The 447092-nt window shown below is 36.9% G+C and overlaps 4 protein-coding genes and 2 long non-coding RNA genes across 17 annotated transcripts; 3 read left to right on the forward strand and 3 right to left on the reverse strand.

The window, feature by feature from the left end:
* Window positions 1-19425: 19425 nt before the first annotated feature.
* Window positions 19426-29510, forward strand: LOC114145489 (uncharacterized). Its single transcript, XR_003595704.1, has 3 exons — window positions 19426-19438; window positions 23498-23503; window positions 29430-29510. It is a non-coding gene; the product is annotated as an uncharacterized LOC114145489 (long non-coding RNA).
* Window positions 29511-80092: 50582 nt separating this feature from the next.
* tenm3 (teneurin transmembrane protein 3) lies at window positions 80093-367749 on the forward strand. 11 transcript variants are annotated; one of them, XM_028017268.1, is made up of 58 exons: window positions 80093-80788; window positions 121276-121349; window positions 138561-138683; window positions 143037-143157; window positions 143403-143473; window positions 144040-144327; window positions 216529-216705; window positions 236982-237249; window positions 248287-248460; window positions 250270-250334; window positions 256140-256259; window positions 257969-258052; window positions 259254-259378; window positions 267915-268164; window positions 269808-269909; window positions 270753-270947; window positions 274980-275180; window positions 280506-280691; window positions 283528-283554; window positions 288448-288456; window positions 291397-291543; window positions 295831-295961; window positions 296068-296156; window positions 300189-300308; window positions 302862-302994; window positions 303277-303405; window positions 305845-305976; window positions 306104-306239; window positions 308786-308929; window positions 325915-325986; window positions 327355-327532; window positions 327901-327921; window positions 333923-334047; window positions 334178-334285; window positions 336894-337048; window positions 337626-337727; window positions 337919-338092; window positions 338804-338863; window positions 338962-339124; window positions 340250-340388; window positions 340506-340611; window positions 340736-340878; window positions 344319-344497; window positions 347866-347970; window positions 348112-348242; window positions 354505-354674; window positions 354827-354953; window positions 356848-357045; window positions 357396-357455; window positions 357704-358048; window positions 358930-359174; window positions 359260-359441; window positions 359598-359800; window positions 361231-361341; window positions 361458-361600; window positions 361736-361860; window positions 362581-362711; window positions 365498-367749. In XM_028017268.1, exons 3-58 carry the CDS (start codon window positions 138581-138583, stop codon window positions 366251-366253), a joined length of 8484 nt encoding a protein of 2827 aa, XP_027873069.1. In that variant the 5' UTR covers window positions 80093-80788; window positions 121276-121349; window positions 138561-138580; the 3' UTR covers window positions 366254-367749. The 11 variants fall into 11 exon arrangements, with proteins under 11 accessions (XP_027873069.1, XP_027873073.1, XP_027873070.1 ...); XM_028017272.1 differs by having other exon boundaries at window positions 138592-138683; XM_028017269.1 differs by having other exon boundaries at window positions 121276-121345.
* On the reverse strand, window positions 351953-352869 carry LOC114144449 (uncharacterized). Its single transcript, XR_003595492.1, has 2 exons — window positions 352652-352869; window positions 351953-352288 (listed from the first exon to the last, which is right to left on the reverse strand). It is a non-coding gene; the product is annotated as an uncharacterized LOC114144449 (long non-coding RNA).
* Window positions 367750-369096: 1347 nt separating the features above from the next.
* dctd (dCMP deaminase) lies at window positions 369097-374211 on the reverse strand. Its single transcript, XM_028017280.1, has 6 exons — window positions 374054-374211; window positions 373290-373389; window positions 372912-373047; window positions 371696-371812; window positions 370983-371079; window positions 369097-369810 (listed from the first exon to the last, which is right to left on the reverse strand). The coding sequence occupies exons 1-6, from the start codon at window positions 374086-374088 to the stop codon at window positions 369657-369659; spliced, it is 639 nt and encodes a 212-aa protein (XP_027873081.1). The 5' UTR covers window positions 374089-374211; the 3' UTR covers window positions 369097-369656.
* Window positions 374212-376179: 1968 nt separating this feature from the next.
* cep44 (centrosomal protein 44) lies at window positions 376180-380983 on the reverse strand. 2 transcript variants are annotated; one of them, XM_028016494.1, is made up of 11 exons: window positions 380838-380983; window positions 380037-380134; window positions 379479-379588; window positions 379117-379254; window positions 378273-378344; window positions 378014-378196; window positions 377784-377909; window positions 377565-377663; window positions 377358-377429; window positions 376667-376704; window positions 376180-376406 (listed from the first exon to the last, which is right to left on the reverse strand). In XM_028016494.1, exons 2-11 carry the CDS (start codon window positions 380050-380052, stop codon window positions 376322-376324), a joined length of 939 nt encoding a protein of 312 aa, XP_027872295.1. In that variant the 5' UTR covers window positions 380053-380134; window positions 380838-380983; the 3' UTR covers window positions 376180-376321. The 2 variants fall into 2 exon arrangements, with proteins under 2 accessions (XP_027872295.1, XP_027872294.1); XM_028016493.1 differs by having other exon boundaries at window positions 379479-379626.
* A 241-nt stretch (window positions 380984-381224) lies between these two features.
* Window positions 381225-392563, forward strand: fbxo8 (F-box protein 8). The gene is made up of 8 exons (XM_028018793.1): window positions 381225-381453; window positions 384143-384245; window positions 384666-384749; window positions 385955-386099; window positions 386193-386319; window positions 386402-386520; window positions 386965-387161; window positions 390527-392563. The coding sequence occupies exons 2-8, from the start codon at window positions 384143-384145 to the stop codon at window positions 390712-390714; spliced, it is 963 nt and encodes a 320-aa protein (XP_027874594.1). The 5' UTR covers window positions 381225-381453; the 3' UTR covers window positions 390715-392563.
* The last annotated feature ends 54529 nt before the right edge of the window (window positions 392564-447092 follow it).

The raw sequence follows: 447092 nt of genomic DNA on the forward strand, positions 1-447092 counted from the left end.
CATAATAAAATATCTTCCGGTCATCTAACTAAATCACTGGAAACTGCTTTTTTTCGTATGATTTTGTGAAAAATTCAATACAAATCTTTCCAATTAGTTTTATTTGGTTTCAATTTCAACACATTTCAGATGCACAATAAAGCAGAAGCATCATTCTCCATGCATCCATTGAAGACTTCCTTAAATGGTCTAAGCTTCTTTCCCACACTGTAAAAGTAATAATGTTTTTTATGAGTCTTGGTCCCAGTGAAAGCACAGATTCCTTCAGCTGACTTCCCAGAGGTGACTGAAGTAAAATAACCCCATAAAGTAGAAAAGTTTCAATTGAAAAGAGAAGACACTAGTGTTGCCTCAGATATGGTCTGCTGCTTGTCTTTATACCCTTGTCTTCACACACAGGAAACACTGCTGCTTTCAAGTCTGTGTGGATATTTCATGTGTCCTCTGTGCACTGTGGACTGAGAGGAGTTGGTCTTCAGGGGCAGCTCTGTACCCAAGGCTCATTTTAATGTATGTAAAAGCTATGGCTCACTGGAGAACCTGTACAATGGACTGATCATCCAGAGGGATGTGTCAGAGAAAGGTGTGTGTGTGTGGGGGTGTTCGCACGTGGGGATGTGTGTCAGAAATAAGCGCGACTGTGGCCGAGGTTTGGCCACGCATCGATGGTCTACTTGCCCATTTCAGTTTCAGCCTTTGACACTTTTTGCATGCACATCACCACGTGAACACGCACACACTCTCACACACACACGCCTGCACACGCATAGAAATTTGGATCTTGAGGTCTGACACATTTGCATATTGCTGTCTGCTACAGTCAGACCCTGTAGGCTTACTCCATCCTAAAAACCTCCACAGCAGTCCCACCTGCTGGGTATTGTTGGTGAAAATGAACTTTTCCCAACTTTAGCAAACTTGAGCGATTGCCATAAGATTCTCAGTTTATTAATGCAGAGAAACCGGCTTCAAAGATGCAAAGTTAACACATGTAGGAGCTAATTGAACTTCAATGTTTGGGAGGTTCGTTATGCTGTTTAGTGCAAACAGCTTAATAAATATTAGGAGGTTTTTTTCAGTAGCGCACTTTCAAAGTAAAATAAAAATAGATGAACAACAAATGCCTTTTCTAGCTGCAACTAATCTGTGATAGGAAATGGTCTTGTAAATTTTAAAATTAAAACTCAGTAAAAAGATAAGACTAAATGAATGTATTATTAGCATAAAGTAAATCATGAAGACGTGTGCATTAGAGGTTAATTGTTAATAATATTGAAAAATAATAATAAAATGCTGCTATTAGATAGAATACTATGTAGATAAGACAGGCCGTTTTTACAGTAAAAATGGCCTTTGCGCAATTTCAAAAAACAATATCAGTCTAAAATTATTTATAGAATCAGGAAATCAATGCTTACAGTAAAACAAAAAAGCTGAGAAATGTGGAGTGAGCAGAAAATTTGTGTGATGACAAAGAGGCGTTCCAAGACTTGGAGCTCATCAAAGAAAGTAAATTGTGAAAACAGCATCAGACAATGTCTTTTAAATCAACCAGATTTGGCGTAGCAGAGACTATCCCTCTTGACCTCCTGGGGACTGGCTCACCAGGTGAGGTGGGAATGTTCCCTATCTGCCCTGGTCCTGCTGAGTTCTGGCTGCCATGTTTTGCTGGTGAATGCCTAACTTGTTGGGGGCTCAGGGTGTGTGTGTGTGTGTGGGGGGGGTGTCTCTCCCCTGCTTGGTGGTGGGTCAGTGGGGGTCGGTGCCACCGGGGAGCTGGGTCCCCGGCATCAACCGCACGGCAGGAGACGGTGGAGGGGAGGGGTCAAAAGGCTCGGCATGCTGGGTCTCAGCCTGTGCCTCTTTGGCCCGGGGGCTTCTGCTCCTTTGCTTTGCTGACATTCCACCTTCGTGAGGAGCGTATGTCTGCCCTGGGGCGGCGCCTTGTGTCTCTCTGCCTGGGGCTCCGGCCCTCCAGAACCCACCAGAGCAGCGCTTAACTGTCCATTGCCGCTCTTGGGTGCTGTGTGCTGCAGGTCTTCTACCTTTCCGGGCTTTTTAACAACTGTGCAGGTGACAAATTTGCTCACTCGCACACACTCAACACAAATGCAATCAATTCTATGCATACCCAGTGAGCTATACAATTTTTTCCTTCTTATGCTCCTACTGTTGTTGACTGGAATCATGGTGATGTCACAGATTACATTGCTAGCGCTGGTGGGTAGGTAGAGTTAACTGAATCATTCCCATCTGTTCTGGTCAGCTTCCTGCTTCCATTCTTCTATGTTCCTTCTAATTCTGTGGCCATCCATGTAGTCTTCACGAAAACAACTTGAAATGTTTGATGCAGTTGTAAAAGTCACTAAAGATCAACTTCATTTGAATGCATGAATAAATGCAAAAAATAAACAAACATTTAAACTGACATACTCAGAAAAACTCGATCCTGAAACACCAACTGAAAACTCTGGTTCTTTTTGACATACTAGATTTTGGTGTATAACAGTGACATAATAATTCCTGGAAAAGAATCTTGAACTATGGGAGCTTAAAAAGGACAAAATTAAAAAACTAAAAAAATAAATGCATCATTAAATGAGAAGAAGATGTAACATTTATTGTCCCACAGAGGGAAAATTCAGGTGTAACAACAGCACCTCAAGCAAAAACAAAAGGTTCACTTCTAAAAAAATATAAAAAGACTTTTGGAACTTTTATGTCAACCTACATATCTTCAAGCTGCTTTAATTTCCCCTCTGAGGGACAATAAATAATAGATAATTATACATAATGCAAATCACTAATTAAATGTACCATGAAATAAATACATGTTTAATTAAATGCTTAAATGATTTATTTAATAATATATATATATATATATATATATATATATATATATATATATATATATATATATATATATATACTGCTCAAAAAAATAAAGGGAACACTTTAAGTGTTAAACACCTGTTTAAGTGTTCCCTTTATTTTTTTGAGCAGTGTATATATATATATATATATTAAATATGGCAATATATTATTGAAATGCAAATTTATAATAGCAGAGTATTATCATCCAAACCATGTGGCGGATAAAGTTAAAGAATTGATTGAATGATTGATTAATTGTAACCAAAAACAGATAATTGTATCTGTTATTTAAACAGTCATAGATCAGCTGAAAATATTTTGAGGAATTGAGATTTCAAATGGTGATCCGGCTAGAGACTGACTCCTATTTTTATCCTGAACCACTGCAATAAGTACAAAACACTTTGTAAGAAGATAAGAAGTACATAAAAAAAGTTGGGAAATGATAGAAGGACAGGCAATGGTTTATTTTCCTTAAACACTGTGGCAGAGGATGCAATTAAGCTGTTAAAGACTCGTTCTCATCCTTAGCCATTACTCAATCATGAGGGTAACACATAAACAGCCGTAGGGGTGTAAAATTATGACCTGTCAGTGACATCAGGCTCCAGTCATTGCAGCAGATACTGGCAGGACAATGTAAAGCAGGAGGAAAAAGATGGGGGAAAAGAGGTAGAAAAAGGCATGAAATGCATCCATGGCCCACACAAATATAAAAATATGTAAAGAAAATACAGATCAAATAATTTTTATGTCTATTTTTTTTGTATCTGGTTACCATACTCTCATAAACTAAAGCTGTTGTGTATTTTTTAATTGGTTTCAACAAAATCTTTTTACATCAACATTCAAAACCTCTGCACCTGCCATGCAGTGTAATCATACTTTCAAACTGCAGTGGCGGTATATTACACAGTTCCTCTCCACCTCCCTGGGAACTTTCTAAGAAGCTCCATGTTTTGCTGCACTTGGGTCACCCAGAGGTTAAAAACACTCATAAATATTTTACCTGCCCATCCAGCGGAAGAAAAAAAAGCACTGTACTTGTCTGGAGTACTGTGTTCACAAGAACCAGTGAGGGAGAAAGAGGGAGGTGCGACACATTGCGTGTTTGCATCTTTAGAATGTATACATGTGTTGGTAGAAACATTAAAGGGCTGTTGAAGCCATTTAACATTACTTTACTCAAAGGAAACAGAGTTAGAAATAAAAGAACAGAGTCAGAGTCACAAAGTGAAGCAATGTGTAAATAATCAGTGGTTGATCCTTTTGGTAAAATAAATTCAAGTATGTTTGAACAGCATGAATAAAATCTGTTTATCTAAATATTTATGTCTTTAGGTTTCCGTTGTTTTTTTTTTTTTATGGGGACCAAAATTCATAGGTCAGTTCTGCTTAGGTCAAACATGAGAGTGGAGGATATATTAGATTAATTTTAGGCATAACCTGGTCACGGTTAGAGCTGGTGTTAAGGCCCTATTAAGGACGGCTGAAAAATCTGCCGTGTGTGTGTCTGTGTGTGTGTGTGTGCACGCACGCATGTGTTAAACACTTGCCCTCACAAGTGCTGGGGCAGCTCCAGTGAGTCACAGTGCCATGTATACTTCTCTCATCCAACATTTACAAGCCTTCTGCTCTCCCCCTCACTCCTGCTCTGCTGCCAACACATTACCCACGCTCCACTGCCCCCCCTCCATCTCCTGTCTGTCTCTGCTCATCATCACGTCTCCGCTGTCTGCATGTTGTTTTTTTGTTATTGTTGGTTTTCTCTTTCCAGCTTTCATTCTATTTTCTCCGAATATGGAAATATTTAATTGATTTTCATGTTACTTTCTTCACTCTCACTCCCTTCATCTTTCTGACCTTCTTTTTTTCCCCCACTCTTTAACCTATTCTACTTAACCCACTTCATTTCACCCTCTGTTTTGCATCCGTCTATCATGTTATTTGTCTTTTCTCAAATTCTCCTTTTTATTCTCTTCTCTTTTTTTCTCCTCCTCACTTCAAATGATTCTGGTTCCCTCCTCTGACGTGTCATCATTCAGAATTTTTCATTTTAATTTGAACTGAAGCTGTCTTCTGCATGTTACTGAGCAACAAATCTTCTTGCAGAAGTAATGTTCATCACAGAGTTGTTACAATCGACAACTTTGAACATCCCAGGTGTTTCTGCTTATGTGCTTCTAATTTCCAATCTATTTTTTGTCTTGCAAAGCTGACTGTGATTTAAATTTTAAAAAATTCTGTTCTTTTCTATGCTGTAGTTGTGCCATACAGACCTGCTGTTGTTTGTGTTTGAGAAACAATATCACATGGAAAAAAGTAAAATGTTGCTTGACTGCTACTTAGGCTTGTTTTACCAAATAGAAGAAGCAAACAAAAGCTGAATCACAACCACTGATGCCACAGTTGTCCACTGTCACATGCCTACTGTTACAACTGTACAGAGCTATATAAATTAGGAAATAATGACAAAATCTAATTCAGGAACAAGTCACCTTGTGACATGTTGATGGCTGTTTCCTAATAGTCACCAACATGAAAATAAGGTTAACATTTTCTACTCTCCTCTGTATAAAAGCCAATATTTTAAAGATACAGACTAAATTATTAGTATTTTACATACCTCAACACAATTCTAACATTTCTAGTGAATGTGGTAATGTTTTAAGTGTATTAAACTCCAAAAAAGCCCCCTATAAAAAGGATTTTGGCAGGTATTTTTATTAGATAAAATGCATAAGTTTATTAGGGATGTCAATGTCAAATTTATTTATATAACACATTTAACAGCATTAGTTGTGGCTACACCACAATCATTAAATAGAAAATGTAATAATAAGCATCTCTTACATTATCTGTTGTAGGCTTGAGAAAAGAGATGAATTATTGTTAAATGATTGTATCATCTGAATGGTACAAACAGGTAGAGGTAATCTTCTCCACGGTATCGAGAACGCATTTAAAAGCAGTCGAGAAAAAAGTTATTTTTTAGTGTCAACATGTCATATCAGTTGTTGGAGTCTGAAAACTGTGGGAGTTGTGTAGTCTGTCCCTGACATTTTGATGTAAAGTAATTTTTAAAAAGTATTGACTTCTATTTGGAAAAAAAAACCCATAGGCCTTTATGCTTATTTGAAGCTACAGCGCAAATGCTATCATTAACATTAACAGTCAGAGGTTGGCCAGTTGTGGTATTCTCAAAGTGATGACAAATTATTTGTGTCCATTTCTCACTGTTACCATGTCGCCATACTGAGTGCTGACAATTATTAATCAACACAAAAGGGCTTTTGTATTTCAAAGTAAGAATAGACATGAGGTGCTGAGCTTGAAGCACACTCTCATTTCTGGGGCTCATATTAATAACTTGCTCTTACTTCACAAGACAAATCACATGCTGACAGGAACAAGGCAGAATTTCACTTTGATGAGAAACAAAGTGCTTCTTCTAATAATTTGGAGTATATTAAATTTAATTTGACTGTCATGGTTAGATCATAATATCTATTAGCACACATTTGGAGACATTTGATTTTGCACACCGCTCTAACATAATGATTTCCGATCTACAGATAAACACAGACAGATAGATATGGTGTGCAATGAGTAAATTACGGCTAAATAATGTATAACTTATAATCACTGTGTATTTTCCCAATGCTTTCACGGTAAAGAGTTTTATTTATCTGGTTCACCATATACATATAAATTGCTGGTAAAATAATTTTCCCCAATGTTCTTCACAATCTTATCCTACTGCTAAGCCGAGTCAGCAAAACAAGAGTTCCTGAGTGATGGTTTTTATAAGATGCATACTGACAGAAAAAAAACATATTTAATCCTTTCTCTAACCATGTCAGAATGAAGCAAAAAATAGGAAAAAGTACAAAAAATGTTTTTTTAACTGACTGTACATATAAATAAAAAAAACTGTCATGCCAGAAACAACACGTTGTGAGTTGAAGGATTTAGCCAATATACAGGAAACTGGGATCCACCAGCAAGTTGGATGATAATGATGGATGAAATTTAAATCCTGTATGTGTCAACTCAGCAAGTTGAAGCTACTGCACTGCTGAGTTTCAATATTTCTTTCCTACACTTTAAGATAAATATTCTCCACCTTAATGTCTTCTCACTGCTTTATCAACTTTGTCAATATTGTTTCTTGTTGTTTCTCACATTCGCAACTTCATTAAAAAAATTAAAGCTGCTGTGGGTAATTTTTGTAAAAATGTATTTTTTACACATTTTTTAAATCTGTCACTATGTTGTGACAGTAGAGTATGAGACAATTTATTTGTGAAATACAAGCTCCTCTGTTTTCTCCCAGTGGTCCTTCTGCTATTTGCAGAAATACACAGCTCCCTGTCAGAAACAACCAATCAGAGCCAGGAGGAATGTCTTAGTATTGTCAATATTTTTTCAGTATGCACTGCTCTCAAAGTTTCCTCTTTCAGTTGCTATTCATATCGTCATTCAAGCTCAAGCACTACCTAATACAGCTTTAAGCATGTATTTTAAAATTAAATATTTTAAATTTTAAAAATTTTAAAATTTACCCCTGATATCCTCTTAAAGATTCTAGAACAAGGGTCTGCAACTTGCAGGATCCACAATGACCTAATAACTTTGCTAAAAAAAAATTTAAAAATCATTCCAGGACAGAATAACTCTGTTACCAGCAATGCTTTTCAGATTTATTCTTCCTGTTGGGTTGAAAGCTATGTTTTGTAGCATTAGTGGCTCTAAAACTTTATTTAGCTGAACTAAGAGCCGAAATGGCTCTATTGACTGACAAGTTGTCAGACCCTGTTCTAGAAGTTAATTCAATTACTTGGTATTGCTTCGTAAACTAACTTGCTTGACAATACAGTGTTTTGCAAATTGTTTGTTATTTTTACTAGCCAAAGCCAGTACACAGCTACTTTTTGTGATGTGCTGTTCTATGCCCGTCACCAATTAGTGTTAGTCTTCACTACTTTTTCGTTGGGTAATTTTAATATTTTGCTGTTCCTTAGTAAATAATGTCAAACTGCAAATAATCCTCCAGAATATTTCAACAAGTCTTACATGTGAAAAACTGTTTGCGAACCAATTTTCTCAAACACAACAGAAAGACTCCAGGCTGGACACAAACCAGTAACGGTGCTAACCACTGGGTCCAGTCAACAATAATCAGTATTCAAGTGTTTCTACAACTTGATCAGATCCCACCTGTGTCATATTTAACTGAATTAATTTGATTTGGAATGGGACACACTTATCTACGTCAAGTTTCACGGTTGACGGTGCATATCAGAACAGAAACCAAGCGATAAATTTAAAGGAACTCTTTGTGGACCTCCAACGACGGATTGCATCCAGACATAAGTTTGTGGAAGGACACAAAAAATTGGTAAGCAGAGAAGTGAAAGCACTGTGTTCTCCATCATTTAGCTTAAGAAAAAACTTTGTAAAATCCTCACCTTCTCTGTTTTCTGAGCCAAACTAAGTAGTTAGGGATGAAGGACTATAGTTGGGCATGTAACTGAGAACACTGGTGGTGAAACAAACATAATTTTTTCACTTCAAATCTGAACCTAGCTTTGTACATTTGCAACTGCGTAGAGGGCAACATGACAGCAGCCAAACATAGGGAGATTCTTCTCGAAAACCTGCTCCAGATGCTCCTGGAATTCAGACTAGTGGAAATGTTCTGTCTTCCAACACGACAATGACCTGAAGCACTCAGCCAATATAACAAAGAAGAGGTTTAAAGAGCAGTCTGTGAATGATTTTCAGAGGCCCAGCCAGTGCCTGGACTTAAATCCAATTACATGCTACTTGGAAAGTCCTAAAAATGGCTGTCTACCTAAGCTGCCCATCCAACCTGACTGAGCTTTAGATGATCTGCAGAGAACAATGAGAGAAAATGACCAAAGTAAGGTGTGCCAAGTTTGTAGTGACATACTCAAGAAGACCCGAGGTTTTTATTGCTATCAGTGGAGTATTAACAAAGTGTTGTTGCTCATAACTTAGCATGTGTGATTTCTTTTTTAATGAATTCTCAAAACATTTTTCATTTATTTAGTCATTATAAAGTTTTGTTAATAAATACTTAAATCCACTTTGAAATGAATATATTCACTTTTAGGATCGATAAAGTAATTTTGAATTGAATTAAGTTAAATAACAACAAATAGAGAAACTGAAATGAAGTAAATACATTCTAATTTTAGAGCATTAAAGACTTCCTGTAGCTTTTTAAAACTAATTTTACAAAACCTAATTATACTTTATTTCACTGGCAATTTAACATAACTGAAATAATAATGTAATCAAAAAGGTTCAGAATATTAAAAAGGCACATCTAAGGTTTTTATCATTTTTGTTTTAGATGTCTTATATAAATCTGTCAGCCTTAATTTGACCTGACGAGCTCTAAGCAGGCTACGTAAAGGTCTGCAACAAGCTGTTGCTTTTGCACAAAGAAGGGAAGTTATGATTCATAAAGTTGGGCTCAAAAGACCTCCATAAATATCTATCAGCTCTGCTTCTCCTCGACCATATTTAGTTGTCGAACATCATTTAATTCGGAAGTCCTTTGTAGCCGACAAGATTTTTGCTACTGTTGTTTAAACTCTGCATCCTGTTGTGTCCTTTTCTGTCTTTTGCACAAACCTTGTTTTTGACATAAATAGAGGAAGAGAGCAAGAGGGAGGCAATGACAAGTGGGGCGGGGGCTAAAGGTGGCAATTTGGCAATATCACCAGTGCACTGAAGTGCTATCAAAAGTCTTCTCCTCTACTCTTGGCAGCACTTTGGGTATGTGGGGATGACACTTAGAGAGAAACTCCATTAGTGAGTGGCGCAGTCAGGTCACCAAGCAAGCTGTCTGTCAACACGGTGGAATAGAATAGAATAGAATAGAATAGAATAGAATAGAATAGAATAGATTTTTGTGTTCTTTAAAAAGGAAGCGGAATAAATATTTTTTTTGTTTATGTACATAGATGTTACAAATAAATATCTAATAAACTTTAATATCTATAGTTACACACTTGTTGAAATCATCCTTTGCATTCCTACTAAACATTATAACTCCAAGTCCCCAAGAGACTTTATTTTTCCTGGAATGAAAGACATCCTACTATTTTGGAAGGAAGACTTATTATTTTAGAAAAAACTTGTATCAACCATAAACATATAACAGTAACTTTAAGGTAAACAAACTACGCCAACAAAGAATTTCCTTGGAGCTCAGTGTAGCTCACTAACTTTCAAGTTCAAAGAGCTTTAGTCATCAAGGACAACAACAGAAAGGTTCACCTCTATTTTGTTGTTGACTTTTCTCCTGGAAAGCATGGTCTTATAACAGGACAGCAGAAAGGCAACTTAAGTGAAAAGCTACTCAAAGCCAATGAACCAAAAACAGGGATTACTCCAGGTGTGAAAAACCTGGTGCATCCGGGCTGCAGTAGGTTTATGGACTGGAGAAAAGGCTCACAGAGTCTGCAGGGGTGAGTGTGAGAGGGTAGATAATTGTAAATGTTCTGTGTTGTATTTTCATATATTAATGTTACAAATACATTAATAAGGAAAGAAAAGAAACTGAGGATTTAGAATTTAAAAAAAATAACCAACGTGTTATTTACTTTAGTATTAGCCTATTTGAGTTTATAAGATCATGGAAAATATTTTTGTTTAAATGGTGTCTCAATTACATTATGACTACCATTGACAACACTCAGATCCTAAAGAATTATTATGGCCACAGACATTTTTTTAACTGTTTTGATCTAATTATTTTAACATTTTTAGTGTGAATAAGCAGGCGTAAATCATATTAAGGTAAAAAAAAAAATCTGTCTTATTATCTATCCAAAATCAATTTGAAGGACAAAATCTTGACTTTTCTCTTGAGTTATCTTTAGAAAAAGATTTCCTTGGAGTTGTGCTTTATTTAGAATCAGCACAAAAATAAATACTTCAATTAAAGATTGTAAGAAGAAGAATCAATGAGAGCTACTGATTAATGCAACCCAGAATTTAATTTATTATTCATCACTGATTAACTGATTAAAAAACAAATGAACAATATAAAATCTAAACCTACCAATAATTAATTTACATATCATATGAAAACATGGTAAATTTTAGAAATAAAAACTGAATGTTAAAACAATTGTTATTTAAAGGAGTCAAATTCAAAAATAATCAGGGGCTTATTCAATTCTCAAAAGCCTGAAGGAAATGTTATATTGCCTTATTATTAACATAATACCTGGTTTTAGTCTGCATCAGAGGATGTTCTAGTCTGTAGAACAACGTGCAATCATCGACTTTCCAGCACCAGACACGGCTTCAGTGGAACAAATAGAGTGCTTTACTGTCATTCTGACTGAAGCGCGGCCTCCATTAATGGAGCTGTCTTTGACTTCGACATGGGGTGCCGAACACCGTCTCTCAGTGTGGCTGACAGAGGATCTCGACACACAGCTGTTTGAACAGCCTGGCGGTCACTCCGCGGATGGAAAGTTCTGTCATCCTTGTCACAGGTATTGGTCTGTTGGTGACACTGGTATGGATTATTTCTATGAACAAAAAAAAAATCTAAAAAAACTTGCCAAGTTAAACTGAAGGCATCTACCAAGTGGAATGGTAAAAGAATAAATAAATAAAAGAAGGTTTTTCAGGGTTTTTACACAAATTATGACAGTGAATGGCGCTGGCAGAAGGATTTTCTAAAAATACCAACGCAGTTCTGCTTGATTAGGTTACTCCCAGGTTACATCTGGTGCTTTGGATGAGAAAGTAATTTTGAAAAGCTGTTAGCCAGTTGCAGACTACAACTGTTTCCTCTCATCACATGGGCAAAAAGAATGAACCGGTTGCACATGTGCTTGTAGTTTAAAGTTGTAATCCCAGACTGATTAGATTTCATATTGCCTAATTAAATTTAGAAATAGCATCTTAATGTGTCAGAAAAAATCTTCTAAAATGCACAGATCATTGAAGGTAACAAAACCACTTCTATGTTTTAGAACTGATATTGTATTTATATTCATCCAAATTTAAAAATAAGTCACATTCATTGAGTGGAACACAAAAGTCACATTTAAAAATTGACAAGAAGGACTGACATACTTTATTTTGGCAAGCAATCAAACAAAAATTTTTTAAGACACAATTCGTTTTTCAACCTCATAATTTGCTCTGGTAGGATAATCTGGAGATAAAAAACAGTTAAGCTGCTTTAAAATTCACATGCAAAAAGTTGACTACATATTATCCATGTATGCTGTAAAGTGATCACCTACCCTGATCTCAGCCAAATAATATTTCTAAAAGCTTTTTTTTATTTTTCACAAACACTAAGGTGGGCACAATGCATGTGCAACAAATGTTTTTTTCACTGCCTCCTTATCTAATGTTTTTGTACATAAACACCTACAATGTGAGAGTGCAAATACCGTAAGCAGTATATTTCCCATGCCTGTCATGAATAAACATCTGCTTTTGCTCGAGACGTCGCAGCTCGTAATGTGTACTTTAACACACACTGCACCGGGGGGGTGTACATGGATGGATAAAGTGTGTATGTGTGTGTGTAAGGAGGAAAGGAGGGGTGTGCATGTGTGTGTTAATGCTCCATATCAGAGGTGTTTGTCAGGTACCCGTGCCTCTGCATAAATTAAGCCCGTTCAACAAGCCTGCTGTACCAACTCTCCGAGTCTCCTCACAGATAAAATTCTCATTCTGTCCTTAAACATTTCCCTCTTCCTGTTCACTTGTCCTGTATTGTTTTCTCAGGCTCTCCCTAATTCATATCTCCTTTCTTTCTCTTTGCCTTCAGTTCTATTTTGCTAAAACCCATCATCTTCTATGCTGTGTTTGCTGAGCAAAGGCTGGATGGTAGTATACTCCCACTGCTGTCCTGATTTTTCTCCCATTGTAGTCTTTCATCCAACTTTTCCCTTTCCACTCATTATATTTCCTTATTGCTTCCAGACTTGAGTGTTTTGTTTTGTTTTTTAGGGAACTTTTCTGATATTTACAGTTAATGACGTTCCAGTTTTGACAATATAAAAATCAGAAGATGTATGTAACCTCTTTTTTTCCTTCATTCTCTGGTTTAACATCACTAACCTTTACTAAACTGATGCAATAAATTACAAAGTTAAAGCTTCATTATATTTTACTTACTCTATCGTGGGGTCTCTTTACATAGACTTAGGAAAAACAGCCAGAATATGAATAATATTGTCAGTGTCTTTGTGCAGGGTGGAGGGGGGAGGAACATATTAATTCCAGGCCTGATTCCAGGGGGAGCATTGGAGGGTTCATGGAGGCAACGAGCTGGACTCACCATGGTGGTTTGGTTGTCAAGAAATTAAAACAGGAGCACAGGCTTAAAATGTGGCATCAGTGTCATGACAGTGCGATGGGATCTTTTTGCCTGTAGCTGCATAGATGCTATCTGGAGGAGTTGGGCCAGTGTGGGGTTCAGGGTACGGCGTTATCGTAGGGATAAATTCTACCGCTGAAACATAGACTTGGATAAGACATTAGAGCTCAGCAGGATAGCATTTGAAAGAGACGAGTCACATTCCATTTCATATTTTTGTCATGGTTTTTGAAGTGTAAATGGATAACTTTAAAACATGTTTAATCGCCCATAAAAACATTTCTCACAAAAAAATTATCACAGTATACGAAGTACCTTATAGCTCTCAATCACATACAAGTGGGTCTATCCAGCGCAGTGTGGGAGGGGTTTTCTCTTGCATTGGCTCTTTGTTTTGTAAAAACCTTGCATTCCTACGACCTTACATTCTTGCTGTTATGTCCCTGTTTAGCAGATGGATCTGAAATGTATGAGAATAGAATGAAGAAGCAAAAAAGTTACATAAAAAGAGACCTTTTACCAAATATTTAGTTGCAAATAAAAGCTCTTCCTGATTTATCACGAATCACTAATCTCATGTTGTTAATAAATTAAGCACACAGATCAGCACCATACATAAAATGTTTTAGGCATCTTGGAATCTGAAGCATGAAAGATGCTAAAGGCAGGCAACACAGCTCTACCGTTGATTTAATTATACATTAACATATGTGTTGTAATACAATTAAATTCAGTTCAGTTTGTTTATATAGCATCAATTTAAAACAAATGTCATCTAAAGGCACTTTGCAAAAATAAAGAAATATTCAATTCAACAATACACACATTCCAATTGATCCTAGATATCAAACAGAACAGCGTGCTCAATTACTTATTCAAAGTTGTTTAAGTAATTTTAAAGATCGGGTATGATGATGCTCGTTTGTCAGATTATGAAAATAAAAGTTTTTATAGCAACTTTAAAGATCTAAAACCGAAAAGTGATCACAATAGCCAACAATTCATAAAAAGCAAGACAAAACAGACTTAAAAAATATGTTTTTCCTGATTTTTGAAGTCCACCACATTAAAAGTTCTTTTTGAAAACAGTAACCTTTAAATAGAAATGAAACCTAATTTTCATTAAGTCCATATTTTTGAATATTTCTCATATATTTCATAAACATATTAAATGTATCTCATGAATAAACCTTCAATTTTGTTTTTATTAGATGGAAGTATAAAATATAATGTGTTTCACTTTGTGAACCAAGTTAGTGAAAAAAATTAACTTTTCAGTAATTTACAAATTTATTGAATATGACTTCATAACCAACCACTTCAGTGGTGTTTGTGCCCTGACCATCAATTTTTCTGTTTGAAATGATGTTTCTCTTCTGTCTTGACACACTTTCACATGACCTGTGCAATCTGTGGGAATGGCAAAGTCTGACGAGCATTAAATGACACACCACAGCAAGTCCCACAACTGGCTGATCTCATAACCTATTTTTAATCGCTTCATCCCAGTCTCTACACCATTTGTGATCCTGATTCTCTTCCAACTGCAGGCAAGGCTACAGCCATGGGGCTGAAAGTAGTGGAGAATGAGATCTGGCAATTCCTTACTGCAATAACCCCAAATCTCCCAGGGAAAAATGTTACTTGATGTTCGAATGTTTCTCTGAACTTCCAGGATTCCCCTCTGTTTTATATTCACACAAATTTAAGACAATTCACCACTGCAGACACTGACATCTGGAACTTTTACAGCCTTCAAGTTCTTCCTCATACTTGCCACCCAGTCTGTCTCTAGCCCAAAAATACCTGAAACTTGTCTGTAATTGACCATGGAATACATGTCCAAGGTTCCTTTTTTTCCATCTGAGATTAATTTGTGTCCAAATAACTACAGCATGTGACCTTTCTGTACAAAATTCATATCTTGTTTTGTACTTCTTCAATACTATTTTGAGTTACATTTTGGTATACATTCAAATTTGAAGTAATAGAGATTTTCCGTAGGTTCTTTCACAGGTTGTAGAAGTTGAAATTGTTTGGTAAACACTTTATAAAATGATTTATACATTCAGCACTGCATTGTAAGCACTAATTTTATTATTATAAATGCATAAGTAACACACATTAGGCATTTTATATCAAAATGCACTGTCATAGTTTCTCTATAATTAGAAAGGGCCTCTCTTTACATAATTATTTAGGTCAACCACAATACATATCCTTGTAGGAGGTGGTTTTTCCAATAAATACTTAATTGTGTATGTTTACCCAGGATGATGTGCTACTGCTAATTACTGATGGTAAGTAAGAGGTGAATGGCCACTCTGCAGGATGCGCTCCTGCATGCATGTGTAAAGAGTCATTGGCGCCTCCACTGGCTGCACAGAGAAGATTATGTAATTGTGTTTGTTTGTTTGTGTGTTGGTAGGTAGGGGGTGGTTAAAGTGGTCCTGTATAGTAATGTGAGACAATTGGCCATAAAACTCACTTTAACAAATCTGTTAAGTTTTACTACATGAAATATATAATTAACTTTTCCACAAGTTAGTCCTAAAAATGGAAGAGAAGTAAAGGAATTTACATTAAGCTATAAACATGTTATGAAAAGTTCCAAGAGTAATTCAAATATAATTGTGTTAACTATAGAGATAAGTAAGAAACATCAATGGATTAAAAAGTGATCGCAGTTTATTTAGCTTTTTATCTTAAATAGTCCATATATCTAAGAAATGAAGGTCTTGTTTTTTGTATATTTTGCCTTTTGTTTTATAGATTTTAGAGAATTTCTACATTTTCTAGATTGAATTTGTCTGTATTTAATCAATCAATCAAGTTTATTTGTATTGAATATTTCAGCAAAGTGCTTTAAATCATGGAAATATAAAAAAACCACCATAAACACGTCGTACAGTCAACACTTGTGAAACCAAAAACAAACATTACATTACAAATGTGGATAGATTTTCCTAAGGTAATAAAGAAGTCAATATAACACTGACACTGGACTTAATCATCAGTGAGACACAAAATAAGACTTAAAATGATCCTAATAATTCAGCTTATTTTCTTGCTGTTGACATAGCCCATCATGTATCCTGCATATTCCTTATATTATTACTGGATTCATGGGAATCTTAACATTTCAAGCACCTATAAATTGTTTTGTCCCTTGACACAAGGGGCTCAGCAGTAAATGAAAACCTGCTCCGCAGTACGAGTCCATTCTCTCATTTTCAGTCACAGAGGTTATATGTTGGTGGTGAGGAAAGTCAAGAGGGGCACACAACCCATGGAGACAGAAAATGAGTTTGTAGTGTGTTAGGGCTAAAGTTCAAAATGTAGGAGGGAACAAAGGCGGCAGAGAATAGGTCAAACGGAGAGAAAGAAATTCAATATCCCAAAGAAATGCATATTCTTTAGGACTTCTACTGTTTTTAACTAAAAATATATGTTATTTTGACGTAAAGAAATCTAATGGAAATTTTGTCTCACTATATATTTTATACAAAATGTCATTGTTAAACATCTACAAAAAGTGCTACTACAAACTAAAAGGACAGCAGTGATGCTGCTGAGATTTTCTGCTATGCCAGAGCCAGTTATCACTGACATTTTGTTCATGTTAGTTGCGTTATTATTTTACGAAGCAGTAGCAGTATATTTTATCATTTCACTCAGTCACATACTCTATTATAAACATACAATATATAATTTACACTTTTTGTAAGATTTTGCCTACAGTCATGCCCAAAACTGTCTAGGTACCTGGTATATTCAGGTTTACAGCTTTTTGAATTTGATCAACATGTGTCTTCTGACTGAATGTTGAATTAATATTTTGGAGAGTCTCAGCCACAGTACAGACTTTAATCTGAAAGAGGGTATATGAAGGGAGGTTAAAATTAAGCTGGATACATGCACAAAAAGCTGGTTAGTAATTAAAATAAGAAATTATTTTACATCTGCAGTGTCATCAAATATTTATCTTTTTCTTTTATGGTATATATTATTTTCAGTAAGCAATTTACAAATCTCAAAAATTAAATTAGATTTTGAAAATTTAAACTATTTTTATAAAGCATGCCTGTCTCATTTTCTTTAAGGATCAAAAGATTGGTTCATTTAAAATTCTTTAAATCGAGATTTCCCATGGCTATCTATAGTCCTGAGCTTAACTGTAGATACATAATAACTAATAAATACTTCTTAGTTCAAGGTGATTTGTTTTTATTGCCATATTTAATACCAAAGTGCTGGAAGGTGTGGTCAGCAAGTGAACAAAATTGGATAATGGTAGTACCTGAAGAGGTGTGAAATGGAAGAAAGGCCTACCTGAAATGTTCATTCAGTGTTGCAGTAGATACTCTCTAGAAATGTAGATCTTGCTGGGAAACTTCATCATAGTGTGGTATACTAGTTGTTTGTCTGAAGTTGTAATTATAAAACAAAAGACAAATATCTGTCCTCATAGAGGAGACGTATAGTTCCTGGTGTCTCTGAAAAACAAAAAGAACCATCATAGGTTCCATATTCTACAAACTGACTTGAGTTCCCGACCTGTTCCAGTGCTTACTAAGCACCAATTTGCTGTGTTTCAACCAAGAAAAAATGTGGTTTTAGTCCTGAAAGCCCCCCCAGTTTGCCACTGGGTCAAAGTCAAAGGCTCCCTTTTGTCTGTAAAAAGAAGGGGTTTGTCCCTGGGAGGAGGGTTAACATTAGTTTGCTTGTTACTGATTCAGCTTGTATCCAACTGCCTTTCGGTTAAATTTGATTGTGTGCTAAAATTAGTTCATCTGCTGCTTCGTAAACTCAGTGCTTTGCTTTGAACAGCATAAATTTAATGACCGGTGCGCTACATGACACTCTCCGCTTTACTTGCCTCTTTTCCACTCAGACACTTTGCTTTTCAGAAGAGACTTACTACAGAGGGCTGACACACATATGGGGGGAGCTGCAGCTGACACTCATACACTTGCTCTTTCACTTCTTTCACCTTCAATGCCATTACAGAATGTGGCATACAATTACACTGTCAATAAAAACAAATATTAATTTGATTTGTGGTGTGTATGCCCTATAATACCTCAAGTTGTGCACACAAAAAACTTGCTGTGTTTTCTTTTAATTACTGACTGCGCAACACACAGTTGCCTTGCTAGGACTATGGTTTATAGCATGGCCTTTTTTTGTTTCTGCCTCTGTATCCTTATATGCTCAGAAGGGACTGATGGTGTGGGACCACCAGGTGTGATGATGTTTGTGTGGGAGTTTGGGCCATTTCATGGCATGGTGATTTGGCTGACTGGGGGCCCGTGACTCTTGGGGACGCTGTGAGCTGACTTTGGGCTACTGGGACTGAATTGGACCCTGGTGGGGGTCCTGCTCCCTTGACCTCCCTGAGGTTTTCTGATCACACAGGACTCCCGGACCTCTCTCTGGTCTTTCTGAGTCCCGGCCATTGTGGATTGATGACTGCAAAGCTTAATGGTTTTTGTTATTGTAATTGCAATGTCTTTCCTGTGATTTTGCATTACAGCACTGTGAATTGCCTTTTGTATCAATGGTGCTATACAAATAAACTTCCTTTTCCTTATTACTGCGGGTTGGACTCAGCCAGAGCTGAGACCAACTGAAACAACAGTAGACTGCTGACCCTCAAGCAGAGGAGTTTAAATGTGTAGGTGTCTCGATCATGACTGACGACAGGATGGAGCAGAATATGGATAGAAGGATTAGGTCAGCATCTGCATTCACTCAGATGCTACTCCAATCTCTTGGGGCGAAGAGTTAAAAGGAAAGCTCTCCATTTACTGGTCTACCTGCGTAATGACTCTCACCTATTGTTATTAGATGGCCTTTATTCTTAGGGTGTCTGGAATCATCCCTGTTTATCACTACCTGATATCTGATGCTGATTTTTTCTTAGATTTGTATTTTGAGTGCATTATAAAAGAGTCCATACCCCTCAAATGTTTTGTATTATAATGAGATTTAATTTGAAAGACCACCATAAAGTAGTGTGCAACAATGAAGTGGAAGTAAAAATATCTGTTATTTTAAGATTTTTATCACAAATACCAATACCATTAACCTTACTTCTTTCTGATCTACGTTTTTATTGCCCATCCTGTCAATTTACAACAGTCCTGTTTTCATAGGTCTACAGTCATAGTCTTTTTTAGATTATGGAATAAATAGTGCAATGCAAGATGTTCAAAACTTGAAATGTTGGCACCTAACCATGCTTCAAAACAAGAACCGGTTTTTCAGTCTTCATGATGGTTATTGTTTACCAATGTTCAAGTAATATTCAGAGGCCCAAACATCACAGCTAGATTTATAATGAGATTAAATTATACGCAGGTAGAATCTGAATTACGACTCAGGCTAATTTTACAGTAGTTGGCTGTACAGGAGTTTAGGGATCTGCAGGGATCTGCAGGGATCTGAAATCTGAAAGATTTGTGTTTGTAAATGTTAGAAAAACATGTTTTTGTGTATTGCTTTATCACATAAAATCACCAGAAATTACATTGATGTTTGTGGTTGTATTATAACAAATGTGAAAAAGCTGAAGTGATGCAGATAGTTTTTTTAAAGCCATTTTTGTTGATGACACACGCAAACTGGAATCTAGTTTACAGGTCTGGCTAAAGTGAGAAATTAGAAAAGTGGACAGAGCAGCAGAAGGTCACTTACTGTGAAGCTTTCAATGTCAGTCTGCCATATCATCTCTGAGACCCTGAGCGTTGTTATATGCTGCCAGCAAGGAACATTGCCTGTAGATCTGTTCTGTTTAAGGGATTGTGAGATGGCGCATTTGTGAAAACATTTTAATCTTGAACTCCTCAGATTTAGGTTAGGTGTTTTATTTTTCTCCACTGTCAAAACTGCAATGAGAAGACTTTTTTTTCAGATGTACTTTGTTTTGTATGATATGTTGAAGAAAGTGTGAGGAAACATTTAGATTGCATTATCAATGTCGGAATAGCATTTTTCTTTTTATGAGATTTTTGAGTTTGAGCATAAAATAGCATTTTGTAATCTGAGAAAAGACTGAACAATTAGCTAAAACAAAGCTTTGAAATAAAGCATATTGACAGTGTTTTTTGTGTCTTGCAAGTAAGGGTCTGTGCATCTGTCAGTATGAGGCACTGGCAAAGGTCTGACTGTGTCTATTAAAATGAGGTTTTCTAATCCAATAGATAGCACAATAGCATTGCTTCAGGCATTGGACTGCTTCAGCGATATGGTTGTTTAGTGAACACACAAATTTGTATGCATATACTTATGCACGCACACACACACACACACACTACATGCTTAGTTATACTACATTTCAACAGTAAAAAAAACCCTCCTTTATTAGCATTACAGTAGTTTCCTTTTGTAACTTTAGCTAGAAGAAAGAATTGCCTGGAACTCTCACATAAGTTTGGGAGTATGTGTGTACAAACTGGAGTCACGGTATTTAAGTGGATCTGATTGGTTACCATGGTACCAACTGTCAAAGTGATACTGTGACTAAAACATTACAAAAAGAACTGCATGTGTCTAGAAAGGCAGATGGTAAGTAAATACAGGTTTAAACAAGTGTATGATAATGTAAAACCATTTGCGTTAAGCTATGCTTTCATCAAGCAATCCAAGATTTAAAGAGAAAATACTGGTTTTATATCTCTAATAGATGTTCTGTTATAGTTTTGTATACTGTTAATAACAATAACAATATTAATATTATTAATAATGATAATAATAATAATAATACATTTGCTGACCAGTTCTGTAAACCGTGACACCACATTTGTCAAGGACAAAACATTCCCTCTGACTTAAACCACTGATGAAGAGTCATGAATGTCTCACCAGCGAATTGCTGGTGGTTGAGCCTTGGGTACTGGGCCTTTGATACCTCTATGGTGAACCACTGCTTTAAATGGAGGAATGTCAGGAGCTATGACAGCTGGGTGGCAGGTGAAAGCAGAGGCATTGGCAGGCTAATTCCCAATGAAATAATCTAAATAAAAATCAGACCTCTCAGACCTCTGAACAAAAGGGTCATCTCAATGCAGCTTCAGGTTGCAACCAAGAGAATTCTATGATTGTATGCCAACCAGAAGTGCAGATTCCCTAGCCTTCCTGCTATCTTTGCATGGTGTCCTGGAGCTCTTAACTGAACACCACCTACTACAGAGTTGAATTTGGTGGTAGTGGAGGCTGCTAGATAAACTTGTTAACCCAAACAAGTAGTGATTGTTGGGAATGTCTAGTGGTAAAACCTTTTCAGACCATCCTCAACTCATATCTCCAGGAGAATTTCTCTTCTGGAATTTGTACAGGCCCTGTCTAGTGCCTGTTATAGCAGCAAACAAAGGATTCATCAGTGAACACCTGTTGTATTGGAAGCTGACAGGCTGAAGAGGTCTCTAGTCGGAATGCATGATATAAACGGTATATGATAGAAACAACAGAAATTTGGCCTCCAATAGAGATCTGCAGTCTGCCGGCCCACCGCAGTAATACTTGTTGATGATGTAACCAGGCGACATCAATACAGAGCAAGCTGGAAGCAGCGTAGCTGACAGCGCAAGGGAAGAACTCATTAAAAAGGTAGGCACAAAACAAAATTGATCTGGACCTGGTTCAGGTTTTACTTCCCGCAAACTTAGCGCAATGCAGAGGAGGAGGCGGGGATAGGTCACAGTTAGACTGCGTTCACACTGCAGGCTGAAGTGACCCAATTCCGATTTTTTTTTACGTAATGCAACTTATAACTGATCTTTTTATGACCATCTGAACAGCACTGGTCGGATTCTTTTCTAATGCGACCCAGGCCACTTGCATATCCAATACATATCCGATTCAAATACAACCTAACATTCAGGTCACATTCATCTGAACTGAACGTCACTGATACTGGACAAATCTCACTATTCTGCGCCCTGATATGCGCAAGCGGGACGTATAGCAACAACCACGATGGACTATAATGAGAATTAAGTTGTTAATATGCTAATATTTAAGCTATGCTCTACCATTAGCATCTATGTTTACTTCCGCAAGCACTGAGCACTTCTTATTTTTATGGCGGCTGGCAGAATACTGAGAACGCTGACGCTATTGCGCCCTCTACTGCGCATGCGGGACACTGGGTCGGAATTGGGTCATTTCAGTCTGCAGTGTGAACACAGCTGTAGACAGTAGTAAAGCGGAGGGTAAAACTGCACATGGGATCGGTGCGACTCATGCCAGGACTCGCACGGGGTAAAGCTGGCAAGGTCCAGTGGACCCCGTTTCTTAACCCACTCGTCACAGTATATATCACAATATGAATTCTATGCCATATCGCCCATCTCTAGTCTCTAGTGGTTGGTTGTCTATGAGGATTCCTGATACAGCTGACTGGTACTAGGTGGTCAAAGGACTCAGGAATCTGTAGCTACAAAGGCAAGAATTCAGACATGGTGGAAATTCAGAAATGTTATGAAGGTAGAATTTTGGTTGGTCTCAAGGAAGCTCATGAAAACCTTTTGATAAATCAAAGACGACACAATAGGAACCTTTCCTAGCTGGATATGGATTGTGACAGGAATGATGGACCTGAACTGAGGAGATTTTCAAGTGGTGGATGGAGAAGTTTGAAGTTTGTTCTAATCCGGTCAGCAGGTCCTCCGTGGAGGAAGCAAAGCCTGAATAGTATGAAGAAGGCAGTTCCATTACTGTGGTAGAAATTGTTGATGTGGTTAATTTTCTTGGTGGAAGGGCACCGAGTAAGAATGAGATTTTGCCTATGATGGTAAAGGCTCTGGACCTAGCATGGCTGTCATTGTTGGCAAGTCTCTTCAACTTTGAGTAGGGACTGGAAAGTGTATCCCAGCTATATGAGGGTCACACTTCTCAGCTTCCGTGGGAAAGCCTACTATAAACTACTCTACTCATGAGCCTTAGATCATTTGTCAAACTCTCGAGTCAAGAGGAGAAATGTGACTTTTGTCCTTGCCATGAAACACTTGTCCATATACTTAACCTTGCGGTACTGCTGAGGGGATGATGAGTTTGCTTCTACAATCTCAATAAAGAAGCTTTGTTGATTTGTCAATTGGTGAACCTCGGAGAAATAGCTTTGCAGTCACCTAGGTTGTAGAACAATGGACCATGCCCTTACCCATAGCAGGGTTCCAGGCGAAACTATTGACGTTTATCTTGTTCACATGTGGGAGATTGTACAAGAACATTGTGTGGAGATGTCAGGCAAACATTTTATCACCTGCTCATTTCATGAGCAGATTTTCATGAACACAATATTAACCATTTTAACTCAGGGTCCCATTTTTGTTTGCAAATGGTAATGGTTATATTATTTTTAAGGCACAACTTGTGGCATCCACTAGAGCAGTTTGCAGCTAAGTTCAAGTAGCTTGCAACAAAAAAGCAAAGGCTTAAGACAGAAGCAGCACCTCTAAATTTGAGGTAGCAATTCTCAACCAGAAAATAGACTAATATTGGCTTTGTCAGAGTTGCATTTTTGCCTTACGCAAATAAGTACAAGTTCAATTATGTTTAAGTCCTGTGCTTGAGATGGACTAAAGTATCTTGGATAGCTGTTCCAGAATGATATCAAGAGTGAAATATTGTTCATAGGAGATATGATCATCTGTAATTTTGCAGGCATTGCTCAAGTTTTTCTTTCCTTTTGAAGAAGACCCTCAATTGGGAGACGAAGCTCTTAATGCAAAGTTCCATTCATGTTTTGTCCGTCATCTGTGGTGATTATATGTGATTCATGACCAAATAACCAAATAACATATTTTTGAAAAAAGGTTTCTTCATATAATGGCCAGGATTTTCCTTCTAGATACCATAACAAGGTGTGGTTTTCTGAAAGAGTTCAGAGTAATTCTCCTTTTCTAATCAAAAAGAATTAGCAGGGATGGTTCCATATCACCATACTGACAGAAATGTCTCAGACCTTACTGCTTTTCCCTCAACCTTAAACAGTCTGAAGATGATGGATGGGCAGACGGATGGTCAAAATATGACTGTAACATTCAGAAGTGTAACAAAGACCAACTCATAAGAATTACTCCATCTTTTTTTTCAGTGTGCTATCTCATAGCTTTGGAAATTACAAAATTATCTTGGGATGTTTTAGGCGTTGTGTGAAGACCTGGGTATACCATGGCAGTACCAGTCTGGAAATAGAAGTGTCTAATAACTCTCTGTTTTGCTCGTTATCAGTCTGTATTCGGCTGCTATTGTTGAGGCTATCTATATTTGCCCTGCAAACCTTACCAAAGAATAAGTCAGTGTTCCAATGTGAAATGGGATGATCTTAAAACATATATTCCTATACAATGAAATACAATTTTTGAAATGCAAAAAAAGTAGTTTGGCACCTAAGCAACTAAAAATGTTTACACGTTTTCATCTTCTTTTGAATTTTGCTTACTTTGTTTCATTGTCCAATAGTTTTACCAAATCTTTGAATCAGTCTGAATGTGATTTAAAACTAACTTTTACAAAATTTTTCCAGTAGCGTTTGAGCCTAAAAATACTGGACTGGTACCAGTAAAGCATGTGTTGGCATCACAGGGAACATGGACTCCAGTAGGGAAAAGGAATAGATAGGCTTTCTTGTAACATTTTGAAACTTGAGCCAAGCCATTTGACAGTTGCATAGTTTAAAAAATGGCAGGGGGGTGTGTGTCTAAAATGCTTTTAACAGTAGGGTTCCGTTGAAACAATTAGAATAAATGTACGGCGGGAGCCCTTCTCGCTTCATACGGGATTTTTCTAAATTCGCCAGTGTAGTTCAAATTGTGCCAACTAATTTGTTTGGCAAATTAGCTTTAGCATGTCTCGCAGCGTGGTTCAACACTTACAACAATTGGAGTCAAATTGTTTTTGAGTATTTGTGTGTCTGGGATTGTGATAAATAGCTCGTCTGAAAATTGGGAAGCGCTGCTTTGGCTATCAAATTAAATGGTTTTTAATCAGTTGGTGTTTTTAATGGTGGCCCAGTGCAGGTTCAGTTGTGCTCAACGCTGACAATAAAAGGAAAAAAATAAAGCACTTTTTTAATTGAAAGTGCTTGGATACCGCCTTGAATAGTGGTATTAAGATAGTATTACTTTGGGTTTTTTTCTTTGTGTTTTATGAGAGAATTTGTGTTACTGTCCTTAATCGCAAAAATTTGAGAAAACATTTTGTTTATTTTCATCATGTATGCGCATGAACATACCAAGAAAAGAAAAAAAATATAGCAATGTTTTATTGCTATTGAATCTGGACAAAATACCAAATTATGAAGGTGAAATAAAAGAAAATCATAGCTTATTGGTTGTGTAAATGTAAGAATCAACATACATGCCACTAAAAATGATTAAAAGCATAGGTGAGTGTTATACATTTCCTATGTGCAAGCTTACAAAACATTTGGAAAAACGTCAGCTCAAGTACATTAACCTTTCTTCTGATTTCTAGAATAAGAATCAGGATGATTTTTAATGGAGTGTAATGTGAGATTTCTGTTTCCTTTTTTTTCTGAATAACCCCCAAAGCTGAGCAGTGAGCATAAGTGACAAATTCATTCTTTCTGGGTCAAAGATGAAAGAAATGGTTGATTGTGTAAATAATGGATCATGGCCTTGTCTCCTAGCTGTCTAGATGGATTTAGCCTTATTCCCAAATGAAGGTAATATGACAAGGGTAAGACATAGACTGCAGACCAATAAACACACACACTCATACACACATAAAAGTTCACGCCTACAAACATTCATGTATGAATGCAGATTGTGCAAATTTAAACAGGCAGTAATATAAATTATTTTTTTATATATTAAAAAATAATCATAATTTTTATCTAGATGTTGATTTGAGTTAATGCCTTATCTTACATATTATTTACTGTAAACCTCTATTAGTTTAGTTATTTGTGTAAATAAATGTAAGAAGTCCTTAAAGTGGTTATTAAAGGGGTTTGTTGTATTTGTTTCTACATGTTGACAAGACAGCAGATGTGTGCAAATCTCTGACGATGAGCAAGGTGTGGCAGTGGCTGAGCTGATAGGTGGTTCTTCTGGTGAGCTGCTCCGCCCATTTAAGACACTTAACCCACGTGCCTTTGGTGCCTACTCCTAAGTTAGTTTTCTACATTTCTCATGTCGACACAGTGCCTCATCCTTACCCAGGATCTGAACCATTACCTCCGATGTAATGGAGGTACATCAACAGTACCTGATTAATGGATCATACAAGTTTCCATATTTGTGAATCTCTTCCGTCAGTTGCTCTTAAACATCGTGCTCAGTTTTATGTAGAAGTTGGTGCCGACTCAACTTTATTGGCTCAGTAATTCCTACAAAGTGCAATGTGAACTTTGTTACCTGCCAAGCAACTTAGTGTGCAACACCAAGTTTTAGTTTTGTCTTTTTAGTCTATTGTGTTATTGTCTCTGTACAGCAACAGTGCAGTCTTACTCTGTTTTTAAAAGCGCTATATAATTAAACTTGACATTGACATTGACCAAGTATGCATACACGGTTGTAACAAATTGACTTGCGCAGATGTGTTCAGTGAACATTCGCTTTGAGTCCAAATCAATGCCACCTCCAAATTTATGGTAGAGATTTATGACAGTCTGGATTACATGTTGATAAAATTATGTATGCTTGTGTTGCACCTTTTTTTTTCTTCAAACCATTTTATGTCAAATGGAAATAGAAGTCCTTTACAAAAGGGCGTGACCAGGGTATTATTCTAAACAAATGTCCCACATCACATGTCTCTGATCTCGCAACATTTTAGATTTAAAGCATTTTAAAATGTGTGTTCATATAGATAGTGTTCCTTGTTTGAGATGTTTCTTAAACCAGATCACTCAACACATACAGGACAGACATCTTCCATTGATCTTCCAATACAATCTGAGGCTCTTCTAGGCTGAGTAGAGTAGTTGTTTTGCAATTCGAAGGTTGTAGGTTTGATTTCATCTTGTTCTTGTGACATGTTGATGTACCCCTGCTTAGGCACTTTACTCAAAGTGACCCATATCAAGTGTTTTAATGTGTGCTTGTTTGTGAGTGCAAATGGGTTAATGTGGCTTTAGTGTAGAGTGCTTTGAGTGGTCAGCATGACTGGCAAAACACTACATAAATACAGTCCATTTACATTCAAAACTTCTGTACAGTTCAGATCAGTTTATTTACCTACTGCCATTTCACAATAAATATTCACAAGAAGAAACTAATAAATAAACATAAGTCTACTTAATCTAATCATATAATCAGATTCCAAGTGAGTAACAAACAGTTCTTTTCAAATTGATCCGAGTTAAGTCTAGTTAAGTTTATTGTTCAAACTGGTAAAGAGGAAAAAAAAGGATTTTATCTAAAGAAACTCAACTATTGGACAAGCATGCTGTGACAATAATGTAAATGTGATTTTTGTTTTTTCTTGGTGAGCAAGAAAACAACCCAAAGTCCTGCTGCTGCCCTCAGCTATAGATTGTTTACTGTTAATAGAGGCTGTATCCATTAAGTCTCTAACCTTTCTCAACATTAAAAATGGCAAGTAACATAAATAAAACTTAATTATATGAGTCCAGTTTGTTTAAGTCCATGGAAAAATCATTAAAAAAATGAGCTTTAATAATTTTTTGTTTCCTTTTCCTCAACCTTTTTATTCCTCCAACATTTGTGTGACTCGATCGATTGGCCTTCTATTCCAGTCAATCAAGCTTTTGCAAAAAAAAAAAATAAAAGTAAAACTATTGTTGTATACACTGTATAATTTTGCAATTAGGCACCCATTGTGTGTCTCACCAGCTCATCTTTTGGTGTGTTTGCAAGACAATGTTATTAAATTTCATTCCAATACACTCTGAATTTGAGGATTTGAGGATTATAAGAAAACTAAAAGTGTGCAATAACTATAATTTAACCTGCCATTCCACAACAGTTTACACACAGCGCTAACACTGAAGGTAAATATCCCATTACTTTTTGAACAGCATGTGTGTGACAGGTCAATAACAATTGTGTACTGATAAAATTTAACAATGTGAAAAAAAAGGCTCGTTTTGAAATATTCAGCAATGAACATTAACTGAGTTTTATTGGATCATCTGCACAAGAAATCTGGCTTTAAAAGGATGTACCCATTAAACATCAGTGTTACCCAATACATTCCCATTAGAGCTTTTCTACTTTTAGTCCTATTAACACCATTATATCAAATGCCACAGAATCATTTCCAAATTTGATGAGTTACAAATAGCCCAGACCTCTAACAAGTCACGGTGACTCATAAAGTTCATGTAATCGATGTAGTTCTGAGCTTATTCATTCCTTCCAATCAGCACCTGGAAGAAAAAAATCTGACAAATTGTGGGTCAGAAAGCTGAACTTGTAATTGCTTATAAGACTTTCTTTCACTCTGCATAGAGGTCAGAGGTTTGCTTCATTTATTGCCAAAAGCTCTCATCGCAGTACTTTTGATGTGGAGTGCTAGAAAGAGTGTCAGTTAAATGTCTAATGTGTAATTACAAGTACTTTACATATCGAGCTTAGTGCTCTTGAGAACAATCCAGGCCTGTAGGAGCACACTTCATATCTTGACCTATCATGTCTTGATCTATCATTCCTTTGTTTCCACAACCTTATTTGAATGGGATCAAACTTCTAAGAGGTTCTGAGAAGTAAAATATTAAAAACATTAAATGCTCTTTGAGTTGACAAAATGACACAAGGTGTTTTATTAAAGAAACAACATTTAATTTTGCAAAGCTAATTGCAGATTGGTTTGTTTTCAAATGCTCTGAATCTTTTAGATATAATGATGTTAATCATTTTGTGTGAGCTCAACATTGGTCAGATTCAGGAAGGGGTCAGATTTTATTTCTCTATGCCTATGATGAAGTTGGGTAACACTTTATTTGAAGGGGTGTGCATAAGACTGACATGACACTGTCATAAATGTGACATAACACTTGTTATGAACATAAAGGAGTCTTCATAAATGTTTATAAATGTTGTCATGAAGTGTCTTTTGGTAAATAGTGACAATTGTAGCGCAAAGTTGACACTTTTAGTGGACACTTTATACAAGTTTTAATGGAACTTTGCATTAAAAGTGTTGCTATTTACCGAATAATGCCAAGTTGACCATTTTAATGGACCTTTAATGCAACATTTAGTACAACTCTGCATTAAAAGTGTCATTATTTACCAAGACATGTCATGACAACAGTTCTAAACATTTAAGAAGACTCCTTCATGTTCATAATAGATGTTATATCATGTTTATGACAGTGTCATGTCAGTCTTATGCAGCCCCTTAAAATAAAGTGTTACCTGAAGTTGCAGCAGATTTGTCAGCTGTACATCAATGTTGCAAATCTCCTTCACTGGATTGAGATGTGGTGATGGTGGATGTCATCGGAGTGCATTTGTCATGTTCAATAAACCAACTTGAGACATTTTCAGAGTTATTCATCTGAAAACTTCAGAAGAAGGGCACACTGTGGTCAAATGGTGGACATGGTCGGCACCAATAATCAGATTGGCTCTGCTGCTTGAAGAATGCTCAGTTTGGTACTAATGGGCCCAAAGTGTGCCACCACCAGCAGCTTAACACATTGATAAAATATAGGATGGATCTATCCTTTCGATGTTGTTTGCACCAATTATAGACCCAAATCTCTGAATTTTGCAGCTTAAATCATTACTCATCCCAATAGGTGTTTTTTTCTAATCTGTTATTGTCCAATATTGTTGAGCTGGTGTAAGCCGGCCTACCGCAGAGGTAGCACAACCTGCTTCAAAATTTGATGTGTGCACAGCTGAATCCCAAAGATCCACCAACTTTAACTCCAAACCCCAGACAGGTGCCAAAATGATCTACAGTGCTCACCAGGTCTCTGTGCCCGACAGTTGCTCTGTCTTTATGTTGATGTTTTTTGGTACTTGGCTTTATTACTGTCACTCATGTCTATTTTGTGAAAAAACTGCTGCTCAGATCTTTGGAAGATTATTCAATTCACACCATAATAGGTAACAGAAATTGATCTCAGCCAGTGAAGCACAAAGCAATTTTGTATCTGAATATCACTTCCTGGCAGCAGAATTCAGGGAACACGTCTAAAACTACAAAAATAGCCTTATCATCTTTCATAAAAGATTTTACTTTCAATCAGAAGTTTTACTTATTTTTCTAAGTAAAACTTCATTTGTTTAAAAAATATTACAGAAATATCAATGAAATAAGCTTACCAAAGGTATTTTAAGATGTTCTAGTGAAACTTCTCACAAAAGTATTTTATTCTAAAAAGTTACTATCCAGCTCTGGCCATAAAACCTCAACAAATTATTAATTAAATTAAATTGCATTTTTGTGCTGCCTGTTGTGGCTAGTTTAGGAAGTTATCAGGTAATCCAAACAGTTTAACCAGAACAGTAATATAATTTACAAAATGATCATTCAAAATTAAAAAAAAAACAGCATGTTCTGTTCTCAATATTTATTTTTTTACTGTTAACCTATTATCTGAATTAGTTTGATAAAAGGCCATTTATATTGGCAGGGAAACCTACGTTAGTGAGAGCTTTTCAGGAAACTAAATGCTTACATTCATGGGTGAGGTCTATTCCTGCAAAGGATTCAAGTGTCTGGAGGAAGGGTTAGTCCAGTAGTTAAGGTAATGTCCTGGTCCAAAGATGGAGGAGAGGTTTTCTCCCAGTGGGAGTAGATGATAAAACTGGATGTGAAACAGGGGAGTCTAGAGCTTTATTCCCTGGAGCTGTGACCAGCATAGCAGGAAGGAAGTATTTTCAAAATAAAATTATATTTCAATGTAACATTTCTCAGGCTCTGAATGCACAACATCAACTAACCCAATAAAGAAAAAATCAGACAGTAAGAACATATCTACAGGTTAAAAACTTTCTACTGGCAAAGCGTCTTTTACACTAGTTTATCTGATACTGCCTGAGGAAAAAAAATGACTTCCTCTCTGTTTTCATGATCTAATTTCTATAAATTTGTTTTATCTTAATTTCATCTTGCAGACTAACGCATACAGCTTTCACACATACACACTCTTTTGCAACAGTCGCTGTTTTGTTGTACTTTCTAAGCGTTTGGTGCCAAACAAGACAATGCAATGTTACAGCGCAGGCCGGGTAAAAAGATACACACAGTTGACCTTATCAAAATCAAACACAAATAAAGAGAAAGAAAGAAAGAGAGAGAGAGAGAGTCCCTTGCCTCTCGTAACAGATAATAAACAAAGTGCTGGCTATAATTGTTCTCCAGGATCTGTGGCGCCTGTTGCCCTGTAGATGTGTGTGTATGTATGCTCTGGTGTATTATAGCATATTGAAAGTCATTAAAATTAATGATGAGAGGTTGATGTCACCAGCTTTGAGTGAGTGAGTGAGTGAGTGAGTGAGTGAGTGAGTGAGTGAGTGAGTGAGTGAGTGAGTGAGTGAGTGAGTGAGTGAGTGAGTGAGAACAAGTGAGAGAAGGAACAACTGTATCAATGAGTATATTAAGGTGTTTTGTGTGCGTCCAATAATGATTTATGGGAGAGTAAAAGTTAAAATGGCTTGTGTGTGAGAGGAAGAGAGGAAGAGCAGAGAATAGAATTTGAGACACTTGAGCATAAATCATTACTTGAGTCTTCTCCCAAATGGATGCTGTTATCTTTTAGCTTACTTAGAAAAACCAAGCGGGGTGGGGGCAAAGACATAGAGAATAACCATGAAAAAGGGGAAAGACATTTTGAGGAATAATGATGATCAAATGAAAACATATTAAGAGAAGTGGTTGAACCCAACTGAGTTGAATGGCTCTTTTAAAGAATGTGATCAAAATTATTAGAAGCTTTCCTGAGTGTGAGTAAAAACTCAGTTGAACAGTTTTAACTTTTAGATTAATTAATAAGTTTCTTTGAAAATGTTTCTGTGAACGCTTTTCATAAAGACTACAGGGAATTAAATAAAAATAAGAAGCTAATGACCTTCCAAATTATTACGATAGCAATATGAACATATTTTACATAGTTGTTGAATTCTTACCTTTCACTGTTGTATTAATATCACTACAGAATCAGCATTATACATATTTGACATAGTAGCATTTTAATTACCTGCTGAGCCAAACTGGCCACAAATTTTGTACATTAAAACTTTTTGGGAATAATTTCCCATTTCAAAAATGCCATATAGACCCCTGACCTACTTCCTGATTACATTACCTAGTAGCTGTTGGGTAACTTAGGGTAACTGGTTAAGTCCTTTTGATTTCTGCATTAATTTTATTTTTGTAATCATTATTATTTCATCCAACATCAGAGTGTTTTAGTTATTTTTATGCAGGAAGACCTCTGCTGTCTGTTGTTTGTTCAGAGTTAGACTTGTAGGCGATCATTTTTCACAAATGCCAAACTAATAAGGTTTGGCATTTGTTCAGAGTTTGTCAAGAGTTCAGAGTTAACGCTTGACACGGATTTAATTATTATATAGTACATTTTTGGCAAGTTACTGAACAGACCTTTTACTTTTAGTTAGTTTAACCCTTAATGCATTTTTGCTGTATGAAGAATGTCATATTATTGTAGACTTATAGTAATTTCCTGACCGTTAATTGGAATGCCTATGCTGGACTATTTTCACTGTCTAGAACAATAGCTAAAGAGCTATATGGAATGAGCTGCCATGGGTGATCAGCTGGATTCAAGCCTTATATCACCAAGTGCAATGCAAAGTGTCATATGCAGTGGTTTGAAGGACTCCGCTGCAGTAGAGATGTGTTATCTAGAATGACTAATCATGGCTCTCAGGCTGGCAATCCAATGTACCATTCTGGGTAGTTGATAGGAGAACAGTACTTTCCTGACTGCTATGTGTCAAGTGTAGAATTTGGAGAAGAGTGGATTATGATGTGAGGCTATTTTTCAGGAACTGGAAAATCTGTGGAACAAAGTATTAATGCTTCCGCATTACAAGATAGTTTCATGCTCCCATTTTGCATGACTAGTATGGGGATGACTTCTGCTTGCACTCCTGTACACAGTTTATAAAGATATAGATCAGTAAGTTAGACGTGAAACACCTTGACCAAGAAACAAAAAGTAGACCTGCAAACATCTAAGGAAAGATGAACATGCAAAAGAAATTTGACAGTCTAGCCAAAGAAATGTTTTTTTTTTCCTTTTTAGTGACATTCATAAGAGGCAAACACAGCAAATAAATACACACACTTTAGATGCACAGTCTTTACAGCAGTGAAAGTCTTTTTCTGATTTTTTGAAACAGAGAGCCATGATGGAGTGCTTAGCACACACACACACACACACACACACGCCCACATGCGCCGACACGCAGACCTTTAAAAGAAACAACTTAACCTCAGAGAGTTGATCTTTGCTAAAACCTACTGAAATATGAAAGACCTGGCGGGAGGAAAGGAGGAGGAGATTGTATGCAGGCGGTACAAGCAGCACCAAGATGGGAAAGAGGGGGAAGGAGATGCAGATGCGGTGAGTGAATATTAGATAGGAAAGACGAGGTCATAGAAAGGTCTGGGACATGTGCTGTGTCAGTGCCTTTGTGGCATCAGAGACCAATTGTGGCAAAAACCTATACCAGCAGTAGGTCAAATTAGATTCATAATCAATAATCAGTCATTATTTGCAGGTTTTAAAGATATTCATTCATCTACACAAACATGTACAGAAATAAGGACTAGAGAAAAACATGAAGACCAGTTGTGGCGAATGCCTTACTAAACTTCGACTGAATAAGTGGGATAATATGAAATGATAATTTTACTGAGAGAAACAGATTAGATGTAATTCACCAAAACATTACTTTACTGTTGGAGATTGAAACAACTGCTTTTACTGCTTTATGTCTCTTTTTAAGGTGAAAATATATTTCAGAGGAAGATCAGCTGAAACTGCTGAAATTGTGAAGGATAATTAAGTCACAGTTAGCCTTTATTATGATTTTTTTATGTAAATTACAAAATGTTAATATCTATAATTAATCAAAATGAATCACACTTTAATTGAAAATCATATATTGATATATTAGGAGAGGTGTTTTTACACTCCTTCACTCTGCAATTGAACCTGCTTATTATCTGATGTTGCACAGCGCACACAGCTTACTAATTTGATAGTAATTATTAATTTTATTTGTCAAAAATAAAGTCAATTTTGACAAAACATTTGGGCCTTGTTTTAAAGACAGGGTAGAGATCTGTAAAGACATTCAAATGAGAACTGTAAAATTAAAAACATAAGTCCAAATGTACAGGTTGTGGATCTGGCTTTCTGTATTTGAAGATGTAGCAATGACAATCACATAAAGAAGATCAATAATTGTCTCAAGTGGAAATAATTTTATTTGTAAAAAATGTTTCAATTGTGATGCGTCAATAGTGCTGTGACTCTCCTCAGCCAGATAACTTTAGCCTTTGTTCATTTCAGACCTATACGAGACGAGGATAAGACAAAATGAAGTAAAAATATTAGTGAAGAAGAACAAACTTTGGGGAATACGTACAGAATCATCAACATGGCGACACAAATTCACAGTTTGTGGTCTGACAGAAAACTACGACAGCGTCATATGGTGACAACTTTTATTTCCCCCCAGCATAAGGTATTTAAGAAAACTGATTAGAGATTTAGAGTAAAATCATCATCAGTTCACAAATGGAGGAGACAGAAATATCACAATAAATTGCACACTTTCAAATTCTCAAATCATTCTGATATTTCTATTTCAACAAAATTGTAAAACAAATCTGCTAGAAAAGCAATTGGAATACCAGACTTTTTTCCTCATAAATGTTATTATGAATTGGCTGTGCTTCTCTTTTGTTAAATCCAATGTCTCAGATCTTCTATGCACCTCCAGGAAATGCATGTTATAAATGCATTATATTCTCCATATTTTATTGAATAGAATGCATAATGAGTTTTCCATCATAAAATGTAACTTATTAATGCATTTTTTTTCTGTTTTACAAAAGCCTAATATACTTTTGTAAATTTTCCATTTTACTTTAATAGCTTTGTTTGTGCAACTAGTTACTAGCTAGTTGTCTTCAAAACTTTCAAAATAGCGGGTCCAGCCTTTAGGTGGAAATATTCTCCTTAATTGCTGTAACAAAGCTGACTGTTGCTCATATAGAATTGAGGTATTTGCTGAAATTACCTTTTAATTGGCTCATGTGGGAAGAATTTTGGGACGAGGAACACACTGTTCTTCTAATTAAACCAGATGCCTTAATTTGTTTGACTTAATTTCTTTTTTTCCCCTTGTCTTCTTTTGGCGTTGTGTGTACCCTATCTGACAACAGTTTATAAAAGGACAATTTAGAACTATACTGGTGCAGCTTAATGAGAACATATACAGCCGGACTACAACCTACATAATACCTAATCTAATAAAGGCTTGTAATGACATTTTACTATGACAATAAGATAATAATTTAACATTTAAATAGATCTTCTTACAGGAGAAGTTTATAAATTAAATATATATTTAAACAACAAAAATAAGATTCAAAAGGATCAAATATATCCTAGGGACTTGAGATGTTTTACATTAATCAGTTGAAACTTCTGAGTAACCGAGAATTGACCCATAACACATACAGGGAGGCCTATTTGGAGAGCTTAAAAGGGAGCAACCTAACCTCAGAGAGCTTATCCTTGCTAAAAACTACTAAAATATGAAAGACCTGTTGGGAGGGAGTGCAATGGGAATGGTTGAAAACACAAAGGGGAAATGGTGGAGTGACTGAACATTAGACAGAGAAGTGAGGTCACAGAAAGGTCTGGTGGTTGAACTGTGTCAGAGATTTTATAAAACCGGCTCAGCAAAAAAGAGTTTAAGTTTCTACAGCTATATGCATCAAAATGATTTCAATCTGTTTAAAACATAAAGTAAGTATCCAAGTAACGTACAAATGTGAAACAAATTTAAAGATTGGATCCACAGTAAAAAGAATTAGACAAAAGAAAAAGCTGTTTTTATAAAACATTTAACGGGATTAAGAATTGTTAAAAAAAACTTCTTAATCAACATCCTAGAGAGGCTGGATGGCAGCACAGCAGCATCATTAAACATAATTCCTGCAGAAATCTCAGTCACTTTACCAGCTTCGTTTCTCACCCAGGGCAGCCATGGCTACAATGTAGCTAACCACCGTCAGTATTTAAATGTGTGCATGAATGGGTGAATGACTGATGGAAAAGTTATCTATTGAAGGTCATTTGCCATTTTCTAAAAGATATCAATTACAGGCATAAATATTTTGAACTTGTAAATCAGGCTTCACAGCTGTGACGTTTTCTAACCTGGCAAAATAAAGTGGGTGAGAATATCATATTTGCACTGTGTGTGTGTGTGTGTGTGTGTGTGTGTGTGTGTGTTGGGGTAGGGTGAATATGCTTGTGTAAAAAAACCCCATGTAATATACATTTTTTGCTGTTAAAATAGAATATGCAGTTATGAATGAATTTTGTCACCTTGCAAACCAAAAATCTGAGATTTTTATCGTTGTGCATCCATAGATTAGAATTTGTGTGGGTAAAAAAATAGAAGTTGTTAAAGATAATTACCGTAATTTTTAGAAAACAAGCTGCTAATTACACACTTTGAACACTGCAGAGAGGCTAAAATATTATTTCATGCATGTTTGAGAAATCCTTTGTTCTCCTGTGGCAGGCATTCAGGGATGCCTAAACGCTTGCTCTCACCAAGCGCCACCTTTTCAGCATTCAGGTTTTGTGTTCCTGTCATCTGGAACAAATTTCCAGAAAGCTGCAAAATACTGAAATGCAATCAATAATACCAATCTGTTGTCCAGTTTTAGTTGTGTTTGTTATGTACCTGCAGTGTACTATTTCATATTTTCTTCATGCTTCTGAAACTGTCATGCATCAATCTGCAGCAAAATGTTCAATCTGTAAGTGATGATTAATAGGCATAGACAGAGTTTATTGTCATTCAATTGTACATTTAAAAAGACACAAATTGAAATAAATGTCATTGCAATGGTAGCACTAACAAAGACACAAGAAAATATGTGTTAGAAATGCAGTGGTTAAATAAGCTAAATAAAGATTAAACAAAAAATTTACCTGTTTACATCTTCCACTGCTGTCATCAGTTCTTCTATTGCCTAGTAATTGTGAATTTCAATACACTTCTAATCCTGTCCCATACTGCAGCATGTTGCAGTTGCAACCATGACAACAGAGGTTTTTCCTGACCTAGACGTTGGCCGAGCAAGATAGCTAGCCACTCTAAGAAACAAAGGGGAGCTAAGTAATAATACGTGCCTTCTCTCCCACCATCTTGTTATAATGTCTCTTGGATAATGTAAACACATGTTTTCTTCAACATTGAAGTTGGTTTCCTTATTGACATAATGCCTGGTAACGTTTTGATACAAAATGGGATTAGGAACTGGTGAAACAAACCTGAAGCCTGGAACCTTACCTTCAAAGTAATGTGAAGTTTCATGTTGTTGTTGTTAAGATTATTGCCACCTATTGGGGAATAAGTAATATTACAGTATTCTTTTTTGATAACTCAAAAGATTACAGATGCATTTTTTTTCACAAAGGAAAATAAATGTCTGTAGTACAGAAAGATTTAAAATGCAGTTAGGAAAAATCAAAACAGGAAATTTATTTCCCAGAAACTCAACTTCAAATCCACAGATCCCACATGCTTTGATTTGGCTGCAGACTCTGCAGGACACCCCACACGTTTGATTTCCATGTCCTGATTTGTCAGAACTGTTTTGGGCAGATTTCTTTCACACTTTTTGCACTTCATTATTTTTTTTCTGCATTTTTATTATAACTTTAGTTACTTGAGTCAAAGAGTCAGCTCACTAGATTTGTCCTCTCAAAAAACCAAATATTTCATGATGTGTTTCTTATACATATTTTAAAATGCATAAGTTAGTTAGTTGACTAACCAAAGCAAAGTATGTTTTCATCTCTTTTAAGTTTTGGTATAAATAGGAGAGGGACATTACTCTGAAATTTAAAATAATGTTATATACACATTATAATTTTGATGTTTCCTACGTCACACTGGACAAAAACAATCTGTTGATCTTCAGTATACAAATGTGTGTGTGTGTGTTCGTGCTCAGCTTGTTTAAAAATGCTGTTCTCCTCTAATCTGTGCCATGCTTTCAGAGTGTGTGTATATGTTTCACTTTAGAGAGCCAGTAAACCAAAGGCAGGAGGAGTTTGCTTGGAACGTACAGCTACAGAAAACACACACACACATATCCACCCCCTCCTCCCCACATGCCCTCACACAGAGCTTGGCAAAAGTCATTATAAGCAGGTGTGTTTAGATACATCCAGTTTCTTGGGTTGCCTTTGCAGAAAATGCAGCTCCTTCTGAGTTCCTGTTTTTTTTTCCTCTGTCTGTTTTGCTCTCTCTGTCTCAGTCTTGCTTTTCATGTGAAGTGGTTTTCTGTGTACTTCAATTTGGACACAGCAGTTTTATTTGAAAAAGAAAACAAAGAAGCGTACATTTGTTATTAGAATACAATCAAATACAGTAATCCAGACAAGCCCAGACACACATGTACTCGCTGTGATGTTTCATCTTTATACATGAAAGAAATCTTCATTAAAAACATAAGAATCTATTTTCTTTTCCGCACTGGGAATCTTTCAATTTTAGTGTTTTTAGCTATTCTGACATTTTAATCTTTTGTTTTTCAGCTGCAGGTACAAACATTGGTAAAGTAGTTTTGTCAGGAGTTTGTCAACAATTATTGTCATGGACGTTTCCAAAGTAGAGTTCAATTTAACTTTGAAATCTGTGTTTCTTTCCGTGTCATAATGTGTATAAAAATGGATCTGGGCTTTAAAAAATCAAGAATAATTCACTTAGACCATCTCAGCCGGATTTTGTCAATTGCTTTCCTCAGAAATGAATGCAAGGAGCCCTGATGGGCAGGAGACTGTTGTATTTTCTGGTAAATGCAGACAACCTCATTCTCAAATGCTTTCACATGACTTGTGTTGATATTCTCTTAACGGGGCTCTGTTATGTAAAGTTGACCCTTTTTTAGCTTTCCGTCATGTTATAATGTTATTCTGTCATCAAAGCATACCTGGAGTGTTGCCTTGAGTCTCATGCATCCATCCATCCATCCATCTTCCTCCGCTTATCCGAGGTCGGGTCGCGGGGGTAGCAGCTTCAGAAAGGAGGCCCAGACTTCCCTCTCCCCGGCCACTTCTTCCAGCTCTTCCGGGGGAATCCCGAGGCGTTCCCAGGCCAGCCGAGAGACATAGTCTCTCCAGCGTGTCCTGGGTCTTCCCCGGGGCCTCCTCCCGGTGGGACGTGCCCGGAACACCTCACCAGGGAGGCGTCCAGGAGGCATCCTGACCAGATGCCCAAGCCACCTCAACTGGCTCCTCTCGATGTGAAGGAGCAGCGGCTCTACTCTGAGTCCCTCCCGGATGACTGAGCTTCTCACCCTATCTCTAAGGGAGAGCCCAGCCACCCTACGGAGAAAACCCATTTCGGCCGCTTGTATCCGCGATCTCGTTCTTTCGGTCATGACCCAAAGCTCATGACCATAGATGAGGGTGGGAACGTAGATCGACCGGTAAATCGAGAGCTTCGCTTTTTGGCTCAGCTCTCTCTTCACCACGACGGACCGGTACAGCGCCCGCTTGACAGCAGACGCTGCGCCAATCCGCCTGTCGATCTCCCGCTCCCTTCTTCCCCCATTCGTGAACAAGATCCCGAGATACTTAAACTCCTCCACTTGGGGCAGGACACCCCCCCTGACCCGGAGAAGGCACCGGGTGTGATGGGTGGCGGCCAAGGGAGGGGACCCTGGCGGTCCGATCCTCGGTTGCAGAAACTGGCTCTTGGGACGTGAAATGTCACCTCTCTGGTGGGGAAGGAGCCGGAGCTAGTGCGTGAGGTCGAGAGGTTCCGGCTAGAAATAGTCGGTCTCACCTCGACGCATGGCTCTGGTTCTGGAACCAGTCTCCTTGAGAGGGGCTGGACATACTTCCACTCTGGAGTTGCCCAGGGAGAGAGACGTCGGGCAGGAGTGGGCATACTTGTTGCTCCCCATCTCGGCGCCTGTACGTTGGGGTTCACCCCGGTGAACGAGAGGGTAGCATCCCTCCGCCTACGGGTGGGGGGACAGGTTCTGACTGTCGTTTGTGCTTACGGGCCGAACGACAGTTCAGATTACCCACCCTTTTTGGAGTCCTTAGAGGGGGTACTGGAGAGTGCTCCTCCTGGGGACTCCCTTGTTCTGCTGGGGGACTTCAACGCTCACGTGGGCAACGACAGTGAGACCTGGAGGGGCGTGGTTGGGAGGAACGGCCCGCCCGACCTGAACTCGAGCGGTGTTCTGTTGCTGGACTTCTGTGCTCGCCATGGATTGTCCATAACGAACACCATGTTCAAGCATAAGGGTGTCCATATGTGCACTTGGCACCAGGACACCCTAGGCCGCAGTTCGATGATCGACTTTGTCATCGTTTCATCGGATCTGCGGCCGTATGTCTTGGACACTCGGGTGAAGAGAGGTGCGGAGCTGTCCACTGACCACTACCTGGTGGTGAGTTGGCTCCGGTGGTGGGGGCGAAAGCCGGTCAGACCTGGCAGGCCCAAACGTGTTGTGAGGGTCTGCTGGGAACGTCTGGCGGAATCCCCTGTGAGACGGAGCTTTAACTCCCATCTCCGGCAAAACTTCGAACACGTCCCGGGGGAGGTGGGGGACATGGAGTCTGAGTGGACCGTGTTCCGTGCCTCCATTGTCGAGGCGGCCGAACGGAGCTGTGGCCGCAAGGTTGTCGGTGCCTGTCGCGGCGGCAACCCTCGAACCCGTTGGTGGACACCTTCGGTGAGGGATGCCGTCAGGCTGAAGAAGGAGTCCTATCGGGCCTTTTTGGCCTGTGGGACTCCGGAAGCAGCTGATGGGTACCGGCGGGCGAAGCGGCATGCGGCTCGGGCGGTTGCTGAGGCAAAAACTCGGGCGTGGGAGGAGTTTGGAGAGGCCATGGAGAAAGACTTCCGCACGGCTTCGAGGCGATTCTGGTCCACCATCCGGCGTCTCAGGGGGGGGAAGCGGTGCAGCACAAACACTGTTTATAGTGGGGATGGTGTGCTGCTGACCTCTACTCGGGACGTTGTGGGTCGGTGGGCAGAGTACTTCGAAGACCTCCTCAATCCCACCAACATGCCTTCCACTGAGGAAGCGGAGCCTGGGGACTCTGGGTTGGGCTCTCCAATCTCTGGGTGCGAGGTTGCCGAGGTGGTTAAAAAGCTCCTCGGTGGCAAGGCCCCGGGGGTGGATGAGATCCGCCCGGAGTTCCTTAAGGCTCTGGATGTTGTAGGGTTGTGTTGGTTGACGCGACTCTGCAATAACGCATGGACATCGGGGGCAGTTCCCCTGGATTGGCAGACTGGGGTGGTGGTCCCCCTGTTCAAGAAGGGGGACCGGAGGGTGTGCTCCAATTATAGAGGGGTCACACTCTTAAGCCTCCCTGTCAAGGTCTATTCAGGGGTCCTGGAGAGGAGGGTCCGTCGGATAGTCGAACCTCGGATTCAGGAAGAGCAGTGTGGTTTTCGTCCTGGTCGTGGAACACTGGACCAGCTCTACACCCTCGGCAGGGTCCTGGAGGGTGCATGGGAGTTCGCCCAACCAGTCTACATGTGTTTTGTGGACTTGGAGAAGGCGTTCGACCGTGTCCCTCGGGGAGCCCTGTGGGGGGTTCTCCGGGAGTATGGGGTACCGGGCCCTTTGATACGGGCTGTCAGGTCCCTGTATGACCGGTGTCAGAGTCTGGTCCGCATTGCCGGCAGTAAGTCGGGCTCGTTTCCGGTGAGAGTTGGACTCCGCCAGGGCTGCCCTTTGTCACCGATTCTGTTAATCACTTTTATGGACAGAATTTCTAGGCGCAGCCAAGGTGTTGAGGGGATCCGATTTGGTGGCCTTAGGATCTCATCTCTGCTTTTCGCAGACGATGTGGTCCTTTTGGCTTCATCAGATCGTGATCTGCAGCTCTCGCTGGAGCGGTTCGCAGCCGAGTGTGAAGCGGCCGGGATGGGGATCAGTGCCTCCAAATCCGAGGCCATGGTCTTGAGCCGGAAAAGGGTAGAGTGCCTTCTCCGGGTCAGGGGGGGTGTCCTGCCCCAAGTGGAGGAGTTTAAGTCTCATGCATGTTTGATAAATCCCTTAATCTCCCATGGCAACCATTCAGCTGCGCCAAACGCCTGGGGGTGACCGAGAATCATCTTCAGGGACGTAGTTCCCCCTCAGAGCTACAGTTTCCAAGCTTCAGCCTCACAGAGCACCCACTCAGCTCCTTCAGACTAGCCAGCAGCAATTAGCAAACGCCTGGTGGAACCGTACGTATGCTGAGCTCATTGTATGAGCTACTTCTTATTGCATCGCTGGTAAAAATGTTGTAATGACTTTCTGAAGGCAGAGTGTCATCAAGAGCAGGAGTTTCTTAAAGAGTCAGACGCCAAAATTCAAGGCATTTAATTCCAAAGACAAATTTCCTTTAAGTCATATTTGATATATACAGCATTTTTGTAACCACTGAATGCAGCTTAGTAACTTGTTTTTTTTTTTAAATTGGCATTTGTTTTAGAAAATACATGGTACTGGCCCTTTAAGGTTGTTGACATGAAAAGCTAAAAATTGGAAACTTTAGGGTAAAACTAATACTAGGGTCCTAATCTTCACTTCTTTGTTGTGGTTTTTTCATTTACAATTTGTTTTGTTTCCATTCAAGTACCTTTGTAAATTAGCTAAAACCTTAATTCTCAAAGTATCACTGGTGGTATTTAGGCCCTGACCCTTGTTGTGTTCTGAAGAATGTTTGTCTCCCACAGTAGAGATTGAAGGAAACTCATTCTTTTCTGGAGTAAATTTTTCACTTTCATATTGCTTAAATCTATAAACATGCTTCACACATTTTTATTTAAATATGTTGTTTTTATAATTAATTATAATTATATTTAGTGCCTCCTAATGCCAGTATTAGCTGTCAAGATGGTGGATCTTGGAAAAACTTGATATTTACTAAGGAGGCAGTATAAAATCAATAACCTAGGCCTACATACTGATTCCACAAACATTTGTGAAATAGTGAATTATTGTAAGGAGCCAAGTAAAATCCAGTTATTGTTTTACAGGATTTAACCTGTGTAACAAATCCAGTTGTGAAATTTCCTCACTGCTAAATATTCCATAGTCAACTATAACTGGTACTGTAACAACATGGAGGCAAGGCCAGTTAGAATGACAGAACTCGGTCACTGGATGCTGAGACACAGTGTGCAGAGGTCATCAACCTTGTGCAAAGTCAATAAATATTTGCAAACCTCATTTGTTCTTCAGATTAGCTCAAGAACGCTGCATATAGGAGCTTCATGGATTTGGTTTGTACTCCTTTAAGACGATGTAAGGTTTTACATCATCCCCAATGAAGAGTGTTTTTTGAAATGAAATGAAATGAAATTTATTCGAACATGATACAAATATAAAAATAAAATAGTGCACAGTAACAAGAAGTGCATAAAAAAGAAGAGGAAATACAGATTTTTTGTTTCAGTTAACATATCATGCTCAAAATGGGGTAGGAAGAAGTGAGAACTTATAAACTCCAACCCCCTAAAGTGTCACAAGCATTGGTGCAAAGCACGTCGCCTCTGGTCTCTGCAACAGTGGAGATATGTTTACTGGAGTGACAAAACATGCATCTCTGTCTGACATTTAAATAGATGAGTTTGGTTTTAGCACTTACCAAGACAATGGTACTTGCCCGTCTGCATTGTGTAGAGTTTGGTAGAGAGAGGATTACTGTGAAGAGCTGTTTCTCAGTAGCTGGCCTCTGCCTCTTAATTCAAGTGAAAGAAGTCATAATTATTCAGAATGCCAAGATATTTTTTACAGTTTCATGCTCTTATGTCTAGTAAAAACAGAGACATCCTGGAGTTTGAGGTGGGCTAAGTCTTCTCTTCTAACAGCATGTGACCTCACAAATGAGCTTCTAGAAGGAAACTAGTCCAAAACTACAATAAACACACTTCCATAAATCCATTTATGGATTCCACATATAGTCCAGAGATGAAGCAGTTTTAGCTCCATAAAGTGGGTTGTTATCATGTTACTATTTAGCATATTTCATATAGCACATAAAGTTTTCCATCTTGGGACTGTAAAGGATATTTCTATTCCATTACAAACCCTAATGGTGTAAGAACGGGATGTCAGTCTAGTCCAAGTGAATTGTTTTGGTAACATGTATACTTATGTACAATGTCAATTTAAAAATGTTGCTAATTAATTTGGTGAGTGGCCTATTGGTAAATTATGACTTAAAAACAAGGTGTAACACTTGAAAACAGAATCGATTTACATGTGCCAACATAGTGTTGGTTTTGATAGATCTTACAAGAAGAGAAAAACAAAACTATAGATATTATCTATGCTATATTATTATGTGATCCTTATACTAGAGAACTTCTTTTTTGTCAAAATATTAGTAAAAGCATCTTACATCATGAGATATTGTAACTTTTTACATAGGTGGGTAATGTCAGTGCCACCATATCAAAGACTTTTATTAACTTCAAGCATTTTTAGACCTCTTAAAATAGGAGCCCGAAATTTTCAACCAGGGGATTAACTGAAAACCCTAAAACTTCATCTGTAGAGATTTATTGGTTCCACATGTAGATCTCCTGGGTTTGTTCTCCTGTTTTTTGGAAGTAAAGTGTATCTGCAACCATGGGAACTAATTACTGGCTTAAAAGTATTCTTATGTTCTGATGTATTTTGCTTGCTCTTAAAAAAAGACAATAGCAAGAATTTCTCCTGTCTGGAAGTAAAAGTGAGACCCATGCTTTGTTGTTAAAATGGGACATGGAGTTTCAAGGGAATTTGCCATTTAGAGGGAGGCACTGCGAACAGCTCCCCAATGTAGACCTGAAACACAAGGTCCCCAGGGACATTAATGCTGTGTTCCTCATAGAAGATTTACGACTGTTTATGTTCGGCTTGGTATTTAAACAAAACAAGTGATAAATGCTAAAGTTGTGCATTGAAAGTAGGCTAGTCTAACAATAGAACTAACCATTTTAGGAGGGTGATTGTTGAAGAATAGGTAGAAGTTTAAAAATCGGACTCTCAGTTAAATGTTTTTTTTTTTCTAATTGTAATTGGTTCTGTGTAATATTATAATAATTTAAAAGTGATAGCCATAATAAATAAATTTTAAACACACATGCTGTGTCAAATTTCATTGTTTGAGGAAAAAAAAAATAAGAACCAGAATTCCATTGCTAATGTTTCAGACTTTAAGTAAAAGGAAAGAAAAAAAATGCAGAAAGTGAGAGCAAAACAATATTTCTGTAATGGAATGTCAAACATTTACATCACAATTAAAAAGAACTTACAAATTTATTTTATTTGTACCATCAATATATTTCTATTTTTTAAAGTTATTTGCACATATTGAGCACCTTTCTTACTTTTATTCCAGGGACTTCACATTTCAGCATTAGTTTTGGTTGTAGATGAAAATGAGGGTGAAACTAAATTGTACTTCAAACTTTGCAAGAATCAGCAATCATGCCATTTTTACACACATAATGAAGAGTTTTACTGTCATGATGGAACTTCATGAGAAATAACTTTTCCCAACAGATTTTTTTCTTTGGAAGCATTGCATATTTTCTTTTTAATTAACCTTAATTATTGGCAAATAATTAGACCTCCACTGGCAAACCTTCCCCACAAAGCTGTAATTGAAAACCTTTCAAGTATAAAGTACGCTTAAAGTAGAGTAATTAGTATGAGATTATGTAAAATTGTTCAAAATCAGTATATATCTAGATAAGGATTTTTGGAAATTGAATAAAATCTGTTAAAAACAAGATAATGAAATTGTTGGTTAATTCTTGAGTTATTATCTTGCTGATGAACCTTTTTGTGTGGCTGTAGCAAAGATCAGTGTTTATATACACTTTAACATTATGTTTGCTTAACTCAGGTTCTACAAAGAATCTTTTCAAATACCTTTTCGTATGACAGTTCCATAATATGGTTGGATAATTAAAGCTCTCTTTAAGCCACCTCCAGTCTATTGCAATTTCCCCTGGGGGTCTTCTGCAAACTGTTTAATGCCATGATGAGTTTGAAATTCATTATTCTGGTTCATGGTGATTTCAATCAAACTAAAAGTGGTTCTGCCAAATACCATTAGTGTGTTTACCTTAAAACCAGTTCAGGTAATGCCCTGAATTTTGCACATTCAGCTACTAATCAAAGCTTATTGTTTACATTTAAAGATTCAGTTGTCCACTGTTCTTCCACTTAAAAGAGGATTTTCTGATCCAGTCCCAGGTATCAGTTCAGGCCTATGTCACTAAGGAAAAGTTTCTCTCGATCCTTATTTTTGGCATATTGTCCAGGATACCAGCAATAGAATAGCTTCCCCAGCAAGCTTTGTTTGAGTATTTTGTGCTGTCAATTTTCAAAACTCATTCTACACTCATTATGCTTTCACAGTGGTCTTTCTGCACCAGGGAAAGTAAGTTTAAATTTGGCTGCATGCCCTGAGAAGGAAGGTTTTTTTTCACTTTACAATAGAGATGAGAATGTATGGAGAATGGCAGAGAGCTTGTTGGGAGAGGGGCAGCAAGATCGATTGTTGAAATAGTAGTTGGCCAAACTGACAGAGCGAAGTTGCACGGGATGTGGTGTGCTTAGAGGAGGCTGACCAGCAGAATGGTTTGCTTAGCACAGATTAGAGCAAATGTCCAGGAAATACGATGTTTATCATCTGGATAGCAAGATAGGTTATTTACAGCTGCAAGAAGGTGAAAAGTTTGTGAAACTACATGTAGGTGACACACTCCAATTGTTTCAGGATTGTTATTAGCCTAATTTTTTACTCACTTTCCAGATGAAAGTTTTTTGTTGGCTGGGCCGCTCTAAAACACTGTTAAATGCAATAAAAAGACACATGTTTGTAAAAATAAAAGGATTACTTTTGACTTCAGTCTACCATGGGTTTTAACAAATGTAAACTTAAATGTAAACTTAAATAACATGTAAATATTCTGGGTGATTTTCAAGAGTGATGGAAGAGAGGTCCAACTCTGCCACTGACCTTATTTTTTCTCCTTTTCTATTACATTAAAAAAACACTTTTTAATGTGTTCAGCTTTTTTTTTTTTTTTATTGCTCAGAAACTATCCCAGTAAATGATGATAATCTAATGGATTGATCTTAAAAGACAACAAAAATACATTTGACAAGATGAGGCTTTGTGGAGGCTGTTAATTGAAGCAACACATTTCCAAAAGCACTTCATCTTTCGATTGTTTGTGTTAGTCAGGCAAACAATTTTCTTCTATTTATTTGCAAAACAAGCTAATTAATTTATGAGTACGAAGCAAATTTCATTCTGAATTCCACCCAAATGTATACAAAAACAAAACACATGCAGGTCTGTCATGTGTTGTCGTATTTCTTTGTTGTTATTACAGTCTGTGGTTAGTCTTAGAGACATATTTGTGTTCAGTGTTTCCATTAAGTGGAGTAAATTTCTTAGTGGAAAGTTCTTTCTCTGAAAGCTCTTGGAGCATCACAAGCAATTTTATCCACCAACAATTTTAAAGTGGAGGCAGTAATGTCAGAGGCCAATATCTCGAGACCCAACCACATAAAATTTGAATCATGTGTCTGGCATGCACAAAAGATAATACATGCTTTTGTAATTTGGGCAACTCGAAACTTTAACTACTGTGAGAGAACAATGAATCACTAGAGTGCCACAAGATAAGGAGCGTGTCTCTTACTTTATAGTCACAGCTTACTCCAGGGAAATATGAATGTAAATATGAATCGACTTCTCTTTGTCATACCTTCACAACCCCAAAATAATGAATTTACAACAAATTCAAAGATTTGCCACACCCTAGAAATAATATGCTGGATGAGAACTTTTGTGCTTTTATTCTGCGTTTTGCAAAATTTCATTTACAGCAGAAACAAAATCTACCCGCCCTCCCTTCCCCAGAGACCCTCATCCAGGCTGTACTTGTTATTAAAACCCAATTCACCCCTACTGTTTGAGGAGAAAACAGACTGCTGAATACCACTACCATGTAACTAATTATGTTTTTATGTAATTTTTTTTTTTTGGGTCAGAATCTCCAAGCCACACCTAAAACATCTGTAAAATCTCACCTTTATATATTTAGATGGGTAAACAGAATTAACAGGGGTTTTTTTTATAAACAATTAATGCTTTGGTTTGTTAAAAACTAGAAAATGTCATTATGTTAAAGGCTAAAAAAAAAAGCTTGATTTTGAAAACAAAATACTATTTAGTGCACCGTTTATAAACATAAGGCCAGGAACTTTGGCTGTAAACAAATCGCCATTCAAGGACTCTGTACAAGTGGAGTAAAGATTTCATTTAAAGTCATATTTTTAGAGTTAAACTGTTTATGTTCTGAGTCAAAAATTTAAAGCAACCCTGATTTGTTTTGTTCTTGTGAGTGTCTATCAGGCTTCAGTTCTTAATATCTGTTACTCTTACACATTTTCTCTGATTATTGATGGCCTGCATTTGTGTGGCGCTTTATGAAGTGAGAGGACTGCAAAGCGCTTTGCACTACATTCATTCATTTATTGAGAAAGACGTTTCTGAAATGAAAGATAACATTATCAAATTATTTGTGATTTTGAGTGTGGTTCCATGTTTTTGGGCAGTACTTCAACACCAACTGCAGTAACATGGTACTACTAATGACATTTAGATACAATCTAATGATAAAAGGAGAGAAGTGCTAATGAAACTCTGTCATAATGATCCCATTAGGAAAAGCAAAGTGAACAAAACTGGGCTCAGACAGACAGACAAGAGGTTCTTGGAATACAGATTTTATTTTATATAAATCTAGACAAACAAAATTAGGAAGAGTGAATAATAGTCTAATTTGTATTGGGTTTTTTCCCCCAATATATTTTCCTATTAAAATCCTGAATTTTAGAGAGTTCTACTTACAACCAGCTCCTTTCTGGATTGAGATCTCAGATGTTTACCCCCAGATTCTGCCATGGTTCTGGGTGCTCTGGTTACAACTGGCACCACTGAGGCATTGAAATTACTCAACGTATTTTGAGAAAATCAACAAATGTTGAATATGTACTGTATGGTATTTTTGGAATGTTGACAGAATTAAACAAAAGAACTGCTGAACCCCTGACCTCCAAACTATGAACCAAACCATATCGTGGATTTTGTGAACTGTTCCACCCGTTGTAGTATTGTACATTCGCCATTGTTCTTTGACGATGTATTTTACTGCCAGGGTGCTTTGTTTGTGCCAAGTAAACATGTTGGATTGGCTGAGGATAGCGATAACTGGGCCCGACAGACCCAACAATGTGTTACACACTGAAAACACAATTGAGATGGACTTTGACGATGCTCCAGGCTTTCTCAGCGACTGAATGTTGGCTCGCTGTAAATGACCCCTAACACTAAGATTCCATGAGAGAGGTGGAGAGGTCAGAGCAGGGGAGAGAGCATGAGATTTCAACTGACAGCACAAAGCACCGGGGAGCAGCTGATGATGATAACCCTGTTGCCAGCAACGGTATGTCACTTAAGAGTTTTCCTCTTGAGAATGGTTTTTCTATTTATTGTGAAGCTCACCTCCTCCATCCTATTCACCCCCCTCCTCCTGAAGCCTGAGCTTAAACCTCGTAGCGGATCTGTGGAAGTCTAAAGATTAGAGATTGCTGACGGAGCTTTCGAGGATCTGCCAGAATGAGTGTAATGAAGTGCAAAGTTTGTGGAAATTCATCCAAGGAGATTACAAAGGTCTCTTACACAGAACTGACTCAAGGGTCTAAACAGCTATGTAAATGAGGGATTACATTTTTAAAGGTGCAATTTTTGACCTAGGGAAAGAATTAGGCAAAAACTAAAGGGCAGCATGCAAACTTGTGGTGATAAAAAAGAAAGTAAAGTAAAAAAGTTGTGAATGCATATAAATGATTTCCTTTTAGAGTGAAAAAAATTCCTAGATAATATTGTAATAAATAATGAAAATAAAGTTGTGTAGGAAGGAGTTTTAATGGATGTTGCACAGTTTTTATTTGCTGTTTATTTTGCCATTGATTCCATAACAAGATTGATCAAAAGTTAAAGACGGATCATTTTTAACCATTAATTAATCTAAATGTTCCTCTGACAAATCACTTGACCCCCTGATCATGTTCACTTCTGCATTATTTTTTAAGTCTTTGTGTGTCAAAACATTCCAATGTACCTCTACACCTGCAGAGGGGGAGTTATTTTGACACCATAGACACAATACAACATTTAAACAATATAATTCATGTTTACTCATCAAGTTTATACAATATATTTATCATTTTTGTACACTATGTGATCATGTTCGCACAATATTATCATGTTAGTAAAATGTAACTATTATATGGTTGTGTTTGAAAATGTATTTTTGTCCGTGGCAGCAACATTTTTCTGTAAATGTCCTGTGGAGCTTAAAACAAAGAAACTTAGAAAGAAACTACATGAGAAGGAAAACATCTTCTAAATTTGCAGTACAGTATTTTCATTTCTCCACCCTTTGACTTTGGAATCGCAAACCAACATCTGGATGGAAGATTGTCTCGACCAAGTAGGGAATGCACAAAACTAAATTTCAAAAGGCAGTTATTACCGCCATAATTTGTTTGTAAAAAGAATAAAAATATGAAACACACCATGTTCCTCCTGCTGAGATACAGAAATGGGAAACAGAAAATAAATTCCGATTTCAATTCGGTAACTAATGCAACGTTTGAAAGAAGAGTGAGCCAATATTTGTCCACAATGGTTTGAGAAACTCTTTAAATTTTATGGAAAATGACCCAGGTTTTTTCTTTTGTTTTTTTTCTACAAGCTTTTGAATCGTGTTGTGCCTGAATTTTTTACACACTGTTTCATTATCGCTTGGTTTTGTTGAATACCAAAAGCAACGTAGAGTCAATGTTTGTTCGTTCACCTGATATTTGAGCTTAAATATTCTATGTTGTGGTAAGGATCATTTTTATTATATCCTGAAATCTAAAATCTGAAAGCTTAATGAGGATGTGCTTTCTTTTTGCTTGTATAAGCTTATATATATATATATATATATATATATATTTTTTTTTTTTTTTTTTTTCCTTGGAATGACACTAATGCAACACATTTTATTGACACCTAAAGACTCAGCTTTCTGGTCCTCACTGTAAAAATACATTAAGTCTAATAAAAATATAATACCATATGCAGGATGTTAAAAAAACCACACAAATTAGTTATAAATGGATTTATTGCGATTCTGTAGTGAAGTTCTTAGATGGATTATATCTGAATTATCTGACAAAAGTCACATCCGCTCAAAGGTTCACTAAAACATAGGTTTAAAAGACTAAATTAACAATGCTAATTGTCTTTCAATTTTATGTTCTGTTCAGCCAAAAACATCAGCAACGGCCACAGGAAAGAAATGTGAACCAATTTCCTTCCAGAACTGTACAGAATCTTAAAAAAAGAAGCATATAGATCTCAGCAAGAAATACAGAGTGGGAGGGAAATTAAGTGAAGGCAAAGTCAGACCCTTGGAGACTGAAGGATATTGAAGTCATGACACCCTCCTACTCCCTTGTTAGCTAAAACCAAGCTGATATCCTGATGTCTAACCTCCTAACACTCGCTCAGAGGAATAAACTGACATATTAGCTGTTAGCCTTCCCTGTCTTCTTATTAGAGATTTGGGGCCAGCTCTGGTGCATGCCTCAAAAACATGTCTTGTGTTAGGTTTGCTTTGGCAGGAGACATGCAAATGGGAGCGCTGTTTTTCTTTTGTTTTGTTTTGTTTAGGAAAAACACTTCACAAACCAGAAATATAATTGGGGATGAGGATAGAAATGGCAGCAACATTTGTGTTTACGTCCTCCTCGCCCACTATAACATGCAAGCACATTGTTATCAGTCAGCCTATTTCATTACCAGCGGTATGTAATATGTAATAAAACCATTGTCAAGGGAAACTCTGTGCAGTGCCAATAAAAAAAGCAGTGATTCCAGCCCACACCAGCCATTTGTTAAATAACTCAGGGTAGTGTAAATAATATTCCTTCAGGGCAAACATGAAACTGGACTCAAACATATGTAAATTAAGCAAATAAAAATAACAATCAACTCAGAAAGAAAGAGAAAAAGAGACTCTTCCACGTCTCTCTCCCCCTTTCCAACCTAAATACCTGGTACCAATTGAAATGTAACCTTATTATCTATAATACCTTTCTGTCTGAAATACAGAAATACACACTATACCACAATTTTGACAGATAGTGCTGTACATGCACAGTCCCTGTCAGTCTGAATAAAAGGTTTATTTATGTAACTTTAAGAGGTAGATGTTTTCAAACTGATTTGGTAAAGTTATTTATGCACACATTCAAACTGTTAAGCCTAAAGGTATTTATACCTTTGGCAGACTTGTGTATAGCATAATTTATGAATTTGACCAACATATATGGATTGCAAGTAGAATCAGATTAATAGTGGAGAAATACTTCTCTGAAAGGAGGGTTTGACAGTTGTAATGGCAATGAAGGCTATTCCATTGATTATTGAACGATTTAAATGATTTCCAACATTTTCTGTTAAAATATAAATAGAACAGACTTAATATCATTTGAGGGATCCCTGTCAAAAACAAACTTTGTTGTTCAATTAAAATAATTATGAATTGAAATTTGCCAAAGCTGTGAATAATCATGGGCTCCACTACTTTATACAACTTTACTAACAACAGCTGCACGGTGAGCATTATTAGAACATTGCAATAACTTCCATTTTCATATGTCCGTCCATACATTGTCTGTATGGATGTCCATACATTGTCTGTTGTGGGTGGCTGGACCAACCTGAAAAGGTCACAAGTTCATCACCGGGCAACACAAAGACACAAAAGACAAACATTTATGCCCACATTTATACCTAAGGGCAATTTTAGACAGTTCCATTAACCTGTTTTTGGTTTGTGGGAAGAAGTGGGGTGGATTAAATAGCGGTAATATCGAATAAGCGTTTGCTTCCCCTTGTTGCTTTTCAGATGAGACATTATTTTATTTAATTCCATATAGTCTGAATTATGAAGACTGGCTGACAATGTAATTTAATTTGTTTTCCAGCATCTCCTGCTAACATATTAGAAATGAAACTGTCATTCATTATTTCATTCAGAAGACGTACTGTAGATGCATTTAAATAATGCACATATTCCTTCTGCTTCCTGCCACAAGCCTCATTTCCTGTCACTTATTTAAGAAATGGAGTCTTCCTTCAGGATATTCTGCTGAGTTTGCTCTCCTGGTCACAGAGACGAGGATGAAGACCTCATAAAGCTCAGAACACAAAAAAGGAAATGTGCAAAAAACAATACATGACAGGCAAACACAAAAAACACCCACAAGTCTGACAGGCCACTGGAAAGACAAACTGCTAAATGACACGAGAAACCCAGGGAGAACTTTATGTGTATTCTCCTTCACAGGACGGTGGAACCGCCAACAAAATACAATCACATATCACAAAAATCACAATTCTAAACAAAAAAATAATATTACATTTTAGTTGTTTGTTGTTTTTGAAAAATGATTATTTACTTTCGCAACACGACTTAAAACGTTTAATAACAAATGCTTGTACTTTATTTAGTGAGTTGAAATACATCATCTGAAATATACCATGAAATAGACAAAGGTTTTTCCAAAAATAAGCAGCCATAACATCAAAAACCCACTGTCTTATTATATATTTTTAAAGTCAAGCATGTCTTTTTCCTAAATATAGGAAAAAAGATTATGATATCTTGTTATTATCCTCCCTATATTTCTTAAGATGATTGGGTTTTTTTTTTGGTCTTATAGTTGCACAAAATTTGATTTCACGTTTTTTGCATTTATTGTCATTAGCCTATTAGCTTGGGGATGCCCAAATGCCAACTTCTGAAATGTGTCGCCATCATAGGCAAAGCTCCTTCTTGGAGCTTTATTCACTCTCAGGAGTATTCTACCCTCACAGCCTCATCAGACTAGCAGCAGCAGCAGCAACTGGTAAACATCTGGTGGAACTATGTGTCTGCTAAGGTTATCATACAAACTACAACACTCCTAAGGGAGCAACTTGTCTACTGTATTTGCAATAAAAAAAATACAAGTCATCAGAAACCATTATGACAAATGTAATAACTACATACATTTTATATTAGTTTATCCTTCAAATTTAATTTAAGGGGTACATTTTAAAACTCCTCCTGCTGTTTGGTGGCCGGGCATAGAAGACATGTTACTTTGTGAAAGGAAGCTAACTAGTTTTCACTAAAGTTGCCATTTCTGTCAGGTGGAGTGGTCAAACATCTAACCAGAGTTATTCCAGGGTGTGTTTATTGTGTGGTTTCTCTTAAACTTGCTAATGAAAGGTTTGTGTTTATATTTGGGTCTCCATATATACAGTAATTTTGACCTTCAAAGGGATGATATAAAATGAAAATATAATTCAACAAAAAACACTGACCATGTTTCTTTTAAACCATCCCACCCTGTGAAAAGTGGTCTAATAAATTGTTAAAAGCCCTAAATTTATTACCAGAAGTCTAATTATATATGACAGGTGAAACATCTTGAAGAAATAAAAGGAATGAGCACTGAATGCTGGAGGGGCCATTTGGGAGATTTAGGAGCACTCTTGTTTTCCCTCTTGGGGCTGGTGTATAGGCTGGGAAAAAAACCCCCAAGAAACAAAAAATATAATAATTCTCTTTATTAATCGGTGTACTCTGAAAAAGCAGAGAGGACTGATTTTGAATGTATAATTATCGAAGGGAAAATGGGTCCTGTTAGAAATCTGAGTGGGATCATCATGGCATTGATAACTCACAGGCTGCAAAACATACAAATATTAAAAGAAACAAACAATCTTAAAAGCTGCGACAGGGCTGAGATAGATTAAACCACTCATGCATTTGCAAAACACCAAACCCTTTCAGATAGATGGATAGATGATTCATCGTTTAGCGGCTTTCTTTTTCCTCTTTGGATGTAATGTGAGAGACAAAGCCATGGAATAGGGTTGGACAGCAGACATTTAAAAGCCATAGGGGTTCAATGCCCCAAGCCTCATTCAGTGACCAGGACACAATGTGCCCCCTGTAGTGTGAGCGGACGCCATGGAATAATACTAGACCAGCGAAAAGCTGCAGAACCACAGGGGTTGACTGTTGTGACACAAAATGGCTGAGTGGAGGGAGGCCATGGCATGAAATGACATTTGTCAGAGAGACACTAGCTAACTTTGTGGGGGGTCAAACTGGGGAACTCCTCAAGGAAAAGAATTACAGTAGAAGAATAAACAGAATCTAGTTTTAACATTGACCGAGCTTGACAATAAAGTATGGTGCAATAATGATGCTGCTAAGATGTTTTCGAATTGAAGTAATAGAGCAGGTTATTCTCTAATTTGGTATTTATTCTGTATTTATGCTTAAAGGAACTTCATTTCTGGGGAGCGAATGTGTATCTATGTTGTTTTCTTAGAATGGCTTCAAATCACACTTTTTGTTAATGACTTTAACATAAGCAGCTAAGTAAGTGAGCGATATGAGGGAAAAAATCTACAGAGTTGTGACATCATACCTCTTTAGACATCACATTTCTAAGTATCTGCTACCTCAGCGGTGCGTACCTCCTCAGGGTGCTTAACCCAGCTGCTCCAAACATGACACAGTGCCATGGAACAGAATGAGACAGAGAGACACTGCCCAACCTTGGGGGGTCCATCAAAGCTGAGTTTCCCTACGGAGCCGGTATGTTGCCCACTGAGTTTCCCATGACCATTCATTTCAGAAGAGCTTGGAATCATGACGGCTTCTGAAGGCCGGGCACAATAAATATGAAAAAGCAGATGCATAGATGTGGTACAGTGCTGCAGAACTTTTAGCGGTCACTGTTTATTTGATTTTTTTAAATGTTTTTTGGACTACGGTACTCCACCAACTATTTAAACGCATCTAGACCCAGAAAATTGATTCTGCTTTTATTATCTTCGCTTTTCTAACACCTGGAATAAAACTGAGGAAGATGCTTTCTTTCAGTTTTTGATTACTGTCATTTTCTCTTTTCATATTCACTTTTCTGAACTTTTGATTCAAAAGTGCTGTACTGTTCTACTCTCTGTCATGCAGGTGAATGTGATTCATTTCTGGACAAAGCAAACAGTGCAGAGACACAAAGCATCTGGTAAGGCCTTCATACTCTGCAACCTCCATTAGGACGTTTTATCAGTTGTTTTTCTACCAGGAATCATTCACATTTGAGGGTCGCATTGGGTTGAAATGCGAGTTTGTCTCTTTGTCCTTACCAGAGCAAAGAGGGTTGACTGCTTCAGTTGGAAGAGAAGTTGTGGGTTTGATTCCAGTTCCTAAATGTTGATGTGCTTCTGTGCAAGGCATTTCACCTAGTGTTGCCTACTGACCTCTGAGTCGGTGGGTGAATGTGTCCACATTTGTGACTATGGTTGAGTTGGCTCTTGTGTAAAGCACTTTGAGTCGTTGGTATGACTATAAAAGTACCATATAAATTCAGACTTTTTACTTGAGTGCGCTTTTGAATCTCTACAAGACGTCTCTGGAATTTTCTTCAAGTTAATCATAACCATCAAAATCATGGAACAATAAGCTGACCCACACATAATGATAATGTATTTTTTGAAACAGATTTGCTCTGTTCTGATTCTTAAAATCATGAAGATTTGTTTGGTTATTTTGTGAATTTTGGTTTTTCCCCTTTAGAATTGGTATGGAGATAAAATGGTTGAAAACATTTACTGAATTCTACAAATTACATAACTGGATTTCTGTAAGATTTGTATTAACCAAATTGGGCAGTTATTGCTGGACTGATCCCTCGATCGCTTACTTGGCTTTCTATTTTTATCTGGAAGAGGTGACAGCAGACTGGAGTTTAATCTCACTGCAGTTCTGACTACTTATTGGCTGCTCAGTGTTGCCAAGAAAAGTTCATTAACTTGAAATATTTCAAAACGGATTTGCCTTTAAGGCACTCATCCAACGCCACATCAAGACCTTGGTAACTAAACCAGCAAGATAACCAATGAAAAGACTTCCTCCAAATAAAAGAAGCCAAATGCTTCTTGATAGGTTTGCTTGCTCACCCAATCAAAATACCAGGCGGTTAATGCCACATGTCAGAATTCTGACTGAAATGACACGATTTATGTTGACATTTATCTGGTTATTCATACATGAATAAGAAATGTGAACAAGATATTTTGACAGTTTTGAAAAATTATTTTATCATAAATTATCTGTTTGGTTATCTCTTTGCTTAACCTGCTTTGCATTTAACACTGTTAAAAAAAATAGGACATGTTTTGGTAGACAGCTAAACGGAAAAAAAACTGCATCTAATTCACTTTGCTTATGGACTTGATATTTATCACCACTAAAAAATTAACCACATCTATTCTTCATGTGCAGTCTCACCATTTGCAATGGATTTACATGGAGGCCACTGACCTGTTTGTCACATTACAATGGAATTACGCTGAAAAACTGATTATTTCACTTCCGGGCAGAACCTCAGTGATTCTGGATTCTCCAATGTTCTTAAACGTTCTCTCAACCCCATAGCTTCTCCTCTGTGTTACTGTTTAAATGAGAACGGAAACCTGTCAGTCTATAAATATGCGTAAGAGTATAGTATGTTTCACATAATTTGGTGCATTACAAAGAGATGAAAAATCTTACCCTGACCCGTAACCCACCTGCAGTTTAAAAAAAAAAATATTTTGGCTTTACTGTTATTATTGCAGAAGTAAGCGGAGGTACGATAGCCTTGAAACAGAGCTACCTTAACATCATCTGTCCACATTTAACACAACTCACAGCACATGGGCATGATCACAAATCTCACTTCATATTCCTGTATGATTATCACTTTTAACAAGATGCAAAATTTAGCTTCTGATCCTTAAATAAAAAGTCATACTGAGCACAAGAAAAAGCAAAACAGCTGCAAACACCTTCCTGGATATCCTACCTAGTTAAATATCCAGTAAACTTTGTCCAACACTTGGAAGGGTTTATTTAAAGGCATCTTCTCACGAGCAGGACATTCTTCTTCAGATAGAATAATCAACCACAAGAAAAGAATAAATATAAAGCTGGTTTATGACATATAAATGTTTTTTAGCAATGAGAGAATCTGACTTTAGAGTCACACATTCTCTGAACATGTGGATCTTTTTTTATCTAACAATGCATTTTTGATTACTGGTTTACAGTATTTCTTTGATTTGCTTAAGAGAAATTACATTTAGTGTTGATAAAACAGGAATGCATATTTAAAATACCAGATTGTCATTTATATAAAATGTATGTTATATGGATTTGTTTGCACATATTTGTTCCAAATTTATAATCTTGAAATTGTTGGACAGGGCAGTTTGGAAGAACATAAAATGGTGTATCGGGTGTTGCAGGCACAATAATTTAGTTTTAAATTTTCATGTTTTCATCTTTACTTTTAGTTTATTATCATTCTATAAAATATGTGAAAACAAGGTGGACATTAGAAAAGCTCAGCATGACTGTAAGGACATCTAATTTGTGTTGCTTGTTCTCTTCATATTTATTTAACAAACACTAAAAAAGTGTTTAATCTTGAATTCACTTACATGCAGAGGCTGGTGTATGTTTTGTTTTACAGCAATAAAAGACTTGACCTTTTTTGGACCTGTGAACAGACGTAAATCCCGTTTGGGACGATAGGTATGTAGATGGGAAATAACTTGCCATTGATACGTTGATTCATGCCAGAATTTGTGATGAGCTGTCAGTTGTACATTTTAAGTAATAAATTGGATTTTTTTCCTTCTTAAAGGAAAGTACTGCTATAAATGTTCAAAGGATGCAGATTGGACTCTGAAGGTTCCACCACTAATCCTAAAAACAACAAAGGTTGCTGCTGTAGTTTTATGCTGTCTTCTTTTTTACCGTTTAAACCTTGACTTCACACCGTGTGTGTGTGTGTGAGAGAGCGAGAGAGAACGAGAGAGAGGGGAAAATGATGAGTTGTGGTTTACGTGTGCGGTTTTCCTTGTTTCACTCCAGTACTCCAGAATTCTAGTAAATTTCCATGTCTATAGTGCATAAGCCTCTCTACATACAGGACAAACTGAGATATATACAGTGGGGAGAATATAATGCATATGTGTATATCAGTGCTCCCTCTGCTGCTTATTTACCATTTGTGTGACAGACTGTACAACTGTATCTAAGGATAAACTAGGGCAAACCTCTGTAGGCTTTGTTATATCGCAAACTCTCTGGTGTGAACCCAAGGTGTCTTACACTTCATGAGCTAGCTTTCCTTCTGCTCATTTAGATCTTTTCCTTGAAAAGTAACAAAAAGCCATCAAGTGCATCTCGCACAGACAATGAAGTAGGTGATATGCAGACAGCCTACTTTTTTTACTTTGCAGTATTGTATGAAAATCAGAGCAGTAATAGCTTTCTGCTTATTCTAAGTTTAAGAGCTAAAAGTATCGTTGACCCTGACTTTCCTGCCGTCTTTTAGCCTTTCTGTAAAACAACAAAAGCAGAAAACCTTTTTGAAATGTAAATTTTTGGCTCCTGACACACACACACCTAAGAAAGAAAGGAAACCAAACTGGGTTAAAAAGTAGTAGTATCAGTGTAGTAAGGGTACCAGTTTTCCGTTTGTCTGTAAGGTTTCAGACTAAATGGTGGTGAGTTAGAAAGGTATCACACTAATGATTTCTTTTAAATGCTTGATAGAACAAACACTTGAGGTTTTGGAAAGATTTAGGGGTATTCAGACTATTTGAAGCTGAACTAATTGAAGTGGAGGCTTCTCTTTCAAACTGCCCAACAACATTCATATGAACATAATAACTTTTGTAAGCATGATAAATCTGTGGCATCTCACATGAACACAATGGCTGCTGTTGATTAGTCAATTGCTGTATGCTTCAACTTTAGCTAAAAGGTTTCTGTTTTCTTCTTTTTGACCTTAAGAAATTCCAGACACATTCTTTTAACGCTGAATCAAATTTTCTCAACAGGGAGAAGCAAAAGCTGGAATTGCACAGGTGACATTTTGTATTCACAGCAAACCTCTGCAGACTTCCACTTAGAAATTATATTCTTGTTCCTGCAGGCATGTTTCTTTCCTCTCACTTTCTCTCTTGCTGACTTGCCTAATTTTCCAAGCAATGGACTATGGAAAATGTTGGGTCCGTGTGGCCACTTTTATTAATGATGCCTTCAGTTTTATCTGCTGTGATAAACATATTCAGCAATTTTACATTTTAACTTTTTTTTTTTTTTTCCATTTAGAGATTTGGTTGACGATATCATCAACCAAATCAATATTTGGTTGATATCAAATAACAATATTTGGTTGATGTCATCAACCAAATATTCTGTGGATATTAACAGATTTAGAAGTAGATTTTGATCATTCTGCGATCTGACCCTGATAAAATTTTAGCTGTTTAAGATTTGAATGAATTGTATTTCCTCCAGATTTAGACACATTTGACAGTCATTCTGCTGTATTTTTAGCACCGCATTAGTTGCTATTCACCACCTTTCTTTATCATTTAAATGGGGAGCTTTTTAAGGATTGTCCTGATGGTGTAGAGCTCCTGGTTGTATCAGCAGGCCTTCTCTTTGCTTTTTGTAAATTATGTATTCCTTTGAACCGATTGAGTTATAATTTTCATACAATCAGAAGTAATGATTGGCTAATATTGCTTTTTCTATTGCAATATTAGCCAGATATTGATACCAGTGTATAAAAATCAGGGCAGCTGGTGACTACCATTCCAGAATAAAGTTGCTATATTTTTTATTTCATTTGATGTTTTTTGCCATCTTTGCCATTCTTTGGTTATAAAATATTCATGCACCATAAGGTGAAAGCGCTCTCACTGAAGCAGCAGCTTCTTTTTCTGCGCCATATAAGATCTGGTGGTGGAGATATTTCTTGTGGCTCCCATCATCATCCCATCATTATGTGTACAGATCTGCCTCAGAAGCAAAGAGATTTTTCAGTCTAGATGAAAATGTCAGATTTTTGTGCTAGAAGAAGTTCTGCTGTTTGTAGCTTATTGTTCGCTCAGACTCTGCTGTTTGAAAGCTTGGAGCCTGGTTGAACTCTTATTGTGGTTTGTTCGGTGATATTTTTTAATCATACGCTGCATATTGACAATTTGGAGAGATCAGTGGACTGTGTGAGGAAGCTGACCTTTGTTTTGTTAGACAAGCCTAAAAACATTTTAATAATATGTTTAGAAATGTCTCTGGATTTAAAGGAATTATAATAGCAAACATTCTAATTTCTTGCCAAGACAAAGAATGTGTCTATGGTTTTCTGTTAATCTGCCAACACTATGCCCCATAACAAAAGGTCAAGTAGCTTTACATTTTACTGCAAAGCTGTCAGTGATCATATAAACATTATTTTCATCTTTTACTTTCTTTCTCATCACCTTCTTTGATTCTGGCCAGGATTTTTATTGGCACTTTTTTGTTATAAGGGAAATTTTATTTAGACCTTGTAAGTAAAATAATAATAAAAAAAGATTTAGTGTTCTTTTTTGAAATTGTCAAAAAGTAGCATTAATATTTTAAGGATTGTAAATGTCAGCAATGAATTCCAGTTTCCAGCCAAGGAGATGGGTTTTGTTGCAAGAATCCCAGAGGTGCAACAGAATAGGAATACAAAAAACTGTCCTTATCCCAGTTTGTTGGGCAGAGTTGAGATTCCAGGCAGAAATAACAAGGCTATTTCTTGCAGCACATTACAAAAAAGGATGAATATTTTCTTATATATTCCAAAGGGATTATAGCCCTTTGCAGAATGAAGTAAAATATTTTCATTCAAAGGGTAATCCTGGCCTCCAAGACAAACATCCAACCAAAAATTACAAGACTTTAAAACACCCCCCAAAGATTCAGTTGTATGCATTTTTTAGTGACATACAAATCAAGTACAACAGTTACTGACAAGGTATTGTTTAAAAGAAGGATAAATTCAATAATACCAAGACCATTTCAGCTTACATTTTTCACAAGCCTGTAATTTTGAGCAGTTGATAATGGAGATGTACATCAAAGACAGGGGTGTGGGTTAAATCTCTTAGGAATCGCCATGGTAACACTGAACTGATGTAGATTTTAGAAACTCTTTTGAACCTTTTTGGTTGGAAAATCAAGGGAGACTCACATCCAACAGTTCAGTAATCAATGCGCAAAAACACTCCTTCACAGTACGACGTGCACGTTGCATCATCTGGTGCTCTGGTCATCACTGCAGTCTCTCCTGTTTTACTCTTGTTGCTCTGCGTACTAATACACACTGAGACTATTCAAGTCAAGTATGTTTATATTGTGCAAGAATTTTTGCTGCATCCTGTTCGTTTCTAAAATTTCTGTTCTACCACTATAGGCATGTTAGACTTTCTGATGTCAGTTGAGGGGAGTAAGACACACAAAGTGTATTTCACTCTTATACAGCTGCTATACAATATATATATATATATCTATATATATAAATACATATCTATCAAACTATATACGTATATATATAGTCAGTTACTATTATTATTATAAAGTGTATTTTAGTAGAAAATATAATATAAAGCTATGGTAAATTAAAGAATAATTAATTTTATTTCAAAATAAAAATAGGTAATCTCAAGAGAAACCTTCCACAGATTCCACAGTGTCATTATTCACTGAGCAAGTGAAATGTGAAGCCAAGATGAAAAGGCTTGTGTGGAAAACACTAAATACAACTTGATAATGTAACGGGTTGCACAACCAAGGATGAGCTTTCAAAGGAAGAAAGGGAGCTTTAGTTTTACCACAACTACATAGCAATCTTTTGATCATATCTTTAGCAGAAGATGATGAAGGAAGAGTTTACCATCCTTCTGCTTTAGTTGCTTTCAGGTGATCTGCAGGCTTAAAGTATTTGGCTTGTTCCTGACTGTCAGTCACTGAACTTCTACAGAAATGGTATTACAAACTAAAATTATTTGTTTGTACAATAAAACAACACAAAGTAGTGGATAATTAGGAGAAAAAGAAAAGTTTTTCTTTGTTTGTTTGTTTTTTACACATGAAGTTCTATAAAGTTCATATTGTCAAACTGCCTTTTTCTGCAGTTCCAGCAGCCAGTTTTTTTGGGGGGGGGGGGAGTGCCTCCAAAATGTTTTTGAAAATTCTTCTTTCTTAATAAAAATAACTCAATTTCAGTCAGACAGAAAATAGATGTAACCAGCAATTTTCAACACTTACCAAATTTTTTATTTGATTTTTTCCGATTAAATTTATTAGTTCTAGACTTTAACTCAGCCATTATACTTTAACCCTTTAACTGTTGTGAGGACACCGGTGTCCTCCTGGTTTCATTATTTTTGGGTTTGACAGCTAAGGAATTAATCTAAAAAAAGCTGTTTTATCTCAAAGTATATGCTTAGGGTCATTGTCCTGCTGGAAGGTCAACCTCAGCCCCAGTCTCAAGTCTTTTACAGCCTCTAAAGCGGATCTTACTCTGTGTGATTATCAGCTGTCACAATAAATATCAAGCAGTGTCAGAAATATTCTGGAAGAATCATGCAGTGTGACTGCTGCTATGGCAGAAGAGTGATTTTTACCCCTGTTTTTTCCAGCCTTGAGCTCCTGTACAGCCATCTCCACTCCCTTTTTAGAGTATGGCTCTAATAAAACATGCATTAACACAAAAACCTTGCTGCACACTTATTGCTGGACTGATGTCGCTGTTGGATAATTCCAACCTGATACAGTAATAAACAGTTGAGTCTGGCATTTTATATTTTGCAGTGTGAAACAAATGATTAAGATTTAATGTTGTTGAGCTTGCACAGTATGTCCTGGGCTTCAGAGGTTTTCTTCACCTGTATTTGTTTCATTCAGATTGATTGCGTCCAGTTGTTCCGTCTTTGTTAAAGAAAAGCTTTCTATCATCATAAAGATGCCAACACCATACTATTAGCATGGTTCACAGTGTTTTTGTATGCAGGCAAAATAAGTTAAGCTGTAGTCTCATCCAATTAGAGCGCTTTCTTCCTACATAATCGGGATTTCTTATGCCTTTCCTTTGACAAAGGTGATGTTCTTCTCACCTTTGTCAATTGGTATAAAGGTCAGATTTTTGTAAAACATGAGTCAACAGACTCTCTTACTTTAGCTGAGGATTTCTGCAGCTCCTCCAGAGTAACCACTAGGCCTTTTGGCTTAAACGTCTCTGTGTAGGTGCATTGCAATGTTTCAGTATGTTTGCAGTTATGCCATAATCTGTCCACCTCCAAATTCTGGGTTAAAGAGAGCTCTGTGAGACGTTGAAATGTTGGAATATTGTTTTAGATACCTAACCCTATTTTTTAAACATCTGTACAACTTTTCCCCTGCTGTGCCCCTTGGCCTCTGCTTTTTTTCCCACTAATGTTCCCTTTATATGACATTTGAAGGCCTTCAATTATATTCATGGAAGAAAGAATAAAAGGGGACTCAATTCAGATCACACTTATTTTCTTTTAGTAGAAACATACTAAAAGAAAAGACATTTATCTACTACATTGTTTTTATCTGTTCCATAAAAGTCTAATAAAATAGTTTTATTCTTCTTTGGTTATACCAAAACATTTACACTGTGTTTGCAATGTGACAAAAGGTGAAAACATTGAACACTTTTAAAAGGCCCCAAATATAAAAGGCTACTTTTCTGCCTCAAGCCATATCTAAAGCAGTACAACCATGTTTACAGCCAGAATACATTTCCCAATAGCTTTCTGAGCAATTAAAAAGCTTCTATGTTTAAAGGAAACCAATTAACATCAATTAGTTTCCATTAAAATCAAGGTGTTTGTTGTTGCTTTAAATCATTACAGTGGTGTATTTTACATGCAGTTTGTCTGAACAGACTGCAGCAGCGAAGGTTGACGTTTTGGAAAAGCTGCATCTTATATACACACGGATGGGCAGAAATGATAGTGGGTGCAGTGGGATAACTTTATCTCAGCATGGCGGTGAGTTGCAAGAGAGTGAAATGCCTGGGGAGAGAAGGATTATAGATTGAAAGAGGGGTGTGATGTTGAAACTGCACACTGAGAGGAGACACCTCACCCAGAAAGAAAAATCACACATGTGCAAACGCTGCTTTACTAGTGGTATTAACAAATAAATACAAATTTACCTCTTACTCTGAGACACATGCATAATTAAATACACAAGCTTTCTCTCAGAGCTCTCTTCGATCCAGGTCCCCACTGGGTCTGTATCTCTTTTAAGTCGGAGCAGAGGAGATTGCTCTGTTGACCTGCTCTTTTGTCTCCGCTCTCTCGGTTTTGCTTCATCTTTTCTTCATTCTCATCCACGTTTGTTTGACTAAATGTTGTTCCATTTGCAAACCAGTTACCGTAGCAAATACAGCCGGAAAGCACAAGCAGTAGAATTTCACATCTCTTTGTTGTACTCAAATCTAGGATGTTTTTCAGCACACTTTCTGCTTGTGGAAGACATTTTGTGAAGTCCGTGTTAGTGTGATGGAGAACAGATAACCTGCACAGTGCAGTGAACACATTTGTGTTTAATCAAGACTAATTATTTTATCAATGTACTCTGGTTAGATAAAGACCTTTTGGGGTTCTTTGTGGATAAATGTCTGTTTATCGCAAGGAGATTTTGGAAAACTTGCAAATGTAAAAACTATAGCATTATACCTTAAATCTAAATCAAGGTTATTTTTAATCTGGAGACAGCATTTAACCAGTTTTTCAAAGTCTTTCTTCTGAAGACTTCATTCTGGAGCCGTGCTTACATACAAGCTGCGCATTAAACACAAGTTCCACTTATCTAGAATGCTGCACTGTGTCTCTGAGATTAATACATTTGCATAGGTCGACTGTATTCACAGTTGTAAATGAATTTGAATAATGATGAGTGTATTTTTGAGTACCAAAGCAGACTGCTGGGAAAATGGGTCAGAGTCTGAATGGGGTGCAATCATAACTGTGGTAACTGGTGTAAGCAAAACAAAACAAAACAAAAAATATATATATACATATGAGTATATATAATATATATACGAGAGATATTATGGATTACTGATGTTTTATTACACCATGGCATTATAGTTCAAAACCTTCCATGGATGAGATTCTATCTAGTTTTATATGTCATTTTATTTTAACTTTATATTTTAATATCATTAGATGAAACTATAAATATACAATTTTTAAAAATGACTGGTAATTTCAAATATTCAAGATTTAAATCTTGGTTTTGGAGACATGATTAAACTAAAGAGTATTTACTATTTTAGTTAAATAGTAACTAACTGGGGGAAAAAAATAAAAGGATCCAGAAGGTGCGAGGACTTTTTTTATTTTTGGTCTGTTTGATGTTTAGTTAGACTTCAATAAGCTGTGAATTCTCTACTTTTTTTTTTTTTTTATAGAAAAACACAATTTCAAAGATTCTTCCACTGAGAACCACATAAATAAAGAAAGGCTGTATAAGGAGGTGAACTTCTATCTAGATGTAAGTAAAACTCAAACTGGAATCTTTTTGAGGTGTTGTTGATGCGAAAAGGTCAGAGGAGCTTTTCCTCTTCCATGCGTTTAGTCTCTAATTCTGTGTGTGATCACATGCTGAGACGCCATCTTCGTCTCTTCATTTCTCCCTCTCTGTCTCACACACTGTTCTTTTAATCAAAGAATTGTTCCCAGTAGTGTCTCAAACACTGTGGCTGGTCGAAAAGCGATGGAAATCACATCAGTGTGTTTGAGACATGGCCTTTTCTGAAGGACCCCAAGGACGAAGAAGTCACAATAAAGTCTGTTCAGTCAATGTCAATTTTTGCTTTTCTGTGTCATATGTCAAACAGAATCAAAGGACAGACACAGTTCTTCACATACTGGCAATCGCGGTATATTCAGTAAGAGAAATTTTTTTTTTTTGCATGCTTTTACACAGCAGATTTTCTCTTGCATAATCACAAATACGGTGCAGGTAGTACAGCCACAACCCAACAGGACACACAGACACCAGACGAGCCTGCATGCGAAACCCACAACAGTTTCCGACATGTCGTTGCATCGCCAGTCCCTCTGCAATCCAAAACAATCTGAAGCGCCACTAGAAAATTCAACTCAGAATTGCTCTGTGGTTTGCCCAGCTCAATGAAGAAGAATGATTTCAAAATTTTTACAAATGCTTTTTTTTTGCAACAGCTGACAACCAGTCTCTAGGCTCTTTTGGATTTTTAGAAAACAAAATAGTAAAACTCAGAGATCTGAGATACTGTTAAAATTAGGGTCATGTCCCTTGTCAAGAATAAAACCTGAAAATCAATGTAAGAAAGATAACACCATGCAGAATAACTTTTTACTGGTTGTTGTTGTTATTGTGAAATGCTAATCAGTGGTCAACACTAACACACATTCTTATAAACTACAATGTAGTTTGTGATTTTACAAAGAGGAAAATGTTCTAATGAAGCCAAATTTTAACCAGGAAACAATATGGAGTACAAGAATCAGCTATGCGTTTGTTTGAATGCCATACATTTTCTCCAAACAGGCCAGCCAGTTTTGTTTTTACTAAATAGAACAACATCATTGCAACTCTCTGTCAGCTCCTAATATTACTGTAACCTCTCAGCAGAGCTTAATTGTCTGAGGACAGCCTGGGAGAACCCAGAAGATGCCAGGGGGTTCAAATTTCTTAGTAACTGCACCAAATCTAAACAAAGAAATAAAGTGTTGACTAAAGTTGCAGCTAACAGAAGCATACATTGTACTTACAGCATTGTAAGTAGGACTTCAGGCCAAAGTGAAATGTGTCTTCATATTATGAGTGGTAACTCCCAAAAGTGGGTCATGCTCCCAGTTTTTGGTTGGTGCCACCATAGCAAGAGAGCAATATAATAAGCTTGAGTCCATGGGAGAAGCAAAATTTATTCAGTTTCTGTTCCAGGCTGAGATGGTTTAGAAAGCTGCCACAGTAGGAGATTTTCAAGCAGCCCCCTCCTGTGCTACTTCAAATACTGCAACCGTCAAATGGCTTGGCTTGGGATTCATTATATCACCCATGAGGATAGACCTCCATTCCTCATCGATATTCAAGTCAATTTAATCCAATTTTTCCACTGTCCTAATTCTTGTAGGCCCTTAATGATGAACTACTCCTCCTGGTTAAAGAACAAAAGAGGTCTGGAGAAAACAAAACAAATCTTTTTAGGAATGTCAAGCATGCAAAATTCAATGACAAAATGTGTTTCTTGTCTGAAATGTATTTATATTTTTACTTACTTATGTTTGCATACTTTATTTGCAAAAATGGATACAATGCCATAAGCCAAATACATTAATTTTAAAATTATTGGGAAGAATATTGCAGGGCATAATATAGTGGAGTGTGTTATTGACTTTTTAAAGTCGTAGTTAGGAATGGTTTGTCAAATACGTTCAGAGGCCTGTTACATTTACAAGTCTCTTTGTTTTTTGTGTGTTGGACAGTTTTGTCCTGTTTGGTTTTAATGTTAAAATTCGGTTTGCTCTTGTCTGAGCTGTGACTGAAAGCTGGGGTCAAACTTATTGTGTCTGGATCACTTGCTTAAGTGATAAGTACACTGCAGGGCACTGCACCCTCACAGTTTCTGTTCACCCTGGACACATCAGATGTCCACAACAATTTGGAGTCCTGTCATCTGTATAAATATTCCGATGAGCATGTTTGTAGGTGGTGACAGTGCTAGGTGGGAAACTGAGATCAAGAAATGTGCGGACAATTTTGTTGCAAGAGACGGCTTGATCAAGAGTAAAGAGATAGTTGTTTTTAGGAAGGGAACATGTCAGTCAAGATTACCATTTCAAGAAATTAGATGACATTTTGGGGTTTACACAGATGAATAATATTGGGAAGAGAGTGCCTGAAACATAAAACAGCTCTTTTAATCATCTTACAGTGGCTTAATATTCCAGTAAAAGAAACGTTTGGCAAGGATTTTTTCCTGTTGCAAACTTTTTAACCAGAATTATTCCAGAAGTCCTATAGATAGAAATTGAGAACTTAAGGAAAGGCAGCATGATTTTTTGTGAACAGACAAGGGGTCATGTCTGTCAAGTTGCAAAAAAATCAAAATAATAATCAAATTATCAAATCAATAATTAAAAATCTAAAATTATTTTGACCTAGAAAGGCATAGTTCTAGGTTTTAGACATGTGGGAACTATGCTGAAACACTTTGACTTTCTCTTTAATACAGTAGTAACCAAAAGATGTCTCGTGTCTACCACACTGAATCTGTAAAAGACTGAATTTCTTTTTTTAAAACCTTAACAGGGACTTTTTAGGATAATGAAATATCAAGTTGTTTGAATTTGATTAATAAATACCCATTTATAAGGATCAATACAGATCTTTATGTTATAGTTGTAAACCTGACAGCAATGATAGGTCAAAAACTTTAAAAACAATTTAGAGCCTAGAAAAAAGAAGAAAAAGCAATTCTTCAACTCCACAGATTTCCTATAACTTAGGTCTACATTGGAAATAATTAGTATTAATAAATAGTAGTTCCTAATTTACCAGTGTTGATGTAGCAAAAAGGCACTAAATGTAAAGAATATTTTATCACTATATAGCTAATTGTGTGACTCATATGCAAGATCCTTTTCACATCAAATTACCAGCATGGATTAAAGGTCTGAACCATGCCTAATTAAGACTGAATTCTAATTCTTTATAACTCAACCACAGAACAAAGAAATCCTTCGGGACTTCTGGTTCTACTTCTAGGAATCAAATTAGCTTATTTCCCCCTCTGTAACAGCTCTTGAAAGTCAAGGTAATTTTTATCCAATTTCAGCTTGATAGCTAGTTGTAATTTCAGATTATTGTTATTATTCAAAAACATGCACCATGTGTTATCATATTGGAAGGTTTCAGAACCATATTCTCTTTATTACACAATGTGCTTCCAGCTGTGATCAGTGAAAGCCAAATATGTCAATTTAATCAACAACTGTTGTCATTAGTAAGTAAGATGACATCAATATAAATTGCTTTTAAAACACTGTGTGAAAAAAATTTGATTTTTCTTGATTCTGCAAGTGAACATCTTTTTAAATGAACAGGTATTGATGTATGCTGGGTAATGTACAAAAACTGCATAACTGCCATAATGATCATGGAAATTAGTGCACCTGATAAGACAATGCAGGGCATAGAAAAAACAGATAATGTGAATAATAATCTATATATGAATGCTGTGCATGTGTACAAGTATATGCATGTCTGTGTGGATGTGTAAGACGATCTATGTTCCCACCTCCTATCATTTCTTATATAAAAGTGCCCTGTCAGCAGGACAGTGGGACAACTCAGCCTGCATGTGTTAGTATGAAGCCACACACATAAAATGTCTTTGTTTTCTTTTAGAAATGTCCGCATATTGTTAACAGGTTTCTTTAGATTTTTTCTCAGCCAGGCATTGGTGAGCTTACTGGTATGGTTTGGTTCATTGTCATGTTGTTATGGTTTAGTTTAATTTTATTTTTAGATGACTCAGATTCGTCTGGAGCATTCTCTGATACATTGCAGAGTTTATGTTAAACTCTAGGATGGTGAGTTTACCAGGCCCTGCAGTAGTACAGTAAATCCAAACCATGACATTTTTAGGTCTGTATTCACACTTGGTTGGGTTTTTTGATTGTTTGTTTTTTTATCTAAAATGCTGCATTTAGATTAAGCCAAACTTGTTTTCTGTCGCAGTGTCCAGATATTAGACTCATCTGTCCAAAGTCCTGATCTCTTCTAAATTCTCTCTGACAAAATGTAGCTTTCTTACAGTATTTATTAGACTAAAGGTTTCCTCCTTGGACCAATCCAATGAAACTTAAACCAGTACAGTCTTTTTCTGACTATATAAGCATGTGTTTTCATATCCATCATAGACTTCTGTAAGTTCAGCTATTACATTTTAGGCTATTTGAAGACTTCTTATTGTATCTTGTGGTATGTTTTCGGATAGAACTTGCTAAGAGGGCTAAACCAGGGATTGGGTTGATTTTTTTAAAAATATTCTCCACTTGTAGACTATTTTCTGAACAGTGGAATGACTGAGTTCAGTTTTTTATTGACCTATGAAAATGCCTTACAAAAGCAATAATCTGCTGCAACCTTCTCTCAGAAGGCTTCGTGGAGTTCTTTGGATCTCACCATGGAGTTCACCTTCATTTCAACTGCCTGCAGCACATCACACTAAATGTCTTAAGTTTATACTCAGCAAACATCCTTCAAAATGTGAAATAGCAATGTCCTTACAATATTCTAATCATACACCTGAAATTCTAAGTATTTCCAGAATTTTTGCCTTTATAGGAAGAAATAAATGTTGAGATTTTCTTATTTTTTCTTCAGACCAACACCAAGTTGTCTGATCCCACTCAGCTCTGCGTGGACATAGAATCAGTCGATTCAGCCTCTGCATATGGACGTTTGTGTGGTAACATGAACGTAAAGTGGTTGAAAAAAGAGACAAACAACACACCTTACATAACACGTCTCCCTGTATGACCTTGAGCAAACTGTAAAGTTCATAGTGAACTAAAACAATGTTGTCACATCTGCATGAAATCTAAACTTTTTTAGCCCTCCTCTGGAACTTTAATTTTTCATTTGCAGCTAATGAAATGTGCAAAATCTTTGTCTAATGCAAATAATACACCAAATAATGATAACTACGTCACAGAAACCTGTTTTAAAAAGTCTAAAGCAAGAACCTAAATGCAGAAACTCAGCTCAAGGTGAACTTTTCACCTGTGTGACTCTGCTCTTCTACATTTGGACATATTGCTTGTCCTGGGCATATGATACCATTTGCAACCACTGCAAACTGATACTATTAACCCTGATACGACTCAGTACATCTGCTACTAATTACAAAGCGGCTCTAACAGACACTTCACGTTAAAAACATTTCAATCAACGAAGTACCATTTCAAGATGTACAAGTTTGCCTTATTCAAGTGATTTCTTTGATTTTTTTTTTTTTACCCTGTTTTCTGTTTAATTCAGGATGCATTTATTCTTAATTTAAGGATGTCATTTATTGTCCCTGGATTTAAGTGTGATCAAGCATCAACTGTCATTTATAGGTAATCTTTACTTTGACTGATCAAAGACAATTTTATTCTGTCTTTTCCCTTTGCAGATACCACAATAAAATAAAAACCCATATTACCTTTTTTGTTGGTATTAATTACCAGTAAAATCCATGGCTCCAGTCTTAACCACAGAAGATGCTTTTCATATCCTCTGATATCTGATTCATACACCTGAGCTAAAATCAATGCCAAGTCTACAATAAATAGCCGTGTATGTGCCATGTCTCACAGCACCTTACACATAATCAATATTGCTATGGTGATTTTCAGAACCGTCATCATTAAAACAAGCAGTTCAGGATGCAAACTTGTTGAGCTTTTCCGACAGCTCTCTTTGCATCCAGAAGCCAGGCGTTGCTTCTGAGTAAAATGCTTGTTTTGCTGAGAAAAAAAGTACAACGTCTGGATGCTGGTTTTAGTCTGGATGTAGGAATCCTATACCTCAGTCCCTGAACTGCAGAAACTCACACAGACTCAGTCAAGAAAGCACATTTTAGATCCCCTCAAGGCAAGTACAGAAAGGTTCATCTGGCATTTAACATGCACCGAATCCATCGGTAAAGTGATCTGCTATAGGGAATTTGTGTATTATGTGTGTAGGTATTCTTGTACAACGGTGTAAGGGAAACAGGCCTGACATAGCACCTTTCCTGAGGGGTTCCAAATGTGTTTCTGCTTTTCTGTGTGTGGTACATTCCTTTAAGGCACCTGAGCACTTAGGCTTGACACTGTACTGTTTGAGTGTGTGCTCTTGTTCAGCAGACAGACAAATGTTTCTACCTGAAATTCTTCCTGCTAGAAATGTAACTTTTGGCTTGACTTCTCCTAAACTGTGATCCAACAGGCAGACATCCAGGCTGTCTTATATGTTGTTCATAGAAGTACTTTATATGAATGTAATAATAAGTAATGTTTCTGTTTGTTGTTGCCAGAAAGGCCTGCCATTTGGCTTGAGAACCTTGGAAGACATTTGATCAGAACAATATTAGAAAAATAATAATCATAGGTAAGTGCAGCTTGGGGGGGTCTGTGCTATATACTATATCAGGGATCCCCATGTCCAATACTCAAGTCCAGTCCTGCAAGTTTTAGATGCATCTCTGCTCCAAAATGTCTGAATTCTTTCACCAGCATTCGTTCAGCTCTACAATAGGCTGGTAACGAGCAGCTTATTTGATCCAGGTGTGTTTGAGGCATCTAAACGTTGCAGGATGGTAGCCGTTGAGGACTGGACTTGTGGACACCTGTATTATATACAGTAGAGTGCTTTAAATCAGCTTTAAAGACGTGCATGTGAAAAACCCAAATTAACCTGGCAGAAGAAGAAAGATTTTAGTTCAGCTTTTAAACATCAAATGTCACAATTTTTAATTTGTTTTGCTATTTTGTTGCACTCTTACGACAATGTAACATCCACATTCCATACACATGATTCACTCACACCTCTAAGTATAGTAAATATAGTCTACAGAACCTAATGATGAAAACATTGATAGGTTCCTGAATTGTTCTGCCATAGAAAACCAATGGAACCATTTAATGAAGAGAACCAGGGTTAACTGGAATACTAACTGCTGCATGTCAAAAATGGGATGCTTCATTAAAAATGTACAAAAAAATATTTGTCTAAATTTATCAGAAGGATATAATGTAGCGTTTTCAATGTCTATTGGCACTGTTGATTAATGCATTTGTTCAGTGTGAAAAACAAATATCACTACTAGACATAACAGGGGTTTTTCGTTTGTTTTTTTGCATGTAAAGTATCTGCCTTTTTTCCACTTCACACTTTCTAAAGTTAAACAGAGTTTCCAGAAACTTTCTCAAAATTAATCAATGACTTTCTTTTTCCCTGGGGTATAAACATGGCATGACACAGAGGTCCACTCTTTTAGCCCCCTTTTCACTCTGGTGGTTCGAAGACCTCTATTTATCTTGCCACCATGCACAGTGAGCATGATGGGAGGTAAAAATTTGTCCAGAGCTCACTGTTAGAGAACCACAGCAAAGTGTGGACTCTTGGACTCACATAGTCTCCATAGCAACCATTACAAGCTATCTACATTCCAACCATTTGTTAGAGAGACATGTCAGGAAAAATACTTTTAAACAAAATTAAGGCTGTAAATGTAGAAAAAACACTTCATATCCACTATATATGGTGAAGGATTTGTGATTCTAGGTTTTACTTCTTTTTCAAAGACCTTGGGAATCTTATTAGAATGCACAACATGACATGAACTCCTAAAAATATAGTTTGACTCTTCAAAAGATATACAAGACAAAAACATCAGAGAGAACCCCAGAGTCTGAGTGAACAAGAGAGGAACGGTCAAAAATCTCTCTTTCATATGCTCCAACTATATAAAATGTTATAGGAGAAGCATTTGTGCACTCCTATTGGTAAGAGGGTCATACAAAGTATTTACAGTACAAGAGCTAATAGTTGCAGAGGAGAAATTGATTAAAAATAATTATTTATTGCCGTGGGATTCTTTTAACACACTGGATAAATGAACCAGAAAACAGGCTGGAAGATTATTAGTTTGAAAATGTGAAACTGAACTATAATTGAGGGGAAAAAAATAAAAAAAAATTTTAACCAAATTTATTTGCATCTGCATTGATGAAATGAGCAACTATGCTGCAGAGGAATGCCATGAGTGCATTTTTGTTGTGAGCATTAATTTGATTTTCTATTCCTTTAAAAAAAAGTTTGAATAACTAAAACTTGAGGTTCCATTAGTGAGACTTTTACAACCTCTCTTTTTTCTTTGTAGTCAGCATTGTTAATTAATCCACCCAATTCTTTGTCTGAATTTTAACTCTTAACTCACACATGTAGAATAATAACCACACACACAAAGACACACGCTGACTCCCAGAGAAGGGTTTTGCTTGAATACACACCTGTCCTTGTGCTCTATGCTACAAAGCACACCATCTGACCAAAGGCCATGCCATGAGTGCATTTTGTGTGTGTGTGTGTGTGTGGGTGTGAATGTGTGTGTGTCAAAGTGTCTCTTGAGTATTCATACACAGACAGCTCCTCTCTGGCCAAAAGTCCTGACAATAGCCTTCTCCTCTGCCTGTCCTTCGGTTTGTTTGTTTTTTGTCGCTGTTTTATTATTCTGTTTTCAGTTTTTCATTCACACTTTCTTGATAGCTTGCCCTGATTTTTTTCCCCCATTTTTTCTTACTTTAACTCTTTTATCTTTCTTTGCCTTAAGTTTTCTTTCTTTTGACCCAAAGGATGAATAAATTTGCATGATTTTCCTTAGAGAATGTCCCTAGATGAAGAGTGTCATTGTGTCAGCAAGACTGTCTGTGGCGTGTCAGTGGGTGCCTCAGTGTTGGCATGGGCAAACGTGTGTGCATGGATAAGGGAATGCAAGCAAGCCTACAATGTATCCTCTACACCTTCTCTCTCTCTTTCTTTATATATATATATATATATATGAACATTTAGGCTTCAGACCCACATATGATTCTTCGGCCCCTCCACTGTTCCGCTGTGAGTCGCTTTAAACCAAATAAGAATTATTTTCAATTACAACAACAATAAGAAAGGGGGCTTTAAGAAATTCATTTGATGTACAAAATGGCATAATTAGATTACTTCGGGAGATGTCAAAATATCTTTCAAAAGAAGTATTTACTGTGGTCTACATACTGTATGTGGTCATATTATTATGGTCATATTATGTGCATTGTGCGTTGTAATTATGATTAGTTAATGCTGTTCCAGAATTTCCATTCTCTCTTTTTCTTGTTCCATATAATTTAACGAGGACAAGCAAAACAAATAAAAGTTGGACATACACTCAGCTCTGTTTGTTGCACAGATTTCTTAGAAGAATATATAAACTACCCTTACAAATACACAAGTAGATTGTTATGTTGGTAGTAAAAGAAAAGTAGACAGAGAAGTGTCATAAAATAGTATGCATCTATCGCTTTCTTGCCTGCTTTCTCTAAAGAAGCTTTCAGCTTTTGTAACAACTTATTAAATGCATTTAATAATAATTGCTTATTCTTCTTACAGGTGTAAGAGAATTTGTGAAAATAATACAAAGATGTTTTTTGTTAAATTTTACCCAGGGGTTGGTTGAACTGTTTGTTTAAAGGAGCTTTAAGGAGGTTGCAAACTGTTTATTTTGCCAGAGACTTCATAGTATAGAGGAAAACCAATCTGAGGCTGCAGAGAAGAACAGAACTTGTTCATGAGAGGGGGTGGATTAATGTGACAGCATTTGCAGTGATTTGGACACCTTCCTCTCGTGTCATGGTGCAGAGAGAGCTCAGCAAAAGGGTGAACCTTTCTCTTTTTTTTACCAGGCAATGTGTGTTCTAGATCTAACCCTCACCTGTCATGTGAATGTGGGAAAAGATGAACGGTGGGGAAAAATGAGATCGCAAATAGAGACAGTTGAAATGAGCTTCCTTCGTAAAGTGACTGGACAAACCCTTGATGTAAATGTGAGGAGGTGGTGTGATAATTTTTTTAATAATGCATTCCATGTGCTTTAGTAGACCCAGTATTCATTTGAAGGATTAAAACTCACTACTGGCTCTGGACTATATCGCATTGTCCCCAAATGAGAAAGTATTTGGGTACCTTTACCTAATGGATGGATGAAAACTTATTTCCACCTAAGATTTGGCTTAGGTAACATTATACACAGTAAACTTCCCTGTTTATGTTCTAACAAAACATAAGGGATGGAAATGTGTTTGTTATTAAAACATTATGTGTTAAGAAAAAAAACATTTTTTCTTCTTTTGCTCTCATTGAATTTGCCTCTTTGCTCATTTACTGTCTGACTTCATACCCAAGCATTTCCTTTTGTCACATTCCACTTCTATTTCATATGCATATGCCACTCTTGCTCTTGCACTTTAACTTTTGTTGACCATTTTATTTGTCTATGTTGTGAAGTATTTTCATGAGTTATGGAGATAGTCAGAAAAATGCTTAGATCTCTCTATCCATCCATCCATGTGCATATCCAAAATCGAGTTGCAGGGGTAACGGGTCCAAGAGAGAAACCCAGATAACGCTCTCAATAGTGCCGCTCTACTTCACTGTGCCAGAGCGGAGCAGCACCCGATTTGATGCAAACACTGAGATACTTGTGGCAAAAACTTCACCGCAACCTTGAAGGAGCAGTACACCTTTTTCTGGTTGAGAATAACGGCCTCAGACTTAGGCGTCAGTCTGAATTAAAGACATCTAATCTTATTTCATTGGAATTTTTTTGAGCGGTTCTTAAAAACATGCGACATGTTTCTAGCAATTTGTGTCATTGCTTTTAAACTGTTTTGAAATTTGTTTTAAACTTGTGCATATGTTTTAATTTGTTTTACTTTTGTGTATCCAGATTTCTGACCAGATCCCTTTGGAACATAAAATCTGGGTTTTAATGGAGTTTTACCTGGTTAAATAAAGGACAGAAAGAAAAAGGGGAACTGATTTTTGGAACTGATTTTCAACCTGACCACTTCACACCTGGCTGCGAACCACACCAGTGCCTGCTGAAGGTCATAGCATGAAGACACCAACAGAACTGCATCATACACACACACACAAAAAAGCAAAGATGAGGTTCTTAAACCAAAGATCCTCATCTTCAGAGCTATACTGCTACTGGCCATAAACACCACAAACAGAGTTGTGGAAAAAGGACATTCCTGGTCAAACACAAACTTGAAACAAACTCTCCCGGGCACAACTCTTACTTTGTTTGGACAGCAACAAGATATCCCTGTATACAGTAGAAAACTACTAGTAGAAATAAGAATCAAATTATTATGAGCCCCACAGTGTCCTGCTCCATGGAAAACATTTGCACAGCCTTTAGAATCTCAGGATGACTTCTGTTCACACTTTGCAACTTACCACTAAATAGCTATCTATGTTATTGACTTTACTATCTCCAATCAACAAAAATACTCTCAGCCCCATCCAGTGTACCCAGTCACCACTCTGTTGGTCTGGGACTATATAATTAGAAATTTCTGATTTTTTCAATGTCATCATGATATGTTTTTCTGGAGCTACCATCTCTATCACTAGAACTACTAAGCATAAATTCCTCTGAACTGCAAAGCCCTCGCAGAGTTACGCGGGGCTCCAGCCCTATTGTCCTCCTGCTTTTGTTGTGCAAATGGAATAATTACCTGCAAACCCTTGCACAGTTCTATTTACTCAGACTTCCATCTCAATCCATGACAGCTCAAATGTATGTGTGTCACATGGAAATTTCACAAGCCTACATAAAAAATAACCCACCAACTCACTGACCATCTAATATGAAAGAGACACATTCACAAAAATATGGAAACACAATTCTGTTTTATTTATAAAAATAAATAATAATAGAGTAAAGTTGCTCATATAATGAAATAACTCGATTAAAAGAACATGTGAATGGGTTTACATAGGTTTGCACACAAATAAGCTGACCCATGGTCCATGGTTGATAATATGCTTGTACACAAACAGGATGAAATAGCACTACACACACACATATATACAAAGTGTATATATATATATATATATATATATATATATATATATATATATATACATAGTGTATATATATATATGTATATATATAGTTTGTATATATGTCTGCTTTACCTTTTTTTATTTTCTATATTGTCTTTCTTTTTCTTGCTGTAGTTGATTATATATTTCAACTATATATATATATATATATATATATATATATATATATATTGGTGTGTGTGTGTGTAAAATGCTGTGTCATACTTTCCATGACAGTGTACATACCTCATCTTTTTGCGTGTGCACACTAATGCTCTCTTCCTTATTCTGATCAAATCCGCAAGGCTTAGTATGTGCGTCATAAAATCATTTCATGTTCTGACTCTAATTCAAAACCTTCTATCTCTCACCTCCCTCCAAAAAAAGCAAAAACAAAACCAAATTGTTGTTTTCTTATATATATATATATATATATATATATATATATATATATATTTTGGTCTCTGGTATATATATATATATATATATATATGTATATATATATATATATATATATATATATATATATATATATAGGGGGCGGGGGGCGTGTGTGTGTATGCTTCCGTGTATTTATGTATGCACACCTATGTTGACCTACACCTGCCAAAACAGTTTTGGCATCTGCTGCTCGCACCTCCTTCGTCACTTGTCATAGTCAGAGCTCACAGTTCAAAGTCATTGCTGACCCCTTAGATACCCTACAACCATCTCCATCCACGAACACGCTCGCTCGCTCGCTCGCTCAACAGCACACCGGTTAAGACGTCAGGATTGGACGCAGCAGGGGATCCCCAGCACACCCTTACCGAGTCGCGCAGCGCATCATCATCCTTCACCGGGAGGAGGAGAGCTCGCGCCGGCTCCCAGTTGAGCGCGAGCGCCAGAACACAGGACACTGTAGTTTCTCACTTCGAGCACAGCTCGCGCTCTAACTCTCCCCCTTCTGCCTTCTGAGTCTTTTTGCTCTTTGTACTGCGAAAGCCTAAGTGCAGAAGGTGCTGCGCGACCGGTTTTTTTTGGAACGAAAAATAGGAAGCAGAGGAAATAAAAAAGGAGGTTTCACCTTCTTGGTCCCGAGAAGAAACAATATGGAAGAGCTGTCTTCTCAATGTTAGTTTTATCGCCACTTGGACAGACGAACCGTGCGTCTGCCCTTCTAAGCCGCACTTTGTTCACGTGCGTCCTCATACCTGCGCGCGCCTCGCTGCCTTGGACGTTGGTTTTTAAAACAAACATAGGTACAGTTAAAAACAATGACGGAAGAGAGGAACGTGCTCGTTTTTTCTTCTTTTTTTCATTTTTCCTAGCTGAGAGTAATGTGTCCAGAAGCGCAATAAAAGTGGCGGAAAAGGCGACTCAGCGCGGAGATTTTCCTCAATGTTCATTTTGGTTTTATTCATTTATGTATTTTTGTTTGTTTGTTAATCTTTTGTTGAACTGCTAAGAGAAACGGCATCTGGCTGAAGTGGAGAGAGTTGGTTCGTGTTTAAAAGTGGAATAGAAGAAGCGGCTGTGGTCGGAGGACTCCCGCACCAACTGGCAGGTAGGAGCGCACTGATACACATGAGCGGGGGGGGGAGAAAACTAGAAGAAAGCCCATTTGACATTACAGTTTCCAGGATGTAATTGCGGCTTATTTATTTAAATTACGATTGCATCCTTTAGAGTTAACCCCACGTTACCTTTTTCCATGAAAGATAGTTTCCGTTCTTTAACATCCAAATACTTTGGTCAGAGATGTTGACACAACACCGGAGGAAAAATGAAATCGTGTGACGTGGTCAGCATAATTATGACCTTTTAGGTCTTACCGTGTTCCACATTGTAAGGAGCAATTAAGACAGCGGAGCCTCCTCCAAAAGTTTTCAGGGTTTTTTTTTGTTTGTTTGTTTTTTTCCATTTCTTGATTGAAGTGATGTGAAGTTTCCCCCAAAATGTTGGAAATTAGGTGTCTTATTTTAATTAAATTATTTTACGACCAAGAACCACTTTAAAACTTTGGCATGTAAAGCATGCCATTCTTATGTCCATTGATTCAGTCTCCTCTTCTAAGACTCTCGCAATTTATTTTTGTCACAAAAAGCAGACACAAAAACAAAATTAAAGCTAAACATATTTCACAGTTGGTATTGTCATTTTAAATTAAGCCTCAGTAAAAATAAAGCAGTTTTCATTTACTTTGAGGAGAGAAAGTTCTTGGAGGTTTTGTGTGAGTGAGTACGGTGTGTGAAGGAGTGGAAGGTTAAAATGGCAAACCACAGAAAATGTAAAACAGCATGAAAGACTCTGAGTGCCTTTGCCTCTGCTGGCATGTCACATATCCCCTCTCTCTTACTCTATTTGCCCCTGACTTTCAAAGATGGTGTAGTCTATACCTTATTCGTGGAAAATGTACATTTTTGTAGTGATCTGCTGCTTTACCTTCTCCTAACATCAATTTGGTATTTTATCCAGAGACCCCTCATTTCTCAGGGGTTTTAGGTAAAAGGGGTTTTTATTTTTACTTAGGTTCAGCCCTCTTAGAAATGGCATCATTTATGCTTAGTTACTCACTATGGTGTGTTTGACAGAAAGAAATCTTGAGGACTTTGTAGCTTTTCAGATTTTTACTTTGATGCAAATAATCCAAAGTCCTAATTGTTCCTATGATTGTGTTTGAGCTGCCCCATGAGTGTGAGTGATGAATTCATGAGGAAGTTCAGTTGTTTACCTCTTTACTTCACACGAATGATGAAAAACGGTGAAATAGCTCCTGCGACCCACTTTTAAGCAACTAAAAATGAGATAATGTGGTCGTTGGGAATTTTGCATGTGTTTCAAGTTGCATTCGTGTCTGGATTGGTTCAGTGTGAAGTGGTGAAAATAAAATAGACACTTCAAAAAATGCCCAATTAAGGGGTACTATCTAATAATTCAGTTATCACCTTTAGCATCCATTTTTTTGTTCAATGATACTGCATCATTTGTTAATTTATTATTATTATTATTTTAATTCTAGGTATATCATAATAAAGCCAACTTTATTTCAGCTGATTTATTTTTATAGTTCAGTGGGCTAATAATGAATTCTGAGCAATACAATATATATTAGCTGTAAAAACAAAATAAAGAGAATCAGTTTACCTTTATCAGATGCCTTCGTATATGAAAAGCTTCTTACCGAAACTGCGTTTCTTACTTGCTTTTAAAAGAAAATTTTCAGCTCTTTTGACTGCTTTTTTTTTTTTTTTTTTTTTTTTTTTGCTGTTAATGTTTTCTTCTCTTCTCATGGTGTACAAATAGATATTTTCTTTACCAGGTCAGTTTTTTTTTTCAAATAGTTTTTCTTCAGTATGTTTTGTAAAATCAGACTTGAAAAGTCTCCAGATTTGGCAGTGCTCAATTCATGGCCATGTTTCCGCATCACATTGGGGTTCAGAAAATCTTAAACAGAACCAAAAATATGAGTTCAAACTTTTTCTCACCCCTTTACTTTAAGTTTGAATAAAAATGTTATTTCCCAGGTTGATATGTTTGTAGCATTCATCTCGCCCTAACTAAAATAAAACAGACAGGTTTCTTTTTTGTGCGTATTCTTTTTCCACATTTTAATGTTGCCTTTATGATAAATGCTACAGAAATAAACAATAATGCATTTGAAAGATGTCAGTAGGATTAATAGTTTTTAAATGTGTGAGATAAGGCCAGAGGTCAAATGAGGTCGGATAAGGTCGGAGATTGATTTGTTAGATGCAGTTTGCAGTTTATGCCAATAGATGTCCTGGTATCCTTTGCACTGAACCCTAAAAGTGTTTCAGTCACTCAAATGAGAGCGCAGTACCATTACTGCTCACTCCCAGTTGTGTATTCCTTTCCTCCCTGCACCTGCAAATATGCAGCTATTCACAGAATAGTTCAGCTGATTTTTTAGTTTTTTACCTTCCTTACTGTGTATTTTCCCTAATGTGGTCCGTGGTCATTATTTTCACTTCACAGTTGACTGACCTGCCCACAGGATATTTCTGGATGTTCTGCACACAGTAAAGTTAGTTTGCATGTTCTGCCATACAGGATTTCTTAACATAGTGTGTATAGAAAGTGTGTGTTTTAGACCTGTGTCCTTGTTGTCACACAAAATATGGTAATTGTTCCACACTTGCTTCGGGAATTTAATGCAACTTTTTTGCTTCTGCAAAGTAAGAATGCTGCTATTTTTGCTGCGTTGATCGAAATTAGACAATTATCAGCTTGACCATTTTTCTTACTAAGCTGGTGACATATTCAAGCATATTTATTCAGACATAAAATATTTGAAACAGGCAAAAAATGAACCAACAAATTTAAATGAATGAATGAGTGAATAATCTAACACATAAAACTGGAAATCAGTGACTTATTTTTTTATAAATCTAAATACATGTTAAACACAGATGCAATTTTAACATTGGTTTTGTTGTAATTTATCGAGTCTTTCTGAGTAGCATAGCGTGATTTATAAGGAAATGATAAATTAATGTATGGTACCTTCTTCTGTTTAGTTTTATGTAAATGAGGAGCTTTGTGTAATCATATAAGTAACTTGCTTTTGTTGATTTGTGACAGGAAGAGAATTCTTTGTAACCTGATCCTGTGTCGAGTGTGTGATGTGTGTGTGATGTGCGTGTGGGTGCTGGTGTTAATTTTCTCTAAATGTTTTTAAGAGAATACATAGTTTCTACATTTTTTTTTTTTTTTTACCTTCCTTACTGTGTAGTTTCACTAATGTGGTCCAAAAGAAGAAAAAAATCATGTACAGACTTTATGCAAGTAATTATCAAGTGAGAATTTTAAAAAAAAAGCCTAACATTAGAAATCAACATCTGCATAAATCAGAAAAGGGCCCACAGAGATGTATTATTGCCTGTTAATTTTTTGTGTGCTATAAAATGCTTCACAACATGTCTTATTTACCTGTGCACACTAAAAAACCCAAAAGGCATTCAATTTAAGCAGCCCTTTTTTCCTACAATTGTACATTTGCTTCCAGTTGGAATCGCTGTATATGTACAGTCCTATCTTCTACTCCATGACCTCTGTCCCCATCAGACTGTAAAGCTCTCAGTGTGTACGTGTCTCTGTGCCTGGGTTTGTTTACAGTTTTGTTAGTAATATAGTGGTTTGGTATTTGTAATGCTTCTGTATTCTTTTTAATTTGTTGCTTTGTTTTAACTAATTACAATTTTTAAACTGAGCATTTACCGACTTCTGCCTGTGTGTGTATGAAGTGAAAGAGAGATTTGTGCATCATTTACACTTTAACCAGGGATCATTCACCTTGAAGAGCGTGATAAAAGCAGCGCAGCGCTGCATTAGAGAACCACATTTGTGCCAGTGAGTGTGTTTGAATCTTTACTTGAAATTTAGTAGAAACACAATGTTTGACCTTTCTCACAATTTGTTCAGAAGCAGATCGCTGAAACAAAATTAATCCACTACAGCTTTTTATTCTATTATACTCACAGTTAGGTTATGTGTTGTTATTAAGCAATTAGATACTCTGTTCAATTAGCTAAAGGAAACTCCCCATATTTTTTAGCTCTGCATCCATGAAGGGAAGGAATTAAACTTATGTGAAACCTGTGGAGAGAATATATAATATATGTATTGGGTATGTGTGTGGATACATGGATTACAATTTACAAAACTCCTAGACACTGTTCATATTAAAACAGTATGAATTCAATTTAGAAAGACAAAATTTAGCTTCAGTTAGCTGTCAGTTGTAGAAAAATTGTGAAAATAGCAATCAACACAGATTAAATGTACTCAAATTAAAGGTTCAGTTTTTCTGCATTTTTCTTTCCAATATTAAGGTTTTGTGAAAGAAGATACATTTAATTTTCAAATCTTTAACAAATTTATTGTTCATTACGGTGGACACTAATAATAAGTTGCAGCTTGTAAAATCTAAACATTTTTATGTTTTTAAGAAGGCATCTCATAATACAGTCATAGTTCTGAAAAGAAAATTAATTTGATTCATGGACTGCTGTCCACAGAGTCCTGACCATAACCCCATGAAGAAGTTTTACTGAAGACGGCTTTACACAGCAGTCTGACCGTCTTTTCATTGACACCAGATTGAGGGGAATACATGCTGTCTTCAGAGCTAAATATGATAAAACAATGTAATGATGTTTTTGTTTTCCAATCTTAATCTTTACAAGGTTTGTCAGACAAACTGTAATTTGGTTTTGTATATCTAGCAATAAAGTTTGGACATATATTTGAATATCAGATTGGCAGTAAACTTTCTTTCTCATTACATTGAAACCAATATTGGAAATTGTACATAGTCTGAACCATGGGTAATTTAAATGGCTAATAAGCTTCCTAAAATAGACAAACAAATAATATGCAGAAATTAGGAGTAGATAACAGTATGTTTCAGATTTAGCTATTTTCCTTACAAAAAGCATGTATGCTTTTTATTGCATTTAATTTGAATGTGGTATATTGGAATGCGGTATATTGTACACTGTCATCATCCTTTGTTTTTTTTTTATTAAATCCCCAGTACATTCTACATTGTGACCCGATTTAACCTTTAGCGCATGTCCCAGGATTTTCCATCTGCTCCTCAGTTGTCTGTGTTATCGCCTCGGACCACTCCAAGTGGCTCCAAGCTGTGGCGCCCTTTCTTTTTTGTTCTTCACCCCAACAACTTAAGCAGGTCTGTCCTGTTTTGTTTTTCTTACATAAGTCCCCGATTGGGTTTTAAAATGGAATGCTAGCTTTCTGTTTACATCATAATGCAAATTTTAAAATAAACCTTACCAGGAATCTCAACACACGTCGTCTTTGCTGTTTGAAATTTGACTGCTACAGCTGGCTGCTCCGAAATGCAATTTTTGTTCTGTCACAGGATTGGTTCACGGCAGAGTTCTTAGAGGCTGAGCCCTTTTTTCAACACGTTTCGTAACTACAGAACGACGAGTATTGCTACATTTAAAAATAAGCACTGTTTCGTCTTCCCATCTTTCTTAGGTTTACATTTTTGCATTGCAGCAACTATTGTGAAAGCTTCACATGAACGTCTAGAAATGACCGGAAACAAATTCAAGCAAAGAAGATAGTCTTGATGTGCACACACTTTGGAAAATAGGGACAAGAAATGTTATGAGAAAACATAGCTCTTTTAGATCCTTTGAATTCTTCTGGTTAATGTAAAATGTTAGCTTTTGTTTTTCTTCCAGATATGTAAACCATTTGAGTCATCTTATGCTGTAGTTGTCCATATGACGAAAGCAAAAGGAGAAAACAAATCTGCTTTAGTTTTTTGGGAATTGAAATCTTGGAATGTAAATCCCGGCTCGCCACCTTTATTTGATTCCTTTCTTCTGTTTAATTATTTAAAAATCATCATCATAATTTATATAATTTTGGGTTTTAAGATTTCTGAAAATCAAAAACGATACAATTTTTATGTGAGATAAACATAAGACAAAATAAGTTGAAGTTTAACATCTGAACATTTATGGACTTTTATTGTATTTTTTTCTGTTCTAAGTAATTGTTGTTGTTTTTTTTTTTTTGAGTAGGTGAAAGTGCTTAAGATAGTGTCAAGTGTTTAAAAAAACAAAGTGGTTTACATGCATCTGCATTTCTTTCATGATAAGACTGCCTGCATAGCTGTACTGGATCTTGCATATTGGCAGAATACTACAAAAAGGAGTTCTTATATGTAAAAGATGAATACCTTTATTTTCTTTTATTAAAGAGTTTTAAAAGCAGAAAGTTGAGTACATTTTACATATAATTGACATTTTCTTCTTCATTTCTGAACATTCATGTACTACAGATGCAGATTCTGAGGTTTCTGTCAAGGATGATTGAAAAGACTCATTTAATCTGTATGATCCCTGTTGGGATATACAGTGCGTAGGGCTCTCCTTTTTCTTTGTGTGTGTGTGTGTGTGTGTGTGTGTGTGTGTGTGTAAATTAAACTGAAATGAATTTATAAGAATATTTCTGAAGACATCCCTGATGCATACTGTATACAGACTGCAGTTTCAAGAGGATAGTGAATTATTCAAAGTCAGCCATTGAAATAAACAAATTGATAAAGATTGTATACAGGATATATTTACAAATCAAAATCCTTGAAAATGTGTACGCTTATGAAAACAGACAATGTGAAATGTGCTTAGCTTGTGCCTGGCTATAGAAGCAATACATTGATGATTATTTATTTAAATAAATTAAACACAGTGGAAACAACCAGAACGTTTTAGTTTGCTGCAAAGCCCATCTCTTGCATGTGCCTAGTATTAGACATTACTTGTCTGGTATTAGACACAGACAAGTAGTTATGTTCTTCTATAAATCACACACAATCATCCTCTTTCAGAATTTTGTTCAGCCCTCACAGATAATCAGCAGACACACCTTTAATTTCCTCCTCTAATTCCAGTGCTTTGGACAGTGTGAGGTTCCTCCTAGTGGCAATATTCGGTACTAGAGCAACTAAGCAGTATATGTTTATGTAAGATGCACATTAATTGGCCTAAATATGGCCATTTATTTTACTTTCATAAAATGTACAATATTTGTCATTACTTAAATGTTAATCTTACTGATTCACAATTTCATGGTAAAGAAAATGAAAATGAAATCACTTTTTGTTCATATATATATGTGTGTGTGTGTGTGTGTATGTGTGTATATATACACACATATATATATATATATATATTTTTTTTTAAGCCCAAAATGAAATGCTGAGCATCCACAAGGTCTGCTGAGAGAGAAAAAAAAAAGTTAATTGTTTTGTGAAACAATATTTACTCGTTTTTCTACATGGAGGTTCTCAATCTGATTTTTAGTTCAAGGTTGAAAATTGTTATTGTGATCATATTCACTTTTGCAGATGAACTATTGTATCCTTGACTTAAGTTTTAGGGATGCACGGATACATATTGAATGAGCGAAACAAAGCCCTGTTCAAGCTGAGGCGCTTATTAAACAATAGGCAATGTATTTGATTCTCAAAAATGCTAAACTATGATATTATTTTAAATTTAATTTTAGTTCAAACTATTACTTTTTGTTATTGTCATTATTTCAGATAGTTTTAAGTTTTCCAGTTTTATAAATTAGGGTGTCAGGAAATGCAGTGTGATCACTGCGATAAGTCCATGTTCACATGTAGTGAGAGAGCCTACTACGTATTGCAACCTCACTAAATTTATATGATTATTTTAGTAACAATAATGTGTTAATAGTATAAATTCTAACCTACCCATTTTACATTTACATTTTAATTATCGTGTCCTGAATCTAATGATAAATGAACACCATTTAATCATTAAAAAATCTTCCCAAAATATAATAAATGTTAGTACATTTAAATGTTAAAAAAATTAAAAAGGAATATTTAGGACTCTGGAGTCTCTTGTATCTGTGTGTTACAGACAACAAACCTCTGCAGCCCTCATGTAGTTTTAAGCTGTGAAATCCATTATTTTACAAAATACACTTATTCAGTTCTAACCATATTTATTAAACCAAAAAATATGTAATTATTGAGTGAATGAAAAGAGTTCAATAATTCAATAGCCTAATTTATCCACGTGCTGTTATTCAGGTTTCACAAATATAACAAGGCTGTTGTTCAACCCGAACATTGAATAATTTTACAAGGTGTTTAAAAGCATTTCAATGTTTTTTTCCAAAACAAAGAATCTCATATTTTTTTTTACAATTGAATCAAATAAAATCTTCCTTTTAAAAATTCTTTACAGTTGAACTCACATACAAAATTCCTGCAAACATTAAATCCTTATGCAGACATTCATAATTATCAATAGCTTTATTAATCTTTATTTCCTAACTCTTTCCTTGACATCTTTATTGAAATATTTTGCATGTCAGAGTTTTTTTGTTTAGCTCCCATTCCTGCATATCTCCGTTTGCACTGTTTTACCCAAAAAATTAGCAATGTTTATTTCTGATACATATCTGATATGGCATACGTAGCAAGAAAGCACTCAAAAAACTCTAATCTCAATTTATTTAAATGTTAAAAAAACTGGTTCTCACTAACCTGGTGCTAATTCATGATTCTGATGTTACTCTTCACTAGAAGTGGTTGTCATGTGTATACTTGCTCCACCAGTCAACCACATGCTGACAAAACTCGTATAAAAATTGTTCTCCCAAGTCCTAAAATTTGCTAGGCCTTATTCCTTTTTTTTTCTTTTTGAAAGTCGGTGTTTCAGCCAATTTTTTGCTATTGTGAAAAAATTGCTTGCCAGCAGTCTCAGTACCATGGTGAGCATGGAAGCCTGACTGAACTTACAAAGCATTCTGTATTGCAAGTTGCACGGATTTGTTTTGTTGTAAAATGATGCAGATGAGCAAATTTTACACAAAATGTGTTTTTGTTCTAAGTCTGTTTGCACCCAAAGTGTTCGCGCACTAACAAAGCTGAATGAAAACATATTGTTTACTAAAGCTTGCTGGTGCTTTTCCAGGTATGAAATAGAGAGGTGCACCATGGGATGTTTGGTACTGACCACCATTCCATCCCATCAATGCAGATATTTTACCTCTTCTCTTTCTGCCATTTTGAACTTAAACGTATACATGCCATGTTGGTTTTAGGGATGCAAGTTATTGATTTATGAGTTAATTTAAAATTGACTGATCTTATTGACGGACTAATAGTTATATGATAAGTGACCATTTTATATAAACCTAAGTTTTATGTTATATTAAGAGGGTTGATTGTCTTTCCATAAAATAAAGAGCTACATTTTTCATAAAATGTTGAATTTCAAAAAGAAGGATTTTACCTTTTTTTTTTTGGTCAGTTTTATGACATCTTGACTGAATAAACAGAAAATTATGATTTTCTCACATTAATAAATTAAACATACTTATAAAATATAATACGGCATGAATTTATTAGGTTGCTGAATAGAAAGCTTAAATATGTGAAACACTTAATTCTCCATGAACAGAGAGATGTTCACACACTGTTCATGAGGGGAAACAAAGATTTTACTTGCCATCCCGTCTCAAAGAAGTGGACAGAAACTGTGATATAATTCTCTGCTGTCAGCACAGTGTCCAATCAGTTGTGAGAACGACACTTAGTGCTGTTAGTCGTGCTTCCAATTCTGCTACCTTCCAGTTGTAGTGCCCCTCTAAACAGAATTGGCAAGTCTTTCTTTCTCCAAAATAGAAATTTTTCAGTAACTCATCCTTACATATTATCTCATTTTATAGGCAGGATATATGGTCACACCGCTTCTGCAAATACCTGCTCTGGGTTGTGAGCATTATTGGAAAAGGTGAAAATACATACAAAATACAATACAAATTTCAGCTCAATAATTAGTCTTGTACAGTTCCAGCCATAACACCCCCAAAAGTGTCTGCATTTCTTTCTTATTAGTGCTCAACTGTAAAACGTTGTTTGTTTAATAAAACTGAATGCAGTTCGTTCTCTGAGTATGTTCTGTATTTGGTCTGCATTCCTCAAAGTGAGTCCTCAGCTTTGTAAGCAAAACATCTGCAGAGAGTGTGTGATATGTTTTGCTGACTGTCATCTGTGTGTATGGGAGAAGAAGTGCAGGAAACAAGGTTGTCAGGGTCATCACACACCTGCGTGTTTGCATGTATTCCAGAAGCAGGAGGATACAGTGCCGCCACTGCTGCACTGTGATGAGGTTGGGGTATCCCACAGGGACCTATATGATGAACATGTAAATATTTTTTCACCTGAACAGAACGACATTGTGCAAATTTGTGCAAACAAAAGTTTCAATTGTATCAAGAAAAAAATTAAGTCTACACATATTTGGCGGTGCGCTGTAACAAACTTTGTATGCGAAAAAGGTCTTGTTTGTCTTAACAACACAGCTGTAACTAAAGCTTCTGTAGCGCAGATTCACTGTGAATGGTGCATCAAACCTACCAGCACCCCTAATGATGAACGACTGCACACAAAAACACACACATGCACTCAGTTGAACAAACATTACACAACCGGGACTTTGATGATGTTCAGCCATGTTCCTTTAATGTTTTTTGCCAGCTGGTCGAAGCTTCTCTTCTCAGGGATTGTGGTCATTCTTCTCCTTTAATGAAGACATACAGAGATAGAAATGTCTGCACGTGGTCAGCTAGAGAGGGATCCAGACAACCTTCACTGACTGGCCCTCAGACTAAATTTACCCAAGGGCATCATGGTTGGATAGATGCAAAAACCTTAAATTCCTTTTAAGAAACACTCAAACTGGCTCCATGCATAAACTGCATGAACTGCAAGGGATGACAAACAGCTATAGTTTCAAATAGGTCAGCATTCTTATATGGGTTAGGCGTTTGTGTGTGTGCTTGCAACTCATTGCTGGTCCAGGGGACAACTGGCTGAGTTTAGCTCTTTACACTGTTTGGCCCTCATTTGTTGTAGTGGGACATTGTGGAGCGCACAGGAAATTGCATATTTAAGCACAAGCACTGTACATAAAAACAAATAATTTTATTTTTGTTTTAGAAATGCTAAATATTGCAGCTTCTACAAGTAAAAATAAAAAATGAAGAAAAAAAATGACAGTGTTTCTTGCAACACAACATGGCTCAGTTTTATTTCATGACCTTTTTTGTGTGAAGTTATTAGTGAGCTTCATCTGTTCATCTATTTATTACTTATATTTTTTTAAGTAGCTACTAGCAGTTGTAAAAATACAAATACCAAAATACAGCGTGATACAGTTTCTATAGTATAATGTGGAGAGTCTTTCTTTACTTTGGTCATCTTTTATTTAAACAGAGAAGGGCTGTTAAAAAAATAAAAAAAGATTAACATCATTCTAAAGTTAATATATCATGTTGAAAGGAACCATTCTTGAACTGTGCAAACCCTTTCAAGACCCCTGCAGCTAGATTTCTTCAGCTACACATTTACAGCTAAATTACAGATAATTCATCCCTAAAATAGAATTCACTCTAAAAATTGCTACCTGCTGCGAAGACATGAATGGTTTGTGATGGTAATCAATATATATGTTCATTTTTTTTATTTACTTTTTTTCTTTGATTTTTCTTACTAGTTATTTGATTCAATTTTAATGAAATTTGCTGAAGTAATATGTTTGGTATTTTTAGATGCATCTTACCTGCACAACATACTTTTTTCTGTTTGCTTTCTTCTATTTTTCTATTGTCTTTCACACCACCTTTTGTTCATTATTTTTAACATCTGGTCAAAGAAAACTATTTACTCCAGGAACACAATGACATATTATCCAGCAGGTGACAAAGAATCACAAACATCATATAAAGCATTACACTCTTCAGAGTTGTCATTACAATATCACAGTCTGCAGTATGAGAACATGAAAGGATTTTATTGGAAATTATGTTTAAAGTGTCATGCATTCACATTCTAAATATTGAAAATATATTTGACCAGTTGGATGAACAACAGCTCCTTTCACTTTCTATGGCTGATATATGAGTATTTAAGTCTTTACCACTTTATGATGGTAAAGACAGAAATGAATCAGAAAAAAAATCAACAACAGTATTTTAGTAATATATTTTTTGATGATGTTTGGTTTTGTTGGCCTGAGTACTTGTACAGTGTATTTACCCCATTCATCTGAGCTAAACTGCATACTATGGATAATTTTTACAGCTAATTTCAACAAAATAATGCAAAAAATAAATGATACATGGGCAAAAGGTAATCTGTTTTATTCAATGCAGCTTTTTATTTAGCAGGTTTGAAACAAAGTAACAAAGGATATTATGCTGAAATTTAAAAATATAGTATTACATCATTACAATTATTGAATAAGTGTACTACAAAAAAACACATAAGAAGACATAAAACCTAAAAACATATTTAAGAATGTTGTCTTCTTTAATGCTCTTCTAATGTTCTTTGGTTTATAAAGCCGTTCATGATGTATTATGCTGTTCAGCCAAAATACTAAAATGTCCCACAGTGACTCGCACCTTAGTGCATACACACACACGCGCGCACCCTAGCAGGTGCATGCCTGCACACACACACGCCCACCCCCACACACACACGTCTACACAGGGTTTTAGGATAATGTACACGTCAACATTTTTTTCCATCTTGCTAAGAAACTACTTTTTTCTTACAATAACATCCCTAGAGGGTTGGTTGGCATTTTATTCTGGACAACAAATATCTCAGGCACACACACATGCTGACTCAAGCACATGCAACCATGCAAACCAAACATATACAAGGAACACTTTTGTTGTGACTCTTTTTCGAAGAACGGTTTGTGTACTTTCGAGACGTCTGGTCGGTTGCTTTATTTCAGATTTTGTGACTTTTCTCTGGATGCCTTGGTTTTTCCCCTTTAATCAATAAACACGTTAGAATAACTGATTATGTAAATATGGATTTTCAATAAAAATGTACAATATAGACTATGTACTGTCCTCTGAAAATAATGTTTTTGAATATTAAATCTGAAAAGCTTATAGCAAAAATGCTTCTGACTTCCTTTTTAGCTGACATTATTGCACAATTGAGCTAAACAATTTGAGAGGTAGCCAGCAACATGAGAGAAAGTGTAAATGAAAGGAAAATGTTTCTCATCAAGCATGTTATTTTGCGCAGTTTTTTTTTTTTCAGAATGTCAAAGGCATCTTATTATGTGGTACAAGTGAGCTGATTGATATTTAAAACAATTTGAAATCATGGTAGTAAAAAATCTAAGCATGCTACAACTGAGGGCAATGGGTAATATGACCCCTGTATGTTGACACCACAGTCTACTGTGTGTTTGTAACCATTTACCTTTCAGTTAAAATCTGTTATGAAACCTCGACTTATAACAATAACTGACTTGGTGGCACGACTTCCCCTCTCAGCTCCTCCAGAATAGTGGCAGCAGTAAGAGTAAGAGCTTCTTAAAGAGACATAGGCCCAAATTCAAGACATGGAATTAATAAGTCAAATTTTAAGTTATGTTTGATATACAGCATTTTTACAACAACTGAAGGTAACATACTTGAATGTGCTATAAAATGGCACAATGTGCTTGGAATATGCATAATACCTGTCCTTTAAGGATTATTTTGGGTCGCAAACTATAAATCAACAAAATATTATGAGTTTTGAAGAACTGTCTGTCCTCAAGAATTACAAATAATTTGACATATGAAAAAGAACATTAAAAATCTGTATTTCAAGAGGCCTTTTCACTGCGGTCAGTGAATAGGAAGCAGAAAGATGAGAGAAGAAGAATAGAAAGAAAGTTGAAAGGATAGACCAAGGTTTCAATCCAGACTGGAAAAACTGTAAGAAAAATGTCTCTGCTAAACTTGATTCGATATTATATGAACTCTAGACCAATCAAAAAAAAAATTATTATCTCATACCAATTTATGACAGATGAGATTAAACGAAATATTTTTTTCAGTTGTTTGTCTGCAGCACACCTAATAACTTCTGTAAGCTGAATATGCTTTGAGCAAAAGTGGGCATATAAAATGTTATTTGAATTTCAGTAGCCTATCGTTCTTCACCAAATAAAAAGGCAGAAAATGCAGTAACCTTTGGATGATGTTTCCCTCTCAAACAGGTATTTGTGAGAATAGCAGTATTGGTTTATGGTGCCAATCAATACTGTACAAGAAAAGAAGAACCTATGGCTTTTTTATAATAAGTTTACCCTTTGAAAAATTCAGTGTTTGGTTTTTGCATGAATTGACTGTTTTGTGTTAATTATCTCCTGAGCTCCTGAGTCAGATGCACAGTCTTGTGCATCTGACTTTGATTAAGTGTCTAAAGTCTCACTATTGCCCTTAATCCAGTTTTCTTTTTCTACACTTCCTGTCCAGAGTCCCTCAGGCTACTCCTAAAGTACCATAAATGTGAATGAAATGACTTTAATTGTTTGGAGGTAGATCCTGTGAGAGCAAAAAAGTCAATAAAACGATAGAAAAATGAAGAATCCTTCTGTTCAATGTTAATCTCCTCTCTTTCTTTTTCTTATTTTTTCCCCTTAGGCACAGACAAAAAAGCTCATCTGTGGTTGTATCTTAAATCATTTCTTTAACTCAAAATAGAAAAAAGTTTCATATAACCTTGTTAATTCCTCAGACTCTCTGTGATAAATGTTTGACAAGATGAAGCTGCCAAATTAAACCTGTTTACACTGTTCTGAAGCTATTTTAATAGAACACGCTCAAAATGTTTTATCTACCTTGGAAGGGCAGAAGTGGAATCGTGAATCTGCTGGTGGTGACACACCTCCGAGCCAGTAATAGAGAGAGCCACAGAACTGAATGTGTTTATGTGAGGAGGGCAGTGTGTTTTAACCAGCTTCACTGATATATAACACAGCCTTGCACACAGTGATGTGCTGCCGAGGTTACTATTTGTTCTTTCAGAATTACTGTTTTTCTTGATTCACCTGCTTAAAGGAACTGGGATTCACTCAGTTGTCATCATTGACATCTCAGCTGACTCAGAAGACTCCTCTTGCAAATCTGTTAACTATTTGTCTCTGTTACAAGACATTTGCAAAACAGTTAACATATTCAAGCAGTCCAAAGTCAGTTGTTTTAACTAAGATAACTAAATGGAAACCCTCCGGTCCTAGCAATTAGAAGCCACCTAGATCATTATGAAACCACTGAAGCACCTGGTTCACACTCCTTCCCACACACCTTCACACATTTTAAGGCCACTCTGCTGGCCTTAAAATGTAACTAAGCCCTACATCACCTCTTTTTTTTTTTACTGATAAACTGTTCAAGTAGTTTACTTACGGTTCTATCTTTGTTTCTGTGCAAATTTGTACACTTGTGTAAATGTGTTTAGTTCTGCATTATTTTGCCTAAAACTGTTTTAGTGCTGGCCTTTTTGGTTGAATGGTGCCTAAGCAGTTGGATTGTCCTATTTGATTAAAACAGTATGACTTTACATAATGCGGAACAGGTTTTCCTCACTTATTACCATATTCAGGTATAAAACCATCTCACTCAGACGTAAAGGTGAGAAAAGGTGCCCATCTGTGTTGTTCTTTACCAGCGTGGAACCAAAACAGATGAGACTGAGCATCGATAGTAGGTAGTAAGTAGTAGTAGCTCTGTCAAGCTGATAACCCTAACCCTGTCACAGTGAAGACAATTTGTTAACAATTTGCTGGCTGGACTTAGAGTTAAAGGCAGCCATCAGACTGGAGAAAAAAGTGGATTTAATCTGAAAATGTTCTCACGCTCTCTTGCTCAGAATGGACAGACTGGTTTGAGATGATAGAAAGGTGACAGTAGCTCAAGTAAACTATTGTTACAACCAAGCTTTGCAGAATACCATCTCTGAAAAGACAACACATCAAAACTTGAAAGGGTACAGACCACTCTGGGTGTTACTCCTGTCAGCTCAAAGCAGGAAATTGAAGCTATAATCTGCTACAGCACATCAAATGGTGATATTTATGTCACGATTTATGTCACCATTTGATGCGCTGTTGTGGCACATTGCTCCTACATTGCTCGTTTTTAAAATAAAGTCAGTCAGTTTGATCAGGGTCACCAAAATTAGGGGAAAATAAATTAGAAAAATGTTGCCTGCTTCAGTAAATCTTAATTTTAGCTGCAACTCTCAGATGGTAAGGTACAAGCCTGCCATCTCACAGCAGACAGACAATTAAAACCCCAGAGGTCCTTGGTCCTAAGTGGTCTACATTCAAGTTCAAATTCCATCTTTCTCCAACAAAATAATGCAACATTTCACAGCAAAGTAAAACCCTAATTTGAAGATTTGTGAAGCTGTCTGACTTATTCAGCTTCTGTATACACTGAAGAACTTTGTAACACCAAAAACCATCAATTGACTTCTCATTTGACATTTCCCTATTCAGTGAAAACACTGGATCTGTGACTCAGCCACATCAGTCCTGCCTTGAGATGGTAAAACCAATTACTTTCTTCTCCATCCTGTCCGTGTCAAGAATCATATTTTAGCATCTTGTGCAAAAATGCTGAAATGCAGAGTTGCTTTAAATCAATGCTAAAATACTGTTTGTTTAGAGTTGCCTTCGATTCATTCTAACTGGAATGTCATTACTGTTGACTGCATTCACACTTTTCCCCACTCATTTCTTTTGCCTCTGCAATGTAATGTTTCTTGTTTGTTTTATGTTTACATAAGGTAGCCTAAATGCTCCTGTGGCAGCATTTAGGCACCTCAAAATGGCTGCCACAGGAAATTCAAGAAATTCAGAAACATGCATGAAAGAATCAGAGCGACACCCCAGATATATTTTTGATGAGAAAATAACATAATCAGTTGATACAAAGCTGAAAATAGTATATTTTACATAATACTTACCCTTTATAATGTTTTAAGTGATGTGTGCATGCTGTTTAAATTAATGTACTACAAGACTGTCATAAATCAGTGTCATTCTGTCTAACTCTCAAAAGGAACATTTAAATAGACCTGATTTTTCATCTTGTCAACTTCAGACTCACAAAGTGTTTATGTGGTAAATATGTTACCTGGAAATCTCAAGGCAGAATTTAATACCAAAAATAATAGAATAACCATGCTTGCAATGTAGAGAGGTATAATTTTTCTGCAGCTGTTCAACATAAACAAAACCAGACAGAAATATACAAATAATCTTCTGCTAAGCATAAAAAATTCATGTGGGAGCAATGGATAGACTCCAAGGGTCTGAGTGCAGATTTAACCTTTTTCTGGTGTAGGTGGAACAAGATTGGCAAACAAAGCGATTCATCTGTCATCCATGTTGACTGTGGGGGAAAGGTCCTAATCTCAAAGTGAGGATTTGTTTCAGGATTGTTATGTACCCAAAATAAATTCAACAGTAATCTACTGGGGGCCAAAATCCATTAACACATTTGCCCTTCCTAATTTTGAAAAGCACATTCTAATCTAATCAGGTATGTTTCACAGAAATTAGGCTTTTAACATAGAATAAAACATAATCTGTACATATAAACTGGTCTGACCCATGAGCAGATTCAGAATACCAGCATAGGTTCTTGGTAAAAATTTTAAATAAGCTTTAAAACTTTATATGAAAAAAGTTGTTTTTGTAACTATGCGTTATTACTACATAAGTTAATAGGTAGGCGAGACCTAGATATCTGATGGAGATAAGATGTAGCTGGTCGTTTTTAAGAGGCAAAGACTCCTTTAACTACAAGAAGGCAAGGCATATCGCAAACACTGTATGATTCATGCTCTGCTCTCGGGTTAGCCCGACATTTGGAGTTCCTTTCATAAACTTCTAAAGAACTGAAGTATCAGACACACTTTCCAGGGAAAGCTGCAGTGATGGAAGAGGAGTGGGTCTGCATCATCAAAGCAGTAATCATTTTATCTGGCCACTTCAACCTCCATTCACTTTTAGAGGCGATATTAGGTCTTCACACAAACAAACTTTACCGAGGATCAAACTCTAAAAGGTATTGTTTATATTTGTCGTAGTAGGATAAAAATAAAAAGTAATTTTGCAATTTACAGCATATGACACACCATAGATGCTTATTTCTTAAACCTTTCCTTAATTCTGTTTACTTAATTTTTTATCCAATAGCTGACAGGTTGACAGCAGAAGTGTCTATATGAAATTTGCACACAAAAAATCTAATTTTAGCTTTAAAAAAGCATAAAAAATTTGCCATAATCTGAAAATTATGGCATATTAAGAAAGACATTTTGTTTTAATTGATTTGAAAACTCATTCTTCTTGTCAGGTGATTTCCCCCAGCAGTTATCTAACCACTGTTCAAAAAAAATAAATCTCAAAAATACAATCTTGATAAATTGCTATTGCAAAATTATAGGCAAAATCTAGAGATGGTGATGAAATCTAGAGATGGAAGATTATAGAAAAAAAATACTGTGTTTCAATATCTTCTTAACAATGAACAGCTGCTTTTACATTTTACATATATCTTTTCATCATACATGTTTTCATACTCATCACAGCACTGAGACTGAAATGTCAAAGTGATTAATGACATCTACATCAGTGCAGATTGTGGAAGCGCCACAGTGCTGGTATTATTGGACCTGCAATAATACCAATATATTGTTGACCAAAATATATGACATATACAGTACAGACCAAAAGTTAGGACACAACTGTGTGTCCAAACTTTTGGTCTGTACTGTATATTACTGGAAAACTGGGTCAAACTTTATGTTCAGTTGTCCGAGCCTTACCTAAAGGAGAGGGACTTCTTTGTGTCAGTAGGAAATCTTTTATTGAAATTGATAAATAACGTGGGGTTCCTCAGGGTTTGATCTTAGGAAATCTCCTATTTGACATAATAACAACTATGAAGTCAGCCTTCTATCACCTGGAGAACATTTCCAGGATTAAAAAAAGTTATTTTCCTGTTTCAAAGTAACACTGTTGCTAAAATGTTTTCTCAAATACGGAAACAGGCTTCAAGTTAGTTGTTAGGTTTGATTGATTGTTTTCTCTTAACATATCATCATTATGGTGCAAAGTCAACATGAACAAAATATCTCTTGAAAGTGTACATCATTCATTGTAAATGACTTCCTTCTCTTTAGGTGTTTAAATATTGTAGCTCATTTTTTAGGGAAGCTTTAAACACATTTCAATGCCACAAATCATCATAAGTAATGTTTTTTCAGATAGAGAACTAAGGAAATGCCCTCCTTTCAATTTATCCTACTCTTATCTACAATTATTTGTACACCATGCTACATCTCGTTGCTTGTATATTATTTCATCTGTTTGCCTCAGTGCTGTTTTTCTCTGAGCTTGAAGCTTTTTTTTATTCTGCCAGAGAAGAAGGATAACATTCTGATCGTAGGAGGGCTGGCTGAGCCACGCTGTTCTTTTTCCATATTTATGACTGAGAGGTGTGCAAGGAATTGCTTCCACACCCCCTCCTACTTTATCTCCTCCTCTTCATCTCTCAAGTACAAATTCATCTGTCTGTTTTTCCTTAGTACCTTGTCATCAGTCAGTTTTTCTACGATGATGAAGTGGATTTTATGACACTGAGCTATTTCCAGTTTTGACCTATCCTATGTCATTTTCTGTATCATTTGAAGTACTGATATTAGGCTAGTAGTACTTCCCCTGATTGTGCTACTTGTTCACTATGGCTTTTTTACTGGCCACTATCAAAATTACATCACTTCTCTATGTTCATATTGACAATGTTTTAAGTATTCACTCCTTTTACGGTTCATAAGTGATTCAACTTGAATTCACCTTCTGCTACAGGATGTTTTGTAAAAGATTCAGTTATTGGATTGTTAATGAAACAACAAATTTATTTTTTATCATGTTGTAGATTTAGCTGAAATGTTTGCAATTTTCAGTAGAGCTGTCTCCTTTGACTTATTTTACAGATGCAATAAGGAATCCGCAGTATGTCGATATCGACTGACCATTACCTATTTTTAAAACAGGTGGGTCGTTAGTCCCAGATATTTGGTCGAAATGAGACCAGTGTTCCCACTGCTTCAGTAATAGCAGTGAGATTCCATCTTTGTTGGTGCTCCCATTCACGCATATTGTTGATTAGTCAAGTAGAAAACGAGCTTCAGAATACCAGAAGCTAATTCTCTTCCACCAGCTCAAAATATCATGTATTAACACTTGAGTGTTACACTTGAGATCAGTGTTTTTCAAGTTGAAAGGGTCCAGTTCAGGTGTGATAGTCAAGTCAAACTAACATTACTTTAACATTTAATATAATGAGAGTAACTTTATATATTGACTATGGAAAGAAAGAGTTATGAAGATGGAAAAAGACAGAAGTAAGGGAATACAAGACAATGAACAAATTGATACAGAATAGTGACAAGCTAAAAGGATTTTGTTTCCTGTGTGTGTGGAGTTATTATGTTATGCTTAACCTGAAATAGCAAACACAGCTACCTGGTCTCATAGCTCACCTGTCATCAGCTCACCCCACTAAAACAGATTACCCTCACATAAGTCGACCTTTACTCTGTAATTTGATTGGTAGCTCCAAGGTGTAACAGTAGCTGGTTGACTTTAGCTTCTTCTTTTGCCCTTGGCTTATTCACAAATTCCACAGCAATAGACCAAAGACTTTTAAGGCTCTGGCTTGAATGGTGACGCACATTTTTTAGGGTTACCTATAACATGGCTCTATGGGATGCATAGGTGAAGAGTCTGTAAAGTAGATTTAAATATTTATTAGTCAATCCAAATAAAATTAAGCAAGTCCAAAGTTTTGAGTCCAGTCGGCGGGACAACGCCAATATAATACACCCCAAAACTAGAGTCTCTCTGCCTCTTATAGGGGGCAGGTGGCTCACCCACAGTTTTCCATCATCGTTGTTGTACCAAAAAAAATATTGAAACTGATCTTGATTGGAATCCATTTCCATAAATGGGAGCTTAAAGTTGTGGAATGTGTAGGTCCCTCAAAGCACAAAGGTCTCGGCTTGGATGTGTTACAGAAACGTACAGATATTTCCTGTTTTCAGATACCATAATGGCTTTATGGTCAGTGGTGGAGTCAGGTAGTTTACATAAGGGTTGCCAGGCTTGATCATTCAGGAGTTGGTAACAACTCATTGGCACCGGAGCCACTTCAGAGCCAATTAAATTAGACAAAACGTATATTCTCGAAGCAAATACATATACTCCTATATTTATAAATATATGCTGTCTAAGCATATAGACAGCATCCACCCCTGTTCATGAAAGGGGCATCTGTCAACTGTTGGTAATAGTGTTTCATGTTGCTTGAAGACATATTCTATGCCTTTGTTGACTGTTTTAAAAGATAGTTGAGCATTCCACTTACTCTCTGTAAAACATTAGTTCACTCATAATACTGCCACTTATTCACATTGGTCATTATTCTAGATGTGGCAGTTTCTTCCTTAATGGCTAATACATTTTATTTGATATTAATAAACACACAATTGAGGATTACTGTAAGCAAACACACTCTAGAACTCTAGAATTAGTCACCCATCAGACTGCTTTGTATAGACAAACTGCTGTTAGTAAAAACGAAAAACTACTGATGTTGCTGTTTCAGCACTTTTGCTTTGAGTTCTTTTTTAGTGTTTTATATAACCAGATATTCTGAAGCTTTCACCCTCTCTGGGCAATCTGTCTGAAGAGAGCTAGGGAAGTGATGCATCTTAAAGGGACATTTTCTATCTCAGCCATAAGTCACTTATGGACAGCAGAAAGGACTGTGAGCAAAGCAACTACCAGTCCATGTCATTTTAGGGGTTATTTGTTTGGAGGTTTAAAACACAACCCATAGGGGCTTCCTAAAAGCAACAGTGGAGACTAATAGATGGTGCTGTTTACTGTTGAGTTGCATATTTTATAATTTTTTTTATTTGAATTTTCACAGAGCTGTATTCAAATAAAATGACGATAGATTCATCTAATAAAGAAATCCATCTGTCTGTCCGTCCATCCGGACGGACTCCGGATGGACATTGAATCTTTTCAATGGAATTTTTCCTCATTATTGAGGACAATTTTTCACATTTATTTCTTGCTTTGATGCATCTCTCTGATTATAATTGAAATTCTCATAACTGTTAGTTCAACCTCCACAACATTTAACTATTTGCACACATCATAGCAGCAAGTTCTCATTCTTTTCAACAAATCGCTAATTATTTAGGACATCCAGCAATACCTGCCATATAATCAATAGCTACTTTATAACATATTTTCCTTATGTCTTTTGAACCAAAATCAACTATTTTCATGAATCATTTTGTATAAAACCATAAGTCACTGAACTTTTTTTTATAGTTTTGCTAGTCCTGCAACTGATAGGTGTGATTTTTAAATGTTTTGTTCTTCATGAAACATCTATCGACTGTGGTGTTAAAGATTAATTCATATGGTCGGGCATGAGCATTGGAAAGCTTATTGCAGGCTGAAAGCAAGATGTGCATAAAAAAATATATATAAATGGCTTTGCAGTGTTTTCGCTCCATTAATGCGGCTGCCTCTGTAGCAACCTGGATTTACACTGCATGTGTCTCTGCTCTGCTGCGCACTTCGTTCCTGACCTTCCTAATGTAGAGCATAGGCGTCGGTTTGTAAGAAACAGTCAGCAGATGTCCAAGTGATGAGTTTATGAATTTATTCAAACATAGGTTGCTGAATACTTCTTAACTTATCCTATCATTAACATGAGCAAGGTCCTCCTTATGTTTGACAATCTCTAAATAAATGTACTTATACTCTAGTATGATTTATATCTATTTCTTTTTCTTGACTGATGCAACTTATATTCAGGAGCGTCTTATAATCCGTAATTGTAAAAATTTGTCAAGTAAATTTTATGCATTTATTTTTTCCTAAAAATTAATTGAACACTTTCTGTCCAGATAATCTCAGCTTTCAATTATATTTACAGTTGTGCACAGATTTTTCCAAAAAGTGTTTTACGTTTGTTGTAAATACATTTGTACAAACTAGAACTGCAAAGAACGAATGTCGATAAGAAAACATACGTATTCAGTGTCTTGTACGCATTTATCTCACTAAACATAGTAATTTGTAACTTATTTTAGAGTGAACGCTTATAATCAAAACATGACAAAGCTATTTGATGACAGACATTTTAATTTACATTAATACTTGTTTTGAGGAAAGAACTACTCATTTTGAGCAAACAATATGCTTTTGTAGGTCATAAACAAGGTTTTTCAGATTTTGTTAATTGCTTTAAAAAAATTCACTATCTTATGCTAATTTTACTGATGTGAGAAAAGCACGAAAGATACTGAAAAAAACTGTAATTAAATTAATGCTCCAGGTGGCAGCATGTTGGAGCAGCTCTGTTATATTCATTCTGATTTATTCTTTTAAAAAATGTTTTATTCCTCCTTTTGCTATTTCAGTCAAGCTTTTTTGGAAGATTATTCCCTCAGGTTTTGGATGCTGTGCAGCTGGAATAATTTTTGCAGCTACTGTTTTACTTCTGGTCAGTTGTTATAATGTGGAACCATAGCAACAAGTTTTTTTTCTTTCTTTTTTTTTTTACAACAAGAAGCAGCAGATTCTTATCTCAAAAGCTCAAGTCTTGCTTCAACTACAACCTCAAATTCCAAATAAATGGAAAATAAGAGCATCATGGATTTGGAATAGACGATGGCGTCATACACCTCCTTCATCAAACTCTCTCCAGCAGACACAGGTGGAGGCTTCAGCAAGCACCTGGATCAATACCTGACAAACAAACCGCAGTTTGTGACACTAAGGTTTTGTGTCTAACCAGGTGGTCAACAGCACAAGAGCACCACAGGAGAATACACTCTTAGCATTTTTTTTTTGCCTTTGTACATCTTAGATTTCCAGCACAACCCTGATTCCTATCATTTATAGACATATTCGGATGAGTTTCTGTCATCGGGTGTTTTTGACATTGGCAAGAGGCCAAGTGCAAAGTTGGTGGAACACTTTGTGGCATGGTTTGGAAACAAGCACCTTATCTGCAATAGAGAGATAAGATTAAAATAATTTCCTAAACAAAGCAAAGGATTTGAAATTTCAAAGAAAACAAGAATGGGTCGAACATTTCCAGTATCTGAGAAAAAGTGAAGGTGGTGGACGAGTGTTCACCATCTCTAGATTGGAGACACAACAGTGAAACAGTGATGAGTCGTTCTGGCAACCTCTGATGTGATCAGCTGGAAAGAAAAGTTCTGACATCATTTGTCCAATAAGTTAGACTGGACCATAAGTAACTGGAATTCCTACATACTAAGCAATAATTAAATGTTAATACTAAAATGTAATTATAAATATAAGTGAAATCTATACTAATTCAAGTAGAACAATAAGAACAGTATAACTGTTGTCACCTATAAAATTGTTGGCAAAAATATCACTAATGAGGTTGTAAATCAGTTTACATTGAAATAAGCTGTGTGTGCACAGTGTTTGTGCCAAAAATAAAAATATATTAAAAGGTTTGAAGCTGACATTTAACTTGAGACAACAACCTTTATTTCAGTGGTTTTAGTTCTTGAAATTATGTTAATGAAGAAATACTTTATTCAACCCTTACTCCAGTATATTCATATTTAGCCAATTCCGAAATGGATTATTGCATTTAGACTATGAATAATGTGTTATTTGAGGAAACAGTTTTCAATCTAGGATTCCAAACGTGGCTTTCTGTCCCACTGGCTGCACATCAACTAATCAAACTGGATAATAAGAAAACATAATAACATAAACTTAATCAAAGTTGGCACATAAGCCAGAACAAGAAGATAGCATATAAATGATGGCATAAAACAATTACAGCTGAACATTTCTACATCACACACCATCCTGCCAGCTGCAGCATTTTAGTTAAGAAATATCATTATGCAGATGTACATTATGCAGACAAAGAGAGAGACTGGAAACTGGTGGTTACAGTAAAAAACAACAGTGATGAGAGGAAAAAATATGCTATAGGTTGTTGATAAAAAATAATGAAAAGAGTTAAGTTTGACAAACGTGAACCATTGATCAGAGAAGTTAGAAATAATAAAAAAGATCTAAACTCTGCTACTCCACCTGTTGTGTTATCTTGAATTTAAAATAGGCTGCAGTCAATCGATCAGAGATACAGAGAAGAAGGTACAAAGTAGTTGTATTTACAATAAAGCTCAAAATTATTCATACCTTTGGCAGATTTAGATTTTACTTAGTCTTAAAGGTTGGAAGTTGTCAAAATATTAATGTCTCCTCCAGTCAGAAGCAGTATGTTGGTCAAATTAAAAGATGGCTTTGAACCTCTATTTCCAATGGATATAGTTAAGTTTTGAGCACAACTACTTGTAATTTTAAAGTTTTTGACTTTCTCTGTAATATGTTTTTTTCTGAGGTTGAAACATTGAATTTTCTTTACTTTCTTGAGTCTCCAAAGTATACCTGTGTTGTTTTACCACAACAGTACTGCAGCCATACAGACATCAGTCAGAAAATGTTCCAGGTATGAAACAGAAAAAGACAGTGGAGGCTGAGAAGGGATTGGCATCAGGGTTGGTGTGCTTCAATGATCCCAAATGATCATTGAAGCACACCAAATGATCTCAGGTGTAATTTATATGTAAGTATGTATTTCATCACAATAGTCCAAAAACCTGTAGCACGTGTAAAGAATATGCAACATGCTGCGAATAATAATAATGCTGGACTCCTTAAAAATAGTCTAGCATATTGACACGCTTGCTTTATACAGTTAATTTGCTATTTAAGACAGTATTGGTGTTTGCTCCTGTGGTAGACTCTGTTTCCATAATTATGTTCTGCATGTCAGAAGACAAAGCTCCAGCAAAACAATACTGGTAGATCTAAAAAAACAAAAAATGAGAAGGTTGCATAAAAGAACAGCCTTGCTCTTGCCAGTCATCTCAGGAAGTGAAAGTCATTATATAGAATTATCAGCTATAGAGTGATATATTGTCCGTTGAAAGGCTGTTTACATCGTTTTCAACTGTGTGATTGTGAGCGTGAGTGGGAATAAAAATACCAATAGGTATTTTTATTCCATATAACACAGTAGGAGTGTAACCAGTAAACCTTTTATGGATGCAAAAGCAAGAACCCCCCACTTGATGACTTTGTGTTTCTGTGTTTGTAATGATGTAAAGCACTTTGAAATGCTTTGCTGCTGAAATGTGCTATACAAATAAAATTTGATTGATTGATTGATATATTCAAAGCCTTTGTTTCTTGAAATTTGCATGATTATCACTTACAGATGAAAACCCAAAAGCCAGTGTCTAAAAAAATTTGAATCCCATCAAAACTCTTGGCTTTCACACCCTAATCAGCTAAATAACCCAAAGCACATGCAAAGGCTTCTTAACCTTTATTAGTCTCTCATTCTGGGTCAGTAGGATTTACAATCATTGGAAAGACTTCTACTGGTAGAACCACAGCTTTGAGAGTCTTGTCAAGCAAAATCTATTTCAGAAGAGCTCTGACACAGACAAATACTAGCCATGGAAATTCCCCTTGTCAAACCTGAATCAGAGACCAGGTCGAATGAGTCTTTCCTGGGATAAAGAGGAAAGGAACAGGACTACTGCGACGGGTCTGGAGGGAAAGTGGAGAAGCACAGAATCCACATTGCTTGTAGTCCGGTGTGAAGTTCTCATAGTCGGTGGTGGTTTGCAGCATCATGTCATCTGCTGGTGTTGGTCCACTGTGTTTTCTGAAGTCCACAGTCAATGCAGTATTCTACCAGGAAATTCTAGAGCACTTCATGCTTCCATCTATTGACAAGCTGTGTGGAGATACTGAGTTTATTTTCCAGCAGAATGTGGCACCTGCCCAAACTGCTAAAGGTACCAAAAGCCACTTCAATGATAATGGTGATTCTGTTCTTAATTGGCCAGCAAACTCCCCTGACCTAAAACCCCATAGAAAATCTATGGTCCATTGTCAGGAGTAGGTTGAGACTACAGAACCATCAAGGCAGATGACCTGAAGGTAGTTATCAATATGAGCTTCCATTCCCCCTGCTCAGTGCCACAGACTGATCGCCTCTATGCCATGCCGTGTTGCAGTAATTCATGCAAGAGGAGACCCAACCAAGTATTGATTGCATAGAAATGTCCATGCTTTTCAGAAGCCTGACATTTGTGCTTAAAGCATTTGTTTTTGATTGGTCTAATATTATATTCAAATTTTATGAGACACTGTAGTTGGTGTTTTCTTTACATGTAAGCCATAACCATTAAAAGAGCAAAAAATAAAAGCTTGAAATATTTTCCTTGATGTATAATGAATCTCAATAAGAACACCCATTTAACTTTTAGAGATGACTGGCAAGAAATATAGAATTTTTATGCAATATTCACATTTTTTGAAATGTGCGAGTACTCAATGACAAGATTCATTCTATTTTTGTGTATTGCTCCAGGTCTGGCATATTCTTCTGGCTTACACGCATCGTGCATGCAGACTGGAAGATCCAGACACTACTTCACTTTCACACAGTGAAGAAGTGACTGCGATGGTGGCACAGCAACAGCTGCAGCTGACCTTATGTGATCCTTGAGGTTGTCATGACAGCACATCCCTTGCTCCCACAACAACTGCACAATATTCCATTACTGAGCAACATCACTTATTTATGATTGCTTCAGTTTGCAGACGCCGTGTTTGTGAAAGTGTGTATGTAAGTTTTAGTTTTCTTTGTGGAAGTACAGTACCTGTGTGAGAGTGTCTGGCTCAGATGTGTAGGGCAATGCACCTGCATAGAGAGGCTCACTGAAAGTAGGATGAGCTTCTTGTCTTCATCTACCTCTGTTCTGATACATATTGACAAAAAAGTAAATTGGTCTCATTTTTGTGGGATGCAGAAAGGTGGCCTGTTAGAAACAAGGCTGTTTAGTACCTAAATCCCATAATTCCTGTACTAGTAATTTATGTACTTATACCTTCTTCACACTACTTCATATCTGTCCTGGTACATATATTTTTTTATACTTGATATGAACTCCGGTTAGTCCACACTCCAACAGCTAGACTCCTAACAAAGACAAATTGAAGAGAACACATTTCCCCTGTCCTGGCCTCCCTTCACCTGTTCCTTGTATCTTATAGGATGCAATTTAAAATATCGTTCTTGATGTTCAGGTCACTTCATTCCCCAGCTCCTGAATAATTCTGAACCTACTGCAGTGTTACTGTTCCTCTCTGACTTTGAGATCATCTGACTAGAGGTTGTTAGTGAGATTACGGACTCATTTTAAAACCCCGGAGCTTTTTCCCGCTGCCCCTACACTGCGTGAACTCCACTGATTGTTTTAAGAAGCAGTGAAAACTAGTTTTATACTGACAGGATTTTAACTAGGCTCCTAGATTTGTTTTGAAACATGTTCTTGTTTTTATGTTTGTATCATTATGAAACAGTTTGACATCATGATATCTATGATAGGGTCTTTATAAATAAATTTTACTTACCTTACCTGTCAAGTTTTGGATTTGAAAATTAGGGAAATTTTCTGGCGCCTGCTGCGAGCCACCCCACCTACCACAACCGAGCTCCAGGATCGCTTACATTTCAGACAGGTGTACAAGAAATTTAAAATGATCACTTGTCAACCACTTACAAACTACAATTAAGTGATCAGAATCTGATAGGCCTCCCTCTGTTGACTTGAAACTTGTAGTGACCCTCATTGTAGAATCTGGTCAGGATGACAAATTCTTTGTTTTTGTGTTTGATTCTTCACACTTCAGTGAAAATGGCTCATATCAGCATGTTTTGGTCAACTTGTTTTCTAGTTGTGCTGCTATGGCACCTGTTGAGTGGGCACCCAGTACTTAACATTAGCTAACAATTAGCTTATATTATCCTTATGGGACATAATCTAATATGCATACACAATACTCATACTTATTTTGACCCAACTTATCTTTTACTCTTATTGAAATCCTCACACAAAGTGAAAGCAATATTATTTTTGGCACACAGAACTGACATTTCAATCTGCATTTATAACCTCATCTGCCTCGGTGGTATTTCTAATTGTTCCTTCCCCTTTGGAAGACACTAAATTACAGTTACAAATCTTTCAGAATGCATGACTGTATCTCATTCTGCTCCTCTTAATGAAAGTAAATTCGCTGCCAAATTTTTCAAAAATATTACATGACATCTTTTTTTTGGCAGGAATGCCTTCTCTTTCAGCGCATCCGTCTTTCTTTTGCTGGGTTTGCTCCTGTTGTCAGCACTAACCTTACAACAAGTGGGAGTTCTCATGAGGCGAGTGACAGAGTTCAGTTTGAAGACTCAGAGGAATGTTTTTATTGTTGTATCATAATGCCAGAGATTTACTGGAAAAAGTTGATGCAGACGATTATGGGAAAAATTGGTAAAACACAGTAGTTTCCCAACCAAAACAGGGTATTTGATAGCTATATTTTGGAATTGGAAAGAAAATGGCATTAGCACTGACACCTAGAGGCCCACTATAGAAATGGTGCTACATTGACACTATAATGTTTCCTGATATCATGCTATGCCATGCATATTCTCCCTCTGTTCTGATGAAGATTTACTGACCTCGGCATGTCAAATGCTTAATGTGACAGACATAGCAGCAGACATGATATTTTTTCTGAACAACCAGGCTAATATTTATTTGACCAATTACAACAAAAATGTCTAGATCGCAGATTGCGGTTTCATGTGCAGTTAAACACATACTCTGTGTAACATCCGTGGACCATAACTCAGCAATGCAGCAACACAGTTTTGGGCGATCAAAAATAAACTATAGCAATGAAATTCACTTACCTGTACAGAGTTCTGATATTCACTGATATCACCAAGAAATATTCAGATGTGTCCCTTGATGGACTGGAACTCATGCAGTTGCCAAACTCATGCAGACTCAAGTCTCTCTAGTCACCTCGGAAGGTGGTTTAAAGCAGTGTTTCCCCACCCTGGTCCTCAAGGCTCACTGCCCTGCATATTTAGGTATTTCCTTGCTTCAGTCCAGCTGATTTCAATTGATGACTGATTAACAGGCGTTTGTTGAACTGCAATCAGTTGAATCAGGCACATTAAAGCAGGGAAACCTCTAAAACAGGGGTGAGCAATGCCAGGCCTCAAGAGCCGGTCTCCTGCAACGTTTAGATGTGTCTCTACTTCAACACACCTGAGTCAAATAATGAGGTCATTAGCAGGACTCTGGAGAACTTGACTGCACTTAGGAGGTGATTCAGCTATTGGATTCAAGTGTGTTGGACCAGGGAGATGTTTAAGATTTGCAGGACACCGGCCCTCGAGGACCAGGATTGCCCACCCCTGCTCTAAAACATGTAGGGCAGTGTGCCTTGAGGACCAGCCTTGGGAAACACTGGTTTAAAGAAATTGTTCTTTGATGCCTCCTTAGCACGTTCAAATTTGTGTGTGCATGTTTGGACCAGGCGTGTTCGAGGGCATTGATTGTGTAAAGAACACTGAATGTTTCTTCTCAGAAGGTGAGGTGATCGTTAAGTATGCAAAAATAGAAAGAAGAGACCAAACTTCCTCTGTCCGGATGCAGCATGCTGAAAATTCTTCATCTTCCTAATGAGGTTAGAGTTAGCAGAGGTTAGAGATTTTACAGCTATACATTACAGAGTATACTCGTATATCTTCATGTGACTCATTTGTCTATGTGGAATATTGTATGGTGTGTGTGTGAATATGCCTGTGCATTCTTTGTCCAAGATCCTTTGGGGCATGCTGTGTGTGTTGGCTCTCTGTCACTATCCGAGGCGCCTGTAGTTTGAAGGGAAGAATCTGGTTTCAGCACTTGGACACAGATTAAAATGTGCTCAAAAAGATCCAATGAACAGACGCCGAGAAGGGTTATCTGTGATCATAGCTTGAAGTTAGAATACACATGCATTCACACAAAGACCAGCATACAGCCTTTGGCAAAAAATATTAAATCAATACACTTGGAGAATGTTCAATCATTTGTTTTGCTATTTGGGAAAAACAGAAAATCACAAAAATAACATTCTGCCTTTGTAAAAATGTATCAGAGGAAATGCAATGGCATTGTTCTAATTGAAGACATATTTTCACTGATCAGGTAATAGAAAAAGATTTATGGAATCCTTAAATTAGGCCAAAAAAAGTGGAATCAGAAACCAAAAAAGCAAAAACAGAGTGCTTCATTGAAGATTCTCTGGTTTTCTTGGTTGCTGCAATTATTTGGGGAATGAACTTTCAATTGATAGAATGTGTAAAATATCAAGGTTCAGCCCTGCATTCACTGTGGAGGTATACTTCCAACTGCTGTGCTGCTTGAACAGAAAAATAGACTTCAGATTATCAATAACTGTACATATCTTTACACATTTCATTGCATGGCATCAAGTAAATGTTAGTATCATCTATTTTGCTAGTGCAATTTTTGCAGTTATCCACCATCCGTGACTGCTTGTCTTTAGCCCACTCAAACCTTTTTTTTCTTTTGGTCAGATATTCTTTCTTCTGTGTATCCCGTTTGATTTCTTTTACTCCCCAATGTGGACTCCTATTTCTGCCCATTTGTCTTTCTTTTCTTTTGTTGTGAATTTTCTATTTTTAAGACCGGTTGCTTTAAGTTTTGTGTCCTGATGCTTTGATGTCTTCCTCGCTGCACTGAATGTTTTCCTTTTGCAACCTTTTCTATTTTGATTGGACTTGCTCCAGGTTATGGACTGGGAACAACCAACATCTTCAGCTGTTCTGTATTGATTTACCTTTTTCCCTTCTTGTAATAGACAGTTGTTCTCATTGTGCCCATGTTTCTACTGAATCCGCAAACTGCTGCAGATACTTAACATCAGTAATGTCAGCATTAAGATCTACCAATTTTAACTATTCTTGATATAAAAAAAGTGTGCCATTGCAAAATTGGACTTAGTTTTGTGTCTTTTTGATTAATTATTTTTGCTACAAAACAAAATTAGCAACTGAATGAGCACCAAGACTCATGATTAAATTTGTTTTTGGCCAGGGTTGCACTCTGTGTTGCTGTGTTTCACTTAGCTACTTTCATCAATTTCATGTCACTAATCTTTCAAAGCGCTGATCAGCTTTGATATTAACTGAATTGTTGTGCCCTTATTTGTAAGCTGCTTTTGATGAAAAACTTCAACATAACAAATGTCAATATAATATGCTAGTGTAAACTGAAACACAGCGTCATAGCTGTATTCATACATTTACAAAATCTGTATGTTTCCATCTGTGAGAGATTAGCTCAATCCAGTCATGGCTTCTGTGTTTGATTCATGTGTAAACTGAAACACAGTAAGATCCGAGTAACAAAAATGTATTCTAAGATTGTGTTGTATGTTATTTTGCTAGAGAGTTAACATTATCTGTGCTGTTTTGGGAAACTGCCACACTCATTTGCCTGAATTTGGTGTAATTTACATCTGTGCCCTATTTCAGACCAAAAATATAGCAAAGTTTTTGAAAGTTTCAAAACCATAAAATGTTTCTCATCATCATAAAGTTATTAATCTGCCAAAGGAAATGCTAGTGGAGAGGTGCCATCCTCCACCTCCATAACCTGGATGGTCTTTTTATGACTTTATTATTTTGTGTTTTTATGATGTAAACACTTTTAACTGCCTTTTTGTTGAAATGTGCTGTACAAATAAACTTCATTAATTGATTGATTGATAGTGCACAGCCAGTCAGCAGGCTTAAAGGAGATTGCTTCACATAAGTTGTGCTTGCAACAAGGACACATTAAGTTAGTTAGAAATATTTCTGGTTGCCAAAATCTCAAACAGTATTGGTGTAGAAATGAATGAATCCCCACCAAGCATCGTAAATAGCACTGTTCAAGACTGTAGTTGGAAAATTGGCTTTTAAGTTAACTAAGCTGATTGCAGGCTGACAACCTGAGCAGAAACCAGCTAATGTCTTAGGGCTCCTGTTTTACTATAAAGAGCAAAAATTTTAAATTTGTGCAAATCTGCGTAATGTTATGATTGCAAAAATGCAGGTAAAGTTATCCATATATATTTGTCCAATGGTTTCTGTTTGGATAATTTCTTTGGTTGTTTTTCTAGATCTTTCCATTTTTGTTTATCTCATGTGTTAGTTCACTTTTTCCTTTTTTTATCTTTTGAATTTCTTTCCTCTGATTTGTGTTTGCTGATTGTTAGTTTTTTCATAGTTTTTCCTACGGTTTCCTTGTGTCTCAGCTTTCTCCCACCCTTAGTTTACCAGCTGGTTTACGTCTCTTAATTTCCTTCTCTCTTCTCTCTTCCCCAGCTGCCTCTACGTACCTCTGATTAGTGCCTCTCCTCTCCCTCAGTGTATTTAAGCTCTCCAGTTTACATTGTTCCCCACTGACTCCTCCATTATTGTCTGTGTTGTTCCTGGCCACTGTCCGTTTCCTTCTCCCCTGCTGTGTTGCTGCCTTTGTCCTATAATATTTTCTGTTATCGATCATATCTATACTAGCCTGCTTATTGGTCTAGCCTTCATAAAGCAAAACACAGCAGTTGAAGTTTATGTTGAAATATATTATAATGGTACACCCACATAAGTATTTTTTCAATATGTATAAGCTGTGGCTCTCAAATCCTTATGCAGCCCTGTTAGAATATCTGTTCATTATTGTTAAAAGGGTGATGCCATATTGTATCATTTTTTGTTTAGTTTCCAAACTTTTTCTGGCGTTTTGTTCTTTGTGCATTTGAACTTAGTTCTCTTACGTCTTGTACTTTTTCACTTGGCTTGTAGTTTCATTGTGTCTGGGTGAGCTTCCTTCATGTTAATTATTCAACTTCTCTCAGTCTGCATGTCTGCTCTCTTCCACAGCTGTTCCTTTCCCTGAATTAACTCACTTGCATTCTGTATCCTTCTCCATCCTTCCCTTAATGTATGGACTTGCTGTTTTTTTATTGTTCTTCACTGATTCTTCCCGTCACTCTGTAAACACTGCATGTCCCGTTCTCCTTGTGCCAAGTTTATTATTTTCATTATTAAATCTCCACAATGGTCTGCTTCTGCTCTTGTCTGCATTTTGGTCCAGCTTTTTCATAAGATATGGATAGACGAAAATTATTATCCACTAAGAGTAGCATTACTTCAGTGTAAAGAAGCAGTGATCCAAAAAACCATCTATGAAGTCAGAATAAAATAGGATTTGGTAAAAAGCCACATGTGATTGGTCAACTAATATCATGACAAAACTACAAATTCAGGCAGAATTATTTTCTTTCTTTTCTACTTAGAAGAGAAATACAACCTTTTGTACCCATGTTCATATTCTGACAATATCAAGACCAGAACTATCAATTACTTCACTGAATTTGCAATTAAGTTATTTTGGTTTTTAATCAGAAAGTGTGTTTATGCACCTTTATGTTGTTTTTTGTAGGCTAACCTGTAAATATGTATATCTTGATTTCTACAGTCTGGCCCAAAATCTTAAGAAGGGAGGTAAAAACAACATAGGGTCTTACAAAACTGAACTTTTAAAAGATGTAAAGTCTCTGAGGTGCTGATCTTTTTGAATTGCACCAGAGCTACGATTTCTTTCCTCAGCTAGTCCAGCAAACAGCCTGTAGTAAAGACCTTCTCTGCTATCTCTGTAAAGGAAAGTCCTTTTTGTGTGTTTGGGGTTGTTGTTGGTGGGTTTTCCAGTGGCTGGAGCAGTTGCCTTCAGGCCATGTCTGAATGCACAATGCTGCAGGTGGGGTTGCTGATTTTGATTTTGTTCACTTTGCCAAGCTTGCTCTTCATACATCAGGTTTCCACAACACCATGTGGAAATGAACTTGCTGTCAATACATCAGATTATTTCAATTGTAGTTTTGTGTCTTCCCTACTCCATATTTGTTTTTTTAAAGCACAACCAGAGAAGTCATTAAGGCATTTTTAAAAGGAAATTTGACTTCAAAAAATATAGGTTAGATAAGTTTGTAAAAAATATGCAACCAGATGTAAAATATGGTCAGCTGGAAAAATAGAAATAAACTATATCTTTTTTATTAAATCATCAGAAAGTATATAAAAGTCAGGGACACTGAAAAGCTGAATGTGCCCTAACAATCACAGTTAGAAATGCATTCAGCTCTACACAGATAAAACCCTTTGTGAGCTCTACAACTGTTAGAAGTCCTGCCAGAGATCCTTGTTTCTTCTCCTTCTGTCCAACAGTTCAACCAGGAAGAGATTGCAGGTCCAGATTACCTGCAATCCAGCATGATTGTTGTTTGATCTAGCATGCTGAAACTTTCTTATGTCACCACATACATGTATTATCGTCTCTAAAAATTTATTTTTTGTAAATCTAAGTGTGAAAGGAAAGCAAAATGTAAGGCTTGTGAAGATTATTTATTTCTCATTATAGTTAATGAGAAAAGTATTGGGATGTAACAGCATACATTTTCACAGATACTTTTGCTGAGACATCACTGCCTCATTTTTTTTACTTTAGCTGTTTATGAATTCATTTTAAGTTATACCTATTGATCACCTGACCTCTTGAGGATGACAGACATGTATTAACATAAATCTACATATAAATATATATTGAACTTACTTCCTGTTGGAGTGACTCCCAGCATTTTTACACGTAGCTCTTGTGCATTAGTGTTTATTAGGTGCTACTTTCTGTTCTCTGCTGATCAAGATTGCATCAATATTCAGTAATTTACTGAAGCACTTACAGCTTATGAGCTTTAAGAACATTGTGTTATACACATAAACAAGAAAATAAATAAGCATTTTTGATTCTAGATGAAATAAGAACCCAATACTCTACTTCTAGCCGTGTTCTGATGGTGGATCAACAGGCTAATGCTATGCTGCGAGTGCACTGTCACAGACAGATTGTATTAGTTCAGCAGAAGATTTATTGTAATGGCTGAGGTAAAATCTAACTTTTCTTAGAGAAATATGTTGCATTTATGTGACCACAAGACTGATGCCTGCCAGCTTTATCTCTGCCATTGGCAGACGACGACAGCAGGAAGAAGTTTGTCTTTATAAGGCTAGGTGGAGCTTTCAGCAATGAATACCTTACCTTAAAATTATGGAGAACTTAATGGATACCGTTACCATGTGGTTCTGTAAACACATTGCAGTTATTTAGGAGCAAATTCAGTAGTATTTAAAATATTGATGCTGCATTTTTAGTTAATGTAATACTTACAGGGACAGTTGCATTTAAAAAACACCAATCTTTAATTACTATTTAAAAAATAAAGAAGGTTGTTATTACACCATGAATCATTTGACATGCATGTGTTGGGACATCACTTGGCTCACATTTCTGTTCTACGAGAAGTGAAATGTGAAATGACTGGACACTTGTGGCAAAATGCAACCTCTGCATCAGACCGGGAGCTGCTGTCTGAGTTTTAAAACAACACTGTCTATTTTAAATTTACTTTTCTTTCACTCTTTTCTTCTTTGACATTTTAATTTTTCTAAATTTTTTGAAGATGTAGAAGTATATGTGACAAGGAATCACAATAAAGCCAAATGATGATTATTTAAATATCATTTATGTAATATGTGACAGCTGCTAGAGAAAAAAAAATTATGTGATTAATGGTGGATAAGGAAATAAAAGAAAAATGCAAAACAGGTCAATTCATACTTGAAATATTCTACGCTCGAATCAGTTCCATAGCAAAGAAATTCTTATACTACTTACAGGGTTTGCTATGTGACACTTTTCGCAAAAGGTCCTGCTAAGAGCATCATATAAAAATGTACAACAAAAGCCGTTGGAACTGAAATGTTTTGTGTTCAAAGAAACCAGAGGCCGGGTTGGGTGAGAGAGGGGTATTTCAAAATTTTAGGGAGATTAGTAACATGCTGAAAGCCTTGAACAAGAAGAAACCCTGCTGGGATGTTATCTTTGCTTCCATCCATCTATCCATCCATGAAAACTAAAGAAGTGTTCTGCTATGCTCCACTGGACTAAGGGGCTAAAATTTAGCTGCTGACACCCCCTCGTTCAAGCTGTCATCACACTTCAGGGCCAAATTGTTGTGACAAAAAGATACTGACAAACAAAGTACTCCCCCTGAGGTTTGATAGGTACTGGCTGCTTCTGTGATGGCCTGCAACACTTCAGAAATTAAGAAATTCAGCACACGAAATGAAAAAGTAAAAGAGACTTTGACGGCAAAGAAAAAACATATTTATATAATCTTTATCTGTAATATGTTTCATAGGAAGCTGAAGAATTGCTTTTGTCAAAAAAGTGTTTCTCTTGGCCAGATTAAAGATTACAAATAAACATGAACACACAAAGTGTTTTAATCTTGACAGACCTTCAGTTTCCCAAACACATGGAATTATGGGAAATGGAAAGGTATTTTTAGGAATTCTGGAAAAAGAAAAGACTTAAATGACTTATGAATGTAGAATGAATTCCTCAAGACATACCATTTTTGCAAAGGGTTTTATTTGCATTTTGTCACGTTTCAACACACTTCAGTGTATTATGTATTATTGGGCTGTTATTTGATAGAGCAACACAAAAAAGGGGAAAGTAGAACAAACGTATCTGACAGAACAAAGTGTGGTTCTCTGTTGGAGCTTCAAGAGTTTTCTCTCTCATACCTAGTCATTAGATAAGAAAATGTCAAACTCTTGCATAGATTTTTACATGATTATTTAATATTTCTCTTTTGCTGAATTCTGTGCTGTATGTTCTTCCTCCTGAACTTAGCATAAAATGTTTACATAATTGATCATACAGAAGTAGTAGTCTTATTTTAACATTTTTTAAAACATCTTTTTGATTCTTTGGCAGTAGAGGGAAGCCTGGGTGCTTGTCTTAATATACTTTTTGGAGTTTTTCCAGATGGTTTTGACATAAAGTTTGCAGAGAGAATACCCCTTGGTGCTTAGGTCTGAGCCCCTAAAATATACTTAACTCAGCAACAACTGTCACTACCTGTGACAGGCTGAGAAACTACTTAGCTTGGTTGATTTAGCAGATAAACCTGGGTAAGATGTTCAGAAGAAGACAGTGATAAAGTCTTCTGGATACCTTCTTAAAGAGTAAGACTCATCACACCTGACCCCTTAGACAGAAACCTGGAGTATTAACTCCTAATTGAATGAGCTCTCAGATTACATATTTTATAAAGTGGAAGGCAAATGGTACATGCTTTTACTTTTTACACAGAAATATCTGTATTCAACCCCCATAATTCAAAACGTTTTAGAATTATCTTCCCCATCTATTACAAAATTTGTTAGATTTGTCTCTATCAGTTTTGCCTGAGAAGAGGAGCGCCTGTAAACATCAGTGTTAAAGTCTTTATGTCTGGACTTTGACTGGAACATTCAAACACAATAGAAGATGAAGCTCCACCCACGTCTTGAGTCTTTTGCTGCTCCTAACAGGTTTCCTTCCATAACTGGCCTGTATTTATCTTCATCCATCTTCCCATCAGCTCTGACCAACTTCAAGAGCAAACTTCCCCACATTATGAAGCTGCCGCAGCCATATTTCTCAGTGGAGTTGCTGTGTTCAGGATGATTTGTTTCAGTAGTTTTTTTGCATTCAAGGTGCATTACATGCAAGCAATAAAGTTCAGTTTTTGTCTTAACAAAGGAACACTTTTTGGCAGCAGGAAACTGCAAGCAGGATTATAAAAAACAATGTTGTTGTTCTTGCTTGTCTTCCATAATGGCCATATTTGTGTCGTGTTGTGTTACCATTAGCTTCTTGCCTCATTCTTTGATCAATTTCCTTCTCAGCTTGTCGATCAAGGTGGACAGCCATGTCTGGGTAAATCTGCAGTTGTGCATTGTTTTTTCCATTTTCATATGATGGATTAGCCAGAGCTCTATGGGATGTTCAAAGCTTGAGACAATGTTACAAAATCTAACCTAGCCTTCAACCTCTCTAAAACTTTCTCCTTGAAATGTTTTCTATGTTCACTGTCCTTCTCTGAGCAGCTATATGTGTACTGAGATTATATTACACCTACATAGACTGTGTTTATCATTAATAATTAGGCCACTTACATTTTTTTTTTCATTTAGTAAACATCCACAACCTTGTAAAGACATCCCTAAGAAAACTTGAAACTATTATTTGTCCTCAAGGGTCTTCAACAAAGTATTAAGCAATGAATGTTTATACTTACTTTCATCTTCAAACCACATTTTTTATGTTTGCAAATATCTCTGAAAGCATGTTTTCCTTTTGTCATCATAAACTAGACGGCAGCTGAAAACTAGGCTTGAACTGATCTTAGAATAAGTAACATAACAGAATATGGGGAAAATGAAGAATATGGTGCTGCTATTAAAACAAAATGTTTATTTACCTCTAGCTACCTTTTGTAGATGGATTCGCTGAGAAACAAAATTGTGAGTCCTGAAAGACCACAATGTTTTTTTTAAATCTAAAGTATGAACGAGTTACCACTGAAGGCTTTATTGCTAGCATACCAAACTTTGATCAAGTCAATTGAACAGAAATTAGGCTAAACATGTCTACAATAAAACAGTTTTAAGTGGTGCCAGCTCAGAAAATTATATAATTATTCCTGTTTTTACTGCCCTGTCCAATTTTTTGTGATTCTTATTTTGAATTGAGAAACCTCCACACAATTCATGCTGTGGAGGTTTGAAAAGAGTCAGTGAAAAGAGTCACATTGGAAGGGATTTTGCAATGCTTCCTACTTCCTTACAGGTTTTATAGTTTTGAGAACATCTCTGTTGATCAGTGTGGCCAACCTTTTGGTTGTTTTGAACTGAAAAATGTGTTTTTGTTTTAATAAGCTAAATACAGCCTTCAGAAACTTCAATCAGTGCTTTTAAAGAACCTCAATTAAGTGTTGAATGATTCAGTTCGTTCTACTCTGAATAGCTGCTTCCCATAGTCCAAAATCATAACTGTTAGGTTAATTAGGTACTTCAAATTGCCATTCAGTATGAGTGTGTGGATATACGTTTTTTTGTCCCTGTTGTTCTGAGATGGACCTACGTACCGGTCCATGGTGTACCTTGAGCTTAATGACTGCTGGACATAGGAACCAGACCCTGCTGGAATAAGCAGCTTCAGAAAATAAATGGATTGCTGGGTTTTTCATTGCTAAGAGAACTGAGTAATGTTACTGTCAACCAGGCTAACCTGCAACCCAGACTTTCCTGTCTTATTTCAGAATACAAGTTTAAAACATAAATACAGAACATAAAGCTTAAACCACACATCTACATAATAGTAAAAGCTTATTCTACCACATGACATCAGATGTTTAACAGCTACTGGATAGTATGTTGACTCTTTTAGAAATTATAAAATAGAAATTTCCTTTATTGTCCCACAGAAGGGAAATTCAGTATATCATGGAGTTTTAGTATAGTGCAAGATCTAGTTCTCCCCCTAACAGAATAACTGTATTATACTGTATAATAAGACAAGGAAGTCTTATAAACAATTCATGAAGATGTTTACATCATACATGTATATTCTGAATTTTAATCTAAAATTGTGTTTCCTTTGGTTATTTTTTTCAGATTTGGAAAGAAGATAATGATAAAAACTGGAAAGGAATCGGCGCCATTCAGCGGCTAGACCACTCAAAAAGTTGGTGGGTTTTACTGACATTCAATCACTGTCTCTCCATCTGGGACTCATAGGATCATTGTCTATTTGTTTTCAACGTACTTTGCTTTCTGTCCCGTTCGCATTTTTCGAAAATGTTCTTTCTCCGCGTCTTTGTAAATGTCCCGGTGGATAAAGGGAAGATTAGTGCCAGTTTGCCTTGATTAGACTATTCTTGTTGGAGTTGAGGAGGGGGGGGGAAAGCAGCCACTCAGTGATTTGAACACGTGCAGGGAACAAGTGATTGTGATCAATAAAAAGTAAGGGGGGTGGGTTAGAGAAAAATGAGCCAGTGCTGTAAGGGAATGAATTGCCAATTTCTGTTCTTGTCAAGTGTTTTTGGAAGGCAGCTCTTGAGAGAAAGCTGTTTCTGGTGAAGGACTGTGGCACCAGTGTGGGTGTGCGTGCATGTTAGAGGAAATAAGGGTTGCTCAGCAGTCAGTTGAGCATAATTGAAGCATCTGACAATTTTGCATCTATGTATTGTTGTAAATGTTGGACTAAACTGAATGTGTTTTTTCTAGTCATTGTTTTTGCAAAAAAAAGAAAAATCATTGGACGCAAAGGTAACAAATGTTTCATGAACAAATTTTTTGCTGAAAAAAATCAGCAAAAAATGGGTGCAACCTGATGAAAGGACTTAGATGAATGGCTTTAAATCAGCTTTTATGAACATTTATGAACTAATATTCACTGTAGACACAGAGAAACATGCATGTAGTTTCTGAACCTGGTAATCAGTTAACCCCAAAGTAAGGACTTTTTTAGTTAAGGCCAAGTAACAGTCTACTATATTCTCACCAATTCAGATATTTTTCTAATGAGAGCATCCTATCTTTGTACTTTATTCATTATTGTTTTTACTTTCAATGTGTTATTCAACCAGCTTTATAAATGTAGAGACTGTCAGATTGGAAGGAGAGCTTATTTGAACACTAATTTGCTAATAATGATTAAAATAATGTAAATCTAACAATGAAAACATTAATGTGAATGCAGTTGGGATGAGAGCAAACCTAAAGTGGAGTGAGAAGGTAGAGACGTAGACTATGAACTGTCTGCATCAGGGGTCTCAATCTCCAGTCCTCGAGGGCCGCTGTCCTGCAACTTTTAGATGTGCCTCTGCTGCACCACACCTGAATAGAATAATTAGGTCATTAGCAAGGCTCTGGAGAACTGATCTACACAAGGAGGAGGTAATTAAGCCATTTCATTCCAGTGTTTTGTACCTGTCGCACATCTAAAAACTGCAGGACAGCGACTGGAGGACTGGAGTTTGAGACCCCTGGTCTACATACTCTGAATCATTAGTTAGCGCGGTCGGTTTTCATGCTGCCATAGAGCTACCGCTGGAATCTACATGCATAAAATCCAGCACAACTACCTTCACTTATTGATCTGGAAATGATTAGATGTTTAGCATTGTTATTTTAATTTAACTGAGTTATGAGTCGCTAGCACGGAGCTATCAGTACGTATCGTTATGACAAAAACTGGGATGTTTACTACCGGTAACCTTCGTGGTGTTGACTAACGATGTAGTTCCCGTCCATCAGTTTCATTCAACTGGACATGAGGTGGTCTGCAGTCCATGATCCATTTCTTGCGTTATTCCAGACTCCTTTTTGATTTTGAAAATGTAATAAATTGTTTATTACTGTATGTTCTGGGTGACGGCTGTTGGGATTGCATATTACCCACTGACAACTTGGACAGTGATTATCTATTATTTTCCTCTTAATCTCTCCGACTGCAGCGTGTTTTCTGTGATAGATACTGTCAATATTGTCAGAGTACTGTACTTGGAACGCTGATTGGTCAGTTGCTGACAAGTGCCCTGGAATGATTGGGGGAGGATTGCTCTACGTCAGCATGGGGACGGAGCTGGCGTCAAGTCAATTGTAAAGTGGAAGAAAAAGGGTTAAATCCTTTTAAAAAAACAAAACAAAAACATTTGTAAAGTAAGATTGTGCTCTGACATGCTGTTGGAAGTCTTGTATCTAGGTCATTTTGACTCTGTGACCTGCTGGATACGTTGTCTGGTACATTGCGCAAGAAAATAAATTAATAAAGCAGGATCAAATGAGACAGTGGGATGCATGTACTGTCTGAGTTGATAACAATGAACTGTGCTGTATAAAAGCTTCCTCGCGACTCAGTAACTTTGGTTAATGTCTTTGTCAGCCAAACTCCATGCAGCCAGGCTGCCGTCTCCAAATTCCTTTTTCTTTTTCCTTCCCCTTTTGTTATGTACTGAAAATCAACTAATGCTGTAAATTTTATGTCACATCACTGAAGTTTCTGCCAAAACATGTGGTATTAGTTTACATAGAACTCTTCTTCTTGCTCTTAAATTAAATCTAATGCAGCCAACTCCCTTCTAAGGTCAGTAAATAGAGTCCACCTGTATGTTATTTAGTATAAATCCAGCTAATCTGCAAAAACCTCTAAGGTTTGTTAGAAAACATTAGTGAATATAGATAGATATTTACCATGCAGAGCACTTTGTGCAGTTGGATCTGTTGGAAATGTGCTATATGAATAGAGTTGACATTGACAGAAGATAAAGGAATACAGGAGACAGGTCAGGGAAAAAGTTGAGGAAAAGTATATAGAAAAGTTGAGTTCGAAAACAATATTTCATGCTTTCACATCTCACTGAGCTCCGTTTTATCCATCATCTGAAAGAGTATGACACTACTACAAACCTGTCAAGACATTTCTGCCCAACCAAACTGGCAAACTGAGGCAGTAGAAGCAACCAAAAGGCCCATGGTTTTTGACACTTTGGAAGACCAGAAACGATCAAACGATCACGAGCATTTTCCAGAGAGGATGAATTTTAAAAAGCCATTTTCCAAAAATGATCTACACAAAATCTCACTGCTGTTTAACACATAACAATGGGACGCCATTTCAGTTGGTAAAATGGTGTGCAAAGTTTATGGAAGCACACCCCAAAAGATGTGCAGTTGGAATAGCTGCAAAAAGCAGTTCTACAAAATTGCAAATAAGTGGGGCTAAGTAAAAATGCCCACCACACTTTTCAGGTTTTCATTTAAGAAAGTGAACAGGATGAATCCATTTTGTTTTGCTTCAGTAGTGCATAATTGCTTGACTAATTAGGATCTCACCTGGGCTTTTTTTTTTTTTTTAATTCAAGATTAAAAAGAAATCTAGAATTTCCAAGCTTTTAAAATGCTTAGAACAGGGGTGTCCAAACTTTTTGCAAAGAGGGCCAGATTTGATAAAGTGAAGATGCCCGGGGGCCAATAGTTTGTTCGGACATTTTTTAACTACAAAAGTTTCATGCAAATACACACCGTTATAAAACAATTTTCATTGTCACAATTATCTTTATTTTTCAAATGACAAAATAACCAAATATAAGCCACTCAGGCAGATGAGAATAACTCTAAAAACACAAATTCTGCCTTTCATTCATATCTGGAGAGTCAGATAACATTGAACAAACTGTATGAAATACCTTAAATTTACATGAGTTTAAAAATATCTTTGCCTCAAGAACATTTTAAACAGGAGTTATAAGTAATGCAAAGTTGTCTGTTATTATTAAATCTTAAAACAAGTGAATTTTGCTCTTGTCATTTACAATATCTTTCAGAAAGTAATAGTTTGTCACATCTACAGGTTCATAACATCAACAGTAATAACCAAATCTTACTCAAGAGTTTAATAAAATTAAGTGCCATAAATGTTCGATTCGCTCTTCACTGCTGATAGTGACAGACGTTACCGTTCAAAATACTCAATTTCATGTCCTCAACTCTCAGTGCCACACTGTTACTGCCAGGCAAACATTCGCAAATTCTTGCTTCTTCTCAGGGCAAAATGTTCTCCACCATTTTCATAACACAGTCTTTGATAAATGTATCTTCAGTAAAAGGTTTGCCATGTTTAGCTATTAACATTAACATCGTAGCTTGCTTTGGTGGTATTTTCTTTTGACCCACAGGCCCGCGTGAAGAATCGCTGTTGTGATGCCAGTGCAGCTTGGAGCTGCTTCAGTTTTTCAGCACGGTGACTCCCTGTTAGCTTGTTGTATGTGTTAGCATGTTTAGTCTGGTAGTGTCTCTTTACGTTGAAATCCTTAAACAAGGCAACCGTCTCATTACAAATTAGACAAGCACAATTGCCTTGATTTTCAGTGAAGAAGTATTATAATTCCCATCTCTCTTGAAAGCGGCGGCCTTCACTGTAAACTCGTTTTCTTTGCAGTGGCCATGGCAGAAATGAGTGGAGAGGGGTTCGCTGCATGGAGGCAGAGACTGATAGTATTAAAGTGGTGCTGCCACCATTTGGTGAAAGGAGGAATTACAGTTTCAAGTTTTATGATTTATTTATTCTGTTTCACGGTGCAGGCGGGCCATAAATAATACATTATAAGACCGAAGCTGCGGGCCGTGTGAAATCTGACCGCGGGCCGTGATTGGCCCTCGGGCCGGACTTTGGACATGCCTGGCTTAGAATAACAAGATCAGTGGAAGGAGAAAACGCTGCCCTACAAAGAAAGCACCTCTCTTTGAGAAAGGATTCTGTCTTGCTTCTAAGTCTAAAATATTTCAGTGACTATTGTATGGAACCAAGGAAAGAGGTCACATTTGCTCTGATTTTTTCCAACCATCAATGAAACAGTCCTGTATTCCAGGTGCAAGTGTGCCTGCAGAGGTAGTTCTTCCCCTTCACAAACCAGAAAATATCATTCATCTTACAAAAATGTCTCAGTTGCTGGGCACTGACTGAGCTCGGGGCTCATTCTATTTGCATAGAACATCTACCTGTTCACAACAAACTGAATTTATTAGATTTATGTTTTATTATTGATAATTAAACAGAATTAAATCTTTGACTACACCGAAATGAGAAGTCTAGACTTAAAAAAAAACGTGCTAAGAGAATCTTCAATCTATTTGCTTTTTCCTGGGGATCTTTAGTAAATTTGTATAAATAAATTTCAGGATAATGGCATAATAAAGCTTTTGTGTGCATCATAAGGTGTAATATGGAGGCTAACTGTAAAGTTCATAAGAACTAAAGGAGTGGTTAGCAGAAGGATATAAGCTTCTATTCATGCTTATGACAGGAAGTGGTCAAATGTATAAGCTACCATTTTTTTTAACTCTGCAATTTTTGTGGTGTTTGTTGCTGCTTCTTGACCAAGATTCTCTTGAAAAAGAGGCTTTTATTCTCATTGGGTTTTCATTCTGGTAAAATAAAGGTGAAATTAAAAAAGGAAAATGAACAAAGTTGACTTTGAAAATTTTATGTCAAATGTTTTTTCTGGTGAACTGACTATTTTCACAGGTACCTAATTTTTTTAGATCAGCTTAGCTGTCTCATTTTAACAAATCTGGACTATTGAGGACACCTGAATATAAACAGTGCCCACTGTGCCTGTGACACAGCTGCTTAAAAAAATACAGAAGCTCCCCAGGAAAAGTCATTGATCACTATCTGCATCTTTTTCTTGTGCACTCAAACTACTAAAGTCATCTTTCTCAGTGTTGCTGTTCTCTTCATCATCTAGCAGTTCAGCGGTTTTAAACCCGTTGTAAAAAATCAAATACTAGCTGCATCACAGCATTCAAATAGTGTAAAAAGTAGAGGCTCCTAGTCCAGCAGAAATTATGGTAAACTATAATAAACATTCACATATAACCTTTTAAAATGTTAAAGAATAATGAAAACTAGCATGTAGCAAATTCTAACGCAATTCCAATTAACAGAACCAAACATTGTGCTTAATTTCTAAACTGCTTGGGAGTTTCATCCTCAAACTTCTAAATCAGAGTCAGATGTGTGTGTGGCCTCTAAATTACTTTGGTTTGGTTCTGGCCTGCTCATTAAGCTTTTACCTCTCCGGCCTCTGGGACTCACAGCAACACCACGCCATATTAATTAGAGAACTGCAGAGCTAATAGTTGTTGTGGGATCTCAGCTTTATATGTATGTAAAATTGTAGCTCAGCATGTTAGAACTGATGGAATGTCTCTTTTATTTAAGGATTTAAAAAAAAATTTTTTTACCCAGTATCATTCACGGGAGAAGTTCTCCTGTTCTTTGTCCTTTGAAGAGAGGGATCTAATTTAATGTTGAATACAGCAAGAGGACACAGTTCCTCTACAGCATACTTTTCATATTTTTCCTGCTAGAGTTCCTAGCATGCTGTGCTTTTTGATTGTTGTTTAGTTCTGTAACGCAGAAACATACTCTAATTTCCCTCTAGCATTTTATTGGCAATCTAAATGAGGTACTGAAAGATCACAGTGTGCAATCAGCATAGTAATAGATACATTTCATATTCAGGGATTGCATAGAAAAACTCTTAGCTGTGACCTGTGCACATTAACATGTGCATAGATGATGCATTCACTCCCTTAGCCATGCCATCAGCTACCATCTTCCAACGTTTGGTGAAATATATACATTTGGTGTGCTGTTGTGAAGCTCCATATGCTGAAAAATAAGCTTTCATCTATCTAATGGCATTCAACTCATTTTACTGAATGTGATGGTCACAGACAGAGTCCACAAGAATTAAACTCCCACGTCTTAAAGAAAGTAAGTTAAAACGTTTTTGGGATTTTTTGGATGAAATCTATCTATCGTTTAGATAGATAGATAGATAGATAGATAGATAGATAGATAGATAGATGTGCTACTAAACAGCTACAGTGCACTTTCTGCCTCAATCTCTGGGGATTTTCTCTCAGTTGGAAAATGGTTCACTTCAGCCTGGAAAGCATGTTCTTCATGCTAATAATAGAGCATACGCACATGCATACTGTGTCCTTCTGCTGTACAGAAAAGTAATGGGGGATTTCAAACCAGCAATTGTTTGAATTCATTTAGGTCTATTTTTGTGCCTGAAGCACAAGAATTTATTCTAAACCTACCTAACCCTAATTTGTCTTGCATTGTTTTTCGCTATTTGTCTGTTTTGCAGTTTTTCTGGTCAACATAAGTGATTTTTAAATCATTTGTTTTCTCTGATCAAGATAAGATGGACATTGTTATATTTCAGCATTTTCAAGCAGGATACCATCAAACCTCAAAGGCTGTTTTATAATAAAACACCGTGGTAATGATTCATGCTTATGAATTTGGTACAGTTAGTAGTTTAATCAGGTTTTTTTAGAGGAAAAAAACACAACATTAGTTCCTAAGAAATGCAGCAAAAGAACTTGCAGTAAGTGACTGTTCTCTCTCCCTTAATCATACATCCCAGAAGATTTGCTATTGACTCACCTTTTAATTACAGCAAGCAACAAAATGGAGCTGGAAGATGTTAAACAAAAGCTACAAACAAGAGAAGCTACACTGCTTACTCAAATAACGATCTAAAAACAAAAGTAGGAAACTCTTACTTAAAATAATATGTTTGGTTTACTTCAGTTTTAGGCCAAAAATTTAAATTAATTAGTTATGTCGGATCGGGTTCAGTCAGAGTTTCCACGGCTGGGTAAGGTTGGGTTTTTAGGCCCAAACTAAACTCTAACTAATACACAGCTCTGCTGCCATTTCTAAGACAAGCACTAATCGATGAAATAGTGACATTTGTCAGTGATTATCCTTTATTTTTATTTCATTACTTATATTATTTCATATTTGTACATACTTTTAAAATATACCCTTTAAGAACCCTCTGTGCTTGGTGTTTTTATCCTTACATGCTCCACCATGATGCTCCGTCAGGATTCTGAATCCACTGATGATTTGTTCCAAGTGGGATAAGTCCGCTGGTTTAAAGCTCTGCTGTACATCAGAGGAGGGTGTTGGCATGCAGAAAATGGAGGAACTCTGCAGCGCTGTGCCGACGCATTTCTTTCAGAGCATGCAGGAATAAGTGCAGGAGCTGGGTGTGTTCAGCTCTGCTTTAACATTTCACTGAATTCAAGTGATGTTCGTGTTAAAGCTCACAGCGCTGGAGCAAAAAGGCTCTATTCTGAACTATTTTCGGTTTTTTGTTTCTGTTGTTCCACATCCTTTGTCTCCTGTTGTCTACTATCCAATCTCCTGTTTCTCGGTGATTATCCTTGCGGTAATACTGTAATTATTGTTCATTGTGCTTGTTGTACTCCAGTTACTGCTGCAGATGATGGTAATACTGTGTAGCATCTGTCTCTTCCTTTCGAACATGCCGTATTCTGTGGTCCTCTCACAATAATCCCATTCATGAATCAGGTGTTTATGTCAGTGATATGGATATAACTGCAGGAATCAGATGTTGTCTGACCTGATAGTTGAAAATAAAACTGAAACAGGGCTGAGTCATTGTCACTTTTAGAGATAAATCATCCTTTTCTTTCTGTTTTTACACAATTATCACAATATCTTTTATCCCTGTACAACATAGCTTAACTCTTATCATAGCCGCTCTTTCCTTAAATCTGTTATCTGGATGTAAAGAAACATTAATGCTAAAATTGAGTTCAGCACAAAGACACTGATGTGAATGTGCCATTTTCACTAAAGGCAGAGGATAATAGATCCTTTGTGCTGGAGAGGCTGAATGATACCTGAACATGAAGGAGGTGGGATGGTGGATCTCAGGAAAGGGAATAAAGCAAGAAAACAAAATGAAAACACTTCAACTAGATGAATATAGACTGTAATATATGTAAGATCCTCAGAACTGTTGTGGATGTAAATTACTAAACATTGTCAAAGGGGATGTACAGAGAGGACAGCAAGGAAGAAGAGATGGATATGAGAGAGAAAGTAGGGAATGAAGCTCGGAGAGGAGGTTAGGAACCTGGAATCAATGAAGTCTTTGTTAACAAGGGCTGACCTGCCTCTTTTCCCCGCCTACATTAGACCTTCATTGCTCCCTTTGCTCCTCACTCCGCTGCTCAGGGTAGCTGAATATGTGTTCGGTATTTTAACCAGCAGCCACTTCAGATTTTAGCTCTGATGACTGAAGGGAAATCTTCAGCTCAGCCATACAGAATGTCCCTTTGAAAACACACTGTCTAATACCCAGTGTTGCCAAAACCTTGTTGATAATTTTACTTAAAGTTATACTAACCCCCAAATCAACATTTTTGCAGATATTCTGTCTAAATATGTTATATATGATTCTATCTTTATGTTTCTGTGAGAATTTGGACATTTTTTCACAATTTGTTTAGTTTGGCATCATTTTTCCATAAATCATCGCTTCAGTCGAACAATGTTTGGGCAGTTGAATTTTCCCATTGCTTGCATTTGATACGATTGTCACAGCCCCACATTCAGGTGTAAAATCAAAGTGTGTAAAATGTGTCACTTTAAGAGACAAGTAATCAGTTTCTTTCTTTCTGTTTTTACACCAAAGTGCATGACTCATATACAGAACCCTCAGTCCTTACCCGCGTCTCAGGTTTGAGTCCTGGCCCGTTGACCTTTGCTCCATCTCCATTCCCTCTCTCATAAACCACTTTCCTGTCGGATGACTTTGAAATAAACACCACTAGCGCCGAAAAAACCTTAAAAAAGAAGTAGGTGCAAATTGCTCCAATCTACTGGACTTCTGTTTGTGTCTCCTATTTAGTGCAACCTGCTTTGACAATGTGTTGCAGAAATACAGTAAGCAGCATGTGCAACACAGTTGCAATAAATAACCTCAGAAATTTGTGAATTATTATTAAACAAATGTTTGCCAATGAAAGCAGTTCAGTTGCTTCTCATTTCCAGTCACAGTTATTATTATGCTGAGCAGATGAAGACTATTCTTAAACAACATCAGAAGTCTGAATGACATGTTTATGCTTTTCCGCTCAGATAACTGAGACTGTTTTTTTTTTCCTAAGAGTGCCAAACATCTGTCTTTTTCTCATCCCCCTCTCATTGCCAATCTTAGGAAAGAGGGGGATTAGGTGGGAGAAGGAAAAAGGTAGGAAAGGCAGAGAGAGAGAGATTATCCCAGCAGATTTCCACTTGTGAGGTCATTGAAAGTAGTCAGTAACACCGGAGAGAAAGAGATCAGGAAGAAACTTGGATAATCAGAAGTCAGTAGGGTCTAAAGGAGGAATAATAGAACAGAGAAATACAGAAAAATCTATTTTAAATTCAAATAGTGACTTAAAAAAAGAGGCTAGATTATTTTTACATGAGTCCTGCTACATGTTTCTTGATCATTTTGGCATTACACGATCGGTTTGGATAGATGGACAGGAAATCTGAGGTAAGCTACACACTTAATGGTAATCCATGGTAATCCTTTATGAGAAATATACATCTACATAAAATTCAACCTTACCAATATAGACCAGATTGTAGTTGTTGAACTTGCACTAGTTTACTTGTTGAGTTGTTTTTCATTCATGTGAGAACGGGCTGCACATGTGTTTCAGTTTTGTAGGAAATGCATTTGTTTATTTAAATTCAATGAAAAGCCAACAATGCATGGTGGTGATGGAAAAGTTAAAGTACAGTTTGATTACTGAACTCAGTCTCTCATTACTCTTGGCAGTGACACATGTGCACTTTAGGAGGTTTCTACGGTTGGTAAAGAAAGAAAGAAAGAGAGTCAGTATTCCTTATGACTGCTTTGTTAAACTAGATGCTCTATAGCAAATAATCACAATTTCATATAACATTTGCAATTTAAAAAAACACGTACATATTCACATGTAAATGTTACTATCAATGGTTACAATATCATTAACAATGTTTTTGTCCCATCATGAGTTTCTTATTATACCAGGCAGGTGTTATATCAAATATAAACTCTGTTAATAAAGAATATAGTTTCAAATAATAATTTCATGTCACTTTCACAAGTCATAAAACCCTCCAAATAAAAGCATTTCTACAAAGGAGCATCGTCCAAAATGTTTTCATTTTGATGTAAAAGACTCATCACCATTTATCACAGAGTTCTTCCTGGCAAAACGGCCGAACCCACTTAGCAAGCGATTACTTTTCTACATAGGGCCAGGTTGCTTTGGATGCCTTATTTTTCCTTAATAGATCATTATTTGAAAATTACTTTCTGTATTTACTTGGCTTATTGTGGTGCGATATAATCTGATTGATTATCTTAAACACAATATTTCTGTGAGGAGTTGAGTACTTTTTCACGCCAATGTACTTGCTCCATGATTTGATTACAATTCACCTGTTAATGACTGGAATGATAGAAATGCTCTGAATGTCTCATTACACAGAACTCCATTTCAGCCCAGATGGAATCGGTAATGGCATGTATGGCTTCACATATGAGCTTCGTGTTTTGGCTATGCAAGGCTGGCCTCTAATATGTTATTCTTATTCGGCTCTTGCTAACCTGAAAAGTCATACTAGCTGTAGTGTTCCCATATTTTCCTTTCAAAACAACTTCAACAACTGCTGTTCTCTGCCCCACTCTGTTCCTCAGGTGGTTTTCTTCCAGAAATGTCAAAGTTCATCAGTCCAAACCCAGATCCAAAGTCTCCGTTAGTTAGTTGTGTCTGTCTGTAGACAGAAAGAACACTACATAATTTATGTTGAAAGCAAAAGTATATCTTACATGCATATAAAACATATGGGAATGATTTTGCTGGAAATGTGAGTGTTTGTATCCTGCTCAATACAAATATAAGGATAAATGTTTCATAAAGTCTAAAGTATTTTTGAACATATTTGATGATTTTCCTTCCCTCTGTGCATCCTCTATTTTAAAACGGTCAAAGACAAAGTAACTTCGTGGGCAACAATCTTGCAGTTTCCATCCAGGAGATTCTAGCCATTTGACAGTCTTATTATTATAGCATTTAATTGGCTATGATAATAAGCCAATGTACATTGTTACAACTGTACATTATTTCTCACAAACATTCCTCAGATGTACTTCTGTCTCCTGCAGATACACAAACTGTATAATGGATGCAGATTAGTTGAAGTGAATCAACATTGCTGTCTGAGTTAATTTCTGCACAAAACAGGGCAACAAACTTCTGACCAATCACACAGCACTTCGCACAGAGCTCTATCGAAATAGTTTGACCAGGGCCTGGTGTCGAGAAGCTGAGCCAGATGCCTCTCTGCGAACAAAATGAGGCCATTTTTGTCACACGTCTACGTCAATTAGAGGCGATTTCAGCACTTCTGATGATGTGGGAGCCTTAACTCTTTGAGTCTCTAATTTATTTCTGCAGAGCTTTACACTGACACCAGCTTGCATGTTTTGCATTATGCTAAGTCTTAAACTGGCCAAAACTGGATTTATTTATTCTTAATAAAAAATACATTAATTTAAAAAAATTACCCCTGCTCAGGTAATTTATTTCCTAATATTTATCCATGCATAAATGGACACTAGAGGCTCACCTTTTGTCTCTGTTCTGTTTGTACCTGCAGACTCGTCCTGCTGTTTCCACCGCTGTCCATGTTTGTGTCATTATGTCACACTTGTTTGACAATCCCACCTGTTCCAGGATCCTTTCTTACCTTTTTATTTTATGGTGATTACAGTCTGAAGTTGATCAATGAAACGACAAGACTGATTTGTTATTTTGGACTATCAGTCCCATACAAGCTCCAGCTGAATTTCCTGAAAACACAGAATCCTTCCAATGGTTCATTCATTCAAAAACAGACTGAAATACTCACTACCACAGTTTAAGTTACAGATCGCAAAACAAACACACTTTAACACACATTTCTTGTCTGTCACATTTGCATACATAGAAATGTACAATATCTGCCCTCAGGATGTCTTGTCTAAGATGTAATATTTTCTTTTTTTAAATTCTGGCACTTAGCAAAAGTAATATGTTCAACCTGTAAAAAAAAAAAAAAGCATTTCCAGCAAATGTGCCTCGTATTAAACAACAAAGAAAACATGCTGCTTTTACCTCCCCTTTAGCAGTTACAGTTTACATTTTAATACCTGCCTGTCTGCAGAGTTGCAGCTACTGTCAGAACATTGAGCACTGTGAGCACAATCTGTACGACATAGATGACCTCAGGCAAAAGATCATCAAGCAACATTAAGTCAGTCAGAGCAGCTGCATCAGTGGAACTTGGAAATCTCTCAGCATTAGAAAGAAAGACATTTGAATATAGAAGGAACATCACTTGGTATCCCAAACAGTCTTGGCTTTGTGTGCGTATTATCCTACTTCAGCTGTGCTACATTTGCATCTGGATATACAGCATTCCCTTTGCCTTCTCACAGATTCCTTCTGTACCTGACCTGCAGATATAAATAATTTAAATGGAGAAAAAAGATTAAAGGAGCATGAAAATTGCGTAAAAGCAACACATCAACTGAAAAATGAATAAACTCAAGTGGGGTAGCTAGACAATAATATTCCAATGCATCTTTTAGTTTTTTATTATTGTTAATAATGTAACAAAAATCTGTTAGTAATTCATTTCAAACACTGATTTTACCCAAAATATATATTTGTTCCAAAAGTGTTATTTTAATTGTATGCCACAAAAGAAAATGTATTTCTGCACACAAAATAAAAAACTATATATGTGAAGAGCCAGCTCTGAGCTGAATACGTCTCATGTCCCTCTTACACATACTACAAAGAAATAATATGACTAAAAACAATGAGATATTTTGGCTGTTTTAGTTACATCGCCCAGCTCTTAATCTGTGTTTCAATAAGGTGATGAAATTCATATTCACTTCCCAGTCTTTTAAATTGGCAACAGGGAACATCTTGAAGACAGAGAGTGGTGCAACAATCTTCAGAATTGCCAACTGTTTTGGAAGCAACGTAAATATTAAATCATTTCATTAACAATCCTGCACTGTTGTATCTGGAGCAAATACAACAGTATCAGTAGTCATTGAAGTTGCCAAGAAACTATTTGCTTTTATAAATATGATGTTACGAAGATTATGAAAGTATATTTCCTTTTTATTAGGCTAAATTTTAACTAGTTCTAAAAGAATAGCTATATAGAGCGCCTTATGTTCTCCAGGTCTTCTGAATCATTCAGTGGACTCCTACCATGTACTCACAGCACGACACACTGTTATTATCCAGTCCTATGTAGATCAGCAGCTAATACATGAATATTATAAGACTCGTTAGCTTTTGACACTGTAGATTTTCTGAGGCAAAAGTGTCTTTACTCACTGCTTGATATTACGTTACCTTTGTGCCTCCTCTGTCTACTCCCTACTCCTCCTACACTCCAAGGGCATGTAGGTCAGGTTAAATGGAGATGCTGACATTTAGGATTAAACATCCATGTATTCCCAGAGAGATGCCCTTACCCTGATTGGAAATGTGTAAGTGTGCTAAATTAATTATTAGGGTCACCAGTACGTCGGAAGAACTCTAATCCCATATGCCTTTGTTGGCATTACAGTACATTGAAAAATACCCCTGGCCCTGGAGCAATTGCATGTGGACATCAAACCTGGAAACTGTTGTGTATTTTTATTAGGATTTTATTTGATAGCTTCACACAAGTTAATGTATAATTTTTAAATGGGAGGAAAAATATTTTTTTACAAATACCACAACATAAAGTTCCAATTAGTAAATGGAATCCAGCTGAGTGTGATGTAATCAAAAATACAACGGTCAGCTGTCCTGTTAAGGCCTCAGAGGTTTGTTAGAGAGCATTACTGAAGACAGCATCATGAAGACCAAGGAACACAGCAGACAGTTCATCTCCACAGTGATGGAAAGTGATTGTAGCATTATGCTGTGGGAATGACTTTCTTCAGCAGGCGAAAGACTTGAGACACCTGCCAGCAGAACAGTAACTCTAATGTTAGCTGGCGCTTCAATGAAATAGTTCAGGTCTAAGCATGAAATGCCCAAAGTCCATACTTAAAACAAATTGTAAATCTATCATAATTGTTGGAATTTGGTTCGCAGATGCAAACTGTGCTGTTTTACATAGGAGAATGGGCAAAAAGGTCCATTCCTGGATTTACAAAACTTGTAGATTTGACCAAGGTTTTTATTTGACTAAATAAAATGGTAAGATGTACAAATCAAGCAGTACAGAGATTAGCATGCATTATTAACCAAATACACTAGCAAACATACTTAAAGACCTTAATAGCCCAACACATACTCAGGTCCAGAAGGTAGAGGATTTAAAGATCAGTGTCTCAGATTAGGATGATTGTTTTATTAAGCTGTCTGGCCACTACTGAAGACATTGCTAACATTCTCTGTTACAGCTTTATGTAAGCATTATGTACTAATATCCTGCTTCCAACCAATCTTATGGGGCCAACTGAAAATAAATAGCCCATAGATGGCATGTGTGTCTTGTTGGTATTGTGATCTAGGACTGACTTGTCTTTGGGTTGTCAGCAATCAAATACCTCTTTACTCAGAAGACTTCAATATGATAGTGACATCAAACCACCCAGCAAACAACATCACATTAATACTGAAACTTGTCGTGGCAATATTAATTCTTTATTAGGGTTTAAATGAGTTTTTCTAGTCAGAATCACATCATTAAGTGAAGCATCACATTCATTTAAAATTGGTGCAAAAAGCTTCAGCTTGTTATATAAATAATTCCACCATCTAGGTTTATCATCTGCAATAATAATAAAAAAAGATCTTTAACACAGCCACTCTGACATACAAACCGACTAAAGGTTTTGAGCTTTGAATCTGTGCAGGAAAACAAACATATTCTGTTGCAAAGTCTAAAGTATTGTGCAAGATTTGAAAAGTTCACCTTTTCTGGGACAATTATGTCAAAGGCAACTTTGCTGTTTTTGTAAATATGCTTAATTTGATAATGCCCTTGATTGCTTTGTCAATGGTTATATAATTGGTGCACAGATACCCATTATTTTTACTTAATAAATTTTGTATGAAGGCCTCATTATTGTATTCTGAGAAAAGTGTTGCAATCATGGAGCAAGGCCTATATTTCATCACATAAAGCATTTGAATTGCCTTGTTGCTGAAATGTGTTAGATAGATAAATTTCCTGTGGTGTAATGCATGTATAACAGGTTGTCTCAGGGACTGATACAGGCTACCTTTAAGTTACACTATCAAATATAATAATATGTTACTCATAAAAAATCAAAATGAAAGATAGCATGTGCATATTATCCATACTCTTGTAGGCCATTAACAGACTCTGTTAAAATCAAGCAAAAGAATAAAATAAAAAAAAAATTCTTGCAATCACACATCAATAAGATCATGTAAGGGCAATAGTGAGTACAGTGTCCTACCCAGGGACACATTTGAACTTGGAGGTTTAACCTCTGACTTTCTGCACACTGCCTCCACTTAATCACAGTAGCCTTAGGCAACCCAAATAACACATCCAAACATTAACGATGGCAGAGGAGAAAGTTATTTAGGACTTTTATTTCATTAGTCCTTTAAAGGCTATGCTGTACCAGCATTGTTACCCGAAAACATGCAACACACATGGGTGTGCATCAGCACTTTCCTTTATCACCAGAATAGACTGTATTTTTTTACAACGGTTATATAACATACATTGTGGCTGAACTTCAGTAATGTAGCTGTTAAATGTCATTCAGAGGACCCCGTCTATCCAGCCTTCAACTCTATACCTACATTCACAGTTAGGTTGCTCACAACCTGTTGTTTTGCCTGAAAAAGTCCCTTCAAGCTAATGCAGTGGTTGTACTGATATACAACCTACGGATCATTTGGCTCAGACACAAAGAAAAAAAAGTTGCTGCTTCATCATGGATAGACATATAATTGTTTGTGTAACATAAGAAGTGATCTGTGAATTTTTACCCTGACAGAAGGCATGTGAAAGGTAAACAAGGTAATCTATTGTCTTAGCTGAGAAACTTGTTGCTAACAAACAATCTCTGTGGTTGCCATAGTGATATGATTGTTCTCTCCATCTTCTTTTGTGTGTTGGCAATAAGGGGCCACAGATCCCTTTGACATATTAATGTAAAAATATGTTTTTTATAAGGGCAAGCAAACTGTTTTCTAATTACATCAGAGCAACTAGCAGTCATTCCTTGCTCTTACATGTTACTTTGTTCTTACATGGCAATACCATTCTGTTTTAGAGAAGTTGGTTCCCATCTTTTTTGTGTAAAAAAAAAAAGTTTCTAAATGATGTCTTCTTTAAAGCCTTTATCATTGCGTTTTTATTTACTCCTTGTGTTGATCGGTGATCAATATCATCTCTCTGCATTTGCTTCACTCTGCAACTTATCTTTGTTTTTTTTCTCTTTGTCTTTTTGTCTGTCTTTGCGCAGTTATACAACAGCATGCCTATATGTTTTTCAGCGGCACGAGCAGAATCATTATGGAAGTGAAAGAACGACGTCCATACTGCTCCCTAACCAAGAGCCGAAAAGACAAGGAGGGACAATACACCGGTAGGACAACCCAATTACAGCAGTCATACATTCATACACTCATGAATTCATGTATACATGAATACATTAAATGGGAAACATTTAGCATGACTTAATGTCAAAAACCAAGACAACAAGGTTAACAAGGTTATGTTTTATGCAGTTTGCAAGGTCAACTATTTTTCTCACTTCTAGCCCATAAACAAGATGTCCTCTGAACAGCAAAGTAAATATTTTTATGAGCAGGTGGTAAACTTGCAGCCTCAACATTTGCTCTTATCCATCATTAACATTTGTTTTTCATGCACTCAGTTCATTTTCAACTTGTGCTTAATTCTGTGTTATCGGTGCTGTATAAATAGGCCATTAGGAATTTTTCTAATAATGTGTAGTCAGAATTATTGTTTGCCCCCACAGACCTAACCTTTTCATACAGTTTATGAATTTTGGACTTTTCACAGCCATTTGGATTAATTAGCATTCATAGGATGACTATATTAAAATAAAGCTCAGATTTAACTGAACCTGGGAATTATTCATGTATGGCTTTATTACTGTTAAAAATTAGAGCTGTTCATTTTTTACTGAAAGTTTAAAACTTTGCATTTGAAGGCTATGATATCTGGGAGCAATAAAAATAGGAAGAAATAGTTTCCTCTTAATGGCTATACATTTTGGATTTAAATCTGGTTATATCATACATGGTGACATTTGCTTAATTAGAAAATGGGTTTTGATCAGATTCATTTGTCAGAGTAAAAATACCTTTTGAAAATAACAACATTTAAGGAGGTCTTCAACACATTTGTTATTAAGATGATCATCATATCATGATTATGTATTAATGTTTTTTTTATTGGCCTAATGTAACATTCTGATTTTAATGCTTGGTTTTCATTAACTGTAGGCCACGAATTATTAGCATTATTAATATAAATAAAGGCTTCAAAAGATCCATTCCTGTGCTAATCAATATAATGTGTTTTACTTAGTGAAAGCAGTTATAGAAATAAACAAACTTTCTAATAAAATTCAGATTTATTTTCTAATTATACACTGTTTTAATTAAAACCTCAGTTATATTCACAGATGTACTTTCACAAAATTGAAATATGTGTGTTTATAGACATGCTTAGTGTGTGATTTTAAAAATGTGCTGTGTGCTGCTCTCTAAGCGAACTCTGCGTTGCCAAACAGACTCTATTTCAAGGATTTCTGATAGAAATCAGGCCTGGAAGGGAAACTGCACTAAAAATGTGGTTGATCACAGCAACATTGTGCTTTAACTAAGACGGACAGGGAGGGGGGGAGGAATTACATTTTCACATAGAATATTTTTTTCCTGTAATTGTTGGTATTTCCCAAATCAATCATGATCAACATAATTTGGCTTTTTTAACAAAAAACAAAACTACAAAAAAACAAAACACTTATGTCAAGGGGAAAGATAGTTTTCCCTTTACAGTTGTTTGTTTTATGTAACAGATATTTATTGTATTTTCATTATTTCTGGAAAAATCAGTTTTGACTTTGACATGAAAGGGTTTTTTATATGTTTTAGTGTCAAAGAAGCCAAATTTGTTGATCATGATTGTTTTGTTAAATCAATAACAATGGGAAAACACCCAGCAGCTTGAGCACTTTGCATAGGTAATGTTAATCAAAATTGGAATTGTATTTTGTCATTATTTCTTTTTCTGTTATTAAATTTCGTTTGCTGATCTGAACATTTAGTTGTAGCAAAAAAAAAAAAAAAGCAGTGACAGGAAATAATTTTGAGAGAGCAGATATTTTTCACATCACTGTACATTCAAGCTAACCACCTTTGTATGCACTACATATAGTTTGCCCTAAGCAGATGGTCAAAGCTCAGATGATAGTGTTTGTCCTCCAGTTAGAACATTAGTGAGTCCTCTATACCACGAAGCGTCCTTGAGCAGGACAGTGGCCTCTCTTAATGCTTTCTTGAACTGAAATAAGGTTAAAAAGTCACTTATCAAGGACTGTTTAACTTTTTCTTTTGACTGAGGGCCTCACAGATTTATCCAAGGAGGGTCTGGTTAGTAGAATTTAGTGGAACTCTTTTAAATGTCAGTTTGAATCCAAATCTGCTACACAGAAGGATAACATTTAAACAAATGTAATAGATAAATGCCACAGAATATTTTGTGGTACTTTTATCAGACTAAATGATGCACTAAATTGCAGCAGCAGATAGTAAGGAAGGTTGTCATCTGAAAGTGAAAGTGTAAAGAAATGGATTCCGCCTTTAAAAAAATCTGAGTTGCAAGAAGAAGTGGAGGAAAAGCCAGAGGCTTTCTTGCTGGTGAGAAAGAGTGTGCAGAGCAACCTCCATGTTTAGAGCTGATCCCGATGAGATGTAGATTACTGGCTTATAGGGCTGTATGGTATCCTTGGCTTTCAGGTGGTTCACTTTACATGAAGAAACAGAGAGCTGACCTGCAGATTCTTAAAAAAAAGTACCATGAACTTCTGATAGAGATATATATTCTTCAAACGTGTTTTGTCTCAGCTCCTTTACCCATTATCATCTCATTTTTAAACATTTTCTGAACTATCACAATACCTGTGGAATCTCTTCTAGTGAAATGTTTCCAACAACTACAGTACTCCTCTAAATTTATTTTTCAAAATGCATAGATACTGTGCTCTGCGACAGGCTGGCGACAAGTCCAGGGTGTACCCAGCCTCTTGCCCTAAACATTTGCTGGAGATGGACACCCCTCCTACCCCACTAGGGACAAGAGTGTACAGAAAATGGATGGATGGGTGGATGGCATAATTACTGTTCATAAAAATTATTAATAAACAGAGAAAAACAAGACAAAATGGCAGAAATCCAGACTTTGTAGATTAAGTTTCACTCCTTTCGCTCTGATTTCAGGCCACTGAATAATATTTTTTTTAATATCTATTAAATTTGTGTCTATGTGGTAACAGTTAAACGTTTCAGGCTCTTCATACTTTCGTATGTTTGCTTGGACACACTTGAAAACAGCCTCTGTGATTAACGAGAGGATTCAGGTGTGTGCGTGTATTTGTTTGTGCTGATCTCTAACTTTTTTACCTTCCTCTTTGAATTAGTGTGAAGGAGTCTGTACATGTTCTAACAACAAAGGTTTAGCTCACCTGCTGCCATAGTTTCTGCTTGCAAATCGTTTCCAAATAAAGCTGTGATGGCAGGACCAGATGACATCTTTTTTTATTATTTCTATATGTGTCAGTAACGTCCAACTGCTTGGAAAAATAATCATGTTGCCAAATAATAACACTTCAGAGTGTTGTTGTTAACAGTTTATTACCACAACATGATAATGAAAAGGGGAGCTTCTTATTAGTAAGATAACAGTAAACTTTACACTTCATCTTAAAGGTTATTCTGTATGTGTGAAACATGAGCTGGATAGAATAACATCCAAAAAACTGAAGAAACACACACACCTGGAACAAACAGCTTACAGAGCAAATCCAACAGAGATTATACAGCTTAAGAATTTATAATAATAAGATAAAGAAATTTAAACTAAACAACAATTGAACAGATAAATGTAGGTCTGAGGAAGCTCAGCACAAAGGTTTGAATGAGGCTTTACAGGATTAATATTTATGAAAAAAGTACATCTCCATCAGCAGTTAAGAGAGCAATTTAGCCCCCGGAAATCGTCCACTTAGGACTTTACTTCCTTTCACCCACCTTTTCAACTGAGAGTATTTTTTATAAAAAGTAATGCAAAGTTTATTCCATTTGTATAAGGAAAGCTCACTACTTAGACTTTCTGTGTTCTGGGCAGGAATTCATATTTAATTAGATTTAGGCATGATTTGTGAGCTTCCATTATACAAACGGAAAACTCGCATCTTCAGAATATTCCCACAGACAGCTGCTGCATCCTTTTAAGCGAGCTGACAGCTGTGCCGGATTTTTAACAATGCGTTCAAGAGAGATTTCTTTCAAAATAAAGTGCAGGGTGTAACTTCGCAGCTTGCGTGGATTATCACCAGGTCAGTAGGTGGTCTTTCATTTTGGCAGATTTGCATTCAGACTGTGACTAAATTTGGACAAATGTGTGTCACCCTGGTTGCATTTACACCTGCGTGCTCTAAGTACAGGTCTGAATGGAGCCGCAGTGGTAAATTACACAAGCATCCCATACAATATGAGTCATGGCAGATTCTACTTCAATGTTTACAATGTGAGTGTGTTTATTTCTATTCTGCCATTCCATTTTAACACATTTGTTTTTCACAGCATACCTCTTGTTATTATAAGGAGTTCAAGTAGTTCCCTGCTTCTTTAATAGACTCACATTCAGGCTCAAGCTGTCTCTATTTGTGTTTGAAAATGTGTGTTAGGGTCTTCAGGGGACAGTGAGGACTGTGCAATCAGCTCGCAGGGACTCCGGGTCCCCACTCAGAAGTCTTACTCATCTAGTGAAACGCTCCGAGCCTTCGACCAGCACCAAGACCAAACCAGGTCAGGGCTTATCACTTTAGAAATTTACATTTTGTCTAAAATTCTAACACGGATAGGGAGTCTTTCTCATTTTGGTCATGTTATTTATTTATTTTTTTGTGAAATTCTTAAAAATCAGTATCAGCACAATGTGAAATGTGAAGATTAAAAAAAACAAAATAACAGAGCTTACCTGTTAGTGTTTTCTCTTCACCAACACAGATCTAAAATAAACCAGAAAACACTTTGCTCTTTGCTTTTCACAGGTTACTGTACGGTACCACCAAGGGGCACAAGGAGATGGTTCACCGTGAACAGGATAATTATACCAGACATGGTAAGTCTACACACACATACACACACAAACATTAGACTAAAAGCACATAACATAAACCATCTTTAGAGATAAACACCTAAAATTGCACTTTACATGTTCAGGATATGACATTTATTTTTCAAAAATGGTTTAATTACAGTATTCAAGGAAATCATTTTAAACCTGTAAAACATTATTAATCCAGCTTGTTATCTCACAAATAAAGTTCAGACAGGCAGTTCTTGCTCTCTGGTTCTTTTATATCAAAGCTAAAAAAAAAAAATCCCTTTTTATTTATGTTGTTGTAAAGAAATATAAAACACACTTTTATATCTGCAGTTAAATAAATAGACATTCAAACTTCCTACTTCAATTCAAATGATGCTAAAATGATGTACAAAGTTATCTATTGATCTTTTAAGAGTGGCATTTATTGACTCTGATTAAAGCCATTAACAGAAAAACTGTACTATTTTACAAATAAATATGAAGGTTAATTAAAATATATATTTTTAAATTAACTTCAAAAGAAATTGTAAATCATTTAGTTGACATAATAAATTACCATCCTTTTGTTTGCTTTGTAGGCCAACATTTCAGTCTTCGTCAGCTGGGGATTTGTGAGCCCCCTCCACGCCGAGGCCTCCCGTTCTGCTCCGACATTGGCCTTCCCCATCACGGTTTTTCAGTTGGCACGGCACAAGACGTGGACTCAGAGAGTCAGGCCGTGATGTCACCGGAGCGTGCCATGCGGCTGTGGGGCCGAGGAGGTCTGGGTAAATCGTCTGGGAGGAGTTCCTGCCTGTCCAGCCGCTCCAACTCGGTGCTGACACTTACGGACACGGAACATGAGAACAAGTCAGACAGCGACAATGGTAGGACATGAGTTTGACTTTAGTGGCTGAATATGTAGCTGTCAGAAAACGTTTTTTTTTTTTTTAAACCCTTTGAATATTTTAGAATAACTTGGTGCTCAGGAAATCTGTAGAGTTTTTTTTTTTTTTTTGTTACACCTGTACATTTAAGATCATCAAATAAATTTTAATATCAGACAATGTTTGAGATACCTGGGATACACTCTTCTTCAGCTTGTTCTTCTCCAGAATTGTTTCAATCCAGTCACATTAAAGAATTTTCAGGAATATTGTCCATGGTTAGGGTAACATCTGAACCTTCCATTTAAACATAACTCTAAACTTTGACTAGGCCCTTTCTTAGACAAAGATTTTTAGCCAGTCAGAGGTAGGCTTGCTAGACTGCATTGGGTCTGTGTCTTTTGCATGGTGCATGGGGTGTGAAAGGAGGACAAAACTCAAAATGCCCTGCTAATTATTTAATTAATGACCACAAGGTAGCTGCCTGAACACGTTTATTTATTTTAATGATCATGGAGGATGGGGGACGTTTGTGCATCTGTGTTTATGTGCTTCTGTGTATGAAATGCATATTAGTTATTCTCAAGGTAATTTTCTCTTACAGGTGTGCATGTGTGAAGAGTTTAATGCATTACCCCCTCACAGACACACACATGTAATGAAATACAGTGTGTTTTCATTAAACTCAGCACATACACGTTTTCATTAAAAGATGGGACATTGTAATTAACAGCGAGACAAACTGCTGAGTCCTTGCATTTACTTATATTAAGTTTGATCATGTTTTTATTAAATGACATGATGCCGTGGATGTCAGTGCTCTGGAGGAAACTCTTCGTATCTCTAAAAATGAGTAGTCGTCAAGTTTTCCAAGGCTAATTGACTTTTTAAAGCACAGCTGTGTTTATGTTTGTGTGTGCGTGTGTGTTTGCACACGCCTTAGCAAGAAGTAAGTGTGTGTCTGGGTATATGTACGGAGGTGAGGTGACTCAAATAGAGCCGAGTGTATTTGGCTGACACTGTGTAATCTTCAGTCCAATCTTTATATCAGTCCATCCGTACTGATATATTTTAATATGCTGAATTATTTTAATATGCATTAGCCACAGTGGGAAGTTTTTTAGTGCTGTTTGAAAACATGTTGGCACCTTCCACTTGACCTTATATATGCACTTTGCTCTATTTAAGGTTTTATTGACTCTAGTGGCCTTTATTTGAAAGTAGTTTGTCAAGAAAGAGATGGGATCAAGGGAAGACATGCGGCAAGGCCGCACAACCCAACATGTGGGTCGTGCAGCCACCACAGCACCCCCGCAAGCAATTTGTTCTTTTAACGTGTTTGCCATTTCTGTTGCTGCTGCATTTGTGGCAGAGTATATATTCTATGCCAGAATAACTGCAATATAAAGCAAGAATGAGCAAATGATGCGCTACAAATTGATTTTTCATGTTTGCACTGGCTTATCAATGTCAGTCGCTTTGTGAATCAGATACTGAGACAACACAGACAGAGATTGTAAAAACTTGAGAATTTAAACAATTTTAATTTAGGTTTATTAATGATACTTGTAGTCTAATTTGCTGAGTGGTTGAAAAACTGGACAAATTTCAGGTAAGAAGTAAATGTAAAAAATGGTCTATCTGTGGATTTAACTGATCCCAGAGAAAGACCTTTGTATCTAAATATAGTGCTGTTTCAGTCATTACTGATAAAGGCAGCCTCTGGCAAAAATGTTCTGGAGACAAAGAAATCCTATACTGCTGGTGCTGGAGTTAAGTTTGATTAATAAGGGTTTGCACCTAATATGATAGTAGTCTTTACTTAAGATTTTTTTAAGTAAAAGACTGTTCACTTTTTATTTATTCTGGCACACTTTTCAGAAATCTTTAACAGCTGTTGCTGGCCTAAAAGGAATATCGCCCAGTCATGCAATTTTGTGTGACTCCACTTTATCAGAAACATTGACTATGTATGTAAGAGATAGATGCAGTCATGTGATATCAAACACAGTCAGTGCAGAAATGCCTGAAAGTGCAATACACCTAATGGCTTTAAAACTTCTCTTGGTTTCAGTGGACTTCTACCTGAAGACTTTTAACTTTCTTATGAAATACTAATTACATTTTAATTTTTACTTTCCAGTAATAATGTTGGTCATTTTAACATGTTGTTGTAAAATTGATATTAGAAAACAGATCATTAATTTTGTCCCATTACGTTTCTTTTACTGTCTCCCTTTTGTTTTATTTTATTTAACTTATACCTATCTATTGTACTGCATACAGAAATTCACAAATTGACTACTTCATCTCCAATCTTAAGTGATAGATTTCAGCTCTCTGCTACAAATGGCAGCTCCAAAAAAAAAGAAAAAAGAGTAAAGTCCAATCTTATTTTTATAGCATCAAAAGTCATTCCAATCACCTCAGATCTTATGCTTTATGAAAAGGATCAGTCATAATAATAGTGACAGAACATCAAACTAAAAAGGCTCAGGTTGGACATACAGGATGAACAAACTGTTCTAGGATCCAGTTGTACCTGAAGTGCACAGCAGTCAAGGAAACCATTTCTCCTTTCTTGTTTTCAGTGTGTGTATGTCTTTCAATGCTGCCTTTGTAAAGCTAACCAAAATTATTGATTTTTCTTTGACCTAATTGTTCTTAACCATTAATAAAGGACAATTCAAGTTGATCTTATCCAGTGTGGCAGTACAAAAGCAGCATCGCCTACTTCAAACTTAGGCTCAGATTTTTTGATGTTTTGTATAAAATTCTGTTTTTAATGAGTTTTTTTCTTTTTACTTTTTTTTTAAATCTTGAAAGGAATCACATGGTCATGCTTACATACACCAACCCCGTCATTAGTGAAGGACTGCTCTGTTGTAAGGCAGACACACAGAAGAGCTAAAATCCTCAACTGCAAAGTAGGACTTCTCTGTGGAACAAAACCACCTTTGATTGTGGATCTTAGATTTGGTAACAGAGATCTTTAAGATGTTATATAACTGAGGAAAGTCGAGACCAAACCCTTTGTTATTTCATCAGTGTTCTTCGGAAGACGGCAAGAGAATAAACAGCAAACCAAAGTGAGATGGTGAAGTGAGGAGAGACAAAGATCAGAGAGGTGGGGGGGATGTAACAATATAAAAGAGGAAAGGAGAAAGTTGAGAATAAAGATAGGATGGGAAAGGAGAGAAGCCTCTCTGTGTTTGTTCTCCTGAGAGGAAATATTAGACCGCAGACGTCTGTCTGGCTCCCCAGTGGACACACACGCAAACATGCGCGCAAACACACAGCCAGATTAACGCTTTTATGGTGTCTGAACCCATGGGTGCTCAGCTGGCGCTTGCCCCGTTATTTGATACTGATGATCTCAACTTCACCGGTGTAAAAACAGGAGACACAGATGTATTCACTGACATACAGTAGGTGTATTTGTCACTTTTCCCATATCCGGTTCAATAAAGCAATCAAGAATGCATAAAGCAGTTGTTATATTATAAATACGACATGTACATTACTGGCTGTTCAAATGAACTATTAGGAAAGACAGGAAAAATAAAATAGGTAAATGAAAGGACACTGTCTTTTCTGGATTTTGAAGATGAGCGATTAAGAACAAGAAAACTATAGAAGCAGACAGATAGTGGAAGAACTCTATTTTGTCTTTGCTAACTAGATTACTATGTGTCAACAAAACCCTTAATCCATTTGGCATCTCTAAGCTGCTTAACACTATAACCTCAACTCTTATACAGAGACACACACACACGCCCACTGAGCACACAGAAAGCTTTTAACCATCATAGTTGTACCATTTTTGCTTGGATTAAAATTACATTTTTCTTAAGCCTTTGCTGCATTATTGATACATAGATGTTGCGTCTGCCTTGATATGCAGGTGCTCTGTATGTTTAGTGATATGCGAATCTGAGGACATGTGAGGAACCTTCACGTGCTCAGTTTAATCCCAAATGTTTCCCTAACACATGATATTTATGAATCATTACATTTTATGTTGGTTATGTTAGCGAAAATGTAGGTTTTATACTCAGCAACAATTGTTGCCGATGGGAAACTGCATAGTCTAAATTACACAAATATGGCCTATTTATACATATAAAAAAATAAGAAAAATCATGACATGCATAACCTATTATAACAAAGAATGGTTACATGAGTGTTCACAAATATTTTAGACACATAGAGATTCAATGCCACATCCTGCAGATGTCATTATTTCAATGTGCCGAGTGACCTTTGACCTCATTTGGTCATTTCATCTGTGAGGCAAAATCAGGTGAAAATGTTAGTATGAACAAATGTGCATCCAGGAGGAAATTCTCCCTGTTCCACCAGACCAAGCAGTACACCTCGGCCCTGTCCTAAACTCGTTTAGTAGTGGTCATTCAGTTCATAGACCAGTATAGTGCTGTCTATGTATTATGCTAGCGGCAGCAATTGTTGCCATGCTTACATTCACTCTTCTTATGATCAAAAGATGAATGAAGTGATAAAATTTTGTTTATATACCAGTAGAAGACACTTGAAAGGACATATGTTATTTATATTAAAGTATTTTACTGACTTCCTCTTGTACAGGTTTGTGACAGACATTTACCTCCAGGGCCACAGGCAGGAAGTAAAGAGGTCTTGTCGTGTGACCTTTCACACTAGATGCATGAAATTGATATTGCTTAGAGTAGACACACTATTATTTTATTTTAAAACTTCAATTAGCTGCCAAAAGTCAAAACAATTCTTTTAGAGCTTCCAGAAGTTAGAAAAAATGTCTGGCAACAATTGTTGCCGGTGGGATTAAATGGGTTAGTGGTAATATGTGTAATATAATTGTTTTTTCAGCTTCATTCTTTTATCATTATTACTATTCTTTGTATTCTTGTTATTATAATTATCATGCAAATAATAGCTGCTAGATACTCAGTATTTATGTTAATATGTAATTATTGAGCAGTCACATGTTATTAGTGCACAAAAAACAATCAAATTCAGTTTCATGCCAGAGGCAGACTACACAGAAGATCAGAAAAGCTGTGACTGAAAGACCTTTTCAGAATCAAGTGCTCACATTTTCAGTGTTTCACTGAAATCAGTTCATAACTACAAGACTGAAAATATACAAGGACTTCAACCTCTGAAGATGATGCAGATTAATACTAAACCACAAAACATTTCTTCTGGGTTCAGAGTGAATTCCAGCTGATGTTGCATCATTTTCAACTCAGTGCCATGTTTCAAAATGTGTATATAAGTACATATATAATAATGACAAAATTATATCAACGAATATCCTCTTTTTCTTTATATGAGTGTTTATTTCACTGGGGTGAATTTTCTCTCTCTCCTGCTTTATATAAGTTGTGTTTCATGTCATGCTGAAGTTGAAAAGAAAAATTTTAGTATTGCAGTTTAACTTTATTTTTACTTATAGCAGTAAAGGTAAAATGTATTTATTAGAACACTGTTGTGGCAGCTTTGGTGTTAGTTCTTTTCCTATAGGAGATTCTCAATAGGCTTTCACACATACATTTTATCTTCTGACTCTGTTGGATATGAGAGAGTCCATGAATGGCCATCAGCAGGATGGTCCACAGTTGTTCTCTCAAGTTAAATATCATTCTGCACTTCTCTAGAACAAACTTAACCCAAAGCCGCTCCAGCTCCATCTTGGCTGTGTGCTTTGGCTCTGTCTGATGTTACTAATCTGTAAGGCAAACATCATATAAGTCGTCTCTCTTTTCTCTCATATAATTCGACTACAGCTCCTTTCCAGTCTGCCACTGTTTCCACTTTTCTTTATTTGTGGATATTGGCTCTCACTGTGGCTCTGGGGTGTCCAATACTTTAGATATTCCTCTGAAAGCGTTCTCAGATTTATAGATGTCAATGATTTTGTTTTTAATCTATTATTGATTTTTTTCTAGATCATGATGAGATGATGTGTCACTTTCTGAGATTCTGCCTACTTCATTCTGTTCTATGTATGTAACTTCCTGATTCTACATGTCTGGCTGTAGGGTGAAGGTCAAATTAGAGGTGACTGTGGAAATTGTTGATTCGTGATTTAACAGGGTGCCTACTTTTTCATTCAAGGCTAGGCTGGTTTGAATAATTGTTTTTACTAGTGTGTAGGTAATCATCATTTGAAAACTTAATTTTAAATTTACTTTGATGAACTTTGTGTGACACATATTTACTTGATAGTCTGATCTATGTATGTTTAGCAAATAAAACGAAGAAATGTACAAGGGCCAAAGATTTGTTCACAACAATGGCAAATTAATATGGGCATGTGTTGTGGTCACATCTACATGAGTGTGTGTAAGAGTGTGTGTTCAATTTAGCATAGCAGGTTTATATGATAAATTCATAAATTATACATAAGTTGAACTGAACATCAACTACCTCAAACAGGGTGCCTGTGCGCTTACTGTTCTAGTCGCAAAAGATCTCCATGGTATATTCTTGATAGCCTTAGTACACATGCACACACACGCAAACAAATATAACATGAGAGAAAAAAACAAAGATATTTGCTGGATATGACAAATCACAGCAATAACCACAGTGAATGTGTAAGTATGGAGAAATTATACATGCACTTTCACCAGGATCTATTTAAGGACATTTTTCTTACACCATTGCTGCATTATTGATGCATAGATATTGCAACTACCTTGATATGCAGGTGCTCTGTATGCTTAGTAATATGCGGATATAAGTTGTTTTTTTAATAACTTTAGAAAAGCATAAAATGTTGTTAACTGCAGATATGTAGTGTGCCAGGTTCTTCTTTTTTTTGCCAAGCTGTGTGTGTGTGACGTTAGTTACTTATTTAGTTTATTTTTTTGAATGCAATACAACTTTATTATGTGGAAAACAGGACATCTGATGGCTCTATATGAACTAATTTGTTGGGGTTCTTTGTGTGTATTTCCTCACACTTCCAAGCTATACGTTATCTAAGAAAATGTAAAATAATCTTAATACACTCTATACAGGACATTCATTCTGCTGACATAGGCATGTTTTGTATTTGATATCACTTATATGTGCTTCCATATGAAATCTATGTAAAAAAAAAAAAAAAAACAGTTTCAGTCTTAGATTAAAATTACTCCTAAATAGAAGGTTTTTAAATTTGTATGGTTTTAAGTTACTCTGTTCATCTTCAATGTGTGTAACATTTCAGGGATTTCCAATCTAAACAAGTCCAGCAGGGGTGTGTGTGTTGCATGCCTTTGTGCTCTCTGAAAAGTGAGCTGATGTATGTGTGTGAGAGTGTGTGTCGCATCAAAAGCACTGAAAGTGGTCAAGGTGAGAATGGAGATCAAATATCAAATAGATCAGGTTGAGACTGGGCTCTATATCTATCACTGTGCTCCTGACGTATTGACCAAGTGTCATATCCAGATTTACACAGCTAGACCATACACACACACACACACACACACACACACACACACACACACACACCCACGCCCGCTGCCTATCTCCTCAGCTGGCTTTGACTTCGTCTTTGTTTTTTGATTTCTACTGCCATGTTATGCTCCTAATTTTTTTTTACTTCTTTCTCACATACATACACATTTACACCCAGTAATTAGTATGTGGTGCTGTGTGATAGCTGGATCAATAGGAGCGCTGTTCTTACAGGATCATTTGGCCTCTGAAGCAAATGCTCTGACAGGCACTACATCATAAGGACATTACCACCAAGCCGTTTTCTCTTACCCACCCCTCTGCTCTCTCAATCCCTCATTTGCTTTTTTCCCTCCTCTCCCTTTATCTTTTCTGATTTTTATCTCATAAGAACAGTGCCACTGTGTCCTCTTTTTATGCTTCTTTCTGCCTCTGTTCTCTGACTTGAACTGTTTCTAAGAAAACTGAATGAAAATGAAGCAGTCAAAATGAAGTCTTGCCTCATTTGAACTAAGTGTTATTGTTTTTATGCATTGTATTTATAGAGGGTACTCAGAGGTGCTTTGCAGACTAACACAGAATGCAATAAAACACAAAAGTTACAAAACAAGAAACACATTTAATGAAACTAAACATAGATCTCCACCATTTTTTAATTAACTGCGGCTTTGTCCAATAGTCCAAAAACATAACTATTAGGTTAATTGGTTTCTCAAAATTATCTTTTGGAATGAGTGTGTGTGTGGGCGTGTGTGGGGGTGTGTGCGTGGTTGGTTTTTTGTCCTGTGTGTCCCTGTGTTGCCCTGACATGAATTGGTGATTCGTTCAGGGTGTACCATTGCAGATAGGAACCAGTCCAAAGGATAAAAAAGGATCGATGAACTAATTGATTGAATGATTGATTGATGGACTGACTGATTGACTGATTGTGTAGAACATGATTTATTAGGTGGGGATCACAGTTATACATCCTGGTCTGCAGGGAATATGACTAATATCAAGGTAAAATTAACTACTTAAAGAGAATTTTTTTTGTTGTGTAAAAGACAACCACTCTCTTCCATATATGGGAAACACTTTGTAATAGGTGGTTGGACTTTTTATGACCAAATTACTGTCATATAAATGTATATGTGGACCGTTTCTCTTAAATTTTCTTTCCCCTCCCCACTCCCACCCAGCGTCAAGCTGTGGGATTTTGCATAAAAATGACATTTTCACACCAGGATAGTCAAGAGGACTTGGTCTCTTTGGGTGTGTTCTTAAGTCATACTTGAAATATCTCTCTTCCTCTCTTTGGTTTAGTTTCTCTTTTTTTTCTCTGTCCTGTCCAGCATTATCAGACTCTCTTTGGTTTAGTTTCTCTTCTTTTTCTGTGTCCTGTCCAGCATTATCAGAATCACAGGTGTTTGAATTCAAAGAAGAAGCCTAACTGCTTTACTGTCCCAAATGGATAATTGCGGCTTTCACTATAAAGCTAAACTCTATATCTATATGGATGGGGAAATTCTGTCTTCACATCCACAGTTAAAGTGTGTTCAGAGATTTAAGACTATTTTTTGACAGTTTTCCAAACTAAATTAATTAACTTTTTTGCTGCATAAATATTCTTTTTGCATGTTTGAAACTTTTTTCATTGATGATACTTGACGCCTCCTTTCCAACACGCAGCGTTTGATCTCTGTTTAAAACTACTGATGGAAGCACAGCTATTTTCCTTAATGTCTGGGTTTACTCAGAAACAAACCATTATTCTCAGAGTACTTTTGTGGAGCCCGATGAAGAAAAAAAAATCTTTCACACAATGTTTTGTGCTGATGCGGCTGTTTAGTTGGTGCTCCCCTGGTGACCACTAAGATTCAATTCCTCACCATAACCATGGAGAATTCTATCATTTAGAGCAGTGTGATATGTCAGCAACTCTGATACCATGGTGAAACATCAATTGGCTCTCAGATAATTAAATACTCTGCAGAGGGAGTTGGAAAGTAAACTGTGTATTATATATGAGGGACAGGTGTGTGTTGATCCACAACAAATTTTCTAATTTAAAGACATTGAAGATGAATTAGTTCTAATTTATTTGATGCCGCAACTAGATTAACCGGCCATTCTATATTATTATTCATCTATCTATCCAATATGTTGAACATAGTGTTATTAAGACATCAAATAAATCTATCAACACCTTCAAACAGCTGTGCAAAATATGATCCCTAATCAGTAAAAGGTAGACTGAATGCTAATCACTGCAAAAGGACCCAGTGATCCTTTCTTCACCATCATCCACTCTAATATCTCACCCCCTCCTCTGTTTGTTTCTCTGTTTCTCACACATACATTGTAGCCTTCCTAGAAGTGTCTGGAAAGCTAGTGATAGTGCGGCTGACCTCAACATATGGGGAATTTTACTGAGAAACTTCACATAAGCACACATACACACAGCTTTAATTCCTGCTTATTTTTAACATGCAAACTAACACACTCCCACCTCGCCTTGGCTGTCCTTCGGAGTGTCATACGGCTTTCACTAAATGGGATTAGGCCGCTAACAAAAGCATTTTACTCTAGTGTGTGTATGTATGCGTGTGTGTGTTTGTGTGTTTACAGGCAGGCCTGTTGAGTGGGAGGACCAGTCTGTCTGTCTTTTTGTGAATCTCATTCAAAGGGTGGCATTGTGGCATTGTTAATATTCTTAAACTGACAGACACTCTACTGTTATTGATATGAAAAACTAAATAAGAATAACTTCATCATTTTTAACTAATAGAGAAGAAAAAAATATTTGGGGGAAAAAATTAATTTCAAGAAGTATAAACATGGAAGCAGCCATGATGAAGACTGTTAGTGATGGTATTGTCTAAAGCCCCCTCACCACATTCGATATACATAAGCAGCAGATTCCCACAGTAATTATTCAATGCTCCTCCACCACCACGCACAGGCCAGCTGACAGCCCTGCCTGGGCCCTGGATAAGATAGAAAATTAGCTAATACTTACCTGATACATGATAAATGCATGATTCATACTGTATTCTATATGTTCTTTTTTTCCACTGCTATTGGCTCCATACTTTGGATTTTAATTGTCTTCTTTGAAACAGTTTGTAAATGATATTCGTCAAAGCCAACAGTGACACAAATCTCAAAAATAATTTATTAAATTATTGTTGTACATCATTATATGTAATAATTTTATTACTAAATGCAGTATTTCAACGGGAGAATCCAAGAATCAAATATGTGGTAAAATTATACCACTTATTATTATTATTATTATTATTATTATTATTTTGCTCCTTGTGCTAAAGTACATCATGACAGATTTGCTAATTGCTTCTGTGACTCAAAAGATTTACCTTACATGTAATCGATAAACTTGCACAAAAACATCCTAACTATTATAGAAAAGATGGTGCAGATAGATAGAAATCAACTACTTTCAAGCTGTCTGTGGCATAGGAACTTGAAATAAAGCAGCCAAACTACTTTTGTGTTCATATTTGGAGGGATGGAAGGGGGGCTTCTTCCCCACTGATGCCAGGACAATTAGGAAGAAAAAGATAAGTTAAAATGACTTTTTTTATCTTACAAAAAGCATTTTTTGTGTTCTTCACAAAGGTGCCCTGTTTTGAAAACAATATATATTCTTAAACACATTTTGGTAATTGGGGGGCCCAATATCAACAATGAAAGCTCTCAGATATTTAAGATTAACAGCGACATGGAATGTGTGTATTCAGGGAAGTGACCCAAAGACGAAATACAGGACATACAAACACAAAATAAGTGAAAAATTCTTAGTCTGCCTTCACAAATAATAAGGGGGAGACAAACGATCTTAAAGCTGGGCGGACTAACGAAAAAATAAATAAAATCAAACTCTAAAGGACAGCAGGAAGCAGTGATAGAACTGTAAAAACAAAATACAGAAATTAAGCGCTTATAAAAAACATTTTAATCAAATCAATCTAAAGCAAATTAAAAACACTGCATACCTGCATTGCATAAATCAACACTCAAGGACAAAACCGAAAGATCTGCTGCAACCCTACCCAACAAAAACAACAATATAAAAACAAAAACATACTATACAATCTGATGAAAAACACAAATGTGTAAAGCCTACCTGCAGCGTTGAATAGTCACATGCCCAGGCAATGCTACTACTGGAATGTCAGTAATAGTGTGGCCCTGTGTATAATCACCACATCAGCACATCAGCATACTACATTATTAAAATGATCAATTTAAAACAGTTTTCCTCCAAACTTACCACAGTCACCAAACAATGGAGCACGTGGGCCCAACACACACCTGGTCACACACCCAGGAAGTTGACACTTAGCCACCACCCTGCCAGCTTCCCTTTTATGGAAGCTTTTGGCCATAAGGAGATTGCAACACCCTGTGTCTATTTTTTGGGTAAAAATAAATAAATAAATAAGCACATAAACTCAAAAAACATTTCTGATGTTGTTTTTGGAACTTTTATGACTTTTGACATTGGCTGAAGAAACTTGTCCTGAAAAAGCTGATGTGAAAGATTCTTATTTTTGTTTTTGACATCCTATTTAAACATATTTATAGATCTCTTCAGGCTATAGCAACCCATAAACATTCACAGATATTCTTTAGAAAACCAGTTTTCTGACATACATAAAAGCACACAGTTCTTGGGGCCTAAGCTATTGCTTTGCAAAATATTCTTCTTCACAAAGAATATTAATGTAACCAACCTTTTTCCTTATAAAAAATAGCTGTTTCTTTAAAAAGTGAAAAGTAGTTTTAATGTAAACATAGATGTAAGGTTATTGTTTTCCCAAGACAATGTTTGTCACACATTATTTCAGGGTCTGTAACCAAATAATGCAAAAAAGTACAAACTTCAGATCATTTTTGTAGTGACTCTTTTTGTGGTCTTCACTGCTCTGACAATATTAATCTGCCATAGACATGCAAAACATTATCAATGTGAGAATAAATTCATGTCTTATTTTAATCACAAGGTAGCTCTTGAAATTCAGTAAATTCTCTTCTCACTGATATTTAGTCCTAAACTTAGAAACACAACAATATTGTTGGTGTGAACCTCCAATAACATTTGGAGACTTCTTTTTAATTTTTTCCCCAATCTCATTAAGACTCAAAGATTATTCTGATTAAAATGAATTTTTGCATAGCTCATAATTAAACACAAAACGTGGTGCTAAATTAAAGATATTGATCCTCATACCCTGCCATTCCCACATATGCTCATTCATTGTTCCTAGGGGACAATAAAAAGTTTTATTGTTCCATTTGCAAAGGGTACTTATGGGGCATTGCTGCTAAGCAATCAATGCCACTCACTAAACAAGTGTGTTAGGTTCTCATTAAAGAAGCTAATTTAAATTTCAAGTAGAAAAGCAAGAACAATAAAAAGAGAAAACAACTTTGAAGTTTTTACATATTTTTTAATGAACTTTTATCTATAAATGGCAACAATTTTAAGATGAACAAATGCCAAATTGTTCTCAATGTTAAATCAAAAATTAACTCGGTTCTGTGGCTTCAGAGTAACAAAATGCAGCATAGAGCTACCAGCTGCAGATCTTAATCACAACTCTGCATGCTCAAAGGTAATTCCAGTCTCTGCTGACCTGTTTCTATTAAGATTTTACAGCGTGCTAGAAAGGGGCATCTTGAGTGATTGGACCATAGCAAAACTAACATGTTGCATCAAACATTTTCCAACTTATAAAGGCTTCGATAACCTTTTTCTTTACAGTATTGATCTCTCTTCTAAACAACTTATGCAGTTCTCCTGACATGCTCGAAATCAACTTCTGGGTCAAATCCTGACTGATGCTGACTAACCTTCTTTTAGTGTGTGGAGTTTGTTGGATTCTGTTTTCTACCTGCTTTTTTAGCACAAACCTAAGATTCTCTGTGAATCTGAGTCCAAAATTTGATGCTTCTTAGCTGAACCTTCTTTCCTCTGACGTGTAATCAAACTGCATTACACAGATTGTTAATGAATTGTTCCTTAAATGTTGAAAGAAATTGTTATTGCAAGTCCCTTTGATTGCATTTTTTACTCATGGCTGAGATAGGGTCAGAATTGGTAGTAAGTCCACTCTCTTTCATCAGATGCACATGTCTCCCACCCCGTATATCCATATAATTTGTGCTGAATTTCAATCTGTCTTTGACAATTCTCTTGGATAACAATAAGATTTATGCTGTGATGCTTGTTACAAGGAAGTTTTCCAAAGATTTTCACCTCGCTTTCATTGAAGATGCATTTACACTCACCTCATGCACACTCACCTTGTGCAAGATCTGCACTGGTGGCAATTGTGCACGAAGCCTCAGGACGATATGCTCCCTGGACTTCCTGGTTCCTGGAACCTGTTGCGTATCGTCTTCTTCATATGCGTTTATAAAGAAATCATAATTTACTGTGATTACATGCTGTAAATGTACAACACATGTACATGCTGTTGTTATTCTTGCAACAGCATGTACATGTGTTTAAACATTCTTCCTTTTAGCTAAACACAGTCATGCCTACGTATCGCTGTTACATGCACTGTCAATTTAATTTTATCCTGATCCATGTAATGAGCAGACAGGAGTTTTGAACCAATCACAAAATCTAAAAGGAGATAACAAAAAGAAGTAGGGTAGGGACATCAAAAAGGTGAGGAGATCAATAGTCTGTGTAAAAAAGGAAGGATGAAACAGTTCTTATGATTGAGTTATGCACTTTCAGCTGCTTTACTTTTTGCTTTTTTCTCCTCTATCACACTCCAAACTAACACCACCCCTTTCTGTTAAGCCTTATCTCCCCCACAATGCATACTCAAGGTATTTCTAATCGGCTTATACTTGTTCAGCTTTGTTCTACTTTGTAACTTATTATGGGCTGTGTCTATCTCTGTGTAATGGATACAAGGTTACTGTATTTACCACCTACCAAAGAGCATCTCTTCTTCTCTGTTCCACAAACAAACACAAACGGATGAAGAATCCAAGGCCAAAAGTTCAAAATGCTCTATTCTTCTTCTTTCTTTGGGAGAGTAGGAGGTTAAGAGCAGAATGTAATTATAGGAAGTTAAGATATACAATAGTGAGTAATCGAGGTCAAACAACATAGCTGGTAGAGAAAAGAGAACATGAAGAAAGGCTCCTGAGAAAATCCTGCACACTTAAACCTCTCACCTAAGACCTACACCTATACAGAGCTTTTTTAACCTTACCTTAGCCAGTTCTTTGCAGTCTGCTTCGTGTTCAAGTGTTTGTCCACCACTTCTCTTGATGAACAAGATAGTTTATAGCACTAATATATCACTGGAGATTCTTTGAGGTAGCAGTTGCAGGTATGCAAGTCTGCAAATTAGTGCATTTGTTTGACATCAATATTGGTGGATGCAGAAGCAGATCATTGCGTCTTTGCTCTACAGTAATGAAGACAGTTTTGTCTGCTGTTCTTTACAGAAATGTTGCATTTGATTGAATCGCTGAATCAAATGCTTGATTGAGTTTTCCAGGCATTTGTCTCTCCACAAATCTGTTAACGTACCACAACAACACTTCAATCAGGTTAATGTCTGGACTTTGACTGGGCCATTGCAGGACTTTGATACTTAGTTCTTAATATTTCCTTTTAAAGCCTGTAAAGCACTTTATATTGCCTTGTTGCTGAAAATGTGCTTTATAAATAAAATTACCTTTACCTTTTACCTTTAGCCATTTCATTGTTAATCTGTGCTGTGTTTAAGCTCATTGTGGTGTTGGATGACCAAATTTCAGTCAAGTCTTAGTTATTGGACATTGGTCCTCATCCATCCATCCATCCATCCATCCATCCATTTTCTAACACCCTTGTCCCTAGTGGGGTTGGGGGGTGCTGGTGCCTATCTCCAGCTAATATTCCGGGCGAGAGGCGGGGTCACCCTGGACAGGTCGCCAGTCTGTCCGGGGCACATTGGTCCTCATGTTTTAACCAAATAATATTTTGTTATGTAGACACATTCTTAATGAGCTCAATGACTTTTTGGTCCCTTGACTGAAAAACACTCTTAAGCTCAGTGCGTGGATGCATTGCATTTAGTGTTTCCTGATAATAGCATTACTGTTTCTATTGTGGCCAAACATCTGTACTTTGACCTGCTGTGTCCAAACGAGTTTGTTCAAGAAACTGTAATTCAGTTGTTGCTTTGCAAGTCTCATGTTTCTAAATTGTTTTTAGGGAGGCTGTCTCCTGGTAACAAATCCAAACAAACCTTGCTTGTTTAGTTTTTTATAACTATTTTGTCATGACCTCTAATATATAAAACACTAATTGAGTCTTTTTTTGACTCAACAGAATAGTCTGTGGGACTGTCCTGCTTATCCTAAGATAAGATAGTTTAGGTTAGCTTACTGTAGGTAAATTTGTCCTAAGATAAGTTAGCTTAGGAATATCATAAGATGGGTTAGAAATAAGCAATATTAATATTGTTTTCATTGTCTATTTTATTGTGTTTTGTAGGATTTTAAACCTTCATCATGCTTGGGTACAATCAGACTGCTACGACTATTTTTCTATTATTTCCTGATAATTAAGGAAATAATAGCCTTAATTATCACCCCAACTTGGTGATTTTGATTTAAATTACAAATTTTCTTTTTTATTGCTTTCAGTAATAGTTAGTCATAGCCAAACCAAAATATTGTTGCACAACAACAGCTGTTTATTTGGGGTAATAATGCCTGAAATGATCTCTGACTCAGGATGAAAAAGGAAGAAGAAGAAATCCATCCCTTTCAGCAGCAGATTTTTATACGTAGGGTTTTTGTTTTTACTTTGTTGTTCTAACCTAACTGTTTTCCCAGAGAACCTGTGAACTCACCAGCATGTTGCCACTCTCTTTGGTTTGCTGGATAGTGTGTTCACATTTTCCACTAGAAGAGTTCACTTGCAAGTGAACCCAGACCCGCATTTTCAGTCTGACCACAGTTTGCTTATTTGGTCAGCACCAGAGGTTATACGAGCTTTCACAACTATCCAAATAAAGTGGACTATTCCAGGAAGCAAACTCATGTCCATTAAAAACCACGCCAAACAGCTCTGGTGTGGATGCCCTTAAGGTTTCCCATGTAGATATTTTGTATTTATATGTATATATATATGCTCTCTGAGAATTGCATGGGCGGACCTCTGCCTGGGATGTCAGATCTTGGGATGATTGGTAACTGTCTTCATTTTGTCCTGTAATTAGCAGTACTTACCTGCTGTATGCACTGATAAATATGGGGAATCTGCATATTTTACCTAGCAGTAATGTTTTTGCTCATCAGTGCAGAAGACTAGAACTTCTAGCCACATCAGTTTCTATGTATCCACAGTAATCTAAGGTGACGGTTTTATGACAAAAATCTAGACATGCAGTAGAAATGATAACATTTAAAATCAGTAAGTCAACTTTTACATTTATTTCTAATTTAAAAACAGAAATGGAAATTGTTGTAGGGGTGTAATAAGTTGGCTATTTGACTATTTGAATATTAGATGTTTCCTAGAAAAATGTGACTGCAATTTTAATTTGCTTTGTCACCAGGTGATTTGGTGAGTGTACTGCAGGCTGGTTTCATACTATTTGATAAAACAAAGAAATATATTAAGGATGATGTTCTGTTGGATGTTGAAACACATTCAATATAATTTTCTTAATCGTGAAAGCAACAAAACAACTTTACAGTACTTACTCCCAGACTGAAAGCACAAAGCAGACATTGACTCTGTGGAAGAAAGAGGAGACCCTCTGACTGTTTATGCTCTGATGCCTTACCATTTTCTGGAAAAGAAAAGAAAGAGAAAAAAAAATCTGATTGGTCTGCTTCTGCACATGCTGATCTCTTATCACGAACATGACCTGCACAGAAGCTAGTTAAGTTTCCAACAACAGTTGCCATGGTGATTCCCCCTGGTAAAAAGTGGAACAGTTTTGTCACACTAAAACTCACAGTGACATGCTGAAGGGACTAATCCTGTTGTTTAGTACAAGCCAAAGGCTTCATCATAACCCAGTCAGTGGACTGTGGTCCAAGCTAAAAAAGCACAGAAATGTCGTGGGCTGGAAAAACTGTTAGTTCCGCTGTTTTGAAAGGTATCTGTGTAATGCTAACATATATTATTAAATATCAGACGTGCTGTTGGATCAAGGATGTCAAGGATGCTTGTAGGATGTCAAGAGTGTATTTACTGAATCTAAAAAAAATTGTCACATAAAGAAGTCAGTCAAATGGGATTTTGTTAACCTGCTGTCAACTGATTAAAGGATCATACAGGTCTTTGAATGGCTTTTGGTTGCAGACGTGTGGATGTATTCGGTGTCTTGTGGAGCAGGGGATGGATAGACATAATTGACTTTGTCTGTGATAATTGTGGTGTAGCTCTCGCTTGTCGTTATAGAAGGAGCTGAGCCAAAAGTTGGTGCACTCAATTTAGAGGTGAGTTAATATTCCAACCTTCAGAAATGGTTAGAAGATATATATTAGCATCAAATTGGATTGTGAAACAGACACATGTAGCTAAAATGAGCTTCCATTAAAAGGTAGCTAAACTATCTCTGAGTAAAGTTGCTCTGTTGCATAGAAAATGGCGGTTAAAGTAGTTCAGGTACCGGGTAGAAGGACAATTTCTGGACTGCTCCCTTCTCAGGTCTTATGGAAAAACCCCACCTATCCCATGGGAGATGAAGACTATATATATCCCTTCTAGTCTGGGACGCTTTGAGTTTCTTTAAGAGGAGCTAAGGAGTTTTATGGGAGGAAGTGTCTGGAATTTGCTCCTGAATCTGAATTTTAAAAATGCACAGGATGAATAGATGATTTAATTTAAGTGACTGAAAGAGCTAAGCCTATGTATGTTTAATGTACAATGCTTATTTATGTAATTAACAAACATACAACTTTTCATTTATAATCATCCTATGTAGCTTTACTCCAGTGCCTTTTAAAACTACATTTATTTTTATTTTCACTCAGCTGGCAGCCCTGCACTATGACTGTAATTGGATGATTAGCGCCCTCTTTGTGTTGTGCTTTATAAAGCAAACCTAATCGTGCCATTGGTGGATAGTCAAACCCTGTTTTTATGTGCCTATTTTTGTTCTTTGTGAGGATTTTTCAGGGAGCAACCCCTGTGTAGAAAAAACAAATCTGCAAATATCATTACCAGCTGGATGCAGTCACTCCTCTCTCCTGTAGCTGTTGTCATATACATTACTATCTCTCTATTTTTTTTCCTCTCTCACACACAAATGCACACATTAAAGCTGACATAGTAATTCTATCTAAAACATCATTGACCTTGACTCATTTTTATATAATCGCCTCAGCCAACGATCTTAGTTAGTACCAGGCGGTGCCAACCCTAGCTTAAATTTAACCTGAATTCAAGCCTCAGGTCTAAACCTAATTCTCTTTAGAATGGGGCAGCTGATCACTGATACCACTTCCAGAATAGTAAGGTGAGGCCCTTTTGATGGAACAAAAACAAGATGATGCTGTTTGTCCAACGCACCAAACACTCTGCCTGCAGTTTCTCATAATGGCTTTATATGCTGTTTGTATAAAAAAAGACCAAGAGAATAAAGGGGGAAAAAAGAAGAAAACCTGTTTGTCATGCATTTACTGTGGTTGTTTTGAATTACCTAGAATCATTTCAGTTTGTTCTTCTCATGTGGCTGCATTTCAGTTCAGTTGCCTGTTTTCCAATAATGACTGAAAGCCAGAGTTAAGATTGTTTTCTAAAAGCATTTTTGTGGGCACTCTTACATTTCTTCATGTATTCCCCTCGAGCAACATATGAGAGCCAGTGTTAGCGAACACCTTTAGAGGTTCCAGATGTCTGTGTTACTCGTATTTCAGACATGCTGCAGATTAAACGGCAAAGGCTGCAAAAAGTAAACGCACAAACTAACAGAGAGAAATGAGGTTTTAAAACTATTCAGTATGAAAACAATCAAAGTTCACAGATCATCTACTGCTTTCCATCTTTACACCTGACTGTGATTATAGCACCTTAATCACAGCTGTCAATCAGTCAAAGATTAAATTCAATTTAAAAAAATTACTATTACCTATTGTCATTGTAGTTACAAATAAACTGACTCATTTAATGGGAGTGTTTTTTTTTACCTTTCATTTGCTCACACTTTGAAAACTCTGATGAAATTATCCTCAGCACACATGTAACACTACAGCTGATTTGAAATATTTTCTATTTGCCACTTGTAATAAAGTGGTCACACTTTACCAGCTCTTTAGAAGAATGTGCACAAACTATTGAAATAGAATGGCATTTGAAAAGCTTCATTGCGCGTGCCAAATCAACACACCTTTGTGTAAATAAGAAAAGGTAATATTCTACATGGATTTGGGCATGCTGATATAATCGTTATTGAATTTTTCTCTCTCTTTTTATGTGTGTATGGGTGCGGGTGGGCGTGTGTGTGAGTGTGTGTGTATGTGTGTTGTTTTGGTTTTTTTATGGTAATCAAGCAACAGGTGGGTAAAACAGCACGTCTGTCATTCATCTTAAATGGTTTAGTCCAACCCACATGATCCAAGTGATCACTATTATTTAAAACCAGTTTGGTCGAGACACACACACACACACACACACACACACACACAAATTACTCTGTCTTGCTCACATGCCAAACTACAGGGGCACATTGGTCAAGATTATTATAGTTATTTCCAGGTCTGACAAAGAGGCTGTAATCTCATTCACAATGATACACTGTCATAGCCCGGCTCAAAAGAGGAGGGCCACACATAATGCTTCTTGATTTTAGTAGTTATTTAGCAAAAAAAAAAAAAAAAATGTGAAAATGAGTCACAAGATGTCAGTACTTTTTACAAGTAAAAATGGTGCAGCGACTATAGTGAGCTAAGCTGAGTCTATGACATCCGTCATGTAATCACAATTGTCGTTTCTGTGAGGAAAAAGGAACGCTGAAGTTCCGCTCAATAAATCCATTACATCTGTGGCTCTTAAAGATTTGAGAGGAACTTTGACATCACTACATAACAGTCCTACAAAGCCAACTGGAACAAACATTTCAAACCCAGAAAAAAAACCTGTGTCAAAGTCAATTGGATCATACATCTTCTTTGGAACATTTGGAAAATTCCTAATGGGAGCTACAAAGAACTAATGTTTTACCTTGTTTGATATCATTGTGACCAACCCTCTTTCTCAAAACTGGAGGTTCTGCAAACCCTCTTTTTTTGTAGTTGTAATGCCATGTTTTCTGTTTTTATAATGTAAAGCACTTTTAATTGCCTTGTTGCTGAGATTTGGTATATAAATAAATTTTGCTTGACATGCTTAGCCATTTGCCTTTCCTAATTACTGTACATGCTTGTTCAAAAGCAGATGAGTAATGACCCTAACTGGTTTCTGTAGACTAAGAAATCAGAGGAGCAAAACTATTTTTTTTTTCTTTGTTTGCTTAATTGTTATTTAAATATTTGAACCCTCAAATGACCCCAAAATGAATAATAGTGGCCACTGTGAAAAGAAATTCCAAATATATATTAGCAAAGATAATTTGGATGATTTCTCTACCCTGAGTTACCATTAGCAGCCCCTCTATGCATTAGGGTGATTGCCTTTTTCATATTCTCTAGGAAAAATCACCATGTACTTGTGATCAAGATGAAGTATTGCTCGGAACAGAGTCAATGTGCCATTAGTCCAGCCACTGAAAATCCACTATCTAATGTAACAGTAAAGTAAACATATATTTCCCTTTGGTAGTTGTTCTCACCCAGGGTATTGGTTTTGCTTCCTTCTTTTTTGCTGCCAGTCCAAAAGATCATTTTGGGATGTATGAGTATGTGTTCTGGCAGTAAAGGTGGCTGTAGTTTCCAAATAAAACTCTGGCAGAAACAGTTGTGGTTTCTTGCTGGGTAACACGTTGAACATAGCACCTCTGCTTTGAATAGCACCACAGTGGCTTGGAAACAACTCATTGGCCCTTTGTACTTCAACCTTTCGTTTTCTGAACTCAACTTTCCTCTCTCTCTCCTTTTCAAAATATAAACTTTTCAGCACCCAAAATATAACAGCACAATGTAAGAAATCACTTATCTCTGTCAACAATTCAGTTGAACACTATTATTTGCAAAATATTCTTTTCCAACAGAGTTTCTCTTGCAGATACTTTAATTTCCTCTTTTAATTATTTTTCCCACCATAAAAGCCCACTGGCATTAGAAAGCATTTTGTATTTAAGATTGCCAAACAGATTGGTTGAGAGAGTTACAAAAACCTGCAATGACAGCCATAACAAGATTGTATTGATCCTGAGCTGCAAACAAATTAGAGCATTCCCACTGACTGTCAAACCAAAAAGCTATTTCAACTCATGTCTTCATGAAATTTCTGGCAGTGGGTCTATATTCACTTGAAACCAGCAGGATAGTAAGTGCACAAAAATTATCTCCTTTGATTTCTATGAACATTCCACTAATATATTTTCAGATGTCCTTCAGTGCAACACCTCTGAGTTCATTTTATGTTCATTTGGACCTAAAGATGTGAGAAAACAGGATTACCAACTGTAATGTTGATATCAGTGGTTTTAAATAATTAAAAAGGGAAAGCATCAAAAATGAATTCATCAGTAAATCAGTGTCTGGATGAGTGAAAACTAATCAATACCCTCTTTCAGATCATATTTCCAAAATAATCACTAAACTATGATCCCCCATTATTCAAGCATTATGAGTTGATCTGGTGAAGAATGTATATCTCAGATTAGATGGACACTGGAGGATGACAATGTCTGCTTGCACCAATACTCTGATTCTGCTTCCACTGCTTTGTGAAATGGTGTTGTTCTTCATAAACTGTGCACCTTGCTTTGAATATTGTTTTTAATGAATGTGTTTCATGTTCCTGCTGCACTGTGTTCAAGTCTCTTAAAATATGAATCTGGCTCCAGATATTACTTTACTCTCTGTAAATTCTTAAGTGAAATATTATATATTATCCTTTGCTTAGTCTTGAATCAGAAGACAACTGAAACAGGTTTTCCTTTACCCATGTACCAAGTGAATCAACCAGCAGGGGCTGTAGGGTGGTGTTGGATCTTGGGGTGGTGTTGAGAGTCTGCAACACTCTTCCCACGGCTGTCATTTGTTCCTCATCTGAAAAAAGTAAGGTGTGACCTCGGCCCAGAATGACTTGCCATTCAGTCCAGATCCAGATCGGAGTTCAGAGTTTGAGAATTGCTGCCCTAGGCTCACACTCAAACAGCCACATGCAGAGCTCTATTAAATAGAGTCACGCCAAGATATTTCATCATTAGTTCAAATTCCCACATTCTCCATGATGAAAAAAAGTTGGGCTAAGAAAGTTCTACTTTCTTTTTCTTTTGTTTTTCCACTGTTGCTGGGTTAGATTTCTCACCACATTCTCAGTTGGCTTGTTTTAGTCAGTCTTTCTTTTTCTGTGTTTCTCTCTCTGCATTCCTCTGTTTTTGTCTTTACTTCTCTTTCTTTTCCATGTCTCACTAAGGTGGTGAACTTGCCCAGTAGGGTTCCAATACAATGAAATGAAAGAGCTCAGGAGCCCATAGCACACTTGCTAATGCACAAATACACACATTGTGTATTTAAATGGCACGAACATTTAATCTTTCACTAAAACACACACACACACCTCCGACTCTCTGTATCGATCTCTTTCACTCACACGAACACATGCACACTAAAGACCTATAGAGCCTATTGTGTGTCACAGTGGGGGGCACCAGCTACACTGGTGTTGAAAAAGCCTCCTTCTGCAAGGATAGAGATGCAAATAAAGAAACTGCAAACTGTCAAGTTGATCCCAAACAAAGTTTAAATGCTGAAGAAAACAACACAATCCCAATAGAAAAAAATTTAATGCTAACACTTGTTGTTTTAATGTTGTCATTCCTTCTCACAACTCTTTAGTTACAAACAGGCACAGAAAATATCAAACAAAAAACTGGTTCAGGTGTTACACTTTGTTGAACGCTGCGCTGTCCAGTATCCATATTGTCTTTTTCCACTCCCATTAATTTCTTTTGTGCTCAGAATGTGGTTTTATATAGTGTAAAAAACTACCTTCACATCCCTGTAATATATGTCAGTATTAAGGCGGAATTGTTGCTCTAAAATTGCATTTAATTGAGACAACTGTCTGTAAACAGCTAATATTTTTGGATGCTGAGTTCCAAGACACCTTGAATAAGCTGTAGTTGCCATGCCAAGCCACTAGATTGCGCTGTGATTTCGGTGTGTTGTCAAACGCACACGTTCTTTTGACCCTTAGCTTTCACCTCACTAGCTCCTAAATATTTTTCCAATCTGTTGTTGCACAGTTTGACTAGCTTTTGTGAATTATTCTCAGTTTCCTATTCATAACTGACAGGATTAGTATGCAGTTTGGTCTTTTGCTGCTGTAGCCCACCTGCTTCGGGTTCAGCATGTTATGCTATTCCACATACCTAAATTATAATAACTGGTTATTTGAGCTTCTTGAACCTTCCTATTATCTTGAATCAGTCTGCCCATTATGGTCTAACCCCTGACATTAACAGGGCTTTTCTTCCTCTCTTGATATTTTCTCTTTTTTTCAGACCATTCTCTATAAACCTGAAAAATTGTTGTTTGTGAAAACCCCAGTAGATCGGTGGGTTCTGAAATACTCAGTTGAGCCCATCTGGCACCACCAGACCACCAACAATGCCGCATTCAAATCCCCTTAAAGTCCTTTCTTACCCAATCTGATGTTCGGTGTAGAAGTCAGTAAGTAACTTCACTGCCACATGACTGGCTGATTGTGCCATTTCTTAATAAGCAATTGAATAAAGTGGTGATGTTGATTGTGTAAGTTAGTAACTGATATCTGCCAATCATTACATAATGGTGGTAAGTAGGGGCAGCAGCATAAATAGGCAATCTCCCAGCATTAACACCATTCTGTTTTTACTGGTGAAATAATACTGTAAGCTAAATTGTAGACCATCAACCTTGATAAGTGTTTAAATTTACTATTCATGTTTACTGCTTTTATTCCAAAAGGTACGAATTAAGTTCCTGTCATTGAAGTTTCCAGTAAAATAAAGACCCCATGTCAAACCAGATAAAGCATAAGCTTAATATGTTGACAGGCTTTTCATCTACAGTTGCACACATCACTCATGGCTGCAATCTAAGAAATTTGACAGTAAAGTAAGAATCTGAACACACTAAAGACTACTTCAAAAACAACATCACAGCTGATGTGCTAAGCAGTCCTATAGGACCAGATATTAGATTCATACATCTTCTTTTTTCATCAACTTACTTTATACATTTTTTGTGGACAGACAAAGACCCTTTGAAAAACAGTAGCATAGTATTTCCAGAAAATGCAAACACCTTTTAGAGTTGGCTTTGCACTGAGGCTTAGCAAAAATTCAATTGGAGTTTTACAGCTTTCTGCTTCTGTCTGATTTCTGCATAGTGAAAAGCTCACCTGGAATTATTGTTGGAATGTTTTTTTAAACTTGGTTTAAGGGTTATTTAATTTTTAAAAGTTTTGAAATACCATGATAACAATAAAAAATAATAGCTACTTAAGTATGCATGAACTACCAGTCTCTGTCTGCATCTTCTATTGGCCTCTATTGTCAAATAGTTAAATAATATAAACCTTAATGAGGTACCCTTAGAAAAGTAGTTTAAATATCTTAGTGTTTTTTATGCTTGTAGGAAGAAGAGTACAGGAGCATGAGAAATTATAAATCTGCATTGGTTCCAATGTGGCACACGTTTATTGTGGTGAAAAAAAGACCAGACCAAAATTAGTGTTGACTTACTGGAAAGTTTTTGTCCCAGTCCTCATATTATTATGAGAAATGGGTCAGGAATGAAAAATTTAAGTCATGAGTCGAAGTTCCTTAAATGACCTTCCCAAGAGCAGTAACTGTCCATTATGGATAAGGCGAGAAGTTTGACGATTTATCATGAAAGCAGACTTGATCCTAATATCAAAAGGAGACAGTCTAGAGAATTTGTGGTTCAGGAAAATTTCCTTTTTAGAAACTTTCCTGGGAAGATGTTATGAACATGTCCCCTCCACAGACCCAAAAACATGATAATTTGTCAGAATGTTAGTTTTGAAGGTCAAACTAAATTTTGTGTGCACATGTTCCAATCTAGTTTGAGCTAAAATGTATCATTGTTGTAGTTGTGCTAACAGCACTCAAAAAAAAAAGTTTCTCAAGTGTGCTTTGATCATGCTACTTTTTGAGAGCAGAAGCTTGCTAGTTGCTTAATTCTGTATTGTACAGTACAATAAAACCTGTAGAAGCAGCAAAGTCCTATGTAACCTTGAAATAGTGATAGGACAACTTCAGCTTCCATATTTTATATTATTCCTTACATAGCACACACTGTAGTGTGAAGATCCCATCTTGAAAATATCTTCCAAAAGGCTTATTGAGACCAGAATAAGTTTGTATAGTCATATACAACACATTCATCTACATAGCTAATTGATATACAGTATCACTCAAATCAAGCTGCCAATGCTAGTTAGATAAATGATTAGTGAATGTTTGTATAGAGTCACCAATTGAATCAGTCTTAAGGTGGAAGCATGAGCAGGAGGACAAAAGTAGATCAAGTTTAAGCAATGTTCCAGAATATCGGCAAGGAAGACTTGGATGAGGTAGAAATGGTGAGCATGGAGGAATGTGAGGGGGATGAGGTCAGTGATCAATATTAGCAAAAGACAAAGACATCATTGACATGATCCTGAGGTAATATTCCAGCAGGGCTGCAAACCTTAAGAAGGCCTGTGTCTGTGTGTTTTACAATATTGGATGTCACTCTGGAGTCCTCTGCTGTAGCTTGATGCATGAGTGATCTGGAATGCGTTCATATTTGAACTTTCAAAACTGCACAGACAGTACGTCACAGACTTATTATCGTGATGACTTATTATGGGGATAGAATAACCAAAAGCAGTATTATCTGACATAGGGCAATCTACTTACCTGCCTTCCTTCCTTCTAAAACGTTATTGACAGCAAGTCATTTAGAATCAGGTAATTGTCTTTAATAAGTGGAATACACTGGACTAATTTGCGGGGACAGCATTGCCTCCATTGCCTGCAGGTAGTCAAAGTCTTCTTCAACAGTAGTGATAATGCAGTACATGAGCATACAAAACTGTAGCAACACAGCAGCATGTTCCAACACTAAGTTTAGTTTCAGAGAATTACCTGAACACACTGAAACCGCCATGATTTGATGTATAATGTTGCATGCAGCACTGTACAGAATATGTAAGGTTTTGAAAAAGTCAAGTGAAGTGAAATAATTTCTTGGCGATGCAATAAACAATAACCTGGATTTTGTTTTTCTTTTCCACAATGGTGCAGTGTATGTCTGCAGATGGCTGTAGGACCACAGAGAGGAGGAAGAGTTGGTCGATTTTCTCCACAGATTTTGTCTCGTGTTTTACTGTTATGACATAGTTACAGTTTTAACAAAAATGTAGAAAATATATTTTTGTAAAAGTGGCCCACTGAAGCTTTAATGAAAAAGTAATGGTAAATAGGAATTTAAAATGTGTAATTATCTCTTCAGAGACTAAGTTATGATTTCATAAGACTTTTGTAAACTTTTGCTTTGTGAAAGTCTGCAGTTCTCTCCTTGGAGATGTTCACACCTCAGTCGAGTTACGAGTACACAAACTTCCTATATAGGTGAGGCATCTCCTAGGTTTGATGCTATATGAAAAATATATTTCTTGATGTTCAGATGTGTTTTCCCCTTAAGTATCAGTACGTTATGTTTAGTGCATGACATACACAACAGAAGAACAAGGGTAATAACGTAAGGACAAGAAAACCTGTGTTGTCTGCAAAGGAAGGATCTGACGATTAATGAACAAAGCAGAATTAATAAAAACTGATAAGGACTGATAAGATAATGAACAAATGCACTTAAGAATGTTTCTTAAGTGCAATAATGCACTGCATTCTGTTATTGTAGATCTGCAGCTGGGCGCAGATCTAACTGAGAAGCTGACAAAATATGACTCATAACCTAGAAAATAATACACGGGGACATACATAACAGGACACATGAAAAGAATATCTTACACCAAAGCAAATGCAAAAATAACAGAACAGAAGAAATAATCTTAAAACAGAAGTCAACCTTCAGATGCACATGCATGTTGTGAATTAAGCTCACACCCTTGACATCAATGATGTGAGCTTAATTGTAGGTTAGGATTGCCTTGTCCTTGTGCCAAAATAACATTATTTGGTTAATAAGCAAGATTATTGGATAGTTAAATCATATAAAATAGAAACAAAACAAGCTTTTCAATTTTGCTTTCTGGATCCTCAAGATAAACAAATGAACAGCTTTGGTGAGTAAAACAATAAAATAATGGTTTATTCCCATGACTTTACTATGAAAAGTCTTAACTATCATGAGGACGCCAATGTCCTCATGGAACCATTGTCTTAATTGTGACTAACCCCTTAATTGTCACCATTTTGGGGGTAACAATTAAGGGGTAAAGGCATTTGTCTCTGTCTGTTAGCTGTCAAAGCTGAAGTCTGTCCTGAAGGTGGCAGTCTTTTGGATCGGGAGTTATTGAATTTCTTAGTTAATTCTTAAAGGTAATAATATGCTTGCACTGTTGAGGCAGAAATCAGTCATAAATCAGATCTGGTGTGATTTTATGGATGTATATCAGTAAAGGTGTTGAGAAAACACCCATTCATTGATGTTATGGTTGCTAAATAAGTGATTTATTTGTGAGTTGTGCTGTATACAAACGTTATCTGCTTCAGTTTCTTTTTTTGAAACACTCACACATTTTTATAGATTTTTCTTTTATTTAATAAATTTTATGAGTGAGTACGTAGTATTAGTACCCTGCCATCTTTGAGAGGATAAAAATGCCATGGTTGGACTGTCATGGATCTGTTCTGATAATATGTAAGCTCACTTCTCAGTCTCCCTGGGAACGCTTTCTTTAAGGTGATAGAAAGGAGGAGCTGATTGATTGTCAAAGCCTGTAACTCAGTGTGCATTGGTCTTAGCTGTTGAACAGTGGATCAGATCTTAACTCTCTCAAAACTGCTGCGGCAGAGAAGGGGATGCTGTTGTGTTTTGTATATCTGGTGAAAGGTTATGAGTGTGTCCTGCATTGTGTTGTGGCTGCCGAGTAATCCTGATCTTCATCATAATGTTCAATGATGTAATATCAAAGTTTCAGAGAGACCATTAGGATCTGATCTTTGGTTTTTGGAAATGATGATGTGTTGTTGGCATCTTCAAGTCATGACCTTCAGTATGCACAGAGCCTGATAGCAGCAAGTGGGAAGTGGCCAAGAAGTGAAAAAGATTGCTTCCTCTTAGTTTAAAAGCAGTGGAAGAATACAAATATTTCAGTATCTTTCTCACATCTGGTAGTAGGTTGGAGTGGGAGATGGATAGACAGCCTGGATGTTTATCTTTAGTGATCCACGTTTTATGTTGGTTAGTCATGAGAAAAAAAGCAGAGCTCTCAATTTTTTGTCTACATTCCAACCCTCACTTGTGGTCATGAGATACGAATCATGACAAAAGTCTAGATATAAGCAGCTGGAGAGAGCTCCCACCCTACTGGACTCAACCTTGGACGCCCAACCCTTGAGGTTTCCACCAGGAACTTGGAAATTTTTGCTTGAGATAAGAATGCCTCAGTTTCCCTCCAGGTCATGTTACCCTTTTGACCCAGCTGGATAAAAAGAAGACAATGAGTGGATTGATGGATGGAGATCCCTATTCCTTGGCATAGGGACACCTTGTTGCCAGCATGTACTGTCAGTATAATCCATCTTTATGTATATCAGTGCTTCATTTATGCCGCAGAAATAAATTTTTGTAAAAGGTCCCAAAGTCCAAAAACTGTTCAGTTAGAAGCGCTTGCATAGAAGCTCTGTGTGTGTGTGTGTCCCTCTGTGAAATATGAAAGTAAAAGGTTCATAAGTTAAAGTATTTTTAAAGTGCATTTGTAAAAGACAAACTAAACACAAGATTTTTTAACACAGTGTATGATGTGGCTTTAAACTGCTTTAAAGTGTCTTTCTAAATGTAAAGAAAAAAGACCAACAAATTTAATTTTGGTTTTATACTACAAGATTTTAATTGAGACAACCCGTAATGTGTGTCTGATAAACAGACCCTGCTCAATTTAGATACAAATATTAGAAACTAAAAAAAAAAATCAAATGAAAAAAAATCCACTTTCTTTACAAATAAGGTAAAAAAAAAGAAAGAAAGAAATGGAATAAACCATATGTGAATAAAAAAACAGAAAACATAAATAATGTTGAAATATCTTTACAATATATTTAATGTTGAAATATCTTTACGCCCCTAAAATATCTTTTAGGGGCGTAAAAATATCTTGGGGGTGTACAAATTGATTTTTCACAGTCATAACGATCATTTACAGTAAATGAAAAGGAAGAATTCCTTGGCAAATGTAATACCATCAGGTAGAATAAATCAAATTAAACATCTGCCGCAGTCTGCTTGGTATATAGAGCAAAACATTTTTGTTGTATGATTCATGCTCATACTTTGGAGTGGGAGTCCTCTTGGATTGCAGTAGTCTGAATGAAAACATAATTCAGTTAAACTATCAATATAATGATTTGATTTAATTAGATTAAAAAGTTTGCTGAATTTTATGTAAGAAACGGAAATCTGACTCCACTTAAATCTAATTGTATGAAACACACGAATATGAGATGTATGTTTTCATAATAAAAATACTCAGAGATTACATTTAGTCTGGCTTAGCTCTATATTTTAAAAGCTGACACAACCACACAGGATATCTCGTGTGGTTATATTCCTATATATAGCCTGATAGTTTTGAGTAAAAATGGAACTTCAAGATCACAAATAGAAAGTATTTCCTCTTTACATAAGTGTTTCCATGTTTTAGAATCTTTTCCCTTTTTCGTTCACTCCAGCCACTGTTTCGATCCTGAGTACGTTGAGTTTATACAGCTGCCTCAAACCGCAAGTGCACGCACGCTTTCAGGCACGCAACCACACACGAGAATACGGGGAGCTGTGCGCACATTTTCTGGCTCCGGGAGGAAGGAGAGGGATCGTGTGCAGGGCGAAGGCGGTTGGGAGGTGTAGCTGCTCTGCTTTTTAGAGACGCGGTCATGAAACTGGGGGGGGAGATCAGAGCCGAGGAATGCATCGCGAGGGAGTGCCCTCCTCCACCTCGCAGCTTCACCTTCAGTCTCTGAATGCACAGCGCAGAAATCCCCGCCCTCACTCCTTTCAACTAGCCAATCATATCCTCCTGCTTCTCCCGTGGCCCCGCCCTCTCCCTCGCTCTACCAGCAGAAAGCTTTGGAACCGGAGAGGTAAAGAGAGAGGGCGCGAGGGATCAGGCAGACAAGGTGCACGCACACGCGGCAGAGGTGCCAAAAAGCACGCGAGGACGCAGCACTCACAAACGCTCAGGCGCGTGCGCGTGAGGAGCGGGGAACCGTTTTCTTCAGCTGACATAGAAGAAGAAGAAAAAGAAAAAAAAAAATAGCGTGGTGTTTAAGGAGGAGAAAGCAGCAGCGTGGTGTAGTTTTCCCCTGCACCGGTTTTCCTTTTTCATCCCTTACATGGATCGGAGAGAATGAGAAAGAAGTGAGAGAAGAGACGGAGGAGAGTCAACATCAGAAGTGAGAGCGATCGTAAAGAAAATTTAAAGAAAAGGGAAAGGAAGAAAGAAAAGAAAAGCACAAGGCTTGTGCGTTTTTGTCTCTTCCAAAAAGAAGGGAGGGAAGAAAAGCCATCCAGAGAAGACAGACGGAGGTGTTTTCCTGCTTTTTCTTCAGCCACTCGGGTCCTGCGTGTGCCCCCGCGAGCCTGAAAGGATCCTATGTTTCTGGAAGCTTTAACCCTTTAAACTGGAGTACTTACACAGACAAGGTACACACAGCCCAATTCAATTTTCTTCCTTCTCTTTTCTTCCAGCTGCACGGTGGCGGTGTGTGTGGGTGTGTGTGTGTGCTGCGAATGTGTGCCTGCATGCCTTGGGAAATTGCTTGGTCTCTAGTCAATTGACTGTCATTGTGTGAATTCACTGACTGAATGTAAACTCATTGACGAAACAACACTGCGAGTGTGTGTGTGTGTGTGCGTGTGTGTTGAAATAATGGCAGAAAGAAAGTAGGAAAACAGAAGCAATGAAAAGGAGAAAAGCTTTTTTTCAGAATCTCTGTGTTTTTTTTCTTTCTTAATTCTTTCTCTGATTTCTGTTTTTACCAGGTTTTCCTCTACTGTCTTAAAGAAAGACTGTAAGATGCTGGGATGTTTTTCAGTGCTGGTTATTTTTCCCTCGTTGTATTTTCCTGCCAATCCAAACTGAAAGTTAATCCTCCATAACGGCCCGTTTTTCAATCCAGGTTTCAACATGTTGTTGACAGCATAGTTTCCAGGTTTCCTTCGAGCAGCTCCAGATCAGGGCTGAGGGGGGATTGTCCTGGTAAAATAACTGGCCGTTGTGGATTGCAGCAGGCCTGAAGAATTACACCAGTGTGACGCTCTTCGCTGAAGATAGGCAGCTGCACTGAATTCACACCAACAGAGACTTTCACGTCAGCCTTTAAAGGTCAGATCTGTCCTGAGGACAGGGTTGCCTCTAGATGATAACACTGAACGAGAAGCAGACACTTTTAATTCAATTATACCTTCAAAAGAACACTTGGTCTCATTTCATGTCGCCTTCGCTTTGACTTTGAATTCTCCACATCACTGTTTCCACTTTTTTCTTTCTTTTTTTTTTGCCGAGAAGACATTTCTCCCAAAAATGACTTCTTTTTTTTCATCCTCCTGAAATGGAAACCTACTTTTTTGAGGTTGCAATCCTCAGCATTGCTTTTCTGCCACACACACCTCAGCCTTTGCGTGGGCATTAGAGTAGAAGGCAGGAAAGCCGGTTGGAGTTTCCATAATGTTAGTAAATCAATGCTTTTTGTTTCATCTCCGACAGAAGGCATCCCAACATGCTGGCCACAGGCGTTACTCGTCAAATAACTGCAGTAGTCTAAAGTATAAAGTTAAAACTGTATGATCCAGAAAACATAAGTGCAGAGAAAAACTATTTTAGCTGAAAAGTCTTATAATGAGCAACTTGCCATAAAAAAACAGAAGTTTCTTCAGAAGTTCTAATTTCTTTAATCTTTGGGTTTCTGTGAATATTATCTGGATTAAAAATGAACAAGGAAGGCATACCTAAATCTCATAGATGACATTAAGATTAAAGTTAAATTGTGTTTCTGTTATGTAATTTATGGAAGTATTTCTGGCTTCTGTATGTCAGAAATGAATTGAGAAGAGTGAAAAGTTTTGATCTGTCACCCAGTGTGTGCCAGAGTCATAGTAAAAGGTGCATTAAGCCGACCTGATTTGCCATCGGAACAATTTAACGCTTCGGCTTTTAGTCCTTGTGTTTTCTGAAAGGCTTGATGATGATGGTGTGTGTGTGTGTGTGTGTGTGTGTTTAGGAGGGGTGAGGTGACGCTTAGGTTGGCGGGACTCTGTGCTGCTGCTCACACACAGAAAGAGAAGATGGGCTTTTGCTTTTTGCCTAATCACTTCCAGACAGAGATTTGCATTCCACCGCCACTCTCTCTAGTTTGGTGGAAGTGTGTGTGTGTGCGTGGCGGCGTGTGTGTGTGTGTTGAGGACATCACTTTCTTTCTTTTCTCCTTCTTCTTCCCATATATAACACACACATTACGTTTTGTGCAACAAATTAAAAAATTATAAGCTTCATTGAGACACGAGGGTGTGAGTGTGTTCGGTGTGTGTGTTACACAGCAAAGAAGGAAGTGGGTGATGGATTAAAGGAATTAAACTGTCACTGTGAGAGGAAACACGCTGAAAAACTGTGGACGGACAGACCGTAAAGAACGGAGGGCACAGACAGTGGTGGAGGCAGGAACATGTGCGACTGATTAAGATTCCTGCAGGGTTTTTAGGGATGATAAGACGAAAGGGAGCAGTAAAATTTTATATACTTTACATAAAAAAGTATATATGTATATAAAAATATGTATAATAGTTCAAGTAAAGTATTTGCTTTCTGTTCCTTTAAATATGTTCTGTGTCAATGTATTTTCTGTTTTGCAGTAATTTTACATCTCCAGCTTTTATGACTTTGAGGCTTTGTGAGGCACTGCTCACTAAAACATCTGAATATTACTGCACACAGTTATAACCGCTTTCTACTGACAATTCATTATGGCTAAAATTTATCGCCTTGTTACTGTGTTATTACTGCACATTCTTGGCTCACAATAGCAAAAAATAATCCAAGTAAAATGTTTGGGTTTTTTTCTATTCAGTTGTATTATCACAAAATATTACAACCGTTTTGTTTTTTCTGTGTTTCAAATTGAATTCTTTGAGAACATTTTGAAGGGTTTTTTTTTTTCATTTTATTTTTTTAGTTTTTCTGGAATGTTTTAGTGGATTAGGAGTTGTGTGAGTTTCAGACCAACCCCTGTGCAGCACAATGCAGTCAGTCAGGCAGCACAGACAGCTGCTACATTCCACTAGTGGTAAAACTAATGAGAAAAAGGACACTTTAATGTTCAGCAGCACACTACTACCTGGGTTATGTTGGAGCTTCTTTTTTCCAGGGGGTTTGATGCAACAATCAGTTTGTTTATACTAAACAACAGTCCACAAGTTAGCTCATAATTGTTATCTACATACATTTACCCAGAAATCTAAAAATGTTATAATATGTAGTTATTACGGGAGTTAAATATCTGTGTGGCATAAAATTGCTTTAACAAAGAAATACAACCATAACTATATTTTATTTAATTGTGGGAAATCTTAGAAACAGTTAAAATAGTTTTTAGGTACTTTATTCTGAAGTTTGCTGTAAAAAATGCTGGAAAATATTATGTGCAGCAGGCACAGTTCAGTGTGTTTACTTTCATTTTTTACGTTTTTGCAAACCTGACTATTTCAACCTACAACTCTCAGGCTGAATGATTGATTTCCAAGGCAACAGCTTTGATATGAAGATGAGAAGCTAATATTTCCATGTTTTTGTAGAATATATTTTTTTATTTATTTTTACATTTGAACATTTCAGTGTTGTTTTACAGTTTTTTTATTACACCATTTTATTCCCTCTTCAGATTAGAAGTAATATTAGGTGTTGTACATAAAAGACTGATCTGTTTACTTCAAGTCCAGTTTTATTCATCACACAAGTTGCATTTAAAGTCTTTCTAATGTCACTTTATCGAAAAGTATTAAATTGATTAAATGTAAAAAATTAAATGTGGAATTCCTCCTAAATGAATTTAATTCAATGCAGCAGAGTTTTACTTATTTTTAAATCTGTCAGCCTAAATAATTCTATTTACTCGAATGCAGCAGCTCAATAAAATGCAGTCCTGTTATAATCTTGTCCTTTCTAATTGAAATAAATGAAACCTCATTGTTAATTACTCCGACTTTCTTTTTCCAAATGCTTTTTTATAGTGCTTTCTCAGACTAAATTGTTATAGTCCAAACACAGTTTTCTCAAAATGCTATATTGGTTAACATATTGTCATTTTTATTCAATTTCCATTTAGTAAATTCTTTTTTAAACACTTGTCTTGACAGTTTAGCTATTGCATGCTGAAAGAGCAAAATTACATTTTGGATGAATGTTTTTCAGTTCCGTGTGTATTCACGGAGAGATAAAGGTTTTTGTGGGGTGTGTGTGTGGGGGTGTGTGTGTTTGTATCCTAGCGTTTCAGATTATTCTTTTTTTTTCTTCCATCCTGAGGCTTTATCAGATTATTATAGATGTATTTGCAGATTAAAGGGACAGTGTGTGTGTGAAAAACTGACCACTGAGGCAGACAATGTGACTAGTCAACCATTATATGACCTGCTGGATCCCAGCACCGCTACACACACACATGGATATATGTACATGTTCACATGAGCAGCCATGCATGCACAGGGGAACACGCACATTGTGGTGAACAGCTTTGTGTTTCTGGTCAAGGCCGGAGAAACAGGCTACCTGTCTTATATGCTGACTGATTATATATACGTGTGTGTGGGTGCGTGTGTGTGTCCAGGAGTTTGAAGGTACTTTACATCATGAGAGTCAGTCTGCTTTTAAGGAACTTGACTCTTCTCGATTTCTCATTCCTGCACTTTTCCTGCACTCTTTCATTCTGATACACACACACACACACAATGCTTAACCATGCATGCGCCCCACCACCTCCCCCAAACACACACAACTAATTCTATGTCTCTCTCTAGCTCTCTCTCCACAAATAGAGCATGATCTCCTAGCAACGAGGCCTTTGAGAGGGATGTGTGAGATAGATTGAGTGTCTGCAATATAGGAGTCTGTAAGTGTGTATGCGTGTGGGGGCGTGGGTGTGTGCGTGTGTGTGTTTGGGTTTCAAAGCCAGAACGATGATGAAAGTCATCAGAGCAAGGACACCGCTTTGAAGCGGAAGTTAAGGAATGCATGCAAGACGGTGGCTCGTCCTTGGAAGGAAAACTTTGTGGGTTTCCTTTCTGTCGGATTGCATTACCGTTGGTGGGACAGAAACCTTTTGAATAGTTGTATTTATTGGCGGATGAACATCGACCTGCTGTGTAACATTATTGTTCAGCAGCACAGACGCCTTGTAACAGGCCTGAGCGGTGGAAGAGCAGGAGACCTGAACAAAATCCCAGGAGAGCGATGCCGGGCCGAGCTGGAGAAACCTTGATGCGGGTTCTGCTGGCTGTTGCTGGACCACGAATCAAACGGTTCTGGTGCACTGCTGGCAGCGTTCTGGATTTTAATCTTACAACAACAGAAAAAGCACCAGAATCTGAATGTTTTCTAACAATTGCTGCATCTTAATCATGTTTTGTAATCACACCGAGCCAAGGTTTTATTTTTTAAACCAGCTCTCATGTACTGTTTAAACGAGTTTCTGACCATATTTGCTGCCATGACACTGTATACATGTGTCAGCACAAAAGAATTTTTTAAATTATTTTACTAAAAACAAATGTACCTGTTTTTTTATCTTTGAAGCCATACAAGTAATCTAGAAAGCACTCAGTTTAATACCGAGTACATTTATGCCTGTTTTGTTAGTAACTAATTACTGATAGCAATAATAAAAACACAACAGTAGCATCAGAAGAACTATTTTGCAAGTCCTCTAGGACTCACTTACAGGACGTCGGTGGCAGCCAGACGAAGACAAAGTTATAGAGGTTTACTGGAAGAATAAAGGAACTGAAATAAATATGTTAAAAAAGAAACAATAAGAAAAAAATAGGCATAACATAAAAAATATAGATTTCAAAAGTTAATTTAAAACAATCAGATAGCTAAGTCCTGATAGAAATGAACAAGCAAAGTAATATTTTCTATTTTATTTCAGGGAGTTTACTTCAGAACTAAGAAGCATATAAACCAAATTCTGCTTCTATTCTGGAGAACACAGATCTGTGATGACCTGGAGTCTGCATTCTCCCATCCCTCACCAGCAACCCTGAAATATTTTTATAAACATCTCATAAAAGATTTATTTTAATCTTACTTCAGAGATTTGTGAAGGAAGCACAAATGTTTTCAATAAACTAGAGACGAATTAGGAATGAGAGCAATCTTATCTCAAAATTAAAGAAACAATAATATACCTAATTAACAAAAAAACAGACCATAAACATCATGGTGCCATAAATAAGGCAACAGTAGGTTTTGTTATGCAAACGTCTTTATGTAATTAACCATCTCAGATTTGGTTTTGATGCTTGAAATCAATTTTGTTGATTGGAGACATAGGATTCATTTATTGGTTAAAATTCAAGACATTTAAACATTCCCATCAAGTTTGAACTAAGCATTGCCCTACAGGCGACATGTTGAAAAAGTTTGAACAAGTCCAAAAGATTGTCTTCTTTCCAAAGATATCTCAAAATAAACATATTGTTTTAGCCTCTGCAAAAGGCTATCAAGTTAGAACTTGATAACTTGCAAACGAAATCATTTATCATTCAAAACTTTAATGACCGTTCAAACACTAGATCACGAGTGCCCAAAGTCGGTCCTCGAGGGTCGGCATCCTGCACATTTCAGTTCTCTCCCTGGTGGTAGCAACAACCTTTTCAGCATATCAATGTTCTTCTTAGGCCTTGTAATGAGCCATTATTGGATCCAGGTGCGTTAAACCAGGGAGAGAACTAAAGCATACAGGATGCCGGCCCTCCAGGACTGACTTTGGGTACCCCTGCACTAGATGGTACTTGAGTAGAACCTGTTCACATTTGACTTTTCTTAGCTCCATTGCTCACTCACCGCTGCTGATGTCTTTCAACGGAAACCCAAAACCCTTTCAGTCCTGCTGATTTAAAAGAGGAATGCAGGCCTTCAAGCTCCTACATATCAACATTACCAGGCATTGTTGTATTGCTTCGGTGTGGAAAGCTTGTAGGTGACAGATACATCTGCTCACTTTCTGCTGTGGCCCTTTGCAACAAGAAACAAAAAGACAAGCGAGAACCTTCTTGTAGTTGGATATAGTGTGTAGTAATACAGCAAATAATTGTACTTGTATATTCTTAATAAGTATGTATTAAAAACAAATACTCCAATTTTAAGTGATGTTGCTTCATGCTCAGTAAAACTTCGTAGATTATGTAGCAGTAAACATTTGCTTTGAAGAACTTTATATTGAGTGGACAGACGGGCGGTGAAGAAAGCAAACATTTCCTTTGCTCTCCATGTTCAGAACACCATCGTAACTGCTTCTTCCCCTGTCTGTTCTTTGTAGAGTAAATTAGAAAAATGTACTTTGAGGTTTGTTTACCTCTATTTATTCCACCGTAAAGTTGCAACACTGTTTCCCTCCACTTTCGGACCGCACGATATGAGAGCAGGGAGGTTTTCAAACAGATTCGGAGGAGTTTACGCTAAGCTAAGAGAGGGAGAAAAGAGGAAGCTCGTGAGTGATGAGGTGCTTGCTGACAAAGTGTTTCTTATCAGAGACGGAGTCCAGATGGTTTGCAAACACACCTCCTCTTCTCGCTCTCTGCTGCTCCTCCTGTCTCTCTCATCCTCCTTATTTCACTTCTCTCCTTATTTCCTCCGTTTCTTCAGCTGCTTAATCCCGTCTTTCTTTTAACCGGACCCAGTGCTATCTTGCATGGAGCATACCGCTCTGAATCGGGCTCTTTAATAAAATGTCCAACCTTAGATAAAAGCTGAGTGTCTGTGTGATGGTAAAGTCCTTATCTAGAGAGCTGCACTCACTGGATTATGGTGGTCTGCAACTGCATTATGTCAGACATCACTCCTGCAGATGTCACAAGGTAGCACAAGACAAAGTGCAGCTGAAGGGGGACAAGACAAGCAGAAAACTGTCACAATCAGCCAACTCTATAAGATTGCATATGATGAAACTCCTTCTGAAAACAGGAAGTGACTAGAGACAAGGCAGAATGATGATCATTGCGAATATAAATGCAGATTAAATTGAAAAATTTAAATGTTTTATATTGACAAATATATTTAAATATCATGCCAAGAGTAAGTAGAATAGTCAGTTTTTAATTATTTAATATTAAAGGAAAAACACCATCCACACCAAACTTTTTCTACATGAAAAGGTAATTGTTAAGCCATAAATTAATTCAGATTAACCACATTTTATAACAACTACATCCAGGCCAGATCACTGCCAGTTCTACACAATCAAAATGTCACTTTCATGTAACCTAAAGTAGGCTAATAAATCTCAAAAATCAACACATCAGTTACAGATTTAAAGTAACAGTCACAAGCAGCTCTAAGTTCTGCAAGTGTCAAATTCAATTCAGAAATACTTCCCTAAAACAAATTTAAATGTTGTTTTAACTTATATTATCCAAGCTTCTAAGAGATATCTCCTGTAGCTGTCTGTATTACAGATATCCTGAGTAAGCCTCTGACTGAAGACACTGTGTTGTTGTACAACAGTCTCATAAAGAGGATGCTACAGGTCATCCACAATGTAAAAAGGTAATTCTGAAGTCTGGGATGCTTCTGAACCACAGTGAAAACCAGCACAGATGACTAAAATTTGAAATGGCTGACCTACCATACTTACTCCTGGATCGCATCAAGACATCATTGAATATTTGCCTCAGTTTTATTTGATTCACCAATAAAAAAGACACTCAGTAATAAAAAAGGCCGTTATGAGGAGAGATCCCAGGCCAAAACCTATGCAGACTAAAAACAACACAGACTCCCGTTTCACATCTGGCAAAAATCATTAATTCTGCTTCCTCCAAAAAGAGAAACGCTGAAGGAATTTGGTGCCTTAAAGTTAAGCTCCCTTTATACATCAGGACAGTGATAGAAAGCACAATAGCCACTCCACCTCTGAATGGGTAAAAAAAAGATATAAATGGTCGTAATCCAGATGTGAATCCAGTCAGATGCTGTGATGTCATCTTAAATGGGCTACTCCTCAAAAGCCTCACCAGTTTTCAGTTGCTTGATGGTAGCTGTTGCTACCAAACTTGGCATAACCAGCTATTAGATTTAAGGAGCAATTGTTTTTTTCAGTTTGAGTGAGGTTGGTTTTGAAAGCTGTTTCCCCTTAATAAATGATGTATTAATTCAATAACTGGGTTCTAAATGTACTCAGGTTATCTCATTAATAGATTTGTTTGGTCAGAGACATTGAAGTGTGACAAAAAGTCAAAAACAAAAGAAATCTGTTAAGGGTCAAATATTTTTTTTATGACACTGTTTGTGTGTGTGTATTGTTACACACTGCCAGAGCCTGGCTCCTTTGTGGTTTTATTTGGCTTCTCTGGGAAATAAAGACTGACGTAATGGGAAAAGGAACCATGAGCACCAGCTCGTGATGGGTGTGTGTGCGTGCACGTGTGTGTGTGCACCTCTACTTGATAGTGTGTGTGATAGTGTCGGCTCATATCAGTACTTTTTTAAAACATGGGTGTTTATATTGTTGGCAAATAGTTTCCACTGTTTTCACTTCAGCAAACAGTGGATTTTATATCATATATACACATTCATGAAAGCTTTGCAAAAAATACTAGTTCTTTATTATGCTACAAGTAGTGGCCATAATGCATGTTGTTTAATATTCACTAGCCAGTTTGTTTAAATCATTTTAATCATTTCCAGTTTATGTAGTCCACATTTCATATTGTCCATAGAGCCATATTTCCTTACATCTCATATTCCCCAGATTATTTGCACATTTAATTCAATTTTCTTGTCTTAAATTATCATTCAATCAAATTTTATTTGTATAGCACATTTCAGCAGCCAGCAAGGCATTTCAAAGTGTTTTACATCATATCAAACACAGAAATACAATGCAACATAGAATCAACAATCAAAACACGACATTAAGTTATGCATTTTTCAATACAGTAGTGCTCAGAAAACATTTTTTTAGGTTTGCTTATGTTTCTTTAGTGTTTCTGTTGTTTGTTGTTTTTTGCAATTACAATGCATTCATGTATTTCTTTGTTTTCCTGTCAGCAATGTTTGCTATATAGTCCAGGACAGAAAATCAAAACTATTCGGTTTTGCTACCGAATAGTTTTTCTGTTTTGCATAAGACAAACAGAAAAACTGTTTCTGGAGCTATAGACTAAAACCCATGTTTCTGTGTGTTGCTTATTCAAGCTGTTACACAGAAAATCAAACACTTCTTTTTTGCAACTAAACAGAATCTTCTTTTTCTTTTTTTATGGTTTTGTAGATGCTAATGGGACGTAATGGGAAAAGGAACCATTTTCCCATTTGGTTTATTTAAAGTAAACCAAAGCTAGAGTAACTAGAGAAGATAAAATTAAGAAAATATGTTTAAAAAAATTATCTTTACGAAAAGAAGCTACTGTATGTTTTAGTCTAAAAACAATTAATTATGCTCAGTCAGTTTTTTCTGAGTTTGTCATTAAATAATGAGACATAAACATACATAAATATTCAGTTGATTCAGTTATTCACTCAGATCAAATTACTCTCCACTAAAAAATGGAGTTCATTTTTTGATAAACAGTGATATTTTTTTTTAATATGCAAAACACTTTTTATCCATCTTCCTGCTTTCTTGCTGCAAACTTTACAAGCATGCCTTGAGGAAAGTGTAGATTCACGGGAGAGAGAGTAAAGTGAGACGAGGTGAGTTTTGCCCAAGGAGCGGTGAGCGACTGGATGCACAGGTGAATCCTCTGACTGAGATCATAACAGCCAGCGTGTTCACAGCCGCAGTGCATGTGTGAAAGCAGCCCGAGTGGAGAGGGATCAGACAGAATGATAACCCCGGACATTAATCTGCTGAGGAAAATCATAGACATTCAGCTGTGTTGGAAAAGCTCAGAGAACAAACATAGAGATGCCCTCTATACGCTGAGGAGACCCCCCTCCTTCTGCTCCACCATCCCTGCTCCCTCCACTCAGCTCTTTTGTGAGGTTGTCGGGTAAGCGAAGGTTACAACCCCCAACAGGCTGTGGGGTCATCTTACAGGAAGGGTGTGTGTGACCTGTCTGTGTGTGTCAGAAACAGACCTGCCCAGACATGTATGCTTTTTTTTAAGGCACTGCTATGCTTCTTTGGTCAGATAACGGATTTGCTGTGATTCTTGTTGGACACACAAACACGTTTTTGCATGTCAAACACACACACACACACACACACACACACACACACGCCGTCACAGATTGAAACACATGTGGTTGCTGCTGCTTAATGCTTTCAGTTTAAACAATTTTTCCATTTTCTGGCTGTGTTAGTCTCCATCTTTGTTGCTGAATCAGCACACTCTCCTCCATATGATGAAGAATACATGTATATTTTTTCTTATGTTTGAATATTTATGAATCTCTTGACATTCTCTCTTTCTCAGCTTTTTATATTTGCATTTTCAGGTTTTTTTCCATCTCACCTGTTTTGGTTTCATGATTTGTTGCTGGTTTAGGAGGAGCTGTGGGAGCTCCAGACCAGTCTCGGAAGATATCGTTCCTCAGTTTGTTTATTTAATTGATTTTACATAGCAGCAGCCACTCGAGACCTTTAATACAAGTGAATGCATCCTTATATTCCACTTTTCTGTGTCTGCAGTAGTGACACACATGTTTCCCATTCTCGATGTTCCCCTGCAGTCAGTAAAATTTATGACTGGTGCTGTCGGACGAAATCACCAAAAGGGAAAACAGCCTTCTTTTCATCTTGTCTCCATTTCCATGTAACCTAATCGCACAGAATAAAAGTTAGGTCAGGGCACACTTCACCCTTATCTTCTATTACACATATGTTTTGTGCGTTCATGTGTGAGGATGGGGGATTTCCCAGTGTTCCTTGGGAGCGTTTCTGCTACCAAGGAAGGTTGTCAGGGACACACATAAAATAGAGTCCACAAATCCACTCTCGAATGTCTGCATTCTCAATATTTTCTCTGTTCAGAAGATTTTGGCTGTCACAAAAAAAAAAATTATGGTTTGATTGTAATTACGGGTTAGAGTTATTGGATATCTTCATGCATCAGTTTTGAACTCACGAGTTATACTGAGTTTGAACTCAGCAGGAGAGTGTGCACACTGAATGCGCCAGTCCTGCCCCTGGAGTATTGTAGTTCTGTTTGGAAGGTTAGAGTTAGAGCAGGTTCATCTGTAACAGCATTTGTACAATCCCTCTATGAAGGCTGACTTTTTGGAGAGTGCTGACGTTTTATGGTTGACGTACACCTCAACTATGAAAGCTTTGCCGCTTGCTCGATTCACACATACTCAACGGGAACCTCTACAGGCGCGACTTTAAAAGCTGCGTTGATATGCTTTATGAACTAAGACTAGTGTGTGGCATTATCTTAGCCCTAGTGGGGATGCTGGTGCCTATTTTCAGCGGTCAACAGGCGAAAGGCGGGCTGGACAGATCACCAGTCCATCACAGGGCAACACAGAGACAGACAAGACAAACAATCATGCAGACACACCCACTAATTAACCAAACAGACTGTGGGAGGAAGCCGGAGTACTAGGAGAGAACCCATGCATGCACAGAGAAAGCATGTTAACATCATGAGGGTCTGGGGAAGGTCTGTAATTCAAAGCCAGGACCTTCTTGTTGCAAGGCAATAGTACTACCAACTGCACCACTGTGCAGCACCTTGACATTTCACATTTGCTCAATACATGCTTTGTGTTTGAGGTGCAACTTGACAAAAGTCTGTGCCCACAGAGAGGTCACTGACAGGAACAAAACTAGTCAGACATTAGATTGATAACATTTTAAGTATTTTCTTTATAAATTGCAACTCAGAAAATATGGACTAATAAAAAAAAACTACATGATTTGAAAATATAATGAATTCAGATTTTATTGCAATTAATAATTTATCAACAATTGTAACAATGTATCTGCATTAAATGTCATCTTCTGTGTATTTTGTGAGCTCCCTGACACTTTGCATGCAGATTGTTTAGATGAAATGTACTTCCTTGTTTATTAATACCTTCCTGTGTAACATATGTGACTGCTGCGCCCACTCTTTGCATTTAATGCCAGCGGTGAGGCGAAAGTCAACCAATTAAGATGACTTCCATACGTAACATAACACTCACTGCCCACTCAGCTTCGTGAGTGCAAACACACACATGCTGGCATATTTGGGCAGCCACTTTTCTCAGCTAGTTTCTCACTCTTTTTAATTATTCCCTCAGACAGGTTGATTTGAATAAGCAGCACGCGGATGTGACTGTAGTCTCAGATGATAATTACATTTTCTCTGCCGGACTGAAGCAGAAGGACTTTACTATAACAGGTGCCTTTTGAAAAATTGTTCAACACACACTTACACGCCTGGGCATGGCACATATCAGCCTGTAATGTCCACATTCTGAATTTGATCAGTCTTTCTTCTTTATGTATGTATGTAAATATAAACAAATCCCAGGTTTTCTTGTGAGATAAATTCAGAGTTAGCTTGTTGCATTGAGCTAAAATGGCTTTCTTTCTAACAGTATTGTTACATGTTTATTAAAGATGGGCAGTCAGTGCTTCAATGTAGGGCTTTGATCAAAAGATCTGTGTAATTTTGGGTATTGGATGTGCCTAAAGACTAGCCTTTGATTTACAGGATTATTATTTATATTCTAAACATTTTCTATTACTCCTTCAATCAACTTCTGGTTGTTGCAATCACTTGCTTGCTTTGACATAATCTGCGTGCTTGTAAAGCTGGTGATGCACAGCTTTCTCAGCTGGTGCGTAGGTTCATGTAGAACTGACTGACTTGGTGGCTGAGTGATTCAGCATTCAAAAATCTGATTTGTCGATTTCTTTTCTGGTTCATCACAATCTACATGGACTGGAAGAGTAATCTGACAATAGTGGTAAAAACCCTTCAAATACTAACAGTAAACTATATCTGTGTTTTGTTCAAGAATAATCTCAGCAACACAACAACCGGTTTAAGAGACTCTTAAAAGTAAACTTTATTGCTGCTGCTGCATATTATACGTAGAAAACCACTTATCACTTAAAAGTACCACTTACTATTTAAATTATACATATGTATCTTACTTACTTGTAAGACCTATTGTAAATTGCAAACAAAATGAATATGACATAAATGTTGTCCTTTTTAGCTGTTTATAGCTACAATAAAATTTGCAAACTATTGAACCATCTAACATACAGTATCTAATAGTAAGTTTTTTCTTCCTAAATATTTCTTTCTTTAGACTTTTTAAGCTTCTTTAAAAATTAGATTTTTAAAGAAGCTTTTTATCATTTAGTTAGAGCCACGTTATGTATAATAATGTTTCAGATCAATCTGTACAAATTAAAGCAGGTCTTACTGTAAATTACGGTATATAAGGAGAAGACCTGCTATGGTTTATGCTGTGCAGTTATCAATTCATCAGATAATGTGAATACACATAGAACAGCAGTCTGTGAGATGTTTCTTTGTCCTTTGATAAAGACGTGCAGAAAACATCACAAGGAACTGAAAAAAACATTGTCAGTTAAATTTGAGGCGTGTTTATTAAATTACTTCACACCTGACACTGGAAGAATACACCTCCCTCTAAAATAGCTGTTTAGCTCCAGTAGAGCTTTTGCTTAAACACAATGGGGAATAAAATGCATATGCTGCAAAAACATTTCTTTCAAAAATATTTGTATTGACTCCCTGTCATCCACCCTAACCAAATAAGACTCTTTAAGTAGCCTTGGACTCAGTTGTTATAAATCGAAACTTGTGTTATGGCAGGCTGCAGCTCCATGGGGTAATTAGCATCAAGGCAGCCAGCCAGGCTCTGGGTAAGCAATGGTAGTTTATGACTGAACGCACAGAAACAAACATGTAAGACCAAACCTAAGCCAACAACAACCATTCAACAGGACCCATTTACAGTGTTTGTATACTGTGCACTCTGTTTGCATTTTTTTTGTAAACTAGAAGCAAATATTCTCATTTGTAGACGACAAAGGTTTCATTAACTTCCTTCAGTTTCTTAAACACATGCTACACAATATGTTGTCGTAGTCAGGTTAGGTTATTTCTGTAACCACTGATTGTGGTTACAGGGTGTACGAGTAAAAAAAACAGCTAAATACAAAAAAAAACAAAACCCAACCAGAAGAATCTCTTATTTTTTATTTTTTTTAACAGAGATTGATTTTCATGGCTGTTTCAAATTGAGGTGCTGCATTCGTCTTGTTTCTCATATGTTGGTAAAAGATGTAAACTGAGCAATGCACTGCTGGAATAACCCCATTTCACTTTGTGTGCATGTTCAACACACACTCGTTTAACCCACAAGCTCATTGGAGATTCTACAGCTGCACAGTATATCACAAATTTATCATCGTAGCAGTAAGAAAACATACACTGGGCTTATCAAGAATACCTGCTCGAACTGCAATGAATGTTAGCAAATTATTTAAGTAGAATGCATTATGGCTATCTGTGCCTGTAATTTATTTGTTGACCCTTGTTTTTTAATGCGGCATAAAATGTCTTAGAAGGTAAAGAGGTGATAAGGAGGTCAAGTCATTAAGAAACTACAACTAAGTTTTCTCATTGCCAAACAGCAGATGTATGCCAGAAGTTACTTTTGTTTTTATCTTGCTGTTCAGATGGAAATAATAAATTTGATTAAATTCTTTCCAGCAGCTGGAACTCATTACTTTGACTCTATGTTTGCTATGAACCCAAAGTAGAAAGACATTTAGTTTATCACAACTTGTATCATTAGTGCAACATACACCACACCATTTTCCTGATACCATGCAGCCTTTACAGAAGCACCCACAAATAGTGCAAGCAGTATGGGAGCTTCCCAAGGCCATGTGTGTGATTATCAAGATGGACAAAAAAAGAAGAAGGAACTCAGCTAAACCGTACACCAGTTAGTGCAAAATACAGCCACTACCATGTAATTAGCTGCCAAAACAAACTTTCTTACTGGAACTTCTGCTGTTAATGGAGTCAACCTTACACCTACACCACTGGGAATAGGGTGGATGAAAATGCTGATTGACTATGCCACATTTCTGTACTTTTATTTTGTGACTTCATAGTTTGTAGACTATCATAACTTTTGTAGAATCCACAAATCAGCAATAAGTGACATTATTCTGCTCTTTAAGATAGAAACAGATACGCTAAGCAGTCCTGCCAGTGATTCCTTAATAAAGGTGCTACTGTTCCTCTTTGATGTTTTACACAGACCAAACAGAGACTGCTCACCGCCACATCAGTGTGTACTTACAGCCTACAATCTATCATTACAAAGTAAGCAACCTCTGTTTTGATTAGTAGGGTGATACTGGTCTGGTTTTCACTTTCATATGAACACCCAGAATATCTCCATCCATGGTGTCAATTTTCAAAAGTATCTACATTGGCCACCTTTTTGTGTTTTAGTTTTTTTACACACTGATGTGCTCTAAAGGGAAGAGTCCAAACTCTGCAAATAACTGAAGCACATTTAACACAAAAATGTCCCAGTGGTTATGCCAAAATGACCTGCTTATTGTGGAAGCTCAGCTTACCTTTGCTCGTTTATAGCATTCTTGCTTGTTCATCCATCCAGGTGCCCTTCAAACAACTGCGCAGACACAACCTCTAATAATGTGAAAGAGGCAGAGACGGAGGAACAGTGTGTGTCGAGAGAAAATAAAAACAGAGGGCAAAAGGATTGATAGAAGAAGTAAATCAGAAAAAGACTGGAGGCTGTTTGAGTCTAATACTATGCAGAGATGCAGAGACTAACCAGTGCATGAACAGCAAAGCTTAGTGCTTTGATTTACTGGCAGGCCATCACTGTGGAAACGGATTAGTGACCTCAATTGTAGCAAGGTCCCACTCAGGTACACTCCGTAGGTGTGTGTCTGTTTGTGTGTGTGGACGTGTACATCAGTGTGTGTGTCGATTCAGCAATCAGCCAGTAAATACATGTCTGTCTGTAGTAATTTTGATGTGAGGATCGTTCTCAGCAGATATTCAGTGCATGTTCCTTTTATATTTGATGACTTTATTAGGATGTGGTTCTTTTGAGGTCCGAAGTCCGACCCTAATTAGAGTGACTGTTGTGTTACCTGCATATGATCTAGTATGTTTGCATCAGTTTGCATCTGTATGCATTAGAACAATCCAACATTTGAAATTACATACTGAGCAGGACTCTGTCTTTGGGAAGGCAATTATTTTATCATATACATGATGAGACTGTGCCACTGCTGATAAATTAATGATTTTACGATCAATCAGCAAAAACAGCACAACAGTTCCCTACTCAGCTAAGCATAAAGACCTTTGTAACATTTCAAAGGTTTTTTTCATAGAACAAAGAAATGCTGAAAATAAATCATACTTAAGAATAATATTATTGAAAAATCATAAAGTTTTAGATGTTACAATAATAGAAGTAAAAATTGTTAACAACATAAATGTCCAAAAGAGACTTTTGATATGTCTTGAGCTATGCTAATTGGAGGAGTTGTTTAGTCTCATGTGTCACTTCTCAAACCTGATTCTATAATGGCTAATAATTGTATTCATAAAATCAGACCTATATGAACTATCTTGGATATAATGATTATAAACGGCAACTGAACATTTACAGACTGGACGATATGACTGAAAAACGTATTACGATACAAGGTTTTCATTGAAGAATTTTGACAGTGATCAACTTAGTGGACCGGGTGACCTGTTTGGAGCATTTTGTATAGAAATGTGTGGTTGTCCAGGGTAACGGGTGTCCTGCAAAATAACAGGAGAACTAGAAGGAATAATACCAGAGCTGCCTGTTACAGCAAGGCTTTAACAGCAAGCGAAGAACTTGTAGATTTCCCTGACTCAACCCACAGAATCCAAAAACATACTGTAAAGGGGTCATAATGTTTTGGCTTATCAGCACCATTTCTCATCAATTTGGATGAGCTAATGTTCGAGGGATACCTGGTGAGTGTGCAGCAGACCAGGTCATTATGAGCTGTCAGGAGTCGCTGTTACAGACTGAGGAAGCAAACAGTGAACTGAAAGCTAAGCAGGGCTGCGGGCTGGAGTGGTGAGAATAAGCTAATTGATTTCCGTCACTGACACAAAATTGACTAATGGAGCTTTAAATTACAGGGAAGGCAGGGGAGCTTTGTTATATCAGACATTCATGTTAAACACAGTGCTTCAGTTAAAATCTGCACAAGATTTAACACTCAAGTGGCACGACAAATGAATAACCAGCTGGGCCACAGATTCTAAAAAGTTGATTCTCCTAAAATCAGCTCTGATGGATAATTGCTAAAAAGCTCGAGATTTAAAGAAGCGCCTGGAACATTTGCTGTGGTTGCCTCAGGTTACCCGTTTCACTGTTTGCTGCAATTATGTCAAAACCACTAAGTGATATTTTGCTTTCTTGTTGCTCTTGTATGAAACCACAAAAAGCAGTCGGATTGAAGGTAACAGTATATTACGATGAGTTAGATTCTGGCAGTTATAATTGGCAGCTATTTGACAAGGCAACAGTTTATGAGACTCATATAAAAGATAAGATCTAGCCTCATTACCAATGGGTCTGATGTTCTGTTCAGATCTCTTATTATCGTGTGAGTTGGTTGGTTGTAGTTTGATTGTCTAAATGGGACCACCAACTTTTAAGACGTCAGTTAAATTACTGACTTCCTGTCAGTTTGATCAGCCCATCAAATATTACTTTAAGCATCAATCAAGCAATTTAGTGAGACAGTCTTTGACAGCTGCATTTAGTATTTGTTCTCTACTGATTGGATCACCCAAAGCATGGGTCAGCGGTAGCTTTGAACAGGGCCCAAGATGACAAATGATTCTCTGGAGTTATTATTTGTTTGTCTGCTTGGGTCACTCATCACAGTTTCTGCTGATTATGATCTGAAATGGGAGCTGAATGAACATGTCTGTACAGCTGCAGGCTTCATTGAGCACAGCTCTCAGGAAAGGGAGGAGAATTTATCAGCCGAGTCGAGATGACGGCTGTGAGAGAGGAGGAGAATTGGAAAGAGTGGCTAAACCAGGACATCAGGATCAGATTTTAATCTGTCAATTAAGCTGAGTGAACAGATACATTCCCTGACACCCCCGCTCACCAAACCTGGCTCAAGATCTTTCGCTTTTTCTTCTTTCATCTTTCTTCCTGGTTGTTCTGTAAATCTGGACTTGATATAAATTAATTAACACAAATTCTTTATTATTTTGGGGGGGGGGGTTGCCTTCTCTTCTCCTCATCCTGTGTTTCCCTTTTCTTCTTTCATCGACCGACTTTCTCCTAAGAATGTACTGACCAAAATCTAGTGGCCAAATTCCAATTTCAGCTTCTTGTAAAACTGCCAGTATTGGTTTTAGCTGACTTCCAATTTCTTTTTAAAAAATCCAATATTAGATATTAAAAAAGGCTTAAAAATATTATTTCTAGCTTTCTTGCGCAGAGCAGTTGTCAATTATTTATAATAGCAGAAGCAATAACACACAACTGCAGAACAGTAAGTGTAAAACAGGGTTTGAATAATGTTTAGAAACAGAAAAAATGAGAACATCAGTCAGAGAGGTTAGCAATATTAAAACAGTAGTATGAATGTATATTTGAGATTTTTAAAACACTGAAGTTTTTCATCTTGCATTTTCTTTGATTGCGATAGAAAGTTAAAACAGAGCTACTGTACTTTGCAGAAGTTCCTTCAGCCTTCCTGTTGTCTGCTGAAAGTCTTACGCTCTCTCACTCTTTTGCTGGATTAATCAGCTGAAGAAACTGTGAAAAATACAGTTTCATTTTAACCAGCTTTGTTAATCTCCTTACTTTACTAATTTCATTTTTAAACACCTCTGTAAAACTTCAAATATCAACATGCTTTCAGTTTTATTGGCTCAGTAGCAGAGTTTCGCATCTAAAAGTGTTGAACTCTTTTGACATGTTCATAGGTCAGAAAATCATTAGACTTTTTAAAGTGTGGTCAAAAGCTACATAAATTCAGTCCGTGTTCTGTTTGAGTGTCTGACCGGTCAGTCAGTGGGCGCAGAGCCGATCAAGTTGAAAAACCAAACCATCTCTCTCTGCAGTGTCTCTGTATCTCTACTTGTTCATTTTAGGAAACTTCAAAGACTAGCTACAACTGACGGGAATTTGAGAATTTAGCCAATAAATGACTAGTTCTGATTGCATAATTTTAACTACTCTTAATTACATCTCTTTGTTAAAACAAATAAAAAAACTGAAGGGACAGGAGTGAATGTGACTATCGTGAAATGACTAAAGTTAATTTAGGAAATTTGACACTTTAGGAAAGATAAAAAGCATGGCCTGAAGAACCAGACTATGAGCTTTACGAGTGAATGACAGTTTTTCTAAGAGAAAATGAAAAATTAAATACATCAAGGGTTAGAGATACAAGCAACACAACTAAGCTTCAAATGTATCCCTTTAGTTTGAAACAATGTGAAATAAAAATAGTGGCACAACATCACAAAGCAATTTGTTTTATTGTTTCTGCTTCCAAAGAAATAAAAAAAAAAAACATGGAAAAATCCAAAACAATTTATGGTAATTTAAGATGGATCTGTCAAGCTGAGGGTAAGGAGAAAAGGAATTATGAAGAGAACAACATAAGTATATATTTGTATTGCTCTGCTTAAATGCAAATTCTTTGTAGTGCTATAGTAATTTGGGCTTGTCTGTCTGCAGTATATTGTTCAAAAATGCAATGACTTCTCCCAATGCAACTTTACGAACCTGTCAGGGACACTTTAGAGAGGAAAGTCCTTCTAGTGGCAACCTCTCCAATTTGCAGAAAGACCTGCAGAGTATTTCATTTTTTTCTTCAAGCATTGTATGGTCTGACCTTGGCATGATTTAGCTGGGATTTAATTTGGCAACTGTCTTTAGTTTTTCTGTTTGGGAAAATGGGGAGTTCTCGATCTTATAACACTTTCCAGATTGAGGGCAGTCAGGGTTGCCTCTCTTGGATTGTTGCTGATGTTTTTCCTCCTTTGTGTGATCTCTACATACCTGAACAGTTGGCAGCAGCAGGTTTTTCTGTTCTACATTCCCTGATGCATAAATCTCTGAACAAAGTAAAGAAAAATGTACTCTTCACCATGACTTTATCTTGTACCTGTGTCTCTCTCCCTATCTTCACCCACACCGGTCTCAGAGGTTGAGATGGTGCACACTGCTTCACGCGTACACTACTCACATCTTGCAGTAGACTTGTATGTGATGTGACAGCAGGGTCACAAAGGCATTTTAGATGCTGACCCATTTGTTGGGACGAGGGGCAGTCTCTTCATCTCAGAAAGCCACATACACACACAGAGGCAACGTCTCCTGACTACAGTATGCACAAAACTGCTCCTACACTGAATCGGGATTTCAACAAACCTCAATGATTGCCGAGATGCATGCTTGTCGTATTTAGAAAGAAGTTCACATTTTTGCACTGAGCAAAACCATTCACTTTTTTTCCCACATGCACTCAGAGAGGGCTGGTGTGCGTTTTAGAGTAGAGCACTGCGGTGTAGTGGCTGCTTACATGACCCTAGGGTGCATGGCTTCACATTCAGTGGATTCAATCGATCCTGACACAAGTGGAATTTGATGGAAACAAATGAAAACAAAAGAAGCAGGTTACAAAAGGCTCTCTCTGTGACCATCCCCCTCCGAATGCAGCTCTGAGCTGCTGATGGATTATGTAGCTCTGGGAAAGAGTTTTTATATAGCTGGACTGTGTGGCTTTCGGGCCTCTACAGTAGCCATTTCCAGCCAGCCTGCATATGTTCGCTTGGCTTGGTCTGTGTGCGGATTCTGTAAGGCTGACTTTTAAATTAAAGCCTGGGGCAGCCAGTTAAAACCAAACAGACAGCAGACAGGCTCAGTCACCCTAATACCAAACGCCATCATTTACTTTGGAACTGCCCTTAATGCTGTCCTGTTCATTCATTTGCACAGTCTGAAAAATGGAATTGAAATAGTTTTTTAGTCGGTGGTAAACCAGTTCTGCTGCTTGTGTAAGACCAATTCTTTAAGTTCCCACAGATGAAAGCTCTGGACCTTGCATTGGTTCTGACTTTGCACCCAAATAGGGATGCAAGATATCGATTAATGAGTTAATCTAAATTTGAGTGATGTCATTAAATTTTAACATCAATTTGTGTCAACTGTGTTAAATACTGCCTGTTGAGAAAATTGCTTTTCTCATGTTATTAAACTTAGACATATCTATGAAATATAATGAAACATTAACCTCTTGGGTTGTTGTATACAAAAATGAGAGATGAAAGAATAAAATATGTGAAACACTTTATTTTCCATGAACAGAGAGATGCTCATACAGAAGTACCACTCTTGAAAGAATGGTAAAACTTAGCTCAAAGAAGTACAGTCATGTTACTATTTTTCTGCATGATACCTCGTAACGCATCAGTAATTTTTGGTTGAGATGTTGACACTGTTCCGCCATAATGCTCGGCTGAATGAGCGCTATCAAGGTGACACTCAAGGAGCTTGTTGAGTGTTAATATTTCAGAACAAAACCACATAAAGTGCATTTTGTATCCTACACCGGGCTCTTTTTGGACGATTTCTCTTTCCTGTTCTGGTGTAGTTCCCCCATATTTGTTTCTGTATCAGCTTGCTCCGCTTAAGCATGACCATCAACACCCTCTGCTGGATAGCAGTCAAATGACAACACTGACAGAAGGTTTAAGTGGAGGCTAATTTTAGTGGAATAAACCATTAAGTGACGTACTTATACCCAGTCTTTGCTTTCTAATCCAATACATAGGATTTCACTTGATTCATAATTTTTTATGGTAATCTAACTCTGAAGACCCAGTTTGCATCACTTCTCAGAGACATTTTTTTGTTGCTAGAATATGTTAGTAAATCCTACTTGACGTGGTGTGTATTGCCCAAATTTCTGTGCTGCCCACAAGTAAAGATCATTTGTCAAAAATGGTTGTCAAGATAATAAAGTGTCCATGTCTATAAGTTAACCTGGAGGTATTAATAATTAGAGAATTTCTTATAGCCATCTCTACAATTAAAAACAAAATAATTACAATGTTTCTCCTTTAGCCAGTATATTTATTTCTTTCTGTTTTGTGATGGAGTGGCGTTCTGTCTGAGTGTAGCTCTAATCGGTTGACTACTGGAGATAGACATCAGCCCCTTATGACCCTGAAGAGGATTAAGTAGATAGAGAAAATGAGTGGATTAATGTTTGTCATGTAAAAAAAGAGCATAGTCATTCTCAGATCTAAGTCACGACTTGAATCTAGGAATGACGTCAAGCCAAACTTAACTGCATTCACTTCAATGCAGTTTATTTCTATAGTGCCAATTAACAAGTCATCTCAAGGCGCTTTACAAAAAAAGTACATTCACTTTAATCACACATGCATTCCAATTGAACCTATTATCAAACTGTTTCAATTTGATAATAGTTCAGCTTGTTATTAAAATTGATTAAAAAGTTTTCTAAGGAAACTTTTGAATCACTGAATGCAGCATCCTTGACGAGGATGTAGCAACAGTAGACAGTCCATTGCACTGTGTCGTTGATTTTGCAGCAATTGCTTTTACTGTTAATGTTTAATGTTTGTTTTAGGAGAAACCTTTGCATATTTCATGGAGAAAAGTCTGTATTTTCCAATTTTACTTTTCGATGAGAATTGAATGACTGCTGAGTGCATCATCTTGATTTAGTTAGAAATTCTTCAGCAAAGATATTCTGTTTATACTATATATATATATAGCCTATATATTAGTTTGTAACATTTCAAAGTTTTTTTTTAATAGAACAAAGAAATGCTGAAAATAAATTATACGTAAGAATAATATAATTGAAAAATATATATATATATATATTTCATAATATAATTGAAAAAAATATATATATATATAGGGTATGTACATATATATATATAACATTATTTTTAGAATGTAAAATTCAGGCCAATCTTTCCCACATTGTAATTTGTCACCTGAGCTCTTACTGTTGTCCTTTTGAAACATTTTAAAGCGTCATCATTACCGCTCTCTGTGTTCTGCCCCCTTTTGCTCTTTGCTATCCTACTTTGCTATAAGAGGCTCTTTAATGTTTATGGCGTGATAGGTGAGTGTGTGTGTTTGAGACCCTGCCTTCAATCTACACGTGCAGCTGTAATTTGGTGTTCAGTGTTTGTAAAACGAATCACCTACCCTTGAACTACTGTCTACCTGCACAGCAATATATCACACCCTGCGTGTGTGTGTGTGTGAATATGAGATAGTGGCTATAATAAATCACTTTGCAGAGGTTTCCTCCTGTGCCGTGCCGCAGCGAATGTAGCAGGACAGAGAGGTGAGGCGGGATGGGGAGAGCGTGGCTGAAAATTTTGGAGAACTGTAGAGAGAACATGGATATAGATGTGCATGGAAGCCCTCATTATCACATGTGCAGAGAAACAGTTGGATGTAACAGCTGGACTCTCCTAACCTTAGAGTTCATGTCTTACACTGGGGAGTTAATCTCAGCCCCTGGTTTTTACTTGGCCTCCTAATTCCTTCAGAGGAAATTATGTCGTCATCACATCAAAGCCTGTTTAGATGTCAAAGTCAATTCTTTCATCAGGCGTGACTTTCAGCATAAAACGAGGCTTCTAACAAAATCTCAATTTATTCATAAAGCTCATCACTAAATGTTGCCCATTTTTTTCAGCATTTTTTTCCCTGTTTTACTAAGATGTTTTTAATTAATTCTGTTGGAGTAAGTCTTTGGCATAATGACTGAGCACAAAAGGAACACAGTACATAATTTAAAAGTATTAACAATTTCTTTGTCACCTGTTTATTGAAACTAGATGTTTCAGATTTTGTCCTGATTGTGAAAAGAAGCTAACAAAATCCAGCACAGGACTGAGAATGTTGTGGATTCACACTGCTCTGCATTCTGGAATAACTGTTCATAAATAATAGGACAGTGTAATACATCATCATCTGAGGTTTCTAATTTTACAACACCTGATTGATTTTATAGGATTTATTTGACCATGAATGTGTTTATATGAAATATACACACAAGTAATGAATATTGCGTTTTACAAATATGATAAGGACACGCAGAATGGCATGTATCATATGTCAGCCTGTCAGGCAGCACACAGCTCCAATCTGGATAATTATGAGGTAGTGAAAAGCAGACGATTATTGCAAGTGATGATCCGCATAGTGCCATCTGTTCTGCTCCACTGCGCACACACCCCCCCACTCACTCCCGCATGCGCACCCCTGCGCGCGCACACACTGGAGCAGGTGTGTGCATGTGAACCCCTTTGTACACACGATGACTGGATGTACTGTATGTATTCTGTACACTCCCAAATACATTCACTCATAAGGAAGTACACACACACACACACACACACACACACGGAAGAAGCTGGGGAATTAGAGTTCGCTCAGCACACAGGCTGTGCACAGACACTGAGAGATTAATGATGTTATTGACAGATGAGCGATGGATTTCATTTCATTTGGTCAGTGAACGGACAAAGTTTACGCAACAGAAGTTGGGAGAAAACACTAATCTAGAGCACGCTAAGCGCTGTAGTTATCTGTTGCATTCAAAGCAGTCGTTACCTTTTATTTAAAATGTAAGCAGAACAACAGTGGAGAGGCACTTCAATTAAAATAGTGTGTTACACAGAATACACTGAATATACTCAAATATACCAGTGAGGCTCAAATAAAGAATTTGATTTATAAAACAATGGTATGACCCCTTTAAACAAATTTAGAAGTCAGCAATATTTTAGTCTAGTCTTTATAGAGTCCTGAGAAGACATTTTGAGTGTGACAAAAAAACAATTGGCGTTGATCAATGTGGCTCTCTGGCACCATGCATAGCACACTTGTGTCACTGCTGCAGAATCAACTGTACTACAATTCAAATATCACAGTAATGAGGCAACAATTATTTTGCTTAATCACATGTTGCGTAATGAATCACCTGGCATGAGTGCTTGAAAGTGGAACTGAAAGTGAAACTGAGGTTTAGGGAGCTTTTCATTAATCTAGTAAAAATCTGATCACTTGGGATCACTCATGGAACATTGAGATTTTTGTTCTAGACTGCCAGTAAATAAAAGCAGACGTCACAAGAAAAGCAATGTACCCCATCCTGATGCCGCCAAACATTGTGAACTTGATGGACTCCACACCCTTGACCCCAATATACACTTAATAAACAGGACAGGGATTGTTTTGTTTTTTCCAAAATCTATTTTCTGAAATTTAGGCATGTTTTTCAATACACCGTCATGCATAACAAAGGTTGTTTTTTGGAGCACTTTTCCTCCCAACTGCAGCAAAAGTGGATACTAATTTAGCTCCCAAAAGTGATTTTGCTATAATGTCACAAGTTTTTGGATCTACCATGAGCTAAAGGTCTACCTTCACGATAGAAGGATACCAAACATTTCTCACAGGTTAAAAGTCCTGTGCACTATTGTGTAAAACTACAGGAATTCTGTAGTTATAATTGCAGACACAGCATTTATACCCAGTTAACCATGATGGATATACATTTGTAAAGTCAAACTATTTCTTACTGTTTATTGTTGATCATTTTTGGATTTTATGCTATTAGATTTTGGTTAGATACCCAATTGTTATCCAGATGGGAACTCTAGGAAGTATGAGTTGATTTAAAATTCATCCCACCTACACATTTTCACTCAGGTTGGAGTGGCCATCCGTGGCTTTTAAACCATAACCATTATAAAGAAATCTCAGAGAACGGCTTTATTAGTCTGATTTCACAATTTTTAATTACATTCTGGACTCCTCTGTTGTGGTGGGTGGAGATCTGTGTCCTGGACTGCAGTGGCACTCAGTCCGGAGGAGGAGCCGTTCAGCATCAGGGGACTCAATCTATATAAATGGGCCAGGTTTTAACAGGGCCTGTAATGGAAATACACTCTAAAGAAGGAGCCCAGATAGACTAATTAAAGGTACTCTTAAATTAAGTTCCAGAGGAAAAAAGATATTTATGAACACATGGTCGAAACGTGCTTATAATTCCCTAAATGACTTGAACAGGCACAAAACTTTCATGGGGTGGTTGTGGTTGATTATTATAATGGTGGCAAAATATAAGTTGCTGGGTGAAGCATAGGGTCCGGGCCCCACACACACCAAATTAGTCTGTCAGCATTTGAAGATGTACGGAAACACACACTTGCCTATTGTGTAGGCCGAGATACAAAAGTTTCCGGCACAAGTTCACTAACTAGACGAGTTTCGACTTCATCAGGTTTAAGACCGCTACCATGGTCACACAGGATTTTGTGTGCTGTAGGTAAAATATTGCACTGCTATTTACAGATGGGCTGTCATGCAGATAAACTGTCATATCATACTTTTACTGTTCTCTTATCAGTGACTGCAACAGCCAATGCACTCGCTCTGTCTGCTGATAAACGCGGCACAATGCTCAGTCCTGTTGCATATTGTTGCAAAACAATATGGCTCTGGATGTAATATTCAATTCACTGCTGGTGAGGAAAGAGGTGAGGAAGCACAAGCACTAGTCTGGCTTCATAGTAAGCATGCAACTTATTGATTAATGAGTTAATCTAAAGTTGATTGATCTTATCGATCGACTAATGATTAATTGATAAGCGACTATTTTTTAAAAAAATTCTGAGTTTTCTCTTGTTTCAAAAGGACCAATTGTCTTTCCATAACATAAAGGGCAAAATTTTCCATATGCTGAATTAAAAAAATAAGCACATCCTTATATTTGAATATTTTTTGTGTCAGTAGTGTTAAATACTACAAATAGTATTTAACGATAAAAAAAAAATGGTTTTCTCAGATTATTAAATTTAGACAGACCTAAAATCAACACTGCTTATTGGCTTCATGTCTTGTTCTGTCAGGTTGCAATTTATTTATACCCTCCACTTTTCTGTCACATCTTCGCATTCATAGCACATCAGTCGGTTTTGGTGGAGAAGTCGACTCTGCCTCGTCATGCAGCTCGACTGCTATTAAGATTAAACTTAACAAACTTGTTGAGTGTTTATATTTCAAAACAGAACCACATTAAGTGCACTTTGCATTCCAAACTGAACTCTGGTTGGACTGTTTCCCGTTCTTGTATGGCATCGCCATCTTTGTTTCTGTATCAACTGGCTCCGGTTAAGGATGACCAGCAGTGGCCTCTGCTGGAAGACAGCCAAACTACAACACTGAAAGAATGTTTAAGCAGGCATCATTGGTTAATTTAATAAACCATTAATCAACAATTAATTGTAAATCAATTAATTGTTTGCATACCTACTTCATAGTTCTGTTAGTTTCATGCTAAGATTGAGGAGTGGTGTGATCAGGGGCATATACAGTGAGCCTGTGCTGCTAAACAGTATCATTTTAGTTTATGTATCATTAAAACCCATAACCCCTTCATAAATTGGTTAAAATTCAAAAGAAGACATTGTTCTTGTTTGTGATCATTCCTTTTAGAAGGAATGAACACATCCTGCTTCCGTCCTGCAGAAGCAGTGAGCAGGTGTTCCTCTCTGAGTGATAACCGCAGCAGGGGTAGCTATAAAAGCTGCCTAAATTAAACACTCTTAGCTCTAATGGCACAAATATGTTTACTGCTTTTTGTTTACCACTTTGTCAATATTTCTCCTGTGCTGTGTTAATAGTACCATCTGCATACACTTGCATAACGCCTTTCTGGATTTCTTTCCCCATCGGAGCTAGGACTGATGAAAGAGGGTAGAACCAGAGGGGATGCTCAGAGTTCCTGTAAAGTCAGCACATGGCACACACTCACACACACACACACACTGAGAGACTCAACTCAGAGGTCACTGTCAGCCTAAAGGCAAAAGCAGAGCAGTCACTCAAGACACAAAGACGAAGTGTCTGCCTGTGCACACGTACATTCTTGTATATGCGTGACCTGGTTTGTCACTGTGGTGTTTTCAGCAGCTATGATTATGTGACAGGGATTGCTCCTTTTTCTCTAGCAGGTTACACACACACAAAATGCACGGCTGACTGAGCACATAAATGCGTCCACACAGAGAGTCTTTGGTCCTCTGTGGACAGAATGAAGCAGACGTCTACTGGCCCTCCGGCACAGTTGGTATTCACACTTCCCCTGATAGCAGATACGGGCTCAATCATGGAGCCCAAAAGGCAGTATATTAAGGAAAGTGGCATTTTCCTGTTTTGTTATAGATGGATAGATAGATATTGACAAAAAGATGAACGTAAAAGAGGCTTTTTCAGAGGCTTAGAAGTAGTGTAGCAACAAGAGATTTACTGGCAGACCCCAAAAGCCATTTATGGTGGTGTTGCATCAGTCCAAAGGAAAGCTCACAAACCAAAAAATGCAATGTGTACTGCTTTGATTTATGTCACTGAGGAAAATGTAAAACTTGAGCTCATCTGGGTATTGATTCTGAGCAGGACTAAAAAAACGAAGAAAAAAACAGGGAACTGGATTCAGTCCATGGCTACTCTGTTACTGCTTTGGTCGGAGAATCTGTGCCTTCTAACCAGATGAATGTGGTTCCTCAAAGCCAAGTGACTTTTGGATGTAAAAACTAAAAAATAGACTGCCCTTGGCCTTGAAGTAGCCCATGAATCATACATCTTATGGTCAAATTTACTCTAGCAAGTTCCCTCTTTATTCTTTTGAGTTGGAATAGAGATAAATACACTGAAGCTGAGCTAGAAATCCTGACTTCACATTGAGTGACACTTTATAAGATGGTCAACTGATCAGAAAGAAAGGGGCTCGACCAAAACTCCTTTGTCTTGACAACATGTGGGCAATTGCTTGATACAAATACGTTTTTGATGGTGAATCATTCAGGCAAGACAACGCTGCCAACCTGGAGGGATGAATCAATCTTGTGTCTGCACATTACAGGCAAAGAACTGATTTTAATTTGAATCTTGGGGCACTTTGGTACCAGTAGCCTGTCACAAAAATGGCTCCCATTTCTTTTGGTTGTTACTATAACAACCACCACAGATAGCAAGCAGAAAGCAACATCAAGGTGACTGCCAAAGAGCTATTGTCTGAAAACTTGACAAACAGTAGAAGGACATTATATCTCTCTGGTCTTGTGGATTTGTTGCAATTTTTTAAGGACAGGGACTTTGCATAACTTTTATCTGATGGAAATAGTTTTTAGGCAGGAGAGAGCAGCAATAGTTTTAACTCTTTTTTTACAATGTCCTTAAATCATGCATACTTTTAGAATTTCAGTATTGCTTATTAGATCAGCACAATGTAGTGTGTTATTGTTCACTGACATGCCTTAATATACACCCTCCCCTGAGTCAATATTTTGTATGTTGAATATTGTCTGTAAACATTTAAATTTAAATTTTGGCATATTTTATTTGGTCTGGACTTTGACTGCACCATTCTCACAGATTCATAGGTTTTGATCTGAATTGCTCCATTTCAGAATTACTCTATATTTTACAACCATTATTTCCCTCTTTGGTTGCTGTTTTAATGGTTAAATTCAGTATTTATTTGGCATTACATCTAGCTCTTTTTATGTTGTCCAAAAATTTTATTTTTTTCTTTTCTGACCAGAGCACCTTTTTTTCCTCTATCTTTGCTGTGTACTCTATATTGGCTGGTAACAAACTGCAGATGTGTCACCACATAACTTTCTTCTCCTCTGTCCTCCTTTAAGACCAGAATTAGGTAGTGTACGTCATAATTCCTATGACGTACATATGAATTATGTTATTTTTATTATCTTCACATGCGTAGAACAAGTCTTGCTGCAGTACGTTCTGCACATGTGCTTTCACACCTGCGTAGTACTTCACACCTTGGTGGTGTGTGTTCCCAGAAATGTTCATTTTGAGACCTGGTTTCGTAAAGTGCCGATGTGAGAGACTCCGATCACTGAACAAGTATAAATACACGGCTGTTACAACACAAAGTTACAATTCCACTAAAGAACAACTGTGTAAAAGGGGTATTAATAGGTAATATTTGCACTGGGTTTTATTTAGGAGCATCACAATAGAATGCATATGCAAATGGATTGCATATGCTTAGATTTTTATGGGCAAAAAAGATCCCAATAAAAAGAATGCAGGTTGTGTTGTTATCTGGCCAGTTGTGATAAAACTAAAAGGGATGCAAATGTTTTTTTTTAATAAAATACTGAATTCTTCAAACTTAGAGTTGATCAGGCTGTTCTGCCTTGAAGATGGTTACAGACTGTTTCTGTTGAAAGAGATGGTAACATATTGCTCACTCTTGTGCTCTCCCCCAACGGACAGAGCTAATTTATACCACACATGCACACATCATTCCTCTAAAGAGCACATTAGCAGGAGAAATAATGATACCAGGGGACGGGTCACACACTGTGTGTTTTCATGTTCATCTGAATGTGTGGGCTTGATTATACACTTGAGTAATTAGTGGAAATTCTGATTGCTCAACAGTTTCTTTTCTCCTGAACATATCTCTACAACACCTGTTAAATACTTTACAACATGGCTACAGATTATATAGATGGGACATTTTTTTAACTAACCGCCCTTGATTGGATTAAGATATTGATTAAGATCAAGCTCATCCATTTGCTATGGACATTTAATCCTTAAAAGGATGCAGAGGAACAGATCGCCAGTCCATCACAGCACTGAGATTAAATCAGTGCTAGAAATGTCTTTTCAAAGATGTGGCCGAGTTAGCGTGCTCCCATGTTGTCTTACAGTATGTTTGTCCTGCAGTCACACGTGTGGGAGGTGTTTGAGGGGTTGTGTTGGTTGTGACATTCTATTATTATGTGTGTTACTGTAATTGTGCCTGGAGGACGAAGTGGTTTAGTACTATTTTATACTTTAGTACACTCAAAAAAGGCTGACAAATCTCAGCAACTTCTAAGAGAAAGAGTAGATAATGGCTGAGGAGGAAAAGGCGAGAGTCATTTCAGACCAATTAAGCTTAAGTTTCTTGCTCTTTGCGTTTCCTTTTGTCCTTTTCCATTTGTTTCAAGGAGATATTTATGGAGACACATCTTCTATAGTCCTCCTGAGAGGGAAAAAATGAAAGCCACTTCTTTTCTACCATAAAGTTATATCTGTCTGTGTAAAAAGGCAAGTGAGTCTGTTTGCATGTTTTTTTCATTAGAAGGTCGATGTGAAGCTCGCATGGGAGACTTATGACACATTGCATATGTGCAACAGGAAATCCACGCGAATTTAGAATAGATTCAAGTTGAAGTATTAATGACAGAGATTTAGGAAGACAAAATAGTATCCCAAGGAAAAGGATGGATCTTTTGACTGTAATGTATGCGAGGACAAAGGTTTTGGTCTTTACATTTTCACATGGATCCTGGCAGTAGGGATGCACCGAGGTGGAAATCTGGTGAATTAGTGAGCTGAGTTACTGAAATAAATGGGCTTTTCAATCCTTTTTTAAGTGAAATGAATGGGGTTGTATATCATGCATACCCACTTAAAAGATATATTCAGCTTAAGAAGCTTTTAGTATCAAAAGCTTAAGTCAAAATTCCACCTTGGAAACTTTTTCCAGATACCAGTGTAGTTTTCTTGGACTCTTATTAACCCAGTGGTTTCCCTTCATTTAAGTCAAAAAGATAAACAGGGTATAAATTTACTGAGAGAAAGGTAATGATACTTCTCATTTACCAGGATCTTTAAATGGAACATTAAAAGCATTCCAGGTGTGAAACATTTTATGCTCAAACTAATAAAAAAAACACAACACTTTGGATCACAAACAGGTTGTATTTATTTTTAATTAAAACACGATAAACTACAAACAAAAAATTAACAGCTTCTTGATTAAAAAGTGAGGTGCTGCTGCAGCTGTTGTGTGGTTAAAGCTTCCCTCACATTTTATGGGTTAAATATCCAAGTGTTGCAAATGTCATCTGACTATAAATTGATTATAAGACTTTTCACTATGTAAATCCTGTCAGATCATAACAGATTTTTTTCAGTTGTAATCACCACTGGGCCTGTCACTAACTTTTAGAGAAACAGGAAGGGATAAACTAGAGAACATGGATGAAATCACCTATTCATGTGTAACTGACTCATGTTGAAGAGAATCAATGAAAGTTTTAACATAAAGTGGTTGCTAACTGCTACTACAGAAAAAAAAACAGACCAACATGCCATAAGTTGAAAAATAAGTAAAACCTCTAAAAGCTTTTGGAATGAAACAATTTTCAAGGTTGATATGTCACTTCAAGCATTTAAGCTGAAATTTGAAAGCTTCAGGTCTGTAGCAAGAACATGAAAGAATGAATTTGATATTTATTATTTTTTACGTTTGAGTATTTTTTTTTTCCCAATATGTCTGTTTTGGTCGTTTTTATATTTAGATTGTCAAAACTGTCTCATAAAAAACTACAAATGGATTTATTTATAGTCATGCAGAACTTCTGAAGCATTGGGGAAACTGTATATGAATGCGAACTGCACCAGCCAAAAGTTTGATCTAATCTACACATTAATTTTTGATGAAGTAACTGCAGCAAAGGTTTTGGCTATTTGTGAATATTCTCCTATTCCTTCCTGCTCTGTTTTCATTCTCATTAGCTTCCAGGTACCGTAATTCTGACTTCACTAATATTTTCGGTGTTATTCAGACAAGTATTTTATAAATAATCTTGTAATGATATTTTAAGCGATAGTTATTTGAAAGTAGTTTTCCCCTCACTGTTCTGTGATACATGCCTGAAGCGTGTTTTACCGCTAAATGTAGAAACATAACAGCAGAAAGCTGGCCGATCCAGGCATATGGCTCATTAAACCACATATTTGCTGAAAGCGCATATTGCAACAGATGGCATTGTGTAAACATAAGCAAGCCATTTAAGACAAGAAGAACATCTGGAGATGTTCTGTCTTTGGATTGTAGCCTCTAAGACATATTTTGTGGTAACTCTCCATGATCACATTACGTTATTTAATTTCTTTCCTCTGTGCTGGAAATGAGTCCAAATTACAGAACATCTAACAGCTAAAGGCTACTGGTTTATGTGTGCATATATACTTTGCTTATAATTATATTCATAAGTTTATGAGAGCTTTACATGGATTGATAGTTTTGTTTATCTGTTTCTAATAATGAGCTCTTCACAGCAGCTTATAGAGTGCTTGTTAATTCAGTTCACATTTGGTGTTTTGTAGATGTAAGAGTGATTTTGTGTATTCTCATTGCAAACAGGAACTAAACTGATGTTTACAACAGGAAATTCTGTAATAATAACAGGGTCTCTCTTTGTGTGTGTGTATATTCAAGAAGTTGTTAAGCTTAAGATGTTTGAGAAATCACCATATCCTTTGTTATTTTCCTCGCACACTATAATGAAAGTAAAGTTTCTTTACTATATACAGTCATTTGAAAACAAAAGACATCCCATAAAAGCCTTTGATTTTATGGGATATTTGTACATAGGGATATATTTAACATCAATATTAACAATACTGAAAGCAATAAAACTAAAACGAAGAACTTTTAAGACATTTTCTGTTATGTAACTTCAAAAGATTCAATTTCTGGTGAGATTTTCACATTTATTTCCACTTAAAGTAGCTAAAATCACTCATAGGCATAACATATGATGTATGATTAGAACACCTTTGGAACAATATGACTCAGGATTTTGAAGGAAGTTTGCCTGTTTAAACCTCAGACATTTAGTCTGATGGAGTAAGGGTGAACACCACTGTGTGATCCAAAGAACTGTCTGAGGCCTTCAGGATGGCGATTGTAGCAGCTAACGTGTCTGCTAGGAGATTAAAAGATGTCTCAAAAGAATTCAAAATCATTCCTTTCACCATACGAAAAATAATCTGCAAGTGGAGAACATTCATAGCAACTGCCAACTAGTCCAGGTCTGACTGTTCAAGCAAATTCATCCACAGCACAAAGACTGAGCTGACTGAAATATATAGACTGTATTTATAAAAGTGTTAACTGTGCTGTGGTTTTAATTAAAATTGTCTTAAACAGAAAAAGAAAAAAACTCCCACCCTGTAAAGTGGAGCAAATTTTAAAACCTCTGGTTTACTTTCATTATGGCTTTCACCCAGGCTGACAGGGTGGCTTTTCTGAAATACAATGCAGTGGACGGAGCGCACCACTACCAAACCCGTTCTATTATACACGCTGCCCAATGGCAGAGCAGGATTAAACTATGCCGATCATGCCGATCATGCTGCCCCATTTGATGCCCATGCATACAATATCCAACATTTTTTTACTCTGATTACTGTGAGCTGACTACTTGTAGGCTGGGCAAACCTGAAGTTTGGAAGTGTGTTCACTTCTTCCCAGCTTCGAGTCTCACTCAAGCAGTGGATACAGAACCATGAATGTGCAAGGGGCCTAAAATCTCCAGGGTGTAGAAGTCATTCTTTCTTTCATACCTCATTCTTTAGGTTATGGTGTCAGTTGACACATTCTACCGTCTAACTCTGAAAGTCTTTTGTCTTTACTGATTGGCCTTCCCATGACAGAACTGGCTTTTTTGCCTTTTCATTTGTTTGTTTTTTTACATGTGGTGATATGAACACCAAAGGCTTTTGTTGAACTGGAAAGTAAGACATATTTTTCTGTTTGTTAAAACATTTAAATTTGTTTTGTACTATGACTCATTATCACTTTGTAAGGCATTCTGTTTGTTTTATCATATTCTTCTAGTGTGGGAAAGCAACAACAGTGTGTCATTTACAAAAACTCATATCAAGGCTCCATTACTTTCTGAGAACACAACTGTCAGATATGCAGTAAGTGCAACGTATAAGAGAATGAAGTATTCTTGGAAATGATCTTGGAAATAAGCTTGGCTCATCTTTTTTTGCTCCCTTCTTCCTGGAAGAATCATTTAATCTCAGTTGGTTTGTATATGGAACACTCATCCATCTTCAAGTCTTTCCAAAGATTCTCTCCAGAAGCGTCCAGATTCGGTTCTGGATGTGGTGTACCATGATTCTCAACGAAGTTGCTTAAATCAATTGTTGATTTTTTATATGTTCTTTGGTTGACCAAATTGGGAGTTTATTATTGTCTTTAAACAGAGAGTATTTTTAAGTGAAACCATATAGAGTCTTAGTGTTGGTGTGGTGGTTTTTGTCTTGGACTTTTGCCATTCAGACAATTTTTGCCAATTCTTTTTCTTATGGTGAAGGCATGACCTGTGATCTTAACTGAGGCAAGTGAGATCTACAGTTCTTTGGATGTTGTTGTGTGGGTTTTTGGTGACCTCTTGGATGAATCATAGCTGTGCTCTTGGCATAATTTTGGTCAACCCACTGTTTCATGTTTTCACCATTTGTGGATAACTGCCCTCACTGTGGTTCACTGGAGTCCCAAAGCTTAAGAAAGGACTTTGTAGCACTTTCTGGACTTTGTAGCACTTTCTCATGTGTTCCTGAATTTCTTTGGATCTCGGCATGACATCACTATACTTCACTTTAGCAAATGCTAAATGGCCTGTACTTCACTCTACATTCAGTCATTCACACATTCACTCACACATTTACACTCTGTCATATGGGTTCTATTTAAGTGATGTCTTGATTGAGAACAGGTGTGTCTATAATCAGGCCATGGTGAGAAACTGAACTCAGGTGTGTAAAACCAGTTATGTTTTAGAAGGGAGGATGGCAATCACTTTTTTCACACACGGCCATGTAAAGTAGATTTTTTTTTCACTCTTAGTAATAAACATCTTCATTTAAAAACACTTATTTTCTGTTTACTTGTGTTGTCTTCGACTAATATTTAAATTGGCTTGATGTTCTGAAACCCTTAAGTGTGACAAACATGCAATAAAAATAAGAATAAAAAGTCAGGAAGAGTACAAACACTTTTTCACACCTCTGTACATTCTTTGATTGCCTGTCACTTTACTGCAAGTCCACCTAAATTTTCCAAATGAGGGATAATAAAACTTATATTTATTTTATTCTATACTGCAGCTCTTGAAAAAAATGTTCTCTTCTAGGCCCAGTTGAGATTTAGTGGTGAAGTACAAAGAGTCAACTGTGGCAGTGTGTGTTAGGGCTACTGGGAACAGATTAACTGATGCTAAGGAAGCATATGCACTGGAACTTGTTTGGTGAAAAAACAACAACCCTGGGAGGTTTTTCCTTCCCTTCAGCCACGTTTCTTGCACACTAAGTGGCTAAATTTGAGCTGTAGCCCGCCTTCTTACATAAATATCTGTTAGTAATGAACATGCAACAAAGTATATTATGAATGTACTTCGACAATTTCACTTTAACTCTGCTTTGGCTCTTTAGAAATTTTGCCATTAAATATGATTCATATATATATGACTCATCAAATGTTGCCCCAAGATATGAATGCTACATAAATCCATGTCCTTAGGTACTCAGGAAGGATGCCATGAGGCATCCAGCCATTTTCTTGCAAGCTATTTTCATACAGTTATTTTTACTCCATTGATCAGTATTCAAAAGAAGGGTGTCTTGAAGCTTGAAGAACCGATTTTTATGCAATAAAAGCCTATGGTGTTAAGTGGACAACTGCATCTGGCTTTGATACTAATACATCTCCTCTTGAGCTAGTTAATACGCATTTAATAGTCCAATAAGTTAATAAAGATAAGTTCTAGAATCTCCTCCAGGCCTAAAATGCAGCATTTTAGTGCTCCTCCCCCTTTATATTTTTTCTTACAATAAACTCCACAAAGGAAGTCTTTCATATGGAGATTTATTGAGTTCAAGAAACGTGGGAAAACTGAATATTGAGACAGAGAAGTTTCTTAAGCTGCATGAAATGGTCAGGTTCATTCTGACATGAGGAAAACTAATATTTAAAAAAGTCTTGAGACCCAAGGCTGTAGGCCCTGTTGTTTAAAGTTAAAGAAATGAAAGGTGCTGTCATCTTAAGAATAGTTTTTGTAAATCAAGCCAGTGCATAATCAAAGATTGCCATTTTACTTTAGCATACAAGATTGAAAGTAGCTCTATAACTCCATGTTTCATGGTTGCTTACTTGTACAAAGTAGTTATTTTTCTTTTATTTTTGTATCTCATTGTATCTCTTTAAATGAGATGGATCCAAAACTTCACACATTATGGGAACAGTGATCCAAAGGAGTAGATGTTGTTGTATAATTATTGTGTTTTATTGTTGGACATATAATATAGTTCTTGGGTTGCAGTAAAGCTTTTTGAAGAAGTGTTGTTAATTCCAAAACAGTAAATGTCAGAAAACAAAATCAGCACAACTTGACAGCTGCTTATTTTTGCTAAAATAAAGAAAAACAGCATTCTTTGCAGGAGACAGTATAATAGTGCTGATCGGTTCTGTCCAATTTACCCAGGGAATCCAGTGGAGCATATCTGCTCTTTAATATTGCTCTCATATAGCTCTAATCCTGTAATGTTCATGTTTCCTCAGCAAAAGCCAAACAGAGTTTATTTTTCCAATATCCAGCATCACTCAAAAAGAGGAGTGGGGGATGGGGATTCAATAGAAAATGCTACATACATCTGATTTGCTATCTCAGTGAAACAAAAGGCAGAAACGTAATTAAACAGCGACTCGGGCCATGCCATTTCAGATTAGTTTTATTTAAGCTTCGTCACTGTTTTATGGCCAGAATCAACAGCAGAAGTATAAAATGTCTGACATTTCAGAATTGTGTTTATATTAAATTCAGAAAACACCAACATACACGGAGTTTTGAAAGGAAAACTGTATTTAGTTTGCCTCTGTTCATGTCTATGAAGATAATAAACCAAAAGGTGTCATCCCATCAAATGACTCAAATAAAAAATTTTATTTTGTTGTTAAACATTTGTGCGTTTTTACAAATGTTCATTGTTTGTGGTTTATGATATAGTGTACAGTTTTCAGGACTGAATTAGCAAAATACTTAAATGTGTGAGAAAAGTGAATATAAGGCAGCTGATAAAATATCTGAAACTTGTCAGGGAGATGACATTACATTTGGAATGCCAAACTCGGCTCTCAGTTCATAACAACATGGCCAATGAAAACACAGAGAGATGGAGGAAGTAAGGGGAAAGTATGAGTGAAGTAGCTTGGATATTTAACAGATCAACACTTCTGTTATGACCCTTCTGTGCTCCTGTAGTTTACCGCAATGGCAAATGACTACTTGTGGCAAAACAGAAAAATCTTGGCCTCTCTGGCGTATGTAGTAAATCTGTTACTATTCATCTTCAACTATTTTTCATGGTGGACAGGCTTTTGTCATTCAACACATTGATCCCAACAAATGTATTATGGAAATGCTTGATATTGTTGAGTCATTCAGTGATTGTGAAAGTGTTCTTCTCCATGTGATTAGTCTTTTTTTTTTTGTAAAAGAGGTTTAACTCCGCTGTTATTCTAAAACACTCAAACCTTATCAGGCCATTACAGTTAGTTCAGCACTTTGCTGAGGTCCAACAAGTCATTTCAAGTGAATCCTACTGTACATCTGTGCTGTGTGGAGGGGACATTAATGTAAAGATAAACAGACTACAGCTGCAGTTTAACACTCATTTGGCTCAGAACCAGTGAAAACAACAACTGCAATTAAGGCAGACAGCTAAATATTCCAGAGGATTGTTAGATGGGACAGTTATTGATTTAACGTAATTATTGGACATCAGAAGACACTATGTACTGACAGAGAATGTTAAGAAAAGTGATTTTTTTTTTGTTTTTGTATAATTGGACATTGAAAATTCCCCAAATTCATTGAATACATAAATAATGTACCGAAAACAAGAAAAAAAATAAAGAAATAATACAAGAAAGCATTTTGTTATGTGATAATCTCTCAAACAACAACTGCAGTCACCTCGGTTGTCCCAGCATAAGTTATCTGTTCTGTTTCTTTAGTTCCTTTCTTTCACGTTTGGCATGTTTCTGTCCTAAAACCCAAGATCCCAAGTTTTGCATAATAATGGATTAAATATGAGAGACTGTTGTTGGTGGGTCAGGGGAAAAAATCCTTGAGCTTCACTTTTTTATTTCCGCAGAGCTCAACCATGTTTCTTGCATAGATTATCTTCTATGCAAGTGCTCACAGAGTGCTCACTCTTCCCTTTTTTCTGTGTTGTCAATATGCAGGCGCATGTCCATTTGACATTTTACCATTTAAAAAAAGCTTTTTTTTCCCAAGTGAAAAAATCCATTCTCTTATTTCCTTGCAAGATATCCAGGTGGTGACATTATAGACACTACACTGGGATCCATATATGGAAGTGTTTCCTGTCTAAAAGTTATTTTTTCTTTTTGTGTCTGACAAGTGTGCTTGTCTGTTATGAGATCTAATTAAAAGTGTGTTTAAATTTTGTTTATGCTTCATCTTTTAAAGATTTGGGTTTTTCTGGTTCTAAAATACAATATAATAACTGCAAGTTTCTGAATTTATTGAGATAAATAAATAAGTAGATGAATCAAATTAGACTGTCTTATAGTGAGAAAAGTACTAAAAGACAATCTAAATTTAACAGAATTGCTTGAAATTGATTTCTCTGTTCTTTTTAACTGCTAGTTATCTTCCTTCGTGGTGCTGAATTTCTATGGATTGCTCCAGATTTGGTCAGAGCTTTCTGTTCCTCCAAAACATACACACAAGACCATAAAACACAAATTTACACAAGCAGGGAGCTGTGCAATTTAGCATTCACAAGTCACTAAATGCCAAGGTTACCACATCAATACACAATTGATTTTTTTTGCACTCTTCTTGTAAGTCTGCTTTCAAGGCGATGCAACAAAAAGCCTGCTCTTCCTCATGTTCATCCTTCAACAACTGGAAGTAGGGTCTCTTTTTAATCCTGGTGAATAACCAGGTTCTTAAAAGATTTTGTTGGTCCTAAATGTTCAGTTTAACTCCTGATATTGTCTTTCAGCTGCTGTGATGGCATCAATCTCATATCACATAATGCGCTTTCAGCAGCAGCCATCATACTTCATTATTCTGTCATTTTGCTTTAAGATTTTAGTAACTTTTGAAGTTCTTTGTTTTTATTTCTTTCTTTAAATTCATCTTTCTGTTTTTTTTTTCCTTTTTGGCTGTGTTCTTTCATAGGTTCTCCCATGCCCTCCCCCTCCTGCCCATCACCTGTCATTGACCAATCACATCCACAGTCTAATCCACATGACAACCCGCTGTTAGCCGACGCTATTGAGCCAGAGTCAGACGAAGAAGAGGAGGAGGAGGAAGAAGAGGCGTATGCAGCTCGGTTGTACCTACCTGTAACACATGGTAAAGGGACTTTCAGGGTTCATTTTATTATTTTTTTACTAACCTTAACCTTAGCTGATGACTAGTGAAGTCAGTAGTTCTCATTTCAATTTGATGGAGGGTTAGAACATGAAAAACTTAAGGTCATGTTGTCCTCAAGCCTGCTTTACTAACGTGACATCTTATGCTGTGATTTAGACTGAAATTAGTCTGATTATTGTAATCCCAGTGCTCTGGTTGAAGAAGCTCTTTATGACATATAAAATCACAGACCATCCATGTTCTGGATGGTACACAGTGGTCTTTAGAACATGGGATCACAGAACCAAAGAGTATTAGCCTATAACATGACTGCTTTCACCTGAGCAGTGTGCAGATGTCGTGTTTAAGGCATCCTCCCTATGTTTCACTGAGCTCTGTGTTTTGATCCCCATGCAGGCAGTGTTATGCAACAAGTGCTTCAGATACAAGTAATGCTTTTGTGGACCATTATCAACACTTTATTGTTTGCGCCCATAAACTGGGCTGGTGCTGTCGCTGCTTTGTATTGTGTGTCACACTCATTCCTCAATCCCATTTTAACGGTTGCATCTCATGCGTTGCGGCCCTGTGACTATTAACTCCTAAAGTGGTTCAAGGGGATAATGGATGATCTTCCAATATATGTGGGAACATTTTATCTGATGTCGAGGCAAAAAAATGTAGAGATGCACCAATCCACTTTTGTCATTTCTGATACTGATACAAATATCTGAAGTTTAGCATCGGCCAATACCGATCTGATACAGAAAACCAGTGCTGATTTGGCTTAAACACAGATGTAAATGTACTGAATTACAAATTTATTTGATAACTCTGCACCTTTACAGCACATTAGAATACACAAAAAACGTGGTCAAACATGTAAAAGGGTTAGGGTTAGGGCACAGCTTTAATTTGTTCAGTCAAATAAGCTTCAAAAGTGGCAAAAATGACTTGAGAACCACTGTTCTGGTGTTAATAGGTTGTGAACTTACTGGGAGCTTTGCACAGTCTTCACAGTGGGATAGTAGTGTTTACCAACTTGGAATGGTTCCATTCAGAGCTCTGAATTTCAGTACACTTAAGTGCCGTTTCTTTTAAAAAGTGATAAGTACCAGATGTTGAGCTGTATTGGCCGGTCAGTAAGCCGGGGTCTGTCCATTTTCCAGTAAAGATTTGGATAAGAAGCAGACTTTGATAGGCTGAAAACCATGAGTACCACAATTAGTCAGATACAATTAGGAGAAGGGGCATCAAAGGGAGAAAAAGGATGAAAAAGACAGCTGAATGGAGTGATGGGGGTAGAGAGACAGACAGACGTCTGCTCATATATACATTGCCGTCTAAACACAATCAGAAACAGCTCTGAAGTCGGATCCTGAAATGCCTAAAAGGCTGTGCACATATGTATGTTTGTGAGTATGTGTGTGGTCCTCTTTTCCCAAAGTAGTCCCAGCTTGACCTAACCAACCAATGTTCAGCCAACCTTCTAAAATATCTCTCTCACCACTTCCTGCTCTATCTAGACATGCTTTTTTTCTTTTATTTGTCTATATTACTGCGCGCTCCTTCTTAAACTTGTTTTTCTTTGCACCACTGATTTTGTGGAAAGTCAAGCAAAGTAAAAAAAATGCCTCTGGCTTATAAGTTCTTGCTTACAAAGAGAAAGGAAAAGAGAGAGAATAAGAGGAACTGAGACTGTGGGAACATCCAAGAAAATCCAGTAATACAGTTACTGCTTGTTTATTGAGTGACCATGTAGCAGAAAAACATAGAACAATAGAGGTTGCCAAGTTCTTTATGTTTATATTTAGTCATTTTCAAGAAAAAAGATGGTGAATTCAAATGTTTCATCTACAAAAGTAAATCTACAGTTAACAGGCAGCATATAATTCTGATCTTTGCTGTGACATATGTTGTTGTTAAAGTAGATTTCTGTTTAGTATTTACACAAGATGTTGGAGGACGCAGCCATGGCTGCAGCTTTTGTACTGCAGAATAAAGCTTCTCTTTTGTGGCATTTCAGAGTGCCCATTAATTTCATTTTTGCTTACTTCATTTTGTTCAGATATCCACAATACACAGCATTAACTGTGTAAGTAAAGTAAATAATGTCAGGAAAAAACATAAAATAATTCAGTTTAATTCAATACAGTCAATTTAGACTCTTTAGACTCTTTTCTTTCAAATATACATACGGCAATCCAAAATAGTGCAATATAATCCACTCCATAGCAGTCAAAATTTTATTTAAGGTGTAAATAATTAGTGGATGATAAAAAAAACAAACACATTTAATAATACATGGTGTGCATGTCAGGCCTGGTGGTCAAAAATGTATCAGATGAGAAGTATATCTAAAGTATATTGTAGTTGTCAAATCAAGAAAAAGAGACATGCAACATTTTAATTCTGACTGTAATTGGATGTTTTAATTGCTTTTTAAAAATATTTCATATTGATTAATTCAGTTGTGATTTTATAATAATCTCTATGCTATGTCATAACTAGATATATATCCATCTGAATGCTGTGGTTGATTTGAAGGTCTCTGCTTTTGCGACAGTTTAACTGCATGTTAGTGCGTTTTAAGTAAGTTTAAATCTAGTTACATGGATTCCAGTTAATTTTATTTCGCCTTGTTCTGCCAATGGCATATAAGGCCAATCCAATTATAAGCCAAACTAAAATAGTCATACAGATTCAGATCCAATAGATGCAGTCCAGATCAAAGAGTTTCTAACATACTTTGCTTTAATAGGATGCAGTAAAAAGTAACATCTCCATAAATTAATAGTAGATACTTTTGAGTGTTTACTAAACTAAGAACTTAAGAAAATAAAATTTTGCCTACTCGTGAACAAATGTGTTCTTCTAGTTTACATCCAGAGGTGACATGTGCTGTAAGAGATTCAAGAAATCGTGTTGTGATTCCTTTCTTCTGATACCCGCAGACAAGTTGTCTCAGCTTTAGAGAGTGAAAAGACGCCAAAAATCATCCACTGTCCAGCCTGCAGATGCCTCAATAGACGCCAAGTCAATCAACTGGGAGCGGAAAAAGCAGCATAAAAAAGACAAGTTTCTTTGCCAGCGGCAGGATGACGCCAGGGTTTATTGACATCGTCTATAGTGAAAGCAGTAGGCATGTCCGACCACGGCATAGAGAGAAACATGAATTACACTTAGTGCTTTTTACTTTGAGACCAAGCAGGCAATTCTCCTCAACACCAGAACTAATCAATGAGCCACTAAATGAAAGGGAGGAAGGCGGAAAAAAAAAAAAAACTACATATTTCTCAACACCATTTCTCATCAATTATGGTTCAGGAAATGAAGGAGGAAGGGATTCAGAAATTAACCGTTTTGTTTACCATGTCCAGAGCTAAAAGACAAGAGTAGAGCTGGGTCAAATTGAAAAAAAGAAGCACGTCGAAGATGAGAAGAGACTAAACGGAGGGATAAGATAAGACTCAATCATTGATCAAGCTAATGAATGTCAGGCTAGTCGTCGGGTTTTGCCTCTCAACAACACACACACGTAAACACACACAGAGGACATGAGCAGAAGCACGCAGTTCACGTCTGAGGCTGATTGCAGAATGGAGTCACTTAAGTAAATCAAAATGTTGTGGCAGGCTCCATACAAAGAGGCTGGGAGACACAGAGAGAGCCAGACAAAGAGAGATACAGCGGAAGGGAGTTAAAGGGTAGCAGGGCGAACACAAAGAGGGAGTGTGTGTGCGTGTGTGGTTGTGTGTGTAACAGCTAATGCATTATGCTACAAGATAGAGATTAAGAAATATTACAAAATATTATGCAGAAGGTAGATTGGGGTTTAAGTTCTGTGCCTTGTGAATATTTTCATCTCATTGTTCTCCTGATGTACTGTATTACACACTGCAGCGGAACCGATGAGATTTGGATTGCTTGTTATACATATTTAATTAAGAATATGTATTTAAACCAAAATTCTCATAAACTTAATGAAAACATATTTAACTGATGTTCAGACACACACAAGCTGACGTCTTTGGGGACATAATGTTCTTCCTGGGCCTCCATCCACAACGTTCTGTTAATTAATACTTACTATCTACCTTTCATACTGCACTTCTCACTTATTCTCCTCCTTTCCACTGATTTCTTATCCATCATTTGTTCCTTTTAGTCTTAACTCTAAAAATATTTTTACATTGATACCCAACAGTGAAACATCCCAACCCAATGGTAAAACCTTATCCATTTTTAAATACAGTGCTACATTTTGCAATTTGAATAAACTTTGCCCCTTGCCCAGTGACAGCTGAAGCCAACAGCCAAAATAATTAGATGTATATTTTAAAGGTCTCAATTTTTTACTTATTAAAGCAATTAGGGAATCTAATTTAAACAGGTGAAATCATACATAACAGTTTATTTTTGTTAAATTACATTTTTGCTTCCAGTGCTACATAATTCAAACTTTTTCTGCATTTCATTAAATAAACTCTAACATCTGATTGGTGCTCAGCAACTCAGCTGTAGACCAATCACATTTTCTACTGTAGTGTTAGCTCAGCTGGGTGATTTTGATTTGTAAGGCAGAGATAAAATGACTTAATTACTATGAAGTGAAATGAAAATATTTATGAATTATATTTATTATTTTTAAGTTATCTAAGCATTTAAATTATATATATATATATATATAATTTTTTTTTTTGAAGATGAAGCTAGATTTATTTATTTAATGCATATGTCACAAGGTTGTTTTTAATTTACATAAGTAAATCTCAAACATAGGACTTAGAAATTATATAATTGTCACACATTTGGCTTTCCATACAATTGTTTATAGTTTAGGTTACAGCTTGTGTGATGTGTTAGATTTAAGCTCCATATATGCATTAAAGTTAGGGCACAACATCAACAACAACAGTTACTACAACAAAGACTAAGGAGAAAAATTGCATGGATTTCTTAAAATAACTTCAATAATAGGCCTGGATTTTACAAACAGATCTATTTAAAAAATATATACTATATATGTTGTCTATAATTTGATGGGCCCGCCTCTACCATCAGTGGTCACAAAAAAAGTGTTCACACATACAGTTTCTGTTCTCTTGTTTTGCATTGAATACTATAAGTGAGGGTATCAACATTTTTAAGATAATTAAATTTAAATTTAGATTTATAGTTATTTAATTTGAAATAATAATAATAATAATAATAAAAACTCAGAGAAGCTTCATAAATTTTGTGAAGGAGAGTATGGAGATTTGGAGAAAGTCCCAAAAAATAGTGAACAAAACAATGATGAAAAACAACTTGTGGAAGTTTTTTTGTTAGTAAACAAAACTGCGATTTTTCATTAGGAGGAGCTCTACTTGAAAAAGGAGTAAAACTACTTTTTCTGAAAGTCAAAAATAAGCAGAAAACTATAAACTTTAAATTTATACGGTTGTAATTCAGCCTCAAGCGACATAATGTACATCATCTTGCTGCTTCTGCATTTTGCACAGCGTTTTGGTCATAAAATAGATCCAAATGGTGTGGGACGTTTCCTCCCCAACGTTTTCTATCTGCTGACAACCGAGGATTGTGGAATTTTTTTTCTGCATTCTACTGACGGTCCTCTGTTAAGAAATATACTTTTATGACTCCCGTAAATCTCATCTACCTGGTGGAGGTCTTTATAGATGGCTCGTCTTCAGCTGGTCCGTACAGGCTCAGAGCTAAAATAAATGAAAACAGGCCATTATGAAGTCCTCTGAAAACATTAAGAAATACATAAGTGGATGATTTAAAGAAAATATGGCAAGTATTTACCTTAATCAATGTGAAAGCTTTACTAAGAAAAATAATATAGCAATATAAATAAACTGAACATTTGCAAAAATGTCATGTAGGTATGATTTTATTAAATTCTTTTTCAATCCCAAACGATTGTGCACCGTCTTGGTTCACTTGGTTCACTTTCCTACTCATCTCCCATGTCAAATAAACACACTGATAGGCTTTCATGCAGTAAAATAAAACACAAAATGAAGCCCAGATACATGTGTTGGCCCCCTTTGCTCTCGGTAATCTAAAAACTGGTTGCAGAACATTTGGCAACGCTGGAAGCCTCTAAAGATCTCATAACTGCCTGCACTTCAGCAACATGTGTCATCTGTTACTCACTTAGGCCGATTTGATTTTGGGAGTCCTGGCAGGGGAGAAAAGGAAACATGAGCAAGACATTGCGTCAAAAAAGAAATCCTTGTTGCTGAGAAGAGAAAAATAAATAAATAGCAAACACAAAGGGAGACCCAGAGGCTTAGCAGAGCACAACCTTCCCTATTAATGACCTGGCTGGTTGGAGCGAATTTAAGAACTGGTTGAGTGAAAAAGAGGGTACAGAGAGCTGACTTGGCAGGAGAAAATGAAGTTGAGAATGATAGTAAAGAGCGTTGGAGACGGGAGGGAGAGCAGATGAGGGGTCAGTGTGCCGGTGCCACAATAAGAAAATAGAAACGGTGGACTAATGAGAGATTGTGAAAAGACTGCAGCTGCTAGAACTAAAGAGGTGAGTGGAGCAGAAGAGAGGAAACGAAACAAGAGGTCAGCTGAAGAGGCTAGTTGGAGCGGATAGAAGGGCATGAAGAAAGATGGAGATATCATCAATTACACACAAACTGAGGCCTGACGTTTTATCCCTCCTTCTCTTCTCTGTTTGCTTTGTCACAGACACTGTGCTATTAATATTACAGTGTCCTCTGAACTCATTTCTATTTTCACACAACTGTTTGTATAAGCACTATAGATTTACAGAGGCACAGTGCAAAACGTCTTCAAACACAGCCAAGCATTTTGTTTATTCTTTATATTTTTTGAGTGAAATCCAGCTTCCTTTTAAGAAGGCTGGGACTTTTAAGCCATTTAACATCGACCCGTATTAATCATTCAACATAAAATACAGAGAAAACAAACACTGAAGCATTGTCTTCTTTGTGCATATATTTCTTTTTTTATCCACCTGAATAAATCAAGGTGAACTATTTGACACTCCAGATAATGTAGCCTTTTCAAGCAACATGATAATTACATATTCAACATCTTTTTTCAGCCAAAAGGGGAAAAGGGATTTTGGAGAGTGTTGAGTATTACAGATCTCCATCCATGTGAGGACCAGAGGAAAAAAGCAGCTCAGGTGCTTGTTAGTCATGATTCCGTAGCCAAGCAAGACCAAACAGAGGTGTTTGTTGGGACTATTTTAATTCTGCTGTGGGACTGTATCCTTATTCATCTGGTGTGTTTGGTGATTTTTGGTTGAGTTCCTTTAATGGTCCCTTATCCTGAACTGTTGAATTTTAGTGCAGATGTTGTTTTTTTTCCATTTCATTAAAAAGAAAATCCCTGCAAGAGAAAAGTTGAAAACTAATTTCAGTAAATTAGTCACTTTGAGTCCTTTATTGATCTTTAGAATTTAACTGCTCAATTTGAGTGATTCTTAGCTATTAAACTTGCATAAAAGTAGTAACACAGCTATAATGTATGAAAATTGTTTCATCGATTTTATCACTTTGCATTCAAATAGCCAAAACCTGAAAAGTAGAGGGATTATTTTATTTTTTTTACCATTGGGAACACTGGTAACCAACTATCCTCATCACCGTTGTATTCCAAAATGTGAAGAGACACACAGTCTGATGGTAATCCAGATTTTCTGTTTGTATACATGCAGACTTCATGGTTTATTAGACACGGATGTTGTTAGACTGACAAAGAAAAGGCCGTTTTTCTTTGCTTGAAGCAGACTTTGTTCAGGAAAGAGCGACTGGATATCACCTGGAAGTTTAAAGGTAGAGAAAAAAACAATGTTAAATATAATTTTAGGTTACTTTGAGAATATTTTATTCATAACTTTCTCTCTGAGTTTCAATATTGATGCTTGTCTGGGAATGATCGTCTGCTTCCAGTTCTTGTTTTGGGAAATTTCTAGCTGCATTTTTATTTTTGATCCTGCAATCTTTCCTCTAGATTTTGTTCTTTTGGCTCTAGTGGGGTTTTTGTTTCAGATAACAATTGTGAAATAAATTTAACACAGTGTTCAAAATAGTTTGCCCTGGGGCATGCTGTGGTGGCGCAGGTGGTTAGCATGCCCCACGTTTGGAAGCCTTAGTCCTCGTCGCGGGTTCGACTCCCGGTCCAGACGACCTTTGCCGCATGTCTTCCCCCTCTCCTCACCCTCCTTCCTGTCTGCCTACTGTCGAAAAAATACGAGCCACTAGCGCCGCAAAAACTCTTCGGAAAAATAAAAAAATAAAAAATAGTTTGCCATATACCTACTCCTCCAAGAATGTGATGAATATCCTCAATGGCCAGTTAAATATTTCAAGGCTTCTTCTTTTATACACAGAATAGCCGCTGTCACAGCATTTTCCAGAGGGAGCAAATCAAAACAGATAAAAATGAAGAAAAAAAAAAATCAAAAGATGTCCCTTTCGTTTAAAAGGTTTTTATTTGTCATTTAATCAGAAAATCTCCACAAAAGATCGTGAAGGATTGAGGTGATTTATGGAAAGATATCCTTGGGTTAATGGCACTACAGACACTCTGCAGAAGTACTTGTGACTAAGAGGATTACTCCTGTTAATGCTACCATTAAAATGATCTTGGAGTACTCATTGTCAATGACAGCCAACCTGTTGTTGTCGACACAATGAGACATGCTTTTTTCCCCCTCTCAGACGCTCTTCTTCCTTTTCCTTGCTGCATCCCATTATGTCTGTATTTCATGCTTCCCTTTTCCTTTTCTTCTACTTTTGCTTTGGCCTAATACCTTTACAGCCTAACACCCTGTCATTTTTGTTTCTTTCTCAGGGTTGTTGCCTGGCAGCCTCTATGTATCTCTTTTGCTTTAAGGGTCAGATGCATCAACTATAAAAACAAGAATCCATAGTTTTCACAGCTAGAATTTTAGAATGAAGAGTTACAGAGGAGAAAGTAAAAAGCTGAATCCAGGACCTTGACACAACCTACAAACAGACATTTGTATGTATTGTTTATGTGACCGTTTAACATGTGCATATTTGTGAACCAGAATGATAATTTGATATAGTTCCTGAAGTCTTTGTAGATAAAATGGTTGTGGTATAAATTGGTATTCAGTGTCCTGAGGCAATACTTTTTTTAGACCCATCTTTCCCTGCAGTTTCTCCTTTAGGTATTTTGCCACTAGCTTTGTACATGAGCTTCTGCAAAAGAAAGGCACCACAGCATGATGTGGCCACCTTCTTTCCACATGTTTGTGCTTTCCCCTACATTGCTTGTGGCAAACTGCAAGCCACATCTCCTGTGGCTTTCTTTTAACAATGCCTTCTTTCTTGCCACTCTGCCATAAAGGCCAAATTTATAGTTTGCAAGATTAATAGTTGTCGTGTTGACAGATTCCCCCAGCTGAGCTGTAGATTTAAGCACCAGTGACACTGTTTTCTAACCTACCCCTGCTTTAAACTTCTCAACAACTTCCTCCTTGACTTGTCTGATTAGTTCCTTGAGCTCTATGATGATTTGTGTTCCCTAACGTTTCTCTAACAAACCATGTTTTTCATATTTGCACAAATATTTACACAAATTTGAAAAGCATGAACCCATTTTGTTGGTCTGTCCCATAAACTCTTAATACAATCCATTGAAGTTTGTGGGTGTTGTGTGAAAGAAAGTTTAATCACTATGGATACTTTCCAAAGGCATTGTGCAGTTCTGAATTTCAGGCTATTACTTTATACTTATAAAACAAGAAAATGCATTTCAATTGGTGAGCGACTCAACACTTTCTAGAGTTGCCTAATCAGTCACTATAGGCAAGGTGAACAATGAAGTATGTTTTTTTTTCCCTCTTCCTACTTATAAAAAATTGAAGAAAAAAAATTTGCCCACTTATATGAGTGTTAGGCAGGGTTGTTGTTGTGCTTACTGCCACTATACCGAGGCAATATGATGCAAAGCAGAGAGAGTGCCGCCATCTCCTACCTCAGTGGCAGCACTGAGTTTGTCCAACATACGTCCTTCAGCTCCCGCTCCTCTTCTCTAACATCTGGCGTGCCTCAGGGCTGTCCTAGAATTCCTACTCTTCATCATATACCTTGGCAGTATTTTTCTAAATCAGTATTATCCAAAAGAGACAGTATTTCCCTCTCCATTGACAACTCTAAAGTCTCCCTATCTTTCACATCTCACATTAATAATATCACTCTCTGTGCATATTTCCATCGACGCAACAATAATCGTCTCTGTCCACTACCTCAGATCCTCCTCTTCTATCCACCTCATTGTTCCCTCTGCTCGCCTCAGCACAATGGGGAGCAGAGTTTGATCCCAATCTGTTTCCAGTCTCTGGAACTCTCTCCCACCAGACATCCATAACATTGACACTTTCCCCGTACTTAAATTCAGACCTAAAACTCACCTGTACTGTCTGCAGAATGAATTCAGGTTATAACCGATGGGCATAACCTTACTTTTTAGATCACAGCAAGAATAGGCCAAGTATCCGTAAGACTTTTAATATTTCTGGCTTTATGATTTCAAGGAGAAGAAAGAAACTGCATCTAAGAGTGTGTGTTAAGGGTGACTTTTTGTTGGTGTGTAGAGAAAACATGAACTGGCACAATGATCAGTTGGTATAAAGGCACCTTACCAGCAGCTCTTCTATCCAGAAAAGTTACCAAGTAAATAATTTTAATTTTAATGAACCAAAATTTTAAAAATTCACTTTTGTAACAAGTAAAGAATGTAACACCTGTACTCCCTCATCATCAGATAAATAATCTTGTATATTTAATTATGCATTTCCTTTTTAAATCTGATTGTGCTCTTTCCTGTTTTCTGACCACAAAACACAAATTACAATACTCAATGTGCTTGTGTTGATGAAGCATAGAGGACTTAGTCTCATCTATCCATCATTTACATCTGCTTGTCCTTGCAGGATAAGTGCATCTAAGCCTACAAAAACAAAACATTTTTTGTCAGCAGCAGCTGCCAATGAAACTTTGCAAAGCTGATTCCCTAATCATATTTATTGCCATGTTTTACAATTCTGAATCCTAAAAAGTGCCGCCATTACAATTCTGGACATAACAGAAATCTGTGATTAATTGCAAGTTTGTTGCATTTTAATGTGTTAAAAAGCTTTTTCTGTTCAGCTGAAATGGAGCAGCAGCTCAGAAAGGCTCTGCTAATTTGTGGCACTCACAACTTCACAGTTGGTAATGAGGTGTACGTTAGGCGTGCTTAATAGGGCCTGTTTGGTCAACCTAAATGTTGCAAAATGTTCACGAGAAGGTGTTATGTATGGGAATGAATGCATTATGTAATTGAATTAGAGATTTAGATAAACAGGAACTGACTACATGTAAAGCCTTCTATACTGCAATTAAAAGGAATCTTATTGGTCTTATGATCTGATTGCTGTATGTATTTCAATGATGGTCCTGAAGGTTTGTGTGCACCATGCTGCAGGTACGGAGTGCCCAAGCTTTGTGTGTATATGATGTTTTTGTTTTATGATGGAGCTGCAGGTCTGAAATACAGATCAGACTGATTCATTCAGTCAGGTACCATATGGGTCCACCAGCTCTCACTGAGTAATATAATAACAATAGCTCAGGGGATGGAAGGATCCTTTTCCCAGGAAAACAGAAGTATGCACAGAAATATGACTTGTGCACACATGGCCATACATGTACTTTAAAGTCACAGCATATGTCATCATTAGGTTGAAATAATAATCCTGGCAGGACAGAGCGCCAAAGTCATGACTTCATGTCCAGGCTGCAGCATCAGGAGCAAAAGCTTCAGTAATTGTTTCCATTCCATGTTCCTATTTACAACAGTGCTCCAATGTTTAAGCTGTGTTTTAAAAAGTCATCCAACCTTTTTCATGCTGCTTATTTCCAACCAGCTAACGAGCATTGCCTCTCTCTGACTTGCTGTTATTACCATTTCTGGACTTATCAAGAGCTCTGCTGGATGGAAGCATTTTTCCTTATTATCATATATCGATTTTGAGAATGTGGTTTTCTGACTCCTGGAACAAAGCCCAGAATTTCTGGCTTTGTGTTCAGTTTTCCTATGAATATATATTTGTCAATGGACTTGCATTTAGAGCCCTTTGTCAACAAGTTCATGTTTAAAAGACGCATAATGTTTTCATTATTTCTGATTTGTCCACTACTGGGGTTGCAACACATTTTGATGTGCAGAGCCTTGTAGAAAGACTTAGAGTGGTGTTTTTCAGTGAGTTGGAGTCAGATTTTCACCTCTCTATGGGAACAGCAGCATGCTTAATGTTTGTAATCATTACAATATAATGATATTGTTCCAGGACATGTACCCTACTGTCTAATGTTTCCAGTTTATTTTTGTTTACCTGCTTTCTTATGCTGGTTGTTGAGCAGGAAGAGGTGTTTTCCATCTAATAACAACAAAGACTGCCTTGGCTTTGGAAGCAGGTCTGCCTCACACCTCATTCCTTGCTGGGAGTCCAGAGGTGGAATGAGTTTTCATGCTTCAGGAAACACGAGTCTTAACTCTTGTACTGACCTCTCTTAGTATGTCAGTGACTCTTTTACTTTCTACTGGATCGGTTATGTCCTCTTCTTTTCTCTGAGCGTCTCATTCCTGCCTTGCCTTTTTCTTTCTTTCTTGCTGTCTGCCTCTCTGAGTGCCTCTGTCCTCTATGTTGTTCTCATTCTACTTCATCTAAATGTCACTGCCAATTGTTGTGCTTTCAGAAACTTTTAAATTACATCCTGTGTCATCTTCTGTTCTCAGCGTACCTGCTTTTCTGAATTGTCTTATCTAGTTTCCATCAAAAGTGATAAAGCTTAACACATACCCTGACCTCCACTTCATCTTCCCTGACAGTCTTATCAAACCTAGGTTATCTGTTTTTACATGTTTTGCAACAGAATAACCTTTCTGACAAATATTTGCTAATTTATAGGAATACTTACTTTTGTGTAAATCTGTCCAGTTGTGGTCAAACTTGAACAAGGATGTGTTGTTAAGGTTCCCTTAAAGTCATATTTTGTTTTCTAAAATGTTTGTATCAATCTGGAAAGCAGCTAATTTGTGAAAGCTCTCTTCACCTTTGCTTCCTAAATAAACTGCTTTTCCAGCCACGCTGCAGTGGTTCTGCCATATATATTTGAATTGCTCACATGTATAGATTTCTTGTGGTTGATGTGGTTGGTTTCTACACCTTTACCATCAGTTTCAGTGGAAGAGGAAAGTTGCAGTCCAACCATGTTTTTGTGTTATATGTTAAAAGTTTAAAAAAATTGAAAGAGCAGTCATGATAATTTTGAAAGAATATCGTTTTAGGCTACCAAGCAGGTGTCAACTATAAACCTAGCTTAATCCATCTTTTCTGTCACTATTACTGGTGTATAAAAAGCCCTATTTCATATTAAGATATGACTCTTAGCCTGGTGGGGGGGACAAGCAAAGCCTGGTGGCCTGCCAGGCTTATGATACACTAGGGGAAACCCTCCATTGTGTATGTACAATTTGGAGTTGTTAGCTCCTCTCCCCTGCTGGAAGCCCCATCCAAAGTCCAGGGTGTACTGACTACTTTTTGAATGCTCCTAAATGAATCATTGGGTATTTTTTATTGTATTTTGTCTTTATTTTTAGGAAACTGTTCATTTCTGCAGCATGGTGAGATCTTTTTATGTTGCAGTTGCAGGACATGATGCACGTAACTGCCGACTGTTGAGAAAGCCGCAGGAGAATTTACTCAGCACTCTGCTGGCATGATTAGGACGTTGATCAAGTCATGTAGTTGCATACAAGCCACACGTCTAGGGTAATTTCCCACTGCTGTTACCAGACCCCCCATGCAGTACCTCAGATTCAGATATGCTCCCTCACTCCACAGGAAATCTATACATGCTCCAAGCAGTCAAGAACTCCCACGTTCTGCAATACATAATGTAAAATGCACCGAGTTTTTCAAGCACCCCAGAAGACTTCTCCAAGGCCCTGCAGAGAAATTCATGTTATTTCTGTTTTTTATTGTCCAAGTTTTAAGTTCTGTGTGAAGAGTGCCTAAACAAGACTGGGCAGGAAAATACTCCAGAGGAAAAAAGTTACTCCTTTCTCTTGATTTTACACTACAAAAGGAATGAAAGAAATTGATTGGTTGATTTTTTTATTTATTTTTTTGTTATTGTTTGGTATGAAACTTGAAAACCTCATGAGGTAAGGCTGGAGGATTGACATAAGAATATGCCGCAGGAAGATGGTGAAGAGCAGTTCCTAAAGAGCCACAGTCATTTACAATCCATTTTTTTTAACTAAACCAGGAACCAGCCGTGCTCAAAGTTCTGACTGAGACTTGTATATTAACCAAATTTATGGCTTTTTCTGCAACATCTTGGTGAGACACATACAGGGACTCTCAAGCTGTACACAACCCTGAAAAAGTCCCAGGCTTTTGAGTTTAATAAATTAAAATGATGAATCATTTGAAAACTCTTTTCACCTTTAATGTGACATTTGTCCTGCACAGTCTAACTGAAAAGGAAATAAATCTGTTGGAGGCAAACACATCAAAAGCTCAAAATCTCCAACAACCTGGGTAAATAAGTCTGCTAAAGCTTAAGTTTTTGTTGAACCGCCTTTTGATTCAGTTTCAGCATACAGATTTCTGTGGTTGGAGTCTATCAGGGTCCTACGTCTTGGCTTGGTAATCTTTGCCTTCTCTACTTTGCAGCTGTCACTTCAGTTCCTGTCAGATTTAATGCTGGACTCTGACTAGGCCTTTCCAAAACTTTAATTTTCCTCTCATGAAATCATTCTTTGGTTGATGTTGATTTATGCTTGGACTCACTTTGATGCTGAAAAATGTAGCCCCTCTTCATCTGCAGCTTTCCAGGTTTTGGGTCAAGTCTGACTGCTTTTTGGAACTGTTCATAACTTTGTCTGCCCTGACAAAAAACACAGTTCCACTGGGAGAAACATGCCATGTTTGACTGTAGTGTTGTTGTTGTTGTGCCAAATATCTGACTTGGAATTGTTACTCAGTGGTTCCAGTTTGGTTTTTATCAGACCATTACACATTTTCTCTAAAGATTCTGGGAGATTTTACACAATCCTAGTACTTATTAGAAATTCCTGTAGCACAATCAGTGTTGCTGAACCTCTTAAAAGCCTCCCTGATTAGCTTCAGTATCTTCCTATGATTGGACTGAAATATACATGTTGTGGATTATTGATCCTTATGTTGACCGACATCTTTGTATGGCGAAGTCATTAAGATCCTTTGTAATCTCCCTGCAAACTACTCAGAAAGGCTGAAACTGAATTAAAAGGTCAACTTTGTTGAAGGCGTTTCAACAAAGTATAATTTGTGATTACTCACATTAATGCATCTGCTATATTGCTGATTTTTACTATGTATATTTTCTTCTAATAAATGTTAGTTTCTACTAAACGTTTCCATAATAATTGTCTTGTTATATGTTGGAAAAGCTTCAAAATGATATCAGTTTTTTTTAACATTTACATTTACATTTGTTATTTCAGATTGACACAAAACTGAGCTAAAAATGCTTGGAATGAACAGGAAAACAGACAGAACTAGACAGGTTGAGAGTGCATTAACCAAACTGTAATGTCTCAAAGAAAATAAACATGAGAGTTCAGCTTGAATCGAGGTTCTCTCACCACATGGAGAAATGTCTTTGGGGAAAACGGTGAACTCCATGTCAGAGCTGTTTTTTGAGTCAGTGTGTGCATTAAAAGGTGAACGTGGTCTGCAGGCTGAAAAGCACTTAGAGCGGTCAACAGGAAAAGAAAGCGGCTATTTCATTTTGTTTCAGGTGATTTACCTGATTTACGTTTCTGCAGTTCTCTTCAAATTGTTCCGCCTTTCTCGTCTTTTCGCTAATTTGATGATGATGGTGATGATGACAATAAGGAGCATTAGAAATGATTGGTGGTCAAAAGTGTAGCTGTTCAGGACTTACACATCACAAGTTACTTTCTTTTACTGGATTATTCTGTTTTCACTGCAGGATGGAAGCATTACAGTAACCATATGCTGGCTTCTCCCTGCCAGCGTTTTTCATAACCGCTCTGATAGATGCTTTATATGTTAGAGGTTTTACTCACAACCCCTACTGGGCAGCATTTTGCTTTCTAATAATTAACACATTTTGAACACACGCAGACAAGTTTCCTTGCAATATGTTCATCGTTATTCATTACCCAACATTACAGTTCTCTATACATTCACTGCTGTCTGTTGCACTTTTCTTTTCCACTTTTGATGTCTCCTTCTTTCATCTTTTTTTAGCTGAGAGTATTTATATTCATGCTCCAATAAGAGACATTCTTCAAGGCAATCAGAAATCTAATATATATGTTAAAGTACAAAGACAATTGAGTTTGGCAAACGTTCTTGCAAGATAGACTGTGTGTTTGGCAATTTAGGTTATGATTTACAGCCTCCAAACGATTTAACAATAGCTTTGCTCCTCATTCACACTTTGTTTGATTCAACCTCTGTCTGTTGTGTCTCTCATTGTAGAAACAATCAATTTTCTTTTGTAGCTTTCAGAAGCACCTCAACAGTTAGCTGTCTTGGTGTAGAGGTGTGACCCTTTTACGGGTCGCACAACATGATACAGCTCTTTTCTGATGTATCGGCAAAAAATGCAGCTGAACAGAGCAACACGTTATAGGCATGGGCTTATACCATGGTTTTATGATTGTGTTAAGTTCACATGGTGACTGTGGTTCAGCAGCTGCGTTGCAACCTGAAGGTCTTGTCACATATTGATGAGCTCCTGGGCAAGATACTAAACCCCAAGTTGCCTGTGCATCGTGTGTGAATCAGTGAATAATGTAAAGTGCTTGAAAAATGTTACATAATGTTACTGGAGAAATGTTACATAATGTCAGTCCATTTACGCAAACATCTAACACATAAATATATACCTTGATATGATGTAACTCGAAATTAAAAGAGAAAAGCAAAAATACTCCTTCTGTTGTTGATTTATAGTTATATTTTACTTTAGAACATTTTTTAAATATTTCGATTCTGAGCCTTAGACTTTACCAAAAACACAGAATAAAGAACAATTTTCAATTGTTTCCCATTAAATCTACTTATTGCCAAAAGAAAAATAGGCTACTTCACCACTTTGCTCTCTATACAGTAACACTGGGACTTTAACAAGCTGATATAATCTGGTTAAATAATCAGCTTCTCTGTTTGAGCCTGCTTTTCCAAACAGACGCATTTGATTTTTTAAAAAGAGGGATAAGTGCTGGAGCTAGCCGACCAGCATTGTACAGCAACACGTGGAGGAGGGGCAGCACTGTCTCTGTGCTCCATACAGCTAATACAAAAAAATTCTGGTTATTTCCGCACTTTCTCAAGCACTTCATTAAAAATACCATTATTATTTAAATTGGGGGTTCTGCAAAGTTGTTTTTTATATTTCACTTACCTGATGTAGGTATGCTGTATCAATCTGCCTAATTTATTGATTTGGTGGGTCAACCATCATCCTTTTCTATGAGACCTTAAAAGCACAATAACACACCATATTTTGGACAGTTGGAGCTGTTTAGTGTAGTATGACAAACTAAATGTGCAGCCGCTGTATTTTGTTACCGTTAGAAAATGCAAAACCTCTCTGTTTTCCTGTCACCGCACCAGTGACCATGACCATCTTCAAGCTTTATGAAATGTTTATATCTCAGTTGTTGACTTGTCGTTTAGTGCCATGAAAACCTCAGGCTTTCTTCATACAGTTTGGCTTCACACTTTATAAAAACACCAGACCACTAAAAGCTGAAACTCCCTGGAGGAACATAGTCCAGTTGTAGACAGATGACATTAAACACACATGATCACAAGCTGTTTATTTTGCTTTTTAATCTTTGGAATGACATGTTAACATTTGGATTTAGAACAGCAGTAAACAAAAACACTGTTAGTAACACACACTGCTTACACATCTGCTACTTAAAATCAATTATTATCAGACTGATGATGATTAATCAGATAAAAGAAATGGGCACATTCTGTAGTTTTTTTCATTTAACCGCTTAAGTAATTTTTTCTGGAGAATTTGAACCAGGTGAAGCTAAACACAACTGATGAGTTCTCGGTAGAACATATTTATAGACAAAGGTTTTTTGCATCTTCCATGTGTAATGCATATTGTTTTTGTAATGTTTTGACTAAATTTACTTCTCTGAGTGTGTTGTTCTGTGAACAATTTGTCTTTTTAAGTGTATATACTCCAACTATCGATTAATCGATTACTAAATTTCGTAGACGAGTATTTCAATCATGGATTCATCACGATTAAACGATTAATAAACTCCAGATTGGAGAAGAAAAAAAAGAAAGGTTCCATTTTGTGTCAAACACAAACCTACTCTATGACTTATTATGCTGTTGAAGCATCATCACAGTTGTTGTGGAGGTATTTTGGCACAAAGTAGTTTCAGTTGATTGAGTTTTGCAGGCATTTTCTTTCTGCACAGCTCTATTAAGGTCCCGCTGCAGCATTTCTACGAGGCTAAGCTTTGATTGGGCCATTACAGCAAAAATTATTCTTCTCTTTTTCATACACTCTTTTAGGGATTTGCTTGTGTATTTGGGATTATTCTCCTGTTGGTGATTAAATTGTGGCCAATCTTGGGCTGTTAGAAAAAAAATAATACATGCTATATCTGCAAATTACATCTCTTCAGCGGATAGAATCGGCATCTCCACAGTTCTACTGCCAAATATGGATGATTGAGTCTATCTCTGTCAGCTGTACTTACAAATTACATCGTAATGAGATTTTTCATCAAACACACAGAATAAGGCAGGATGTGTTAATGTTCTCATTTCCATCACGTGTCCAAAAGATGTCGTAGTGAATATTAAGACTAAAATTAGTATTAATACTCAATCAGAAACCAATCAGTGTGTGGTTTTGTTTTTGACAAACCTCCTTTCAGGTTTATATAACTGAAACATTTAATCGGTTATCAATACAGCATATGGAGAGAGAGAAATCCTAAAGCAAACCACAGAGTCCTCCTCCTTCCACTGCTCTGTTCCTGTACGCGTCTCTTCTCTTGTGTCTTTGTTTTCTGTTCGCTCCAGTGAAGGCTGCGCTGACAAAATAACAGCAGGGCTGGGAAATGGAGATGTGATGCTCTTTATGCAAATCAAATCTTGCGTTGCCATTCATTTCACTCAGAGCACCCAGAGGACGGACAAAGGAGCGGAAAAGCACTGGGAAAAAAAGCAATAGAGAGAGCTAAAGGCAGGTCAGCTTTAAGTAAATATTTTTACAAAAACCCAACAGTGATTTGTGACCGCCAGCCTCTAATCAGTATTCAGCATGACTGAGTTCAGAGCTGAGTTACTGCTCGCAGCAGCTTCAGTGAAGCAGTAACATGTAAAGATCCGCAGTTCATTAATGCTGACATCAGACTTCTCTTATGATGATCTTTAATATCTGAGGGATAAATGCTTGTGTTAACAAGGCTCCTAAACAACCTGGGAATGTTCTCAGGTCTCAATAAGTATCATCCTTGTAACGCCACATTAGGTAATAAGGCGTCAGTATGTTGTAATGTAATAAAATTGGTCTTTAAAATGTAATAAAACATGATTAAAGCAGTATTACGTAACGATTGATGGAAAATGTAACAAAACCTTTGAATGCCTAATACCAAATGTTCTGGCTTTTGAGTCAGAAAAGTCAATTAAATGACCAAAAGTTTGTTATTTACTGACCAAAGTTTAAATTTAAATGCGCATAGAAATTACAACATGATGGAACCACAATGATTAGGATGAACACAAACAGTTTGTGATTGTTTATTACATAATACTCCACATTATTAACCTTATGAATTAGTTACATACACTGTAAAAAAAAAACAAACGTGTCTAATTTACAGTAAAATACCGGCAGCTGTTTTTGACCGAATTTTACCATATAAATACGAATTTTATCGTATTAAATATGTTTGTGGATTATTAAATAATGTAGTTTTAATAATGTTTTATTCCATTTTGAGGCCCAATTTTATTACAGTATTAAACACTGTGGCATTATAATCCTTTCTCACTTTCTTTTATTTACTTATTGCTGTTTTGGCTTATTGATTCAATTTGAAATGCTCCCACATATTTGATGTTAGGCTGCTGATTGTGAAGCTGATTAACTGAATAGTAGTGACTCCTAAAAACTTCTCTGTATTCCTGTTAACAGAACAACCATCAAACCACCATGGCTCCACCTTGCCTCCTGTACCACCGCCTCACCGCCAGCAGCCCTCAGTAACGGCTCTAAACCAAGCCTTGGGCTCAACGCACCACGCTGGCCAGAACCTAAACTCCTCGCGCCAATTAACCCCTCCTTCTGGAAGCCCGGCTCCAGTGGCCGGCCAATCACCAGCCGAGCTGCAGACCACGCCCCCCGAGAGCGTCCCGCTGCAAGACAGCTGGGTGCTGGGTAGCAATGTGCCTCTGGAAACAAGGTAATAACACTCAAACACCGTTTTTATGCTGATCTGTTGATGTAGGTGAGCGTGTAATTTAATCCAGAACTGTGTAGTAACTAGTTACATTTACTATAATAACATTTTTTTTTTTTATTAGTTTTAGGAGTATTTTTACTTTTACTTGAGTATTTTCATTACGACGTATCACTTCTCTTATTCTCTACCCACTTTGAGTAACTTCACTGAATGTAAAACAACACGGACATACACTTGCAATTTTTGTTAGTTTCATAAGTTTTATTATTAAAAGAAACTTATTTTGAAAATTTTCTTTTTCTGATTTTATTTTCTTTACTTATGTGAATTATGGTAATTTTGGTCCTTTAAATACCAACATTTCCAATTAACTTTATTGCCTGGTCTATCTCATGATGTAATTTTTAAATATTAAATGATTAATAATTTGATCACAGTAGACTTTTTACCAAATACTCTTTTACTCTTACTTGAGTAACTTCTTGGATGGCTACCTTTTACTTTTACTTCAGTAAAAATATGTTGAAGTAGTGCTACTCTTACTTGGGTAAAATTTTTGGGTACTCCATCATTTTAATAAAATAATGCAAAAGGAGTCTGAAAATTTAGTTTTTTCATTTGCATTTTATTTAACAAAATGGCATGATGAGAAATATGTATACTCTCCTTATTAATCAGTGGAAAAATCTCCAAAATCTTCATTGATAGTACAGCAATGAAACCTCTTCTATAATTGCTGCAACAACTTCAGCATGTTTCTGCCTTTTATGTCCAGTTTATGTTTGACTTTGAGCTCCAAATCTTTGAGGTTTGAATGCCTCCTATCCATCGCCCTAATCTTTAACTCCCTCCACAGTTTCTCAATAAGATTCATGTTGGGACTCCAGAATGTAAATATTATTTCCAGTCCTAAGAAACAACTTGGCCAACTTTTGACATAACATGAGCTTCATTTTTAATTTTTTTTTACATTTCTTTCTTGTTGATGTGTCTGGATTACATTTATTGCAAAATGTAAGGTGTGTTTTTTAATCCAATTGTTAAATGACCGTCACCTGGGAGATGTGGCAGAAAACCAGACAGAATGAATATTTAGCTTTGGCCGTGGAGATCTTTGCCTGAGGGGGGGAAATCCAAATTAAATTTGACGTAATTTTAAACAAATATCCTGTACTGATATGATTACCCAACCTCTTCCATAATGTAAGAAACAGCCACCAGCTCTTATCCATAGATTAGACTGGCTGTGCTATGAACATGGAAAAGTCATCAGATTTTACTATAATGTAGTGTATGTAAATACAGAATTTGTATATAATATGTAAACAAGCATTAAATGCTGTCTGTTTGCAGTTAGCAGTCATAGAATGTTATTCAGGTGTTTCCGTTATGCATCTTATTGTACTGTTTGTGTGTATTTATTCATTATTTATTATTTGAAAATAACTTTATGATGCAATGCACTGCAAGAAATATTAATCTTCATCAATTCCCTGTAGTGTTGTCTATTAAAGAATAATTCCTAGACATTATTGTCAAATGCAAAAATTATATTACTTTCATATTTGGGTGAGTCTAATATATTTGGTATATTTTGACCCAGCTGGATTCTGAGGTTTACTGGTATGTAATCTTTAAGGCTCCTCATCAATAAGCAGCTTAATTATGCTCTGAAGTATCACTTAATATCCCTTTTGCTTGTCTGAATTGATCATCGGTGACTCCAGGCTGTCCCAGATTTTTGGACATTTTGGGATTTTTTGGATTCCATTGTATGAGTATCATCTCTTTGCAGATTAACACAAATTTACAATATAATTAATTACGGTTATTATTTTTATTGTACACATTTAATAAATGTATTTTTTTTTAGTCAAAGTAGGTAACTTTATAAAGAAATTACATGTTTGTGAAAACTGTCATAAAACAGACATAGGGGTCATTATGTCATGACAGTATGAGACAAATAATCTGTGAAAAAATTTAGCTCTTCTGCCTCCTCCATCTGTCATCTACAAAATTACACCGCTTTATCAGAGCCAATCAGCGAGAAGGGTTGGAGGGGTCCTAGTTCTTTCAATCACCCTTGTGTATGTGTTTCTCACACCCTTCCAAGTTCTCTCTGCTACTCCACAACAGAGCCTGGTGCAGGCTGGTTAGCATAGCCACCGATGCTAGTGGATAAACAGTTTTCCTGTAACTGTAAGTTGTTTCTCCACCATTAGCACAGCTGCGGCGCGTACACTGGCTGTTTCTCTGTATATTACTTTTATTAACCCTATACCAAACTTTGAAAAAGTCCAATAAAAACAAAGTATCAGAACAATATTTTTCTATTTCAAATAGCATTTTATAAGATCAACCTGTGTCGCATGCCAGCTGTATGATAAACACTACATACATTAGCCTTTGGGGGGCGCTCTCTGGGGACTGCCCCCACTCCCTTGCCATCTTTGGAGGGCCAGTTGGGCAGCTGCCCCCAAGGGGCCAAGTATCCCCCCGAACATATGCAACACTGCTCTGCTCTGCTCTGCTATGTCTGGCCCCGTCCTGCACCGCAGCTTTAATACACTATGGACCCTCAGGGCTTTGCCATCCAGCTTTTCTTATAATCATAATGACACAAGATCTGAGCATGAGTAAGACTGAAAAAAGCAAAACCAGAGCTTAACCCAGACTGTTTGGTCTGAAACTGTATCACCATGGTAACTAAAGACAGCTCTTGAGTCGCTGGAGTGCCTGTGCCATTCTGAAAATAAGCCTGATCAGAGCAGGTGCTGTAGTCGCATTATCAGCAGTGGGTTTTTTTTTCAGTCTTTAAAAGAAATGATGTATATGAAATTATCTGAAAAGCAAGTTCTACTATGGATACACATTTACAACATTGGCCAAATATGTTAGTGGTTTGATTCTTCAAAATTATTCAGTAAAAGAATCAAAGTTTAAAGCAGTTGCAAGCCTAAATATTCAGTTTCAACACTTTCACTGTTTATGAAGACAACATTGGAGTCTATTGATCTAGCAAAACTGTGTTGTTTTTCGATTCCACTTCAAGTTAGAAATAAAAAAAATGTCAATACGACAGGCATACATGCCAATAAGAGACAAATGGAGCCAAAATAAGTCGGTGTCAAAGAAATTTATTAGGTCTGGCCCATGAAAAGGGGATTAAAGCTGTAATGTAACAAGAGAGTGTTAATGTTCTCATTAGAGGTGATAATTCACACACACTATCTCCAAGACAAATACTCTTGGCTTAGACAGCCACACCTGTTGGGACACAAATGGTCACTGGATCATGCAGACGCAGATGTCAGTCAAGCATACTCAGTTGAGTATGCTTGACTATATATATATATATATATATATATATATATATATACTGTATATATTTGTGTGTGTGGGTCTGTGTTTGTTACACTAGATACATTTTATAAACAGGTAGGAAAAGTTGTTTTTCATATCTGATACTGCATTAGGAATATGAAATCTACAGTACATTATATCAATTCAGATTCCTTAAAGTAAGTTTTAAGAAGTTTTAATGAGTAAAACATCAGGTCAGAGAGTTAAGAGTTGGAAGCAGATCTTTCGCTCCAGTAGAGAGATTTCTTGAGTCTGTTGCAAACTCTCCATCTGCCTTTAGTTTTGTCTTAAATTCCACCATACCAAACTGCACCCACCCTTGCCTTTCCGCTCAGTGAAAATGAGCCATTAGCTCACTGTGTTAAGGCAAAAAATAAAAAATCCACATTGCCACAAATTTCCATGATGAGTTTAACGCCAAACATTCCAAGTCTTTGAATAGAACCTAACTGAGCTTAATATAAATTCTGCCAGAGGTAAAATAACTTTATTAGTAGACTCCTTTTACCTGTACATAAGTTTCATCAACACTGCATAATAAACAGATACATGAAAATTGATGAAAATTTGCTTACAAATCCATCTTGGCTTCATTCTGTCATTGTATGCTATAATAAGTTATGTTCATTATTTATTTATTTTTTTGTGTCAAGAACAGAATGCAACTTTTAGTCGTTTTGTACTTCTAATTATCTTTATTTACTAAATGAAGCAGTAAAAAGTAGGAACTGCAGTTTGAAGATAAATAAACATCACTCGTCGAAGTAAACTAGCTATTAATTTAAAATATGTCAATAATGGTATTAATATTATAGTATTAATAATTTTGTATCTTGTGTTTTCATGAAAATAGTTGTGTGAAAAGGTTAGGCATATAAGAATTCATCGGAAATAAAATAATCTCAATTAATTTAAAGATTTTTCAAGGAAGTGGCTGTAATCTTTGGGAAATAAAAGAAATTGATAAATTTTATTTCACTAAAGCAGAAATAAAGAAACTCCTTTTCCACATTCCCTTTGTCTTTTTCCTCTTTTATAATGTCAAAATACACAAAATAATTGTAATAATTATTTGTCATGTTGCTGTTTTTTTTATTGAACGTGTTGTTTTGTTAGTTTTCAAAGTAAAGACACAAACAAGTTAGGACTGTGCTTTCCTAATAAACCGAGAACGGTGGCTGGAACAGGCTTGCCTTGAGAATGCCTGCAGCAGAAAGTTTGAATTCAGCCTCCTCCTGGCATATGTTGACGTGCGTCTGGGCAAGCCACTAAATCACAAATTGCCTACCAATTTGCATATTAGTTTATGAATGTGTGTTCATTTGTGTGTGTGTGTTTTTTTATTGCAGCTCTAGTACAAAGTACTTTGAGTGATCGATTTGAGTAAAGGCGTTATGTAAATTCAGTCCATTTTCCATTAGTTCTGCTTGTAAAAAGGTGCCTCCTCTTTGAGAGATTGCTGATATATATGAATCACACAGAGCAGGTCATGTAGCGATGTATGGATCCTAATGCTCTTTGAAGTATTCTGCTGCTTGTAAAGCTCACAAAGTAAAACCAATATTTTAAAGTGGACTCTGAGGTTAATTGGACGCCAGTTCAACTGAAATAACAACGGTGTGACATGTGACTAATTAGAGGAGTTTGTCAGGAGCCTTGCAGGAATCCTCTGAACAATATGATGGGAATCCAAAGAGGTTTTGTTCACTGAACAATGAATTAGAATTTCTTAAAGTCAAGGAATAAAAGCCTGAATAACATTTTTCAACTTAACACAATAGAACTTCACTTGGCAATATTTCATTGGGATAGGAAACAGTGGGGCATGAATTTCGGCATGAATCTACAGAGTGAAAGCTGAGTCAAAGGTTATACTGAGGTCCTTTCACCAAAGCAGTCAGATGCAAGATCTCAGTTTTCCTTTTTTTTTAAGTGGTGAATGTTTTCAGCCATTCCAATCCTTAGTGAAATCTAAGAACCTGTGTAACATATTTAACTTTAAGCTTAGGGATTAAAACTAATATGGGAATGGATATCACCCAAGTAGTTAGAAAATGTTTTCACACAAAGAAGCATTGTACAACAGAAACAATGACAACCCCTCAACATTGGCAACATTGCTTATTTCCTCACAGTGCTACACAAACAATATATAGTGACCATGTATGTTAATATACAATAGAACTGAAAATAATTCTGGGTTATAATCCAAGAATGATTGTTCAGTCACTGTCTCTTATTAAAACCTTTCCAAACACAACTCTCTCTGCTCTGGTCTTAGGGAATCGAGGAGACAGTGGTGTTTAGGTTAATAAGTACTAGCATAAAGTGACTGACAATACATGTGTGGATAGGATTCCAAAGAAAGAGGGAGTTGTTGATCACTTAATATCGCAGGGTTGTTTATGCCAGCTACATTTCATCTCCAATCCAAGCAGCAGTTGCAGTCATTGACTTCTCAAGGGAAACACAAACTGATTCAGTTTGGCTAACTACCACACACACATACATTGTCATCATTGTTCTAATCCGCCTTGTGTTGCTTCAGTTGTCATCCCTTTGTAAATAGTACTAATGGAATGTAAATGCAGATTCTCGACTTGTGCATTTGAAGGGCTGTTGTTATTAAAGGCCTATCAGATTAGTTCTGGTTGACAACATGCTTCACTCAGCTCAACAGACTGTGGTTCCAGTCATTTTACACTTGATTATCCCCACACTCTGTCTGATTATATACACTCGCATTTTCACAATCGGACAAAACAGGCTCTATACTCTGTGCTTTTCTCGTGTTCCAACATCAGCGTCGGTCAGAAATAGATTGGTTGCATTTTTCCTATCGATTCAAAAAAATTTTAATTAAATGTTTCACCTTCTATTCACAGTTTTCTGGGTAGGAATGAAAATTGACAACATTCATAAGACTGTGAAGATTCAGAATCTTCTGTTTTTATCTCTCAATGTCATTTGACAAACTGAAATACAGGAATAGGGGACAAATATATTTAAATTCAGGAGCAATTATTTCTTTCTGTTAGGACATTTTTTACTCTATCCTATTTTCTCTTGTGTTCTTCCAGGCCGGCTTTTGAACAATCTGCAAACCAGATCAGTTTGTTGGCAGTAGGACTGGCCAGTATCTGTGAATTAAATATTTATTGCTTATAGTATCATAACCTGCATAGACATGTTAAGTTATTGCTTCATGTTATTTAGGAACTTTTAAGGCTCATGGTTTTAGTGTCATTCTCAAGTTAATGTGAAAAACTGTTTTTTCACTGTTAATGCATCACAATACAAAGTGCTTAAAACATATATTATTATACATTGTGAGCAGATTATAATGAAAATAAACCATCAGTTGCAAAAGGGGCTAAATATCCATGATTTTTCTTTGTCCCACAATATGAGCTGCTTTCTCTGCTATGCCAGTTACTTTATTTGAAGAGACTTCTTACTCTCACTAAAGTATATTTTCAGAGACATGCTTATACAGTATCCATCTTCTCTTCAATAAGCTAAAAGCTTTCCAGGCAATGAGCAAATAAGGTGGAACAATTTGTCAATCTGTAAGGGTTACAGGTTCTCTACAGAGAGCTCTGCCCTCGCTTTGTGTTTCTTTTTGTGTGTCCTGCCTCCTCCACTCTGATATAACTGTTGTCAGAATTTTTTGAGCCAATTTATTTATTGTTTTTTAACTTTCACAACTTCCAAGTCCTCTTCACACACAGCTGGTGGACTATTATGAAAGTTTGCATAATTAATAAAAGCAAAAAGGTTTTGCTTTGAACTATTTAGTTTGGGTAATTTACAACATCAGTTATTTTATCCAGCTGTAAATAAGCAGGCTAATGTAAGACTCTTTGCTTAAACAGGTGGTAAGTGTTACTGTAGGAAGAAGAGTTGAACAGAAAGTAAATTAAATGAGAATAATTTTAGCTTTGTATGATTACTTTTTATCTTTATATATGTTGAAACTGATATTCAAAACAGTAATACTACTATTTATTGATGCAGACTTTAATTACTTCTGTATTACTGTACGTGAAAAATGTTCATGCTGTTTTTCAGCTGCAGTTCATCATGGAAATTGGACTGGATGGGACAGGAAAATTTACATACTACTTTCACCACAGCACAACTTTGCCCTGATGTGAAACTAATGTATAGCTAATTATGTCAAATCAATTTATTGTTATGGGAACCTTGCAGAGTTTATTGTTGGAATGTGACATCATAGGTCAACAGATTACTTCTAGTGTAGAGTATTCCTCTCTCTCTCTTCCACCTGACTGTCTTCTGTTCTCTTGTTTCTACAGGTTTCATCTCTGACTTTAGTATATTCCGTTTAAATAGGAAACATTTTCTACTCATCAATATGAGACTCAGTGTAAACTCATTTCCTTTGGTTGCAAATGTTTTCAAAAACAAATGAGATTCCTCTTTCTGTGTTTTCAGTTAAGCATGACAAATTTCTCTGTGGCCTTGTTAACATGAGAAGAAACAGCTGAAAATCATTGTCATTTTACTGCATTTCATCATGCTCAACTTTCCAAGCATAGCAAACCATAAGCTATCACATGTCGACATGTGTGCCTCTTCAGACACCCTGGTTAGACTGTTTTTTTGTTTTTTTTACGTTAATCGGTGTGTGTTACTTTTGCAGCTGTGTTTTCATACATCATTGTGGTTTATTGGCGTCAAGATTTTCCAGATTTCAAGCCAATGGTAATTAGAGCTTCATGACGGACAGATATGGAAGTGATGTTTAGAGAAGACCTTAAAAAAATATTAAAAACGTATCAACGCTGACAGATTGTATTAGTTTTAGTGTGTTTCTGTGATGTTTGTTTACCCATTCCAAAGTTGTAATTAACAGAAAGTATCCGGACAGGGCCTGACTCACAGCAGGGACATCGTTGTTAGCAGCACTAACTAGCAGATAGGGGGAAGCAGAGCTGAAGGCCCCTAGGAGCAGTAAAGGGAACCACTTCAGCATTTTAAAACTTTCACAGCAGTCCAGCTGCACTCTTGGGTTTTCTGTGACCCATATCTGGTGATTAACACATTAAGTTCACACTTATTATGTCGTTGATCATTTCTCCAAAAACTTGCATCACATAAATTGTAAGCAGAAAAAAAAATTTCCTTTTAGCTTCGTAATAAAAAAAAAACAGCATTCAGAGCTGTTCCATATGAAATGTGAACTTGTTTGTCTTTCATTTTCTTGGCTGATGAAATTGTCTGCTTGTTTAAACCGACAATGAAATGTTCTTATATTGTAACACTTTCATTATTGCAACATGAAGAAAATTAAATATCAGTCAGAGGTTTAGCTCTCCACATCATGTGAAATATAAACCTTGATGAAGTGGCTTGCTATTTGATCAATGAACAAAGTACATTTTATGCCTTTGATTAAATACTTAAAAATTGCTGGAGGTTCAAAACAGACTTATTCACTCACTCCCCTCCTACATCCTGGATTCTTGTTTTTCCCATCCCCTTTTTGTTCTCTCCGTCTTCACATCTTGCCTAGTGGCAGGTATTAATTGAGGGACCCTTGTTATAATAGGTTCTAATTGTTAATCACACAGCCTTGTTAGAGAGCACTCTAATTGTAATTATAGAGGCTCGTTAGCCAGGGTCCTGTCATTAATTAGACATTGTGACCTCGGTAATTTGCTGGAGGCATACATGTATGTGCCAGTAATTTTCTCCAGCTGGGTAATGTCTGGCTTTCAGGAATGAAAAAAGCTGTTTGCCTTTCATCTTGAACCTAAAATGAATTTATTCTTTACATAATCTATTGTCCCGTTGGTGAGTTAGTACAAAAATCTGGTTTAGTAAAATTAGGAATGACCTCTGAGCCATTTTGGACCTTCGTCTCTTTCCGCAAGCTTTCATTTATTTAAGAGGCTAAACATTAGTTTTTAGTTGAACACAGTGACACTGATACACTAACAAGTCAAAATTTTATAATCTGGGTTTCCTTTTGTAAATATTTGCTAGGGAATCTATTGATTTCTCACTGCGCAAAACAAAATATGTAATAATAAATGTGTGTATTCCACCTAACCTGTTCCAGTGGCAGCTGTTGTAAAATGTAAAGAAGGGAAAATAAAGACATATTGACCTATTTGCTCTGAGTAGATAAGAAAAAACATTTATTTTTATCTGTACAATTGTCTCTTGGCTATCAAGATGAAGCTGACTTGTGTTTGTACTTTGCAAACTTTGACTTTTGCTAAAAGATTCAAATGAGCAAATGTCAAGAAAATCTTTCTAGGACAGTTAAACTTTATTTCAAGATTATAAAAGGTTCTTCAAATTATGTTAGTTTCGAACACAAGAAAACTAAAATCAATATTAACTTAACCATGTTCAAGCTGCAAGTCAGAAAACCAGGGATTGCTAACTGTTCATTGTGTTCACTGACCTGGCTGACTAGTATATGGAATAAACATTGTAATAACTTGTTCTCCACAATAGAAGATAATGTTTTTGCCAAATTTAGCTTTGAATAGCAGTACTATTTGTATATGTTAAACTCAAATTCAAAAATACTGTATTGTAATTTCCCCAGAGGGAAATTAAATAACATAGCAAACCATCAAATCATCATAAGTGGGAAAAAAAAATTTCAGCAACTCCTATTAATATTTTCCAAAAAGTAGCCTTGATGGACATAACATCTTTGTAGCTGTGAGCTCAGCAGGAATGAAGCTTGGGCACACTTTGACAAATTTAATTTCTGGACACAACAACCTATAATTATTCTTTTTTGTGTTTGTTAAATATGCACAACTATTAATTGTGCAAAGCACAACTTAGATGTCTACCAATTTTACGTTAAACTTAAATTTAACCTAAAAATACAGTTTAGATTGTGTTAGACATATTTTCCTCTTTGGAAAATTGATGAGGAAAGTATATATTTTTAACTGCGTGTTGTCAGGATTAGTTGTAGCTTTTCAGTGTCATAAGGAACTTCATTCCATACATGGGATCTTATTTTGGAGCTGGGAGGGATTGCTTGTTTGGAAACGTTAACAAAGGTTGTGGACGTTATGGCCAGATCATGTAGTTTAAGTTATATTGGCACTAAAAACGATGTGTGCTTTGAGTGAGAATGAGCTGCTGAACAGGGACATTTTAAGTAGGGGCACCATATATAATTGAACCAAGGCCTGCTAACAGTCATCTTCCATAGCTTAGAATCTACCCAGTGAAGTTATGAAGCATTTACTGCCGACGCCAAGAATTTCTAAAAAGGATTATATAAAAAAATCCTGTTGCATTGTGTCCAGTTTGGTCCTGGACTTCCATATTCTTTGAAAAACACACTTTTATTAAGTTCTCAGTTTTGACATTTATTTTTTAGACTCTTGAGTCTAACTGCTAACTTGAGGCTATCATCAGCTCCAGTAACACTTTTTGGTTTTTAGCCCCAAGAATGTTCAGAGCCGTGTAGAAAAATATGACACATTCCCCACAGGAAATGACCTCATCGAAACTGAATTCCTTGTAGTTAAGAATAACAGTTGGTAACCTTGCATTGCCATAAGGTGGTGGTGCAAAATAATTAAGCAGTAGTTTACAGATTCTATTGTTTTCAGACACAAACGTTGATGCAACTAAAGTCTCTTTTTCTCTCCTCTCTCTTTTCAGGCACTTCCTCTTTAAAACAGGTACAGGCACCACTCCTCTCTTCTCCACAGCTACTCCTGGCTACACCATGGCTACAGGCTCCGTTTACTCACCTCCCACCAGGCCATTGCCAAGGAATACCCTGTCCCGTTCTGCCTTTAAGTTCAAGAAATCCTCCAAGTACTGTTCGTGGAGGTAAGATGAAATGTTAATTTGTTTCTTCTTGTTTTTTACATCTCTTCAAGTTGTTCAGTTTGTAAGAAAAAAGCCAGTTCAGTTCAAATAAACCGTCACCCTGGCCCGTCTTTCCAACATTCCTCAGAAATCCTTTTATGTTGCTGAATGAAGAGCAGCTCATGCACCTTGAGCTCATGTCTCCCGTTCAGTCCTTCAGTCTTTTCATTGGCCCTAATGGTTTTATGCACTCCTGGTTTTGCAGAATTTGCAACATTGCATTTGTCTGACTATATTGGTAGCTGTGAATGCTTCATATTGGACTCTGTTTCAACAGTAAAACTGAATAAATAGTTGTAATAAACGTTTTTGTTTTGGCTCATAATTTGTTTCTTAGCCTAATGTCTGTTAAATGAAATACATTCAAATAAATTGAAGCACTGTTGGAACAAGGAACCCACTTTGGGTAATTTTACTCTTGGTGAAAAGAATATTGTCCAAGAGATTAAGTCTGAAAATCTCTTGACTCTTGGACAATACTTTACCCCCTATCAGTATAGGGAGGGTAAAGTAAATGACTAAGAATACATTTAGCCCCTTAAGGTCAGCGTTTGGTGGATGGATCTTTTGCTGTAATCACAGAAGTATCAGATTGCTCATGAATCAGCTCTTTTCAGCTCCGTTCACAAATTCTCAATAGGACTGACATCTGGGCTTTGAGTTGGCCACTCTAGAAGAGTTGCTTTGTTGTCTTTGAACTACTTCTGTGCTGCTTTTGCTATATGCTTGAGTTTGTTGTCTTGCCAGAAAATACATCATCCAAATTCTCTAGCAGAAATAATATTGAGCCTCCTCTCCATTGTCGAGTTTCACTCTAGCACATTAACATGGTTCGGATCTAGCCTAGTTGGGTTTCTCCATTGGCATCATGTTCATCACAGTGTGGGTGTGAATATGGACAGATACGTAGAGTGTCTCAAAGAAGATGTGGTCGACGTTCCATTCTTGGACGGCCAGCTTCTCTGAAACCTCTTGGTATATTTGTTGTGCTTTGGCCTGTCTAGTTTATGCTGTATATGACCTTTAATTAATAAAAGGTTTGAATCTCAAAGTTTGACTATGGAGTTATTGATTTGCAGCTTGCCATCTTGCCAACTAATATGGTCTCGTCACATATTAAATCTGGTGGTTGAGATTTTGTTGTTGACGTAAATCAACAAATGCCGTTTGCTGCCAGTCAAATTGCTTGCACGCAACACCCAGCTGGGATTGGCTTATACCATCACTGAGTTGGTTCCAGAAAACTGAACACAAACCAATCTGCCCATATGTGGAAAAGAAACATCAGAACATCCTGCAGGATATTGGCCAGCCTTGAATACAAGACCTTAAAACTAATCAAACTGTGGTTAGGTGCAGTCTGCCCACAATTTGCCCTTTCTACAAGGGCATAGTTGGGAGACCACATCTGAATACCTCTAATCTACCAAAATGAGGTTTTGGTGTGGCTTAGCCAAAGCCTGGATTTTTTTCTAGCCCATTTTCTGATTAGTACTTTTCAGTGAGTTGTTTCTAATATTCATGTTGTAATAATAGCAAGTTTTACTGTTGACACAACAGACCAGAATCTTTGAGAGGTTCTAGTCTTGTTTTGTTTTAACAAAACCTATTTTCATGAGACATGTAAACTATAATAAAAATTTCTAATCCTGTTTATGATACATAAAATTGTGCCATAATTCCAGTCATAGTCATGGTGCCATAACCTTTATCTTTCTTACAGGAGGTGACAGTTTGACATTAATCTTGTTCTTCCTTGTATGTCCTCAGGTGTACAGCCCTCAGTGCAGTTGGTCTGTCTGTACTTCTCTCTGTTCTGCTCTGCTACTGCATAGGTAAGATGAAACACAGTCTTCTTCCTAATACAAAACACACAACTGCAACCCAAACAAATGTATAAAGGGAATGGACAGTGAATGCACACATCTGCTTATCTTGCAAAGCACTGAACCGCATGCTGCCAACAGCGTGCAAATTGACATATGTGAGTGTGTGAATGTGGGCTGGAGTGTGAAACCATTTGGAGTTGTCAACAAGACAAGAAAAGCTCTATATAACCGCAGCCTTATTTCCCATTCTGTCTGTCCTTTGTTAAGTCCACCTCATCTTTCTTCTGCTCTTGAGTTTCATCCTCTCAGGCCCCAGTTGTATTCCACCATTCATCTTCTCTTCCTGCTGCCGTGGTTGGTTGTTACTTTGTGCTGTGAAACCAAACAAACATCCAGGATCTCGCTTTTCCTCTGTGGTACCTTCCCGTTTTCTTTTGTCATGGCCTTTCTTCTTAGTGTAGTGTTCTAGGCTAATATGTTGGGCAGACAAGATTACTTCCTACTTATCAAAATACAGTTGAAGCCTAAAATTCAGATGCATACAAATTATTTATGTGTACTAAATGTCAAAATAACAAAGGGGAGACTTTTTTTTTAGATATTCTCTGCAGTTTACCTATGCAGTACTGTTGCAGTATTAAATTCATTGAAAAGTGATGCAGCAACATTATTTTCACATGATGTCTTGTCTGCCTGTGGCAATGAAACAAAGTTCTTCCATTAAATTTTGAAGAGTCTTTAAATTTATATAACTGACATTTGCTGGTGCAGCATTGATATTTCAGCCTTTTCAACAGTTCAGTCTGGGTGGCTGTAGTCGCTATTAGGTTGGGACTGAATTGTGATGTCTAATAATATGAAGTTTCCTCAGTAATTACTGCAGATAATTCATCTCAAAAACATTTCTACTTTTGATTCAGATGATTGGAATTGATTGTGTGTTTTTATTGTTTCTCTTTTATTCTTGCAATTGGGATTTTGAAGCTTGATAATAATGTGTAGGTTCCAGCCAAAAATGAAAAAAAGACTCAACAGAAATCCAGGAATTCAAAATAAGGAAAAGAATTGATCTCTTCCTGTTCATTGCTTTAAATGGTCAGGAAGTTTTGGGTCGTTTTAGCTCGTTTGTGAGACAGACTTGAAGGATCAAAATAAAATGAGTCAAAGAGAGATAAAAGTGGTATTTATTTTAAAGGTCATTGATTCCCAGAATGAACCAAACCAATTATGATCGCCGCTCAGATGGTCCTTGAACTTAAAAATCTCTTGCCTTAGGCTGGGGGGTGTGTGTGTGTGTGTGTGCGTGTGTGTGTGTGTGTGTGTGTGTGTGTGTGTGTGTGGGTGTGTGTGTGTGTGTGTGTGTGTGTGGATGTGAAGCAAATGTGTCCGTATTTCATCAGCTATATCGTTGGGTGTGTTTTAGGCTCCCTCGTGCAGCATTGTTATTTTTTTTCTATTGAAAGCATCTGTTGAGGCTTTCCTGGGATTTTATGGTTGACAGATGCACACACTCTTGACACACCAACACACACATATCTGTTTCACACACTGGTGAACACACTCATGTAAAAACAGATTTATGCAGCTATCCGTACACTACAGAGACACAAGAGAACAGGTGAGAGATTTAAAACCACGCACATGAACACAAACACAAAGAACAAGTTATGCTCTTGAGGGGGGGTTGAACATTTTGATTGGCACATGCATTCAGCTCAAAAACACACACACGCACACATACCCCCCAACACACGCACACACAAAGAGGGAGAAAAAAGGGAGACTAAAAAAAGAGACAGAGTCTCTGGTCGAGGCAAATTGACAAAATGACAATATTTGATTCATATTTTTCATAGCTGCTTTTGTCTGTGGTTTATGCAGTGTGTGTATATATGTGTGTATATGTCTATGTCTTCCCAGAGGCCTCTGTAAAAGGTGTATTTGAGTTCATATGTCCCCTTTATTCTGAGTAACTGGCTTATTCAATTAATTTGTTCTTTCTCAACAGTAAACAGCTGTTTTATGTTGAAAATGGACAAGAGTGGAAGTTTAATAAATCATCAAGTAATTTCAGATAGTAAATTATCCCCCCTTTTATCCATCTATCCTTAAAAAATGTTCCTATTTGACATAAGTTTCTTCACATACATAAAAACTTGTGATCTATATAACTAAACTGCACATAAGTTAAGTTATATCCCAAGAAAAAAAACAATTATAGCAAAATCCAGACTTATTTCATGTGACTGAGGTCAAACTGTTGTGTTCACAGTCAAACAGACTTTAAAAAAAACTGGAAGAAGAGTTTAAAGGAAATAAACAATATAAAAAAATCTAAGAAAGAAGTGGCAACAATTTATCCATAAGTTAATATAAACGAACCTCTTATTTTCAGACCTCTTATTTAATCATATTTTCAAAGTCAGTGGTCTTTATTGATACTCTTGTGGAAAAGAACACAAACAACATTTTAGTCCATTTTTTTACATTAACAACGATTAAACAAAATTCTCATGACAAGAAATGTTTCAAGATAAATGATGAACGATGTGATAAAAGCCCATCCATAGTGTCCCCATTTAAAGATACCTACATCAAAGTGCTACCGTTTTTTAACAGTTTACTGAATGATATCTGTCATGATAAAGTAAAAGTAACTGAAACAAGAAGTTCCTAAAAGGTACCAAAGGTTGTGTGATTACTGACCAACCATGCTTAAAGGAGAGATAGGTGGCGCTTTTTCTAATGATGACGTGCATTACATCATCACTAAATAGTTGTATATTACAACTATTATAAATGATTTGTTTGTTCATTCATTCATTCATTCATTTATTCGTTCATCCATTAGAAACAAATGGCAACATACTCAACATTTTTTTCATTTACTGGGAGCATTCATGAACCTGTTGGTTATTTATTCATTTGAATCCATATGTAAATTTAACTAAGCAGAAATTTAATCTGAAAATGTGCTTTAAAAAAATTGCTCCATTGGTTACAATCTAGTATGACAGTTACCATGGCCAGTAATCCTCTTATTTTCTCCCTCTCAAACAAACACACACACGCACACACTCCCCACACACACAAGTCTCTGTTTATTACCAAAGACTCTCCCATGGCTCTCTGCTCCTGCCCTCACCTGCGAAGGGTTAAAGCTACCTGGAGCTGCAGGACTTTAGTGCAATGAGGGAAAAAGTGAATTTGGAATAACACTGAGGATTCACAACGGTTACTGTCTTTGCTAATGTACTCATGTGGAATCGGCTCCCCTTTCAACACCCCACAATCAAAGCCAAACTGATTTGCTTTTGCTTCACGGTTCTGTCCTGTTCAAGAAAAGAGTCAGAATATATTTCTGAAGTTGGAGTACCTCAGAGCAGCCAGCGAGGCACCTTGTCTCTGTAAGGAAGAGCTGATGCTGCTGTGACTGAGCTGATTCTGTACACCAGCTTGATATTTTAAAATGACAAATGTTTAAGTTAACCTTCCAGACCTACACTATAGGAAATGATTGATATAGTTAATTGCTTTTTAATCATACATGGTGTTATGCCGTGTATGATTTATCTCCTTTCAGATCGTATTTCCAGTAAACATGCAAACACAACCACCCACATTAAGGATCACTTGGTCTTTTCACATCATACAAGTCAATCCTTCAAGATCACAGGCCTTGTCTGCTTACACAGCATGCAGAGATTGTGGAAATAAAGGATTGTTGCTTATAACATGAACCATTCACTGCTTTAAAAACAGGCAAAGTTATTGTGCACTTTGCCCAGCATGGTTTATCTGTATACCTTAATTTCCTCACATTTACACCTATGCAACACACTTTTTACAGCTCCAGAAAAATAGAAGAAGCAAGAAAGGATGCAGTGTAACAACAGCTTTAGCATCAGAGAGCAGTTCCTGCTAACTACTGTAATTCAGTATATGATGAGTTACATACTGCATTCTTGCACTTGGCACCTCTCTGAATTGAAAGCAGCCTTCTTTTCTAGGACCTGAGAAAAACAGAGCTGGTACCTTGAAACAAACACAATTAGTGGCCAATATGTGTGACTTTACTCTTAACAGCCCTCACATATTTAACCCCTCCTTTCAAATCTTTTGTGTAGTGTTCAGTAGTGTCCTGTCAGTGTGGTGGTTTTGGTCAGGCCTGTCAGTCTCACATTAGTTCTTTTTATTTTCAAGAACAGGGATGCCATTGCACATCTCTTGCACTCACTTGCTTTTCAACTGCACATCAGGGGGAACTCAGTCGGAAGTTTCTTCCAGATGGACAACGTGTGTTTCTGTCTCATTTAATCTTGCCTGAATGGGAGACACAGTTATTTTCAGCAATTATTGTTGCTTTATATTAGAACCATCTGTTGTAATGCTGTATACAATGGTGCTACTTTCAGTGACTTCAGCAAACGCCTGAGAAAGTCGGTTGGTTGTGTGCGCTACAGCTACCTTTGAGCAGAGCAATTCTCTTAGTGCACATGGAGCAATTAACTTCTAAGATAAATTGACACTGTCTAAAGCTTAATTATCGTTCCAACCTTTTCTGGGTATGTCCTTTGAAGAGTAGTGATAAAGCTTACAAAGGGCAGAAAGGTAACATGCAATGCATAGAGTGAAACAGAAAAAGAAACAAGCAACTCTGTTCATCATGTGGCCACGTTGTGGCCAGAAGGGTAGTTCAAGGTCAACACAGGTTGCACTAAAAATATGCAATATATTAAAAGAAAAGTATTTAGGCCAGTATTTTCAGACTTAATGAAGCAGGTCTTAGTTGGACAGCACTCTGTACAACATAAACAGACCTAGTAAAAGGAAAGTGCACCTTTTCTTCTTTTCAGCTCCAATTTTCTTTTCTTACACTTTATTACTTGATTATGAAAAAAAAAAAAAAAAGCCTAAAAGGTCACTTTCTTTGCACCTTGAATGTAAATAAAGGAAAAGACTTCTAGAAATAGGCAAACCAAGTGATGGATTAAATATTATAAACCATTTTTCAAACTGATCAGATAATAGTTGATAACAGTTTTTTTTTTCTTAGCACTTCAGCACAGAAAGTGAGATAACAAATGTGTTTCCGAAGGAACAGGGGAGGCAGAGACTCTCCAGTGACTCGTCTTTAAATTTCATAACATTACTAATATTTCTCTACATGTGGTGGAAACTTTGACAAGAGTTTTTTTTTTTAATCTGGGTTCATTGTGCATGTAAGAAGGCAGGTCAACTAATTATTACAAAAAAATAAACCCATGCAGGTCCAATTTCTACATTCTAAAGGTTATTGTCATTATCAGTCCAATAGAACTAGACTGGTAATGTTGAGCTTTCTTAATAATGTGAACAAAAGCATGTAAACATAGACAAGAGAAAATAGAAATTCATTGTTTAATACTGCTGGACTGACAAGGCATAGCAGAACAACAAAGCCCCTCCCTGCTGCTACTTTTTCTTAAATGCCACACTGGGTCGACTCTTCATCAGCGGACAGCAGAATTCATCATACATAATGTTCTGCTGAAGGGAATCCTAGTTGGAAGTGAGATGTGTATGATTGAACGGAAATAGACCTTGCTGGTGTGGATGGTTCTGTTCAATCTGATGGGTACAGAATCACTTTTCTCCCTTTTTGTTCTTATCGTTCCATTTCCTCTCTACACTGTTCTCCCTTTGCAATCATTTTGTTCCTCTCTTCAACCCATCTCTCTGTTTCTCTTTTGGCCTTTGATTGTATTACCCTCCACTGTCCTGTCTGGCCCTCCCTCTGCTTAACTCTTTTGTTTTGCTTCACCTCTGCAGCTATGCACTTGTTCGGTTTGAACTGGCAGCTTCAGGAGAGTGAGAGCTATGGAGCGTTTGAAAACGGGGGAGGAGGAAGAGACACAACTCCCAACACCTTTGTACTCTCTACAGACAATGGTGAGTCCAGCTGAATTTAAACGGCTTCCTCTTTGTTCAGACAGGGAGACTAATCAACGTTTTCATTTGAACTATATAAAAGATAAAACCTTTGACATGAACTTAAAAAAAAATTTTCACCAGAGGTTTATTTGGAAAAACATCTGCCTGTTGTGTTGTAATTTTACTCATTTTTAATTAGTAATGATGGAACAGCTGTGATCTTTTCAGCCAGATCAATGCGTTTAATTGTTCCAGTTAAAAGAGAATGGTTTCTCTCCATAGTCGCCACATGCTTACTCAGGAGGAGGGATTGCTGTCAATTACAGAATGTAATTGCTGTTGACATCTTACACCAGTTGCCATTATAAAATCAGATGACTTTGATTGTTTTGAGTGGTAATCAGCACTCAGTTTGACGCTAGGTACTTGAATCCAAAAGTGACAATATGACTGGATTATACATTTATTAGCTTCGCCTGTTTGATTAAATGTTAACAAAAACAACAAATAAGTGAAATAAGCGTTTTAATGTCTAGAAGTGGTGAAGATAGCTTGCAGGCATTCAAAGAGAGCATCAGAATGGGGACAAAAATGTCCCTAATTGTCGCATGTTAAAAGTATATCTACTCTCAGGTTTACAGAACACAGGTCAGAAATTAGATCATGTCCAGTGAGAAACTGTTGTGGATAAAAGGGACAGACTGGTTCAAAATAACACAAACTCAACAGTGGTCCAGGTCTGTTAGAAGGTATTAAAACATTTCTGAATGCACAACCTGTCAGACCTAAAAGCAGATGGGGTAGCGTGGTAGAAGACCACACCAGGGGCCACCACTGTTAACTAAGAAACAAGTAACAGTAGCAGTTTGGAAAAGTGGTTCATGGTCCTATGAATCTCAATTCAGATGAGACATTCAGACAGTAGGGCCAGAATTTGGCATAAACAACATAAAAACATTGCTCAATTCTGCTTTGTATCAATTGCTGGCATCATAAAGGTGTCCGGGATATTTCCTTGGTACAAGAGATGAGCTCTAAAAAAAATAAATAAAATACCTCAACTTGACATCTGCTGATTATGTCCATCCATTTGTACCTATCTCCTGATGCCTACTTCCAGCAGGATAAGGTACCATTTTATAAAGATCAAATCTCCAACCACTGTTTCTTGCATAATTTTGAAAAATGTGCCAGAATTAAGGCAGTTCTGAAGCACAGGAGGGGTTAACTAAATATCAGCAAGGTTTACCTAATAAAGGGCAGGTGAGTATATATTAGAAGGACTGGATTAAATTAAAATACTTTTGGAACGGTTTTGTTCTACTAAATATAAAAGAGACTCAGAATGTGAGCTTTTTTACGCAGAAGGATAATTGTTACCATATTCCCTTTTGCTGTATTTCTTCTATAATTATTAGAATTCACATCTTAATTGAATTGGTCAAAATAAAAGAAAAAAACTAGCGATGAAACATCCAAGCGTATTACACTAATTTTATTGGTTCACATAAAAGTTTAAAGACTCTCTATGAGAATTGGGTAATCAGATTTTTACAATCACTTTCCCTGATGGGCTGAATATGCTGTGTTGCTTTGTAGATCACTTTTTCCATCCACATGTCTGAAGTTTGAAAGAGCCAGAACTGCTGCCTCTATATGCTTTACATTAAATGTCTTCATATCTGCTTTAAACAGGTTCTCAGCTGGGTGTGTTTTTGACTTTGCAGGCAAGATGTTTCTTCTAGAAAACAACACCATAGATACGGGAGAGTCAGACGTGGGGAAGCGAGTCATACAAGACGTCCCGCCAGGTTAGTTTTCACAGAAGCACACATGGACTGGAAATCTGTCACATATAGCCATCAGTGTGACTGATGCAGGTTCTGTATATCTGAATCAGTCTGATTGTTAGACCAGTAGCTATTTGAAAATGTTTTGTCATTGCCAGACGGTCAGTAGAACCTTTACCATGGAAAAACAAGACCCAAAATGAGATGTGTACTTTATGGAAGAGTAATGTACCCGGTCATGACGTAGCAGAATACTGTGACTTCCATCCCATAAATCTCAGTATGCACACTGACATACACTGTACTGTACGGCAACGCCTTAAAGTGACGCATACTACAAAATCATCACAAGACAAAATTCTCTTAATTTAAAATTGTGACAGCAGCTTAATTTTCCATTCTTCTAGTCAGTTATCATTTATCACTTATTAGTGATAAACATCTAACTAGTTACATTCAGTTGTGTTATTTAATTAAAACCTCAAAGTATGTGTGATTCATTACAGCTATTATAGCAAATTTGTAATTAGAACTACCTCTGAAGTTCTCCACCATCACAAATTGCATTAAGTTGAATTACCTGCTGTAAGTTTTGTAAACAAAGTTTGTTGCTTTTCCACTCCCCTGGAGTTGTCACTGTGGGGACTTGAGGTTGACCTCATGCCGTGACGACACACTGATCTAATAATGACTTCAGAATCAGATCGAGATAGAAGCTCTTTCCTTTCCAACGTGAGAGGATTTAATCTCTCAGAGTACCTGATTTTAACCATTTGTGCTGAGAGATTATGATTTAACATTGAAATATAGTCAAAAAGATTGATTCAAATTTAGAAAAGTTCAAATGTAACTTCATGAAATTAGTAACATTACTTTGATAAAGTAGTTGAAACTATTAACTAGTAAATTGTAACTTGTAACATTTTTAAAGAAACCTACCCAACACTAGTGAGAAATAATAACTGTGGCCCTGTTAATCTGCCTCATGCAAATTAATTGAATTTATGGGTCAAATGGATTACAAAGCTTGAAAAATTACTCCCAACAAAAAATGCAAATAAGAAAAAAATCTAATTCTGTGGTAATTAAACTATTAAGAGTATCATTGCTTTTTACAACTCTTTTCTCAATATTTTGTTCATTTAAATACTGTCTGCACAGTTTGTTTGATATGTGAATCACAGTTAAATGACTTTTCCTCATTGTTTGTTTCCTATCCAAGGTGTGTTTTGGAGGTCCCAGCTATATATTGACCAGCCACAGTTCTTGAAATTCAACATATCAGTCCAGAAAGATGCACTGGTTGGAGTGTATGGACGGAAAGGCCTCCCACCATCACATACACAGGTTGGTCACCTGGACACCTCAGACATTAATGGATGTGTCCTGTAAAAACTATTTTGCTTACATGATGTGGTGAAATGTTTTTACACTGCTTTAGACTGAGCTTAATTCTATCTTAATAATAAAAAAAAAAAAAGCTACTGAGGACTTAAAGGAAAAAAGTTAGACCTTCTCCAAAGCATCATGTTGAGGTTCTCGTTCCTGCCTAAATAATTCTTCATTTTCACCTCAAATCAACAGCTATACGTTTGAAATGTCAAGAACAATGAGTGTTTCAATTGAGATTGAACCCAGATACTCATCAAAGCTTGCTCTTTAATGGATAAACCGGGCTAACACAACATTAGCTGCTGGAATGGCTCTAACCTCAGTTTATAATTTGCAAACCATGCTTAAAACACCATGTCAGGAAACCAGCCAGTTTATATAAGCGCTACCATTTTTAGACAAAAACAGTGATCAAACATCCAATTAGAATTATGGCGGGAGCATGCTGATGGCTACAAAAAATGTCAAGTTACTTTTTAACATGCTGAGCGCCATTTAACCAAAACTTAGTGGGGATGTTTGTATAAATATGTTTGAATTTGGATTGATACATTTGACTGTGTGGGGATTAGAGGAAATCCACATTAAATCTGAGAGCAACCAAACACTTCAATCCTCCCTCCGCAACGTTTGTTGAAGATTTAGTGTGCAAAATTTTCACTTTGCTTACACTCTAAAATCTCTGAAGACTTCCAGTGTGGTCTGCAATCTGGGAAATTATGGGACTTGATTTAATCTCTTTGAAAGTATGGAAAAAATACAATAGAATAGAATAGAAGTACTTTATTCATCCCAGCAGGGAAATTACTTTGCAGTTACAGCATAGAGACAAGACACAATAACAACTACCACTGAGTAGTAGTTGTCTATAAAATAAAAAATAAAAATAAAATATAAAATGCTATGAATTGTGAAAATATAAAATGCTGTTAATATAAAAAACAACTTAGAGCAGTCCTTGCAAAGATTCAAAAAATGCAGATATGTATATTTAAACATATGTACAGCAAGTGTGCCACAGTGCTGTTGTGCAAAATTGGACTGATTAATGCAGAACAATGATTTAGCTTTTATTGTACAGTGAGATGGCATGTGGCAGGAAGGATTTCCTGTATCTGTCCCTACGACAGCGGAGCTGGAGCAGTCTATGTGAGAAGGTGCTCCGCTGTCTGTCCACTATGTGGTGGAGAGGGTGCTGTTTATTGTATATATAGTATAGAAAATATTTGTCTTTATAATTCCTACCCAATTACCTAAATCTTGTGTTCTATCTTCCTTTTTTTGTGTCCTTGCTTCCTCTCTTGCTTCACCTTCCTTTGCTTTTGCCCATCCTTCTTTTTTCCCCTTATTTCATCCTTGTATCATTTCAATCTTCCTTACTTGTGACCCTTTTTTGCTTTATTTTTTTTGATCATTTTCTTATTTCTTTCCCTCCTTCTATGTGACATTACTTTTTTTCTTTCCATTTTTTTATGTTTCCCTCTGTCTTTCCAGTTGTCCTTCCCTTCTTTAGTTCTTTTTTTCCTTTGGTGTTCTACCTTTCTGTCCTTCGTTGTGTAAAAACCCCAGGTCTATCCCTTGTGTTTGTCCCTTATCTTCCTCTTTCGTACCTCTTGTTTCCCTCATCCCATTCTTTCATACGTTTCCTCCCTTCATTGTCTTTCCTTTCTGCCCTTCACTGAAAATGTGACAGCAGAGCTTATGGTCTAATTTGGGTTCTCCACAAAGACGGATCAAATTCACACTAGAAAAACACAAAATTGCTTATTTTAAAATACTTCATGTTCTAGATGGTTTGCTTTAGTGAAAAACATTTTAAAACATTGAATCATCTTACATATGCGCTTTGAGTTGTGCTATGATTGAATAAAACTGAAAGAGGAAACATTAAACTTTGTTTCCTGATTTAGTGGATTGGAACTCCAGGGATGTAAGGCTGCAAAAGCAAAGCATAGTTGGGAAATCATCTACATTTCAGCCCTTTGGAAAAAAGATTAGCATTCCTATCAGTGTTAGTGTGCTCCTTCTCCATTTCCCACACTTCTCCTGCTTAGAGTCATGTTGTGCATTAGTGAAGAAAATGAATTTTATGGTTACTTATGTTGCTGTGTCTGAGATGAAAACTCAAACAGAAATGTTAACGCAGAACGCTGTAAATGACTACATGCTACTGATCTGACTATAAACGTGAAACAAAATGAAACACATTTGAAGGATACTTAATCAGTACTTCACTTAAAACTAAACTTCATCTGGAAAAGATTAAGGGTGTTACAGTTATGCTGGTCATAACCCTAAACTAAGGTAACTGCCAAATAATTACCTCCTCCCCCTTTCTTCTTGCCGAGCCTGGATTCTGTCTCAGCTGACATTGGATATGAGCCAGTGTACACCCTGGATAGGTCTCCATTTCACCACATGGCCATTACAGGCAGACATTCACCCACGCACACCGACATGCAGGGACACAGGAAACTCCCAGTCCACACAGAAAGACAGGCATAGTCACAGCCAGAATCATCTAATGTGCAGGAACGAGTGCTAATCGCTTCATCTGTGTTCCATCCCTCGACCCAGGTACCACGAGCAATAAGGAATACGAAAAATTAGTGTGAATTCATCATTATAACGGTCACATTTTGAAACCGCTTTAAGAAAGAAATCATGTTGAAAATGGGAACGAAGCAGCGGAAACCTCAGCGACAGCTCGATCTTTGTGTTTTCATCTGTATGTCTCACAATGATTTCGCCACATCAGAAAGATGACTGCCGCTGATTTGATGCCGTGAACAAACATCCAAGCCTTCAGTGAATCATTTGACCTTTCATAAGTTTAACACACACCAGAGCTTCTTTTTAAAAAAAAAAACCCAAATAAAATAACACTCCCTCTCTCAAAATGTCAAACCCTCCAATCTTTTTACTGAGTTCAGGTTAAATGTGTTATGTGATTTTAGTTGAAAGGGAAGCTGAACAACTTAATCTGCCTCTTGATTTGATGCACTTACATCCGTGCGTGGCCAAAAATAGTTTCCCGCAGCGCCACTCCTACTTCAGTGTTGGCATATTCCTAATGGATAAATAAGCATATACTGTACGGCCTTACCCTCACCAAATAGCCAAGTTCTCATTATTCCTTCTAAGTTTTCAGATTTAAGCTTTTAAATATATTAGTTTCTTAAAAAAACTTAACAGTTTCCATCTGCTTTGAACATTTTGATCCAAAGATTTAAACCAAAAGAAATGTTGGTTTTGAATGAATTCACACGCAAGTAAATGTGCAGCTAGTCAAATCCAAAAGCACCAAAGGCATAATAAGTAAACCTTTAGAGAATCAAATCAGTTTAGTGTTTGATGCCATATGCATAAATGGATTTAGATTTACAGCAATGTTAGATATACTTCATCTCCAGCTGTGCTTTTTGCTGAGGGGCTTTAGTTGCAATTAGATCCACATTTTTTGTAAGACACGTTTTATAGTTATATTTTGTAGATATTTGTGTTTTTTTTTTAATTGTCTCATGTAAGTTTGAAATGTTCCATCAGTGGTGGCACTGCTCTGGCCTTCAGGCAAAATAAACCACGATACTAAAACCCTAATGTTTTAAAGATGGAACGATGGAGGTATGGGGGAATGCCGTTTTTCTCCTCTTTCTTAACAGATTCTTCTTTGTTCTTGGTGCCCAGTTCATCATGGCCGCTTTACGTTCCCCTGGTGGAAACGTGATTCTCGCCTGGAACTCTCAGTTGCTTTAGCTTTACTGTGACTACTTCTTTCACAATTGACACGCCTTGTCCTTAATGATATCTATTTTACTAGTTGATGTGTCATTGTCAAAGTAATGCAGTTTAGTTCATTTCAGTTGTATTTATATTGCATCAAAACACAAGACAAGATGTCTCAAGGGACTTTACAGCACAAAACAAGTCCATTTTCTATCTAATTCAAGGGCTGTGAAAAAGATTACTTAAATTTCCTTTTTGTCACACATAAATGTTTTTCATATCATCAAACACAATTTATTGTTAGACATAGAAACCTGAGTAAATACAAAAAGTAGTTTTAAAAGGATAATTTAATTTTCTAAGGGGTAAAGAGCTTTCCAAAGCAACCTCGCCTTGTGAGAAAAAGTTATTTCCTCCTAAATCAAGTAAGTGGTTCTGCCAGCCTTGCCAGCAACAGCTGCCATTGAGTGTTTATGAGAAGTGGTAATAAGTGGTTCACATCACTGTGGAGACATTTTTATTCCTTTTTGTTGCAGATTTTTTAAAATGAATATTTTGGGGGTTTTCAAATGCTTAAGTCATTCAGATGTGGACTTTCTTGTTTGTGTTGAATTATTGTCCTGCATCTGATGGCTGGAGACTCTCCCTGTGAATTGTTGAGAATAGATCAGAGTTCTCGGTTCCATTAGTTACAACAAAACATCAAGATCCCAAAACTGCAACGTATTTAACTGTCAGAATGTTTTTTTTCCCCAAAGTGTTACACCAGATGTAGCAGGACAAGAATCTTCCAGAAAATCTCACTTTTTTTATCACAGAATTTTGCCGCCTCTCTCCTTCTTATTATTGTTACATTAACAGTGGCCTTACCTGAGAGAAGTGATGGGTACAGTGCTTTCCATGTTGTCCAGATTTCTATTATGAGTGATCAATGCATTCTTGGAGTAGTTCTGTTAGGCCAGCAACTCTGGAAAGCTTTTCCACTGTTTCATGTTTTTTCCTTTTGTGAATAATGACTCTTAGTGTGGTTCCATTGGGTCCCAAAGCCATTGAAATAAGTTGGTAGACCCTTCCAGACTTATAGTTGTTTGTGACTTTTTCTTATGTGTTCTTGAATCAGTTTTGTATTTACTCAGGTGATCAGACAGGTTTGAAATTGAATTTTATGTAAACGTTTAAAACATTGAAATGAGACAAAAACAGCAGAAGTAAAACAAATCTGTTGAGTAAGCATTTTTCCTGACACCAAATTCACAAATAAATTCAGTCCATATTGATTCAGTTCATTCTGATACAATTCATCCTACAATAGGAGTAAACTATGGTTCAGTTAATCCAGCTATAATACAATACAATGAGACAAAGTTGGTTAAAAAAATGCCAGTTAATAATAAGTTGTTTGAATTGAACTGACTAATTGACTTTGCAGCAATCCCACATTCTATAAATAAGCTATGGATAAGCAGCCATCTGCCTTCACTGACTGGAAGTGAAGGGGGAACCCAGAAAACATGGAAGCACTGGGCCATGAGTACATTCATTGGGAAAGAAAAGGAGAAGACAGAGCCTTTGGAAGCCAACACTCAGAGAGTAGAGAGAGTAAAAAGTTGTAAAAATAGGTGGTGGTAATGTCCTCCAGCAGTTGAATTCCATAGCAGCATAGCTCCAGAAATAACCCAACCTAATAGTAACCTAAGCCAGTCTAACTATAAGATTTATCAAAAAGGAAAGTTTTAATCCTAGTCTTAAAAGTAGCCAGGGTGTCTGCCTCATGGACTAAAACTGAGAGCTGGTTCCACAGTCTTAGCTGCCGCCAATTCTATTTTGAACTAGGAATCGTTGGTAAACCTGTAGTCAGGCAGGGGAAACTATCTTTTTACACTCTGTTGATGCGATTATAAGTCAGGCTAGAATTTTGACCATATCCTTATTTTAATGTGTTTTTTCCAGCTTAAAACTGCATCTCTTTATGCAGACTTAAGCATTTAGGTTGATGTATAAGTATTTGTTTAGAGGACTGTGTGGTCTAAGGAGATCAATACCTGAAAGTAAGATGTGCATTATTATTGGGCAGCTTCTACTCTAAAGGCAAAATGATGTACACAAAAAGAGATTTATCTTACTTCAAAAAGTACATCCCATCCATCCATCCATCCATCCATCCATCTATATCCACTTATCCCTGCTGAGTCGTGGGGGGCTGATACGTATATTCATTGATCATTGGGCAAGAGGACAAAGCAACACAGAGACACAGACACACAGGACAAACAAAACACCTAAGGACAACGTAGAGAGGGACACATTAACTTAGCCATGATTTTGGACAGTTTTGAGAAGACCACGGTCTTTGTATGCAGGGCAATCCTCCATCGCATGAAGTTAATAACTCCACTGTGTGACTACCCAGCCTGTGTCACTAACCACAGTGAGTAACTTGCTAGGTAGTTTGAACCAGTTATCTCAGCTGATAAATCCTCTTCCAGTGTAAATGGCTGGTTTGGTTGCGATTATCTGAGGTTTTCAGAAATGATGACATTGCTACAGATTATGATGTTCCAGAAACATATGTCGCCTTGGTGAGACTGTGATTTATCTGTGTTCTTTAAATAAAACAGAACAGCCACTGTCATGACCTAGCTTCAATTCCCACAGCAAAGAGACTCAAACCATGCGTAAAAGTTAGAAAACAATGGTTTGTCTTTTCTAAATATAAAATATCATATCAAGATGGTTCCATGCTGAAGTTTAAAACTAAAACAAGTCAATGGTATCATTGAGTTAGTCATCAAATATGCTTAAGGGAAAGCTAACTTTTTCCGCAGTGTTTTGATGGGAAGATTCACTGAAAATATATTTTGATTTTAGAAAGATGTTGCTGACTCAACTGGCCAAATCGATGTTCATCTGTTCCTGACTCGAAAGCATAAACATGCCAGCAGCCCTTCAGATCAGATGGAATAAACACAAAACATGCAGCTTGCAAGAATTCCTCAAAACCTCACTTCTTTCCTTTCTTTCATACAGCCCGGGTCACCAATTTTCTTTGTGTAATTGCTTTTTGGTTTCTGGTTTGTAACTGAGACTCTTTCCAAGAATTGCATTTTTGATGTGAATCACTACTTTGTTCAATTCCTGTTCAGATATTTAGGTTAATTCAATCCAACCCTTTACATTCCAGTCTAGACATGCACTCGCATTCAGATTCAAGTACATACAGTACAATACAATCCCTTTACTGTGTAGCACAGTTAAGGTCAGTAGAGAATGTAATGCCATTTGGTAAAACTTGTTTCTCTAAAGAAGCTCAGCATTGTATTGAGACACTTTGCAGCAATCCCTTCTCAAACATGTAGTGATGGCGAAAAGTTACCACTCTCTTTTAACACCAAAACACATACAGCAGGACAAGGCTCTGTGTGATTGGCCTTTAAAATTATGTGAGTCCTTTTGTATGTGCTAACACCTTCACAGACTGCTTTGCATTTTAGGCCCTCATACCATATAAATGTTGGATGATCCTGAGGAGCTCAATGGACACTCCGGAAGATTAGAAAATCTTCTGCATTGTGTTTCTATCAAAGTTATCATAGGCCTTCATACAGTCTATGAAGCCAATCTAGAAAGGGAACTTCTAGTCCAAGAGTTCCTTCACTTAAAAGCAAAGTGATGCAGTTTGTTTCCTCACATGCTCTTTCATTTTTAAAAGCATCTTGCTTACATTATATCCTTTATTCTAAAGTTTACATACAATTTTTTGGTATTTGGTCAAACTTCTTATGTAACCTTCCACAAGCTTTGCTAGACTTTTGGCCGATTCCCCATGACAGATGGTGTTTGTATGCAAGTGTCTTACTCTCACCTTTCAAGCCCAAAAATTACTTTGTGATGGAAAAACCAAAGCTGAAGGACTTTCTTGTCTCTCAGTCACTATGGTAGCCAATCACTTTGGCGATAAACGTCTTTTAAATCAGTGGTCCCCAACCTTTTTATTACCGCGGACCGGTCAAGACTTGGTAATTTTGCTGCAGCCTGGGGGGCTGCAGGCTTCATTGCCTCAGTTTGAAGGCTTCATTGCCTCATTAACGAGCCGGTCACCATATCATGCAGAGCGGGCTTGGAATGTGGGAATCACCTGCCGGGATTCTCCTGTCTCTTCTCTGGGCCTTTTCCCCTTCGCAAATAAACTTTCCAAAGACATCTGATCTGTTTCTTACTCATTTTACTGCTTGTGGGCTCAATGTTGGCGCGCAAGACGTAACCGAGAGAATCCGGTTTAAGGATTTTCAAAATAAAAGATCCTCCAGACTCAAATAATACATAAAATGGAAATATTTAATTATTTCTTGCGCGGCCCAACCTCCGGACCTCTCAACCCCCGGGGGTTTTAAATCATTTTTAAAACCCCTGTTTTAAATCATTTTAAAACAGGGATTTAAAAGACCCAAGATTCAAATTCCAGGTTGATGTCTTGAGGTGTTTGTTTCTTCAATATTTCCACATAATGATCTTTCGTCATGAAGTCCACTAATCCCTACTGCAACAAATCATCCTCACAACATGATGCTTCCACCCCAATATGGTATTCTCAGGCTTGCAACAATTCCCCCTTTTTCTTCTAAATGCAACAGTGGTCACTATGGCCAATCACTTCAGTTTTAATTTAATCAGAACATAGAACAGGCCTCCAAAACTTAACATCTTTGTCCCTGATTGTCCATCATGGTGAATGATGCTTGTATTTCTGTGTATTTGTGTCTTCCAGTATGATTTTGTTGAGCTACTGGACGGCAGTCGACTCATTTCCAAAGACAAGCGAGCGCTCAGTGACGCAGACTCTATGTTTGCGTACATCGCCGGTTTCCACGAGGAGGAGCCTGGCGCTCGACACACGCGGTCCGTCAACGTGCTGGAGGCCGGCTTCATCCAGTACCTGGACACAGGAATCTGGCATCTGGCATTTTACAATGATGGACGGAACACAGAGCAAGTCTCCTATAATACAATCGTCATAGGTAGGATCTATGTGCGTCTTTGAGTGGCTGCTTCCTTTTGTTAGCCTGGCTTTTTATAAACTAACCTTTACGTTTTGAGTATATTTTTTATTTCAAAGAGTCAAAGCAGCCTGCAAAGAGTTGTTTTAGGCAATAAATGAATGTTGAAGGATCCTTCGCAATCTGTCTCTCATTCACCCATTGAAGTGCATATAAGAGTTCATGGGGGGTATGTCATACAAACGTCTCATCTTCTGATTAAATATCTACTGAACTGCTGATCGATGCCCACTTATGTAATGCTCACTGGAACTTGTTGATTTTATATTGCAGTGGCACAATGGAGGATTTTCTGCTTTAATATCCTAAAACCCAATATGCCACAGGAATAATAAAATGTATTGTTCCGATTGTTCTGGTAAGCTTGTTCCAAAACTGGCTCAATGACGTTAAGACTGAATTTATTCTTTTGTAGCGCTTTTCTGCCACAAATGTGAGCTGAATTCACATCCCCAGCATGAGCTAGACCATGTTCCTCTCACTTTTCATACGCAAGTCTTCTGAAATAACTTAAATGCTGGCAGATTTAGCTTGACGATGTTTGAAATTAGGATTTAATCAGTGTTAATGTGATAAAACTGACTTTATAGTTTTTAAAACCAAATACTGTATAAAATACAAAACAATTGAGACTAAACATTTCCTGTTTTCAGTGGCATAGGATTCCTTATGCAATTTCTATTTGATATTCTGGCACAGTGTGCCAGAATATTGAGAGTTTTTAAACCTTTTTTGTAACGTAGAAGTGTCTTTGATCATCCTGCTGAATTTCAGTCAGTCATTGATTATTTTTTGAACAGAAGAAAATTGTTCACTGCCCGTTTTTATGTAAATATTGTCCAAGGGTCTTAAGTAAGAGATTCTTATTGGACTTGTACCCTTTGAGTATCAAAAAAATGCTCTTTCATCTGAAATATTTGAAGCAACAGCTTCCTTATATTTGAGGTCATTTTAATGCAAACTGGGGTAAGCATTGCACAAGAGTACAATAATTTCGGCTCATTCATATAGCAATCAGTCTGCTAATTACTGATAGATTTTGATTGGACTTTTCTTGCAGCTTTTCCTGTGGGTATGATAAGACTATAATCAAAATCTTGTGCAAATATAACTATAAGTAAATACTGCTTTTTGTTACAAAGTAAGTTAATGTGGTTATCTGCACAATATTCTGAAATCATACATTGCCAGCACAAAAACTGAAACCACAAACACAAGATGTGCCATCTGCTGATTGCAAACTGCATACTGTACGTGCTCTCCGATTATGTGCATGTGTGCTACTTGTACACATATGCAGCTGTGTTTTTTTAAAACACACACACACACACACACACATTTACGGGTCTTCATGGCCGGTTGTACTAGTCACATAAGAAGAAAAAGAGCCAGCGAGACAGCAGGATAATTGGATTTTTAAATGTGTTGATGGGGCCGACTGGCTGTAACAACAGCAACCACAGACGATGGTTCTCTATGCAGCCTCACTCTGTGCATGTTATTTCTTAAAATATTCAGTTTCATTTCAAATCTACCTGATTAATTTTCACAACTAAATTCTCTCTTTCTTGCTCTCTCTCTCTTTCTCATATTCACTTAATCAGAGTCAATTATGGAGTGTCCTCAGAATTGTCACGGAAACGGTGATTGTCTCTCAGGAATATGCCACTGTTTCCCGGGATTTCTGGGGCCTGACTGCTCTCGAGGTAAATGCTCATGGAAAAACACTCAGCCACCCACAGAGAAGCAGTTATTGTTCCGAGATTGTTATCCCAGCAGTAAACGTGACCCGCGCACTCCGAAGGCTCCGTCGGCTGCTCTGTACACTTGCCTTTCCATTTTCACAGCCTTCATGTTCCCTGGGTTGGGGATCAACTTACCGCATATTATTTTAGACACACCTGTTTATATCTTTTTGCATAGCCTAAAGCCAAATGGAACCTCATATATCCCAGGTCAAAGGCACTCCACAGCTATTTTTTGAAATATCAGGAAACTTTGTAGCAAACTCATCTTGTTCTTTCTATTTGTGTAGCCTGGACAATAATCTCCCCTTATGCTTTTATTAAAAAGACAGTGCTGATATAAAAGTGGAGGAGAGCGATTACAGGAGCCCGGCTGTCACAGGAGGAAGAGACCAGAAATAAAAATTGTGTTTTTTCAGGTGCAACAGTGCTTGAAAATAGGACAGTGTCAGAAAGTGTCTTGGGCTGATGTGTGGGGGATTATAATAGAAAATAATTGGTGTGTTGAGCATTGTTTGGCGCCGGTGTTTTCTGGCCTTGTTTTTACCCTGGATTCATCAATCAAGTAAGCAAGCTGTTCGCATCTCAAAGGAATAATAGAATTATTTTACTCACACAATAAGAAAGGTAACTATAAATATTCAGACAAAAGCTGCTCAAGGCCCCTGGAGCTGTTTATTCCGTTTAAATCATAAATTATTCAGATTTTGACTAATTGCGGATTTTGTTGGTTTACAAAATTTTGTTCAGGAGGGGGTGATTTACTGCCTGACTAAGTCATCTGTCTCCATGTATCTAATTCAGCTGCCTGCCCGGTCCTGTGCAGTGGGAATGGCCACTACTCCCGTGGCCGCTGCCAGTGCTACAGTGGGTGGAAAGGCACTGAGTGTGACGTCCCGTCCAACCAGTGCATTGACATCAACTGTGGAGGACATGGCATCTGCATGATGGGAGCCTGCATCTGCAACACTGGTTATAAGGGAGATAACTGTGATGAAGGTAGGAAAAAGAAGCCCACCAAGGCAGTGGGTTTGTTGGTATTTGTATAGATATGTAATAAATGTTCAACTTAAAGCAGGAGCTTGTAACTTTTATTTTTAAAAAAAATTTCTGAAACTGTCACTATGTTATGATAGCATGGTATGACGCTGATAACCTGTGAAGAATTTGAGCTTCTCTTCCTTCTTCCAGTGCTAATTAGAAACAGGAGAATAGTCTTAGAGCTGTCAATCAGGCTCATGTATCTCTACTACACTACAGTGACTTCCCACTAGGAGAGTCTACCTTGAATTACAAGTCTAGTTAGCTACCAGTGACAGGAAATAAGTGGTTTTCCTGGAACAGTAACTTATTGTTCTGTTATTAGCACATTTAGCAGCGCTTACACAAGGTTAATTGACAGCTAAAATGCTCCTCCTGGCTCTGATTGGTTGCTTTTGACCGGGGTTGGTGCATTTCTTAGGATGCCAATAGTCGCATAGAGAGGAGATTGACTTTTCTTTTTTTTTTTACACATTATTTGTCTCATATTACAGTACAGTGACAGTTTCAACACTTTTTTATTATTATTTATAAAACTAAGATACTGCAGTTTTAAAGTAGGGAACAACTATCATGAGTTTTCGCATTAGAACTTGAAGCATTCTGTTGTTTGACATTGTTAAGGGGAATCTACTGTACCTCACAACTATCAACACAACGACAAATCTTTGAAAACCCACATCCAGACTCTGTTCTCTACATCACTAACGTATCAGTTTGCGAGCTGTTCCCAACTCACTTAAAAGGCAAACCATGAAATCATTTTCTAGACAAACGAGATCTTTACTGAAGACAATGTGCGAAGGTGGAAATCAAGGTGGAAAAGACAGAACGTACTCTTCTCAGCATTTAACAGCGATACTCCCACTCAGACTCTTTACCAAGCTGAGGGATCTGAGACAGAACAGGCAGCGGAGAACACTGGTATTCAGCTGCTTGTTACACTGGGGAAATTACAGTGTGGGCACCTTCCTTGCTTTTCTAATGTTATTATGAACATAGGATGTGTTTTAAACCCTCTGGTGTCCTGACAAAGGTGCAGGGGGTTTACACCTCTAGTAAAACACAATTGTGAGGTTTGTCGATCACGCTGTAGTTCTAAATCTTATATCTGGTCTGCAAGCCTAAAGAAGGGAAGTGGAGTAGCATTTCATCTGTTGGCAGGCAGCCAGCCATTCTTAAATTTTAAAACACCCCCTGAACTTCGCCATATTTCATTACAACCAAAGACTTCACTGCAAAGACTGTGTATGGCAGAAAATAATTTATTTATTCTGTAAGCACAGCAACCCAATGTATCAGCATCAGCATTTAGTGAGAAATGATTGACGTTAGGCAAGTTATGACTAAGATATATAATTTTGTAGCTGGTATGCCAATTACTGAAACACTGAAAGGTTGACCATCCCGCCTGATGTGTGACTACGATGTACCTGTGGTGAGAGTAATCAGCCTCAGCTACCTGAGTGTCTATTTTTACAGGGACAAAACCTCATCCACTCATCCTGGTGCTCTGGTGTTCACAGGTTTATCACCTGACAAAGAGAGGAGAGAAAAGTTAAGGTCTCCATGGCAATTCCTAAAATATTCTGTACGGTCACTATAGAGCGTGTTCTGGACCCGGGGATCGGCTTGTGATTCAGAATCTTCTTCAGCTAAAGATCAGAAAGCCCTGCAGAGTGGCCAAAGTAGCAGAGTGCTGCATAAGATTAGTCCTAGCATCCCTGCAGGACATTTTCCTCCAACACTGCAGGACCAGAGCAATTACAATCATTAAGCAAATCTGTTTTCTGCCTGCTGAACTCAGCCGAATGGTTCCTGTGCCTGATGACTTGAACTGCGAGAGCACATTAAAGCTTATTTACTACAGATTATTAGGCTTCTTTATCAGAATGTGTCCAACAGCCACAAGCATTGTAGGAACTGTTAACCACTTTGCTTTATGGGATATTTTGTTAATAGCTGTCATAATAATAATAATACCATTAGCTCTCATCTTTTCTGTAAGGACTTCATCAATGTAAAGTGACAATTTAAAGTGTTAAACTTATTAAAAAAGATGCCAGTTAAACATTCTTAGATTTATGAAGGTTAGCATTAGCCCACCTAGGTGCTCTCCAACTCCTGGGTGGGATAAAGGTGCATTGTTAATGTAATTAATCCCTTGTTAGTTTTCACCTTTTCTCCCTACATGAATTTGACCACCCCGTGGCTAAATACATAACAGTGCAGATTTAAAGCTAATAATCTGAATGACCTATGCACACCTGCTTGAGTTACCCCTGCTGAAAAGTAGCTTATTAAAATGATAATGTTCCAGCTCAAATTAATTTACTCTAATCTGACATACAATTACACATCAGTGGTTACACTACAGTTGCTAAAAGCTTAGACAAGCCACACGGTGTACATTACCGCAATTTAATCGCAGCCAGTTGACATTAATTTGGCATTCGCTGCACATACGGCGCGCTATGCAGGTTCACAAACGGACAGCAGAGTGACTTTAAATTCAGGTGAAAGCCGTTTTGGGGGATGAGGTGAGTTAGGTTTATAACTGGATGTGTTTTCTTTGCGTTCTTGACAGCATTGATTAAGCATTTTCATTTAATCGCATTTTCTCAGGTCTGCGTGTTCATAAATGCAACAACATGCACAGGAGTCTGACTTCTAACGCCGCCCCAACTTCATTTGCACTTCTGCTAAGCCACTGAGCTACACAGTCAAGTCACTCTGGGCACCACCTTGGTCGTAATTCTGATTCAAATCAATACTCCGTTAGCTACAGAAGTTATTTTTAATTTTTATTGCCATTTTTCTGCAATGTCAGGAAGTTTAAATGAGCCCTTAAACAAGAAGGAAAGTTGTACATATTTCCTCTGTTATGCTGCCGTTCTGTGTTTAACAACACACTTTACAATGTCCTGGAGGTTTTGTGCAGGCTTCCTGTAGAGGTTCCCATTTCTGTTTGATCACAGTCAGAAATAAACCGACTCTTAATCAGGAAATTAGCATTAACGGAACAGTTTGTGTTAACAAGAGCATCAAAATGCAGGATGCAAATTACTTGAAACTCATAACATTTATTATCTCTAAAATCAACATATCAGGACCAGGATCTCGGCTAAAACCACCTTCACACTGTGATATATCTTGCATTGGATTTTCTGCAGTTTATAGAAATAATGCTGCATTTATCAAGTCATTGCATTACCTCCACATCTGATACCATAATAAATTATGATCCAGAGCTAAGCCAGACGTCCACAGGTTTTTTGGGAAAAGTTATGAATTGAAATAATTTTTTTCCATAAGTCATGTCAGTTGAAAAGGTTTGTTCAATAAACAAACAGGATAGTGATTGAAGGGTTGCACAGCAGCAGCCAAAACAAGCCAATCAGAGACATGGAACAGTCATAAAAAGACCCTAACAGATCGAGTCATCTCCATTTTTTTATTAGCGTCATGGCCTAAAGTTTTCAGCTATGCATCCTGCATCTTTATGTCTCTATCTGGGATGTGCAAATTGAATAATCAACTGGATGAATGTGCTCAATTTTTTATTTTTTTTTATGTCTGTAGTTAAATAACGGTTCAACAAGCAGAACATATTTAATCACAATGACATGACATGCAGAAGCTAAATTTGCACATTTAATTTTAAAATTCCGTGTAACGTGTCCATCACAAGTGTAGCGTTTGTCTTTTCAGAAAAACTAATCTCAAACTGTATGAAAATACACAAATCACACCCTGGAAATGAAAGGTGGGTTTTATCCAAGTATGCAAAGCGTGCTTTTTGTACTGGTGTTTTTCTTCTCCTCACATTTTAGGCTGACACCTAGAAAAGATTTTCAATGATATCTGGTCTCGTGCTTAAAAATAACTTGTGTTCTTGTTACAATATTAAAGGAAAAATAAAAATCCTGCAGCACTCTTTCTCAGCAGTGTCTGTTAAATTAGTAATCCCTTCTCCCCATCTGTCTCCAGTGGACTGCATAGACCCCAGTTGTTCGGCCCATGGGGTGTGTATCCACGGCGAGTGCCACTGTCAGCCAGGATGGGGTGGAGCCAGCTGTGAGATTGCTAAGGCCTTGTGTCCGGACCAGTGCTCTGGCCACGGCACCTACAACGCAGAGACCAGTACATGTGCCTGCGACCAGAACTGGACGGGATCAGACTGTTCTCTAGGTGGGGTCATTTCCAATGAGCTAATATTTACAAACAAAAAATAAACAAGTGTACATTAAATTTCATTACTGTGCTACTTCACAGACTGTCCACATTAAATCAGATATTGTCATTTTGTTCTGTGTAGCTTTTGTAGTACTACAACTATGGAGTGGTATATTTCTGGGATGTTTAAATAATAGCATACACAAAGACCAATTTTGCAATATGATATGTGCATAATGTGATCAGAAGCTTGTAGTCCTAACAGCCTGAGGCAGAAAGCTGCGTCTCTGGTGGTTCTGCTTTTGATGTTGTGGTACCATTTGTCTGATGACGACAGTTCCAGAAGTTCATGGAGAGGGTGTGAGCGATCTCTGGCAATAATCAGAACCTTGTCCCTGCTGCGGTTCTGAAGCAGATCCAAGATGGAGGGAAGGGGCACTACAATGACTTCCTCAGCTCTTTTCACACGAGATTTCTCAGACGTTTTAAAGAGCCATGTTAACATAACATGGAAATAATCTAACAAATATGATCGGAATTAATAAGTCAGTGCTAGATATGCAACAATAAATAAAAAAGATGGGAAAAAAGTCCAATTTACTTATGCTTTTGTAGATACCCACACACACATTCATACATATAGCTTTAGTGACATTTTTAACTTTGATTCAGACATCACAGTCTGAATTAAGATGCTTCGCCACGATTAATGTATGAAGTTTGGTGTCAACTTGGAAAGATGAAAACAGTTCAAACTAATTTTGATCTGAATGAGTATCTTAAAAATCCAAAATTTTCTGATTATATTTGAAAATTAAATATTTTTACAACCCTAACATCCACGCAGAACAGATTTGATGTGAGAGAATTGAACTGTTAAGGTGAGATTTTCTAGTAGTGGTTGAAGCGAGTTAGCAAAGGAAGGCAGTCAAGTGTAACAGAGCAGCATAAAAAGTAGCTTAGATGTGTTTCTGGCTTTTATGTTGAGCATTTTAAATATTTTTTCCAGGAATAAAAACTGGATGCTACTTTTTGTTCTCTCTCCAGCAACAGGATCAAAGCAAATATAACTTCTCATGGAACCGTTATTTATGCCACATCTGTAAAAGTAGATAAAGATCCATTTTAATTTTAAAAAAGAAAATCTGCATCATTCCTGACTTGCTGATATGGTAATTTATCACTGCTGTTGTGCCACAGCTCTCGTGGCTCATTTCTGAAAAGATAGCCAGGTTTAATTTTAATGTAATGTTAAGCTTTTTTTACTTTTATCAGGACCCATTACTTCAAATATGCTCTCAGCGTCTCTGTTTGGAGACAGAGAGAGGAGAAGCAGTAAAAGGGGAGATAAAACTGAGGAAGAATGCAGATCAGTAACAGATGGCATGACATAAAAACAAACAAGAGGAAGGGAGTGTGTATGCGCACTCTCACTTCTGTTTGTGTTGCCTCAAGCTGTTATAGCAAGTATTGTCAAAACCATCAAGCACACATCCAATTAAGTGTTGTGTCTTAGTAGCATGCACACGTGCATATATCCTGCACTGATACAATATTACTTTTGGTGTGCTGTTGACCTTTTCCTCAAGATCTGTCAAAACATTTAAATACGCAGCCATCAAACACACATGTGTGGATAGATACATCGACATTCAACCTAAGGCACTTCAGTCCCTTATCAGAGTTTAGCAGTGTGGCGTATAATCTCTCTTTCTTTGACGTGGACTCACACAGACAGCCACGCTAACGCAGGCTGACTGTGGGAGAGCCACATGGCCGCTCACAAACACAGCTGAGTTCACACTGTCATGCTTTTGTTCTATATCAAGCTTTTCCTGACCAGGCTTTCATTTGGTCATTGGATATAAACACACACATACAAATCAAAAAGAAATTGCAGACAGTGAAAGTAACGCATAGTCTCACTTTCCAGACTCAGACAGTCCTGACCTCTGGAGGCATGGCCTGCACAAGGTCTGACAGTCTGCTGTCTGCATAACCTCTACGTAAAGGAAGCTGTGAGATCTTCCGCCCATGATTGGAGTTTTTTGCCCAGAACATCCTAAAGACTGGATGGTGCTATTGGATTGAGAAAAATTGGACAGCAACTCAAGCTCATTGTGTTCTTCTGATCATTCATGAACAATGTCTGCAGTGTGTCACGGTTATCCTGTTGAACAAACGAAATGCTCTGAGTCATTATTGTTTCCAGAAAGTATTTTGTCAGCGTTAATTCTGTTTTGTATAGAAACATGTTTTGTATAGATTTAAACATGATGAATATCAAATTCTATTATGACTTTGAAGTATGTTTGTTGCATTTTGTGGGATAAAGAAATTTAAAATTTACTTTGTAAATTTTCAACAAGACACATTTTCACTGTTTATTTTAGGCTACATTTACAAAAGACAGCTGGCTAGAAACTGCCAGTATTTTTGCATGTTGATTGGAGAAAAGTTCCATATCTGGACACCAACGCCCACAAACCTTGAGTCAGCTGTATTTGTCATTCCAAGGCACTGGATGGAGTTGGGATTTTAGCATGTCATCGAACGCGCATTCACTTTTGACCATTAGCTTCCAAATAGGAAACAGTAACCAATCTCCCACGGACAAATGCTCATGTAACATTCTTATCAAGAATTGTGTTAAACTCAAAAGGCTACAAAGCACAAGAGAATGCTATTCGCCACTGTTTTTGTTGTTAACATCTGTGCGTTCTGCACTTTCGCTCCAGCAAAATACTTCACATCTCTGTGGAGGATAAAAGTTTTACTCAGAGACCTATTCTCAAAAAGTGCTGGTGTGAGAAACTTCAGATACTGATGTTATGTAGGCAAGCGGTGGAATCGCAACAAAAATGTTATTGTTTAATTGAAGAGCGGCTCCAAATAAACGGGACCTTATTGATTAAAGTGCAGTGCTCTGCACAGTGTCAAGTAACCACTAGCTAAGTTAATCAGGAAGTAGATTGGGCTGCTATGATTTAGGGTGTCAAGCATTTTGGCATGCAAAGGTCATTAAATATTCATCCGGGTAGACTGAGCCTCTGCATAGCATTGCATGGGATTCAGTTATTATTGGATCTTTGTCACCTCAGGTTTTTTGACATCTCCAAAAATACTGGCTGGAGATTAAATTCTGTATTCTACAGTATCGAGTGTGTAGGAAGAAAGACAATGTTGCGGTGTTATTTACCTAAGCAGAGAAACATAAGACAGATATGCAATAGCTTACAGCTTGCGGCATTCATCTGAGTAATGTGTGTGACTTTTGTGTGGGAGTTTTCATCTTTATCATGCTGAGCTTTGTGTTTTGAACTTGCAGAGGTCAAACTGTTGCACATGTTGTCTTTGCTTTCTATGATATCTATGTGATACTTTTTTCCGGCAATTCCTTGTTTTATTTAGTGGATTTGTAGTACAACTTAAATAGAACATATCAGCCTCAATATTCTCTACACTCCTAATAACTGAAAATAACTATTTGTTATCAATATAAAATTGCTAAAGATGTTAGAATGTAACTATATTTGTAGAGGATATATGTTTGATTTAATTTCACTTAACGGTAAATACTCCATCCATCTATCAATTGGGTTTAACTGCTTATCCATGGAGAGCTGTGGGGGGGCTGGTGCCTATCTCCAGTGGTCATTGGTTGAGAGGTACACTCTGCACAGGTCGCCATTCCATTACAGGGCAACACAGAGGCCACACACACATACACACCCCCTCATACCCAAAGGCAATTTAGAGAGACAAATTAACCTAAACAGTCGTGTTTTTGGACTGTGGGAGGAAGCCAGTGTACTTGGAAAGAACCCACGCATGCAAAGGACATCCAAACTCTACGGAGGTCAGGATTTGAACCCAGGACCACTTTGCTGTAAGGCAACAGTGCTGCCAATAGTGGCATCGTGCAGCCCTGGCTAATACTTTCCAAAATTATTTATTAAAGTCAGTTCATGTAGTTCATACAGAAGAGGATTAGAGCCATTGGGAAAGAAAGAGTTCTGACTTTAATCTCAGAATTCTCTTTTTTTTCTAAGATTCAGAATTGTTAAAATTGTTTATGCAGCAGCAGACAAATGTAGTCTTAAATCTCAGATCTGCCCAATTTCACACAGGGTTTCAGTGTGCAGAAAGCCTGTGTCAAAGAACATGCTAACATAATGGACATGCACCAGAGAATGTTTGGTTATTTATTTGGATTTAGATGTAGATTGACACAGAATTAGAATTCTGATATTAAAGTAAGAATCCCGAGATTAATGTCATAATTTTGAGATCAGTCATAATTCTTGTTGTTTTTCAGTGACCATAGTCCTCTTTCGTAGTTTAAAGCTCTCTTTAAAGAAAAAAAAATATTCTTTTTCTGTAATTATGGCAACAGAAGCTCTTGTTTTTGGCAACACAGGCAACCCTGCCATCTCTCTGGTCCATCAATAAGTCCTGACCCTTTTACTGGTTCACCAGTTTCTCTGCACTTGTGGACACACCATGACTCATCCACCAAGACCGTTTGACCCTTGTTAAAGTTCCTCACATCTTAATGCTTCCCCATTTTCATCAGGTTCCACCACATCAACTTCACAGACAGCGCGTTCACAGGCCTCTCTTTGAGGTCAAAATGTTACGTCTTCTTGTTGTATGAGGTTGAGCTGAGAAGAATGTTGCATGATAAGCACTGACACATTCAGATGAAGGATATATATAATGCATCTGCTTCTAGTTGTAACCTCCTTTATGGCTTAATGTTTGTTTGAGTTTTGCGAAAACAGAATTATGCCACCGTCAGCCGTTATACATAATCACCACGACATTCAGAGCGCAAAAGGTTTCAAGCTAACAGCTTGAGGTATTTCTTCATACAAGGATGAACTCCAAACAGCAGCGGCTCTGCAGCTTAATTAGCCTTTCTGAGCTAATAACAAAAGGTGCATCACTACAGTCAGCAACTAAGTAGCTCAGGTGTCACTGCTTACTGCCGGTATGCTTTATCAGTAGACCCCAGCTACATGTTCTTTATGCCAGGTAAATTAAATGTGACTGGTGTCAGCTGCTGCAGATATTCCTGTTAATGCTAATGTCAAGACCAGAGCTTGGCAAGAACAGCTGTACTTTAAAAATCAATGCAATGCAATGAAAAGCTAACAATTACATTGTAGCGGGTTGTTTTGCTCTTGCAAAGTGAGTATGAAATTATTTTGAGGATTGCTGTATGAGGGCTTAAAACAATGTTCTACTTTATGTTGCCAAGCAATTGGATTGTTGTTTTACAGGCCAAATGAAATAATGTGTCCTAATTTGCCTCTTACCCCTGTGTTACTCTTACAGAGGTGTGTGAAGTAGACTGTGGCAACCATGGAATGTGCTACGGTGGTATGTGTCGCTGCGAGGAGGGCTGGACGGGAACCGTCTGTGATCAGAAAGCCTGCCATCCGCTGTGCAGCAAGAATGGCGTGTGTAAAGATGGGAAGTGTGAGTGTGACCAAGGATGGACAGGAGAGCACTGCAACATTGGTAAGTGGATGACGTACAAACACATTTTACTAAAAAACATCCATAAAATCACTCTCCAAAATCCAAACAAACCTGCCCTTATTTCAGAAATGCGTCGGCTCCTAATAGTGTTTGTACAACACTTGGCAGCAACAATCTCCATAAGGCATTCTTTGGTCAGCAGCAGTTTTTTACTGGGAACTTCCTCATTTTCTCTCAGTTTTTCTTTTTTTGCCAAATCAGAAAGTCTGACCTTAACTGAGGCAGTGGCGGTTTGAAGTTGTCCTGGGTCTTTTGTGACCTTCTGAATGAGGTGCCGTCCATTCATGTAGTAATTTATATTGGTTGGCCACTCTGGAAGGGTTCCCTAGTGTTGAATGTTTTCTCCATCTGTGAATACTGGCCCTTACTGTGGTTCACTGGAGTCCCAAAGTCTTAGGTTATGTAGCTTTTTCCGGCGTTATAGATGTGTGTTTCGTCCTTGTCTGCTCTTGAATATCTATAGTTTGGGGCGAGAAGTGTCTCTTTTTGGATAACTTTTTTATGTTTAAAAATGTGGTCAGTCCCAGTTAGTTCATGATCCAACAAGGGGACAGTCCACAGTTTAGATCTGAATTTTTGTCTGAAAAAAAAAAGGCAAAAACAGAAGGGATCTGAAAGTGGCCGTATACTTTTTCACAGCACTACAAATTCTTAAATCAAAGTAGCTGTCTGTTGTAATCAATCAATCCAGTTTATGGTTTTATAACACATTTCAGCAACAAGGCGATTTAAAGTTCATTGAAACATGACAAAAACATCATAAACACATCATATTGTCACCAATAACTGGCTTTCATTTTGTCAAGTGCAATCATTAAAATTATCAATACACATCAAATATGTTGCTCAATATTCCATTTATTGTAGTTCTAAAGCAACACTAATGTGGGTATTTAGTCTTGATTTAAAGGAACTCAGTGTTTCAGCTGTTTTTCAGTTTTCTGAAAGTCTGTTCCAGATGTGTTTTATACCCCTTATTGATATAAACTGCACTGTCACTGGATTATACTCCAGGTTAAAACTGAACTCCCTCTGTTGTTGTAGTCGTTCAGCAGTGAAACTTCAGATTCTCAGGGTCTCAAAACTCTTCACTTAACGTTTTTTGTAGATGGCTTCACCTCAGTTTGTCCACCTGAGCTGAATCTTTAAAAAAAGACAGTTAACTTCTTCAGTCCAGGTTTCTATCAGCCTGCTCCACCTTCACATTAAAGTCTGTGATTTTTTTTTTTTTCAGACTTGCCCACACGTTTTGCACTTTGATCTGTTGGAGCTTGCTCCCCATCTGTTTCCTCCTCAGAGTTTCATTTTCAGCTCTCTTTTTACCCTCTTCAATACCTCTCTGCTCCCAAGCATGAATCCTCTCTTATGCTCTTTCAGGTCACTGGTGCGCCAGGAGTTTTTTATTTCTTATTTACATCGTCCATCACAGACATATATGTCATATGAAATCTATGTTATTGCCATATTCCTTCTTCATATTCCATATTCAATTTGCTGAAATTTTTTTTTTACCCACATGGAAAAGGAGCAACATGCGTGATGCCCATCTGTCGAGGCAAATTTACACCTCAGATTGTGCAGCCAAGTAACCAAACAGCATATCTGTATCTGTGCCGGTTACCTGCATTTACAGAAGACATACATATTCAAATGTGGATTTGGAAGAAAGATTTTACAAACCAGGGAAAGCACATCATAGAAGATATAATTTGTCACCTTGTCTATATTAAGTGCCTTTATTCTACAGAGAATTAGCCAAACAAGTGTCTAAGTAATACTGTGCAATTATTAAAAAATGAATATGCTATCAGAAATGCAAAACCGAGGATCATTTAAAGAACAAAATGTACTTTATGTGCATGTATAATTATGCTAAAGGAAACAACAGACTATTGTTTCCTTTAGCTTCTTCATTTTATGCAAATGAAATGAAGAAGCAGTTTGTTATTTGAAATGAAAAAATGTGTAAGGTAAAAAAGCAAACATGATAATGATATAACATCCCAGTGAAAGGGATATGTGTTCATTCAGATCATATTTCACAATTTAATGCAGCATAAATGACCTCAGAAAACATCACTGACTTTCTCAATCAATAGGTGTGTCTGTTAGCTTGTACATTGCCTCGGGCTTTATCTATCTAGACCCGAATCTAGCTGTAAGAAATATATCTGTCACTTTTCTTCTTCTTTTGTTTGTGTTGGAATATTATTGTTATATTCTGATGCAAGGACAACTGCTACCCACTGAAGGAGTGCAAGCTTTTCACTCTGGATGAACGAACTATCATTAGGGCTATGTTTTCTGTGAATATGGTGCTGACATAGAGCAGATTATATGTCGAAGTGATGAGATGAGTTACTGAAGGTTACATGGTAACAGTTTGAACACAGGAGCTGAATGTGTCATGTATTCAGCTTTATAAGAGCTAAAGGAAAAGCTATCACTGTTATTCTAATGTCTCATCAAGTCGTTGACGGCTCCTTTGCGTTGTTGGTTATAAGATTTATCCAGCTTAACTAATGTCCTCTGAGACTCTGACCGACTTTTGCTCAGGATCTGTTGGAAAATGTGATGTCACTCTAAAATTGTTCACCATTCCTGGTTAGCTTAAAATAACCCAGCTGACACACTGCTCTGTTTTATTTCCTTTTTCCTAATGCTTCTCCTGAAACTTTGTGAAACAAGGAAATAAATTATTAGATTTGTGTAAATGGGAGACTGATTTTTGGGGGAATCTTCTTTGTTTATCCTTTTTTTGACTCACTGGAAATTAAACTAATTTTTTTTCCCAATTGTATCTTTCTTCACAAAGCTCACAATCCGGACATTAGAGTAAAAGGTACTGTACTCTTTTCTCGTCTTTACTTCATCGCAAGCTATTTTTATTCTTCCATTCTTTGCTTTTCTTTAAATGTACCCTGGAGCTGCTGCTTTTTAATAGTTACTTCTTCAAAGTTTTACTTTTTGATAACGGAACATGTTGGGATTTTCCTTTCATCATTTGACATTTTATCTATTTATCATCTTTTTGTATTATGAGCCTAAATTTACTTCACATAAGCCTTCCTTTGTAGTTCATTTAGCTTCTTATTTTATGTTGTGTTCCTCTGTTTAATTTCTGAAAACATGAGCTTAGTGTCCATTTAAAAACTCAGCATAAGCCTCTTCAGTTAAACCATGCAACAGAAGAGTTTGTTTTTTGATTAGAGTAAAATTTCAAAACATAATTTTGTTCACAATAATGACTTGCGTTAGGTTTTGGTCAGTGATTTTCAGCAACATTGAAAACAGAAGCAAATCCGTGTGATGTTGTAGCATGTTAGCATTGGTTCTCTTCTTTGAACCAAATGTACATATTATCAAGTAGAGAAGATACAGTGTAACAGTGAATCAGACACCCAATTGAAGAATAACTGTGAACCCAGCATTCAACAAGACTTGACAAAAAAATATTTTAATTTATTACACAAACTCCTCCAAAGTTCCTCCGGATTTATTTCTGTTCAGCTGCACCTCTTCTTGTCCTTGTTAAAATCTTACACTGGAAGCCATTAAGACAAATATATCAATGATAGTAAGTAGCATAGTGAAAGACTGGGGCACTACTATGGTGAGTTTAACAGTCTGGACCTCATCTTAGTTTCTCATTCATACACACAAACACAGTAAAGGAGTGTTGTTTGTCTTGATGCAGGGTATGTTGCTGTCCTGCAGAGTGTGGGATTGAGCTCCTGTTCTTACACAGCAGAACACAGATACATGCAGAAATGAATAGTCATAATTAGCAAAGTCATTACAAGAGCTTGATCAGCAGGGTCATGCATAATCTGCTGAACTATAGCAATTTTAGGAATAGAAATGATCAAAATGGTTCTTTGTTTCGCTGATCATTGAAGGAATCATTTCCCAGTAGCTTTTCTGAAATATTATATATTGTAATTTGTAAATTATCATACTAAATGACTGTTTAACCTACTTTTAGTTAGCAATAAATTATAACTACGGTTGTCTGTCAAGATTTTCTTTTTCTCAATTGTTTCCTTTATTTAGATTAGCATTTCTCAAAGTCAAGTCTGAGAGGTGCATATTTTACACACCACACTTAGACAGTAAAGAGGCTTTGAAACAGATATTTCAATTTTACTACCTGGGCGAATCATGGTTTTCCGATCCAGGGGGCGTTTACTTAAGCATTTCGTGTGTTTTCTTTCTTTTCCACAGCGTTGCATAAGATTGTAAGAATAAATCACAGAGAAACTGTCAAATTCATTGCTTCAGTTTGTGAATATATCTTCAGCTGAATTGATATTTACAAGAAAAATACACAATTAGTGTCAGAATTTTCTTTTCATACCTGTAACCATACCCTTATCAGCTGCTGAGCTGCTCCATCTGGAGCAGACTGTCGAGATAAAGAAGCGGGACACTGGACCATTGGGTTTTTTTAATAGTGGTGCCATGGTTTAAAATTCCTCTATAGCTTACTACAAAATCACATATTAACAGCTTAATTAACAAGCATGAATAGTAATTAGTTATGTAAGTAACACCAGACAAATATTTCTTTGCTATTTTAGTGAAGTCAAATCCTTGTGACGGCCATGTTTTTGTCTAAATCTAACATTTGTCTCTCTGTGTATTTTCTACATTGTAAATATTCCGACCTTGTTACAGATTCTTTAAACATGCTGCAAACATTTCTAAATCCTTTATGCTTCATGGCAGACCGAAATTGAAAGTTCAGAAATATTAAGATAAAGCAGCTGTCTTCCTCTGGTAGCCACAGGTTCTGTGACGCTTCACTGTGAGAACAGTCAGTTGTGAATAACCAACTAAAGGTTGTCAACAAAGCAGCCCAAGCCTTGAATCCTTTTATCATCAGTCGATTTTTTTTTTTTGTTGTTGTTGCTTTTTTTTTTCTTTTTCATTTCTATCATTATCACGTAACACAACATGGGCACACTCTTTATTAATCTCTTTAAGGTCCTGCTTATTTGCTCGACAAAACTGCTTGACATTCAGCAACAGCCTAAGGCTGCGCTATATATTGTGAATATGTTTGTCATTGCATTAGCAGTGTGTGCAACATTCATATCGCCAAGGACTATTTCTAGTGCAATAATTGCTGGATGATATATTCCAAGTGTTTTAAACTTGGATTTTACATACTGGTACAATGTTTAGCCAGTTGGACAAGAACTCATGGCAGCAGAGGCTCATATGGGATGGAAATGACATGAAATGCTAAAGGTTACAGTGAGATGGAAGCACAGATGAGAAGGAGATATCATAGTCTCAATATTTACCGATATTATCTCAAGATTATTTAATATTGTGCAGCCCTAGAACAGCTGATTTTTATTTAAAGACAAATGCAATCAGTTGCATGAAGCAAACTTCCAAATGTCTGCAGCAAAGTTGATAGCAACTACATCAGATAACATTCCACACAAGAGATGGAAATCTTTTTTTATCCAGCTAGAGTTACCTCTCTATAGCCTAAACTAAAGGCGTGTCCAAATTCAGGGACTGCATCCTTTGAAGACCGCATTTGGAGTCTGATTACGTCACAGCGAGATGACAAAGGCTGTTGAAATTTGAAGGGTTCCTCCCACTGCGGCCCACAAATATGTCCCTCTTTTCCCTGCGTTTAACGACTGGCATTCTTCACCGCCTATCCCAAGATTCAATACAGGCCGAACTGGAGGGGTTTCTTATTGTCACGATGGCAGACAAAGCGGGAGACAAGTACAGTTTTATATATAAGTGTATGAAAACCTAAATGTACAGAAATTTAAAGCTTGAAGAGGGCGTGGTATTATGCAAGATGATTTGGGCCATTGGGAGAAAAAGGAAATCTCGCTTTAATCTCAGAATTATGTCAGAATTCTGAAAAAAAGTCAGAAATCTGATCAAATAAGTCAGATATTTTTTTCCAGTGGCCTGAATCCTCCCCTACATGTCAGACTTTTGTCAGTTACATATATTTGTTCTTGAACATAATTTTGATATAAAATAAATGTATTGAATCATTTCATTAATTCAGTTATTAAAAAAGACTAAATAAGCAAAAACAATCAGGAAAACTTCAAGCTCCTCTTTTACTAGCTTTTGTGTAGCACCGTCACAGTTGCTAGGCGACAGGACATACACAAATGTAATGGCGGGAATAAATCTGAAGACTAGACATTTTGATTTCACTGCTGCTGGTTTTCGCGGGCAAAAAAGTAATTAATTTGCACACACCCCATGTTGTGAGTAAGCTAGAATACAATGAGGTTAATTTGTTAGATTAGAAGTACCTTTTAAAATGTTCAAACTTCAGCAATTTATTAAGCAGGCCTTTCATTAAGTTTACATTTCTGACTTAATAAAAAGTTTTTTTTATTGGTTTGATGTAATATTCTAATCTTAAAAGTGGAAAAGCATCATAATTAACAGAACTAAAGACATCAGTCTGTGTGGAATTAATCTATATAAAGTGCCTCACTTAGTCAGTTGAATTACAGACTCTAATTAACTTTTCAGTAACTCTCCTGCTTGTGCTTTATTTCCACGTCAGAAAAGAGAGATTTGCTAATTGTTCTGCTAAGTAATCAGAGTAACTAAAATTAGCAACACAAGATTGTATCAAGGTGTTACTTTGTATTTTATGCATTAAAACATTAAAGGAACAAGCTTATCAACAGATAGTGTATAGTACTACGATTTCCACTGATTTAGAAAAAAAATACACAATATGAAGTGTGAAAAAAAATCATGCCTGCATATACTGTGATATCTTAACTTAGCCAACATGACTGCCTTAGCCAAAATGGCTAAGGCAGCCATGTTGGATTTTGTGATCAGAGTTTCCAAATTTACAACACCTAATTTTTATTTCATGATGAATTCCTGAAGATTTTTTCCATATGGTACTTCACCACCAAGTACAAATAGAACAGACCATTAACTCAAACTTGTGGCAAGCATACACATTCATATTCAATAAATTAGAATATACATCAGATTAAAATTGCATTTTGAAAATGACAACTTTCAAGCAGGTCTTAAACATACTTTTCATTAAGCCCACATTTTTGTTTTTAAAAGTATTTTCTTCCCCTTGGTCTGATGTAATATTATAATTTTAAATGTCATGTTTTTATTAGCTCCAAGTGGAAAATCATCATAATTAACAGAAATAAAGGCTTTCCAACATCTGTCTGTGTGTAATTAATCTATAGAATGTGATTAACTTAGCCATAAAGTTAATGAAATCAATGGGCTTTTCAATAATATTCTAACTTATTGAATGTGTTTGTAAACCTCCATATTATGCTTATGGTATTAAAGTTTTAAAGAAAAAAATATTCCTCACATGTTGAAATTTTTTTTAAAAAATACATAAAGTTGTTTGTATAAACTACACGGCATATTTAGAAAAAGGGTATGAGGATTTAATGTGAAACTGAAAGATTTTGTGATTGAACCAATAGAGTGGAGTAAGACGGCATCTTATATCTGATCTCTGGATAAAGAAAGATCTGAATTAAACTGTTTTCATACTATAGTTCTAAGCTATTCCCATTATTTGACCCTGGCTTGTCCATCCTTTCTACCTTTTTCCTTTGGCTCCCATTTTCACCTTTCCATTACAGAAAATATATTTGGCAGTGCTGCTTTTGTTTCGATTTTACGTTTTTTCCCTAATTTTCCTCCCTCTCTCCCTCTTGCCCTCTCCTATTCTCAGGATATAAAGGTAATTCAAGCTAAAGACTTAATAAAGGCCTCACTGTCCCAAAATACTTCACTTTCTGTTCAGTTTTGCTTCTGGTTCATTCTAATTCTTTTCAGTTTCCTGTTTATGGCTTGATTCTTTTCTCCACTCTCCATGTTTCAGTCTTTCCCTGGTTTGCAGTTTGTCTTTTTGTGTTAATATTCTCTCTCTGGACATGTTTTTTTTAAATGATTTTCTGGCTCCATCATGCCTGCTTTTGTCTCCAATTCTCACACAAAACAGCTATTGATGATACTGCACACCTGAGCACAGACTAAATACAAAAACAGTATTGCACATGTGTACGTCATAAACCAGAGCTGTGTGATTCCTGTTTTGTCTTGCTTCAACAAAGCTTGATTTCTGTGTGTTAAGTTAGCCAACCGATATCCCTGTGTCTTTTATCCTGACATTCTCGTCTTGTCCTTGTTTTCCTCTCTACTCCCCCATCTTTACTTTTCAGTCTCGTTCTTTCTGTCCAGCTGGGCTTTGCTTGGGTCTGGCACTCACTTCGTGTCTTTTTTTTTCCCTTCCTTTATTCGTCTATTTGCCAACCTCACTGTCTATTTTACAATAAAGGAATGCCAAATACAGGCATCAACTTAAGTCAGTGGAGGCATGCAGTCCAAACCACTCTGTCCTCCCAATAATTTGTGCCTGGACTACTTGTCTACCTGTTGTGTTTTCACATGGACCAGAAAATCGAGAGCGAATGAATCCATAATGCTAAAAGAACTAGTAGCAGCTTGTTGTTGTTTTCTTCAGATTTTGGTGTATTTATGCTTTGTTTTCAAGATTTTTTTCTTTGTTTTTTTGTTTTTTCCTCCAAGTGAAGCCATGAAACTTTCATTAGGCAATTTGGGTTACAGCATAGTTTTTAGTTCATGTGAAACTACAACAAAAGCGCATTTCACCAAAGGCTGACTGTTTTGTCTGTTTGTCAGTCTGTTTTTTTATGTGAAGGTTAGTGTGCCAGTCTCCATTATTTGTCTCTGACTCTATCTCTCAGCCTGTCAGTCCATTTAAAAGATTTATCACACTGGCTGACAGTCACCAAAAGACTTTAAACACCCAAGGTTTGAACCAGTATGACTTTTAAAGTTAGGTCTTTTTGTACTGAAGCTGCTGACAGCCTTATGTGTTAAAATTTACAACTTCTTGCAGCAAAGATTTTTTTAAAATTCTTTAATGTTGGAAAAAAGCACCTGAAAAAGCATTTATGACCAAGTCCAGTCAGCACAGCTTTGGACACAAGTCCACCGACATTCATTCCAGCTCGCTCACTGATTTATATGACTATTCCAGTTCCTTTTACACCCAGCTGAGCTTTTCCACATTTTCATACATGACAGACTTTCAGCATATTAGAGTTAGATTTTATGTGTTAGACCATACCACAAGTGGCTAATGGATGTTTTTAATTTGTAATCAACTCTCTTTACTCTAATACCCTTTAAAGATCCAATTATATGGAATCCAAGTTGGTTTACATTTAATTAATATCAAACATGACAAAGTAATCTTCCTGCAATCCAGTCATACAGCAAATCAAGTTCAGATCAAAGAGAAATCTTCACAAATGTGGTCTCAGTAGCTGCTTTTCCATTTGTCAGTATTCCGCTAATGTTGAAAATAAAACACAATTCCACAATTGTCGTGATTCTGATAAATAAATAGCACAAATAAAATCACATGTGAATAAGTTTGTTCATGCAGTAAGTCATTAAAAAGCATGCCATGCCATCATCCTCCAACTACTTCCTGTTGTCTTCTTCATGGTTTGCACCAGTGGCAACATCAGGCCGTTGATCATGTGACTCGTGTGATTGCAGTTTTGCAAAATAAAGCAATTCTGAAAACGAAAAAACCTCATTCGAGCGACAAAACGTTTTATCAAAAAAACTGACGTTTTTTCAAAATTGCTGTTTCCATTAAGCAAATTTATTTTCAGAATGTCCGCTTATATGGTCAATGGAAACACAGCTAGTAAGTCTCATTTGCAGTGTGCCACAAGCCATGTAGAAGACACCTTAAGAATATAGAAGGAGGCACTCAAGTGAGATGAGACCTAATTAAAATTTTTAGCCTACATGCAAAATGCTATGTGAGGTAAAACACTAACATTGCGCAACACCTTAACCACAGGGAATCAAGGTGGTGGCAGCAAAGTACAGTAAAGAAAAGCTGTTGCAGGCTGCAAAGCCTTTGCTCCAAGTTGATTAATTACATCGAAAGGTGGTTCTATAAATACTGACTTCAGGGGGCTGAATACAAATGCACCTCAAAACTAGTTCATAAAAATGTAAAAATTTCACATCACAGTGAAATTTTTACTGTATTACTTTGTGTTAGTAGTTTAATATTTTAATAAAATTTGTCAAAGTTTTTGGTTATGAATGGTCAAATGTGGAAATGCCCAAGGGGTAGGAACATTTCTTCAAGTCAACAGACTTTTGTTGCCACTTTAAAATTTGATGCATCTTAGAACAATCAGATGCTCTTTGACCTCTATGTGCAGTGAGATGTTTGATTTTTTTTTTTTTTTTTTTTGTTTCCACCAACAATGAGGTGAAGTTCAACATTTAGCAGTGTTTTATAATGGAATAAAAAGAAGCCCCAGTCAAACAGCTCCTTGTTTCCAGTAAAGATTTACTGACCTGTGTTGGTCATCATGCTATTTCAGAGCTGTAAATAACTTTCCTTTTAATGCGCTGATTAATGTTAATCATGATTTTTATAATTTTATTTGTGAAAAAAAGAAGCAGCAGCGGTTTTCAGCACTTCAGTGCAAAACTGACATCCTTGAAAAATATCAACAGACTGAGTCTTGTTTCCACAAGAATTGTTCCACTGTCCATTTGTGAGCCTGTTTTCTACACTGAAGTTGCATTTCTTAACTCCGTGTCTGTCCCCTGTGCCCAGAGGGCTGCCCAGGTCTCTGCAACAACAATGGACGATGCACTCTGGAAGCCAGCGGATGGCACTGCATTTGCCAGCCGGGTTGGAGAGGGGCAGGGTGTCACGTTGCCATGGAAACCCTTTGCACCGATGGCAAGGACAACGAAGGAGGTATACCTGGTGCATGGGCACTGTGTAATTAGTGGAAGCAGATGGTTAAATACATCACTGGTGTGTAAAGCATGGATAAAGATTAAATAAAATGTTAATGATCGGCGATAAAGAACTTAATGGGCCTGCAGCTCCAGCTTTGACATAGCCTGAATCGGCATAATGGAGGAGTGTGAATGCTGTGGGGAAAAAAATATCAATTCATGGTTTTTCTGCTCCATTGAATTTATTCACCTATTTGGGTGATACTACCAGAAATAACTTAGAAAGTTATGGGTGTTTCTGTTTGAGCTCTAAGTTTGTTAGCTACTGTTGAGTTGTTAAATAACTTTTTTTTCTGCTCAGCAAAGATCTTAGCTGAAAATAAAAACCATAAAGTTCCTAAGCACGAATGAACATTGGTGTTGCAAACCAAAAATGTTAAATGTTTTCTTCTTCTCAGGCCTTCATCAAGAATGACTCAAACATTTCCACATTGGTATTTGGCAAAGGGCGTCTGTAGCTTAACAAAAACTAGTTTGAGCCACAGATGACTGAGAAATTTTAGCAACACAGGCGTGGCATACATGACGATCTACTCTCTTGTCAACACCATTTAAAGTTCTAACACCCACAGAGTTCTAACACTGTCAAGTTCAGTGTGTAGAATACTTTTTGATATAGATGATGTGAGTTGGAAGATGTATTTCCTGGGAGACCTGAACCAGATTTCCTCACATCAAGCTGTTCGTTACAAAGAAATGTCTAACTGTGCCTCCTGTCAAGCTCACAAGGGGTTTATTTATAGTATAAGGATCATTACAGACATGTGCACATATTTACACTTACTTTCTCTTTTGTTCCCACTGGGTTTAAGAATCACGATCCAGCTTGTTAACCCAGGAAATCAAACTTGCACAGGACCTGAAATCTAGTATTAAATAGGAATGCAACAATAGATCCAGGTCACAAAATTATTTATTTTATTTAATCTTTATTTCACCAGGAGAATCCCATTGAGATTAGAAATCTCTTTTACATCTTGGCAAAGACTGGAAGCAGCACAAACATGCATGACACTTAGTTCAATATCAATCAAAATTTTTAGCTAAAAAATGGCTAAAAATCCAAAATGTTTTTATTCTGTTCTTACAGTAAACGTTTCAGAACTTACAAAATGTGATAGAGTTTGTATGGAAACAATAATTTGTGAAAAATATTTCAATTCAAGTTTGACTACTCTGAACCATAAATTAATGCTTCATGAAATTATATCAATGTACATCAATACTGCAGCCACATACCCAATGAAATTATTCACACTTAAAGTTAATCAGGACTAATTGAAGGCATTATTTATTTCCTTCCTAATGATTGAACTATAAGTCCGATAAAAACACACAGAGATTTCTGTCTATTTCTCATGACTGCATTTTACTTATTGATTAACCTGAGATAGAAACATGTCAGCTTAAGATAGTAAAAAATACTAACAGAGAGAGAAACAAACACTGACTTTGCTGCTCTGAATTAAAGGGAACATTTCTAAAATTATAAATGAACTTTCTGAACCTTTTTTTTTCACTAATTAAACTTGAATGGACATTCAAAGTTCATTAGGCTCCCAGAAACCCTGAGGGAGAGGAGGTTCAGTTCAATCTTCAGAACATTTTTATAGCCACAGGACCACATAGATCCAGTTAGAAACCTGCTATCAGTCAGTGACCACCAGTCCTGGAGCCCACCCTGTCCCTCAGCCTGGGGGACAAGGAACCGCTGCATACAGTTGTTTTTGGCCTCGCAGACGATAATCTGTCTTACAGGTGTTAGACTGGGTTTTCTGGGTCATACTGAGACAGGTTGTTAGTGTGACCAACCAAAAAGGGCAACTTGTTGCTGACCAAACAGGGTCTCAACAGCAAAATAGGGAATTAGACGATGTCTTTCTACTTCCACATGATCAATTAGCTCTACAAGGACCTGTCAGGTGTGGGCAATGGTTTAACCTTGACTTTCTTAAAGCAAAATGATACATTTCCCCCATCAGAAGAAAACCTATCACATCAGACCTGACATTGTATTAACATTGAAATATTTCTACAATCGTTGAATAAAATAGGTTCACTTAATCAAATAAGATTTTTCTCACCTGAAAAAAGTGACACATTTGTCATTAGTACTTAAGCTAACAACATTCTTTTCAATTTTTATTTTAGCTTTTTCACAGAATACAGTGAACTCCAATGAATTTTGAGGGGCACATTTTTACAGTAAAATAATTGATTTTATAAATTAATTCCTGGGTCTGAAAAATGTCCTCCCAGTAGAATTATGCAGTTTATGTTTAATCAATCTAAATAAATTAATTGTTGAAGTCAAGATAGATATTCCACTCTCAGTAGGAAACTGTAAAATAATCAATTAATTTAATGTTGAAGAAAATAGATGCTAACGGTAGTGTGGCTCGTAGCTAACAGTTAGCCAGTTGCAGCGTTGTTGTAATATTACAAATGACTCGTAGCATTTCTGTTACTCTGCTTCTCTTCAACTCAGAGCGATACTATCTTGCTTAAAATAGTCTGCGCTCTTCTAATAAATACCTTGCATCCTGCTTAGAACTACGTATGGAGTTGATCTGTTTACATGCACTGAATGTTAACTGTTACACCAAAAAGCTGCAACTTTTCAGCTGCTAGATGAAAAGAGAACATGTGTTGTGAATGCTGATGTGACAGTAGAGTTGAAATGCTGTCAGCTACCAGACTTCAAAAAGCCTTGTAGAGTGCTTAAATTACAGGCTATAGAAAAGGAAAGAGATCTGAATCAGCAACAGTTCTACTAGAAGCTTCAATAAAAATCTGCTTTTAGGTTTTTCTTGAGGGAGAGCTAACGCATTGAAAATAAACTAAAAAAAAATGGCAGGGAGAGTCAAAGAAAAAGGCTGATTTAGAAATAATGCTCTGGGCTTAAGTGTTATATCCAGCTCTGAGTTTGATGAGCATGGTGGACTAATTAAAATATGGGGAACAAAGAGGAGCTAGAGAGAGAGAATGAAAAGTGTCAGAGCTTCTATGTGTTTGTGTGCCTCAATGTAATCTCAGTCCCTGATGCCTGTTCACCAGATGTACAGCTGTTTTTTGTTTTTTTTTTGTATAAGAAACTGAGACAAATAGCCACTGAGATTTTTATTACCCTGCATATCTCACCCTATCCTTCCACTCCTCCGTCTGTCTTCACTCTTACTGCTCTTTCACTCCCTGCCCTTCATATATTCTTCTAATCTCCTGTCCATTCGTTCCATTTGTGCTGCTTGTTATTGGGGCGTGGAATGGCATTGCTCAGAGGCCAGTACACAGCATTTATTTGGTCTACTATCAATTGGCTCCATTGCATTGGAGCAAAGATTACTACCACTTAGCTCTGAACAGATGTCTTGGTTCATTTTCTTCCATCAGTTTTAATTCAACCCAAAAAGAATGTACACTCACTGGCCACTTTACCAGGTCCTTATTCAGTTGTGTATTAAAACAAATCAGCCAAGGATATGATTGTAGCTCAGTGGATGTAACTGTCTAGATGGGCTTGCTGTTTGTGTTTTCAGTAAGTGGAATAAAGGAAATCTAAGTGACGCTGTATAGGTGTTGGTACTAGATAGGTTTGAGTATTTCAGAAGCTGCTGATCTAGTTGAATTTCCATGCAAAGCGAAGAGAGGAGTATTTGTGCAACCAGATATGCCGGTGAGTCTAAGCTGTAACATTCTGATGGTATGATCAGAATTGTGCATGAACAGCACAAAGTTTGTATCCAATCTGTCTTGTATCTAATGGAATATGCTAGATCCTTGAGCATTGTTTAAAACAACAACTTCAATGAGTATTGTTGCTAACAATGTCAATACTTTTATCAACTGTGTATCCGTATGTTGATGGCTGCAACCAGCAGGATAATACACCATTCCACAAAGCTCAAATCATCTCAAGTTTGCTTCCTGACCATCACAATGAATCTGCTGCATTCAAATGACCTTGGCAGTAGGCACATCTAAATACAATATATCACCATATTTTAAAGTATGGTGTAACTGGAGATGTGCAGCGAATAAATCTTCTGGAATTACATGATACCAGGGGTGGGCATTTATCATTTATTGCGATACATTTCATGTCATGATAGCTATTGTTATCACGATAAATTCTAATTAATGATGTTTAAAACCTCCAAAACTGCCTGTATTGTTGGGCTTTAAGATTAGCGGCACTCTTTTCATGTCAGTTTTGTTAATGAAAGACCTTGTTGGTGGGTTTCAGATGGCTTGGCTGATTGTATGGATCCAGACTGCTGTCTTCAGCCCTCTTGTCAAAACCAGTTATACTGCAAAGGGTCTCCAGACCCTGCTGAAGTGCTCAGCCAGTCTCCCTCCTCAATGGCACCCCAGCAGGTAGGGAGCAGCATGCAGTTATTTGGAAAACTTTGATTTGTCTTCCAACAGTGACAATCACTGACAATTATATTATCTATTTGTTTATAACTCTTGTCTTTGTTAGGCGGCCAGATCTTTCTATCAACGCATTCACTTCCTGGTTGGCCCTGAATCTACTCATGTCATCACTGGAGAGTCTCCATTCAATAAAAGGTAATTGTCTGTCTGTAATCCGTGAGCTTTGTGTGTGTTTTTGTTGTTAGTTAAGTTTTGTCAATACAAATTAGTAAAAATATCATTTGAAAGTCTTGTTTGCCAAGCATGTTTGTGCAGAGCTCACTTCCCAACCAGCTTGTTACAGTTTTCATGCCTCTCTTGTTAGTGAGAGTAAGGTACTCTCTCTAAGTCTTACAACCCAAAGATCTTCATGTTTGGTGAACTGATTATTTTATTTGTCTGTTGGTCTGGGCCCACAAATTTTTTTGTTCTTGTATGTTATCTATGGTAGTTGAAGCCAAATTGCTTTCCAATGCCAACTAGGATGGGCTTTTAAACGAGGGAAGAAAAGAAATGGACTGCAAGAGGAACAGAAATGATCAAGGAGAAAACTATAAAATAAATAGGTTTAAGCTGAATATTATGACTGGTCACATCTGAACCAAACAAATAGCATTGATTAGAATGGTACGTGGTGGTGGGTAAGATATACAGAGTTAACATTTTGTCCTTAAAACCGATGTGTTTGAAGCAGAAAAAATCCGGTGGATTAAGGATTTTAGCGAATTTAACAAGGACCAAATTATGATGGCTGGACCATTGCAGTGGTCAAGAGGTTAATGCTGGTTCTGGTAGCAAAGTGACAGATCAGAAAGTGACTCACAGTTTGCTGTGTGTGGAACCACATAGAAACTGACTTGGCATGGTAGCTGTGCTGACCCCTGGACCACGGAGCGATTAAAAGAGGTGGCCTGGTCTGATAAATCCCATTTTCTTTAACATCACATGGATGTGTGTGTGTGCGTATGTCAATGACATGAACAAAATATGGCAGCCGAATGGGCTACAGTATACGCAGAAGGAAAGTCACTACAGGCAATGTAATCCTTTGGGAAATGTTCTGCTGTGAAACCTCGTCTCTTTTACACATAGATGTTACTTTTACCTTCATTACTGTTACAGACCATGCTCACCTTTCATGGAAACAGTACTTCCTGATGACTGCGGGCTCTTTCTGCACAATAATGCACTGTGTCACCAAACAAAACCGAGCTTGTTGTTGACCTGGCCTTCCCAGATCAACATCCCCAGACCAGTTTAATCCAGCATTGGTGGGATTTGCAAGACAAACAAGTATGATCTATGGGGCCACCTTCCAGGACTTAAAGGATCTGCTGCTACCATCTTGGTGCCAGATAACACAGCAAATCTTCAGGAGTCTGGATGACTCCATATCTCAACAGGTCAGGACTCTCTCCAGGAAAGAATAAACAATTCTTTTAATTTCCCTCAATGTCCTTGTTGTCAATTTCTCATGGCAATTAGCTTTTGTGGTGGACAGAGTCAGTTTAATGAAGAAATATGATGACAACACTAAAGCCTAAAGTCTGCCAACTTTTTCTGTTCACATCTGCCACAAAGATGGCATTCATGTGATCGGAGGGAAGGAGAAAGTGGCTGTCTGTAAAACACATTGAGTCAAAGTCGCGCTGCTTATGAGGAAGAAACCTAATGGCATTCTTATGCAGCCAGCTTGTGTGAATGTTTCATAAAAGGAGGGGGCCATGAACTCTATAATAAAGTTGTCCAATATTTCTATAATGAATGGGCTCACAACCTTATAATAAAAAGGATTTATTGTACGTGTGTTTGGTTGCATGTATGTGTGTGTACACGTGTTCTTGTTTAGCTGTTCTATTTAGGACCATTTCTGGCATATCTGCCAACCTTCTGGAGACCAATGGGCCTTATGGGGACCAAAGCCCAGTTCTAGTATGGCGAACAAACTTGTCTGGGATGAGAGATTAGATTTGCAGGTATGGTGTGAATTAGGCTTCGGTTAAGGTTAAGGCTAGGAATAGATTACCAATAGTTAGGCATGTCTGGGTTAGGCATAAATGCAGTTACTAAAATGAATTAAAGTCAATACAAAGCTATAATATTGGTAGAAATTCAAACTTGTGTGTGTAGGGTGTGGGAATTATTTCTGACATACTTACTATTGTCAGGAAGTGCTACCCTTCTCCATAAGCAACTTAATAAACAGAAGTTCATGGTTAAAACATGGATGGTAGTTAAGGACTGGTTGATGTTAAAACCACCTGTTGATAGATCGGATTACACAATACATAGACATTGAATGCAGAGGCAACGACCTAAATGTGGGAATCAGTGAGACAGCAAGAGAAAAAGAGAGGCTGTTCAAACCTGTTGCTAAAATTCATGCTGGCTGATCCAATCACAGCTCTAAGTACAGGTGTGAACGAATGCAGGGAGGAATGAGGATTTACTCAAGCCCTGTTCAGACCTACCATTAACAGGCATCTGGCTGTTTCAATTATAACTAGAACGCTTCAAGTGTAGGAGAGTTCACACCTACCACTGAAATTCCTTCTGAATGATCAGATTTACGTCCAGACAAACATGCAGCCGGGTCACACAGCCAGCTGCCAGAAAAGCTACATGGAATAACCTCAGTAATTCTCTTCAGATCTGTTTCCATGAAATCACTAATATATCGAATCACCTGAACTGTATCAGTCGCTTGATTCATTTGAGATCATGTTTGTAGACTTATTTACACAAAATCCAATAAGACAGATTATGTTACTGAACAGGCAGGATCAGAGAGAAATGAAGCAGAATAAAATGATTTGTGACTTCAAAGGGCTTAGTGGTCGTGCAAAGACACTGCAGATTTCTACCCTGTAAACATCCGCTACAAGAGCATTTTAATGTTGAATATAAAACACAGTATAACATTGTAATTATCAACTACACTTCATAGACCTGTGTAAAAAATTCTAAACAAGATGATTCAGCAAGGTAAACTATTATGGCGCAATATCATATTATGTTCACCTTACACAATATATCCCAACACATGCAATATAAAAAACTGGGATGTCTCACAAACAAAACAAAATTTGTTTCTGTTTTCAGTGTTAATCTCATGTAAGGAAATGCCAACATATGTAGCAAATATGAAAGTGTGACAGCAACCTAAACTTTTTTTACAATTATATGTAAAGAGTCAAATCAAGTTTTAAAGCCTTAAAAAGTCACTTTTGACTATAACTGTATTTTTTTCTTTTGCTTTTCAGCATTTAAAAGTGAATGTCTTGTACACCTTCACCTTTTACTGTTTGTTTCTACAAGGAGGATTTCATGTAAAAATTAAGACAATGTTCAGAATGAATGGTACATTACAGTATTTGTACCTCTATTTGGCTTTATGTATTTAGAGATTCTGCAAAGCATGAGGGTGTTCTTTTCCAGTGTTTTTGTTCAGGGTAAGTATTTTAGATGAGATGATAGAAGTAAAACATCTAGAGTTCTTCTTTTACTGAATACACCGGACCATAAAATAGCGTACCAAACCGCACAGACTTGTGCCAGACTGCTCAGGGGAAATGAGGCATTAGTTGGGTCTTGTTGGAAAAATAATAAATTTTCAGCACTACTTTGAATAATTAAATAATTTCAAGGCCAAAACCTCTGAATCATGAATTATAAGTACAGACACAGTTCTGTGCTTAATGTCCCTCATATCCAGACGTCCACAAAAAATTATAATAGGTTCTGATGAGCCATGTTTGTCAGATTAAATGCAGCTTTTTTAAAAAAAAAACAACCTTTGAGCAGGTATTAAACATACTTTAACTAAATCCCATATTTTATTGCTTTGATGTGATATTCTTCTCTTAGATGTTGAATTTGAATTAGGTGTAAATTGAAATCCATTCTTAAGTGTTTGTGTGTATTTAGTCTCTCTTGTGTTTCATTTTGGGAGTTGAGTTAATGAAATAAATGTACTTTTCAAAAATAATCAAATTAATTGAATGGGTCTGTTTATAATGTTCTGTCACTGAATTTTCTCAACCACAAGATTGACTCATGTTGGTTTTTTACACTTGTCTCTGTGTCTCTGTTTGCTTTACAAATAAAAATCAAACACCAGGCGTTGCCAGTTTTTGCTAGTGACTATTTCCTTTACTAAAAACCTCTGTCCTGTGGTTGTCTCTCCAGCTTGGTGTCAATAATCCGAGGCCAGGTGCTGACCTCTGATGGAACTCCTCTGATTGGAGTCAATGTGACATTTGTCCACTACCCTGACCATGGATACACTATAACACGCAAAGATGGCATGTATGTATTTCTCTCTGAGACCGTCGCTCTACATGTAATATTCAGCTATCCAGTTTGAATTTATCTTCAAAATAATTCACTTAAGAGTAGCAAAATTCTTTGAAAGTTCTTCTTAGCAACTTGAATAATGTACAATGTAATTTTCTAATCTGTTGCAGAGTGAAAAGTGACATATTAATTACAATTTGGTGTTTTTGCAAATTACAGTAATCAGTGCCTGATTTCTGCCCTTCACTGCAGCTTCTGCTTGTTTCAAATAGTGTTAAGAATTTGCTAGACTTGTAGCCTCCTTTTGTTCTAAAATACTGTGCATATTTGGAGCAAAAATTGTGTCGCTTCTTCTCATTGTAACATTTAGGGATGCAGGCATTATACTTTTTTTTTTTTTTGCATATGTATACATCATTTCTTTCCAGTGCAAGAGAGCAGAAATGGGGAATAAAGTCAGTGACTTTAATTCCTCCTGATTGATTGACAGACACGAGAACAAAGACTTCAGACTCGGCTTAAACTCTCTAAACAATCCAGACTAAACTCAGACTGGCATCGTGTTCCAGAGCTTGAGTCTCTTAAAACAATATTAAAGGTGAAGCTAAAGTGATCAGGGTTGATGCTTTGATTAATGATTAAAGCTGTTCTCTCTGATCGCTAAATTAGGCTAAAAGGTAATTATTTTAATTCTGCCTTCCAACAATTCTGTGTTTTAGGTAGCCAACATGCATCAGCTAGCCAACATTCATCAGGTAATTGCTGAGCACTGACTGAATGAGACCAGACTTGGGCAAAAACGCTTGTAAATGTCTCAGCAGGAGAACAAAGGATCAATAAATCAACTTTAAAAGCACAGGATTAGAGATTTTTTAAATGGAACTGAAGGTTTATAATGAGCTTCTATAATTTTCTGTTTTGTCGTCATGAGATATAAAATTGTGGGAAATGCTGTCTTTGTATAGTGCCACTGATTAAACTGGATGTGACTACCAATGCAAAATTAATGAACAGAAAAATGAATTGTTAGTTTCACATATATTCAGAATACATTTTAGATTCCTTTTAAAAAACATAGACTGCTCATTTATGCAGAAAATCCTACTAGTTTACTCTAAAATTGTCCTTTTCGTTGATGAATTATGCCAAAAGTCAGCTGCTACTGCTTATTGTCAGAGGAAAACTGCCTCTATGAAACATGTTCAGTGTGGACCATGAAAGGAGCCAGCGCTGGAGCTAGATGTGTCTTAACTGTGTGAGATAATGTCGTTTTGTCACCCCTTTGTAAACACCATTATGCAAATTTAGCCAAGAATTATTCTGACCAGCTGTTTTCTTATACTTATGATGAGACTGCTTAAATGCTGTTGAGTGCTAGTTAATAAACACACACCTGCCAACACTTCTGAAGCCGCTTATCTCCCATGATATTTCCCAAGCTGTGCAGAGACATAATTGTAATTTCCACAAACACCCTCTTTGAAAACATTTATTTTAGAAACACTGCTTAAAATTTCAACCCATCTGTCACTGTAACTGAGTTGCCCACGACTCGATTCAAGAGGCATATTTACATCTGCTCACAATGCACGGTGTTGGCTGACCAATTGCATTCTAAATGATTCCCCTCGCTATGTTGCTACTGTTGCTTGGATCACTTCAGCACAGTTGGCTGAGAGGATACAATCAAGTGTGACTCTTGAAAGCCCAGCAGAACAAAAACAGTGTGTCAAGCCATATGTGCTTCTCATCAAATGTGTCAAACAGTTGACAGTCCGACTCTCGAATCTACACTTTGGCTGTGTTCATTTGTTTTGTTTATGATGTCTGGAGCTAAAAACAGCTCAGAAGTTTCAGATCTTCTATCTGTCTTCATATGGCAAACCCTGGCAGGACGATAACACTACAAAACTACTTCCAGAATTTGTCTTCACACTGGCAGCTAGTCGGAACGTCGTTGTTCATACACAGCTTTTTGTTGACTTAATTTCTGTTAAAAAATTGAAATAGGAAATTTTACAATGCATTCATACACAGTTTTAGAACTTGGTAAAAAAAAAACTCTGCCATTTTTTTTGCACAATTTTACATAAGACCCTAGATTCTAGGGAGTGTTTCATGTTTCAGACCAACCTTTTAATAGATCGACCAACCTATCACTTAATCTAGCTAACTATAGATCAACATACTCATGTACTAGCCAATAGATAAAACAACCTCCAAATAAACCAAGTTAGCAATCAGGTATCAGTTAACCTACTGACACACATGCCAACCAGTGAATCTACCAACCAACCATCAGAAAGGTCAACCCACCTGTCAATTAATCAAGCATTTTACCAGAAAACCAAAAGTTCAACCATCATACAATCCAACCAACCAATGACTTAATACACCAATCAATTAACTAATTAAATGAATAACCATCCAAAAATAGATCAGCCAATTATCAGCATATCCGTCAATGTTAAGTTATGTAAATAATTATCTTAAAATAACTTCAGACTGTTTTTGGAGCTCTTTTAAACTAATCTACCTGGTTGTTTGTTGTTGATGTGTTCACAGGTTTGACCTCTTGGCCAACGGAGGGGCATCACTGACCCTCAGTTTTGAGCGTGCTCCATTTATCACTCAGTACAGAACCGTGTGGGTGCCATGGAACGTCTTCTATGTGATGGACACTCTGGTGATGAAGAAGGTACATGTTGACACATATTTCTATATAGATGACATGTTTCCTTAAAATCATACTGTGGCAATTAACCACATCTGCCACTTAGTCAAAGGTTTTTGAACTTTTTGACTTTTTAGTTCTTTCCTGTGACTGGAAACATACTGACTTAGGATGTTATTAAAGGAAGATACTTGTTCATAATTTATATACTGGCACTGATTTATGAAATTAATTATGCCCGGGGAAAGAAGAAATTCATATTTACAAACAGAAAACAGTGTAACAATCTGTGTTTGTTTATTCCAGGAGGAAAATGACATTCCAAGCTGTGACCTGAGTGGCTTCATCAGACCCAGTCCAGTGATTGTTGCCTCACCCCTCTCTACATTTTTCAGAGGATCACATGATGATGGCCCCATTATACCTGAAACTCAGGTATGATAAACCTATTTGAAGGTTGCTGGTTAGATATTCCACCCATTCTCCAGCATATCCAGTATTCACCTGGAACAACTGAGTTAAAAACTAGATGTGAATAGCAGTGAGAAATATGAGAAATTTGATTGTGAAAGATTGGATGTGGTGAGGATCCACCAAAGTCTGTATGTAACAAAATTAGATGTGTTTGGACAACTTACATGTTACTTAGCAATAATTTTAACTACTGAACCAGTATTACTACTAGTCATAATCTTACAAATGATGATATTCGTAGGATTTGTGCTGACAATGAATTGATAATGGTGATGAATTTGTGCAGGACAGTGTTCATACTAATACTCCTGTTGTGGATAAAGAATGCACTTTACAACATGGATTTGTTGTAACGTGTGTTTTAGATTGATTCAGGTGAAACAGTGTGGGCAGGTTGTACTACAGCTATTAATTATCTACATATTAAAAGTTAATTTTGCTTGACCAAATTGTGCACTATAATGGAAATTTGTGCAGAAATGAGAATTTTTTTGACCTCAGTGCTGCAGTAAAACAAAAATCTAATCAACAATTATTAATATCATCAATTATTGTTATCGGCTGATGTAAAACACCTGCATTGTGATAAATTTTTCAGTTTAAACATAAACTGAATCTGCACTGCACTGGCTAAACATCATTCAAGCTGTATTGGTGACTTGAAGGGGGAATTAATGTTGGAAAAAAAATAATTTTTTCAACTGAATGTATCATAGTTATTCTTTACTACAACTATGTCCTCCTCACTTACTAAATATAGCACGCAGCCGCACTATAACATGCCTCTAGTGAATGGAAAATACATAATACCCTCCATTTGTAAAGCTGTTATGAGCACAAAATCTGTTGTATTTAATGTTATTGGAATGAAAATAAATGTCCTCTCTCATTCTGCCATGCAATAATCTGTTTTATTGCAGAGTGCAGCTTTGTTCTACATATTGATTGTCATTTTAATGTTTATGGCTTTTGAAATAGCTGTTGCATGTGTTCTGAGGCAATGACCATACACTAAATTATTCTGAGTTCTACTAAAATCCTCCTAAAGAAGGGTGTTATGGACAAACATGCACACACAGCTAAATATTGTTCTTTTACTTTCAACAACTTCTGACCACAAATGAGAGTGTGAGCATCTGTGTGTGTTAGAAAAGAAGAAAAGAGAAGTATTTCACTTGTGTGGCTTCAGGATGAATTGGGTCTACTGAAAACAGTGAAGGAGAGCGGTTGTGTGTGTGTTTTAGATTTGGGCTTTTGGTCGTCACATTGCATTAACCAGTCTGCTGTAAAAGTGAAACAGACGATAGTAGTTTAGAGTTTTACAGCCCTAACCAGTGCTCCATGATTACTTTTTATTTGCCTTGTGTCTGTAATTCTCTTGTAATACTGCAAAATAGAGAAAGTGTGTGACTCAAGTAAGTAGGGGTGGGTATGTGGGGGCAGCTGGAAGGCGAGCCAGCCAGTAGTGGCCTGATAAATTTTGGCGAGTTGGCTTCATCAGATAGAAGGGCAATCTTAAAGGGGACATAATGGATATGTAATGAACACTTAATGTCCAAATAATGAAAAGCCAATCGTGCTGAAAAACAGTGTAACACCAAAATGGTCCATGGAAGAGGAATGTCTCCCCAAGGATCCTTTTTTTGAATAATCTTTTTCTTAATAGTCTTCATCTTAATCAAAAGTGCTCTTTCTCTTGTCTCTCTCACTGTTCTCCAATTAAAACTGTGGATATTTTAGTAATTAGTAAAAAAAAACATTTCCACACACAAACTTTGAGTCTTGGCTTGTTTTCTCTATGCATGTGTGGGTTGGAGTACCGCTGCTTTCCTCAAACACTCCAAAAACACACATCCATTCATCCATCCTTCCATCTTTCTATCCATTCTATTTAGAGAAAAAAAAATTTTTTGACCGTATGATGATGCTACTGCTTAACGCTTGGCCCATTTCTGGAGAGAACCCACACATATATAGGGAGAACATTCAAACTCTATGTAGAAATCCAGGAGCTTCTTACTGCGATGCAACAATGCTAACAAGTGTAACATTGTGCAACCCAATTAGCATGCATGTTAGGTTAATTAGTGACTAAATTGACTTTGGGAGTGAGTTAAATGTTGTGGAACAAACATTGTGTTGAATGTTCTCTCTTCTAACTGGCTTACATTGTTATTTATTATTCAGCTGTCATTTTTAAAAAATCCTGCTAACATGTTAGATCTGTCAGTGTTATGTCATGACTTGACATTTCTCATCTTAGAGCTCCAGGAAGGAACTTCATCACCTCAGGGGGAACCCTGAGTAGACTGCAGGGTTCAAATCGAAATGAGACAAATTTTGAGTAGTGAAATGAAATAATTGTGAGCTTTGATTTTGTTTCTGTTGTTTTTCTGACAGGTTCTCCAAGAAGAAACTTCAATACCAGGCAGTGATCTAAACCTGGTCTACCTCAGCTCCAGAGCTGCTGGATATAAACCAGTCCTCAAAGTTTCCATGACACAGTCATCAATTCCTTTCAACCTGATGAAGGTGAGATGTGTGTCCTTGTAGTTATCTAAAACAATTAGAATCTGCAGAATCTGTACCAACAATAATGAAGTAAATGAAGTCAATGGTTAACTTTAGTGGCCTTTGTGTCATTGTTCTATTGATACAGGTTCACCTGATGGTGGCGGTAGTGGGTCGCCTCTTCCAGAAATGGTTCCCTGCCCAACCAAATCTATCGTACACTTTTATCTGGGATAAGACAGACGCCTATGGCCAGCGCGTCTTTGGACTGTCAGAAGCAGTTGGTGAGCAACAAATAAAGCATCTAACCACGTTCTTCAGATACTTTACAAATTACTTTTCTACTACTTAACGCTTGATTTCACTATCTTTGAAAAGATATCTTTTAAACTCAGTTTCTTATCTCAAAACAAACTTCTGCAATGACTACTTGCTAATTTGAGATGCGCAATACAGTTTTGCAGCGGCAGCTCTCATATTCAGACTGAGGGATATCTCCTCTGTTCTTAATATCAATAAATAATGACTTCATGCAGCAGTGAGGCTCCAGAAAATTATTTAAATGCCTTTTTTTTTTTTTTTATCTAGTCGTGTTAAAGTTCTTAAATCAATATCAGAATCGTCTTTTATCTTTTTTACTACCAGCTGGTTAAAGCTTTACCAGAACTAAAAGTTGGAAATCAAACACATAATTCTGATCGGTGCTTCTTTAGATCTTTTTTAAGCGTTTAAACCAACATAATGGTTGTTCTTGCCATTTTGAGGGTACAATATGTTGCAAAACTATAAACTATTTGATGCTTAATACAGATATTTTTCCAATCCCACATTGTAAAAGTCTGTGAACAGTTAATTATGCAATCAAAATAATTTATTTACACATTCTACCTTATTCACTAGTCTTACAGCTGTTAAATATTGTGTGTGCATGAATAGGGAGCAAAACTGGAGCAAAGTTCCACCAACTTTCTGTCTCCTGCATTACAGAAAAACTCCAATCCTGGCTAACTTAATTCAGATAAAAAATATTTTCCAAACACACTTATCATATTGAACATATTCTTGAGTGTTTCTAATTATATTCCACATTGATCTTGAACCACTCTAAACGTATGATCTGTTTATGGCCTAACCTTTTGTAAACTAGCTTAAGAGCTGTTTCTAGACCTGCCAGTGGAGACCTGAAAATCAGACTAGAAGCAGTAATAATTGTCTACATACAGAGGGAGGGAAAGTCGCAGCTTGAGCTGTTAATATATCAGTGTCAGAGCACTCCTCCTCAACTCATTTTAGCCTTTCAGATTTATTTTATTGTGTCTTAAAAGGCTAATCTTAAAACAAAATCTCTCACAGTAGGAAATGCCAGTGACGTGCATATCACCTATCATATAAACTTCAAAATCAGTTGCATTCTTTCGTAATAGTTAATAAACACACAGGACCCATCGGAGAGTTGAGGTGCCATCAAGATCAAAAAAACTGCTGCTGCCTTTGACTAAAACCTTAGCTTTCACTGAGACATCAAAGCAGGATGGAAACGCATCAGACACAAACATGTTGTGCACTTATTACTGGTAATTGGTTCTGCACATGTCAGACTCATCTTGAAAGAAACTTCTGCTTCTGTGAATGACCTCAAACTGTATGTTACTGTGGGTGTAGACACTACTTGTTACAATGGGAAAGGATATTATCAGGCTCTAATAGCAGCAGCAGCTGCTGCTTCAGATGCAGTTATCTGAACTGTAAATTTGATGAAAAAAAGAAGTACTGAAAAGATAACACAGCATCATGAAGGATTATATAAATAATTCTGCATGATGTTGAATGATACGGGTGAGATTGATAATTTTGCTGAAGAACAGAGACATTTTAGAAATAAAATAAACACATTATGCACTGTAATAAATGTATAAATAATATTAAGAACAATTGACAATAGAATAATAGTAATATAATGATAAATGAACGAGATAAAGACAAACACTTCAAGATGTTCAGATTGCTTTGACTTGACATTTTTATTGAGTTTGCAAAAATGTAACCTTAAGCAAGCAGAAATTATCATATAATCACCAAATATAATAAGTTTTGTTTATCATTACCTAAATGTTTATTTTGTGTTTTAAGGGAAAAAAATACATCAGGACACAACTTACTTTACCACCAGTCAGTTTTATAGCTTGAATTTGTATCATGCAATGGAAAATATCAGATATGAATTCATCCATTTATCTATCCATCTGTTCAGAGGTCAGCATGTTATAATCAATTTGTATTCTGCAGAGGGAAAATGAGAAAGCAAAATGTTAGAAATGAACCAAGTTAAAATAAAACATTTTAAAATAAAATTCCTATTAATTACAAGATACAAATAGAATTATTGAGCAATTTACATGATTTTACATTTTGTCTTAATTTTCACCATGCTATTTTTTTAATTGTACATTCAGAGGCAAGTTTAATATGTACATCTAGCTCACGTTACCATGGGTCTGTCATTGCATGTATAACTTTTCATGCTTTCATGATAATAACAATGCCAAAAACATGCAAATGAGTTTCATTTATGAATCCCAACAAGCTGGAGAATACCTTCACTTTATTTTCTAATTAGATGAGGGTGAACGTGTGTGTGTGTCGGGGTTCACAGTATGAGCTTTGCAGCTTGCATAAATTAGAGTAAAAAAGGACCCTGGAGCTAAACTGTCTGTAGGTTGAAGAACTGTAACTTTACTGTTCATTTATTTTAAATAGGTGACTTTTTCCTAATTGTGTGGATTTGGATTACACATCGTCACACACCCGCCCTTCTGTGTGTGTCCAACAGTGTCAGTGGGGTTTGAGTACGAGTCATGTCTGGACCTCATCCTGTGGGAGAAGCGAACGGCCATTTTGCAAGGCTATGAAATGGATGCTTCCAACATGGGAGGATGGATGCTCGACAAACATCACATTCTGGACGTGCAAAACGGTACGAGTCATGACCAAACTCCAAATGTCCTTAAGTAGACGCTTCTGTGCATATTTTATCAAGTTAGGCCTGCACACCAAGATCAACAGCAAACATTTCTTTTCTGATTTATCTGGATCATTGCCTGCTGAAGTTGTTAAGTGCAGCACATACAGCAGCGTGCATAAGATTAGAGTAAGCAAGTCCTGAAAATATTTTCCCCTGGAGTGTCTTTTTGTTTCTCCACTCCATTACCTGGTTAATTGTATGTTAAGGAGTGAGAGGTCATAGCTAATAGCAGGGTGAAAGTATGTTCATTCAGGCAGTTGCTAGAGTGATTGTTTTTATGCAGACTTTGGTTGATGGAACATCTCAAACATTGCGCATGTGCGTGTGCACCCCTGTGAGTGTGTGTGTGTTCTTTTTAGGGTTTCCTTGATTTGTTCCAGTTGACCAGAGGTATTTTAGGAGCCTTTTATCTCCCTCCTTTTCTCTTCACACACCCCCACATATCTTCTGCTCAGTCTTACATCTGTCACCCTGCGATTCCTGCCTAGTCTCATCTCCGAAAACTCTTGGCTTTGTCTCATAATGTGCTATCGCACTGCCTCCTTTACTACGTCTTCAGCCGTGTCTATTTGAATCGACAGATTTAAAAAGTTTCTCTGCTGCTTTTTTATGGGAGAAACCAGCACATTTATTGTAGTTCTTGCAAAAACAAAAAAAAAAACACAAGACTGAACACACACGGATGGAAGATATTTAGAGCTGGATTAATACAACTCCAAATAAAAGATAACCTTGTTCTCTATTCAAAGCGTAATTAGAAAAAGAAAAGATTCAGAGAACACCTCAACTTTCATTTTTTCTGAATTTAGGCTCAGGGTTTTTGTTTTTCTTTCATACAAGTCAATCATTGCTTATACTTTATGTGCATCACTTAAAGAATTGACCAAAGAATTTTTTTACTCAAAAAAATATATTTTATTTAGCAAAGAAATAATACCAGTATACTGAACAGAACTCAACAATAAAAAGCATCTGTGAAAAACTAAATGCACTTCAACTACCTGAGATATAAAATGCACACACCTTATTATTTAAAAACGGCATCCTCTCTTTTTACCATGAGTGTTTAACATCTGCTGCCTCTAAATTTACAAGAGACTGAGGTAAACATTTTAATTAAAGTTACCTCCTGTCGTTGCTTAAAGACACTTGATTACAGCTCACCACCAGATGCTAAGAGGCCATTTGTAGCTGAAGTTAAAAGTGTAATTGCAATTCAAGATATCTCAAACTTATTTATAAGAAGTAGAAACTACATTTTTAGTCATCTGAATTAAGATGTTTTGCGTAATTCCCTTCACACACACTTAAAAACAGATTTGAAGAGCTAAAAGTGCTACTATCAACCCACTCCCCAAAAATTGTGCATTTTCAAAAAACCTTTTAAATTTTAATTTATATATGTTTTAAATTTTTGCATTGAAAATTTGAAATATATATTTCTGGGATGTTGTGACTAGACAGTATACTTATTCAAGATATCACTTCTGTCATTATGACTACTCAGAAAGTTAGTTAGTATTTGAAATAGAAAAAATGTCTATGTTCAAAATATTTCTAATTCATTTGGAGATACCTGACTAGTCAAAATTAGCATTGCAGGAATCCTCAAGTTAGTTGTAATTATTGGCTTTCAAGATTTCTGCTGTTTAACTTACACTAAAAACATACATCTCCTATCTGAAAATACATATAATATATCTTTAATATAATGTTATTAAAGAAGTCTTTAATTGGATTTCAGACTGGTCAGAACACAAAGGAGGATATTTCAACTTTACTTTATGACTGGTCAATTAAAGCCAAGTCATGCAACTTAACAGAAAATCTGACGTCATTTTTACTAGTCAGGATGTAATTTAAGATGCCTTAATAACCTAATATGTATAGTCATAAACCAATTTTAGAAATCAGGAGTGTAAATGTGGTGGAGCCCATTTTATGTTAAAACAGCCTGCCCTATTCCCTGGCCTTCTGAGATCTAAAAATTTCAAATCCAGCATGTTTAGCAGAAGGAGGTCAAAACCTCAAAAAGTTTAAGTAAGCAGAGCAATTTATACTTTCTGCCTTCCAATCGTTTTATAGAGGCTGCCGTTTTCTTGTAGTAGCAGCTTGAATAAATGGCATGCCTGTGTAGAAATATAAATATACTTTCCTTTTAAACATCTTCTCACACCTTCAGTGCTTTTTCTGCCTGCATTTATAAACTAATACTGAAAATAGATCAACTTCCACTTATCAGTGTCTGTTGTTGATGGGGTCTAGTAATATTTAGCAGTGCTGCATTCCCTGATTGAATTATTGCAAAATAATTTGATTTCCTGTGATCGCATGTGAATTTTTAATGCATGCATTAGCAGCTCTTCTAAGCATAAGTACAAATGAAAACTACCTTGGAACAATATTAAGCTACTTAACCTTTATTACCAATCCAGCCGTTTCCTTTTCCTTCTTTCTCTTGCTGTCCTTTATGTGACACACAATCCATCATTTTTTTGCTCTCTCCTCTTTCTCTCTCTCTCTTTCTGCAAATCCTCATGGGCTTTCAACACATTGTCACCCAATTCAAGGTGTGTGTGTCAGACAGTGTGTTTAGAGTACAGGTGTAATTTGTGATTTTCTCTCCACCCTCTGTGATGGTGTGATTTGGTGCCATGGGGGACGGCTCTGGAGTGCATAATGTGGCTCTGTGTCTTTGAGACTAAACCATCCTGTGAGCATCACCATGATTCAGTTTGAGGTGGACGCCCTGCGTGTGCTTCATTTGGATTTTTTTTCCCCTTTTAAATCATAATTTTGTTTCTGCATTAATTTCTTTGTTACATATTATTAATCCAAATAGAAGTCGTAACAGTAGTCATAATAATCATAATGAAAGTGATTATTATGGTTTGAACCATGCAGTGATCAGCACACTGCTTCCCCAAATGTCAGGATCTATAATCATTTTCAGCTTCCAATAAGCTCCTCAGTGAGCCTGCAGGGGAACACTGGTCAATCTAATAATGAATCCCAACACTAACTGGCAGCTGCTTTCCAGACAGTTACAGTTATTTAGAGAACCAGGTCCTGTTCAGCCACATGAAATAAATGACATGTCAATAATGCCTTTGGGCTGTGCTTGTTTGCGTCTTATGTACGGAGCGACTTTTAGACCGAATCTGCTTTTCAGATAACAAACTGGAAATGTTCTTACTAAAACCTCATAGCAAACTCTGTCCTGATTTTATAAATACAAGTGTTCATTAGTAAACAAAATACAGAAAAGCAAGATAAATTTAGAGCAGACTGGTGTTTTACTGCATTAAGAAATAAACCAATGAATAAAGAATAAAATAACATAAATGTTTACAACAGACCAGTTATAGTTTCATCCAGCAAAAAGGTTTGGGATTTCACAATCAATGGCCACTTTAATAGATACACCTTGCTTGTTCCGATATAGATAATTATTTATTAGTTTTTTGTTTTAAATATCTGAAATACTGCCGAACTAGTGATGTTACCTTTTCTGTTTTATCCACAGTTTTCACTCTATATTGTTGTTTTTTTAAGCCATTGTGAGACACAGTGGTGAAAACTTAAACTGCTGCTGCAAAGTAACTCAATGGGGTTGTTGCTAAGTAACCAAAGAGAGAGTTGTTGCTAAGTAACCAAAGAGAGAGTGAGTTAGTTGATGCCACCAACCTAGCTTGGCTGGCTGTGAGAGGTTGAGCGACTAAAACCTTTCCTCTGCCTACATCCCCCAGAATTCTTTGTGGTTCAGTGAAATTATTGAAAATTTAATCAGATGTATTACCTGTTGATATTGATAACATGCCTATCATAATATATGTTGTTACTGATTTATTGTCCACCCCTATCTTAATGTTTCTTGACATAGAGAACACAAGGTTTCAGAAACATTCCTCAGAGATTATGGTTCATATTTCCACAATAGTATCACACATTTACTGCAGATTCGTACACTGTAGTCATAAACAGAAAGAAAGGTCAGCAATAATACTCCCACACCATTATGCCACCTCCGCCGACCTGAAAGGCAGGATGGATTCATACTTTATTTAGTTTATGCCACATTTTGAATGTCACGGCTGAAACAAAAACTCATCACAGTAGGTTGTGCTGTCGGGTCAGCTCCACTGTCCCTGTGGCACTTTGTATCCTATAGCAATAACCTGGAGTTCAATTTGAGACGTACACTGAAAGGGGGCTGAAGGTGAACTCTTAAAACAGATATATATATAGTTTCTGTTGCTGCATGGCTGAACTTTGACTCCTGTGTGCTGTTTTTAATGTTTTATCCGTGACACAGAGCCCCAACCGAAAAGGATCATAAACAGAAACTACATATAGAGAAAGATAGGAAAAAAGGTTTTATTTATTTGATTTGTTCTGACTTTTAAACAGGTTGTGCTAAGATTGCATTTGGGCACAAAGCAGGTAAAACATTTTTAAAGTAAAGTCTTCCCTTTTTGAAAAACATAAAGTTTGGGCAAAGTTTCTCTGTTTGACAGTAAGTAAGTAAATAAGTAACTAGAGGTCACCTCAGGGCAGCTGTGTCTTCAATCCAGTAGTTTCCCATCATCAAGGTGTAAATGTGTGCCTGAATGGGAATGACTGATTTCATTGAAACATGCTCATCCCTAATAAATAGGGGTGAGCATTTATTGTGTTAAATTTCTTAATTTTTTATTTATTGTTGTCATGATAAATTCCAATTAATGATGTTTTAAAACCCTAAAACTGTCCATAATGTCAGGATTATTATGTTTACCATTTTCTCCACTGTTTCTTCATTGATGGAATCGGTAAATATAAATCAGTTTAAAATATGATTAAATGCAGTACTATATGCTGTTTAGCAGTACAAACCACACCTATTTATGTGACTGGTGTCCCAAAGACACGTATTACAAATGGACATATTTACTAGAGCACTATTTGTGTTTATGGGTTTATGATTGTGTACCATGCAGTCACACCACTACGGTTACCAAAACAGAAGCAATAAATAGTTCCCCTACTAATAAAGCTCTACATGAGATTTGTGTCATTTAATAAGTAAATAAGTACAACATAAATCACAGTTAAGTTATACATAGTAAAAAAAACAGACATTAAACACTCAAAACAATCTTGAGTCAAAAGCCTGGTAGGACAAACCAACTTAAATTGTTTTTGAAAATCCTCCACAGACTCAGCAAAGCGAAGCTGCTGGTTCAAGCTGTTCCACAGTTTAGGAGCCACAGACTGAAAGACCATGTCCCCCTTCATTTATAGCAGAGTACATGGAGCAGCTAGGAGACTCTGGGCTTGGCACCAAAAGCCACAAGCAGCAGAGTGTTTGGTTAGAAACTGACACAAATAATCAGGAGACTAAGAAACTAGAACTTCTACATTTTAAGACCACGGGGGTATATGTTTAGTAGATTTAGTAAGTAAATACACATGGATTCTGAATAGCTTACAGACGTAAAACTGATTATTTGTCCTGATTGGTAAAAAGAGCATTACAGTGGTCCAAAAACAATTAAATAAATAGATTAATACTATTCTCAAGATCTGCCTGGAATACCATGTGTTGTGTAGAGGAAATGTTTTCTAAATGAAAGAAACAGGAATGAGAATTAGATGTGAGTCAAAGCCTAATGAGGAATCAAATGTAACTCCTAGAACATTTGATTCTTTTACCGGGCAAAAAGAGGCAACTGCCTGATGGATTTCAGAAAGCAGGTGATGTAGAGCTCTAATTAAAGTCTCTCTTTTATTTGTGTTTAAAACCAGAGCATTGCTAGGCAGCCCATCACTGATCCAAGATAAACACTGGATGAGGGTGAACAACCAATCCAGCTAGTCCAGTTTAAAAAACAGATACAGCTGGATGTCATCTGCATAGATGGGATAAGCGATATATTTGTGAAACAGAGTTTAACACATTTATCATTGGCTGAACATGGAACGGAAATAAAAATATTGGTTTGGAATTGATGATTTTACAAAACAAAGTATATATTTTTAAAGCATTCTTAGATTTGATTTGTCTTGACAAAGGTTTACAGATGTATCCTGAACCCTCGATCCATATGGTTCAGTCTATTTCTGAACTTACTTCTTTTCCCCATGTTGCATTACAGAAGCTTTCTGTCTGCACCCATCAAAACATTTTAGAGAACAGAGAGAAGAGACGTCTCACTATATGCAGCCTTGTTACCACAAATAACCGAAATGCCCTGCACCTGTCTCTGAACCCAAGACACAGGGCTTCCACTTAAAGACACAGGCCAAAAGTCGTCTTTCTAACTTTACTAGAGGGCCCAATGAAAGTTGTCATAGCTCTTTAAATGGTCACATTTTGCTACATTACAACCACAAATATATATTCTTCTTAAAATTTTATGTAAATTGCCATTAAGATAATTAAGATTAGGGTGATTTAGAATTATTCTTATTCAAATCCTGATGAATTGCAAAAAGATTTCATCCTCCTCTCTACATGGTAAATGCCATTTGCAATGATATCTCAACCCCATCTAGTGCAGTTGAATCCACATTTTACAGTTTCAAAAAACATGACTTAAATCACTTATGTAGTTCTTTTAAACCTCAGTCAAAATATATGTGATGTGACTAGATGTCAAGTATTAGATGTGGCAGTTTTTGACTTGAAAATCTGATGCGGTTGAAGACGAATGGAGCTTGCCAGTCCAACACAGTTTAGAAAAAATAAGCATGGTATGAGTTTTCAAAGTTTTATTTGTGGTTAGTATTTACTGTGTTTGTTACACCCACACATAAGGTACCCCACAGTGCCACCCACTGATGGCACTGTGCAGCCGAGTTTATTGGTACCAAATGATGGAGCTGAGACAGGCATGTGGTGAATTTGGCAAAAATGCTGCTTTATATTAACTTTGTGCTGTGCCTCTGATGTCAAACAAAGAACTGAGATCTAACAGCACACGTTTAGAGACAAGTCAACTATCAGACGGCATGAGAAGATCATTGAGAATATATCAAGTGCTTTTAAGCTTCCCTATCAGTCTCTCAAGATCCTTTTAGATCTTTCTGTTGCAATTTATATGCAAACAACAACCAATATGCAGCAGGCTTTTCAAGCATCATAGGAACAAAAATGAACACATATGTGACTAGCCACAACAAAACCAGGAAAAAGTCTCCCAGGGGACAGTTTGAGGTATTTATAGGTTCTGAAACTGTGGATAATAAGCTTTCTAATTATGTCAAACTCACTGAGATAAAACAAAAACTATAACCATTTGAATGTTTGCACTCTGTGAACAAGATTAGTGAGAAAACAGGCCTCAGACTTTCAGAAGAATCATTTCCAAACTTGATAAGGTAACTGGGGATGTTGGGAAAACATTACTGTGCAATAACTTCTGCCCCAGCATTAACAAAGGTGAGCTTTTGTCTGATGTATCTAGTTAGAATTATATAGTTTTTAGAAGTTTCAGAAGTTTTGTCCCATTTTCTAATAAGGCCTCGAGCTTCTCTCTTGTGAGCTTTTGTCATAGTCATTTGCGAACCCTGAAATTTAGAGGAATTAAACCACACAGGATTTTTGACAATATAAACTTCACTTTTTAACAGTTGTTATCTCTGAAGTAAGGGTGTACACATGTTGGTTTCAAGACGTCCAGTTACTCAGGTGCCCTACCACTCTCTTCCTGCTAGTAAATAATTCGTCCATGTGTTGTAGAAATCTCAGAAAATTAGGATTTTTTGTGTTTTTTTGCTCTGGCAACTTGAGTGTAAAGGTGGCTTATTAGATTAATTAGAGCCTTTTAAACTGTTGTGTAATTCAAATATCAAAATCATTAGCGTCTGATTTTAAACAAATTTGTCATTTAATGGGAATTGACCATGAGCAAATATGTGGGCATAGAGCACAAACTCATAAATTCAGAGACTAAATGTATATGGAGATCAGCAGAACTTTGACCTTTAGTGATAGTATTTTTTAATAAAGAGCGAACATGAATGGATTCTGCTCGGTCACTTATGAATTATACAATTTTTAGTTGGGTTTTTTTTATAACTAAATGACCTGTACTGTTACACCCATGTGTATAAATCTTAAGACGTGTAAGAGGATTTTAAGGGATTACATGTAATACAGCAAATTAAATCTCATCGTAATAATGGGATGGAATACTTCCAGTTTATCTGTCTAAGGAAATTTCAATACATTTTTATCAACCCAGTCAGATACATAATAGCAAAGGTTGGGTCACTTGTTGGTAAAGGTCATTCTAACTCCCAAGAAAGCCAGCTGTCATGTTCAGCCTTAACTTGTGCAGATTGTCCCTGTGGGAGATGCTTCCATTGGTTTCTATCACATACAACACTTAAAAAAAATGTATAAAATCACCACTTCTTAAAGACAAACATTCACATTTATTTCTTTAGATTGCTGAGTTACTTGTGAGATAAAATGCAAATGTAACTTGTATTACTCTACCTAGTTATTTGCTTCACATTTCATAAGTAAAGGAAGATATGTTACCTTAATGTAGTGCTCTACTATTGCCTTCTGCAACTACAGTATACATGGTTCAAAAAGCAGTTAAACTCAGATGATAGTGATTTTTTATTTATTTGTTTTTTTCAGAATTTAAAAGAACACAGACACCATATACATTGCACAGAGATTCTACTGCTGCAGAATTTGTGCAGGATGTCGCAGCACTGACCCTATTATTTTTCATTCTTGCAATTGCACTGAGAGAAACTCACTGGCCCCAGCATGCCAAAAACTCCAAGTGGCTCCAACTCTGACTGACCTATCTTCTCATTGATTTAGCTAATTACTCTGCATAGAGCATTGACCTTTCATTCCCATATAGTAAGGTGATCATGAAGTGGCACAACAGATTCATAGCCCATCCTAACACAGCCACACGCTTTTTCACACCTTTCATGCCAAGGCAAACAAAACAAAATCAGCATGCACATTTCAGAGACATGAAAGTTCCTCCTTTGGACATGTTATGTTTTTCAAATGAACCGACAGACTCACAAGACAGCATACCTTTACTGAAAATATTTCCCAAAACTGACCTGCCGTCTTTTCTTAACAATCTTTTGTGCCTGTAAATCAGACAGCTTTCTTTGTTCTCGTGACTTGGACATGCAGTACTACGAAATGTTAGGAACTGAGGTTGCCAAGGCACAGAGGGATTAATGTCACACAGAAGGCCAGGTGTACAGATCCATCTTCTCCGTAGAGGAGTACTCCCTGACAGGTGGATGAATGCACAGTGAATAAGTCAATTATTTTGCATAATTGATCCCATGAATGATGTATAATGAAGTCAATATGGTGTAAGCAATAAATTGTAGTGTATGATTGGTTGTCTAAACACAATGGTGCCTTTTCCAGAGACAATGACGGTAAATGAAAATGGTAGCATTTGGAAAGTGAAGGCATTTAGAGAAGATAAACCAGGAAATAACTAAATAGTTTCTCGCTTTGCCAGCAGCCCAATGACTAATAGATCAAACCTTTCTGTTTGTTAATATGACTTTAACATTATGAGCATTATGTTTACTTTATAAACAAAAGTATGTTTGTTCCCAACAGTAAGAAAAATCTGGCACTACTAATGAGATTTTTCCTGACATTCAGATAGATTTTGAAAATATTTGTGAGGTAAGGTTAGAAAATATGGCCAAATCAAGATACGGCATGCTATCAGAGCCCCAATAAAAAAACTGAATGCAACATTTAATGATGTGCACACTTATGCAGCCAGGTTATAGCAGCTTTTTGTTTTTATTATTTTCTCCCAAATAGATCATTTCATTGAACTCAGACACAAGACATGCATTAATTAAAATATAAAAAGTTGCATTTTTCCATCATAGCTTACACTTTTATTGTGGCTATAGGCCAGTCAATATACTACTGTCATACTATTTATGAATTTGTGTACAGTAGAGGATTCCTGTGAGTATTGCGTTTCATTTGAGCCCTTATTGATGACTCTATGTCGAAGCATAGATGAGTTACAGCCGTTTGAAGTATGTATGTCAGATGTCTTCACTGTGATCTATGTGGAGGTTTCAAATGGATCAATATGGATAATGACTGGACATAAACAAACAGAAACCTGTCTAGAAATGTCTTTTTAAACAAATTTGAAATATAAGTAGATAAGACTTCCCTCTACAATGTTATTTTATTTTCAGTGCATACCTTCAACACTCCATATGTAGTAACTTACAAATAAAAATCCAGGCCAGACAAAAATGTTTTAATTTGTTAAGAACATTTTTATAGCTTTATAGAACATTTCCATGATTAAAGGACTAATGTTTCAGCAAGACCTAGAGAAACTCATCCATGTTTTTATCTTCAGTCACATTGGTTACTGCAACAGTCTCCTCACAGGTCTACCTAAAAAAATCAGACAGCTGCAGCTGATCCAGAACGCTGCTGCTGGTGTTCTGACTAAAACCAGGAATATAGAGCACATCACACCAATACTAAAGTCCTTCACTGACTCCCTATAGCTCAGAGAATAGAGTGATTTATAAATCACTGAAAAGCTTAGCACCACAATTAATTAAAGATCTGCTGTTGTCATAGCAACGTTCCAGACCTCTCAGATCTTCTGGTTCTGGTTCTGCTTTGCATCCCCAGAACCAGCACCAAACATGGAGAAGCAGCATTCAGCTTCTATGAACCACAAATCTGAAACAAACTTCCTGAAAACTGTAAAACTCCTGAAACACTGACTTCCTTTAAATCTTGATGAAAACCCCACCTATTTAAAGTTGCTTTTGAAACATAATAAATGAAACATTAACCAAGATGTTGATGTGTAATGACAGCACTTGGAAATATGCAATTAAATGTTTTAGTTGTTGATTTTTGAGTTATGATGCACAACACTTTGGACTGACTTGTTCCCGAAATGTGCTATTAAAAAAATATTTGATTTATTGAACTGCATGCTAATTACAGATACATCTTCGACTGCAAATATGGAACATTTAGATCATGTACTCCAGAGGGTTCAATTTGTGTATGCTCTTTTAGGCTCTTTCAGGCATCTTTTGTGATTTTGCTGCCACTATTTAACAGGTCTTGGCGTGTACTCTTTTACATCCTTTATTGTACATGTCCACCTTACTTTATAAGTCCAGAAAACAGAACACATCTATTGTTAATGCACTAAGCCACAAAACCAATTATCAGTGTCAATTTTAAGTCAGATATTCAGAATTCAAATATTACCAGACAGAGGAGCCCTGGTGTTCAACTCTCAGAGAGACAAGCATTATTCAGCAGGCTTCATATATTATACATCCCTGTATGTGTTATATCGTCGGTTGCCTTCTAACCTAGTTTACTCTGCCTGTGGTGTGCGTAACTGCTTGTATATGCATTACTGAATGCAAAAAGGAAGCAGTGCATCTGTTACCACTATCCAGAAAACCCACAGCAGAAGCAGCTGTCAGTATATTATCTACATACATGAGTATCTATATACATGTCTTCGTTTTGTGTGGCATAGTTATTGTCTGACTGTATGTTTAACTCTTGACACATCAAGCTTGTTATTGCTGTGGTTTACCACACCTAAAGCTTTTATGGACCAACTGATTCACATTGTTTGGGAGTATATTTCCCCCTCAGAACATAGAATTTCACATGCATATTCTGACTGAACACAGATTTTTGTTTTGGGAATATACAGTAGCTACTGAATAGATTCCCAGATTTCACTTACTTTATTTTTTTCAATTTGTTGTTAAACACAAAAAAATGAATTAGCCACTCTCACGCCAGCAGCTTACTGCATTTGGGGATCTAGATATTGTGGAGATCAATCCGAGCGAAAGAATGGGGTAGAAAAGGGATTTTAGCAACTTTGAACATGACATGGTTGCTGGTGACAGACTGTCCTCCCTGAGTATTTGACAAAACCTCTTTCAGCTCTACGTGCCATCTACAAGAAGGGCTGATAGTGTGGTCTACTGCAGTGTTTTTCAAAATGGGAGTATTAGGACAGCCTCAGAAAGTTGGATCAAAGTTAAGAAGAAAAAGAAAATAAAAAGTTAAATTCCATACATTTTTTTATCATATTTTTTTAATTGTATATGTTTTTAACATTACTCAGCAGACTTTATATATCAAATGTCCAATGTTTTTCGATCATTATTATAAAATACTAATTAAAATTACTTATTATAATGTATTTTGCCATGCTCATCTTTCTGATTGGTTGCAAGTCACATTTATCAATTTGCTTTGCTCCTCAAGCTAGCGTAGCAAAGAGGAAAAGAAAAAGTATGTTTCCGACAAAGATAAAATAAAAAGGGAACCGTTCAGCAGTCCTGAAGTGGCGGACACTGATGAAAAAAAAACTAAAACCTTTGGTGAAGATGACGGAGTACTAGGGCCACACTAAGAAATAAAATAAATAAATAAATAAAAGAAATTACAAGAATAAACTCATAAAATTACCATAATAAAGTCATAATATTACAAATTTATTCTGGTAATATTATGACTTTACTATCGAAATATTATGACTTTACTATGACATTATGCTCATATTATTTCCACTTTATTCTTGTACAACTTTATTCTCGTAATTTTATTTGTTGATTTATTTTATTAGTATGGCCCTAATACTCCATTATAGTTGGAACTGTGAGAAAGAAATCAAATCTTATGTGGGATAAGATACAATATTACATATGTTTCAATAATGAAAAGAAGGAAGGGATTGTGGTGAAAATGTATTGTCAGGTAATATATTATAACATGAACATCAGATTAGTAAAGTCATTATATACATTACCTGATGATAAAATGTTCCACCCCAGAACTCATGGCCAACTGAAACCCAAAGGTGTGAGGCAAAATTTATGCTAAATGAACATAATAATTATTGATAGTGATTAAAAATGAGAATAACATTTGAAAAGTTGATGTTTTGTTACATATTTTGAAGCAGTGTCTGTGGATTTTCAAAGGGGGCCCAGCCAAATGCCAATGCTGTTTGGGGGGCCATAGCATGGGAAGTTTGGGAACCCCAGGTCTATGTATCTGTGAGACCTCCTCTGTGTCTGCTCTGCTTTATAACTGACTGTTAGATGATCAAGGAAGTGCCTGTAAAACATATTGCGCCCACTGAGAGCACTGTGGCCGGAGCGGGTTCAACTCAGAACATTTTTTGTTTCTTTTGTCAGTCCTGGGTAGTTCAGACTCTTCAGCCACTACAGTGGTTATTATCTGATAAAACATTTATGTAGATGCAGCCCTAACAAATGCACTAAAACACATTTAAGGCAAGGATTCTGCTATCAAGGTCAAATCCACTCATTTACACACATGTGAGAAAGTCTCTCTTTTAACACAGCAGGAGCATTCAGTTCTGCTTCTCAATGTCTTTCACCTACTTTCTCTGTCGTTCTTTCTCACACACACGCACGCACGCACGCACACACACACACACGCCTTCACCCCTATACATGCGTGTCTAACTTTTTTTTCAAGCAGCCAACTAGTTGGGTGCCCTTTGCCGACTGCAGCACAGCATGAGCAGAGCCCTGCTGACTCGGCCTCTGTTGATCAATCAACACCTACTAATGGGGAAGGAGATGAAAGAGGGAGAGAAGGAGATGTGGATGGAGGGAAAATGGAGAAAATATATAGAGACAGGGGATGGATGGGAGGGGTGCTTATATGGGATGTAGGGGCCAGTAATAAGATCGCTGTATCAGGGCTGTTTAACCCAAATGCAGGAAATGACACAATCTCAATTCATGGCCTGCATATTGAACTCATTACTGTGGATCACCAGCAGGAAAAATGGGTCTTCAAAAGCGCATATATTTTTCATGTGGTGTTAACATGAGATTGTATTAGGACAGCTCGGATGTTTGTGTGAATGAGGGGTGGCCCAGCGCTCATTCCTCCATTTTTTAGCTTTTGTTTGCCCAGGCTTCCTGTGGCTCTTTTGAAGTATTTCCATGGGCATTGTTGCATTCAGCACTCATTTTAGGTCTAGTTTGTAGGTTCATGCTAACATTTTGTACTTTTTGTGTCTGCAAAACCCAAATACAATTCACATGTGACTTATAGTAAAAATCCACTAAATTGAATGGAGGGAAATGGATAGATAGATAGATAGATAGATAGATAGATAGATAGATAGATAGATAGATAGATAGATAGATAGATAGTTTGTGCCGAATAGATAGCATTCGATGCGGCTTGCTTTCAAAATGGCGGCTGTGTTTTAATAATTCAAGCTCACCGCAGGAGGCCTCTCTTTGATGTTTCACTTTGAAGAACTAGTTCATCCCTTTCCTTCACTCTGTTTGCCGTCTCATGGGTCCGTCACCTGTCACAAAGTCAGCCTGTGAAGCTCATTCCTCCTTATCTTTACTCACTCTTTCTCCTCTTTCATCAAAAATCTTCCATCCTTCCATATCTGTTATTTCCACTTTGCATGGAGTAAATAGCTCAGCGCTCATGGCTACGTGTTTTCTTTCTCTCTTTCTGTGTCTGTCTCCCACATATTTACATTCCAGCGTATCAGATTTGAAGGCCTGTGCTTTTAGCCTTTAACTGTTGCAAAGATTATAACAGCATTATTTATTTATGACCAGTATATTTTCTTAGAAACCGCTGCTGTTTTTTTTTGCTCATTTCAAAGCTAAGGTACAGACTGATACCATAAAAAGAATAGTAAAGAAGGATGTGTCTTAACTGGTTTTTAATCTTTTCATTTCTTTTATGCTGAATTTTCCAGTAATGATCAGTGGAACGGTTTCAAGGAGCAGTCATAAGTTTAGATGCATGCATCTTTGGCACTAATCTGTATTCATCTTTGGCTTTTTTAATGATGAACAGCTACTTTACCACACTGGAAGGATTATACAACATCTGACTCCAACATGTCCAAATACCAGCCTTAGAAAGTTGCAGAAAAACTACACACTTTTTTTAGTCAACAGCAAATGCCAGGCAAAATTCTGTCACTACATAAATATTCCTCTTGGCAGAAATGGTAGAAGTCAGTTATTTACTTTTTTCCAGACTTACATTTCAAGTCATTACATTCCCAGTGTAGTAGAGAATACCAGTAGCTTAATGTTAACCTGTTTTTTCCATCCAAAAGCCGGTTTCTATGTTTCTGTGTGATTTGACCTGCAGCTGTTGATTTGAGAAAAAGTTGAATAAGTTGTTCAACTTTTTCTCGAAGTAGTCCTCCTTTTTTTCCTATTCTGTCCACTCTATGCAATGCACGAGTATAAAACAAAACCCTCAGCATGATGGCAACACCACCATGGTTCACACTTTGACGTTTGACACCATGATCTTTACTTTGTTGTACCTTACATCTAATTCTTTGCCTCATGTGACTGTAAACATTTTCGCCAGAAGGCTTCCGACTTGTAAATGTGGGGAGCTACATGTTTTAGTTCAGGTTTTAGGTGTCTACTTTAGATTAGAAATTTATTGTTGAAGTTTGGGGTTTATGAGAGCCTTACTGTAGAACAACTTTTGGTTCCAGGTTTGTCCCTAAACAGACTGACCAATTTCCCTCCACCGTTTGGGTGAGATAAGAAAATTTTGACACAGTTTGTTGTTCAAAGAAGACAATGATCCCGACATCACATCAAAGCCTGTTTTTAATAAACCATATTAATATTAGGTTTCTGGAATTACGTTTAAATGGATGGACTTATTAAACAACAATTTATAAAGCAGCTCTGCCAGTTCTAATAATTTCCTACAGCTTTTCGTGATTCTGCGATTGCGGAAATTCAACAGATCCCTGCATTTTGAAATGTTTTTTTGCAACGGCGCATTATTTGTGAGTTTACTACAATGTTTTTTACTGTCAAAAACATTGGGTTTGAAGGTGGCAGTATTTCATACTTTTACTTGTCTGCTGTTTCAGGTTTATTTAATGTCTGTGTTTGATAAAGTTCAACAAAAATTGAACTAAGTGCTTTTAAGAACAAGCCTGTTTGCGTGTCCAATCTGTCTCCTTTTTACTTTTTGTTCTCCTCTTTTTCTTCTGTATGTAGATTTTGCAAGGGGTTTAATTAGATAAAAATATCGCAAAATTACTTGCAAATATTTCTAAAACATCATCACAAAGTCAGTGATTTTGATTGCAAGATGGTTAAATATATCACCATAATTAATTCCATGAGTACATAAAACATGTGATTTGTCTGCAATTTGTACATTTAAACATTTGCACCCAGTTCTTGTTTATAAAATCCATTTCAGTTTTACATTTCATAATTTTACCCTGGAAAAGAAAACAGCTGAAATACTTGATTAAAAGCTCCAAGCTAACATGGAACCCATTCTCAGTGCGACTGTATGTAAACTCCTGACAAGCACTGTATATGTGCATACCAGGACAAACTAATGCAGTTTTTGTGAAAAGGCCTTGAGTGTCAACTTGTTCGTAGCACCAAAGTTGCCGTTGGCAGAATGAGCAGTGTGTGTGTGAAGTAGGAGCTCAGAAAGGACAGAAAGATCATCAAGTAACATTTAATTACTGACAGCCTCCGGGTCAATTTATTTCTGTATTTATTCATTGCAAAATATCATTAAACTCGAATGGAGTAAGTTTTGGCAAGCAGTAAGCATAAGATTGAAGACCTGCAGATGGAGGCTTTCTTCACAAAGGGGTAAATGGCCAGGTGGTTCGACATCTGCACATTCTTCATCTGTCCAAGTTCCTCTGTTGTTTTAAGAAGGCACTGCAAAATATTCAGATATAATTATATAGCTAAATGCACCAAGTTTATTGATAGCAGTAGAAAGAGCCTAATGTCAACTCATCCAATCAGCTTTTATTTTACATCTGCTGCTCTTCTTGTTCTCATTAACTCTTAAAGTGATCTCAATTTTTTTTCTTTTCTAGGTATACTGTACAAGGGCAATGGTGAGAATGTCTTTATCTCTCAGCAGCCCCCTGTCATCAGCAGCATTATGGGTAAGTATACATTATTTTAACATCTTAACATTGTGATAAAGTATTATCCTCTGAGGTTTCTTATGGGGTTTTCTTTCTTTCCAATTTAATGTTTCACATCAGCAGGTAAATCTTAATTTGGCCAAAATAACCTAAGTGAACACATAAATCAGTTTTCAGATGAGGCTTTCATTTAAATGAAAGTTGAATATTTGTGAAATCCTGAGTTAACTGTGACAAACTAAATTTTTTTGAAAAGCCGAGGTCATTTCACTGTTTGACCTCTGAGATAATAAAAAAAAAAACCTGTCTGGCAGCAGGGAATAGATTACATGATTACCTCAAAAAGTAATAAACCATGCCCTGAAAACAAAACACAAAGGAAGTATCACTTCTAATCACAAGGCACAATAGCTGTGCCATTACAAACGTGTAAAACTCTGTTACTATTTAGCAAATGTCGAAAAGACGCAATTTCACAATTGCAGTGTTTTCATTAGATAGGAAACACAATTAAAATCAAGTTTGTTCATTCAATAAGTTACTAAAAAACATTCTGCGCCATGATCCTCTTACCACTTCCTGTCGTCTTGTCTTTTCCACCAGTAGTAACATCCGGTTGTTGATTTCGACTTATGTGATGCGATGAAAGTGTCTCCATTGCAGTTTTGCAAAATTTTGATGCAGCCAAAAAAAAAACACTGTGTAAAACTTTATAACAAAAAATGAGAGTTTTCTCGAAACTGGGGCTTTTCTATTAAGCAAATTTATTTTCATACTTACAATATCAGGGCTTTTGTCTGACATTAAAAAGTTTGATGCTCTGGAATATTTAAATTAGAGATGCAAACAATTAATCTACTCATGGTTAATTGTTGCTTAATGGTTTATTACGTTAAAATTAGTTTCAATCAGATAAACTAATATCGTTCTTTTAGTGTAGTAGTTTGGCCTCCATCCAGGAGAGGCCGCTGCAGGGAAGTTTTGCGCTGAGCCAGTTGATACAGGAAAAGATAAATGGTGCAAACAAAGTCTGGTGTGGGATGTAAATAGGATTTTATTCAAACATAATCACTCGGCAAGCTCCTTAAGTTTCATAGCGCTCATTTAGCCGAAGTACTGCATGACAGAGCAGCGTTAGCATACTATGGAAAGACGGTTGGCCATCTTGACATAAGAAAATAGCCGCTTATCATTTAATTGTTAGTTGATCGATAAGATAAATCAACTTTAGATCAACTCAATTAATAACTTCCATTCCTAATTTAAATAGGACAAAACAGCAAAGGAAATAAAAATAAATTAATAGAACTGTATTTGTTGATGAGTTGAATGATTTCTCTGGTAAAACTAAATATTTCACTGACTAAAACTGACTGTGAATCTCAGGAAACGGTCGGCGACGCAGCATCTCCTGCCCCAGCTGTAACGGCCAGGCAGAGGGCAACAAGCTGCTGGCGCCTCTGGCCCTCGCTTGTGGAGCGGATGGCAGCATTTTTGTCGGGGACTTCAACTACATCAGGAGGATCTTCCCCTCTGGGAACGTTAGCAGTGTGATGGAGCTCAGGTAACAACGGAGGGAGGAACACTGGTTCTTCCTAACTTCTTAAAACAGGGCAAACTCCACCTTAGTATCCTACAAAGAAAGCTCTAACTGCAGTACTTTAAAGTCAAACGCTTCCAAATCCACGGCTTCATCCATGTTTGTACGGTTCAGATGATCCATGCTCATGCTTCGTGTTGAGTGTTTGTTTCTTAGATCTCAAACCCTAACATTCATCTGAAATCTTTCTTCTAATGATTTCTATGAAGCATGATTTCAGTCTGTTGTGTTGTCTGTTTCTCAGTAATTTCTCCTGTAAGTCAATCAATCAAGCTGTCGACTAACTCATGTCTCTTCTGTGTTTCCTTGCCTTTGCTTGCACTGTGTTAAAGAAACAAAGATTTCAGGCATAGGTAAGAGGGGATAAATATTTTCACCTGTTTTTTTTTTACCCTTTTTCTTTTTACTGTGCTGTCAGCTCATTTTAAATATCAGATTCTTCTCTGTCAATTTTTCTGGCTTACATTTGTCTGCAATGGCCACATTTTACTCAGCAGAGTAAAACAAACATGTAATTGACTTTGTCAGGACTATGAGAAGGAGCCTTGAAATAAGATGCTGTCATCTTTCTTTTTTCCTGATTCCTTTCTCCTTTGCTGTCACTCCCTTTCTTCCTCTTGTCTTGACCTGTTTTCACACAAAATCAAGCCCCATCGACTGCTTGTCAGCTCAGATGAACAGCAAAGCATCGCTTTAGTTTCAGCTCTTAGCAAGGAGATCCCGCAAGGAGAGAAATTGGTGGTTTGGCAAAAGGTTTTGTTTGTAACTGGTCTCCTTGTTTCTCCTCTGTGCTTTGTCCTCTTTAATAAAATAAGTCTAAGTCTTAGGAGCAATCACATTATGTAGATGGCTTATTGTAGATGGCTTATCGTAGATGGCGCACAAGTAAAAGAATAAGAATGCAAGGGAATGAAAAGGTAAAAATAAAAGACTGCACTCATTTATATGGAAGAGGATTAGGAAAGATAATTCTGACTTTTTCTCAGAATTCTGAATTTTATTTCAGAATTCTGAAATAAATAATTATTTCAGAATAACATCTGAAATAATATTATTCTTTATTATTTTAGAATTTTAAAATTCTGCTAAACTTTTAGAGTTTTATTTCAGAATTCTGACTTTTTTCAGAATTCTAAGATTCTGGCACTAAATTGAGAATTATGAGAACTGAACTTAATCTCAGAATTCTGACAATATGGCAATGTAATTCAGCAATGACAATGTAATTCTGACAAAGAAACTGATAATGTAGCAAACGCCGTTTGATCACCTGCTAAATCAGGCTGCTACTCCTTTTTTCTTTTCTTTTTTTTTTAAACATGTCAAAATTTTAGCACCAATTCTGAATTTAATCTCAGAATCATGACTTTTTTCTCAGACTATTGACTTTTTTCAGAATTTTTTTTCTCCCCATTCTGACTTAAATCTTCTGATACCAATAGTCAGGAATCTGAGATTAAGGTCATAATTATTTTTTTCAGTGGCCCTAATCCTTAATCCACATATTTAAGTTAGTGAGATTTAAGTGACTAAGAATGGAAAAATGATTATAGGTTAATAAAATATTGAATGTTGGGACACTATGTGCTTTAAGTTACTTCTCTTTGTACTTTAAAGACACCATATTTTGTGGCATATTTAAAGTAAATGTAGAACTCCATCTCTGCCACCTCTTTGTTCCTAAACAGAGAGATCTCGTTGCTTCGGTCATTTGCCACAATACTTTAAAAGTAAAACCACCTTTCACCAGATAAAAGGGTTTAGATGTAAGGTGCACAGCTGGAGTCTGTATGATTTAAAGAATAAAATCCAGTTGGGTACAAACTGTTACACCGCTGCCATACTATCACATATCCGCCTTGAGTTTCAATGGCTGACAGTGAAAATCCCCATGAAGACACAGTTATATAGTGAATAATGTTCCAGAAGCGCCTTTCAAAGAAACTGATAATGTAGCAAATGTCGTTTGATCACCTGCTAAATCAAGCTGCTAGTCCTTTTTTCTTTTCTTTTTTTTTCAAACATGTCAAAATTTTAACACCATGAGCATCACAACTCTTACTATCTGTATGTCATGCAATCAGAGATTAAAGCAAGCTGATATGTAAGCTCTGACAGGTGATGTGACGCATCCTCAGATTTAATTGTGAAAAATTTCAGTGATGTTTGGAAACTAAGCTGCTAATGGCCCATAACAATCTGTTCATGTTAACAGTAGTTTCTTAATATTAACCTCACGGATGTTCAACCTCTTAACTTACCTATGTTTTCACTGCTATCATCTGATTATGAAAATATCATCACATTCTATCCATCTTTTTTCAGAAATTGAACATTGTCTCTCATTTATGAACTATACTTTGCTCTTAATGTACTTGAGAGTCTATTTTGGAGTTTACTGCTTGGACTAGTAAACAAAAGTTGTACGTTGTCGTCACCATAATATACGTTGGCTTTTGTTCTTCCTCTAAAAGTCAGTGGACTCAGTTTCACGTCCCGTCTGTGTCGTGTTTCAGGTCAAGTTTTGCTTTGGAATAGATATGTGGCAACTTTCAGCCTTTGTTCTGTTATTCTGTTGTTTTACTTCCTGCCATCTTGAATACTCTGTCTTCTTTTGCTTTATCCTTCTTGTTTTCCTTTACTCATTTTTCCAAGCCCCATTCTTTCAGTGTCTCCTAAGATGACTCATTTGCTCTGCACCCTTCACCCCTTTTCACACTCCATCAGTGCCTTCTTCCTTTCTTTTCCTTTCTCACTTTTGCGTCTTTGATTTTTTTTTTTTTTTGCTTCAGTCCTTGCCTCCATTTCCCCTTCAGTGTTTTACTGAGCCCTGACATGTTTGGGTAATAGAGTGCTTTCCACATGTCAGCATCCTCTTTCAGCTCCAAATAGATTCACGTTGTGAGAAATCTTTTAAGGAGAAATTTCATTCTTTATCCTGAGAAACATGCTGTTCTGTTGACATGTTGGAATATGAAGCGGAAGAGACGTGTAAAAGGTGAAGTAATCAAATATAAAACTTGGAGCTGAAGTTGTCAACATGTCATTGCTTTCCATTCACAGATGTGATTTGTAGATAGGTAAACATATATCCTCTGCCTTCTTTTTGAACTCTGATACATATCTAAACACACACTTTTTTTTACGTTTAATTAAGTCTTCTTTCCCAATGCTAGTAGCATGGTTTCTATCTCAGTTTTTTCTTTTTTTAAGTAATAGATTGTGTTGTCTTCAGCTTTAGATTGTTTCCTAATAGGATATTTCAGTCCACATAAAGCCTTGTGTTGTTCCTCAGTTGTTTTAAACCTGCCTGTTTATTTTTAGCTGTCCTAATTAACACCCTGTCATCATCTGCTGATAGTTACTGACCACTGGGACTCGAGGCCAGAGGCCAAAACACACACACAGCCTTTACATGACAGTGCAGCGGGCTTCCTCAAACTGTGTTACAGAAAAGTGATAGCGCTCATTAAATCAAAGACACAGCTATTTTTAACTATAGCACTTTGTCTTTTAAAAGTGTTGAGGAATTTAAAGAGCTGGCAGAAATGCATACTTCCCTCATCTCTGCCAGAGTTTCTCCACCAGCGTTTAGCTCATGATTCTGCCAGTTTATAAAAATTTATTTGGAGACAAAGCTGTTTTATTTAGCAGCTTAACATTGGTGCTTTGTAAAACAAGCCTCGAAAACATTGGATGACATTCTTGTAATCATTGGCACTTCATTGTTAGGTCAGTAAAAACTGATGCAATCGCTCCACACTACATTGTATGTAAACATCACAACTAGGGCTTTGCCACATCTGGCTTTCATTTTTTTTTTTTGTTTAAATTCTTTTAGGGATGGACTTTAATTGAATTCAACTGTTGAATCACTACATTTTTGTCGAGCTAATTTTTGACAACTGAGATCTCCAGGCACTCTACAGAAAAATGTAATCAGATCAATATTCAGTTACAACCATTCTGATCCAGTCCTAGTTATAAATTAAGTTAATTTTAGAATAGAATCCCAATTGTTTAAAAGCATGTGGCAACAGTAGAACAGAGAAACTCCATTTTAACGAGAAGAGATCTCCAGAAGAACCCAATGAGCCTGCGGTTTTTCCACATTACATTTACACTTTAAATGAGATGCTTAGGCCTCTCACAATAACAAATTTTGCTGGACAATAAATTGTCCCAGAGGTTATTGCAATGAACGATAATATTGTTGTTTTGAAATCATTTTCAACGGCTTCTGGCAATGGCATAATAATGCAAGAACACACTCTCAAAGATCAATAAACTTTAAATTCTAATGAACATTTAACAGTGGCACTGGAAGACTTTTTAAATGTCCAGCATAAATAAACTGAACAACAGAAACATCAAATAAAATTAATTAGGACGTCTCTGTAAACAAAAAATGGCTAGTTGAGACCAAAGCACCAGACTGAAGACTTCAGTCATCCAGTTTCTGGTAGAAAGAGGGAGAAACAAGAAAAATGATAAATAATACAAATGGAAATTATTGAGCTAGTGTTAATTTATCATGTGATTAATTGATTTATTGCAACATGCCTAGAGATGCTGACTATCTCATTCAGTTAATCTGTTTGTCCTATAGAAAAGTTTAAACATTATTGCCTTCTCCACCAAAGCTAACTTTATCCCTATGCCGTAGAGATTTACTCGTTTTCTTCAGGCTGTCATTTTTGCATGTTGCATTGGGATGGCACCAGGCAAATGGTCCAGCATCTTATTCTTAGCCAATAGAGATTTGGAATTCCTCACTGTATCCCACTTTCAGCCAATCATCCACAATCCATTACAGTTTCCCTTTAGCCCACTGGAACCTTGACAAACACTCCTGTTTCTGCCCATTTGTGATTTTCTTTTGCTGTGCATTTCCCATTTTCCAGCCATACTGCTCAGAGTTTTCTGGCTTGATGTTTCCACGTCCTTTTTGGTCTGCCTAGATGTTGTTTTACAATAGTCCATTTTGTTTGGAATTGCTTCAGATTTTATATTGTTGGAGCTGACAGCTCTGTTGTTGTGGCCATCAGCCAGATACAACAGCTTGTTAAGATCCCAAGCTCTCATTTAGCTGCAGTCTCAGCCGCGGTAGATCTGTGGAGGTATGTGTTTTCTAAAAGCAAAGTGATTCCATCATTATTACTTCTAACCAGAAACAAGCACCAAGTAATGTGTTGTCATCTCTTGTATTTTTGAAAAGTATACAGCGAAACAAAATTGCGTTTTGTGTGGCCGGGGGACACCAATAAAGTAGAGTCTTGAAAGCAGCAGGATGTGTTGTGTTAAAAGTCACTTATAATATTCATCTGGGCTCCATGTGGGGGTCAGTGATTGACCCTGAGCCTTTCACTGCATGTCATCTCGTTCTGCCCTGCTTCCTGTCAAGCTACGGATTAATGGTGGTAATTAATCGTTTATAATTTATCGTGATTCTTATCGTGATAAGGATTTTCAATTTAACATTAATTGATCAATTTCAACTAATGATGTTTAAACCCCGTAAAATCATCTGTGTTGTTGAGATTATTAATTTTACTATTTTCTCCATGTTTTTTATTTTTATTTAGAACATCAATTGATTTCAAAATATGACTAAATGCAGTTACTGTGTGCAGTTTAGTGAAACAAATCACACTTGTTCATGCGATTTGTGTCCTAAAGCAGCTATTTAGACATTTTTACAAGATCAGTCGTGTTTGTGAGACTATGATTGCTGTGGCATTCAGTCACCTAAAGTTAGCTTGAGATTACTTTTGTTTTGATGTATTTATGTATTTTCAAACAGGTTTATAAAAACAAAAAAACAAGGAGTCAGTAGGAAAGAGGAAACATGTGCATACATAACCAGCAAAATAATTAGTTCACCACTACTTTTCTGTTTGAAAAGGAGGAGGAAGAAGTGAACATTTTTAATTTATTCAATTCAATTTAATTAAATATATCACTTACTGACTCAGTAATTATCAAACATTTGTAAATAAAACCTTGTAATAATATTTATGTTCCTGCTCAATGTACTGCGCTAAAGAGTCAACAAATAAATTACATTACATAGACAAAATGGCTGCAAGCCAACTCATATCAAGACAACATCATCTACATAAAATAATAATAGTAATAATCACAATTGTAAATAACAACCAGACATACAGCATCAGAATAATTACCAACTTTTCATCATCACAATAGTACCTCAAAATATTGTGACAAAACTTTGAGTCTATTTCTCCCATCCTTATTACGGCTAAATAAAGCACAACAAATTCTTCAAAATAAAGAAGTTTGATATATTTTCTCCTCACTCTGTGCTTGCTTGTCTGTTACTGTCCTCCACAGCAACAACCCTGCTCACCGCTACTTCATGGCCACTGACCCAGTAACCGGACAACTGTATGTGTCCGACACCAACTCCAGGAGAATTTACCGTCCCAAGATGCTTAGCGGCGCCCGTGACCTCAACAGTAAGCACAAGCCACAGGAAAAGTCCTGTGTTTGCAGAAATTGAAGCATCCTTCTCCATTATTGTTTGATATTCAGTATTTGGAAAAGTCCTGCAGCAAATTCAGTGTGTGTATTTGTGTGTGTGTTCAGGTAATGGAGAAGTCGTGGCTGGCACAGGTGAGCAGTGTCCTCCTTTCGATGAGGCCCGATGTGGTGATGGGAGAAAAGCTACGGAGGCACAGCTACTGGGACCAAAAGGTACACACACACACACACACACACCACACCTGTGACCTATTGCGTATATTTTGAAATCTAGTTCGCAGTACACATAAAAAAGCGCTTGTTTAGATTCACGTTCAAGACAGACCCTGAACTTATTGTTAGACCTGATGGTTTCTCTTTACCGCTGGACTTCCTCTGGTGTGTAGGACCGGTCTTGGTTTGTGTAGTGTTACACTAATTGAGCTGGATGTACTTACTGACTCCTCTTCCGCCATTTATAAATATTTTATATTTGCACTTTGTTTGAATGATAAGGGAAGCCACATGCATAGAGGAAAATTATCTGCTTACATCGCCTTGAGTGCAATTAATCTGAGCTTCTGTTAATTTTTGGACGTCAACAAAAAATGTTTTCACAGCTCTCAGATGTTACCACATGTTTGCCAGTGTTACAGAATAAGTACAATTATGACTCAAATGCAGCAGTAATGACCCACTGATTACAATACTTAGTTTCATTGTACTCTGTTCAGATGCTTCGCTCACCTCAGGATTCTTCATACTTGACACTAAAATTACCACCATGACTTATTTTTCTATTGATCTGACTAAAATTTGTCTCTCCTCTTTGAGAAACCACACAAACATAAAATTTAATCCCTGGACTATCAGCTTATCTTGCTCTGTTTTATGAATAATTGACTGTTTTGAGCTTTACGCTCCCTCATCAAAAACAATAACCACTAGAAAGCTACAAAAGAAGGCCTTAAAAACTATAAAACATCTCCTCCCATGCCACAAATTCACCCATTTGGACTTTGCGTCAAATAAGGAACACTGAAAGATTACCTTTTATTTCCCCTCTGATGACAAACATCCTCCAGCTCATCCTGGGATTCCCCAGGAACAATGAACGTTCAGGTTGCACAGGGGCGTCAAACTGCTGCTGGCTACATGGAGCGTGTCTCCCTCCGGACTGAGGACTCTCCTCTGATGACTGAAAACAACACATTTCACAACTACTGTCTTGTACAAATACTTTATCAAAGCAAACAACGCCCACTGCATGTTCCCCTGATCTCCTATTGAATAGCAATGAACATATTCAGGGTTGAATGGCAATAATGGACATGAATTCCACACCCTGGAAAAAAATCTAGCAGCATGAAATGCGAATGATTTCCATCTACCTAAAATTTTAATCAGGATTGTATCTTCTCCTGCTGCTCAGCGATGCTTCATCATGCTGTAGAGATGAACAATAAAAATGTGAGGTGCAGGAAGTGGGGAAGTCTCAAATGGCCGTGGAAAGTTAAGGTTTAAACAGTAAGCAGCTGAAACTGAACCCCGGTGACACAAGCTGGATGTGCAGACAGATTTCACAGCTAAGCTCCTTCCTGATCGGTACTGCAGTTTTGCATGTGATGGCAGTTTTTCACTCTGGAGCCACATCTGTCCTGGGAAAATTATGAATGCTTTTCGTGCTTGAGGGGAACAGAATATCAAGTGGGTCAGTATATCATTTACAGGACTGGCTCTGACGCTCTGTGCGGATCTGTCCAGACAGACAAGGTGGTAATTTAAAAATATCAGCGCTGTGATTCTTTCACCAAACTCAGCAGTTCATATAGGGATACCTTCAACATCCGAGGACACTTATGGAGCTTATTGAGCTCTATCACTGTCAAAGGATGAATATTTTAGAATGTCAATATGACATGTTTACAACACCATGTCCAACATCGAAGTGCAGATTTTTCAGAATTTACATTTCACAAATCTGTGTAATATAAATAGTGCAGTACTTTTGCACTACACATAGTGCAACGGATGTTGCATAAAAATGTACTTGTCTGAGGAAAAGCAGCCTTCCTACATGATTCACCTGGAATTTAATAAAATTTTCTTCATCTAAAAGGTTCATTGTATGAAGACAAAAACTGCACTGCAAAAACACAAAATCTTGCCAAATATTTTTGCCTAGTTTCTTGGTACACCCAAACTAAGATAAAAAAATAACTTACAAGTAACTTTTCTGCAAAAAATAGGAGTATGTTTTAAGTCAATAATTCCTTAATTATTGATTTTAAAAAGTACTAGTTCCACTGGCAGATTATTTCACTCATGGGAAAAATGTCTTGTTATAAATGAAATAATCTTCTGCTGCATTTTCCACTTTTTCATCAATATTAAGAAATTACAGACTTAAAACAATCTCCTGTTTCTTGTTGATAAGTTACTTGTAAGTTGGTTTAGTCTTATTTTGAGTGTATTAAGATATTTTCCCTAGAGGCTAAACAAAAAATATTTGGTAAGATTTTGTGTTTTTCAGTGTAGCAGACAAGAACTTTTTTGTTTTCTTGCTTTGTACTTAATTTATATTTGTACTGTCATTTTTTAAATATATTTAGTAGCTTTAAAATTTTTCTTCTTTATTTGTAAAACTCCTAAAATACAAAGTTTAGGAAAATGTTTTCCACCCATTTTTGCTGTCATTGCTCAGTGTCTATGCTACCAATTTTAAGTCAAATCTTAATAATTCATCATTTAAAAGGTTGCTAAATTATTATGTGTAATATCTAAACTTTCACATGTGTCTTCGCTCTTCCTGTTTTCCTGTGAATCTGTCTCTGCTGTCCAGGGATTGCAGCCGATAAGAACGGACTCATCTACTTTGTGGACGGAACGATGATCAGGAAAGTGGATCGTAATGGAATCATTTCCACAGTGCTGGGCAGCAACGACCTGACCTCTGCACGACCTTTGACCTGCGATACCAGCATGCACATAAGACAGGTTAACATACAGAGCACTTATAACACAGCCACAGTGTAACTGTACCACACTGCTGTTTTTAAAGTGAAGGCTTGGAGCCAGTGTAAACCCCTGTTGGTTGTGATTGGTGGGACTGAATGCAGTGAAGCAGAGAAAACACAGATAAGCTTGAATCTATTAATGAGAGAAGAAGTTTTGTTGGGTGAAATCATTTCTATTCTGTTTTTCTCTCTACTCCTTATCCCCAGTGAAACTCTTTGTTGTCCAGATGTATTTACTTACAGCCTAAAGCTGAACATAGTAGGGAGTGTGAGAGTCAGAAATAGTACACTATTATTGCACCTTATTTTCAGATTGACAGTGTGTGATATTGCAAATAACAGATAGGAGGCAAGTAAAGAAACAGCTCCACACTCGCACACATTAAGCTGCTTCTAGTATTTGCTGCTGGTTGTTTGTTTTTCTTTTTATTTGTGTGACAGAATTCAGGTCTATATCATATAGGTACAGTAGTTTATTACCAGTTTCACATATTTAATGTGCAGCTTATGGTTGATGATCCAAGGAAAACGAAGCTGTCATTCTTCTCCGTGTTCAGGTTCGATTAGAATGGCCCACAGATCTCGCCATCAACCCCATGGATAACTCCATCTATGTCCTGGACAACAACGTTGTTCTTCAGATCACTGAAAACAGACAGGTACGTTTGACATCTGCACTTTTCGTACACCTAACTTCAAAAAGGTTCATACCCTTGAGCTTCTTCACGTTTTTTCACGTTACAACTTCAAACTTCACTGTATTTTATTGGGATGTTTATCTGTAAAGTGTGAAGTAATTTGAGTTAGAAAACAATGTCCCGTGTGTGTGTATGTGTGTGTGTGAGTTCAGGTCCGTATAGTAGCTGGTCGTCCCATGCACTGCCAGGTACCTGGTATAGAATACACCATGGGAAAGAGAGCGGTGCAGACCATGCTGGAGGGAGCGACCGCCATCGCTCTGTCCTACAGCGGCATCCTCTACATCGCAGAGACAGATGAGAAGAAGATGCACCGCATTCGACAAGTAACCTGTCGCATTTTTATTTTTATGGCACATTCACTCTCTCACATTTAGTGATATTTCCAGGTTACGTCAGGAATATGTATTGTAGCGTTTACTGTTGAATGTTGCTGTTTATTTAATTGAAAAAGGACAATGCACATCACATAATATGCCAGAGTTAGCCATAAAGGCTAGTAGTCCCTCAGGGTACAATCAGTATAAATACAACACATTACAGTGCAATACAGACAAATTGGGAAGCTTCTTCCATCATCAAAATAAATAAAACACATTTTTTTATCTGAAAAAACAGATTCAGTTACACATTTAAAAAGAATAAGAAGCCATACAGCACAAAACTTTACCTCAATACATAAAAGAAAAAAAATGAAAATAAGAACCACATGAACTGTGCCTGCATATTTGATTATCTAAGAACAATTTTAAGTTAGAAAATGATTTAAAACGTTCTTACACTCTCTGGTAGTTTGTTAGAATAAAGATGTAACTGATTTACTCACAAATTGCCACTTTTATAAAATAATGGCCAAAATAATTCAGTGACCAAGAGCCCTGAATCAATATTATTTCTTATTATTTATCAGTTTTTCTGCTAATATCCAACACTTGCAACTAAGATCTCTCGTTTGTTACTTCGTTTTCTGTCAAAATGCCAGGCTGCTGTTTTATTTCATATTTTTCATAGCTATACATCTTCTGCTGTACTTCTAGGTGTCCACCGATGGAGAAATTACCCATCTGGCTGGTGCATTATCTGACTGTGACTGCAAGGTACTGCAGAGTTACCGCAACGTTTTGCTCCTTCACATCCATCAAGATATTTATATATATTACATGGAATGATGGTTTCTTCCTGTTTGTTTTTGCAGAACGATGCCAACTGTGACTGCTATCAGACAGGAGACGGCTACGCTAAAGACGCCAGGCTCAGCGGTCCTTCATCTCTGGTGGTGTCACCTGATGGGACTCTGTACGTGGCTGATCTGGGAAATATTCGAATCCGGGCAATAAGACGCAACCAGCCACGCACCGGTACGAACATTTATAGATGGAGCTATTTTTAGGCCTCCACATATAAATGCTGCATTACTGCTGGAGGGATCTGTGGAGGATCTCACTGAACTCTGAAATATTCAGGACTAGCTGCAAGACCAGCAGGAGGCGCATGTGAGCTGATATGATCACACTTTTTATCAGGTTAATACAAATATTCATGCTTCTCGGTCTATTTTTAGGGAGAGTCCTCCAAGGAAAGTCATCTAGCATGTTTTCTGATTATCACAGTAAGGATGAAATATTTCATATTTAATTACCTCTTAATTCAGAAAGAAAAATCTAAACCCCAAAATGTAAAGGCCACAGTGTCATCTGAAGGATTTCAGACACAGTCATCTTTTGGAGTTGAAACCTTAAATCCAGCTGATTTTCTATTATGAATTAATAACATTTAGCAAACAAGAATTGTTTTCAAGTGTTTCAAAAAAAATTTCACACAAGTCTTTAGCCCAGAGCAACAATCATGTAGGTTTTATTATTAGTGTATCTGTCTTCTTCTGCCAGGATTTCACCTGTACTAATCACTCCAGTGCTTTGATCTAATTCTGTCTTTATTGCATTTTGTGTATTCACATATTTCTAATTATATTTAGAAGGTGGTTTTAATTAAAACGGTTCAGTTTCAGTTTAATACAGTTCAACTCCTTGCTGTTCCACGCATGTCAATGAAGCAGAGCCAGATTAGGCCGTGGAGGCTGGGGAAAATAAACACAGGAGTTCCTTGTCAAAATACCAGCTGGAAAAAATTGAAAAAATAAGAAAATGTTAGAGGGAACATAACAAAGCATTCAATATAGAGGCCAAACTTGTCCTACTGCTTGTCATTTAAAGTAGTAACATTAGTAAGTTGCAGTCCATGCATTATTTATATATTTACATCATTTTCAACAATATTTCAGTGGAAATCCAGTCAGAACTCATGCATGTCCAATAAGACTGACCAGTAGAAAGCATCTCCAATCATGGTCAGTAATCACAGTGTTTGTCAAATGGCTGCTATAATCGCTGTACATTGGCTTAATAAGGCAAAGTCAAGAGCTGGAGAATAAATATGAGTCTCTCTTCAATCAGAGTCTCTTCATCTGTCTAACCCATCTGCAGGCTCTTTGGCTTCAGGTCCCAGCTCCTATGAAGTGGCTTCTCCAGCCTCACAAGAACTTTATGTGTTTGATTCGAATGGGACTCACCAGTTCACCATGTCTCTGATCACTGGAGACTTTAAGTACAACTTCAGCTACAGGTTAGTTTGACATTTTTACAGTTTTTTCCCCTCTCTATTAAACCATAAAACTGCAATGGTCCATTTTTTGAAGCATAGTTCAGTTTGTTCTCATTTTCTGCTTTCCTATCCTCTCAGCAACGAGGAGGATGTTACCGCGGTGACAGACAGCAGCGGGAACACACTCCGTGTCCGTAGAGACACCAACAGGATGCCTGTACGTGTGGTGGCTCCTGATAATCAGGTGAGATGTTCACATTTTTGCACATTTACATTCTTTGAGGATGGCCATGAGTCACAGATTGTTCTGGATTCATGGCAACCATCTGACTATCTGGTTGTATTTTATTTTATTTTTTAATGTACAGGTCATCTGGCTGACAATCGGGACTAATGGAGGTCTAAAGTCTCTCACGGCTCAGGGTCAGGAACTGGTTTTATTTACTTACCATGGCAACAGTGGCTTGCTGGCTACCAAGAGCATCCAAATTGGCTGGACTACATTCTATGAGTAAGCCACCTACTGACTGTCGCATCTAAATGCATGAATGTAATCTGTAAAGCTATGTGGGGATGGAAGTAAAGCTCCAGAATAATTGCATTGTTGATGCCTTGGTCATTGGGGATGATAATATGTCCACTTCACTTGACACAGTTGCTTCAGCAACAAGGCTTGACATCATAAAAACACAAAAAAGTCATAAGACACTAACAATTGAGAAATTCAATAAGAAAACATTGCATTTTGCTGAGTGTCATCATCAATATCAACAATACACATCAGGTTCAAAGAAACTCTGAACAGGTGTGTTTTTAGTCTAGATTTAAAGGAACTCTGTGTTTCGGCTGTTTGCAGTTTTCAGGAAGTTTGTTCCAGATTTGTGGTGCATAGAAACTGAATGCTGCTTCTCCTCATTTGGTTCTGGTTCTGAGGAGCAAACCAGAACCAGAAGACCTGAGCGGTCTGGAGGGTTGATACAACACCAGCAGATCTTTAATGTAGTGTACTGCTGAGCCTTTCAGTGATTTATAAACTAATAACAGTATTTTAAAGTCTATTCTTTGAGCTACAGGGAGCCAGTGTAGGACTTCAGAACTGGGGTGATGTGCTCTATCTTCCTGGTTTTAGGGGAAGATAGAGCACATCACTCTATCTTGTGCTCTAGAGTGATGTGCTTCCCCAGGAAGGGGGGAGCACATCACTCCCCCCTTCCTGGGGAAGCTATCTTCCCCAGGAAGGGGAAGATAGCTCTATCTTCCCCTTCCTGGTTTTAGGGGAAGATAGAGCTACTTCTCTATCAGAACGCAAGCTCAGCGATCCAGAGCTTGCGTTCTGGATCGCTGCTGCTTGCGATCCAGAACGCAAGCAGCAGCGTTCTGGATCATCTCCGAACATAATGTGTTGTCATTCACCATCAGTCTAGATCTTCTGGTTTCGGCAGGGACAATCTTACTTTATTTATGTGCTCTTTTACACAATCCAGGACTTCATCAAATAGATTTTCCCTCATTCAAATATAAAGAAATATTCTTTATATTTGACACTAAACATATAAAAGAGCTTCAGGTTTTTGTTAAATTGGTGCTTGGCTACGTGAACAAATTCATTGCTCTTCATCATTGTTTTTGTTTGTGATTTGGTCTTTCTCTTGCCTCAGGCCACAGTTGGAACTGTGCTGTGGTTTGATCTGGTTTGAGGCGACGGATGGAAGTGCTCCCACTAAGGCACTTAACACACACCTGTGTGTTTGCTACAGTCCCCTTCTAGCTCCTCTGGGTCAAATGAATGAATCATCTTTCATTGTATAGCCTCCCACTCAAAAATCTAGCCTTTATTTAGAGTGTGTATTCGGTCATGCACAGTATTAACAAAGTCACCATTGGCACATTTTTTCTGTTATATTCTGCTTTTACTGATGCAGGTTAGCCTTTTGAAACACACAATCTCGGTTTCAAGAGGGACATGTTCACACAAATAACACCTAAACCGATGAGATAAACCAAATGAGATGATGAATAGCATCAAAAGCATTTAAAGTCTTCAGTAGCTGGTTGAAATCAGACTGGAGCGGTCTTGCGGTCTTGCTGTAGGGAGATCCAGGATGAGGGGGCAGCGGTAACATATGAGAAGACTTTTTGTCCAGCTTTAATTGGGCAGATGGAAGATTGAGAGTAAAAGAAAGTCTAGAGCGCAGGCTGTGACTGCACTGTTGACGGGATGTGAAAGTTGGCAAGACTGATAATAACAGTGTAAGTATTGATTAATTCATTCACTTGCTGAAATGAACATGTTTGCCAATAGGACAGCACTCAGTTCTCCGAATGGCCAAGGAGGAAAGTTGATTTTATGTCAGTTTTAGAATCATTTCTGGTGTTGACGTGAAGATGTGTTTGGATCATTATCCTATTGAAAAAACCAATAATGACAAGCCTTCAATTAACTGCCAGAGGACACCAGATTTTATTCTAAGTTCTCCTGGTACTTGAAAGAGTTTATGATACTTTTGAATCTATTTGAACGGCCCAATTCCAATCTTTTCACCACAGAAAATATGCGACTTGTTCCACTTCCATATCTGATACTGAATCTGATACATATCCAGTCTGCAGTCTGAACAGTCATGTTGGAATTTATCTGAATTTTACGTCTTTGATGTGATACTTGTCATAATTGTTCACCAGAGGACAAGAGACACGGTAAATCTGTATGTCAGCAATGGCCAAAAATTATACTTATGAAAACTCTGATAATGTTTTGTGTCTATGCATCCAAATAAACATATCTACAGAAGTTACAGTCAATGCTCTACAAAAGGTCATTGCTATTATCTTGAGACAATACTATCGGCTTCTATTACTCAACAATTTGAAAACAATCCATAGACGGCATCCATTATTACTTAATTAAACGGGGTGCTTTAACGTCTCCGTTGTTCTTCTGCGCGTGCAGGTCCTTTGTGAAGTTTGACTTTGATCATATTTAATAAGTAGTATGAATGAGCAAAACAAAAAATTTGATTTCAGCAAAAATTTGGGACTGAACATCAAGAGTTGCTGTTCATGCCTACTGTACTCAACAGCGGACATGAGATGCTTTTCCACTCATTTATTCTCGGTTTCAGACCAAATCCTTCCTGGATTATTTGCTGCAAAGAATATTAATCTTAGTTTCATTTAAGGAACTTGTATAGATGAGCAAACACTGCACTTTTATGTTTGAGAGTGAGTGGGTTATGGATTGTTGTTATGGTAACTTGGTAACCCAAAGAGATCACTCTTTTCTGCAATTTTTGCCATCTTCATCACTGTGTGATGAAGACGTGTGGTGACGAGATAAATATGAGACCTCGCTCAGCCTTGCTTCTCTCAGTTTGAACTTGTTACTTAGAGCAATGAGTATATGTAGATATGGGCAGATGCCAGTGAGTAACTATTTTCTTGTAGGTATTTCCTGATTAAGTTTAATATATCTCTTCCTTACAGGAATGCCATGTTCTCTTTTCATTCCTATTTTGAGGAGTGTTTAAGTGAAAGGGGCTTATATGCCATGTTATAGTTATACTTCTAGTAAACAGGAAGTCATGTCATGAGTTACTAATTAAAGGTCCATACACAGTCTGATAAAGGGAATGGTAAAATATCAATTTAAACATGCTTTAATTACATTCATTGTATAGGAAATCTTGGACGTGCCAAGAGATTTAGCTGAAAATATTTCTTCTTTATTACTGTTAAATGTACCAAAACTGAATCTTCCTGAAATGTTTATGCAAATGTGATGTTGCTGTGACAAATGATTAACCTATTTTAGGGCGTTTTACACGTCTTAATAAGTGTGAGGACTTGCTGCATGTATGTATATTCAGGTAATTTTCTCTGTATCGGGAAGATCCATTACAGTAATGACATCTAATGTCCCCTTTCTCCTTCTCCTGCATTCTGTCCTTGTAGCTATGACAGCGAGGGTCGACTGACGAATGTGACCTTCCCCACTGGCGTAGTCACCAATCTCCACGGCGACATGTCTTCAGGAGCCATTGCAGTGGACATAGAGACGTCAGGGAGGGATGAGGATGTTTCCATAACAACAAACTTGTCGTCAATAGACTCCTTTTACACTTTGGTGCAAGGTAAAGTGCTGGCATGCATATGACTGAGTCTGAAGCTCAGATAGAAGGAAAGGTCAGACTAATTATTATGATCATTATGAAAAATAAAAGTAAGTCAGATCCAAAGAAATTGAGCTTTATTTCTTCATTTTTAGATTTTATCACCTTTCCAAGTGTTTTCCCTGCTGCATGTCAGATTGTCACGGCAGTTATTTTAAAAATTTAAAGGAATAAAATCTGTTGCTGTTCACAAATCCATCTGCCAAAGTTTTATATTGTACAAAATACGAAAATACAGCGGCTTACTAAAGTATTCATACTTATTACAAGCACAAACTTCAGTTAAATTTATTGGGATCATGGCAAAAGATGTTGGTGTTCTGTTACAGTGCTTGTTTCCACATCTAAATTAGTACCAGTACTTTTTCTGCTGCGGGTTCTTACTCATTCTTTATTGTTGCTTTCAGTGTCTTGGCAGCTTGCCTGACCAGGTTCAATCTCTTCTTTTCAAAGAGTTTTGGAGAATTTTCTAGTTTTTGTAATGTCATTGTTACAATGTCACTGTTGTAAACAGACTCGATGTACAGAGCTAAATAAGGCTGTTCCTGGAAGAAATCTGGTTGAGATCAATATAAATGTATGTCACACTTTTCAGATTCGCTTCCACTTTGCATTCATGAAATGCTTTGCGTTAGTCCATCAGGTAAAATAAAATAACATGAAGAAATCTAAGGGCGACAAATACTTCTGTAAGTCACTGTAAGCTGATGGTATTAAAAACTCACTAAATGACTGAACAGTCAGAGTAGTAAGACAAATTCCAGTTACTGAGAGACATGAGTATTAAGTCACAGATGGAAAAATAGGTTGTGTTGTTTTCTGTGATCATTTTTTTTCTGACGGTGACTGAATTTGGGATGCTGTTTCATTTGTACTTTGATTCAAAGCTTCTGTAACCCAGAATAAAATCCATTCTCATAAATTTGAGAGCAGCGAAAGAAAACATTCCCACTGGTGCACTTCAGCAATGTTGTCATTCTTTGTTAGATAAATACTGGAAAATTATATTTTTGTGGTGATGTTTATCGAACATTGCCTTCCATTTACCTCAGAAGTTTAAAGTTGGATGTCAAATTTGATGCTACAGATAGATGAATCCTGCTTCAGCTGCAAGTCTAGTGGATTCAGAACAGCTTCTTCCTCGATTTAAATTGCTCTGCTTGTGTAATGTAATCTTGAAGTTAATGCATAATGAGCATCGATACAATATAATTTTTTTGTGTGAAAAAAACTTGTGTATATAGGACTACAATAGTGACGTCTCTGTTGAGAGTACCCTCTTCCTATCCTGATTAATTCAAAGTCATGGACAACTAAAGCATTGCTTTCATCAGTTCACTTACATTTATTCGTGTTTTTCCTGCCATCTCATCTACATGCGTAGGTAGGTGGCATCCCATTAGGTCCAGGTGCAGGCCAGCGACGGTAAACAAGCTAATTTAGCTGCTATACTTAGTCATATTAATGATGCAGTTAACTGCTTGAGAAAGCGGAATATGTGGAAACAAGAGGTTAAAAGGTCATTTGCAGACATTTACAGTAAACTGTTGTTTCTACTGAATCACCATGTGCAATAATGTGCTGGGAAATGACTGAGATAATAAAAATATAACCCTACCCCACCTAATGCCATTTCACATTCTGCAAGATACTTAATGCAAAATTGTCCATTTTAATTAACTAAATTACCAAAGAATCTATTTTTTTATTTTTTCATTAACGTACATTGTAGAACTTGGAAACAGAAACATATTCAGGTATTTCTCATGACATGTTAAAGTTAGAACTCTGAAGCTCAGCCCACATGAAGTTGCACAGGCATTACATCACACACAAAACACGAGAAATGTTGAGGCAGAAAATATATTTTATTTTGTGTTATTCGATAAAATAATTTTCAAAGAAAAAAAATTGACGAGAGTAAAGTGTTGTGCAAAACCACCTCAGACTTTTTGATCGACTGTCTCGTAATAATTTCAAGTGGTCTGGATCAATAGTTTTCCAAGCTTTCTAAAGTGAGGGTTCTGAAGCTCTTCCAGAGTTTTTCCTTTTGTAATTTTGTCTGTCTTTCTTCTTAGGTTTTGTTCAGTAGATGTATCTGAATATGCCTTTAAAATGTTCAGACTGTTATTGGAAATTAAGAAAACTAGAAGAAAAAAAAGAATAAACCAGAAGGAAATCACAGTAATGTGTGCAGTGTAAACATCCTTTTTAAAAAGGTTGAAATGGTTCAAAAAATCAGACAATGATAAGTCACTTTCTAACCTTTTTCCTATGAAATGTAACACTTATTTTATGTTACATCATATGTTACACTGCACTAATCTGGTTGTTAAAGTGTTCACACCCTTACAACAATACCAGATGAAAGCAGTTTTGGTTCAATTTCAGTTTTCAATCTTTTTTTGAAAATCTGTTAGCATCTTGTTTATAGTATTGGTTATGTGTAGGCTTTTCCATAATTTTCACTTTCTTTCTTTGTGCTGAGTTTATTTGGATAGGTGCTTATTCTCCAATGTTGAAAAATGAAGTCTCTCTTTATTTTCAGCTTTCCGACAGGTAACTATAGGTTTTGGGACAAATTAACTTGAATTTGTAACTATTCATAACTTTAACATTGAAAAAATTTTATAAGAAAAAAAAATCCCAGAGGATAAGATTTCCAGAATCAAACTCCTTGATAGCAAAATGTAAAGATTTACTGTTGAGACTTTTCCACTTGACTTGCATTGAGTCATAAAAACCAGGCTGCATTCTTGTCAGTATGTTTTAATATTAATTAAACGGAACCAAAAAACATGGGTGTCACAAAAAAATCTATAGTAAATGAATGATGTGAGAACTGAAAAACAGAGTGGAAATACAGTGAGAGTGAATGGAGAGGGAAAAGGCCAAATGCAATGGTTAGCCAGGCCTTTGTTTAATCAAGTTATTTTATTCTGTTTGCTGTATTGTTGCATAGATCTAGCAGGGTGTATATTTAGTCAAAGATAAAAGAGTGCCGTCAGCCACTCTGTGTCCTGCTTGCACAAGCAGCCATTAGTCCTGTGGGAGGCTGAGAGGAACATAATTGAAAAAGGCTGAAGGATGTTAAACTTTCTCTCTGCTCCATTAGCAGGTTCAAACACTTCGCCCAGAGATGAATTGTTTCTCACCTTACTTTGTCTCCTTGCTGTCTTTTAGCTGCTCTTTCCCTCCCTGCCTTTCGTTTTCCTCCCTTTATCCTCATTTCAGTTCACAATTGATATGTTCTTCAGTAAATCCTTTGAATGTTGCAATGTAACGGCATATTGATAACTGCATCTCTTGCTTGTACTTGTGTCATGCAGACCAGCTTCGAAACAGCTACCAAGTGGGTAATGACCATTCACTCAGGGTCATCTATGCTAATGGGATGGACACACACTATCAGACAGAGCCACATATACTGGCAGGTAGGTTTAAATTATTTACCATATCCTGTAGCTAATGTTGTGCATTCATGAAGCAAATACGTGTCCCTCTTTCTCAAAGCCTTCACCAGTCTGCATATTGTAGTGTTTGTAAACCCCAGATGTCTTCTAATGTCTCTTTAGGAGCTGCTAACCCTACGATCGCCCGGCGTAACATGACCCTGCCAGGAGAGAACGGCCAGAACTTAGTAGAGTGGAGGTTTAGGAAGGAGCAGACCCGAGGAAAGGTCATTGTGTTTGGGAGAAAGCTGAGGGTGAGTACTCTTCAGCTACAGATGTTGACTATGGATAGTGATAGACCACGATTTCTTAAACGGCAGAAAGCCGAAGGGTGATAGGCGATTGATTTTTTTCTGGATTATAAGTCACTCCAGAGTGGAGTTATTTGATATGGCTGAAAAACATATCACAATGTAAGAGTTTCATATTAGTCAATATTGATAGTTATGGATTCATTTTTTGTTTTAAATATCTCAAAAATACTGTTGAACTGGTGGTGTGACCTTTCCTTTTTACAGTTTTCACTCCATGCCATTGTTTTATATTTTTACACAATAATGAGACAAAACATGAAACTGCTGCTGCACAATTTTCTCAACAGGTTGTTTTTATGTAACCAATGAGTGAGTGAGTTAGTTGATGAAATTTTGCTGGACGATAAATTTCCCCAGAAGTTATTGCAATAAACTGCAATATTGCTCATTTGAAAACATTTTCAAGTAATGTAATGGTAATGATATAAGCAATAAACTTTAAATTCTAAAGAATATTTAACACTGGAAGTGGAAGACATTTTAAATATCCAAAATAAATAAACAAAACAGCAGAAAAACAAATAAAATTAATTATAAAGTATCTGTAAATAAAATTGTTCTTCAAAAAAAGAGCTTGTTGAGACCAAAACACCAGACAGAAGAGTTTTGTCATCCAGTTTTTAGTAGAAAGAGAAAAAGCAATTAATCATGCAAATGTAAATTATTGAGATCTTTTTAATTTATTGTGTGATTAATTAATTTGTTGATCACTGAGACAAGCCTAGTGAGACTTTGAGTGTCTAAAGCCTGTCCTCTGCCTACATCTCCCAGAAATCTGTCTTGTTCTGGACCCGAGTTCAGTGAAATGTTTTACATTTTTATCAGACATATTACCTATTGATACTGATCGTGTGTCTTTTGTGATTTATATTGTTATTGATTTATTGTCCAGCCCTACTGCCGTTTCTGACTCACTGATGTCTGTGCTCTGAATCAGCCTGGTCAGAGGAGAGGAAGGAGAACGTGTTCAGGTTATGGTCATGCTGAGGGCTTTGGCTGCAGAAACTGGACAATATCATGTTGCTGTTATAAAATTAAATTGAAATAGTCAGGAGCTTTGAGCATTTTTATGATACTTTATCCCCATAGTAAAAGAAATGACTTAAAAAATGATAGGACACGGGTAGGAGAAGAAAGCAGGGAGGGCAGATTGGCTTTGAGGCACTCTCACCTGCTCATGTACGTAAAAACATCATGGCAGCTCCTAAAAATTAATTATGAAGTAACACTGCAGATAATATTGGTAACAAAGTGAGCAAGAAAAAAAGTACTAAGAAAAAGATTCCCCCAGCATGTCGAATTCGTGTGTCATAATTCATATTATCACATTTCTCTTAATTTATACTTCCACAGACATATTATCATCATATTCTTGTAAGAATAAGGGAAAAAAGGTTATGCCATCCATGTATTATGCATCCTGTATACCTGCAGGCTCTACAAGTGGCTGCTGAGAGCTGCAGCACATCGGATTGCAGGATGGGTTGACAGGGTCATATTGATGCCCACAGGCAATTTACCAGTTCACACTTTCAAATTTTTACACTGTTGGAGGGAGAGCGTACAAACGCTCTGCTCGCAGCACGACCCCAGCTGTCTGTGAGAAGAAAAATCTAAATTCTTGCTTTTGGACAACAGAGCATAGCTTTTTTATTATTTATCTTATTTGTGTCATCATCTGTGGGAAGAGCGTACAGATGGGAATACATCCATGACCCCGGTAATGAGACAATCGCCTGCTTCGTTTTTGCTCTGGGAAGTATTTGGATGTGTTTGGCATCTGTGTGGCCTCTATTTTCTGGTGTTAAAGAAGCAACTTCTTGCAAGTTTATTTAAAAATAGTTTTAGAAATCCTAGACAAATAAACTCTGTCTAGGTGAGGAAGGGGCTGCACAGTGGCGCAGTTGGTAGCACTGTTGCCTTGCAGCAAGAAGGTCCTGGGTTCGATTCCCGGCCGGGGTCTTTCTGCATGGAGTTTGCATGTTCTCCCTGTGCATGCGTGGGTTCTCTCCGGGTACTCCGGCTTCCTCCCACAGTCCAAAAACGTGACTGTCAGGTCAATTGGTTTCTCTAAATTCTCCCTAGGTGTGAGTGTGTGTGTGAATGGTTGTTTGTCCTGTATGTCTCTGTGTTGCCCTGCGACAGACTGGCGACCTGTCCAGGGTGTACCCCGCCTCTCGCCCGGAACGTAGCTGGAGATGGGCACCAGCACCTCCCGACCCCATTAGGGACAAGGGTGAACAGAAAATGGATGGATGGATGGATGGATAGGTGAGGAAGGGTTTTTCCAGGATACCAGTGAAGCTAAGCTAGAGGTTTATTTAGTGATTTGATAAAAAGAAAAAAAGATGTCTGCAAGGTGTTGTCGAATTGTCATAAAAACAGCAAATGTGAGAATCTATGTTAAATTGTTTTGTTGCAACTAGGAATTGAGCTCCAAAATACTTTTTCCTTTTTATCCCAAAGGGAAATAAATGTTGTCATAATCCAACAATGACAACACCATCCACCACCACTTTAAAGAGAGGTTGTGAGTGGTGATGCAATAGCAGCTAGTGTCGCAAAGAATCTGAAGAAGCTTCTGACTGGAGACTGCTGATGTATGATAGTCATGCTAGCAGCTCATTATCCAGACAACAGAGACAATATTTCACAGAAGCATTTTCTGGATGACAACCTCCGCTAATCCACCGCATTTGCTTTTGCCGCTTCTCTTTAAATCTCTGTCTGGCCTTTTGGCTAGAAAGCTGGACAGTTGGAGTCAAGGGTATGATCCTGGCTAATTACGATCGATGGAAGAGACGGTTTGAACATCCTTTTTCTCTTCTCTGCATCCATGAAGCCTCCCTTTTTAATTCATCTGGGAGTAGGGGTCATAGTTCAGGTATTTTTTGAACTTTCAAGATGCTTGTCAGCTTCTACCTGCTGTAAATGTTCCACAGTTGCGCATCATAGCAACTCTCCCGAAAGTAAAAAAAAGTAAGAGCAAACACATTCCAGCTGCACAGCATCCAAAACCACAGGTGATAAAAAAGCAAAGCCTCAGCCAAAAAACACGTGGACAGAAGCCTATACAACATTAGGGGCACAATTTTACCAGAATTTTGTTAATACACTGGAAAGTGCTGGAACATGAGGCTCACCACAGTGAAGCTGGTCTTAGGTCAACGTGGACGGAGAAGGTACCAATGTGCCTGTTTTTAGCTCAAATGAAATTTACAGCAGCAAACATTGTTTATCTCTGGAAAAAAAGCTTTATGGTCGGAAGAGACCGATATTTACATGTTTAGCAACTAGACAAATGTTTGGAGCATTGTGGTAGTTCCAGCATGCTGATGGTTCAGTTTCACTGCCATTGTAACTGGTGCATTGCACATAAGAGTGCAGAATACCTCCAGATTCTTCAGATTGACCTCAAATCAACAGCTGGATGGATAAAATGTGGATACTAGTTTGCCGGCAATGAAATGTTTTAAACATTCCTCTTACTCCGATTTTAATTGCTCAATATTTGGAAGAGTATGTAGCATATTTGTAAAGATAATTTACTATATTTTCAATAAATGTAAATGAATTGTGACCAATAAGATCAATGGGCTAGTTTTCACAGAAGGTAAGTGTGACTCATGAAGGAGCAGACAGACTAGAAGTTTGCAGTTGCGAGTGCCTTGTATTTATAGTGTGAAAAAATTATATACATATTTACAACAGTGGAAACATCCAAATGGCCATATAAAAATGCGCAAAAAAGAAAACAAAAACCAAAATTTATCAATCCCACAGTTCCAACATAAATGGACCCACACCCTTCAGTTCATCTACCTCCAAGCTGGGGTTGATTAGAGGTCCCAAGCAGATTACAATTAAAGTGCTTGGTGCAGTGCAGGTCATCAGGGCCTCCTACCAGCCTGGCAGGAGAAGCAGAAGTCTTCCAGCACCAAAAGTGCAAATCTTTTCTTGGGCTCTAGCTCGCCATCGAACCTGGCCTGAATAATAAACAGGACCATTTTCTCAGTATATATATATATATAATCAAAACATTCTAATGTGCACACAAATTCATTAAATGGCACTCTTTGCACTATAAATAATTCTAAGTCAATTTCAGTTAATATGCATTTTCAATAATTATAAAATTCTATATAAATTACATCCATGAAAAATCCAATAAATATGCACCATATAAATTAGTTAACATGAAATGTGAAAAAAAAACAAATCCAAACAAGTGCTCGATAAATATTTAAGGCACCTTATTGTCCATCAAATGGGTTAACAGTCAGTCATTTAGCAGCTACACCTACAAACAGTGACAATGAGCTAATGCTAAATCACACACAAACACTCACCAATTCCGCAGTTTTATCTCACACAAACAGATTTTTTTCACCTCCTTTATGGCTCTCAGTAGTTGGCTCCTACAGTTCAACACATTATGTGTAAGCATCATACAGATTTAAGGTGAATGATGAATGACCCAACGCGTCCTAGTGTTTCATACCTCCCGGCTCCTGCCATTATACCTAGCAGATAGGCTGCGATGGTACATGTGACACTGATTCCCAACAGTGTCACATGTTCCTCCAGCCGGTTCAATCCCACAGTTCCAACATAAATGGACCCACACCCTTCAGTTCATCTACCTCCAAGATGAACTGAAGGGTGTGCGATTCTCGTGGAAATCTCGCGAGAATCGCTGACATTACATTAAAGATATCGCGAGATTTGAGATAAAGGGGTCAGGGAGTGGAGAAACCGGATAATGGGGGAATGGAAGTTAAAATTTATACCCAGGTTACAAGTAGTCAACACAGACTCAATGGTTTTGTTCACACGCTAAGCTACAGCTATATGCAGACTACAATATCCGGACAAAAAAAAATCAATGTCATCGTTTGTTTGGCCGGGGAAATTGCACTCAATCGGAGAAATCCCACAGAGAACAGTGAAGGGAAATGGGAATTGAGTGAAATTGCATAGGAAGGCAATGGCCAGGCTAGACCTGACCCCAACCCATTGTAAATTTATTGGTCTACAGCTGAGTCTGTGGCTTTTATTCAGCTACGCTGGGTTTCATTCAAGTGGCTCCTGGCCAGTGTTCCAATATCTTCCTCATCCCCCTTTAATTCACCTCACTGATTTTAACTGGTCCTAATTCACAAATGAATGAGTAGCTTGAATGAAAAGGTGAGAAATTGGACCCTTGGACATCTTCCAGCCAGACTCTCTGTTTAATGAAAGAGGTCTGTAAGCGATTGATTGGCCGGTTTGTAATGTTTGTCATTGCTTCAAGGATCTATAAGGTGAGCTTAGCTGCAGATCTGGGCTATCTGTCTTCATAAATTGGATTTTAACAGCACATCATTTAGATGGTGATTAAGCCTGGCTTGTTGGTACAGGGATGTTACTAGGTTTTATGGCTGTCAAATCAGAGATTTGTTTTATTTCATAGGTTGTGGTACCGACATTTAGATGAACAGTCAAATTTTAGGACATTACAAGTTAAATTCATTAGCTATTTTTTTCTTCTTTCTCTCACACTTATGTTAGATGTATTATAGATTAAAGGGGACATATCATACAAACTTCACATTTTGCATGTTTTTCTACTCCCATTTGGATCTCTACTGCTTCTAGAAACAGTCCAAGTGCATAAAATTCCACCCAGTCAGTTATTGGCAATAAGGTAATGTTTTTTTTGGTGTCTGGAAAATTAGGTGTTTCAAAAACCTTTCGAATATAATGTCACAAATCAGCAGGCGCTGCCCCTCACCTGGCAACCTCAGTGGTTTACAATGAGCTGTTAGCTTGTGGGGTATGCTCAGTGTTTCACACACTGCTTTTTAGCTGTTTTTGTGTAATAAACACCGGCAGTGTAGAAGGTTTTTTTATTTATCTTGATAAATAAACCTCTGCATTCAAATAAAAGGTGAACTTTCGCTTTGCATTGAGTGTGTGCATGTTTGTATGTGATAGTAACGAACAGAGAGAGAAACTTGCAGACACTGGATAAAATATGTGTAGCTGAATGATACAGGAAGAATAAGGAACCAGCAATAGAAGATAAATCTGGGTATTAGAGCAGTTTCACTGTTGATAGACGATCACAAAACACAGCTCTGACTGTTTTCTGTGTCACAGTGCAAAACATTTTTATAAAAGATCAGTCCCTTATTGCTTATTTGTCTCCTCTGACATCCAGGTAAACGGAAGGAACCTGCTGTCTGTGGATTATGATCGCACACTGCGAACGGAGAAGGTTTATGATGACCACAGAAAGTTCCTGTTAAAGATCATCTATGACACGCAGGGCCACCCATCATTGTGGGTCCCCAGCAGCAAACTGCTCTCAGTTAACTTGACATACTCCAGGTAAACACATCTGTGCTAGGAAAGGGGTTACTGTTCTCATCTGATCTGCAGGTTAAATTATCCACCAGATTTAACTGCAACACTCCTATTTAACTTTCTAGCTGTAACTCTGTGAAATGTGAGCCTGACGGCGTTTGTTTGTGTGTGTTCAGCACGGGACAGGTGACCGGCCTCCAGAGGGGTCCAACCACAGAGAAGTGGGAGTATGACAATCAAGGAAGAATCATTTCTCGAGTCTTTGCTGATGGAAAGATATGGAGCTACACGTATCTGGATAAGGTAGGAAACAATACAAATCTTTTACAGACAGGCATACATTCAACTTTCTTTCTTACTGGGTCAGGTGTTCAAACATTTCCAACACAAAACATATCTGTACTGCGTCAAGTATCATGGTATCCTCCTTTTTTTTTCTTTTTTTTTTTTTTACAATATCATGGTTTCTTTTATTTAGAAGGAGTATTGTTGGCGTTTCTGTAAACTGCCTGGTTTTCTGGACTTGATTCTGCTGTGACTAATGTGATGCAAAAAGGTTTTTCCATTGCAGTTTTAAGAAATACAAGGTGTGATATGGATGAATGTTTTTCGAAATTGCTGTGTTCCCATTCAGCAAATTTATTTTTGGAATTCAAATTTGCACAATTTTTTGATCAGTGGAAACACAGCTAGTGTCAGTGAACCAGCATGATTCTGTCATCGCTTGATTTAACAGATGGTACAATTTTCTGAGGTTTTGAAAGCCTTGCCTTGTCTTCTCCAAGCGTTCTTTATGTAATTTTATTCCATATGAATCAATGTTTGTCTCATTTCAGCATAAAACTTTTCTCCAAAAGGTAACTAGCTTGTTCCGGTGGGCAGCTACAAAGTTTTTACCAACCAAGAAGAAAGTTTCTATCTGCAGTAAATGTGCGGTAAAACATACTTCACTTTGGAGTTGGAGAAACTTGTGTTCAAGCTGCTTTTAGTTCATGCCAGGCTTGAGCTTAAGTGGTTTCACAGTTGTTCCTGATCAATGTATTTTCATCAGAGAGAGGCAGTATATGTGTGAAATAGTTTGAACTGAATATGTTGTAATCTGCAGCGGCAATGGTGGCAAAAGAAACTTTAACGGAAATCCATATCTTCTTAAAAAGAAACTGAGTAAGTGGAGAAAATTTGAATAAAATTTCTGCACCAAGTTCGTCTTTTTTAAGACTGATTTAAGTATTATGTCTTAAAATTATTCCACAGAACTTTTCAAATTCATTTTAATGCAATCATTCAGAAAAAGAACAGCATGATGATGGAAACGCAGGATAGAGTAGCAACTATCATGTAGGAAGGTGCTCTATAATTCTGAGTCTGGTAGTATTTTCCAAGGAATCTGTGCACTTACAAAAGACTGCAAAAAGCATGAAATGAATGATTGTAGAAAGGCGGCAAGTAAAGTAAAGGAAACTAAGAACCAAGAAACTATCTTGTCCTCAAATAAAAGAAACTATTGATGTCAGGAAAGCAAGGCTGACAGAGAGAAGAGAGTAAAAGAAGAAGAAGAGACCATTAAAAAGTGAGTGGCTTTGAAAAACATCTCTAAGGGAGCTTAGGAGGGAGCAAAAAAACAAACAGTGTGAGGAGAAAGAGGACAGGGAGGAGGGGAATGAATCCAACACGTCTGCTGTGTTAGCCTAGGACGGGCCTGACACTCTGAACGGCACCTGGCCTTGTTTGTGTGGGGATACAGAAGGCGAATGATTGATAGCAATGGAAAGACAGACAGACTGACAGAGGTACAACGGTGAGACAAGACTCCAGGGATGCCAGGAGCTTAGTTAGGATGTTAGAGAGAGGTGGAGGCCAGGGGAGAAGAACAACAGAGGGCTAAAAATTAGAATCACAGAAAGGCAAAAGATGCAGCAGACCATGAAATACGTCCTCTATGGGGAAATGTCTCTTGTATTAATGTGAATCTGGATAAGAAAACATCTGAAAGTGTTTAATATAAACTGAATATCTTCTGAATAATTGTCAGTCAGTTTCTTTATTCCTTTGTTCACATTCTTCTTTTATTGGCTTGATTAAAGTAATTGAATCTGTAGCTGTCTTCCTCTGACCGAAGAAAAAGAAAGGTGTCACACTCTCCCTAAGCTTTGTGTCCTGTTTGTAACATTCTGCTGTCGTCTCCTCTCTTTGACAGTCTATGGTGTTACTGCTGCACAGCCAGCATCAGTACATCTTCGACTACGACTCAGGGAACCGTCTATCAGCAGTCACCATGCCCAGCGTGGCTCGGCACACCATGCAGACCATAAGATCTGTGGGATACTACAGGAACCTGTACACCCCCCCGGAGAGCAACGCCTCTGTTACTGTGGACTACTCTGAGGAGGGGCAGGTGTGTGGCTTTTAATCAAACTGAAATTTTTAAGGAATGGAAATCTATAAAATATGTTTTCCATTTGTATTCATCCTACTAAGTCCTAGTTTTCACAATTTTCTTTGTATTAAATATTGCAAACTATTTGTTTGTGTTGGTCAATCACATAAAAGCTTAATAAAATAAATGAAGGTTTGTATATGTAGCATTACAGAATGCGTAGAAGTTTAAACATGTTGAGGCTACAGGCGTATGGCTCTTTCTGATTGGCCCAACAGATCATTCACAATTAACCTGGAACAAACTCCCAGAGAACTGCAAAACTGCTGAAACACTGATTTTCCCTGTCCATATCTTTCTATGTTCAGCTCCTCAGAGTGGCTCATCTAGGAACTGGCCGACGGATTCTGTACAAATATCGCAGACAAGTATATGGCTTCATTATTATTGTTAATTATCTTAAGTTCATGTCATAAAATATATTATGACCACTTCATGTGTAGTTTTAAAGTTCACCTAACCAACACTGCTGAATGTCTCATGACAGGAAGATTTCTGTTAGGCATCATTTGTGTTGATGTAAAAACAATCACCAAGGACTTCATTGATAAACACTTGCTTATGATACGTGACGATCCCTTACTGGCAATACTTATGGTTATATTTGTCTCCTCAGAATAAACTGGCAGAGATCCTTTATGACTCAACGCGGGTCAGCTTCACATACGACGAGACCGCTGGCGTGCTCAAAACCGTCAACCTCCAAAGCGAAGGCTTCATCTGCTCCATCCGCTACCGGCAAATCGGCCCGCTGGTCGACCGGCAAATTTTCCGCTTCAGCGAGGACGGCATGGTGAATGCGCGCTTCGACTATACCTACGACAACAGCTTCAGGGTCACCAGCATGCAGGCTGTGATCAATGAGACGCCGCTGCCTATTGATCTATATCAGTTTGACGATATCTCTGGGAAAGTGGAGCAGTTTGGGAAGTTTGGAGTTATCTACTATGATATTAATCAGGTAAGAGACGAGTCATTTCAATAGATTTAACCAGTCGTGAGGAAAAGTAGGTCTTCATGTTGTGCTTGCAGTGATGAACCAAAATATGTAGAGCAATTAGAAGATAGAAAGCAGAAAGAATATTATAAATAAGAGTTGGCTATGAGGCTTCATAGTATTTCATATTGATAAGTAGTTTTGTGTAAATACATACTATTCTTAATCTTATTGGGTCAACCCTACAAATCTAAACATTGAATTGGTTCATTTTAGTCACTTCCATGGCCATGGGTACAGATGACTGAACAATGGAGCAGCTGCCCCGCCATTTTTAAAAGTTAGACTGAAAATTGTAAAGGCCGAATCATAAGTTTAGAACAATGTCTAATGGAAATGACTAAAAATATCTTGACATGTTATAATAACTTGTTCAAGCACTTTGCATGTTAAGACTTATTCAACAAACTTATGCTTAATTGTTTAGTTTGCCTTGCATGATACATTTTGATCAACATGATATAATCAATTCAAAATGTAGGAAAACGCAGATAATTGTACATAATCACATTATGGACTAAAAGCCTTTGCAACTTGCTCAGTGGAATCAGAAACTGCTTTTTTTATGCGCACAAGTGACGCATTGAGGTGAAGATTGAACAAGTAGTTTGGAGAGAAATGCACCAGAGCAACTGAGAAAAACTGTTTCTCAGTTCTTGCAACTGTTTCTCAGTTGCAAGAATTCCTCTTGACATGAATCAGATGAAACACAGCAGAACATTTTTGGACGTGTCTGTTATTTCACACTACTCCTAAAATCAGCACCCACAGGCTGTTTTCAAACTAAAACTAGCTGTAAACTGTATGTGTCACTGATGGAAATCAATGTTTACTTCCTGTTTCAGATCATCTCCACAGCAGTGATGACCTACACCAAGCACTTTGACCAACACGGCCGGATCAAGGAGATCCAATATGAAATTTTCAGGTCACTCATGTACTGGATCACCATTCAGTACGACAACATGGGCAGGGTCACCAAGCGCGAGATCAAGATCGGACCCTTTGCCAACACAACCAAATATGGTTATGAGTATGACGTTGATGGACAGCTGCAGACAGTCTCTCTCAATGAGAAGTTAATATGGAGGTGGGATTTATTTTATGGAACTACTGTTTGAAGAAAAACTACTGGGTTGCTGTGACAGGTTGACGGTTTAATGCCGGCTTTGCAGGTTTAACTATGACCTGAATGGAAACCTACACTTACTGAACCCGGGGAACAGCGGCCGTCTGACGCCGCTACGCTACGATCTGAGGGACAGAATCACTCGTCTGGGAGATGTTCAGTACAAAATGGACGAAGATGGATTCCTGAGACAGAGAGGAACGGAGATATTTGAGTACAACTCCAAAGGTGGGAACTATCATCCAAACACACTGAACATGACGGAGCAGAGAACAGATTTACATCCTTGTAAAACTATCTGCTCTAGAACAAATCTAGGTTTATATTGCAGAGCAAGCTTTTTGCAATAGCGATGTCATAACTTGTTCTTTTGTTTGATTTCAGGTCTTTTAGTTCGTGTTTACAGTAAAGCTGCAAGCTGGACCATCCAGTACCGTTATGACGGCTTGGGTCGGCGTGTGGCATCCCGGAACAGTCTGGGCCAGCACCTGCAGTTCTTCTATGCTGACCTGAACTACCCCACCAGGATCACCCACGTCTACAACCACTCCAGCTCTGAGATCACCTCTTTCTACTACGACCTGCAGGTAGCTGCCGTTGTACACTAATTCTGACAGCCATTAGCCACGTTTCCATCCTATTATCATTCCAATCATGAGCAAACTTTGAAAATTTTGCAAAAAAGAAGATGTGAATTACTAGGTGTGTTTCCTGGTTGTCTGCGTAGCCTGGTTGAATCGCTCCAAACCAAAGTGTAATTACGTCAGATGTTGACGTTAAACTTGGCTATATTAATCAGGCATAAATGTTCACTACGTCTGAACTTACTGAGAAAATATGTTTTCATCTCCCCTTTAACACATCAGCTTTTTTACAGAAAAGGGTAAAAAAAAATTCCAACTGTGAATCATATGCACTTTTCCTTTCTTTCTTTTTTTTACAACATATAGTGTGTGGCCAAAAGTAGTATTTCTTTTTTGCTTTGGACTTTGGACTTTTTTGTAATTTTGCTTGACAAGTTCTTTGAACTATTGATTTTCTTTTCTGAATTTTATTAATTTAGGAATTTACATATTTCATCTGATTTATCTTTATTCTCTTGTTGCCTATTTAATTGTTAGAGAAACCAACCTGTAGCGTATTGACCATTATTGAACATCAGCACCAGACAACATAAGACTAATTATTTGAATTATATGTGCCAGTAACAAAACTCACACCACTAAGGCAGACGGTGGTTCCAAGTGTTGCACAAAGGGTCCTTTTTTCCCATTCAGACACCTGGATCCCAAAATGTCTATCCACACCACTGCATGTCCTCCAAATTACATGACAAAAATTTGCATTCTTTCTAGTTTTTCTTTTCTCATTATTATGTTTATTTGTGGATATACATGAGATCTGAGGAATAGAACATGAGCTGCTTTGTAGTCTTTGTCACAGACCTGTAGCGCCTCCTGGAGGAAAAGATTGTGAACAACATGCCGATGAGGAAGACATTCAATAGACCTGCTCTCACTTTACATTATCTCTCTCATTTTTCCTCATTTAAAGCTTTCTCTTTAAAGTTCAGTCCGCTGACACCTGCTGTCGTGTTCGTACTCCATCTGTCAGCTTCTAATCCCAAAGATCCAGCATTCCTCTCGCTCTGCCTTCCACTTCAAACAAATAAAGCTTTCCTCATTTAGAGTGAATTTAGAAATATTACTTCTGTCTGGGAACTAAGGATCTCCCACGACGTTAGGCTTGTGTGTGTGTGTGGGGGGGGGGGGGGGGGGGGGTGTACGTGCATGCGCGTCGAGCTTCTCCCACAGCGCTCACAAGTGAATGAACAGGTGAGTCTGGGAGGCTTTAGCAGAACAACAAAGAAATAAACATATAATGATGATGTTTGTATCATTTTTTTAAACCCCTGTTGTATATTACAAAGAGTTGTTCTGCTGTAATGATAGAAATTACTGGTATAAATCATCTCTTAGTTTTAATGAATGTAAGTGTGTTGTGTGTGGTTGCGCAGGGTCATGTGTTTGCCATGGAAATCAGCAGTGGAGAGGAGTTTTATATTGCGTGTGACAACACCGGGACTCCGCTGGCGGTCTTCAGCAACAATGGACTGCTCCTTAAACAGGTACGACTGTTTTCTCATCAACCGCAGGAAGAAAGCAGCTGAGCATGTTATCTGTTTGTGAAATGATTTTGTGTGCTACGAGCAGATTATGAGTTAATAAATGTGTGCGTTTGCAGGTACAATACACAGCATACGGGGAGGTTTACTTTGACTCCAACCCTGACTTCGTCCTTGTGATCGGGTTCCACGGCGGCCTGTACGATCCTCTGACACGACTGCTGCATTTTGGAGACAGAGATTATGACATTCCCGCTGGGAGGTAGACCGTCTGTCTCTTATTCGCTCATTTCTAGTCCAAGCATGGCATACGATTGCATGCAAGCACTCGCTGTGTGCTTTGTCAGCGTCACACCTGATCAGGTGCTTCGGTTTGTTTCTTCTTCTTCTCCTGAAGATGGACAACTCCAGACATCAGCACGTGGACGCGTGTTGGGAAAGACCCTCAGCCTTTTAACTTGTATATGTTCAGAGGGAACAACCCCGTAAGCAAGATTCATCAGGTCAAAGAGTATGTTACAGGTAATAAGTTCAGTCAGAAAAATCTTGCCCCATTCACTGCGAAGACACAAAACCTTACCAAGTATATTTGGTCCATATTCTGGTGCAAATATTTTTGTACACTTGAAATAAGACAAACCTAACTTATACGTAATTTTTCTGCAAGGTATAGCTGCTTGTTTTAAGTCAATAACTCCATAATATTGATGAAAAAGTACTAGTTCCAATAGGAGATTACTTCACTCATAACATGGGAAAAATGTCCTGCTGTAAGTTAAATAATCTGCCAGTGTTCTGTTACACCAGCAAAACAGGATTTTTTACTTTTATTTGAAACCAGAACAGAAGTCACAGTAATTGCTGCATTCCAGTTACCTGGGAAATGGGAACTCGGTGCTGGATTTGATGCCAAACATTCTGGTTAAGAAGTCTGCATTTCAACATGGCAAAGCCCATAAACATAGCTTTCAATTCCTCATGCAAACATCATTTTAATTTTTATTTTCCATAAGCAAACATCAATTTCCATTTATTCAGTTTAGAGTTGCAGGTGCTACATGTAATATTGATTTTAGACGCACTCTTACATGTGTGTCTTGTAAAATTAACACATTTCCACCGCACTTTACTATAGTTCCCAGTTCCAAGTACAACTGTATCACAGCATCTGATGTTTACTGGGTTCTTTAATTCCCTCTTTGTTTTTTGTTTTTTTTATTTCACTGCCTGTTTTTTCTGCAGATGTCAACATCTGGTTGGTCACCTTTGGCTTTCACCTTCATAACGCTATCCCAGGATTCCCTATTCCTAAATTCGACCTGACAGAGCCGTCCCTGGAGATGAAAAAGAGTCAGCTTTGGGATGACTTGCCTGTGTGTATTCTTATTCATTTTAACTACAATGTTTTAGATAATCTGCCACTGATGACTGAATCCACAATACCATAGTATATATAGTAATGTGGAACGTTTTTCCAGAGTGATTCATTTGCTCAGTGAGATCTTTTATCACCTCTCAGCAAACTGTGGCTTAAGATAAAGGATGACATTTCAGAAATCTGAGTTTTATTTATAGTTAATTAAATTCATTGCTGATGTCAGGTGTGTACGCAAGAAGACTGAATGCTGTAAATAAATCAATGTATATGTTTAAAGGTGCACACACTTATGCAACTTATGTAGTTTATGTTTATATATATGAGCAACTTTTGCCTCATGGCACTTTACAAGACCAACAGATGCAGTAAAATATAATAAATTCAGCCCGATTATTCAAACAGATTGAGAGATGATTATATACTTTATTATATACTACAATTTGACTCTACTGTAGTTATTCAACAATGTAGTCAAGTTCAGTTTATTATTAACTTAAACTCTAACTTTACAGCATTGTGGAGGATGCATATGCTCAGAATGAAAGAGATCAAAGCACTGAACCCTGTACTCCAAAAGTTTCCCTTGTGACTGAATTACATGCATCATTAACACAAACAAACTGGAATCTACCATACAAATATGATGTAAACCAGGTTATTGCTGATCCCTTGATGTTTTTCCCCCTAACGGATTTGTTTGTTTACTGATTAAATTATACAGTAACTTTAAATTTGGAAGGAATTATGAAATTGCTTTATCATTCAATAATTTTTTACATCGCATTAGTTCAGAGTCACAAAGAAATAACAGAGAAATAATTACTTCAACTGTGATGTCTTGACACCAAACTACTGTAACATTACATCTTTAGTCTATATGGACAGTTGGACATAGTTAGTTGAATGTACTACTTTATTTTTATGTCTTAAAATTACCAATTGATGTTATTTTGTTGTAATATTTCTGTCAGCTGTAAAATTCACAACTTAAATACTAAATGCTCTCTTTGTAGATTAAAACGTAGCTATTCTGTCAGCACCTGTTAGACAGACCCATGACGGCACTGATAATAAAGACAAAGCTCTGAACAATGACAGAGGAAAATACTGGCAGAGATAGGAAAGCGTGATCAAGTGAAGCCAGTCACTCCCATCTCGACCTTATTTTCTGCTCCTTTCTCTTCTCCTACCCCCTCTCTGATACTGGGGTAATTATATTGGACAGACTATCAAGCAGTCACACTTCTACTCAAACAGTTTGTTCAGCTTCAGCCCAGAAAGAGAGTTTGAATCAAGACAGTCGCAAATAATAAGAAGGGTAGGAGAGAAGTGTACGTAGAGGATCAGAGAAGGTGAGGAAGGGAGTCAGAAAGGCTCAGAGCAATTTAAAGTGTTATCTGAAGTGAGGAATTATTTTTTTCCAAAGACCTTCCGAAGCTGCGGGCGTGTTGACCAGCTGAGCCAACTAATACAGATACACACGTGCAGAAAAGATAGTTTACAGAGCAGACCACGTCTACTATGTATTAGCATTGTACAGTTTAACGCACTCCTGTGGAGGAGCTGCATTATGGGAGGTGGGGACAGTTACAACCCCCAGCAGACAAAAATAAAACATAAACATTTTCATTTTAAGAAATACAACTAAAAATCAGCTTAACGAATAATAAAACAGGCTTTTATATAAACAGTCACGACTGAATGTAGAAGAATAAAGGCCCCTGGGCTGGATGGAGTCAGTTCTGGTGCCCGATGCCAGATAAGAAAATATTTTACTCATTAAAATTACAGAACAATGGGTAGGGCTGCACATTTGCAGGGTCAAAATTGAAGGAAGGTTGGTTTGCAGATGGTTTCCATGTTGGTCCTAAAAAGATGATCATTTTCAAATATTTGATTGTTTAATAAATAAAAATTCAATATTTTAAGAAAACAACACATCCAAAAGGAGCTCTTATCGTTAATATGAGATGTTTAATATGACACTGTTTATAAAACATGCATAGTACACAACAGAAAACTTTGTACTCGCCCCCAAAACTTGGAGCCCTGGGTGACTGCCCATAAAGGCTGGCCAAGTAAAAGGTTTTTAACAGGGACCATTTGTGGCCCTTGCACTGATTTGTATTTTTATTATGAAGACATTTTTTTGTAGTTACAGTAAAATACTACTGACATAAATTTGATAAAATGGAAAATGTTTAGTGCAACACAAAGTATTTGTTTTTACAATCTTTTATGGTTTTATGAGTAGAACCACGTCTACCCAGAGACTTTTACTGAGAAGCCAACTTTGCATCCAAATCAGCTTTTACTTAATTTATCAAACCTGGCTGCATATACCAAGAAAAGAAAGTGACCCAAATCCCGTTATAATCCTACGAGTAAATTTGCTCAATAAAGCCAAAACATTTTTTAATTAAATGCCTTTCTTTAAGTACAGAAAAATCATCTTGAAGTTTTGGATTTACAATGATTAACTTCCCTTTCCTACAAAAAGGAAAGGATTACAGTATTTGCTTGATTTTAGTTTTTTTTCTTTTTTTCTTAACATGCAAGTACTTTTAACTTGATGGTTTTGGCCAATGTGTCAAACATTTTGCACACCCCTGGTCTGTTATATAAAATCCCAACAAAATACATGGAAGTTGGTAGTTGCAATATGACAGAAGGTGAAGGAATGTACATGAGTATAAATGTTTCTGCAAGGCACATTGGTGGCTGTTTGTGTTTTAAGGCGCTGGACATGTTGTGATGTCTCCTCGTTGCTTCTCTCTGCAGTCTATCTCAGGTGTGCAACAGGAAGTAACTCGCCAGTCGTCCGCCTTCCTGTCCTTCGAGCGCATGCCAGAAATCCAGCCCAGCCGACGGCACTCCGACCACACCAAGCCTTGGCTGTGGTTCGCGACCGTCAAGTCGCTGATTGGAAAGGGCGTCATGTTCGCTGTGGTGCAAGGACGAGTTGTGACAAATGCTCTAAACATCGCCAGCGAGGATTGCATCAAAGTGGCTGGGGTCCTGAACAACGCCTTCTACCTGGAGAACTTACATTTCACTGTTGAGGGACGAGACACTCACTACTTCATCAAGACCAGCCTTCCTGAGAACGACCTGAGCGCCCTGCGCCTCACCTCAGGCAGGAAGTCAATGGAAAACGGCGTGAACGTCACAGTGTCCCAGTCTACAACCGTGATGAACGGGAGAACACGGCGCTTCGCTGACGTAGAACTGCAGTACGGTGCCCTGGTCCTCCACGTGCGCTACGGGACGACGCTGGACGAAGAGAAAACGCGAATCTTGGAGCAGGCGCGGCAGAGGGCGCTGTCGAGCGCCTGGGCACGTGAACAGCAGCGGGTGAGAGACGGGGAGGAAGGCGTGAGACTGTGGACGGAGGGAGAGAAAAGGCAGCTGCTGAGCAGTGGGAAAGTTCAAGGCTACGATGGCTACTATGTCCTGTCCATTGAGCAGTACTCCGAACTGGCCGACAGCGCCAACAACATCCAGTTCCTCCGGCAGAGTGAGATAGGGAGGAGGTAACACGGCGTGAACACGTCCAGACGGTTCCACCTCTGACTGTCAAAGACTAACACTAAAAAAAGTTCTGTTTTAACACTAAATGGATGTCACAGATTGAACTAAGACGGCAACAACTGCCCACTGACCCCCTTAGATTTCGCTTTGACCTGAAGCTACAGCTGTGACTGCCTTCATGCACCTGGGAAAGGTTCTTCAACGCCCTACGTTTTCTGTTCCCTCTCGTGCTTTTAGACAGGCTGCACGCATGCCTTTCCACTTCCCTCCGACAGGCCAGGCTAACCTGACTGCCATATTTGCAAGCTGTGTACCTGTTAAACAGAGACTTTGGTTAACGGAGGGAAACATAGAGACTGGTTCAGATAGGCAGCTTGGTGTGCGAGCAGCCGACCGAAGCAGTTAAACAGCCCTGGACTGTGCATCCCTAACAGATGTTGCGGCTACCATATGTCTGAGGGTCCAGATGGGCCCCATCACTCCAGTTTGAGCCTTGTCTATAGGATTTATTATTCCATGGCTGACGCCATTGAATGGAACTGTTGTGGACTCTCTCTAAGAGAGACAGGCACAAAAAAGGACTGAAATTTGTACAAGTTAAAAAAAAAAAAAAAAGACTTTTTGTTGTTTGTAATTTTTGGTTTCGATTTTCTATATAAACTTGCATTTGCTTCAGAGAAAAAAAGGGATATTAAAATCAACAAAAGCGTTTACATCCTATTACCTACATGTATCGCACTATTACTACTATACCCACACCCCCACCACCACAACAGATCATGAGAAGAACTTATCAAAAACCAAATGTTGCATTGTATTTTTTTTCCTCCTTCTGATGGCTATGATCTATGGTCATTTCTACAAGCACTTCTCATCCCTTGTGCTAACCCAAGGCTTAGAAAGCAAACCTCAGTGTGCAGAGGTAAGGTGATCACAGTTCACACCGTCTGTGTGGACCAGGAAGACCCAAAAGAGTCCATTTCTTCTCCAAATTGTGACTCTGCTTCATAATGCATAGACCTTGTGATTTTGTCAGTCAAAGGTAGTAGTGCTGCTTGCAGTAGAAACTTGTTGTCATGGCTTGGTGGGACGGGGGGCAGCTGGGTTGCTGTGTTTAGCGACAGACTGTTGCTTCTCTCGTTGTTTTTGCTCGTTTTTCTTAAAGGGACAGTGCATCTTCATGAATGACACGTAAGTAACTAATAGATCAAAAATCGATGTGGCTGTTTTCTCATTGATTGTAGGTCTCTGGTCTCTTAGAGATTTTTTCTGTGTACATGTCTGTACAAAGGTTGGAAGGCAACTTTAAACATTTCAAAGGCAACAGAGTTAACATTGTATGCTGCAAAGGGTTTCTTTTCAGACAAGTCGACGTGTTTTGTTGATTTAACTTTATGTTGAAAGTTGAGAAATTCCATTTATCCGTACATCGATATTAGTCTCAGAGAAAGTAATTTATGTACAGTGTTTCTACGGTAAAGAATAAAAATCTTTAAAACTCCTGTCGTTTTGCTGTCTTCCTTTTACTGGCAGTAATTGATTCAGTTTTGATTATTGTAATTACTACAAATCAACAAAAAGTTACAATAAAGTTCAAATTCAAACCCCGTTTATGCATTTATTCAGATAATTTGTCAGAAATGATATTCAATGAAACGACATTTATTTGGAACATGTAAAATGTCAAAGAAGACATTAAAAAGAACAAAAAAAAAACAGAAGCAGAAAAACCTCAACCAGAATCAGGATTAGAACCAATCAACAACTGCTGCGTTTGTGCCGCCATGGCGACTGGAATCAGAGATTGGCCTGGACTGGGAGGCCTGGGGTTGGGTTCCTCCTTAGCCTGCAGCTGCTGCGGCCTCTGGGAGCGCCAAGTGCTGCGAGCTTTCCATCCATCTCACCATACAAACAACTTCACACCCTCCAGGTGTCAAATTAATACGCACAGCTAGTCCACACTCATCCGTGACATAAATAATCCAAATGACGGTCAAAGATTCCCATTTTATCAAAAACAAAAAAAAAGTAAAGCATAAAAAATAATTATTCCTATCAAGACTTATTCTCCAACAGTCTCGACCTACAGCAGTACAACTAGTTTTACTCCACCAATATGGGAGAATTTTTCTGCCTTAAGTTGAGAGCACACATTTTCAGTCTGAAAGCAAGATTTCCTATCTTTTGTTCTCAAAACTTTAAATACTTGTGCTTACCTTTTCAGTTTGAAAGCAGGACTTCATGTCTCTTCTCAAAACTTGTAATGCTTGCACTTCTGCTCGCTTTCAAATATTCACTGTGCTTTCTCAAACTTTTCTCGCGCTCAAAACTTTTCTCTGCTCGTATCAAATCTTGCACACTTCTGCTCACTTTTCATTTTCTGCTCTCTCGGAACAAAACAGTCCTGTTGCCTGGCAACCTGTCAGCCAATAGAATTAAAGTGTTATACTGGATGAGTTTGTTTCCTTCTAATGGGTGTGTCTGTGTGGCTATTATTGATTGCAGTAACCTGTGCCACCCATTGGATGTTGTTTCTCCCTACATCGCGAGTCCTGCTTTCAAACTGAAAATGTGTGCTCTCCAATTACGGCAGAAAAATTCCCCCATACACCAACCCTAGTTCATTTTATCAAAAATGAATATGATGAAATATCAGCAGGTATGCAGAGGGGTTAGTCATTCCAACATCCCGTCAAAACCACATGTAACTAGGTGGAGAGTTGTGCCAATTGTAAATCGTCTTTAAAAAAAAACAGCTTTTTTTTTCAATCATGTACGGAATTATGCAAACTAATACAAACTTTTATACATGTGAACATGTTTTTAAAAGAATAAAAAGCATTAAGTCATTAAGCTTTTGTCATCCCACTTTTATTGCACTGGGAGGCACATATGGCTGATATAGTAGAAGGAGGGATGGTGTAAACATCTGCCTTCCCTCATTAATAAGAATACAAATTCAATGGTGTGCTGTCAATGACTGTCAGCGTAACAAAAAAAAAAAGTCATTAGCTCAGATAGTTTTGTGTGTGTGTTTTTAAACATGCCTTTCCTTAGCATATCGGGTCTAAAATGTAAGCAAACTAATAAAATGGTGGGAAACACCACAGGCGAATTTCCACATCTGTAACAATCCAGAGAGATGCACAGTAACAATGATATCCAGCATTAAGAGTATTTATAACCAATAAAAAATAATGCTACAGTAAAGTTGTGGATCAAAAAATAAAACCTCTCTTTAAAACGTACACAAATTTTTTTTATCCATTAAAGAAATGGGGGGAAAAAATCATTAAAGGTTAAATAAAACAAAAAAACATCAAACACAATGCTCATGCTAAATAAAATGCTGAATGCTATTTTCCAAACTGTGAAGATTAAACTACTTCCCTACTGAACACCAACGTGTTCAGGACTTGTTCATGGAAACAGCGGCAGAATCTGCTCTTTCTCCGTCTGCTTGGTTCAGCTGCTCCCCTCGCTGGTGGCAGAGTCCAGCGTTTCCCCGGTGGTTAATGGAATTAAAATCAATAACAATCTCAGACCTTTTGGGCTTGAACTGCCTGTCAAAACACAGAGGAAAAACTGAAGGTCAAATCACACAGACGAGTTGATGATGCACACAACACTAGCAGGGCATGTCGAGAGGGTAAAGGTCAATCCTTTCCAATCAGATTTCTTGCCATGGCCCCTGTCTCATGATGGAATCGGTTCATTCGAGTCGTCGCTCTGTCAACGAGAGCTGAGCAGCTTCTAGAGAGAGAGAGAAACTTCTCTGATCTAATAAAAGGCTAATATAACAATGAGAAAATATTTTTTATTTGAATTCTGAAATCAAATACATGCACAGATCTGGAAACCAGATTGGACAAAAACTTAAATAACTTCCTGATTTTTCCTGACTTACAACAACACATTTTTCCAATATTTTGAGTGAATTAATCTGCCAGAAGAACTAAGATGTTTTCATCAATTTTAAGAAGTTATTTACTTACTCCTATATCTCACTGAAAAGCTACTTGTAAGTTAGTAAATAAGACAAAACTAAGCTAGTTGGACTAGAAACTAGACTAAAAATACTTTTGTGTTTTTGTAGTCCTTTTAGAATATACTTAAACTAGTTTGGAGCTTAAATCTGTAAATAATTAAAATGATGTGATTATTTTAGAAACTATTAAACTCTCCCATCAATTAAGAACACATCGGCAGGAGTGGTGGAGATTTTATTTTTACCACTTTTTGAACTTGTAGGATCAGATAAAGTTAACTTTTGTTTACATCCAAGTTGTAAGAAACTATTATTTACTATTTTGTCTATGTTTTACATTTCTGCCCCGATTTCCTTAATTGTTGGTGATCATGAAAAACCAAAGGTCTGAAAATCAGCCACTTTTACGTTTTGATCTGCTGACAGACAGACCTGCCCATCAGGTCACTTATGCACATGCAATGTTAACAGTCACTAAACTGTTGCCAACTTAGCAACTTTGTCACTATATGCAGTGACTTTTCAGACAGAAAAAAGGAGAAAAAAAATCAGCATTGGATAACATCGAAAAAGACTTTTTAAAAAAGCTCTTTTCTTTTTAAAATACGACTAACACTGGTCTCTAGACTTTTCTAAACAAGAAGCTCAACCTACTAAATCTCCAGGCATACTTGAGTAAGCTCAATTTCCCTCCATCACACACAGATAAATACATAAAGCAGGAAACAAGCAGTGTTTGTGATCTACCTGTACTGTACTCCAGCCATGCTGAGCAGCTTTCTGGAAGCAACCATCTCGGGCGTATCATGGTATTTGTCCGAAAGATACACAACTTCTTTAAGACCTGGATGGAGAGAGGTAGAGACACAGAACCGATTTTAGATATTAAACATGTATATGTATCAGGTCATGTTATATGACATTCAACCCAGATCAGATTTACAGCAGACAGCTGATATTCAACTTTGCAGATTTAAGTTGTTGCCCTGCTGAAGATTTTTTTGATAGTTTATAAATTCTAAATTTCAAAGAATTTTTTCCAAACAGACAAGTTAGACTGATATGTGGCCAGATTTCCACAGCAACCAATCAGAGGTTACACAACAGATATGAAAGAAGCGTTAGTCTGAAAACACTATTTTTCAGCAATCAACTAGGGCTGAAACAATTAATCAGATTATTCGATTATTGAGATTATCGGCTAATTTAATAATTAATCATTCGTAACTGGAGTATGCAGACTTTTTATCCGTCCATTTATGCAGCATGCAGTCCATTTTTTATCCGATTAATTATGAGAATAATCAAGTATTAAAATAATCGTTAGTTGCAGTCCTACAAACTATTAAGTGAAATCTGCTCTTTAAATAATCTCAAAAGTAAAAATTAGAAATTAGTAACAATAAAAGGCTCTTATGAGCCTGTCCTAATAAGGATATTATTTTAGCTCTGTCATTCACCTGCTTGGATGATGAGTTTAGCACATTCATTGCATGGGAACAAAGCCACATACATTGTGCATCCTTTCACATCAGCGCTGTTCTTGTTCATGATGGCATTCAGTTCTGCATGGCACACTGTGGGACCAAACAGACCACAGACTCAGCACAAGATGAGGCGGGTTAGTTTACATCCATGTTACATTACAAACAAGGCGCACATCTAACCGTGGGACCTTTGACCTGAGAGAAAATGTTTCTTTTAAATGCACTGATATGAGAATTTGGGCAAATATCAATATTGATTTTGCTGTTATGTTCAATAACTGATATTTACTGGTAGCATGTATATTTTATACATTTTATGACTATTTTAACAGTGTGAAAAAACAACTACACAGACATTGCTTCTGTACTTCAGTTAAACACCTCATAACCTTGTGACACAGTAGCTGCCTTTCCATTACAAATGTGCACAAAACTTTGCACATTCTCCCAAATTTTTAGATTTTTGCATTTGTTGAAAAAACACAATTTCACAATTGCAGTGTTTCGATTAAATAGGAGATGCAATTAAAATCACATGTGAAACAGTTTATTCATGTGATAATTTATTAATAGGCACGCCGTCATCCTCATGCCACTTCCGGTTGTTTTCACCAGTAGTAACATCCGATTGTTGATCACATGACTCAGGACACGGAAAAGGCGTTTCCATTAAGGTTTTGCAAAATATACTAATTTCATACCATTAAAATCCACCTCATCCAAGTGAAAACATTTTTTATCAAAAAACTTTTGTTTTTTCAAAATTGGCACGTTACCAAAAATCAAATTTGTTTTTGTAATTCCAAACTGTGCAATTATGTGGTTAATGGAAAGCAGTTAGTAATAGCATCACTATCACATGACCAACCCCCTCCTGCTCCGAAACACAAAGAGCAACAAGATGGAAATAAACATTTTGTTAATTTTGGCTCAGTTTTACTTATTGAACCGATACATTAAAGGTGACCAACACTGAGCAATATCTATGTTCATCACAATATATTGTGCATCCACAACTTACTCTTTATACATTTACACAATCCAAAACATTTAAGTAAACTTGTAGAATCTCCATCTCAGGTTTTGATGTGTTTTTTTAAAAAAGATGAAAAAAAACAAAGAGTACCTTATTCAGATCAAAATTTGGAAAAAGGAAAAGCGGGACGCATTGTTGGTGATGTGTTCCTACCATAAGGGTATTTGGTGTTGAGGCGGTCATCAGCAGAACGAGACCAGGGCAACAGGTCGTCATCACAACCATTGGGCATGCCGTTGTAACCAATGCCAACAATCTTATTCTCTTGATTCACTATGCATGCGCCCACCTGCCGGGAGAGAGAGGGTCTGAAAACATCAGTTATTTACCACACGCACACAGTTTGGTCATTTTGTGTTCAACTTGACACAAATACTAAAGGAAACACTCCATGTTCGCTACTGTTATCAACTCCTGAGCAAGAAAAACAGTTAAAACATCTAAATAAGTTAAGTAGTTAATAAAAATGCAACCGTCAACCCCTAGCCACAGTATTTAGTAGCTTCATTCCGTCCATTCGCTCTCACTCACCTGTGAACTTGGGTCTTTGCTCCTTTGTGCTGACAGAAAGGCTACAGCCATGAAATACTCTGGCCACTCCAGGTAGTCTTCCCTTTTCCGGGTCGCACTTCTGTAGACACACAAAGACACAATATAGTTTAATGAATTATGGAGAAAAGAAAAGTTTAAACAACCTTGTCTCTGACTAGTTGAATTTTTTGTTCTGACTTCTGAGTAATGGTTGACATAAGTAATGTGGAGGATGAAGACTTAATTTAATAGATTTCATTTCTTACTCTTAAATCAGAATTTCCAGGTCAGAAAACTCAAATTTAAAGCCTTGGGATTAAAACCTGGTGATTGTGATAATCATTATCAGTATTTTATATACAACTAATAATTATCTAACTTAACTTTTAAAACGTCGCGAGTTGGATAAGACTGAGTAAAATTTTGCTTGAGGAAAAACACCAAACAAAATCTTTGAGGCGGAGAAGCAAAAGTCCTTCAATCGAAGAGGACGGCAATGCGCATGTGCAAGCAAAAAGTCGTACATAGGACTGGTAGAAAACGTATTTCAAATATATCAATTATTTACGGTCTATCTCAACGTAGCAAACACATTTAACACGACCACACCTCTACTTTCGTGTCTGATACATGTGACAGACATGTTGACTTGCCCTCTCAGACTGGAGACTGAGACAAAACAAACCGCATATGACGAAACATTCAAGTTATTATCTGACCTTTCGCACATGTGTTAGTCATTTGTAATATAAGCGAGGTTTTACCCATTCAGCAGGTCCGGCAGCTTGTTTTCTTCCATGGTGCACAGAAGATAGGAAGCTATGTTGGAGCAGCGAAAACAAACGCAACAGAACCCTGCTACACTGAAAGGGGAATTATTCCCGCGTTTACCGTGGGTTAAAGAGCCCAATGCGTAATCTGACAGGCGAAGCAACAACTTCAGGCCTTTCACTAAAAAAGCTCTGATTTGAACGTGGGATGAAAAATATGTTATTGTAGACCAGACTTACTTCACTGCTGATACTTAAGGAATGGGTCTTGTGTTATTTCATATTTATAGATTACCCTGTTAGACCTGCTCAGGGGCGTAAAAACTTCCAATCTTGTAATTCACGGCCATCTCTTTATCGCCACCTGTTGGATACAATTTACAAATACAACGAAATAATTTTAGACCAGTCTTAGTTCTATGTGCGATGTATAATTTACCAAAAAGGAAGAAAGTTAAGAAGCAGCAGTTCTAGGTTGTTCAATTGAATAAAATTGTCACAATAATTTTAACAAAACCTAAAGGTTAGTAAGTCATACCACCATTCAAAATCAGACCTGTAACTTTATTTGTGTACTGTACACAAGGAGTTTACTCTTGGTTCTGCTTTGCTTTTAGTATATATATCTATATAGATATATATATAGTGTTTTTTTTACAAGAGGAAGACAGTCGAATGAAAGCTAATATGCATTGATGTGATGTAAGATAATATCATTTTATTAGTCTCCCATAGAAGAAATTTATCTTGGAAGCAGAGGCTAAACTGCACAACAATAAAAGCCCATCCAAAAGGACAGTAACCATGAATAAATACATAAAAACAAAAAAATACATAAAAGCACAAATGTCAGATTGCAGTACATCCCCATAACCATTTCCATTCACATACAATACATCCTCTACATACTACTCTTGGGCATCGTCTGGACCTCCTGTTACTCTGTCCAGGCCCTGCCAGTCTGCCATTTATCAGGTTAATGGAGAGTGGTACAAATGAATGTTTCAGACAGTAATATTTGCACAGGGGAACCCTGAACCTTCTCCCAGAGTTCATAAGAACATATTCTGATGCGAGCACATGTGACCCATCAGACAAGATGTTCTGAGCTTGCCTGATGGTAGCCTGCTCAAACAGGTGCTGTGGAGAAGATAGAGTTTTAAGTTATCAAAGAAAGCCTGGAGAAGGTACTGTCTCTGTGACAGTTGGTATTTGCAAATAGCACTCTTTACCAGTAACCTGAAAGAAAAAGTCTAAAAAGTTTGTTTCCAGGATGTGTGGGGTCTGCAGAGATTTTGGTTGCACTTAGAGCTGTATAAACCTTGGATGGGGGGAAGGTGGATCCTGATGATTCTGTAAAAATAACCCAAAAGTGATTCAAGAAGTTTGTTCTGAGCTCTGCTGCAGCTAGGGATCAAACAGCATCGTTGAACTTGTCTTGTGTTCTGTCAGGTCAGTGTAAAACAGGTCTCTACTTCATCATTCATTGTGTCCTACATCAAATTATACGGATGTAAATACAGCTTTGGTTGTTAGAAGGCACTTTTTCCTCTCAGTGATATTCATTTTTATTCTTTTTTTGTGATTCTTTTAACTTCTTAAATTATTAAAATGTACAGTTTGCAATGATCAGCTACTATACTCCAATCTTTATTTAGGACAGTCATACTACAATGGTAGCTTGCGTCTTCGCTTTTTTCTTGTTTTGACATAAACTAGACTCAGGACAACAAGATGGCCTCCTGCCGAATAGTGTGTTGATTTCCCTTTTGCTTCCAAAACATCCCATCTAGGCATGGATTCCTCTAGATCCCCGAAGCCTTGTTGTGGTATCTCGTAGCAAAAATGTTAACAGGAAATCCTTTCAGTCCCAGTAGTAGAAACATGGGAGCTGCCAAGTGCATCTGTAACATAATTCATCATACCAGACCGCCTACTTTTATTACTCTGGAGTCCAATTGTAATGGTCATGTGCCCATTGTTGACAGTTTTAGAAGTGGAGACAGATCAGCATGGATGTCCCAACTGGACAGTTTTGTTTTGTTTTAGCTTGACAATAATACAGGAGAGAATGAATAAACACTACATTGTGGTAAAAAAAAAAAAAAAAGACATTCGCAACCATTTAAAAACAAATCATTTAATGTCAAAAGGTTATCTGGTAGTAAATTTAATGCATTGATAAAAGTGATCATTTGGGATATATATATAAACTTAAAAAAAGACAGAAAAGTGTGAATTTAGCTCTTATAACATTAAGAGCTAAGATGTGACTCCACCGTCAGAAGTTAGATTCAGGATGGTGCAGGACTCCTTGTTCTTCAACAGACTAGAAGTTTCCTTCATCCTAAAAAAAAAACACACAAAAAAGGTAAAATAAAACACCAGCTTAACAACCCTAATGTTGAAAAATAGAGCTAAGGTCTGAGGGTTTAACTGATCTTTTTATTAGAGAATCCAGAGCAGATAGTAACTTTAGCATGTTAAATTTCTGTTCATACCATTAAACAGAAATAAAACATGGTTTTACTGCTTTAATGTCTAATTGAATAGAATGGGGAACTAAATGGCATCTAATGAACAATTATGACGTAAAGGAAAACTTACATGTTAGTAATCCTCTGCAGTCTTTCCTTTAGATCTTTCTGGATAAACAAACAAGGACAAACAAAAAAACAGCATCAGTTTTTTTCTCAAAATAAAGTCAGTGTGTATTCTCTACTAATGATACTCATAAAATGCAATATAAAAAGTTATTAGCTGTCTTATAAAAATGTAACAGCTCAAAATGAGAGAAAAATAAAATTGTGCCAATGGCGCCCCTGGTGGCAATTTGGAAAAAATACACATAAATCTGCACTGATGCATGATAACAAAGGTGACATGAAAAGACAACAAAGATTGCTCTAACATCCATAAAGCTATGTCCACTGATTTCAGAGAAGGCTATACATTTTATTTGTATTTTTTATTAAAATACAAATAAAAACAATATTTTTAAAAGCTTAAAAATTATTTATACTATAGAGATGCCTGCCTCATTTCCTCTCAGAAACAATTTTCTTGGTTGAATGAAAAAAATAACTTTAAATCAAAATCTGCCAGGTGTATGGGTAATTTTGGGCTTAACTATATACATGTAATTTATTTCAAGAGATCCCCTCCTTGGTGTGGGTGCCCGACCTCCAATGAACTAATTGCCAATTGTCTTGCTAAACATACACACCTGTCTGTGTGAAGCATGCTGATTCGAGTGTGACTGCCTGATAGATACTGAGTAGTAAGAAATTGTTCTCACCTGTGAGGAATCGACAGCTGAAAGGGAGGAATAGGAGGAGGTGAGCGGCTCTGCTGGTGATGAAGCATTAAGCTACAAAAAGAAAGGAGAAAAAAGTATTCATAAAATACGTGGTTGGGGATATTTCTAATTAACCTTATATTTTGTCTCTTTTACAGACAAAGACTCAACATTAGTGAATTAAATTGTTCCAGTTTGATGCCCAACCTGAATATCCCTTAGCTCCAGCTTAGCTTCCAGTAACACCACTCTGCTCATCAGGTTTTCCCAACTTTCTTTGGGTACCATAACAACTTCCTCATCATTCTGAAGATGAAAGAGAATATCACACTTTTTTAACCGTTGATGGTGAGGAAATGCTATTATTAGACTTTTTTGAAAATCAACTAATAAGTTAAGATTTTAAAAGTTGAATATTATATAAACCTTATTTTCATTTTTGAACTCCAGTTCCTTGAGTCGTTTTTCCAGAATATCCAGCTTGTTGAATGCAGACGTAAGAGTGTGTATATTAGCCTCCAGGGCCGAAAGTCTTCTATCCACCTCAGATGACTGAAAGACAGAAAAAAATGACTAATAAAAAAAAATGTGTGCTCAATGTTAAATTATTCAATAAATACTAAACTATGATCTAATCTATTTTTCATTACACTTACAAATAAAAAGCTCTCCTTTGACTCCTCTTCATCTGGAGTTGGGATTTCAGATAAACCAGAGGGGGATATTTCAGAGTGATGGGTAGAGCCTTCATTATCAGCAGAAAAAGTGTCTCCTATGGCTGGATTAGCGAAATGGAAAGGATTTCTTCTGTGATCTTCCACAAACGGAATTTTGGACGCCTAAAACAAAATGGAACTTTGTTAAAAATAAAAACATATCAAGTCCTGGTGGAATAAATCTCAGTATTAGACTTACAGCATCTGCATCAGTGGGTGTCGGATGACTTTTCTTTCTGATATTGTGTTTAGCAGGATATCTCACTTTGGGCTACAAAACAAACACACACACTGTTCAAATAATTGGAAATAGTCATATGGAACTGTCTGTATAGTTTTCATACATGTATTTCCTCACAGTAAAACTTTTTGGAAGCATTATTTTTGTTGAGCAGCTGACTAATGTAGTGTTTTAACTTCATATTATTATATCTGTGTCTTTTTTCTAAATGCTACATGTATATACGTAGTAGCTGTGTTTCAGTTACAAATGTGTCTTTGTCAATATTCCTCTAATGTCAAAAAAACACAACTTCACAATTGCAGTGTTTTCATTGAAAAAGAAAAAAAATCCCAGGTGAAGTTTGTTCACTTTAAGTCATTAAAAACAGGCTCTGCTATCGTCCTCCAACTATTTCCAGTCGTCTTTTTTTCCATCGCAATTTTTTTAAACAAAAAATTGCGATGGAAAATAAACCAATTCGGATATGGCCAAAAGTAAACAAATCATCCAAATCAAAACGTATCAAAAAACGATTTTTTTTCTAAATTGCCACATTTCCATTGAGGAGTTCTATTAACGAAATGTCAAATTGTGCAATTATATGGTCAACAAAAACACAGCTAGTACTGCTGATCTTAATTACATAATATTATGACCCAGTACACAAATGTTGATGTTTTTTTTGTGAAAAACTATCATATCTGTACTGAATCAGCTTAATCTGAGTTACTGTCAAGTTTTACGTTGTTATTAAATGACTGGATTTAAATCTGTTCCCAAGTGATCCGTTTCTCAGACCTTCCTTCTAAATGCGCGTTACCTTGTGGAGCTGCTTGTGTCTCTGCAGAACCAGATTAATGATGTCACAGATGAAGGAGATTTTCCTTTGAGAAAACCCCCACTGGAGGAACTGCTCCTTGGTCAGTATGGGCTTATAGTGGAAGATATCTCTTAGAACCTGGAGGCAAAACATGCAAACAAGTGTATGACTCTATAGATTTGTAGAACTAAGTAAAATGACACTATAAATTTGTGCCAAACTTTTATCATCAGAAAAAAATATGTGAGGCAAAAACTTTCCAATGCAGCCAGAAACTTGTGTTTCCTTTAGTCAGCAGATCTTAATCTGACGGTTATGTAACAGAGCTTTCTCTTTCTGCTCCCTACATGGGTCCATGTTACCTTATAAAGCGTGTCAGTGAATCTGAGGTCGGTTTTGCCGGACAGTTCCAGTCCAGCTGCCACAAGCTGCTCAGCAAAAGGTGGAGAGAATGTGGTGAGGGTGAAGCTCACTATGGGGAGAAAAGAGGAGGGGTCTCCTTTGGAAAGCCTGATGCAGAAACAAACACCATCAACACTGAGGACAAATGTAACTGTTATGTCAGCTGATTTGATTTAAACACTGACTTAATGCACTGTAGAAAACTCAACGTTTGATGTTTTGGCATGACTTTGACAATAAGAACAAAAACTGTAGTAGCAAATGTTATCCTTAAAGTTTCTTTCCTGGCATAATGAATTATTTCCATGAAAGAAAGCATTCTCTGTCTCTCTGTTGTCAAGTTCCTTATCCCAATTAGATGAAAGGATAATAAATAAAGTCTGGAAATACATAGTTTTTCAGACCTGCGGTCCTTTAATTTATAGTTTTCCACATTGAGCAAGAACATTCAGATTTCAATGGGAAAGTATTCCATGGCTTACAATAATTTTTGTAATGGGAAACTTGGGAAGGCTTACCCACTGTAATCAACATCTGATGGGTACTTAATCACTCGCAGTAGACCTTCTAATTTCCTGATGCAACTCTGAACATTTCCTGCAGAAAGCATTGTAGCCTATGGGAAACAGACCAAGTTATGTTTTCATGTATAACATCAACAACACAGCAGGCACTATACATGCTCTAAGAGCAGCAGTTAGCTACAACTTTTAGTGTTTTGGGAAATATTTATGACTGACAACGTTAGACAACACCAGCATCTACTTTTCACAGCATTATTGAATAGGATACAAAAGGTTATGTAGGAAATTCAAAATACATATAATGTTGAACTGGGTCTATTTATTACATAATAAATAAAACACAGTTTGAGATTAATTAAACCATGATTTATTATTATTATTATTATTTACAATTCTAGAGCTTTAGCACATTAAATATTTAACCAATTAAAGATTGAGTTTTGCAAAAACTGCCTTTAGGGTCAAGCTAACGTTGCTAAGTTTGACTGAGAGATATTGTAGTTTTCAAACTGCACCAGAGGAAAGCTTGTCTCAAGTCAAGCCAAGAGTCTTAAAATTGCCCTTTTTCAGTGTTAACAAATCAAATTAAGCTTCCACCAATCAAAAATAACTGTGTTTTCTAGAATGTAATGAGTTTGGATCGGGAGCTAAAGCAGATGAAATGTGTGCAGTGTCAAATCCAGCTGAACAGACTTTGAACAATTATTGAACCAACTGATAACCCTTGGCCATCGTCAATAAAAGGAAAAAACAAAACATCGTGTTTTTGCATAGTAATAATTAATAACCACTTACCGTACCCCGAACTGTAAAGGATAATAATCAACAAGTTTTAACAAGTTAGCTGGTGCGCTTAGGAAAATTTCGACTTTACTAGCAAGTGCTAATTTCTGCCTCTGGTACTTTTGTTTCTGCCGGGTGTTCAACGGCACGACGCGTGATTGGCTACTCCACGCTTACGTATCCCCTACGTAAATCGACGTTTTGATACCGATGACGTAGCTTTCACGGACTTGCTTTCTGAGGTTTTTTTTAAAACACAGATAGAAAAAAATGACTTATGCCCGGTTGGTGTTGATACTCCCTCTTTATTTTGAGCTTTTAACCAGAAAAAGAAGATACATTATTTATTTCGAACATTGCGGATAGTAGCTTCAATGATGACAGCGGAGGAAGGGGCGGGGCAGCAGTGACAGTACGATGATGATGATGATGAGGAGGAGTTGAAAACAGATGATAGCTTTGTGATAATAGCAAAGAACCCCGCTATGGAAGGAGGTTTCTGAATCAGAGCTGTGAATGGTGGGATTTCTTTGGGAGATGACTACGGGCTGCATATGACTGCATGGAATCAGCATTTTCACTTGTCCTAGTGTGCAGGTCAGGTTGTCAGAGGAATCCCTAAACTCAGGTAGGTAACATGAGTTTTTTTTTTTTTTTACGAGGCTGTCTCAAAATAATAAAATAAGGTAACAGTAATTTAGTATAACAAACAACACACGAGTCCGTTAACAATCTACTGCTGAAAAAAGTATAAATGCTGGCTCTCTGTTATCAAATTAAACTAGCTTTGCAAGCTAGCATGGGGATTTCTGTTAGCTTTTGAGGGAAAGTGAAACCTACCTATCCGATTCCCGTTTGACAACTGCTGTCACATATTTGGCCAATGACGGTGAAGGGAAGGCGGGGCTACGGGTCATACTAACTTGCTTGCTGAAAGTTCCACCGTTGATGTTTACAACAGTGCAGAGGATTTGTTTATGCAACACAGCTGATACCGAGAAGGAAAACGGGACAGGGCAGCGTGTTAAGAAAGCTGCCATCTCATCGCCGTTTGCTGCCACACGTAAATAGATCGAGTTGTCATCGAATATTATTCATTAAGTGCCGAATACAGGGAAAGGAAAAAGCAGGACTACTCTGTCCTTTGTTGACATAATTAAGGAATTAATGCTAAATTGAATGGGTTGACAACCAACTCTGCCGATGTCGCAAACGAAACCCGCAAACTTTATTCATATTAATAAAATATTAGTACGTGGCTGTAAAGTAAAAACGTCTGCGTGTTCTGAGGCTGATTTTGTCGCTGTGCTGCTTTTACGAGTGACCCAAGTACCGTCAAACTTGTTTAACCAGTGAACAATCATGAGTGTTCTGACTCAGGTATGACCCAAAGCTATGGCAGTGGCTCATGATAATTTGTGGCTTCAACATTTTTAGAGTGTTTCAACACAGTATACAGGTTAGCCAAATTTATTTATTTGTTTAATTTCCCTTTGGAGCTATTTTTTCTTGTTTCTTTTTTTTTCTCCATTTCTCTTACCCCTTTCAAAATTAGTTGTTGATCATGTTTCTTCAGTTTGTATGTGATAATATCTTCAATGGAGGGCAGAAACCGACTGAGAATATTTGGAGTGAACTAAATATTCACTCCAAATGAATCATCAGGGACTCCAAATGAATATTTGGAGTGAATATTTAGAATATATTGGAATATTCACTCCAAATAAATATTTGGAGTGAACATTTGGTAAAAAAGCCTGTCAACAAAAATGAAAAATATCTGATTACTGTAACAACAATAAAGGATTTGACCGATGAGATTATACAATTCCAATCCAAATGCCATTAAAAATTACACCCCTTTTTAAAATAGTTTTATATCTGGTGGCAGTATAAATAAAGTTTAGCTTAATTGTGTAGTATATCTGGTATCCTAAATAACGATTTAATAGATAGGGAGATGTTTAGAGTAAAATTTTACCAGGGTTGATTTTTCTTTATAACATCTTAAATTTATCTGAAATGCTGCAGATCAACTTTTGTTCCAAATTCTCACTAAATGGGGCCAGTTGTATTGTGCCTGCAGACGATTTCAGTTTCTTATAGAATGGATGGAATTTTTTTGGTCAAGTTATTTTTTGTGTTTTTTTTAAATAAAATCCATGTTTTATAAAGTAAACACCTTCTTTCACCTAAAAGTTTATCATATGGATAATAAATTAGATTTCAACAGCTCAATAACAATTTTGCTTGCAGCAAATGTTCTCATGCTTCATAAACTAAGCACTTAGCTTTAACTTTGAACGTAATAATATTAATGTTCAATGTAATATGAACTACGTTTTAAACCTGTTCACATGTTATTAGTTGGGTTAAGACCTGATCAATGATCCAAAATTTAAAATCATGGTCTTTGAGCAGCTTTGATGCTACGTTTGACACGTGGAACAAACTCCTGCATGCTTGCAAATACACAGATTATTATCAAATGTTGAATAAATTGTTGAAAAAAGTTGGTCTTGATTATTTTGATCTCACTTTTCACTCATGGGACAAGAAAGCTCACAAGCATGACACCAAACTTAGATTAGGGTGCTAGTCACCTTTTACAATAATTTTCCAGGTGTCTCAAACAAAGGAAGGATAATTCTTTAGAGAAAGGAACTCTGTAGCACTCTTCTACTGTCTGTCCCATAGAATCTCCATCTTTCTTCATTAAGCCTCACCAGTTTGAAGTCCCTGATGATGCGCAGAGCTTTAACACTCAATATTCTTTTCTGCAATTTTTATCTCATGAAGTTAACGTGACGTAAATCAAAGTGTTGCTGCATGCTTATATTTTGAGGTAACTGATGCTAAAATATCAAGACACGTCCATTCCTCTTTTGCAGTTTTTAGCTTGATAGATTGATTTTAGCTGGACTCAGTGGCATGTCCAGCTAAAACATGTTAAAAATATTGCATGTTTTAGCAATATCATCTGTATTGCTGATGATATGGCAATACAGAAATAAATGTAGCTAATTTGAGCTTTCTGGTGAATATGCATATTAACACTTTGCACAATAAAAAAAACCAACTGAACTATCATAAAATCTAAAGTAAGATCAAATAAAATGTAACATAACTACAGTTTATCTGAACGCTCTGATAATTTACAATGCTGGTAATGTGTGGTAAACTACTGCAGAGTGACAAAGGAGAAGGCAGTAATATTCTAGTCTTTGAAACTGTTTTTTCATTAGTTTCCGCCAGTTGTCTTGAGTGATCCCCTAGGTTACATCTGTTTTGTTTACGTGTATCTGTGCTGTTTGCAGATGGGTCAAGCACTGTGGAGGCTTCCTCCCAGACAACAGCAGCAGCTTCAGGAAGAGCTGGCCGACCACCTGACTGAGAGCGGAGGAGGCAAACAAGACCAAGGTATTTCTACCATTGTCCTTATATCACAAGTATTTAACATACAACCTGTGGGGGAAATATTTATATAAAGACAAACAGATTAAATTGAATCCAAACCATTTCATTTCTTAAGGCACAGTTCTGCTTTTGTTTAAAATAATTCAGTTGAAGAAATTTAATGGAGAACAATCAATCTTTGTCTTCTATCCTGGCCTCAGTTTAGTAAGATTGAATTGGACTGTTTGCTGCGCTCACTTGTGTACAGTGAGAGAAAGAAGTGTTTGGTCGCTTACAGACAAATGAGCAATCTCTTCAACTTTCCATGTGAGTTCAAAGGTTAATAAGACAGAATTAAACTAATGGCTATAAAGTTTGGTTAAAAAAGACCATTTATTATTTAGATTTGGCATTTCATTATTTATCTATTAATTTCCTTTTTAGGGAGCGATGGGGGCGGTTCCCAGAGAAGAGCACCACAGCACTGTTACAGCCCTGACATCTATCATCTGTTGAAGACACGCAGAGGTATGAATAAATGTCAAATAGAAAGCTAGAGTTACTCTGAGTCTCTCTTAAACACTCTACTAAATTTTGTTTAAACCTTCCTAGAAGACTAGAGGGTTGGTCTTGTTTGAAAAGGAAATTAAACAAGGGATGGCTAGAGGGAAAATATTATAGAGACGTCCAAAAAGGGAACATGTCAAAGAGCCACAACAAGCCTGTGATGTGGGTTTGTAGCACTAAAGCTCCAAATGAACAATTACTGATGCTAAGAACGTTAAACAGTCATAGGACATAATTTTTATGTCTTAATTAGCTGATTAATAAAACATAATGACAGCATGACTATGTTAAATGTCAAAAATGAAAGAAAAAGATCTTAAACTTTAACATATAATCACATTCTGCTCACATTCCCAGTCCTGACCAATCATATTAATCCTGATTAGATCATCAAATTATTGTGACATGGAGTTATACTAATTTTCATTATCACATTAAGATCAAACGTGTGTTTAAACAAACCATTGAAATTTAAACAAAAAGCTGTCTTTGGATGCGATGAAAACTAGAAAATAAATATTTAGCATTTTTCCACTTTGATTTAATTTGACGTTATACAGATAAAATTGCTGATCTGATTGATAAAATAATATTGAAGCACACATCTGTAATCTTGAAGGTTCTGTTTCTAGAGTCTAGAGAGCCAGAACATTTTCTAGTGGGCCGGATTTGACCCCTTTCACTGGTGATTTTTGGCACAGTGGCCACTAGGGGGAGTGCTAACATTGTGTCTCGCTGGCACAGGCATCCCTTCACAGGAGCTGGGATTTATAGAGAAACAAACATTAATGAGATGCTTCTGTTTGTGTTCCTCCTTCTTTTTACAAAATCCTAGATATACACAGAGCAATAAAAAAGATCCATACAGATATCCTGCTGCTCCATAGTGAAACAAACGGCTCTTAAAAACCCCGCCAAGCCCTCCTAAGTGTTTGTTCCCAGCCCAAATTTTCCCAAAGGGCTCACTGCTGTTTAAAAATCTATTACAGAGAAAAGCGTTTGCATTTATAGGTATTATAAGAGCAGCCATGTTCAGCATATTGAAATAAAACCCAGTTATACGGTAGGTTTAATTTTCCACACATTGGCAGCAGGGAAAAGTTTCCTAGATCTAAACATGTTTTCTATTTTCCCCTCTGTTTTCTGGGGGTACGGGGGGGTTGTAGGTAAAGAGCAGCATGGGTTTATAGATCTGGAGATGCTTCCACCTGAACTAGGTATCACCATCCTCTCCTACCTGAATGCTACTGATCTGTGCCTGGCTGGCTGCGTCTGGCAAGACCTGGGAAATGATGAATATTTGTGGCAGGGGTATGCCGCTTCTTTGTTTTTCCTACTTTAATTAAAATACGTTTTTACATTTTTGTTGATATTTTTTAAATCTGCTGTTTAATATCCCATCAGGCTGTGCAAGTCCACATGGGGACACTGCTTTATCTACAACAAGAGACTACCTGCTGGCTTCTCATACCGAAGACTTTACCTTCAACTAGACGAGGGCAGCTTGACGTTCAATGCTAACCCACAGGAGGTCAGTCATACATAAAGTCAAACATATGCTATGCCTTTAGCTAGTTGTATTTTCTTCATTTTGTCCTCTTGGTTTCATGTAGGGCATCAGCTATTTCATGTCTAAAGGAATACTAGTGGATCATCCCAAAGAACTGGCCAAGTTCATTTTCTACACCAGACGGCTCAACTGGAAGATGCTGCGGATTTACCTGGATGAGAGGTTGACACACACACACACACAAACACACACACTAAAAAACACATATTCAGTATGATCACATATTTCAGGTTCATTGAAAAAAATTCTGAATAAGTTCCTATAAGATTCTCACAGTACCATCAAGTTGAGTATAAATACCATACTTTTACATTATTTATGCAAAACAAATTAAGACTGAATGTTCAAGGTCTAATCGTTTGAATGTAAACTAATTATTCTCACTAATATTCATTAATTATTACAGTTACAGTGATGTTATATATAACATTAGTAGATTTGTTAGACTTTGATACATAGACAAAACCAGAAATATTAAATAAACAGTTGCTAAATTTAGTAGTAGTTCTTCACTGTATTGGGAAAAATCTTTTTGTACAACTCATGTGACATGATTGTTAGAAAGCATTAGTCAGTATTCACGGGAATATTCCCTTGTCTGTGCAGGCGGGATGTCTTGGACGAGTTGGTGACCCTTCATAACTTCAGCAACCAGTTCCTCCCTAATGCGCTGAGGGATTTTTTCCGGCACATCCACGCGCCCGAGGAGAGAGGAGAGTATCTGGAAACGCTCATCACCAAGTTCAGCCACAGGTTTTGCACCTGTAACCCCGGCCTCGTCCGTGACCTTGGCCTTAGCCCTGGTAGGAACATGCACACATTTGTGGTATACTAATTATGTTTAAGAAATGTTTTTTTTTTTTGTAAAATTGTTGCTAACATCATTAATTATTTTGACTTTTCCTCCAGAAATCTAAATATGTTTCTAACAGTTATTAAACAACAGCTCCCTAAAGCTTTAACCAGCTTTTCATATATTTAGTTACACACAAACTGCAGAAGGAGCAGTAAGAGTAAAGAGAGGAGCTTTTTTTCTGTCAACAATAAAAATGGATCCTTTTTTGTTTTGGAAGCTATGGCCTCAGCAGCATCAGATATCAGTTTACAAACAAAACTCTTCAATGCACTCATGACTGCAGCACTTTGATAGAATATTTATACCACTGAGACTTGTTGTGTTTTATTATATTGCAACCACAAACATCAATGTATTTTATTGGGGCTGTATGTGATAGACCAACACAAAGGACTCCATAAAACAGTGTTTATTTGTACTAAGGTCCTCTGAGTCAATTTGCAGAAATGTTGTTTGCTTCAAATAAAACTGCAAGCCTTTTGGTTACAAAGACTTAGTCGAAGCAAACGGCACTTCTACAAAGTGCTACAAAATTCTACAAACATGGGCTTTTCCAATCATACGAACCACTGAAAGCATTTTACACCAGAGCCACATTCAGCTGCAGTCAAGGGTACACCTTAAAAGCGGCGACGGTATTATGTATTCTCCAGTTACTTGTTTGCGCCCAACTACATACTTTCTGAGGTGTATGCAAACATGTCATCGGCGCACATCGTTTTTGCGCTCCCTCGAGTGCAGCGCCCCTATGCGTTGCATGCAGTGCATACCCACTTTTTGCGCCACTGATTGTGCCACTTTATAACGCAATCACATAACTTTTAGTTGTTTTAAAAATGCTGTATACATCAAATGTGGCTTTGATTTCTGTTCTCTGCTGAACATCAAACCTTTCAGAGAAATTAGATGTTTCTCATGTAATTTTGTATTTTTATCTGTTTATTTTCATCTACAATATTTCCTGAATCAATAATATAGTTTATAGTCTGTCTTTCTTCCATTGCACAACTATGTATGGAGTCTTTCTTCATTTTTACCTGAGGGTGGACATTGTTACCAGAAACTCTTGCTTTCATTTGGAAAATGGATCTCTATCCTTCATGATAAATTTAAAATATTCAATTTTCAGTTATGGGGTGTAAAGATTAAAGAATAGTCTGACTTGTACACTTTGGGACAAACTAACTACCAATGCCTTCAATGTTTCTGCACAGACTACCCAGTCTGAAAATGAGGGTTTACCTTCAAGTAATCCCTGGCTTCAGTCTAGTCAATGAGGCATGACTCGACCCACTTTACTAAAGCCATCAGACCATAGAGAACCCAATCCCTCATTTGGTTGTCCTTAACTCTTTGGACACACTTGTATGAGTAATCGAGATAGCAGGATTAGGCTAGGCTAGGAACGAATGAAAAGAAGGCCAGTCAGCATTTTTTATTTAATTGCACATAAAGACGAGCATTGATTTGCTGCCCCGGTAAAGATGTGCAAAAAACCTTGAAATAAAATCATCTTTTTATTTCAGTACCATCGACTTGCACAAAAAAAAAATCAAACAATTTAGGATTCAGGTACATTTATGTAGTGCGGGAATAATTTTGAGTCAAACACAGACAGTCATTGAAGCTTTTTTTAATTTATGCTTTTCCTTTCCAAGTTGACCAGAGTTTCTTGGAACGATCATTAAACCATTACGTTCTGTTCCCCTGGGGTATAAATGTGATGTGACACAGAGACACGTTCTTTCTAGGTTGGACAGGAACCCTTCTTCTTCTGGCCACCACACACTGTAAGCAGAAGGATAGGAGTTAATAAAACCACCAGAACTTACTGTGGGAAAGAGGAGCATCTTGGAGTCTTCAAGTCTAAAAAATAATTTTAAATTCTATCTAACTTGTTATTTGACAGCAATATCACACAAAAAAAAACACTTTTCTTTTCTATTATCGCTAACATAAGCATGTAAGTGGTAAAACTGTGCTGAAAGCTGAATGCTTGGGTCAGATGGAGCTTTCCAGTAAAACTCCAGGTGAGTTTGGTGTAAAACAAAGGATCTGTGTGTGGGAAAGCAGTTAATGCGCACTGTTAAGCATAGTGGATGATCAGTGGTTCTGTGGGCCTGTTTCTCATCTAGAGGTTCTGGGAAAGCTGTCAGACTGACTTACATCATCAACTCTTAAAAACAGGCGGACATTTGAAATAAAAATCTGTCGGACTCTGCCAGAAAACTGAAAAAGAGTCATCACTACTATCTAGACAGGTTGTGTAAAGAGGAATGATCAAATACTACTCTCTCATGTGATTAATACATAAGTCAATTAATTGCATGATACATTAAAACTTTATCAATAATTTTCATTGGATGATTGATTGTTTTTTTTCTTTCCTCTCTTCCTACTGAGGACGGGATGACAAAAGGCTTCAGTCTGGTGAATTGGTTTCAACTGTCCCCATTTTTCAAGGACAATTTTGTTACCAGACTTCAGCATCAATTTTATTTGTTGTTTGGATTGTTTTGTTTATTTAATTTGAATATTTACTATGTCTTCCAAATTCAGTAATAAATGTTTGTTAGAAATTAAACTTAATTGATCTTTGAGATTTTGTACTATGCCATTGCCATGATATTACTGAAAATGGTTTCAAAATAACAATATTCTCACTCATATCGATAACTTCTAGGACCATTTATCGTTCAGAAAAATGTGTTATTTCTTTTATCAATAGCTGCGTTTCCATTACAAATTTGTGCAAACTTTGTTGATATTCTGCTAATATCAAAAAACCACAATTTTGCTATTTTGGCGTTTCCATTAAATAAGAAACGCAATAAGTTTGTTCATGTGATAAGTCATTAAAAAACATGCTGCGCCATCATCCTGCTACCATTCCTGTCGTCTTCTTCGTCTTTTCCGCCGGTAGTAACATCAAGTTGTGGATCATGTTTCGATACAGCCAAAAAACCACCTCACCCTAGCAAAAAAACTGTTTTTTTTTATCGCCGTATTTCCATCGAAGGAATTTATTTTCACAATTTGCTCAATTTTATGGTCTATGGAAACTTAGCTGGAACAGTTAAAACTAAAGATCAGAAGCTTTTTACACATATTTACTAAATAATTTTCCTATTTCTTTTGAGACATATTTAATATTGTTGCTATTTCTTGATTTTATTATTTCTTGCTTTGTGTTTTTGCACTGACATCCCTGCGAGTGCTGCACAAAGACTCCCTGTGTGCCCAGACAGTGCCTGCATGTACAACAAGCTTCTTTATTCTTGGTGATGATCACTGACTGTTTCCTCCCTGCAGATGCTGTGTACGTGCTGTGCTACAGTCTGATCCTGCTGTCCATCGACCTCACCAGCCCGCACGTGAAAAACAAAATGTCAAAGCGGGAGTTCATCAGGAACACTAGGCGAGCTGCTCACAATGTCTCTGAGGACTTTGTTGGCCATCTGTATGATAACATATACCTGATTGGACATGTGGCTACGTAGCTTCCCCTGCCGCACCGAGGGACGGAAACTGGGCCGCGGGTTTCATTACAATAATGAAACACCGAGGAAATTAATTTGAGCAGATTCCAAATCCTGGACGGAACATAGCATCCTATTGCTCCTGCATTTTAATAGAAAGGTTATCATGCCAGCCCGCTGGAAGAGAAGACAGACTTTGCTACCAAATGTCAGTAGATTGTAGTTTTTAATCAAAGGTGTAAGTGAAGCTTGTGGAGTTTGCCTGAAAACACAAACTCTAAACCTGGGTTTTTACAAAAGCTCTGATTTTGGCACTGAATCACGAGGATTGGAGGTGGAAGAATGAAGACGAGACAAAGCACTGCACTCCGTCTCCTCCAGCCGCCGGGAAACGGTCTGCTGGCGTCCCACCCGCTGCAACTGGCTCCATGCTCCTCAGCTTGGCCTTACGTTATAGTTGATGAAACCGAAGTTTAAAACATCTTCCTATAACACTGCTCACGTGGCGACAGTGAAACCGTGCGGGACGCAAGCTGGACTTGACACGATGTGAAGTTGTAAATTAAAACATCTGTTTGGTTCAGTTGAAAGTTAGATGAAGGTAAACCGTTCAGCTTCGTGTAACATTTTCCTGAATATCTGACATTTTAAATGGGTTTGCTATGGAAACTAACAATTCAAAGCTGTGCATTTCAATCCTCACATGTTAGCTTTGGCAATACCTCCCTGCAAGGTGCAAAATGAGGAGATCCTATTAGAAGGAACATTACCTGCTGCCAAGAGTTTAACACACTCTGTTGGAAGTACTAATGTAGAAAATTTTACTCCATTTAGTGAAAGTGACTACCAGATTGAATGGAATGAAATTACAACAGGATTTATTTGACTAAATGTTCTCATAGAACCTTCAGGTCTTCTATCAAAGTACGCTGAGCTGAACAAAAAACACTACATTTAGCAACGTCAGCATAAGTGATAACAGCATTTAATTACGCTTAGAGCATCAGTCAAATGAGAGGTTTGTCTGTTCTGCTGATTTGTTTAAGTTCATGAACCAAACACTGTTCTGTTTGCTTTTAAAGAATCTATGTCTTCTGATCAAGATGAGAATAATTAAGACCACTGTGTGAATTCTGCTAGTTTTTTAGTCTGCAGTGGCACAATGTGAATTTATAACGCCCATCATTTTAAATCCCAAAAAAACTGCAACGTTTCAGTCTTCTTTGGCCATGCAGGAGAAGAGTTTTACACATTTAGGGATTGAACCGTTAATGGTGAAAGTGTTGATCACATTGATTGTTCCAATGTGGATGGTCGACCCTCCAGCCAACAGTGTAGGCTTACTTGATAAACTTTGGTCTTCTGAGTTGGATCCACATTGTTCTTGCGTCTGCATGTGTTTGTCCCATTTACAACAAATGTAGTTGATTTTCAGCTCATTCTACTGCTTTAGCTGTCCCTGCCACAACATCATGATCCCTGCTTGACAATTAGATTTATTTTTTTATTTCCAACACTACAACTTCAGCTGAAATTCTGATCAAAGTAAATCGCCCCTGCTGAAGTTTCAAAAAGCGTTGATCTTTGTTGATGACGTGGGAAAAAGAAGAAGACAGTTTTATTTATTTATATCAATAATAATGTGTTCATCCTAATATATGGATCATTTGAAGTGGTGGATTACATTTGTCCATGTTTGGGTTGTTTTTAATGGATTTTGGAAAGTGTGAAAGCCTGCTAGCCTGCATTTGTCGGGTCATTGGATGAGATGAGGCACCTGAAAGACAGATCAGTAAAATGAGATGGAGAGAGTCCGTAAAGGCTGAACTGGGGAAATGTACCTAAACTAAATAAAATGAAACTTTGAAGATTTTGTTCTTTTATTTAAGTTTTTGAAATATCATTATTTTAAAGGAAATTGATTTACACCCTGACAGGTTTAGTTCTATACATGTATATATATTTTTTCTCACTGTCTGAAATTAAATCAGACAAAACTTCTCTTGTTTCTGGTCCTTTGGAATTACCAAATGTATTTTTACTTGGTAAATGCCACAATTACAACAGAGTATTAGAGCCTCTCTGAACAATAAACAATAAGTAAAATTCTGTGAATAAAGTCATAATATTACAACTTGATTTTCAAAATGCTATTACTTTATTCTCCAGTGATTCAACTTTATTCTCCTAATACTATTACTACTGCTGAAATATTATGACTATTATCAATTCATTTCAACTTTATTCTAGTATGACTTTATTGTAATATTATGATTTTATTCTAGTGATTTCATTTATTTTTTATTAGCATGATCATAATACTCACTGTATGTTGTAAACAATGATGAGAGAATATGTCAGAGATTTAATTATTGATGTCTTCAAAATCAGACGTTTCCATGCAGAATGATTACTATCTCTTTAAATAGTTGGAGAAAGCCCAGATGATGATGGCATGGCTTGGAAAACGTCTGATTGGTTAAATTAGAGATTTGAGTTGAGGCACACCTGTTCTTGTGTTGTCAGGCCAGACCTGGAACAAACTACTTTATTGTTTTACATGATGGGAAAGTCAAAAAATTGAGGAGCTGCTCCAGTCTGGTTCATCCTTTGGAACAATTTCCAGATGCTTGAAGGTGCCGGACTTTGGCTGGATCGTTACAAAATGATATTTCTTTCAAGTTTGAAAAAGCATGTTGGTTGACTTAATACATTATTCTAAACCTAAATCTGTCATGTTGTTAATTCTTTCTTCATATGTTTATACAATGAAACCATTTTAACCTGTTAATTCAGCAGCTAAAACTGGATGTCACTTGGTCTCCAACATGAAAATCAAACCTGGTTCTAGAATGGATAAAACATGCTTATAATAGACTTCTGTTCTAAAAAGAATATATGGACTATAACTATAAAATGGGTCCATTCCAGAAAATGAGCCAATTTAAATTACTTTCATTATTATAGAGGTAAATAATTCAGCCAAATTCATGATGGACACAAAAAGTGCATTTTCTCTGCAAATTGCTTGCCACATCACAGCAGGATTTCCTGTTGGCACCATTGAAGTGAGTAATAAATTATTATTTTTTATCTACTGCTTGTGTTTGCCCCATTCTAATGTTTCTCTGGTCAGCTGCCCATGTTGCCCAAGTCTAAACCTTCATTGTCTGTGGGTTAAGAAGCCCAGATAAGAGGCTTTGTATAGGTTATGTAAGGTTGGGCGTGTCAGTGGGATTTGAAATAACATAACCTGAGTTGCTTGAACAGAAAGTTCATGTAATGCTCTTTTGAAAAATAGAAACATGAATGTGTGTGTTTGTTGGTGTGTGCGCCTGTGCGTGTGTGTGGGCTTTGAAACGACAAGTATCTTGGTTTTTGTTAAGTTTAAATGGGATGCAAGTCCAGAGAAAGTGAATGGAGAGGTTCACAAAGATGTGTGCATGCTTGAGATCAAACAGGCAAAAACTAAATCCTCTCCAGACACATTATGACCTTTGACACTTGACCTTTGTTGATCTCTGTGTGTTTGTGTGTATGCATGAACAATTTTTCTGTTTTTTTCTTCTTGTTTTACACACTGCAATAGAAAGGAGACAAGTCTTTCAAAAAATACAGTACATAACCAAACATTACCTACCAACGTTAAACATTTTTCAATTACAGATAAATGCTTCTGGAACTGAACGACTTAAAACTTCTACAATCTTTAAAAAGGCTTGTTGTGTCAAGTATACAGATTTGCATTTCCTCATTGTTTACATACTGAGTTATTATTTCATTAGATACAAAATTATTTATTCACTATTTACTGTAAGTCAGGGTCTCCAGCAAGAATGACATTTCATTTAAAATACTTAATGCAAAACTAAACAGTTTAGGCATAAATGACCAGAGAAATTACCCGCTGTAAAATGAATGCAGTGTAAAGACAAATAAATCATAGTGTGTTTCCTTTTCCATCCCATGCTCCACATTTGTGGTTGTTATTGGACCATAAACATTTTTCAGAGCAGCTCCACAATCCTCCTTTCACTTGACCAGACGATGTATACTTCCCCATTCCACTCCTAATACATCGTGATAAGGCAGATTTTTCTTTAGAAGTTTTTGTTCTTCACACAGCAGTTCTTAATGCTCAGTTATTTTAGCTAAAATCTGATTTCAAAGTGAGCCGGAGAAAAACATAGATGTCACACAGCAGCGCTCTGTTTATAATCGTTAATAGACACTACTGTGATTCGTTTGAAGTTATTGTGATGGTTTTTGGTGAAGCGTTGACTACAGCTTCTGTAGAGAAGTCTGTTTAGATGTGTAGTCGGAGCCAAGAGTGATTGTGGTGAGAGGTGCTTCAGTGACACACACTTTTTCCTAAGTTCAGAGTTTTATGTCCAGATTTGTTGCATCTGGCTTCTTCTTTCGGGTCAGAATCACGATATATCAGTTATATCAGTTAAACATTCCTGAAGCAGAGTTAGCATGAAATGCCGTGCTAAGTTTTAGATTGGAGTTATTCTAAAATGATAAAAAAAATATTCCATAATGTTGTTCTTGCTCAGAACGACTGTTCATTTTAGCCTCCAAAGAAAACTAAACTGTAATACAGATAAGATATTATCTGCTCACAACCGCTTCTTCAAACCCCTCTTGAATAAATCTAAAATGTCCCTTTAAATATAGTTTTAGTCTTGAAGTTAGATTTATGAAAATAAAAGTTTGTTTTTTTTGTTTACTGAATTTCGAATATGACCTAAGTAAGCTGCTGATTTTAATAATCCCACTTCTTCCACTTAAAAGAGAGAGGTGGACAAATGAACAGATTTTATTTTGTTATTATTTCATCATTTTGTTAGTTCTCTCAGCTATTTGACTGTTAATATTGTGCCATACTGTCTGGTAAATGTTTATCAAAAATGTTCATGAGGTTTATATGTAATATGACACAACATGGTTTTGTTGTTAAAGGGGCAGTGTTATGTAAAATGAACTTTTTTGAGTTTTACATCAAATTATAAAGGTATTCCCTCATTACAAACTTACAGGGAATGTTACCTTGATTCTTCCGTGCATGTTTGAGAAATTCTTTAATCTCCATGGCAACCATTCAGCTGTGCAAAACACCTGGTTGGACCTAGCCCCGCCTTTGAGACGCAGCTCCTCCTCAGAGTTGCAGTTTCCAGGCTTCTGAGTTTCTGTCTCACAGAGCACTACTCCCTTGCAACTCCTCCACTCAGCTCCTTCAAACTAGCCAGCAGCAATTAGCAAACACCTGGGGGAGCTGCACATCTGCTGAGCTCATTACACGAGCTACTTCGCAGTTCAACACTGGTAAAAACTTTGAGGAGCGATGTTGTAATGTCTTCCTGCAGTTTCATAAAGAGGAAGAGTTTTTAAAGAGACAGAGACATAATTTCAAGGCATTTAATTACAAAGTCATGTTTGATATTATTTTGATCATTACAACAACTGAAGCTAACAGTTACTTGATTGTGCTAAAAAGTGGCACTATGTGCCTGGAAACACATAATGCTGCCCATTTAAATGTTCCTCCTTTGAAATGAATCCAGCTATTTAACGCCAGTAAAACTCTGTTTAAAAGGTGTGATGTGAGCGAATGATGTGAGACTATAAATGTCCGCACATATAATGTTGTGTTACTGACAAAAGAATGCTGAGGCCAGATAACCCCACCAGCTCTCTATCCCGACTGCTGCTGATGATGTTGACCCTAAATTAGTCTCAAGAGAAAGATGATAATGATGATGATGGAGGGGGTGGTGTTTATTTAGCCCGAGTCAGACTGGTGGGCCCAGGCTGTCGTAGCCTGGTGCCGTTCCGTTCCAGAGAGCCTCACTTAAGCCTGATGGAGATGATGGATGGCCCCCTGGGCCACGGAGCCTCTGCTCTGCATCAGCAGGAGCGGCTCCTTCAGCTGACCCTGCAACACACACACAGAGAGGGAGGGAGACAGGGCCAGAGCTGTTGCTTTGTAACGGGTCACACAGGTAAGCCCAAAAGTATTCGTACCTTTAGTGATTTCAAAGTTATTCTCTTTCATCCAGGAAGTTTGATTCTGACAGGAAATTAGAAAAGTACGTCTCGGGGTGCTGTGGTGGTGCAGGGACAAAGCACAACCCACATATTAAGGCTTTAGTCCTCGTGACGGTGGTCAGGTTGCAGGTTCGACTCCTGGCCTTGCGACATTTGTCGCATGTCTTCCCCCTTTCTCATTACCCTCTTTCCTGTCGAACTGCTTTCAAATAAAGGCCACTAGAGCCAACAAAACCTTTTAAAAGAGAAGTACATCTCAAAGGGTAATAAACTATTACTAACTACTGTTCTGAAAAAGCAATTTCCATCCATCCATCCATTTTCTGTTCACCCTTGTCCCTAATGGGGTCGGGAGGGTTGCTGGTGCCCATCTCCAGCTACGTTCCGGGCGAGAGGCGGGGTACACCCTGGACAGGTCGCCAGTCTGTCGCAGGGCAACACAGAGACATACAGGACAAACAACCATGCACACACACACACTCACACCTAGGGAGAATTTAGAGAAACCAATTGACCTGACAGTCATGTTTTTGGACTGTGGGAGGAAGCCGGAGTACCCGGAGAGAACCCACGCATGCACAGGGAGAACATGCAAACTCCATGCAGAAAGACCCCGGCCGGGTATCGAACCCAGGACCTTCTTGCTGCAAGGCAACAGTGCTACCAACTGCGCCACTGTGCAGCCCGAAAAAGCAATTTATTAACTTTTTTTTTATTTATTTGCTTGTTTGTTTCATTCTTTCATATTTTAAAATAAACACATGACAAGTTGACATAAACAAACATTTTGAAGAAAAAAAGTGTTATGTAGTCTACACCTTCTCTCTAAAGTTGATTCCCTTTACCATAAACAACTAAGCATCGACATAGACACATCTACAAACAGGCAATGAATATATAATAATAATAATAATAATAATAATAATAATAATAATAGAGAACAAATATATATATTAGCAAAGAAAAAGCATATATTAGCAATCAGATGAATCAGTGTAATTCAGATAGAATATTATAAAATTTTACAATTTTCTGAAAAGTAAAAATGTATTTACTCTCCTAGGTTTATATAGACAAAATGTTCCATAAACAGATGTTCCATTTGTTTTTTGGGGTTTTTTTAAAATCTCTGATCATCTCAAAGGCTCTCTCTATTAATAAATGCTTTCTGCAAATGTTGTGTATTTTAAACGTAAGTTGCACAATATAGTAGTCCACCAAGTTGTGAAATGTCAGGGTTAAAGGTTAGGGTTAAACCTTGGATTGCATCAGCCAAACTCTTCTTATAATTGCTGCTCAGCTTTTTGCATGTTTTAACTGGAATTGATCGGTTTTTTTAATTGCAGGAATTTCAGAATGAAAGATAAGAGGAGCCAAAACTGATTTGAAAACTTATAAAAGAAAACAAAAAACTAGAAATAGAAAAAGAAAAACTCAGACTGAGTCTTTAGAATAGCTGATGTGCCTGGATGGAGCCAAAGCTGTGTTTAAATTTTTCTTATTTATCACACAAGGATGTCAAGATGACTGGCAGTCAGTGCTCCACTAAATGTTTTAATGGTTCATCTTTCTCTTTCTTTTCGATAATTTTTTTTTGTTACAGTGTTATGATGTTGATAAGAATAACAATAAAAAGGAAAGTGTTGAATCCCCTGATATGTACATTAATTTTTTCCTGCAGTGTTTTGAGAGAAATTGATTTATAAGCCAGCTTTTTAATTTTTTTGCCATGCAACCCTTTCAGCTGAAGGGCTTCAGATGTTTGGAATTAAATTTAACATGTTAGAGGAATCTAAAATCTAGTGAAGTAAATTGGAATTGTATTTGTTAGGGGTTATTTTTATTTGGACTTATTGAAGTGACCAGAAACAAACATTTTATTTGATCAGATTTTTCGAAAGAATGTGCTGCGTCCATGGAGGAGGAGTTTCCTTAGTGCAATATCAGATTTCATTGGATTTGATTGATTTTTTTCTTGAGTCTGTAAATAACCAGCTTGTTGGTCAAACACAGCCTGGAGAATCAAAGATGTAGAATCAGTTAAAGCACAAAATAAAAATCAGAAAATCAATCAAGAATAAGAGATGTATTAATTCATATTCAACACTGAGAATTAAAAAAGCAACAGTAGTGAGAGCATGATGGGACTAAAGACAAATACAGGTTCTGAATGACACAAAAATAATTAAAAAACTGAAATATACTTTCAAATAAATAATAATTTTATTTGCTTAACTTTCAAATTACTCATAAGTTAACTATATAAGTAAATAAAAGTAGACTGGTATGGTGGAAACACTCATGCAGCAGAGGCCAGAAACTCCCAAATAAATGCTTATATAGCCATGTACAAAGGTTGGGTTGTTTAAATAACATCTATGAAAGAGACTAAAAGTGTCTGTTCATGCATTTATGGAAACAAAATACAAACAACTTTCAGATTTTGAAAACATATTACCCCTGGAAATCATAAAACAACTTTAAAGTTTAGAGTAAACATCATATAACGTACAATATGTACAATATGCATAAATAAAATACTTGCTACTGATTTCTGTAGTAGTTTGGTGAAACGTAGATTGTGTGCAATACAGTTGTGTTGTAAAACACAGCAACATATGGAGCTGACATCTTCCTGTTCAAGTCTTTTTTTTCATAATCTCATAGGTCTTTTAGAAGTTTCTACCCCGTTTTACTGAATTAAGTATGAAATGAATCATTAGACTGAGTACAGCTCATTTAAAAATACACATATATATATATTCATAATAAGAGGAAAATAAGATGTGTGACTTCTACATCTACATAGAAAGAGCATAAAATCCACAATGGTAAAAAAATCTAAAACTTTAAGATATTACATTTCCTTATACCTTTTGATTTTATTACCAAATTATTACAAATTTGTGTACACACATAATAATAAAAGGTATTTAAAGCAGAATAGGTGGAGTTCAACACAAAGAAGAAATAACTGAAAGGAAAAAGTGGCTAAATATGTGGAGAGAAGTATATTTCAGAAAGATTTCCGTGGAAACGTTTGTGTTTAAGGTTTGAGAGTTAAAGTTTCAAGTACAAGTTTAAAACAAACTGACTCTGTGGTCAATCTGAAGCAAGAACAGTTAAGCAAATGCAACAAAACGCATGCAGTTCGCATTTATGAACCACTCTAGCTGCTGACATACCTTCACCTCTCCGTCTAAAGGATCGTCACGGCGCAGAAACATACATACAAGGCGAAATTGACCTTTTTTTGTATTTGTGAGTCAAGCTCGTGTTATTACAAATCCATAGAGGTCGTCGGGGTACACAACATTTCTCTCAAGCTCTAAACACACCTTGGGCCTCTTGACGGCTGTTTCTGTCACTGGGAGCTGAAGTAAAGCTAAAGCCCCTGAAACAGGCCTTTACAACCACACAAACCGCCCCCCTTCAAACACACCAGGATTTATACCGTTCCTGCTTTCTGTCTCTCACTGTTCAGCTCTGACTGCGCTCTTAGTCACTGCAGCCGCAACAGCACAAAAACTGTTCATACGCGTTCTGATTCATAGCTTTTACTACACTGTGACAAGTTAATATCTTAAACAATTTTTGTAAGTAATAAATAAAGACAAGCAGAATTTAGTTGACCAGAAATAAATGTAATCAGAAATGCTTCCCTAAGTAAATGTCTCCTTTTTTCCTTATAGTGAACACAAGTACAGTTAACGCACATGAGCGATTTTAAAGATTCATTACTGGAAGACAAACCAAAAAATCTTATGAGATTCTGCATGAAACAGAGAAGGGATTAGCTTGAAATAAAGAAATATTTAATAAAAAGCCAATCTTTTTTAATACACTCAACCTTTTAATTCCTGTTTTGGACACAATTTGGTTGCCATATTTAAAAAAAAAAACTTAAATCAAAGCTTATTAAATTAGATTCTAACAAAAACAGCAAACGAGTTTAAATATTCGGAGTCGTAAGGATATTGAAGAACATTTCAACATAAAAAGAAGCAAAACAATCAGATTCATGTGTTTAATGATTCATACAGTTAAGCCCAAAATGAATCCCCTTGACAAATTTAAAGTTAGAATTACTTCCACTCAACACAGACGTGTTTTTCTGGTAGGAAATGTAATCAACATCTAACTACAGATATTACAATTGTGTTAAAAGAATATCAGGGTCATTATTTTTTAAGTGTTCATTTTTTCTGTAAACGTCATGTCAGAAATTATTTACACTCTATTCAGTAGATTAAAAAACCTTTACTATGTTTACAGCAGTCAAATTGTTCTTATAGCCGAACATTTTTGCATGTTTCCACTTAAATTCTGACTATATTCTGTATCTTTGGTAACAAACTCCAGGTTTCTGATGGTTGAACGCCTTCTTGCCGTCACTCTAATCTTAAAATCCCTCCATGGATTTTCTCCCAGATTCAAGTTGGAAATCTCCAAAATCTTAACATTGCCTGAAATCAGTAGAAACATGATGGTAAAATTAACACAGCACTTTTGGGCTTAACTGTAAATTGTGTTGGCAACTGTAAAGAAATGATAATGACCGTATAAACTGAGGGGATAGAAGAGATTACATTGTTCTGTATTGTGTATTGTAATCTTAAAGCTCGTTTCTTTGTCTCCAGTGAATTTTCACTGCTCTTAGAGAGCATCAGGACGTACAGCAGAGGAACTGAGTCATTTAGAAACCTTAGCAGAGTTCTTCTGGCACCGGGTTGTGAAGCGGACTGCCTGAAACCTCTCAGCGGTTCCAGGTTAGAACTCCCTCAGGATCTGGGTTCTTAGATTTTAACGCCTCCAGACCCGGATAGAGACGGCTGTCTGCTCAGTGTGCAGCACAGCAGAATCTAACCTGACATCACATTGAATTTGCATACGTATGTAGAGATGTGCATTGAATTTAAGCTTAACCTAAACAGTTTTGTAAGCACACAATAGTTAGATGTTATCAGGAATATTAAAGCAGCTGTGGAACAGGAGAATAAGTTGTAAGTCATTGGAAGTATTAGAGCAAATTACCACCTTTAAGGACTAAAACAATTATAAATTATTGCAGTAATGATTCCATAACCAGTTTAGTTTGAGTAACTAACATCCAAAACACACCAATGTGAGAAAATGTTTTAAGATTTAAAAACATTTTAACTCTTTGTTTTTATTATTCATCATGAATCCATGCTTAGGTATTCTGAGTATGACCACCCATGTCTTCTAAAAAAAATATTTAAGAATAAATTAGTATAAAAGTAATTTTCAGTATATGCATAAAGCAAACATGGCCTTAAAATTTGAAAATTTTCATTTTATTCCTTCTATATAACTACCTCATTACTTTCTGATGCACATTTTTAATTTGAGTGTACATTTGATGGTCAGAAATTAAATATAAGAAAATATAAAGGGACTGCCGATGAGAATGAGCTTATCAGGCTTAAACAGGTACAGCACATCAAATGGTGACATTTATGTTTGAACTGTATATCTTCCTTTTCTAAAAAAAAGTTTATCATTGTTAATACAGTTTATTTGTTTATAAATAAATAGAAAACAGTGTTATGTTATCCTGTTAGTTAATTATTTTATTTTGTGCATAGTAAGGCTGATGCAATGTTTGGCTCTTCTCGGTGTGTTTACTTACGACACACGGGGCAAAATAATAAAATAAAGACCAGATGCAGAGAGAAATAAGTCATGTAGTTCACAGGTTACATCACAGGAAACAAAGAGGAACAACAGATCAGTAAACCACATCAAATGTTATTAGTTAATATAAGTCAGGCTAATAACACACCAGATAGTAGTTTGCAGTAAATGCATGTGTGTGTGTGGGCGTGTGTGTGTGTGTGTGTCATGGAAGTGTTGGCTGTAGTCGTGGTTGTTATTTAGTAAACAACAGTAACTTTTAAGACAATGGAATTCCTCACATTTATATAAATATTTCAATCAAAGAATCAAAATTAATTTGATTTAGAAAAAATAGCAGAAGATGTCTGTCAGTTTATAGCTGCATGCAAACAAATAAGAGAACAATATTTTACTTAATTGACTTTAAAAAGCAAACCAGGGAAAGCTGTAAGTACAAGTGGAAAGAAGATTTAAAAAAATACTCCTAGCCTGGATTCTGTAAGTACTTGGTGAAGATTAACCTTTTGATAGAGCTTGTTAACCTAGAAGTAACTCCTGTCAGGACTCTGTCTGCGTAGCTAACCTGTAGGTATCCACGTAGTTGCCTCTTAAGGACTCGGTTTCCTCCACATGTACTTTATGTAAGTACAGTCATAGGAACCCCAAGTACTCCATAGTGAATCATCCTATGGTAATGTCTTTACCTTATTATTTTCCCATTAGTACCTTCAGCTACCCTTTGGAGAACCTCAAAACAAAAAATGTTACCAAGTATTTTTGTTTAGTTTCTAGTGCAAATATAATAGTTCATTTGAAATAAGGCAAAACTTACTTGCAAATAACTTTTCAGCAAGTTATAGAGCTTGTTGTAAGTCAAAAATTCCTTAAAATGGATGAAAAAGTTCTAGTTCCACTGGCAGATTATTTCACTTCTAACAAGACATTTTTTGCATATTATAAATGAAATAATCGGCCAGTGAAGCTAATTATTTTTCCTCGATATTAAGAACTTATTTAGTCAAAACAAGCTCCTATATTTTGCTGAAAAGTTACTTGTAAGTGAGCTTTGTCTTATTTCAAGTGTATTAAGATATTTGCAATAGAAACCAAACCATAAATACTTGATAAGATTCTGTGTTTTTGGAGTGTACTACAAGAAGTATATCCTGTAGGTGGTGTGTAATTAAGTCATCATGTACACTGTAAGTACTCCATAAGTACCTGGTAGGTAGCCTACGGGTGCCTATAGGGTCCATGCAAGTAGCAGGCTGTGTTATGAGTTGCTACCTAAAAAGACACCCCAGTAAATCTGACTGATCCTCCATTTTAAATCTGCAGCCAGGTTGAGTTGGATCTGAAATCCAACTTCTGAAGATAGTGTTGTAAAAATAGATTGTGTATTAAAATTACTCCAAAATGATAAACTGTGCTGTTTATTACATTTGAATTGTAAGTTCCACCCAAACCAAGTCTGAAAATATTGAAGTGCTCACGCAAAAATTGAATGTTGTGTAAAGACAAAAGCTCTCTGACGGGACCATCAGTTTTTAGATGGAGCTTTGTTTCAGACAGTAAGCAGCTGCTGACCAGGGCTCCGGTTCCCAGCTGAAGACTGTGCTGCCTATGTTTCAGCTCTTGTCAGATTTGTGCAACACTCGGCAGCAGCTGGCAGAGCAGCGCAGCATGAACAGAGATCCTCTCAACGAGGATTTATTAGTGCAGAACAAAACCAGGGAACCGGTCGCTGCTAGATCACATTTTCTCTGTCTGCATGATTCAGTCTCTGGGAAGATTTACTGCTGCCAGCGCAACTCCAAGACATCAGAGAGCTGTTTCTTATGTTTCCATCACACGCAGGAAGGAAGGAGGAAATTGAACAAGGTGAATCCTGAGTATTTTGTGAATGGGAAAAATGTGGTTTTGGAAGTAAAGAGGTGGAAGCAGAAATATTAATGAAGAAAGAGACAGTAGCAGAGGAGCCCAAAAACACACCAAATAGGCATCTGTGTGGTTGCTTTAACAAAAATTCTGCAAACTTAGCAAAACAATATTGAAATCCAATGTAAGTACAGCAGAAAATCTTGATTTCAGTCAAAGGCGTCAAGCCAGAACATGTGTTAAGCTGGATAAGAAGCATAAGTCTTAACTTTCCACATGAGAGAGACTGAATATTTCCAGGTTGTGGCTTTCCATTACAGCCGTAGTGAACTGTGATTGGTGCTCTGGTGCAGATGATTCAAGGAGATGCTGTGACTGGCAGGGCTGAGCTTAACCAACCACATAACGGCCGAACCCCCTTACCGTTTTCACATGTGTGACACTGCATCATCATCTGTAAGAAGCAGAGCAAACGATTTAGTTGACATGCACATCATTTGGTGCTCCATAATAAAAACAGTGGTTCAGTTTTATGACTGTAATATGAACAAAGTAATGACAGGATGCACGACACAGAGATCAAGAATGAAAAGGAACAAACAGTTACTTGGAGATTACAAACATTAATAAAAAGAAACTACAAAAGAAAGGAGAAGTCACTCTAGGCTAAAACTAAGCAATGAAAAACAAATCTGAAAGGTTAAAGGATGATAAATTGACAAAAAACAATTGTTTATTTGGACAATTTCACAAAAAAAGTACTTTCACTCGCCCATGGTAACATGAGCGGCACATATGTCTAAATGTCCATACCCAATCAGATATGAGCAAACAAGCTTCCAAATGTTAATAGTCTGTAGCCACGGATGAGAAATCGCCCTGGATGTTAGTGAGAGTGTGTGCTCTGACCATCTGCTGCCCAGCTGTGGGCTGATGTGTCCCAGTGTCTCTGTTCTTCTTTCAGACTCAGTCAGAGCCAGTCCCAGACCTGCAGCTGTGAGTTGGCTAAGTGGTGCAGAGATGCTTTACGAGAACGCTTACTGAAGCTTCAGATTGGTACACAACACTCAGCAGCCCTGCATCGTCAACAGACTTTACTGCTTACTTAACTTAGCACCTCTTTGTATAATGATAATAATAATAATAATAATAATAATAATAATAATAATAATAATAATAATAATAATAATAATACATTGATTTAAGAGATAAAATTGTGAAATTTATAAATATTTAATGTTATTCTCCTCTAATTTTGTCTGCCTTATCAGTCAGTGACTGTCAAAAAATTACTTAAAATATGACTTTATTTCTCCGAAATCTTTACTTGTATCAATGTATAACAATAAAACAATGAAGTGTATAACACCGGAAGATTAGCCAGGGAAAGTATAAGTAAAAGTATAAGTATAAGCCATTTTGACTGCCTTCAATTTTATGAAGCTGCTTTGCTCCTTAAGCTAGCATAGCAAGCTCGAAAAACACAAAAACACTGACCTGAAAAGCACAATATTACTGTAAAACACAAGTAACTTTATAGTAATATAAAACTCAAGTAAAAATAACTTATTTGCCATTTTCAATCCCTCTGAATACCTGCCAGTCAATTTATCAAGCTTTTTGCTCCTCAAGCTAACATAAAAATCACAAAATGGATAAGAAAGTTTCTGACAAGAAAAATAAGATATTCTTCTAAACATAAGTAGCTTTATAGTAATAAAATACAAAAGTAAAAGAACTTATTTTCCATTTTTATCCCTTTGATTGGCTGTCAGTCAAATTGATCAAGCTGCTTTGCTCCTCAAGCATTAAATGTGAAATAGACAATAAAGTTTCTGACAAGAAAAAGACTGAAGGAACTGCCCAGACATCCTGCTGTGGAGGACACTGCTGCAAAAAAATCCCAAAACAAACAAAAAAAAGAACTCACGACTAACTAAAATCAGAAATTATGATATCATGCTAATGTAACACTGTAATAATTATTCAATAATCGATAGAAGGAAGAAAAAGACAATATTTCCTTATATATGTTGTAACACTGTCTGTGAGTTTGCAGTCAGGAACTAATGCTGTTACCAAAAATAACTTAAGATAAAATACCATGGGAGGATATTTTAAGCTCACAGTTCTGCCCTGTTTTGTAGAGATCAAACTTAGCAAATGTTAAAGAGTTATTGCATTTTTTAACTGAGGTTCCAGGTCGTTATTATCACTAATAAATTTCTTACCGGCCAAGTAAAGAAGGGGTGGAAATGTACTTATTTTGTTTACTGCTGTTACTAGACAAAGAAAGACAAGTTTTTGGGGGACAGAACATTTCAGCAACAAACCAGTTCAATGTGTTTAAAATTATGAAAACATCAGACAAAAACTAAACAAAATAAACATTGCAGTGAAATAATAAAGTAAAGAAATGAAAGCTGGAGGAAAATTGTACTAGTCATTCAAAAATGTTACAAATCTTGTATTTTACCTCCTTTGTTTTCTGTATATTTAATTATGTGCATCCATTTTTCATTTAAAGCTTCTTTAATAATAGTCTTCCTTTAAATCCAAGATGTTTTTTAACTGAATATTTCATGGATTTCACTTGAAACATAATTTCTTTAGCAATTATTAAGACGGAGGCCAAGTTCCTTTAAATCTAGACAAAAATGGTCATTTTAGTCTCGATCTGTTTGGAGTTGCTTTTGAACCATAATAAATGAAACACTGACCAACATGTTGATGGGTAACGATGGCAATGTGTAATGTTTACTGGTTTTCTCAATTGTTTTCAATGACTTTGTATTTTTTCTGTTTTTATGATGCAAAGCACTTTGAACTGCCTTGTTGCTGAAATGTGTTATAAATATACTTGATTGATTGATCAGTTCTGCTGCTCTATTTTCATTTCTGACTCATGAACCGTCACAGTCATTGGTTTCTGCCCATTGTGGCAGATTTTCTGTAGGTTGGGTTGGTTACTCTTGGGTTTGATGTGGGTATGTTGCTGTGACTTTCCTTCCCTAGTTCTTACTGAAACTGAACATTTGAATCCCACACAAAGCAGGTCGGCTCTACCAAAACTCCCTCCGCAGGGAATGAATCCGAACACAACAAAGTCAGCAGAACCTGCAAACAAGCAGAGCGAGAGGAGAACCATGCAGCAGCCGTGATGGATTGTGCGTTTCCGTCTGGTCGCTGATGTGCTCGGTACCAAGCATACAGAAAGCGGCGGTGAGGGCTTCAAGTATCAGGAACCACTCATCATCTTAAAGATCATCGCAGGTCAAACCCCCTCCCAGACACATGAACCGGTGCACACAGAGACAAGGTCAAGCACTTAACCTGCTCTAATCACAGGCGCCATTAACATCATCACAGCATTATGTGAAAATCAACACAGTGACGTAAACTTTCCATCATTTTAATATTTCAAATGAGAAGGGCCTAATTATCCTGCAGCCAGACAAAAGCTATCGGCGCAAAGCCTGTAGAACCGCTGGAGCCTAAGACTGTTTACCACAAGCTTATTTAAAAAACTTTCTTCGTTCATTTTTTGTGTATGTTAGAAACCATACAACCACAATTATATTATATTATATTATATTATATTATATTATATTATATTTCAGTTTAATTTTACTAAGTAGAATTAATATTATAAAATAAATGAAATAAAATAAAAAAGTAAAATAAAATATTACATGTGACAGGTAATAGAAAATAGTTTTTAATAAAGATGTATTATCTATCTATCTATCTATCTATCTATCTATCTATCTATCTATCTATCTATCTATCTATCTATCTATCTATCTATCTATCAGTATATATTTACAAAAATGCTAGAAATGTTATGAAATAATAAGTTTACTAAGAGCATGGCTACATAAAAAAGTTAGCAAAATAATATGAAATTCAAGTTAAATTAGTTAGAAGATTAAAAGAAGCCCTGCCAACTTATTTATGAGGTAATACTTAATTTTTTAACATTTTTAATGATCAGTTATGATTCATAATCCTGCTGTTGTGATGTAATGAGTTTTTGTTTGCATTTATTTAAACTCTGTCAAAGAAGCGCCAAAATCCTGGAGAAGAGAACAGGCAGGCGGGCTCTGTCTGTAGAGCAGCGGATGGATGGATGGATGGATGGATGGATGGGTGGATGGATGGATGGATGGATGGATGGATGGATGGATGGATGGATGGATAGATAGATAGATAGATAGATAGATAGATAGATAGATAGATAGATAGATAGATAGATAGATAGATAGATAGATAGATAGATAGATAGATAGATAGATAGATAGATAGATAGATAGATAGATAGCAGTCCTTCATAATAGGTAAAGACAACAGATTAATGGAACTTAATCCACGAGTTTTCATTAAATTAATGGGTTAATTTAATTTACATATGTATTTATATAACATATAACAAATAACTAACTAACTAACTAAATAAATAAATAACCAAATAAATAAATAAGCCTGCAACGTTGTAGACAAAAAGCTTCTGTTTGCAGATGCTGGTATAAATAATTGTTAAACAGACACTTTTTAAAATTTCATATTAATATAATTTTATCCTAAAATATAGAGAGTACATAATGTTGATTTCCACCACTGTTCAGCCATCAAATAATAAGATCTGTACGGTACAGTGCCTGTTCGGTGCTATGGAAACGCGTTTTGCTCCCGCTATGACGCTTCCCTCCGAGCTCTGCCGCTTGTGCGCGGCGCGCTGCCGAGTTTAAACCCTTAATAGGAGCTATTTAGTTATTAGGGCGCTTTTAAGCTGTTATTCGTCACGCACGCCCCGCGTCGCCCCCTCCTTCTCTGTCAAAAACGGCGTTGAAATGAATGAATCGGAACCTTAATAGTTGCTTACATTCGAGCCATTAGAGAAGATGAGGGCTGCAGTCAGTTTGACGCTGCTGACATGCAACAGAGACTTACCCAAACACAAAGCACCGGGCCTCCAATTGCTTCATTTGGACCTTTGGATTTTTTTTTTTTTCCTCCGCGCTTTTACCCACAGAATAGATTTTAAAAACACATATCAGGAAGACATCCTCAGTTGCTGTGAATGCAGTGATTCTGACCCAGTATTCCAGCCTCCTATAAAGTCCTGTAAGAGCCCAGAGGAGAGCAGACCCAGCGCCCCGAGAGTTCGGCCCTGCGCACAGAGATCACCGTCTGGTCTGAGTGAACACGGACACGCAGGGTGTGAGTTATGCAGCGGCCTCACTGTACGCGGATTCTGGTGTTTATGCTATGTCTGGTTTTTAGCTGGCTTCAGATTAAATGACAGGTTCCATTGCTGCACTCTGCACTATAACAGGACTGCAGAGTTTCAGAATGGGCCCTGCTGTAAATAAAACCCGTCTGACTCGAGACTGTAGGCCTGAATCAAATGTTTTTTAATTGGACTCAATCAAATTAAAACATATATTTCCTACTGTAAATTCCTTGGTGATTCAATGTCCTGTCAATAAAATGAATGGGACTTGAAACCGTAAATGACAGTATTCATAATTTAAGTTTAAGAAGATTCAATTATCGCAGAGACAAATTTAATTTTACACCAAAAACCTGATTGAACTCAGTTAATTTAAGAATTCCTCGTGTTTTAGTAAGTTACTGCCTACAAAAATCACAGAATCAGAACTTTTTAAAATAATAAATAAATAAATAAATAATAATAATAATAATAATAATAATAATAATAATAATAATAATAATAATAGCTGAAACCTAAGAATGATACAATGATACTTTTCTCGTTTTTGTTTGACTTTAAATACGTTTTTTGTAGTTTAGGATCGAAAAACCCAATGAAACAAAGATTAGGTTATTTGATCAACAGAACGACCAAATTCTGGCTCAATTTAATCAATGGAACTGGTCCAGGAAATTACATGTATTTTATCTCGGTAGACTACAAGCAATATTTCTGTGTAGAAACAACTGAAGGTAAATAGATAAATGCACTCACTCAAATAAAATTTAAACAATTATTACTATAAGATTGTTTCGCTGGTTATGTCATAAAGAAACAAAAAAAATGAGAACTGGTTTGTCATTGAGTCATAAAATGTTGCTGAAATAGTAAAAAACGTTTTTTTACGTCATACCTGTCATCTCCAGGTATATGAAGATGACGGCGCTAAAATGTGCTGTTGCCTGGCAACGCCTGCCTCATGGGTTAATAAACAACTTACAATCGTGACGGACTTTAGACATTAGCGCTGGATTCAAACTTTAATTCGTTCTGCAACACAAGAACGTTCTCCTCTTCTGCCAGTTCCTTATACTTTCTTTAATTCACTATATTAGTAAATCATGCAGTTCTCGCTCTGAAGACGGAACCAGTTAATTTGTTCCCAAAATGAATCCCATTTAATTGAACATTCTTCTTACAAAACTAATATACTTGATTAAAAATGCAAAAACAATTTACAATTCAACCAATATTTAAGATACTTCAAAATATATATTTTTTTAATTGCATCTTTTCTACATTTACGTAGCGCTTTTGTTGTTATACTGGCTACTCAAAGTGAAGCCGCACATTCACACACAGATCCGTAACTTCCAGTGCCTTGCCCAGCGGCACATCGATACATCTCACTGCACCGGACTTCTTCTTCCTCTGCGCTACGGTGGCCTATAAATCTGCTTCATATTTAGCAAAACTGTCTATCAGAGGAAGGAGGAACGATAAATTATGCAACAAAATGACAAGCATCAGAGATGTTATGATTTATGTGGCCTCTAATCCATGGATTCACTTTATTGCTGCAAGGTTGTTAGTCTGGTTTTTTATTTTCAGAGTGCCCTCGCGTGCGAGTTACATTCCAACTTTTAGCTTATACATTTTATTGTAATAAATAAATTTTTTGTCTTCTACATATTGACTTATTTATTGGTGGTAAAGTCTTTTTTCCTTCTGCAGTTAGTGTTCCGAGTCCTCGTCCCTTTTTCCATGTTCCTGTTCCAGTGTGTGTGTTGGTGTGTGTGTGCGCCTGTGTGTGTGTGTGTGTGTGTGTGTGTGTGTGCGCGCGCGCGCAGGATATCCTCCTGGCCTTGGGAAAAGAAAAAAGAGAAATCAGAATGGGACAGACTGACAAAAAGCAGACTGCGACAGAGAGCTTCCTCTCAACTAATGAATTCCTGATCACACACAAAGGCGCGCGCGCGCACACACACACGTGCGCGCTTTTCAGACGCCAACATGAACCAAGAAGGTTCTGGTGGGTCTGTTTAAAAATCCAGCTCAAAAGTGTGAGCTTTTCCCTCTCTACCCCACGCTGCGTCTTTGTCCATCTAACCTGACGAGCCTGATTGTTATTTTTGAAAAGTGGGCTTCATGTTTTAAACTAATTTCTCCTCTTATTTCAAACACTGTGCATCTCATGCAGCGCTTGTTAAAAATGCTTACGAGTTGTTATTGAGCTCAGGTCAAATTATGGGGAGGACAAAGTGGGATGAAAGAAAATCGATCCTTCTACTTCGGTTAGTGAGGAGGTGAACGTCGCATCGATTCCTGGGTCAGAATGCGATGCTCGTTTTGACCACCAGGGGGCAGAAACTCCAGAAGGTAAACAGCGAGCAGAGTTTTAAAAAAACAAACAGCTGTGCTGTATGATGAACCAAACATACAGCATATACAGTAACATATATTTTACACCAACCACTGGTTGGTGTGAAATATATAATACCCCTTTAGGTTTTGGTGTTTGAGTTGAAATTATTTATTTGCTTTGAAATTATTATTATTTTTAAATCAAAAATGACCCACATTCAGTTCTAAAATCACAACCTTATAACTTATACAATTGACTCCTTGGTTCAAAATATAAACAACCCTGAAAACTTTCAGGAGGATTTCAGGATTTGTAGGTTTGTAATGGATGATTTTCCTTCCAGAGTCTTTATTGTAAAGTATGTTCTTTGAAGGAGATAAAGTTGTAATGTTTTTATGAAAAAAAATATTAAAAGTATATATAAAACATATACGGATATGTTAGAACAATAGAATAGAATAGAATAGAAAACAGCCTTTCTTTTCCAAGGGGAAATTCAAGTGCAACAGCCACAACAGATGTAAGAGTCACACAAAAAGTGTTAAAACACTATATATAAAATATATTGACAACAACAATAATAGTAATAATGGTCATGGAAGAAGTATAAATAATAATAATAATAATAATAATAATAATAATAATAATAATAATAATATACTGTACATAACTATAGCAGAAGATACTGTGTAGTCATTAGAAATAGGCATATCGGAGTCAGATCACTTTTCAAAATATTTTCATAATTTACATGTGTATTGAACATTGAAATAGATTATTTACAATACAATAAATTGCTGCACATAAGTAAACATGATATAGATGTTACAAATAAATACATTTCAAATTACATAATGAACATGCTCTGTCTGCACTGATCAAGACTGACTAACTCAGTATGCTAAATGCTTGACTTGTTTAACGTAGCAGCAGTTTTTAACTGATAATTATTTTACCACTAGGGGGCAGTTGTAGACTATATATAGGGCAGTAGAACCCTATTAATTCTACACATTTCACCAAAAACGCACTTTATATGCCAGAGGTGCGTTATAAATGATTTTTCAAATATGGCAGTGATAAAAAAGAATGCTTTTTTAACACTTGTAATACAGTGATCAGTAAAACTAGGAAATTCTAAGAAAGTACCCAAATAATTAAAGAAAATATATATATAGAATAATTTATTTGTTACTCTCATGTCTGAACAAAGATGGGGTTTTTGGAGCCTCAGCCTCTTTTTCAAAGGGTCTCTGTTCATGCTTACTACAAAACGTAAGTTCAAGTACATCCTAAAACACAGAGGGATATGAAAGTACAGGATCATGTTTCTGTTTGAAGTTACCTCACACAGACAAAATATACAAGCAAAAACACATGAGAGGCCACCGCTGTGAGGCCACTGCATTGGCTTTACTATGTGACTTATTACACTCAGACAAACACGCACACACACCAACACACGCATTTATGAGAAAGGTTAGTAGCTGGCTTAAACGACTACTTACCTGAACTGCCACAATAAATCCTGCGTTACAGAAGGTTTCTCATTATTATCCACAAAATGGAGCATCAACTCCGTTAAACTGGGCTGCGTTTGGTGGGAACGAGTAGATCTGAACTATTTTGAATGTTGAATTCACTGCAAAAACACAAAATCTACCATTAGGAAGGCAGGTAAGGCATAAGGCCAATGAAGACATGATTTAACATGAATGTGACATACAGTGGTAGTTTTTTTTTCCTGTTTTTGCTTTTCTTTCTGCTTTTTATCTTCTCTTTTTCTTGTTCTCTACTCATGTAATGTGATATAGCAGCATGATGTGCAAGATGTTCTTTTCTTTGTTTGTGAAAACAATAAACTAATAAAGGTGTGTTTAAAAGCCCCCACAAAATCTTACCAAAAATGTTTGGTCTAGTTTCTATTGAAAATATCTTATTACACTCAAAATAAGACAAACTAACTTCTGAGTAACTTTTTAGCAAAATATATAGAAATGTTTCTACATTTTATGTAAAAGTAAAATGTTCAGGGCATGCCGTGGTGGCAGAGGGGTTAGCGCGACCCACATTCAGAGGCAACGTGGGTTTGACTCCCGGACCCGAAGACGTTTACCGCGTGTCTTCCCCACTTTCCTGTCAGCCTACTTTGAAAAAGGGACACTAAAGACCCCTTGCAGGGTGATAAAAGTAAAATGTTCGATGTCAGATTCAGGTTGAAAAAGAATGTATTTGGGAAAACTTTAAGTTCTGCAGGATTTTAAACTGTTGAAACACAGATTATTTTGAAGCAAATGTTTTATCAACTCCATAGGAGAGAAAGAGCATCTCTCTGCAAATGGCTAGTGGTAAGTCACAGCTAAAACCAATTAAAGGAGGTCAATGTGGACCTGCAGCTTCACTACAGCTTCTCTGCAGGTCCTAATTGATCACAACTATTCAGATATTTCTAAATATCTTCAAACTCCAATGGCCACACTGTACAAATGTTACAGGGTGTAGAAAATCTCGGTGGACATTGAGAAACTTTAAAGTAACGACTGCACTATCAAGGTTGATGGTGTGAGAGATGAAAAAGAATCCAAGGCTCATCACTAAGAATGTGAACCATGCCTGTGGCAAAGCCTCAAGGCAGAAACTCCAGCATTACAAACCACTGGACTCCAAAGAAGAAGTCACTACTCACAGTAAGACCTCTGCAAAATTTTACCAAGATAAAGAAGACTTCTGGTCTTCTGTTTTGTGGTCAAGACAAACAAAAATTACTTGTTAAGCCTCAGTGATGAAACCTCCATTTAGCTAGAAAAGAGTGAAGCAATGTTCCCCAAGTGTGGTGGTGGGAATAATAGACAACCTTGATGAAAAAAGACCGCATCAAGATTCTCAACAAAGTCATGATCATTCAGTCTGCAGAAAAACTTATTCTTGGGCAACATTAGATGTTTAGCATGACACAGCTAACGTGGTGAAGAAATGGTTAGCTAATAAGAAGGTGAATGTTTTGGAATAGCCAGCAGAGTCCTGTTATGAATCTAATAGAGAATTTGTTCAGAGAAGTGATGGTGATGGAAAAGACTGAGAACTCAGTGCAAAATATGAATGGTCATCCATACCAGTAGAGACATGGACAAAGATTGTTAGAAGGGTTTGGTTGCTATGATAGCCAATACCTGGCTTTACTATGTGACTACCTTCCTATCTTTCCACTGAATGGAAAGGTATAATCATTTTGAGCATTGCATTTCTTGTTTATTTAAAATGTATATATTTTCTTCCTACCATTTACCCTTTGTACATTGACCTATCTTTTGGCAGACTTCTGCCTTTTCCAATCAGAAAATAACTTCCTAGTTGAAAGATCATTTCTGGTCCACAGCTGCAAAGAGTATGAATAATTTTGGTCTTAACCGTATAAGTATGGGAGCTTCAGTCATGAAATGTTTTAATTCAAAGGTGAGTTTGAAGTATTTTGCAACATTTGTTTGAGTATGTTGTCCTTTGACATCAAGACCTCTTGCCTTATTATTTCTAACTGTATTTATTTTGTATAAACTGATTGTCATTTTAGAACCCATCAGGATTTCACCATAAGATGTTTTTTTTTCTTTAGTAATTTATAAAAAAAACTACTACACAACACTTGTTTAGGACATTAAGACATTATTTTTCGTCTTTCCTCTGCCTTCATATAAGAAGCTGGGACATGGAGAGACACCTCAAACCTGTCAGATTGACATGGTTTGCTTTATGACCCACGGCACACACTCATACATAAACACATAAAGAGAAAGGATCCATCAATTACATTCTAACCAAATCCAGTTAACCTTTTGTCTGTTAGGCCAGAGACACAGAACCAGTGCCAGCGGCCAACCACAGCACAACAAACACACACATATATTACGAGAGAAACCTACACACACAACAGTCTGTGGTGAACTGTAAATGGATTAACTACGGTGCAGAAGCTAGTCTGGACATCATCACTGAAGCATCTGGTCAGCAGGACTTCTCCCTGCTCATGTCTTGTTACACCATTTTTATTTGTCTGTTGGTTACCCACGGCTACAATTTACAGATCAAGCTGACGAGATAAGGTTGTGATGTTAATAAGTGCTATATGGTTTACATAAGCAGAAAAGACTGTAGGCTACCACTAATTTGAAGCTTCTAGCTTAAATTGTTTAGCCTAACACTAAATTGCCCTGGGGGAAAAAAAATGAAATCAAAATTTATGTTTTTCAAATTGACAGTGCCAGATATAAGTACAACCTGCTGATTTCATGAAAAAATTCTAAAGTTTTCAGTGTTCTTTTAAAGATTCTTAGAAGTTTACATAAACTAATAATGAGTTTCAAAAACAAGAATTGGATACATCAACATACACCACCACTAATACTTAAATAATGTTTTCAAAGTTATCAACAACTCAAAGTCTGCAAAGGGAAAAAACTGACATAAATTATTTTCTTGCTTATATTAAGAAATAGATTCAAGTTATGTTTCACGATTTCATAACCTTATATAGTTAGTGACATCACACCTCTTTTTGAAATGAGTTTGGCTGAACTTTTTCCTCTGCATTGCATATATTCTGTATATGTGTGTGTTTTTGTGAATGCAGAGGTATGTCTGCGTGGTCACAAAGTGATAAGAGATGCTATCTGGACCAAGTCTTTCCACTATGAGGTCACTGAAACACAGGATCTGTGTTTGTGTGTGTCAGTGTGGACACAGTAAAACCCACAGTCTGGTTCCCATGGTATTAAACGTAGCTGTACAGTGACATGAGTGTGTGTGGTGGGGCTGGAATCAGCGTGTGTGTGTGTGTGTGACAGAGAGGTGCCAGTGTTATCAAGAGAGCAGTAGGAAGGTTATGCTACACTAACAAGAATGTCTCTCAATGGACCTGACAAAGTCCAGCTGCCTCTCTTCTCCCCTGTTCAGCTCTCTTTGTCTTTCTGAAACGCGTGTGTGCACGCACACGCCCACCCCCATGCGGACACACACACACACACACACTCTCACACATTCTATGAAATGTGTGTGGGTGCAGCTATCCTTGGTAAATATATTACTGGTGGCGTCCATTCTTTCTAAACAGCTGGATAATAATGATAATCGATTCCTTATCGTGACTAAGTCCTGCCTTAACCAAGAATAATTTCAAACCCTTGTTCCTATGGCAACCACCAAACTCTGTCCTCTTATCATTGAGCTTTGGTGCTCACAAACACTACAGATGCCACTAATGTCAGACTAAATTTAGGTTCAACTGAGGACAAATTGCCAGTTGGTGTGAGTGGTTGGAAATGTTGTGTTGGATGCAGTAATAATTTATCCACACTGCAAAAACGCAAAATCTTACCAAACATGTTTTGTCTATTTTATTTTTTAGTGCAAATGTCTTGGTACACTTCAAATAAGACAAAACTAACTTACAAGTTACTTTTCATGAAGATGTAGGATATAAGTTTTGATTTGATAATACAGAGAAGCCATAATCATAATCACCAACACTTTGAACTGACAGAGAATGTTCTTTTTCATGCAAAGAAAAAGAACATTTTCTTTGAAGTGCTGCAAATACATGAGAAAAGAACCTGGAAAAATAATTAAAAGAAGAATTAAAAAAGAAAAATATCAAAGTTAGAAAAATACGCTCACTTGGTTTCTATGATTGGTTTAAATCCACATTCTGATGACTTCAAGTCTTCAGATTTTGCTACTGCTCTGAAAAGATTCTTCTAGTATACCAAATAACTCATTTGCAAAAGTCCTTAAGATAAAATCTTTGATGCATCGCTTCATTTAATCCACATGATGCGGTTAACTGCTCATTCTGTCTAACCAGACCAATTGTATGTGGTTGTTTACATTCCATCTATCCTGGCATGCAGTCCTCTGTGTCTTAAAAAACTACCAACTGTATGATCCGGGCAAAAAAAAATTAAAACTAGTATTTCAATTACATCGCACAAACTGGCTTTTAATATACATATTTTTTCCAAAACATTGTGATAAATGAACTATTTGAGGTGATGTGTGCCAGATTCATATTTAATCCAGAGAAAATGTTGGAAGGTGCAGTCAGTACCAAAGCACGCATTTTGTATCCAGACACTTAGATTACTTCAATGTTCCAGGGTTTGAAACACAATGGACTCTGAAAGTTTGTGGGTGATTATATTTTATTCACATGCAAGAGGTGCTGAGGGATGAGGGGGGTTTGCTTGCTTGTAAGTACAATGATAACCCCATGTCAGAGTTTCTGACGAGCCTCGCAGATCATGGAAGTGCAAAGCACTTTGAGTGATCTGTATGACTAGAAAAGTGCTGTCTAAATTCCTCCCATTTACCGTTTAATGACAACAAGATTGTACAAACAGATATATATTTTTATTAATTCTCTATTTCCTTTAGACACAAACATTCTCTACAATGAGAGCAACAATCACTTGCAGTATTTTGAATCATCAATCAATGGATTTGCCAGGATTATTGATTTGGAACATAATAATAATTTTAAAAAAGCTCCTACTGATGTTGCTTCAGTAAAAGTATGTTTTTTATGCTCGATTTGCTGTAATGCAGAGGTCTTTGTCAGATGAACATTGGTGGATGTGGAAGTCTAAGAAAGTTATTGCAAAATGTATACATTTTCTATCTATCCATCTTTCTATCTATATGTCTAATATTTAGACACTTTGAAATAACTTTCATTTCCATTGATATGCAGACGATGTCTCGCTCTATTTTTAATGAAGCCGAATAAATCCAATCAGTTATTCAGACTGTTAGTCTGTTTTAAAGAGATCACATTACATTATTCTGTGCTGGCAGTGAAACATGTTTGCACTCTCTGACAGTACAGAGATTTTTAGAATTATGGCCTGAAAACAAGACATTCCTTTTTCCCTTCATTTCTTGGACATAACACTTCCAGTCCCACTCTGACACAATATACTGTTCTGGGTGTAAAAAGAAAAACATTCATTATGTTTGTAACAGTACAGAGTGTACTTGAATTTATTACATTATCTAAAATTAATCCAAACTTTCCAATAAAGTAATTTCTCTTAACATTGGAAGTTTTGTGTATGCTGGGTGACATGGAGGAATGGGAGATGTGACCTCAGCTTTTTCCCTTGGAAAATCTCCATTATCCATAACTATGTAGTATACTGAAATATTCTCAGGTGGGTTTCTTTTGTGTGTGTTTATGTGGACCGCTGGGGTGTTGGTGGTGGCACACTCACTCGTTTTAGACTCATGAAGATGATGGCATCCATCAAACCAAACACAGGAAACTGATTTAGCTTAACAGCATAATCAGTGGCGCCAGACATGGCACCAAGGGCATGTGTGTGTGTAGTGTGTGTGTATGTGTATAATCTCCACTGAACAAACAAACCAAAGGAACCAAAAGAAGCTAATATTTTTTTCTTTACCTTATTTAGTTTTACTTATTGATGTTGGTAAAGCTTCATGTCTTATACGACCACCAAAATGATTCAATAAATACTCTACATATTTATTAAAGCAGAGATACGATGTTACTCTGCCAAGTGTTTAAGGTACCATTAACGTTGAGGCAATATATCTCCTGGTTAAGGTGGGTCATGTGACCTGTTGTCATCCATTATCTAATAATTGGTGAGATAACATGCTTGTTTAGACTGCAGGGACAAAGAGACAGAGAGAGAGAGGAGGTTGTGTTCCCTTCCTTTCTCTCTTTGCTCTCTCTCTCTGCCTTTGATAATTTGCCGTGGCTCCAGTCTGACACCTTTAAATGGTTGTCATCAGAAACCATATGTAGCACACACACACCCACACGCACGCACACGCACAGCGCTAGTGGTGTTGTGCAATTGGTCTCTCACCAGTAATCTGCCTACAGCTAAATCCTCTTCACATAAAATAGGCCGGGACTGAGTCAGAATGCAATGACCAATGTCTCTCATGAAAAATATGCATTTGTAATTGATTAACTTGTCAAAAATATTGTATTCATCCTACATTTAGTTCTGTCCCGACAAGTGATCTTTCCCTATCAGTGGAGCACTGCAAAAAGAGAAAGACCAAAAACAAAAACCCTAAGTATTTTTTGTCCAGTTTCTAGTGCACATATATTACTACACTGGAAATGAGGCACAACTAACTTACACAAAACCTTTCAGCTTGTTTTGAATCAATAATTCCTTAATGTTGATTTTTTTTAAAAGTCCTAGTTCCATTGGCAGATTATTTCACTCAAAACAAGACATTTTTCCCACATTACAGTGAAATACTCTGCTAGTGGGACTAGAAGCTACATCAAAATACTAGGTAAGAGTTTATGTTTTTGCAGTGAACATGTGTAAACTCCTGCCTCCTTCATGCCAGATCAAACTTGATGACTATGTTTAATTTATTCTGGTATTCAAAATTCTCATGTGTCTCTTTAGTAAAAAGTAAATGAAAAGCTTAAAACCATACCATCTAATGCATCAAATTCAAACAGAAGATGTGAGAAAAAGAAAGCTCCAGTTGGAGTTTAAAATAATTCCTTTACTGAGGAAAAGAACAGTCACTAAGGCCTAAACAAGTAACCCAGTTACTAATAATGACTACAGTCCCTGTATGGGTATAAAAAACAGCTATTAAACTTGAGTGAGGATATGAACCTATTTATATAGCTTCTTTGAGAGGCAAAAATGACAAACCTGGAGCATAAACATTAGAATTTCTTCTACATGTTGCAGGGGAACATAAAAATAATAACCTCCCAGTAGTATTGTAGTTAAAACCACTTAAACCAAGACCAAGTCAAGACCAGGACCAGAGTGTATTAAAAGCGAGACAAGACCTAGACTTTCAGAGGCTGAGACTGAGTCGAGACTAGCATCACACTAATATAAGGTGATGTTAGCTTGAGCAGCTAGCTAGCTGCACAAGCTAACGACTAGGTGACTAGAAGCAGAAACTAGTGCCCCAAAGCATACAATACTGTATGGAGATAGCTAATTTAATTTGTGTTGCTAATGTTGACAAAATCTTTTTGGATGGGCTGGATAAAGAATTTTGTCAGAGAGGCAGATCGTTAGCTAGCTAGCTTAGCTAACATGACTTAGGCTACCTTTCTTTACTCTTCCTTCTAGTGCTTTAAGAGAAGCACTGTAGAATTTACAAGTCTCTGTGTGCGTTCTTATGGATGTTTTACAAATATATTTCTTATGGTTTATGAAGCTGAGTTGAATTGCTGCAGACTTCTTGTCTCACTCCCAGACAACCACAGCTCACTTTCTCGAAGTGTGAATGAAAGGTGCTGAGGATGGGTGACAGTGGTAACAAAAATACATTATTATCAATGAGACACGTTACTGCTTGGATTGAATCAATTCAATTTCTTATTTAATGAAAACACTACAATTGCAAAATTTTATTTTTTTTCGACATTAGCAGAATACAGACAACGTTTTGTGCACCGTTGTAACGGAAACACAGCTTGAAACCATCAAGACCATCACATGCATAAATCCATGGCATCACATTTGGCCTGTTAAACCAGCGTTTCAACAACAAGTGCATTTTTGACTGCAGTCTCAAATTTTAGCAGTAGAGAAATGAGCTGGAACTAATAAATATTTGATCAGCTTTATTTTTGGTGTCTTACTTTAAGTGATACTAGTTTAATATGGTAGAACTAAAATTAAATCTTCAATATACAGATGCTGAAAAACCAACTTTATGTGCAATTTGTATTAATTTAACAGCTTTAACTGAAGTGCAACTAAAATCTGCTTATTGATAACACATGAGAGAAGTTAGTGTATTATTTATCTTCTATTTTTGGTCACATGCGTTTGTATAAAACTTCAAAATCAAAGGCAGAGGTTGTTAAATCTCAGGTACTAAAATTGTGTGTGTGCATATAGGAGTGTGTGGGTGTGTGTGTGTGTGTGTGCGCACCAAAGGGGTCACAGAAGACATTTAAGGTCTGAGTGGTAAAATAGGCAGACACAGAGTTTGTGACCTTTGACCCTGGCTTGTGCCTAGGTCACAAAGTGTAGATCCTTCCTGCTCAACAAACACACACATACACACACACATAATAGACAGTGAACGTGCACATACACCTTTGCTTTAAATGGCTGTGTCGTGTGGTCTATTTCTGGGTTACGTCTCTGGTATAAATAGATTCACCTTTGACCCATGACATCAAATCAAAGGAGCTATTCACAATAACACACCCACATTCACCTCCCCAACTCGCTCTCTCTCTCTCTCCCACACACACACACACACACACCCCCCACACACACAGATTCTTTTTTTTTTTTTTTTGCCTTGTTTTGAATCCAAAACGTAGCCAAACCTAAATTAAATTTCTTACTGCCTGTAACAAACCGCATTACTAATATTATGGTGATGCAAAAACTTATTTACTCTAATCTGTGACAGTGCTTTTGTAGTTTGTTGAGTTTCATAATATTCCTAATTTCACTATGTATTTTTTCCCCTTCAATTCATCCATTATTTTCATGACAAGTGGTATAAGTACTCCAAGTGGTATAGTTTGTGATGAAATTTAGAAAAAGGATTCAAATAGTATTTTTATCTGTTGTTTGTGTTTCTGCACCTGGTGGCTTCGTTAATAAATTCCTAGTTTATAGTGTAAATTGTCAACTAAAACTTTATTACTTCATAATGTAACATTCAACAACAAAGTACAAAATAAAAATAAAAAAAACATAAAGATATCACAAAGATTTTAGTTGTCAAGGAACGGATAGCATTCAATAGATTTTGTTTCTCTTGGACTCATCCACATTTTGTTGCTTTAAATCCAGAAACTAAAAGATGTAGCTCCCCATCAACCCAGGACGCATTGCAGCACAAACAACATGGCGACGTCTGTGTGAAAATATTTCACCTCAATATATAAAAAATAAACAGGTTACAATATTTTTTATTATTGAATTGTTTGTACATCTGAAACAAATGTTTCCCAAGCATTCATTTACGCCGGTCGCAATAAGCAATTAATCAGTTCATCGCATGATAAATTAAAATGAGCTTCATTGACAGCATGTTATATTTTATTTTTATTTTATCTTGTCTACAATTGCTACTCAGTGGTGGTTGTTGTGTGTCTTGTCTCTATGCTGCTGTAACTGCGAAATAATTTTCCTGCTGGGATGAATAAAGCAATTCTATTCTATAATTTCCATTCTGGCGATTAATATTTGTTTGAATGGCAATTTTATTTACAGAGACATAATAATTCATTTTATTTATGGTTTGGGTTGAGAGTATTTATGTTTTATTTATTCTTTTTTGTTGTGTTTTATATTTAAAACATCTTCCAGTTCCAGCATTGTGTTCTTTACAAAATTTACGTTTATTGGTCTTTAAGAAACCAAATTTGCATTATATTATCAATATACACTTGAAGAATGGTCTCAAAACAACATTATATATTATCTCAATAATTACTGGGACAATTTATCGTCCACAAGATTTGCTATTGTGACAGGCCTACCAACCACTAATGGTGGATCCCTTTAAAAATGCAAAACAAAAACATCTTTATGGTTTTTATTATTCCCCTTCCAATTCATAGTTGTCCACTACTTTGTGTTGATTTTCCAGAACAAATTGTGATGAAATACATTCATGTTTATTATTAAAGCAATAACATATATTTTTAATACAATGAATATCTGTGGAGTAATTAAATAAGGAGGGAAGATTCATATTCATTCAAGTCCCAAATGAGCAATTAATGTTACATCGAGTAAAAAAAAAGACATAAAATCTAAGAAACAAACTATCAAAAATTAAAGAAACAAAAAAGGTATGAAATATAAATGCATGGTAAGAAAGGTAGAAAACAAAAAGAAGAGAGTGAAGACAGAAGGCTGGGAGGGAACAGAAGCAGACGAGCAGACGACGGGGTGCCTGTCTGTGTACAGACAGCTGATACTGAGATTGTATCAGCCTCAGCTTCATCAGTTCAGCCTGAGGTGTGTACACACACTATATACACTCACTGATCTCTATCTCTTACAGCTTGTGGCTAAAGCACTTTCACTCAGGATTTTTCTTTTTTACAAAAAACATTTTTTCCTTACAAAACACAGTTGTACTAATTGTTGCTGAGCATCTTGAGTCCCATGGATTCAGTGTTATTCTTAAAGAAATTATGAAAAGCTTTGAACAAATTAATTATTCAGAAAAATTTAATCACTTCAGAAACCTAGCAATATTCCAATAAAAGACAGGTTGGGAAGAGGAAATACTCAAGTGCAATGCTACTTGCAATTTCTGGCAAAGTGCTCCATCCAGGAGCGTTATTTATTTTCCTTGGTGCTGACTGGCTGTACCTCCAAAGAGTAGAGATAGAGACTATCACAGGTGTGATAAGACAGCTTCTGTTATGTGCATTAAAGCATAATATGGTATATTTGGTGTTTGAATTATTAAAATAGAAGCTATGAGCATTTTTAGAGAGAGCGTTTGCTAATTTAAGCTATTTGCAGGTGGCTGTAACTGCTAACCACCTAAAAAAAACAGGGGGATGTGATGGGCAAACACAGGTGAGTCTAATGGGCTCAATTACTGAGGCAGGGGAGTGAAATTACATGAAAACAAAAATCTAATCAGATTAAATATCAAACATCTGTGGCAAAGAATAGCAGGGAAGATGAGGGGTAAGACTAATTAACACAGGAGATGAACTGAGATTAAAATTATCTGAAGATCAATAAGAGAAACTGGTTGACAATAATCTAAAACATAAATACAAAAGAGACAGAACACAAGAATAAATAAATAATGAGCTGGACATAAGGAAATTAACTGGCCTGGGAACACCTAAGAAATCACAATAAACAGATAAATTAAGAGAATAAGATGTTTACATAAATACAATCATTTATTCAGATCCTGCTAAGATTTAAACCCAGAACCTTTTTGTTGCAAGGCATCAATAATATCAACTGCACTGAAGGAAGTAGCAAAGTAAACATGGGGCCTTTCATAATTCAAACTCTGAAACATGAAAAAGTGACATTTTTCAGATATAATATAAAAAAATAAATCATGTTACATCTGCAAAAGTTATTAGACAGCATTTTGGCCTAATATTCAGAGTGATTAAACAGGCTGCAGGGATTGAACAGTTTGCTCTTCCACCAATGGGTGGCAATCTTGATGAGTTGCTCAATCCGTCGTCTGTTAACGTAATCTGTTGATAAAATGTTTTTAGAATAGAAATATGTGCACTCTGCAAAGCACTTTTTACTTAAGTTTTCTGTAAACTGACTTCACATTTTTAAAATTGATTTGTTATTTCTGTGTGATAAATTTAATCTTTGTGCTCATAAAATAATTTTTTTTATGAAATTGTAATTAAGTGCTAGTGTTTGCAATAGTTAAGCAAGGAAGCAAAGCAGGTGGAAGATGTCGGTCTTAAGAGGATCTGTGAAACCTTCCGGAATAAAATCTGCAAGTTTAAATAAAAACGAAACTTGTTTATGCTCTAAGATTTAAACAATACAACGCAGCAATTTAAAGTTGTCCATTTAATAGATTAATAATATTTGCAGGTTTCATACATGTTTCATTGTTGTTTTATGGTCTGTCTCTCTGCTACACCTGCTTTATGAAGCAGATATACAAATTTTATTGTTTTTTTCCCCCAACACAATAAATGAAGATGTTTGGTCTGTACATATAACAGAAAAAATGATACTGCTGCTGTGAGCAGATGAGATTATTTGTTTACCTTTTGGTTTACTTGCTGAAGCTTCAATCTAATTTCAGGTAAAAGATTAGAAAATTCCTATAATTCATCACTCTTTCATTACTAATGGGTAGAGGGATTAGTGGCTAAGTGGATAAACATGCTCTTTAAAACTGCATTATTTGGGAAACATAACCAAAAACAGACATTGCACTAATTTACCTAATTAAATTATTTCACTGGAAAAACACACAAAACATGTTGGAAAACTGAAACAGATCTCTCACTGAAATACTTTGAAAATCATGCTATATGGAAAAGTGAACAAAAAAAAACAAAATTTTCTTGTTTAATGAAAAAGAATTAGCCACAGCTACTTGTTAAATTTTCAAATTAAGCTAATAAGACACATGTATGTTTTTTTTACTTCTTATCCCTAACAGTCTTAAGCAGAGAAAGTGATAATTGCAGCACATTCTGCTGCTTTATGGCACAAGCCCAGGACTCCTTCAATCAGCGCTGACCTGCATGACTGTGGAAAATAGCAGGATACCAGGCAAAAACCCAACTAATGCTCTTTTTTAAGAGTATCAGTGTGAGTTTGAATCAGCAGAAATACATCCAGAGACAGACCAAATAAGGACACACTCTGCAAATATTTGATTGGTGCAGGAATGAAACTTACACTTTTTTGCACTGAGATCACCAACATTCTGCAGCTAATAGCTGCAAAAACCATGAGACCTGTGGGCAGGCGATATGGACTATCACATATCCCATTCCATATTATCATCACAATATTTTACAGTTCTATAGTGGTAATGATGAAAATGATGATGAACATCAGAAATAATGCATTTAAAATAAGCTTATTCAAAAAATAAGTGTGATTTGTGTCACCAAACCACATGAAATAACTGGATTTAATCACATTATCAAATTTAATTAGATTTATTGATGCTCTTGTGGAACAAAAAGTTGAGAAAATAGTGAAAGATTAACCTTTCTGATTATGCTGATTTATTCAGATGTGCATTTGCTTAATTATCTTTGTTTTTGTTTTAATTGTTTGCTTTTGTGAAGCACTTTGTGATCTATACGTCTGTGAAAGATGCTCCAGAAATAGAATTGGACTTTTTTACTCAATTGGAATTTATCAAGACAATTAAAAATTAAAATTATTATCATAAAAAGAGATTTTCCACAATAATTGATAAACAATCATTTCCCACCGCTAACGTGACCTTCAGATTAGCCGAAGGACACTTCCTTGAGAGCTTTCTCGGGTGGGTTTACAGCTGCATGCAAACCTTACATGACCATCTGCAAAGTGTCAGATGAAGTGATGTAAAGCCACTTGACTCCTGATCACATTTTCTGGAGTAAAACGGTAAAAAAAAAAGAAAAAAAAGAGTGGAAATTGTGAACCAGGAGTTCTCATCCAACATCAGTGTCTGACCTCACAGATGCTGTTTTATTTGCAAAGAGAGGATCAATGGCAACTTAAAACCTTTACATTAAAAACAAGGTGGCATCAAAAACACTAAATCTTACCAAGTTTGTTTTTTTGGCCTGCTTTTTAGTGCACATATCTTAGTACACTTAAAATAAGAAAATTAACTTAGAAGTAACTTTTCAGCAAGATATAGGAGCTTGTAAGTTAAGAATTTCTACATATTGATAAAAATAGTTCCTCTTACAGCAAGACATTTTTTCATGTAACAAGTAGTAGTTTTTTTATCAATATTGAGGAATTTTTTTACTTAAAAGATCTCCTGTATCTTACTGAAAAGTTACTTTTAAGTTAGTTTAGTTTTATTTCAAGTGTGCTGAGATATTTGCTGTATAAGCCAGATCAAATACTCGGTTAAATTTTGTGTTAAAGGCAACTGACCCAGTTTGTTTTCAATACAGTGAATTTATATGGTTTGTTCATGATATAATTGCTGTCTCTGCTGTCTCTTTTTATTTTTATCTTAACCTCATTGCATGTTAGCTGATAAAAAAAGAGGAGGGAATGCAAGGTTTTCACCTGAAGACCTTGACATGGCAAGTGTAAATGAAACAACTGACTTCCAGGTTAGAAGTTAAACTCTGAAGTGTCTGTATCCCTCTGTGGGTCCTTGAAAGCAGCTGGCTTTCTGATGTTTCAGGAACCAATAAAAGTGCTTTCCTCTTTACAAAATATGCCTCTCACTTCATGAGTGTGTGATAAATCACCACCTTAATCTGTATCTAGAGCTGTCAGACTCCCTTCTGACAAAGACTTCCTGCACTACTAAACCTACTGCTAGCTTCCCCCTCTGTCCACACACACACACACACACACACACACACACACACACACACACACACACACACACACACACACACACACACACACACACACACACGCCCATTCACAAGCATGTACCTTAATTCCCATTTAGACTCCCATATGGTCAGAACCATTTCTGCTCACCCCCACTACACACACTTAATCAAGTATGTACCTTTGTGTCAACCACAAGCTCCACGTCTAACGCATACATCACATGAAAATACTTGCACATGCACACACCGATACACACAGGGGCACACACATTTCAAGCCATAAAGAAACAAGCATTTAGATGAAAGCAGTGTAAAGTAGTGATTTTAACTCCATGCCTCAGTGGGAGGGAGGGAACATGCTCACACACATATACACACCGGCACAATGAAGTTGATGAGTTGTGTGGCAGATATACGGGTTGGAATGTGACCATAAAAAATAGGGTATGAGCTTTTCCACACACAGAGAGCAGATTGGGGAGGGGGAGGCCGGGAGAGGCTTAATAAGGTGAGCAGCAATGAGACGTGGTGTTGAAGAGCTGTTATAGTGTTTGGTGGATATCTGCTGGAACCAAACAAGTCTTTGAAACCAAAGCTTTACAGAGAGAATAAAGACTATTTTTTTCTTCCAGCAAGACACTTCTGGGTGAAATATGGAGGATGTAGCACAGTCAATTCTTTAAAGAGCAAAAATTGTATATGATAAAGTAACAATTTCTCTTTCGCTCTCTCTTACTTATAAATAAAATAATTATTTCTATTTAGACACCTTGAAATAATCTTCATTTTAATTGCTATGGGGATGATATTACGCTGTATATGTATGAGCAGGGTAAGTTAACCGAAGCCTGACCCTTTTTGATAAATTATGGGTTTGTAAAGTAATATTTTGTTTTTCTTTTCTTTCGTAATATTAATTTACCAAAATAAAGTGAATTTGAATCTGAAAACTGAATAAAGACTCAAATCCAATCAGCCTTTTAGGCTTTTAGCCTCTTTTAAAGAAATCAAGCTTGGATTTTTTGCACCTTATGCATCATTGATACAATAAAGAAATAGAAAATTAAAATGACAATAAGATTAGATAGACAACTGCTGCCATAATGTGTGTGTATGTGTTTGAAGCAGTTAGCATTAACTGTGGCTGTATAAAGCAAAGGAAATCAGTTTTCTGTCTAAATAAAATGATAATTTTCTTTTAAATGTCTGCAATAGCAAATAAAAGTGTATCACGTCCGTATCGTTACATATACAGTTGAAATCAGATGTTTCTGTACACACCCAAAAAAAGACACATAAACATTTTTTTCTCTCATTGTCTGAATTTAAATCAGACCAAACTTCTCTTATTTTAGGTTTGGTGGAATTATCGAAATTATTTCTATTTGCTGTAGTAATACCTTTTTTTTTTTTTACAGATTTTTTTTGTAACTTTCTTTTGAACAGTTTCATACATTTGGTTAGTTTCAGTGATAATTGTCTTTCAAGTTGTATGATTCGGGTCAAACCTTTTGGATTGCTGCATTAAACAACCAAATGTGAAATATAAAAGTAACAATCAGTTTACAAATACACATTTATTGCACAGCTGTACCCTGCAAAATAATAAAATAACAGTGATGTGTCAGGACTGCGTGGGTCACCTTTTACAGATCAAAATCCGGTTATGTTCTGGTGAAAAGCTTGCAGGGCCTCAGCCGTTTGTGTTTGCTTGTGTGAATGTTCCTGTGTGTGTTTTGTCGCCATCCATATGGGACATAAAAGTTGGGTGGCCCTCTATTGGCCCTGTGTCTCCTCCACTCAAGATCAGGGACCTTAGTCACCTGATTCTCATAAAAGAGGAGTTTACTAGCTCCCCTCAAGACAACTACAAATGAACTGCAGCACTTCTGAACCAGCCATACATCATGCAGACTTTACACAACCCACCTCTGCCATGAAGTTCTGGTAATGTTTGACTGAGCCCAAATTCTGATGAACTACCGACACGGTGTCCTGAGGTAGCAATAATTCAATTAAGTTTATTTGTAGAGGACCAATTCACAACACATGTCCTCTCAAGGCACTTTATAATAAAAAAATAAAATACAAACAAACAAAACAAGAAGTCATGATCAAAAGGAGATGGTGAAAATCCTGGGGTATCCTTCTGGGGCTTTTCTGTTTGGAGTCAAAGGGTGCCGGCTTGGATACTTTAAATTCCTCCTGCAGTCCGAAAGTCAGGTACATTAGGTCAATTGGCTGCTCTAAATAGTTCTTAGGTGTGAAACTGCATGGTTGTGTGACCTGTAACTCTTTCTTTTGCCCTGTGATTGGTGGTTATAGGTCCAGGGTATACCCTGGCTTTGGCTGGTTGACAAACTACCAGCATGTGTCAGAGCCAGCGAAAACTAAATTTAAAAAGAAACTCCAACTTTGGCTGAAAGTAAACCACCAAAACTACTATGGTTATAGTAGTTTTGTATTTTTCATTAAAGATTCGTTTTATTTGGTTGTATCTTTTTGTTTGTCTAATTCAGTTAGTTTTAGTTAGTTTTTGGAATGTGTTTGCTAGTTTTTATTAGTTATTAGTTTAATATTACTACAGTTTAGTTTAGTTTTTATTAGGTATTGTTGTAGTTTTAGTTCTTCATTTTTCATTCAAAAAATGTCAAAGTATTGTACTGTGATTATGCATACATTGATTGGGTAATGAATAATCAACTTCTGCTGTCGCTATTTTGTTGACTAGGTGCTGCCAGGAGGATTTTGGGATATTGTAATTTGCCAACATCTGGCGTAAGCTGCTTGTGTGGGTGAAAAAAATCTATTTTACATCCATTCAAAAGGCTAATAAACAGATTCAGAAACATGAAAACAAAGGTCAGTGTATCTATAATTTTAGTATGTTTTAGTTAGTTTTATAAACACAAGATATGGTTTCAGTTAGTCATAGTTTTTCTCAATTCCTGTTTCTGTTATTTCATTAGTTTTAGTTATAATAACCTTAATGTATCCTGTTTTTTATATTGTTTCTGTCTGTTGGTTGTTAGTTCTTGTGTACATTTTTTTGTGTGTGTTTGTTTTTTAGTTCTTTTAATAGAACAATTTATACTGTGTTCTGTCCTGTGAATTGTATGGTGAGGTGTTTTGTTTTTTGTGCTTATTTGTCTTTGGACAAAGGAAGAAATGCAGCTATTGTGCTAATTCCTGCCTATTTACACCACCATTAATTGTGATAATGTTGATTAAGGTCCTTATCAAATAAATAAAAAAATATATTTACTGATTGGCACCAGAGACATTATAATGATGTAGAAGACAGGTAAGTCTTTAACCCAAAAAAAACAATGCGTCTACACAGAACTGCACAGTCATTGTTAGTTCTGTGTAATTGATGCAAGAAAATTCTGGCTAGCTTGGGGTGATGCATGCAAGTGCTCTCTCCACATCAAAACCAAGTCTATTATGAAACAGTTCCAGATTATTTTTTGAACTTCAAAGTGACATTTGGAATTATATTTCTTATTGCAGTAGGGCTGAGTTGCTTTGTTGCTGCTTAGCAACAATGTGGAAAGTGCATGAGTTGCATTCTTCCTTTCCTCCTAAGTGCAGCTTGAACACCCCTGTTCTAGCAATGCATGATGGGGTGTGTAGTCTGATTATTTTGAGCATATGTGAAAGATGACCCGCAACTAAAACAAAATTCAACGCTATTTTAATTTCTTTTTTTTTATGTTCTTTTTTATTGCTAAATGATATCACTGTTTTCATACTTCTTGTTCTTTGAAGGTGTCACACACACAGACTCTGTGTTGGGGACAGAGGAGAGAGAACAGAGCTTTAACCTATTAGCAGGCTTTTTTGGACTATTCTCTCTCTCTCTCTCTCTTTCTGAGCTGAGCTCTCAAACTGACACACACTTGCTGTATTTCTGACAATAACCGTAGCAGCATCGTTTTAGGGACAGATACTTTGCAGAGGAAAATTTTGACATTCTCAGAGGGGAAATAAATGACAAATTATGAAAGATAAAAGTAAGTAAGTCTGCCAGTAAAACTCTTTAAAACAAGAAACCCAGGTATATAGTTCAGTCCAACCATTGTTTTTATTTCAAGCTTTGCTATGCTAACAATGAACAGATTTGCAGTGCGTAAAACTCGACACACGTTTTACACAGAATGTCTACTTTTGTCATAGATATGCTAAGGCTCCTTCTAAACACATGCCTAGCAAATTGCAACATAAAACTATAGTCAGCTATGATAAAGTGTTAGTTAACATTTATTAATTTACTGATGTTATTCTGTAACTTCCCTCATAGTGAGACATAACAATGACCAAGACGGGAAAGGATGAGATAATAGTCTACAAATATCTAACTTTCTCAGAATTTATAGGGACACAAAATGGTACCTGATAATTATGCAATAAGGAAATAATGATTTTCTAATGGTTAACAACAGATTCTGATGCATGTTTATCCAGAAAAAATTTATTCTCTCTAATAAGTACTTCTAGCTGAACTGATATGTTCATTCTGTGTCCAGATAACGGAGCCATTTCATACCTGTTAGTCCCCGTTTACTCTGTATCAGAGAAACTTTATGCCCCTTATTTGGAAGTGTTACCAAATTATCAGTTTTATTTACATTTTATTAAAAATAGCATGTCATAAATTACTCACATCCTTCTCAGTGATCAGCAAACTTTTTATTGGCATTGCAACAATCAAATCCTTCAAATTGTTGAGCAGCCTCTTCTACTTGGATGATTTATTTTTGTTGATTAAAAGATCAGCTTCGGCTAAATTGCCCAAGGATATGAATACTTTTTTTTGCCTCACACTGTAGCCATTTTTGACAGGTGCAGCCAGACGTATTGAGCGAAGATTAGAGCTCCGGTTGTCCAACTTAATGCTCAAAGGTCCTAATCTGATTTGCAAACCAGGTCAAAGGTCCAAAGCAACTTGTAATGAGCAAATCATTGCATTTAATGTGCTTATAATACAGTAGCAAAAATGTCACTAACAGTGACTCAGAGCTGCTTACATTTTTGACAGGAACTCAAAATTTAGAGAACATTTTGACTCAAACTTTAAACATTTCATTTATGTCCATGCCTCAGCAAAAAAGTCCTTTCATTAACATACAAGAATAAATGAACTAAAACCTAAAATTCAACGACACTAATCACTGAGATAAAACTCAGAAAATATAATTAATTGCAAAAATGTGTGAAAAACTACCTAAATTAAAATCAATGCTTTTTTAAAACTTTGTATCAAAATGCCATTTTATTTGCTTTACAAAGAAAACTCTTAATCCTGCATCTAAACATACATAAAATTTTCAGTGCTATACACAAAAAATTGCCAAAATAACTCAAATTGTTTTTGAATCATCCTAAAAATCAACCTTGGTGTTATCTATAAGTGTTTCTGCAATAAAACAGTGGCATGGATGTGGAAGTTTAGTCCTTTAACTGTTGAACTGTTTTCTATCTAATTCACTCATCAGTGCTGATCTCTTTCACTACTATCACTAGGTCAAAATGTTACACTTAGATTAACAAAAAAAAACCTGAATTGTTTGATCAAATGCATAATCGATCAAAGACGACATTATTTTGTGTTTTAAAATATCTGATTCAGAGACTCCTCAGCCTTTTTGCACCATGAGTTTTGTCACATCCAGCTTTAAGAAAGCTCAACTGTGGTGAGGTTATAACTGCGATTCGGAGTCGACCCGATTAGAGTCACACATTCATGGGGGAAATGGTGGTTTAATGGTGTGTTGGTTCCTTCAGAATGGGAACTGTTTCTTCCTTTCATAAGGTCCCATGGGAGATGTTACCTAAAGCTGTTCTTCCTCCTCCTCTCAGACAAGTGTGTAGTGGAGGCATCAGGGATTGCTGCATGGCAGGAAATCCCTGAAAGCAGCATAAATCCCCTAAAAAGTCAGCAGTAAGATCCATGCAACAGAAACCCGACAGAAATATAGAACATGAAGATCATGGTAGGGTAAAAGGAAAACAGAAAACCTATGTAGCTTCTCATAGTTTGGTTTACTCTACTGAATCAGGCTACGTTGGTGACAGTAGTGATATTCATTTTAACACAGAATGGATAAGCTCTGCCTAGTGACAGCAGGCAAGAATTTCTGATTGGATTTGCTTTCCAAATCAAAAATCACAGTAAATCAATATACTGTTTTTTTAACTTCTTGTAATGTATTCATCATTGGTTCCTTCAGAATGGGAACTGTTTCTTCCTTTCATAAGGTCCCATGGGAGATGTTACCTAAAGCTGTTCTTCCTCCTCCTCTCAGACAAGTGTGTAGTGGAGGCATCACGGATTGCTGCATGGCAGTGTTGCCAACTCAGACACTTTCTTGCTGTATTTAGCAACGTTTCAAACAAAAAAACAAAAAACATGTAATTTTCCAAAATCAGAATCAGAGCATCCCTAAATAGCATGTACAAATTGCAACAATGAATTATCCTTTCACCAAAGCCCAACCAGTTTATAGTTAACATTTCTAAATTAACATTTAAAACAATCACTTTTTTTAATCCTCCCTGAATATAAAAACCTGGAAAACAGACATTTTTGCATGTTTATAAATAGGTTTTTGAAAACATTTCAGGCTTATGAAGTTGAATATATAGTTATTAATTCAAATTTAAAAATAGGTTTTGATACCAAAGGGAAATTAAATGTTGTAATTTATATTAGTTCAAATTCTTCAGTTATTGTAGATAGAGATGGCTGCTAGCAGAAAAAGATCTCCTGTAGCTGTTTGTATTACAGCAGATTTGAAGATGCCTCTGACTAAAGACACTATGTGATTACTTGCCAAGACGAATGGCTCTCCATACATGTTGAAGCTATTTGATTTGGTTTTCATATTATGCAAAGATGGGAATAAGAAAAACTATCAGAAAGGAGGAATATATGAAGAATTGGTGGCACGTTTTGCTTCTGTTTTAATTTTGCTTTTTTTGTTCTATGGGAGAAAACTGGAATGTGTTAAAAATACACTGGGAGAACATGCAAAACGTCACATAAAAGGCCCCTGCTGAGCGTATAAGTGACCTTTAAGGTTGGTGTACTTATGTTTATAAAAGCCCAACCCTCTAGTTAGAATACAATTTAAATTCCTTTAACAGGAGTAAAAATGAACAGGCCATGCCCATGAACTTGCCCCACGTTACATCTTTAGCTTTGGTGGTAAATGTGGAGGAAATTGCTGGCAGTAATATACACTTTCAACTTCACGATTGTCACAGAAGCAGCAAGGACACAAAGTATGAACAGCCTTGGTGAACTAGTTCAATTGTTTGATCCTGTTTCAAAGGTTTCTAGGATACAGCTACATTATTTTGCTTCAGTTGGCTGAAATTTCAGAACTGACCATTCTGGGAAGCTGTTCAGCCCTGCTGTGAGATTTCTGTCTCTCTGACAGTCTGTTAGCCTAATCTGATAGACTTGGATCTTCTCCCAGGGGATGAGAAGTCTTTTTCAGCAAGTGCTTGTGTGTCTTTTTGTGTCTGCAGGCTAAACGTTAATAACAAACACTAATGAAGAGAAATGAGCCTCTCATCTTTAAGCACTCTTTATGAGCTACACAAAGACACACACACTTTGCATGTAGGTTGTCAAAGTGAATGGTTTCTTAGTGACATTATAGGTCTCTCTCTGTCAGACTTTGGAGACTTGGACACTAATCACTGCATTGATGCTACCACACAACACAAAAGGCTCTAGTCTGCATCAATGTGTGTGTGCGCTGGTGGTCTGGCGATTCTTTCATGGCCTAATGAGGTAAGCAACAACAGGCCTGAGGCCATGCTGGAGACAGAACACACACACACACACACACACACACACGCCTGCGTACGCTACAGAGGCTTGTGGGCTAAAGATAGTGGCCATTTCAGTTGTCAAACTTTAGTGAATCATAGGGTCAAACAGAGTTAACCTCAATGACTTGAGCTGGCAAATCACTAACATGTAATGCTTTATTTATTTATTTATTACTCAATATCCTCTGCTTTTTGACAAAGTATTTCAACATAATCAGTACAAAAATTAAAAAATCAAATGATCATAAAATGCTTCATACTTTTTTCCTCTAATAATTTCCAGTTAGAACATTTTAATCACAGAGGAAAACTCCCCCATCAAAAAAATAAGAATACAATAAAGTCAGTGCTCTAAAACTTTATTGTGAAAAACAGACTGATTGTTCCTTTCTGGTTATTTGATGTAAGCAAAGCAAATCGGGAATACCCTCAAGGAATTAATTGGTCATGTGGTGAGGCCAATATTTGCAACCATTGTTGCCATAAAGTTCTTTTTTAAATTATTGACTCCACTTTGAAGGCAAATGCCATGCAGGCCTAAACTTATTACAAATAAATACCTGCAGCATGGGAGGTAAAGCTTTTACCTCGAGCCACTTGGACCTGAAAGGTAAGCATGCTCCCAGTCCATCTCATTTTTTCATGTCAAGTGAAACAGCAATGTTCCAGTTAGACATTCAGCTTTCATTACAGACTCACGGAGGGCGATAATGTGCTGGTTTTTACACGTCGAACGGAAGATGGAGAAAAGAACTGGAAAGAATGACTAAAGAGATTCTTTGCCAGACCAATGCGGTTTTTATGTCCAAGAGATTCCAAGAAGAGAAAATGCCCTAACAGGGAGAAAACAGACTTACAAACTCTCCTTAAAGCAAGTGCCACTGTTATTTTTCCTTTATTGTTTTCTCTATCAGCTGTGTTTGGTGCCACCTTTTGAATGTGAGTATTATTGATGTCCACTGGCATCAAATCTGGGCTGGATGTGGACATCTGCAAAGAGGAGTGGTGGACAGGTACAAATGAAATTTAGGTCATACGGGCTGCAGGTTGAGACTTACCAAATATGTTTGTCTAGTTTCTAACGCAAATATCTTAGTACTCTTTAAAAAAGACAAAACTGACTTACAAGTAAATTTACAGCAAGAAATAGGAGCTAGTCTTAAATCAATAATTCCTTAATGTTCCATAAAAAAGTACTGGCAGATTATTTCTCTTATAACATGGGTAAAATGTCTTGATTCAAATTAAATAATCTGCCAGTACTTATTTTAAAGCCATTTTTAGAGTAAACTTCGGATTTTTTCACTCCTGAAGTTACTGAAGTGAAAGATAGCATCAATGTTTGATTTTCTACAACATAAAAATGGAAAATCCATAAAAATACCTCCAAAGTCTTGAGCACATTATTTACTTTGGCAAAACCAGAATTGCCACTTGTATTGTTTTAACGTGTGGAACGTAGCTGCTTGTCTTTGCTTTGGAAAATGTCACTTTGTTTGTATTGTAGGTTAAGGAAAGTATGTGCCATTTCTGAAACCAGATACTATTAATGATCTGTGACTACCGCCTGTTTGCTTAAAGGTTTGTTTTTAGGAATTTAATGTGAAATTTGCACTATTGGACAAGCTTGGAAATAAACCAGATCTGAATGCAGGCTAGCGATTGGGTAAAATTAGATCCAATCTTTTCAAATTTCACAAGTTCAAGCCTATAAGAAGCAATCATTTCTCAATGTTCAAGGGTGCGGACTCCCAGCACGAAACAAAGCGTAGAACCAGAACGGAGCTGGTGACTGGTGGATTTGTTGGAACGTGAAAGGAACAGGTGAGAGTGGCAATCTTCTGGAGACTTCCACCCAGATGATTGGACCAGCGAGGGAACAACAAGTCTGACTTCGATCAGCTGGAAACCGAAACCTGTTTACCACTCAACATGAGTTAACGATCTGGTGTCTGTCTGAGGAAGCCTATTCCTCCTTAAGCACCTCCTGATTAACCCAAACCACCTGCAGCTGCAGAGCTCCACCTGCCAGTCGCACCCTGGAGACAAAAGAAGAAAACACAACCAGCCAGACAACCTGCACAAAGACGAGTGGATACGACACAGCGCTGATGTCATCCCGATGTCAGGCGAAAAAGAACAATATTGCTTCTGCTTTATAGTTTACAAGCAGGGGATAAATAAAAATGCTGCATCTGGCATCTAGATAGACAACTTTATCAATTTAAAATAAGTACAAAACAAGCAAGCAAACAGCCCTGCAACAAAAACTCTGTGGCCAACAATATAGTGGGGCGTCAGAGGGTGCAAAAACTGAACAGACCGAAAATCGAATAGATTAAAATGGAACTATGTCAATAAAATACACACATTATAGAAAGGCATGTTTATACATGAAAATAAAATGTATGACTTTGATTGAGTTGTGTGTGTGTGTGTGTGTGTGTGTGTGTGTGTGTGTGTGTGTGTGTGTGTGTGTGTGTGTGTGTGTGTATATATATATATAAATGTGTTTTTCTGTATGTTTCTGTTATCTGGAGAATTGTTTAGTTTTTCACAAGTGGATTGTTGGGCCAATTGGACACCAGGGATTCTCAGAACAGTCAAGTCAAGTTTCTTTGCAGAGCACATTTCAGCAACAAGGCAAAGTGTCTTTATGTCATAAAAACATCATAGAGTTGCCAATTATTAGACAAGCAGGAAACATTGCATTTTGTCAAATGCCATCATCAAAATAGTCACGCAAATACACATCAAATATATGATCAATATTCGACTTACTACTAATCAAAGGCAAGTCCAAACAAGTGGGATTTTAGTCTAGACTTAAAGAAACTCGGTGTTTCAGCTGTTTTGCAGTTTTCTGGACATTTGTCTGGAAAAATATTAATAAAATACATGGAAGAGCATTTCAATAAAATAAAATGTGGCTACTTAAATACCAAAGTCTGTTGCCATCTTCTTTAAGACTAAAACTGGAAAATAGCATGTTTTAAGCATATTATTATAAATAACCATATTTATCTATGTAAATAACTACAGTGCACAAATGGGAACATTTATAAAACAGATTAGAGTCGTTTCAGCATACTCCGATTTGGCTGTTTTCTTTTTTTAAATGTAGATGTGCAGGAAGTTGTCCGCTGCAAGAACATAAAATGCTTACATCTTAACAGAACCCCACTTCAAAATGTCTGTGTAAATAATCCACTTCATATCAAACATCCTCTTTCCAAAGTCGACTGGTCAAAACCACACACATACACACACCCCCACACACACACCCACACACACACACACCAACCCACCCACCCGCATGTTGCTGCGGGGTCATTAAAGGTCATTAGTCATGCTGGCGGTGTCCTGTGCCACAGGGTCAGACTGCTAATTGTATTGGCCTTAAGATGAGACAGTACAAGACACAGACTCACAGAGAACATACAGTAGCTCCATACAGCAGGACACAACGGATAATATGATTGTACTAATGACTGGACCGCAAACATGAAAGACCTGTCAAAAGTTGGGACCACCAAGAGACAGAGAGAGACACTTACAGGCAAAGAAAGAAAGAAAAAGAAAGGAAGACATTCATGTATATGTAAATCAAAGTCATTCTGAAGCACTGACATGTTCACCGACACAGATATTTACTTTTGTGTGATGAACTGAGGATTTTGAGAAACAAATTGACATTTGCAGGTAATCCATGATGTTTTGTTGCTTTTACGAACTGTTTTGAGAAATGCACTTGTATTTCTCGTAGGCAATTGTCGAGAAAGATTCAAGAAATGCATCATAGCAACAGAGAAAAACTGATTCTAAATCTTCACAATGCGCTACATTACCAAAAATATTTGTCCATCTGCCTTTAGACACATGTGAGCTTGAGTAATGTTCACAGATTTTGGGAGGATGCTGGCGCGCTCTCTGACATCTGTAAAAGCTTCAACGTCTTTGTGAAGGGTTTTCATACAGGTATGTTTTTAACAGTTCCTCCACAGTTGCATTTTAAGGCAACTCAACACAAAGGTGCCAGTCACTAAGGCTGTGTTCACAGACGAATGCAACCCAAATCAAATTGTTTTACCCAATTGTGACAAAGTGGTTCAATGTGTTCATCATTTGTCCCTTATTCTTATTTCTGATTCATTTACTCTTTCTGTAGTTGGCCATAATGCTTAAATTTAAACATTACTTTGCAACTTTCTTTCACTCACTATCCCGACTCTGTTTGTGGTAGCATTATGTTGCAGTTTCCATCTATGTATATGTTTTGGTTAAACATAACTAACTCTTCTGGACCACTGGATGAATTTGATTCTTTTGTTTCAAGGAATATTTATGGTAAATTATTTGCTTTTCTTTTTTTCTCACCATTGTTTGTCCTTTGTAGATTCTGCAGCAGGGCAGGCGTTGGGTGGGGCCGGCCCAGTGTTTCCTGTTTAAATGGCTGGATGATGTCATTGATTACATCAATGGGTTCTACCAATTAGAGGGTTTTATTTTGTGTATTGTATTGTTTTTTTTTTAATTTAAAATAACTTTTTGAGTTGTCCTGTACTACATAATTTATTTTGCACACCATTTCATTATGTAGATAAGTTTGTAAATTAGATTAATGATTTTATTCTTGTTTCTGTTTAGATTTTGTTGTTTGGTTTGACCTGTTTCATTGTGGTTCTGTCCAAAGTGCAGGTGTATTGCCAATTGACTATAAGAACAGTGAGTTCTCAGATGCTCAGGATGATAATTCAAGCACTTATTAAATATGTAAAAGATACAAAATTAGCTGAGAGGATTTAGTATGTATATGTGTGAGTGTATAAGTATAAATATGATTTAGTAATTTTTTTTATTTTATTTTTTATTTGAAGATGTATAGCAAAGAATAAATTTCTGAAGTTACATCTCCATCCAGTTGATGGCGGTAATGCACAAAGTCTGTAAACTGCCATAAAACGCAACAGAAGAAGAAGAAGATGCTCAGGATGGATGAGAGAGCCAAAAAATGTAATAAACTTCATCAGAAGACTCTGGAACCGGCAGCTGATTTTTTTTGTTCACCTTTCTGACCCTTTGACCGCACTACTCCACACCCTTATGCGACCCAGCTTTCAATTTTTCCCAGCAGTCTGAAAAGCCCAATTAACATAAATTCACCCCCAAAAATCTGACATAAGCCATTTCCATATGTGGTCATAATTAAGATACGCACCTGATTGTTTTCAAAATTATTCAGAATAGTTATGTTGCATTTAATCTGACTTTTATGACATTATCATAATGTGCATCATAATTCTGCACCACTCTTGGCTACGAGACACGCAAACAGACCTTTCTAAAGAAGTTGCAGTCAGTGCTGCAAAAATCTTCAGTTTCTATTAGGTGGGTTTTCTTTTTATTAGCGGTGTTCATTTTGTTATGATTTTGTAGCAATCATAGTGCTGAAAAACTTTAAAATGGGTCCACAGATGGTGGCATCCATTAATGATTCCATAAATCATGCACTGCTGTGTGATGTCTACGTTCTTCTTCTACCCGTTCGTGTCATTTTGGGGTTGTAAACTTTTCTCCCAGAAGCCTGATTGGGGTCATTTAATTTAGTAGTATGAGAAACCAAGCAAAAAATAAACAAAAATCAGATTTCAGTAAAAAAAAAAAAAATTAGAAATGAACATCAGAATCTTTGTGTATCCTCCATGATTTTGTGCACTGCTGCAAGAGGAGGACTTCGCCAAATGATTCTCCCTCGAGTTTGAATAATTAAATTGTCCAAAATGTCTTGGTATGCTCAACTATTAAGACTTCCTTTCTCTGAAACTAAAAAAATTAAGCTCATCTCTTTAAGGTCTTTGTATACGCTTTATGTTATTCTGCTTGATTCACTTGAAAGCCAATTTGGATTTGGAACCATCTTCTTGTGTTTTCATTGTATGTGTTTGAACAGCAGGGCCATGCTGTGTTGTCACTGAACATGAAGTTATGGCTTTGAAATCATTCACCGAAGTGCACAGAGCCTTTAAATTTTAAATTTGGGAGTGTTTTAAAATTGAATTTCAAATATGCTTTTCTGCATGTGTGCAAATCATTGTGCTGCTCAAGGACAGAGAAGAAGGAAAGAGCTGTGTTATGTTGCTGCGGTGGACTGTAGTCATAAATCACTGTCAGGCTGTTTATTGAAAAGATTGCTTCTGGAACGAGAATTATAAACAGTGTGTTAACCACAAGGAAATAAATTTGTCTTATCCAGCTCTTCTCCACTGGCAGGCGAAATAAGTGGTTTAGTTTTACAAACATGTTTAAACAAACATTAGGCAGGACAGGTTTTACCCTGGGTAAACCCAGTAAAACCACGGAGCACCGCTGACAATATTTGTAGCTATCATCCATAAACACATTATATTAGCTCTTTTTTTGTTGCACTTTTCTCCCCTTTAGAGATGAGCTCATTTAGACTTGACTTTCAGTGGAAATTTGCTCTGTAAACGCTGTCAGAAGCAGGTGCAGCCAGACTCATCTGCTTCTGTCTTTGTACAATCTGAACCATTAACTGTAAATGCAGGAGAATTTCATTTTTCAGTTAGTGTTGGAAATATTTCTTAAAACAAAACTTAACATTTCCTTAAACTTGTTTGCGTCCTGTTTTAGTGACCAAGCAAAAAGTGAAAACTCTTTTGCAGTTTATAGGATCTGACACATCAGAATATCATCAAGCATCATCTGGTTCTTGATGATCCATGACTTTAAACCAGGCAAAGCACTGATTTGATCTTTAAAGCTGGATTTGCTTATAAAATGTTTGAAAAACAAATGCAGCTTGGAAGTGGATTCACAACCAGTTTGCAGCTGATTTACAGTCAATAGTATTTCAAGTAAATGTATCCAGTGCTTTTTTAAATGCTATTGACTGACAGTTACAAAGTAGATAATCTATGAGTTAATTTTTTTTTTTTTTTTTGGCACCAATTGGCTCCAAGAGTAAGGAGTGAGGTAAAAAAGACTGTAGATGATTACTTTTGTGGTAGTTCCACTGTGCTTATTAATGCATATTAGAGTATATTGTGTGTTTTAAAAATGAAAATAGACAATTAGAAGCAGATTTAGAGGAGTTGGTTTAACCATTTATGTTCTTAATGCCAAGTCAAGTGAAGTTAATTTGTATGGCACATTCATTCCAATAACAATCACAATCAATTCCACTTAAGATAAATGCATGGATGAGTTTCTCTAGATCTTGTTGGGACATTAATCCTTTAAGCCTGGAAATGTTCTTCAGGTAACTTCAGTTTTGTTTCTGTTTAGCTGGAGAAGGTTATGGCACCTCCATGCATTGATTCGCTATCTACTCAGTGTTTTAATCGGCTAATAGTTAATGTAGAGCTGTGCATCATCTGCATAGTTATGGTAGCTAATCATATTCCTTGTTATAATCTGAGCGAGCAGGAGCCTGTAGATATTAAACAGGAGGGGTCCCAGGATTGAGTCTTGGGGTACCCCACATGTGACTTCTGTCGCTCCCATGATACAAAGAGGTTCCTGTCTCTATATAAGACTCAAACCAGTCAACCAGAGTGCAACCCAGCTTTCCAGTAACTTCAATAATATATCATGGTCAGCAGTGTCAAATGCTGCACTGAGGTCCAACAGAACCAACACTGTGGTTCTTCCACAGTCTGTATTTATGCGGATGTCTGAACACTTTGAAGAGGGCAGTGTCAGTGCTGTGGCAAGCAGGGAAACCAGAGTGAAAAATGTCAAAGCGGTTGGTCATTGTTAAGAAACTAGCTGTTGAAACACAACTTTATGCTTTTTCATAACATAAATGATAAATGTGTCCAACACTGGTGGGTTTAACATTACCAGTTAATGACACAAAAAACCATATTAATGGTCACAAATGTGGTAAATGTACAAGTCCAAAAGATAAACAGATGATATTTTTACTTCAGTTCCACTTCCTTTTCTCACAGTTATTATTATTATTATTATTATTATTATTCTAAACAGTCTGTTCTAGTGGATGGATGAGAGATTAATTTATTAAAACTAGCTCCAAAGAAGCAGGCCCATTGCTAGGATCTCCAACAATCATTCTCCTACCTATCCACACATAAATAAGCACAGGCTCCTCTATCTGTGGCACCGCTTTAAAAAAGGTCTTCCTGTGGTTTGGGAGGAATGTAAACATAAGGAGAGAGAGGTACTGAGAAAGAGGAAGACAGAGAGTAACAAGGTGCTGAAAATGTACTGGTGATTACCTCAGCTGGTTTAAAAACTTACTAATTTAATAATGTACTGCTGTTGTTTTACTTAGTAGGTTCTAAGTGTTTTTTTTTTTACTCCGGCAGTCTTTATGAACATTCACACCATGGATTCTAGATGTTTCTTTATTTCAAATCTTGTATCTTTTTCCTTCCGCTTCTGAATTGAGACCTTTTTTGTCTGTACATCACATTAAATTCCATTAAAACACCTGAAGGTTTTAACTCAAACATGAGCGAATATGAAAATGGTCAAAGTGTGTGAATATTTTTGCAAGACACAAATGTAAAAGTACAATGTGTTTGTTTTATACTTGCCATCAGCTGTAAGTCTTACCTTGCATGTGGAAGATTAGTTCCTAAACCAATTTACAGACACACCTGCCGAAAAAGCTTTATCTCATGTGTGGATTAGATTTGGAGACAGCGGTCTTTTATAAACATGCAGCGTTTCAGTAATTGTATTATAAATGTTAACATATAACTCGTGGTGCCTTCTCTTTTAATGATCATGACTAACCCAGTGATCATTTCACTGGTTTCCTCTAATTTCACCTTTGCTGGGTCTTTGGCCACTTCTGCATCTTGGCTCTCTACTGAACAGATAAGTAACAACTCAATCCTCATTATTTAGACACACACACACTTTTTTTTTATATATATACATATCAGTATATCACATAAATTACTTTATTATTTATTTTTTTACTTGTGTATTAATTTTTTAAAAATCTGAAACCTGTGTTGTACCTCAAACAAGCAAAGGTGGTATGAATTCTTGAATCCTTGAATTATCGTCTGCCATAGTTGTTGTTTTTCTTCCCGCTTGCGTGTATTAGGACGCAGAATAGTGACGTTTGTTGAGTATCAATGACGTTCAGATCGGATGAATGCGACCTGGACGTTCAAATTCAGGCTACATTTTAAAAGATCAGATATTTATCGGACATTGACCGGGGTCGTATTCAAAAAACAAATTTGACCTGTGTTGTTCAGACTGTCATGAAAAGGTCAGATTCAGGTCGCATTAATCCAAAAAAAAAAAAAGAAAAGTTGAAATTGGGCTGCAGTGTGAACGCAGCCAAAGTCCTGTACATCTGTGTGACTTATCTTACTCCTCTCCATGGAAACGGCAGAAACAAACACTCTCCTAACTGTGAACCCGAGTGAAACAAGTTAAAGATGTCGCTGTGCTGATGTGAGCTCACCTGAGTGCTTTACGGTTCATCTTTATCTCATTACAGGCCATTTCAAGAAGGATATGTGTTAAATGATGTGTTTCTTATGGCCCATGTGGCAACATTTATACCCTCCACCACTGAACAAGACACTTTTATATGAGCTTGTGTGTAACTGTGTGTTTGTATGTTCTTATGAGATGTTGAGAGCAGACTAACTGATGGAAACTACAAGCTGAGTTTGGACTACATCTTAATAGAGACCTAATTACCTCCACGCAGTTCTGATGTGATCCATTAATCATGCTGCAGGGACCTTTCTCAGTGATGAATGTTTTCATGCTTTGCTAGTTTCTCTCTTTCTGTCTGATTTTTACTTTTGGGAAACACCAATAATTTTCCCTCTGAGCAGAAATAATGAATTGCAAACATGGGATCCTCTCAAGCTTATGATTAAATGTCCCATTACGATGTCAGTGAGCGTGGCACCTAACGTAGCAACTGCGCAGCTGGTTGACAGTGTGCGCTGATTAATTATGTTACAGTTTAAAGTGCGTAATATTTCACAAACCTTCGCAGAATTTTTACATCTTTTAATTTATTTAACTTTTAAGTCGAGCTGAATCAACAATCTTCCATTTGAGTCAAACAGGTGAAGCTCCAAATCACAAAGTAATAAACTGAACTGATTCTTAGATTTAATGACTTTCTCTTGATCTTCAGTGTTTCTGTTGCTCACAATCTGAACTAGTTATATTGTATCATCTACAGAAATTACTGTTTTAGGATGTGTAAACAGGGTGGGATTATAATCTCATTTTCTCTTTAATAATGATTGTATGTGTATACAATGCAAAAAAGCAAAATCTTACCAAGTATTTTAGTCTAGTTTTTGGAGCAAATATCTCAATACACTTGAAGTAAGACAAAGCTGACTTACAAATAATTTTTCAGCAAGATATAGGAGCTTGTTTGAAGACAATAATTCCTTAATATTGATTGTTCCACTGGCAAATAATTACACTTATAACAAGACATTTTTACCATGTTATGAGTTAATCAGTTGAACTAGTATATTTTCATCAATATTAGGGATTTATTGACTTAAAACAAGATAAGATAAGATAAGATAAGATTTATTTGTCATTGTCATCAACAGATTACAACGAGATTGAGAAAACAAGCTCCAATATCTGGCTGAAAAGTTATTTTGAGCATGGTCAGTGTTTTGCCAAGTTTGTTTTGTCTTATTTGAAGTGTACTAAGATATTTCCTTTGAAACCAGACCATGAATAGTTGGTGAGATTTTGTGTTTTTTCAGTGTATGTAAGAAGAAAATCAATTCTGTGCTTCCGAATAGTGTGCTTTAAATAAGTTTTACTTCATTTGTACTTTTTATGATATTTTTATCTTTGATCTGTTGTAATTACTTCTATTACACACTTTTATTCTTTGATAAACAATTGTTTTAAGATTGTTTACTTATTGATTTTATTACCATTAAATCAGGAATTTATTCCTGAGTATAACAGGTTAGCTCCTTCATACACCTGGCCTTGCTCTGACTTTTAGCGCTATGCTAATGAAACATATTCACATTGTTTCCATTTCTCAAAAAAAAAAAAAAGGAAACTAACTAAAACTGGTCTAGCTCCAGTGTGTCCTGGTCAAGCTTGTGTAGACATTAAATATGAGTGCAACGTGTTGGCTTGATATTGTCTGAAGATAAACAAATCCAGAAGTGGATTTTAAAGTATTTCTGGAAGGAATCTGGAACAGACTATGGGTTTATGAAAAGATAAAAGTAAAGAAATGTTCCTCAAACAAATGTGTTCAGTACTAAAGAGTGGGAGAAATATGTTTCTGCTGAAGAATTAAACCAGGGATTTCTGCATACAAACTTTGGTCCTTTGCACTTTTC

This window comes from Xiphophorus couchianus, chromosome 5 (genome assembly GCF_001444195.1).
Source record: "Xiphophorus couchianus chromosome 5, X_couchianus-1.0, whole genome shotgun sequence".
In the NCBI taxonomy this organism is placed as follows: Eukaryota; Metazoa; Chordata; class Actinopteri; order Cyprinodontiformes; family Poeciliidae; genus Xiphophorus; species Xiphophorus couchianus.

Excerpts from the sequence above, each read along its gene's own strand:
- tenm3 (XM_028017268.1), top strand. The coding sequence starts at position 138,581 with ATGTTTTTCAGCGGCACGAGCAGAATCATTATGGAAGTGAAAGAACGA. Across the intron at positions 237,250-248,286 it reads AATGTGCCTCTGGAAACAAG|GCACTTCCTCTTTAAAACAG; the intron begins GTAATAACACTC and ends CTCTCTTTTCAG. Across the intron at positions 357,456-357,703 it reads TGTACAAATATCGCAGACAA|AATAAACTGGCAGAGATCCT; the intron begins GTATATGGCTTC and ends TTGTCTCCTCAG.
- dctd (XM_028017280.1), bottom strand. The coding sequence starts at position 374,088 with ATGGAAGAAAACAAGCTGCCGGACCTGCTGAATGG. Across the intron at positions 373,048-373,289 it reads GCAAAGACCCAAGTTCACAG|GTGGGCGCATGCATAGTGAA; the intron begins GTGAGTGAGAGC and ends CTCTCCCGGCAG. Across the intron at positions 371,080-371,695 it reads TAAACTCATCATCCAAGCAG|GTCTTAAAGAAGTTGTGTAT; the intron begins GTGAATGACAGA and ends CTCTCCATCCAG.
- cep44 (XM_028016493.1), bottom strand. The coding sequence starts at position 380,128 with ATGCTTTCTGCAGGAAATGTTCAGAGTTGCATCAGGAAATTAGAAGGT. Across the intron at positions 377,910-378,013 it reads CAAAGGAGAGCTTTTTATTT|TCATCTGAGGTGGATAGAAG; the intron begins GTAAGTGTAATG and ends TCTGTCTTTCAG. Across the intron at positions 377,664-377,783 it reads AGTTCAAAAATGAAAATAAG|AATGATGAGGAAGTTGTTAT; the intron begins GTTTATATAATA and ends TTTCATCTTCAG.
- fbxo8 (XM_028018793.1), top strand. The coding sequence starts at position 384,143 with ATGGGTCAAGCACTGTGGAGGCTTCCTCCCAGACAACAGCAGCAGCTT. Across the intron at positions 386,100-386,192 it reads GATGAATATTTGTGGCAGGG|GCTGTGCAAGTCCACATGGG; the intron begins GTATGCCGCTTC and ends ATATCCCATCAG. Across the intron at positions 387,162-390,526 it reads TGACCTTGGCCTTAGCCCTG|ATGCTGTGTACGTGCTGTGC; the intron begins GTAGGAACATGC and ends TCCTCCCTGCAG.